This window comes from Podarcis erhardii (assembly GCF_964252035.2).
Source record: "Podarcis erhardii genome assembly, chromosome: 2".
Classification (NCBI taxonomy): domain Eukaryota; kingdom Metazoa; phylum Chordata; class Lepidosauria; order Squamata; family Lacertidae; genus Podarcis; species Podarcis erhardii.
The window spans coordinates 25,199,540-25,769,956 of NC_138498.1; the positions used below are offsets into that span (position 1 = coordinate 25,199,540).

General features: G+C 44.0%; 7 protein-coding genes and 5 long non-coding RNA genes across 27 annotated transcripts; 4 read left to right on the forward strand and 8 right to left on the reverse strand.

Annotated features, from left to right (window-relative positions):
* Positions 1–9,275: 9,275 nt before the first annotated feature.
* PRKAR1A (protein kinase cAMP-dependent type I regulatory subunit alpha) lies at positions 9,276–28,566 on the forward strand. The gene is made up of 11 exons (XM_081849861.1): positions 9,276–9,355; positions 9,782–9,964; positions 14,857–15,030; positions 16,004–16,095; positions 17,112–17,173; positions 19,493–19,539; positions 20,735–20,893; positions 23,087–23,147; positions 23,437–23,558; positions 24,142–24,223; positions 26,059–28,566. Exons 2-11 carry the CDS (start codon positions 9,791–9,793, stop codon positions 26,229–26,231), a joined length of 1,146 nt encoding a protein of 381 aa, XP_081705987.1. The 5' UTR covers positions 9,276–9,355; positions 9,782–9,790; the 3' UTR covers positions 26,232–28,566.
* A 2,974-nt stretch (positions 28,567–31,540) lies between these two features.
* Positions 31,541–77,494, reverse strand: FAM20A (FAM20A golgi associated secretory pathway pseudokinase). Its single transcript, XM_081849764.1, has 11 exons — positions 76,727–77,494; positions 53,585–53,766; positions 51,685–51,735; positions 50,025–50,103; positions 48,041–48,133; positions 43,463–43,578; positions 42,507–42,687; positions 41,250–41,359; positions 38,742–38,823; positions 36,682–36,741; positions 31,541–32,072 (listed from the first exon to the last, which is right to left on the reverse strand). Exons 1-11 carry the CDS (start codon positions 77,074–77,076, stop codon positions 31,811–31,813), a joined length of 1,566 nt encoding a protein of 521 aa, XP_081705890.1. The 5' UTR covers positions 77,077–77,494; the 3' UTR covers positions 31,541–31,810.
* Positions 77,495–80,587: 3,093 nt separating this feature from the next.
* On the reverse strand, positions 80,588–98,680 carry LOC309335145. Its single transcript, XR_014153393.1, has 4 exons — positions 97,522–98,680; positions 95,859–95,898; positions 87,442–87,538; positions 80,588–80,841 (listed from the first exon to the last, which is right to left on the reverse strand). It is a non-coding gene; the product is annotated as an uncharacterized lncRNA (long non-coding RNA).
* A 17,696-nt stretch (positions 98,681–116,376) lies between these two features.
* Positions 116,377–152,425, reverse strand: LOC309335022 (uncharacterized protein). Of its 5 annotated transcripts, none has more exons than XM_081849910.1 (6): positions 152,367–152,425; positions 147,530–147,756; positions 135,086–135,300; positions 121,058–121,185; positions 119,166–119,312; positions 116,377–117,148 (listed from the first exon to the last, which is right to left on the reverse strand). In XM_081849910.1, exons 2-6 carry the CDS (start codon positions 147,688–147,690, stop codon positions 116,834–116,836), a joined length of 966 nt encoding a protein of 321 aa, XP_081706036.1. In that variant the 5' UTR covers positions 147,691–147,756; positions 152,367–152,425; the 3' UTR covers positions 116,377–116,833. The 5 variants fall into 5 exon arrangements, with proteins under 5 accessions (XP_081706036.1, XP_081706034.1, XP_081706035.1 ...); XM_081849908.1 differs by having other exon boundaries at positions 152,244–152,404; XM_081849909.1 differs by having other exon boundaries at positions 152,239–152,404.
* Positions 152,426–157,349: 4,924 nt separating this feature from the next.
* LOC309334860 (ABC-type organic anion transporter ABCA8-like) lies at positions 157,350–265,018 on the forward strand. 4 transcript variants are annotated; one of them, XM_081849504.1, is made up of 40 exons: positions 157,350–157,623; positions 178,153–178,513; positions 181,973–182,088; positions 187,255–187,465; positions 188,181–188,354; positions 189,322–189,422; positions 192,413–192,639; positions 193,856–193,994; positions 196,153–196,338; positions 197,990–198,122; positions 215,542–215,713; positions 216,170–216,228; positions 218,426–218,536; positions 219,038–219,213; positions 221,684–221,803; positions 227,218–227,356; positions 228,736–228,826; positions 229,174–229,313; positions 229,510–229,629; positions 230,392–230,554; positions 231,298–231,461; positions 233,817–233,944; positions 235,628–235,765; positions 236,740–236,853; positions 240,107–240,283; positions 240,538–240,651; positions 242,267–242,380; positions 246,083–246,151; positions 247,763–247,854; positions 251,148–251,271; positions 252,380–252,506; positions 254,162–254,253; positions 254,517–254,689; positions 255,011–255,086; positions 256,989–257,083; positions 257,552–257,671; positions 258,224–258,364; positions 259,460–259,539; positions 261,142–261,197; positions 262,390–265,018. In XM_081849504.1, exons 3-40 carry the CDS (start codon positions 181,984–181,986, stop codon positions 262,486–262,488), a joined length of 4,860 nt encoding a protein of 1,619 aa, XP_081705630.1. In that variant the 5' UTR covers positions 157,350–157,623; positions 178,153–178,513; positions 181,973–181,983; the 3' UTR covers positions 262,489–265,018. The 4 variants fall into 4 exon arrangements, 3 of the variants coding, with proteins under 3 accessions (XP_081705630.1, XP_081705629.1, XP_081705631.1); XM_081849503.1 differs by having other exon boundaries at positions 181,976–182,088; XM_081849505.1 differs by lacking the exon at positions 178,153–178,513 and having other exon boundaries at positions 181,976–182,088.
* On the reverse strand, positions 170,133–178,156 carry LOC309335110. The gene is made up of 2 exons (XR_014153352.1): positions 177,946–178,156; positions 170,133–170,658 (listed from the first exon to the last, which is right to left on the reverse strand). It is a non-coding gene; the product is annotated as an uncharacterized lncRNA (long non-coding RNA).
* On the reverse strand, positions 262,793–315,277 carry LOC309334859 (cholesterol transporter ABCA5-like). Of its 2 annotated transcripts, none has more exons than XM_081849502.1 (39): positions 315,142–315,277; positions 313,088–313,206; positions 312,165–312,369; positions 309,804–309,962; positions 309,138–309,235; positions 306,744–306,973; positions 303,246–303,387; positions 299,078–299,266; positions 297,551–297,698; positions 296,293–296,461; positions 294,945–295,003; positions 294,159–294,269; positions 292,787–292,962; positions 292,531–292,650; positions 290,396–290,534; positions 290,198–290,288; positions 288,671–288,810; positions 287,363–287,482; positions 287,063–287,264; positions 284,995–285,167; positions 284,085–284,212; positions 283,579–283,716; positions 283,067–283,180; positions 280,489–280,659; positions 277,703–277,816; positions 277,216–277,350; positions 275,512–275,577; positions 273,779–273,870; positions 272,857–272,980; positions 272,351–272,468; positions 272,166–272,257; positions 271,348–271,523; positions 270,714–270,789; positions 270,165–270,259; positions 269,012–269,131; positions 268,751–268,900; positions 267,671–267,750; positions 267,111–267,166; positions 262,793–266,781 (listed from the first exon to the last, which is right to left on the reverse strand). In XM_081849502.1, exons 2-39 carry the CDS (start codon positions 313,190–313,192, stop codon positions 266,674–266,676), a joined length of 4,929 nt encoding a protein of 1,642 aa, XP_081705628.1. In that variant the 5' UTR covers positions 313,193–313,206; positions 315,142–315,277; the 3' UTR covers positions 262,793–266,673. The 2 variants fall into 2 exon arrangements, with proteins under 2 accessions (XP_081705628.1, XP_081705627.1); XM_081849501.1 differs by having other exon boundaries at positions 309,804–309,965.
* Positions 315,278–316,505: 1,228 nt separating this feature from the next.
* On the forward strand, positions 316,506–321,050 carry LOC309335126. The gene is made up of 2 exons (XR_014153371.1): positions 316,506–316,576; positions 319,835–321,050. It is a non-coding gene; the product is annotated as an uncharacterized lncRNA (long non-coding RNA).
* Position 321,051: 1 nt separating this feature from the next.
* ABCA5 (ATP binding cassette subfamily A member 5) lies at positions 321,052–381,584 on the reverse strand. 4 transcript variants are annotated; one of them, XM_081849495.1, is made up of 40 exons: positions 381,291–381,416; positions 375,484–375,679; positions 371,686–371,804; positions 370,555–370,759; positions 369,346–369,507; positions 368,861–368,958; positions 367,189–367,418; positions 358,487–358,628; positions 357,157–357,345; positions 354,849–354,996; positions 353,123–353,291; positions 352,291–352,349; positions 351,844–351,954; positions 351,159–351,334; positions 350,901–351,020; positions 349,517–349,655; positions 349,286–349,376; positions 348,633–348,772; positions 347,862–347,981; positions 347,092–347,293; positions 345,559–345,728; positions 344,528–344,700; positions 343,549–343,686; positions 342,152–342,265; positions 339,672–339,842; positions 338,390–338,503; positions 337,921–338,058; positions 336,532–336,597; positions 333,966–334,057; positions 332,205–332,328; positions 331,672–331,789; positions 331,477–331,568; positions 330,098–330,273; positions 329,423–329,498; positions 327,629–327,723; positions 326,732–326,851; positions 326,448–326,597; positions 325,665–325,744; positions 324,801–324,856; positions 321,052–324,283 (listed from the first exon to the last, which is right to left on the reverse strand). In XM_081849495.1, exons 3-40 carry the CDS (start codon positions 371,788–371,790, stop codon positions 324,179–324,181), a joined length of 4,974 nt encoding a protein of 1,657 aa, XP_081705621.1. In that variant the 5' UTR covers positions 371,791–371,804; positions 375,484–375,679; positions 381,291–381,416; the 3' UTR covers positions 321,052–324,178. The 4 variants fall into 4 exon arrangements, with proteins under 4 accessions (XP_081705621.1, XP_081705622.1, XP_081705620.1 ...); XM_081849496.1 differs by lacking the exon at positions 381,291–381,416 and adding an exon at positions 381,063–381,219; XM_081849494.1 differs by lacking the exon at positions 375,484–375,679 and having other exon boundaries at positions 381,291–381,584.
* An 18,552-nt stretch (positions 381,585–400,136) lies between these two features.
* LOC309335116 lies at positions 400,137–405,016 on the reverse strand. 3 transcript variants are annotated; one of them, XR_014153359.1, is made up of 3 exons: positions 404,971–405,016; positions 402,632–402,732; positions 400,137–400,406 (listed from the first exon to the last, which is right to left on the reverse strand). It is a non-coding gene; the product is annotated as an uncharacterized lncRNA (long non-coding RNA). The 3 variants fall into 3 exon arrangements; XR_014153360.1 differs by lacking the exon at positions 404,971–405,016 and adding an exon at positions 404,053–404,809; XR_014153361.1 differs by lacking the exon at positions 404,971–405,016 and having other exon boundaries at positions 402,632–402,760.
* Positions 405,017–424,543: 19,527 nt separating this feature from the next.
* Positions 424,544–507,086, forward strand: MAP2K6 (mitogen-activated protein kinase kinase 6). 3 transcript variants are annotated; one of them, XM_081849883.1, is made up of 12 exons: positions 424,544–424,984; positions 466,722–466,788; positions 472,131–472,179; positions 478,490–478,603; positions 483,757–483,876; positions 486,247–486,363; positions 487,346–487,397; positions 489,654–489,781; positions 491,660–491,737; positions 494,884–495,020; positions 499,546–499,591; positions 504,326–507,086. In XM_081849883.1, exons 1-12 carry the CDS (start codon positions 424,969–424,971, stop codon positions 504,401–504,403), a joined length of 1,002 nt encoding a protein of 333 aa, XP_081706009.1. In that variant the 5' UTR covers positions 424,544–424,968; the 3' UTR covers positions 504,404–507,086. The 3 variants fall into 3 exon arrangements, with proteins under 3 accessions (XP_081706009.1, XP_081706010.1, XP_081706008.1); XM_081849884.1 differs by lacking the exon at positions 424,544–424,984 and adding an exon at positions 426,324–426,565; XM_081849882.1 differs by lacking the exon at positions 424,544–424,984 and adding an exon at positions 462,671–462,770.
* On the reverse strand, positions 483,860–520,223 carry LOC309335143. The gene is made up of 5 exons (XR_014153391.1): positions 517,780–520,223; positions 517,036–517,526; positions 486,729–486,840; positions 485,041–485,129; positions 483,860–483,923 (listed from the first exon to the last, which is right to left on the reverse strand). It is a non-coding gene; the product is annotated as an uncharacterized lncRNA (long non-coding RNA).
* Between the last annotated feature and the right edge of the window lie 50,194 nt (positions 520,224–570,417).

A 570,417-nucleotide genomic window follows, 5' to 3' on the forward strand; every position in this document is an offset into this window, starting at 1 on the left:
AGCTAAAGTGGTACCTCAGGTTAAGAACGGTTTCAGGTTAAGAATGGACCTCCAGAACGAATTAAGTTCGTAACCAGAGATACATACATACATATATACATATATACATATATAAAAAGGTAAAGGTACCCCTGCCCGTACGGGCCAGTCTTGACAGACTCTAGGATTGTGCGCCCATCTCACTCTTCCGGGTCACGTGGCCAGCGTGACAAGCTGCATCTGGCGAGCCAGCGCAGCACACGGAAACGCCATTTACCTTCCTGCCAGTAAGCGGTCCCTATTTATCTACTTGCACCCGGGGGTGCTTTCGAACTGCTAGGTGGGCAGGCGCTGGGACCGAGCAACGGGAGCGCACCCTGCTGCGGGGACTCGAACTGCCGACCTTTCGATCGGCAAGCCCTAGGCGCTGAGGCTTTTACCCACAGCGCCACCCACGTCCCTATACTGTATACATATATACATATATACATATATACATATATGTGTGTGTGTGTGGTTTACAAATTTAATACACAATATGTATTTTTCCAATTATGATTCGTTTATCATTCGACTTCCACCCCCCCATGGTTTCCCCATATTTTCTAGTATTGCTGCATATTATAAGTATACCATATCTATTCCGCTTGTTCCCAGATACATGCTTTGCTGCTTTTACTCATTCAAATCCTACTTGCATTTTTACATGTTTTACAATAACTCTTTAGATATATTCTACAAAAGATTTCCAATCCTGCTTAAAAACCGCCTCTCCTTGACCTCTAATTTTCATGGTTAAGACTGCCAATTCGTTATACTGTATTCCATCACTCCTCCATATATTTTAAATTTAACCAAAAGCAGCAGGTAGGGCTGAAATCAGGAGCAGAGAACTGGCAAAGAGAAGGGGCTGCTCTTAACCCCTTTGTTCCCAGCTTTTTGTGCAATGAAAACAGCTCCTGATCTCAACTTCTGCAGTGGGGGAGCAGTTTAGGAGGCTGGGTTTTAAGGACAGGTTTTTTTTTTAACACACCTTGACCACCCCCTGCTCTCCTGCTCCTGATTTTAGCTTCCAGCATGAATTTTTAAAATAAACAGTTGTTGTTGGGTTTTTTAATTTTTTATTCGCTCAGCTTCCACACGGGGGTGTAGTATAGTCCTGAACAGACATAACAAATGTCAAGCCTCATTCTTGTTGCAACCAGGTTTGAGGGGCTACTGCGGAGTGACCCCAGATTCACACAACTACCCACTGTTGAAACAAGATTCTGGATTCCCAAACGAAGTATCTTTGTGTTTAATTTATGGAACCTCTGACAGAAGATCCAGCACAACGTCCATTCTGTGATATGATCCTCTGGTACATTATAGGTGGTATTCAACTAAGTTTGACTCGGAATAGATAGACCTACCAAAGTGAATGGCCTTAATTTAGTCGTGTTATTGGATTGAAATGGGTCTACGCTGAGTAAACCTTGGTTGACTACCACCCAAAATGCCAGGAAATCCAGATTTTCCACCAATCATACACTTCTTAGAGAGCTACAACCAATCCCAACACTAGCAAATACACCAGTGGTTTTCAACTAGTGTGCCATGGCACCCTGGGGTCCCTTGAATGATAGTCCAGGGTGCAACACTGGCCTCTTTCCTTCTTTCCTTCCCTCCCTTCCTCTGATGTCCTCTCCCATCTCTGCCTCCCAAAGGCTTGCACAGCTGTTTGTTACAGCAGCCCTGGCTACAAGCTCCCCAGGTGAATGGTGGCTCTGGGGCTGGCCAGGGGGTGCTTCCCAGGCCCTTGTGGGGCAGTGTGAGGAGGCACATCTCTGAGTTTGCATCATAAATTGTCAGTGGATCCATCAAAAAGAGCTGTCGCTACATTAAAAATAAGTAATTAATGCTGCCATCTAGTGACAACGTGGCCTCACAACCGTCGTCTCTGAAAATGAAGATCACGCACGTCCAAACCACGTGGCTTCTCCCAAAGAATCTTGGGAACTGCAGTTTATTAAGGGTGTTGAGAATTACAGTGGTGCCTCGGGTTAAGTACTTAATTCGTTCCGGAGGTCCCTACTTAACCTGAAACTGTTCTTAACCTGAAGTACTTTAGCTAATGGGGCCTCCTGCTGCCCCTGTGCTGCCGGAGCATGATTTCTGTTCTCATCCTGAAGCAAAGTTCTTAACCTGAAGCAATATTTCTGGGTTAGCGGAGTCTGTAACCTGAGGCGTATGTAACCTGAAGCGTATGTAACCTGAGGTACCACTGTACTATATAGTTCTGTCACAGAGAAACTTCAGCTCTCATGATTGTTTGGGGAAGACGCATGCCTGTAAATGTGCAATGTATGTCCTTTAAATGTATGGTGTGGATCTGCCCTTTCCCTCTGTTTGTAGCAGCCACAGCAACAGCCAGTCAGTGCAGGAGTTATGTATAGGCTAAGTAGCCTGAAGCCTAGGGCCTCTAAATCTAGGGGGCCTCGCCAGCCCACCCGCTCCCCAGTGGGCAGTCTCCCCTCTCCCAAAATTGCAAACCCAAGACTTCATGTGAGGACAGGGCAACTTGGACCCCTAAGTCTAGGGGGCCTCACCAGCCTGCCCTCTCCCCAGGGTCAATCTTGTCCCCCCCCCCTTTTTTTTTGCTGCTGCATCACCCCGTTGACTCACGTTAAGCTTGTGGTCCACCACAATTGTATTATTTATACCCAGCCACTCTTGGCACCTTCCAACATATTAAAAAATATAATTAAACATTTTAAAAAAAAACTTTCCTAGACAGGGCTGCCTTCAGATGTCTTATCTCCTTGGCTCAGGGGCCGCATAACTCCATACCCTCCAACATTTCTCTGATGAAAATAGGGACATCCTAAGGAAATGCATGACATACTGGGATGGCTTTTATTGATCCAGGATCATCCCTGGAAAATAGGAACACTTGGAGGGTCTGGAGGTAGAGGTGGAAGGTATGGCTCCCCCCCCCCCCATTTATTTAATTGCAGAGTGTAGTATTTAAACTGGAATCACAATTATTGTGGGTTAATTACTGCAGAATAGACACACCCACAAAAAGGGGAGGGGGTTCATTTTTGTAGCCTGCTGCTACAGGACAACAGAAGAGTTTTGTGTGGAAACAGGCACAGAAGACTTCCTGTGTACATGTGTGGTTTTTTTAAAAAAATTCTCAGTTCGTGTGTTAGCAGTAAACACAATAAAAAAGTAATTTAAAAAGCCAGACTAATTCCCCACATATGCTTACTTACATTCACTAACTTGGGTGGAATGTTATATAGACAGTGCTGGCATCCTACAAAGCAATAACTGAATATAAGTATAAGACTCCAGCAAGCAAAATATAAACCTTGTTCCACTCACCCACACATTCGTATTCACACAGGGTTAGTGTTTACGACTGAGGAGCCAAGATCTCACCCTAGCCATCAACCACCAGTTCCCAGCTCCCGCTTGTGAAGTGGTCAGACTCCCAACATGGGACGAGTGTTTCCTCCAGGCCCCAGGAATTGCTGCTACCAGGTATGCCTTCAGGAACAGGCCACATAGATTTTTGTAAGTGCAGTCATGCAATATTTGTTCAGGTAAGGGAGTGCAGGGGTGGGGAACCTGTGGCCCTCCAGAAGCTGCTTGAGCTACAACTCCCACCAGCCCCAGCAAGCATGATCAATGGCTAGGGTTGATGGGAGTTATAGTTCAGCAACTGCTGGCAGGCCACAAGTTCCCCTCACCTGCAATGACTAGACATTGAAAGAAGGGCTGTCTACACCTTTCTAAAGCCTTTATTTGTGGATGGAAGACTAAGCTATGGATAGTGTTGGTAATCAATTTTGAAGAGTAACTGTCTGTGCACTGCAGACATGAACTGCACAGAAGTGATGCATGGTAACTTTGGGATGAGGAGAGAAGCAAGCATTAATTTACGACTATTGCTTTGTAAGCCTCTAAGCAATGACCTGTTTTGTGTTTCTTTTTATGTTGTTTCCATTACTTCATGATACTGAAAAAAGTAAAAGAAAACTATAAAAAGTGGCATGTTAAAACTGTTTTGGATCGTGCTTTAAGTAGAAAGCGTGGGAACTGTGAGGAAAATACCACAGTGATTCCCAGGAGGGATAGCTAGGAGGTATTTAAAGAACTCAGGATCTTTACATCCTTCTTACTTCCACCGTGCCTATCTTTGCTGCTGAAACATCCAACATAGCAGTTGATTATACCAAGAACAAACTTAGTTGGTCTCTAAGGTGCTACTGGGCAATTTTTTATATATATTTCGACTGTGTCAGACCAACACAGCTACCTACCGGAATCTAGAACCATAGCAGTTGATTGTTTGTCTCCACAAAGCCCATCTTTTCTGTGAAGCCTTAAGCTCTTACCTAGATGCAGAATCAGCCCAATACATTTTGGCACCTGAGTTCAATCCCCAATTATGACCCCTCTCCCTGCCAGGGAAGAAGGGGCGAGTGAAGATCCACATCAGGAACAGGGGAGAAAGAAAGATCAACATCATGATCTGCTGCCTCTGGGGATCCTAACCGAACAACATGGCTGGGCTGGCCCTGCCTAGGCTGATCCTAAGCATGTTTACTGCATTCTTAGGCCTTTCAGCAACTATCAGTTCTAAGAACACTTCAATATACATGTTTAGGATTGCAGTGCAAATATCTTTCAAACAAATGTTTTATCTCAAATATACAATATATCTCAGACGTACTTAAACAGATAATGTAATAGGGCACAGTTTCACAGCACCCCATGGAATGGCTTTCTCATTTCATTTGCCCAGTATAAAATGACTGAAACGAACAACAACAACAACTATAAAGGGCTGTGGTAACCTTATGTATGGATCATTTCCCTAGTATGTCTCATATGATTTGAGTGAATATTTTGAATCCCACCCTCTCTATACTGTATAGCTTTGATCTTATATTAGTGCATTTTAAACATTGTCATTCCTTACTAGCTTAGGCAATAGGTTCCCAAATGGTGGTCTACGGCCATTAGTGCCTCACAAACACAATTCAGGTAGTCAGCATAAAGGTTATGGAACAGTTGACAATAATGCACTTGACCCTCCACTTATTATTTCTTACAAATATGAGACTATTTTGACAAGGGACAGATTTATCCACAAATACCCATGGATCTCAAGTTTCTGGACTTGCAGCAAAACACACACACTCACACACATATAAACATACCTGCTGTTTTGTGCAAATCTGGTAGATTGAGAAACTTGTATTTAAAAAGCCCAGAAGATGCAATCTAGATGGATTTTATTTATAAGATTTTGCAGACTGTGGCTGTGAACTGGGGCCACACACACACACACACACACATCAAGTTGCGCCCCATTGCTTCAAATTGGGCCCACTGGCTAGGCCTGAGTCTCATAGTTGCTGGGCCTGAGTTGCCCTGCTCTTGCATGAAGTCTTGGGTTTCTTATTTTGGGAGAGGGGAGACTGTGGCCCAATCTTGTTTTTGTACAATCTTGTTTGTCCTCAGTAACCAAAATTAAATTATCAACATATACAAGCAGAAAATTTGTTTTCTTTCATTTGCAAGGAATCATATAAAACAAAGTGGCACTAATAAAGAAAAGTTCCAGGGTGGCAACAGAAAGCAAACTAAAAATGCTTTTGCAGTTCATCAAAACTATCCAGCAATATGAAGTTATAGGAAAACTGGTGCTATTAACAGTAATCCTTCTAGTTGATTAATTGGTTCGGCCACTTCCATGCACATGACATGCGATGCTAATTATTTCCCCCAAGAGTTAAATGATAACTAATCAGAGGCAGCTATAGTTGCAAATGGCAACAAAGTATTTATGAAAGGAAGAGGAGGAGGTTTGCTCAAGTGTATTGCAGGTAGAAATACTGTTTGCAATGAAGAGAGGGCAGTAGTTTACTTGCTCGAATTAACAAATAAGAAAGTTTTGAGAATTTAAATTCTAGATTAAAATTGATTACTTAATTGAGAAGGGGGATAGTTACAAAAACACTGGGGCCTAATTTGAATAGTAGAGTGCCTGGTATCTGGTGAGTAGACCAAAGCACTCATCAGGAGAGCTATGAGATTCAGGTGAGGGTCAGATGCCTTGTAAATCCCAGCAGGTATATAAGAGGACGACCTGGCCTACGGCCCACATCTGGAACAAAACATCTGGAAAAACTTTCTGATAGTAACAGACTCCCACGGGAGGCGGTGGGCTCTCCCTTCCTTGGAGGTTTTTAAGCATAGGTTGAATGGCCCTCGTTCACATATGCTTTATAGTGGTACCTCAGGTTACATACGCCTCAGGTTACAGACTCCTGTAGTTGAGATTCCTGCATTGCAGGGGGTTGGACTAGATGACCCTTGTGGTCCCTTCCAACTCTAGAAGATTCTATGGTGATGATGATGGAATAGGATGTCCCGATTTTCATCGGGGAAACATTGGAGGCTATGCACCTCTACCTCTTCTTCCTCCTCCTCTTTCTCCGTTTCATCTATTACACTCTCTCCCTCCCTCCGACTTCGCGCATAGGAGAGAGAGAGAGAGGGGGGGGGGAGGTTTGGGGGGGGAGGAGGAGGGAAGAGGGCACGTCTCCCTCTCAACGAGCGCCCTGACGTCAGCGGACGTTTTAAGTAGAGGGAAGGCTCCGTATTGGCGCGCGCCTGCTCTTCTTCCCCCCTCCCCCTCCCTCCTTGTCTTCTCCCTCACGCGCCCCCGCGCGCGCGTTCTCTCCCCTCGGAGGCGAGGGCGTCGACGGGAAAGCAAGCGCGTCGTCCCCTTTAAGGTTGCCCGGGTGACGGCTCGGCGAGTGAGAGCGAGGCTCATTGACGTCACGCCGGGCGGCGATTGGCGGAGGGAGTTGGGTTTCCGGTGGGAGCGATCGCTGAGGCGAAAGAGGAGGAGGAGGAGGAGGAGAAGGGAGGTGGAGGAGGAGGAGGCCGCCGCCACCACCACCACCACTCGGGACAGCGGGAGGAGGCGGAGGAGGGGGGCCCGCCCGCGAGGAGAGGCCCAGGCAGGGAGGAGGAGGAGGAGGAGGAGGACCCTGAGGTAAGTCGGAGCCGGTGGGCCTAAGGCGCTCGCTGGCGGGTGGGGCGAGAGCGGGAGCTGCTGCGGCGGCGGAGTGACGCGGGGGCGGAGAGGCGGGAGAGCGAGGGGCGGCGCGCTCACCTGAGGCGCGCTGCGGGAGGCGGCGGCGGCGGCAGAGGCCTCTTCCTTCTCCTCAGGTGAGGCGGAGGATGGGAGAGGAGGAGGAGGAGGAGGATAAACCTCCGCCGAGTTGTGAGGGCGGCCCTGCCGAGAAGAGCCTTAGCCCGGCGGGAGAGACGGGTTGCCCGAAGGGGGCCTTGGACGGGGCCCGCGGGCACAGCTTGGGGGGAAAGCACATGCGTGGTGGCTTTATTTTTTATTTTTTTCAGGAAGGGGGCGCTTACTCTCCAAGGTTTATTTCCTGGGGGGGGGGGGGCAGAAGAGGGTCCAGGGGTCCAGACGCAAGTAGAGGGGCTCAGATTAGGAGGAAAGTGCACCGTGGAAGATGACGCCATGTAGACACAGAGAAGGAGCGTAGAATAAAGCCGCCTTTGTTTTTTTATTATTATTTAAAGAGAAGCCCATGAGGAAAGTGTTTTTTTTTCTTTTTCTGGGGTTACTTCTGGTAGACGATTTAAGAGAGAGGCCTGTAGGTTTTTGGAGGGAGGATCCTTTTACAAAGAAACCAGGTTTGTGATCTTGGGGGGGAGAACTTTTAGACCTGGGGGGAGGTTAGGATTAAAGGGGGAATAATAGGTCTGGGGTGTGGGGGGGGGTACCCGATCTTCATCTGTTTTAAAGAAGTGGAAAGGTTACTGCTGAAACCTGCCTAAGCCAGAGTTTATTTAGCTGGGTCTGCTTATCTTACAAGCAGTTTCTTAGGGCCCTCCAGAATGTTTCACGGTATGTATGGAGGGGAGGGAAGAAAGGGACCCATGTCATTCTCTTGGCTTTGTAGTCATTACAGTGTAGTGAATAACCTTTTGCAGGATAGGGAGAGTGTCATTTTCCCCATAGTCAAGGAACGAAACAAGCAAGTGCTGCCTTTGAAGTAGCCCATAATTGCTGTATACAGTACTTGAGTTTCTGGGTATTCCTATCCTAGGGAAATGAGCTCCCAATGAACTGTGCTCCCTTCTCACAGGAAGGAAGCATCTTAGGGCTTTCCTGTTGCTTTTATTTATGGAAGCCACAGGGAGATAACTTGAAAGATGATCAGGGTAAGTTATTCAAGGCTGCTATAAATTACAAATGCCCTTTTGTGATAGAGAGGCTCTTCTTTGTGATTAGAAAATGTGTGCTATCAATTGCACCTGATATTTCAATAAAATGTGAGGACCCCCTACCCCCATTTAGAATTTTGACAAGGTGTTTTGATGTCCTGGGTTACCATCTTCAGGTTGCTCTTTTCCATTATTCACTGTTTAAAGATGACTGTTAAATAGTTATGAGGAATTCCAAACATTCTGAGTTTTCTCTGCCAGAAAAGGAGCCCCTGAAAATTACTGCAGTGATCTTAAAATTCCAAGCATTTTACCTGGAAGCTACTTGAAGCTACTACATATCTACTTTGCAAATACCTATAGAAAATAAAAGTCCTTTATCAGCTGTTAATTGCCAGTTGGTGAAAGTATCTAGCTACAGAAATAGTTTGGCCTTGTTTCTATTAAAACAAATGCTCTTCAAAGCTCTGTATGATGAAGACTTTAACATGCTTCAGACAATTAAGAATATTTATTTGAAATAGAAGCTTCTTGTCTGCTACTTCTTTCGCAGTTGTGTTTGAGCACTGGTGTCTGATGCTGTCTATCAGCGGTGTGAATGCTTTTTCCACAGACTTATTTGCAGGCTGTCACAGAGCCATGGCATTAACTCTTGGACAGTTAATTAAGGCATTTATTACTGACCTTCATTATGCAAGTTGTCAAAACAAAAGAAGTAACTGTAGAACTTCAAGGCAGCTTAATGTAAATGCCAGATATGTATGTGTATGTTTTTTGAAATGGAACAGGTGTATTGTAATCTTTAGATTCTTTACAAGCGTTGCAGATGACAAGGATGCCATGTGTTTGTAGTGTGGGCACTTCACAACATTATATTTTGTTGTCATTCCTCTGTTTCCTGTTGGGAAGGGTTATATATGCTTATCTCAAGTATATTGCCATCTGTGTCATGTATCTAAATATCTCACCTAGAAAAGTATGTATTAATAGAACAGTAACACTTGGGAGTTATTCATTTCTTCTTCCTTCCTTTTTGAAAGGCTACACTGGGATCAGCACCCCTTCCTGTAAATTCTGTGCATACCTGTAGTGGTTGCAGCTAGCTGCATCTCAAGTAAGTGTTGGGCAGTTGGGAAATAATGTATTTTATTTCCATAAAACTTTATTTTTACATGCTATTACAGACAGTTATGTTTGTTTGCCAGTTGTGGAAATCTTGCATCCAGTAAGATTTTGCTAGGGAGCTGGCATTAATTGCAGTATTTTATTTTTACTTTATTGGGAGCAACTTAGCTTGACATAACTCCTGAGGTAGCATAGACCTTTGCTTATTTCTGTTAACGTTCTGTTCATCCAGAATGCAGACAAATACACTGAGCACCATTTCAGTTTGGAAGCATATAATGTTTTGATTTCTGCTAATTAGCTATCTCTGCAATTAAGAGTGCCTGGCAGCTGTGATCATTGAATATCATTAATGTAATATGGTGATAGCAGGGCATCTATCTCTTGGGGTTTTTAAAATATGTTTTAATTTCAGATAGCAGCAATGGCCACTGGCAGCACTAACAGTGAAGAGGAGCGCAGTCTCCGTGAATGTGAACACTATGTCCAAAAACACAATATCCAACAACTCCTGAAGGATTGCATCGTCCAGCTATGTACAGTGCGACCTGAGAGACCCATGGCATTCCTCCGGGAATATTTTGAAAGACTGGAGAAGGTAAAAATAAGCTTCAGGAATGGTGCGAATAGGAAAACCATTTGCAACTTCTCTAGAATATTGGCCGAGAGTACATCAACAGTTTAAATGTTCCAAGGGGAAAGTGCAGCAGTGTTTTTGAGTTTATTGCCATGTGATTGCTAGAAAAGCATCTGTGCAATGTTTTCATAAAATTAATTGAAAAATAAATAGGTCTCATGAGGGGTACAAGGTTAGATTGTGTTACTTTGTGAGATACTGGACTCTTGACTCATTCATGGCCAAATTTTGCCCTTGTGCATCTTTGAGAGGTTTTACATATAATCAAAGTAGAATTTCATATCAATAAAATGGGCCAACCCTCTGATAAACAATGCTACTGTTATGCAAATTGGGCCTCAAAAATTCTCTGGTCAAAGTGGAAGCAGCAGCAAATCCAGAAGCTAGACAGAGACACCTGGTAATTCTGCTTTTAGGAAGGAAAAAAAAAGGGTTTTAGAGTAGAACATATTTTGCAAGAAATAAACTCTTGGGCATTCTTATGAAACTTGACCATTTAAATATGGTGGTCTTTTTAGCTGGATTCAACCCATAGCATCCCATATAAGTAATTGCACAAGCAGAAGAACTTCCAGTCACATGGTGAACAGGTCTTCTCCATCTCCTCTCCCTCACTAACCCCAGATTTACTCAGGAGGGTTAAGAGATGGCAGGGAAAGGTGGCTCTGTTGTGTGAGCAGAACTCGCTCTGCTTTTGCAGTGACTGGCAGAGCAGTGCAACCTGCCTTTACACTAGACCATGGCTGGGAGTGGAGGTTGATGGAGCAATTATGTCCCTCCACTTTGCTAGCTGGGCTGCTGCCAATGGGGTAACATAAGTGTCACTTGTTGGTGGGTAGATGGCCCACTGGTAGGCTCCCCAGTGGTGGAGTCCAGCAGAAAGAGGTGAAACTGTGTGTTCTAAGGGAAGTGATGGGACTGGATCCCGAGTCAGATTCCTAATTGCTGCCAGCTGCCATCAGACCTGATCTGGATCTGAATGCTGCGCCAGCCTGGAGCTGACACAGGGCACAGGACTCTCCTGATTTGAGCTGCAGTGGCAGAAGGTTTGGATTGTGCCCTTAGTTGGATCATCCCAGATCTGATTTTGCTTTCAGTACACTTTGTATAAAACTCTTATTAATCTAATCACAAACCAGTCCTTAGCTGAGTAGCCCGCTAATTGTCTTGCACTTTTTACAAGCTATGTGACTACCCAGTAAATTTAGATGGCTGTGCAGCAAAGCTACCAAACAATTTTCCCCTCTTGTTCTTTGACTGCTGTGTCACTAACAGCTTCTCCCATCACTGTGTCAACATTCTGTGGAAAGAGAGAAGGTCAGTAGCATTCATCCCATAGCAGCTGACGACTTAAAGGCAAATCATAAGACCAATATTTAGTGATTCCTTCAGTCACTGCTAATTGTTACAAATTAATTCATACATTTTCCCTAAGGCACAATGTCGGGATAATAACATACTTTGTTTTGTATAGAAGAGTCATTTTGTTCAACTCCCCAGTTTTTTTTATATTATGCACTAGTACTTTTAATTCATAAGAATGCATAGAGATTCAAGTGTTCTGTCCAACTTGCATTTTGGCTTGATCTAAATGCCAAGTTATGCAGATCCCTAAAACTAGGCAAGTGATTTTTCTGAGTTTATACGTTATTGGCTTGGATCCAAAAGTGTGTTTCACCAGCAGAAAAGAAGCTTCCATGTATTCTGACAATTCCACTGTTCTGCTGCAATTCCCCATGCCCAGTCCCACACCATTTAGAGGGTCCCTTGACACTTAGGGGTGGTTTTTTGGGGGAGGGAAGGTGTAGGGAACTGCAGTGGGAAGAGGAGCAAGGAAAGCTGGATCTAAGCCACTGCACTTTTAGATGGAATTCTACAGTTTTAGTCTTGTTTTGTTTTAGTTGACCAGTGCAGGTCTATTGAATAATAGAAGCAGAAAGGTTAGGGTCATGCATGGTAACTTTTAAGACGATTTTGGTCATCTTTTATTGAGTATGTATATTAAATATGGTTTCCTTTGAATAGTGAGTGGTAGCTTTTATTGATTTAATTGAAAGTCGGCTCACAAAGCTTAAGAGCTTTATTTAAGATAATTTATATTGCACACTTTCACTGTAACTTCAGTGCTCTGGGGAGCTCACAGTACTTTAAAACTGTAAGGTAAACTGTATGAAGGAATAAAAAAGACAAAACAATGTGCTGCTGTGTTAATCTGGAAAAAAATATAATTGGCTTGTATGCAGTGTAGTGTTAAGGTGAACGTTCTGTTAGTGCAAGGGTTTATCCTTGCTCACTGGAATGCACTCCCCATACTCTCTAAATCTGTTCTGGCAGTTCCCCCAACCATCTAGAACAGATCTGGGATAGCAGAGGGCATAGGCAGGAAGGAAAGGGGCAGGATCCATACTGTCTTTTGTTTTTAGACTGCTGAAAATAGTTCACATTTTTCTCCTGGATATAGTTTTATTAACTGTTTTGTGTCTGCATTCTGGGATATGAAAAAAAGACTCCAATGTTTACAAACCAGGTTTTTGACAAAATGTGTTTTATAGAGCCAGCTCAGCCCAGCGGTTCCATCAGCCAACACATAGCTTAGATCCTGCAATTGCCCACAGCAGTTTGAAACCTGTGGGGGCTGCCTGGCTTTCAAAAAGAAAGAAAGAAGTGTTTTATATTTTATTTTGTTACCTTGACAAAATGATGTGTTGTAGAAATGCGGGCAAAAAGTGTGTATAGTTTAAAATATTAAAATATAATTTAAGGATGTTCATGCCTTTTATTAATGAATGAAATACAAGGACATTTTGAGTAAAGGAACTCGCTGTTTTTTAATTTGGCTTATGGAAAAGGGCTTGGGAGTTTGTTGGAGCAGGCAAAATTGGCAAGTACAATGCCTACTTGGAAATTTAGAAATGTGCCATGAAAAACCATTTTTCCGGCAAGGACTGTCCTATGTGGCACAGAGCAAGGGGCCCTTTTGGTTAAGTAACATTAAGCTGATAAATACAGGAATTAAAAAGTAGTTTTTAGAGGAGTTCATATTAATCTTTTCCAAGCGGAAGTGTGTGGGTAATCAGGCTATCAGATGAATAATAAGTTGGACTTTGTGCTAATGTTCAATGTGTTTCCCTTCACATCATTTTATTGAAAATTGTAAATAATTGGATTAAGTGTGCTCATTTATCAACAGATCTCACCCATGTCTGAGACAGACATATTAGGATTGTTGAACAAGAATCTCTCAATTATAACAGTTTAATTAAAGTCAGATTTTGTGTAACATTGTTTCAGGAATACTTAGAGACCTGTTGGTTTCTGTTGGTATCCTTCGGAAATTCAAGAAAATAGAATCAGTTGATTTTAAATACATTATGCATTTGGAATAATTCATTTAAATAATGAAGCTTTCTGTGGATTCTGTTGCTGTGATAAGGGAACTGTATGATCTTTGAAGAGCAGCTGTAATGTCATTATCTATGTAAACAGTATCTGAGCTGTATTACAAAGATGAACTATTAAATTCAAAAGTTGACAAGGTAAAGAACACACACTCTCTCTATGTATATACATATATATGAGAGAAAGTAGAGGTATAGGATCCTTTTTTGAGTTTCATTGAAGACTCAAATTTTATAAACGTCTTCATTATAACAGACCATGCTGCAGAGCAATATGCCAGAGCAACATCTGAATCACCAAAAATATATTGCATATGTTGCATGCCTGGTGCATTTCTTTGAATGCAATAATTTAACATTCAAAATATCCAGCAACTGGCCTCAATTTCATGTATTGGACTCAACAATAGTATGATACATGACAGCTAAAGCATCAGAAGCATTTAGAAACTTCATCCAGATTTTTGTACTAGGTATAAGTAGCTGTTAAAAGTGTGCCAATTTAAAAAATATATTTTGTTAAATACAAATGTTTGAAATACGTCAAATTCCTCTTCCCCAACACAAGGCCAGCCAGATAGGATTAAAATTAGTGAAATGTTAAAGCATAAATCCTATATTTTCTGCCTTCTTGCGTATAACTCTTTAGGACAGGGATGGGGAATCCCTGGTCTGTGAGCCAGATGCCCACATGCAGATTTCATCTAGCTCCCTGGGTCCCCTCACATCCATCAGCTGTTCAGTGAGGAGCAGGTGAGGGAGAAAGGGGTTCTGTTGTGCAAAGTGTATAATTGCAGCTCTTTTCTCTGCAACACCACAGCAGAGGTGAAAATCTCTTAGTGAAGAGGGAGACTTGTGTTCCTTGCAAAATCCATGCATTTTTGCAATTGTATACATGGAATTCCCATTGTATTTTGAAGTTTAGAACTATGCAAAGCTTTAAGGCAGGATTTGCCATTCAGTTCTGTATTGACATTATTTGCATTCTTCTGGGATTACTGAGTTCTCTTTGCTTTCTGCACAGTCAGGACAGATAAAGGGTGTTTGAGACCTTTAGCTTGAGTGGAGTTGCTAAGAATTAAAGATACTGATCTGTTGCTGTGGAAAACAGCTTTGTGTGGTGGTCTGGCCCCTCCCATGTCTGAAATTTGCTCAAAAGCCATTGGAACCTTAGCCCGAAAGAGGTCTCCTAATAAACACCTTTCAGGCTTCTGCTTGTACAGTGGGGCTTTCTCCCCTTTCCTTACCCCTGTGCTACTTTTCACAAGCTTATGGAGGGCACAAACATTTTAGCATGGAAGTTATAATCTGAAATTGCACAGTGCAACTTGAGGACCAGTGTTTAAATGAGGATAGCTGCAAGGGAGGAAACAAGTTCTCCCAGGAGCATATGCATGGATGTGAACTTTCTACCCTTGTGGATTATTAACATAGAACTGTTTTATTTCACTGCAGGAAGAAACAAAACAGATAATGTGCCAGCAGAAAGCCAGCTCCCGTGCAGACTCGCGTGAAGATGAGATTTCTCCCCCTCCACCCATGAATCCGGTGGTAAAGGGCCGCAGAAGGCGTGGTGCCATCAGTGCAGAGGTTTACACAGAAGAGGATGCTGCCTCTTATGTCAGAAAGGTGCTGCATCCAGTTCTTACTTCCTGCAAGGCATATTTTATGTCTTGTATGCACAATTTCCTTCTTTGCCTATCCCAAATAAGGTTGTATCAGGCCTTTCCCTAGATAAGTTGTGCTAATGCCTTCCTAACTTGCCTTATATTTCTCTCACATAAACCTAGATTTCTGCTGGGTGGGTTGACATAAGTTGAGTTGACAGATATGGAGGAAATAATTATTAGAAAGATCTTGGCTGGAGGAAACAAACCATTTCTCCCTGACTCTGCAATGTCTGTTCAATTAATATTGACTATAACTTTCCCAGAGGAGCAACCAGGTCTCATAGGACATTCTTGTGATCCTTGTGACTTCTATGTAGTTTCCAGGAAGCCTGATACTAGGGAGTTGACCCTTGGGGGACCTGTAAGCACAATTACAGCTCCTCAGAGGTGTGATGTTAGTAAGAGGGAAGTATCCTTGGATGGTAGTTATTCAAGATTCCTAATCTTTGTGTAAGAGCACCATTAGGTTATGTGACTCCTAAAACCTGCATCAGTTTCAAGTAAGATTATTTTGAGTTCTGAATTTGAGGTACTGGTGTGTCTAGCAATTTGGTCTATAGACTTATCAGAGGCAGTGGACAAATAATTTTCTACATATTGAGGCTCCTGATAGTTGTGTCTTGTCTGAAAAGATACTTGTAGATCGGTCATTGAATCAGCACTTACCCAGGAAAGATACATCTCTTTCTGGACACTTTCCCTTTTCTGGGCATCTAGAATGTAGGCATAATTTCATGAACATGCTTCTTAAAGAAGTGTTGAGAAGCTTTTCTTACCACTTGAATGACTTCTTCACATAGGAGAAAACTCCTGCACAGAGCTCCCTTCCAAGAAAGGAACTCATCTCAAATATTGTTGGTAATGGTTTTGCTTAAAGAACATTTGCCTCTTAGGTCTTTAATTGGTATTGTTTGGGTGTTTCCATTCCATAGGTTATTCCAAAAGATTACAAGACTATGGCTGCTTTGGCAAAGGCCATAGAGAAGAATGTGCTTTTTGCTCATCTTGATGACAATGAAAGAAGGTAGGAAATCTGTTAACCTGCATAGTTAAATAAACAGAATTGAGCAACATGTAGAAAGAATAAATAGGCTGACTGTGGTCCAAGTTTTGGAACCATGCATAATGTTAACTATAAATACAATACCTCAAGGACCACATCTCCCCATATGAACTGCACCAGATCCTCCACTTGCCATCTGAAGCCCTTCTTTTTGTGCCCCCTCCATGGGAGGTCCGTTTCAGTGTTGGCTCCCTGCTTCTGCAATGCTCTCCCCAGGGAGGTTTGCCTGGTGTCATCACTACATATCTTTAGACACAAGGCAAAGCTATTCTTTTTTTGTTTCCGGTCAGACCTTTGGCTTTTAAATTTCTATGTCCTTTTTGCAAAGAAGGGTTGTTTTAATCTTTTTTTTTTTTTAAAAAAAAGGATTGTCTTTTGGATTTTTTAAAAAAGTACTGGTTTTAGTGTGTTTGTGTGTGTATTTGCTTAAAATATTGTAAATTGCTTTGAACTGTGGCAAAAAACCAGCTAGCTAGTAATGCAGTATAAGTTGCCTAGCCTGTTCCCTAGCCAGGCCAGTTAAGTTGTACTGAATGGTTTTTGGGCCCCCACTTCAGACATTGTTGTGGCTTAGATTGCCAAAATGCCATATAATGGGCTCTACATTCATACAATTATTTGGATTAGTTTGGGGCAAGGAGAAGAGGGGAATGTTCATGCTGATGTCGGCCTATTTATGTTGCCCCTGTGTCTGTCAATATGGGAAGAGATAAGAATAACCTGAAGTTTAATTCACCAAGCCTAATGTTTATGCTGTGAACCACCCTGAGATCAGTGGGTATAGGGTGGTATACTAACTAACTAACTAAAGCTTGTGTGAGCACTGCTGTTTTGTCCCCTCTCCAGAACACATCGAGCAACTCTAGTCTAGACTTTTGAGAGATGCAGCCTCCCTAATAACTGCATGCTAAGCTTGTCTGTATTAGCACACACATGCAATAAGATATTTTGTTGAGTAATTCTGAAATCTTTTTCAGTGATATATTTGATGCCATGTTCCCTGTCACTTATATTGCTGGCGAGACTGTGATACAGCAAGGCAAGTGATTGATTGTGGTGTTGGTGGAAAAATTACTTAGCCTTTGAAGCATTGAAGATGTACAATTGCTTTCTATTCATCTCATACACAAGGTTTAGTAAAAAGATCCCAAGTATAGAATTCCAGCTAGTTTTTCAGAGGTGGGTGGGCAAACACTTTTTGGTCACTTACCTTTAAGAAGGGACCGAGGCTTAACGGTAGGGCATGTGTTTTCAATTCTTGCTAGAGCTGGAAGTGTCCCCTGAAACACTTGAGAGCTGGTGCCAGTCAGTGTCAACAGTACTGAACTAGATGCACCAATGGTCCAACTCGTTACCAGGCAGCTTCCTATGTTCTGGCCTAGTGGTAGCTGTTTGGGGTTGCATTCCAGTGGTGGGCTGGGCCAGATGTGCACACAGTCACACACTTCTTAACACAGGCATGCACCTATTCTTCACTTTCAACTCCCCATCTCATATGATCCATGTAGATCAGCTGAGAAAGGGGCATTTTCATTCCCACTGTAGCATGCACTGTGGGGAGGATTAAACATCTCTATGGGATGTTAGGAGAGGGGTAGTACCTCTGCTGGGGGACATGTTATGCTCATTCTGGGGCAGTTTGTCCACCTTTGGTCCCCACCCTGCACTCAACTCTCACCTGTGGCTCCTAGAAGCCGTCAGCATGCAACAGCAGCCACACCCCAGGAAACGACTTTTACTGGCCGACTAAACCAGGTGAGGGCAACCAATGGGTCAAAACCCTCAGTGAGTTAGGGTCTTCCTCTGTATGCAAATACAGGCTCCTGCAGATTGATATATTGATACTTAATATCAGCAAGACAAAGGAGGTGGTGTTGGACTTTCAGAGGAAGAGAGAACCAGCCCCACTGTACATTGGGGAGGGCTGTGTGGAGAGAGTCTCTTCCTTTAAATTCCTAGGAGTTTATCTCAGTGAAGACCTTACTTGAAAGATCAATACAACACAGGTGTTTAAGAAAGCCCAACAGAGACTCCATCTCCTCAGAGTATTGCGAAAGAACGATGTCAATCAACATTTGATGATCATCTTCTACCGGTCCACAATAGAAAGTGTCCTTTTATACTGCATCACGGTGTGGTACACTGGTTTGACATCAACTGATAGGAAGTGCCTACAGAGGGTGGTGAATATGATATTATAGGCTGTCCTGTGAATCCACTGGATGACATTGCGGAAGAACGTTGCCTGAGGAGAGTGAGGAAAATTCTCAGGGATGATTCACAGCCTGGCCAGCCCTTTCTTGATCTCCTGCCCTCGGGCAGAAGATATAGAAGAATGATTAGTCGCACCAACAGGGTAAAGAACAGCTTCTATCCGTGGGCTGTTAGGCTGCTGAATGAAAAGATAACAACAGGGCAACTGACTTTCGGGCTTGGTGGGTGTGCCTCAGTAAACAAGGGGAATTAAGACTAAGAGCTGAGTGGGGGGTGCTTGTGTAATCTCACTGTATACAAGTTGTACAAGTGACAATAAAGTATTTCCATTTCAATTGAGCGGATGAGACCAATAGTGTGTTAAATGGTCTAGAAGCAAGGCCATGAGAGGAGTGGGGGGGTGTTATCGTCTGGGCATCCCAGGAGCTCCATACACACTGCCCAGGCTTGCATCCCAGGAAGGTCACTTCAGTGCTGCTAACAGAGCAGTTTGACTTCGCCCCCCAGGCATGCATTCCATTGTCTCTCAAGACAGACGGATGCCAACAAAGCAAGAACAACCCTGCACACTGTAATGGGGATGAAAACTGCACCCTCCCAACAAATCAGTTGAGAAGCCAGGAAGGGCCCAGTTTTCATCCCCATCACAGTGTTGGGTGGTGATGTTAAAATCTCCCCAGGCGGGGGCATAGCCTGAGGAGGGTCAGCAGGCAAGGAGGTTGAGCTTAGACATCACTGAGCTTAGACTTGTTTTCCCCACATTGTAACCATTTCAGTGTTCTATTTGAGTTTTGTGGTCAGTGAAAATCCTCTGCCAGCAATGGCTTTTGCAATATGGCTTTGATCAAAGAGCACTTTACCTAGACTAGTTACTAGTCTTATCTACCCTGTCATACTGATAGCTGGATAAATAGCTTCCTTCGTTTTAATTACATGTAGGGGTGAAGTGGGAATTATAAATGTAATGAATATATTTGACTGTGAAGCCTAAAGGAAAGCATGGCTGTTCCAAATGCAAAAAAAGCATATGTGAGCTTTTGTATGGATGTCATTTTGTGCTAGATAGTTCTAGAATGGAAGAGGTTGATTACTGCCTCTTCTAAACCTATAATTGTTTCTCAAACTTGTATTTCAATTTTTGTAGGTGATGAAGGGGATAACTTCTATGTTGTTGATCAAGGAGAAATGGATGTAAGTCTTTTCTAAACTATATTACTGCAGTGCTCCAGAATATTTTAAGCACATACAATGCATCACATGGGCAATAATGGGAACATTGTCTGTGTCCGTGCTTTTGCATTTCAGACAAATAAATATCAGGGACCTCCCATTTTCCCCTTACCACAGTTTCCCTTTCCTCTAGCCTTGTCCGAAGCTTATTTCTTACTACCGTTTGCGTGGTCAGCTATAGGTGGGCATGGCAACTCATGACAGAACAGCAGGCAGACCAGCAGGCAAGCAGCATGGATGGCAGGCAGCCCAGGCAAGCTATTTAAAGGAGGCAGAGAGGTGCTTTCTGAAGCGCCTCCCCAATTAAATACCACCAGAGGGGCATTTAAAGGAGCAGGTGGAGGCACTTCAGAGAGCAGCTTGGTTAGGTGTAACGGGAGGAGGGGTGCCCTTGTTTTTAGGTTGCATTTTTATTTACAGTTTTTAACCTGCTTTTCTAATTCTCAAAGTGGTGGAGAAGCAATTAAAAACATTGTTTTTCCCCACCCTGGAACAGAAGATTAATGTATAAAATTTTGCCATAAGTTCATGTGCAAGGTTGGTGCAAGGTTCATGTGCAAGGTTGGTGGATGCCAATCATCAGGGTATTCATTTGAGTAGTTTGCAAATGGGTACCAAAATAGTCTGCATCAATACATGAACCCTTTGGGCTAGTTTTTCAGATAGGGAAGTAGTCCATGCATTCTGTCTCCATCGTATGCAAATGTTCAAGCCCTTTCCAATTCGGTGCCATAAGTAAATAATCACAGCATTAACAAGACACTACTAAGATCCTTATATAATAAAGCACGTCGATCTACCATAAAAATTGTTAATAAACCCAAACTTGGACTACACAGTACATTGTGATTTGTAATATTACTTATTTCAGCTAATACTCCCTCCCAGAATGAAATCACTTATTATTTGATTATTATGCAAGGGCCGAACAAGTGGTGCCCAGTGATAAGCTTTTCTCAAAACAAAAACAGAAAACCTCTTGGCACGGGTATATTGTGGAATATTACTGTGAAAAGGAATTAGAATATTATCCAAATTGGAACATTTAACCAGTTTTGAAATGTTCCGTATCATAGTTTTTGAACCATATTGTTTCAAGGGATACATTTCCAGCAAAATTCCTGCCCTCCTTCAACTTTGTGTGTTGCATCCTTAGGTATATGTTAACAATGAATGGGCCACCAGTGTTGGAGAAGGGGGCAGCTTTGGTGAACTCGCACTGATCTATGGAACACCCCGAGCAGCAACTGTCAAAGCAAAAACTAATGTGAAACTGTGGGGCATTGATAGAGACAGCTATAGAAGAATCCTTATGGTAAGTATTTTTGTTTTGTTTTTAAATAAATGAATTTGAAAGAGAGTGTGGCTTTTTTGGTGTTGAGGTGTTCTGACTTGAGTTTGTATAATTCAACATGAGCATATAGGAAAGTTGTATGGCAGCGATGGAGAACTCCTGAATACAGCTCAGTCAGTAGAGCATGAGACTTTTAGTAATTTCAGGGTCGGGGGTTCGATCCCATCTCTACAATTCTGTGATTCTAGGTGCAGCCACTCATTTGATCTGCTGGGTGGGAGGGGCTTTTCATGCAAAGTGTATAATTGTATTTCCGTCCTCTGCTTTGATTGTCATGCAGAGGTGAGGATGTCTCAGCACATTTGTATTTGCAATTAAGCAAGAAGTAGTTATGCCTTTTGCAATTACATTCATGCAATTTTCAGGATGCATTTGCATTTTGAAGCTTGAGACTTTCAGTAGCAGTAAGTCTGGGCTTTCAGCTGAGCTTATTTGCATTCTTTTTTTAAACACACACACACACACACACACACACACACGTGTGCTGTTTTTCCAGACAAAGCCAGTCTTCTGCTGGGATGTTTTTACACACTCAGGACAGAGAAAGGGTGTTGGAATTTAAAATTAGCTCAAGAGAACTATAGTTATATCCAAGGCTTAGATTCCTGAAGACTACTGCCGCAGAGTGTGTATTGAGTATTAAATATAGGAAGGTGAGACACACATTTTTTCCACACACTGATAATGGGACCTGTGGGTTTCTAGTTTACTATATCCCAGCCAAGCTTTTCTTTTCTTTTTTACTAAATAACTTTTAATGGACAAAAGGTCTTGCCTATTAAGTTGAGCAAATGGACACTTCAGTAAGAGTGAATATTCCTGCTTACTCTGTTGTAAAGGTCAAAAGAGACCTCAGTGGGATTTATGGACTGTCTGAGATACTGGGACAGCATAGAAGCTGCTACCATGAAAGGAATGTGAAATCCCATTGCTTGAGCCCAAGTTCATTCTCTTTGTGCTGGCATATGCATACACCTCCCTGCAGATGCTTTGGGACTGCAATTCCCATCATCCCTAGCTAACAGGACCAGTGGTCAGAGATTATGGGAATTGTAGTCCCAAAACATCTGGAGGGCTGAGTTTGCCTGTGCCTGTCTTTGTGCATTGACAGTATTGGATACAGTCCACCATTTGACTATGTACAGTGCAAGCCTATAGGTCCGTTCTTTCAACTAAGTTCAGTGACTTCAGAAGAGGCTTACTCCCAGATATGTGAGTGTATAATAATGATGACAAAAATAATTTATTCCCTGCCCATCTGACTGGGTTGCTCCAGCCACCCAGCCTTAGCATAAATTTTAAGGGGGTATGCTGTTCATGATCATTAGCTAATTATGGTGGAAAACTGGGCTTACAGGCAGCTTAGGGCTTATATTAGAATGGTGTACACAAGACTTGAACCATTTAAGTTTGCCGTCCTATATTCAGTGGTTTTCAACCAGTGTGCTGTGGCAGCCTGGGGTGCCTTGAATGATAGTCAGGAATGCCACGGGCAACACTGGCCTTTGTCTTTCTTTCTTTCTTTCTTTCTTTCTTTCTTTCTTTCTTTCTTTCTTTCCCTCCCTCCCTCCCTCCCTCGCTCCCTCCCTCCCTCCCTCCCTCCCTCCCTCCCTCCCTCCCTCTGATGCCTTCTTGCGTCTCTGCCTCCCAAAGGCTTGCATTGCTGTTTGTTGCAGCAGCCCTGGCTACAAGCTCCCCAGGCAAATGGTGCCTCTAGGGCTGGCCAGGGGGTGTTTCCCAGACCCCTGTGGGGCAGTGTGAGGAGGCACCTCTGTTTGGGGTAGGAAGGGGTCAGCTCAGAGATCAGGGGCAGCAGCAGCCGCTGCCCAGAGGACTCTCAAGGAGAAGAGGCTGAGGGAACACTCCACAAGGGATGGTTTTCAAAAAGGGAGTGACATAAACTGGGCTTCTGAGCACCGCAGAAAGAATGTAGTTGGTCATGGGAGCCGTAGACTCAAAAAGGTTGAAAACCTCTCTTATGTGCACTTATCTGGGAGTAAGTTTCGTTTAACTGAGGAGGACTTGCTTATAAGTAGAAATGAATAGGATTGCATTGTAAACATTTCTATGACCTGTTCAACTTTTCTTGGTATTCTAAATAGTTAAACAGAAGAGTAATTTTCAGATCCATTTGTGTGTGTTTCTCTCCTCCAGGGTAGCACATTGAGAAAGAGAAAGATGTATGAAGAATTTCTTAGTAAAGTGTCAATACTGGGTGAGTGTGAAGAATTTCTTAGCATCACTAATAGATTATTTGAGTCTTGCCCTACTGTGAACATCACAGAAGGAGCATATAATGTTGAGGTGCTGTGTTTGAAGCTACAGCTGCTAAATCACAAATTGTGAATGGATGATTAATTTGTTTATGGCAGTGGGATGAAATGTGGAAGAAGGGTTTGCTGTAGGAAAACTGGAAGAGCGTCTCCTTATGTGAGATGAACGGGATCTAATTCTAAATCTATGTGATACAGCCAAATAAACCAACTTGTTTTATTTTTATTTAGAATCCCTTGACAAATGGGAGCGTCTCACAGTAGCTGATGCTTTAGAGCCAGTACAATTTGAGGATGGACAAAAGATTGTGGTGCAGGGAGAACCAGGAGACGAGTTCTTCATTATTTTGGAGGTGAGTATTTATAACAATGTTGTTTTGGAATTAGCTACTAGCAGCTGTATTTGTCTCATACATTTCAGTTACTTGGGTTATATTAACCTTCCACAACCGGGTGCTTTCCAGATGTTTTGAGTGACAGCTCTTAGCATATCTGACCATTGGCTATGCTGGCTAGGGTTGTGGTTCAACATCTGGAGGACACCTGTTTGGGGAATGCTTCTGGATATGATGAAAGGTGGTTCTGTGTTTTTAAAAAGTCATTTGCAGACTGCTTGCATCAATACTGGTTCTCTGGACATAAAACGTATTTGCAAATTATTTTCTGTGATAACAGATTTGATCATAGATGACAATAAATCCCTTTAACAAATCCTGTGGTGGCAGAATTATACATGTAGGAATGCTTAGTTCAATTGTGAAATGTGCTTCTGAATGGTATTTTATACTCTCCCCTTTTGAGGATATTAGGATTAAATGGGATAGGTTAAGACAAGTAATTTAATGGGGATGTTTCTGCTTTAAGTCATGAAGTTGTTGCTTTTTGCATAAGATTACTAAAACAAATCTGGTCATTAACTCTTTAATTCATTTAAAGGGTACAGCTGCTGTGTTACAGCGCAGGTCAGAGCATGAAGAATTTGTTGAAGTGGGCAGGCTTGCACCATCTGATTATTTTGGTGAGTATTCTTGCTGTTTTAAGTTGACAATGTCGTTTAAATACTTAAGGCATAAGACCAATGCAAATGACATAATGGTATATATTTTTAAAGCAGCCCCCTTCCGGGTCCCCTGAGACTTGGCTTCTCTCCTCCCCTTTGCTCCTTTCCATCTCATGAGGCTCACAAAAACACATAGACTCCTATAATACTACCCTTCCTGGAATGGAGAATAAGCCACGAGATCATATTGTAAAGTAAGAAAACATTGAAATCAGATTGATATGATTTTAACCCATGGGAAGCTACAGGGAAAAAAAAAGTTTGTAATTTAGTAACAAGTAAAGCAAACTTCAGGGAAATTTTTCAAGTTGGATGCTGGCTTCTGCAGTTGCTTAATTGTTTTTTAGACATAGACTGTACTTGCACGATCAGATTCTGGCTTAATAAGCCAGGATATACATGAACTTCATACACTCACAGTTGTATCCTTTGTTCCTCCCTTCATGAGACCAGAGAAACAAGTTTCAAATACCATAGGTTCCCATGTCATGCAATCTGGGAACAACTGTTAATTGCTTCCGGACCAATGGGTTAGGGATCAGAGGCTGTTTTTAAACCACGGTTGGCATCTGCATCCTAGCTTGTTTGGAGATGTTGAACTATAGCTCCTGGTTCGTATGTACCAGAAGCTGTGGTTTATGACTGCTTCCTGGTTTGTTTCCCTATTTACATGAAGAGAGGCTGCACGTGGGTATATAAAGCTCATGCAAAACTTGTCTCATCAGTCCAGAATATGATCATATGAATTGGGCCATTTAGTAGTTTAGTTGTACTTTAACACGCTTCTAAAACTTTGGATTCAACTTCTGCAATGGAAAACTTGAGTTCGGGACGATAGAAACATTATTGCAGATTATTAATTAAATAAGCTGGGGATTTATTTTTATTACTTGCTGTAAGATTAAGTATAGTACTACTCTGAACAGAAAAGACTACCAAAGACCTGAAATAGGAACCTTGAACCTTGTCATGAATCTTACATCAAATTATGGAGATACTTTTAAGTGTAACATTTATGGAAATGTTACTTCCTTCTTGAAGATCATGTAGTATATGAGGGATAACAGCATATAGAATTGTACTTTTTTTAAATATTAGAAGTATAAATTCCTGAGTATTATTTAAACAATAATTGCAAGGATACCTAGTGTTAGAACTAGAATCCGATTGCACAGCCAATCCCTGCAGAAAACAGCTTTTCCAAGCATAGGGTGGCAAAAGCCCCTTGCGCAGTAATTTCCAAGTGTCTTGACAACCAGCTGGCTACTGATTGCTTGGGAAGCACTGTGCAAATGACTTTGACACTTCCCTTTCCTCTGCTCTTTCCAAGCACACGCCACACTTTAAAGCTCTGTGTCCAGGCACCCCTCCTTTTTTTTATTCCAGAGTTTCCCCACGAGAACCGCTCTTTAGCACTCATTCGAAGCAAACAACAATCCACAGAAACCCCGAATTGATGTTTGCTCCAATTGAGCACTGAAGAGCAGGTTTTTGCAGGGAAAGCCCCAGGGCAAAAAAACAAAACCACACTCAGATACGGAGCTTTAAAGAGCAGACCTGTGCCTGGAAAGAGCAGGACAAAGTGTAAGTGTGGATAAGCCCTCTAAGCACACTTCTCCCACAATCTTTCTGGCACTCCACATCTCTGTCTATAATTCTTAACACTCTTACACTATGCAATATTTTGGGATAATTTTAGAGCAGTCTTCTATTTTGGGAAAGTGTTGATCTGTTTCAAATCACCTCCCCCCCCCTTACCCTGTTCTCTTTGAAATGAATATTTTGTTTTTTAGGTGAAATAGCCCTGTTGATGAACCGTCCTCGTGCTGCCACGGTTGTTGCTCGTGGCCCATTGAAATGTGTGAAGCTCGACCGGCCCCGATTTGAGCGTGTCTTGGGTCCATGCTCAGATATTCTCAAGCGGAACATCCAGCAGTACAACAGCTTTGTGTCTCTGTCTGTCTGAAGTCTCCCTTCTTCGTCAAATACATGCTTCACAAATGCAGACTGCTTCATTACTCTTGTGCAGAGCCACATGGCCACTGGCTATTGCAGCTTCCTGTCTGTCTGAGGGAGGGGAAAAGAAAACAAAAAAGAAAAGAAAAAAGAAATCAGTTTTCATGGCACCATTTTAAATTTTAGAGCATTTATTTTGGTGCTCCCAATACAATTTAAAATAAATAAGAAAATTATATGGAGTCTTTTTGCTGTTACTGCTTTTCTCTGTGCAATGTACAGTGTCCAACTCGGGCAGTGACTGCCATTCCTTTCGCTGGGAAAATTTCCTAGTACCAAGGTTATTGCCATAGAGTTAAGGATGTAACAGTGGAAAATTATTAAGAGGCACACATTTCTCAACTGGTGAGTTCCTACATTTATTTCAGGGCGTGGTCACTTTCTGCTGTAAGTACTTCTCTTAGCAGAGGAACTTACCCTCTAAGCTCAACTTCTTGGCATAAATGTTCTGGATATGGTTATCTTTGGTTTGGTTTACTGAGATCAGCTCCTTAGTAAAACCACAGTTAGAAGTTTGATAGTTTGATGCATCAGTATCCATTTCAGTTGGTTCACGACGGGCTTGGTTATCGTTTGTCAGGTTTTTGTGTACAAGCTTTTGTTCTGGCACCTGCTGCCAGTGTTGCTGATATTCTTGCCACAGTTACCCTTCCCCTTTGCCTGTTCTCAGTTGTGAATATTCATATTTGCCCCTTCTATTTTCCCCCCTGTGCAATTTCTCAATACCCATCCAATGGATTAGACACCTATATATTGGTGGTGGTGTTGGCAAAATAATTGCACTGCTCCTTAGCTAGTGCCAAATAGTATACCCCACATGCAGTGTATGTAGACCAGGAAACTGAAGGGTGCATCCTGTGCGTTCAGTCTTCTGTCTGACCCTTTCAAGCTTTGCCTTCCCTGTTAACTTCAGCACCAGATATTGAGTGGTTCTGTTGGCATTCAGTGCAGGACCGGACTACACACTCCTTGTTAGATGACAAGAATCTGGCTCATGTGGAAGACTGGAAACAGAAAATCAGTGTCCTGTAAACTCTTGTTACTGAATCTCCTTTGTCCAATCAGAAGTTTTAGTAACTTCTAACCTTTCTCAGATATTCAGTCTGAGCAGATGTTCAGTCTCGAGTCTTGTTCTCTTTGGTTTGTCCCAGATTCTCATACCAATCGGACAGAATAGCTTTTGGGAAAGTTGACCCTGTTGACAAGTCTGAAATGTGTTTCAGTATTTACCAGGTTTGTGTTAAAATATTTTGTGTGCACCCTGTGCTGCCTACTATATGGAATGTTGCAGGTGGATAATGTAGGCAATTTGGTTTCCTTATAACATGTAAATTATCTAAAACTAGTCTAGGGTTTTATTTGGGAGTGACAGCAAGTTTTTTGCATTAGTTGTGCAACTATTTCTTACCAGTCCAGCTCCCTGCCATTCCCTCCTTACTTTCCCCCCAGAAACTGGACCTGGTATGTACCATTCTGACTTGTTGGCTGCTGGAAAGAATGCTTAATTGAATATGATTAGCAATGTCTGGGGAATAGGAGCCTTAGTATATATATAAAAAAGGGGGAGGGGGGTATTGACATATCCTCATTTCTAGATGCATAGAAAATGTAAAATCTACATTGTGAATTCTTTCTGTCCGTGCTGAAGTCTTTGATGAGGATATGCCTATGGGAATTTCCACCTGTGCTCTCTTTGGGAGTCCATTAATGCTATTTTCCTCCAAAACTTCATTCAGTTTGAATCTATCCAGGGATTCCTCCCCCCAATACCTTTCTTACTTTTGAAGCTTGATTTGATCCTTGTTAAAGCACCAAAAAGATTTTAAATCTTATGTAAGCTAGTTAGAGCGCCACAAAAATGCACATTTTTTTATATAAGGCTTTCTAATCAAGTTTCACTACTGCGTCTTTTTAGCTTGCTGTTTACTCCCTTTTGTAGTTTTACCAACAAGATTTTAAGATGAACCAGCTACGTCTGAGTTAAATATTAATCACAGTTAAAGCTTTACCTTTGTGTGCAATTTAAACATGTTTGAATCCACAGTTGGTATAGTTTGCCTTAGCTAACATTCAGGGCTTTAGAGGTAATCTTTTTTGCTAGGACACCTTAGCAAATCAAAAAAATCAAAAAAATCTACTGCCCTAGAGTGCTATAGTCAACCAGAGGACCATTTTTGTATCGTTACCTGACTATAAGTCTGACTTACTGTATGTGCTAATATATTCCTTTTGTTATAGATTGTCCTAATGGCAGGTAAAGCAATAAAATGATTTAAATTCTTAAATGTAATCAGCGTTTTTATTATACTGGTCTGCAGTTTCTAAGCTGGTGCGGACTAGGCAGGGACGGGCTGCATAATAGCGCTAGGCCTTTCTTTGGCAGAAAGTGAGTTTCATAGACTGCTTCCTACATGAGATGCCTTCCTTTCATGTGAATGACTTGTGGGTTAAATAGATGTGATATGGGATGCAGTCTTCTTAATGGGTGGCTGCAGGTGTGAGCTATTTTCCGAAGTGCCAGACTTGTGGGTGTTTATGTAGAATTGTTTGCTGTGGCTCTGTGAGCAGCATCAACTCTTAGGTCGTGTTTTCTACTTTTCTATTTAACTAGCCAGCGTTGGCAGGCATCTCAATGTGTACATGACAAAAGAGAAATGCAGCAATTTACTCTGAATAGTTCTGCAGTTTATTCCAGATTTTCCATGTACTCGACATCTTTCCAACTTGTTCAGCTAACAGTGGACTTTAGTCCCAGGTGAAATTGATCTGGGAGTGCTTGATGTCACAGTGTTACTGAGGCTCAGCCCACGCTTATCTGGCTCGTGAGTTAAAAGTGCCCAATGTAAGGGCAGGTTATAAGATAAATAATAATAGTGTCGCCTCCTGTTGTAAGTGGCAGCCATGTCAACATAGAATCCATGTTAGTTGAATTTCTAATTGTAAGTGCGTGTTGCAGTTTCTCTTATTGTATGAAAAATATACACACATCTTGCTGACCCAACTGGTAAGCAGTCATTAAATCTGGGCTTTGTTAGGACGGCTGACCAAATGCCAGCCTAGTTAAGATATAGAGACTACATCACGGACATTGATTAAACTAGTCTTTTCTACTGTCTCAGCCACAAAGTGACTGCATTAGTGCCCTTCTTCCTTGGATCCTCAGGAATGGGAAAATCTTTGCCTTAAACTGTTAATACATGGAAGCTATCAGCAGAGGGAGCTCGACAACAAGATTTTCAAAGTAAGTAACAAAATATAACCCATTTAATACCACTTCATAGTCCGTGTAAGAGAAAAGGCATTCCGATTCTAAAGGTCAAATGGAAATGGAAAATAAGATCACATGTTTAATGGAAAACACTGACCAGGCAAAATTCAAATGAAAGATTAACAATTGTGTTGGGCTGTTTTCCAGGGTGGCTGATAAAAGGTCTTCCTGCGACTTGGCCAAAGCAGCCGATAGGGCTGAATTGTGCCCTTTCACCCAGGTGTAAATACTTAAGACAGGCACCATTACAGATTACAAGTGTTGCCCTGTAACTTTGGGAGTTACATAATGCACAGATAAGGTTTACTTCAATGTATTAGCATTCATGGTGTTGGAAATCAGTTAGCAGCTGAACTTTGGAAATCCTAAATGTCAGAGCTATTGGGTTGTATCCAGTGAAGCTGTCCTCATAGTACAAAGGTTTCCACTTGTGCAACGGGTCGTCCTCTCCCTACATGCACCTTCATTCTCCCCTGAAATCTCTGGAGGTGGGGTGGGCAAGGGATTTTTTTTTTTTAAAAAAACCTTAATAGCCCAATGAGAACTGAGCATGATGATTGGATTGGGGAGCGAGGCAACAGAGAAGGGTGGGGAGACTGGCCAGCCAGGTATTTGCTGGACTACAACTCCCATTATCCATGACCATGCTGACTGAGGCTGTGTGGAGCCTGTGTGTGGAGAAGTTAGCATGGCTAGGGGTTGATACTTTTCAATATATCTGCTCAGTTCTTAGACTGTACCTGCCCAGACTGGATGGCAGAATTTATATGCATACTCATGTAGTGGCTCCTTCATGTCGCTGCTGTAATGTGCATTTTGCCCTTATATCTTGCATGTCAGTACTGCCACTGTCCTGCATGCTGTGATCTTGAGGATTCTCTGAAGCCCTGTGGCCAGATTCGACTAAGCTGTTGCTCAAGCACAGGGGTCAGCAACCTTTTTCAGCCATGGGCTGGTCCACCGTCCCTCAGACCATGTGGTGGGCCGGACTATATTTTGAAAAAAATATATGAACGAATTCCTATGCCGCACAAATAACCCAGAGATGCGTTTTAAATAAAAGCGTGCATTCTACTCATGTAAAAACACCAGGCAAGCCCCACAAATAACCCAGAGATGCATTTTAAATAAAAGGACACATTCTACTCATGTAAAAACATGCTGATTCCCAGACCGTCCGCGGGCCGGATTGAGAAGGCGATTGAGCCACATCCAGCCCCCAGGCCTTGGATTGCCTACCCCTGCTCTAGCAGAAGGCAATGCAACAAAGTCCCACTAGCACAACAGGACTTCCTCCCCTCCATTCTCTCCCCTGTGCCCTCCCCAGATCTCTTTGGGAGGACCCCTAGAGCAGTGTGTGAGGGGGAGGTTGTTCTTTATGGCAAGGATAAATGCTTACGCAGATAGAACAGTTGCCTTAGCACAGGCATGGCCAAACTTGGCCCTCCAGATGTTTTGGGACTACAACATCTGGAGGGCCAAGTTTGGCCATGCTTGCCTTAGTATAACATTGAATTCCACCCTTGCATCACAATGTATGAATTACTTTGTAGATGGCAAAGAGAACTTTCTATTTAGCTGTCTAGATACATGTTAGGTTGTAGTTTGTTTGTTTTAAAAAACCAGTATTTTTGTGGGTAAAGGGCATGCCTTCCAATACTATTCCCTGTAAGTTGCCACATTTATAACCAGGAGAAGTATCAGTTCCACAACTTCACCATGCCGGCATTTTCCCCTTCGCCTTTTGTCCAGGGTTGCTGGTCTTTCTGTTGTGGTTATCCACTTGTTGAACGTCCCTGAGTGCTAACTTGGTGTCATAGCCTTAAATTGTGATGTGGGTATACACAGATACGTTTTTAGGCACGCTTCCCTTTCATCGCCCCCCATTTATTTTGGACCCCAGTCTCTCCCCCCCCCCCAAAAAAATCACAACAACCTGAAGTAACGGGCATGGGCAGATCCCGTGAAACCACATCATCACCCAAAATATGTCTGGTTTGCAGCTACAGAGTGCCCCATTTATTCAGGTCTCCTGGAGAAGATGCACAAAGGTCACTGGTGGTGATAATGGGATAAGATTTCTGGTTATGCATATGCAAAGGAGACTCAGACCCATGGTGCAGTCTTTAATCACCTGCCCAGCAGCATGTTTAGATTTCGGTGTGACAGAGACCATCCCTCTTGTCAATCACAGCTGTCCAGGGATAGAGGCGAACAGTCACCAATTAAAAAGTTCAGGTTCTGGTTTATCCCCTAGGTCTCTAGCTTGGCTGTGTCATTCTGTCAAAGGCATCTGTCTCCAGGGGCTTAGCATCAATCACAACATTGTCTTCTCCGTTAGCCTCTATGCATTCCTCCACCGCCTTCAGGATGATCTGTAGCCTCCTGTCCAGTGCCAAAAGGTGGGGTTCTGTAAGTACAGGTGCTAGGCGGTCCTCAAGCAAGGATTCCCGCATGATGTCGCTGAGTTTGTAGGCTGGTTGCGCCAAGAGCTGTAGCCGTAATAACGTAGTCGTCTTTATTCTGAAAGAGGACGGGGGAAAACAAGGTTCATTATGCAAAAGCAAAATTCTACCTCCCTCCCTCAGAGACTCCTGAAAGTTGGATGGACTTAAATATGCATTGCTGCGACCTATGTTCAGTTATAAATAATAGCAACGCGGTGGCTTAAGCTTTCTGGGAAGTCTTTCCTCCCATCTCCAGATGTTTGGAAGCTGGTTGTGGATACTCAGCAGTGAAGTTGCAAGGGTAAAATGTGCTTTGGGGATACAGTGGTGCCCCGCAAGATGAATGCCTCGCAAGACGGAAAACTCGCTAGATGAAAGAGTTTTCCGTTTTGGAGGTGCTTCGCAAAACGAATTTCCTATGGGCTTGCTTCGCAAGACGATAATGTCTTGCGAGTTCCTGCGGGTTTTTTTCCCTCCCCCCCCCTTTTCTAAGCCGATAAGCCGCTAATAGCGCTAATCCGTCAATGGGCTTGCTTTGCAAGACGAAAAAACCGCTAGACGAAGAGACTCGCGGAACGGATTCTTTTCGTCTTGCGAGGCACCACTGTATAGGGAAGGGCTGTGGCTCTGTTGTGAAGCACATGCTTTTATTATTACTGTTCATTTCATATACCACTTAATGCCAAAATAGGCTTCTAAGCAGTTTACATAGTATGAATGTCAAGTTACACATGCAGAGGTGCCTGGACTGGAGAAAGTTTCCGATTCACTTCCTCCCATCCTCCATGATGTCAAGTAGTAGGGCTGCAAAAGATAACCCAGCTGTCCATCACGTGGCTACCACAATCTCTTGTACTTGGGAACTATAGCACAAGGGGCATTGCCAGCTCAGTGCTCAGCGCTTTGGGAAGTGCCGAGCATAGAACTGGCAAAGTGCTACTTTCTCCTGCCCGTCAGCTGATGGCAAGGGATGGGGGGATATAAGCCAACTTCTTGCAAGTATGCACTGCAAAAAGAAGTCCCCCATTCAGCTGGTGCCTGCAACCCCCCCCCCCCAGAGGCATCTTCCTATCCTGTTTTAGCTGCAGTTTCAAAGGGAACACTTCCCCTCTTGAAGCAAGGTCATGAGCTGGTGAGGGAGCTCACATTATGTACCCTGCCCCATTCCTGACATAACATAACGTGGTTTGGGAGAAACAGTCACACAATTGGGACACCTGATGGGACTGCAGATGAGATGTTTTCCAACCTTGTTTTTAGTAGATTCTGCATGTACATTTGCCAAACCTTACAGCCAGAAATCTAAAAACCAGACTTTGGATATAGATAGCTGTCATTTGGGATTCAACTAAGCTGTAATGTGTGCAGAATGAGGTCCGTTTGTGCAATGGGGCTGTTCCCTACCCCCTTCTGTGTACCCCTGTATCCCTAAATCTGCACTGGAGGCTTTGAGAAAATTCCATAAAAGTTTTGGGGGCATATCAGAGAGAATAATAATAATAAATTTTTATTTATACCCCGCCCTTCCTAGTTCAAAAACCAGGCTCAGCGCGCCTAACAAATTTAAAACACTTTAAAACACTTAATTATAAATGCAGCATAAAATACGGTATAAAAACATGAATAACAATAAAATTCAAAAATCAATCAGATAATTCTCAGGGCTAGCTGGCTGAATTGGTCCTACTTGGGCCAGCGAGGAGGCCAGGGGAGAATTTGCTGTGGGGTCTCAGAGTGGGTGATCTTCATAAAAAGGGGAGGGGAAGGGAAGGGAAATAAAAGATCAGGCTGAATTCAAATTAAAGGCCAGGCGGAATAGCTCTGTCTTACAGGCCCAACGGAAGGAGGTTAAATCCTGAAGGGCCCTAGTCTCATGTGACAGAGCATTCCACCAGGTCGGAGCCATCACTGAAAAAGCCCTGGCCCTGGTGGAGGATAGTCTGACTTCCTTAGGGCCCGGGACCTCTTGTTGTCTTGTTGTTCAAGTGGACCTGGTTCCCTACATGCATTAATCCATTTACAGCACTGCATTGGGTTCCACCCTTTGAGTGAGCCCAGTGGAGCCATAAACTATCGTATTTTTCATCCCATAGGACGCACCTAGTTTTTTGGGGGGGAAATAAAGGGGAAAAAAATTCCCTTTATTTCCCCCCCAAAAAACCAGGTCAGGAACAGCGGTATGGCGGCGCTCCCCCTCCCCGCTGTCCCCCGAGCTTGTGGGGCTGGCTCTGGGGAGAAGTGCCCTTCTCCCCAGCGCCAGCCTCCAAACCAGGTCGAGGAACAGTGGGATGGCGGCGCTGCGCCTCCCCGCTGTCCCCCGAGCTTGTGGGGCTGGCCGATGTCTGCCCAGCTCGCGGGGCGCTCTGCTTCAGGGCGCCCCACGCGCCGGTCGGCAGGCTGCTATCCGCAGCGTAGGGAGCCCTGCGGGAACTCCCGCAGGCTCCCCAGGCTTGCTGATAGCTTCCTGAAGCTTGGAGAGCGAGAGGGGTCGGTGCGCACCGACCCCTCTCGCTCTCCAAGCTTCAGCGAAAGCCTGTATTCGCCCCATAGGACGCACACACATTTCCCCTTCATTTTTGAAGGGGAAAAAGTGCGCCCTATAGGGCGAAAAATACGGTACTTTTTTGGGGGGGGGGCCATACCACCTTATTCAAAGAATCAAACTTAGGCGCAAGCACTTCTTTTGGTTTATAGCAGAAGCTGGTTGTCCATGGTGCTAGTTGGTTGGTCTGTATGGGAATCACAAGCCGCTCTTCTTCAATCTGAATTGACATGAGTTTTTTCAAAAAAAGTTTTTTTAAGAAAAGAGGAACTGAACAAATGTTTAATGTAAAGGGACCCCGGACTATTAGGTCCAGTCGTGGCCAACTCTGGGGTTGCGGCGCTCATCTCGCTTTATTGGCCAAGGGAGCCGGTGTACAGCTTCCGGGTCATGTGGCCAGCATGACTAAGCCGCTTCTGGCAAACCAGAGCAGCGCACGGAAACGCTGTTTACCTTCCTGCTGGAGTGGTACCTATTTATCTACTTGCACTTGACATGCTTTCAAACTGCTAGGTGGGCAGGAGCAGGGACTGAGCAACGGAAGCTCACCCCGTCACGGGGATTCGAACTGCCGACTTTGTGATCGGCAAGACCTAGGCTCTGTGGTTTAACCCACAGCGCCACCCGCGTCCCGAACAAATGTTTAAAAATAGCTAAATGAGACAAGTGCCTTTAAAAACCAACCATCATCACCTGCCCACTGGTTGAGGAAAGAAGGGTTTCTGTTCTGAACTGATAGCTAGAAGAAGGTGAGTAGTTCTAACCCTGCAATAGCCATACCTGCAACTAACTTTTGCAGGTCAATGCATCTGTGCACACCTGAGGGTGGGTGTGTTCTTTGGTAATGCAAAAACTGAGGTAGGCAAAAACCCTTCCATATCAGTGAAATTTGCATTGCTGATTCTCTATTCTGTTCAAACAGGGATAAAATAAATGGCTGGATGCTATACCAGTGCTTGATGTTGCTGCAGGCTGCCTGCATTTAAAAGTCAGAAGTTTGTGGCTGAGAGGATGAGATTAGTTCAGGAAAGGTGTGTGAGCAGGAGCCAATTTAAATCACACAGACTTGGAGTTCAGTGCAAGGATTTATTGGCAACCCTATAATTATAAGCCAGGAGGCTTGTAAGGTGTGAATAATGGCTTTTGAAAGTCAACCTGGAGGCTCAATATAACCATACGGGATGATGCCACTGACATCCGGGCGCACAGAAATACACAGGGGGGAGTATGGTGAAAATAGTTAAGATGTGGTAGGGCAAAGGAACACGGGAGGATGAATAACCCTTGACACAGCTTTTTAAAGGCCTAGCTTTTGATTTATATGAATTCATAAAGCAGTAGCCTGAAGAGGATTCAGGCAGTAAAATTTATGATCAGCCCCCTAATGGCTGGAGGGGGACACAAATGTAATTGATGGCGTTCGGGTTCTTTCAGTCCCTTTAGAAGACAATAAAATCTAGTGTTCTTGGCAGGGATCAAAAGAAATGTCTCAATTTCCTTCAGCTATGACAAATGGCATGTTTGATGGGGAAATGGGTGGGCACTCCGTTACACATCCAAATGCTGAAGTCTGCATGCAACTGGGACTTCATTCTGAGTGATGGACAGACTCGGTCTAGTGTGCTTTAGAAATAATTCAGGGGAAGTGAATTATGTTGTCAAATGTTGGGCGGCGGGGAATGACCTGAACTCCAAAACCAGCAGGAGATGGGGTGATCTCCCAGCCCCACAGGAGCTCCTGGGAGACTTTTCAGCTAGTCCTCCCCATTTTCTCAAGTTTCTATGGCACAGGGCAATGTGGAGATGCTGGGAAATGCTATGGCAGTGCTTTGGGTCCTAGCTATATGAGCGTTGTTTGTGAAAGTGCCCAGGGACACTGGGAGCCATGGGAAAGCACCATTCCCATGACTTCCATCATTCCCATTTCCAGTTCCCAAGAGTACTATACACCATTCTTTCCTAACTTGCAATTTGAAGGAGCTTTTGCAGACCGACACAGAAATGGACCTGTGAGAAGTGGTGCAGTGATGTCTCTCACTCCATTGCCATCAGGTGAAAGAAGTGTTCGCCTGCTTGTTATGGCCCAGGGAGCTGCAATTGAGCCTCTCACTTTAATCCAAAATAACTTGGGAATGACACTTACATGCAACACTGTTCGAGTGGAGCCAGGATGGAGATCTCATCATGGGAATGCTTCCCAAAACTATGGAAACAAACAAAATGTAAAAGGTGTGGCCCAAACCACCCGACACTTCAGAGACTGGAATGCTTAAAGTACAGTGATTAGGGACACGAGGCAGAAAATTTCCCAGTGCTCTTATTTTTCCATGGAGAAAAATCCACAAGTTGTAACACGGAATGGATGCCAATTGCAAATGCTGCAGAATTAAGCAAATTTAGCAGTTGCAATGCGTTTAATGTTGTCTACTAAATACAAGAAAAATAAACATGCTAAGTTAAATCACACACCAAGGCATCTGAAAAATTTCCAATTTAACCTGAGCTTTTTGATGCAAATCAAGTTGATGGGATATAGCAATGGGAAGGGGAGGGGGTTAATAGTGTCAGTTGGGGGGGGGTTTGTACCTGCTTTCAAAAGAAATTCAATGATGATGATGATGATGATGATGATGTATTATTTATATGCCACCCATCTGACTGGGTTGCCCCAGCTCCCAACAAAAAAAGCCATAAAAACACCACACCATAGGCAGTAAAAACGTCCCTGAACAACAGCCTTCAGATGTCATATGAAATGGGAAATCATACTATAAATCTTAAATTGAAAGCACAGGAGGCCAAAGGTTACTTATATATGGATATATTTACCTGAATCTTCTTCATTTATGGGAAAATCCATAACTGAGGATTTACCACACGACTTGTGACATTACCTGTTGCATTAGGCCGCAAGCCAAAGCAAATATTTGCATTTCAAATGCCTTAGGAATATAAACAGCACAGTATTTATTTTCAAATTAGTTTATTTGCTTCCAGGGCTAAATAAATAAATGTTTGTAGCAGCCGGTCAGTTTTGTGGCTTCTGACCCTCTCAGATTTTCATGTAGTGTGGGTTAGATGCACTATGAGAACATTTGCCGTAGAGTATTAATGGCTACTCTGCAGAAGATTTTTTGTTGGATGAAAAACTCTCATGCTCTCCAGCCAGCATAGCTACTTATGGGAGATGATGGGAGTTGTAGTCCCATCTTCATCTGGAGGGCACCAGATTGGGGGAAGCTGGTGGTCCACAGATAAATGTGCCCCTTTTGCTGTTTATTTATTGCTATTTGTATATTTTAACTATCCCAAAATACAGACGTGCCTTCACACAGGCCAGATTGGATGTGATGCCCTCTGCCGTACTTGAGGGCAGATACCAAAAGATTCCAATTGAGAAACGACTCTGCCCATGTGGAGATGGCAATCTGGAAACAGTGGCTGATGTTCTCCTGTCCTGCCCCCTTTATAAAGATCTGAGGAATGAGATCATCACCCCATTCTTACTTACCATCCCAGGCCGCCCATCTGCGGCCACATTGTTCTTTCTTTTATCAGATCAAAATGATCAGACAACAGCAAAGGTTGCTAGGTTTATCAAGGGTGCAGTGAGATTAAGGGCCACTATCTGAACAATAATCTTGGTCAACTGATTGTTCTTTTTACCCATTGTTGTCTTTTTCATTGCATATATTGCTTGTTTTATGTTGCTATGGCCGTTGGCTAATGCGAATAAAGTTTATCTATCTTGCTATTTGTGTGTTTTGTCAAGGTTATATAATGACAATGGCACAAAAGTGTGCCTAGGTAGTCCTCATGTGCCATTGTTCTGTGTACCTTCATGAATGAGGTAGAATTCCTGCTGGGGATTCAGTAAGAACCTGCCATGATTGTTCAACAGAATTCACTGAGCATCTGCAGAATCTTCCAATACAAGTCTCTTGCTCATCCTCCTCCTACAATTCCCAGAATCCTGAGATGGTGGCGACGACTGTTACATCCGTGTTTAAGCCATCACAGGCCTTAGTTCAAGACTCTGCCTGGTCACATGGTTTCCAAGAGGGGTTCCACAGAATTTATATCCCAAGACCCACAGAGTAACTTCTTGAGTCTTGTTCCTGAGACCCAGGACGGACTATTCCTCCCCACAGAACCAGCTCTTTCCCCCTTTAGGTCCCAGATGCAATTTGTGGGGTTCCTTACCCTCTTGCATTGTCCAAATGGAGCAAAAAGCCATCATCTCCAAACTTTGTGAACATCTCATAATGATGACGGTCCATGTTGCCTTTCAAAACAGAGAAGGAAAAGCATTTGGTACTTCCAGAGTACTAACCCAATCCAACTGCTTGAGATCTCATGCAAGACACATTATCTGATATCAATGTATTAATAGCAGCTTTGAAACTAAACAGGAAACAGCGAGCAAGACACAAAAATGGCTTTTATCTGGATCAAATGGCTGCTTATAAGATAGGCTTGTGATATCTACTTGTTCCAAAGTTCTGCAAGGATGTATGATGGGATACGGCAGGAAAATAACCCCACTGAGTTACTTTTGAAGGAGTGGGATGCCCTGATAGGAGCAGACAGACATAAATAACATGGTTTGGAAATGCCTACACCATGTCAGATGGCGGGATAGTAATGAATGACAGTGTAACTGCATTGGCTAAGGGAGGAGAGGAAATACTTGATGTTAGTTATGAACACTTGGACACGCTTAGAGTTTCCCCCGTTTTAGACTTGTTTTCTTCTAACAGATCCATCACCATTCTATTTTATTAGGACTGACCTAGAACTCTCAGAGGGCAGGCTTGATGCATCCAGCTGTTAAGCACTTTAAAACCCTGTTGATCAATGGATGAGCGTTTGGCATGTGCTTCAACTCCCCCACTGAAATCAATGGAGCTTAGGAGTGCTGCTCACCTTTGCTTGCATTGAGCCAGAAATCTGCAGAGAGACAGGCCACTTTGAAGGGGAATGCTATAGGGAAAGTATTTGTCGCAGCAATTCAAAAGTGAGGGGAGCTTACTCGTGTCATCCCTTTAGGAGCTAAGCCTGAAAAATAGTGGCTTGCCATGGCTTTCCAGTGGGACCATTGCACTAGGAGCTAAACCAGGAGGGCTTTAACCTCTTGCTTCTGCCATGGCCCCAAACTGGAACAGGAGGGATTCAAGCCTGATACTGTCATTGCAAAGAAGATTCCTATTTGTTTGGTTCCTGCAGCTAAAGGAAAGATCGGGCCAAGGCGAAGGAGGCAGCAGCAGTAGAAAAAGGATGTGATGTGTCATTTTGGACTCACAGCTGTCCATGGAGGCACAGATCAATTCTGTGTCCAGGGCAGCTGTTTACCAGCTCCATCTGGTACGCAGGCTGAGACCCTACCTGCCACCTGGTGGACTGTCTCACCAGAGTGGTACATGCTCTAGTTATCCCCCGCTTGGACTATTGCAATGTGCTATACATGGGGCTACCTTTGAAGGTGGCCCGGAAACTACAACTAATCCAGAATGCGACAGCTAGATGGGTGACTGGAAGTGGCCACCGAGTCCATATAACACTGGTCCTGAACCAGTACATTTCCGAGCACAATTCAAAGTGTTGGTGCTGGCCTTTAAAGCCCTAAGCAGTATACCTGAAAGAGTCTCTCCACCCCCATCGTTCAGCCTGGACACTGAGGTCCAGCTCCAAGGGCTTTCTGGTGGTTCCCTCACTGCGAGAAGTGAGGTTACAAGGAACCAGGCAGAGGGCCTTCTTGGTGGTGGCACCAGCCCTGTGGAAAGCCCTCCCATCAGATGTCAAGGAAATAAACAACTATCTGACTTTTAGAAGACATATGAAGGCAACTCTGTATCAGGAATTTTTTTATATCTAACGTTTTACAATTTTTTATATGTTGTAAGCCGCCCACAGTAGCTGGGGAAACCGAGCCAGATGGGTGGGGTATAAATATATTTTATTATTATTATTATTATTATTATTATTATTATTATTATTATTATTATTCTTATTCCATTTCTGCTTTATAAGCCTTTAGCAAACTAGATGCATACAGTGAAGAGATTTCACCCCTCCCATTGCAAGAATCTGCTCATTTTCCAGAGAGGAGGGGGCGGATTGTGCTTGCTACTTATTCCGCTCCAGCCTCACTTCAAAGGGGGAGACTGAGTGTTATCTCTGTGTAGATAAGGTCACTGCAGAAAGCAGCTGTAACACTCAGTGCAGTCCAGCGTCTTCATTTGTGTATAGTTTGTATAGTACAGTAGCTGTAGTGAATAAAAGAAGATATTCTTCAGCGCTGTCATCCGAGTGATTTATGCTCTGCTATACTCTGCTGTGCACTGCTGTCTTCTGGAAGTGAGTTCGGTGCTCACAGCTCTGAGTTGTGAGTCCACAGCACTTAGACCTGTTCCTGCAGAAAAGGGTCTCTGGAAGTGCTACCCCAGCTCGCCTGGCCCAGTCGGGGCTGAAGTGGTTGAGCCCAGTTGGTGGCACTGGCTCAAAGGCGAAGCTGACATACAGGTCACTGGTGTTTTAAAACTTTTGCATAACGGCTAGAAACAAGCTGATCTCAGAGCAGAAAACATGCTACCAGTGCTGCCAAACTATTTACAAGCCTTCTGGTTTCAACATAGCAAGCGACATTTGCAACATCTGCGACTGTGTGTCAGATCCATGAGATTAATTATTACTTTGCTGTTTCCCACTTACCTATTAAGAAGTCAAATATTGCCATGTCGATGATATTGAGTAGCCGAGTGCCACTGCTGTAAGGATAAATCTCCTTCACTGTGTTGCAGTAGAGTGGATTCACTTCCCATCTGCGAGAAACGCCAAAGGAAGGGGTTGAATGCTAGCACAACTATGCTGGGAGTTCCTCTCTGTTTTCTGAAATAGTTGAAAACTAGTCCTGCATTTATTACACTGGCTTTTTAGTAAGGATATACAACACCAGGTTTCCCCAATCTGGTGTCCTCCAGATGTTGCGGTGTAACAATTTCTGGAGGGCACCAAGTTGGGGCTGATGGGAGTTGTGGCCAAACACCATCCGTTGGGGAAACCTGGTCTGTGCTGCTTTTGAGCAGGTAGCTACTTTTCTAGAAGGGTTGTCAATCTCTTCTGTGTGGGAATGAGTTTGCCAATGATACTTCTGGTGGCATCAGATCTCGGCCTGTTTTGTTCTGGCAGTGGTAGGTAAAAGGAACAACATACCCATGCTTTTCTGAAATGATATTAACAAACCAAAGTTAGGGATATGGGTGGAGCCCAAGTGCTCTATCGATGGAAAAAAGCTTATGCTTCTTGCACCAAAGAACAGTGGTGATTCTCAACCAGGCACTTGTTCTGAGATAGAACAGGTCTTCTGTGCCTCTTCTCTAAACATTCAGTAAAGTCATTCTCAGGCATGTTCTAGAGTGAAAGGTAAAGGTCCTGACCATTAGGTCCAGTCGCGGATGACTCTGGGGTTGCAGCGCCCATCTCGCTTTATTGGCCAAGGGAGCTGGTGTACATGTGGCCAGCATGACTAAGCCACTTCTGGCGAACCAGAGCAGCACACGGAAACACCATTTACCTTCCCGCCGGAGCCTACTTATCTACTTGCACTTTAACATGCTTTCGAACTGCTAGGTTGGCAGGAGCAGGGACCGAGCAACAGGAGCTCACCCCGTCGCGGGGATTCGAACCACCAACCTTCTGATTGGCAAGCCCTAGGCTCAGTGGTTTAGACCACAGCGCCACCGGCGTCTTGAGTGAAACAGCAATACAATAGTTTGGTGAAGCAAGCTGAACATGCTTAGGACGACACCCTTAGTTTAATCTTCGTAAAATAGAAATACTTCCGACGTCTGAAGGACTGCTAAGCCCAACAAATACTGCAAAATATGCAGTCAGTTTCAAGTGCTATATACGGTAAATAAGAATACGAGTTAAGCGCAGGCCAAGAGAGAGATTCATTTACCCACTTACTCCTCTTTTCCAGCAAAGGTGTAGGATCGTATCCATGGGTTTGGGATGGAGATTCTTGGTGCCAGGTTGAGAGATGGTAGGAAAACAGAGAGGGATCCTTCCAGAAGGTGAGGATTCCCACACACGGCATATTCTGTCTTGCACATATAAGGGCATTTGGCAAAGAAACAGACATTGCTGGCTGCAGAGAAAGCAGAATCTGTGAGTGAGAGGGCTAATGCAGCGCTGCACAGTTTTAAGAATCTGGGGGACCTTGGTGAAAACATGAGATCAGTTATTTTCTCATATTAAAGCGATATGTCATTAAGATCACAGGAGAAATAACATCTTAAGTTACATACGAGGCATCATTTTGAACCCATCTTTATTTATACACTTCATAAATCACAATGGTTTGTGGAGTGGCTTGTGATTTTTTGAACATTTGGGATAGGCAGTAGCAGCATGGTCCCCTATCACTGACAAGGCTAGATGCCAGGAAGCAGAGCAAAACAGAGCAAACATTTCTCTTCAAATCGTATAAATCATTTGCCTTTTATTAAGGAAGCAGAGCAAGCATCGCTAGGCCACACTCTTCCTGATGGAGGAGTACAATGGCCACTTCAAATGTGACAAATGTCCTGGGCAAAAACTAGTCTTTAAAAGAAAAATTGCTTTTATCACAAGTGCTGATCTTGTTTGTACTGTTTTTGCTGCATGTACGCTCTCTGGAAAACTATGGCCAGCTCATCCATTTTTTCCAAACAAACAAATATGCCAGAGCTTCCTAGCACATGGTATCCACAGCATGAGATACAAGGGCAATTATCATGTCACACACACTGTGTGGTTTGCACCGTGCATGTTTTTTCCTATGTAGAAGAGATATCTGTGTCATGTTTGAAGCAGCTCTTAAAACCACAGCTTCTGGAAAGCTGTTGTTTTCCTCTTCTGCAGATAGCGCAGGTGAAACTTACCTGGCGAAACAAAAAAGACACTTTGCAGGATTTCATTTTTGGTGACCTCTAAGATTTCCTTTGTAACATTAATCATTCTCCCAACCACTGGAGGGACGCGGCGGAAATCCAGGATTCTGCAGTGGGGAGAAGGGAGGCAACAGCTAGGAAAGTACAGTCGTACCTTGGAAGTCGAATGGAATCCGTTCCAGAAGTCCAAAACATTCAGAAACCAAAGCACGGCTTCCGATTGACTGCAAGAAGCTCCTGCAGCCAATCGGAAGCTGTGGAAGCCCCGTTGGATGTTTGGCTTCCAAAAATAGTTTGCAAACCAGAACAGTCACTTCTGGGCTTGCGGCGTTTGGGAGCTAAAACGTTCAGGAACTAAGCTGTTCGAAAACCAAGGTACAACTGTATTTCTTAGAGTAAACAGAAGTAGCATTAATCCATAGCAGGGGGAGTTGTTCATCCCATTGTAAAACTGAGCACACTTCCCCAGACCAGATCTGGCCAGCTGATCCAATATATTTAGTATGATCTTGAGTAGGAATCCAGCCAAATGGGTCTGCCTGCTACGATGGCATTATCTGTAGTTTACTGTGTGTGAAGAAGAATGTGCCAATTCTGTTTCCTGCAGAGCATTCTTTTAAAGTTCCCTGCATTCCTCAACGTGGTTTATATATTACATTACTTTTATTGCATTTAGTGAAGCACTGGCTATTCTCCCAACTAGATTATTTTGAATAATGACAGCCAGCTGAGAATTGTGAAGCTAGATTTTACATTGTGGGCTTACATTGCATTGTCCATTAAGTCCAGGCAAGATTAAATTGTGCGCTAAGTGCCCCACATAACAGAACCTCAGCAAAGCTGGAATGTGATCTGGTTTAATGACTGAAGGGATTGACCGAGGAAAAGGCTGAGCCCGCTTTGCGCCCAACACCCGGTTTCTAAAAATTTCCTGCCAATAAAGAAAAGGACAACTCTTTCCTTTTTACAAGATAAGGGAACAATTTTAAGCCTCAGGACAATTTAGAATAATCATAGTAAATAAATGACAGATGGTACAAGGCCAAAACACTCATTTCACTGCCAAGATTTCAGGGTGAAAAAGAAAAAGGAAGCTTTGCCCTCCTTTGTAGGGAGGCACTCAGCTGACTGATAAAAATGTATGATTCATAGGTTCAGTTCTTCTTAAATCGGACCTCAACTTTCATCCCTTTTGTATGATGAATTTCTGCAACAGAAGTTGAGGGCAGAAATGTGACTTGAGGTGAAATATCCCCAAATAAGCCATTTCCTTTGCAGCTCATGGTTTTTATTTGTAGCTTGATGGCAGAGAGCATGCCTTGCGGGCAGAAGATCTCCCACTTTAATTCCAGGGCAGGGATTGGAAGTGTTATGTACTGAAGTTCTCACCCTGGGCCAGCAGGGGGATACTGTAGATAGTTATGCAAATAAGGGATCGAAAGTGACGTTCAGTGATTGGATAGTTACAGAAAATGGTTACTGTTGCGTTCTAGTGGAGCTCTATATAAGCAGGCTGGCTGAAGCCTTCAGTTCAGTTCTGTCCTGGCCTGTGAATAAACAAGAGCTGTTTGAAGAATCGCTGTGTCGTCTGATATGTTCACCCACAACCTAACAGGAAGGAGACCCTTTTGAAACCTTGGAGAGCTGCTGTCCTTCAGTGTAGAGCCTATAGACAAGGCTGATTTGGATGGATCAGTCGTCTGGCTTGGCATAAAAACACTTCCTGCGTTCCAAGTATCCAGAGAATAGGTGCAACATGACTGGGACAACCAGTGGCTCAGGAGAGGGAAGACCCCTCTGCCTTTAATAGTTGAATAAATGAGGGGTGGTTTCCCCCCTCCTGCTGAAATTCTACATACCTATTGAAAGAAGAACAGTCATGTCTTCCTTTGCATCAGATTACTTAAAAAAAAAAAATAATGGGGGGGGGATGTTCCCAAATGCTTAGTAAAACAAAGCTTTGATAATGCAGCTCAAAGAGCAAACAACTGCAAAGCATCAAGTCCTGTGCTGTTAAGTGGAGGAAAATATTCACTGCTGTTGTTAATATTTAAGTCACTAGGGAGCCTTGATCATCACAGGTCTTAAGGGAAAGTCCATTGGTCAGTGGTAGAGCATCTGCTCTGAATGTAGAAAGCCCCAGGTTCAAACTACAGTATCGTCAGGTAGGGCTGAGGAAAAATAGCCCTTCCTGAAACATTGGAGAGCCTCTGCCAGTCAGTGTAGACAATCCTGAGCTAGAGGAACCAATGGGCTGACTTAGTACAGGGGAGTGCTTCCCAAAGTTGGGTCTTCAGCTGTTTTTGGACTACAATTCCCATCATCTTTGATGGGATGCTAGCTAGGGATGATGGGAGTTGTAGTCCAAAAACAGCTGGAGACCCAAATTTGGGAAACACTGGTATAAGGCAATTTCCTATGCCTCCAAATTGCACATTATATTTTGAGAGTCACTGGTGTGTGTTTGTGTGTGTAGCCAGTCAACTTAAGCAGCTCCATGAAGATTTTCTTCATTCTTCAAACCCCGTTAGTGGCCCATCATCCAAAAACATGTCCTCTCTCTGTGTCTTGGCACATCTCCCACATGCTCATGCTCCACTGTGTATTATCTACAAATATGCAGACCAGCTGCAGCCTCACTTGTTGTGGCACCATTTTGCTATTGTTGCCATTGGTGCAGAGGCAATTCAGAAAGGCTCTTGACTGATGCTCTGTATGTGCATCCAAGTGGGACATATATTTCTACTGCCTAGGCTCATTCAAACCACCAGAAATTGCAAATGGTGCTGTGTGGGCTTAGTGGTATTTGCTCAGCAGAGCAAAACATTATTGGCTGGTGAGTCAGTAACCACCAGGCAGACTGACTAATACTGGCACAGAAGCCACTTAAAAATGCCCCCAAGTCAGCTGGAACTCGCTTTTTAGCCTGTTGCTTGCTCAACACAAAAACAAAACAAAAGCTTGGCTTGGGTCTCACTGAGGGCTTGGTGAGACACACCGAGCCAAATGCAGCCATATTTTTGCAGCCCGCCAGAGTCTTGACAGGCAACTAAAGCAGGAGATGGATTGAGCCCATAATAGGCTGCCACATACATACATAAGCTGGTGTTTAACATGTGGTGCAAAAACATGTTGTGCAAGCCTGATCTAGCTTTTGGGATGGCCCAGTTACATTTCCTATTAGGAAATGGAAAAGATTCACACTTCAGGAGTGTAAAACCAGGGATGTACGTAATGTCCTGTGGAGCTGGAACGGTTTGGAGTAGGGAGCGATATTTGAAAATAAGGAACATATTGTGACAAGTGCTGGAAAATTCAGACAATTTGCTTCATGCTCCCTGTCTGTGCTGGTGGCAGCTCCTCTGGCCTGCGCGTGTTTTCAGAACATAAGATCAGACCAAATACCTATCTAGTCCAGCATTCTGTTCTCCTAGGTGGGATCCAACTAACTTGTTCCACCAGCTCAAGGATTCTCGCTTGAGCAACACTTTGCGCAACACTTATCTATACAAACTGGCAGCTCTCCAGAGTTTCAGACAGGTGTGTGTGTGTGTGTGTGTGTGTGTGTGTGTGTGTGTTTCTCAGCCCTACCTGGTTATGGTGGCGATTAAACCTGGCACCTTCAGAATGCAATGCAGATGTTCCACCACTGAGCTGCCATAGCCTTTCCTGATGATCCCAGATGCCCATATTTATCCCTGTGGCCACTGAAATGGTTTGCTCCCAAAACAAGAACGCATATACCAGGAAAGGCATACTATGGGCAGCTTGAAACAGACGTCATATACAGTGGTACCTCGGGTTAAGAACTTAATTTGTTCAGGAGGTCTGTTCTTAACCTGAAACTGTTCTTAACCTGAAGCACCACTTTAGCTAATGAGGCCTCCTGCTGCCACTGCACAATTTCTGTTCTTATCCTGAAGCAAAGTTCTTAACCCGAGGTAATATTTCTGCATTAGCGGAGTCTATAACCTGAAGCGTATGTAACCTGAAGCGTATGTAACCAGAGGTACCACTGTATTGTTGAAATCTGAATGCAGATCCCTAAATCCCCTCTCCTAAAGAATCTCTGGGGGACGCGGGTGGTGCTGTGGGTAAATCCTCAGCGCCTAGGACTTGCCGATTGTATGGTCGGCAGTTCGAATCCCCGTGGCGGGGTGAGCTCCTGTCTACGGTCCCAGCTCCTGCCCACCTAGCAGTTCGGAAGCACCCCTAAAAGTGCAAGTAGATAAATAGGTACCGCTTTATAGCGGGAAGGTAACGGTGTTTCCGTGCGCTGCGCTGGTGTCGGCTCGCCAGAGCAGCTTCGTCACGCTGGCCACGTGACCCGGAAGTGTCTCTGGACAGCGCTGGCCCCCGGCCTCTTAAGTGAGATGGGCGCACAACCCTAGAGTCGGATATGACTGGCCTTCGGGCAGGGGTACCTTTACCTTTAAGGAATCTCTTCTTATGACAACACTACCATTCCTTGGGCTTTTGAGCATTCCAGCTCTTGTTTTCTTCTCCCTGAAGTAAGGTTAGGCCCCAAATATATGTCCAAATAAGGGGTGAGCAAGAGCATCAAATTACCTGTCGAGGTGGAAGGCAGCTATTTCTGCATTGTGCCTTTGAAAGTCAACAAAATAGAAAAAGTCTTCTGGAGTCTCCTCATCTCGTTTCTGTCTGAAAGGAAGATAGGGGTCACTAAGAGAAAGGAGATTCCTTCTGCATAACTGTTGACATCCTCCTGAGTGCAAGGAGAGTATTTATGGTACAACTAGAGAAGCAGGACAAATGATTGTCAGAACAGACGACTGTGAAATCATCTCTGTGTTAACGTGTCTCTGTGTTTAGAGTTCTAAAATACAGAAAAATGGTACCTATTACCCCCTTTTTTAAAGGTGAGGGAAGTCTGCACAAGAGGGCTGCAAAAATAATAAGGCCTCCTTCAACCTTAGCTTAACTTTAATTGTGTTCAGTTAATGTTAGTGGGCTGTTGGTGTTTTTTGTTTTAATTTTCTAACTAGTAATCTCTGCTGACTGATTCATCAGGAGCACCTCTATGATAGAATTGACAATTAATATATATATATATATATATATATATATATATATATATATATATATATTATCAGAATATTATTTGCCAAGCAAGTGCTTACAAAACCTGTGGGTGGGTAGCAGGTGCCATCTTAGAAGAGTCATTTTGTACTCTCTCACACGAAGGGAATGCCTCTTCTAAGATGGCTCCTGCTGTGACATAAAGCTGCATCATCTAAAAATGCGAAGCATTTTTTTCAGTCTCTAGAGGGGAAAAATCCAATTGATTTTTTTTAAAAATAAAACAAAATAAAAACCTCATACAAGTAATCAGTTAAGATTTAGTTGCTCAGGTGGCAGCTCTCATTTTTATTTAAATTAAGTAAACATACCTCATTCTCACACTTCCTGTGTGCTTTTCCTCCCTCTTTCTCTCTTTGTTGAGTAAGGCCTTCCAGATGTTATTGGACTCCAACTCCCATCAGCCTCCCCCCAAGGATGGCCAATGGCCAGTGAGGAAGGGAGCTGTGGTCCAGGAACATCTTCCTCACCCTTGTTGTGGAAGAACTGATTCCAGTTACCAACTTGTGCCAGAGTGGAAAGGGAAAGCTAATGTCCTGTTCCCTCAAAGCAAGAATGCTCCAATACACTTCACGTCTTTCTTTCTTTTTGCATTTAATTCCCTGCCCACAACCTTATTCCTTAACTTTGTGCCTTATTAAGAATGGTTGACATCTACTGGTGAAGGTCCTCTGACAGAAGACAATCTGTTAGCAGAACGAGGAGGGAGGGAGGCAATTTTTAGCACTCCCCCTTGCAGCACTTTGTACTGCCCCACCAATCTGTTCTAGATTGAAGCATATTTAAAGGGGGTGTAGGGTACTGCTGGGGGCAGTGGGGAAAATCGGTGAAAGTGGCAGTGTGGTGTAGTGGTTAAGAGCAGTGGACTCGTAATCTGGTGAACCGGGTTTGCGTCTCCGCTCCTCCACATGCAGCTGCTGGGTGACCTTGGGCTAGTCGCACTTCTCTGAAGTCTCTCAGCCCCACTCACCTCACAGAGTGTTTGTTGTGGGGGAGGAAGGGAAAAGGAGATTGTGAGCCACTTTGAGACTCCTCAGGGTAGTGATAAAGCAGGATATCAAATCCAAACTCTTCTTCAAACTCTTCTCCCGTCCCACTAAGGGGTTCCCTTCTGCAGTGGCGTAGCGTGGGGGGTGCAGGGGGGGCCGGCCGCACCGGGCGCAACATCTGGGGGTTAGGGAAATCCACGGGTTAGGGGGCGCAAATCCACGGGTTAGGGGGCGCAAATCCATGGGTTAGGGGGCGCAAATTACTTGCCTTGCCCCGGGTGCTGATAACCCACGCTACGCCACTGCCCTTCTGTAAACAGTCACCACTGAATACCACCCAGGATTTACCATTGCACTTTCCCCTCTGTTCATGGTGCTGTCATCATGATGAAAATGCACACCATACCAAACAAGATAAATAACAGCAACGGCTAGGCAAATGTTTTCAGGTGAACTGAGCTTACCTCATGGGTTTGAACATGGCTTTGCCAAAGTCCTGGAACCGCAGAACAAGTTTCAGGTGCACACCGCTGGGCTTGACAACTGGAAAGTGAAACCGAGATGCTCAGCTCATTGTTCAAACGGACTTTTGAGAAAACGGAAACTCTTTAGTGTTAACCTGGCAAGTTATTCAGGTGGGATTCAACTAAGTTGTTGCCTGGAATGAGCTCCACTCATGCATTGGGGCTTTTCTCCCCTCACTCCTCGCCCCACACCCCCTAAATCTGCCCTAAAACATGCTGAGGGTACATGCGGAGGTAGGGTGTACTGAATTCTTCAACTTTCAAATTCCAAAAATCAGAGTTGTTCAAAAGTTGTTACGTGACTTGGGAATTCAAATTATATTTTGGTTAAATTAATATATTTTAGCTTTGCTTGGTAAGCAAAATGTGTGTAAAATTGCATAGAGATCCTTAAAAAATGATTGCCAAATACTTTTAGTGTTTGTTAGACACACACACTTAACAACAACAACAACAACATCATTATTATGATTATGATCTTTTAGCATTACCTGATATTTTAAGAAGGTAAAATTAAAATCCTTTGGTTTTCCAAATGCAGTTTATATGTTTCTTCATTGAATGTAGACTTATGAAGCTACAAGCAGATTTGAATTCCTCAAATGAATTCCCTAAAATGACACCCCTAATGTGGGGGGCACAGAGAGGAGGGGGAAAAATCCCTTTGCACAAGCAGACCTTGTTCTGCAATGCCTAACCCACTTAGTGCTGTGTTGAATTCAGGAGAACAGCACTCTGTATAACAGGGGGACTTGCTACATATCCAAGACTGAGGTTCCAACTAGTTCCTAGTTAACTGAGGGGGACTACCCCCCCAAGGTTGGGAAATGAGTTTCTTCTTACAGGCTATGCCTGCTTCTTAAAGAGACAAGCCACACACACTACAGGTATGGGTGGGGGTGAGAGGGACTGAAACCAGCGGCTCATTTTGCTCTGCGTTTCTGTTCCAACCCGTTATTAGCATCTAGACTTCGCCTACTACTCCACTAGGAAATGAGGGATGCCTTGCCAGAGCAGGCTGCTGTTCTATGAATATGAAAATTTCAATTTAGGGGCATAACTTTGATTGAAGTGTTCTGGGTCAAAGGCTCTCCATCCAATTTAAGTGGCTCGTTTCCATGTATGCCAAGCTGATTAAAAGAATTCTGGATTACTGACCCAGCTCGGTTTTTGTAATATTGACAACGTAATTAAGATATATTTGCATATAGAGGTGGTTGCCTACAGAGCGTAAGAAAATGCAAAACAAAACCTATAATATCTATGGAATAAGGGAAGGAAGGAAGGAAGCAGCAGCAGCAGCAACAGCAGATCAAAGTTAATTTTAGGGTGGCACAAAACACAAACTAATAATCAATGTAATGGCTTTGTTAATGGCCATGTTAATAGAGAATGCTGTTATTAAAATTTCTCCAATTTTCCTCTCCTCATCCTCATTGGAAATTTTAAAAACAAAGTTGGATGACCAGCTGTCAGGGATTCTTTAGATGAAATTCTTGCATTGTAGAGGGTTGGACTAAATGACCCTTTGGGTCCCAACTCTAAGATTCTATGGTTTTATTATTCCTGTGATTCGTAGAAACTGAGGCACTTGACTTACTTTGTGTGCAGTCACAGGCACCCAGCAATGCTTTCTCATCCTGGCTGTAATCTGGAATGAAAACGAAAAGCCATGAGCTTCAGGCTCACCCAATAGGAATGCTTTTTTTTAGGAGATGCGGTGTGTGATAGAACTCATGTAATTGTCCTAGCAGGGGGTATTAAGGTCTTCTGACACTCTGCACGATGATGATTTTTTGGGGGGATGGGGAGCATATTTGGGGTCTCCTTCAGTCATGACAAGAGCACTACAGTGGTACCTCGGGTTACAGATGCTTCAGATTACAGACTCCGTTAACTCAGAAATAGTACCTCAGGTTAAGAACTTTTCTTCAGAATGAGAACAGAAATTGTGTGGCGGCGGCACAGCAGCAGCAGGAGGCCCCATTAGCTAATGTGGTACCTCAGGTTAAGAACAGTTTCAGGTTAAGAACGGACCTTAAGAACGAATTAAGTTCTTAATCTGAGGTACCACTGTATGGGAAATTTTGGCATGGAGAGGGTGGGGAGTTTTCAGTGGTGGGGAGAGGATAAAATCCACAGCCAGGTTTAGAGGCCCACTCTTGGATGCATTCAAGGTTTAATTGCTAAAACACCAGAGCAGCCCACTATGTCATGTGGCGGAAACTGCTTTTGTAATCAAGAGGGCTTTCGAAAGCAGGTCTTCATATGTGTTTTCTTCTAATGACCTTTCCCTCTATTTTATAGCAAAATGATATTATTAGCTACCAAAAAAATGGAGACCGAAACAATAATAATGGGAGGAAACCAGTATTCAAAGTGCTTCCCTTTCATGGGGACAGTAATGGACATTGTGATAATTAAAGGAAGCTTTTCCAAGGGCAATTAACAAACTACCCCTTTGTTGTCTTTCTATACTTGTGCTCATCGGAAAGCAATAAAATGGACTGAATGTGCAAACGGGAAGTGTTTAATTAAAGACAAAGGGAGCCCCTTAAAGCCCAGGATTTCCCTATCCACATTAGTGGGTAGCTGGCTGCAGTAGCATTTCATTAAGAAAAAAGTAACCCGGCCACTAATCAGGCATGCATTCACCCAAGCTTGCTCTGCGCTTGTAGTTCATGATCTGGTGGAGGTGGCAGTTCAGAAAGGAAGCTTTACCTTTTATTGGGTTTTTTTTTTAAACATATCATTTCCAACAATCATTTAACATAACTTCTTTTCTTATACAATATTTTAGACTTCCGTCAACAACTTCTGAAGATTTTCCGTTCTCTATCGCTTGTTCTGCATTTCTTAATTTCTCTATTACTTTTAATTGTCCTTAACTAATAATTCTCATCGTAGTCTTTCTTGCAATGTTTCAAATAATCCTCCTTACAGAACTTCTTGCAATCCTACTAGCGTAATCTGTTTATTACAGTTTCTTTTCAAATAGTTCAAATATTTACTCCAGTCTTCCAAGAATCTCTGATCCTGCAGGTTTCAAATCCTTCCTATTAATTTATCTAATTCTGCATAGTCCATTAATTTCATTTGCCATTCTTCTTTTGTCGATAATTCTTCTTGCTTCTATTTTTGTGCCAATAATATTCTTGCTGCCACCACTGCATATAAAAACAACTTACAATCCTGTCTTTTAATATCATTCCCACAATGCCAAGTAAAAATGCTTCTGGTTTTTTAATAAATGTATATTTCAATATCTTTTTCATCTCATTATATATCATTTCCCAGAAGTCTTTCACTTTTTTACATTCCCACCACATATGATAGAAAGTTCCTTCCTTTTCTTTACATTTCCAACATTTATTACTTGTTTTATACATTCTAGCTAATTTTACAGGGGTAATATACCACCTATACATCATTTTCGTCACATTTTCTTTCAAAGCATTGCATGCTGTAAATTTTAATCCTTCTCAGAAAGGAAGCTTTACCAGCGCTGATGGTTCCAAAGTTTTGCGTGTCCCGGAGGAGCTGGTCAATCGGAGGGCTAGACCGTGGGTACAAGGCATAGCGGTTGATTCCCAGGTGGAATTGGAGCCAGCTTGCCTCTTGCCTGAGCTGCGTTATTGAGTCCGAGGTGAGGTTGCGCTCCTCTCTGTAAATCTTGTGTCTCCTGATGCACACATGGAAAAGAAGGTGCACACAAAATCAGCCCCTCAGATAAATCACATTCCCACATTCAGGGTTGTATACAATGAAGCCCATAGCCTCTGGTATTTCTCTGATGAAAGCAAGGATGTCCTATTCAATTACAGTGGTATCTCGGGTTACAGATGCTTCAGGTTACAGACTCCGCTAACCCAGAAATAGTACCTCGGGTTAAGAACTTTGCTTCAGGATGAGAACGGAAATCGTGCTGTGGCAGCACGGCGGCAGCAGAAGGCCCCATTAGCTAAAGTGGTACCTCAGGTTAAGAACAGTTTCAGGTTAAGAACGGACCTCCAGAACAAATTAAGTTCTTAACCTGAGGTGCCACTGTACCACTGTACAGTGGTACCTCGGTTTTCGAAAGTAATCCATTCTGGAAGACCATTTCAGTTCCAAAATGACTGAAAACCGAAAACTTGGTATGGAAGCCTCAAAGAGGAAAACTCAGTACGGAAGCTGCGTGGTATGTTTGACTTCTGAGGAAAGTTTGAAAACCGAAGCATTTACTTCTGGGTTTACGGCTTTTGAAAACCAAAATGTTCGAAAATGGAGACGTTCGGAAACCAAGGTGTTGTTGTTGTTGTTGTTGTTGTTATTACCCCACCCATCTGACTGGGTTGCCCCAGCCCCTCTGGGAGGCTTCCAACATATATGAAAACATAATAAAACATTCCCTACACAGGCCTGCCTTCAGATTTCTTCTAAAGGTTGTATAGTTACTTATCTCCTTGGCTTGGGGGTTGCATAACTCCATACCCTCCAGCATTTCTCCAATGAAAACAGGGACGTCCTAAGGAAAAGTGGAAAATTCTGGGATCAAATCAGAAACCGGGATGGCTTCTGTAAATCTGGGACTGTCCCTGGAATATAGGGACACTTGGAGGGTCTGGAAGCCATTGCAGGAACAGAACAACTTCCACCCATGTGATGGTACATTCCTCTCCCTCACTGCACTCTCAAGTCTTATCTGGGGTTTTCCACACTGCTCTGGAGCAGATTTGGGGCAGAGGAGGCAGTTAGGAAGAAGAGAGGGAGGGGAAGTTCTGTTCCACTTGCTTAATGACTGAGTGATTCAAACCTCTATCGGTACAGCGGCCATCATTTGGAAAGCAAGGTGTTGACAAAACTGTTCAAATGAAGGCTGTTGGTGGGGGAGCAGGATTGTGCTGGGTGGTGGGATCTCAGCCTATGTCTTGGGTCTGTAGCAAGCTGGAACAGTTAAAAAACTGCACTGGCCATAGACTGGGCTGCTGCTGCTGCTGCTGCTGCTACCCAGAAGAACCCTCATTGGCTGCCTGGCCCAAGATGGGGTTTTCTACATTTGGGATGCAATTTTAATTGTGATTGATAATTGCTGGCACCATTAACAGCTCCCAGAAGCTTGCACCACCATGCTGAAGGAGATCAAGATCAACAGAGCGAAACTGTACTAATCTCCAAAATATCCCACATTCGCTGTCCCTGCCTGCCTCTCTCTTTGGCCCTTGTAGAAAAATGAACATTCTATATGCTTGCTAGCATTTTTCTTTTGCCAGACCATAAAACCAACAGGATGAGGAAATCTGACATTTGCTGGATATACAAATGCTGGGCGAAATTCCACGAGGAAAATCCGGAAACTACTTTGTGTAGCAAAGCAGATGCTCTCAAGTCTCTCAAGATCAGAGGATGAGTCTTCAACCTCTTCATAAGTTATGCTGCAAGGAGACATTGTGGTTTCAAAGACCACTGAGAAATCATGGGCCACTGGGGTTTTTCCAAACCATAATGACTTGTCAACCTCTTACAGATATATATATATCTAGTAACTTCGTACTCATGTCCATCTGTGTTAGTACACACACCATTTTTTTAAAAAATAAGAACACCGTGTTAATTGTGTTCTCTTCAGATGTGGTGTGAGGAATGCCTGCTTCAATAATAAATTATAGAATAGCATAAAACTATTGTTATGTCTCCATTCGGATGCGGGTGGCACTGAGGGTTAAACCACAGAGCCTGGGGCTTGCCGAACAGAAGGTCGGCGGTTTGAATCCCTGGGATGGGGTGAGCTCCCGTTGCTCGGTCCCAGCTCCTGCCAACCTAGCAGTTCGAAAGCACGCCAGTGCAAGTAGATAAATAGGTACTGCTCTGGTGGGAAGGTAAACGGTGTTTCCGTGCGCTGCTCTGGTTCGCCAGAAGCAGCTTAGTCATGCTGGCCACATGACCCGGAAGCTGTATGCCGGCTCCCTCGGCCAATAAAGCGAGATGAGCGCCGCAACCCCAGAGTCATCCGCGACTGGACCTAATGGTCAGGTGTCCCTTTACCTATGTCTCTATTATTTCAGAGCTACAGGTTATTGAGGTGTTAGAGGCACTCTCTCTACAATGAAAACAATCAGAGAGGTGGCCCGTGCTTTAGTGCAGAGATAGGGAACCTGGGGCACTCAAATGGGACGTACAACTTCCATCTGTTCTGGCCGTTGCAGTCCAGCAACATCTTGAGAACCCCAGGTTCTCCATCCTAGTTAATTCATCCCTACTCATATGACTCTGATTAGTGGTCCCCACTCTTTCTATTGGTAGGGATGCTGAATTTGGGGTGTGTTTTTTTTTAAAAAAACAATTTTCAGTTTTCTACATTTCCATAATTTTACACTCATTTTAACATTTCAAAACTTGACTTCCTTCCCCCTCTTTCTGCGATTCCTTAAATTTATTTTTAATATTTTCTGCATATCCAGATTAACTTAATTTGCTCATTTATTCATCCACTTTAAATATGTGCTCGTATAAAACTGCAGGTCATTGCCAATGTTCCTATCTTTTTACAGTTTGTTTGTAAATATTCCATAAACCATTTCCATTCTTTTATTTTTTAAAAAATTGTTTTCTTGATTTCATATTTTTCTGGTAAGTTTTGCCACTTCTGCATATTCCATAAGTATTTGTATCTATTCTTCTTTTGCTGGGACTTATTATTCTTTCCATTTTTGGGCAAGTAACATTCTCGCTGCTGTAGTCACATACATGAATAAATTTCTATACGGTTTGGGTGGTTCTGTCCCTGTAATTCCCAAAAGCAAAGCTTCTGGTTTTAGGGATGCTGAGTTTGTACATACCTGAGCTCAGTTTGTACAAGCCTCTCCGTTTGCACAAGAAACAGGGCTCAATTGGGAAAATGAGAAGGATGGTCTCTTTGTTGGGAAAGCAAAAGGGCCGGGGGCTAAAACTGAAATTCTAGCCTCTAATATGTGTGTGAGCTGGTTGTGGTCACTAAGAAGCGAGAGAAAGACACTTTGCACACAGTCAAAAGGACTCAGGTATATTATTATTTTGAAATTTTCAGGATTCATTCCAAGAATGGGGAGTAGATTCTGGGCCAAGCTCTGTTGTGCTCTAGCTCAAATTAAGCCGCGCAGTACTGACAATGGGGAAGAGACATGTGCCACCTTTCTCTCACTCTTCATTATTGGAGATCTAAGTCCTTTTCCCGACAATAGCTATTGATACTTTGATGTCTGTTGTTCTAAGCAACTCATGCCTTCCACGGCACATTGTTAGCAATCCAACAGAGACGCATGGTTTATTTTTACATTGTGGATTTGGCGTGATTATTCTTTAGCTATCAGAGCCTCGGAAGCGTAATGGCCATACATTGTCAAAGCACTAACGCAGGGCCTTGTTTGCCAAACAGGCAGTTACGGTATCGACAAACTAAAACAGCCTAAATTACATGGTCCCTTTTCGTTTGCTTTAACCACCAGACCAACGGTACAATTTTTCACGTCAATCTCATTTACAGTCTTCTGAGCCTTGCCAGGCAAAATTAGTAAGGCATGGTGATCAGCCATCGACTTGAAAACAGAAAACTAGTCTGGGTTCCAATGGACAGCTTTCAATGAACTTATATATATCATTACCTGAAATTCTCCCAACCAAGCAAGATTACTATTATTATTATTATTATTATTATTATTATTATTATTATTATTATTATCCCGCCCATCTGGCTGGGTTTCCCCAGTCACTATGGGCGGCTTCCAACAAAGATTAAAAATACATTAAAATGTCACACATTAAAAGCTTCCCTGAAGATGTCTTCTAAATGTCAGGTAGTTATTTATCTATTTGACATCTGATGGGAGGGCATTCCACAGGGCGGGCGCCACTACCGAGAAGGCCCTCTGCCTGGTTCCCTGTAGCTTTGCTTCTCGCAATGAAGGCCCTCAGCACTGGACCTCAGCAACCTGGGGTTGCGGCGCTCATCTCACTCTATAGGATGAGGGAGCCGGCGTTTGTCCGCAGACAGCTTCCGGGTCATGTGGCCAGCATGACTAAGCCGCTTCTAGAAAACCAGAGCAGCGCAGAGAAATGCCGTTTACCTTCCCACCAGAGCGGTACCTATTTATCTACTTGCACTTTGACGTGCTTTCGAACTGCTAGGTTGGCAGGAGCAGGGCCCGAGCAACGGGAGCTCACCCTGTCACGGGGATTCAAACCACCGACTTTATGATCGATAAGCCCTAGGCTCTGTGGTTTAACCCACAGCGCCACCCGCATCCCACATAACAATTATTATTTATTCATTAACACCCCTGCCCACCCTACCCCCATTTTGGCACTGCTATTAACTTCTTCAGCAGATTTTCACATCCTGCAATCAGTGCCAAGCTCCCTAACTGAAGTGCCATGCTGAACGGATGTGATGAATGATGCTGAGCACATCACAAATGCCAGCCACAGGGCTTGCAATGAGGGCTGCCCGATGTGGTTCAGGCACTGTTATCTGCACAGGCTGAATGATGGTTTGTCTCAGACAACGGGGACCCTGGCTTATCAGTCCAATGCTGCGTTCTAAAGAGAGCTCTCCCACTTCATCTGAGAGAGGGATCCACTCTCTTGGTACACTTCTGTACAATGTATCCAAAATGCTCTTAACAAAATATTATGTTCTTGATCTCAGCATCCTCTATAGAAAATAGTCCGATCCCTCTGCCCCAATAAGTGGACGTTTCCACTGATTGAATAACAGGGTTGTATGGCAAGCGAAAACCCAATTAGTGTGAATAATGGAACAGTCTGTAGGAGCACAGCTCAAACTTCCACTGAACTTTTCCTGCTAATAAATGGAGGTGGATGAAAGTCTTGTACCACTGACTGTAGCATGAGCTTCCACAGCCAAGGGACAGATCAATCCATTAATTTGGGCTTCTCTCAGTTTCTCATTTTGTCATAACTGAAGTTAAGTTTGCCACATTTCCACATCACTTAAAAAAAAAGAGGCCTCAAAAAATTTGCCAGCATTTCAGTGTGCATTTCTCCTAACATTTTACCCCAAAAAAGGAAAGTCACTAATTTGTGCATTTTCACAAACATATTCCCTCTTATACCGTATATACATTTTTATTTTGATTATTACATTTTTAAAAAACACCGATATCTGCATTTTTATATGCATTTTCCTCTAATACATGCATTTATTTTTTGTTAGAGAACACCATAACAAAATTTGGAGAAGTGTGAATTGTTTTTGATGTGCACAAATCAGGTAGGAACAAAACCAAATTCCTGACCATTCCCTGCGAGAAGTTACTTTATCAGCAGGGATTCAAATGTGCTTTAAAGACATATAGTGTGTACACAGCCCTAGTCACCATTCAATGCAATGCAAGTTTTATTTAAGAGTAAACATGCATCAAATTGGCACTGTCCATTTTAAGAGCTTATGCACATGATCTTGCAAAGAGTGTCCTGATCTGTTTATTCCTCCGTGAGGTATTTCCACAGCCTCTTCACCTGTGAAAATTGCACTACATCTAGTCACTGGAGGTTGCAGTTGTGGGAAGGACAGTGGGGGGGGAAAAAACCCTTGCTGCAGAGGCTACAGTCTTCAGGGAAGAGAGCAGCCAGCAAAGTGCCCTTATGAATTCATCTTTTAAAATTCCTTCCCTTTTCTCCAAATCAGGTCCTCCCTTAAAGAGGGCACGTATTGTGGTGAGACCTGGAAAACCGACACCCCTGTGTTGTGGGTGGGTACGATTGGTCAGCCACAACACCCGATTGGTGGGTCCCTCAAAGCTGGGTGCAATCTGGCCAATGGGATGCAGTCCAAACGGTTTGAAGGACCTATTTATACCCATGCACGTGACCCAGAGCTTCCTCTTTCAACATGTGCATTCAGAACACCTGCCCACCTCTCCCTACTTTTAGGGTTTGTGCTTGACCTTGCCATGCCGTCATGTGTCGTTGGGACAGGGGCACTGCAGAAATTTCCCCCACTTGGCTGATTGGCTGTTGCCATTTGGGTTTCACCTGCCATGTAGCAAATCGTCACAACTTGTAAGGTTCCGGTAGGCTCTGGTTCAGGTGATAGGGATGGGAGAACGCTCTCACCATCCCTATGTAAAGGGTATTCCGTTAAAGGAATCCAGGGACTCGATGGTTTGGTCAACCCCTGAGTTCAGGGGGGACATTTGGGTGGCGGAGATAGCCTGTTCCCAGCTTTCCGCTTATCCAGGTGTTCACCCTTGGCTGACCTATGCTGGAACCCTGGGTCAGTGCTACCTGCATGGCAGGGAGCTAGTCGAACCAGAGCCTATGCAACCAGTCACTTTCTGTAATCAATAAAGTTGTGGCCTAAATTCTGCCAAAAAACAAACCAAAATTTGAGCCTTGTCTGAATTTATTTAAGGGGGAGGTTTAAAGGTCTGAACACGCAAAGGGCAAGAGGTGCACTCTAGTAGCTGAGTGGCAGAAACAAACCACTCATTTCTTTCCCAAAAGCGCTTCTCTCAGCACTGTGATTAAGCTTTGTCAATTTCACTTCTGAGATCAAAAGCCAGACCGTGAAACTGACAAGACTTCTTCATGGCATGGAGCAAAATTAGGAAAGTTCATTTAAGGTCAGCTGCAGAAATGATCTTCGGCTATTTTCAGTTGTGAAGCTTATATCGGCTTTGTTTCAAGTCATCTTCTGACATGAATATACGAACTCACACAGTCCAGGATGTGCTTTTGATTGCTTTGCCGGGCAAATCGTTCAGAACAGATCTCGGCCTCACAAATCGGTGCAGGTCTGGCAGGCCAGCGTGAGAAGGATGCAATAGCTGTGTGCCCTTTGATCCCAGACTTGCATTCGCTTTGCAAGGCTGAGATCGAAGGGCACGTGGCCGTTGTGTCTTTCTCATGCCACCCTGCCAGCACGGAGCTGCTCTGTGAGGTAGGGTTGCCATATTTCAAACAATGAAAATCTGGACAGAAAAGCTGTTGAGCTTTTTTCTTCTTCCCAAAATCACAAAAAATGCTGTTTTTGAGCTATTTTTATGCAATATTGGCCCAAACAGCACTGCTGGCATGGGCTTCCATACATCTGGATTTTCCCAGACATTTTCCCGATTTCTGTCCAGACACTGCTGCCAACTGCAGTATTCTGAATATGTCCAGGAAAACCCAGATGTATGGCAACCCTATTGTGAGGCTGGGATGATCCGAGGGCCCAGACAAACTCCCGCCTGCATGGGCGGGCAAGCAGCGCAGTGCGGCTCCGCTTGGCTCCAGTGGTGGTGGTGGTCGCTCCGGTGGCATTGGCGGTGAGGGCTGGGCTCCGTTACCCTCCGCACCCTGTCCACCCAGAGCCTGCCTGATCCCGGGCACCTGCAAACCACGCTACGCCACTGCATTGGCATTCAGCAACTTGTCCCCAACACTCACCAATACCCAAGGAGCCACTACACTGGAGAGCCATCTACAATCTCCTCTGACCTCCTCTGACCTCCTCTGACCCACTGGTGAGGCCTGGTATCACAGGAACATGAGAAGAACCTGCTGGATCAGGCCAATGGCCCACCTAGTCCAGCTTCCTGTTCCCTGCCTTATCCCTGTCCAAGTACTGCATTTTTCACTCTATAAGACGCACAAGAACATAAGATGCACCTAGTTTTTGAAGGAGGAAAACAAGAAAAAAAAAATATTCTGAATCCCAGAAGCCAGAACATCAAGAGGGATCTGGCTTCTGGGATAGCCGCGCGAAGCCTCTCCCAGGCAGCAAGATGAAGGCTCCCCCAAGAGCCGCGCTCCCTTTAAAGGTCGTGCAGAGCGTGTGTGCGGCTCTTGGGGGCTTTTCCCCGAGGAGGGAGAAGGGCAGCCCTCCTCCCTCCTCGGGGAAAAGCCCCCAAGAGCCGCACACACACTCCATGGGGCTCTTTAAAAGGAGCGCTGAGCAGAGCCTCCCGCCTGCATTAGCTCCATAAGACGCACACACATTTCCCCTTACTTTTTAGGAGGGGAAAAGTGTGTCTTATAGAGCGAAAAATACAGTAAGTTGCAGCGAGACTGATGTCAAGAGAGGGTGCCTCTTTGCTACCAAACTGGCCGCTACTGCATCTAACTCACTGTTGCTTGCACTGAACCGGCAGCAGCTCTGCAGAATTCTTTCCCCATTCTTCCTGGGGATTTCAGGCATCGAACCTGGAACCATCAGCATGTGAAGCAGATATTCTCACACTGAGCTATGGCACTTTTATTAGGCAACACCCCAAGTTCTGGCTCATCCTTTGACTTTCTACCTGTCTCGTGGATTTACAGGACCTAGCGTGCCATCTTAGTCGCCCTACTGAATCATTAAGCGAAGAGGATTTAGCACACAAAGTATTCTCCGTTCGGAAAAATGTCCTCGCTCCCCTCTGTTTCATTTGCATTTGGGCACTAAGGGAGAGACAAATTTAGTGTTAGCGCAGTCTGAGAAGATGCTCAGAATGGTCCCTGTGTTTATGAGGCCATATATTAAGTTCCAAAGTGGCTGGAGAATAATCAATACCCTCTCCCCAAAAGAATGAGAGGAAACGCTAAGTCACGCAAGGGCAAACGGCTTGCCCAGACAGCACAGGAACGATTCAGGCAGTAAATAAGCAAAGTAACGAAATAAAAAGCAAGTCAAAAAGGGACCGATAAGCCGGAACAGAGAGGAAAAGAGATGGAGATGGAGAATTGCCACACAAAAAACCCCACAAGGTTCTGTTTCCCAGGATGGATGGAATGAGAGACACTGTGGGTGGAATTCAATGCTTCCCATCTTTTTGCCTGCACAAGGATTCTGACTTGTCAGACAGAATGATTCCCCTAGCTCAGTTCCTCCACCTTCCTGCACACTGTTTTAGGGGTCCTTCCAACTCCACAGAGTCCATTTCGGGGGACACACAGGAGGAAGAAAGCCCCACTGCACAGGGCTTGAGCTGACAGAACTTGCTAGGCAAATCTTACTCCAAGGGTGGTATTCCACTAAGTTTTACTTAGCCATGTTAATTGATTTCAGTGGGTCTGCTTTGAGGCTTGTGCCCTGGGGAGGTCACTTCGGTACTGCTAATACAGTAGTTTGACTTTACCCCTGGAGGCGCACTCCATTGTCTCTTGAGACAGACAGATGTTGTGGAGATCACACAGGGTCCCCGGACATTTAACGGTCTATTGATCTCTGTGCCACCACTGTGCTCGCTTCCCCGCTGCCACCAACCCATTACTCTCGGGTAAAACACTGAGTCCAGACAGTTGTTAAAAGTGAACCAAATAAACAAGTTTATTTTATAAACATTAACAAGTTTATGGTTTCTCAGATAATATTCCTGTCAGTATCTTAACTTTAGTTTCTTTACCGGCCTATACCTTCCTAATACCTTCTGACTGATTATCTCAACTGTTTGACTGACTCCTCTTAACAGAGTCTCTCACTCTCCCACATCAGACTAGCCCAGCCCACAGGCTTATCAACTCTCTGTCTCTTCTAACTCCAGACTGTCTTCTCAACAACTCTAACTCCTAACTCCTCCCCTTGGGTTCCCATTGGTTAGTCATTTTACAATTAGTCAACCCTTTCCTTATGAACCCAGTATGATGTCGCACACCTAGGAGGGCAAATGCCACATATGTCAACAACAAAGTTTCATTGCACATCTAACAACTAGCTTTGTTAAAAGTGTTCTCTCTCTCTGTCTGTCTGTCTGTCTCTTGGCTGTAGGATGCTATCACATCTGATTCCATTCCACTGAAGGGACCCTACGTGCAACTTGTTTTAGCAACTTCTGCTTCCGTTTTGGAATTTCCACGTGTGCCCCAGATGTTGCCCAACTTCCAAAACTGTAAACTCTGATTGCCAAGCAGTGCATTTTGAAGAACTGGAACAGCAAAACATTACTGTCAGAGAACTACTGTCTGGAACTCAGACAACTCTAGCATCACCTAACTCATGAGCATCTCTTGTAGTATCGCTGGTGTCTGCCACAGTTCACCAGACAATGGCTGAGCCTGGAGCTTCTACTTTTGGGGAGGAGACACAAGCCTTGGGTTCCTATGTGCCCCAATTACCACTGCACACACCAGATCAGGTGTTCACCTAAAGCCTAGTGTATACATCAATTGTGGGAGCGCATCCTACAAAAGTAATCCACCTGCCTTTCCAAAAAATGTGTGGATGCAGTCTGTGGGCAGCGTATACATGTGCAGGAGTTGGATTGTGCAATAGTTAGAGGTACACACAAGCTAGATATTAATTCCTGCACCTCTCACTGTGTATATTGACTCCTGAACACCCCTGAAGCCTTGAGAGATGGCTCACTGACTTCGCTGTTTGTTATGCTGCTGTCAATTTGGTTTTGGTCTTCTCTTTATGCTAGGGGTTACCCTGTGAAGATATGACTTTGCCTAGTAGCAACCTCCACGAGCTCAGTGCATAATTCATGGGCTTGGTAACAGCAGAGGAGGAAATGTGGAGTGATGGGAACGTACAGTCATATGTGGTGGAATTGTCCATTAGATAATGAATTTTGGAGACAGATTGGTATAGAAATATCGGAAATTGTGGGTAGGAAGGTGGAAATTTCTAAATTAATGGTTCTTATTAGCCTGAGTAGCACCGAGTTAAAAACAAAAGATGAATGTAAATGGGTAAAATTGATGGTAACTGCAGCCAGACAGGTTATAGCAAGTAATTGGAAAAATGCAGAAGAGCTAGGGGTGAACCAATGGAGGAAAAAATTGAGTAATATTATAATTTTAGAATATCTAACTGGGAAGATACACAGAATGAAAGAGTTTAAGGTCAGTGAGAAAGAGGATTGGTTTGAGAAGATTTTGAATTATTTGGGTAGGTTTGAACAATTTAATTAAAATATTAAAAGTTAAATCTGGTGGAGGGAGGAGTGTTAATGTATATAGAATTGTACATGGTTGATTTGAATATGTTATTATTGATTATGTATACTCAGTGTATCAGCCGCCTGGGGGGTTTCACTGTTTGGGTTTTGGTTGTTGGTAAAAAATAAAGAAAAATATTTTTTTAAAAAAAAAAAAAATCAAGGCCCATCATGAGGAATGGGAAGAACAAAGACCTATTCGCCTCCGGGAAGAGGCCAAAACTCAGTGGCAGAGCTCACACTTTGCATCGAGAAGGTCCAGGGGTTCAGTCCCTGTCATCTTAGCAGAAGCAGATGAGGCAGGAGGAAAGGGAAGAAGAGATTGGAAAGATTTTTGTCAGAGCCCCTAGTTAGCAGATATTGGGTTAAAAACAAATAGTCTGACTCACTACAAAGCAGCCGATTAAGAAATACAGGGAAGGATTCAATGAATGAGTCCCGTCAGCTGTGCAAGAACTTCCAGTTGTTCAACAGGGCTTCCCCCTGTGCACCTCCCATCCAATGACACTTGGGGTGCCTGGGCAGTGCAGGAAGGGAGGAGACAGGGGGATCGCTCCATCTGCAATGCTTGTGCTGATGGAAAGCTCACCATTGTACATATCACATTTGTACAAAAAATATGCATTTAAAACCCAAGAACACCATGATTCACAGATGTTCCAGGCCACATACTACCTGAACGTGCCACTTGATCTCGTCTGATCTCGGAAGCTAAGCAGGGTCAGGTCTGGTTAGTACTTGGAAGGGAGACCGCCTGGAAATACTGGGGTGCCGTAGCCTTTTGCCTCATTTGGTTGGAGCACGGTGCTGATAACACCAAGGTTGCAGGTTCGATACCCATATGGGACAACTGCATATTCCTGCATTGCAGGGGGTTGGACTAGATGATCCTCAGGGTCCCTTCCAGCTCTAAAGTTCTATGATTCTATATACAATTTACACACAGCTCTCTATTAATTCTGACCCTTGCACATTCAGAGACCTGTTAGCCTGACCTACTAGCCTCTGCAGCTATCTTTGGTACGGCCATTTAATAGCATAACATCTTGGCTTACATTAGTTCTTCTGCAAATTCTAAATCAATATCCATTTGCAGGCACTCCAGCATAACCTCACGCTGCTTAAACACTTGCTACTTAGCCGGCCTCGAATATTTCACTGCCTCTTACTGTGATTAAGTGCAGCATATTGTCCGTGCTTTCAGCACCTTGCCCGATGAACCATGTGCAAACTCCAAAATGACATGAAAATGAAAACACTTCCGCTGGTATAGGCTATTAGTTTCATTTATTTTAGGGCAATTTGATCATTTGACATTTGCTTCCGCATCATCAAGGAAAAGCTGCTCTGCATTTTAGGACAAAATATTGAATTTGCAGTATTTGGAATTGCCGGATTGCCAAGGGAGAAGAAGGGCAAGGCTTCTCTCTCTTTAATAATGGTCCAGCGGGGAGAATTTTAGCCAGCGCAATTTCTCTCAGCCTCACCTGACAAGCTGCATCAGCCAAAAATCCCTCCAAGACATGACAGGGCTGCTGCTGTATCAAAGGCTCCTTTCCCCAACTATGCTTCTGCTCCACGCAGACTGAAAAGATACCAAAGCCTTGCAAATCAAAGACGATGGTAAGTACTGGAGATAGTTTGAACCTCAGAACATTTGTACCATTACAAAAGTTGGGTGCCACTCCCACTCTCTGCTCAGCAATAGCAAGATCCCAGGGAATTCCAGACACTCACCCAGGGTTGAGACACAGTGGAGACTACCGTAGTACTATATTAAGAAATATGGTTTATTCGCCCATTTTGCACCAGAGTCCAGAGCTTACAGCACGGTCATTTCAATAGGGGCTCGTCCCCCACAGCAATGCAGCCATGGAGTCCAAGGCATCTCCTGCAGCATGCCTTCGGCCATCCTGCCCAACATGGACCCCACTCTTTTTTCTTCCTTCTTCTTCTTCCCAGAACGCCCTGCCAAAGCCTCTCTTTTCCTGTCACCCCACACCCAGTTACCCTGACAACCTCCCAAACTCCCAGTCTTAGGCAAGGGGGGAACGACAGTTCTCTTGCATTGCCAATGGCTTTCAATGGCCCTGAATTGTTTCTTAATGGTCCTAGCTTTGCCAGGAATTCCTCTGCAGCTTGAATACATCTCCCAAATAATCAAAACCCACCATTTATTAATTTAGTTTAGGGGGACCCCCCCCCACAAATCTATAACAGTATGTTAGATATGGAGCCAATTCCACACCCACGTACGGGACCGGCTCTCCTGGTATGCCCCACAGAGGACCTTAAGGTCCATAAATAGCAACATCCTAGAGGTCCCAGGCCCTAAGGAAGTTAGATTAGCTTCAACCAGAGCCAGGACCTTCTCAAAACTGGCTCCAGCCTGGTGGAACGCTCTGTCTCATGAGACCAGGGCCCTGCGGGATCTGATTTCTTTCCGCAGGGCCTGTAAGACAGAGTTGTTCCACCTGGCCTTTGGCTTAGAATCAGTTTGATTCCCTCCCCCTCTTTCTTTTTCCTTTCTCCTCCTGTGAAGAGGCTGCATCCTAATGTTTTAATGTTGTATTTTAATCTTGTTTTTTAAATTGTATTTTAATCAACTTGTTTTTATTATTGGTTGTTAGCCACCCTGAGCCCAGTCTTGGCAGGGGAGGGCGGGGTATAAATAAATTTTTTTATTATTATTATACTTTGCATTTTGGAATTCTTGAAATTTCCCTTATTCCTTTATTTAGTTCAGGGATAGGGAACATTTAGTCTGCCAGGTACTGTTGGACGCATCCTCCCTGACCATCGGCCAGAGAACTGGAGTCCAACAATATCCGTAGGGGCGGAAACCTCTGTGCATTTAACTGTTATGTGACAGGCAGAAATTCTATAGACAGATGCCTATGTAACTGCACGGAAGTCTGCACCTAAGTGAACATCTGCCTGTCACACAGATATTAAAGGCACAAAGCGTCTGTTGAGGAAGAGTGAGAAGGGAGGTGGCAATCCTAAAACAGCCTGCGTTTAATGTGTCTCTGAAGTCAGGCCAACCATTGCCGAAGGAGGATGTTTGGCTTTTGACCGCATACGAGCTAAGTATAAAACAGACACTCTCTAGAAATGGAACACATTTCAATGCCTGGTGAAGAAATCAGGATTCTAGAAATCATCCCGGGTCCAATTCAGACCTAAGCAGCCAAGCGGCTTCCATTAGCCTAAAAACACAGCGTGGTTTTGTGAGTGTTTTCCCTGGCACGAAAAACCGTCTTCCAGTGTACCAGCTTTTATATTATGGACGGGTGTCCATGAGTTTAGAGGCTTAAGACTGCTGCCCCCTTTTTTCTTCGTTGCAAAACAGTGTGAGCTCCTCCATGCTCCAGTTAACACTGGTTCGCTCGGAAAGAACAAGATGTCAGTAACTTTCTGACACGGGGACAAGCAATCCATCAACGGCGAGCAATTTCTGCTCACCGCCAGCCAGAGGAGTTTCCACGACACCAACCTAATTGGCTAATTGTGTGTGTGTGGGGGGGGGTAGTTCTCTGGGACATTCTTTCCTCCTGCATTCATTTCTTTCCCATGCTCTCCCTTCAGTTTTGCCTCACCTCTCCCAGCTTGCAACCTCCCCTTTGCTTCTCCCGCAGAACCTGTCAGAGCTGCTCCAGGCTTCAGCTAGCCCAAACCCTTGCCAATGGGACCCCCCTCGTGGCGTTTGCAGTCCTAGGTTTGTGACATCATACTGGGTTCAGAAGGAAAGGGTTAACTAATTGTAAAATGACTAATCAATGGGAACAGAAGGGGAGGAGTTAGTGTTAGAGTTAGGGTGGTTCAGAAGTCAGTCTGGAGTTAGAGAAGAGACAGAGAGGATGTCTGTGGGTTGGGCTAGTCTGATGTGGGAGAGTGAGAGAATCTGTTAAGAGGAGTCAGTCAAACAGCTGAGATAAACAGCTGAGAAGGTATAGGCCGGTAAAGAAACTAAAGTTAAGAACCTGACAGGAATATTATCTGAGAAACCATAAACTTGTTAATGCTTATAAAATAAACTTGTTTATTTGGTTCAGTTTTAACAACTGTCTGGACTCAGTGTTTTACCCAGGAGTAACAGGTTGGTGGCAGCGGGGAAGCGAGCACAGTGGTGGCACAGGGATCAATAGACCATCAAATGTCCGGGGACCCTGTGTGTTCGCCACACCCCTGTTCCTTTGTGAAGCCATAGCTTTCGAAAACATGCCCAGAGGCATTTGTAAAAAAGGTAAAGGTAAAGGTACCCCTGACCATTAGGTCAGTCGCAGACGACTCTGGGGTTGCGGTGCTCATCTTGCTCTATAGGCCAAGGGAGCCGGCGTTTTGTCCACAGACAGCTTCCGGGTCATGTGGCCAACATGACTAAGCCGCTTCTGGTGAACCAGAGCAGTGCACGGAAACACTGTTTACCTTCCCGCCGGAGCGGTACCTATTTATCTACTTGCACTTTGACGTGCTTTCGAACTGCTAGGTGGGCAGGAGCAGGGACTGAGCAACGGAAGCTCACCCCGTCGCGGGGATTCGAACCGCTGACCTTCTGATTGGCAAGCTCTAGGTTCTGTGGTTTAGAACCACAGCACCACATTTGTATTTGCATTTGTAGCAGGAGTCTTTTAAGGCTTTTCTTGCTTGCTGGTGGCATCAAGAAAGTAGGCAAGGGGCAGCCAGTGTACTTCACAAGGTCTCCATAGAGCAGGGTAGGGAATTTTAGGCTCAGGGGTTGAATGACAACCGAGAGGGGTATGTGGATGGGTGCAGAAAGTAGCTTGCCGCACAAAGCTAAAGTTATGATGATGATTAAATCAATTAATTAATCTTAAATAAATTTTCAATTCAACAACTAGCTAAATTAATCACTGTAGATTTATTAATTACCTGCCCCTGCCTTTCTTTTAGGAATTCTAGGTGCCGAAACCCCAAGGGAGCAGAAAAGACTATTTATGTATGTGACCACAGCTGCGTGGATGTTATTGGCCCAGAGATGGAAAGAAGATAAAGTCCCTACCAGAGAAGAATGGCAGATTAAGTTGATGGATTATGCCAAAATGGCTACAATGGCCGGAAGAATCAGAAATCAGGAAGACCAAAATTTTAATAATGAATGGGGAACAATTGTAATTTATCTAAAAAACCATTGCAAACAGCTAAAATCGTTCGTAAGATTGGAATAACACTTGTAGCTTCAAGGTGAATTTTGAACATAATGGAGATGTAAAAGGTTTGGATTATGTAAAAGATGTAAAAAGTTAGGATAGACTGATTTCACAAAGTTAAGTTAAGTTAAGCTAAGCAGATATATAAGATTGAATGTTTAATTATTAAGATACAAAATTACAGTCTCAATAATGAAGTTACAAAATAATAACAAGGAAGTCACGTACGGGTGGAGGGAAGACATAGGGCAAGAAATAAGAAATGGGTAGATGTTGGTACATAATGAAATGTGAAAATGTGAATTTACGAACGTAATGTATATGTATCAATATGTAAAGATTCCATATATGTATTGCAACATTAATAATAAGTAAATTAAGGGGGGGAGAGGAAGGTTTGGATTATCATAAAAGATGCAGGAGGAAATGATTAACAAGAGGACCCACAAAGGGGAGGAGATTCTTTGGAATCTTGTTTTTATGTTGTATGTTGGATGCGTGATTGTAAAACTTTAATTTGAAAAATAAATAAATTAGAATAATAACAATAAAATATTTATAAATATAAATAAAATAATAATAAAACATATTAATTACTTGCCCCTTCACCCTAAGATGTTAAACAGTAAAGGGGAGAAGATGCTAGACATCCCAAGACAACTCCCATGGTGCTAAGCGGCAGCCGCCCATAACTACCGTATTTTTCACTCTATAAGACGCACTTTTTCACTCCTAAAAAGTAAGGGACAATGTGTGTGCGTCTTATGGAGCGAATGCAGGCTGTGCGGCTATCCCAGAAGCCAAATCCCTCTTGCTGTTCTGGCTTCTGGGATTCAGAATATTTTTTTTTCTTGTTTTCCTCCTCCCAAAACTAGGTGCGTCCTATGGTCTGGTGCGTCTTTTAGAGCGAAAAATACGGTACTTTCCAGAAATGGCCCCAGAAGTAGGAGCATATTCACGGTCAGAGAGTGCCTTCAATCCCCCACCTGCCTGAGACTCCCCAGAAGGATACCATGGGCAACAGTACCAAAAGCCACTGAGAGATCAGGGAGAACAAATGAAGTCATACTTTCTCCCCCCCCCCAACATCAACCTCCCAACAAATGCCATCAACCAGACTGGGTAAGGCAGTTTCAGCGCATAGGTGCCAATTTTGTGGGGCCCTGATTTCTTCAGCTCCCCCCTAAAATATTTAGGGGATCCACCCACCCCCAATATTTTCTGCAAGTTGGTTTCTCCCTCTTCCCCTCCCTAAGCAGCTCTTTCTCCCCCCCAGCTGGGCACTGTCCTCTTTTCCCAGCTTGCCTCCTGGCTTTCAATGCCATTTCCAGTGGGGCAGGTGGCTGGCCTGCCTGCTGGTAGGAGAAACGTCTTGCACACAGGTGGCAAGAAGCATTCCTGATGGCATCCCAGCACGGAAGTGCCTGAGCACAGATGACAGCAAGTGCTTGAGAATTCTCAGGACAGTAGTACAAACAGAGAAGAACAGGTGCATGCATGCATTGAGAATAGTGTTGCTAACTGGCTGGGGCAATATTGAATTATTTTTTACTCAGGGAAGACCCACTAAGTGACTAAGTCAGGTTCATTCATTGCAATGGGCCTACTCTGAGTAAAACCTACTTGAACTGGTCAGGACACAAGGGAGAAACGTGCTAAGAGGAAGGCACACTTGGCAAATCCACACCGTGATCAACTCCCGCCCGGAAACCAATGTCCCCACTGTGGAAGGATGTGTGGATCCAGAATTGGCCTCCACAGTCACTTACGGACTCACTGTTCAAACCGTGTTTATGGAAGACAAACTTACTCGGCTACGAGGGATCGCCAAAGAAGAGGAAGAAGAGGAAGAGGAAGAGGAAGAGGAAGAGGAAGAAGAAGAAGAAGAAGAAGAAGAAGAAGAAGAAGACTGTCTTCGCCCCCATTCTCCACATTAAAATCTCTCACATACCCCCAAGCTGCTATTTGCACCATTAGGAAAAAACATATTGCTCTCCCACCATCACCACCACTGTTATTTGCAAAAGTTTCAAGAGACCAAAGAGCTGTGCTTGCATCATGCTTGCTTTTGATCTAAGGTGACAGGCTTATTTATCTCTATAGTCACGTCTCACTGGTTCAAAGAGAAGTACAGTTGTCCCATTGAACCAAAGCAAGGTCACACACTCTTATTATGCTCCTTCGAGCTCAAACCAGTTCTTGTTCTTACATTATTATTTTGTTTTCCTTTTCTGGTGACACGTAAGCTGCACCGATTAGGGACTAAGCACAAAATAGACACGGTGGCAGGTTTGTGATAAAGATTTTTGGCTCCGGCGCCAAGGCTTTCAGCTCGACTTTTTTCTGCAGGATAGAAGTGACCCTGTTATAAGTTTAAAGACTAAACAAAGCTCAATCACAGCATTTAGAAAGGGCACAGTTGCTCAATGCACTCCCCAATTATTTTTTTGTACAGTGTGCATTTTAAAAGACTAAGGCTGCAGTTTTCAGCAGCTTTACCTTTCCGTAGGCGCCAAAGCAATCAGCATGCCTTACTTCCCAGTAACAGTGACAAAGACTGAGATGTAAAAAAACAAAACAAAAAACTCTTTCTCCCCCTTAGTTTATGAACCGTGATCAAATACTGCATGAAATCTGGGTAAGGGAAGAATTCATGGGAAGCATGGAGAGAGAATGGATAGGGAAAAGTTATTCTCCCTGTCGCATAACACTAGAACTCAAGGATATCTAATGAAGTTGAATGTGGAAAGATAAAAGGAAGGAATTACACGGCACACAGTTAAATTATGGAATTCGCAGTGATAGCCATAAACTTGGATGGCTTTAAAAGTGGACTGGAGAAATTCCCGGAGGGGATGGCTACCAATGGCTACAAGGCACAGGGGTTAAGCTCTGCCTCCACCGTTGGAGCTTGTAATGCTAAAATCAGTTGCTAAAATGCAGGAAGAGAGAGTTCTGTCATGTTCAGGTCCGGCTTGCGCGTTTCCCCACAGGTTTCTGGTTGGCCACTGTGGGAATAGGATGCTGGGGCCTAGATAGGCCAGGGGCCTGATCCCATGAGCTCCAAATAGGTTCTGACATTTAGTTTATGAACTGTGATCTCCTGGTCAGTGGTGGAGCTTCATGCTCCGGCACTGGGGGGTGGGGAGCAGGTGGAGAGCAGGCTGGTGCGTGTCCTGGGGGCGTGGCACACCGCCTGTGGGGGCCTGGCGCGCAGCGCTGGCGGGGTGGGGGGAGCCGTGATGGCACCCCACTGGGATTGCGCTGCCGGGGGCGGTGCGCTTCCCCCGCACTCCTCTTCCTCCGCCAGTGCTCCTGGTCAAGTACTGCATGAAATACAGTGGTACCTCGGGTTAAGTACTTAATTCATTCCGGAGGTCCGTTCTTAACCTGAAACTGTTCTTAACCTGAAGCACCACTTTAGCTAATGGGGCCTCTCGCTGCTGCCACGCCGCAGCACGATTTCTGTTCTCATCGTGAAGCAAAGTTCTTAACCCGAGGTACTATTTCTGGGTTAGCAGAGTCTGTAACCTGAAGCGTATGTAACCTGAAGCGTATGTAACTCGAGGTACCACTGTATTTGAGGAAGGGAGAATTCACATAAAACAAACTTAAAACTGTGGCTTGCCCTCGATAATCAGGTGTAATCAAATATACAAAGAGTTACCAAATATTACAGCTGCAGCGTATGATGAATTACGTAATTTGATGGGAAGAGCCATAGCCGAGTGGTGGTGCAAATTATTTGCAATGAGCAAGGATCCAGGTTCCCTCAGATAGGACTGCACCCCCATTTCCTTCTCCCTTTAGTGCTTATTTCTTAACTACACTTCATGCTAATGAACATATTTTGGCTCTTCTCTTATATATATAATTTTTTAATTTTTGCATTTTCCATTTTGCATAAACAAATGAATTAAATACATAAACATATAATCTCTTCTGACTTCCCTCCCCCCTCCCAATTGTGGATCTCAATGTAACGATTTCCCCCTCTGTATCTCTATCACAGCTCTATTTTTATAAATCCTTCGTCAATCCATAGTTCAGATTTTTTACTACAAGTTTTCTGTCAATCCTACCAATGTATGTAGTTGTTTAACACATTGGCTCTGTCACAACCTCTTGCAAGGAGTTAAAAGAGCACAGAAATTGTCACATTTTAAAACATCATGTTACCAAACTTGTTCTACGCCGGAGGACAGATGTTCTGCTTAGAATCATGGAACATTCTGTGCTGTCCAGTTTTAAAAGCAGCTTTCTCCTCTTGCAATTCTGATCACCCCGAAATATTCCAGCAAGTGGGGCCTTGGCCCTGAGTTACTGGTTTTGATCTACTTCAGTAGTGACTAAGATCCTCATCTCAACCCAGACAAACAACCTCTTAACCTCAGGAACCGAGCTTTGCTTAACTTACGGAGGGGCCTTGCCTGTTTGGTGAACATACTCAGTGCCACATATTATTTATTCCAGGAGCCAGGGAGAAGGATAAACAACCTCCCAACTGATAGGCGAGAATCACAATGTGCAGTCCTCTTGCACATATCTGCTCAGAAAGTCGCAGTTGCTGTTCAGTGGGGCTTACTTCAGTAAGTAGCAAGTTGCAGTCTCATCCCACCAAGAGCATGAGATACAAGAATGACAGATTAGAGAACTGGGCCAAAACAAACAAGATGAATTTTAACAGGGAGAAATGTAAAGTATTGCACTTGGGCAAAAATAATGAGAGGCACAAATACAAGATGGGTGACACCTGGCTTGAGAGCAGTAAATGTGAAAAGGATCTAGGAGTCTTGGTTGACCACAAACTTGACATGAGCCAACAGTGTGACGCGACAGCTAAAAAAGCCAATGCAATTCTGGGCTGCATCAATAGGAGTATAGCATCTAGATCAAGGGAAGTAATAGCGCCACTGTATTCTGCTCTGGTCAGACCTCACCTGGAGTACTGTGTCCAGCTCTGGGCACCACAGTTCAAGAAGGACACTGACAAACTGGAACGTGTCCAGAGGAGGGCAACCAAAATGGTCAAAGGCCTGGAAACGATGCCTTATGAGGAACGGCTAAGGGAGCTGGGCATGTTTAGCCTGGAGAAGAGGAGGTTAAGGGGTGATATGATAGCCATGTTCAAATATATAAAAAGATGTCACATAGAGGAGGGAGAAAGGTTGTTTTCTGCTGCTCCAGAGAAGCGGAAACGGAGCAATGGTTCCAAACTACAGTACAAGAAAAAAGATTCCACCTAAACATTAGGAAGAACTTCCTGACAGTAAGAGCTGTTCAACAGTGGAATTTGCTGCCAAGGAGTGTGGTGGAGTCTCCTTCTTTGGAGGTCTTTAAGCAGAGGCTTGACAACCATATGTCAGGAGTGCTCTGATGCTTGGCAGGGGGTTGGACTCGATGGCCCTTGTGGTCTCTTCCAACTCTATGATTCTATGATTCTAAGAATGTCCAGCTGTAAGGTCAGGGAATCCTGGCATCTGCATTGAGCCCTAGGCTGTGTACACACCATACATTTAAAACACATCCTTCAATAATTCTCGGGAACTGTAGTTTGCCCCCAAACTATCATTCTCAGCACCCTTCACAAACTACAGCTCCCAGGATCCTTTGGTGAGAGTGGTGGGAAATACACTTTAAATGTATGGTGTTTAACACAGCCTAGATGAGCGCCGCAACCCCAGAGTCAGTCACGACTGGACCTAATGGTCAGGGGTCCCTTTACCTTTACCTTTAGGTTGGATTCAGGAGAGCAAATCTTAGCATTCTTTCTCTGTCTTTTTTTTTTAGTGTGGTGGTAAGGTTGGCAACTGATGAGAAAAAGGCCAATCTGTCTTGTCCCTATATCTTTAGCAGCAACACAGACTACAGAAATCAGCAGGTGAAGCATTGCACAGCCTGGAGATAAGGAGGATCAGCTGAAAAGGTTATCGGGCTTCAAGACTGACATAGTGGACCTTTATGCCTGAAACTTTTCTTTTTCTTTTCTTTTCTTTTCTTTTCTTTTCTTTAAAAAAGCAGGGTCGGGCTATGCAGGCCAATAAAGCAATTTCACCCAGAATAAAGAGGAGAAGGGCTAAAGCGGAAGGATGGAAACATACAAACTTGGATCCAATGCATGCCTTCACTGAGTTCAGTGGGATTTAGAAGACACAGAACGAGTGGTGAAGCAGCAACTCTTCTTGCCCATTGGAGTTTCTGGTCTGCGCTCAAGAAGGCCACTTCTTTGTAGCCAGAAGTTGCACATTTTACTCTCAAACAGTAGAACCAAGTTAAAAAACACCCATAAAAATCCAATCTTCCGGAACTGACATTGCAACGAACTCTTATTCCCCTCACCCACCCCCGGCTGAGAGAAGGGCCTTTCCATTTCCCTTTTGAACAACACCAGCAAGTTTCTAGTCCTTATCGTCGAAACTAACACGCACTGCTTAGGAGTTCCGGGCACTGGTGGGAAAAGAAAGGCGATGATAACGGGGGGAGGATCCGCGGCGGCGGGGTCTCCCCGCCTGGGGAAGCCGGCGAAGCCCCCCGCCCCACCCGGCTCTCCCCCCGGAGGTCTGCTCCCCGCCCAGCCCGGCTTACGCACCTGTTCCAGCGGGCCACTTTGCGACGGTAGTAGCGCAGCGCCTCCTGCCCGCTGAGCAGCTTCTCGGCCGGCCCCTCGGGGGCGCTGTAGAGCGGGTGCGAGAAGAGCCTCCGCAGCTTGGAGCCGGCCGTCTGGGTGCTGCGCTGCTCCGGCAGCCGCGTCCAGGGCTCGGTGCTAGGGGGCCAGGCGGCGGTGGCTTCTTCGGCGGGGCAGGAGCAGCCCGGCCCGTGCGCTCCGGCGCGGGCCAGGCGACGGCGCACTTGGGGCCAGAGGTGGAAGTAGAGATCGGCGCTCAGCAGCGCCCCCAGCAGCAGCAGGATGAGCAGCCGGTCTCGCCGGAGCCCCAGCATGGCCAGCCCCGCGGGGGATCGCTGCGCCCTGGAGACGTGGGCGGTGGCACCTTCTTGGCGCCTCTCCGGGTGCGCAGAGGGGCTTCCAGGAGACGAGTCCCGAGGGGCGTGTGTGTGTGTGTGTGGCCTCAGGGGACGCCAAGAGCCTGGATCCGGAGCCAGACCTCTGCCCCGCGACAGCTGCAGGCGCAGGTGAGGCGGTGGGGAGAGCGCAAGGGTCCCTCTTCTCCAGGAAAGCGGCGAGGCTGCGCCTTCGCCAAAGCGCCTCTCCAGTTCTGCCCTGCCCAGGCAGGCAGGCAGCGCAGCGCAGTCTCGGGGAGGATGGATCTTGCTCGGGGAGGGGAAGGAGAGGGAGGGGAGCAGGCACCACTAACCTGACCTACCCCTCTTCTTCTTCCTCCTCCTCCTCCTGCTCAGGGAGAGGTTAGCTCAGAAGCAGCAGCAGCTGCTCCGGAGAGGCCAGCAGATCCCCTTCCAGACGCAGCCTTGCGCTGCTGCCTCCCTGCATTCTTCGCCAGCCCCGAAGCGCCGCCGAAATGTCCTGGGCAAGCCCGAGACAGTTTCTGGGCACGCAGCAGAAGTGGCGCGCACGGCATCCATCGGGGGAAGGAAAGCTCTCGGCTCCTGAAGCAGCAGCAGCGCCCAGCCCCTCGGCGGAGAGAGAGGCTTATCCACCTTCCGAGAAGGGAGCCACACGCGAGGACATTTCTGCGGGGTGGCCAGAAATGATCTAGCGTCGTCGACGGCTGGCGGGAGGTGTAGTCCTGCCTCCGCACCCACCTCCTCACGCTCGCATGTTTGGCGATGCCCAATAGCTCTTCCCCAAAAAGCAAGCGAGCTTCTAGTCCTCATGATGGTACACAATATTTTTCTCCCACGTGCACATCGCTCTTGGAAGTTCGCGTCAGCTATTGCCAGTGGCTTTGTAAGCCTTTCCATTGGCATGGGGTGGGCAACGGCATACTCTTATCAATAACTTAGGTGACAGTGCAGCCTAGTGGGTAGAGTGTGAAACTAGGACCTGGGAGGTTCAAATCCTCACTTGGCCCTGAAGCTGACTGTCAGCCTAACCTTCCTCATAGGGTTGTTGTGAGGAAAATATGGAAAGGGAGAGAAGCATGTATGCCATGTTGAATTTCCTGGAGGAAATCTGAGTTATAAAGGCAAGCGGTCCACCCATCAGCTGAATTGCTTCACAGCTTCAGGAAAGTTAATATGGTGCCACCAGAGAGAAGCACTTTCTTAACAAGTGGTTCAGATTAAGTTTTTGCAACTGCCTAAAACAACACCAAAATGGTGTTGAGGGCTGGCTGACCGTACAGTGAAATAGGGCTGAAGAACCCATTGTTTTCACCAGCATTTTTCCTTGCATACTCCCTCTTACATGTAAACAAATATTTGTAAGTTTAAGCCAGGGGTCAGCAAACTTTTTCAGCAGGGGGCCGGTCCACTGTCCCTCAGACCTTGTGGAGGGCTGGACTATATTTTGAAAATAAAAATAAAAATGAACGAATTCCTGTGCCCCACAAATAACCCAGAGATGCATTTTAAATAAAAGGGCACATTCTACTCATGTAAAAACACGCTGATTCCTGGACCATCTGTGGGCCGGATTTTTAAGGCGATTGGGCTGGATCCGGCCCCTGGGCCTTAGTTTGCCTAACCCATGGTTTAAGCACTTATTTGGGGAGGCTTGATAGTCCAGTCTCCGGCATCTCCACTTTCTCTGTCTCTCCAAATAGCGCAAGGGCTGCCAACAGGGTGCCCATGGGCAGAACGGTGCCCTTGAGGTCTTCCTCTGGTGCCCACAAAGCTTCTGAGCCTGCTCACTCCCTGCCCTCTTGGTCATGAGGCGGTGAAGAGGACAGCGCATAAAACTGAAGGAGGAAATTGAATGAGTAATACTCGGTCCCATGTGCTTTTCAAGGCTCAATATAACACTTCTGGATAGGATTAATAATAATAATAATAATAATAATAATAATAATAATAATAATAATAAATAATAATAATAATTTATTAATTATACCCTGCCCATCTGGCTGGGTTTCCCCAGCCACTCTGGGCGGCTTCCAACAAAACACTAAAATACAATAACCTATTAAACATTAAAAGCTGCCCTAAACAGGGCTGCCTTCAGATGTCTTCTAAAAGTTTGGTAGTTATTTTTCTCTTTGACATCTGGTGGGAGGGCGTTCCACAGGGTGGATGCCACTACCGAGAAGGCCCTCTGCCTGGTTCCCTGTAACTTGGCTTCTCGCAGCGAGGGAACCGCCAAAAGGCCCTTGGCACTGGACCTCAGTGTCCGGGCAGATCGATGGAGGTGGAGACGCTCCTTCAGGTATATTGGACTGAGGCTGTTTACTGCTCAAATCCCTTCAAAAACCGACCTGTGTGCACACACCCTTTCTTTCTGCCTCTTGAGGGAGGAGGGATGCTAGCCACTTAGACACTTCCGCAAAGAATGCATCTTTTATTAAATAAAATAAATGGGCGGGGAGGGGGAGAGAAGTGGCAAGACGAGATGATGCCCACACCACTTACTCAGAAATCCAAATGTGCCACATTGTATTACACGATGCCAACATTTTCCTGAGACCCTGACAGCCAGAGGAGACTGCACTAGCCCGTCCACCATGGTACAAGGCATCTGTCTATATTCTGCCTCCAGATTCTGGAATTTTATTTTATTTTTTTTGTCCTGCAAAAAGCAGCACTTGCAGAAGCCACTTTAAAATTCATTTCCTGTCTTCATTCCTCAGGAGGACTGTTTCACACACCCTTCCCCTTCTCGGAGCTATTTCCATTTTCTTAGGTAACCTAACAGAAGCTACATGTGGGCGTCGTCAGGTATATATAACCATGTTACTAACAATGGGCAAAGCATATTTGCTCCTCCCCCCCTCCTAACCCAGAGTAAAGTAAACTGGAGTTGAGTGGTAGAACAAAATTGTACTCTGCCTTACTATTTAAAACTTTTGCATGTTTTAAAAGTATGGTTGTGAATTTTTCTCAGTTTTATTGTTTTATCTGGGTTGTGTTTTTGTTTTTTTTTTTAAATGGAGAGATTTCAGGAGCCAGATCAGAACAGAGGGAGACAAAGGACTGATGGAGAGATTACATTTAAAGTGCAAGCAAAAATATTTTTGTGAGTAAAAACCAACCAACCAACCAACCAACCACCTGTCAGTTCTTTGCCCCTGAAGAAAGAATTCAAAGAGGGCTTGGAAAGGCTGCCATTTAAACAAATAAATAAATAAAAATATCCTTACTAGCTGAAATATGTTCAGTTTAACATAATCATCACCACTGTCTTCTTTAACATTGTTCACCCTCCATCGTATATGATTCTAAGGTAGAATTACATAACATATGACAGTGAAATAATTGCATACAAAAAATGAAAACATCAACTAAAAATTAACACGAATACTAATCAGCCATGATTAGTAATCAGCAACAAAACCACTGAATCTTAACTATATTCTCGTTTAAATCTTTGCATTTTTTTGTGGGGGGGGGGCAGGGTTAGGACTGTAAGGCTGAGATGATTTGGCCAGAGCCTTTATTTCAGCAAACAAATAATTTTTGATATTTGTTTCCAAGCATCCAAGAATTTCAAGATGCCCCATTTGAAACAGGGAAGGGGAAAAAAGATTACTATAGAGGTGGGTTTTGCTGTTCATTCTATCACAACGTATTGTCATTCTTGTCAGTCACATTTGTCACAGTAGGTCTCAGGAGGGGATGATCGATGGAAGCAGTCTGAAGAGAGATATTTCGAAATTCCATTAAAATATGTATTACAAAAATATGTAAATTAGAGAATGTTAAATATAACCCTAGTCTTTGGGGCATTTTGAAAAGTTCGAACATTATATACATTCACAGTAAGCTCTTCTGTGCCTCCTGCAGTTTTGTGGGCCCACCCCAAAGAGATTTTAATTGAAATGTTATTTGGGGCATGATCCCCCCAAATGCGTTAGATTGTCCAAACTTAGATATCAATGTTTTCTTCTAAATAATAATAAAAAAAATGACTAGCTTAACTGCAGCGAAATGTCATTAGAGCACAGTGGGAACAGATTACCATTATTTCAATTTCTTCACTTGAGGCATTATATATTAATGAAACGTCGAAACAATCAATCGAGAAACAGTACATCATTGGAAAAAGAAAATTGGGGCTTAAGAGGGAGCATGTCAGGCATCAATAAGACTGTAATGGGAATTAAACAGTGATGAGTTTCATTACAACCAATTTATGAAAAGTAGTTCAGGCTATGGAATTAAATTACTTTTGCTGGTAGCTAGCTACCATAGCTTAAGTGCTAACAATATTAATTGCATTAATCCATTAGGAGAAAATACTCTTACATTAATAACTCATTATTAATGATCATGCTGAAAACGCTGCATAAACAAATACTTATAGGCATACCAAATCCGCCATAAACTAGAATTTGGGCATGCTTGAAATTACCAGCAGAAGGTGTGGCATGACCCTCCCTTTCCCTCCTTTCCTTGTAGTTGCCAGGAACATGTTCAGCTTCTGGCATTTCTAAGCAACCTGGCTGTAACAGAATATTTTAGCAGTTCAGCCAAGACCAGCAGTATCAGATGAGTGGGAATGCCTGCCTGGAGTTTGTTGTTTACAGCCTTACTTTGGCTGCTTTCTGTCCTCCACCAGTCACGGACTGTGGGCCGGGGGGGAGGGGTGGCATTATTAATCCGGGAAGATTGTTCTTTCAGGGCTCTACCATCGCCATCGATCCCTGGCATTGAATGTGTTGGCCTAGTGTGGGGCTCCGAGGAGAGCTTGGCTGTCTGGCTGGTGTACCGGCCACCTAGCGCACCAGCAGCCACCCTGTCAGGCCTGCTGGAGGCGGTGGCCGGCTGGGCCTTGGAGTTCCCTAACCTATTGGTATTGGGAGACTTCAACTTCCATGCTGATGCCGCTCCCTCCTCACAGGCTCTGGACCTGGTGTCTTCCATGGCGACACTAGGGCTCTCCCAGTTTGTTTCGGGCCCCACACATCAAGCAGGCCACACGCTGGATTTGATCTTTGGTGCCGGTATAGATGTGATCATGTCTCCTTCGATGAAGGTGCCATGGTCTGATCACTATGCTCTGAAAGCCAGGATTGACTTTCCACCCCCACCCTGCTTAGGTGGCGAGCCGATTTGGGCTCGCCCGCAGAGGCTGATGGACCCTGATAGATTCCGTCAAGCCTTGCGGGACCTTGCTCTCCCTGGCGACTCATTGACTGAGCTTGTTGAGGGCTGGAATACCCAGCTCCTGGCAGCCATCGATGAGATCGCACCTAAGCGCCCTCTGCGACCCCGCAGAAACCGGGCTCCCTGGTTTACCGAGGAGCTTCGGAAAATGAAGCGGGACCTCAGACGGCTAGAGCGAGTATGGCGGGGTGCCCGTGACGGAGCCTCAAGAACATCTTATAGGGTTTTTATGAAAACCTATGAGATGGCTGTGAAGGCCGCTAAGAAGTCTTACTTCTCGGCCTCCATTGCATCCGCTAGCTCTCGCCCGGCGCAATTATTTAGTATAATTCGGTCTTTAACGTCCCTTGAAGGACAGCCAAATTTAAATAACAATCTGACACACAGCTGTGAGGCATTTGCGAGCTTTTTTGCGGAGAAGGTCCTGTTGCTCCGCCATGACCTCCCTGCCAATTTGGATACAATAAAGGAACTGGAGGCCCCTCGACTGTCCTCGGGTTCAGTATTGGACCATTTTGACCGGATATCTCCAGCCGATGTGGACAGACTCCTCCAAGCTGGAAAGCCCACCACCTGTCCTCTTGACCCGTGCCCGTCATGGCTGATTAGAGCGTGTCCAGACGAGGTGCGGGCCCCCCTGGGGGATATCATCAATTTGTCCCTTGGCACCGGGATATTCCCAGGGGAACTGAAGGAGGCAGTGGTGCGTCCGCTCTTAAAGAAAACATCATTAGATCCCTTAGATCTATCCAATTACCGCCCGGTTTCGAATCTTCCATTCCTGGGTAAGGTGATTGAGAGAGCGGTTGCTGAACAGCTTGGTAGGTTTCTGGATGAAACATCTGCTCTGGATCCATTCCAGTCCGGCTTCCGTGCTGGCCATGGGACCGAGACGGCTCTGGTCGCCCTAACAGATGATCTCCGTAGGCAGCTGGATCGAGGCGGGTCGGGGCTGCTGATTCTTCTAGATCTGTCAGCAGCCTTCGACATGGTTGATCATGAACTCCTGGACCACCGCCTTGCCGACGTGGGGATCCAGGGCACAGTCCTTCAATGGCTGCGCTCGTTTCTCTCTGGTCGGGGACAGAGGGTGGCGCTCGGGGGGGAATTGTCATCGCGCCACTCCTTGGTGTGTGGAGTGCCTCAGGGTGCGATTCTCTCCCCGATGCTTTTTAACATCTTTATGCGCCCCCTCGCCCAGCTTGTCCGGAGTTTTGGGCTGGGTTGCCATCAGTATGCCGATGACACCCAACTCTATCTGTTGATGGATGGCCATCCTGACTCGGCCCCCGATACACTGGCGAGATGTCTGGAAGCTGTGGCTGGATGGTTACGTGGGAGCCGGTTGAAGTTAAATCCTTCGAAGACAGAGGTCCTCTGGCTGGGGCGGGATGATATGGGATTGAGGGGGCAACTCCCATCTCTTGCGGGGGTGCAACTAGTGCCAGCACCGTCCGTTAAGAGTTTGGGTGTAATCTTCGATACCTCCCTCTCTATGGAGGCGCAGATTACAGCTATAACAAAGGCGGCATTTTTTCATCTCCGCCAAGCTAAGCACTTGGCCCCTTATCTCTCTCGCCCTGACCTAGCCACTGTGATCCATGCGACGGTCACCTCCAGACTGGATTATTGTAACTCGCTCTACGTGGGGCTGCCCTTAAGACTGACCCAGAAACTCCAGCGGGTGCAGAATGCCGCGGCGAGACTCCTTATGGGGTCTTCGCTGCGAGATCACATTCAACCGGTACTATACCAGCTGCACTGGCTCCCGGTGGAGTACAGGATCAGGTTTAAGGTGCTGGTTTTAACCTTTAAAGCCCTATACGGCCTAGGACCCTCGTACCTACGGGACCGCCTCTCCTGGTATGCCCCACAGAGAAACCTACGGTCTGCAAATAATAACATCCTCAAGGTCCCAGGCCTCAGAGAGGTTAGGCTGGCCTCAACTAGAGCCAGGGCCTTCTCGGCTGCGGCTCCAATCTGGTGGAACGCTCTGTCACAAGAGACTAGGGCCCTGCGGGACCTGACATCCTTCCGCAGGGCCTGCAAGACAGAGTTGTTCCACCAGGCCTTTGGTCAGGGCGCAGCCTGACTCCCTCCTCTGGCAACCTGCTTAGAATCTTGCTTAATTAGTTGCCATTAATCTGATTTTAATTGATTTTTATAATGTAATATTTTTAGAATGTATGAATATTTGATTGTTTGATTGTTGATTGTTGTTAGCCGCCCTGAGCCCGGCTTCGGCTGGGGAGGGCGGGATATAAATAAAATTTATTATTATTATTATTATTATTATATGCTGGGATCAGCATCTTACAGTAATCTTAAACTTTTGGCTGCAATTGTAAACATACTGACTAGGGAACAAGCCCTATTGAAAACACCGGGTCTGCTTGGGACTCTTCCAAATGTATAGCAAGCTGTTCCTTTCATGAATTTTCACAGTTTACTTGGCTGAAGAAAATTCCTAACCCAAATCAACGGTTTTGTCTGACCCAACTAAAAGCAGCAACAAGAAGTTTTAATGTTTACATTTTCAACCGGAGGTATGCTTCAAAGTAATAATAAAAGTGGTTCCAATTCCTCTTAGGAGGATGTGGCAAAATTAAAACTGTAGTTAAACTTCTCAAAGTTAGTTGGTGGAATTAACCTATGATGTAGTTAAGGCACGAGGAGAAAGAGTGGATATCAAAGTAAAATGGGATGTTGGAATAGAATCTGCAATCAAAGTCTTTTGTGAAAGAGGAGAGCGCAAAATATGGTCTGAAGCTCAACATCAAAAAAACTAAGATCATGGCCACTGGTCCCATCATCTCCTGGCAAATAGAAGGGGAAGAAATGGAGGCAGTGAGAGATTTTACTTTCTTGGGCTCCATGATCACTGCAGATGGTGACAGCAGTCATGAAATTAAAAAACGCCTGCTTCTTGGGAGAAAAGCAATGACAAACCTAGACAGCATCTTAAAAAGCAGAGATACCACATTGCCGACAAAGGTCCGCATAGTTAAAGCTATGGTTTTCCCAGTAGTGATGTATGGAAGTGAGAGCTGGACCATAAAGAAAGCTGATCGCAGAAGAATTGATGCTTTTGAATTATGGTGCTGGAGGAGACTCTTGAGAGTCCCATGGACTGCAAGAAGATCAAACGTGTCCATTCTTAAGGAAATCAGCCCTGAGTGCTCACTGGAAGGACAGGTCCTGAAGCTGAGGCTCCAGTACTTGGGCTACCTCATGAGAAGAGAAGACTCCCTGGAAAAGACCCTGATGTTGGGAAAGATGGAGGGCACAAGGAGAAGGGGACGACAGAGGACGAGATGGTTGGACAGTGTTACAGAAGCTACCAATGTGAGTTTGACCAAACTGTGGGAGGCAGTGGAAGACAGGAGTGCCTGGCGTGCTCTGGTCCATGGGGCCACGAGGAGTCGGACATGACTAAATGACTAAACAACAACAGCAACAGCAACAGCAACAGCAACAGCAACAGCAACAGCAACAACAACAAAAACAGCTTTGATCTAAGTTGAGAAAAAGAACAACCTAGCTGCATTTTGTGTACACAGCCTAGGAGAGGAATATATTCATTCGTAATCTAAAAGTTGACCTAGGAATTCAGAGCGGCCGAGGGGGCGGGAAACTTTCATCTAGATTACAAATGCTCTGGCTACTAATGTTGATGACCAGACACCACTCCTCTGTTGAAACCAAATCAAATCTGGAAGACTGACGGACACGAGCTCTGCATTTAGAATGGCTGAAGCGATGGCATGGGTCTATCAAATGAAGCAAAGCTCTTTTTTTACTTGGCTTAGCCATTGGAGAGCACCGTGTAGAATGTTAAAAAGTATTTTGTACCACGAGCAAAAGGAAGGGTCTGATTTAAGGGCTTGGACTGAGAATGAAGCAGTCACAAAATCAAAAAGTCAGCAGAAGGATGCAATGTGCTTGTAGGCATTCAAATGTTCTGAATCTCATGGTACGATTAGTATTTTCCCTCTGTGGCATTCTAACCAAACAGAAGATTTTGCCCAATAATTGAAATCCACAAGGATAAGAATCTTGGTAGTTCTGAGAGCTGAGCTCATAAAGTAAAGGTAAAAAGGGAAAGGACCCCTGGGTGGTTAAGTCCAGTCAAAGGTGACTATGGGGTTGTGGCGCTCATCTCGCTTTCAGGCCGAGGGAGCTGGCGTTTGTCTGCAGACAGCTTTCCGGGTCATGTGGCCAGCATGAGTAAACTGCTTCTGGTGTAATGAAACACCATAACGGAAACCAGAGCCCACGGAAATGCCATTTACCTTCCCGCTGCAGTGGTAAGGTAAAGGGACCCCTGATTGTTAGGTCCAGTTGCGAACAACTCTGAGGTTGCGGCGCTCATCTCGCTTTACTGGCCAAGGGAGCTTCTGGGTCATGTGGCCAGCATGTCTAAGCCGCTTCTGGCGAACCAGAGCAGCACACGGAAATGCCGTTTACCTTCCCGCTGGAACGGTACCTATTTATCTACTTGCACTTTGACGTGCTTTCGAACTGCTAGGTTGGCAGGGGCAGGGACTGAGTGACAGGAGCTCACCCCGTCACGGGGATTCGAACTGCCGACCTTCTGATCAGCAAGTCCTAGGCTCTGTGGTTTAGACCATAGTGCCACCCGCGTCCCATCATATGATCAGCTGGCTAGCATAGTGGGCATCATACTGACGTGTACTACTTCAGACAGCTGCCTTGGGATTGACTTGTTTGCATGCTCCCCTGTCTAAAATTGTCCTGAGGAAAGATTGCATGCTAAGGAGAAATTTCTAGCCTTCTCTCCAATTTTGAATGTGCAGGGAGTTTTGTTTCATGTGTTGGTGGGGAGCATGCAAACATTGTCCACCCACCACAACCAAGCTGATGAACAGGGGCTTCAGCTGTGAAGCTGGAGAGGCTACTGTATTTCATTTACCCAGAAGCTGGAAATGTTGCTAAAGTCCCCACATCTACTTAGTGGTGACCTCAAGGAATGTTCAAAGTGCCTGGATTGATCCCTTTTCCTTCACTGGGATAATTCTGGTAAAACCACAGGAAGAAACACAACCTGGAACTTTTATCCTCAATTTACTGATTAATCCAGATTTGGAACGTGTCATTGGACCTCACCCTTTTAGTGTCCTAAGCATGTCATCTAGAGGATCTGGTCTCTTTTCAGTTATCATCCTTTACATGCGTTTTGCAATAGAAAACTGGTTGCAGTTGCCTAGGATTCAGGCACAATGAGATGCTTTCAAAAAGAGGATTAGCCAGCAGGTTTTAGCAAGTTATCATAGGATAGCTGAGAGACTATCGTGGAAGCCCAGTAAAATGAGTCAATAGCAGGAAACCACAGCATTAGGATCGAAGGCATTTATTATCTCATTGTCAGCAAATGAGAGACTTTACAAAAAAGCTCTCCACCCAAAGGGTGAGGTTAGCTCTGTATTAAATTGTCATTTTCTCTGATTCCCATTCTGTGGTTAGGACTACTCTTGAGCCTTTTCTTTGCATAGTACTGTCTTCTTTTTTAACTCCATGGGGAAATATCCAGGCTTTTATTATTCATAAATCCTCAGCATTAAAGATTAGTTTGGGGAATGGTTGATAGACTGCTGGCCTCCAGCATCTGCCACCTGAGGCACCTGCCTCCTTCTGCCTAATGGTAGGGCTGGTCCTGAGTACTGGACACACTCGACTGGGAACGTCTCCTGGGCACGGCCCATTGAACTGAATGTGAGCTACACAAGAACATGGTACTCCTGTGCCAATTTCGTTCATTTTAATGGGGCTTGTGCTGGGAAGTGCCCCATTGAATTGTGTTCCTTGTTGTATAATAAAACAGCAGCAGCAACAACAACAATTTATTATTTATACCCCGCCCATCTGGCTGGGCTTCCCCAGCCACTCTGGGCAGCTTCCAACCAAATATTAAAATACAGTAATACATCAAACATTAAAAGCTTCCCTAAACAGGGCTGCCTTCAGATGTCTTCTAAAAGTTTGGTAGTTGTTGTTCTCTTTGACATCTGATGGAAGAACGTTCCACAGGGCAGGCGCCACCACTGAGAAGGCCTTCTGCCTGGTTCCCTGTAACTTGGCTTCTCGCAGTGAGGGAATCGCCAGAAGGCCCTCGGCACTGGACCTCAGTGTCCAGGTAGAATGATGGGGGTGGAAATGCCCCTTACAAACAAGAATGTGTAATATTATTTTTATTTATTTTGTTGCCCAGAAATCTCTGCAGGTATGCCTGTAATGTCTAATATGTCAAAGGTCTAGCTAAATATACAAATACATTTTCACCAGTATGGTTTTCCCTGTTAAGGTGAAAGACTAGCCCCATTCCATGTGCCAATCAGTATTCATTTCTCTGGCTAATGTAAGGAAATGCCAACACTACAGATGGTATCAGATTATACATCTCATAAGGTATCCACTGTGATCATGTCACAAGGTGCTGGAGGGATGTTTAGTGTGCTTAGAGAAAGACAAGCCTAAAACCCTTTGATTATTCCTCAATATACACTTTGCAGACTACATGGGGAGCAGATTACATTCCAACAATGTGTTTTGCCTGTGAATAACGAGAAAGGAATGTAAATTATATTGTACAATCTGCACTAGGTAAGAGCACATGCAGATGTATACTGTCAGGCAGTTGAATAATTCACTATAGAAAAACCGAATTTTCACCCAGTCCTAAATCCTACAAAATTGGCAGGAGGAGGGGCTTATGATGGGCTATGCAAAACATAATTCTATGCTTGTGTACCACTTCATGGATCACTGCCTTGCCGTGGCGAAGGGACTTGAAGAACTCAGAGAAGCTATGAACTATGCTGAGCAGGGCACCCAAGATGAACAGGTCATAGTGGAGAGTTTTGACCAAACGTGATCCACCTGGAGGAGGAACCGGCAAGCCACTCCAGTATCCCTGCCAAGAAAACTCCATGGACAAAGACAACAGGCATATAAAAGTTATGACACTGGAAGATGAGCCCCTCAGGTCGGAAGGCGTCCAACATGCTACTGGGGAAGAGCGGAGGACAAGTACAAGTAGATCCAGAGCTGATGAAGTGCCTGGGCTAAAGCTGAAAGGACGCTCAGTTGCGGATATGCCTGGAAGAGAAAGGAAAGTCCAATGCTGTAAAGAAAAATATTGCATAGGAACCTGGAATGTAAGAACCATGAACCTGGGTGAGTTGGATGTGGTCAAAAATGAGATGGCAAGAATAAATATTGACATCCTGGGCATCAGTGAACTAAAATGGACGGGAATGGGCGAATTCAGTACGGATGATCATCATATCTACTACTGTGGGCAAGAAACCTGCAAAAGAAATGGAGTGGCCCTCATAGTCAACAAAAGAGTGGCGAAAGCTGTACTGGGATGCAATCTCAAAAATGATAGAATGATCTTGATACGAATCCAAGGCAGACCTTTTAACATAACAGTAATCCAAGTTTATGCACCAACTACTGGTGCTGAAGAAACTGAAATTGACCAATTCTATGAAGACTTACAACACCTTATAGAAGTGACACCAAAGAAGGATGTTCTTCTCATTATATGGGGATTGGAATGCTAAAGTAGGGAGTCAAGAGATAAAAGGAACAACTGGCAATTTTGGCCTTGGAGATCAAAACGAAGCAGGGCAAAGGCTAATAGAGTTCTGTCAAGAGAACAAGCGGGTCATCACAAACACGCTTTTCCAACAACACAAGAGACGACTCTACACATGGACATCACCAGATGGGCAGCATCGAAATCAGATTGATTATATTCTCTGCAGCCAAAGATGGAGAAGCTCTATACAGTCAGCAAAAACAAGACCTGGAGTGGACTGTGGCTCAGATCATCAGCTTCTTATAGCAAAATTCAAGCTTAAACTGAAGAAAGTAGGAAAAACCACTGGGCCGGTAAGATACAATCTAAATCAAATCCCTTATGAATACACAGTGAAACTGAGGAACAGGTTTAAGGATTTAGATTTGCTGGACAGAGTGCCTGAAGAACTATGGATGGAGGCTCGTAACATTATACAGGAGGCAGCAACGAAAACCATCCCAATGAAAAGAAAATGCAAGAAAGCAAAGTGGCTGTCCAATGAGGCCTTACAAATAGCGGGGGGAGAGAAGGCAAGCAAAATGCGAGGGAGATAGAGAAAGATACAGGAAATTGAATGCAGATTTCCAAAAAATAGCAAGGAGAGACAAGAAGGCCTTCTTAAACGAGCAATGCAAAGAAATAGAGGAAAACAACAGAATGGGAAGAACCAGAGATCTGTTCAAGAAAATTGGAGATATGAAAGGAACATTTTGTTCAAAGATTACCATAATAAAGGACAAAAGTGGTAAGGACCTAACAGAAGCAGAAGACATCAAGAAGAGGTGGCAAGAATACACAGAGGAATTATACCAGAAAGATATGGATTTCTTATACACCCCAGGTAGTGTGGTTGTTGACCTTGAGCCAGACATCCTGGAGAGTGAAGTCAAATGGGCCTTAGAAAGCACTGCAAATAACAAGGCCAGTGGAAGTGATGGTATTCCAGCTGAACTATTTAAAATTTTAAAAGATGATGCTGTTAAGGTGCTACACTCAATATGCCAGCAAGTTTGGAAAACTCAACAATGGCCAGAAGATTGGAGAAGATCAGTCTACATCCCAATCCCAAAGAAGGGCAGTGCTAAAGAATGCTCCAACTACCGCACAACTGCACTCATTTCACACGCCAGCAAGGTTATGCTTACAATTCTACAAGGAAGGCTCAGGCAGTATGTGGACCGAGAACTCCCAGAAGTGCAAGCTGGATTTAGAAGAGGCAGAGGAACCAGAGACCAAATTGCAAACATGCGCTGGATTATGGAGAAAGCTAGAGAGTTCCAGAAAGACATCTACTTCTACTTCATTGACTATGCAAAAGCCTTTGACTGTGTCGACCACAGCAAACTATGGCAAGTTCTTAAAGAAATGGGAGTGCCTGATCACCTCATCTGTCTCCTGAGAAATCTCTATGTGGGACAAGAAGCTACAGTTAGAACTGGATATGGAACAACTGATTGGTTCAAAATTGGGAAAGGAGTCCAACAAGGCTGTATTTTGTCTCCCTGCTTATTTAACTTATATGCAGAATTCATCGTGCGAAAGGCTGGGCTGGATGAATCCCTAGCCGGAATTAAGATTGCTGGAAGAAATATCAACAACCTCAGATATGCAGATGACACAACCTTGATGGCAGAAAGTGAGGAGGAATTAAAGAACCTTTTATTGAGGGTGAAAGAGGAGAGCGCAAAATATGGTCTGAAGCTCAACATCAAAAAAATGAAGATCATGGCCACTGGTCCCATCACCTCCTGGCAAATAGAAGGGGAAGAAATGGAGGCAGTGAGAGATTTTACTTTCTTGGGCTCCATGATCACTGCAGATGGTGACAGCAATAATGAAATTAAAAGACGCCTGCTTCTTGGGAGAAAAGTGATGACAAACCTAGACAGCATCTTAAAAAGCAGAGACATCACCTTACCAACAAAGGTCCGTATAGTAAAAGATATGGTTTTCCCAGTAGTGATGTATGGAAGTGAGAGCTGGACCATAAAGAAGGCTGATCGCTGAAGAATTGATGCTTTTGAATTATGGTGCTGGAGGAGACTCTTGAGAGTCCCATGGACTGCAAGAAGATCAGACCTCTCCATTCTTAAGGAAATCAGCCCTGAGTGCTCACTGGAAGGACAGATCCTGAAGCTGAGGCTCCAATACTTTGGCCACCTCATGAGAAGAGAAGACTCCCTGGAAAAGACCCTGATGTTGGGAAAGATGGAGGGCACAAGGAGAAGGGGACGACAGAGGACAAGATGGTTTGATAGTGTCTTTGAAGCTACCAGCATGAGTTTGACCAAACTGCGGGAGGCAGTGGAAGACAGAAGTGCCTGGTGTGGCGTCCATGGGGTCACAAAGAGTCGGACACGACTAAACGACTAAACAACAACAACAACAACAATGCTTGTGTACCAAGACGATTAGAACCTTTAGGACTGAGGTGCCGGAATATCACAGGTCATTTTAAAAAGTTGTCTGTGTACCAGAGATTGGCTTCAATTAGTTACTGATGAATGCGTTCTGGTCTAACAGGGGAATCCTACACATGTTAATTCAGAAGAAAACCCCAGTAAGTGCAGTGGAGCTTACTCCCAGTCCAAGGTAAGTGTGTACAGGTAAGTGTGTACTTTTAGGTGACAGATTGATGCCTGATCTTGAATACCTACTTGCCTGGCATGTTCATGGGTGAGAGTAAAACCAAGGCTGAATTGGAGCCAGACCTCATCAGGTTTTAGAAAGAGGCCAGAATTAACACTCTGCCTGTTGTTCACTTATGAGTGATTGTCAGTGAAACCCACACTGAAAGGGGCTGAACGCCTAATGTTGTCAGCTTTGGGGCTATGTTTAGGTGTGAAATTATTTTACTTTGGTGACCTTTATGCTCACTTGAATTTCGATGTATGTAAAATAAACTGTTAATTGTGTGTGTGTGTGTTGTAGTGAAATTATATTTTTTTATTATGTATTATTGTATTTAGACTGGGTTGTCTCCAATGCTGCCATTTTGCTAGTGCAACAGTCTTCCACTTGCGCAGCAGAACTTTCCCCTCCTTTTTTCTGTAGCCCCCCAGCCACCCTTAAAATTTCCTCAAGAAGAAGAGGACGTTAATTATTGGCCAGCTAGTAGCTGGGCTTGCCTGGCAAGGATGCAGAAGGTGAATTTTGGTAGGTAGAGTAGCTGACAACAGGTAGCCAATAAAAAGCACGGAGCGCTGGCACAAGAACCTCAGCATAGTTGCACTGCATGGGCTTCTGGTAGCAAGACCAGTTAGTTGAATTGATTATGACTAACTTTGGATATCACTCAAAATGCAGGAAGCAGTCCGTGTTCTCAGGGAATCCTGTCAGACATGTTTCCATGCCAAGCCATTGTTAGTCTGTTGTATGGCTGGGAGAATAACTTCTGGGAAAGCTAGAATCTGTGGCCGCACAAATATGCAAGCCACTCCATCTCTGAACATCTCCTACATCACAGAACATACTGCCATGTCCTTGTGAGTTGAGTACAGCTTTGGTTTAGGCAGAAAGATGCTTAAAACCTGCTGCTGAGGAATCAAGACCCTGTGCAGCTTCATATTTGAGTGAAGTGTCTTGTGGCAGCCTGTACCCCCTTGTTGGTGAGCTCTAGCTGGCTTACCCAGCAGCAGAGCTTTGAACACTATTGGGTGGCTGCCATTTTATTTTCCCACAATCCCTTGATGTTGGGTTGTTCCAGAACACTGTGAGAAACTCAGATAGTAACCCTGGGATTTAGTTAGTTAGTTAGTTGCTAAGGCATTGGTGAAGGATTCACACCCAATGATTGACACCAGCATGGTGTAATTATGACAATGGCAGCACAGCACGACAGCCTTCTAACAGTGACCATCCCACTAGTTATCCTGATCCATGGAACTGCTGACCCTGATATTTTGATAGCCGTTTGCTTCTCATCCTGGGGAGAAGTGGATGTTGTTGGTAGCTTTGTACTGGGCTGTGAAAGTGAGTACATTTTCGCAGGCATTCCTGAGATGCAACTGAATGTTTTTAAATCACTGAACTATTTTTCTGAGTCTGGGATGCAGAGTTTTTGGCTGCTCGTTTCATTGCTTTTCTCATTCAGATGCATGTGCAGCCAAGGTTTAATACACTGTCATAATATTTCCTACCACTCCCTTCGTATTCCCAACATGCCTTCAGAGAGTCTGGCTGAAATTCTGCACCCTTGAAGAACTCCCCTCTTTGGTCTGGGACTGGAGAGACAATTTTTCAGGTTTCACGGTGCCCTAATTCATCCCTGGCATTACGTTAAGACTCCTCTGCCATCCTTCCTTCTGGGTGACCTTTAAAAAGTATGTAATTAGAATTCAGGAAACAAAACCTCTGGCTCAGGCTCCAGATGTGACGTTAGAAGGGAAAAACAACTGCATCTATAACCAAGGTGCTTAGCAACTGAGGAAGAAATCAGATTTAGTACAGATGTGACACCCATTCCTCTTGATTGTGTTGTGGATAATTCCCCCTCCCCAATCCCTTGCATGAAGCTTCTAGCTTGCAATATTCAGAACTGGAAATTCCCTTGGTCTCAGAGAAATCACGGCCGCTGCCAGACTGTTGCTATTTCGTGGGTGGCATTGAATCACAAAACAGGCAAATTCAGCTTGCACAATTATAGTGGATTTGGTGCTCTTGTTTGATTTTACTTCCCAAAAAACCCCCAGGCGTTTTGCAATAAGGAAAGTAATAGGAAGATGTGCTGGGAAGTGTGGGATATGACAGTTGCTTGGCATCCTGCCATTTGATGTCCTCACCAACAAATCATAATGGACTCTTGATCAACCATGGATGTCACATAATCACCTGCAAACTTTGTGCGAACACATTTTAGATGGGTTCCCAAAGCAATATAAATCTGCAGAGGAAGATGCATCAAAACTTGGAGCACAGTAGCTTCTCATGTACTTGGCTTACCACTTTAATGGTAAAATAAAAGAATTGGCTTTGGAACAACAGACATATTTGTGTGTAAATGTGTCCGTGGTGCTTCCTATGAGAAATCTGGCCTTGTAAGCTGCCTAAACAGGTGATTGCCTAGGAAACATGCAAGCCACTTTGAGCTCTTCATGCATATTACAAGTAAAGGGATCATACTCTTTAATGCAGACTGCCACACTGACCTTGCCCAGTGTGTTGGATATGTACCTCCAAACACACGGTCCAGTATACCTGAAGGAGCATCTCCACCCCCATCGTTCTGCCCGGACACTGAGGTCCAGTGCCGAGGGCCTTCTGGTGGTTCCCTCGCTGCAAGAAGCCAAGTTACAGGGAACCAGGCAGAAGACCTTCTCCGTAGTGGCACCCGCCCTGTGGACCCCCCCCCACCAGATGTCAAAGAGAAAAACAACTACCAAAAGACATCTGAAGGCAGCCCTGTTTAGGGAAGCTTTTAATGTTTAATAGACTATTGTATTTTAGTGTTTTGTTGGAAGCTGCCCAGAGTGGCTGGGGAAACCCAGCCAGATGGGCAAGGTATAAATACATTATTATTATTATTATTATTATTATTATTATTATTATTATTATTATTAATTTGACCCCTTCCAAAACTACCATGTGGATGCATTAATATGCTGTGATCCTATGCACCTTGATGTGGGAGTCAGCCCCCTGAATTCTGTTTACTACTCAGGAAACCTATATAGGGCTGTTCTGTATGTCCCTCTTGTGGGCTTTCCTGCTGCTAGGATGCCAAAGAAGGAAATAAGGGAGAGGAAGTCAGTGCAGATATTCTTGGAGGGACAAATCAGCAGCCGGGAGGGCAATGAATGAAAGCCCTCTCTGCTTCCACCATCCCTTTGTTTTTTCTAAAAAGCACCCCACATTTAGATCCAGGAAGGTCCGGGAGCTGGAGTAGCAGAGGTGGATATGTGACTTGGATTCAAGTACTACTTTTGTCATCATGAGTTACCGTGATGAAGTCATTTTGTCTCTCCACTTCTGTTTGCCATCTGTAAAATGAAAGAAGATAGTGACCCATTCTCAGAAGGTTGTTGTGAGGGCAAGCAGAAAGTGCTCTAGAAATGATGCCCAGTTGTAGCATTCAGAGAAGATGGAAAGAATTGCATGTGAAAAGGAACAGACGTCAATAATAGACCGCAAGTTATTTTTGCACCACAGTGCTGAGAAAACGTAACAAAGGATTTGTTTTGCTTAGTGTACCAAACAGGAACAGTTATTGGCATAATTACTAGATGATTTATTGCTTGAATGCTGTGAAGGCCTCATGAGTCAGAGTCTGGATTTAAGGCTGCTGGAAACTGTGGTGTTACTTTCGCAAAACAGTGGTTAGCAAAGCATCACAGACTAATGGTCTAATCCCATGCGCCGAGCCTCCCCTGTCTTCCGCTTGACAGTCCAAGTACCTTCTTGGCTCTCTGGTGAAAGATAGCAGCTTTCAGTTTGATTGTACCCTACGGTGTATGGGATTGGGAATCACCATATTCCTGTGGCAAGGAAAAAGCTTACCCCCACATAGAATGACTAGATTGAAAGATCAACAAGGATCCTAAAGTCAATGCCAGTGAGTGGGTTTTGCCACACGGAGTAAGAATGGCTGTGCCTGCTGGGATTCCCTTTTCTGCACATCTCATAAAGGTACGGTCTTGCTTTGCATATCTGACACCTGTCCCGTCTTATTTGGGATGTTCTTGGATTCATTTGGTGCCAGTTGTGCAGAAGAAGCTATACTGAACCACTTTAACAGCTCTCATTTCATTAAAATTGCAGCAAAGCGTTCCATGAAAACAAGTGTCCTGTTGCCTTATCAAATCTCTGCTGACAGCTGAGGAGCGCTTTCACCACAATTAGGAATACACAGGGGTGTGTGGATGCGAATTAGCAAGTTTCTGGGTCAATAATAATTTCAATAGTAAAGGATGACTGACAGACACTACTATGATCAATATTCTTATGGCAGCAGCCTCCTGAGTATTTCAGCAGGTACCACCAGGAATCGCCTTGATTCAGTAGCATTCAGATTTCAGTGTGTGCAGGTCAGCCAGGTCCCTTGGAAATGGGACAGAGGTTGTTATTTTCTTTATAAATAGCCATTTCGACGTGCTGTTAGATTTTGTTTCCCTTTGAAGTTTAAGCTTCATTAGAGTTTACAGCTTGTTGCAGAACAGCTAGAGTCTAGTTGGTGGATACCTTTTGCTGCAGATGTATCATTATGGAGAGAGAATGAATATTATAATGCAATGGACCCAGCATTGCTCATAGGTGCCAACTCCCTGGGGCCCTGGGTGCCTGAGCACCCACAAGATTCCCCATGAAGGGGCTGGACACCCACAAATTTTGGTGCTAGGGCTATGCACACTGCATGGCACCCACGGCCCCAGGCACCCATGGTCACGGGGCCAAGTTGGCACTTCTGGCATTGCTTAAGTTAATTTGATGGAAAGCAAGCAAGCAAGCAAGAAAGAAAGAACAGAAGGAAGGAAGGAAGGAAGGAAGGAAGGAAGGAAGGAAGGAAGAATGAATAGTGGGATCAGTATCCACTAGCAGGGAGAGTAGGGAATTAATTTACTACCACATTTTACAATTTAAAGCCAATAAATAATGAAATAACTTACATATAATAAAATTAAAATGAATGGAAGCTTTCTGTCTGGGCTCAATAGAAGCTTTTTGGGTGGGGAGATGTTCACTGAGACTGTGGCAGAGGAGAAAGGGTTAAAAAAACCCCTCTCCCATTGGTGGTGCAGTCTTGATCAGTTTCCCACTGCATCCCCGCAACTGCTTTTAACATTTTAAACAACAGATTTGTGAAATGCATTCAAACATTTTATGTATTGATTTTGTCCTCTAAATGAGCCTTGCTTCTCAGCAAACATCTTAACAATATCTCTGATGATAACTGGAGAATCTGATTTTGTTTTTTGTTTTTTGTATAAAGCTAATAGAAGGCCCTGTTTTCTGAGCATTGCCAGTGCTGGTTTGGTTCAGTCCTCAGCTTCTCTCTCTCTCTCTCTCTCTCAACAGATTTAGGTATTTTCAGGATCCGTTGCTGCAAACGTTTTGCATTTATTTCCTCTTCTGTTTTATGTCATCTGAACAAACAGCTGAAATCCTCAGGAGATCTATAAAAGTAGTACACATCCTGAATTACTTAAAAAACAAACAAACCCCTAACTTCTGTTCTTACTGATAAAAAAAGACACCTTCTTCTGCTATAGATTGTTTTCAGTACAGAAAGCTTAAGTTACTAAAGAGTTTGGAAACTTATTCTGCAGAATCTCCTTAGCAATAAGACTTCCCCTCCAGACTCTGCTACCAAACCCCCCCTGGGTGATCCATTCAGGAAATGTGGAGGAGGGAAGGGGTGAGGCAGGGACAAAGTATCTGTTTACGATGCAGTGCCAGTTTGTCATGACCTCAAGACAATGCCAACAGCGTCCCTTTTATTCAGAAAACCAGATTCTTAGAGTAAGCATTCTTCTGAGAGTTTCTCTGTGGCAATGCTCAGTTGTGGGCACAGTCCAGTTCAGAGAAACAGCAACCCATTAGTTGCCAACCCAGTCGTGATCATGATTAGGTTATGAGACAGTTTAATTGCAGGGAAAGGCTAGTCATTTTCCCACTCGTTTGTCCCTATGAGAGCAGATCACAAGTTGCATGTTTTTGCCTACTGCTTGGTTCAAAAAGAGCTGTTCTCCCTGGGTGCTTCTTAAAAGTACAACTACCCCTTGGGGCATTAGGGGGAATACTTTGATCTCTCTGAATCAATGCCATGCAGTTCAACAACCACTTTGTGGCTTGCATTGGGTCATGCAAAATATTAACAGTGACCACCAGACGGCATTGATAATGACAATTCCATCTTCCCCCATAGCCACATTGAGTGGCAAGATGTTCTGCCTACTAAACTGGGAAGAAGCGATATTTGACGGTGTGTTTGTCCTCCCAGCACTTACTTGGTGTGTCTTTAACTCCTCTTGGTCTGAGCTTCAATTTCTGGAAATTGGGACTGTGACGTAAATTATTGTATTCATAAGAAATGAAATAAAGTGGCAAGATCCATGAGATTATGAGCAGCCAAGATCTGCTGCTCACAAGGACAAGGCCCCTACTAGTTTTATGAATGCTCTGCTCAACATAGCTGCTGTTTAGGAGAGCTCTGCCCAACTTGCCAATTAGACACACAGAGGGATTGTACTAATGGGATAGCATGAAGTGCCTTGATACCACCACCCAATTCTTTGGTTGGGCTTCTCTCAGGGTCAGCTCCAGAGGACTCGGCAGACCATGCAATCCTCAACTCAAAAGTGCTTCCACCATTGCACAAAATCAGTGAGTCAGAGGTAGCTGTCAAGTTGGAACCAGGAATCATGCCAGGGGCCTGAGCCAGGAGATAAAGCCAGGAATCAGCAGAAGGCAGAGACAGGGAAGACAACTAGTACTTGGACTTCTTCCCTGCCCATGGAGATGCTGCAGCCTGTAGACCTGGTGGCTCATCACCAAGCTGGCAGCTCCTGCCAATCATCGGCTACAGCAGGCAAGCCAAGGACATGATGACATTTATAAGGGTAGTGGAAAAATTTGATCTGGTCCACATTTCAAGGTGAACTTAACATAATTTGCACTTTCTGAAACAAGGTATGAACTAAAACACAGCCGTCCTTCAAAATTCATCCTTCAGAATTTGCAGGGCCATTCTCCAGCCAACTCACATGTACAAAAATGCACGTACTAGGACAAAGTATTGATACAAATGCATATATTTCTGAAACTAACATAAAGAAATGCATTATATTAGGGGAAATTGCAAAAATGTGTATATTAATTAAAATCACATGCAAAATGTGTATATGAAGAGAAATTCACACTAAAATGCTGATAAAATGCAGACTTTTTTTTTTAATCGCTTGCTGCTGTGGAAATGTGGAGAACAGAATTTAAGATTGGATAAACAAGATACTGAGAGAAACTGAAATTGGCATGCTCACCCATTCCTAGCCATAAGCACAGCAGCAGTTTCATGCAGCGAGAAATGGCGGTAAAGTTAAAAGTTCCAGAATTATGTGAAACGTGAGCTGTGCTTACCATCCTGGCTGCAACCCAGAGCTGTTTTAGTTGCAGCCCAAGGGGTTCACTGAAACAATCTGCCATAGCACCATCTTTTGTGTAAAGCAAGGGATGGCCAGAGTAGGCTTTAGTAAACCTTTTAACCACAGAAAGCCAGTTGGAGGAATTGCAGTAAATGTTTATCCTACCCAGGGATATGGAGGCTACAAAATGGCTGCCTCTGGAGGACCAATAGGTGCTATAACTGCAACAACTGTATTTGCAATACCAAGAACAGCCTTTAATTCCACAAGTCCCATCTTTTGCAATATTATGAAGCTCTTGGTAGAGGTTAAATATAGCCCATCAAAACACTGCCTACGGAAAGAAGAATAAGAATGGGTAAATCATTTCTCATACAAATTTCCACCCCAGCTTTTTTTTTTAAATGTCATTTCAGAATGAGTCACATGATCTAAGACTTTTGCAAACCCCCAAACGGAAGAACTTCATCATAAAAGACACAGATTATCTGATGGGCATGCATATTTATGAAACCTTGGGTTATAAGGCAGTGCTGGGAACACAGTAAATTTTGTCAATCTGTACTGGCAGATTTGAGAAAGTTTGCAACTAGGGTCTTGAATATGCAAACCTCACAGTGTATTAAAGAATTTATGTGGATGGCATTTTGGAAAACAACAACTACAACAACGCTTGCTGTATTTATATACCATTCATCATTCATATCAATGCAATTTCAACTTCTGTTACAGAAGCAGGCAAGGGTGACAGAAGATCTGCCTGTCCTGGAGGCGGTGAATGTTCCTTACTCATCGTGAGTCTTCTGTTGATCTCCTTTGTGGGTCTGGACTGCAACACACACACACACCCAGAGAAAAAGCATGTTCTGGGAAGCGTAAGGTGGGAGCTGGCCCCTGCCTCCTTCCAGAAACAATTACTGTGATACCTCCCACCCCTTTCATACAAGCAGTAGCAGGAGTCAGGATTATCTACCTACCTAATCAGATATTTTTTGCTATATTAAATAGCAAAGGAATCGTGATCACATTTCCCGGAAGCTACATAGCTTCTGAATCCTGATGTGGCCAGCCAGGTCATGACTAATGCCAACTTAGGGGTCTCAAAATGGATATGGGAAGAATACAAGCCCAAGTAATGTTACGCATTTGAAGAAATGTGCATTACATGAAGAATGCTCATGGGCACAACTCCTAACTGTCTCCAGTTGTGCCATCCCTGTTCCCAGAGTAGATAACACTGCACAGTCATATGTATGGCAGTGGATACTAGCAGAATGTCTAGCAGAGATAATCATCAGAATAGAAAGAGCTTTTGAGCATACTAGATAAACATCAGCTGATTGTGAGAGTATAGGCGCCGTTGAATTAAAAAAGAGTTTTATTGGAGGACTCTCAATTTTTTGCGGCTACAGATCAATTGACGTGTAATTCTGAAGAACACTGATTTCTCTGAGGTTGTTTCAGGGCAACTATTTTTGTCAGAATGCCCTAAAGTGCTTTTGCTTTGGACTCATTTCAGACAGAATTAATTTTAATATGCTGAGGATGTTGCTCTTCATGAGCAAAGATCCCAATTCTCTTTGATGAGGCTAAGCCAAAGAGAGCATGCCATCTAGATCAAGTATGGCGTACTCTAGTCCAGCATAGCACTTTAAACACTGAACTGGATGTTTAAGCCATATTTTGTGCTCAACAGAAAATCCAATTCATTCCCCAGTTTTACTGCACCGAGGTACAGCAAAGAGAAAATAAAAATCTATGTTCCACAAAGAGATCTGACACAGTCCTGGAACTGCTAGCAGAATTATATACTATGTGCAAATAGGTCAGGTGTGATGGGTAGGTGGGTGATTCACCCAAACATATAAAGAAAATTGCTCTTGCATTACTGTGGTTTGGGGCATCAGCTTTGCTTTAGCCTGTGGTCTGGAAGTATGGATGAAGTCCAGCAACGTATTACAACCAGCATGCTCTGCATCTCAGCTACTGTCCTTCCTTTGTTGGCTCTGTTGACTAACTGATTGAGAGTTTTAGGACCAAGCTCAAAGAATAACCCAAGTAAGAATGAAATTGCCAGCTTGGCTTTCTTTCTGGCCTGCTTTCCCCCCCAGTGTGTATGAGATTTTTTTGTCACAGTCTTGTTGGGACCAAACCATGGGTAAGTGTTCAAACCCTTTAAGCAGATGTTTCACTAAGAATTTCCCAGGATTAACAGCAAAGCAGAGGGTTGAAACCACATTCACAGTAAACTGAAGTTTGGGATGAACGCAACCAGAACTAGTCATCTCCCTAACCCATTTCCACCTAGCTATTCGCCGTCATCCCTCTCCCTCTTCCAAATGTCAATTGAGAAAATTCCCACTACAGACCCAACTGTCCTTTCCTCTTCTCTTCGACTGTTTCGACACATTTAGCCTGACATCCCATTCTCCAGAGATTTCCTCTTGAAACATTGCCCAGACTTAGTTCTTTACACACACACACCCAATACCCAATCCCTGGGAGCATTCTAACTCAAGTTCTTTTATTATTACTTGCATGCTGAGGTGATCCAGTCTGGAAAGAATGTTATTGCTGGAGTCCTCAGACCCTTTGTTGAGGGCCTAGGTTTCTGTAACTAGGAAGTATGTACTGTTACATGATTGTGTAGATTCCCTGCATGGGGGCTACAATCAGCAGCCTATTCCCAAACTAGCTGTGCTGTTAAATGTGTGAATCTGGTCATGTGTCTATTTCCACCCCCTTAATAATAGCTTGTGGGGCCTCAGATAAGAATCTGGACCATGGCCACTTGGTGTCTTTCCCAGTTACACTCCTGAAGAAAATTGTGGGGCCCTTGGTTGCCATTAGCCCTGGGAGTGGAGCTTCCATTAGTGAGTTCATGAAGAGACAAAAGGGAGGAGGAGGCAGTTTTCAGTGGAACATGTTACTCAAACTGTGTAGAGTTTGCAAGGTCAGATCCAGAATTTATGTGTAGAAGAAGCCAACAAAATGATTTCTGTTTATACAGGAAAAGCTACCAATCCCTCCTTTTGAACAATCTGTCTCCTATTGGTTGCTTTCTTTTGCTTTTTATTGATAAGCTGCTTCTTTGTCCGATCCGTGCTCTTTCTCAGCTGAGCATCAACTAAATTCCAGAGTCCTTTAATCTAGCTGACACCTATGGCCTACTCCTTGACCCATGACATAACTGAAGCTTAATAGCATTGCCTTTTGATGTAAGAACTGTTCAGAACAGCTTCATATGAACCCATGTTAACATTTTAAGGAGACATTTAATATCCCATTAAAAAATGTTGTGAATGAGCCCTACAAAACCTTTTGAATCAGGGCAAAGATTCTGCTCCTTTTTTCATATTGGTGTTTCTGCCTGGGATAGAAAGGTTTTTCCACACATGGAAACACCTTTCATCATGGTTCGTGATAACTTCTGAGGCCCAGGAGAGAAAGGTGCATTTTTGATAGTTGCAGGTATGGCACTGGAACTCCCTTGGGATGAGATCTAGGAAAGCAGACCTAGTTATTTATTCGATATCACTAAAAATCTGTGTTTGCTTCCTTAGCCACAAATCAGCCTTAAATCCTCTATGGAATTTAGGCTGGTGTCCATGGGGGTTGTGCGGTTCTTTAATCACACTGACCACACTGAAGTTAGGCTGAGAGACAAGTAAGAATGTGGAGGTATAATGGACTGTAGGGTGGTCAGAGATGCAGCACGAAAAAATGAGGAAGTGCATCAGTACAAAAAGGGGCAATAGATTTGCATATGCTAATTTACACATATAGACACAAGTTTGGAAATAGCTCCTATAATTAAAACAGAAACACAACACTTCTCACCATAGTGGAGGAGTGTGACTTGTGTGCCTACACATTCTGCTGAACAGATGCTGGCTGTTGATGGGCAATAAAATATAAAACCAACATAGAGCAAAAATGCATATGTAAAGGGTTAATTGCAAGAGCTGAATAACTCTATAGTCATACCTTGGGTTGAAGTAGCTTCAAGTTAAGTATTTTCGGGTTGCACTCTGTGGCGAACTGGAAGTAACAGAGCGCGTTACTTCCAGGTTTCACCACTCGCACATGCACAGACGCTCAAAATGACATCATGATCATGCACGGAAGCGACAAAATGCGACCCGCACATGCACAGATGTGCAGTTGCATCGTACGTTTACTTCAGGATGCAAACGGGGCTCCGGAATGGACCCCATTCGTATCCAGAGGTACCACTGTATATTTAATCTGAAAATGCAAGTACACTAAGCAAAAGTTTTATGTTCTTTAAACCTTAAAAGAGGGTGTCTTGGGTCGTTTTTATAGGAGGGGGGAAAGAGGACTAATTAAAGGGTCAAGTGACCCAGGGTTGTCTTCTGCATACTCTGCTAAATGGGAACTAGAATTTAATTCCCACAAAAGGTAGAACTTTCAGAGAAGCATTTCAGAGAAGGTGGCATTTGCAAATGGCATCTTCTACTTGCAATGTCAGGTACTACAGCCTCCTCTATAAACTAGTTCTTATATAAAAGTAACTGCAGCAAATGTTCTCTCAATACACAGTGGCTCGTTCCAACTCTTATAATCAATCACGAACATATTCAGTAACTTTCTTATTAAGAAATCCCACACACACACATCTGTTTGCGCCTGTAAATTCCTGCAACAGTTAGCAAGACCAGACCTGCCCTGCAGCAAGGTGATAAGACCTGCTTCATGGAGTCACTGCAATATTTTGTTGGCCTTAGGCTGAAACAGCCTTGCATGGGGATGCCTGGTAGTGGACTTAGTTAAGCCCATGACCCACTGCCTTAGGGGAATGCATTTGCCATTGGGGAGCTCTTTCAGGCAGGGGAGGCACTATTTGGGTCCTGTTTCGGGTCATAGTCAACTGGCAGTTTGGACAGACTTTAGTTGGACTGAAGCAGGTTAATTTGGGGGAAGAGACATAGCTCAGTGGTAGGTCAGTCATTGGGCAGGGAGAGAACCCTGTCTGCAGCCCTGAAGAACTACTGCCAGTCACTGAGGTCTGTGCTGAGCTAGGTGGACCTATGGTTTAAGATAGGTTCCTATGTTCCTAGCTTAGGTTTCTACCATAGAGATAGATGTCTATGGTACCCCAGTGTTTGAGTTACGACTCCACAGTGGGGAGGCGTAAGGAAACGTAGTTTAATTATCAAAGCAACACAGGATGGAGTGGGTTAATAATAGACATGCTGTTAATGGCCAACCAAAGTCTAGGAAGGGTCACAGACAGCGCAACTGTACAACAGGCTAAACAAATATGCCCCAGCAAGGTTAAATACTGTAAGCAGTGTCAGCCTTCCCTGCAAAGTTATGACATAAAGGCTTCTCCTCTCTGGAGACCAGTTTAGTGGTGATTATGATCAGTGGTTGTAAAAAAGAAGAAGAAGTGGTTTGGAATGTTCTCTTAAAAACATTGATGCGTCAAACATAAAAACTTTGTACCCTTCAGTGTAGAAGACGGAGGAATAAATTATTTGCTGGGCAGAGGTTTCAATGCTCTTGCCCCTATTTTTTTTAAATAAATATATATATATAGTTCCTCCTGAGGCTAGGGAGAGGTCAAAATCCAGTCTCATGCATATTGAGCCCCCACTACTTACCACTTAGTCCCACAAAGCACACAAAGGATGTGGCTTTTATTTTTCCTCAGCATTTTCTGGGGACATGGTATGGCTCACAGGAGACCATTCTTTTGGGCATTTTCTGTGAGGATGCTGGGAAGCTGCTTTGTGACTCAGGCTTGAATCCCACCAAGGATGGACAAATCTCTCAATGTTAGCTTCTCTCTCAGTTTCTTGTTTCTTTAGTCTTAAGTTCAGTCCCTCGCATTCCTGCATCAGTTTGCAATTTTTGTTTTGTAAAATTCCTCATGAAAATTCATTCATATTTTAGTGCAAATTTCTTATAATAGACACATTTTGGTACACAAATTTGGTACACAAATCTGCTATATGCATTTTATATGCTATTTTCATCAATATACAATTTTTTTAATACACACTTTCCTCGAATATACTCATTTTGTACACATTATTTGGCCGGACAACTGTATCACAAAATTCAGAGAAGAGCAAATTTCAAAGGATTGCTGTACTCCGGTTCGCATATTGCTTGGGAAAGTACAGACTAGGTAGTTTTGCTTTAAAATCCTAACCAAGCCAAATTTCTTCCCTATCCATTAATCCAACTAAGTCACTGTCCAATGGAACCTCCCCTCCCCTTCCTCCCCAAAATCTACTGTAAAGATTTTGCACGTTTGCTGGTAAAGCAGATACTTTCCCAAAACAGTGAATAAGCCTGTGGTCAGTTGCCATAGATGAATTTAAGGGATGACTATTATTCCAAACGCTAAACTCTTATTCCCCCACCCCGACACTCCAAGGTTACTGAAAGTTTAACTTTTGTTTTCTCTTCCACACAAACAGGATGTGGCTACTCAAGAGCTTGAAATGCATGAAAATAGCACCCCTAGGTTCTCTTTTTGCAAAATTATTTGAACTCCATAGATGCTGCAGAGTTTATATCCACATTTTTAGAGTTTGTGAGCCCTGGATCCGCATAATCTGTGTATGTGGACGTCAAGGGAGCACTGAAAATTTCATTGAGTCTGGATCTTAAAGAAATAAGCAAACGCAAACAAAAACTAGCACTAACAGAAACATAGGCCCCATCTGGACTGTACTTTTAAAGCAGTATCATGCAACTTTAAACAGCTATGACTTCCCCCAAGGAATCCTGGAAACTGTAGTTCATGAAGGGTGCTTCGATTTTTTAGGAGACCCCCATTCCTCTCACAGAACTACAATTCCCAGAATGGTTTTACAGTCCTTTTCCTTGGGTCTAGGTCTTTAAAACAGCCACACCCACACAACAGGGAAACCTAAAATTGACTTTTAAAGAAAAAGCACACAAAACTAAATATTTAATTTTCTCCTTCATGAAACCCAAGGCAGTATGTATGCAACTCCCTGGCTAATCCGCCATGGATGTACCAACCAGACCCAAAATGGCTTATCTTCAGCAATGTTCTGTACCCTAAGAGCCATGTATGCATACAAAATACACAACTCAGTTCCCATCTTCTGAGAAAAAAAATAATAATCCATGAAGAGAGCTGTTTTTTTCTGGATATTTGGATCTTAATGGCAAGTGCACTTTGAGTTCAAAACCTTTTTGGGGAATGCAGGGGTAAGTCTGGAATGCCAAACACTTAAATGATGTTTATTCCCTAAAAACATCCAGGTATTATGAGGAATGGTGTTTCAGAGGGCAAGCTGATACAACTACACTGAAATGTAATGGGCTGCATTATGATGGGTGGGAAATGAAGCCCTTTTTTATACAAAACAAAAACCAAAACCAACCCAGGTAAACATGAAGAGAAATAAATGCAACACAAAAATTTTTTTTCATGTGTATGCAGAGAGCGCCACTGAATCTTAGTAAATTATACCTCTCTGATTAAGCTACTCATTAAAGTACTGTGGAAAAAATCCAGTATATTTAGGAGCATGGCAGGAGACAGGTAGAAAATTATAGTAATTTGAGCTGCATTTAAAAAGAGGGCTTTGGATCACCCCAGATGTCTAGATCAGGGTATCCTACATTTAAGTCATGAGGCAATGAATTACGCTATCTATAATGCAAGGCATGTTATTTTTTTGCTGAAGTCTGATGGATGTCAAAAGGACACACTTTCACAGATGACATCATTAGCATAATCATGTGATTACATATTGTTGGTGAACAGTTAAGCTTTTCCCCCTCATCCTTTTAGTATTTCACCTCGCTCCACAAAGATTCAGCACATAGTTAAACCATGGCATTCGCTATGACAAGATGTGGCGATGGCCACCAAATTAGGGCTTTTTAGTTTAGGGGGGGGCGAAAAAATCCCCATGGTGTGCAAACAGAGTTTTTTTCTCCCTTTTTTCTCCTAATGCTAGAATCTGGGATCATCCTATGAAGGATGGTGCATGTAGTTCTCCTCCCCATTTTTTCCTCACAACAACGTCATGAGGTAAATTAGGCCAAGGGACAGGCCTGAGGTTCACCCACCGAGCTCCTTGCAGCAATGGGGACTCGAACCGTCCGCATCCATGTCTCCCATTGCCAGGAGATGGTTCATTCAGATTGGTATACAGGCATGATTTTTTTTTTTTTTTTTTACTGCATGGGCTTTGGTTGCTGGCATCTCTTATCCCAAGTTACCTCACGCGCAGCTTTTGAGAGGAGAAAATGGGTTATTTGTCATACGCCGCCATGTAGGCTACACTCAGCTCCTTGGACACAAAAGTAATGAATAATAATCTTCAAAGCACTCTGCTGGAGAAAGCCTGCGATAGGTAACACATGGCTTGTCCCGAAAGAGTGGTCTGAATGCAGAGACCCACTGTGGCGACTGGCCCTTTGATGGCATTTAGCTTGAAACACAAAAGGGCCATCTTTGTCTGTCTCCCAGTGAAGCTTAAGAGTGTTTGCAACATACAGAACATTGTCGTCTGCCTTTTTAAAAATGCCAATTGAACAAGCCAGTTTAATTGCCATCCAGGCAAGCGACTGCTGTTACTGCAAACTGTGTAAATTGTCTGTTTGTTGAGGTTTTTTGTTTTTGTTTTTGAAAACACGGACAAACTAATTTTTCTGTTCAGAATCTCCTGCTGATTCAGCTCTTTTTCTTTTTGGCATGCAAAGCCCTGAATGACAGCCAAGGTGTCCTTCAAATATAGCGGGAGATTAGTTTATGAAAAATCAGGTTAGATAATTTTCTAGAGTGCATTGCTTTTTGCTGCCACTTACTCTGGTCTAAATAATAAATTAATACACATGCCATTATTAGGCATGGGCTTTGCTTCCTTGCTGAATTTCGTCTTTTTGAGACATAGCAAAACAAAACAAAACAAAACAAAAAACTTCTTTCTGTGAGCAAAAATAGATGTCATTTTCCCATTGATGCGGGATTGATGGTGGGACAATGTAGGGGGTAGAATACCTGCACCATTTTGTGGCTCTCTCTGCTCTTCTAGATGTGGCAGCCATTTTGTGTCATGCACCCCCCCCATGGCAGCCATTTTGTAACTGGTACTCATGACACTTTTTAAAATTTCAAATATACCCATTGACCCCAAAAGGCCGGTGACCTACTATAGTGCAAATAGATTGTCTCTTGTCAGTTTTCTCCCATCTTCATGAAATACTTGACTTTACAGAGCTGAAATTGGCTTTATGAAATTTCAGAGAATCATTTCCATTTGGCCTTCATGTCTGATGCACTGAGGCTAGAATGAGCCCCACTAAAGTCAATGGGACTTACTCCTACATAGATACATAAATGATTGTGTTTGTGAGTCTGCTGTCATTCAAACTGACCTGTGTCAGCTAGGGGTAAAAACTAGTCCTCATTGCTGAAAATGAAATGTAAACATAGATGAAGATTTAAGATTTTTTAAAAAACAAAAACCCGAAGTGAAAGAAATGCCATTCTCTGAATGTGACTAGTTGTTAAAACAACACTCATGCACTTTACATCCCGCCAAGAATTGTTTCCATAAAGTGGAAAAAATAAAGAGGCATTTGGCTTATGTTGAGAAACAAATGTTGATGAAAGAAATAGTTTTGCTGGAATAAACCAGTCTCTGAAAAGTTTAAAATATGAAAGTTTTTGGCAAGGCCTGCATCTATGAGCAAAAATCACCATTGCTGGATTCAAAAGAAAATGAATTCAGATTTGAGGATTCATTCTGTTCTCCTTCAATAGCTCTGGGCATGATTCTTGAGAATGCTTATATCTCAGCTTTTCTTCTTTGGTATTATGGGTCACCTACACAGTCCTATAAACAAGGGCTATCAGGAAATCAATCTTGGCTCACGTGATTTTTAGGAGAAACAGAGCCAGGATAGATGATTGATGACCCATTCTAATGAAATATTTTCATTTGCATGTATCTATGGGGAAAATACTTCAGAAAGGGAAGAATGTCAATTTTACAATAATAAGAAACAGGAACCACACTGCAGCACAAATGTACGGTTTCAAAAGAATTGGCACAATGGGACAATATTTGAAATGTCCCACTTTTCTTTTACACAGGCCACACACAGCCAAATTCTCCATCTGGTTGTTGCAATGATTGCACAGAGGACTGTTCTTCTGCCATTCTAGTTTGGTGTCATTCCACAGGACTCTTAGCAGAGAGGAACATTCCCATTTGATAAACCCTATTGTTAAAACTGGGTTAATGTGATGGGGGTGGGGGAGAAGGTGCCACCCCCCAGGAATGCATGAAATAAAATACCACAGAGTAAGTCCTGCAGCATTTTGAAGACTAATAAATTTATTATGGCATAAGGTTTAGTGGACTACTAAAAATACATTGCACACATAAGTATCAGCAAAACAAAAACTAAAAACATTTTGCCAACCTTGATAACGAAAAGAAAAGACCCTGAACAGTTTAATGTTTTACATTTTAAATTCACCGACTCGTCACTTATGTGTTTATTGAATTTATATAGCGCCCTCCGTCCGCAGATCTCAGGCCGGTTCAAAACACAAAAAATACAAGATAAAAACATAAAATACGTCCTGCCTTGGGCCAGTTACTGAGTCTCAACCTCACCTGCAGGGGCAGCCTGCCCCACTTCACTGCTTGAATCCCGTTTTGTGTCGCCTTGCTGCCCCCTCTGAAACCTCGCTTACCAGGCTGGGTTCTGGGTTCCAGCAAGATCTAGAGAGAAACCTGTGAGATCTCATGAGAGTGACATGAGATCACCCAGAGGGAGGCCTCTTCATGATTTTGTAGGGTTCTTGCAGGATCTCGCTGGAACCCAGAAAGTGCTGCTGCTGCTTCTCTTCGTTTTCCTGGTGGCGGTGGTGGGCCTGTGCCCACAGAGGTGCCCCTTGGATTCTGTAGCCTGAGGCATCTGCCTCAGTCTGCCTCATGAATGGGCTGGCCTTCTTCACCTGGCTGTTGCAAAGATATAGGAGATATAAAATGGCTGGAAAATGGACTTAGTGCTTGTATCATAGGCATCAGATTTTGATTCCTTTAACCAGGGTGATCCATCTTTGTACTATAGGGCCACGTTCTTCTGCTCCCACCCATCACAAATTAGTACAACCAGTCTTAATCTGGCCAGAATATTACCTGTTTTAGGTGTATAAGTGTCATCTGTGTTCAATCATGCTTACGATTGCCAGTGTGGTGTAGTGGTTAAGAGCAGTAGTCTCGTAATCTGGGGAACCGGGTTCGCATCTCCACTCCTCCACATGCAGCTGCTGGGTGACCTTGGGCTAGTCACATTTCTCTGAAGTCTCTTAGCCCCACTCACCTCACAGAGTGTTTGTTTTGGGGGAGGAAGGGAAAAGGAGATTGTGAGCCACTTTGAGACTCCTTAAAGGGAGTGAAAGGCGGGATATAAAATCCAAACTCTTCTTCTACCCTCCGGTTAGTGTGCACAGAGGACTAATTTCTAAGAAGACTTACCTTAGGCCTGTAGCCACTATGGGTGGGAGATTGTTAAATTTTATCTTTAAAAAGTTTTACTACCTTACTTTTATAGGTAAAATTGTAAGGAAAAGCTCAATTGCTCAATTAAAAAAACAAAATCTGCTCCCACTTTCCAAAGTTCTGTCCCAATGGAAAAACCAGTAAGTAACAGGATTTAAAATGTTATAATGTTTGTTTTATTAATGATGTAAGTGTGTTGAAATTACTTGATTTTGCAATTGTGTACCCATTTACCTGGGAGTAAGCCACATTAAACACACATAGACTTACTTCTGAGTATACATTTCTACCATTGTAATTTAAGTTAATTATACAGTGAATTCTTAATGAGTGCCTTTACTGTAGCTCTTGCACAGCAGGAGACAAGCCCTTTTCCAGAGTTTTGGAAGAAAGCAACTTATACGGAGTACCTGATCTCAAATGAACCCACCACATGAAAGATGAATTCTGGTTGTTAGATAGTTGGGAAGGGATTCCAAGGATTAGAAACTGAGACAGAAGCAAGAAAGAAAAGTACACAAAAGGAAAGGGGAAATGTGAGCTCTTCAGGACCTCAGGGATTTCTGTAGTTTGGTGTCTAAACTCACTCATCAATCACAACTTTGGCTGCACTAAAATATTGAAAGATGGGAACAACCAGCTCATCTTGCAGAAATTGCTTAAAAGGGTACCTGCACATTTTGCTTTATAACTTTCATCTCAGGAGGACTGGTTGGGTAAGTTCTACTATATTATTACACATCGGACAAACATCTCAAAGAAGAAATGTGGCGTTCCTGTCACGGTGATCTATAATGTTTGAATGAAAATATGTCTAAAATAAAATACGAAAACCCAATACTGTCCTTTCTTCCACGGACAGCACATTTTTAGCTCACATTGCCACACTCCTTGCTTTGTGAAGCAGATTGCTGCCCTTTGAAGCAAATTCTCCTTGATGTGCTCTTTTTACAGCCATTCCTTGGCTTAGGGACTTGAGCTTCTTCCATAGCTTTGCACTGCAGCAGTGTCATCAAGAGCAGCATCTCTGGGGGGAATGTTTAGACATTGCTAATGTCAGTTTGATTCAGAAGACATTTCCATTTAACTCCTGCCCTTATAAAGGCTTAAATCAGAGCACAGCTTTTATCACCAGTGCCAAGTGCTGTCTCAGTGTCCAAATAAATGAGTTGTGCTTGTCTGGAAAAGTCTCAGTATGTGACAGCGCGGTGTTCTCATCATGGTGGCAGATAGCCATTAGCGGTGTGTGTGTGTGTTTTAAAGATGACTATAACTAATTACATTGCAAGGCAGAGCAGGCTGGGAGTGAAGCAGACCTTGATTTTACCTTGTAAAGCTAATTTTGTAATGGCATGCAACATGGCTGCAAGAGATTATATCCTGCTTTCCTGCAGAAAGCATGCTGAAAGTCTGCTAAATCCTGTCTCTTATAAGACTTTTTCGGGGGGGGGAGCGCTTTTCCATTTCATCCTCCATTGGTATGTCCACCATAGTGTGTGTTCCTCTTCACCAGGAATCTAGATCTGCATTCTACAGGAGACATTAGATGGTTGTGGCAGCGGACAGGCACTCTAAGCATACACTCTAAGCATACAGACGTAAACTACAGACGTAAACTACTTTAATAATCATTCTTTTCCCACTGGGAACCAAGGAACTATGGTTCTGTGGTGGAGAACCTGGATAATCTCGAAGTTGCATGCAATAAACTCTGAAGCAGAAAGGAACCCAGGGCTGTTTGGAAAAGGGTAACCCCACTGGTAATCCTAAAACAGATCTGTACCAACCACACTGAACAAAACCCACCACTCGTGAAAGGCAGTGACCCCCCATCCCCATGGCAAGAGACTTACTGCTATATGCCTGGCATTGAAAAAAACAGGAGGGTTGTCAGACATTAGTTGCTGAAGTTCATCCCATGATGTGCAAGCTAGTCCTGAAACAATGATGCTGTGCTGTCTGGTATAACTACAGGACTCATAGGAATCAAACTATTTAAGCAACATCAGGTACTATCTCCTAATATTTAGATCTACTCCCAGAGTATAATTCCAATTTAAGAAAGACCCAAGTATTTGCATCATAATTTCCACCTTTGCTGAAAAAGCAGGAATACAAAACCGTACCTGGGGTGATTACTACTATTACAGACATAGTAATGAGGTGAAGATTACAGGGCAATTATAGCTCACAAGACTGCGATTTTGCTTTATAACTCACTATTAATGTCGCTTCAACTGAAGGTTTTTAGTGTTTTTTTAACTGAGATGGCAACATTTTGCTTTATTGAGAGGTATAATTAAGCAAACCACTGTAGAATTAACGAAGTGTCTCTTGAAGCTGCAATTCCAGATCTCGCCTGCATCCAAAGCAGGCTAGTTTTCTCCACTACCAACCTGCCTAAAAACTAATCAGACAGCAGAGCCCTTGAGGCAAGCCCAATGGCTAATTAGATACTTGGGGATCTCTAGCCCTAGAGGAAATAGGTCAGATTGGGCCAAATCTCACGATAACAAACCCAGGATGCACTTAAGCTAATTCAGAAGAATAGGAAGCCTTCAAAATACAGCTACTTCTATCTTGCTCATCGCAAGACCTCTCCATTTGTGGACTGGCCTCGAGGGCTTGAGGATGTTGGGCCAAAAAGACAGATTGGGGGTGCTGCTGGTGTACTGCCCACCCATCTGCTTCCCTGACTGAGTTGGTGGAAGCAACTTCTGGTGTGGAGAACCTAGGATTATTAAACCATAATGGGTTTAATAACAGGTGGAGACGAATCAGCGTATAGAGGGGAAGTCCAAAAAATGCCTACTTGGTGCCTAGGGAACAACTTGCACCTTAATATCAGCAAAACAAAGAGATGGTGTTGGACTTTCGGAGGAAGAGAGGAGAACTAGCCCCACTGTACATTGGGGAGGGCTGTGTGGAAAGAGTCTCTTCCTTTAAATTCCTAGGAGTTTATCTCAGTGAAGACCTTACTTGGAAAATAAATACAACCCAGGTGGTTAAGAAAGCCCAACAGAGACTCCATCTCCTCAGAGTATTGCGGAAGAACGATGTCAATCAACAACGAGGTCAACAATAGAAAGTGTCCTTTCATACTGCATCATGGTGTGGTACGCTGGTTTGACATCATCTGATAGGAAGTGCCTACAGAGGGTGGTGAATACAGCACAAGATATTATGGGATGTCCCGTGAATCTGCTGGATGAAATAGCAGAAGAACATTGCCTCAGGAGAGTGAGGAAAATTCTCAGGGATGATTCACACCCTGGCCGGCACTTTCTTGATCTCCTGCCCTCAGGTAGAAGATATAGAAGCGTGATTAGTCGCACCAACAGGGTAAAGAACAGCTTCTATCCATGGGCTGTTAGGCTGCTGAATGAAAAGATAGCAACAGGGCAACTGACTTTCAGGTTTGGTGGGTGTGCGTCAGTAAACGAGGGGAATTAAGACTAAGAGAGCTGAGTGTGGGGGGGTGCTTGTGTAATCTCACTGTATACAAGTTGTACAAGTGACAATAAAGTATTTCAATTTCAATTTCAATTATTGTCCTGTGGGACTTGAATGTCCATACTGAGGCTGTTCTCACTGGTCTGGTATGGGACTTCATGGCCTCCATGAGGCTGTCTCAAATGGCCATCTTTAGCCTGACACACAATCACTGTTTTGTGTTTCTTCGCTCCCGGTGGTGAGGCTGATGGCCTGGAAAAGGGGTGGGGGTTCTGTGACTATGTTGTCATAGTCAGGCCACTTCCTGGTGAAGCTTGGGCTAATGGCACCAATTCCCCCCTGCAGGGATGGAGGAACTGATTAGGATGATTCGCCCCTGGAGGTTTATGGATTCTGATGGATCCCTGAACACTCTGAAGGATTTTCCCGGTGGGCAGAGCTGGCAATCCTTCTGAGGCTCTTGACTTGTTGGCTGCCCATCTGCTACTGGGCCAAGTTCAAGATTTTGGTATTTGTTAACACAGCTCAGGACCAGGTTGCTTGAAATATCACCTTATCCAGTGCTCTTTTTCTAGAAAAAGAGGTGCCAGAACTCTCCATGAACTCTGTTTTTCTCTTATAATGGCAATGGTGCCCAGCTGAAAGGCCTGATTTTATCCCTCATGTGCCCAGTAGGTCACTGTGTTCTGCAGGAGAGATTCTCCTTCAAGTGTCAAAAATACCAGAAGCCTGAAATGTCCACAGCAACTCAAGGGTGTGGCTGCCACCGCTCTGTGGAATAGCATTCCTGTTGAGATACAACAGGCATAACTATCTGCACTTTGTAGAAGCAACTGAATACCTTTTTGTTTCCACAAGATTTTCTAGCTGGAGGAACAGATCTCTCTGCCTTGGGTGTTCATTTTGTTTGCTTTGTGTTTAAAAAAACAACTTTGATTATTTCTTGGTACTGTTTTCAAAAATAATTTTTACCTGTTTCTATGATATATTTGCAAAGCACGTGGAAAAGGCGATTCATAAATTAATTAATAATAATGCAGATTATATGGCATGCTCGGGGTCTCTGCTTGCTGTCATCTTTGGGAAAGAGCTGCAGGACCAGTTGGAGAATTAGCAAGGGCATGTGCAGAATGTAGCAAGTGCCCATTTTACAGCTAGTCCTTGAAATGCCACCTGTGCATACCTTTAGACTAAACCTTAAGTCAGTTTTAACTGTCATGGATTGTCCATGGGAATGAGTCAGCTATGATTAAATGTTTCCCGATGAAAAGGTCTTGTTAGATTGTGGAAAATCTTGAACCAAAAGAGCTCTTGCCCACCTAACTAGAAACCCTTTAGGGCAAATCTTTTTTAGAGCTGTCCAAAGAATGATATGTAGACAATATCAAGCTTCTTCACAAATTAAATTGCTTTTAATATTTCCCAAGTCTGTAATTCAAAAATAAAACATATTAGTTAGCATTTATATCCTCAACACCCACCCTACACTCTTCAGTTTTGTATCCCTCCTGGACAACATCCACAAGTGCCAAATTCAGACTAAAAGGTGTACTTTGCACCCTTAGAGAAACATCCTTGCTTTACCCTGGTAGCTCATGCAACAGATTAAAATGGTTTCAGTTTTGCCCACCAAAGAGGCCCATGGTACTTTCTTTAATGGAACATTTAGATTTCTCCCCCTCCACTGGTGATTCGATATATACAGATATTCTTTCCCTGCAATGTTCATGTACCAAAGAAGTGCTTGGCTTCAGAGTGTCTGAACATTTGTGGTCTGTACCAGATACCAAGACCAGAACACTAGGGCATGCTTTGATGGAATCCATGTCAGCAGCCTTAAGAAGTTATTAAAACTTTCCCCACTTTAGTGATGCAGATGCAATTACGGCAGGAACCGAGGGAAGACGGCAACCTGAAGTCTTCTTGTTTTCAGAGAGGCGAGATCTTGAAGCTTTAACCAAGGGGGGCAGCTTAGCCTTTTTGGTTTGATCCGGTGGTTTCTTCCTGTCACTTGCCTTGGGCTCTTCTGCAGACACTTCATCCAGCTCTGGGAATGTCAGCTGCATGGACTTTAAGTCGGACTCTGAGGTGCAAACGATTCCCTTGCTCACCATCCGTGCAGTCATGGGTAAGTTGCTGGGCAAGGTGAAAGTCTCCATCTCCTACAAAGGATTGCAGAGGCCATATTTGAAGGGAGGATCGTGATGGAGGACATAGCATGATCAATGCGTATAGAGTGCAAATCCCTATTCTGAACTGCTTACAGCCAGTTAGGGTCAGAGTAGACGTTATGCTAATTCCATGAATGCAATTTAATGTGCAGTTAAAAGCCTGATCTTCCCTTGAAATAGAAATAGCAGCTTTGGAGTGGTGTTCCTTTTTTGGGGGATTGTCATGGATGATACAGCTATCAATGGCTACTGGCCATGATGTCTATGCTCTGCCGTCATGGTTTTTGAATAGAATACCAGTTGATGGAAACCACAGAAGGGGAGAGTGCTCTTGGGCTCAGGTTCTGCCTGCAGGCTTCCTGTGAGTATCTGATTAGCCACTGAGAGAACAGGATGCTGAACTAGATAGGCCATAGGACTGATCCAGCAGGACTATTTATGCTCTTATGCTAGTGGTTCCCCCCCCCCCCAGTCTCACTAGCCCCTTGGTCTATACTCTAAAGGCTGCTCAGACTTCCCAGGGGCTGCTATTTGCATAGCAAAAAAGGGAGGAAAGCACACATTATTTGCACCCAGGTGATTACTATGGCCCTATCTGCACTATCCATTAAAAGCATCATCATACTGTTTTAGCCAGTGATGGATTCATCCAAGGAATCCAGGGGATTTGAGTTTGTTAAGGCTGCTGATAGTTGTTAGCAGATCCCTATTCCCCACCACAGAGCTACAATTCCCAGAGTTACCTTGGAAGCGGGGGTTAATTGTTATACCACTCTGGGAACTGTAGCTCTGAGAGGGAGCAAGGGTCTTCTAACAGCCTGCTGTTCCCAAGATTCTTTGGGGGCAGCCACAACTGTTTTAAGTGGCATGATCCTGCTTTAATTTATAGTGCAGGTATCTAGTTTAGCTCTTGGTTGGGGAACATCTAGAAAAGCATATATATATATATATATATATATATGGAAGAGAAGAGAAAGGGTGTGTTTGAAGTCAAATGCATTTTTACCATCTGTTTCCATGCAGAACTGTTGGCTCACTCCTGCAGAAGACTGGCCTACTTGTATAAGCATGGTACATAATCATGGAGCTGCAAACTCACAACTCCTGTGCACAGGGAGGAGGGGATCAGAATTTTCTCTTTTACAGAACTGGAGATGCCATTTTGTTTGAGTATGCAGATTCAGTATTATTGCTCCGTTCACACAGCTAGGCTGCTCATGTGAACTGTAAATTGTGGAAGTCTGCTCACAGCTGACGGTGGGAAGCAACTCTCTTTTTCTTCCTTTCTTTTTATTTAATTTATTTAACATAATTATTACAAAATATAAGCAAAATATTGCAAATACATACATATATATTTCAGATAAGCACACATATATAAAAAAAAGAAGAAAAGAGGAAAAAATAAGAAAAGAAAAAATAAGAAAAAATAAAGAGAAACAAAGAAGAAGAAAAGTTGGAAGAATTTCTTCCAAATTTATTCTACAAATATCTCAGCATGAAAATAATAATAAAATTTAATTGATTGACTTCCAATTGATTGACATTGCACTTCCTATATACATTTTAAGCAAGATTGTATCTGTTATTCTGTATTTTTCCCATACAATCTCACACAAATATTCCAATCAATAAGTTTTCTAAATCTTTCATAAATCTATCAAACTGCCATTCTGAGAGCACTAACTCAAAGTCGCAGTGAAATCAACGTGGCTTGGCATTTCATGTGGCTGGGCTGTAGTGCCATAAAGCAACAGGATTAAAGTAAGAGGGCTGGAAGAGAGGAAGGAGAACTACATTTTTATGAGGGGCCTGACACAGAACTCTTGCTCTGCACCAAGCTTCTAGCCTAAGTGATGTCTGCCACGCAGATAGGCACACTTGATTTAGTAATAGCCTAACATGCTAACATGACAAGAGACAGCTGTAAAAGGCCAACAAAGGACTAGAGGCAAGCCTGTCAGAAAAGCAGGTAAGCCAAGGGGCTCTAGAAGCATGTGTTACATACCGTAGTTGCCAGCGCATGGAAAGGTGAACAGCCTGCCCCGAACCGGTTGACTTTGTGGGGATTGATTTCTCCAAACAGATGTCGACGGACTGTCCTCCTAGCTATTCTTTGCAGGAATTCTTCTTCCAGATTGTGTTTGAAAAAGCTCTGGTGTCAAAATTGGACAAGGAAAGAAAGAAAGAAAGAAAGAAAGAAAGAAAGAAAGAAAGAAAGAAAGACATGAGCTGTCATATCTGTCAGTTGGAGGCAGAGTGAGGCCTGGTTCACAAATATATCAAGAAGGAGCTGGCAAAGTCCGGAGGATTGTATCGCTTCAGGTGGCGCCATTTCTGAATGCTCACCCCACGTTTAAAAAACACACACCACAGAACAAGCTGCACACCAGCAAGAATGGTTATAGCTTTTCTGTGCTAATATTCTTCTTAAGGGGAGATGTTTGATTGTTGTTGTTTAAAAAACAACACAAATCATGGGGGGCAGGGCAGGGCAAGGGGTATACCTGCCCCCATGGAATCCTAAATGCATTTATTTGTTTTAATGCACGCGTGCTCACACACACACACACACCCCTAGCTGGTCAACAAGAGATTTAGAGTGAACCTTGAGATCACCCCTACTGACATTATCTGCATTTTTCTGGGCCAGTAGGCAGATGTGAATGCTGCTGGTTCTGATCTAGTGAGGCTGCTTCCAAAGAGGTTTCAAGATTTGGAAACCCTAGAAATACAGCTGTAATATAAACAGAGGAGTTGTGGTGTCATTTTGTGATCAGGCGAGGAGTTTGGAAGTGCTGATGGAGGGATTCAGGCTATGGCAAAGCAGGACTTCTCCAAAATGGCTGCAAGTGAGTTGTGATGCTCCTTTGATCCATCTTAGAGAGCGAGTCTCGTAGTATTTCTTAGAAATGCTTACATTTTCTTTCCAAGCTCTTAAAGTATGAGGCAGGTAAAGGAGGTAGGAGGCAGTGGAGGTATAGTATAGTTTTGTAGCTGAAGGTTCTAGCTTCTAATAGCAAGGCAATAACATTGCCTGGGCTCTCCTCTCCTCCTTCCAATCACATTGCTTTCAAAGGGCAGAACAGAACAAGTCTTCATTCCTCCTAACTCCTCACCTATCTATCTGAGATTCTGCAGGTTACTTACCCAAGGACAAGTCTAGGCTTTTAGTCCATTTCCATACAAATGCCCCCCCTCACAATGTGTGGGATGGGGAGAGTGAAACTACTTGCAGAAAAACCACTGACTCCCTTTGTACAGCTCCCTGCCCCCCCCCCAAATCTGTCAGAAATTTGGCAGGCTTCACCTCCTCAGAAGGGGCTATATGCCTGCAAGTTTCATCCACTGCTATCCAAAAGTAAAAATGAGATACTATTTATTCATCTCCCTATGTTGGTTAATGGGGGAGAGGGACATACAAAACCTCACATTTCCAAAGTGAGATTCTATTTTTGACTCAAACTGAAGATACCCAAAGCAATATGAGATGAAGTGGCCTCGTTTTTCAAGTGCTGAAGCAGACTCTGAACGAAGCATTATCTTTTGTGCACATCCCGGTATATTATGCACAGCAACGCCATATCACAATTGGCTTTTAAGGTTTCTTTCACTTTCAAAAGAGGATTCAGGAGAGGGGGTGGCACTCAAGAAACCCAAACCCAAAACCTCACTTTGGCACTTGGATTGATATGTGCAGTTCTCTGGATCAAAGCTGGCTTACTCTTGGTAAAATTTCATTATCACGTGGAGCCCCTTTGATTAACCAATGCTTATATGAGAAGCCCTTAACCTTGACCTGAATTCTAACCTACACTGGGGAAGGAGGGGTGTGCGTGTGTGAGTCAGATCAGGATCAGAGACAGCAGGAAGAGCGAATGCTATCGTCAGTGCTGTTACCTCGTGCTTCCTTTGCCCTAGGATGCTGCTTAGCGGGGGTGTTTTCAGTCGGCTTTGCGCTGTGTCCTCTGAAGGAGCCTGATTGGGAGACGCTTGTCGAGGACGGTCAATTCTGGGTAGCTGAGGCTCTGAGGAAAGAAAGCAGCCTGGGATGTAGTAGGAGGCGCACAATATATTTTGCTACTACTGTGCCATCAAGCTTTGATGAGCGAGTCTGTTTATGGACATCGGTTTATTGTAATCGGCTTACAGGTCTTTTATTATAAGCGCCGCAACCCCAGAGTCGGTCACGACTGGACCTAATGGTCAGGGGTCCCTTTATCTTTACCTTATATAACTTTTATTAAAATCAATCAGGCAAGCAAGCAGCTCTGGGGAGGGGGGAGAAGCTCCTATACCAAGCAACTCATGGCTGCCTTCTTTACCCTTCAAGTCTCTAAGCCTGTACTCACAACTGCCCCTTGCTCTCCTCCTGAGTTAGTGGCAGGAGTGGGATCTCAATGTGTTTAGTTATGATGGTGCCTGCTCATCACACTCTGATGCTCATACTGCCTGGGTTTGGATAAAGTGTCTTTCCCCCGGCCTCTGTGTTTGGGCTCCTTGTGATATTGGTGTGTGTTTGTGCGTGCGCGCATGGAAAAAGAACATCTTCAATTTGGCGAGAAAATCAGGAATGTCAGAGCTAGTTAGGAACAAGCAAACCTGGGGAAAGGCAAGGATGCTCATGTTGGTGGTGGGGGACTTGTAGGACCTGCACACCTAATTGCATCCCACCTGCTCCCCCTAAATAAGTCAGAAGTGTCCAGCAGAAAGATTTGCCCAGCGTCCTCACAAAGATATTGACCACATATCTTGGGGAAGGGCTGAATGGGAGGGCATCAGCCTTGCCTGCAGAAGGTCACTGGTTCATTTCCCAGCAACTCCAGATAGGGCTGAGAGACAATGCCATCTGAAATCCTGTCAATGTTGACAAGACTGAGCTAGAGGGACAATGGTCAGATTCAGCAGAGGGCAGCTTCCTATCTTTTTATATTGTTGGTGGAAATAGGATGCATAAAGCACTAAAGCGGTTATCAAAAAGGCCCAGAGACTTTAGTTCTTCAAGGCAGATGAAGTTCTGTCCAGTGTTACCTGGCTGGCACTAAACAGTGGAATGCAGCTCACAGCAGCACATTCTGTGGCTTATGAAGAAACACACAAAACAAAACAAAATCACACCTCTTATTATATTGATTAATCTTTCTGACCGCTGTGAAACATTCCTCATGCCAGTTGTCATGTTGACTTTGGGGACATCATTATATTTGCTGCAGGTGGGAAATTATTCGCCAGTCTCTGCATGTGTTAATATTGATTCAAGCTGTTACCAGCCTAATTAAGGAAAGGAAATATAATCTGTGTCCAGCATTTGGAGATGTTCAGCTTGGCAAATTCAAGATCCCCCTTTTCTGTATTCACTGCAAATGATGGGCACTCTCTTGTGTCTAGTGTCCATCATCTGTATATTGCCCTTCACTTCTGTGAACTGGCATTAACTTACAGTTGAGTTTAGGGATATTTTTTTCTTCACCTTGTCCTTTACCCCCAATTTGTCCTCCCAATTAGAGCCTGAGAAATGTCCCAGTCAGGTGTTCTTGTTCTGCATCCTGGATCTATAAATATTGTTTGCTAAGCGGTGGCACTGAAACTTATTTGGGAAAGTGATATGAAATATTAATTTCAGTAACTCAACACTCCTGTGAGCTGATACTGAGTCAGCTCTTAATTTTGGGTGAGCCTGGTAGGGGATTGCTTTAATCTAAAGATCTGGTGAGGTTTTGCCATTGCTGCCTTTCCCCTGACTTACACTTACTAGTCAGTGGTGGGCATAAAGACTCTTCAGTAGGAGTCATATAGTCCCCATGATTCTCAGTAGCTCTTGGCAGCACATAGGGTCTAGCAGAGGCTCCAGCTGTGAGCCCCTCACTGCAGCAAGATAAAGACGGTTCAGGAAAAGGGAGAGGGTGCTGTTGGCAGAAGATTTAGTGTGGGGAGGTTTATAGACCCCATGATGCTTCAGATAACACCATCAGGAACATGGTGGACCTGAACTTTAGCCTGGCACATCATTCGATCTACTGAAAACAATTTATCTTGGAAATTGTTTTAGTTAGTTAATCCATTCCAAATCAGCCTGGGAAGAACTCGCCCATTACTGCTTGACAGCAAAGGAGCTGACACACCCCACATGCTTTCACGGGATACAAGCAGAATGCCTGTGAGACGATGGAAGCAAATAGCCTACCAACAACTGCTTTAAACTCATGCATAATTCCCCTAATTTTATTGACTCGTTCCAGGCATACCAATTAGTTGGGAGATAAGATAGCGTGCCTGGCTGAGTTATTGACAAGGTCACAAAGATCTCAGTGCAGGCGATCTGAAGGTGCTGCAGGTATATCCAGGTTTACCTCCATCAGTGCCTGGTGGCAGTAATTGGCTGGATGAGGTCTATAAGCCAATAAGCTGAAGTTGTATCCTGATGAGATGGTGGTGCTGTTGGTGGGCTATTTGTGAGTCTGGGGAGACAACCTGTTCTGGAAGGACTCAAACTGCCCCCGAAGGAGCAGGTATGTAGTTTAGGTATGCACTCTTGGATCCAGCTTTGCCACTTGTGGCCGGTGCGTCTCCCTGACTGTGAGCTTCAAGTGACAAATTTTATTGAATGTTATGCAATAAATTCCATTACAAATCGTGAAAAGGGGCAAACTCAAGGCCTGCCCATCACTTTTGATCATCTAATGTTTATTGGATGGATTCCCCCCCCAAATTGATTTTTGAATTCTGAATTTATTGTTATTCACGTTTTTACTGTATTTTATGCTATTTTTAGTTGCATCAATTGAGTGTTTTAAATTTGTTGTTAGCCGCCCTGAGCCCAGTTTTCTGAATCGGGAAGGGCAGGGTATAAATAACAATTTATTACTTTCTTTAAAACACACACACAACAAAAGGTGCTTGGGGTGGGTGCTAGAGAACAAATCCCCTCCTCCTCCTTCAAGCAATAAACCCCCCTGCCGGTGACTCTGTACAACAGCAGGAAGAGGAGAAATATTTATTTCTCCCCTTGGCCCCCTCCCACTGGTGCTGCAGTAAGTTTAAAAATCCAGACCCCCGTCACTTAGCAAGGTAACAGCAGCATGGGGAAGAAGGGGGGGATTCTTCTGCACCCTGGGAGCATCCCCACGCCCCTCCTTTGAAGTTACACTGGATTTCCAAGGCTTCCCATGTGTGCTGCAAAGCACACCCTGTGGTGATCCGTTCACCTTCTGGATCAGAGATGGAAAGGATCAGCACCAGGCAGGCTTTGCAAGACATGGGCACCCTTGGAATTCCAGCAGAGCTTCAAAAGATGGGAGCAGAGGTGCTTGTAAAACTCACCCGGTGCCGATTCCCTTCAACACAGATCAGCACAGGGTGGGTTTTTCAGGCCTCCTTGCACCCCTTCTACATGTGCTTCTTTCACATGTTTGCTGCTTGCAGCAGGTCTGATTTTCATGCAGTTGTTTACTTGGTGGTTATACTTCCATACTGCCGCTTATACTTTCAAAAAGCTTCTGATAAAAGCCGCTCATTCTGAGTAAGCTTAGCAGACATGGGATAAGAAGACAAGTCCTCTTATGGATCAGAAACCAGTGAAAGAACAGGAAGCAGAGAAGAGGGATAAAGGGACAGTTTTCACCGCGGAGGGGTATAAAATGCAGGGTCCGCTAGGGAACTGTTTTGGGTTTGTAACTCATTGTTAGGAGAAATGTGTATGTGGGGTGGGTGGGTAATCTGGATTATACCCTGTGCCCTTTCTAAACCTGTCATCCTGTGTGCATGGCAGAGGGAAGCAGCCAAACCAGTTCCTTTGTGAAGGTGATGACTTTGGCTGGCAAGTTAAGTACCGCAGTTTACATATCCAAAGAAGTTGCTCTGTGCCGTAGAGCAAATGGGTGGCCGTTCCTCACCCTGCTGCTACACAGGAGAACAATAGGCAGAGTTGTGTGTGAGTGAGCTGGAAGCAGGTTGGAAACTGGAGACAAAGAAACATGTTTGTTCTGTGCAGTTTGCAATGGCTTATCGGGAAACAAATATCGGAGGCATGGTGCCTAGCCTGATTAAACTGTCGATCCAGTGTGTGGCTGCTTTCAAAAAGCCAAATTCCATGCTAGGGAACATTAGGAAAAGGGGATTGAAATTAAAACTGCAGATATCACAATGCAACCACACTTGGAATACTGTGTGCACTTGCGGTCACTGCATAATTATTATTATTATTATTATTATTATTATTAATAATAATAATAATAATAATATCGCAGTTGTAGGAAAGGGCAACCAAAATAATAAAGGGATCGGAGCAGCTCTCCTGTGAAGAAAGGTTGCAATATATGAGGCTTTTTTTTTACTTCAGAAAAAAGCAAGTAAAATGAAAATGCTACAGTTTATAATTACGCATGCTATGTACAAAAACACTCTCTCCTAACAATAGAATCTGGGGCCATCCAGCAAAGATGAATGTTGAAAGATTCAGGACAAAGTAAGTACTTATTCACATTAAACTTCCTAGTAAAATTATGGGATTCTCTACCAAAAGATGTAATTAATGATATCCACCAGCTTGGATGGCTTTAAAATGGCATTAGACGGATTTATGCTATCTGTAATGCTAATCATGATGATTATGTACTTATCAGAAGTGGTATGTCTCTCTGTAGCAGTTGATGGAGATCAAGAGGGGGGAAGAATACTGTTGTGTTCATGTAGTACTTCCAGGTTTCTTGCGGGCACCTGCTTGGCCACTGTGAGAATAGGATGCTGGAGTAGATGGGCCTGTGGTTCGACAATGCCTTCCTTGTCCCTGCCATAATGGGCCAATGACTATTCAAGGATGCTCAGCAAATATATTCTGTTCCAAGAGGAATGAGCATTTTTACAACATTCAGGTTGTTTTCTCAGAGAAAAGCAGATGCAGGTGATTGACGGCGAAAGATAGACTGAGTGTCAATAGATTAATCATGTTATGATTTGTGTGAAAGACAGGCAGCGGCTGATCTCCAAGGCGATGTTTGAAGATGGGATTTTGAAAGAGAAAATTATGCAGTGTATCTGTTTGAACAAGGGAATTAGATATCCCCCCTTTTCATTTCTCATTTCAGATGCTTCTGATATGAAATGAGTTCGAAACAATGGGCTATGCAGAGGTAACACCCTCCCACCCGTCTAGACTTCATAAACCAACAGTTCACAACACTCTTCATTTAATATCTGCCATGATATTTTTCACTGTTTCCTCTGAATAGCAGCTGAGAATGCCTGCTTTTTGCTAGTTTCAATTGAGATAACGTCCTAGTTCCTATCACATTTGGCAGTTTGTTTCGTTAAGCCATTGAACTTACAAGCAGTAAGTAACATTCACTTGCAAAACAACATACGTTTTTGGGTGGGGGTCAGGAATCAGGCTTCATTTACCATAAGCAGAGACATAGGCTTGGTTCAGATGTAACAGGAAACCAAGGTTTCCCATTACCACAAATGGGTCTGCACAAGCCTCAGGTTTGCATGCTCCATCATCTTTTACAGCTGGGGGGGGGGGGAGATTGTAGGCTTTCATTTCCAGGTTTAAACAAAAACACAGTTGCCAGTGGTGAAAACTGTACTTTGTTGAGTTGAGCAAACCACTGTTCTCTGAGCTTGGACAACACAGGAAAGAACAAACTTTCACACTCCTCATCACAGCTGCTCCTGCAGGCCGGATTAAGAAATACTGCATAGATGTTGCAGTAGAGGTCATTTTGTTGGTGTCTCATTACAGAATTAGATCAACTAGCTTTCTAGATTGTGGCCAGGCAACATCCCTGTCACACTATTGGCTCCAATGAGCAGGGGAAGCACTCCTATAGGGTGTACTTTCTCTCAGTTGTGGGAGGCAGCTAGTGAGTTTGCCTTGGCAAGTGGGGGAAGGTGGAAGAAGAGCCAACAGGCAGCCCAAGTTCTAACTGCAAAGTGAAGACTAGGGGGGGAACATAAACCCATTACATGGGAGTGGGCGGCCTTGTCTGACTACATTTCATGGAGAGACAAGACAGCTGCTGGAGAGTCATCACAGGCTCCCCTTTCAAGCCTGACAAATAAGAACAGGCAGTTTTCTTGAATTGTATTTCTCCATCCTCAGCTTTCCTGGAGGGTGAGGAGCTTCACTTTATAATATGAGAGACTCACATGCCCTTTGCAATTGTTTCTAGTTACAAAACAGTAATGTTTAATTACTTATTTGACCTCTTTATATAAGTACAGTGGTACCTTGGGTTAAGAACTTACTGTAATTCGTTATGGAGGTCCGTTCTTAACCTGAAGTTGTTCTTAACCTGAGGTATCACTTTAGTTAATGGGATCTCCTGCTGCCGCCAACGCACGATTTCTGTTCTCATCCTGAAGCAAAGTTTTTAACCTGAGGTACTATTTCTGGGTTAGCGGAGTCTGTAACCTGAAGCATCTGTAACCTGAAGCATCTGTAACCCGAGGTACCACTGTATTTATAGTCTGCCCTCATAAGGGCAGAGGTGTTGCAACCCTCCGTTCACTACAACCTGGTAAACAACAAACATCTCAGCTGGTTTATCAGGACAAAAAACCTTGAGGTTACACATTTCATAAATTACCCACTGCCTGCCACTTATATATCTTTTCCAGTTTCTAAAGTATATGTTAAGGGATTCTTGACTCTGCGAAGCTGTTTATATACTTAAGTGAGTTTGGATTTCCGTACGCACTGAGGCCAGTTGTTTTGGGCTGAGTTCCTTCTCTTAATTGTTATCCTTTCACCACAGCGGGTTTTGCATTGATGGCCACAAAGTAAAATGCTTAAGCTTCCCCACCCTAACTGGTCCAGCCCCAGGACAGAGAGCTTACAGCAGGCAGCCTGCAAAATGATCTAAATAGCTGCATAAAATAAAGTTAGGGTTGACAGACTGAATGGGGTAGTCAGGGCAAACTTGGATTTGATCAAATCTTACATACCTTAATGTTCAATTTGCTTATGCACATCCAAGGCTTAAGGTCAAACAAGAACTGACACCAGAGATGTGTGACTAGAATCTTTCACAGGCCAATTTCTGCTACTACAACTACTACAAATTAGCAGCCACACGTGGCTGCCTTGAAGATGACACACACAGAGAGCAAGCCTTTCCTCTTTTGCACTTTAAAAGATCTGAATAGCCTTCCTGCTGAAACTGCATCTTAATTGCAGAGCAGAGAAAGTAGAGAATATCTCCTCCCCTTGGTGCCAGTAATAGCAGTATGGGCATGATGTTTTATTTGGCCCCAATTTTTATTTTTAACGAGAACGATAATTGTATAAAAGTAAAATAATCCAACAGATATAAGAAACTCCTCTCCCAACACTTTCTCCCACTGATGGTTCTCTTCGGAAAAACAAACAAAAAACAACAACACACAAACCCAGGCTTAAAAGCTAGCCGCTTTTTTGTTTTTATGAAAGTAGGAAGAAATGACCGATTTCTAACTTTCAAGAACACTAAGCATTGCAAAAACAACAAAGATTATTTTTGTCTGAATGCTTTTAAATCATTTCCTTTGCAAAAAACAACACCACCCCAAATGTTGAGGAGCAGCAGCCTCTCTTCCCAATTTTCCAGTAATAGCCTCCGGACTTGAATTAAGTGTAATTGCCCAGGATTACAGCCTCTCTTGGCTGAGAAGGCAGAAGAATCTCCAGATAACAGTGTCTTGAACTGCACAGTGCAAAGGAGGGGCATAGCATAGCTTTTCCTCCCTGTTAAACAGCTGGCACAGACTTTGCCTTTCACTGTTGAGATAAGGCCTGCTATATATCCATCCAAATAGCCGTGTGGATGCAGCACTAATCTGTGTTTTAATACACACGTTCACAAAGGTGTTTAAATATAGAAAGACAGGTGACTCATAGCCCCAGAAAACAGTATTCAAGGCAATCTGTGCCAGTAGTGATGTATGGAAGTGAGAGCTGGACCATAAGGAAGGCTGATCGCCGAAGAATTGATGTTTTTGAATTATGGTGCTGGAGGAGACTCTTGAGAGTCCCATGGACTGCAAGAAGATCAAACCTCTCCATTCTTAAGGGAATCAGCCCTGAGTGCTCACTGGAAGGACAGATCTTGAAGCTGAGGCTCCAGTACTTTGGCCACCTCATGAGAAGAAAAGACTCCCTGGAAAAGACCCTAATGTTGGGAAAGATGGAGGGCACAAGGAGAAGGGGATGACAGAGGACGACATGGTTGGATAGTGTTCTTGAAGCTACCAGCATGAGTCTGACCAAACTGCGGGAGGCAGTGGAAGACAGGAGTGCCTGGTGTGCTTTGGTTCATGGGGTCACGAAGAGTCGGACATGACTAAATGACTAAACAACAACAACAAAGTGCCAACGTTTCATTAGGCGGGAGGCGGGTAGAGGAACTTGGCTTCTGCTTTTATGTAAAGGCATGGAAATCGGTTGGGTTTTTTAAAAGGCTTTTCTCTCCGTTGCCTAGCACTGAGATGGTGCTTTAAAATGCTTGGGATGGCAGATAAGCGGTGACTTTAAGACTGGCCAATAGCGAGACTTCCGGGATAGCGCGAACGGGTAATGGCGGATTCCCTCCGAGCTCTGGAGGGAATCGGCTCCGCTAAGGACGGGTCTTGCCGTGCCGGCGACACGGGGACCCTTAGAAACCGCAGGCGCTGAAGCCTGCGGACATGGAGACTCGGTGGGCACCTTAAGCGCCCTCCCCGACCCGCGAAGAGCCTTTTTAAAGGCTACGGAGGGGACCGGAGAGTGGCGTGGAGCTGAGAGTCGATCGCTGCCTTGGCGGAGCGAAGCCGCGAGCCATGACCGGAGAGCGCTATCTTTCTTCCTGAAATTTGGACTGAAAAAACAACTCGTGAGTAGAAGGAAATTTTGGCACTAAAAGTTTTATCATTGAATTTGAGTACGAGCGGGGGATGTGTTAAAAAGGAAGTCCACACTCCCCCCCCCACCAAAAGACTTAAAGCAAGGAGAGGAGCACTAAGTCGGAAAGACTCTGGTGTTGAAAGGAGAAAGAACACTTTCATAAATTGGTTGAAAAAGTTACTTGTGCTGGAGTGAAGAGAGGGGAATCCCAGAGGTTTTGCTTTTGGCGGACCCCCCCCCGAACCCGGGCAGTGCCCTGCTTGGGAACCCGAGAGAAAAAACAAGGTGTTTGACAGCTGTCAAAAGAGCTGTCAAACGGACGTCAGCTTGGAAATTGAGTTAAAACTGTGTTATAACTATATTGTTGGGACTAAAAGTGTTACATTAAATTGACTGGAAACAAACTAATTCTGAATAACAAAGTAACGAACTGTTGGAAAAGAACTATGATGGAAATCCCCCTGGAGGGAACTAAAGACATTGCAATGGCTGCGGAAGGAAAACTACTGGCAGAGATAAAAAAAATGTTTTCCCTGGTGGGAGCTCTGCAAGAGCAGAGCTTAGCCATGAGAGATCAACTGATGACCTTCAATCTTAAACTAAACAAATCTGTTGGTGGAGCTAACCGGATGGAAAAAGAATCTGCAGCTGCAGAAAAAGAGACAACTTCAGAACTGGGGGAAAAAGAAGAAAAAGAAGAAGGAGTTCAGGAGGAAGAGAGCAATCAAATATCTGTAACTTTTGGGAGGAAAAGAAGTGAAAAAGACAACCAATGGATCACAAATCTGCAAAGAGAGAGAAAGATGGAAGTCCCTGGAACAACTGAAACATTAAGCTACGAAAGAACGAATAAGTATGATGGAGACTTCTTCTTTAAGCTGCAACATGGGAGATCTGTTGATCCTGGACAAAGACTGTTTTTGTTTGAAAAATATGAGGAACTGGTGACAGAATTCCTTCGAGAAGAGAAGATCAATAAAAAGGACTATAAACAAAATTGCTGGAGAGTGATTAACGGGGGCCTAAGGGCCTCTGATGTGAGAAATCCGGGTTAAATCTGTTTTTTTTTTCTTTGGGATATTAATGTGGGAAGGGGCAAATACCGGGACAGAGGGGGAGGGGAGTGTAGAGTGGTAAAAGTCTGGGGTTTAGAATAGAAATATTATTGTTTTTTGATTTAATATAAAGAGCAAGGAATTTGTGGGAGAGAAATTAGGCCGACCTTAGAGAAACAACTTAATATGTATAATGGGATTTAAAGTAAAAATGGATAAAGGATAAATTATAAGAAAAGATATGAATAATATTTAAGAGATTTGAACAAATAACTTGCTGAGATATTTAATGAAATGGGAAGGTGGCTGGGGGGGTGGGGGGAAGTCACTGAAAGAGGGTAATGATTGTAAGGGTATGAAACTACAGATATTCTGTTTTGTGTTTTGTGTTTATGATATATGTTTGTGTTTGTTTAAAAAAATTTTGAAAATCCAATAAAAATATTTAAAAAAAAAAAAAAAGACTGGCCAATAGCAGGAGACTCATGTAGAAGGAATGTTTTGGCCTAGCGGGCCCCCACAAACTCTTTATTTGTATTTACAATGGCAGTTTCTCCCCATGTACTACAGTCGTTGCGCTTACAAGTTTAAAGCTGCTGCCTTGCCTCTTGGGAATGGGGGAAAGCATACTTCCACGTTAATCAAGTGAGCTCCCCTATTTGAAGTGCTCACTCCATGTCAATCATCTGTGGCAACCGTCCTTCCTTACTCTTCCCTATTCTCACCAAGATCTCTCTGAACTCAGTTCCCCTCACACTAAGAACTCCACCTGTTCACACTGAGCACTGGCTATAATAGTAGCAAGAACATTATGACCTAGCGAGAGCATTTCCAGAGTGTGCTTCGCACTGTTCATGGCCCTCATATGCACCATACATTCAAAGCATTTCATACTGCTTTTTAAACAGCTGTGGCTTCACACCAAGAATCGCGGGAACTATAGTTTCTTAAGGGTGCGAAAGGGTGCGACAAGGGTGCGAAAAGACCCCAATTCCCCCTGCAGAGCTACAATTCCCAGAGTGGTTGAACAGTCAATCCCTCTTCCCAGGGAACTCTGGGAATTGTAGCTCTCTGCAACCTGAACAAATCAGGGCTCTTCGTGGAGGGCGGACCATGAACTGTTTAAAGTGGTATGATGCTGCTTTAAATGTACGGTGCAAATGTTGCCTTATTAGTTATAATTTGTGGGAGCACAAAGACCAAGAAAGGCAAGCTGTGTGATAAGGAGGCACATGAGATACTAGTTAGGACTAGAGAAGAGGAGCAGCAAGAATACTTATTGCAATGTACTGGAAGACACAAGATCTACCCACCCGGGAAGAATGGCAGATGAAGGTGATGGACTTCATGGAACTGGCAGAAATGACTGGCTGAATCCGAGACCAGGGAAAAGAGTCGGTGGAAGAAGATTGGAAGAAATTTAAAGATTATCTACAGAAATATTGTAAAATTAAGGAATGTTAGAAAGATTTTGGAATGAAGTTACATGGCTTTAGCAGAAATGTTACAAAGAATTAAGTACAACAGATTGTAATTGGATTAAAGGAAAAAAAATAATGTTAGAATTTGTTAAGTTAAATGATAGGACAGAAAATTGAGGAAGATGGAAAGGATTTGCTGAAACAATTAATCGAAGTGGAATACAAAAAAAGGGAGGTGTGAGGAGGTCGCTGAAACAAGTAAAAGAAAGTTAATAACATTGAAAGTATTGGATGTGTTTCTTTTTTTCCCTTTTTTAAAAATTGTTTTTGTTTTATTTTTGTTATGAATATGTAATATTTTTGTCTTTGTATTGTATTGTATGGTTTTGTTATGTTTAATTCTTTTTCTTTTTTCTTTCTTCTTTCTGTAACTTTCAAAACTTTAATGAATATTATTTTTTTTAAAAAAAGAGAAGAGGAGATGCATGTTCTGGTCAGAGAAAAATAATAAGTATTTTTTAAGATTTTGTACAGCATCCTCTCCATCAGCCCATTAAATGATTAATAGGATGCAGGGAGTGGTGAGTTAACTAGGACAACTAGAAACACTCACATGTGTTTATGCGAATCCGTGTAACTAATTTACACATTCTCTCAGGAGGGGGCTTGCAAGCATTTGAGAATTGCAGAGCTCCCTGTCTGGATAATGGCTAGGAGCTGAGTTTATTGCAAGTAGGTATATCCTTCCTCTGCATTCCCCAGGTAAGAATTTCACCAGACAGTGTTCCTTTATTCCTTGGTATGTGTTTAATTATATTGCTCGTATGTGCCCAGAGGAATTTGGCAGCATGCATAAAGGAGAAAAATCATTGTGTGTGTGTGTGTGTGTGTGTGTGTGTGTGTGTGTGTGTGTTATTTATGATGATTATTAGCGGGATTTTCATACTGCATGGCCATGGAGGCTTATATGAAATTCATATTCCAGAGACTGCATTGTACAAAACGAACCCAAACACCTCCTTTTCTACAGCTGTGCATTCCTTGCAGTGTGGTCCCTGTCTGTTTCTTAGCAATATGTCAGGCCTTTGCAATCTATTGAATAGCTTGGCAGTTGCACGAGGCTGTCTGCCTGTTAGAACCATCTGTTGCTAACTCCATCCTGGTGTGAAATCCTACCGTTTCATATGTCTAATATTTCAGATATTTGCCTGCTGGCTGCCACGAGAGTTCTGAATGAACAAGGACTTGCGATCTGGACGGAGACTCTGAATTCCTTTCTCTCAAAGGCTTTGGGAACTGTGACTTCCTGGGTTGTTGTTGTTGTTTTTTAAAAAACTATGCCAGCAGACTGTTCTCTGGTGGAACAAACTGAACAACCCACTGGGAGTTGGCTGGTTTTTTCTATTATTATTATTTGTGCCTAAGACAATTTTCCTTCTGGAATTTGATTAGCTTGTCTGCATGTCGTGGAGACTGTGTGTTATGGAGAGTTACCGCTGAAAGCGGCAGCTCCTTCGCCATCTTCTCTCCCCTTCATTTGTAACGCCCCATGCCATTGGCTACTGCTTACCGGGGACAGGAAGACTCAAGGCATGATGATGCCATGGTGCATGTTTTGTAGTGCTACATGGGAAATGGAAACTGAGGGCTCACCCACACTTATATTTGCCCCACATTTCTAAGTGAAGGTCCATAGAACCACAGAATTGAAGAGTTGGAAGGGACTACGAGGATCATCTAGTCCAGGGTTCCCCAAACCTGGGTCCCCAGCTGTTTTGGGACTACAGTCCCCATCATCCCTGACCCCTGGTCCTGCTAGCTAGGGATGATGGGAGTTGTAGTCCAAAATCAGCTGTAGACCCAAGTTTGGGAAACCCTGATCTGGTCCAACCTCCTGCAGTGCAGGAATCCTTTTGCCCAATGTGGGACTTGAACCCACAACCCTGAGATTAAGAGTCTCATGCTCTACCAATTGTCTGGGTGCTTTTTCTTTTTTGCCCAGGCACATTCTCCATGTAATCTGATTCAGCGTTAAAGAGTGGGTTTTCTTTGGGAAAACCACGTTGGGGCAGGGAGGTGGGCTGGACATCTCTCCATGCAATGGGCATCAGAGGAGGAATCTTTCATACCTGATAACAAAAGGGTGGAGGTCGGGTATGAGTGATCCCTCTTTCTCTCATAGAATTGTAGAGTTGGAAGGGACCTCACCTTTCTGCACGTTACTATAACAGCTGCAAGCAGAGCTCCTGTTTCTCTGTCCCAGCTCCTGCCAACCTAGCAGTTCGAAAGCACGCCAGTGCAAGTAGATAAATAGGTACCGCTGCAGCGGGAAGCTAAACAGTGTTTCTGTGTGCTCTGGCACTTAGCACAGTGTTCCATGTGCCAGAAGCAATTTAATCATGCTGGCCACATGACCCAGAAAGCTGTCTGTGGACAAACGCCGGCTCCCTCAGCCAGAAAAGCGAGATGAGTGCCGCAACCCCATAGTCGCTTTTGACTGGACTTAACCACCCAGGGGTCCTTTACTTTTCTCCTACAGTAGCTATACATGCCAGTTCTGTGAGGAAGTTTCTAGGCACTACAAGCTCTTGCTTACCTGGCTCCTGCTGCCCCTTGGCCTCCAGTTTGCTGTCCTTTGCCGCATCCCCACTGCTGCTCCCATGCTGTGCTGGCTCAAGGGTATCTTGCTCTGTACTTTTGAGAGGTTCATTTACACTGAAGAGTTGTCCCTCCTCGAGGATCGGCAGCGTGGCAAAAGCCCTTTTCTTTTTATTCTCTTTTCTCTCGCCTCGGATGTGACTCCATGGGTTTCTAATCCAAAGGGGGTAGGGATTTAATGTGTTTTATACACACACACACACACACACACACACAGAGGGATGTGGGTGGTGCTGTGGTCTAAACCATAGAGCCTAGGACTTGCCAATCAGAAGGTTGGCGGTTCGAATCCCTGCGACGGGGTGAGCTCCCATTGCTCGGTCCCTGCTCCTGCCCACCTAGCAGTTCGAAAGCACGTCAAGTGTAAGTATATAAATAGGTACTGCTCTGGCGGGAAGGTAAACGGTGTTTCCGTGTGCCGCTCTGGTTCACCAGAAGCGGCTTTGTCATGCTGGCCACATGACCCAGAAGCTGTCTGCGGACAAACGCCGGCTCCCTTGGCCTATAGAGTGATAAGAGTGCCGCAACCCCAGAGTCGTCCACGACGGGACCTAATGGTCAGGGGTCCCTTTACCTTTACACACACTATATGTGTGAAATAAACACACACGCACACACACACACATGCTTATATGCTTATATCCCATTTCATGTAAACAAACAAAATACTGTTTACTTAAACGTCTACATTTTGTATTTATGGTTGCTTTTCCATTTACAAAGAACACATCTCATGCAGTCATTCAAAAGATTAATGAAAGCCAACACGGAACACGAGCTGAGAGAATGTTTAACCGAAATATAAATAAAATAAGCAATTTAAAAATAACAGCACATTAAAAAAAAGTATGTGTTAAGTATGTATGACTCACTTGCAAGTAGTGTTGTCAGGTACCCTTGTAGGGATTTCGTACAAGTACTATACCTGGTGTTCCTTAACAAAGAGACGCTTAATGGTGGCCAGTTATTATTCACCAGGCGGATGGTGGGGCTATGTTTATGCCCCTGCCCCTGCATTGCGGAGCCACAAGGGCCAAGTGGGTATGCCATAGAGTGCATTCACAGTGTATCAGAGAGATGGAGGGTCATGCATGGAAGCACAGATCTGGAGGGCATAAGCAGAGCCCTGCTGGATCAGAACAAAGGCCTATCTGGTCCAGCAGCCTCTTCTCGCAGTGGCCAACCAGATGCCTGTGGAAAACCTGCAAGCGGGACCTTAGCACAAGAGCACTCTTCCTTACTTGCAAATCCCAAGAGGCTAAGGTGAGTTTGCATTTCAACTAAACAGCAATTTCTGATGTTTCCCCTTCTCCAGCCCCCCTCTCATTTCAATGCTGTCATCAGCACTGTACACACACTTCTATAAATAACTACTACGTAATAATTGCTTTATAAAAAAATTAAGTTCATATTTTGGAGCATAGCAAATAAGGATCCTATGTATATATGGAACATACCCAGCTACACCTACTGTCGTAGTATAAAAGTGTCACACTGTGTGTGTGTGTGTGTGTGTGTGTGTGTGTGTGTGTGTTTAACAAATTCATTTATCCCCCACAGCCCAGACTTGATAATGAGGAAGGCTGCAGAAGAAATAGCTTTCACGTTATAACTAATTGCAGTTGTTTTCAGTGTAAAATATTCTGCAGGGAGAAGCTGGTGGGCCAGTTGATAAATGCACTGGACTTCGGAGACTTGAGATCAAATCCCAGTTCAATTACAGAGTCACTTGATAACTTTGGACAAGTCACGATTTTTCAGCCTCAATTATCAACCCATTAAATGGGCAACCTTATGGGGCATGTTATAGAGAAGTCATACAGGGGCATATGAAACACTGGGATTTATAATGATCATAAATTTAAACAGACCGCTCTTCAGGCTAGAGGAACGCTGGGATTTCTGCAGCATGAAAAGTTAGCTAGATTACATGTGCAGTTGTCAGGTAGGTGACATGTTAGGTGACACTTTAGATAGATGGCGTGCAAACCCAATTGTGATGGCCTGGGATTCCGATTCAGAGGATGAACCAGAGGAATCCCAGCCTGCACAGGAGTCCCCGCCTCCAGGGCCGGCTGAACTGGGGCAAGGCCTAGATGCTGAAGAGCCTGCACCTGTGGCAGAGCACCAGGAGCTGGCCCCAGGTGAAACCCTTCAGGCCCCAGAGGGGCTTGAGGACTCAGTGGCTACAGGTGAGCCTCCTCCAGGGCCCAGTAACCCTTCGGCCTCTCCTGATCTGCAGAGGCTTAGGGCAGAGAGGCGAAGGGAACTGGTTGCTCCCAGGAGGAGTGCACGCCTTAAGGCCAGAGGAGGCGGGGCTCCTGGGGGCCGGGACCGCCCCTGGCCTTAGAAGAGGATAAAAGCCCAGTCAGCCCGGTCCCAGGTTGCGGGAGCAACGTCGTTGTTGGCTTTGGACCTTCCTGTGTTCCTGATCCCTGCTTGGCCTCCTGTTCCTGACCATCCGGTGCTCCTGTTCCCTGCTCGGCCTCCTGTTCCTGACCATCCGGTGTTCCTGTACCCTGCTCGGCCTCCTGTTCCAGCGCTCCTGTTCCCCGCCCGGCTCTCCGCCTCGGACCTCGCCCCTCTTCGTGTGGACTCAGACTACGCTCACGGTACCTTTCCCCCGGGTCCAGCACAGTTTGCTCCCGCCACACCCGCACTCCCCCTTCGTTGGGGTGCGTTCGGGAAGAGCCAGAGGCCATGGCTGACCAGGTGGCTGCGCTGGTGGCTTTGGCCCAGAAGAACCAGGCCTTGACTCACACCGTGCAGCAGCTCAGCGACGCGGTTACGGCACTTCAGCAGCGCTTGGAAGCCCTACCGGCTCCTGGGGCCGACGCCCCGGCTCCTGGCAAGTACCCAGTGGCTTTGCCCGAGAAATTTGATGGGGCCCCGGCCAGCTTTCCCATGTTCCTCGCCCAAGCCAAGCTGTATATTCAGGGGCGAGCCCGGAACTTCCCTGACGACCGCACCAAGGTGCACTTTTTGATTAGTTTGTTAAAGGACCAGGCGGCCAAGTGGGCGTTGCCGCTACTCCGGCAAGACTCCCCCTTGCTGGCAGACTATATGGGGTTTTGCAATCTTTTGGAGGCCGCGTTCGGCAACCCCCAGAAAGGGAGTCAAGCCAACCGGGCGATTCGGCAGTTGAAACAGGGCGAGTCCACGGTGGCCGCATATACCACGGAGTTTCGGCTGTTGGCACAGGACTTGACCTGGAACGACTCGGCATTGCGGGACCAGTATCTCGAAGGGCTTTCGGACGAGATACTGGACCAGCTGGCCACAATGGAACGCCCCACCACGCTAGACACTCTCATTCAACGGAGTCTACAGATAGACGACCGGCTGGAGGATCGTCGCCAGGCCCGGGGCCGACGATACCTCCAGTTCTCGGCACCAGTTTCTTCCGGCAGCCCCACGGTCACAACTGAGTTATCGGAGGAGCCTATGCAGCTCGGGGCAGTGCGGCCACGCCTTTCCCCCGCAGAAAAGGTGCGGCGTCGGGAGGGGAATCTATGTCTCTACTGTGGCGGAAGTGGACACTACGCTCGGTCCTGCCCTGAGAAACGCCAGCCGCAGGGAAACCGCCAACCCCCAGTAGCTGATGGCCCTAGCTACCGGGGGTCCCAAACAGCGCAGAATGGGCCCGCACCAATGGACTTGCAACATCTTATGGTTCCGGTACGTTTATACCCTCCAGGTGGGCCCTGGATTCTTACCCATGCTTTGGTGGATTCAGGAGCAACCCGTTCTTATATGGACGCTGCTTTTGCTGCCCATCATCAGGTGCCACTTCGGAACAAGCCAGAACCGGTCCAGGTGGAAGCAATTGACGGACGGCTTCTACGTTCAGGAGCCGTTACTCAGGAGACCCAGCCCCTGGTCCTGTGTCTCCAGCAGCACCGGGAGTTGCGAACTTTGGACATTGCCTCTATGCCCCGGTTCCCCCTCGTGCTCGGGATGGACTGGCTGGAAGCTCACAACGTTCAGATTGACTGGGTCAAACGGACTGTGCACTTCCCAGACCCATGTTCCCATGCTCAATCCGAGACGCTGGCGGCCGCGCCCACGGAGGAGGCAGCACCCACGCTCCCAGCCGTGTACCAGGACTACCAGGACGTGTTCGAGGAATGGGGGGCAGACCAGCTGCCGCCGCATCGGCCTTTTGACTGCGGCATAGACCTCCAGCCCGGAGCGCCCTTACCAGTGAGTCGCTTATATTCTCTAACAGAGCCAGAGCGCGAGGCTTTGCAGGACTTCTTGCGCAAGAACCTGGAGCGTGGGTTCATTAGGCCTTCCACCTCGCCTACCGCGGCACCAGTGCTCTTTGTTAAGAAGAAATGTGGGGAACTTCGCCCTTGCCATGATTACCGAGCCCTGAACAAAATTACCATCCCAGACCGGTACCCCTTGCCCCTTATCTCAGAGTTGCTGGAGCGGGTGCAAGGGGCACAGGTGTTCACCAAGCTGGACCTCCGGGGGGCCTACAACTTGATTCGGATCCGAGCCGGGGATGAGTGGAAGACAGCATTTGGGACCCGGTACGGGCAGTTCGAATACTTGGTTATGCCTTTCGGTTTGTGCAACGCGCCTGCTGTGTTCCAACGCTACATCAACCACGTGTTCCAGGACTTGTTAGACAAGTACGTGCTGGTGTACTTGGATGACATACTGGTTTACTCCCGTGACCCGGCTCGCCATGAGGGACATGTCCGGACCGTGCTGCAGCGCTTGCGTGAGCACCGTTTGTACGCAAAGCTCAGCAAGTGCGAGTTCCATCAGCGGACTGTGGACTTCCTTGGACACCGGCTCTCTCCAGATGGGGTGCAGATGGACCCTGGGAAGGTGGCAGCGGTTCGAGAATGGGCGGCACCCTGGAACCGCAAGGACCTACAGCGTTTCCTGGGGTTCGCCAACTACTACCGGACCTTCATCGCAGATTATGCTCATCGCACCACCCCGTTGACCCGGCTACTGCGCCCAAAGACGCCGTTTTCCTGGGACAAGGAGGCAGAGGAGGCGTTTCAGGGGTTGAAGGCCTGTTTCCAGAGGGCGCCAATCTTACAACATCCTGACCCCTCTCGTCCCTTTGTGGTGGAGACCGACGCCTCCAGTACGGCTCTCGGTGCCGTCTTGTCTCAACAGAATGGACCTGAAGCGCCACTCTTACCCTGTGCCTTCTATTCCCGCCAGCTCCTACCAGCGGAGCGTAACTATACTGTGTGGGAGCGGGAACTACTGGCCATCAAGGTGGCCTTTGAGGTCTGGCGCCACCATCTTGAGGGGGCACGACATCCGGTGGAGGTGAGAACCGACCACCGGAACCTGGAGTACCTCCAGACCACCCGCAAGCTGAACCAAAGACAGATCCGGTGGGCGTTGTTCTTTTCCCGGTTCCAGTTCCGGATCCGCTACATCCCTAGCTCTCAGAACCAGAAGGCGGATGCCCTGTCCCGGAAACCTGAAGACAACTCAGACACGGTACAGCAAGCAGAACCCACCACGATCCTACCTCCAGCTGCATTCCTGGCCACCCAGGAGGCGGAGCCACTGCAGGCTCGGGTGCGGAAACAGCAGCGGGTCGACGCTTGGGCCCAGGAACGACTCCAGGAGCTGGCTGAAGGGTCCAGCCCACAGTATCCGGGGCTGGTCCTGCATCAGGGCCTTCTGCTGCACCACGGTCGTCTGTACATCCCGCCAGGGCCACTGCGGCTGGAGGTTCTCCGGATGGCCCATGATGCCCCAGCAGCGGGGCACTTTGGACGGTATCGGACCACCCATCTGGTCAGTCGTGAGTTTTGGTGGCCCCGCCTGAAGGCTGACGTGGCTCGATACGTTGCTGGTTGTGATGTCTGCCGGCGCGCCAAGGGCCCTACCGGGCGACCCCCCGGCCTACTTCAGCCATTGCCAGTTCCACCGCGCCCTTGGCACACGGTTTCGTTGGACTTTGTAGTGGACTTACCCCCGTCTCGTGGTTGTACCTGCCTCCTAGTTTTCTCCGACCATTTCACCAAGATGGTGCACTGCGCCCCCTGCCCATCTGTACCCACAGCCAAGGAAACCGCTCAGCTGTACCTTCAGCATGTCTTCCGCCTGCATGGCCTACCTGAGCGCGTGGTGTCCGACCGGGGCGTTCAGTTCACATCCCGGTTCTGGCGAGCATTACACCAGACCCTCGGGACAGAGGTCTGCCTCTCGTCAGCCTACCACCCACAGACCGATGGCCAGACGGAACGGGCGAACGCGGTGCTGGAGCAGTACCTTCGGTGTTACTGCAGCTACCAGCAGGATGACTGGGTCGACCACCTGGCATTGGCGGAGTTCGCCTACAACAACGCGGTGAATGCGTCCACCCAGCAGACCCCGTTCCAGGCCAGTTACGGTTATCATCCACGGCTGTTTCCAGATGTGCTGCCGGCATCCGCGGTCCCGGCGGTGACGGAGTGGCTTCAAGAGCTCCAGTCCCAGCAACAGCTTTTGGTGGAGCAACTGCACCAGGCCAAGGAAGCGTACAAAGCCCAGGCCGACCGCCACCGCCAGGTGGGGCCGGAACTTCGCGTCGGTGACCTGGTTTGGCTCTCCACTCGCCACCTCCACCCCTCTCGACCTTCGCGGAAGTTGGACGCCCGATTCACCGGCCCGTTCCCTATCGTGGACCAAGTCTCTCCTGTGGCATTCCGTCTCCGGTTACCCGCAACCCTGAAGGTTCACCCGGTCTTCCACAGGTCCCTTCTGAGTCCAGTGGCCCCACCCGACGAGTTCCACCCGAACCGTCCCCGACCGCAGCCAGTGTTGGTTCAGGGAGAGCCTGAGTACGAGGTGGAACGCATCCTGGACTCCCGATACCGCAGGGGAAAGCTGCAGTATCTCATTGACTGGAAGGGGTACGGACCGGAGGACCGTTCCTGGGAACCAGCGGCCAACGTCCACGCACCTGCCTGCCTCCGAGAGTTCCATGCGACGTACCCCGGCAAGCCGGGTCCGGACCCTCGGTTGAGGGGGGGGCCTGGGAGGGGGGATGGTGTGATGGCCTGGGATTCCGATTCAGAGGATGAACCAGAGGAATCCCAGCCTGCACAGGAGTCCCCGCCTCCAGGGCCGGCTGAACTGGGGCAAGGCCTAGATGCTGAAGAGCCTGCACCTGTGGCAGAGCACCAGGAGCTGGCCCCAGGTGAAACCCTTCAGGCCCCAGAGGGGCTTGAGGACTCAGTGGCTACAGGTGAGCCTCCTCCAGGGCCCAGTAACCCTTCGGCCTCTCCTGATCTGCAGAGGCTTAGGGCAGAGAGGCGAAGGGAACTGGTTGCTCCCAGGAGGAGTGCACGCCTTAAGGCCAGAGGAGGCGGGGCTCCTGGGGGCCGGGACCGCCCCTGGCCTTAGAAGAGGATAAAAGCCCAGTCAGCCCGGTCCCAGGTTGCGGGAGCAACGTCGTTGTCGGCTTTGGACCTTCCTGTGTTCCTGATCCCTGCTTGGCCTCCTGTTCCTGACCATCCGGTGCTCCTGTTCCCTGCTCGGCCTCCTGTTCCTGACCATCCGGTGTTCCTGTACCCTGCTCGGCCTCCTGTTCCAGCGCTCCTGTTCCCCGCCCGGCTCTCCGCCTCGGACCTCGCCCCTCTTCGTGTGGACTCAGACTACGCTCACGGTACCTTTCCCCCGGGTCCAGCACACCAATACGCCTCCTGCTTTACAGAAATGCTTCAAGGTTCTCCAATGCTTGGAGGAGGCTTTGAAATGATGGATGAGAAATGCATACCTGAGGTGTGTGTGAATACATCTCCATCTCTTTCAGCGTCCACAAAGAGCAGTCGCAAGAAGGCCTGATCCAGATTGGGACCATAGCACTACACAAGCGATGCTAACTCTTTTCCTCACATCACTTAACCAATAAAAAATTCACTTCAAGCTATTTGCCTTGCTGTAGAGCAAACCACACACAGCAGCACGTAGGCTATGCATTTATATTTTCCAATGCAGGCAATAGCCGCATCGGGGGCAGGGTTTTCATTGGCATATGACACAGGGGCAGCAGTGGGGCAGAGGGATGCACAGCTACTGCCCTCCTGGACGTGGGCATTGCTGCCGTTTACCTGGTTGGGGCAGGGGTGACGTCAGGTGCACTGGTAAAGAAGAAGAAGAGTTTGGATTTGATATCCCACCTTTCACTCCCTTTAAGGAGTTTCAAAGTGGCTAACATTCTCCTTTCCCTTCCTCCCCCACAACAAACACTCTGTGAGGTGAGTGGGGCTGAGAGACTTCAAAGAAGTGTGACTGGCCCAAGGTCACCCAGCAGCTGCATGTGGAGGAGCGGAGACGCGAACCCGGTTCCCCAGATTATGAGACTACCGCTCTTAACCACTACACCACACTGGCTCTGAGTCCCCAACCTCACCACTGCCCTGACTTGCTCTCTCTGTGCAAGCAGAAGCAGCACAGCTGTCAAAAGGGTGGCTCAGTGGTTCTGCCCCACCATATGCATCACTAGGGGAGAAATTTAAACCAACAGGCAGTGCCGCCGCCACCACCACCCTGGACTAGATGTAAGAAAGAAGGCAGGCGGGCAGTGTTCAAAATTCGGCAGGCACATTTTGCACCTGGCTATCAGCCACTTCTCCTGCCAACCTAGCAGTTCGAAAGAACGTCAAAGTGCAAGTAGATAAATAGGTACCACTCTGGCGGGAAGGTAAACAATGTTTCCGTGCGCTGCTCTAGTTCTCCAGAAGCAGGTTAGTCATGCTGGCCACGTGACCCGGAAGCTGTACGCCGGCTCCCTCGGCCAATAAAGCGAGATGAGCGCCACAACCCCAGAGTCGGCCATGACTGGACCTAATGGTCAGGGGTCCCTTTACCCTTACCTATCAGCCACTTGCGTCCAAGTGAAGATGCCCTGGTGTCAGGATGCCACCTGATGTCTCCACCATCTGGAGGTGCATGCCTGGGGATCATTGGATCTTGACTTTTTCACGCACTAACAACACATCCTCTAGAATTCTATCCATGATATTTTATCTGCACAACCAGAACGAATTCCAGGAACCCAAAAGCCGTACAGTGGTACCTCGGGTTAAGTACTTAATTTGTTCCGGAGGTCCATTCTTAACCTGAAACTGTTCTTAACCTGAAGTACCACTTTAGCTAATGGGGCCTCCCACTGCTGCCGTGCCGCCGGAGCACGATTTCTGTTCTCATCCTGAAGCAAAGTTCTTAACCCGAGGTACTATTTCTGGGTTAGCGGAGTATGCAACCTGAAACGTATGTAACCTAAAGCGTATGTAACCCAAGGTACCACTGCATTGAAAAATGCAACTTTCGAGCCATCTGACCCCAAATGGCAACTAGACGTTCTGTTTTGGCGACCGTAAACCCATTTGGTGCCTAGCTTATATATCTTGAGTATCTCACACTGCAGGCAGGTGGGGGCCGCTTGGGGGCACACCAGTGGGGCAGTGCCCCGTTTGTCCTCATGGAGTAGCCTCCACTGGTTTGAGGTCACTTAAATCCTCTTCAGAAATGTGTGCATCAGTTAGGAGCATAAATAATAACCTCTCTTGAAGTGCAGAGCCTACGTGACTTGGCAAGGTTCACCCGCAGATAAAACTATGCTACAGGACATACAGTTAAGAGGGAAATGCCAGGGTAGTAAGATCACCGTACCACTATGTGTCTGCTTTTCTTATTCCTGGGAAGCCCTCCAGTGCTTTTCTTGAGCAAAATGGCAGAGAGAGCAACGCGTTTAAATGCCATTTTGGAACAAGAACTTGGGGAGGGGAAGCACTGCAGGGTCATTTTGCACATAAAAGCAACCCCAAAACAACCGCCTTGGAGCAGGAGGTCTGTGGGATCCCTGGCTAGGCTGTGCTCTTGAGGTAGTGCTGTAAATTTGCTTTCTGCAAGGTTGCCAGCTTGGAAGCACTCTCACTGTCAGAGAAGTCTCCTCAGCTGCTGCACGTGGCGTTCCAGGTCCCACAGTCAGCAGCACGTTCAGAGCCGAAATGCAAGTTTACAAAAGGTTGAGAATTTTTCAGATTTTGCTGTTTGGGATTTGTTGAATCCTCTTGACCTCAAGGTTCATCACTTAAATGTCAGGATCAAAATCTCACTGCAGAACGCCTCTTTGTGCGTAAACAACCCACAGTTAGATATAGAACATTGTCTCAGTGTTTGTTTGTTTTTAAATATATATATATCTATGAGCTGTGCAGTTAGTATTCAACTTTATATGTGTTTTTTAAATGTTTTTTTAAATAAATAAAAAAACCTTAATGCTGTGCTGTCTGCCTACTGAGCCCACGGAAAAAGCTCCACTTGTTTCTTGTGGGCACAGCATCCATGGTACAACACATGCTTGACCTGCTTTCCTGAACAAAGAATTTACACAACCTGGTTGGTAACAGTGGCGGACTTTGGGCTGCAGTGTGGTGCCCAGTGTGGCTAAACCAGTCAAGCGATCCTAAAACGGCCTCTTTTAGTGGCAACATTAACTTGAAAACCTGATGATTTTCAAAGGTTGTGCTATAAAATTTGCCAATGGCTTTGGTAACAGCGCAGTCTATTTTTATATATCCTGTACAACCTTTATAGGCAATGCAGTGTTTTGTGGCCCCTTCAGTGGGAGGTCGTTTCGGCTGAAACACAAAGGATTTCACCTCACAGTTTGCTATTCCCCTGCGTACACAGCAGGGGTCAGCAAACTTTTTCAGCAGGGGGCCGGTCCACTGTCCCTCAGATCATGTGGTGGGCCGGACTATATTTTGGAGAGGGGAAAATGAATGAATTCCTATGCCCCACAAATAACCCAGAGATGCATTTTAAATAAAAGCACACATTCTACTCATGTAAAAACACTAGGCAGGCCCCACAAATAACCCAGAGATGCATTTTAAATAAAAGGACACATTCTACTCATGTAAAAACACGGTGATTCCCGGACCAGATTTAGAAGGCGACTGGGCCGCATCTGGCCCCCGGGCCCTAGTTTGCGTACCCATGGTACACTGCATACATTTAAAACACATTTTCCCCTCAAAGAATCTCTGGAATTATAGTTTCTCAAGGGTGCTGGGAACTGTAGCTTTGTGAGGGGTAAACTATCCCAGGATTCTTGTGATGGGAAGTGGGGCTGTGCTTTATATATTTGTTGTGTATTCAACTCTTCCTTGCAGGAAAGATGGACCCATAAGGGTTTTGTTTTGTCCCTTGCTGGATGTACCTCCCTCTTATCTCCATGCTAGGGAGAACATGTGGAGGAGTAACAGCAGCAAACCTTTGGGGAAATGGGGCCTCCTAGGGGGGAAAAGGGGGGAAAACTTCATGGATTCCTCTGTGTCTCTGAATGAAAATTATATTTGTATGTCTGTTCATGGACTTAATTCAAACTTCTCAGAGCACATTTGTTGGCACCGTTTCCTTAAACTGACCTTTTCCTTTGTAAACATATGGAGCCGATTTTCCCTTGATGCAACTGAGTTTGCGAGAAAGAACACAAAGGACTTAGAACGATAGGGCTCCATTTGTTGACATTGCGGGTGCACACACAGCCTCGGTTGTTTTCATAGAGAGGACACCCTCTCAAATTGCTAAACCAGGCACCTTATGAAACCTGGGTCAAACCTTTGGCACAATAAAGAAGTCTGAATCATGTCAGCTCTATAAAGCATTTTGATAGCCTGCCTGGGTCAAATTAATTTTGTATATTGATTTTGCCCCTAGTTATGTAGGTTAGTACATTATTTGTTCTCTTTAAAAGGATATTCTATGGCCTTAATGAATATATTCTTTACATAAATGCTCTATAAAAATAATAATCACAGGGTCTGCAAGTATGTATTGATTCAACATATTCTTTATCAGCTCCAGAGCAGTTCTTCAAGACACTTGAACAAGTGAAAGGGTTTGCAGCTGAAACGTGGTTTGCATACATGCTAATATGGATACACAAGCATGCATAACATTTGCATAGTGTTTTTAGGCATCTGGGGCACAGTGGAGGGCAGAATATGTTGATTCCATAGCCGCGGTATTCCTCTACAGCACAGTTCTTCCTTAGATGTTGTTGGACTACAACTCCCAGCACCCCCAACCAGTTTAGCCAATAGTCAGGGTGATGGGAACTGGAGTGCAAAATCTGGGAAGCAAAGATGGAAGAATGCTGCTCTACAGGATTCTGCCAGGATACCACAGACATTGCGACAGACATGTTCAGGTATTTGACTGAACACATAAATATCCAGTCCATGACTGAGGACCAGCCTTGCCCCTCAACATTCCCAGGTGGGAAGACTGCTGTTTAGATCCTTGTACTCAACACACCTCTACAGAGTGGAAGAAATGTGAAGTGATATGGACACGCCGCAAGAGAAAATGATTGAAACTGTAGCAAAGGAAAACTTACCTGGGATGGGCATATATTGATGGTTTTTTCAGGCTCCATCTCTTTGGATGGGCAGGGCCCTGCACCAATTTTCCTTCTGGGGTCCAGAGCCTGGCATTTCTGTCAGAGGAGCTGTGGAGGATGACGGATCCTGAACCAAACATGAGGTCTTCAGTGCTCATCACACTCTTGCGATGGACACTCCAGGAACGAGCGTGAAAATGGCGTCACCAGTATTTGCTAGGGAGCTGAGCAACAGGAGACAGAGACAGATATTTTGTAGAACACCTCCTCTCACCCCTCTCTTTCTCCCTCCTCTGATCACGAATAGAGACTTTGCATTCTGTCCTCTTTTCCTGGTGGTTGATTGGGATATATGAATCAGGCTTTTCCCACCTGCTGAGCTTGTCTGCCCAGGATGATTTGCTCTTGTTTCACTTACAAGCAAAGTTGTTTCTTTTTATAAGAACTTCTAACTATGAACATTGTTACTGTCCCCATGCTATATTTAAACTGTAGCTTAATTGGTCAGACATTTAGTATTGTTGTGGTTGTTCTAAGCTGTTTTAAGCATGCTATGGGGGATGTAGGTGGTGCTGTGGTCTAAACCAGTGTTTCCCAACCTTTTTTGGGCAAAGGCACACTTGTTTCATGAAAAAAATCTCGAGGCACACCACCATTAGAAAATGTTTAAAAAATTAACTCTGTGCCTATATTGACTATATATAAAGTAACTCTCTTTAATAGGCATCAAATAAACACAAAGAAAGTACCGTATTTTTCGCCCCATAGGACGCACTTTTTCCCCTCCAAAAATAAAGGGGAAATGTGTGTGCGTCCTATGGGGCGAATGCAGGCTTTCGCTGAAGCCTGGAGAGCAAGAGGCATCGGTGCGCACTGACCCCTCTTGCTCTCCAGGCTTCAGGAAGCTGTCCGCAAGCCTTGCGCGCCCGGCAGGAGCTCCCGCTGGGCGCGTGAGGCTTGGGGCGGCAGCCTGTTGCCCGAAGCACAGGGAGCCCTCCGGAGGGCTCCCCGTGCTTCGGGCGAGTGTCTGCAAGGCTTGCGCGCCCGGCAGGAGCTCCCGCCGGGCGCGCGAGGCTTGGGGCGGCAGCCTGTTGCCCGAAGCACAGGGAGCCCTCCGGAGGGCTCCCCGTGCTTCGGGCGAGTGTCTGCAAGCCTTGCGCGCCCGGCAGGAGCTCCCGCCGGGCGCGCAAGGCTTGGGGCGGCAGCCTGTTGCCCGAAGCACAGGGAGCCCTCCGGAGGGCTCCCCGTGCTTCGGGCGAGTGTCTGCAAGGCTTGCGCGCCCGGCAGGAGCTCCCGCCGGGCGCGCAAGGCTTGGGGCGGCAGCCTGTTGCCCGAAGCACAGGGAGCCCTCCGGAGGGCTCCCCGTGCTTCGGGCGAGTGTCTGCAAGCCTTGCGCGCCCGGCAGGAGCTCCCGCCGGGCGCGCAAGGCTTGGGGCGGCAGCCTGTTGCCCGAAGCACAGGGAGCCCTCCGGAGGGCTCCCCGTGCTTCGGGCGAGTGTCTGCAAGGCTTGCGCGCCCGGCAGGAGCTCCCGCCGGGCGCGCGAGGCTTGGGGCGGCAGCCTGTTGCCCGAAGCACAGGGAGCCCTCCGGAGGGCTCCCCGTGCTTCGGGCGAGTGTCTGCAAGCCTTGCGCGCCCGGCAGGAGCTCCCGCCGGGCGCGCAAGGCTTGGGGCGGCAGCCTGTTGCCCGAAGCACAGGGAGCCCTCCGGAGGGCTCCCCGTGCTTCGGGCGAGTGTCTGCAAGGCTTGCGCGCCCGGCAGGAGCTCCCGCCGGGCGCGCAAGGCTTGGGGCGGCAGCCTGTTGCCCGAAGCACAGGGAGCCCTCCGGAGGGCTCCCCGTGCTTCGGGCGAGTGTCTGCAAGGCTTGCGCGCCCGGCAGGAGCTCCCGCCGGGCGCGCAAGGCTTGGGGCGGCAGCCTGTTGCCCGAAGCACAGGGAGCCCTCCGGAGGGCTCCCCGTGCTTCGGGCGAGTGTCTGCAAGGCTTGCGCGCCCGGCAGGAGCTCCCGCCGGGCGCGCAAGGCTTGGGGCGGCAGCCTGTTGCCCGAAGCACAGGGAGCCCTCCGGAGGGCTCCCCGTGCTTCGGGCGAGTGTCTGCAAGGCTTGCGCGCCCGGCAGGAGCTCCCGCCGGGCGCGCAAGGCTTGGGGCGGCAGCCTGTTGCCCGAAGCACAGGGAGCCCTCCGGAGGGCTCCCCGTGCTTCGGGCGAGTGTCTGCAAGCCTTGCGCGCCTGGCAGGAGCTCCCGCCGGGCGCGCAAGGCTTGGGGCGGCAGCCTGTTGCCCGAAGCACAGGGAGCCCTCCGGAGGGCTCCCCGTGCTTCGGGCGAGTGTCTGCAAGCCTTGCGCGCCCGGCAGGAGCTCCCGCCGGGCGCGCAAGGCTTGGGGCGGCGGCACGGGGCGGCCGGCCGAAGCGAGCGGCGATGGGATTTGGGAGGGAGCTCGCTCGCCGCCCCGCGTGTGCTCGCCGCCGCCGCCGCCCCGCCTCTCGCCGCCGGACTCGCCCGCCTCCCTCCCACGGCACACCAGGCAACGTCTTGCGGCACACTAGTGTGCCGCGGAACACCGGTTGGGAAACACTGGTCTAAACCACTGAGCCTCTTGGGCTTGCCGATCGGAAGGTCGTGGTTCAAATCCCTGTGATGGGGTGAGCTCCCGTTGCTCGGTCCCTGCTCCTGCCCACCTAGCAGTTTGAAAGCACGTCAAGCGCAAGTAAATAAATAGGTACCGCTCCGGCAGGAAGGTAAATGGCGTTTCCATGCGCTGCTCTGGTGTCGGTGTTCCATTGCATCAGAAGCGGCTTAGTCATGCTTGCCACCTGACCCAGAAAAACTGTCTGCAGACAAACGCGGGCTCCCTTGGCCCGTAAAGCGAGATGTGTGTCACAACCCCAGAGTTGTCTGCAACTGGACTTAACTGTCAGGGGTCCCTTACCTTTACCTTCTAAGTATGCTGTTGATTTACTTGAGTTGCTTTAAAAGGTAAAGGTAAAGGGACCCCTGACCATTAGGTCCAGTCGTGACCGACTCTGGGGTTGTGGCGCTCATCTCGCTTTATTGGTTGAGGGAGCCGGTGTACAGCTTCTGGGTCATGTAGCCAGCATGACTAAGCCGCTTCTGGCAAACCAGAGCAGCGCACGGAAGTGCCATTTACCTTCCCGCCAGAGAGGTACCTATTTATCTACTTGCACTTTGACGTGCTTTTGAACTGCTAGGCTGTCAGGAGCAGGGACCAAGCAACGGGAGCTCACCCCGTCATGGGCTTATTTATTAATAGAAGTGGTTCATAATTTTCTGTAATCAAAATCATATCTAGTAAATCCCGTTATTTGTTTATTTATGGTCATGTAGATTCTTCAACTTACCCCATCTTAAATGACGGCAATCATGTAACAATACTTTCAAGTAAAACCCAAATATATATATTTATATAACCAAATGACTTGGGTTCAGGCTGCCTAAATGATTGCCTCCTTCCATATAATCTTTCCCATATCCTAAAATGTGATGGAGAGGCCTTTAGAAACACCTTATGCCTTTGGCCCTAGGCAATACAAGTCTGACCTGTCCTGAAAAATTTCAGTGCTGGAAAGGTTGCTACTAGCTGTACTGGATGAGGCACCTATGTGTTTACATATTAGACCTATGTAAGGAGATGGCAGCATCAGCTGGTCAATGACAGTTGAAATTCAAGTTGCCTTTGCATTCCAGTCATATTCAATTCATACTATACACCCTGTGTCCAAACAGGGTCCTATAAATAGGAACACAGGAAGCTTATAAGACTTTCTAAGAAATAATAATAATAATAATAATAATAATAATAATTTATTTATACCCGTCCCTCTGGCTGGGTTTCCCCAGCCACACTGGGCAGCTCTCAACAGAATGTTAAAAACACGATAAAACATTAAACATTAAAAACTAAACAGGTCTGCCTTCAGATGTCTTCTAAAAGTCAAAATAGTTGTTTATTGCCTTGACATCTGCTGGGAGGGCGTACCACAGGGCAGGCGCTACTACCGAGAAGGCCCTCTGCCTGGTTCCCTGCAACCTCAGTTCTCACAGTGAGGGAACCGCCAGAAGGCCCTCAGTGCTGGACCTCAGTGTCTGGGCTGAATGATGGGGGTGGAGATACTCCTTCAGGTATACTGGTGTCATTGGTCTATTTGGTTTAGTTTTGGTTATACTGATTGACAGTGGCTCTTCAGAGTTTCAAACATGTCCAGCCCTACCTAGAGATGCTGGGAATAAAACCTGGGATGTGGATATGTTGTTAAATGGAGGAGCTTTGTGACCCATGGAGTAGAGATACAGACTTAGCATCTTACAGTGGGCAAGAGCAAAGAGAACTAAACATGGAGCACCTTTGGAAAAGTACTGCCTGTCATGGTGGTTGGCTGTGAAATCTTCCAAATGCAACTACTGATTGGGTTTCGTTTACAACACCTCATCCTAAAAGATTCAAAGCTGTAAGCCGATTGCAGCACCTACCTTCAGCCCATGACAGAAAATGGTTGCCCAATCCTGTGCTAGGCCTTTGGTCTCCCAAGTTTAATTTTAAAACTATATTTATTTTTGAGGGAGAGAGGGAGGGATGGATAAATACTGTTCCTCTTTCCTTCCTTCCATCCTGTATTTCTTCTGTTTCTCACAGGATCTATTGATTTTGAAAACGAGGTATTTAGCCCAAGTGTCATTGAGCCTATTTCTTACCAGACCTTTTTTGGGGGGAGATGGCTAGATTCAGTTCAAAATCTCTGTGGCAGTAAGCAAGGTGACATGACGGCTAATCAATAGCCCTCAGTGTCTTATGGAAATATCTGGAAATCTTTCCTTCTTACTCGTATGAATTTGCGACTCTGAACCAACTGCCGCTTCCTGGAATGCTAAAGCAGACCACTTACCGGAACCTTCCAGAATCTTTCGTTCAAGCTTCTGTGATGCAGCCTGCTATCAAACTGCTCATATGTTTTTCTGTATACATTATATATTCTACTACAGTGGCTGAAAAATGTTGCGTTCTTTCATTCCCACACTGGTATTGTGAAGTTCCCATGAGTGCGTTCCCAACTTTCTCAGTGTCACACACAGTGAAGCCGGGATAGGAATGCACCTCACTTTTTAAGCATTGTGGGTGGGTGGGTGGGTGGGTGGGTGAGGGGAAGTCCCCACAGTATCTCAGCAGATTGAACATATTAAATAAGATGAAGCACAGGATGTCCTTATTTATAATAAGTTAAAGAAAATGTTTAAGACTTCATCCCCCCCCCCAACCAGAGGCATTCTTATAGGATCATAGAATCATAGAATCATAGAGTTGGAAAAGACCACAAGGGCCATCGAGTCCAACCCCCTGCCAAGCAGGAAACACCATCAGAGCACTCCTGACATATGGTTGTCAAGCCTCTGCTTAAAGACCTCCAAAGAAGGAGACTCCACCACACTCCTTGGCAGCAAATTCCACTGTCGAACAGCTCTTACTGTCAGGAAGTTCTTCCTAATGCTTAGGTGGAATCTTCTTTCTTGTAGTTTGGATCCATTGCTCCATGTCCGCTTCTCTGGAGCAGCAGAAAACAACCTTTCTCCCTCCTCTATGTGACATCCTTTTATATATTTGAACATGGCTATCATATCACCCCTTAACCTTCTCTTCTCCAGGCTAAACATGCCCAGACTTCGCCTGTTCTCCAGGAATTCTCAAAGATGACTGCCAGTGGTTCTGAGATCACATCTGCCAGTTCTTTTAATACTCTTGGATGCAGTTCATCTGGCCCTGGAGACTTGAATACATCTAAACTAGCCAAGTATTCTTGTACTATCTCCTTAGTTATTCTGGGCTGTGTTTCCTCTGCTGAATCATTTGCTCCAAATTCTTCAGGACAGGCATTGTTTTCTTTATCGGAGAAGACTGAGGCAAAGAAGGCATTGAGGAGTTCAGCCCTTTCTGTGTCCCCTGTTTGCATTTCACCATCTTCTCCTCTGAGTGACCCCACTGTTTCTTTGTTCTTCCTCTTCTTATTAGGACTCATGACACCAGAAATCCAAAAGAAACACAGACCACTACTCATGTATGCCGCAACTGCAGCAAGAATTTTAATAGCAAGAAAATGTAAAGCAAAACCGTCCCCTCAAAGATCAGGGACGGTTTGCTGCAATGATGCGTAAGGCGATTGCAGCGTGTGACCTGCTGGCCAGTGAGTTTGCACCTCATTCCTTCCGCATTGGTGCTGCCACCACTGCGGCGCACTGGGGCCTGTCTGTTGACAGGATCAAGGATGTGGGCCGCTAGAAGTCTGATGCTTATGTATGGAAGCGGCCCTGAAGTGCGGTTATTAATATTATTTTGTTCATTCCTAGGTCTGTCTGCCTTACACATCTGGATAGTCGGGTACAGCATTGTCCACTGGGCCAGCAGAAGGGCAATGGAGTCTGGATTCGGACGCAGGCTTGGACTTCCCAACCACGTGCATGTCTCCTGGGTGTCCAGACGAGGAATGTGTTGGGAGGAGTTTCTCATGACGGTGTGGGCGAAGGTGTCTGCGGAAGGCACGCCTGCGGCGATGGTGGTGCAGCTGGGCAAGAATGATTTGCCAGAAGCTCCCGGCTTGAGCTTGCGGACCTGCATGCAGGAGGACTTGGAAGAGTTGAAGGCAGCTCTTTCTGGACTCAAAAATTTTTGGTCGCAGCTTTTGCAGCGACGTGTGTGGCGAGGTAGCCAACGCCCAGCTGCCACCGAGAGTGCCAGGAGGCGCATCGAGAGCACAGTGGCCAAGAAGGTTCTGGCCTTGGGTGGGATGGTGGTGATCTGTCACCAGGGCATTACCTTCCGTGGTGCATCCCTTTACAGGTTTGATGGGGTTCATCTGTCTGTGATTGGGAATGATTTGTGGCTGACAGCAGTGTCAGCAGGGTTAAGGGGTTGATTACAGGAACGAGTGGTTCACGGCGAGTGTGGGTGTTTGTGTGGCGGATAGGCACTGGTTCAGGTGATAGGGATGGGAGAACAGTCTCGCCATCCCTACGTGAAGGGTATTCCGTTAAAGGAATCCAGGGACTCAACTTGGTTTAGTCAACCCCCGAGAGGGGGTTGTGCCCGTGCCTGAGTCCAGGGGAGCTCTGGGGAGTGAACAGAGTCTGTTCCCAGGCTTTTCACCTACCTCAGGTGTTCACCCTTGGCTGACCTATGATAGAGCTCTGGGTCAGCGCTACCTGCAAGGGTGCAGGGAGCTAGTCGAACCAGAGCCTATCCAACCACTCACTTTTCTGTAATCAATAAAGTTGTGGCCTAAATTCTGCCAAAAACCAAAACTAAAATTTGAGTCAATTGTGTGTTTATTTAGGGGGGGAGGTATCTGGGTCTGAACACGCAAAACTAATGAAATGTATAAACTTGAAAAGTATAAATAATTTTTTTTAAAAAAGTTTCTATGTCCTCCTCCTCCTCCTCCTCCCATGTTGTTGTTGTAATCCATTTCAAATGTTAACTTTATCAGGGGAACCATAACTCTAGGCAAAAGACTAAGAGTAGCCCTGATGGATCACGTCCAGCATCCTGTACTCATAGAGGCCAACTAGATGCATACAGGAATCCCGCAAAGGGAACCTGAACACAGTAGAGGATCTTAAACCCAGAATCTGGTATTCAGAGGCATTTTGCCCATGACAGAGGACTTTCAGTGTGAAATTGTTGAAAGTGTTTGAAAGCAGCTCTTTCTGGAGCTAGTAAAAAGGGCAAGACTTCTAAAATATATATTCCCTCAAGGACAGGATAAAAGGATGATTGTTGAGCATGGGGCTTTGTTTGTGCCTAAAGTTCAGCTTTCTGATTTTGAGTGATATGGAAAAAAACATCCCATAGGGGACTAACCTTTGAGGCCCCTCTGTTGTAGTCTAGCAATTTTGAAAGCTACATAAGTGAGCCAGTGAAGGCCAATTCTCTCTCTCTCTCTCTCTCTCTCTCTCTATCATCTATCTATCTATCTATCTATCTATCTATCTATCTATCTATCTATCTCCTCCCTGCCTGCTTGCCTGCCTGCCTCACTATTCTACGTGTTAGGGTTCCCATAGGTAAAAACAAAAACGCCAGCTCTTACACTCTGTGTACAATACACCTTTATGGTTCTATTTCTTGCTGCTGTAATAAGACTTCGCTGGTGTCTGCTGAAGATGGCACTTGCTATTTCTTCATTTCCATGGTGTTGTTTATCATGAGGTTTCTGGTGCCGTTTCCCACAACAGTAGCGGAACTGTCACATTCTGTCACTACCTGACAAATGGTAAATAGCCAGGACTGAAAAGAAGACCTGCCTGAAAAGGTTCAACATAAAAGCTAGTGTCAAATACGCTTCACACTGCTGCTTGTCCCCCCAGGGCTGGTCCACAATGAATATGACATCAATGGATCTATTGACACTTGGTGAATCACTGAAACAAAGTGACTCCGCTGAAAGCGGTATGTCTGAGGGTTCCTTATCTCTCTGATACAATCAAACACAGGCTGGTGGCAGCTATTGGAGAATCATCCTTGCGAACATATTTAATTGCTGAATGGCCTTAGACTGAGTGCTTTACTCCAATGCAAATGCAATGGGGAGCTTAAAAGTAGTGGAAAGAAAGAAAGGAAGAATTAAGGAAAGCACATACAAAAAATTAACCCTTTGATGAGTGTTGAATGCAATTTATATTAATTGATTTGGGGCATGGGTAGGCAAACTAAGGCCTGGGGGCCGGATCCGTCCCAATCGCCTTCTAAATCTGGCCCGCAGACGGTCCAGGAATCAGCGTGTTTTTATATGAGTAGAATGTGTGCTTTTATTTAAAATGCATCTCTGAGTTATTTGTGGAGCATAGGAATTCATTCACCCCCCCATATAGTATGGCCCCCCAGAAGGTCTGAGGGACAGTGGGTGGACTGACCCCCTGCTGAAAAAATTTGCTGACCCCTGGTTTTTGGAGAGAGGGAAATGTTGGAGAAATTTTGGGCTAAGCAATATCTAAGTTATAGATCATAGGTATAGTACATTCAGTTGTGAGCCACCCTGGTTATCTATGGATGAAGGGCAGTATAACAAACAAACAAGCAAACACCATTAGAACCAAAATTTTAAAACTGAGATAGCCACCTATAGGGAGAGCTACTCTTGTACCAAGCACTTTTTGTGTTTCCTTCTGTTTCCTTCTTGCTCTTTCCTCTCTTTGCAACACTTTCCTGACCATCCTTTCCCCCTTTCCATTCCATATCTTATATACCCCATCTTTCAAAAACAACTAACCCTTAAGCCAGGGGATGCCATGAACTGGCAGGACAACAGGAAGGAGGGAGAAGAAGAAGAGGATCTCAATGAGCGCTGTAGCTGGCACGGGCACACATCGGGGCAAGCTGGGGATGGAGAAGTTGGTGTAGGAGGTACTCTCAGGGTGACAGAGGATGGCGAAGGAATGGGGGTCAGTCTACAGGCACCAGAACAGCAGGACCGAGCACTAGAGGGGTGTCTCCATGAACATAGCAGGCTCTGACGCTAGGGAGCAGTGGGAGGGACGCTCTAAGACAGTGTTTCCCAAACTTGAGTTTTTGGACTACAGTCCTCATCATCCCTGACCACTGGTCCTGCTAGCTAAGGACAATGGGAGTTGTAGTCCAAAAAAACAGCCGGAGACCCAAGTTTGGCCATGCCTGCTCTAGGAGGATAAGGCAGGCGAGTGCCCACAGCCCAGCTCCCTGGGTGGCCAGGTGAGGCTTGCTAGGTCTGGGAAGAGATGTGTGATTCTTCAGTTGGAGTTGACTCAGAACAGGTGAGGCTCACATGCCTCGTCAAGCCCAGATGCCGCAATCAGCTGGCAAAGTACAGAAGGACAGCAGAGCTGTGTTTGCTCTACTTCCCATGTTGGTTGGACCATAGCTTGGATGTTCCAGGGAGCTCTTTGGGACTAGTGTGGGACTAACCTCCAAGTTCACGGACCCCTGGATCAGCTGCAGAGGCAGGAACTTGGCCTGACTGAACTTTGGTCTTTCTATCTGTTGGCCTGCCAGATTGCTGGATTTATGTGCTAGCATCTGCCTTGGGATCGTGCACTCCAGTGGGACTTGATTGCCAGGTAACCTGTGAGTCCAAACAGGCTGGGGGTGGGTGGGGGGAAGCCAGTGGTCTACCTGATGCTGTTGGACTCCCATCATTCCAGATGATTGGCCATGGCGGCAAGGGCTGATGGGAGTTGGAGTCCAACAACCTCTGGAGGGTTGCAGGTTCCCTATTCCTTCCTAGTACAAAATAGATTTGGATGTGCTCAGTGGTCATTCCCATCTAACTGCAATGTGCTGAGTCGTTGGGGGTGTGGGTGAGAATTGCTACCTGGGGAAGAAGGTAGTTGGCAGAAGACTTCCACATATGTAAACCATTTCACGTTTTTTTCTATAATTAAGCGGTGTCATGCCCTCCAACATTTCTTTGATGAAAATAGGGACGTCCTATTCAATCCTACTACTACTAATATTTATACCCCACCCATCTGACTGAGTTGCCTGAGCCATTCTGGGAGGCTTTCAACATATATGAAAACATAATAAAACATGTAAAAAACCTCCCTATACAGAGCTGCCTTCAGATGTCTTCTAAAGGTTGCATAGTTACTTATCTCCTGGGGTTGAGGGTGGCAGACACTCCAATATTTATCTGATGAAAATAGGGATGTCCTAAGGAAAAGTGGGACATTCCAGGATCAGATCAGAAACTGGGACGGCTTCTGTAAATCCCGGACTTTCCCTGGAAAACAGGGACACTTGGAGGGTCTGTCGTGTATACATTTTATGAAATAAATGAATAAATAAGGAAATAAAATAGGGACAATGTTCCATGGAAGTGGGAGGGAAGTTTGGAGTGGGGACACAGGATTTCCCCCTTGGAATTCTTGCAAATTATGAAGAGGTAAAAAGGTTGCTCCCCCCCCCCCGAGCGAAGACGAGATAGTGGGTGTGGGAACCTCTCTGTGACAAGGTTTTTAAACCTGTGTTTTCCAAATCACTTCAATGGCCCCATAAGACTCAAAGGGAATTATAATCTGTTCTGTTGTCCTTGGCCATGGTTACAAGGACCAGCCCTAGAGGAGGCCTCCTTCCACAAGGTTTACGCTGTAAGCCAGTGGTTTTCAGCCAGTGTGCCATGGCACCCTGCCTTGAATGATGGTCAGCAGTGCCGTGGGCAACACTGGCTTCTGTCCCTCTTTCCTTCCTTCCCTCCTCTAATGTCCTCTCGTGTCTCTGGCTCCCAAAGGCTTGCACAGCTGTTGCAGCAGCCCTGGCTACAAGCTCCCCAGGCGAGTGGTGGCTCTCAGGCTGGCCAGAGGCTGCTGGTTGCCAGGAGCTGAGGTGGCCTCAGAGTAAGCAAGCAAGTGAGGGAGGGAGCCCAGCTAGCCAGTGCACCAGCCCTTGCTGTTGGGAATGGACAGACAAGAGGAAGGTGTCCTGCTGGCCTTTCTTGTGCTTTCTGTGTACAAGGCTTGCCTGGGAACTGAGTGCCTGGCGCTGAAGGGAAGCCTTTCTGCCATACAGGCCTGCCATTGCCCAGTGTTGCCTCCAAGGTGAGCAAGGTGCTGGCCTCACATTCACCTTTGGCCAGTCTGCTTAGGGCCACTATGGCTGGGGGCATCCTCTTCCCAGGCCCCTGTAGGGCAGTGTGAGGAAGCACCTCACTTTACGGTGGGGAGGGGGTGGCTCAGAAAACAGGGGCAAAGATGGAGGTTGCCTGGGGGACTTGAAAGGAGAGGAGGCTGAGGGAACCCTCCACAAAGGAGGGTGTTCGAAAAAGGGTGAGGGGCTGCTGGCTCTGCAGGCAAGGGGTGACATAACTGGGCTCCTGAGCCCCACAGGGGTGCTGCAGAAAGAATATAGTTGGTCAAGGGAGCCATGGAGTCAAAAAGGTTGAAAACCTCCAGCATTTGGTAAAACATACTGTTTACATGAGGGACGCGGGCGGTGCTGTGGGTTAAACCACAGAGCCTAGGATTTGCTGATCAGAAGGTCGGCGGTTTGAATCCCTGCAACGGGGTGAGCTCCCGTTGCTTGGTTCCTGCTCCTGCCAACCTAGCAGTTCGAAAACACGTCAAAGTGCAAGTAGATAAATAGGTACTGCTCCAGCGGGAAGGTAAACGGCGTTTCCGTGCGCTGCTGTGGTTTGTCAGAAGTGGCTTAGTCATGCTGGCCACTTGACCCAGAAGCTGTACGCCGGCTCCCTTGGCCAATAAAGCAACCCCAGAGTTGGCCACGACTGGACCTAATGGTCTCTTTACCTTTACCTTACTGTTTACATGTAGGCTCCATTAAAAAACAAACAACCCTCCTCCAAAAATTGAGAACTCCCAGCCCTGGGGGTGCATGGACTATTGGGGAGTTTGAAATTAAAACGTGTTTCCGATTGCTCCTATTATAAAGCCTGTAGTTGGTATATTCAATATACCGTATGTGTGATTTAATGACTTTACTAATGGAAAGCATGTGTTGGGGCTGGTAAATGAGCTTTTGTTTGGCACTCGAGGTGCTTTCCATGGGTGTGAAAACTGAGCCGCCAAAGGCAGTGGATGTTCCAGCAAGAGAAGGGGAGGTTCATTCGTTGGTGGGGAGTATTATATTAAGGAAGATTGATCAGCTGTGCTGGAATAATAGCAGCTGCTTTGGCAAAGCAAAAGGGTGACACATTGAGGTTTGCGTCAAAGGGTAGCTGTGGAAGGGGCTTCATAACAAAACAAAACAAAAAGGATGGTGAAACGATACTAACGGCAGAGGGTTATATATTCTCATCATTCAGTGACAAGGGCAGCTTGGCCTTGGTGGCTGAAAAGAACCAAAACTGCTTCAGTGAAGGTGCTCAGTAGCCTCAATGCTAAGTCATACTTTTCTTAACCGATGGGGAAATTCACTGGGCATCCCATAGTCCCATCAGTGTTTCCTGGCTCCGGATCACCCAGTCCTCCCAGATCCGCAAAAATAAGACCTTAAACTGCCCAACAAGCACGACAGGGCATAAAACTCAAACCACAATATGAATTCAGCTTCACAAGGAGATGAGGAAGATGTTAAAAGGGCTTCTGGATTTGATATCCGGATAAAATGGCAGGAAGGGTTTTGGTTTTTTAAAACAGAAACAAAAATAAAAGGATATTTCTAACATTGCATTTCCTGCTTTTTGCCACAAGAACAAATCTACCCAAATGTCAGATTTGAAGTGCTTTGCCCTTGTGATGTTGATTTGGTTCAGATTTCAATGGCAACGCGAGCACCACTGTATCCTTCCAGACAGTCTGGGATGCAATCAGATCACCTAGGATTTGTTTACTTCTGCCAACAAGAGATAAATAAATGCAAACTATTTTGCTTGTTTGTATCAGGCTTCTTGGAAAATGACTGCGTGGTACCTTAAAGATTATAAATATATGTATTTGCCTACATGTTTATTAGGGACAAGGATGCCTCCATTACCCACTCAGGCTGCAGTCCTCTGTGTACCTTTGCATGTAATTCCTTCTTGAAACCAGTGGGACTTAGGCCTGAAGGCTAGCAACAACTCTTATCTAAATAGATCACTTGATTTCAACCACTCCTATCACAAATCTGAAGAATGAACACTAGCGAGTGTGTCTTATTTATGTACAGTGCTTGCCACTAGGATTGTGTGTTGCGCTTTAATTATTCTGAGCTGGTTTGGGAGAGGAAAATGGTTTTTGCCTGGGAAATGGTATATAATATAATGAAGAAATGTATAAATAAACCCCAGTGCATACAATGCCAGTGTGGTGTAGTGGTTAAGAGCGGTAGTCTCGTAATCTGGGGAACCGGGTTCGTGTCTCCGCTCCTCCACATGCAGCTGCTGGGTGACCTTGGGCCAGTCACACTTCTTTGAAGTCTCTTAGCCCCACTCACCTCACAGAGTGTTTGTTGTGGGGGAGGAGGGGAAAGGAGAATGTTAGCCGCTTTGAGACTCCTTAAAAGGGAGTGAAAGGCAGGATATCAAATCCAAACTCTTCTTCTTCTTCTCTTCTACTTGGGGCTCAGCCACACTTCCACTATTCCCCTGCCAAATAATAATAATAATAATAATAATAATAATAATAATAATAATAATAATAATTTAATATTTGTAACCCGCTTATCTGGCTGGGCGGCTTCCAACAAAGATTAAACATACATTAAAATGTCACACATTAAAAACTTCCCTGAACAGATGCCTTCAGATGTCTTCTAAACGTCAGGTAGTTGTTTATCTCTTTGACATCTGATGGGAGGGCGTTCCACAGGGCGGGCGCCACTACCGAAAAGGCCCTCTGCCTGGTTCCCTGTAGCTTTGCTTCTCGCAGTGAGGGAACTGCCAGAAGGCCCTCAGCACTGGACCTCAGTGTCTGGGCAGAACGATGGGGGTGGAGACACTCCTTCATATATAGTGTGGGTCCAACGCATGTCCTATAGGTCTGAGCAGTTTTGCCTTTGCCCCTCTGCATCCCCCCCAGAAAACTTGCTCTTTAGTGATAAATCAGAGCAAACATCGACCCAGATTTTTTCCCTGGGAGAAGGAGTGGGACAAGGGTAAAACTCCCATCAAATAAAGAGTTTTAGTGGGTTTTTTTTCCCCATTTGCTTGTTTTACACATATTAAAAAGTGGATATTTCTGCTGGCAGCTGTTACTTGGGATTTTGTAGGTATCTGCCATATATACAGCATGTGCTGCCCATGACCCAAACTTCCTCCCCTCTCCCCTCTCCTGTGCCACATAAGACTCGTTGGACTCTGTTGCAACCTGTAAGATACTGTATCAACCAGACTAGAGCTTTGAAAGTAAATGAATCTGTTCTCCATGCAGAACCCAGGCGCCCTCTTGTGCGTAAACCAGACAGATAATCTTTCAGACCGAACCGCACAGGATCTGCAAGATAGTATTCAATTTCTTTCCAAAATACAGATTTCTTTTTTCAAGAATACTTTTCAGATTAGAAACAGATGCTAGGGGAAGCTGTTTAGAGAAGAAGATTGCACAACTATATACCTGACCTGAGATGCCCCTATTTCCATATGAAGTGAAGACTGAATTCTGTTGTTTCTTTGTCAGGCTTTTTTTCTTTTTTTTTAATGCATAGAATAGAAAAAGGTCAAGATGTTGACCTTTTAAATGTCGAAATAATCGGACAGAAAAGACATTTTCTTGCAAGCTCCTTGGCTCCCTTTTCAAATGAGTGAGTAAGGGCTAATATTTTCTTGCTTGTGGGCAGTGCTGGAGAACATTTTTCATCCCGAGGGCCACATTCGCTTCTGGGCGACTTTGTGAGGGCCACATAACAGTGGTGGGCAGGACCAGAAGCAAATTTCATGAATGCAAATTTTACCTTTGTACAGCAGGGTAGTTTCTACGCACACAAACACCCCTCTCTATCCTTCATCCAAGCAAGCAAGAGCCATTATTGAGGAAATATCCCACCCAGGAAAGTACACTCAAGCATTCAGCATTTTCCTGATGAAAATAGAGACCTTTACTACTACTTTACTACTACTTTACTACCATTACAATACTATTTTACTACCATCTTACTACTACCTTACTACCATCTTACTACCACCCTATTACTGATTTACTACTATTTTACTACCATTTTGCTACCACTTTACTACTATTTACTACTACCTTGATACCATTTTACTACTATTTTACTACAATCTTACTGCCATTTTACTACTATATCACTACTATCTTACTGCTGTTTCACTACTACCTTACTACCATTTCACTACCGTTTTACTACCACCTTACTATTACTTTACTACTGTTTTAATAGTACTTTACTGCTATGTCACTACTATTCCACCACTTTACTATTGTAGCGTTTTACTACCACGTTACTACTATTTTACTACTATCTTACTGCTGTTTTACTACTACCTTACTACCATTTTACTGCTATTTTACTACTTTACTACTGTTTTACTACTACTTTACTGCTATTTTACTACTATGCCACCACTTTACTATTGTTTTACCATTACAGTGGTGCCTCGCAAGACGAAATTAATTCGTTCCGCGAGTCTCTTCGTCTTGCGGTTTTTTCGTCTTGCGAAGCACGGCTATTAGCAGCTTAGCGGATTAGCGCTATTAGCGGTTTAGCGGCTTAGCGGCTATTAGCGGCTTAGCGGCTTAGCGGCTATTAGCGGTTTAGCGGCTTAGAAAAAGGGGGGAAAGGGGGGGAAACTCGCAAGAACTCGCAAGACGTTTCGTCTTGCGAAGCAACCCATAGGGAAATTCGTCTTGCGAAGCACCTCAAAAGACAGAAAACTCTTTCGTCTAGCGAGTTTTTCGTCTTGCGAGGCATTCGTCTTGCGAGGCACCACTGTACTTAACTGCTACTTCACTACTGGTTTACTATTGCTTTACTACCACTTTACTTCCACTTTACTACTGCTACTTTATTACTTATACTACTTTACTATTTATACCCCTATTTATACAGTAGACCTTCCTGAACAATGGCATGCCTGTCTATAGTATTGTTACTATTTTATTAATTGTATATACTGCCCTTCATCCGTAGATTTAAGGTTGGTTTACAACATAAAAATGCAAGGTAAAAAACACAAAATACACAATGAAAACAAGAACAAGAATAAACCAATAAGCCTCCTCCCTCACCCTCTCCTTTGGCTTGTCCTTCACTCATGACTTCTCTCTTGTTCCTTGATCTTAACTTCCCCACTTTTGCAAACCTTCCAGTTGTCCCTAATTTTCCTGGGACAGTCCCAGATTTATTGAAGCTGTCCTGGTTTCTGATGTTATCCTGCTTTTCCTTAGGACGTCCCTATGTTCATCGGAGAAATGTTGGATGGTATGGGGTTATACAACCCCCAAGCCATCCGAAGGCAACCTGTATAGGGAAGTTTTTTAATGTTTACTGTTTTATTACCTTTTTATATGTTTTGGAAGCCGCCCAGAGTGGCTAGAGCAACCCAGGCAGATGGATGTGGTATAAATACAGTGGTACCTTGGGTTACATATGCTTCAGCTTACATATGCTTCAGGTTACACACTCCGCTAACCCAGAAATAGTGCTTCAGGTTAAGAACTTTGCTTCAGGATGAGAACAGAAATCGTGATCCGGCGGCGCGGCGGCAGCAGGAGGCCCCATTAGCTAAAGTGGTGCTTCAGGTTAAGAACAGTTTCAGTTTAAGAACGGACCTCTGGAACGAATTAAGTACTTAACCTGAGGTACCACTGTAGTAAAATTGTTGTTACAGAACAGGGCACCCCTATTTTCATTGGAGAAATGTTGGAGGGTATGCTTTTGTCCTCACCTCAGTTTTGACTACTGGCTCCTCACACAGCTCCTGACTCACAACAGTGTGTTGCCCATCGCTCAGTTCTGACTAAAGGATTTTATGCGGCCATTGCTGGCGAGGACATTTTGGGAGCCAAAATACCCAGTACCACTAAATTCTGGTGTACTTCTTTAGCATAATAGTGTAAACGGGGATCAACATACAAACAATGAGAAGCCATCCCCCCCCTCACTAATTTATATGGAAACAACTGGAAAAACCTCTATGATTGAGGCTACCAACATGCCTGTTTGTACAATGAACACTTCTGAGGTAATTCTTTGGCCCTGCCAAAGCTTCTCAGTTTGCCCACTCGCTGCTGCTTATTCATGTTACTGGTTTCTGTTGAAAAAATACAGAGAGCTGAAGGAGGAGGTTGAAAGACTTCTTTCCAGTGCTATTTTTCCAGAAAAAGAGGTGCTGGGACTCACAATGAAGTCCGCTTATAATGGCAATGGTGCCCACCTGAGAGGCGATGGAACTGAGTTCCAGCGAGTTCCAGCTGGAAAAAAGCGCCGATTCTTTCCCACTTTCTGTGTCAGCTCAATGTACTTTGGAAGGCGCTGAATAATTCTTTCGGATCCGACTTTTAAACGTACTTTTTGTCTGTCTCTTGGGGCGAGAAGTGACCAAAAGGGTTGGAGCTCACTTCTTGAAAAATCCAAGAGAGCCCACTGAGGTCTAGAAAGTTTGGGGAGCCTTCTTCTGCACTCTTCATAAAAACAAGCAGGCCCGTTTGCCTTTTCGCAAACACGTTCCATTTCTGTGGCTTTTATGTTTTTCCTTATTGCTATTTTAGTGATGGTTGTCTTTATTATTTAATGATTTACTTTGGCATCTTTTTTCACCCAGCCCTTCAAACAAGTTCCCTGGGCAGCTTTCAAGGTCATAAAATACGGTCAAAATGGAAGAATATTGCCAAAGCAACCCACACTAGATAAAAGCAGCAAAATCTAAAAGCCGCAGAGAAGTCTGCAGCTGAGCTCTTTTTATTGTCTGTTTGCTAGCTTTTGTTTGTTTAGGCTCAGGGACAGCTTTGGGTTTCCAAATGTGTGGGTTCAAATCATCGCAGCCTTTTAAGATTTGTTATTGATTTTGGGTGTTGATTTGCTTTTGTTTAAACAGGTGAAGTTAGTACTATATAGATATGCTTCAAAAAAAAGAGAGGGCTTATACAAACTCATGAGGGAAACATAGATGGAACTGTATTATCATGGATGTTGTCCCAGAAATTAATAAATAATGCCCATCTTTCCGTGAATCTGTCTTGCTGTTGACTATGTGATGTTATTCTCTGATATGTCAGTTTAGTCATTAGGGCAGCTTTCTGTACTTTCGGTAACCATTCTTTTAATGGCAAAGCTCATTTCTTCTTCCCTAAGCTGAGCAATGAGCCTGTTAACATACAACAAATTGTACATTGGCATTCCCACTCCTATTTTCAGCACACACAAAGGGGTTACACTGAAGGTTTTAGAGATAATGTATCCTAGAATTTCCTGCACTATGCTGAGAACCACACTTTAATTTTAATTTTTTTTTACTCCGCTCCAGAAAATATGTAAATAATCTGCCCCTGATCACCTACATCTTGCTTAACTCATGAGGTGTAAGATGCCACTGACAGATTGTACAGAGTTCTTTTAGATTAGCAGTTATTCATCTTTGAGGTATTGTTTTTGAAAATTAAGTCTGTTTTGTTTGTATTGTACTGAGGTTGTATTTTCTCAGACCCTTTCACCACTTCTAGGGTTGCAACTGATCAAACGTGATGTCGGTGAGAAACATATATATTATGCTAATTCATTGCTTTGCATTCGCACTTGCCATTATACTTTTGAATTATGTATTTTGATACGGTAGGTCAATATATAGTTGCCATTTATTCTGCAATGTGTTGAAGCAGCAGATGTCTTAGGCAAATTAGTGAGATGATTGCTTGATTGTATGAGATTGCGCACCCATCATTCAGCCAGCTAGTCAAGTGCAGCATCTTCTGAGCTATTGTACAGTGGTACCTCAGGTTACATACGCTCCAGGTTACAGACTCCGCTAACCCAGAAATAGTACCTCGGGTTAAGAACTTTGCTTCAGGATGAGTACAGAAATTGTGCTCCGGCGGCGCGGTGGCAGCAGAAGGCCCCATTAGCTAAAGTGGTGCTTCAGGTTAAGAACAGTTTCAGGTTAAGAACAGACCTCCGGAACGAATTAAGTACTTAACCCAAGGTATCACTGTATATTATTTTGCCCATTACCTGCTTAATTTACCCTTCACATCCCTCAAACTCATCTTTGTGAAGCTGTCACCAATGCGTAGGCAATGGCTATCTCAAATGTACACAATTCAGCTTAACTGCAACTTGAATACAGCTTACATTTCCAAATCAGATGGAAGCTGGTTTGAGGGGAAAGGGCATCATTTCTCAAGAAACTACAGGATGTATATGGATTGTGGCTAGCGGCATGTGTGCATGGCTTCAAACACCAGTGGTGGGAGTGCACTGGAGCAAGAGTAAATTGTAATGTGTACACAGCTCTCTCTATATATAATACCAGTATATATAATACCAGTATAATATATCTATATCTATATCTATATCTATATCTATATCTATATCTATATCTATATCTATATCTATATCTATATCTACCAGTATAATATATCTATATCTATATCTATCTATCTATCATCTATCTATCTATGTATCTATCTATCATCTATCTATCTATCTATCTATCTATCTATCTATCATCTATCTATCATCTATCTATCATCTATCTATCTATATCTATCTATCATCTATCTATCTATCTATCTATCATCTATAAACAAACACACACACACACACACACACACACACACACAGAGTATATGGAAATGCAAGCCTTGCAATTTTAACATATCACCAGAAGGTGGCAGACTATGCGAAGACATTAAAAATGCAGATTTTGCTGAGGCTTTTATGCAAAATCTACAACTCAGTTGTAAAAGAGCCAGTCTTACGTCTTAAAGATCACTTCTATCCTCCCAGGAACTAAGGAAAGAGAAACATTCCTCTGTGGTTTTTCTAGGAATCTGCATTACGTTGTGCAACATTTATTTTTTTTTAAAGTACAAATGTGGCTACACAATAATGGTTTTCTTGTCAGAGGACAATAGACAAAGCTAGAAAAATTTAGGGGTTTTTTTGTGTGTGTGGAAGAGAACAAATTCGGTCCCACTGTGGAACATTCCGTTTCCATGGCCTTTTGGTTAGTAGAGCAAAGCTGCCTTCCTGATGACCTCCAAAAAATATTTTCCTCCTCCTTTCCTGTATATTCACTTCTGTTCTCACTTTCAGAAAGTTCTATTCAAAGGAAACTATTGTACAAACTTTTGGTCACTGGAATTCCACCCCCAACTGGACTGGAGTGAGAATTCAATTGTGTGCTAGTAAGGGCCAAATCCAGGATTAATTGGTTGAAGTGATCTGGAAGCAATTGGTTTGGTTTTGGCGTGTGTAACCTCAGATGAGTTGCAAAGCCCTTCCTTAGGCCTCATTCTTACTACACTTCCTTTAATGTTTTCAAAGTTAGTGAATGTGCTAAACGGTGTGTGTGTGTATGTGTGTGTGTGTGTGTCTTTCCCCTACTTAAAAGTTTAAAGTGAGGTGTCTTTACATCTGTCTGCTTCTTATATCCCTTGTACAGTGGAACTTCAGTTCTTGAACGTCTCCGTTGACAAACGTTTCAGAACCCGATAACCCAGAAGTAAATGCTTCTGTTTCCGAACGTGCCTTGGAAGTCAAACGGCTTCCGCTGCGTGTTTTTCAATTTTCTGAATTGAATTTGTAGATGGCCCTTTAACCCTCAGTTTTCAAATATTTCAGAACTCGAACGGTCTTCCGGAACAGATTACGTTCGAGAACCGAGGTACCACTGTATCGCTAGATATTTTCCTGTAAGGTGAGATTCCTTTTCTTGCTGCTGCTATTGCTGTTGTACCATGTTATCAATCTTCCATACCCAGGAAGGCCATATTCTCCAACATTCCTCAGATGAAAATACAGACTTTTCTCACTCTCCTGACCCTCCTCGACCCCCCCCCATTTTTGTAGAGCATTTCCTATCAAAAGGTCAAGTGCCACCACCTTCTTCTTCTTTGGCGATCACTCATGGCCAAATAAGTTTGTCTTTCATGAACACGGTTTTAACAGTCCGTAAGTGACTGTGGAGGCCAATTCTGGATCCACACATCCTTCCACAGTGGGGACCTAGGTTTCTGGGTGGGAGTTGATCACAGTGAAGGTTTGTCAAACGTGTCTTCCTTTTAGCACGTTTCTTCCTTTTGTCCTGAGTTCGAGCGTCTTCAGAGTTCATGACACCTTTAGTAAAGGCTGTTCTCCAACCGGAGCGCTTGCAGGCCAGTGTTTCCCAATTGTCAATGTTTATACTACATTCTTTTAGATTTGCCTTGAGAGCATCTCTAAACCTCTTTTGTTGACCGCCAGCATTACGCTTTCCATTTTAAAGTTTGGAATAGAGTACCGGTAGTTGCTTTGGAAGACGATAATCAGGCATCCGCACAACACGACTGGTCCAGCGAAGTTGATGTTGAAGAATCATTGCTTTGACACTGGTGATCTTTGTTTCTTCCAGTACACTGGCATTAGTTTGCCTGTCTTTCCAAGTGATATGTAAAAATTTTTGGAGACACCGTTGATGGAATCTTTCGAGGAGTTGGAGATAGCGTTTATAAGTGGTCCATGTTTCACAAGCATACAGTTAGTTTGGTAGTACAATAGTTTTGTAAACATGCATTTTGTATGAACATCTATTGTGAAATAGATGTTAAATACATGTTAAATCTATGCTCAAAATTTTACGCTGAAAGATCCTACCAGAGTTCAGCATTTTTCATGTCCTATAATGACACCACAAACTCTCCCACATTATTCAATGAAACTGAAACATGCTTAACTTTGGCCGTACAGTACTTCGTTTTGTTATTTTGTCTGCAGTTTACAGGGAACAGAAGACAAACTGATAATTCAGCAATTATTTGGGACTTCATTCATTCCTTTTCAAAGGGCAGTGGCTCCAATCCAGCTACTGTTAGTCTTCAGTGGCTTCAATGGAACTTAATTACATAGTTAGCAACATTTAGCTGAATTAACACCAGAGATTTTGTTTAAACCGTCCCTGTCCCCCTGTCCCCCCCCCCAGTGATTGTGCCCTCTCAAATATCATTGTGGTAAAAGAAAGCAGACGTTGGGTAGATGATTAGTTATAGAATCCACTTCTCATTTCATTTATTAGACTTATTAATCACTTGTTACCCAAACGTCTCCAAGAGACAGCAGAAAAGGTACAGTACCTAATACCTTATGAGGAGGGGAAGTGGGGGCAATAATATAATACACTAATACATTAATATCATACCCTCCAAAATTTATCTGATGAAAATAGGGATGTCCTATTTAACAACCACAATTTATTATTTATTCCCCGCCCATATGACTGGGTTGCCCCAGCTACTCTGGGTGGCTTCCAACACGTATAAAAACATGATAAAACATTTTTTTAAAAAAACCTTCCCTAGACAGGGCTGCCTTCAGATGTCTTCAAAAGGTTGCATAGTTACTCATCTCCTTGGCTCGTGGGTTGCTAACTCCATACCCTCCAACATTTCTCCAGTGAAAATCGGCATGTCCTAAGGAAAAGCAGGGCATTCCGGGGTGCAATCAGAAACCAGGACGGCTTCTGTAAATCCAGGTCTGTCCCTGGAAAATAGGGACACTTGGAGGATCTGTAATATTTTATATAATATAGTAACAGTCATTTCAAAACATACTCACATAATAAACAGAGCAATAATTTGTCCCCAAACCATTCACACCAAACCAACAATTCCCCCCCTTTAGCCTCCCTACCCCACCCAGAAGTCTGGTGCTGAGGCCAGATGTTCCAAATCAATGGTGGGTGGGCCCAGTGTCCTCCAGGGATGGTCGATCATCTCTCCTCTCCCTTCAGGGGGATCAGTAGCACAACAAAGCCGGAGGGTGGTTCTCCACCCATACTAGCAATCGATGAAAGAAACTTTTGTAATGATTCCAAATGACAAAACCTCTTCCTATCCAGCTGATGTAAATTGGCAGCAATGTGAGATTTATATCCAGAGTTTGGAGTTGAGGACTGAACATTGTGCATCTCTGAAAACAAAACAAAAACCAGTCCTGAAACACCTCCATAGGGACAGAATAGATTTATAAATCAAAACAGGAAATGCTGAATTCCTGTCCCCACTCCCATGGTTGCGTAATTCCTCCTGAGCACATGGCAGGTGCCCTTAAATGGACTATAGGACCGTTCTTACGTTCTTAAAGCTAACATTGTCTTTGATGCACCATTTTCATCTGGGGATAAGGCCAGAGAAACGCTAACCATAAAGGAAATGGAGGTTGCAGTGGGAGGGGGAGAATGAATGGAAAACACTAATGCCAGGGATAAACCAGAGAGGTGGGAAAGCCAGTGTGGTGTAGTGGTTAAGAGCGGTAGACTTGTAATCTGGTGAACCGGGTTTGATTCCCTGCTCCTCCACATGCAGCTGCTGGGTGACCTTGGGCTAGTCACAATTCTCTGAAGTCTCTCAGCCCCACTCACCTCACAGAGTGTTTGTTGTGGGGGAGGAAGGGAAAGGAGTTTGTTAGCCACTTTGAGACTCCTTAGGGTAGTGATAAAGCGGGATATCAAATCCAAACCCTTCTTCTTCTTCTTCTCTTCTTCAAAAGTGCACCAAAAAAATATTGTTACAAACGTCTGCCCTTCGCTTTGCTGAGTGGTAGCAAGAGTTTCCAGGCACCCACAGAGTCTGTGTTCCTTTGGAGAATTGATTCTCCTCCCCCCCCCTTAAATACTTACAACAAACCTTTGAGGTGGGAGAGAGAGATAGAGAGAGAGAGACTGGCTTAAGATCACCCAGTGAGCTTCATGCCCTAGTGGGGATTTGAACCCTGGTCTCTCCTAGGTCCTAGTCCAACGCTCTAACCAGTACACCACACTGCCTCACTTCCCTCGCCTTGTTTTATAGGAAGCTTGCTCTATTGTCCCAGCATCGACCTCCACATAAAACAGCTCCGACTGAAGAACAAAATATTTATTGTATATCTATCTGACTGACCTATACTGCCCGTCTGGACTTCAAACAACAGTATGTTCCCTAGAGGAGTTTTGTTTTGTTTGCCTTCCACTTTTCTCATCCTGTCCCAGAGCAACACCATATGGAGGTGGCTGGCAACTCTTTCTTCCCTCCACCCTTCTGGCTGAGGCAAGAAAAGAAAAAAGTTTTCAACTCAGTCATAAAAAAACCTTCCACCCACAGCTCTAACTGAATGGCTATGTGCGGTATAAGGTTTTAATTTCATTTTTCCAGCAGTTTCCACCCACCTAAATGTTTATTGGATTATCACTTTCAACGGCCCTATATTAGAACGAATATTTGATTCAAGAACCACAATTAATCAGAGAGTTTATAAAGATGTTACTACGGGGTCAGGTTGACTTGACATCTGAAGGGGTTCTAGCAACTTTGGAAGAAAGAAGAGGCCTGCTTTTTTTTTAGTATTTTTAGGTTAGAGGAGCAAGTTTAAATTCATAAACACACCTCTTTAAGAAAAGAGAATAAGTGTGAAATTTTGTTCACCAGTCATATAGATAAAGGCACCCTTGCGAAATTTTATGATCAAGCTTAGATCAGATTCCAGATGCATACATGAAAAAAAAATATGGGAGAAAGTATTATCAGGTGTAATACTGAGGGAAGAATGGAAATGTATTTGGGACAATATCCCGTTTAAACTGATGGCAGAAAATTCAAAGGAACATTGTTGTAAGACTCTCTAAAAATGCTAAATGTGATCTAATATGCAGGCTTAGAGTTTATACTTGCTGGAGATGTGGTTCAGTCAAAGCTGATTTTATACACATCTTTTGGAACTGTCTCAAAGTGTGAGCGTTTACAAAATCTGTGCAGACTAATATGTCAGGTTGTCTCATGAACTTTAGAACCTAAAGTTTTCTTGCTTGGTTATCTGAAGGATATTATTTTGGAAAATGATTTAGAAATAGTAATCAATCTTACAACAGCTGCAAAACGAATGATTGCTAAGAAGTGGGGGGGGGGAGTATATCCCTTTACAGAATCTGAGTGGATAGAGAAAAATATGGTCTTGTTGTAACACTGATTAAGTTAACATATTAGAAAAGGATATGCAGAAACCAACCCAATAAGCATATGGAAAAACACTACAATTCCATGTAATGTTTTGGAATAAAATGCTTAATGATGATGTTGAACCTTAAAGAGTGGAACAGGATCAAAGATAAAGAACTTGGAGAAGTGAAAAAATGCACTAGGAGCAGGAAGGAAGAAATGGTCATAAGAGTCAGGGGTAAAAAAAAAAAGGAAAAGGAAATTATTGTGAATAATTGATGCATATTATTAGCTTTGTGTACCTTGACACATATTATACAGACAAACCTTGGTTGTCGAATGTAATCCATTCCGGAAGACTGTTCGACTTCCGAAATGTTCGACAACTGAGGATCAAAGGGTGGTCAGCAAAGGCAATGGAGAGAACAAGAAAGAAAGAAAGAAAAAAAACTCCCCAGAAGCTGTTTGGCTTCCGAAAATCGTTCAGAAACCAGAGCAGTTACTTCCGGGTTTTCAGCATTCCAGAGAAAAAACATACGATAACGGAGGCATTTGGGAACCGAGCTTTGACTGTACCTGTGACCATTTACCGGTAATTAGATGGAATACTGAAAGGTAAAACCAGTGCTTTTTTTCTGGGGGTATGCAGGGGTACGCATGCCTGTAAATGTTTTGTGAATTTAAGTTTGGCCTCATTGAGGAGCAGTATATCAATATGAGTAGGAAAATGAGAGTACCCCATAACATACAGTATTTTTAAAGAAAAAAAGCACTGGGTAAAACCATCTCTTTTCATTTTCTTTGCTGAATAAAAACTCACTCTCAGTTGTGGGTCTCAGGACTCTTTCCTTTTGCATATTGGTGTGGATTAGCTCTGGTGAACATTTCTCTGCATTGTGTTCTGTTCGCTCTTATGCTTTGGCAATGGTTTCCTCTGTTAGCCATTGTGGGACCTCCTGGAAATACCACCTTATTTTATTTTTATTTTTTTATTTTGTAAGTACAGTGGTACCTCGGGTTAATTACTTAATTCGTTCTGGAGGTCCGTTCTTAACCTGAAACTGTTCTTAACCTGAAGCACCACTTTAGCTAATGGGGCCTCCTGCTGCCGCCGCGCCGCCAGACCACGACTTCTGTTCTCATCCTGAAGCAAAGTTCTTAACCTGAAGCACTATTTCTGGGTTAGCGGAGTCTGTAACCTGAAGCGTATGTAACCTGAAGCGTAATGTAACCTGAGGTACCACTGTATGATTATTTTCCTGCAGTAAAGGAGTGGATTCCTGGATTGGTTAGCCCTCCCACTCAATCCACTAGGCAGTGTAGCATTACAGCATTCTTAATATTCTCTCTTTCAAACTGTATCTTGCTAAAAATTCTTTTTAATAGAAACGCATTTTGGCACAAATTGAAAGATTGACTGATTAATAAGTAAAAAAAAAATTCGATGGTAAGATGGTGCCCACCACAAAAGCTATACAGTGGTACCTCTGGATGCGAATGGGATCCGTTCCGGAGCCCCATTCGCATCAAGAGCAGAACGTGACTTGCATCTGCGTGGGTTGTGATTCGCCGCTTCTGTGCATGTGCGTGACATAATTTTGAGCGTTTGTGCATGCGCGAGCGGCGAAACCCGGAAGTAACGCATTCCGTTACTTCTGGGTCGCCGAGGAGCGTAACCTGAAAATGCTCAACCTGAAGTGACTTTAACCCGAGGTATGACTGTAGTGGGAGATCTGAGGCCCTAAAAATGTTGATGGACTACAACTCCCATCATCCCTGACCACCGGCTTGGCTGAAGGGAACTAGAGTCCAACAAGGTCTGGAGGGCTTCTTTCATCGTCCCAGCACTGACCGTGATGTGTGAACAAAATTCTGCCAATAAGTGAATAACAAGATGTTTATTGTGTGTTTTTCTGACCTATACTGCCTGGACTTCCAACAGCTGGATGTTCCCTACAAGACTTTTAAAAGAAGTGGGGTTTTTTGGAACTTATCCTGTCCCAGAGCAGCACTGTGTTGCTGGCTGGCTATTCTTTCCTTCCTCCACCCTTTTGGGCTGAGGTAATCCTTCAAAATTGCTTAGTGTTTTCAACTCTTTTTGAAAGAAAACTTCCATCCGCTGCTCCTCTGCCCAGTTTAAGGTTTCTAATGTCTTTTCCCTGCAGCCCCCCCCCACTTTAAACTGCAAACATTTCTTGGCAGGTTGCCTCTGTGGTCAAGTCTAGATTAATGTTGGTTGTGGAGATTTGCCTTGACAATGTTTACACACGTTCACTATAAGCAAACTTACACACCAATGAAATATTTCAATAGATATTGCGCAGCAGACATTATCAAATAGTAAAAGAAAACCAATAGACTTTAATGATGAAATCCATCTTACCCACAAGAAGTTTCCTGTTTACTCCAGTGGATGGGGGACACATTTAATCACCCCGTTTCCCCCTGCCACGCCGCTGCTGCGGTCAGCTGCATTTCCTGGGGGGGGACCCCAATGCGGAAAATGCAATTGGACTACATTGCAGGGTTGTCAAAAGGTCCTCCCCCTCCCAGCTCCCCTCATCCATCCAAGCACATTAAAGTGCCCATTTTTTCACTGCCCAACAAGATTTGTATCACCACACAGGTATATATTAGTCTTAGTCCCTCCCTGTAACAAATTCTTTCAGATGTTATGATAAAATGGGAACAAGATATAGGCCACACAATTGAATTGGATAACTGGAAAGAACTATGGACAAAGAATATAAAATTTACGGCTTGTTACTTAATGAGAGAAAATCTCATGAAAACGCAAAACAGGGTGGTATTGGATCCCTGTAAAGCTGGCAAAAATTAATAAAACTTATAACAAGAAATGTTGGAGGTGCAAAAATCAAGTAGGAACCTTTTACCATATGTGGTGGGCGTGCCCAGAGATTAGAAAGTTCTGGGACACGACCTATGAGGAGATGAAAAAGTTATTAAAAATTACATTCAACAAAAAACCGGAATAATTTCTTTTGGGAATTTTGACAAACAATATCCCTAAAAAGAAAACAAGACTATTTCTTTATGTAGCATGTAGTGGCTAAGTATTGGAAGGAAGATCATATACCCACCAAAGAAGAATGGTTGTGTAAACTGTGTGAGTACTTGGAACTCGCGAAGCTGACAGATATAAGATATAAGTATAACAAGATAGTTAAAAAAGAATGGGATTACCTAAATAACTACTTGATGAACCAAGGTTCATCAGCTAAGATCTGGCTGTGTTGAGAATAACGCCGCAAAGGAAAAAACTCCCTGATACCAAGATGAGGGATTTACTGAAATACAGACAAGTAGACTTTAATTAGAAATAATGAACTGTTATGAAGTTGGCGGAAGTTGACAATAACTATGTTTCTTTTTTTTGGAAATTTCTTAGTTTATTGAAGAATGAACTAATGTTTTATGTAGGCTTCCTTTTTTCTTTTCTTTCTAAGATTTTAATGTACTTACAAAAAGGCATATATTTATATCTCTTACTTCTTTCTTCCTTTCTGGAGTTTCTGCTTTTATTCTTTTCTTTTTTTGCTCTCTCTACATAAGTCTTTTTTGTTTGTTTAAGTTTGTGAGTTTTGATTTATGTATATGTGCAATACAATACAATCAGAGCTGTTCCGCCTGGCCTTTGGTTTGGACTCAGTTTGACCCTTATGTTTCCCTCCCCTTATGGTTTTGATCTATGGGCTGCTTTTAAAACGTAAATGGGTGCGAGTGCCTGCGGAATTTTAAGGGAGCGTCTTATATTCAGGTATTCTCCCCCCCCCCCCGAATTTTAAAGGTGCAGCTTATATTCAGGTACGGCTTATATTCAGGCCAATACGGTAAAAATGACTAGAAAACAAATGTTTAACCACACAACTGGATTTTCTACCACCGCTTTGCTCCAGATGGAAGGCAGGGTGATGGCAGCAAAACTAAATCTTGGAAATAAAAAGAGGAATAGAATCAGTCCCCGCCCCCTTTGGGGGACAGTTAAGATCTATTGGTACATGACAAATCTGCCCTAGGTGCATATTTTGCTGGTGAGCCAGTGTGGTGTAGTGGTTAAGAGCAGTAGATCCGTAATCTGGTGCACCGGGTTCGTGTCTCTGCTCCTCCACATGCAGCTGCTGGGTGACCTTGGGCTAGTCACACTTCTCTGAAGTCTCTCAGCCTCACTCACCTCACAGGAGGAAGGGAAAGGAGATTGTTAGCGGCTTTGAGACTCCTTCGGGTAGTGATAAAGCGGGATAACAAATCCAAACTCTTTTTCTTCTCCTCCTCCTTACTACAGATATGGTAAGTGAAGTGTTGAGAACTGGTAGGCTGTTGCTCATTGTGGAATAATTTACTGCCAGTTACCACTAGAGGCCAGCTGATATTAAGTGCAATGAGACCACACATCTGGATCTTGAGTTGCTTTTACCCAGCACAATCAGAAACAGCCCAGGAAAGAGACAAAGCCCATATATAGCTCTATCAGGAAAAGCAATGCTAATTTGTGATTCTGGGTGTGTGTTTTTTATCCCACTAACTGCAACTCTGAATGAAGATTTCTTACTGCCCGATAGGAATCACAAGGAATATGTTATTTCCCCCCTATAGAAGGGACCTAATAACCTCAAGTAGTACTCTAGATCAAACAATAACTCAGTTTTGTGGGTCTGCCAGATAAGGTAGCTAGGTGAAAAAGAGCCCAATTAAGTTACACCTGCCCAAACTGCTTCCTATTAAAAGTGCAGAAGCCCTCTTTCTGATGTGACCGCTTTGGTAGTGGATTGTGGAATAATTGCTTTATGCCGATTGATTTTAAACTTGGATATCACAATGACTGAACCCTGCTCTCCCATGGTGATCAAGGAGTTCCTTATTTACCTGGTTCCTCTGTCTCTGCTCTGCTGTTTACTTATGCTCCTTATATCATGGAGTGGTGGTAGTCTAAAATGACATTCTTTCCAGTTATACCAAACACAAGCCATGCTTTGGGAATCTGAGACCTCTTACTGCTCAGAAATTGGAGTGCACTTAAAAGTACTCTCCCACGTTGCAATACATTGCTCCTTCCTTTTCAATTTGCTGCAGGCAGAATATATTTACAAAGCTGTCTGACTGTGCAAAACTCTGGGGCACAGTTTTCCATCAGCGGTCCAGCTGTATCAAGAATGATTAAGTCTTGTCAGAACAAAGAAATCTCTTCAACTGTCCTGGGAGAAGATTTTCGAGGGGAGGAACTACTGGAGGACAAAAACACGAAGTTGTTGTGAATGGCCATTGCTTTTTCTGGCTGCATTTATGGACTGGAAAGAGAAAAGGCACAAAGAAGCAGAAAAAGTAGCTGGAGGCTTTATAAATCATATTCTCGACAAAGAAAATACCTTGCTGTTATTATGCAGTTTTCTTTGAATCCTTTGCTGAAGTTTTAGCCTAAATTGATTGCTTTAAGGTAAGCTTTTCAATGTTGCTTTCTCTTTGCCTCTGGATGTATTTTCTTGCCATTAATACCTGATGAAGCCTAGTTATTTGGGAGCAAAAAGGGAAAGAGGGGAGAATTGCTACTGAATGAATGCAAACTCACTTACTCAAAGTGTTTGGATATCAACTGATAAGTGATCTGGATATTTGAACCTATGTACCTAAACTCTGCCAGCTCATCTTGACTCATTTGTGGATTAACATTGCAGTCCTATATGCTTGTTTCGGAGTAACTCTCCTTAAACTTGGTGAGTCTTAGTCTTTGAGTAAATCTGCATAGGATTGGACTTGCCAACTATGTGAAATCCTCTGCAGAGTTTGATTGGTATGCCTGTGATTTGATTTATTTAGGTCAGTCTAAAATAAATGTCTTCCTGTTGCAGCAATATCCTGACCTAGAATTTTCTTTTACCCATAGAAATATTTTAACACAATTTTGTTGTTAAAGCACTTGAGCAGTAAAACCATGGGGAAGCTAGCTTTGAAACTGCAAATGCTAAGAGTTTTACCATCCATGTGGAGGTATTAACGTTGCCATCCCAAATTAGTTTTATACAAAGCATTGCAAAGTTTTGACAGGTGTTCCTTATTAGGTTTGTTAGCAGCTTCACTTGATTTGGTAAAGCTGGTCACTGGCTTGTTTATGAATTTGATTGAAATAATATTCTCTTGAGTCATATTTCCTACCTTTTCTTCCCTGCTGTCCTAAATGGAATCTGCAGGCAGATGAATAGTTGAAGTAGACTGGTTGGACTCGCCACCTAAGAATGGGTTTGCCAGATCACGTACCCAAGATTGCCTCTGTCCCTTTAAATATTCTGACAGCTGGAGATTATGCAACCATTCTGCCCCTCACTGTGTTTCTCTCTCACTGCCTTCTGTTGGGTGAAGTCTAAGTTTATTCCCACCCCCAACAGGATTTATATATTGCTTAATTAAAACTTCTGAGCAGTTTACATAAAATGCAATATATATGTGAATATGGCCAATAAAATCAGGTGTTAAAAATGAACCCACCTACTTTTCTTTCCAAAATAAAATCTCATTCGGGGCCATGGAACAACAGGATGGGAATCCCAATATACTTGCACTGAAACATTTCAAGCAGAATCTTCACCTAGAGCACTGTTTCCCAAACTTGGGTCTCCAGCTGTTTTTGGACTACAACTCCCATCATCCCTGACCACTGGTCCTGCTAGCTAGGGATGATGGGAGTTGTAGTAGTCGAACAACAACTGTAGACCTAAGTTTGGGGAACACTGACCTAGAGACTGAAACACTACATGGAAGAAGAATGTTAGAACTCAGATGCTCTCTCAAACCTATTAGAGTATTTGGTATCTGATGCTCAAACATCCCGTTGTGTTCATGGATGGGTGCAAAATAACTCAAGGTCAAAGGTAGCAGTAGGTCCAGGAATGCTTAAACATGATGAGCAGCAGAGTGGGAACATGTTTTATGGAGATCCTAACTCAACTTTGGCATGACACTAACTGGATTTTCCCTATGCACACGTTGATAAAGTTTGATTTAACCTCTTACCTCTAACATCTGTTTGTCATTAAACACATGAGGCAAAAACCAAGTGGCACCAGCCAATCAGCCAAATGGCAAAATTCCTACCGGGCCCCTGCTCCAAAACAGACGACCCCTAGACAGGCATAGCAAGGCCATGAGAACAACCCTAAATATAGGGAGAGGAGGGCAGGTGATCCGCTGCACGTCACAAGAAAGTGAAACTCTCCAGCGACGTGCAGCAGCCAATAGCCAACCCAGCTGACCAAATTTCTGCCCCAGCAACAGAGGGGCAACCAATGGGGTGTTGTGGCCATCCAAACGGTCCCGCCCCACAACAAAGAGGCAGTTTCTGGTGATCTCCTCTGGAGGCTAAGGCCCTAAAAAGACCCAATATGGAGGCTAAATGGCCAAAATATTGGGAAATATTAGAAAAAGATGGAGACAATTGGAAATTGCAGAGTTTAGAGAAAATGAAGGATAAGGTGCGAGACTGGTTACATTATGCTCAGATTAAAGAAGTTTTTAAAAATGATAAAAAGTTAGGGTTCCAGGTGGAGAAATCGAAGTTAGAAACTGAATTGTTAGAACCAAAGACTAAGGTATTATCTAGAATGTATAACTTGCTGTTAAAATGGAATACACAAGACGAAATGGTCAAATCGGTTATGATAAAATGGGCACAGGACATTGGGCATAACATTATGTTTGAGGACTGGGAAAGGTTGTGGACCACTGGGCTGAACTTCACCGCATGTAATGCTCTGAAGGAAAATGTAATGAAAATGATATATAGATGGTACATGACCCCAGTTAAACTTGCCAAAATATACCATTCGTCTGATAATAAATGTTGGAAATGTAAAGAAAACGAAGGAACATTCTTTCACCTCTGGTGGACATGCCCTAAGGTGAAGGTCTTCTGGGAAATGATATATAATGAGCTGAAAAAGGTATTTAAGTATACCTTCACTAAGAAACCAGAGGCCTTCCTTCTGGGTATTGTCGGCCAGAAGGTGTTAAAGAAGGACCGAACATTCTTTATGTATGCAACAACGGCAGCAAGGATACTCATCGCAAAAAACTGGAAAACTCAAGATCTACCCACACTGGAAGAGTGGCAGATGCAACTGATGGACTATATGCAACTGGCCGAGATGACAGGCAGAATCCGTAACCTGGGAGAAGAGAAGATGGAGGAAGACTGGGAGAAATTCAAGAAGTATCTACAAAAACATTGTAATTTGGTTGAATGCTAAGAAGGATGCTAGATTATAAAAAACTGGCCACCACTAAATTAGATTTGAAATTTGATGATAAGTGAGACTAAAGAAAATATAAAATTTTTTGGAAGAAGTGCTAGATTATATTTGAATGAGTGGACATGAGATTGTAAACAAGTTGATAATTTGTTTGGAAAAAACTTTTAACGATGTAAATGGGAGCGGGAGACGTGAGGAAGTCCAAAGAAGTGATGAAATTATGTCTGTGATAGAAGTAAGACTGTTTATTATTTGTGCATTTATATTTAAAAACTTTAATAAATATTTATAAAAAAAAAAAAAAAGTTTCTGGTGATCTCACCACAATAAGTGCCCTCCATGATGGAGGACCCAACCTGTCAAACCTCCCCCCCCCCAATATCCAGTATGATGTTTTCATCCCTGACCATTGTCCATGCTCCTTGGGGCTAATGGGAGTTGTAGTTCAAAATATCTGAAGAGCACCAAGTTGGGAGAGGCTAGTCTGGACTCTGCATGGTATCTACACATACCCAGCTAGGAAAATCAATATACGCACAGAACATTGTGCAAATAAGTGGGAGGGTGGGTTGTGTTGCAATTTATTCCTTTGCCCAGTGCCGCACTTTGCCTAGAGTAACCTCTGACTGAACAGGCTTATTTTTCATTTTAAGCAGGCTTGAAAATGCAGGGACAACGCCAGAGGAATAGAAGTGTGTATCAACAGACAATTGCACTTTTGTGGAAAAATATAATTCTGAAATGGAGGATGAGGATGCAAAGCTTTCAGGCAAGTAAAAATTGCTAATCGAGGGGAAATAAATGTTCAGCATTTCTTCTCCTGTTCTTTTTTTAAAATTTTAAGTTGTGAAAATTGATTAAGCGTCTGAATACAAACAGCTAACTTGTGTGCTATATTGCCATTGCCATTGCCATTTTGTTTTACAGTGAAGTCAAGGGGAGAAGCCACTCGTAAAGTTGCAATGAGGAACTAGCCTTTTCAGTTACTATGTTAATTGCAGAAAATTTATTTGATTTGTCAGTGCATATCATTCCAAGGATGTTCTAATAAACATGCAAGAAATAGTAGGATAAATTATAGTCCACTTATTTTTTTCTTTTATTATCATTTACCTATATACCTCTTTTTGGCCCAATGTCCCAACATATTATCAGCATCAGTATCAGCATATTAAGGATGGATGGCGGCTAACAGATTGAGGTTGAATCCTGACAAAACAGAAGTACTGTTTTGGGGGGACAGTAGGCGGGTGGGTGTGGAGGATGGTCCTGAATGGGGTAACTGTGCCCCTGAAGCACCAGGTGCGCAGCCTGGGAGTCATTTTGGACTCACAGTTGTCCATGGAGGCACAGGTCAATTCTGTGTCCAGAGCTGCTGTTTATCAGCTCCATCTGGTACACAGGCTGAGATCCTATCTGCCCGCAGACTGTCTCGCCAGAGTGGTGCATGCTCTAGTTATCTCCTGCTTGGACTACTGCAATGCACTCTACGTGAGGCTACCTTTGAAGGTGACCCAGAAACTACAACTAATCAAGAATGCGGCAACTAGACTGGTGACTGGGGGCAGCCGCTGAGACCATATAACACCGGTCTTGAAAGACCTACACTGGCTCCCAGTATGTTTCCAAGCACAATTCAAAGTGTTGGTGCTGACCTTTAAAGCCCTAAACAGCCTCGGCCCAGCATACCTGAAGGAGCGTCTCCACCCCCATCGTTCTGCCAGGACACTGAGGTCCAGTGCCGAGGGCCTTCTGGCAGTTCCCTCACTGCGAGAAGCAAAGCTACAGGGAACCAGGCAGAGGCCTTCTCGGTAGTGGCACCCGCCCTGTGGAACACCCTCCCATCAGATATCAAAGAGAAAAACAACTACCAGACTTTTAGAAGACATCTGAAGGCAGCCCTGTTTCGGGAAGTTTTTAATGTTTAACAGACCATTGTATTTTAATATTTTGTAGGAAGCCGCCCAGAGTGGCTGGGGAAACCCAACCAGATGGGTGGGGTATAAATAATAAATTATTAATATTAATATTGTTGTTGTTATTATACCGAATAACGGTCCAACAAAATATAATCAATCATAAAGACAAACAGACACCTGTATGGCTATTTGCTGTAACTGGGTAAAAGTTCACCTATGATAATTGAATGGATCCTATGAATCTGGGCCATAGCATATATCAGAGGTTTTCAGCTGTTTTTAGTCCATGGCTCCCTTGACCAACTATATTCTTTTTGAGGCTCCGGTGGGGGAAATGCGCTCCGAGCCTCTGTAGCCCTGTTAAGTCACCCCTTGCCTGCAGCCCCTCACCCCTTTTCAAACACCCTCCTTTGTGGTGTGTTCCTTCAGGCTCCTCCCCTCTCCCCTCTTCTTGGGAGTCCTCCAGGCAGCCGCCGCCACCGCCCCTGGTCTCTGAGCTGCCCTGCCTGCCCCAAACAGAGGTGCCTGGCCAGCCCTAGAGCCACCATTTGCCCTGGGGAGCTTGTAGCCAGGGCTGCTGCAACAAACAGCCATGCAAGCATATGCTGTGCACCCGGGTGCGGGGCGAATGTCCCAGGGAGGGAGGGACAAGCATTCCCAGGGGGGCGCCGTGGCGAGTGTCCCAGGGGGTTAGATGCCCATGGGGGTGGAGTGAGCCGCCCATTGGGGGTGGAGCAAGCTGCACATGGCAGGGTGGGGTGGAGAGGGAGCCACACCGCTTTGCCAGCAGCCTTCCTCCCTTCCCTCTTACTTTTTTCTTTTTTGAATTTTTTAAATTCATTTTTCTTTCTCATTCATTACACACATCTCACATTCATAACATTTACTATGCAATCCCTCCCCCCTCCCCCCTCCCCTCCCAGGCTCCCCCCAACTTCCGCTTCTGGTTTGTTTCTCCTTTCTCCCACTTTGCTGCCTCTTAAAAGAAAAAGCTACTAATAACATATTTATACAATAACTTCGAACCTAAAAATAACAATAAATACATCATATTTACGCGGGTGGCCACAGAGCCTAGGGCTTTCCAATCAGAAGGTCGGCGGTTCGAATCCCTGCGACAGGGGTGAGCTCCTGTTGCTCAGTCCCTGCTCCTGCCAACCTAGCAGATTGAAAGCACGTCAAAGTGCAAGTAGATAAATAGGTACCGCTCCAGCGGGAAGGTAAACGGCATTTCCGTGCGCTGCTCTGGTTCGCCAGATACGGCTTAGTCATGCTGGCCACATGACCTGGAAGCTGAACGCCGGCTCCCTCAGCCAATAAAGCGAGATGAGCGCCGCAACCCCAGAGTTGGCCACAACAGGACCTAATGGTCAGGGGTCCCTTTACCTTTACTTAATTCTTAACTTAAAGGTAGCTGCAGTACTTCTCCCTTTCATCCTCTTTTCCTGTTAGTTTTAATTTGCTATTACACTGGTACCTCGGGTTAAGAACTTAATTCGTTCTGGAAGTCCATTCTTAACCTGAGGTACCACTTTAGCTAATGGGGCCTCCTGCTGCTGCCACGCCACCACGTGATTTCTGTTCTCATCCTGAAGCAAAGTTCTTAACCCGAGGTACTATTTCTGAGTTAGCAGAGTCTGTAACCTGAAGTGTCTGTAACCTGAAGCGTCTGTAACCCGAGGTACCACTGTAATGATAAAGCTCTGTTCAGTATAGCATTGCTACTGTGATAAGCACTGTCAATATATTCTTACATTTAAAAGACATGATTCTAATTGTGCTTTTGCCAAAAAAAAAAAAAAAAAAAAAAGATGGGGGGAGAGGTATTTCTCTCCTTAAACTATCCTGGCTGGAAAAGCAAAAAGTTGGCAGAATTTTTAAGGGGTTACATAAGTGTAGTAAGTTGATTTTGGAATACACCACCATGGCTCCAATTCAAGTCAGGCTTGTATTTCACACAAGCAAAGGCCTTTCCAAAAATCAGACAAGTTCAATGGTATGCAAATACTGCAAATACTACTTATATAAAATAGATTTTTTAAAAGCTTTTTTAAAAAAACAAACAGGCAACATCAAAGGATTAGGAAAAACAAGTATGAGTAATCAAATAAATATCAGAGCATCATTGTGCCTTGAAAACTCTTTCACCCAGATCCTTACGGAAGTCAGTACAAAAAAAAAGAGATACCTTATAAGTCATTAAAAGGTCTGCCAACAGAAAACAAATCTTTTCTTTGATGGATTTTGAATGTAATCCCAATAAATTCTACACATTTAAAATGCAGTTCCAGGTACAAAGGACAAAATAAAATGTAGTGTGGAAGATCTTCTATCCACATATTCCCCCAAATACATCTATGCTACGCCGGGAAAATCTGATAATCTTGGCCGTCAGTCATAGCCAATGAAAACATCTGGAAACTGAGAGCTGTAAAGGCTTGCTTGAGTCTAGGAAAACTAGGATTAATCAAACAGGAAGATCTGTAATGGTCATTTTAAAACAGTCAGAACCACACAGCTATACTTCCCCTTTACATCTGCAGGTGAGGCAGTAGAAGTGCTGGACTAGTGCCTTGCTTTGGTAATAGACTGGATTACTGAGGCTCAATCCAGATAAGACTGAGGCACTGTTAGTGGGTGGTTCCTTAGATTAGATGAATGGGAGGCTTCCTGCTCTTGATGGAACTATACATCCTCTGAAGGAGCAGGTACACAGCTTGAGGATCCACTGCTGTCACCTGAGGCTCAGGCGGTCTTAGTGGCATGGGGTGCCTTCCATCAGCTTCGGTTGATGGCCTATCTGACCAGGATAGCCTAACTTCTGTTGTCTCTGCTCTAGGTTAGATTACTGCAATATGTTATACCTGGGGCTGCTTCTGAAGTTGGTTCAGAATTCAGTGGCTCATTGGGGCAAGAAGGTTTCAGCATAGAAAGCCATTCCTGGCCCAACTGCTCTGGCTGCCAATTAGTTTCTGGGCCCAATTCAAAGTGCTGGTTTTGACCTGTAAAAGTTTTATATGGCTCAAGACCGCAATACCTCAAGGAGTGCCTCTCCCCATGTGAACTGACCCGGACCCTGTGATCATCATTTGAGGCCTGTCTTTGTGTGTCTCAAGAGGTCTGAAGGGCGGCAGTATGAGAACAAGCCCTTTCTGCAGTGGCTGCCCACTTGTAGAAGACCCTCCCCAGGGAGGCTCACCTGAGGAGCTGACATGGAGCCCAAAAGATCACAATTTTCCCTAGCAATGCAAGGGAGGTATTGGAGGCCCATAACGCTTTCTCTGGAACAAAGGTGTAGGACAAAGGTGCCCATGTTTCACATGTTTTCTGTGCAGACGTTTGCCCATGCTTTTCCGAGCAGAAAAAGCTTCAGCTCCATTTTTCTAGCTCTTCAAGGAGTGACCCCACCTTTATGGGCAAATCCAATCTATTTGTGGAGGTTATAGATATGTGCCTATTCGTGCACATGTGTACAAGAATGCTTGTGTTCAACAGGGACATGGGGCATTCCTTCATCCCCTTTCCACTATATATGGAAATGGGGATGCAGGTGGCGCTGTGGTCTAAACAACAACTGAGCCTCTTGGGTTTGCTGATCGGAAGGTCGGTGGTTCAAATCCCCGCGACGGGGTGAGCTCCCATTGCTCTGTCCCAGCTCCTGCCAACCTAGCAGTTCAAAAGCATACTAGTGCAAGTAGATAAACAGGTACTGCTGCGGCGGGAAGGTGAACAGCGTTTCCGTGCACTGCTCTGGTTTTGCCAGTAGCGGTTTAGTCATGCTGGCCACATGACCCGGAAAACTGTCTGTGGACAAATGCCGGCTCCCTCGGCCTGAAAGCGAGATCAGCGCTGCAACCCCATAGTCGCCTTTCACTGGACTTAACCATCCAGGGGTCCTTTACCTTTACCTTTAACTTTATATATGGAACCATAGGAACCCATAGGAATAAAAACATTCTCATAGCTTAAAACATCCAATGTATTGTTCTAGTCAGTGACTTGTTTGTTATTTCTAGGAGTGGTTCTCGGTGTTGGTTCTCCTCCTCACATTTTACCTAACAACAGCATGGATATTCTCTGAGCCAGCTCATGAAATACCTCAGGCATTCCTTGGTCAACTAGATGATCCTTCCTTCAATTATACAGAACTTAGAATCCTGTATACTCCAAGAACAAAGATGGCAATGGAAATCATGGAAAAAGTAAAAACCACCTCTGTCATGAAAGGTATATACTATCTATTAAAACATTTTGGTACGTTATTTCTTTAGTAAGGCTTAAGTTGAAAATGGATGAGCTCTGGAGGTTGTTTTCTATGACAGGAGTGTGATCTAGAAGAGATAGGCAAATAATGAGTGTCTTTGTCCATGTGCAGAGTACCCTTTTGTCCCCCCAGAGTGAATAAAGCAGAGGGTTCCCCTGTCAAACAGCCCTTTTCAGGCAGGATTGAGACCTCTTCTGAGGAATCAAGCCATCTGTCAACAGCAGAACAGTGTTTCTTCAACTGGGGACCAGGGACCACCAGGGAACCCCAGTGTTTTGGCCTGCCCTGGCTGCACCTTTGGGGGGGGGAGTGGGTAACTTTGGCAACTTCCCACAGGCATGCAAGAGGGAGGTGGTTAGGGAGTGAGATTGCAGCATGCAAAGTTGTCTGTGGTTTCCTCATCCTAAGCGAGGCATAGGCAAATTCGGCCGTCCAGATGTTTTGGGCCTACAATTCCCATCATTCCTGACCACTGGTCCTGTTAGCTAGGGTTCATGGGAGTTGCAGTCCCAAAACATATGGAGCACCGAGTTTGTCCTAAGCTCTATAATCTTGTGAGATGCCCATGTCATAATGATACACTTGAATTGCTTGCAGCCTCTACACAAGAAGCCATTTCTCTCACTCGTCTCTCTGTATGGAGGCTCATATAGTAACTGCAATTTTTTTTAACTAAAGGTATAAGAGTAGAATCGGTAGAAGATGAAAATGCAATGGAAGCCGCGCAAAAGAATGAGTATGATGATGATGACTATGAATATGTTGGAGTTATTTTTCAGGACGACACTTCTTATCGACTCAGATTTTCTTATCCTAGAGTGGTTTCTCCAAGCGCTAATGTTGAAGAAATCGGTAAATCCAATATGCCTTTGTATTTACATTTCATTTCTTAGATATTCATAGGTGTACTGTGCAATCGGGTGCAAAGCTGGACCCACATATTAAGATAATAAAGATGAGTAATCTTTTAATGTAGAATGGACAGCTGCATATCTATCCTATACATAGACCTAAAGGTACAGGTAAAGGGACCCCTGACCATTAGGTCCAGTTGCGGACGACTCTGGGGTTGCGGCGTTCATCTCGCTTTACTGGCCGATTACTGTTATACAGCTTCCGGGTCATGTGGCCAGCATGACTAAGCCGCTTCTGGCAAACCAGAGCAGCGCACGGAAATGCCGTTTACCTTCCCAACGGAGCGGTACCTACCGGTATTTATCTACTTGCACTTTGACGTGCTTTCGAACTGCTAGGTTGGCAGGAGCAGGGACTGAGCAACGGAAGCTCACCCCGTCACGGGGATTCGAACCTCCAACCTTCAGATCGGCAAGTCCTAGGCTCTGTGGTTTAACCCACAGTGCCACCCGTGTCCCTATACATAGACCTATAAGTAATTAAATCCTTCTGCTCCTTTTTCTTCATGTAGGAATATATTTGAAGTAGTCATGCACACATATTCATCTACCTGCTCCTCTCCTCTGTCCCTGCTCTGAGCATGCATAACTTTTAGGCCAGAATCCTGTGGAATAGGAGGTGATAAAGCATTTCTAACGTATATGTCCTACTTCAGAAATGAGACCAGATAATTCAGAACGTCAAAATCCGAAGAAAATTTCAGATTAGGATACTTTTGGAAAGCTTTTAAATTATGTTCCTTCAGACCTTTCATAGGATTTACCGAGCAAAGAATCTTTTAGAACATTTGATATTCCCTTCTGAAGTCTGGTTTAATTACATTTTCAATGCTTCCCTGACTGTAGGGAACCTAATAGAATGTGCATATAACACACTGTCCACATCTTCTTCTTCTTGCTTGTAGATTACTGTTACAACTATACATCAGACTATTGTAAAAATCCAAAATACTGGTTTCAAGGATTTCTATCACTGCAGTCCAGCATTGACAGTGCTCTTATTGAAGTAAGTAGCGTTATTTTATTATTTGAGGCATTACACTGCTGTATCATATTAGTCTCCCTATCAAGATATATATTAAATGTAATATAAAAATGTGGAAGTCTGACAACAAAGTTAACCCAAGCCCAGCCTTAAGTCTGAGTTGCTTCCTTGACAATACAACAGCTCCAGGCTCCAGCTTTCTGTATATATATGGGGAAATAGACCCTCTGCAACACAAGTACACACTTGAAGATACACATCTGGACTGTGCATTAATAAATGAGTAGCAACTATACACTTGAGTACCATTAAAAACTGTTTACTTTCCCTCTTGCATATTCACCATCAGGAAGGTGTCTGATCAGGCCAGGTGAGTCTCAATTTTCAGGGAAAGGGTGGCGTAATCCCATCAAGAACCAGGTTGAAAGGACACTGGGATCAGAAACACAAGGGAAATCTCAATCCAGAAACAAGCAATAGTTCATAACAAGGTAAAAAAGGTAAAGGTAAAGGGACCCCTGACCATTAGGTCCAGTTGTGACCGACTCTGGGCTTGCAGTGCTCATCTCGCTTTATTGGCTGAGGGAGCCGGCGTACAGCTTCCAGGTCATGTGGCCAGCATGACTAAGCCGCTTCTCCCCAATAGTCCATGCACCCCCAGGGCTGGGAGTTGATTTCTTTCAAGCCCACCTTCTCAATTCTTGGGGGGGGGGTTGTTTGTTTTTTAATGGAGCCTACATGTAAACAGTAAGGTAAAGGTAAAGAGACCCCTGACCATTAGGTCCAGTCATGGCCAACTCTGGGGTTGCTTTATTGGCCAAGGGAGCTGGCGTACAGCTTCTGGGTCAAGTGGCCAGCATGACTAAGCCACTTCTGACAAACCACAGCAGCGCACGGAAACGCCGTTTACCTTCCCGCCGGAGCAGTACCTATTTATCTACTTGCACTTTGATGTGCTTTCGAATTGCTAGGTTGGCAGGAGCAGGGACCGAGCAACGGGAGCTCACCCCGTCGCGGGGATTCGAACCGCCGACCTTCTGTTTGGCAAGTCCTAGGCTCTGTAGTTTAACCCACAGCGCCACCCACATCCCCTCATAACAAGGTAGGGCAGATTAAGTGAAACACACATTTCACAAGCATCTGGGAAATGAAAGACACAAATTGTTTTAGCAGCTCCCAGACCTCAGCTGAGTCAGTGATGGGGAATCTGTGGTCCACTGATTGTTGTTAGCTTCCAACTTGTATCAGCCCTGCATGGCTAACGATGAGGGAAGACAGGAGCTGGAATTCAGCAACATCTCAAGGGTCATAGGTCCTCCATCCCTGAGGCTTATATAGTCTAGTCCAGAGGGTCCCAAACGTATTTGGCCTACTGCCCCCTGGAAATTTGCCATCTTTAATCAAACAAACAGAAAGATGCAGTGATAAACTTGCCTTCTTTTATGCATCTATATTTCTACCTAAGTCCTACAACACAGTAAAGAAAGATGCTGTTGTAAATAAGACACCTTGAAGCTTGACGTTATAAATAGGCAAGCAAGCAAGCTGCGATCCACTTCCTGGGCCTGGGTGAAGCTGAAAAGGGTTCACTGAAGCCTGGGAAAACCCCTTGCCTCCAGCACAACCACCGGATCCAGGGGAGGCATTGTTGCCACCCCACAACTGTGCCCAACCTGGCGATATGCATCATTGCACAACAGATGAAACATGCATGAATGGTTTTTCATAATTTTCTCCTCTTATTTCTTTATGCTTCCACTGCTCCCTTATTTTTATTCAATACCCCCCCCAATTGCACCAGAGGCTTCTACTGCCCCCCTGGATCGTCCCAGTGCCCCCCAGGGGGTGGTATTTGTTATATACTGAAGTTCTCACCCTGGGCCAGCAAGGGGATACTGTAGATAGTTATGCAAATAAGGGATCGAAAGTGACGTTCAGTGATTGGATAGTTTTAGAAAATTGTTACAGTTACATTGTACTGAAATTCTATATAAGCAGGCTGACTGAACCCTTCAGTTCAGTTCTGTCCTGGCCTGTGAATAAACAAGAGCTGTTTGAAGAATCGCTGTGTCATCTGATATGTTCACCCACAACCTAACAGTATTGCCCACTTTGGGAAACACTGGTCTAGTCTGACAAACTTCACCCAGGCCCAGCTGCAAGTGCTCAGCCTGCTCTCCAGGAGTCCCTTATAGTTTTATTAAGCTGGGCTCTCTGTCACAAGGCCTTTAGATTTGTGACTGCCCAAGTGTGGGAATATGGTCATTTGTCCATAAGAGCATGGGCAAAAGTTTATTATTGCAAGGATGATTTCATAGCAGAAAGCATTGCTTGGAAGCATGAGCAGCGCGTGGACAGCTCATGCCATCCAATGATTGGTCCACGTAGTATAACATGATCAACTGCGTGGTCTGGTGTGAGAACATGAGACTATATTGTATTGTCTTTTATCTGCTGACTGAGGCAAAGTTTTCTCCTTGAATTTGTATCTTTCTTCTGCTCACAATAAAATGTTGGGCTGCAGCAGCTTCTAGAGAGAGCTGCGGCCAGATTTCTGCAACCCATCTTGGTGTGAGACTGATTCCCTCATTACAAGAAGCAGTGCTTTTTTCGGGGGGGGGGGATGCAAGGCTATGCATACCCCTAAACATTTTGTGAATCTTTGTACTTTTGTCCATTTACTGTATTTATTTTCCCCGATTTGAAATATAAAATGGTGATTTTCTTGAGTCAAAATGAGAGTACCCCTAAACATTTTTTAAGGAAAAAAATCACTGGCAAGAAGTGAGATTACAGAGGGCCTTCTTGGTAATACTGTGGTTTAATAATTTGTTGGAAGCCACCCAGAGTGGCGACATGTGAAGACCTTTTTGCCATTGACCTATGTCTGCAAAACGGGGATAAGCAACAGGTTCATGTGGCAATGAGAATTGTGAAATACTCCAGAACTGTTATGGAATTGTTCAATGACTTTTTCCTAACACTGTTGCCTTCTTAATTTTAATTTTTAGCTGATCACCAATCATTCTGTTTGGAACGAAATGAAATCTATTGGTGGTATCCGTATGAGATCGTCTTCTCTTACTCCGTCAGATAGCTTAGCAAACAACCTGACCTTTCTGGCTACAGTCTTGTGCTTCTCTCCATTTTTGTACTTCTTGTCACAAAATGTTTCAGGAGAAAAACGGAAATTGAAGGAGATGATGAAGACAATGGGGCTACGAGACACAGCATTCTGGTGAGCTATGGGATTGGCTTCCTATGAGAAAAAGGATAAAAGAATGATACGAGGCCCCTAGATCTGAGTTTTTGTATTTTAGACTATAGTTCCTTAATCATAATAGAGATTGGACTGGAAATGTTACCACCTTGGGCACTCTTAGGTCATTAGACAACACTGAACATGGAGGTGCTGCTTCAAATGGGAACCTGAGTTATTTTCCCTCAGCATAATCTTCTGGTACTCCTACCTTGGCTATGTTGCCATTGGGTTATTTATTTCCCCTTTCTTACTCTACATCATCAGCTGCCATTAGCAAGGGTGAAGAGCATGGTTCCATCTGCCTAAACATTTGATCCCTTCCAGGAGAAAAAAATTCCCTCAGTAAGAGAATGGCAAATAAGATTTTGTGAATACAGTGGTACCTCAGGTTGCATACGCTTCAAGTTACATACGCTTCAGGTTACAGACTCTGCTAACCCAGAAATAGTGCTTCAGGTTAAGAACTTTGCTTCAGGATGAGAACAGAAATCGTGCTCCGGCGGTGCAGCAGCAGCAGGAGGCCCCATTAGCTAAAGTGGTGCTTCAGGTTAAGAACAGTTTCAGGTTAAAAACGGACCTCCAGAACAAATTAAGTACATAATCAGAGGTACCACTGTACATAGAATCAGCAAGACTTAAAGCAGTGGTAAGAGGCCAATCAGACCAAAAACTGAGGAGTGGACTTGCGTGAAGGAATACATCAAAAAACATTGTTCTGGTATTAATATATCAATATGCAATGAATGAAACTTATAGAGTAAAAAATTAAGAAGAAATGGGTATAAGATGAGATAGTCAAAAATAATATTGATAACACAGCGAAAAGAAGAAAAGAAATGAAGGAAGCCACACAGAGGTGGAGGGAAGTCAAGATTTATGTTTGCATGTTTAGTTTGTTTGTTTGTTTTCTTTTTTTGTAATCTAAGTTGAGAGGTGTATGTATGTGTGTATAATAAGTTTGTTTTGTGTTTTGTGTTTGTAAGTATTGTATTTATCAATAAAAGTTTAAAAAAACACCATTTGATCCCTTCCAGTCATAAAACAAAACTTCCATGGATGCTTCTATGTCAAATTTCTCACTTACGCACCTTTGAGTGTCGTCTTTGTCCTCTTTCATTCTGCATAGCCTTTATCCCAATCACGTGCCAGAGTTCAAATTGTCAAGAAGACTAACAGGATTTTTCCATCATAGGCTATCCTGGGGTCTGCTGTATGCTGTGTATGTTGCGATTTTGTCCTGTCTGTTGGCATTTCCGTTGATGATTTCCTATTTGACTGCAAGCACCTTTCCTGCAGTATTCCTTCTGCTCTTCCTTTATGGCATATCATGTGTGAGTATGTGAATTTTATTCTATAAGGTACTTAATTCGGGGGTGGGGGTGTGTGGCAGCAGTCAGGCCTGTGCAGGTGGTGGGCAGCTGAGTACTTTGCCCCAGGCCTTGGAGGGTTAAGCTGGCCAGGGGCTCCCTGCCAGGATCCTGCCAGACTTACGTTGTCATGCCAAGAACATCTCATGCCTCCCAGCCAACCAGGAACTTTATGGGGGAAACAAGACTCTGGCCCCATGCTTCAGACACAGGCCTGGCTGCAGTTAAGCCAGCAGAATGCTAGCTGTCACATTCCAAATACAGTGGTACCTCGGGTTACAAACACCTCGGGTTACAAACACTTCGGGTTACAGACTCTGCTAACCCAGAAGTAGTACCTCGGGTTAAAAACTTTACCTCAGGATGAGAACAGAAATCGCATGCCGGTAGCGCATCCGCAGTGGGAGGCCCCATTAGCTAAAGTGGTACCTCAGGTTAAGAATGGTTTCAGGTTAAGAACGGACCTCCGGAACGAATCAAGTTCATAACCAGAGATACCACTGTAACATTTTCTCCTACATTTTGATTGTGGTTTGTCCTCTGAGTAAGGATGCCCTCTGTACACAGTTGGAAAGAAACTTAGGATAAGCCAACTGTGCCTTTTTCCAGATTTTATCTTTTTTAAACAATACCACCACCAAACATCCTTCTGAGGATTGTTGGAAGGAATTCGGAGATGCTATGGGGCAAAGAAATCATTTAGTCCTCTTCTTGAGGCACTATGCCAACAATGGCTCAGGATAAGAAAGGTTTAAATACAGTGGTGCCCCGCAAGACGAATGCTTCGCAAGACGATAAAACCGCTAGACGAAGAGACTCGCGGAACGGATTATTTTCGTCTTGCGAGGCACCACTGTATTCCCTTTTGGGGAAATGGTCCTGTGTTTGAAGAAGGCAGTTGGTGAAGAACTTGCCCTGCTTGCTCTCTGTTTGTATCTCTTAACATTATTTTAAAATTTAAAATAAAATAAAAAATATGGACAGGTTTCAAGTGACATCCAACACTGCATGAGTAGATATCTGCCTGTGTAATGGGACTTCCTCTCCTCCACCCTGTAGCCCTTTGTGCACAACCTCCCCATGTAACAGATTGTGGAGGTTACTGGCAAATGGGATTAGTCATGATTAACCTAATGAGCATATATATAAAATTAATATGCCCCCACCAGACACGTATCAGTTTCACTTGTTTACATTGAATTGCATTTGCCATTTGACCACCAATTTACCGTATTTTTCGCTCCATAAGACACACCTTTTCCCTCCTAAAAAGTAAGGGGAAATGTGTGTGCGTCTTATGGAGCGAATGCAGGCTGCGCAGCTATCCCAGAAGCCAGAACAGCAAGAGGGAGAGCTGTGCAAAGCCTCTTGTTGTGCTGCCTTCCCAGCGAAGCAGGATGAGGGACGGAAGGGAGCCTTATGGGCGGGCGGACCAGCGGCTCCTTAGCCTGATCCTCCCTCCTCCTTCCTCTTCCTCTTCTTCTTCCTCTTGTTTTCCCCAGCTGCCTTGGGCTTCTCTTGAGCCTTCCTGAGAGCCCGGCTGCAGCCTAAGCCGGCTGCCTGGCTCTATTCCTCGCAAGCCCCTTGATGTGCTGGAAGCAGCAGCAGCAGCTGTGGCATCGGCAGCCCCTGGCAAGGCTCAGGAGCGCTCAAATGCATAGCACAAGGAGGGGAGAGGCCTCAGATGCAGAATATTTTTTTTTCTTGTTTTCCTCCTCTAAAAACTAGGTGTGTCTTATGGTCGGGTGCGTCTTATAGAGCGAAAAATACTGGTACTTAAGTCTGTTGATTTTAGTGGGTCTGCTCAAAGCACGACTTACTTCGATAGCAATCCAATCTCTTTAAATTACAGTGGTAACTCGGGTTACATACGCTTCAGGTTACAGACTCCGCTAACCCAGAAATAGTGCTTCAGGTTAAGAACTTTGCTTCAGGACGAGAACAGAAATTGTGCTCCGGCGGCACGGCAGCAGCAGGAGGCTCCATTAGCTAAAGTGGTGCTTCAGGTTAAGAACAGTTTCAGGTTAAGAACGGACCTCCGGAACGAATTAAGTACTTAACCCGAGGTACCACTATAGTTTCGAACTCAATTCCTGCTAACTGGTTGTTTCCTGTTTTTCAGATATGCTTCTGCTTCATGGTCAGTTCTCTCCTAAAGAAGCCTAAGACCACTTCATTTGTTGTCTTCCTCTTCATGTTTACTCTTGGAGCCATCAGCATTGTTCTGTTGATCAATTTAGTTCCTGCAGCTTTGAAATGGACTTTGAGTGTGTTCTGCCCCTTCGCCTTTGGTGTTGAACTGTCAAAGGTAGGGCGCTGTGCTTTATTTGGAATGGAAAACAACATTCTACCCCCCCCCCCGCAACCTTGGTGAAGCTGATTTTCAGACATGTTTTCAGTGGAGAGCAGAGGTGCCGAGCTGTGCCCAACATTGTGGGGCCTGTTGTGCATGTGACGAACACTGGGTTGGGAGGAGGCTGACTATGGAGGCAGGGGGCCAGCTCTGTCCTTTCAAAAACAGGAAAGTGAAACCCTGTCAGTTCTCCCCACCCTGCCCTACCATGCTGGCCTGCAGCCCCTTATTTCTTTTCCTGCTCTCTGTGTGTCACATTCACACACAGAGCATCTGTTTCTTTGCCCCTGTATCTGATGCAACAAATGCCACAGCACAGCCTAACCCTTCCTGACGACTCTCTTCAGCAGGGTAATGGTAGAAACCATGCCCCCCCCCCCTTTCCCAGCAAAGGCGTAGCCGTCATCTGCCCCTTGCCTCAGCCCTGGGGCTTGCAGCTTCCTCTCCCTCTCCCTCAGCCTGGGGCTGAGGCGGAGGGTGGAACAGGGGGCAAAACGGGGTGGCTCAGCCTGCCTAGTGACACCTCCTGGAGGAGGCCAATAGTGGGAGGAGGCCTAGCACGGGGGGGGGGGAGGGGGCTCAGCCCCATCCCAACAGACTTGGGAAGGGGGTCTGAAGGAACCTCAGCCCTATAGAGTTGGCACCTGTGGTGGAGAAAGATCCCAACCATCATGGTAGCATGGGCATTTTTCAGGGCTGGCCCTGCCATGCAGTGTCAGAGCTTCATGCTCCAGCACTGGGGGGGTGGGGGGGTGGAGAGCTGGTGGGGGCAGGGCTGGCACGCCTCCCAGGGGGCGCGGCATGTCTCCTGCAGGGGGGCAGCCGCGATGGCACCCTACCAGGATTGCGCTGCCAGGGGCGGTGCGCTCCCCCAGCACTCCTCTTCCTCCACCAGTGCTGCCATGCACAGTGTAAAGCAGGGGAGGACATTGCTGTGTGTGCCACATGACATGCCCTGTGCCTCCGAAACTAACCTGCTGCCCACAGGTGCAGTGGTGTTGTCCCGTCACCAGTACTGAAGTAAGGTCCAGCTTCTGGTCCAGATGGCTTCTGCACATGGAGAGCTGAGGGGAGAGCTCCCACTTACCCTTTCCTTTATGCAGGAAAGTGTGTTGGGCAATCCCTCCCCTTTCCATTCGCCTCTCTTAAGGTATTCTGAGAGTGAATGTATAGAAATCTGTATACAGTGAACGCTCAGGTTGCAAACGTGATCCATGCAGGATGCATGTTCGCAATCCGCAGCGTTCACAACCCACGCGGGTTGCGATTCAGTGCTTCTGCACATGCACAAAGCGTGATTTAGCGCTTCTTCACATGCACGACCACCGAAACCCAGAAGTAACCTGTTCCAGTACTTCTGGGTTTCAGCGGTCCACAACCTGAAAAAACAAAACCTCAAGCATCTGTAACCTGAGGTATGACTGTACTGATACAACAGGTGCTCCTCTGTATTCTATTCTATTTTACTTAACTGTGACCCATGCTTTGCTTACGTGGGGCTAGCTTTTAAACAACAGGCAGGCAGTGAGGGGCTAATTCTGTTTCAAACTTTTCTTCCTTCAGTTTTGACCCATGGGGACTTAGACGTTGTTCTTTCCCCCCACAGATTCTCCATGTTCAAAAATATGGAGGAAACTTCACCTTGTCTAGCCTAATGCATGAACCATGCACATATATCCTGGTTTTTGACGGTACTTTATATATGTTGCTGGCCCTGTATTTTGACAAGGTCATACCTGGTAAGCATACGACAAGCGTGCTGGCTGCATAACTACTGCTTTAAAACAGCTGCATCGGTTGCATTTGTTTCTGGGCCCAGTTGAAGATGTTTCACACCACTAGTGTTTAAAACCCTAAGCAAATATCTGAAAGGCTTGCCTCCTTCCCCACAGACGCTCTCATCCGTTGACTTTAGTAGTGGTTTATGTTCTTGGTAGGGACGCGGGTGGCGCTGTGGGTTAAACCACAGAGCCTAGGACTTGCCGATCAGAAGGTCAGCAGTTCGAATCCCCGTGACGGGGTGAGCTCCCATTGCTCAGTCCCAGCTCCTGCCAACCTAGCAGTTCGAAAGCACATCAAAGTGCAAGTAGATAAATAGGTACCGCTCCAGCGGGAAGGTAAACAGCATTTCCGTGCGCTGCTCTGGTTCGCCAGAGTCATGCTGGCCACATGACCTGGAACCTGTCTGCGGACAAACACGGGCTCCCTCGGTTTGTAAAGCGAAAAGAGCACCGCAACCCCAGAGTCTGTCACGACTGGACCTAATAGTCAGGGGTCCCTTTACCCTTGGTAAGAACATAAAAGAGCCAAAGAGCCAACAAGCTCAGGATCCTGTTCTCACAGTAACCAACAAGATACCTGTGGGAAGTCCGCAGAAAACTTGCAAGCATTCAGTGGAGAAAATGGAAAAACATTGTGAGAAAATCCTAAACGTGGATAAACGGACTGAGACCTTTTGTTTTGGTTAACCAAGTATATTTATTGGATCGCGTTTGCAAAGGCGGGCTCCCATCACATCTCCGTGTGACCGAAGAGCCCCGTTCAAGCAGTGCATGAAGGTTTTAAGCCCTAACTGCCGCCCCTCCTCCGGAGGCTTGGCTCACAATCTTCCTGTTACAAAATAACACATTTTCTAATACAACGTATACTATCCATTTAACTTATTGCCTTTTTAGGTATCGCACGGTCTTAGACTTGTTTCCTTCCCCTTTTTCGCTAGAGGAGCATGTGCCTGTTTCACAACCGTTTCAGGTTTTGAAATTTTCCTCTGCCAGCTTTTACGTGGCATATTCACTCTTTATGATGTTCGGGGCAGGTCCTATTCTCACAAATCCCCCCTCTTTTCCATGCTTGCCTCGAACTCACGCAATAATTCCCAATGGTTTCCTTCCTCTTCGTCTGTAGGTACTGTTTCATATTTCATTACCATCATCTGGGTATCAACATGCCGTTGTGCTAACAGGGAGAGGGAGTTGTTGATTGTCTTAACAAAAATAGGTAACACACAAGGGATCAATATACATCCTGTGGCTATTAATCCAATTAGGGCTACGATAGCTTGCAACCCTGGTAACTTTGGGAACCATGAGCCGAACAGTTCCTTAAAATTCAGCCCCTCCCATGTTTGAACAGGAACGTGAGCTAGCTTTATCATTCGATCGGCTATGTCTTTTACTACCCGTCCACTATCATCTATTTCAATACAGCAATTAGTTAAATTAAATTTCCCACAAACCCCGCCTTCTTTTGCCAATAAATAATCGAGGGCTAACCTGTTTTGCATAATATAAGTGCGACTCTTTGCACTCTCTTTAGCAAGTTTTGTTAGTGCTGAAGCAGTTTCATTGGTTATTATTTCTACAATGGCTTGCAAGCGGATTATACGATTCAACAAATAAATGGGGTCCCGTCCAAAGGACCCAGCGGTTCCATCATTAGCCCAGGTAGCGGGGCCATAGTATTGAATTATCCTTTCGGGGGGCCAATCACTGTCCTCCCATTTTCCTATGCTGACCGCTCTCTTTTTCCGGGGTCCAATTTCATCATACACGGGCATACCCAGCCTAGCCTTCACTTCCAGGGGGAGCAAGAAAAAACTTGGTCGAAGAGTGGCCAGCACACATGATCCCACCCAGTTTAAAGGCAGGCGATTATAAGCATATCCCCCACATGCCCAATAAAACCCATCTGGGGTTGTCCACTCTTTTGAGGTGTTCTGGGGATCCTGGAGAAAAATCATGTTGGTCATGTTTGCTAAGGCGGGTGGCCAATCCTTGGATACATTATTAGAGCTCCACCATTCCTTACCGTTCCATTGTCCCAAACAAGGGGTATCTCCTACCCTTATACCCTTATTGTCTGAACTATTGCGAACAAAGCATTCTATTCCCACCAGGCTATTTGATATTTGCCAAACTTCATTACCTGGATGGTAGTACGTGTAATTTTTCTCATTTCTCAAAATTTCAGTATAATTTACCTCATGCGCCACCCAGGGCCATTGGTTCCCCATGTTCGTTCCCCCACATACAAAACAATTCCTTACGGTTAGTTCTTTAGCTATGGTTTCAGCCAAGCTTAGAAACATGTTATATGCTTTTGGAGGTAGAGGCAAATTGTTTAATTGTAGTATTTCTTCTTCGAAACTTTCGTATACAGTTATAGGTTTTTTGCTTATTTTGGTAGTGTGAATCATTATGATCAAATACCCATAAGGATCCTTTCCAGTTCCATCTATCCCCAATCCGAAATGGATATATTTGGGGGTAGTGGAGGGTAGTTCTTTAGCCCATAGGCATACAGGGTTGCATTTCCCAGGGCTGCATGTTGTGGAAATTCCTGCTCTGGTTATATTGACACCTTCCGGACCCCAATACGGGGGTGATTCATCAACCCCCTTAGTATACCAATAATTGATCGTCGGGGTGGCCCCCACATTAGAGCCAGCAATTTGCTGGAACAAGTACTTATTTTCTTGGAAGTAAGATTTTTCCCAGCTCAGTGGCCCGCAGGTAACTCCGGCTTGATCATTAGGCCCCTGTCCCTTTGCGATAGCGGTGCATGCATCAAAACAAACATGTACCTTATCTGCACCCCTCGTACTGTTGTGGGCTATATACCCTTGCCTTTGCTGTGCCAGGGTAAACATGTGTGCTCTTTCTCTATCCTTGTTTGCCGTTCCTCCCTTATACCCGTACACATATATATTGGTTGTAATGGGCCCTACTGCTAGGGGCTCATAACACTCAGTCTTGTTTTGCTTAGTTCTGCACCTGAAATATTGGGTTTGATTATAGACACAAGGTTCTAATTTTTCTTCACATTCCGGAGCAACATTATAATACATCAATGTCCGTGTGACAACAGTCCCAGTTTTTGTAACTTGGATGCAGTCTGTGCAGGCATGTTCGCCCGCGATTGCAGCCGTAGCCCATAGCAAAAGTGTCCATGACATCTTCGGCCAGTCCATCCTTCTCCTCCTCGAGCTCATCCCTCCTTACCTAGGTTCGTCGGATTGTGATTTTTAGCGGATTGCTAGGGTCGACCCGAGCGGTCCAGTCCTGTGGTGCCTTTTTAACCCGGTGATAGTGTGTCCACCCGTGCTCTTGGGTCCGCACTGCCGATTCAGTTGTCAGCAGGATCTGGTACGGTCCCTCCCAAGCCGGGGTCAGTTTCTCAGTCCGCCAGGTTTTTAGAAGCACCCAGTCTCCAGGTTGGTAGGGATGTTGGCTTCCAAGGAGAGGTGGTCTCTGTGCCAAAAGACCTGTGAAGAGACAATAAAGACTGGGACAATGTCTGCAGGTATTTTCTCAAAAACATGTCTCGGAACTCTGGAATGGGGTTTCCCAAGCAGGCTAAATATGGTCTTCCCATTAACATTTCGAATGGGGAGACTCCCATGTCCTTTCTCGGGGTTGTTCGAATTCTCATAAGGGCCAGAGGGAGGTTCTTCGTCCAGGGTAGCCCATTTTCCAAATACAGTTTTGTCAAATGTTTCTTAATTTCCCCATTTGCCCTTTCTACTTTTCCACTACTCTCAGGGTGCCAAGGGGTGTGTAGGTCCCATCTCACCCCCAAGGCCCGCATTACTTCCTGAAGCACCTGTTGGGTGAAATGGGTTCCCCTGTCAGAATCCATCGCTTCCATCATTCCATATCTGGGAATGATGTGTTCCAGGATGATCTTAGCGACTACTTGGGCAGTCGCCCTTCGACTAGGAAACGCCTCCACCCAGCCTGTAAGATGATCTTTCAATACCAGTAAAAATTTCATCCCTCCCCTCTCTGGCAGCTCTGTGAAATCTATTTGAACCCGCTGAAAAGGCCAGACAGCTAGGGGGCGACCTCCTTTGTCCCGTTGCTTTGCCCTGGTTTTATTCACCTTTTGACATATCAAACATTTCCAAGCCACCCCATGCGCCATTGCCCACATGTCGGGACTCCAATACAGAGACTTTGTGGTGTTAATCATGGCCTCGGTTCCTCCATGACTACTTTCATGGATTTTTTCCAATATTCCTCTCATTGCGTTTTTATTTACCACTAATTGTCCTTCAACTGTTCTCCATTCCCCAGTCCCCTGTCGTGTGCATCCTATCTTTTTCAGGCGTTCCTCTTCCTCCTTTGAAAAAACCCCTCCCTTTACTGGTCCTTCGATCACGGGGATTCTTAGAGCTAGTTCCTTAACCCCCACTTCCAATTCCCCCTCCTCTGCGGCTTCTTTCGCCCTTTTGTCTGCCCACCGGTTTCCCTCCTCCTCAAGACTCTTTCCCTTACCGTGTCCCGGGACGTGTACTACAGCTATCCGCAAGGGGGCCATCAGGGCTTTAAGAAGGCGATCTACTAGTTTCCAATGATCTATTTCTTTTCCATTGGCTTTTATATATCCCCGATCTCTCCACATTCTTCCAAACGTGTGAACCACCCCCCAAGCGTACCGGGAGTCTGTCCAAACCGTTACCTCTAGTCCCTTTGCTTCCTCGAGAGCCCGCATGAGAGCCATAATTTCACATTTTTGAGCTGACCATGTCCCTGGTAATGCTGCCGCAACTATGACTTCACCCTCCTCAGTCACGACCGCATACCCAGATCTTCTTTTTCCTTCTTTCACATAACTTGACCCATCTGTATACCATCTTTCTCCTCTTTCCAGTGGCGTTTCCTCCAAGTCCTCCCTTACCTTTGAGACCATTTCTATAGATTCTCTGCAATCATGTTCGTCCCCCTCCCATTCTTTCCGGGCGCCCACAAGGAATTCGGCAGGATTTAAATTTCTATCTGTCCCTATCACAATGTCTTGGCTAGTTCTAAGAATTGTCTCGTAGGTCACTAAACGTCCCTCCGTCATCCAGGTGGCTGCCACGTTTGTAAGAATGGAGGAAATTTGGTGAGGACTGTGCACTATTATTGGTGCCCCAAATGTTAGCTTTCTGCTTTCTACCACTAATAAAGCAGCGGCTGCCACCGCCTGGATGCAGGTGGGCCAGGACCTAATCACAGGTTCCAGTGTTTTACTTAGGAATGCCACCGGCTGAAACCGCCCCCCTCTTTTCTGGGCCAAGACCCCGACTGCTACTTGTGGAGCTACTGTTACATAAAGATGGAATACCAGTTTTAGGTTGGGCAATGCTAACACTGGAGCTTGTGTCAGCAGTTCTTTTATTTTTTTCCACTTTCTCTCATCATTCTCTTCCCAGGTTACCTTTTCTCCTTCCCCAAGTGTCTTTTCATGCAGAAACCGCACCACCTTGGCGTATTGATCTATCCATAGCCTACAATATCCCAACAGTCCAATCATTCGTCTCACATCCGTTTTTATAGTCGGGGCTTTTAATTCCAGGATCCCTTTTACACGATCAGGGTCCAGCCTCCGGGTTCCTTTCTCCAACCAATGTCCCAAGTATTTCACCTTTTCTTCTACAAATTGCAGTTTTTCCTTTGATACTTTCAGTCCCCAGCTCCCGAGGGCGTTCAATAGCTTAATTGAGTCCATCCTGACCTTATCCCTCTTTTCTCCCGACAGCAAGAGGTCATCTACATACTGGGTAAGAGAATTCCCTTTTGCCGGGAGAAATCCTACCAATTTTTCACCCAGGGCTTGTCCGAACAACAAGGGGGACTCAGTATATCCTTGAGGGAGGACCGTCCACCGAAATTGCTGTTTTCGTCCAGTTTCAGGGTCCTTCCACTCAAAGGCAAACAAGTCTCTGCTTTCTTCCACTAAAGGGCAAGCCCAAAATGCATCTTTCAGGTCTATTACTGTATACCATTTTGAACTTGGCGAGACCTGGCTCAAAATCGTGTATGGGTCCGGGACCACGGGAAAACGGGGAACCACGATGTTATTTATGTTCCGTAAGTCCTGCACCATCCTATAAGTCCCATCCTTCTTGGGTACCGCGAGGATGGGTGAGTTAAATGGTGACATCGTGGGTTCCAACAGTCCCTGGTCTCTTAACTTCTGCACCACGGGGTTCAGTCCCTCCCTTCCCTTCTTATTCATGGGGTATTGAGAGGTCCATAATTTGACTATTCCGGGTTGAACCTGGATTTTTATCGGGCTGATGTTCATTTTTCCCACTGTTTCCCCATCCGCCCATACCTCAGATGATATTTGTTCCTCATCTTCCTCACGTAAGGTGTACATTGGGATCTTTCCTTGGAGGTCAAATAATTGAAACCCCAAACCTATCATCAGGTCTCTTCCTAACAAGTTGACTCCTGACTTGGGGGCATACAGGAGATTTCCCTCTACCGTCTGATTTCCTCTACTCAGGGTGGTGGTTTCTAGGATGTCTACCTCGTTTGGAGACCCGCTCACCCCCACCACCCGCAGGGTTTTCCCCGTCTTTCTCATTCCCTTGACTTCCTGACCCACTGACGACCGGGTAGCTCCCGAATCTACTAAGAACGTCAAGGGTTGCTTGTGGGGGCCCACCAATATGTTCACCAGTGGCTCTCCTTGGGCCCCCCCAGGAGAGTCGGAGGATCCCTAATCAAACAATGTGTAGAGTCCTTCGGCGGTATCCGGGTCGTTCGAGACCACCCGGTCCGCCGAAATCATCCGTTCTTCCCTTCCCGTATTCAGTCCCATTGGTTGAGGGGCTCTGCATTCCCTGGCAAAATGTCCCTTCCTTCCACATCGAAAACAAGTCAGACGGTCCCCTGTCCTCTGACCCGGTCTTCCTCCCCTCTGCCCTCTTCTTATCAAGGAAGGGGGAACCCCCCCTCCCATTCTTTCTTGCGGCGTTTGTTTATTTGTTGCTGCTTGAAAGGCTGACACCATCATTTGGCATTTCTGTTTATTTTTCGCCGTTTCCCTATTAACAAACACTTGCTGTGCCGCCCTGACCAGTTCGGTCATGGTGGCATCCTGCCATTCCAATTTTTGTAATTTTTTTTGGATGTCCGGCCAGGACTTTGTTACAAATTGCATGCGCAGGAGGTTGGTAAAAGCTTCAGTATCCGGTTGGATTCCTGAATATTTGTGATGGCCTGGGATTCCGATTCAGAGGATGAACCAGAGGAATCCCAGCCTGCACAGGAGTCCCCGCCTCCAGGGCTGGCTGAACTGGGGCAAGGCCTAGATGCTGAAGAGCCTGCACCTGTGGCAGAGCACCAGGAGCTGGCCCCAGGTGAAACCCTTCAGGCCCCAGAGGGGCTTGAGGACTCAGTGGCTACAGGTGAGCCTCCTCCAGGGCCCAGTAACCCTTCGGCCTCTCCTGATCTGCAGAGGCTTAGGGCAGAGAGGCGAAGGGAACTGGTTGCTCCCAGGAGGAGTGCTCGCCTTAAGGCCAGAGGAGGCGGGGCTCCTGGGGGCCGGGACCGCCCCTGGCCTTAGAAGAGGATAAAAGCCCAGTCAGCCCGGTCCCAGGTTGCGGGAGCAACGTCGTTGTTGGCTTTGGACCTTCCTGTGTTCCTGATCCCTGCTTGGCCTCCTGTTCCTGACCATCCGGTGCTCCTGTTCCCTGCTCGGCCTCCTGTTCCTGACCATCCGGTGTTCCTGTTCCCTGCTCGGCCTCCTGTTCCAGCGTTCCTGTTCCCCGCCCGGCTCTTCGCCTCGGACCTCGCCCCTCTTCGTGTGGACTCAGACTACGCTCACGGTACCTTTCCCCCGGGTCCAGCACAGTTTGCTCCCGCCACACCCGCACTCCCCCTTCGTTGGGGTGCGTTCGGGAAGAGCCAGAGGCCATGGCTGACCAGGTGGCTGCGCTGGTGGCTTTGGCCCAGAAGAACCAGGCCTTGACTCACACCGTGCAGCAGCTCAGCGACGCGGTTACGGCACTTCAGCAGCGCTTGGAAGCCCTACCGGCTCCTGGGGCCGACGCCCCGGCTCCTGGCAAGTACCCAGTGGCTTTGCCCGAGAAATTTGATGGAGCCCCGGCCAGCTTTCCCATGTTCCTCACCCAAGCCAAGCTGTATATTCAGGGGCGAGCCCGGAACTTCCCTGACGACCACACCAAGGTGCACTTTTTGATTAGTTTGTTAAAGGACCAGGCGGCCAAGTGGGCGTTGCCGCTACTCAGGCAAGACTCCCCCTTGCTGGCAGACTATACGGGGTTTTGCAATCTTTTGGAGGCCGCGTTCGGCAACCCCCAGAAAGGGAGTCAAGCCAACCGGGCGATTCGACAGTTGAAACAGGGCGAGTCCACGGTGGCCGCATATACCACGGAGTTTCGGCTGTTGGCACAGGACTTGACCTGGAACGACTCGGCATTGCGGGACCAGTATCTCGAAGGGCTTTCGGACGAGATACTGGACCAGCTGGCCACAATGGAACGCCCCACCACGCTAGACACTCTCATTCAACGGAGTCTACAGATAGACGACCGGCTGGAGGATCGTCGCCAGGCCCGGGGCCGACGACACCTCCAGTTCTCGGCACCAGTTTCTTCCGGCAGCCCCACGGTCACAACTGAGTTATCGGAGGAGCCTATGCAGCTCGGGGCAGTGCGGCCACGCCTTTCCCCCGCAGAGAAGGTGCGGCGTCGGGAGGGGAATCTATGTCTCTACTGTGGCGGAAGTGGACACTACGCTCGGTCCTGCCCTGAGAAACGCCAGCCGCAGGGAAACCGCCAACCCCCAGTAGCTGATGGCCCTAGCTACCGGGGGTCCCAAACAGCGCAGAATGGGCCCGCACCAATGGACTTGCAACATCTTATGGTTCCGGTACGTTTATACCCTCCAGGTGGGCCCTGGATTCTTACCCATGCTTTGGTGGATTCAGGAGCAACCCGTTCTTATATGGACGCTGCTTTTGCTGCCCATCATCAGGTGCCACTTCGGAACAAGCCAGAACCGGTCCAGGTGGAAGCAATTGACGGACGGCTTCTACGTTCAGGAGCCGTTACTCAGGAGACCCAGCCCCTGGTCCTGTGTCTCCAGCAGCACCGGGAGTTGCGAACTTTGGACATTGCCTCTATGCCCCGGTTCCCCCTCGTGCTCGGGATGGACTGGCTGGAAGCTCACAACGTTCAGATTGACTGGGTCAAACGGACTGTGCACTTCCCAGACCCATGTTCCCATGCTCAATCCGAGACGCTGGCGGCCGCGCCCACGGAGGAGGCAGCACCCACGCTCCCAGCCGTGTACCAAGACTACCAGGACGTGTTCGAGGAACGGGGGGCAGACCAGCTGCCGCCGCATCGACCTTTTGACTGTGGCATAGACCTCCAGCCCGGAGCACCCTTACCAGTGAGTCGCTTATATTCTCTAACAGAGCCAGAGCGCGAGGCTTTGCAGGACTTCTTGCGCAAGAACCTGGAGCGTGGGTTCATTAGGCCTTCCACCTCGCCTACCGCGGCACCAGTGCTCTTTGTTAAGAAGAAATGTGGGGAACTTCGCCCTTGCCATGATTACCGAGCCCTGAACAAAATTACCATCCCAGACCGGTACCCCTTGCCCCTTATCTCAGAGTTGCTGGAGCGGGTGCAAGGGGCACAGGTGTTCACCAAGCTGGACCTCCGGGGGGCCTACAACTTGATTCGGATCCGAGCCGGGGATGAGTGGAAGACAGCATTTGGGACCCGGTACGGGCAGTTCGAATACTTGGTTATGCCTTTCGGTTTGTGCAACGCGCCTGCTGTGTTCCAACGCTACATCAACCACGTGTTCCAGGACTTGTTAGACAAGTACGTGGTGGTGTACTTGGATGACATACTGGTTTACTCCCGTGACCCGGCTCACCATGAGGGACATGTCCGGACCGTGCTGCAGCGCTTGCGTGAGCACCGTTTGTACGCAAAGCTCAGCAAGTGCGAGTTCCATCAGCGGACTGTGGACTTCCTTGGACACCGGCTCTCTCCAGATGGGGTGCAGATGGACCCTGGGAAGGTGGCAGCGGTTCGAGAATGGGCGGCACCCCGGAACCGCAAGGACCTACAGCGTTTCCTGGGGTTCGCCAACTACTACCGGACCTTCATCGCAGATTATGCTCATCGCACCACCCCGTTGACCCGGCTACTGCGCCCAAAGACGCCGTTTTCCTGGGACAAGGAGGCAGAGGAGGCGTTTCAGGGGCTGAAGGCCTGTTTCCAGAGGGCGCCAATCTTACAACATCCTGACCCCTCTCGACCCTTTGTGGTGGAGACCGACGCCTCCAGTACGGCTCTCGGTGCCGTCTTGTCTCAACAGAATGGACCTGAAGCGCCACTCTTACCCTGTGCCTTCTATTCCCGCCAGCTCCTACCAGCGGAGCGTAACTATACTGTGTGGGAGCGGGAACTACTGGCCATCAAGGTGGCCTTTGAGGTCTGGCGCCACCATCTTGAGGGGGCACGACATCCGGTGGAGGTGAGAACCGACCACCGGAACCTGGAGTACCTCCAGACCACCCGCAAGCTGAACCAAAGACAGATCCGGTGGGCGTTGTTCTTTTCCCGGTTCCAGTTCCGGATCCGCTACATCCCTAGCTCTCAGAACCAGAAGGCGGATGCCCTGTCCCGGAAACCTGAAGACAACTCAGACACGGTACAGCAAGCAGAACCCACCACGATCCTACCTCCAGCTGCATTCCTGGCCACCCAGGAGGCGGAGCCACTGCAGGCTCGGGTGCGGAAACAGCAGCGGGTCGACGCTTGGGCCCAGGAACGACTCCAAGAGCTGGCTGAAGGGTCCAGCCCACAGTATCCGGGGCTGGTCCTGCATCAGGGCCTTCTGCTGCACCACGGTCGTCTGTATATCCCGCCAGGGCCACTGCGGCTGGAGGTTCTCCGGATGGCCCATGATGCCCCAGCAGCGGGGCACTTTGGACGGTATCGGACCACCCATCTGGTCAGTCGTGAGTTTTGGTGGCCCCGCCTGAAGGCTGACGTGGCTCGATACGTTGCTGGTTGTGATGTCTGCCGGCGCGCCAAGGGCCCTACCGGGCGACCCCCCGGCCTACTTCAGCCATTGCCAGTTCCACCGCGCCCTTGGCACACGGTTTCGTTGGACTTTGTAGTGGACTTACCCCTGTCTCGTGGTTGTACCTGCCTCCTAGTTTTCTCCGACCATTTCACCAAGATGGTGCACTGCGCCCCCTGCCCATCTGTACCCACAGCCAAGGAAACCGCTCAGCTGTACCTTCAGCATGTCTTCCGCCTGCATGGCCTACCTGAGCGCGTGGTGTCCGACCGGGGCGTTCAGTTCACATCCCGGTTCTGGCGAGCATTACACCAGACCCTCGGGACAGAGGTCTGCCTCTCGTCAGCCTACCACCCACAGACCGATGGCCAGACGGAACGGGCGAACGCGGTGCTGGAGCAGTACCTCCGGTGTTACTGCAGCTACCAGCAGGATGACTGGGTCGACCACCTGGCATTGGCGGAGTTCGCCTACAACAACGCGGTGAATGCGTCCACCCAGCAGACCCCGTTCCAGGCCAGTTACGGTTATCATCCACGGCTGTTTCCAGATGTGCTGCCAGCATCCGCGGTCCCGGCGGTGACGGAGTGGCTTCAAGAGCTCCAGTCCCAGCAACAGCTTTTGGTGGAGCAACTGCACCAGGCCAAGGAAGCGTACAAAGCCCAGGCCGACCGCCACCGCCAGGTGGGGCCGGAACTTCGCGTCGGTGACCTGGTTTGGCTCTCCACTCGCCACCTCCACCCCTCTCGACCTTCGCGGAAGTTGGACGCCCGATTCACCGGCCCGTTCCCTATCGTGGACCAAGTCTCTCCTGTGGCATTCCGTCTCCGGTTACCCGCAACCCTGAAGGTTCACCCGGTCTTCCACAGGTCCCTTCTGAGTCCAGTGGCCCCACCCGACGAGTTCCACCCGAACCGTCCCCGACCGCAGCCAGTGTTGGTTCAGGGAGAGCCTGAGTACGAGGTGGAACGCATCCTGGACTCCCGATACCGCAGGGGAAAGCTGCAGTATCTCATTGACTGGAAGGGGTACGGACCGGAGGACCGTTCCTGGGAACCAGCGGCCAACGTCCACGCACCTGCCTGCCTCCGAGAGTTCCATGCGACGTACCCCGGCAAGCCGGGTCCGGACCCTCGGTTGAGGGGGGGGCCTGGGAGGGGGGATGGTGTGATGGCCTGGGATTCCGATTCAGAGGATGAACCAGAGGAATCCCAGCCTGCACAGGAGTCCCCGCCTCCAGGGCTGGCTGAACTGGGGCAAGGCCTAGATGCTGAAGAGCCTGCACCTGTGGCAGAGCACCAGGAGCTGGCCCCAGGTGAAACCCTTCAGGCCCCAGAGGGGCTTGAGGACTCAGTGGCTACAGGTGAGCCTCCTCCAGGGCCCAGTAACCCTTCGGCCTCTCCTGATCTGCAGAGGCTTAGGGCAGAGAGGCGAAGGGAACTGGTTGCTCCCAGGAGGAGTGCTCGCCTTAAGGCCAGAGGAGGCGGGGCTCCTGGGGGCCGGGACCGCCCCTGGCCTTAGAAGAGGATAAAAGCCCAGTCAGCCCGGTCCCAGGTTGCGGGAGCAACGTCGTTGTTGGCTTTGGACCTTCCTGTGTTCCTGATCCCTGCTTGGCCTCCTGTTCCTGACCATCCGGTGCTCCTGTTCCCTGCTCGGCCTCCTGTTCCTGACCATCCGGTGTTCCTGTTCCCTGCTCGGCCTCCTGTTCCAGCGTTCCTGTTCCCCGCCCGGCTCTTCGCCTCGGACCTCGCCCCTCTTCGTGTGGACTCAGACTACGCTCACGGTACCTTTCCCCCGGGTCCAGCACAATATTTAATAAGGTGTTCTCGTATACGACCCGCAAAATCCCCGGGTGATTCATCTTTCGTCTGGCAGACCTCAAAGGCTTTTGTAAGGTTTCTTGTTTGGGGGACCGCCTTACGTATACCCTCCAATATCATGTCTTTTAAATCATTCATCCTAGTTCGATCAGCCTGAACATTTATGTCCCAGGCAGGTTCTGCCAGAGGAAATTTTACGTCTCCCGCTACAACCCCCGCCGCCCCTTGGTGTCTTGCATCCCACGCTCTAATGGCCGCTGTACGGATCATTTGTCTTTCTTCCGGAGTAAACAAGTACCCTAATATATACATTAATTCTGTATATGTGTGGGTATGTGGTCCCATCCACAACTCCAATTGTTCAGCCACCTCCTGGCTGTTCTCATGTAATTTGGGTAGGGCTTTTTTCAATTCTCGCAGTTCACTAGGCTTCAAGGGGCTTACTACGTGAACCATTACGGCTGCTCCTCCATCATTCACCCCTCCTGGGACCTCCCTCAAAGGGTAATTATTCACTCCGGGGGAACTGGCGGGAGATGGCCAAACTGCAGCTATGGGTGTCCCCCCTTGAGTTGCCAGCGGACGCCTCCGTCCACCTGACCCATGAGTGCGATCCATGGGCAAACTTTGTAGATCCTTACTTAGGTTTTCTAGTTCCTTTCTCAGCCGTCCGTGGTCCAGAGAATAAGGGGGAGGGGGCTCCTTTTCGGATTCCGACCCCTCCTCAGTCTCCGGAGCACTGGGCTGAGTTCCGGAAGCATCTGTGCCCAACCCCTGCTGCGGGTCCGGTCCCGGTTGTGGGATCGGATTCGGGCGTCGTCCCGGGGGAACCAGGTCCTCCGAGTCCGAGTCGACCGATAGAGGATACTGCCGGAACCCGGAAGGGGGGGGGTCAGGTCCTATGAACTGTACATGATAAAAAACCTCCAAATAGTCATTCTCCACCTCTTTACTTTTGTTCTGTAAATAGGCTCTCAACTGGTTCATCCAATATTTATCCACTTCCCCCCTTGGGCTCCAATGATAGGCCCCATCTGGACCAATCGGATAACTGGGCCACAGATCCCGGCAGAATCCTATCATGGTAACTTTAACCAGGTTCCGGGTATATTTTTGTAAATTTTCCTCAGACCATTGTTGCAAAAGTTGTCCCAGGGGTGAATTGGGGTCTATATGTTTCCTTTTTTTTGCGTCATTTGCCGCCCTTCTTTCAGACCCTTGTTCTTTGCGGGCGGACTTACTCTGTCCCTTTCCCATCGTCACAAAAACACTCCCCAATCATACACACAAACACGCGGAATCGCCTGGCCGTTTCCCTCGCGGGAAAACGGAACCGCAAGCTAATCCTCCCGCCGGATTACCAGGAATCCGGTCCACTCTCACGCGTCCGTTTGGACTTCTCTTTCACCAGGGAGTTCTGTCTCCCTCCTGGTTTTTCCAACCCCCTTCTTTTTCTTCTTCCCTTCTACTCACCCTGTCGGTCTGTCCAGTCCTCTGTCAGGTAGTGGACAGGCAGGCGTCCCTGCAAATTCTCAAACGGCGGAGATCCTACCGATTACTACTTTCCTGTGGGTCTCGTCTAGCCCCTTTTGCCCACAGCGGGTCGGGTGGAGAGGACGGACCTCCCTGAAATCAAGGAGAGGCGCCTCAAGCCCCTCGTCTCCACCGACTCCCCCGTTGGACAGTAAGGTGCCCCACGTTGGGCGCCAAATTTGTGAGAAAATCCTAAACGTGGATAAACGGACTGAGACCTTTTGTTTTGGTTAACCAAGTATATTTATTGGATCGCGTTTGCAAAGGCGGGCTCCCATCACATCTCCGTGTGACCGAAGAGCCCCGTTCAAGCAGTGCATGAAGGTTTTAAGCCCTAACTGCCGCCCCTCCTCTGGAGGCTTGGCTCACAATCTTCCTGTTACAAAATAACACATTTTCTAATACAACGTATACTATCCATTTAACTTATTGCCTTTTTAGGTATCGCACGGTCTTAGACTTGTTTCCTTCCCCTTTTTCGCTAGAGGAGCATGTGCCTGTTTCACAACCGTTTCAGGTTTTGAAATTTTCCTCTGCCAGCTTTTACGTGGCATATTCACTCTTTATGATGTTCGGGGCAGGTCCTATTCTCACAACATGCAGTGGAAGCTGTTTGACTTCTGAGGCATGTTTGAAAACAGAAGCATTTACTTCTGGGTTTTTGGTGTTCGGGTCCCAAAATGTTCGGCTTCCAAGACGCTCGAAAACTGAGGTACAACTGTACTTCCATTGCTCTCATAAGTTTTTTTGAGGAGAAGGGCATTCTCCGTGGCAGCCCCCAAGTTGTGGACTTCTCTTTCCCAGATGACACTTTCATTGTATGGTTTCTTTATTAAATAAATGTTATTAAGTTCCATTGAGAAAAATACGAAAGTTAATATCTTTTTCCTTTAAAAACAACAACTACCAAATCAAACCGAGGCTTTTATCTAAATACAATAAAAACACAAAAATGGGAGGGGCAAGGGAGAGAGCTAGAGAAAGAAAAGGAAAGAAATAAAAAGAGAAGGAAAGAGGTTAAAAGAGAAAGAGAGAAAAATAAGGTTCAGAAAATAAAGGACTTCCAATTGTTCATCTGTCCACTATATATAAAAACAATAGTCACTTCATCCAATCCAATATAACACCAAACAAAACCACTTTTTATAAACAAAGATTATCTTCAATCCTCAAATTCAGATATCAGTATTTTATTTTATTTTTCATGCAAAAAGTGCATGAGGGATTTCCAGTCTTTAACAAATGTTCACAATGCATTAAACAAGGCCAATTTCTCCATCTCTGCTAAGTCTGTTAGTTTTAACAGCTGTTCTTCTGTTGTTGGTAATAGTGGGCCCTTCCATCTTTGTGCATATAAAAGACTTGCAGCCACAATCACAATATTGTAGCAAAGTTCCATAGTCTTTTTCTAACTGTATATCCATAAGTCCCAGTAAGAAGAGTTTCTGACATACTGCAGGTGTACCTCCTGGCCTTTGAGATTTGAGATGTACTCTGGTCTTTGACATAGGGATAGGATCCACCCTATTCTTGTGACAACACCATACTTTTTTGACTATAAGACGCCCCCATGGATAAGACACCCCTTAGTTTTTGGGACTCAATATTAAGAAAATGGGGAGATTGTCCAGAATGGGAGGAATGCCAAAAAAAGCTCATCCAAATTCCAAACGTTTGCGATCGAATGCAGTGCAGAAGCCTTCTATCGTATTTCCAATCGACACCAGCAGCTGCCAATCACACGCCCAATTGCCGCAGCAGAGCCCAATCACCAGCAGCCATTGTCACAGCAGCGACCAATCGCCAGTGGACATTCTCGCAGCAGCGACCAATTGCAAGCAGACATTGCCGCAGCAATGCCCAACCACAAATGGACATTGTCGCAGCAGCACCCAATCACAAGCGGACATTGTCGCAACAGCCTATCACCCGCAATAACACCAGTAACTATCTACTACTCAAGACAGAAATCATTTCCACAGTCCTCCCTCTGCACTACCCATGTATAAGACTACCCCAATTTTAAAGCGTTGTTTTAAGATTAAAAAAATCGTCTTATAGATGGGAAAGTATGGTAATTTGTCTTTAACTGTTTTTAAATATCTTAAATTGTTGTGACTGCTGTGAGAAGAGTGGGCAAAACAAAAATAAGAAGAAATGGCTTCTGGCTGGAAGATTGCATCTCTGTAGATTGCATTTCCTAACCTCTGATTTATTTCTTTGGAACTGACTTCTGTAATTTAGGAAGCCTTGTGATTAATGCCTTTTCTAAGGGAAATAGCATGATTGGAGCAGCAGTACTAGACCTTGCTTGAGATGTAGTAGCTTATATACTCTGTTTAAGATTCTGAAAGCATAAGCATTATCCAAAGATGGATTCTATGAAGGTATATTTAAAGAAACTTCGTTAGCTTTTAGGTCCTAGCCCTGCTTTCATCTAGGACAGTTAAAAGCACATTTTACAACTCCTTTGCTTTTCCCTGCAAGATATGAGCAATCAAACCAGGAAGTCTCTAATTAACCATAGTTTCTTGTTTTGCCTGAACCAGAAAATGACGTTTACTGGCTTTAGAGCAAGGCAAAATCCCACTTTGTTCTGAAATTAGCAGCCATAGTTTCCTAGTTCAGATGAAACACAAAGCTATGGTCAATTAGAGACATTTTGAGTTTAATGTGACTTGTGTGAAGGGAACAGGAAAGAGACAGGCTTAATAAGCCAAGGTATGATTGCCTGAATGCAACCGATGTACGGTATCTATTCAGTTAAAGTTATGTAACTTGTTCCACTACCACTACATATTTATATAAATGACTGTTTAAGTAAGCTGCAACATCCATTTCCACTAAATGTTGGTCACTGAGAAGTAGCAAGGGCTGATAAATTTGAAGTGTGTTACATGTTTAATACCAAGAATTAATAGAACCTTTCGATGCTTAAAACCTTTTTTATATGTGTATCTTAGACAAATATGGCGTGCCCTATCCTCCCTTCTTTTTCCTGAAGAAGTCCTACTGGTTTAAATCAAGAGGAAGCTATACCAGCACTGCTCTTACAAATGAACCAAGCCATGGTAATATCTTCAGTGACAATGCTGAGCTTGTGCCTCCTGAATTTGATGGAAAGGAAGCCATTAGGTAAAAGTTAAGGAGGCGTGGCCTTAAATAATTTTTTGAGCAAATGGACGCAGATATCCTGCCCCTGCTCCAAGGATCTGTATGGAGTCAAAAATATTTAGTTTTTGTTTTCAGAGGGTATCGGGGAACATTGTTTTCATTCACAAGAGAGCGATGCAGACAGAAATATACCGGTATACTCCTGTTGCACAAAATGCCAAGGAGTCTCAAGTATGTGGATGAGGTTGTTTATTGGGAATGACAACTAACCGAGCATATGTCTAAGAATTCTTTCTACCCATGTGCAACATTGATAGGGAAGTAAGATAATATCTGGTCTGAATTTGAAATAGTTTCAAAGTTGCACAGCTTGACCATTTCCCATAGAGATGATACGCCACCGGGGAGATAGTTGTGACTAAATTGTAACTAAAATCCAGTGTTGTATTAACCATTCGTTGTTTCCTAATCCTTTAGACTAAATAGCATTAAAAAAACTTACAAAGAGAAGAGCAAGGAAACAGAAGCTTTGAGAGGTGAGATGCTTTTCATGTTTTCTTGTCCGTTCCGTAGTGGTCTGGGCTGCATGCATGAAACTGTGTGTGCAGATTCAATGACTCCACCGCCTACTGAAGGAAAAGGAGAAACTTACAATGGGTTGTGGGCTTGGAAGCAGAATAAGGAGCCTTGGCTATACGTTTGTGAAACATTTCTCTGGAGTAGAGGTCAACCCTCCTAATTTGCACTGTTAAATGTGGACAAGTAGTTTGGTTTCTTTTTGTTTCCCATTGCCTTTTCAGCAGGCTTGCCCACTAAGCTTTGTGGCTAATGTCTAACCTCCCCTCAATGCAGTTACATTTATTGAGCACTGACTGTTATGGTGGGACAAGGCGGTTTGTATGAAATAATGGATTTCCCCTCTTCCTTTATTGATTCATGGGCTCACCACTGCCCCATGTTCAACTGCTTCTGCATTCATAAACAGCTAGGAGAATTGCTTCCACTGCACTCCCTATGAATACTTTACCACTTTTCTATATTACCATGTACAAGGCAGTTTACAGCAACAAAATATACAACAAAGAACACATACCTTTTAATAATTTGATCCAATACCAAAAGTCACAATCAAACATAACTTTAAAATGGAACAACTTAGATTATTGTATATTACTTTATTTGATGTATTAGAATCTAATAGTACACCATAAAATTAACTCTCAGAACATCAGCTGATAATAATTAAGCAAAAATTCACTCTTAACAATTACAATAATTACTAAACTATGATCAATAAAAATAACTGCAAGTCATGATGCATAAAATACCACAATGCTTGTAAAAGCGTGGAGCTGAGAAACAAACACACACACGAAATTATTTATTAAACATCCCTGAGCATTCCATCAACAGCTTGCGGCAGATACAATGTCCTTTGGTTCATTAATCTCTCCTCCACAATCCTGATACACATACTGTATGTGCATCAGTAATACTGCATACAAAAACCAAATTCCAAAAACTTTTATGCCTTTTTTTTTTACTCATTTGCACATGAAATACCAAATGCAAAAATAATCTTCATAAAGTTTATTTGTCACCCTTGAGGAGACATGACTCCTTGACACTGTCACTAACGTCCACAAATTAGAAGTGGATATCTTCAGGACAAAACCTACAGCTGGGGTGGACAGAAGGTAAATTGAATCCTAGGACTCAGCTATACTGTATAGCTGCAAATAAATAAATAAATAAATAAATAAATAAATAAATAAATAAAGTGTGCTGTAAAGTGCATTATACAATCTTACATTAGATGATGATGGTGAGCTATGGCAAATTCAATACATTTTTCAAAACTTTTAATAAAAAGCGTTTTCACAATGTTTTTTTATATGTGTCTCGTTTCCATCATAGAATCTTAAGAGTTGGCAGGGACCCAAGAGCCATCTGCAATACAGGAATTCATGATAATCGGAAAACAATTGGATCCGATCTTCTATGTAAACACTTCAAGTGGCATTTTTGGACTATTTTATGAGCTCACAAAAGTACATGTATATATGGAACATAGGAAGCTGTATTATACCTAATCAGACCTCTGGCTCATCCGCACTGACTGCCCAGCAGCTCACAAGGGCTTATTGCACTGACATTCCCAGCCCTGGAGATGCTAGGGATTAAACTAGGGACCTGTTTTATGTAAAACACATACTCTACTACTGTATTGTACTCCCCCCCCCCCCCCGTACTACATATCACTGCATGCACAGTGGTAAAAAACAAAAACACCTCTTGATGCAATCATATGACTTTTTGCAGTGCTTTATCAATGCATGCCAAAAATTCATACAGATATTGAAAAGTGGAGACAAATGAAATAAACTGACATCAGGACTATACATGCACAGCTCTCTGTACAAAATTTAGGATGGGGCGGGGAGGTGTAACAATGGAAGATTTCTTCCTAATTCCCGATTGATTCCATGGAGAAGCAATATTCTGCAGTATGAAATTCCAAGAATCCATCCGAAAATTCAAACGAGAATTTTGGCAGCATCCCTAGTGCTTGATGTGATGTGATGTGAGGAAATTAAAAATGAGCCATGACGGGAAGTTTTGTAGGTTTACTCAGAAGTGAGATTTCAATGGAACTTATTAGTAAGAGGGTTTAGGAATGCAGCCTCCATGTACCTTGGCCGTTTTAAGAGCTAACTTCTGTTCTTCTGTTAGGCTTATCCTTGGATATTTATGAAGGTCAAATCACTGCAGTTCTTGGTTGTAGTGGAGCTGGGAAAACAACACTGCTAAACATCCTTAGTGGACTTCTGAAGCCATCTGATGGTACGTATCAGAACTTTAAAATGAAGGAGGCTGCCATCCAAATCCATAAGAACAGGAGGAGGTTCCCCTTGATCAAACCAAAGCCTTATCAAGTCCATCATTTGATTCCCACAAAGGCCCACCACATGCCACTGGGAGGAGCACAAAGGGGGCAGTAGCAGTTCCACAGCAGTCAGTCTTCTGATTTAGCCATTGCAACTAGCAGCCACAAACATGTCCAAATCCCCTTTTAAGGCCATTTAGGTTGGGGGGCCACTGCTACACTGTATGGCGGCAACTTCCGTAGTTTAATTATGTGCTTTGTGGAGAACTGAGATTCGTTGTTGTCATCGAGGCTGCGAGGATTCCAAACAATCATACCTAGAATTGCAGTCTAGGTCTCATTTCCACTCTTAGCAGGACAGCAGTTAATAGGATATGTTGAAACTTTTATGAGAATTCAAGCAGCCTACTCTGTTTATTAAGCCAACCTATTTGCTTCCTATTTGCTTATGTGTACAGGCTCTGCGACCATCTTCAAGTACAATATATCAGCAAGGGAAGATATGGAACAAATTAGGGAGATAAGTGCTGTGTGCCCACAATTCAACGTGCAATTTGAATTCCTAACGCTGAAAGAAAATTTACGGACTTTTGCTAAAATAAAGGGGATTCCAAACAATGATATTGAGAATGAGGTAAGGAGATATTCATATGGCAAGTATTTCTGTTCTGCCTCTTTATATTCTTCATCTATTTTCTTTGTAGAACAGGTTCATGGCAAGGGATTGCTGTCTTATCATTTGTTCTGCTTTGTATTTGAGGTTTACTCAGCCTAATTCAGAGAAAACTCATTGTGCTTAAGTCCTGCTGAAGTCAATGGGGCAAATTTGTTGAAACCAATTTAAATCCTGTTAATTGCAATGGGGGAGGTGCAATAAATTTGCAATAGGTAAAGGTAAAGGGACCCCTGACCATTAGGTCCAGTTGTGACCGACTCTGGGGTTGCGGCGCTCATCTCGCTTTATTGGCCGAGGAGCCGGCGTACAGCTTCCAGGTCATGTGGCCAGCATGACTAAGCTGCTTCTGGTGAACCAGAGCAGCACACGGAAACACCATTTACCTTCCCGCTGGAGCGGTGCCTATTTATCTACTTGCACTTTGACGTTCTTTCAAACTGCTAGGTTGGCAGGAGCAGGGACTGAGCAATGGGAGCTCACCCTGTTGCGGGGATTCAAACCGCTGACATTCTGATCGGCAAGTCCTAGGCTCTGTGGTTTGACCCACAGAGCCACCCGGGTCCCTTAGACTGGGACTAATTCAATAACTGAACAAAATATGTAAGCCTTGCGACCTACACAAATGAAAATTCTTCCAGCACTGTCTTTGTTATCATACTATGGAGGAATTATTTGAAGATTCTCTTGAAATGAGTTGAGTTGAGGCATACCCCTCAACTGTCCTGATTTGACCAGGACATCCAGAATTACAGAAGCCATCTCAGCTCCTGATTGGATCCCGGGATGTACTATTTTGGCTCCCACAAGAGTGTGGCCTCAAAAGATGCCCATTTTGGGGGGCTGTGCTCTTGTTTGAGTCATGTGACATGCATCCTGATTTTCCTCTGTGGCAGGTTGCAGGGTATGTTGAGATTCTTGCTGAGTATATGTATAACTCAGAGCAGGGCCTTCCTGTGGCTGCCGCCTTTCTTTGGAACAGTATTATTGTCAAGATACGACAGGCGCCCATTATCTGCTCTTTCCAGAAACAAATGAATTTAATTTTTTTGACAGACTTTCCCAGCTGAATAAATGGATATTTACCACAAGTATATACCTTGTATTGATTTAGTTTTGTTTGTTTAAGCATTGTATTTTTGACTTTTCAATTACACATACTAAACAAAGCAGAACAGTAATAAATTGATAAAAGAAAAAGCTATTTTGGGGTGTAATGCAAAGACAAGAGTGCATAGATTATAGGAAAACAAAAGGGTTCTTCTGGTTAAGTAGCAGAAACAAGGCTCGGGAATGATTAGCCACAAAATTCTATAGCTGATAAAAAGGCTTCTGTTGGGCTCATAACTTGAAACTTGGCATTTACAATCTAGCTGATGCCGTCTACAAAACCACCACATTTCAAACTGATCCAGTAAGAATGGCCACAATTACAGCAAGTTACAAAGTGCTGAAAAGTGACACTTTGACCTCTTTTTTTCCAGTTGGCAACAAATCATTTCATATTATTTCTTTTAGATGTTGCAAACTACTGGTGTACTTTATCCATGCTTGTTGTGGACCAGACCTTTTCATTGTTTTGATGAAATCCTGATCAGCAGTTTGAAATTATTAAGGTTTTCCTGCCCAGCTGAAATCTATGGAAAACAAGGACTTGCAAAATAATGCTTGGAACCTGACTGAAGGCAAAAATGAAGGCAGAATGTTGCAGCAGGAGTCACCTAATGGATGCTATGTTCAATGCCTTTTCCTTAGTTATTAAATATCACAGCATGGGTGAAGAAAAAGGCATGATTGAAAAATAATGTAGGAATGGACCATGTTGTAGAACATTTAGCGGCAGATATTCAGGCAGCCGGTGCATATTAAAGTCCTCGTGCTGATGTGTTTGGGAGGGAACAAGAAGCACGGTCTTAATGCAATCCCACTTTCTCCTTCTCAAGAGCTGATTTCAAACTCTAAACCTTCTTGAAGGGCTCCTTGAGTGACAGCTGTGCATCCAGAAAATGCAGTGTGAGCAATACCGAACTGCCTCATGGACCACTCTTCACTAGATGAACCAATAGCGTTTTCCAGTCCACACATGAAACTGTACTGTAATCCCATTGGCATTCATAAAAAATAATAATAATAGCACAAGCATCGTTGCATAACCAAGCAAAACCCTGGAATACAACAGTCTGGAGCAATGCCATTTGGGTTCTTCCAAAAACCTGCTTGAGCAAATGATCCTAATTCCAGGGACGACATCTCATCTGGAAATGCCTTATACTTCAAATATGAGAGGTTGCATAATATTCCATTAAGATTCAAACCTCTATAAAATAGCTTGTTGCTTTCAACCAACCAAGCGACTGAAAAGCAAGATAGGAAGAAATCCAAAAGAATCCAACATCTTGGTGCTTGAAACATGTGTTTATATGCTTTACAGGTGCAAAAGCTAGTGACCCTCTTGGATCTCGATGCCATTCAAGACACCCAAGCTAATCATTTAAGTGGTGGGCAAAAGCGAAAATTATCTCTCGCGATTACTTTCTTGGGAGAGCCACAGGTAGGTGAAGCAAGGTCAGGACAAAAAGACCTGTTGAACATATTTCATAAGTACTCTCCATCTTGTAATGCATCTACTGTTTCCTCTCAAAAGCAATGGAGTGTGTAGATCTCTCACTGATCTGTGGTCAGTCATGAAACTCCCTAATTTCAGTCTTATCTTTACTTCCCTTCTAAATTCCCATTCCCCAAACACTGTATGTAAAGTGAAGCTTTCACATTTAGTACAAGATTAGCTTCAATTTTTTAAAAAATAATAATATAAGATTATTTTCCCCAAAACATTTTTTAAAGCCGCATAACTGTTTATATTGTTGTGAGTTAACCCTGCACCCAGCAAGGGGTTAAAATGTAATGGAGGATGCAACTGTTGGAATAGCCAGGCCAGCCTCTTGGTGACTTAATGGCCCTTAAGTATGGGTCCTTAGGGTAACAAAGGAAGTGGCCTTTGTGCCAGAGGCCAAATGAGTGGGCCCCTTCCCTCACCTGGCTGGTGGTGAGAAGGACAAGTGCCAGAGGTATGTGAGAGAGAGCTGGGCGGGAAGCAAACAGCAGGCAGAAGTCAGAGAGTGAGAGCCATGTTTGATTTCTGTTTGAATCCAAGGCTTTGGCTACGGGAAAAGCAAGACCTTCTGGGGTGTTAATGCTGTGACCATATCCATCGTAGACTCAGGCTGTATATACAATGGTACCTCAGGTTAAGAACTTAATTTGTTCTGGAGGTCCGTTCTTAACCTGAAACTGTTCTTAACCTGAAGCACCACTTTAGCTAATGGGGCCTCCCACTGCCGCCGCGCCGCTGCTGCTCAATTTCTGTTCTCATCCTAAAGCAAAGTTCTTAACCCAAGGTACTATTTCTGGGTTAGCGAAGTCTGTAACCTGAAGCGTCTGTAACCCGAGGTACCACTTTATGTGTAAATAAACTGTTATGTATTGAAGTTCTCACCCTGGCCACCAGGGGTATTGTGTACAGTGGTACCTCGGGTTACAGATGCTTCAGGTTACAGACTCCGCTAACCCAGAAATAGTGCCTCGGGTTAAAAACTTTGCTTCAGGATGAGAACAGAAATCGTGCTCCGGTGGCGTGGCGGCAGCGGGAGGCCCCATTAGCTAAAGTGGTGCTTCAGGTTAAGAACAGTTTCAGGTTAAGAACAAACCTCCGGAACGAATTAAGTACTTAACCTGAGGTACCACTGTAGTAAAATTGTTGTTACAGAACAGGGCACCCCTAGTACTTAACCCGAGGTACCACTGTATATAGTTTTCACTCAGGTCCACGTCAGTTAATTTAGGCGGGAAACCCTGGGGTGTTGTTGTTACAATGATGACAGCCGGCTGCCTATGAAAGCAGGCGGGCTGAGCTGTTCAGTTCAGTTCAGTTCAGTTCCAGCTTACTCTAAAGAACCACTTGGAGAAATCTCTGTGTTGTCTGCTTTGTCAACCCACTACTTAATATAAACCATATATTATAAAGGCACCACAGTCTTTGCTGTCCCTCATTCCAAGGAAAGTGAACTCTGGGTAAGAAACCGGAACCCCTCAGGTTGGAGCGAAACAATACAAACTTAAAGCCTTTGCAGATGACCTAGTGTTGACATTGCAGGAGCCAGAATCTAGTACAAAAAGAGTATTACAATTGATTCAAGATTTTGGTCTGGTAGCGGGATTTTTTTTTTTTTTAATAATATTTATTAGAAGTTTCCAATTATAACAATATAAAAAGCAAAGCATCCCATTTTAAAATCTTATTTTCCATAACATCTTTCCAGGACTTCCCCTCCCCTCCCCCTCTTATATTCCAATTCTTACAAATCAATTCAGCAAATTCATATCCCAAATTTAAAACTTATTGTCAATTAACCCAATTTAAAAATATTTTCCCATCTCCTAAAATCGACCTGTTCCCTTCCGCGCGTTCTCCCCTTTAATATGCATAATAGATTAAGATATAATAAAATAAAATATAATTTTACACCCTTTGGATTCCAAATTTCCCTCCCCCTTTTTCCCGGTTGCGTTTCCAATATTTATCAACATCTGATGTCTTCCTGGAGCTCCCACATTTATTTAAGCCATAGTCCTTTACCAGTCATCTTTAATTTTAAATGTCCAATCTTGGAAGGAGTCTATCTCAAAAAGGCCCATTTTTCCATCCAGATTTTTATATACTTGGGAGTAAAAACTCCAATTTTATTTCTTTATACTTATTCAAATCTGGATGTCCCAAATGTTCCCACTTCCAACTTTGTCAAATTCTTGTTGTTCTTGTTGTTCTTGTAGATCTCTCTCCTTCTCTCTTTTTTCCCCTCCTTTTCTTTTCCTGTTTTCCTGCACAAATGTTCTAATTCCAAAAACTTCTGAATTCCTCTGCAAAGGCTCTGTTATTCAGGAACAAAAACATGATGTCAAGTCCCTTCCATTCTTCAATAGATAAGTCTATTGTCTGCTTTAGTGTGTAAGCCTCTGTAGCCAAAATAGTGTTCCATTTCTGCAGTTTCCCAGGAGATAAAAAGTTCTGCTCAAATTCAATGCCAACAACTTGTAATATCTCTCGGCTCCTCTAGGTGGATTGCAATAGCTCAGTTCCCTTCCAGATCACGTCCACCAGTCAAAGTAGCTTATTATTCCTTGTTTTAAACATTTTAAATCCAAATTGTAACAAATGTAACCGGCAAAGTCCTCGTAACAAAGTTCTCATTTTTGTTCTTCTATTTTGACAGCTCTTTGACAGCTGTCAAAACCTCTCCTTATCTTCTCCCGGCGCTCTAACAAAGACGCTCCCAGGTTCCGGGGGGGGGGTTACTTTTTAATTCCATTCCACTATTCTCCTCCAGCTCAGTCTTATAATATTCCCTCGCGAAATTTGGTAACTTTATAAAAATAGGGTTGCGCTCGATCTTAGATGTTAAGTCCTTTACTTTAGCTCCTCTACAACGGGGGGGGGGGGGCTGACTTCCTTTTTACGCCTCCCCCGCTCGTTCCAAATTTTTTGTAAATTTATCGCCTTTTTTGATCCGAAGTTCCAATTACTCACGGGTTGTGCTTTCAATCCGAATTTCCAATGGAAGAAGTCAGCGCTCTCCGTCGAATGGCATGCGGCTTCGCTCGGCAGGGGAAGCGGAGGACTCAAAGCACCACCCCCCCTCTGTCACCCGTTCCGTAGCCTTTAAAAAGGCTCCTTCGCGGGTCGGGGGGGGCTTAAAAGGTGCCAGCCGAGTCACCATGTCCATGGGTTTCAGCGCCCATGGTTTTTGAGGGTCCCCGCGTCGCCGGCGCGGTAGGACCCAGCCCCTGCCGAGCAGGCTCCCTCCGGAGCTCGGAGGGAGTCCGCCATTCGGCGATGGCGCCAACCCGGAAGTCCCCGGGTAGCGGGATTTAAACTAAATAAGCAGAAAACTAAGGTGCTGGGAAAAAATTTGACAGATACAGAGTCAGAACGGTTTCAGAGAGAAACAGAACTAACTGTGGTAAAAAAAGTAAAGTACCTAGGGGTAAATATAACAGCAAAAAATCTAAGTCTATTTAAGGATAATTATGAAAAATGTTGGTCTGAAATTAAGAGAGACTTGGACAGTTGGACAAAATTGAAGCTTTCTTTGTTAGGCCGAATTGCCGCTATCAAGATAAATGTATTGCCAAAGATGCTGTTTTTGTTTCAAACATTGCAGATTGTGGACAAGACGGAGTGCTTCCGGAAGTGGCAGAGAGATATCTCTAAATTTGTCTGGCAGGGCAAAAAGCCCAGAATTAAGTTTAAGATATTAACTGATGCGAAAGAAAGAGGGGGCTTTGCCCTGCCAGACTTAAAGTTGTACTATGAAGCCGCAGCTTTCTGCTGGCTAAAAGACTGGCTACTTCTAGAAGACACTGATGTATTGGATTTGGAAGGTTTCAACAATGCTTTTGGTTGGCATGCATACTTATGGTATGATAAGGTTAAGATCAATAAGGCCTTTAAGAACCATATTGTCAGGAAAGCAGTATTTAATGTCTGGACAAAATACAAAGACTTATTGGAAAACAAAACTCCGAGGTGGCTTTCACCTCTGGAAGCTAAGGCCCGAAAAAGACCCAATATGGAGGCCAAATGGCCAAAATATTGGGAAATATTAGAAAAAGATGGTGACAATTGGAAATTGCAGAGTTTGGAGAAAATGAAGGATAAAGTGCGAGACTGGTTACATTACGCTCAGATTAAAGAAGTTTTTAAAAATGACAGAAAGTTAGGGTTCCAGGTGGAGAAATCGAAGCTGGAAACAGAATTGTTAGAACCAAAGACTAAGGTACTATCTAGAATGTATAACTTGCTGTTAAAATGGAATACACAAGACGAAATGGTTAAATCGGCTATGATAAAGTGGGCACAGGACATTGGGCATAACATTATGTTTGAGGACTGGGAAAGGTTGTGGACCACTGGGCTGAACTTCACTGCATGTAATGCTCTGAAGGAAAATGTAATGAAAATGATATACAGATGGTACATGACCCCAGTTAAACTCGCCAAAATATACCATTCGTCTCATAATAAATGTTGGAAATGTAAAGAAAATGAAGGAACATTCTTTCATCTCTGGTGGACCTGCCCTAAAGTGAAGGCCTTCTGGGAAATGATTTATAATGAGTTGAAAAAGGTATTTAAGTATACCTTCACTAAGAAACCAGAAGCCTTCCTTCTGGGTATGGTCGGCCAGAAGGTGTTAAAGAAGGACCGAATTTTGTTTATGTATGCAACGACAGCAGCAAGGATACTCGTCGCTAAGCACTGGAAAACCCAAGATCTACCCACACTGGAAGAATGGCAGATGCAGCTGATGGACTATATGCAACTGGCCGAGATGACTGGCAGAATCCGAGACCTGGGAGAAGAAAGGGTTGAAGAAGATTGGAAAAAATTTAAGATTTATCTACAAAAATACTGTAATTTGGTTGAATGTTAAGAAGGATGCTAGATCATAAATAACTGCCCACCACTGAATCAGATCTGAATTTGACGATAAGTGAGATTAGTGAAAATATAAACTTTCTGGAGAATTGCTAGACATTATTTAAATGAGCGGATATAAGGTTGTAAACAAGATGATAATTTGCTTGAAAATTTTTATAACGATGTAAATGGGAGCGGGAGACGTGAGGGGGTCCAAAGAAGTGATGAAACTATGTTATGATATAAGCAATGTTGTCTATTATTTATGCATTGTATTGTAAAATTTTAATAAATATTTATAAAAAAAAAAGAAACCGGAACCCCTGGGCTCTTGCACCACTCCACAGTTGGGTGGCATTCAAAAATACCACTGACCCAATGGGGTTGCCATTAATTCTTTTTAAAGAATCCACTTCAACATGGAATGCTATGTGCTAATTTCTCAAGGTTTCCGAGTCTGAAAATGCAATCGCATGTTCTGCCTACAGGTCTTATTCTTAGATGAACCAACTGCAGGGCTGGATCCTTACTCTCGACACCAAGTGTGGGCCCTCCTGAATGAGCGCAAAGCAGGTCGAGTGATTCTGCTCACCACTCAGTTAATGGAAGAAGCTGATATTCTTGCTGGTTAGTAGAATGTCTCATGGTAAAAACAGTTTGACAAGTATAGGCATGAAGCGAGAGAGAAATAACTGAGACCATGTGACTTGGGAACTTATCCCGCACTGATGTGCACTATCCTTATTTCTGTCTGTTGGAACAAAAAGCTCTTCCGTTGCACTGCGTAAAGGAGGTGATCCACATAGCACCCTAGATGATTCCTTCACATCTTTCACTATGCTGTCATTCACCAAGTTCCTGTTATTCCAGGAGTAACAGGTGTGCTGAGGACTAGCCTTGGAAATTCCAATGCCTTTGTGAAATGTCAAATTACTGTTACCTCTTCTGCTTCACTGGCTAAGCCAGGCATCCCGTACCTGTGGCCCTCCAGATGTTTTGGCCTACAACTCCCATGATCCCTATCTAACAGGACCAGTGGTCAGGGATTATGGGAATTGTAGTCCAAAACATCTGGAGGGCTGAAGGTTGAGGATGCCTGGGCTAAGCGTTTAATGCAGTGTTTCCCAAACTTGGGTCTCCAGCTGTTTTTGGACCACAATTCCCATCATCCTTGACCACTGGTCCTGCTAGTTAGGGATGATGTGAGTTGTAGTCCAAAAAACAGCTGGAGACCCAAGTTTGGGAAATGCTGGTTTAATGGGTTGCAGCTACTACTCTTCAATGCAGTCTTCACAGCTGTTTGAGGGTGACCAATCTTTTCTCTCATTCCATCACCTTCATTAGCTTTTGGATCCTTTCCCTGTTATATGTTGCATCTCTTTTTGCATGACATCAACTGCTCTGCCCTAACAATTGACATGTGATTGTAAAATAATCTGTACTGGGAGGACAGGTGAAATAATCCCTCCCATCACTCTGGGGGACAAGGGTTTGCATTTTCCAAGCTTGGCTCCACCTGGGTTACAAGGAGTAAATAGATCTCTTCCAGCTGAGCCTTGATCAACAAGTTCTGCCTTAGCTGAAATGTGTTTTGCATTTCCTATCTTATTCCGGGTTCCTGATATGTAGCTTCCCTTAGATTGCACCTTGGTCTTCAGCTTCTGACTCGCTCCAGACTGCTTTTTGTGACCTGGACAATTATGCTGACTTAACCCTACCCCAATGAAATAGATTTGCTTGCAAGACCTGCTGTGACGATTGTACAGCTTGCCTGTTTGTATGTGCAACATACTCCTCTGATTCGTGTGCATGTAAACAAACAGGATTGTTTGAAATGAAGGCAGCATTTCTGGAACTCGTTTTATTTTCTGCATCAACCTTCTGAATCTCAGCTCACTGCACATTCCCCTTCAGATATTTCCTGCTTCTGATTTGGATATGGGGAAGAATTTATTTCTGCAGAATGTGATAAGTAAAACCAGAACTTTATGTGTTTTTCCTTCCAGACCGGAAAGCGTTTATCTCTCATGGCAGGCTGTCTTGTGTTGGTTCATCTTTATTCTTGAAGAAAAAATGGGGTGTTGGCTACCATTTAAGGTACTTTTGAGTTTGGCAATCTTGTACTCTTACCTATTTTGCAATCTCTGGTGGGCAATCACAGATATTTACCTATTTTATTTATAAAATTGTGCAAACTCTTCTTTTTTTAAAAAATCTATGTCAAGAAATTCCTCCTTTCTGGCTCAACGTCTCTTGGTCCAAGCTCAGACCAAAAAGAGGAAAGGGAGAGATCAGGCTGTAAAGATGCTGTGCTGCTGTTTCTTTCAGCAGAACTCTTATGGTTTTAGTAATGTCACAAATACTTGATTCAGATAACAGTTTTATTAAAGGAATGCAATACTTGGTAACTGGTGTCCATCTAAACCCATTCTGAATACGAACAGGATGCATGTAAATGAATTGTATGACCCCGAGAGAACAACATCCCTGGTCAAGCAATACATCCCTGCTGCCAAATTATCAGCACAACATGAAAATGAGCTGAGTTATATACTGCCCTTGGAAAATGTGGATAAATTTCCAGGTAATTATCGTCTTGAATATGTAAATGATATCATAGCTATCATCTTTGAGTGTGCTATTAATGGAGATGTTCCTCAAAATGTTACTTTGGGCTGTAAGTACAATAAAAAGGATTTGCACAAGGCCGTAATGGAGATTGGAAATGCTAATCTTGAACTAGAAGTAAGCACTTGAGTTTCTTTCTCCCTGTCATGTAGATCTGTTCTCTGACATGGACCGCCAGAAAGAACTAGGAATTGTTAATTATGGGGTTACCATGACAACTCTGGAAGATGTCTTCTTGAAGCTGGAGGGAAATGAAATGATTGATGAGAAAGGTAACATACTGTTCCAAATAACATACTTTCTAGTAGTGATTCCCTGCTACAGCAGGAAAAACATGAGTTTGGGACCATATCTGTTGTTGGCATCCAACTGTCGTGGGAGCATACCCTCCAACATTTCTCCTATTTTATAATAATATCTATATGCCACCCATTTGACTGGGTTGCCCAAGCCACTCTGGGTGGCTTCCAATAAATATATATAAAACATAATAAAACATATATTCTTGCATTTCAGGGTGTTAGACTACATGATCCTTGGGTCCCTTCCAACTCGTAAGATTCTATGATTCTATAAAACGTTTAAAAACTTCCCTATACAGGGTTGCCTTCAGATGTCTTCTGAAGGTTGTATAGTTACTTATCTCCTTGCCTTGGGGGTTGCATAACTCCATACCCTCCAACATTTCTCTGATGAAAATAGGGACGTCCTAAGGAAAAGCGGGACATTCTGGGATCTAATCAGAAACCTGGACAGCTTCTGTGAATCCAGGATTGTCCCTGGAAAAGTGTTGCATTACAGCTGCCTTTCCCTGTTGTTGTTTTTTTGAATCTGGGAGTGAGAGCTGGGATGGTTATCAATGACAGGGGAAAAACATCTGCAGTAGTGGTGGCAGCAAGGAGAGCTGGGGGGAAGTAGGGGATTGACTGACCCAGCATCGGAAGAAGTCAGAACTGAGTTTGTATAAGCAAGTAGTCTCTCATTTGGCCAATACCAAAGTTCTGATTTTGTGCTTTTGAAATTTGATTACAAAGAAGGGCCAAAGGGTGCTGACGAAATGGAACAAGATCTGCTATTGCTCTCAGACACGGGAAAGGCAACCATAAGCGGATCAGAACTCTGGAGGCAACAAGTTTGCGCCATGGCAAGAATGCATTTTTTAAATCTCAAGCGCGAGAGCAAACTCTGGGGAACGCTGTAAGTGCCAAGAGAATTGCTTAAAAGCCGTTGCAATCTGGGTTACTGTATATGTAGCATCGCCCCCTAGCCTCCTCCACCACACTGTAACTACTAACACACACACACACCACAATTGTGAATCAACTACCTTTCCAATTTTGCAGCCACAATCGTACACTATTTTCACCTTCATCCCTGTTCCCATCAAGGGGAGGGGGCAGAAAATGAGGGAGAGGAAGAGGCATGGAAATGGGGGTGAAAGGGGAATGTGGGGGTGCAAGGGGACTGCAGTGTAGAAGAGAGAAGCAGCTTCAGAAATGGGGTTGGGAAGGTGGAAATGGGGATTAGTAGTTGCATGCGGTTGGATGGGGCTGGTTTACAGGAGTACAGTAGTACCTCGGGTTACATACGCTTCAGGTTACAGACTCAGCTAACCCAGAAATAGTACCTCGGGTTAAGAACTTTGCTTCAGGATGAGAACAGAAATCGTGCTCTGGCGGCGCAGAGGCAGTGGGAGGCCCCATTAGCTAAAGTGGTGCTTCAGGTTAAGAACAGTTTCAGGTCAAGAACGGACCTCCAGAACGAATTAAGTACTTAACCCGAGGTACCACTGTACTGAGGTTGGGGGCAGAATTGAGAGGTTAGCAATGGGGGATAGGCTGGTTTGGCCAGTGACAGAAATGGGGTTGCTGCCACTAATAGAATCAATGCCAGTTGCAATCATTCTCATTTGCTTAATTACTATCCTTTCTTTATTACAGACTGCTCCTTTTTGGAATTTTGCTGGCACCTTTAGTCATCCAGGTGCTGTTATATACTATTTGGGGGAGCCTGCATTGTGCAGAGCTACATCCTGGGCTTTATTTTGAGCCAGGAAAGGAGTCTTTCAGAGGGTCTGCTGGACTTCTGATCCTTAATAATACAGGTAAGAGTGAAGATCAGAATATTGAGATTTCTCCCCTGCCCCAATCAGGTTTCGACCAAGAGCCAACATGCCAATACACCATGGCCAGACTGGGAAAACCTGGGTACAAATCTCTCCTCAGCATAATGCACAGTGATTGAACAATAATCATCTCTCTTTTTTAAAAAAAATAATTTTTATTAACCGACCAATCAAATCAAATCACATCACATAAATTCCGAATTACAAAGCCAAATTTTATTTTTTTTTGTTGGGGGTACCCATATTTCAAGTTCCAAAGGGGATTCCAATCATCTTCTTGCTACTGCGTTAATATCCACAAATCTGTCCAAATAATGTTCATATTTCTATCCAGTCCTATCTTGCTGTTCCCACGTCTCATCTTATTCATATATTTTTCTTTTTTCTTTGTGATCTCTTCTGATAATCTCCTTAAGCAGGTAAACACCAGTTATAATCCTGTGTGAATTTTTCCGTTAGTCCAATCACCATATCGAGATGGTTTCCATATATAATCACTTCCATAAATAAAAGCACTCTTTCCATCATTCATCTTCGCAAATCTGTCGCCTTCTTTAGTCCTCTGAGGAGGCCGCCCGCAGTATGAAAACAGATCCATTCCTCCTCCCAGACATAAGTCTTTCAACAGAACTTGCCAAAATGGCGACGCTGTTTTTTTACTGCGTCATCCCAAAGCTCTTAAACTTTCCACGATCTCCTTAAAACATGCTTTTGGTTAGAGATTATGTCCACACAGTCTTAAATCATCAGCTTAGGTCATTTAAGCGGCATTTCTAACTTGTGTGTGTGGGGGGGGATTCTTGGTTAATCACATAAAGAAAAGAAAGGAAAGTTCCCCCCCCCCCATCCAGTCCCGTTGCCGACATACCGAGCCTTGCTGTGTCTTCTCATGATATATTCCTGTTTATCCAACCCGTCTTCTTTCTCAGAGATCTCTTCAATTAGCAGTCTTTACTCCCCCTTCTTCCTTGAAATATGTGCATTTGCTTCCACCTAATTATTTCTTTTGAAGTTGCTGCAGCTAGAGGCGCGAATCAGAGACAGCGTCCAGGAGAGCCGAAGTCCGCACAAGGGCTTTCTGCCTAGTGCCCCCACCCCCTCGAGTTCGGGGGTGGTATAGGGCACAGCAGGCAAGGGCAGTCCCCCCACTCACTTGGGGGGGCAGGGAGGCTGCTTACTCCCATCACAGCCTCTTAATTACCTCGTGTGGGTCGGAGAGATGTTATTGTCGGCCATCTTCCAATGCGCCCCTAGTGGCACCCCCCTGAACAATAATCATATCTTAATCCAATATTGTCTCAAGTGTTGTGAGCAAAAAGTGAGGGGAGGGGGAACCATGTCTAACAGCCCTTTGGAAGGAAGGATAGAATATGAATGTAATAAAATGAAGTTTTCATACAATTTTAATGGACCAGTAGAAAGCGAGTGAAAAATGTTTTTCCAGCTCTCTATCAGGAACTGAAGGCTTTTTAACTGAGCACCCAGAGCCCCAACTATAGCATAGCTCTATGGATTGCCTGAGGAGTTTGGTCTACTCATAAGGAGTAGGTTCCTTACAAATAACCCTTTGTTCCATACGAGACCATGTTCTTCTGGAGAAAACTTCAGCATCAGGCAGCTGACTGAGCCTGCAGCTTTAGGAATCAGTACTCCCTTTGACTCAGTAGTGGTTTAGACTCTGCCATTGATTTTGAGCAAAGGTCTGGTGGAGAAAGGTCTTGTGCCATGATCCCTGAAAGCCCCAAATCCCCCTGCTGTGTCTCACTGCCCCATTATACATCGTGCTCCTCTATAATGTTAGCTTTGGGGAGTGCCAAGTCCTCCTCTGAAGAGGATTCCTCCAGGGCTGTCTGAGATGCCAGATTGTGTAAGGTATGAGATATTTGCTTACAAAAATTTTGATTACAGCCAACCAGGATATGGCTCTTCAAAGCTTGCTTCACTGACGGGGTCATATCATGGAGACTGGCACTATTGGCAGTCCTAAAAGAATAAGATAATTCCAATATTACCTCAATAGTAAAAATAAAAAATTAAGAATTTTGGGTGGAATTCAAGATGGCACTAAGGCGATTGTTCTGTCAGTGCTCATCTCCTCCTTCATGCTGTTTTAGGGGTTTTCCCCAAACTTCCCTCCCCTCAAGTCAGTTTGGGGAGGAGAGGGTGAGGGAAGCCCATTTGTGCTAGTGGGATAACACAACCCATTTTAGCAAATGTTACACAAAGATAATTCCAATTCTGTATTACACTTCATTTTGGTTTTCTCCTGTTTGAGAAATTAAGATTCTACCACAGTCCTCCGGTCATTCTGTGAATCCTTGTTTTCTTTTTCAGGTGCAAGCATTGAAAATTTCATCCAAGCAGTGAAGAATCAGAATGTCCTGGTAGAAGTTGTTTCTGGCAAAAATGTCAGTGACCAACTAGTGCACAATGGGGCTATAATGGTAGCCCTTGAAGACAAGGTAACTTCAGTTATTTTTTGTTGCAATCAGTACCATTTTTCTAGAAAAGGAGGTGCCAGAACTCACCACGAACGCCTCCCTTGTTTTCTTAAAATGGCAATGGTGCTCACCTGAGAGGTGCCAGAACTGAGTTCTGACTGGGGGGCGGGGGAAACCCCCTGGGTGTAATCCTAAGTGGGATAAAACTGGGGAGCAAAGCCCCATATCGACTGTTACCATCTTGTGCCAGCTTGTGCAGGGGCAGGAAATGTCAGGGCAGACTTACTCTTTGCATTTCCATGTGGTTTCCTTTTTTAATCTTTAGCCCCATATCGCTGGCTGGGGGGGGGGGGTTAGGATCGTGTGAAACTGGCTCCCTGACAACGAAGGAGAGCTTTGACTGTCCTTGTTTCTTCATAAAAGCAATACTAAAAAATCCTGGTAACTAAATATGGTTGTACATGTTTTGAATTTGAAAGCAAGCAGCATCTTGTGGTGTTGAGCGTAGCTGTTTTGCAAGCCTGTTTTTAAATGCCTTTCCCAGTTAAAGAGAAATGCTCTTTAAGCAGAGTAGAATACTGGTGCAGCATCAGGTAACAGGTAACAGCTAGCTCCATCCCAGTCAAATTAGAAGCAAGGCCACGATTCCAAAATATGGCGGCACAAAGTTCACAACTATGAGAGCAATGAAGCTGAAATATACTCGGAGTCCTGTAGTGATTTCATTGCTCTTTATTGCAGCTTGTAAAACAGTGATTGAATTGCCCCCCAAACCCCAAGCTTTTATATACATTAATTACACAATGAGTCCCGTCTAATTGGCTGATTCTGTTTCCCTCCTGGAGCCCGATTGGTCTTTTCCTGCAGACCAATCAGTTGTTGCATTTTAGAATCCTACCAGCCTAATAGGCTGATTAACTTCCTCCTGGAGCCTGATTGGTCTTTTCCTGCAAGCCAATCAGTTGTTGCATTCTAGGATCCTACTTGCCTATTGTTCTAGGATCCAAGCTTAGTACATAACAGAAGCTGTCCCAACAAGTTCGTATACCTACCCAGCAAGCTCTTTTCCAGAAGAAGAGGTGCTGGAACTCACCATGAACGCCTCACTCGTTATGTTATAATGGTAATGGAGCCCACCTGAGAGGTGCTGGAGCTCAGTTCCTGTGAGTTCTGGCTGAAAACAACAACCCCGTTTATAGCTAAGGCACGGCACATACCTTCCTTGAAAGAATCAGCCTTGTAAGAATGTCTAGCCTGCAGCTGCAGACTCCATCAAGGTGTGTGCATCTGTTCCCACTGGTGAAGGCATCTTCTGACCCTGGGAGACAATGGCAGACCTGCCTCCTCTTGTGAATCCTCTTCAGCCTCACCCCAGGCTGTGGCTCTGAGTTCTCCACAGCCTCTGGCAACATTCTCTCCTCGACAGGAAGGGAAACAGCAACGGAGACTCCAGTACCAGCATTACCATCTTTCTTCAGACAAGACTTTGCTCTGCTGTCTCAGGCTCCTGTCCCCACTCTTCCCCATCTGCTGCCCAAGGTCCACACTTGAAGGCACTTAGTGATGTAGGACACCTTCATTACAAATAACATATAAAGCAGGCTTATGAATTTCTGTTTTCATTACAGGCTGTTATTTTCTCAGCATTCATTCACTGGCTCACTTGAATTTCTAACTTGTATTTCATTTCTTGTCTCGGTTCAGAAATACAGATTCACACTCATATGCCACATGGAAGTGACCAATTGCTTTCCGGTGCTTGTCAACATCATCAGCAATGCACGCCTGCGAATGTTAAATTCTGCTGCCCATATTCGAATCTGGAGTCACATGTTTCTATTTGTAAGTCTTTCAACTCTTCAACTGGATTGTAAGAATGGTTACAGTAGTGTGAAGAGGCGGGCTAGTTGTAGTGGTGAATAAGTGTGAAAAAACACACACACACACAATCTCTCTTTAATAGATTTGCATTCATCTTTAATATTGATAGGCTTCCAAGCCAAGGTATTTCTAATTTCATCCATTTTTCAGAACTTCTGTGATTTTTATTAGTTGGTGTTATATATATTCCAAGGTATTTGATAGAAACGTTTGTCCACTTAATATTCATTTGTTTTGATATTTTAGTTTTAATTTCTTCTAGTACAGTATACTAATACTCATAATATCTGTACCACCTGAGTCGATTTTATACTCAGAGACTCTGCTGTAGCCTCTGAATTCAGTTGATTCTTGTGAGTTTATAATAGTTAACAGTACTACATCATCAACCTAAAGACAACTTTTAAATAAGCAATGATCAACTTTATTCCTATAATTAAATATCATTTTTATGCCTACCGAGTGCAGAGAATAATAGCAGCTGTTCTAATCATATATGGGACGCAGGTGGCGCTGTGGGTTAAAGCCTCAGCGCCTAGGACTTGCCGATCGAAAGGTCGGCGGTTCGAATCCCTGCGGCGGGGTGCGCTCCCGCTGCTCGGTCCCAGCGCCTGCCAACCTAGCAGTTCGAAAGCACCTCCGGGTGCAAGTAGATAAATAGGGACCGCTTACCGGTGGGAAGGTAAACGGCGTTTCCGTGTGCGGCTCTGGCTCTGGCTCTGGCTCTGGCCAGAGCAGCGATGTCACGCTGGCCACGTGACCCGGAAGTGTCTCCGGACAGCGCTGGCCCCCGGCCTCTTGAGTGAGATGGGCGCACCAACCCCAGAGTCTGGCAAGACTGGCCCGTACGGGCAGGGGTACCTTTACCTTTACCTTTAATCATATATACTGTCACACAGTGTTTATAAACTTTATCTTTCTGATTTGTTTCCCAGCAATTTAGTAGCAAACAGCTATGGATCTTTTTCTGTAACATGTGCATGTTGGGGGTATTTATATACCCTACCTTTCCAGCACATTTTGCGATGATGAGCGGTCGTTACTACAAGGTAAAGTAATTAAACATGCATGAAACTTATTCCCTTGCAATGAATGCAGTCTTTTGATTTCCCCCACTCCAGTTGACATCAAATTCAGTAGATTATCTATCAATTTTGGATGTGCATATAGTTTACTGTCCAAGCACCCACAGCACCCTTGGCATTGTAGTACAATTGTGTCTTATGTGGGAGTTTAGTTCCAAGGGTCGCCTGTATAGGCAAAACGCATGAACTCAAACCCTTGGAACCAAACTTTTATGTGATCTTGTGGGAGCATCCCAGACTGGTGAGAGGAGATAGCCTTGCTCAGAAAGCAAGCCAGATAGCTTAAAAGCTCTATGTGCACCAGGAAAATCCAGTGTAAAAATAGTTTCTAACTTCTCTGCCTCACTTCCCAAGCAAAGCCCTTTCCACACACCAGCATTTAACGTCAATCAACCAGTGTTCAACTGCATATGGTTGAAATTGCACAAGTTAAATGTGCGTAAGACAGAATCATATCTTTGGGGCCTATCACCCCTACATTCTTGTTTTTATGATAACTTATTTGAGTTGGATATAGCTCTTGGATTTATGTTCAAACCTTGGGAGATCGCAATGGGGAGCTAACGATTCTATTGATTCCAATGTGCCACAATGGAAGAAATAAAAACTTTCAGTTTTATGCTAGCTCTTATATCCCAGTCCAGATCTCCCTTTGAATGTTTTATTATTTGTTTTTGAAACGTAGAGACTGCTCTATTAAAAAAAGTTTTAAAAAACAAACAAGCTGAAACAGTGATAAAAAAGAGCAATACAATATACATTTCGGAATTGAGAAAAAATGAGCACACCAAAAAAGGGGGGGAATAAAACTGTTATACAGTGGTACCTCGGGTTACAGGCGCTTCAGGTTACAGATGCTTCAGGTTACAGACTCTGCTAACTCAGAAATAGTACCTCAGGTTAAGAACTTTGCTTCAGGATGAGAACAGAAATCATGCTCTGGCAGCACGGCAGCAGCAGGAGGCCCCATTAGCTAAAGTGGTACCTCAGGTTAAGAACAGTTTCAGGTTAAGAATGGACCTCCAGAATGAATTAAGTTCTTAACCCAAGGTACCACTGTAGTAAGGTTTTTAAATTCTGAAAGGGCATTAAAAGATGTCTCAGGTGCGCCTTCTCGTGGGGGTCATTCCACAACTGTGATCCCACTACAGTGGACACTCGGGTTGCGAACGTGATCCATGCAGGATGCACATTCGCAATCCACGTCTGCACACGTGTGGGTTGCTATTTGGTCTTCTGTGCATGCCAAAGCATGATTTAGTGCTTTTGCGCATGCTCGGCAGCTTAAACCCGGAATTAACCCATTCCGGTACTTCCGGATTTCGGTGGTCCGCAACCCGAAAAAACGCAACCTGAAGTGGCTGTAACCCCAGGTGTGACTGTACTGAAAATGCATTTTTACTCTAGGCCCCCTGCTGCATCTCACCTAGTGGGGGCACCTGTAGAAGGGCCTCCTGCAATGATCTGCAGGTCCAGGTAGGTAAGTGTGGCAAGAGGTGATCAGTTCAGTATTCTTGCAGTCAGTGCAAAGATTTCCCAATTCATTCAAGTGGAGAGAGCGGGTATTTATTTGAAGTATTGATACACCATTCCCTCTGTCTGACATCCAAGGGCATACTAAGTTGCCAGCTCCCGTAGTTCCCTATCTCACCTAGGAATGGGACACTTTTCTCAGACTTCTCCTTCTTTAGTCTTTGGTTGCTTGTTTCCTCCCCTCACCCTCTTGTTTCCTCAGAACACTCCTATTCAGAACTTCATTGTTTTTGCTCACATTTCAGCTGATACCCCTATTAATTCATGACAACTTACTAGGAGACCAGTGGTCACCTCAGCAGTGTCTTCAATGCTACTTCCTTAATCCTGGCCAAAGTGGTACAGAGAGGAGGTTTCTCCCAAACCTGAGCCCACCCTTGATTTTCTAACTGCCTCCCTAAATCCTTAAGTTGCCATCTCTTTCTCCATTAACGTTTTGTAAATTGCAGAGCCGAAACCCTTTAGAATGGTCCCCTGGTGGTAAAAGTAAAGGGTAAAGGGACCCCTGACCATTAGGTCCAGTCGTGGCCGACTCTGGGGTTGCAGCACTCATCTCGCTTTAGTGGCCGAGGAAGCCGGCGTGCAGCTTCCGGGTCATGTGGCCAGCATGACTAAGCCGCTTCTGGCAAACCAGAGCAGCACACGGGAACGCCGTTTACCTTCCTGCCGGAGCGGTACCTATTTATCTACTTGCACTTTGACATGCTTTCGAACTGCTAGGTTGGCAGGAGCAGGGACCGAGCAACAGGAGCTCACCCCATCACGGGGATTCGAACCGCCAACCTTCTGATCGGCAGGTCCTAGGCTCTGTGGTTTAACACAAAGTTTATTAGTTCTATTTATTAAATTTGCTAGTCGCTTTTTAATCAAAGCCATTCAAAGTGTCTTACAGTAAATAAACAAACACATACCTTAAATCTGTCATAAAAGGAAGGAAAGAAAAATCTAAATGGCTACTCTACTTTTAAAAAGTTGATATAAAACACCCCCACACAAGGAGGCAATTTAAAACCCAAGAAATGTTTTTACCTGGTGCCTGAAGTTAAGTAACAATGGCACCAGGTGAGTCTCTCTGGGGAGAGCATTCCACAAGTGGGGAACCACCACTCCCATCTTATCTGAACCTCCTGTGGAGGGGGCATAAAAGAAAGGGGGGGGACTAAGTAATTGATGAAAAATATGATGTATCTTAGGGACGTGGGTGGTGCTGTGCATTAAACCACAGAGCCTAGGACTTGCCGATCAGAAGGTCAGCTGTTCAAATCCCCACGATGGGGTGAGCTCCTGTTGTTCGGTCCCGGCTTCTGCTAACCTAGCAGTTCGAAAGCACATCAAAGTGCAAGTAGATAAATAGGTACCGCTCCGGCGGGAAGGTAAACGGCGTTTCCGTGCGCTGCTCTGGCTCACCAGAAGTGGCTTAGTCATGCTGGCCACATGACCCGGAAGCTGTACGCCGGCTCCCTTGGCCAATAAAGCAAGATGAGCGCTGCAACCCCAGAGTCGGTTACGACTGGACCTAATGGTCAGGGGTCCCTTTACCTTTACCTTTACATAAGGACTATGACTAGATACAATTTATATGGAATTCCTAGAATATCAGTTTTTGGCTTTCTTATTATTTATGTATCTTGCCACAAATCATATACTGAAGGGCATAATTATCTCTTGCAATTTTCTTTGCTAGATAAAAACTCGTTCTCAGTTGCGGGTCTCAGGACTCTTTCCTTCTGCCTTTTGGTGTGGATTAGCTCTGGTGGACGCCCCTTTGCATTTTATTCTCCTCCTGCTGCTGCTTTGGCCGTGGCTCAGACTATTAGACATTGTGGGACCTCATGGCCATACTACCCCAATTTTATGTTTGGTGAGTATAATTACTTACATTACTTTTTAAAACTAGTCTTTAAATGACCTTTAATGTTTACAAATGTTACAAACATTGAACCATTTCCACTGAATAATAAACTTGGGCTGCGATCCTCAATAGTTTACAAGGGAGTAAACTCACCCGAACATAATGGGCCTTCTGTATAGTTTGGTCATATGAAATGAGTTCCCAGAAAACCCGTGTTTTCAGACACCAGTCTTAACAATAAATATTAACCTTCTTCTTAACAGGTGTCATTTCTGTTTGGCTACAGCACGTCAATGGTCTTATTCCTATATGTAATTGCCTTCGTGTTTCGCAACAAATGGCATGCTAGCAGTTTTTGGTCATTCGTCTTAATCTTGGTAAGTTTTATGACCAGACCATGGACTGATCATTTATTTCCTTATATTCTTAATCTTACAATACCTCTAATTGTTTATAATTTTCCATTAAAGTAGACAAATCAATGGATGCTTCAAATATAATAATGTGAAATAATGTAAGACTGAATGACACGTTGAACAGAAAAGAGCATGAGCAGTGATCCTTTAAGTGTGCATACTTAAGCGGCATTCTAAATCAGGTCTCCAGCTGTTGTTGGACTACAACTGCCCTCACCCCTCACCACTGCTCCTGCTTGCTAAGGATGATGGGAGTTGTAGTCCAACTACAGCTGGAGATTCAGGTTTGGGAAACCCTGTTCTAAATACTTCCTTCAAACTGTCTGCATTTGAGCCAAGTTATTCCATACTTGGGACTGTGAGGACCCTTCTTCAGGAGCTGCCCAAAGAGATCTGTACCTGTCTTATAGGTAAAGGTCCAGTCGTGACCGACTCTGGGGTTGTGGTGCTCATCTCGCTTTACTGGCCGAGGGAGCCGGCATACAGCTTCCGGGTCATGTGGCCAGCATGACTAAGCTGCTTCTGGCGAACTAGAGCAGCGCACGGAAACACCTTTACCTTCCCGCCGGAGCAGTACCTATTTATCTACTTGTACTTTGACGTGCTTTCGAACTGCGAGGTTGGCAGGAGCAGGGACCGAGCAACGGGAGCTCACCCCATTGCAGGGATTCGAACCATTGACCTTCTGATCGGCAAATCCTAGGCTCTGTGGTTTAACCACAGTGCCACCCGCGTCCCTTATACCTGTCTTATACTCTGCCACAAAAAACTTTTCTTCTTGCCTCTAGAATAGGATACTATCATTTTGCCCCTTCATCAATAATGCCTGTGAAGCCAGTGGCTGTGAGGTAAGGTGAGGCAACTGCCTCAGGTAGCAGGATCCATTGGGGCAACAGACCCCAATGTAGATCTTATTCAGGGCCAGCTCACCCGTGAGGCAAGCTAAGGCAACCGCCTCAGGCGTTGGAATCCACAGTGGCAGCAGTTCCCGGTATCAAACTTTCTTTCCCCACATTCCCAATATAGATCTTCCCCCACCCCTTCTTCTCTGGCAGGGAGGGGGAGCCACTTTGGGGTCCACCTCAGATGCCAATATGTCTCGGGCTAGCCCTGGGGTATAGATTGCATTCTATGGGTATCGGGTGAATTCCACCTCCCACCCCAGCAATTCGCATCTTCCAGTGGGGTGGGAGGTAGGATTCACCCACTACCCACAGAGTGGTAACTCTCAACTTATGCACATTATTTTCTGAGCATTTGGTTTTATGCACTTGGCAAATAAAATAATAATAACAAAAGTGGAAAGGGGACAGAAAGCGGGGCAGGTATCCAAGAAAAAAGACGTTGGCAATCCCACCCACCATTGAACCCATTATATTTTGACATACGTGATTTTGGCCTCACACTCTGTCCTCAGAACATAACCCCCACGTAAGTTGAGAGATGTAGTTACACACACTTGGTTGTGTTTCATTTGGGGTGTAAAGGAGTTAAGCCTCAGTATGGAAAACAAAAGGGGAAGAAGCTGTTTAATCTGTTCAAAAGCTTAATATACTTTTTTCTTGTTTCATTTCAGGTGAACGTGCTTGCTTTGATTAATGGAGTCTTTGCATTCCACTATGTGCATTATCTACTAATAATAATTCTTCCCCTGTTTACAGCAACAGAATTTATGTTTACTTTCACAGCGGTAAGCAAAAGTGCAGCCTATTCCTGGTACCTTGAAATTGCCCCTTAGGGCACCAAAGAGCCCTTGGTACCTTAGTCACGTACCAAGACCACCTGCCCCTTCCAATTTTATTTTCATTTTTAAATGATGTTTTTGGGTTGGGAGGCTTCCTATTTTTATGTGGTGTTGTCTGTGCGTTTTGTCTGTGCTTTTGCAGGGTGGGGATTTGTGTTGGGTGGGGGGAGTTCCAAACATGAGCAATTTTTCGCCCTATGAAATCGGCATTATTCGGTGTCCAGTTTCTGAATTTATCACACAATTCGAAAAGGTTAGGGTCCGCTAGGCTATCGCTTTGCAACTGTGCTCTCGGGTTAAGGAAACAGTAGCTCATCATGGGCCACCAGATTCATAATGGCACATCCTCCTGGTCTGTAATCCCAGAAATACACAGCTGTTGTTACTTGTCAGGAGATTTCAGGGCTGAAGTATTGAGGCTGCTCACTGACTGCGTTCCACCATCATGGTGCAGGTTCTGATGCGCGGCAGTGTTGTGTTGAAATTGGCAGACAGACCAGAAGATACCATGGTTCATGGTACCAAAAGCTGCGCGGAGGTCAAGAAGATCCAAGAGGAAATTCTGCTTCCCCTGCACTTAACAAAAATACAGTGGTACCTCGGGTTAAGAACTTAATTCATTCTGGAGGTCCATTCTTAACCTAAAACTGTTCTTAGCTTGAGGTACCACTTTAGCTAATGAGGCCTCCCACTGCCGCCGGGCCACCAGAGCACGATTTCTGTTCTCATCCTGAAGCAAAGTTCTTAACTCGAGGTACTATTTCTGGGTTAGCAGAGTCTGTAACCTGAAGGGTCTGTAACCTGAAGCGTCTGTAACCTGAGGTATCACTGTAATCAACCAGGGTGACCAAGTGTCAGGCTTCAGGGAAGTGGCTTCCTCCTTCCCTTTGGCCCGTGGATAAGCAGAACGAAGCAAAAATAGACTCTTACCATTTAAAGAGATTTTAATGATCATAGCGAAAAAATAAGGAGCCCATTCTTGGAATAAAGATGCTCCCAATTAAGGTTTACACCCACTCCCCCCCCCCCGAGCCACCTCCTCTTTTGGAACCGGATCTCGCAACCACTGTGCCATCTGTGCAGCTACCTTATCTAATCTCCTTGACCTTGGGCTGATCAGCTGGACACTTTCCAGCGAACCAGGGCCTGTTAACTCTCTCTCTCCCGGTTCTTCTTATCCTAGTTGTTCACCACCCAGTTCTTCCCAATTTTTGTCTTCTGAACTATGTCCCTCTGTGAACCACTATTCCAAATCTATACTGTCCCACTGCAGGAGCAGGGGGAGGGGGAGGCTCCCACCATTCCTCATCTGTGCAGCCCTCCTCAGCATGGTCACTAACACCAAGGCAGTTTCAGTCCCAAAATCTGGGCTGAAACTGGATTGGAATGGGTCTAGATAATTGGTTTCACCTAAGAATGCCTGAAGCAGCCTTGCCACCACCCTCCCAACCACATGGCCAAATAGAGGGATAATGGTGACAGGGACATAGTTATCAACACTTCCAGGTCCAGGGAGTCCTCTTGAGGAGAGGTCATACTGCTGCTTTCTTCGAGGATGGTGGCACCACCTTCTCCCATAATTAAGTTTTAATTACTCCCTGGTCAACCCCCTGCATTTTGCTCTTATGAAGCAGAGGATCAAGGAATTGCATCATTGGCCCCACACTTTCAAGCATCTGTTCTACCGGCGGTGCCAGTTTAGCCTCAAGATTGGGGGGACTGGAGCACAACACGCATGTATGACATCATGTGCATGTCACGTGACACCACACATGTCTCCCACCACTGCACTGGCTGGTGCAGCCTTCTGCTAGGCTATGTTGGTCCCCGCAGTGCTGGGAGATGCTGCACAGGCTGGTGTGACCCAGAGCTAGGCATGCCGGTACCCACGATGGCTCCTGACACTGCACAGGCCAGTGCAGCTTTCCACAACGTTGAGCTGGGTCTCCTCCAAACAAATATTGAGGGAGTGGAAGACATCTCCACCCCCTTGAGGTTCTCTCCACATCCTTGGGATGTAATACAGTGGTACCTTGGGTTACAAATGCTTCGGGTTACAAATGCTTCAGGTTACAAACTCCGCTAACCCGGAAGTAGTTGCTCCAGGTTGCAAACTTTGTCCCAGGATGAGAATGGAAATTGTGCGGCTGCGGTGCGGCAGCAGCGGGAGGCCCCATTAGCTAAAGTGGTACCTCAGGTTAAGAACAGTTTCGGGTTAAGAACGGACCTCCAGAACAAATTAAGTTCGTAACCCAAGGTACCACTGTAACCAAAACTGATCCAACAGCTCTGCTCCATTTGGATGCCTCCATATGGCTTAATCCTAATCATGGCATCCAATTTCAAACAAACCTGAGGGACTTTACTCACAAAATGACTAGCAAATTTGTTTTAGCAGAGATCCAATGGGACATTTTGGTACTAAATTCCAGGATTCCCCCCTTGCTCTGTTGCACCCCTCCACGTCGAGAGGGGGCTCCAGGCCCTCTGGGAATCGCCCACACATCTATTGATTCTAGCTGCCTACACACAAACATACACACCCCACCGGGCATACATTTGAAGCCCATCCTCTCCTCTGCCTCATGAAAAGGATTCTGGGAAGTGTAGTTTATCTTCTGCAGCCAGGCATTTGGCTGACTAACATCCTATGTCCTTTTATATGTTTTTTTTGGAAGGGGGGAATGTTTGTTGCTTTGGTTTGTTCTTGTCCTTATTATGCATTTTGTATCTTTTGTCTCGTATTTATATGCTGTGAATCGCCCTGCAATTTTCAGATGAAGGGCAGTACAGTGGCGTAGTGTGGGGGGTGCAGGGGGGCCGGCCGCACCGAGCACAACATCTGGGGGGGGCGCTCGCCGCCTCCGGAGTCGCCAAAGAGCCTCGGGCGCAGGCTGTAGCAGAGCCCCATGTCTCGCAGAACTGACGAGCTGTGCGCGCGTCCGGGCTGAAGGCGTCCGGCAGGCAGCGGCTCTCAGCGCTCGCTGCGGTCCCCACGTGTCAGGGCCGCGGAGGGCGCGCCAGGCAGCCCCTCCTCACAGCCCCGCCGCTGCTGCTGCTGCTGCAGCTGCTGGGCCATGTTGCATTTTCCTCGCCTCTCTGCCCTCCTCCTCCGGGCAAGCGGCGTCGTTTGGGCGGCAGCGCCAGCGGCAACTCGCCTCAGATCACCTGACACGGACCCGCTGCCGCCGCCGTGGCTACCTTACCGTAAATACCCCAGCCCAGGCAGCAGCAAGAAGAAGTTGGCAGCGGCAGCAGGTTAGAGGTTAGGGGCGCAAATTACTTGCCTTGCCCCGGGTTAGGGGGCGCAAATTACTTGCCTTGCCCCGGGTGCTGACAACCCACGCTACGCCGCTGGGGCAGTATACAGATTTAAAACATAAAAAACAATCCTGCAGTTCCCAGTTTTCCTATCTCCCACAACAAGAAGCACTCGACATAATGTAGGTCTTAGAAGCTCACAGGTCCTCGAGTCACTGTCTTTCGAAGTCATTTTCTTTTACTTCACAAACTAGTATACTTCTGAGTAAGCAGAAACAGTTAACTTAATTTGGCGGGACACTAACTTTCAAGCTGACAGGCACTGGCACAACCTGAGTTCAGTATTAGAGAGAATAATCTACAGAATCACCTTTTTCCCCCTTACAGATATTGAGTGTACCGCTTTATGATGAAGAGAGACCATCAATGAATCTGATCTGGGCGGCTTCCTTTATGGTGAGGAATGAATTCAATATTTGTATGGGAGATATTTTAGTTCGTAGGGTGTTGTATCCAATGGAATGGGTGTTCACCTTGTTGTGAGACACTAGACAGGAGCAAAGACTTGTGGGGAGCAGGCTGGACTCCCTCAGTTTTTCCTCCTGTCTAGATGCATACAGGTGAAACTTGGAAAATTAGAATATTGTGGAAAAGTTCATTTATTTCAGTAATTCAACTTAAAAGGTGAAACTAATATATGAGATAGACTCATGACATGCAAAGCGAGATATGTCAAGCCTTTATTTGTTATAATTGTGATGATCATGGTTTAAGCTGAATTACTGAAATAAATGAACGTTTCCACGATATTCTAATTTTCCGAGTTTCACCTGTACAGTACATTCCTCCCATCTCTCCTGACTCAACTAAGTTTTTTACTAGTTTCTGAACCCTCTTTTTTTCTTTAGATTTCCCTTATCGTCATTTTAGTTCTACAGTTCTTTGTTTGTCCATGCATTGTGGTTTCTTACACACACAAAAAACCCAACCAACTAACCAAACAAACAAAGAAACAGACAGACAGACAGACAGACAGACAGACAGACAGACAGACAGACAGATGAAACCCTTTCCTTTGCTCTTTCTGTTTGGTTGTTCTGCTTATTTGCCACCCTTCTTTTATTCCTTAGTTGTTTACTTATATTGATAAATTTTCCAGAATCAGTGCCTGATGAGATATGCGACTCAAAAGACATGTCTCATTCATTTCCTCAATTCTGAGTGCTACCGGTAGGCTGCCCTTATCCCAGAACTGGTTAGTCAAATGCTTTCTCAAGGATGCGGTATGTCGACACCCACCAATGGCACATCGCTTCCCCACCTGGAATTTACACTCGGTCCTCACAGCTCTTCAGAGACCTCCTTTCAAATGTCTATGTCTTGCACCCCTAAGGATCCTTTCCTTCAAAGTTCTCTTTTGGTGGCAATCACTTCGGCACACAGTGTCAGAGTTTTCAGCCCTTTCTACACCTAAACATCTTTGTATTTTCCACAAGAATAAGGTGGCGCTATGTTCAGACCCTTTCCTTCCTTCCAAAAGTCTATCTAGGTTCCACGTCTAACAAGATCTGACTCTCTGACTTTCCGTCTGCATCCAAAATAACCTAAGGAGCAAGCCTGGCACTCCCTGGATGTGCGCAGAGCTCTGAAAGTTTACCTACATCATACAAAATCCTTCTCTACAATGGATCTCTCTACCTGGTTTTTAAATGGCAAGGAGAGGAATCTTATCTCCCTGTTTTACTGATGAGCACTAGAACACTAAGACCACATTGTAGATAAGAGCATCGGAGATAACTCTTGCTTGTCTTGTCTCTGATTTTAGTGCCGCGGTGTTAAGATGAGAGATCCCCTTAGTTGCCCCAGGCATGGTGTGGTTAGGATGTCAGATGATTGGCAGGTGTGTTGGTTTACCCCAAATGGCTGCATGGGCCAAATGAAGAGGCAATGGCTTCCCCCACTACTGGTTTATAGGACTGTAGCCCAAATATAGTGACTTAAATTGGTTATAGGTCTGTACACTTCTTGAACATAATTGGTTGTTTCTGATTTTTTTCTTTTGTTTAGCCTTACTTCCACATTGTGGTTCTCATTCTTTTACTTCGCTGTCTGACGGCGAAATATGGCAGGCCAGTTATGAGAAGAGATCCTGTGTTTAGGTTTGTACACATATGGTTAACCTGCTATTGCAGTCAGACTTAGTAATGCAAAAGGTTTTCCTGTTTTTCTTCTGAAATGATGACTTTCAAATACATACAGTCATACCTTGGCTCCCAAACGCCTTGGGAGTCTAACGTTCTGTCTCCCAAACAATCGAAAACCAGAAGTGAGTGTTCCGGTTTTCGAATGGTTTTGTTTTGTTTTGTTTTGTTTTTTAAGCCGAATGTCTGGTGCAGCTTCCGCTATTGTTTCCGGAGCGCCTGCACAATCAGGAACCAATCAGAAGCTGTGCCTTGGTTTCTAAACTTTTCGGAAGTTGAACGTACTTCCAGAATGGATTCCGTTCAACTTCCAATGTACATCTGTACCTCACTTTTTATATCCATAGGTTCCTCTCTCTCTCTCTTTTAAAAAAGCAAGTTTTCCTAGTTCTGCGCTTAAGAATCCCAATATCCCCTGGGAGTAATTCAGTGTAAGGTAAAGGTACCCCTGCCCGTACGGGCCAGTCGTGTCCGACTCTAGGGTTGTGCACCCATCTCACTTAAGAGGCCAGGGGCCAGCACTGTCCGGAGACACTTCCGGGTCATGTGGCCAGCGTGACAAAGCTGCTCTGGCGAGCCGGCACCAGCGCAGCACACGGAAACGCTGTTTACCTTCCCACTAGAAAGCAGTACCTGTTTATCTACTTGCACTTTAGGGGTGCTTTCGAACTGCTAGGTGGGCAGGAGCTGGGACTGAAAGACGGGAGCGCACCCCGCCGCGGGGATTCGAACCGCCGACCATGTGATCGGCAAGCCCTAGGCGCTGAGGTTTTACCCACAGCGCCACCTGCGTCTAATTCAGTGTAGTGCTAAGCAAATGGCTCTGTCAATGCATCTCTGCTGGCCTGAGGGAATCAACTTCTCTCTCTTCCCACTTACTGTTCCAGGAGTTCTCTTGACCCCTTCCCCAAGCCAATTTGATGCAGTAATGGATGGAGGAGTTGGGGTGGTCCTGTTGTACTTTTGGAAGTTCTTGAACAGGTTTCCACTGACGGGGCTTTTTTTAGTTTAATCCAGCCCTTGGTTCGCTTTATTTATTTTCCATGAAAACTTTAAGGCAGAGATTTCCAAACTCTGTGTTGTGAAATGTTAGTGTGTCGGCTACAGTGTGTAGGTGTGTCGTGTGAATGCTCCCCACGCTGAGGTAAAAATCATGGACTTAGGGGACTCAAAGAATCCTATGGGGAGTTGGGCAGCAAAAGCCAAACCCCAATTCTCCTCCTGGGGCTGGGAAGGGGTTAGTTTAACCTCCAGTTTGCTAGTAAAATAGAATTACTGTGTTGCGAAATAATGCATGTCTAAAAAGGGGTCACCAATGTGAAAGGTTTCATTTCACAGTTGTTGTTGTTTTAAAGAGGATATTCAAGATTTAACAAACACCTTCATAATTTTTAGGAATCTTTCATTTCATGAGGGTCCTTGTTTTCTTCCATAGAGCCAAACTTCTGAAAAAAGAGGATATGATTTTGTTGTTAAAGTATGATTTTAAAAAATTGTCTCACATAGGCAGAATATATAATAATTTGACTTATTATATTTCTATGCTTCTTTTCATTCAAATGAATCCCAAAGCTGCTTACAAAAAAATAATAATAGGGATAACATGACAGAACATAATAGAACATCACAAATAACAACATAAATGAAATAGAATAATTAACAAATTATCAGTAGAACATTTGCAATTTATAAAACACTGCTTACAAATCAATAACTAAAAAAATAAGACAAATGTCACATTTAAAGCAAACCATATTATATAATTAACAAATCAATTCAGCATTTATAATCTTTAAAACAATGTTAACAACGTTAACAATCAATCTTTAGCTCCAGAAGTTGACTTTATAAATAGAAAAATAATAATGGTGATCTTAATAATGTTACACACCACCCCAGTCTCCAAATGGTGAGAGATTCCAGGGATTTCAGCGCATTCTCGAGTTCAGTTTTCTTTGAATGAAGACTGGCAGGGACTGGAGGGGCCTTAACAGTATTAACTTCACAGCAGATCTTGCTTTCCCATTAAGCTTCCAGGGAAGCCCCAAAGCCCAGCACAGAGCAAGCATGTCTCTTGTGTCTCCAGCTTCTCCACCTCCTTTCTGCCTAGCTCACACTACACTGGCTATTGTTCTTGTATTTGCCGGGCGAGGCCCCAGGCCCCGCAGTTCCCTTAGATAATAAACACACGGACACAAATGTTTAGCTTATTGGGATAAAATAGGCCACAACTTTATTGGTTACGGAAGGGACGCGGGTGGCGCTGTGGGTTAAACCACAGAGTCTAGGACTTGCCGATCAGAAGGTCGGTGGTTCAAATCCCCGCGACAGGGTGAGCTCCCGTTGCTCGGTTCCTGCTCCTGCCAACCTAGCAGTTCGAAAGCATGTCAAAGTGCAAGTAGATAAATAGGTACCGCTCTGGCAGGAAGGTAAACGGTGTTTCTGTGTGCTGCTATGGTTTGCCAGAAGCAGCTTAGTCATGTTGGCCACATGACCCGGAAGCTCCCTCGGCCAATAAAGTGAGATGAGCGCTGCAACCCCAGAGTCGGCCACGACTGGACCTAATGGTCAGGGGTCCCTTTACCTTTATTGGTTACAGATGTGAGCAGTTTGCCTTAGGCATTGGGCAAAATGATATCCGGACTTCTCCCCGTCTGCAGGGAGTCTCATAAGGGTAAACACTGGTAGGTGGGAGCCCTATGATATACATCAATTAAGAGCACCCCCAGGGTCACCGATGGATTCGTGCCATGGCCCTAGCCTGCGCCCAGGCTCCGGACAGGATCCAGACCTGCAGTATGGCGCAGAGCAATTATGCTTATTGTGTTGTTTATCTACTCAGCCACAGCCATTGCCTAGAGATCGGCTTGATGAGTTTGCTCTCATACCTCCTACCCCGCTACGGATAGAGGAAGGAAAAAATTGGAAGGGACTTGGGGCACCATGTGGACTGTTCCCCGTCCCCTAACAAAATTCATACAAAAATAATACTGCGGCTAGGGATATACAAACTATAATTATGCATATGTTTCTGCCTAGCGCCCCCCCCATGCGTTTGGGACAGTTATCTGCAAAAGCAGATGTAGTTTTGTAAGGCAGCAGCATTTTCTGGGCTGTGATGAGTTTGCACATTAAGTTCAGAGATTCTCGCTTCCTTAGGGACTGTTTTCTGCTTTCCTACTTGAGAATGGAATTCATTCCTTGGTGTGCAGTGCTTTTGAAACACTTTGTGTGGTGTCTTTGATCTGTAGGATTTCTCCACAGAGAAAGAGCAGCCATCAGAATCCTGAAGAAGCCAGTCAGGGCGATGATAGAGATGTTCAAGAGGAAAGGGCAAGAGTTCAGCGTGCACTGGCCTCTGCAAATCAGGAAGAGGTAAAGCAGAATTATTGTGATTTCCTTGTTTTAGAAAGGCTTTATAGCTTGCTCTGATGTTCATTGCAGTGATTTGCTTGTGCAATGTAACTTGATGCCTGCTCCAACTTATGGTCACTCTGGAAAATAAGCTTTTACTGTTTTAACATCTTTGGCACTCCCCGGGTACTTCTTATAAAAGCTGGAAAAAGTGGAGGAAGAGATGCTAAGAGAAAAGGACTGAGGTCTCCTAAATAAACAGAGCTCTGTGTAGGGATGAGATATTAGTGTCCGGAAGAAGAGTGTCAGTACCTTAAGTGCTGGAAAACTAAATACTGCAGATACCCTGTTTTTCAAAAGCCAAGCCATGCACCCCCATACTTTTGAAAATGTTGATATCTCTACAGCAGCTTTTGTTATGTGAATGGTTATGCAGACCACCAATTGGGAACCACTGTCTTGGCTTATTAACATCTTAATGTTAAGGTGAGCTACTTGACCGAACAATAATTCTGGGATCTAGGTCTTGAAGCATCATATTTTCTTCCATCATCTTTACCTGGTTTCTTAATATGCCACAGTTCTGACAGTTGTTTGCATTGCACAGGTGTGTGATGGGGATGCTGGCACAGTTAGTACTATCCAATGATGTATACTTGAGGCATTTAGCTTTGGAGCGGGACCACAGCTCACTGATAGAGCTCATGCTTTCCATACAGGAAGGCTTCAGAGTCAATCCCCGGGCTCTCTTTACTGTTCAGGTAGAGGCAGTGGCGTAGCGTGGGGGGTGCAGGGGGGCCGGCCGCACCGGGCGCAACATCTGGGGGTTAGGGTTAGGGGGCGCAAATCCACGGGTTAGGGGGTGCAAATTACTTGCCTTGCCCCGGGTGCTGACAACCCATGCTACTGGGTAGAGGGCGTGGAAATCCTTTGCCTGATATCTTGGGATGCTGCTGCCAGTCAGAGAGTAAATAGACAAATAACCTGGCTTCTTATAAGGCAACTTCTTCCTATGTTTCTGTCTGAAGCAGAATGTCTTCCATGGCTCTTGCTTTGACCCACTTAAACGAAAGGTATGTATGTATATATATGTGCCATAAGCAAGCTTCTCTCTTCTGCACCTATTTAGAGACCAGTTATCCTAGTCAGCAACTTGCGCAAAGAATACAGAAGTGAGAAGGCTTGTTCCTGTGGCAAGAAAAGCAAGACGCTGGGGAAAGTGGCCACCAAAAGTGTCTCCTTCTGTGTTAAAAAAGGTTTGCTGGCAATGGAAAATTACTGTTACAGCTTGACCAAAGAAAAGCATAACTTTTACTCTGTAGTCATTTTGGGGGATGCTTGACATTTGAATATATTGTAAGTGACTCAGATAGGAAGGAAAGGAATCAGTATAGGGGCAGACCAATCCTAAACCCTAGATCTGCTGGCTGCTTGTTGGGTTGGGTTCTGATGTGGTGCAGGTGCCCCTTTGCTGGCATGGGGCCACAGCTGCTGTTGAAAGTTTCGCTGCCATTGATCTACCAGTTGCAGCATTTTTACTGGCAGTAGCCCCAGAAAGGCGGTGTTCCTGGGGAAAGCCAGAAGCAGAGCCAGACTTGAATCTACTGAACCCAAAAGACCCTCTTCTTCCTAGATGGGACCCAGGATCAGGCTTGTTACCAATGGCAGCTTGGAGATGGGTTGGGTAATTGCATCACTACAGTGGTACCTTGTGTTACAGATGCTTCAGGTTACAGACTCCGCTAACCCAGAAATAGTACCTCGGGTTAAGAACTTCGCTTCAGGATGTGAACAGAAATTGTGCTCGAGCGGCGCAGCAGCCGCAGGAGGCTCCATTAGCTAAAGTGGTGCTTCAGGTTAAGAACAGTTTCAGGTTAAGAACAGACCTCCGGAACGAATTAAGTACTTAACCTGAGGTACCACTGTATTGGTTTCAGTGGAAGGTACTCCCAGACCGGCTGATGCAAGCCGGCAGGGCTTTGGAAATAGTGGGGTGATTTGCCACTTTTCTCTCCATTGTACCCAGGAAAATTTTCTTCGCTGTTGCAGAAAGTTAAAACTAAGCAGAACTTATAGAAGAAGAGAATCAGGCTGTTTAAAATTACTTAAGTTATTTTAAGTTTTGTGTAAGTTTTTTTACTATATCAAAAATCAACATTAAAAACCACATTTCTCTAGAGTCTAAAATAATTATAGGGAACCTAAATTGCTAAGATAGTGATGTGTTGTACTATGCATGTTTACTCAGATGCAAGACCTGAAAGTTTAAAGTTGCAGCCTTAGTCTAATGATCATATCCAATTGTAAGACTTTGAGTAGTACCTGGGAAGATGATTTGAGTAGTACCTGGGAAGATGACTGAGGCAACTGAGAGTGCAATATTTCTTATGAATATAGCTATCTGAGACCATATAACACCGGTCCTGAAAGACCTTCATTGCCTCCCAGTACATTTCTGAGCACAATTCAAAGTGTTGGTGCTGACCTTTAACGCCCTAAATGGCCTCGACCCAGTATACCCGAAGGAGCGTCTCCACCCACATCATTCAGTCTGGACACTGAGGTCCTCCTCCAAGAGTCTTTTGCTGATTCCTTCACTGTGAGAAGTGAAGTTACAGGGAACCAGGCAGAGGGCCTTCTGTGTAGTGGTACCCTCACTGTGGAAGGCCCTGCCTAGAGATGTCAAGGAGATAGAAGACATCTGAAGGCAGCCCTTTTTAGGGAAGTTTTTAATGTTTGATGTATTTATCGTGTTTTTAATATTCTATTGGGAGCCGCCCAGAGTGGCTGGGGAAACCCAGCCAGATGGGCAGGGTATAAATAATAAATTATTTTATTTTATTTTATTATTTTATTTGCTGGGATAATGTATAGTATCCTTACAAAAGTGTGAGTATGTGTGTTGTTCTAGGAGAAATTTTGGGGCTACTTGGACCCAATGGAGCTGGTAAAAGTACAACAATGAATATGATAACAGGAGACACAGATCCAACAGCTGGACAGGTAGGTGTGAGCACTAAAATGTACTCTTCTTTTTCATGAACAGATGCACCATCACTGCAAAAGCCAACTTCAATGCATTACAAAGAGTAGTATGGCAATGGCATCAATAGCAGATCCCCATCTTGGACTAGTAACAGGGAGGGATTTTTGCATGGGAGGTAGAAGATTGAGGGCTGGCCTTTAATTTCCTAGATAGGGCTTTTATATTTCAAAAGATGACTCATGTTGGACAAATTTAAATGGGGCCACAATATTTTGGACAGGTCCTGATGAAAGGAGCTGATGCAGCTGCAACGGAAGAAAATGCTGTCGGTTTTCTTGGCTACTGTCCCCAAGAGGATGCCCTCTGGCCCAGCCTGACCATGAAAGAACATCTGGAGATTAATGCAGCTGTGAAAGGGATGCAGAAAGACTCAGCTGGTGTTGCTATCAGTCGGTAAGGGCAGCAAAAGATCCTGTTTTCATGGTACACTTCCTATTTCTTAGTTTTTGGGCTACTGAGTGCAAAGCCCCACATTCTATACTTGACAGAATCGTTGGACTTTGAAAGCTAATTGTTTTTAGCATTGACATTTCTCCTTGGGAGGTGGGCAGTTAGCATTAAGTTCTTACACTGGCAAATAGCACATGTGGTTCATCTCCATTCAGTATCATAACAGCATCCCTGAGATTCACTTGCAACCTCCCCTGTAATTCTTATGCAAAAGAGATCCATTCTAAATACTCCAGATGTCGTTTCTTCTGCCCTTTCTTTCAGAATAGTTCAAGCTCTAGAACTCCAGGACCATTTGAAAACGGCAGCTAAGGCATTACCTGCTGGACTGAGAAGGAAAGTAAGTTCTGTGTTTTGTTAGTTCCTTGAACCGGTTGCCAAATATTTAATGTTGGCTAATGGCTAGAGACCAAGCGGCATCACAAGGTACTTGGGTTTGTTGCTCAGTCAGAGCTAGTTCTTTGCCACTGCACTGCCTATTTTCCTCCTTGCCCACACTGCTGCGTCCTGGTCTTCACCGACACTGCCGCCTCCACCTCTTCACTGCTGTTGTTTGCCGGGAAGTCCATCTCATCTGCCTGTCTACTGAGAGAAAATGCTCTCTCCCACTTCCCTGTTCTGTTAACTAAATTGTAGGTTTCCAAGAGGCAAGTCACAGTGATAACAGCAAGAACCTTTATTGAACTACAGAACTTGATAACAGGGGCAAAGCAACTGCTTATATCCATTTCTGGAGGCCTGGGCCACTCCCACTCCCACTCCCAACGTGATTGGCTGTCTTCCAAGCTGCAAATCACGACTCAGAGTCCAAGGGCCAATGGCAGAGGCCCAAATCCTGAAATGTTCTATGATTGGATATCATGTATCGAATCAGGACACGGGAACTCAGAGTTCTTAGTCCAGACTCAAGCTCAGGCAAACATGGACCACTGAATACATAACATTAAAAATCAGGGCCATTCACAGCCCACTACAAGGAGGGCGGCAGGTGGATACAGTGTGCAAACCTGGAGCCAGCCCTGGTTTATTAACATCTACATTGTATGTCATTATGTTATGCTGGCTGGGAGATTAGCCTGTCTTTTGAGTTAATTGGATTGGTTGTGAATAAGAAGATGCGATGCAAGAGGATCACAGAACAATGTAGTCCATGGTACAGATTGCTGTTTTGATGATTTAAACAACATATCCACACCTTAGTTCTTAACAGACCTTCTGCTCTAAATATGCTGCAGTCTTACCAGGGTGTGTCCATTCAAAACTTTGGGACTGAAATTATCCTTGGAAGTCCTAATTGTCTTGCTTGTCCTCAGTTTCTTCAAGGAAAAAGGGTTCCAAAATGAAATGTATTATCAAAATCTCTTATTGGCTTATTTGCCTGTCCGAGCATTCGGCATGTTTTAGTTTGGTCTCGCTAGGGACGTTGGAGAATTCTGACAAAAGCGGTAATGAGAACAGAAATTGCCAATGCTTGTTTATCCATCCTGTTTCCGAAATGGAAATGAACCCAGCATGTACCACTTTGTTTTGCATTTACTGTTGTTGTTCTTTCAGTCCACAAACAATACATAATTCATTATTCTTTCCACCGTTGCTTCCTTTGCACTGAAACAAATATTTTTGCCACAGCAGACTGTGAGACAGATAATGCAGTTTGGGCAGAAGAGAAACTACAGCACAATGGAATCAGTGTGTGGAAGAGAAAACAACGCCATCGAGAAAACAACAATCACTAGTTCTCACTCACATATTGATAATTTTCTGGGTTTCTGCACCCGGGCAACTGTCACCACAGACTCATCTGTCTTCCAGAACCCTCTGCAAATATTATTAGTTGTATTTGTACTTACTCTCCCCCCCCCCCAATTAAAGGTAAAGGTGCCAGTCGTGTCCGACTCTGGGGTTGCGTGCTCAACTCGCTTAAGAGGCTGGGAGCCAGCACTGTCTGGAGATACTTCCGGGTCACGTGGCCAGCGTGCCAAAGCTGCTCTGTGCACGGAAACGCCGTTACCTTCCCGCTATAAAGCGGTACCTATTTATCTACTTGCACTTAAGGGTGCTTTCGAACTGCTAGGTGGGCAGGAGCTGGGACCGAACGACGGGAGCTCACCCCGCCGCGGGGATTCGAACTGCCGAACATGCGATCGGCAAGTCCTAGGCGCTGAGGTTTTACCCACGTCCCAATGTTTGATCAAATGTTTGAAGCAACTTTAAATGGTTATTATTATTTCCTTCATTTTAGTTATGCTTTGCCCTGAGCATGCTGAGTAATCCTGCAGTGATGCTTTTAGATGAACCAACAGCAGGAATGGATCCTAAAGGAAAGCGCCAAGTGTGGTGAGTGACTCATGCACTTAATATCTCGAAGCAGGTTTGTGAATTTGCAGTACATAACAGCATATCACTCAAAATAAAATGTATACTTATAATGATGTACTTGCATTTAGGAATCCGAGTAAATATTGTGAATTTGTTCAGTGCCTTTTTGAAATACAGTGGTACCTCAGGTTACATACGCTTCAGGTTACAGACTCCGCTAACCCAGAAATAGTACCTCAGGTTAAGAACTTTGCTTCAGGATGAGAACAGAAATCGTGCTCTAGTGGCGCGGCGGCAGCAGGAGGCCCCATTAACTAAAGTGGTGCTTCAGGTTAAGAACAGTTTCAGGTCAAGAACGGACCTCTGGAACGAATTAAGTACTTAACCCGAGGTACCACTGTACCAGACAATAATGTCTGTTAGGAACAGGCTGTTTACGGCTCCTTCAACCCTACTCCACCCTAGTAAATCTTATGTTGACTGCAGGAAAGCAATCCTCACTGCGCTGAAGGACAAAGACCAAGGAGCCATTTTGACAACTCACCACATGGAAGAAGCTGAGGCAGTGTGTGACAGAGTAGCCATCATGGTGACTGGACAGCTCAGGTTAGCTTTTTGCATTTTGTTTTCCAGCATATTAGGATACCATAAACAGCTGTTGTGCTGATGGGGAAAAAGTTTCTTCTTATTCCTTTTCCACCTTCTCATAAGAAGCTTGCTGTATAGTTAAGTTTTTACCTCTATCTTCAGTACACTGTATTTTATTTTATTGCTCTGGCTAGTGGCTGATGCAAATAGATTCTTCTGATTATGAAGCTTGCCGTGTTCAACTTATAATCTGTTACGTTTTTGACAATAACTGTGTAAAGTGTGTTTTAAAAATAAATTTTATTAGAGTTCATAAAGAAAAATACAGAACTTAATATCAAATATCTTTTTTATCAGCATTGATCTAAATAAGATAAAAACATAGCAAGAAAGAAAGAAAGAGGAAAAGATAAAGTTCAGAACTTCCCATCTTCATCTGTCCGCTATATATAAACAATAATGACTTCATCCACTCCAATATAACACTCAACAAAACCACTTTCTATAACAAAACATTATCTTCAATACCCAAATCCAAATGTCACAAATGCTGATTCCTTCCTTCTGCAGGTGTCTTGGTTCTATTCAGTATCTGAAAAGCAAATTTGGCAAAAATTATTTGCTCCAAATAAAAGTTAAGGGCGTGGACCATGGGGAGCTTCTGAATACTCATATTCTACAGATCTTCCCACATGCAGCTCGTCAAGAAAGGTAACTGCAGTGTTTTTCCTGCAGCTTAACACACAATTTCCTGAATTATTTTGGTTACTATAGTTTATGTTCAGAGGGACGCGTGTGGCGCTGTGGGTTAAACCACAGAGCCTAGGACTTGCTGATCAGAAGGTCAGCGGTTCGAATCCCCTCGACAGGGTGAGCTCCCGTTGCTCGGTCCCTGCTCCTGGCAACCTAGCAGTTCGAAAGCACACCTGTGCAAGTAGATAAATAGGTACCGCTCCAGTGGGAAGGTAAACGGTGTTTCTGTGCACTGCTCTGGTTGACCAGAAGGGGCTTAGTCATGCTGGCCACATGACCCAGAAGCTGTACGCCGGCTCCCTCGGCCAATAAAGCGAGATGAGTGCCGCAACCCCAGAGCCGGCCACGACTGGACCTAATGGTCAGGGGTCCCTTTACCTTTATAGTTTATGTTCTTACTTATACCCTTTTACTTACCCTCCTTGAGCTTTTAGTAATGGGCCAGATGAACAGGATGGGGACAGAATACCCTTCTGCTTCTTCCTGTCCCCCAGCCTTCTAAGCCCCAGTGAACCAGGACCTGCCACATACTGAGAAGGTGTTATTTCCGGAGACGGCCCCACACTCCCCATTTCAGGTGGCTTCTGTTTCTATCCATAGGTGGATGAGGAAACTCATGTGTTCCCCTTTCGAACCCAATAGCAGAGGCGGTTTTAGGGTGGCATGCAACCAGTGTGATTGCACTGTGCGCCTCCCCAGGAAGCACCAGAAGGCTGTAGAATAGAGTGAGAGAGGTGGGGGTGTGCCAAATTTTAGTGCTGCACAGGGTGCCGTTGAAATTTGAGAGCCCAAAGCATGGTGCTGCCAACAGCCAAGGCTGTGCACGAGGAGACCCTATAAAAATCTAGTCTTGTTGCTCAGCAGGAAAAGTTTCTCTCCTCTCTCTGTGTGTGTGCGCATATGTGTTTGCATGTTAGATTCAACTCCCTCCATTCCCCCATACTGGACTTTGGTTTTTTAACCAGGGCTGTGTACACATAGACCGCTTGTACTGCACTTACTCCATTTGGATCAAAGCCATTCTGGTGACTGAGTTGATTTCCCTCCCCTTAGGATATCCACTTTGTTGGCCTACAAGATCCCAATGGAAGATGCGCTGCCTCTATCAAAGGCCTTCTCCATGTTAGAGGAAGGTACATACAAACAGACTGTGTAGTTGTTTGTGGAAGATATTTTAATGCCCACCTGATATGGGTATTGCTCCCTTTCCTTCCCTCTACGCACAGTGGAGAGGATCCCTCCTTCCGACTCACTAGGTAGGCCTTCCCTACCTCAACACCTCTAGAAAGATGTGTAACATCCAGCACATTAAGGGAATGTAGAGGCATATTGTATCTCGCAGGTTCCCTTGCTGCGAGAAGCCAGGTTACAGGGAACCAGGCAGAGGGCCTTCTCGGTAGTGGCACCTGCCCTGTGAAACGCCCTCCCACCAGATGTCAAAGGGAAAAATAACTACCAAACTTTTAGAAGACATCTGAAGGCAGCCCTGTTTAAGGAAGCTTTTAATGTTTAACAGACCATTGTATTTTAATATTTTGTTGGAAGCTGCCCAGAGTGGTTGGGGAAACCCAGTCCAGTCAGATGGGCGGAGAATAAATAATAATAATTGTCAGAGTCACCCGTGGTCCCAGCTCACAAGAGACCAAAGTCCACTCCAGCTTATGTACAAAAGCTTTTATTCAAGAACATCAGTAGCTTTAGATCCGAAGTCCGTGACCCTACGTCTGTTACCCTTAGACCGCTGAAGTCCCCTCTGACTCGCTCCCCCCTCGACACCAGTTTAAGAGGCTTGTACTGGTCCACCTCTTTCTCTCTTTCCTTTTCCGCAGGGTCTTTCTGCCCCCCTGTGTTCTCTCCCTTCGGGACTCTCCCGAGGCTGAATCCTCTGCCGCCTCCTCCCCCCTCCTTCGGGCTTTGGGACCAGGCTCCTCCCCAGGACTCTCTTCATTTCCGCGCGCCTCCCATTTTGAACTTGGCGCGCTTACGTTGCTCTTGACCTTCCTTTCGACCGTTACATTGCCCTCAATACTACTTTCCTCCCCTTCCGGCAGCACGTTTTGCCCTGATCTCCTTCCCCTCTCTGCTTCCTGTTCTGCTCCTTCTGACACACTGGTCACTCCTCCCCCCTCACTCCGTTCCAGCGGAGCAGCCGGTCTCGCTCTCCAACTCCCACTGGGGGTTCCCCCTTCCTTTCCCTGCTCCTGACTGCTTCCCCCTCTAGCTCCCCTTGGCTTGACAAGAGGGGCTCCCTTTTGGGAGTCCTCCGATTCACTGGACGGACTCATGGACAATCTTGGGTCATTGTCATCCTCTTCCTCGTCAGTCTGGAATCCTTCCCCCTCACTCTGCGTCTCTCTCCCTGAACCCCTGACAATAATAATAATAATAATAATAATAATAATCATCATCATCTACATGTTTGTGTGCTCTTTCTTGCTTCAAATGCTGCACCCTCAGACATCTGGGGTGTTGAAGAGACGGAAGTGCAGCTTGCATGAATGAAGGTGCAAGGTGCATCATGGGAATATAGAAAGCTGCCTTATGCAGAGTCAAACCATTGGGTCCATCTATCATAGCATTGTCTTTGCTAACTGGCAAAGGCTCGCCAGTAACCTAGAAGGAACCTTGTACATAAAAAACAGATGCTCTGGCACTGAAATTCAGTCATTCCCATGAAAAGAACCCATCAAGCTGATTTGGGTCAACCAAACATAACTGGCTTTTTATTCACACAGCTAAAAGAAGCTTCAGTTTTGAGGAGTACAGCTTTTCTTTGAACACCTTGGAGCAGGTAATGTGATTTTCAAATATAATTGCATGGTGGGATTTGTAGCACTGCATTCACCATTATTCGGCTTCCTCATGGGCTTCCTCTGCTGGATTGGAAAAGTAGTGCCAAGCATAGCTGTCAACCTTCCCTTTCTTTGCGGGAAATTCCCTTATTCCAGTGCCGTTTCCCACTGCTATCCTGGATTGTTAGGTATCCTGTAGACTGTCCCTGGGACAGGTGAGGCTGCTGATCCCTTATTTGCAAGGCTGCTGATCCCTTATTTTCAAATCTGAAAGTTGACAGTTATGGTACCAAGAGAGCTTGGCAAGTGCCTCCCCAGCCAGTGCTGGATCTCTGCATGCAGAACTAAGGATTTCTGCAAAACCACTTCTAGGGATTTGGTGAAGTTCTCCTGAGCCTGGCTCTGAAAAGAACTGGGGCAAGGCAAAGGGTCACCCTTAAAACCCCAGCAGAGGAGATTTTTCTGCCCACTCAGCTTAAAATATTGCTAGCTTTCCTGGTCTCTCAGATTGCCCCTACTGGAGTCAGTGGAATGGCCTTGCTCTGACATACTAAACGGGGAAATGGAGATTCTTCCTGGAAAGAACTGGGAGGTGGGGAGGAGCCTACAATGCACCCACAGGTGAATTCCTTGGTTTCTTCTGCTTTATATGTGTAGCTACGTGATTCCATTGCATACAAAAGGGGGAGAAACCAGCCCATGGAGCGAGTTAGATGTTTCTTGCAGGTCCTGAAGGAGGGTGATTTTTTTTACCCTTGATTTTCTCCCTGTAGCATCTTTTCCTTATCATGATCATTAGTTTGTGTACAGACAGTAGAAAGATCTCCCCACTTCCTTGGAGATGCATGGAGTGTTTTTGTTGTTGTATTTTGAGTTCTTGGATTACCTAAAAAAAATATGGAGTTCATCAGGGTGGGTTTTTTAAAGAAAATGTTCAGCTTACAATTTTTGAGCAGTTAGACACACATTCTGGATTTAGACTGCTATTAATTTGCCATATTGAAAGGAAATGGCAACTGACATGATGGAGTAGGGTCCCTCCTTTAAAAAAGACGACACATTTAGGTCACATCTGTACATAATAGGATTGAAATTTAATTATCTTCATTTTCATCAGAATGATCCAAAGAAATGTGATGCCTTTCAAGCACTACTTAGCTGAAGAAACCCTTTTTTTACTGTATTGTGCAGGTTTTCCTAGAACTTGTCAAAGAGCAGGAACGTGATTGTTTCGATCCGTCTCTGAGCACAGCCTTTGAATGGCAACAGCTGCAGCAGGCTGATGTTTAAGTTGTTCACAACCTAGACATGAAACTGATGCTTACAGGAGTAAGTGCTGGTCCCTTGAAACAAGAAGGATATAAGAAGGATCTAGCAGCCCGTCTCTGAATAATGTGTCTCCTTTGGCATGTGAGACTGGAGTCCAGCCTTTTGACGGGAGGACTTTACATATAGCTCTACATACAGGTCTGTGTGACCAAAACCCATATTAGTCATACCTAGAGAATGAAATGTACCATTTCTGGACATGTTCATTCCCTGGAATTTTTTTATTTGTTTTCCAGAAAAAAATGTCTTGAAATTTTTTTTGGGGGGGGGGCGTGTGAATTGAAATATATGTAGTACATAATTCTTATATCATCTCAGCTTAATTTACTACTTAAAAACCATAAAATGCATTATGTATAGCTTAGAACCTAACATTGTACTGTTTGGCATATTTATCAGGTTGGAAAAGGGTAAATGCCTTTGTGATTCAGCTTTCCCCAGCAAGTCTTTTCCCACAAGCCACTCCACCCAGGCCTTCCTTATTTTTCACTGCTGCTCTTCCTATGCCATCTTCTTCTGGCTGACTCCATGACACCAAGCACCAACAAGTTCAGCTGTCGCCAACTAACCAGCACCTGGCTAAATATGTACTTTTTTCTGGCCCCTCTAGTCCAGCTCCAGCCAATGGTGCCAAACTGAAAATTCTGAAATTATCACAGCTGTTAGTTAAGGCCCCAAGCGGCAGGTAAACTAACTTCCACAGGAGCAGACAGAAAACTTCCCATGTCAAATGCATCACAATGTAGTACAAATGTCAGAACACATTACCCAACATCCATTAAAACTTAGTTCAAATAAACATTACTTCTTCACACTTCATAGTAACATCGAACACTTTTGTAGTGTATCGTCATCTCATACAGTATGTGAAATAGGAACTGTGGACACAATTAGCTGCATCAACCCATAGAACTTCATTTAAATAATATGCCGTTTAAATTCCAACCATCTCATGCTTCCTTCTTTCACCAGAAGCACTTTCTAGAAGATTATTTGCTTCCGATTCTAAGCTTTCCTTTTTATCTCCATAAGCTTCAGAAAACTGAAGGGTTGCATGAATGAAAGAAGCTCCTCTACTATTTAACATTTCCAGGCACATACAAGCTGCTCTGCACATATTCTTTTTGGATCAAAGCTGTATGAAGCTGGCAGGAAAATTAACAGGTTGCACATTCCCCACAAGATTCATGAATTGTAACTACCTAATACATAGATATTAGAAACCATAAGGAAAGGAGGGAGTGAAAGACAGCTAAGGTTGAAAAATGCCAAACCATAAAGAGATCTAGATTATTATATTTTTATTTTATCTGAAAAAAATATATTTGCTTTTGCAGAACATATATTTGTGAAAATTGTACTAAGTTACGTCCGTCAGTTGATCAAGACTTGTAACGGAGCATAATTTCTGTTTCTGGTGCTGTTGTTCATGGGTTTATATTGTTAGAGATTGAAGTAAAATGATGTATGTAAACTAAAGTGGCAATACTTTCTCTAAGATTGTTTCCAGACAAGCAGCTCCTAGCACTAATCTTTCTTTTGTAATCTGCAAGTACTACATTTTTAAAGTAATAAAAAAAGCAAAATGGAAGATTGGATGGAAGATTTGTTAGCACTACCATCATGAAGCCAGCACGGTGTCACCATACATCTGTGCAAGTCTGCCGGAAGCATGCATGTTAAAACAAATGCAAATCTGCTAGAACCCACAATTTAACCATCAAACTATAGAGTGCATCAGTGGCTGGAACATCTTTAATTTCATAAGTAGAGATATAAGGTATGGCTTTCATTCAAATTCAGTTTCTCATGGGGGTGTGATAATATGATCTCCACTTTATTCTCTTTACAAACTAATGCTAAATTGATTACATGCAAGTATGACTTTATCATATAAATGTTTATTCCTCTATTTTGTTATTCCAGCGGCCAATGGAACAGATTCATTGCTTGCCATGGTTATCAAAACATTAGAACTGAGGTGTGCTGCTACAAATTGTAAAGACCTTGAAAACGGAACACAAAAAGTTAAGTCTGTCAAACATGTAGTACATCTTGAGTGTTGATATTAAAAATGGCAAAAGATAATGCAACGCTTTAATGTGCTGTATAAAGTGATTTAGTCATGTTGCCTTTACAATTTGCATTGGAAAAGTGAGAGAAACCCATTTAAATAAATGGACGTATGCATGCATGCAGTATACAGGGTTCTTTGCAACTTGCAATGGTAATGGTTTAAACCACCCAAAACAAAATGGAGCATTGGTAGTCTTATACCACATTACACATATATTGAAATGTATTTTGACATTATTGAATGTAATTCATAGTGGCTTAAAGTGACTGGCTGCAGGCAAAATACTTAGTTTGAGCTCATGAAATGCTGACTATACCCATCTGACCAGATCTATTCTGGATAATGTGACTGTTGTTCAGAACATATAACCCAAAAGGGGGAGCTAGAACAATGCCATAAATGCCATGTCACTAATTCTGAAGTGCAATTGCTTTTTTTAAAATAATTTTTATTGGGTTACATGAGTACACACAGCATCTGTTTTCAGTTCAGAGTCCTTTCTACAGATCAGTCATATTCGACATGAGACGCTAATGTTTTAGTCAATAAAAGGTTGGGCGAGAAGAGATGGGGGGAGAGAACTAAACATTCATTCTTTTACATAGTGTTTTGTGTCAGCGTCACATGGGTAGGTCCTCTTTCTATTCATTCATTCGTCTTCACTGGCGGTGAGGGAGATTGGGAGGCAAGGCCTGGTTGATTGCCTTCAGTTGACTGCAGTGAGTTTTGTTTGCATGGGTGAGAGGCAGGGGTTGTTAGGTCAAGTTAGTCATATCGATTCATATGCAGTCGGTGGGTTCTGGCCTTGTTGGGCTGTGTATGTAATGAAGGGGAGGCACAATGGGGTGAAGGCATCCTCTTTTGTTTGTCCCCATGCTAGTTTCAATTTGTTGGTTAGGTTTTCCCAGACAGTTTGGTCCCAGTGGCTTATGTTCACTCCTGAAGGTCACCTCCAGTGTCTAGTTATGATGATCCTGGCTGCTGAGCATAGGTGGGTTATGAGTTCTTTGTAGTGTGAATGTGCCTATTGTCTTGGAAAATATTCAGTAAGGCCAGTTCTTGGGTGGCTTCTAGTACCTGTTTTGTTATTTTGCCCATTTCTTGTAGGACTGATGTCCAAAAGGGTACAACCGCTCCAGCATTTTGGTGGGGTTCCTGGGTGTGTCAGACCACCTTTCGGGTTGCTAGGTACCATCTAGAGATAGGTTTCAATGTGAGTTGCCTTCTTTTGGCTTATATTTAAAGGGAGGTTTAGACCACAGTTTGGTCCATTGGGCAGGGTTTATTTCATAACCCATATTGTGCTCCCATGGTTTTTTGACTGAGATGAGGAGATTTCTGGAAGTGCAATTGCTTTTTTAAAAAAGAGTACTGTAGTACAATAAAGAGTTAACAAGCACTTCAACAATGACCCTAGCAAACAAAGGTTCATGCTCATTCAATTAGGTCAGCAGCAGCTAATGCTGCCTTTGCTGCAAACACATCATTGCTGGATATTTGTAAAGTGGCAACATGATCTTCTTCCCTAGGCACTACAGACTGGACGTGTATTCTTCAGCTGATGCTAGCACAGTGTTGCATCAGGTTCTTTGGTATTCGCACTACAGTTGGGAATTGCTGTGGTAAGTCCCAACTCAGTTAACCCTTCCTTAACCCACTGAAATAGGACAATTGGTCTTACCTGAAGCTTAAATTTAGTGGGTTAGGAAGAGTTCGCTGGGGCCCAGCCATGGTCCTTCCCATAAAACTAACGAGTTTCTTGAAAAATAAATTGCCCCCAAACAATATATTAAGTACATTGCCCTCTTTCCACCATTACTACAGAACAAAAGGATAAAATCATAGTGGTTTTCATTATTACTTTTTTTAAAAAAGAAGCAAGTCTTCGAATAGTGGTAAGAGTATTCAAAAATAAAGGCATTTCATAATATTTCATAAGGCAAAGAAGGTTTGCTCAATTGCTCAGGAACAGGCTCTGTAATATATTTGTTCTCTAGAGCCACAGCAAACAAATATTTAGCAAAAACCCTGACAAGCGAAGCTCTTGAATTTCTGCAATGTGAAACAAATCAGAAAATAACTCTCTCCCCCTGGGATCTTTCCCAACTAATTGTTCCATTTAGGGTTCCAAAATTGCTCTCTTCCTCTTCTTGCTCTTTGACAAGTTCCATAAATACCTAAAATGAATAAGAAACATGAATTAATACATGGATTCTGCCCAGTCCTATAGGCAGAATAGTGCTCTAAGCTAGTATAGGTTTCTAAATCTCCACCAGTCAACAGTGCTATACTACAAATCATCTGTACATGTAAACATAGAGGTTTTTCTTCTGGGGGATCAATTCCCGACGACACCCCCCACTATGTGACAAAACATCATTAGGTATGTAACTAATTTATAAATTATAAAATGACAATTTTATATAAGAAATGTAAATGGAGACACCGCATTTCAAACTTATTTTCTAGGGCTGGCATGCTCTGTTCTTGAAAAAGGTTAAATTACCTGTTCCAGTGTTGCTTGAGAAAAGCTGTACTCTTCAATATTAAAAGCATGTCTTGCTGTTAGAAATGTTAAAAAGAAGTATTTACAATCATAGGCATCAAAAGAATACATACACACAATCAACTAAAATCAGTATGGCCAGAAGTGGCCATAACAGGGTGCAGGAACCCAGCTGTCCTCAATGGGAAAGCCACTATGAAGTTGTAGTGCAGTGGATTTAAATGTTTAAGGACACTGCAGCCTGTCAAACATACCTTGTGGCTCTAAGGGAATGGCAAGTTTATTTCTCAGGAGACAATCCTGTGCCTCTTTAAAATGCTCTGACTTTACTATGCCTCACAAAAGCAAGGGAAGAAGGTGACACATGCACCAAGGCAAATGGCCTGGGAGATGATAAAAGCTTGTAGGCAATCTAACGTTTGGATAAAGGAATGTGTTGTTTACATAGTGTTTGGGGACAATGTGGGAGTTTGGCAGGGTGAATTCAGATTACTATGAGATTTGGATGGATAACTTAGAACCCAGTGATGAAGATTCTACTTAGTAAATTGTTGCCTCACCTTCCTCCAGTTTAGAAAAAGATACTGCAAGCGAGTGGACATCTTCCTTTGGGATTTTGTAAGCCAAAACACAGGCAATGCTGCAACACACAAAAAACAGACACAAGTACATACCACCACAACTAAGCAGAAGTAAGAATCACAAAATTGCTTGGAGTAAAGTTGCAGGAGTTAAGCATTTTGTACAATGTAGCCAAACAGGCACAATAACTCTGAATCAAACTAGAGGTTTTATCTAATAGGAAGGTATTTAGATGATACGAGAGGGAGGCATTCAAGGTGCTTGCCTAGTTGCCAAAGCATTCACTGATGAAACCTTCCATGTACCAAGTTCCATATATTTTGAGAATGAAAATGTGTTGATTAACCATAGCAATACAGTGGTACCTCTAGTTACAAACTTAATTCATTCCGGATGTCCGTTCTTAACCTGAAACTGTTCTTAATGGGGCCTCTTGCTGCCGGCACACGATTTCTGTTCTCATCCTGGGGCAAAGTTCTCAACTCGAGGTAACTCTTCCAGATTAGCAGAGTTTGTAACTCAAGGTACCACTGTAATTCAGGGTTCTTTCACTTGAACACTATGAGGAGAGACTTAAATCAGACCAGTCTTAGATGTGCACCTCTCTGCTCCCATCACATCAAGAAAATAATAATGAGTGATTCAGCCAAGCTGAAGCGGGTGGGGGGTAATTAACTCCATGCTTGGACAGATCCTTGACACAGCAAATGCTGACAGGAATGGCAGCTTCCTGTCTTCTGCAGCTATGGCTCGGTAAATGATAGCAAAATAGACAAGGGGAATGCTGGTTGCTTTACTATGCCAGTTTCTTTGGTGGACCTTGGACCACATTTCCAGAACCTCTGGTCTATAAGGTATGTTTCTCTAGTAAGCATTACTCAAAGCCCAAAGTGTACAAGAGCTCTCATAGAAAACTAATACATTTTGGCAATAGTGTTTTCTTTTCTTATAATTGTAATATTTTCTCTCTGCTTTTATTTTTAAAATGATTGCTTGAAAAAAGAAGGGTAAGCACTTTTTCTTTTTAATGCTCAGAAACGTCAACTATTGATTTCTACCTTTTCTGGCAACTTGCGTTTGGAAAGATGCGCAAAACCATCCTTTGAAGATGCTCCTTCTGCTGTAAATCCGGCACTTCTCTTAATTTCATTTCTAAGAAATATCCTCTGCCAAATTTACTCTTGAGATGTTGAACTGTACCAATGCACCTATCAGTTTTGGGGGAGAGAGACAGGCAAACAAAATAATAGATTTTGGCATTAAATTCGTTTTTAACAATAAAAATCTGAGCTTCTTCACTCAAGATGCCAAGGAAGTACCTTAATTTTCCAGACACCAAGATTGCGACTCGATCACACACAGCCTCTGCTTCTTCCATATAATGAGTTGTCAGAATAGCTGCTCTCTCCTTACTTTTTAAGGCTGCCCGAATTGCTTTCCTATGGTGAATAAGTTACAAATTGTTGCTCTTTCGGTGTGCAGTTACATATAAAGGGCATAAGATCATTTGTTGGATCTTCCGCAAGTGAGTGGGAAATGTACAGGCAGTGGTATACTGTGAGTAGCCACCAAATGCATTCTCTCCTCACATTCCCTCTGACATTTAGGGATCATCCAGACTTCCTGTTATGTTGCACTTTCCAGATATAGGTCTGCCTTTTAAAGGCCCATGTCTTAGTGTTTTGCTTTGTTTTTTGTCCTGGTGCTTTCCCTGGGAAAACCAACATTTTACTGCTGAATCGGAGCAAATGGCAATTCACGGAAAACCCAGTTGCCCTTTGTTCAGATTCAGCGGTGAAATGCAGGCTTTGCTGGGGAAAGCGCCAGGACACGCTCAGAGCTTTAAACCCATGCCTTAGAAACATGGCACAAAAGGCAGTCTGGATGAGCGCTTAGTCATGACATGCAGCTGGTGCCATGGAAGTTCTGTGAAAGAAAAAGAACAGCCAGTGGGAACAAAGCTACTGTGTGTCAACATCAGGCATAGGCAAACTCGGCCCTCCAGATGTTTTGAGACTACAATTCCCATCATCCCTGACCACTGGTCCTGTTAGCTAGGGATAATGGGAGTTGTAGTCCCAAAACATCTGGCGGGCTGAGTTTGCCTATGCCTGGTCAACATGAAAGATGAAACAGCAAAGAGGGTGGAAAGAATCAGCTAATAGTGTTCCTCAATGCCACACCCAATTTTGACCGTAAACTCTTCAGGGGAGAAGGTTTGTTTTAGCCCTGCTAACATCTGTCATATATATAAATGAATACACCTATAGCATTAATAGGAAGGCAGCCAATAATATGGGATAGATTATCTAAGCATGTATCTTCAAGATATGTATATTGTAAAGATGCAAAAAGACTGAGCCTACTGTTCAGAAGCAGAAGAGAGATAATGAGCAAAGCATGGTTATAAGCCACACACACATGTGATATTGCTTTCCACATAAAGCCTCCATGATATTTGGGGTTACTCACCACATCTGCTGTATCCCTACAGGGTCCATACCAGTAGATGGCTCATCTAATAGAGTAACATTAGGGTTACCAAGCATACTAAGAGCAAAGCATAACTGAAAGAGAAGGGAAGGGAAGGGTGACCATTATACAATGCACCATTGGCTGCATTTGAACACTAATGCCAAGCCAAAAATCCTGACTTAATTCTGGGATATGCACAAGTGATGTGCATCATCATGCAGCCCATTTCCTACTACTTTGCTCCTTCCTTCCTACCAGTGGCAGAACAAGCCAATATTTTTAGCAAAGCTTTCCATTGTGAGCAAACCTAGAAACTAGATTCAAAAGAAGCCAGGTTATTAAGCAATTTTTTTGGGCTTAATGCCCCCTGGCTTGCTTTGGTGATTAACCATAGTTTCTGGGTTTGCACACAATAATAAGCAATGGTTTGTTTTGCCGCTCATATGAAACAAGAATGTGTGGATTCACAGTGGTCATGCATATCCAGGCTTATTGATCCTGGATTTTTGGTTTTAGCAATTCAGCTTAAAAACAACAATCAAATACCTTTCGTTTGATTCCTACTCCAAGGTCCTTTGCTCTTTTCTGTAGATGTTCCTTGAGGTCAAGTGCATGGGAAATGCTGGAGAAAAACAAAAGTATACAGTGTTAAACATTCTAAGAAACAAGTATTAGAGAACTTTAGCGTATGCTCATTAGTTCTTTTTCAAGTAAATTACTTCATATGACATTTTGTGTTTTAGCTAGTATTATTTGATCTCCAGTTAACTTTACACTATTTGTGGTTTTAACTGGATTGATCTTCCCTACAGAAATAATCAAGATGTATGCCACAGGTAGCTTAAGTGTTTTTTTATGGTGTTTTAAGAAATGTGACCAGAAAAGTCTTGCAACCTGACAATTTTGTCTGTAACTTAGACTGTTGACTACAAATTACCTTTCAAACTAGCACAGAAGATTTTGATACATAACAGAAAGCAGAATCTGAACTACAGCTTTCATCAGCCTAAAAATAAAATGATGCAAATTTATGTCTTAGATATATCTGTGTATCTACAAGAATCTGTGTGGTGTGGTCTTTAAGTTGAAGCTAACAACCATTTTTAGGGAGACATTACACCAAAGTATGAGAGAATAAACTTCTCTGAATGTAAACGAAGTGTTTAAAATATACATTTACCATTTTATGAATTCTTTCATGTTACTTTCACTCATTCCTTTGATAGCACCATAAATTTCAAAATGTTCCTGCAATGTAATATCAGGCCAAAGTGGATTTGTCTGTGGACAGTATCCCATAAATCTCATGGAGCTATCCTTGTTACTTTCGCCTAAAGAATAATCTCCCATCAGCACCTGTGAATATACCAGTCCTTATTCAATATTTTTACATATAGTTTTCAGTTAACATGCAGAAAAGTTGATCGTATGGAAAGTTAAATTAAAAAAAAAATGACAAGAAATGCTCAGGTTTGGTTTTACTACATGATCACTCTTTTATATACCAGGAGCCATCTGGGATATAGCCTTCCTATGAGTAGTCACAACATCCCAGTGCCTATTTCTGAATCTAAGCCATATATCATATGAATGGAAAACCCATTGTACCCCCTCTAAAAGTGTTAACTTTAGAAGCAAAGCAAACATGAGTCTGTTCACAACTCTCAACCATGTATTTTAGTAGGTCTTGTGACACCCCCCCCCCCAGTTCATAGTTCTGAGATTATCTATGAAACCAAAAAGGAGTTAGGCACTGAAAATTCATATGCATGAACATTTCCAATAATGGGCACCCCACTCTTGCATAATCTTCTTTGGGCATCTAGCTGAGGTTTAGGTATTTACATGCCAGCTGGAAAGAAATATCCAGAAAAGAGTATGGATCCTCAGTATGAAATAACATTTTTTACCCTCTGAAAAAATAGGACTACAGCCTGAGCTATGAAACCTGTTCTGGATGGAAAAGGGGGACACCAGCTTCAGGTTGCCCTTGAATACCTGGCCTGAGGTTGGTTCTACTTCTCCCACCAACATATTAATCAGTGTGCTCTTCCCAGCTCCATTGGGGCCTAGCAGTCCCATAATTTCTCCTGGAAAAAGAAAAGGCAAACACGTAAAATGTGCAGTTCTGTTTAATGAGATGGTGCATTTATTTTCCCGACTTATTTATTTTTACAACTAACCTTTTTTTACACAAAAAAAGACCTGATTGGTTGCCACCTTCTTGATTTTTCTTCCGAGAAGAAAATCTGTCCTTTCATCATAATCTTTATGTAAATTGCTGACCAAAATGGCCGGTTTCTAGTGAAACAAAAGATAACAGAGCTTAATTAATAACGCACATGGAAAACTAAACCAAGCTTTCTTGCTACGTGCACAAGTTGAAACAAGCCTGAGCAAAGCCTCAACCTCACATGCTCACCTGTGCAGCCAGGAGAAGGATTTCATGGGCATTTACTTTCAATTCCCATAAACTTAGCGTGTCTTCTGCTAACCAGGGATTGTTAGTTAAACAAGGTGCATAACTCGTGATTTGGAAATTGTGCTTTTTGAAACAGACTATCACTATAAGACAGGTAAGGTAAGGTTCGCTTCTGGCGAACATCACCCCTTATACAGGTCTTACAATACGACCAGGTGCCAGTAGGTGCCAGTGTCAACAGGGTTGATACTAAAGAGCAAGATTTACCTCCTCACAGCTCTGGCTCGTTGTCATCTCCTTAACCCTCAACCTCTCAGCCACAACATCTTCATCTTCATCCTCGTCAAACGGCACATCTGGCGATTTCCTGGCCTTCAGCTTCGCAGGAGTTCTGAAGTTAAGGAAATATATGTGAAATCTGCTCATTGGGACCTCTGAACAGATGGAACTAACAGAAATAATGCCATCAGGTAGACCTACATGAAACCATATTGATACTTCCCTGTCCAATGTGACCTTGTGACAGAATTGCCTAGAAAAACACCTAGTGAGATATTTTGCTAGATTGGTTGGGTGAATGAGAAGGTGGCAGCATTCACACTGCAATCGCTGATAATATCCCATTTATCCCTGATTCAGTTTCTTATGTGCAACAATAAGAAGAATGCTCTTTCATGCAAGAATCGTCACATATTCAATCAGCTAAAGAAATGGTTGGACGATGGGTGGGTGTTCAGAGAAACTGTGTGAAGGTTTTGTTTTCCTTCTCATTCTAAAGCATATTGAAGTGTTTGACTTGGGAGAAAGTTCAAATGAACTCTCTGGTGCTGGTGGCCTGATCCACTAAGTAGGAAAGCATACACACTATTCTGTGATATTTTAGTTTGCCTAATAAAGTAGCATCAGAAAGGATGTCAAAGACACAACTCTTAGATCGTGAACAGAAAAAGTTGTGGCATTGCAAGGATCCCAGGGCAAACTCTTGGACTCCAATTGCTTCACTAACGTCCCTAAAAGTATTGCCTATCTAAGTAATAACTCCAGCCCTCCCTTAAGCCCTAAACATCAGCAAGTGGTCACTTCTCCATGGACCAAGAGACTTTTAATGTGTATACTTTGTTGCAGTTCACTACTGACTAACACTGGTTTCGTGTAGTAATTTCAGTACCGTAAATAGAGGCATGCCAACCTGAAAAATGGGTCATTTCTCATTGATTTGCCGCCATATTTCACCTCAAGATAGCGTAGAAGGAAGAGCCAAATGACACATTGCAGGTAGGGCTAAAAGAGAAGAAAGGAATAAGCACATTAAAGAAAATGGATTTCCTCATTTGCAAAGGACCCTAGATGCATTCCCCCTCTTTGCACATTGCTCCACTCTCTTCCCACAAAACAATGTAAGATAGAGCCAGTGTGGTGTAGTGGTTAGAGTGCTGGACTAGGACCTGGGAGTAAGATAAAGGTAAAAGGACTCCTGACCATTAGGTCCAGTTGTGGCCGACTCTGGGTTGTGGCGCTCATCTCGCTTTATTGGCCGAGGGAGCCGGCGTACAGCTACTGGATCATGTGGCCAGCATGACTAAGCCGCTTCTGGCGAACCAGAGCAGCGCACGGAAACACTGTTTACCTTCCCGCCATCTATTAATCTATTTGCACTTTGACGTGCTTTGGAACTGCTAGGTTGGCAGGAGCAGGGACAGAGCAACGGGAGCTCACCCCGTCGCGGGGATTCGAACTGCCGACCTTCTGATTGGTAAGTCCTAGGCTCTGTGGTTTAACCCACAGCACCACCCGCGTCCCAGCAGGACCTGGGAGACCAGGATTCAAATCCCCACTTGGCGTGAATCTCACTGGGTGACCTTAGGCCAGTCATTTCTTCTCAGCCTAACCTGCCTCACAGGGTTGTTGAGAGGATAAAAGGGGGGCAGTAAGTGTGTACGCCACCTTGAACTCTTTGAAGAAAAAGTAGAATATAAATACAATGATAAAAAAAATATTATTATTTACTTTATGTATCACACTTTACATGAGGCACCACAAAGCAATATATACAATACAATTAGACTGATGGAGCATCTTAAGACCTTCATTACATTTCCCTTTCTGCACCAATCTGTCGGTTATCTCCACAACTATTTACTGTATTTTTCGCTCTATAAGTCACACTTTTTCCCGCCTAAAATGGGGAAATGTGTGTGCGTCTTATGCAGCGAATGCAGACTGTGCAGCTATCGCTGAAGCCAGAAGAGCAAGAGGGATTGCTGCGCAGCAATCCCTCTTGCTGTTCTGGCTTCAGGGATAGCCGCGCAAAGCCTCTTCAACAACATTTGATTCAGAATCTTTTTTTTCTTTCTTGTTTTCCTCCTCTAAAAACTAGGTTCATCTTATGGTTGGGTGCATCTTATAGAGCAGAAAATATGGTATTTATTTAAGCAATTAGTAGGACGCCTGAACCCAGCTTATGTTACACATCCTTCAATATCATTTATATGCCACAGTGGTGGGAGGGTCAGGAACAGTACATCAAAAATGGAAGATCTTCAGCTAGTGTTAGAAGCAAGACTAGTTGCACCAGCATACACTTGCTATGTTTTAGCAAAATAACTCTAAAACAACCCTTTAAGCTCAGTTTAATGACCATGATTACTGCCGTGTCTTCCCCATAGATCAGTGATGGAAAACCTTTGGCCCATGGATCAAACTTGACCGGCCAGGGGGTCAAATATGACCCAAGAGGCAGCTTTTTCCAAACCATGCTCACCTGTCCCACACCTTTTTGTAAACCGCTTCGAGGTTTTTTACATGCAAGTAGTATATACATTTTATGAAATAAAATAAAAACAATAACACCTTATCATTACATGTAAAAGTGTATCCAGACAACCCATCTCTTAAATTCTTAAGGGAAAATATGGTGCCTACCGCTATTGTTGAAACCAATAGCCTTTCTGTATTTCTTTCCATATTTCGACCAAGCTTCTCTGCTACCTAACAATATAGAAAGTGTTTATTTCAATATTTCCTCCCTCATATTTCTACAGGTCATTCTGAGTTCATTTATATAATATTACCATTTAGAAAATGCTTTTACAATGCTTTTCGAAACAATTAATTTATTTGAATTATTTCTTCCGCAAACTGATTTTTGCAGGAAGCTCATCAAAAAACATACATTTTTACATCAAACAAACCTGCTTTTCCTCGTTTCAAAGAGAGCATCAAAATACAAGAAAAACAGTAGATTTTATTTAAATACAACTTAAATAAAAGCAATAACTAGATAACTAGTTAACATAACATAACTAGATCAAAAAGGTGAGAATCAACACTTGGTACAATGCTTGAATGAATAGGCTGGTGTTGAAACTCCACCAGTGTTGGTACTACTTGCATCTGAGAGGGGAGGGCATTCCAAAGTCAGGGGTCACTACTGAGAACATCTATCTTGAACTGCCATCTAATACCGTATTTAGGCAAATCTAATTGTGTTTCCGAGCACAATTCAAAGTGCTGGTGTTGACCTTTAAAGTCCTAAACGGCCTCGGCCCAGTATACCTGAAGGAGCGTCTCCACCCCCATCGTTCTGCCCGGACGGTGAGGTCCAGTGCCGAGGGCCTTCTGGCGGTTCCCTCATTGCGAGAAGCAAAGCTACAGGGAACCAGGCAGAGGGCCTTCTCGGTAGTGGCGCCCGCCCTGTGGAACGCCCTCCCATCAGATGTTAAAGTGATAAATAACTACCTGACATTCAGAAGACATCTTAAGGCAGCCCTGTTCAGGGAAGTTTTTAATGTGTGATATTTTAGTGTATTTTTGGTTTCTATGGAAGCCGCCCAGAGTGGCTGGGGAAACCCAGCCAGATGGGCAGGGTACAAATAATAATTTAATTTTATTATTATTATTATTATTATTATTATTATTATTATTATTATTATTATTATTATAATGCACAATCGAATCTAAGGCGCACCTCAATTTTCAAAACCTTGAAACCAAAAAAGCATTTGCTAGCGAATGCAAATATGCCATCAAATCTATCGTGCACCCTAATTTTCACAGTGCAATTGGGCCAGAAAAGGTGTGCATTACATTCAAGTAAATATGGCACCTCTCATAATCCATGGTATTGTAAAGAAGATCAGTCTACTGCTGACTAGCAGAGGGTATACACTAGCTGGTTTGATTCAGAATTGTGTTTAACAAACCAAACTATTGCACTCCCTGTCCACCAAAATAAGAAAATAGCTTAAGTAATTCCAATACAGATGGAGGCCAACAGGGCTGGATGGAAGGACACCTCGACCCAATCCACACACATACCCTGAATCCCAACACAAAGTGGATTTCAATCTGAATTACCCTTTTATTGGAATACCCCTAAAATCAGATTGCTATATCAAATGCTATATATGAACAGCTGTTGTTTGCAAGAAATAACAACCTATTTCCCAACTTTCAAAATAGTTCAGTTTCCCGAGCCCAGCTATGGTTGCCCATAAGTCATGTAGTCTTAAGTCATGTAGTGAGTAATGTGGAATGAGATTTTAATCAAATGTATTGCCTCCTGCACACCAGACTTTTGAAACTACAGAAAAAATTTATCACTGTTTCAGTTCACTGCTAACTTACCTCTGTTAGAGAAATGAGACACCCAATAAGAGGATATATTGGGATGAAGATAGAAAAGCACGTGTGAATTATAATTGCTATTGCGTACGACTGAATAAAAGCTACATCAATAACAATAACACAAATCAAGGCTACCTGAAAAGGGAAAAGAAATAAAGATAATTACAATAAAATTAGAGCACCATTTGATTTCTTTTTAGCCATCTTTAAAAAATGTTGTAGCATGCATTTTCACGTGGGCAACTGAAAAACCAGCTGTATAGATTGCTTTTGCTAAGAAAGTGAAACGTAATATCCAGAATAAAAGGAACAGTAAATAGTACCTAAGAGACAAATAATGAATCCTGTAAACTATGCACTTGCAGAACTGAGCTACAACCCAAATGAAAAAAAGACATAATTATTTCTTAAATATAACAATCAATCAATTAAAATACTAAATTGCATTAACTAAGAAAGATGAATCAAGTACTACACTTTTACTTACTGTTGAAAAAATTAATGACCAAAATTCTTTGGTGTTTTGTATTGTTTTGAAGGTGAAAGAGACAACATAATGGAACAAAATTACCGATGGTACGTAGCCAATAAGGCACAAAACCTGCAGGGGGGAAATTAAATTTGAGTTATGCATAACATGAAAACACAACAAAATGATTAAGAACACAGAATACAATCTGTCACCTTTCCTGAGGGAAGGTGACTCAAGTTACAGAGCTCAATGTAGGCATGTTTCATATACCAGTGGCGTAGCGTGGGTTGTCAGCACCCGGGGCAAGGCAAGTAATTTGTGCCCCCTAACCCATGGATTTGCGCCCCCTAACCCTAACCCCCAGATGTTGCGCCCAGTGCGGCCGGCCCCCCCTGCACCCCACACGCTACGCCACTGTCATATACAGTGGTACCTCGGTATAAGAACAGTGCTGTTTACCAACAATTCAGTTTACGAAATCCGCAAAACTGGAAGTAGTGTCTGAGAACTTTACCTTGGTCTAAGAATGAAATCTGATTGGTGGAAGGGCAATGGCAGCGGGAGGCCTCATTAGGGAAAGCACACCTCGGTTTAAGAACAATTTCGGTTTAAGAACGGACTTCCAGAATGGATTAAGTTCATAAAACGAGGTACCACTGTACATATATCAGAACTTCCACACCCTACAGAGCTGGGTGTGTGGACTACAAATGGTCGTAGCCTGAATGCAGACTTCAGGAAGACTGGGGATCTATGTATGGGAGGCATACATGGGCCTCTTGTGGGTGGCAATGTCATGGGATGTAGCAGAGCAAAAAGTTAAGCACACCTGCAAAGGGGAGAAGAGAAGGTAGATCTAATTAGGGTTCATGCTCTTAATTTTTGTCAGGTGAAAGTTTGTGCTTTACTTAGGGCTGCCTAAAAAGAATAAAGGGTTATATCCAACGTTAGTCATACTCAGAGCAGACCCACTGAAATCAATGAACTCAACTACAGTGGTGCCTCGCAAGACGTAATTAATTCGTTCCGCAAGTTTTTTCTTCTTGCGAGTTTTTCTTCTTGCGAAGCACGGTTTCCCATAGGAATGCATTGAAAATCAATCAATGCGTTCCTATGGAGACCGTCCGGGGACAGAGGGGAAGCGCCGCGCGCCTTCCCCTCTGTCCCCGGACCTGTTTTAAAGCAAGGGGCAGCGGGGAGAAGATTGCTTCTCCCCGTTGCCTACCCCGCAATCTCCGGGGACAGAGGGGAAGGCGCGCGCGTTGCTGCCCCTTGCTTCAAAAGAGGTCCAGGGACAGCGGGGAAGACGCGCTGCGCTTCCCCGCTATCCCCGGAGCTTGCGGGGCAAGCTTCGTTTTGCAAAGCAAGCCCATAGGGAAATGCGTCTTGCGAAGCGGCTAAGAAAACAAAAAACCCCTTCGTCTAGCGAGTTTTTCGTCTTCCGAGGCGTTCGTCTTGCGGGGTACCACTGTAATGAGAATGAGTACAAGTATGATTTGGTTGGTTGACACCCAAAGCAGTGGGCAGCTTACCCCCTAATAATAGCAGTCTTCTGCACTCTCCAGACACAAACAAATGCCCACATGGCTTCAACCCTCAAACAAAGAGTGTCTCCTTTCTCAGATCCCATTGTAAATAAAAGACCAACTTTGCTCCCTCCCAAAAAAGCTCAACAACTTGAAATATGGCAACCCTAGAATAGCCTGCAATGTTTTGCAAATGAAATCAGGGGTCATATTTTTAATACAAAAACAAAAAAGAAAATACAAAGACTCCCTTAATTATTGCACATTGTTGAAAGTTCCTCACTACCTGCAGTGTGCTGTATTCATTTAAAGTGCTACCATCTGCTCCTATGCCAATTTAAAAGCCAAAAGGTTGATGGTTCTTTGGGTTAAAAGTAGAGCAGAAAAACATAAGTATACAGTGGTACCTTGGGTTACATACGCTTCAGGTTACATACGCTTCAGGTTACAGACTCCGCTAACCCAGAAATAGTGCTTCAGGCTAAGAACTTTGCTTCACGATGAAAACAGAAATCGTGCTCTGGCAGCGCGGCAGCAGCAGGAGGCTCCATTAGCTAAAGTGGTGCTTCAGGTTAAGAACAGTTTCAGGTTAAGTATGGCCCTCTGGAACGAATTAAGTACTTAACCCGAGGTACCACTGTACTACATTATTTATTGCAGGATGTTTGAAATACACTTCAGTGAGTGCAGCATGTGAAATGGCAGGCAATGCCATTACACAGGCAATTTCTGCTTTATGTTCACTTCGCTGCTCTGTTGATTTTAGTAATTATGTGTCTTGTGTCTGGCTGTGCTCTGTAAGGTGCTTTGGGAACCTCCAAGTTGAATACGATGTTATTCTGCTTTTGTAATAAATAAAATAAAATGGTGCCGTGGGGAAGAATCTTTACTAGGGCTGAAGAATGGCAGATTTGCCATCACATCCGCAGTTCTGCCGGCTCCTGCCTACCTGGGCAGTTAATTTTTATTCTTTGTGGATGGCGCAGCAAAGAGTCCTGAATCGGTTCCTCCAAGGGAAACAGACTGATTTTTGAACCAGTGGCTCCATCACTGGCCCTATTCTTCCATTGAAAGGTTCCAGGTATTCCTGCCAGCAGTAGTTTAGTAATTCCTGCCCACACCTTCAACAGGTGCAGTGGAGCTTTCCATGGCAACAGAGTTCCTTCCTGCCATAGGGAAATCTTTTCTGAATCCTACTGGATTTCTGTTGTTGAGGTGACGCCAATAAGGGGAGCAAAGAACGGATAAAAGTATCTGCAAGAAAACAAAACTTACCACAGCAAGAGCCTCCTCAGGGAAAAAAATAATTCCATGGTGAACTATGAACAAGATTCCGACCATCAGGAGGAGAATAGTGTAATATAAAAGAATGTCAACTAGTGCTTGCCCACACCAGTATGCAGATGGATAAAGACCTGATAACTTAAGTTGAGTATAGGCTTTGATCTGCAAAGGTGCAAAAAATAAATGAAAATCCAGGTCAAATATGGGGAATGGCAGGAAATCCAGCAACTGTACCTTTGCTTTTGATAATATGATCTAGAATGAACTATTTTTAAAAAATACAGTACAAAACATTCTATGGGCTCACCCACACTTCTTGTACTTTATAGATACGGGTCTGAGTAGCTTTGGCTTTGGCTTGCCACTTTCCCCAGGAAAACCCACTCTTCAGCATGAAATCAGATCAAATGGCAACCAGATTTTCGGCAGATCGCGATTTGTTCTGAATCGGTGCTAAACTGTGGGTTTTCCTGGAGGAAAGTGATGGGCAAATAGAAGTGTGATTGAGCCCTCGGCCACTAGCTTATCTGTAGGGCTGGGACATACGGTTTTCTAGAAGAAAAGCATTGAGAACATAAATCAAGAGTCATTCTAATTTAATTGAAACAAGACACCTCAAACACCCCTAACTGATAAATGTACCAAGATGGAGGAAGAAAATATCCTATTAAGAAAATTAAAATGATCTACAACTAGGGAGCAGCTCAAAGAAAAATACAGCAATGGCAGAGAGTCCTGCACACCAGGGAGTACTTACCTCCCAAAATTTCATGGGTGAAAATAGGGACATTCCTGTACAGGAGTGGGTAGGGCTAAGGGTCCAGCAGCTCAGCTGTGTGGTTTGGCAGACAATAGCAGGGCCAACACAATCCAAGTCAAGTGCCACAAGGAGAAAGCAGGAACTAATATGCATGCAAGCAGGTGGCTCCAGCTGGCGAAAGCAGGGAGGCAAGCCACAGACTACAAGGCAAATCAAATGCATAACACACACACACACACACACACACATATATATATATGCACTATATATATCATCTAGAGGACATTAGTCCTGTTTTACAGTGGGGCACAACAGTGAGTACCTAGCCCAAGATCAGTCACTGAAAGTAATATTAAATATTAAACATTAACAATAGCAAGCAACAAATAAAGGTAATGCCTGCAGCCTCCCACCCAGAGACACTGGAATTAAGAAGCTTTATTTATTCTTTTTCATCCTATATGGCTGGCAGCACAACATGGGATCAATAGGCCATTGCCTGCACAGTCCTAGTTAGGAATATTGAGGTCAAATGCAATTAGATGATTTTTTTAAAAAGGATAAATGTAAGCAGCATTTAGCCAAATTATATACTCCCATTTAGACTCTGATGTTTACTCTGAAGTAAATCCCGCATAACTCCATGTGGTTTACTCCCAAGTAAATGTAATGAATAAAGAGGTTGCAAGCACAGTTACTAGAGCTGTGTTTTCAGAGAGCCAGAGGGTGGGATCCAAAAAGCCATTTGTGAAAAGAGAAAATGTTTGTTAACTTTTGTGGGAAAGCTAGCAGAAGACTTCTCAACAGTGTACACCACCACAATATATCAGGAGTTGTGTTATACTACAAGAAACATGGTGTGTAAGGAAGGTAAGGCTTTTGGATCCTTTCCATCTAAATAATTACTTTTACGCCAGTTTCTTTGTAAGTAGTGAAACAAGCAGTTATGTAAACATCTGCAGAGAATATATGAAAGTTTGGCTGGAAGTTTTTAAATTTGTGTTTGCTCTCTGAACTTAAGGTTTGGTCAACACAGGCATACATGGAGCAAAAAAAGAAAAACAAGACACATAGAAAAGAAAAAGAAAAGAAACATAGTTGCATCATTAAAATTAAGAGAGCAGGTGTGGGTTTTTTTCCCTGAGACTGAATAATGGGACAGTTTGGGTGGTAGTAGCAAATGCGTAGTTTGAGGAAGAAAAAGCAAAATGACTCTTGATGATTGATAAAATGAAAGTTCACTAGAATGATCTGCAATTTCCACCTGAGTCCTAGTGTGGCAATGAATATGAACCAGAATATCCTGCTAATCAAACCCAATAAATAAGCTCTTCAGAATGCAGCATGACAACCAGCCCAAGTTATGACAGCATGGTATCAGTTAGCTGAACAATACTACAGTCATATCTCTGGTTACAGACGCTTCAGGTTTTGTTTTTTCAGGTTACGGACTGCCAAAACCCGGAAGTACTGGAACTGGTTACTTCCGGGTTTTGGCAGTCACATCTGCGCAGAAGCGCCGAATTGCAACCCGCGCGATTGAACAGAGGAGTTATAAATATTGCTGCTATTTCCTTATTCTATTTGAACACTTTTACGTACAACCATATCTGCCCTGAATTGATTCACTACAATGTATGAAATCAGTTAAAATAACTTATGATGCCAAATAGGTGGCAAGGGAATAACTATGGTGACTCCTGATTTTCCCTCTGAGGAATATGGTCTGAGGAATCACTGTGTTGAACCAATGTATAGGACATTTCACATTGCTTTTTTTAAAAAAAGTATGTTCTAATACAAAGTTACCCTATGGTTTTCTGCATTGTCCATGGAAAAATATGATGGCAATCCAGTTATTGTGACTCCTACTGTCAAAGCTTGAACAACCAGCACCATTATGAAACCTCTGTCAGTAATTTTCTGCAAAATAACAGATTGCAATATTAGAATACAAAGGGAAAAAACCCCAAGGTGAAATATAATTTTAAGGGTTTTTTTTGGGGGGGGGGTCTAACCATGGTTTGATAAATCAGTCTGTTTTTGCTATATTTAGTTTAAAGGTTTTTGCATTTTTAATTCTTTTGAAAGACAGTACAATAAAAGTTTGAAAACTAATACTAATAAATAATCTGTTTTGCAGCCTGACTAGGGCTGCAAACCAGGGAATACCTGGGAGACCACAACACATGGCAATTAAGACGTGTTTGGTTTTGGAGATCACAAGTCATGCAATCCAATGTACACAAAGGCCAACCTGTCACAAATTGGAATGCAACTTCATTTTACAAGAACCTTTTTGGGACTTTGCATTTACTCACTTGGAAGAACGAACTACTCCAGACATGGATGTTTTCTGTGACATTTAAATTGTGCAGATACAGATTGCTAATGATATTCATCATAACCGGTAAAGAGTGTTTCATGGAGCAGTTAAAAGCAGCTGTAAAGATGTAGTTCTGAAAACAACAACAACAAGAAGAGCATAATCAGCGACAAATCTCTAGTGCCACCGTTCCTTCCCCCTAGCACTTTATGTGCTGCTGGAACAACACCAGGGCAGTCTGGGAGAAAGGAAATGACATGTGAGCTATTAAAGAAAACTCTGTGAGCTTTGATCTTGCCACTGCTGCTGCCACCAAGGCTGACAGTGACGAAAAAGGAAAAAGACCTACCGCCCTGTTTCTTAGTCGAGTTCCCTCTTCAAATTTCAAAACCTCCCCTATCTCACTTGGGGAAAAAATTCATTTTGCACCCCAACTCCCTGCCAGCAAACAGAACCAATGCCCACATAGACCCAATATATTTAACCTGCATTTCTTCTCACCTTGCCTGCATGAGATACATTTAATGCTCCATTGTGGGGAGCAACTGATACATAATCACTGCCATTGAATATTTCTGTGTGTACATACTGGCTTATAAGAGAGCTGATGATGTCATCAATGTCTGATCCTAGGTTGAGACAATAAAGAAAGTTGAAAGGTTAGTCTCACAGGCACAAAGATTCCTTGCATGCAAAGTGTTTCCCCATTCCCTGCTATGCCAAAGATACATATTATTATTGAACATTTAGAGTTAGCACTGGTATTGCAGCAAACAAGAAGGCTCATGTTCTCCAGAAGTCCCGTATAAACATCAAAATATCCTTAGAGTTTTAGGGTGAATTCCAATTAAGTCATACTCAGACCTGACACATTGAAATAAATGAAAGTTAATTATTTCAGTGGGTCTGCTTTGTGCATGACTTGAAGCACTGACAAGATGTGTATATATTATTACACACACACACACACACACACACACACACACACACACACACATAACCTGTGCTGTCATGTAATCACTATAATTATGAAACAATGTTGCTTCTTTTATTGATTTATTTTTAAATATTTATACCCTGCCCACTAACTGATGCTGCTGTAAAGCTTTCAGCTTTTTGGTAAAAAATCAAACTATTTAAAGTCTGTTCCATGAAGTTGGCCAGATACAATTCTAGAAACATATCATTAAATTCAATTTGTGATTGAATGGGGGGGGGGGGCGGTAATCAAACCAGACTTGCCAGAAGGCTGATTTTTCTACCTGTCCTCAAGCTAACCATTCATTACACTGATTACTGTTAAACTTAATTACACTTTTAATTTATTCCTAGTGTATGTCATACAGTAAAAAAAAATTGAAATGCCAAATGGTGAAATGAATAAAAGTGAATAAATTGAAATGTAACTTACCAGTGAAATTCTGAACAAGGAGACTGCTTTTGTATTTATGATGAGTTTCATTTGGTTTAAGAAAGTATAAGTCTGGAGAAAACGTAACAGGAACCACTGCATTTTTGAAGTATTGCCGATACATATTGAACATATAAATCTCAACACCAAGGAACACTGTTAATAGCAAAAACCTGAAATAAGAAGAAAAAAGTACACGTAAAGCTGGTACAAATTAGTGTAAAGAATTGTGACCTTTAGAGCAGAGGTAGACTGAATAGCCATCATCCATAGTATTTCTTTATTTAATTTAACACAATCTGTATGCTTTTTAATTTTTGTAAAACCTCTAAGTGATTTTTGCATTGTTTTACTGGAAACACCAATCTGTCTTAAGTTTATTCAATACAAAACACATATTCAGAATAACTTGAGGATGACAAGCATGTACTCTTTCGCAGTAACAAAGGAAAGGACCTTGCTAGATCAGAACCAGGTTGACCTGCTCAAGCATTCTCTGGAAGAATACCCTTAAAACTGTATCCACTGGTAAAATTGGCTGCAATCCCTGCTCTGGATGACAAGTCATTAAATAATGATTTCACTCATCCACATACTAAAAGTACAAGCCTGTAAACAGCTACACTGAGACAGCAGTCCATGAGTATGATATCTAAGGCACCTTGTGTGGTATTTAAAAAGTTCAGAAAGGTTAAGGGGCAGGGAGTGTTATTGAAAAACTAGCATTATAGTCAGAGGGCTTATCCACACTTACCTTTTCCCTGCTCTTCCGAGGCACAGGTCTGTGCTTGTGTTTAATTTTTTATTTTGTCCTAGAGCTTTCCCCATGAAAACCCATTATTTAGTGCTCAAGCAGAGCCAATGTCAAGTTGAGTTTTCCACACATTGACGCTTGCTCCAACGGAGCTTTAAAGAGCAGGGGAAAGCTCCAGAGGATTAAAAACAAAAATGGTGCTCAGACCTGCAGCTTTAACGCACAGATCATGCCTTGAAAGAGAGGAAAGGTAAATGTGGATAAGCCCCCAGTCTCACGCAATAGCAATCTGTCCCTCTTGGAGCGTGACATGAATGCAATCACTTATTTTCCTTCCGTGGACTCCTTCTCTTTTGGATCGTTAAAACATAAGACGGAAAAGTTTCCTGAAGTTCATGTGTAAGCCTTAGGTAAGAAAACTTGCAGCCAAATGTGATGTTTGATGATGCAATTTCTTTTCAAACACCTCTATCCTTGTAAATAATGTGCACAGATTGAAATTTGCCACTTCCTCACTGGAACTTCTTTTCAAACATTTTTTCAGGATGTGGCAAGCTGCCCTCTTGAAGCGCATTAAGTATTCGCACAGATATTGCTGGCAAAGGTGAGGTGGGGCAGAAATAATCTAATATAATAAGGCTGAATGAACACACTCAAGCCCCAACTATCTCCTGGCTTCTCCTTGGCACACTAGAACATTATAGGGATCAGGAGGCATGCATACACCTCCCTTGTGTTTCTCAAGCATGCATGCACATATGTACTCTCTCTCTTTCTGGATGCTAGCTATTTGAGAAAGATTTGAGCTATTTGGGAAAAATTGAGGGCACAAGGAGAAGGGGACCACAGAGGACGAGATGGTTGGACAGTGTTCGCAAAACTACCAGCATGAGTTTGACCAAACTGCGGGAGGCAGTGGAAGACAGGAGCGCCGGGCGTGCTCTGGTTCATGGGGTCACGAAGAGTTGAACACGACTAAACGACTAAACAACAACAACAACAGCTATCTGAGTCCCAAATTTAACTTGCACTAAGAGATAAGGGAAAACTACACAGACCTTCCACTCTCCACAATGATGTAGCGTGCTGCTTACATATGTGCAGCATAGGAAGTAGCGAAGAGACTCAATAGCAATTCCTCCACACACACACACATGCTGTATTCACTATTTCCCTATCAGGTGCTGCAACACAAGGTGCCAATCTGAGATGCAACCTTCACTCTGGGCTGCGGTCTGTTTTAACCTTTTAACATATTTCCGTTTCTGACTCTCATACATTTTGGACTAAGAAACAGAAAGCCAAGATGCTTACACTTCCGTGAGTGATTTGATGTCACGTTTGAAATTAAGAAAATGAACTTTTGCCAGAGTAGAGACCTGTTTTTTCCAAAGAGACTTATTGCTTAGTACACACGATTTTGTCTCAGATAGCATTAGCAGGCTTTGCTCTAACTCATCCATAGATTTTGCATCCATTTCATCTTCAGCTTGCTCCGAGTTAAATGCACTGAAATCTAAGGAGGGTAAGAGGTTAGGCAACTTAGAATTTATCCCCCACCACCAAATCATTGATCTGTAATGTACTACAGGAAGTACTGTCATTGATTCTCACCTGTGTGGTTAATTTCAGCTTCAACTTCCAGCTTGAGGAACACATCTTCCAAGGTAGTCATGGAAACGCCATAAGAAATAACACCCAAATGGGAATGCATGTCTAGATCAGCAAACAGTGCTAGAAGAAGAAGCAGGAATAGATGTGGTAATAGTAGCAGGAGCAGCAGGAGCCGTGCTACTGCTTGGAAATAGAAATATAGGAAGCTGTCTTATACCATTGAACAATCCCTACCTACAGCAGAGATTGGATGCATTGCTGATGGATGGGATTGCTGACAGGTCAATCACCTGACATCACCGTGATGTAATCAAACCATGCAGGCAAACAAACTGGGCTTTGCAAGTGCCTGCAAACAATTTCAGCAGGGAGTTGCATCTTTACCTTCCCTCAAAGATGTTCAAGGAGACTTTGACTAAACATTAGGAATAACTTTTTGATGGCAAGAGCTGTTTGACAGTAGAATGGACTACTTCCAAAGGTGGGTGGACTCTCCTTCATTGGAAGTTTTTTAACAGAAGTTGGATGGCCATCTGTCAGGGATTCTTTAAGCTATGACTCTTGCATTGAAGGGGGTTGAATTAGATGACACACACACACTACGATTCTATGACTGCACATCATATATGGCATGAGGGGTGGAACAGGCGAGTGTGGTTTAGAGAAAAATAGCCTGCCTTGAGCGCCAAGTTAGGTATCTGGATGGGTGTATTATGTCTGTCTGCTGGTCTACGATGACAGTGGGTCTCCAGGGCTTCAGACACAAGTCTTTCCCAGACATACCTGGTGGTGCCAGAGATTTCTGCATGCAGAGTTTATTCTCTCCCGCTAAGCTTTATAGCTATTACATTTCTTGCAATCATGCTGCCTTATTTCTGTTTGCCGTTGAGTGTAACAACAAAAAAGCCTTTGGTGCCACTATTGTTTAATGATTGCATATAGCGTAACAGTTCAAAGTCACATGAAACAAAAGGTGAATGTTTTCCTTCATTTATCAGAGTGTCAAAATGTGTCTGAAATTGAGGGTTTTTTGTTGTTTTCTGGGAACTGTCTTGCTACTATATAATTTTTATTAAAAGCTTGCCAAGGAAGGAAGGAAGATTACAAAAAACAAAACACAAACCAAACATAGTTTGGGGTGTTTTGACCCATTTCACAATAAATACCATCTCTTTTCCTTGCATAGCAGGCCCAAAACCTATGTTATTTCTCTTGAAGTCCATTTTAATTTAGCTTTCCATGAATTTCATTATTTTCCTCATCTACTCTTCAATTTTCACTGGTGTTCAAAGGGGAGATGAGGTGTACCTGAAAATTTGTCCATGTCGTTAAAAGGTAAGGCATACACAAGCTGCTCTTCAGTCTGCTTTAACAAACTGGCTCCAGGGATATGCTGCTTGATCAAAAACGCTGTGCCTTCTGTGTTACAGTACCTGTCTATTTGCATACTAAGGAAAAACAAACACACACAATGTTTAATTATTTTTTACAAGGTGGGACTCTATGGTCTGTTTGTTTTTTAAGTAACAAAAGGAACATATTGTAAACCAATTTAACATATAAACTTTATTTTCTTAATCCAAATGAAAAACAAAATTTACATATAAGTATTCATAATACTTTACCTTTACCTTTATTCATAAATTATCTAAAACTCTAACAGATAAATCACAAAAACGTTTGAGATATATTCGAGAGGTGGGGAACCTTTTTTGTTTCTAAGGGTCAGTTCTTTTCAGCAGGCTGACTCTGACAGATGGGTGGGCCAATCTAGTTGTCAATCACATATCCCTATGACATAATGTGATTGACAAATGGGTTGCCCAGCCCACTTGTCAAAATCCCTTCTGCTTGCAGTGCTCCTTGCTGCAGTTCCTCCAGCAAACTTTAAAGGGGGAGGGAAACTACTGCAAAGAATATGTGTGTGTGTGTATGGAATGTTTGGGAGGAAATAAGACAGTAAATAACAAATAACAAACAAAATATTGGTGTATGTAATTTTTATTTCTCAATTATATTTTGTGGTAGTATGTTGTAATGTTTTTGTAACATAAAATCATTCAATAATTTTTTTAATTTTTTTTTTAAAAGGCTGCTTTAAATTAATATCCACGCTCCTGACTGAGCATAGGAGAGTGGAGACTGAGTGCTCTTTGCAACATTTTCTCTCTCCCACTTTTGTTGCTTCTCTCCAGCAGCAAAAAGGTAGCAGACTCTTTTTTTTTCCTTGGAAGGCTCACCGTACACTGATTCCTTTCAGAGGCTAAAGAGATGGCTTTCCAAGAAGGTCCAGCCCACCCGCTGACATCACCAATGATAGTAGCTGATGGACAGGTTGGCAATGTTTGGGGGAAATGGCTTGGCAGTCCAAACTGGACCCCCTGTTTCTTCATGCCTGATATTAAGCAAGTCAATAAAAAAATTGCGGGGGTTTTGGCGTTTGGAGGCAACTCTACCTGATACACTCAATCATATTTCCATTCAGTACTTTGTGGATGTTACTGAAATTTCTAGCAGGTATAAGCCTGCTTGATCCAATTATTATTTAATATTTTATTCAGAATGCAATCCTGTACTCACTTACCTGGGAGTAGGTGGTATTAAATTTAGTGGGAACTCTGAGTGGATAGATATAGAATTGTTCTGTCAAATGCTTTTTTATAACCTTGTGAAAATAAGGCAGTATGAACCAACTAGTGTTCATATTTACCAGGTTTACTCATTGCTATTATACTTCCAGCTAACCAAACTGGGTGTTTTTTTAAATCAGTTGTAAAATTCAGGCAAAGTGGAAAATAATGAACACACTGAAATAGACTTTCAGACTACAGATACCTCAAGCGGTAGCCAATTCCCCATTTTGTTTTAAGGAACATAGAGGAGCCAAGGCATTTCAGCATTCCTTGAGAAATCACAGCTTTCCGATCTAGAAGCAAGAACAGAAGGTACCTTCAGTTATATCAGTTCATACAGTGACAAGCTGGCCATATTACCAAACTGGTACTAACACAAAGGCCCCCAAATTGCACTTGCCAGCAACAATGTCTGCTTCTTCCATGAAATGGGTACTGAACACAGTCACTCGAGTGGATTTTCCATTTTTCAGGAGGTTCCAAACTGTTTGCCGTGAACATGGATCCATGCCAGCGGTTGGTTCATCTAAGAGTAATACCTAAATATTGGCCATGGAAAACAATGGACTAGCTATTCATTTTGAAAGTAAAAGTTATCCCTTATCAATAATATCGTTTATCATTATCATCACTTCTATCAGATATGTGAACAGTTTGACCAGATAAGATCCCAAGAAAAAAGCTCAACAACTTTTGTGTCTGGATTATTACTTTTTGAAATATGGCAACCCTACTGTTTCCTCAAGCACATTGTCTCCTGTTATTGCAAGTTTTTATTTCACGGTCTCAGTCTGCCTGCCAGTAGTTTGGGAATATACTAAAAATAAAATAATTTTTAAAACACTCTGCTTCATGAAACACATCCTGTTCAGCTCCTGCAAACTGAGAAGTCTCATACACCCACATGCCCACACTCACCCCTTATAATAATTACGACAAATCCATTCCTACCAAAAGAAACACAGTCCAGAAGTACAAATCAAACAACATCAGAGATTCTGGCATTATTCTCATTAACCTTTCCATTAGTAAAGAACTGCAAAAACTCTGGGGAGAAATTTGGATGAGAAATGTTGGCACCATTCCAAGAGCAATGTAGATGTAGTGACATAGACATTCTTCAGTGCTATCACCACTTCTGATGGACTGTGAATGGATCGTTAGCTCATTTCTTATGTTATTCTGGAAGCCATTTCAGCATAGCCATGTTGATGTGGGAAAAGACGATCAGAAGCCCTAGCCCATCGCCCACACCGTCTGGTGTTATGTATAAAAGTGCCTAAGATGCTTTCACAAAGTAGTGGGAAGAGAGCTGCAAACAACTGTGCTTGGAATTATCCTAGGAGGCTTCAGACACTCAGAGGGAGGGGATGTAATAGGCCTCCAGGCCTTGTGTTATATAGGATTGCCTCAAATAAATCTGAAGCTTAAATATGACTTAAATACATATGCAGCTGCTAAACTGGCTCTGATCAGTAACAATGAGGAAATGTAAACCAACGACCTCAATGTTGGTAACTGGAAGTTGAGGACTATATGGCAAATGCACAAAGCCATATTATGACCAATCAAATGTAGAAGTACAGATGTAAAAACAAAAAACAAAAAATGCACGCAGGTAAATATAGGTGGTTAACTCTGATAAAACATCCCCATTCCACAACAACACTTGGCATACAGTTGGAAATACAGCTCCAGCAAGGCAAGCATCTGGCTCAAATATTTCTTGCTAGATTGTCCCAGTGGCCCTGCCCACATTTCTGGCATGGTTGGTACTGAGAGATGGGCAAGCACGTTGTCAGAACTGAACAGGAAGCGACTACCTTGATCCATTTCAACTAGAACTGGAATAGCTACCCAACAAACTAGGATCTGAAGACAGATACCCCTTAACCAGGGACGCGGGTGGCGCTGTGGGTTAAACCACAGAGCCTAGGACTTGCCAATCAAAAGGTTGGCGGTTCAAATCCCCGTGACGGAGTGAGCTCCCGTTGCTCGGTCCCTGCTCCTGCCAACCTAGCAGTTCAAAAGAACATCAAAGTGCAAGTAGATAAATAGGTACCGCTCCGGCGGGAAAGTAAACAGAGTTTCCATGCGCTGCTCTGGTTCGCCAGAAGCAGCTTAGTCATGTTGGCCACATGACCCGGAAGCTGTACGCCGGCTCTCTTGGCCAATAATGTGAAATGAGCGCTGCAACCCCAGAGTCGGTCACGACTGGACCTAATGGTCAGGGGTCCCTTTACCTTTTACCCCTTAACCAATTCACAGACCAGACCTGGGGTTCAGACTGAAATCTGCATCCTTCTGGATTTCTTTAACTTTGTGAGATGCCACTATAAGACAGTCAGATGCTTCCATCTCTAGTTTCAACAATCACTAGAATGGGTGCACAAATTCGAATAATAAATATGCCATGTAACGGAGTCTATATATCTACTACTTTAGCATACAAGCAGTGCAGAGAAACACATTTCTTGTAAAGAAATTACATATTATTGCTGCATCAATCAACCATTTTTACCTTCTGGTGCTTACCTTTGGATCTCCAAGAACTGCAAATCCAACCGACAGTTTTCTTTTCTGTCCTCCACTTAGTTTTTTAGCTTGGTTATCTTTAATGGGGTGCATATCCAAATCAAGTAAAACTTTCTGGACCTTAAACCAAGGACAAGAAGTATTTCATATTAAATGCCCCACCCTTATGGCTCAAGATGGCTTGCAGACATTATGGTAGTATAATGGAATATATTTATGAAAGCATAATGGAATATGGTCATTAGCCTGTACTCACCTCTTGTATCATATCATTGGGAGGTATTCCTTTAACCGAAGCTATTATTGATAAATTCTCTTCCACGGTTAATACATCAAAATATATATCTGACTGCTGGCAGACTCCAATTACCTTCCTTATATCTAGCATTTCATCTATTTCCGAAACTCTACAGCCATAAATCGATGCAAATCCTAATGCATGAAAAGCAAGAGCAGAAATGTTAACACTGTGATGGCTACCAGCGTAGAACATATATCTAGAGGCAGCTAGCCCAAACCTGAGGCAGAACACCCCCAAAAGTCAAGGTGTCTAACATCGCTGATTTGATTTTGAAATAAAAGCGATAAAAAAATATTATGCACTACCACCAACACGCACACAAATCAGAAAACATTAGAAACAGTACAGCCCTTGGAACTGATTTGTAAAGCTGTAGAGAAATGAATGCATGCCACTAAAAAGTTGGAAGCAGACCCTCAATAAGAATGATGCTGGATGCCCAAAAAGTAACCTCTGAAAAGCAGGGATCACAGACCTGATCAGAGAGAGGAGGAACCTTTTGAAAGAGAGCTGAACTGTTCTCCTGCACACTGCTTGAAATGAGGAATTGCTAAGCTTTACTGGCTTAATTAACCATTACTACTGGTTTGCAGCTGTGGAGTCACAGAAGCCTTGGGGCCACCATCTGCTGTAGTCCTTTATTGCAGCACACCTCAGCTGCCGCTGCACTGCAGCCTCTCTGCTGTGACCTGCTAGCTGGATTTCATTATAGTGGAACCTCAGAAGCCGAACACCTTTGAACTTGAATGTTTCGGCTCCCAAATGATTGAAAACCAAAAGTGATTGTTCCGGTTTTCAAACAATTTTTGGAAGCTGAACGTCCAGCGCTTTGGTTTTCGAACTGTTCCAGGAGTCGAATGAACTCCCAGAACGGATTAAATTCGAAAACCAAGGTATGACTGTACAGTATTGTAATGCTCTCAAATTATGCATCTATGGGCCGAATCCCTTAACTGACCATGAGTAAGACCTAAGGGCACAAACTTCCTTTTTTGGCATAGATGGACCCTGAGAGACAGTCGAATGAACTAGACTAAAATATATTTTTGTATCACTCCCTACATTGTTAATCTCTTGTTGATCCACTATTATTTGAATAAATAGCACTGCCTGCACACGTGTGTATGTGTATTGAGAGAAGGCTTCTATTCAAACATTCAAATGTCCCAGGTTTCCTGAGTGGGGTCTTGAGTCAGAACCTACATTAAGCCCATCCCAAGGGTTACATATTTCAAAACAAAAACCACAAAATAGGCTTCCAGGGGATTTCTTCCATTAATGCTCTTTAAGACAAGTGCAAAGAGAACAGAAGTAGGCACATATTTACCATCAGAAGGTGGGGACAATCCACAAAGAATGTTCATTAATGTTGTTTTTCCTGTTCCACTATGTCCAAGTAATGCTGTGATCTGACCCTCATAAATGTCAAAGGATAAACCTAATAAGAAATGAAACAGGAAGGGGATTAATTAATGGCATTATATAGTATTGCTACAAGCTTCAGGAAGTATTTAGCCACTGCTACATAGAGTACACTATCAATTACTCTTAAGAAAACCCCCACCATTAACAGAACATTTAATATTTAATAAAGCCAAACACAGTTGTGTACAGATTTTATTTTGACTGATGTTTCCTTATCGAGATATTTACTGATTACAGATGAGTAGTCAGTAAAGAGAAACTCACCCACATACTATATCATTGCTCCCATTGGCCATGTTTGCATTGAGCCTTGGCCTCATGTGCTCCGATTTTCTCGTCTGGTTTGGTCAAGAGTAAGAACCCCAGTTTGAACAGGAGTGCACAGTCCTAAGATTTGGTGCAGCTTATTTCTCCTTCATCACGCAATGCTAAACCATGGTTAAGTGTGTGATTTAGGTAAAGCAAAAGCAAAATCTTCTGGACTCACCCTGCCTGGCACATGGGAGGAAAAGACAGAAGTGCGCAAGCCCAAGTCTTGCTGAAACTCATTTCTGCTAGTGCATGTTGTGCTCAACCATGGTTTAGCATGACATGCAAATAGTCACTGTCAGAAAACAACAAACAGGCAACACTTAAAGAACAAGGGTTCACACTTGTGGCAGATAGCTGAAAACCTAAGAAGTCTTACTTTTCAGGGCCTCCACAGTTTCACCTTTTTTAATATATGATTTCTGGACATTATTGATTCTGAAAGAAAAGATAAATTTATTTTCAAAAAGAAACACAGAACTTTAGGGAAATTTACCAAGCAAGAAAAATCAAAGAATACGCAGGTACCACATATTTATATTAGCTTGAATATTCCTGTTTTGGTTTACAATGCAAGGTGACCTTCATATTCAAAAGTAGTACAATGCTCCTGGGAAACTATGCCATAACCCCTTCCCAGAAAGAAAGTACCACATACTTTTCCTGAACATATTATTTGACTATGATTTCTTCCAGAGTTTGATCTCTCAAAAACATTTTGAGAAATGGATGCAACGAGGGGGAGTCTGAACCACAGAATACAGTGAAAAAGATGAAATGGAACATTTCTAAACCACAAATACCACTTTTTGCTATTTGGCTTCCTGTCAAACTAAGGAAAATATGGGTAAATGGCACCCAAGGTTAATTGGATTGAATATGCCTCACTTCTGATTGAAACTAAGCTGGTTCCTACGCAAAGACCTACATAGGTGCTTAGCAAAATGACCTTCCTTGCCTCAATTGCAAACTGACTAGTCAACATGCAACAGAGATTTGTACATGCAGTGACTCCCTTGTTGACTCTTATCAGGAAAGAAATATTAGTGCATGCAACATGCAACATTTGCATCTTAAGCAATACATGGAGCTTCAGATCACTTGCACAGGTACTGGTCTACAATGTATGTTTTGATAGAACCAAAACTGATTAACACTGTCTTTTCTCAATATGGACTTTTTTTTCTTTGCCAATAATATCACTTCACGGGACAATGACAAACTATATTTGCATATGAAAACTATCACATTGCTCCTCTTGAGTGTGCATAATAAAACTGACAAGTTAATTATCACTGCATGCATACTTCACACAGCAGCCATGTTTGCGTGCAATGTTAAGCCAAGGACCCTGGCTTAATAAACCATAATGTACATGCAGAGGATTACTCAACTCTTTCCTCTTCCCTTCACGTGACCTAGGAGTGTGGTTTGTTTATCACTAATGAACCAGAATTTGAAAGTCAACAGCAAGCCTTGATTTAAGGCTGCCTACCAAGAGTTGCTTGTTAGGGAGAAATGAACAACACTCCTGCATTCAAATGTCAGGCTGAGCTGATTTGCTTGCAGCAATCGGAAAGTGTGTGCATGCTGCTTGTACACAAAATTATTTATTAAGCCAAGGTTCTTTATCATTTCATGCAAACACAGACAGTTTCTTTCTAAGTGCAAAAACAATTAATAACTGACAATAGGTTCAAGTTAAACTTCAGCATCATCTGTCATACCTAATAGCTTCTCTTCCCTGGAATTCAGAAGATATAGGCTCAACAATCTCATTGAATTCTAAGCTTCCATTAATGCTGCTTTCATACAATTCCTTGTAATTTCTTGTTCGCTTTACCCAAAATGAGGGCTTTAGGAAGAAGAAAAAGCTTCGCCGCAATCCGTATTCCCCTGGGGGTAAAAAAAGGTGAGAAAGAATCTGTAAACATATGGATTACACAGTATAATTACATGTTTGGACTGTTGTCTGTTTATCATTTGCTAATTTTTAGACTTGTGCAAACTATATCCCTTATTTTGTAACCCAGGAAATCTTCCTGTACTACAGACTGGCATGTAATTTTTAGCATAAATTACAAATACATCTTTGGTGCCACAGACATACATACACACTATGCACAAGTTGAAATTCTGCTTTAATTTTATATGGATGTGCTATTTATTTCTGTTTATTTCTTGGCTCCAAATCTAAGGAGGTTTGGGATATAAAAGTTTTGCATTTAAAATGCCCATGATTAATGACCATTTCTGAATCCTACAGGAGTATTAGAGCAATAGCATAGAATAGAATAGAATAGTAAAAGACACATTCAAACTTTATGACTCCTAAGCTTTTCTGTATTTATCAAAACGCTTAGGCACCCAGTCAATTTCAATTTATGATGTGTAGATGTATGACTTGTACCACGCTTAGGAATAGTAGATCATGTATGCAAATTATAGGCAAATTTCTTTAATTAACACAGAAGATACTAAAAGCGATTTTGTCAAATAGAGTTCAGCCAGTGATAATAATAGTTGTCCATTCAGATTAGGATGGTTTTATTAAGCACAGACAGATATGTGGGTGATTTACTATTATTTATTAGTAGACCAGAAACATATATACCAGAATTATGAAATATGACTTATAGTTTGGGTAGTTTGGGGTATATGATTAACAGGTTCCAGTCTGCATTAATCCCAGTGGGGATTTTAAATCACATACATTGTATATGAACTGGCAATTTCGATAGTGCCCAGAGGTCATAACATATCCAGACATTTTGGTTCTGCGACATATCTCCCAAATGATTAGAATGAATTTAAAGAGGTTGAGAATGAAGATTTCTAGTATGGGCACAATTTCACTAAGGATGATGATACACTTAAAATGAGTATTTCACCGATACAGTATAATATGCATTACAATACTTAATATGTAACCAAAGCCTTGATGTTGTTCAGGTTTTCTTGTATTTTTCTTTGATTCTAACATACCTGGAATCACTTGATCGAAATAAATCCCTAGGAGCAGGTAAAGCATACTATCAAGGGTCAATAGCGTATAAGCAATAATTAGTGGATAAGGGCCATGAGTTATATGTGAGAAAATAGCTCCTTCTTCATAATCTTCCAGATGCATCACCTGCAAACACATATAATTGCAGCTATGTGACAGCATTAGTTTACTAAAATAGTAAGGTAAATAATGTAACACTATATAAATATTGATGATGATCATCAAGTTGCCATCATATGTAGGGGTGATGGGGCAAGTTCCTCATTTGGGCAGACAATTATTAGCTAAAGCGGAGAACATTCAAGCTATTCCCCCTCCCACCCCCAGTCCTAAATTATTAACTGCTGATCCCCTGTGAGTACAAAACCCTCTATATTTCATGGTTGGTAAGGCAGCAAAGATTGTTGAGGAGTGGGATGTCATTTTTCTGTCTCCTCTACCTTTAGAGCAGTTGTGGCCACAGCAACAGGAGGGAAGGTTGAATGTGTCTGTCTCTCTCTCTCCCAACCATTATCCTCCCACTCTCTTCCAGATCTTCCCTTTCCTGAATCCCCGGGAAGCATAATTTCCTCCAAAGACAAAATGACCAAACTAACATCAGGGTTTCAGAGACATGGAATGCTACTGTGGCAGCATTCCAGACACCAAGGAAAGCGGAAGAGAAAAAGAAGTGGGGAGGTAAGTTCACTGTTACCACCATAGCTGGTGGATGGGAGTGAGAAGGTGTTCTTCCACAGTTTGGATTAATATCTGACCCAGAAGAAAAACTCAGTGGCTTTAAAGCTGACTTCTGCTCATACAATGGGATTCCACTACAGAGCCAGTGTGGTGTAGTGGTTAAGAGCGGTGGACTCGTAATCTGGTGAACCGGGTTCGTGTCCCCGCTCCTCTACATGCGGCTGCTGGGTGACCTTGGGCTAGTCACACTTCTCTGAAGTCTCTCAGCCTCACTCACCTCACCTCCCCTGTTTTTGGGGAGGAAGGGAAAGGAGAATGTTAGCCGCTTTGAGACTCCTTGGGGTAGTGATAAAGCGGGATATCAAATCCAAACTCCTCTTCTTCTACCTTCCTTTTCCCCACCCTGAATCCTCAAAATCTGCTCCAGAGAGCTGGGGGAGCCTCTAGAGAAAATGTTTTGAGGTGAACGGGAGACTGCAGAGGCGGAGACTGCTATGCTAGCAAAAGTCCGCTTGTGATACACTGAAAGCTACACATTTATGACAGGAAGCTGCAAAATTTAACATAAAAAGTCTGCAACACACAGTGTTCTTTGAACTTCTGACAATTGTGTTACTTATTACAGTTGATTTTTCTCATCGGTTAAAATGTCTACTTAATAACGGATTAGAAAACAACAAGAAACACATATATAAAAAGTTCAAAGCAAGTTCTAGGTCTGTTATAATACATTATTCCAAGATGAAAGATTTAAACTATTATAACATCTCATAGTAGAACCACGGTGATGGGTGCATGCCACAGTAACAAACAAATACTTTACTAACCTGTACAACACCAATTAAAAAGGGGCATTCACACAGTGGGCTTAGTGACCACACAAAAGACTTTGGAAAATCTTCCAACAGGGCAATGCTCAGGCCCACAGCACCAAAAGCCACAGTTGTGAAAAACTGAGCTGAACCAGCATAGTTCACTTTTTTGAAAAGAGAGGTTAGCAAAAATGCAAAGGAAATCTAAACAGAAATAGAAAGCGTATTTTCAGTGCACAATAGGACTTGATTAAAATTGCTAGGATCTCAATTTTTACATGTGACCATCATAATTATTGTATCACTTAGTATTTGCTAAAGACAATATAATATGCTAATGAAAGACATCAGTTGGCTAACAGGCTGAGGATTTTCTTCCTAAGAGTACTATCTCCTTTGGCAAACTGCAACATCAAAATTTCCCAAATTCGTTATGAAATCAGAGTGGGAAATCTAAGGTAGCAAGGAGCGCATTAACAAAATATAATGTGATTTTTAAGGAATGATTCTTTTGCAATAAAAACAGGTCACCTTTTCAAAAATGATCACTTTCAATTCAAGATTCAGAAAGACAGTGAATGGCCAAGATGCAATTCAAATCACAGTGCAGCTCTTACATTTAATGAGGTTTTCAAAGTTAAGCAATTACTGGTATGTATTTTGCTTTGATTCAATGAAAAGACAGGCTGCAGAAGCTGCTGCTCATGGAAGCGGGATGGGAGGGAACTTTTCCAATTCTCCCTTCCCACGACAGCCTTCTGAGTCACCTGCCATGCCCTTCTATGAATGAGATGTCCCATGAGCAGAACTCTACATTTATATCCCATTTTCTGGCCAAGATTGGTTCCCAAAGAAGTTTAAAATTAAAATCTGTATAAACAATATGTTATTATTTCCGGGGGGGGGGGGGTATTGTTCTCAACCCAATCAGCAAATTCACAAGGGGCAGAAGGAATCGCAGATAGATTCAGGGACTGGTTGATGGTAAAGATGCTAACCCACAGAAGCAGTCTTTCCACTAAACTTCATCCAAATGTACGGACTATACACATTATAGTAGAGGCCTGATTGTACAGCCTATATAAACCTTTCATGTAAATAATGGGCAGATTGTGCAGAACAGAGAGCAAGATCAGAATTTGACTTTAAAGGCCCTTGAATATACAGTCCATTTACATATGCTATATTCATAAATTCGGAATAAGTGCAAAATCAGTACCCACAGGTCACCTTCTCTTCTTGCTATAAATAGATGTTTCCATACATTAAATGTTAGGAGCCAGAAGACTTTGGGCCAAACTAAACATAGGTATGCTTGAGAAATCTGAACTTTACAAATTCCAATATGAATTGACCTAATCCAAAACTCCTGGACTAATGTGTGGAACAGAACATTGCTATTTTAATCACTTCTCTGAATGTTGCAACACAGCGATTATCCCAAAAAAGTTTTAACATTTTGAGATAAAATACATTCAATAACACTTATTTATATGCAAATTGTGCAAACTTTTTAAAAAGAAAGTAAATTAGTACAGAAATGGGACAGAATGGGCATATAAGTGAATACATGCAGAAGACACATGGACTAAAATAGGAATGGACAAATTGGTCTAAATAACCGAGATGGGGCAATCATAAGGGTCTTAGGCACATTCACATGTCATGGTGGAAAAGAGGACTACATGAAAAGAAATACAGTCTGTTCTCCCCAACTCCCACCAGCACCCCATTCCATTGCTTCAAGCAATTCTACCCAGCTCAATTCTTCTACCCAATTGTCCCACTATCAAAGATGAGCTGGAAGAAGACTGCTTAATGAAACAAAGCACAGTGAAGTGGCGAGTTTCGCTCATCTCCCCAAGTATGCCCTTTCATATAAAAGATATACTGCTCTTCCAATTGCACTTGGCATCTGAACAAAAACGGCAGACAGGTAGATGGGTGGCAACCCTGTCACATGCAGTTTGGTCCCGAGAAACACAGATAAATCAGAAACAACATGCTTTATGTAGGGCCACCCTTGTGCAGAATGCTGTGGACAGACTGGCAATTGGAACAGACTACTGCCCACACACGGCACCAATGTTAATAGTCCTGCCCTGACTTCCCATCTGCTTCCCATCTACTTGCACTGGTGTGCTTTTGAACTGCTAGGTTGGCAGGAGCTGGGACCGTGGAATGGGAGCTCACCCCATTGCGCGGATTCAAACCGCCAATCTTCCGATCGGCAAGCCCAAGAGGCTCAGTGGTTTAGACCACAGTGCCATGACTGTGCTGGCATAACAGTATGCCTACATAATGTGCTACAGAAGGAGAGGAATCCTGTTCTGACTAAAATGTTAACCCTGATTGTGGTATAACATTACAACAAAAGAGCTTGCATTAGTTCAGAGACTCCTGCTGCTGTAAATGGACACTTCAACATTACTGCCTTCTGCACTACACAAGGAGAGGAATTCAACAAATGTTGCAGGCAATCATGACACACCAACAGCTGTATATAAGACTCAGACGGGGACAACACAGTTCAGACAACTAGGTAAGTTACACTACTCTGTGCATGTGTCCAGAGAAATCACAGAAGAACTCTGGAAACTTATTAGCCCTGTATGTTTACTGTTTGTGCAAAGTTAAAAAGGTTACGATTATGTGTATCTTTTCAGAATTTTTTGCAAATACCCTGTCTCTCAGGATCCCAGATAATGCACAATAACTTCCATTGCTACCATTGGCCACCACACACAGTTAAACGGAAGCCCAGTGGGTGGTGGGAAAGGCAGGAATCCATGCCTGAAACATTACTTCTCCAGATCTCTCCCATTTTTGTCCAATCCTCGCCCGCTGCTACAATATGGACAGTGTAAACTCCCAATAATCTTTTCGCCTTCAACGGCAACCAATATTGTCTCCAACTCAGGGTATGTACACACTCTGCAGGAAGAGGGGATGTTTGCCATGAAGGTGGGATCTCAACGCATACCAGCAGAGGCAATGAGATGCACAGCTACCTTTGAGACTGAGAAGTGGAGCACTTGACCCCAATGATGCCTAGTATAAGCTCTCTTCCTTGCCAGGTCAGATGGAGCAAAGAAGGTGGCACGCAGCACTAAAGGCAGAAATAGACAGGATGGGATAAAGGGGGCTGAGCAAAAGTGACAAACCATTGGCTCTATGGGTTCCACAAGGTCCACACATCACCTTTTTTCAATTGGCTGTCACATTGCTTTGCCTCAGGTATGCCGTCTTCCAGTCCTTTTAATGAGAGACTGTACCCACGTGAGACCTCATGCATACTAAACTTGTGCTGGGTTCTTTAAGAATTCCCTTAGTCCTGGTTTATATAGTTGGGTCCTGCTATCTCCCGCTACATACTGCATAGCTCATTTCTGCTGCGTTAAGAAGCAGGTCCTAGAAATGGCCTCCAGGAGCAGCCTGTTGAGGTCCTTGCTCTTCCTTATGTGTTATGTTCCTGTCCTTTCCAAATAGCTTGCTCATCCCAAAATCTGTATCTTTGGGGGAACATTATTGTCCAATTCAGCTTAAACCTTCCTGGGAATCCATTGTGTTAGTGCTGTGATCAGAGTGGCCAATCTGAATGCCTTTGTGCACTTGAATGACTTTGTGCACTTGTCTGTCAAAAGATGCTTGTTTGCAGACTGCCTGTGTAGCACTATTAGGGGGATTTATAATCCTTCTCAATAAGAAGCGATCCCTGAAGGGTTTCACTGTACGTATCAGCTATTATGCTCCTGCTCACTAAACCATAGTGGTCTATACTGGGCACAGTGTTGGGAAGCCTTTGGGGCTGCTGGGTTATATTTTATATGTGTTCTAGCTAGGGTGACATGATGCCATCACTCTTGTTGACCGGATCCCTCCATGGATGGCTACTACGGCGAAGCTATCAGCATTCAGTGTTGCGAATTGGTGGGGTGGCAGAATTGCAATGGAGGCTGTAGTTGTGTCTGTTAGACCTGCTACATTTTATCTGGGTAGAAGTAACATTATTCTGGTGGAAATCCATAGCATCTTCCCTTAACGCCCCTGGGATTACCCCTAAATTAGTGAGTACCTGTGAAACACCATCATAGGATACCTCTATGTCAACAGGTAGGACAATCCTAAAACACGTAGCTTCAGCATATTGGCAATGAGCAAGCACACATACATACACACTTACGGAGGATAATCCATATAGGAAAAAAAGAAGAAATATCACAAAGCTGCTACTTTGGGGAAAGAGCGAAGAAAATGTTGCAATAACCGACATGAGAAGGGACATGACAAGAATCAGACTGGTGTAGAGCAAGACCCAAGAAAGCCTAGAAAAAGGGAAAACACAATGAAGGCTCATGAATTCAAAGTTATCTATACGAACTACTAAGTTGAAGCTAAATATTAGTCAATACTAAAAGTGATAACTCTCAAATGGACCCTTGCCTGAAATTAATGAAGCACACAATCACAGTAAGCATGACAAGATGAATTACTTCATATTCATCTAAAATATTTGCAATGTACATAGTAAGCCACAAACCAAGAAAAGTAATTTTTGCTGGGTAAGTTGCTCATGGGAAGAAAATAACTAGTTAATGTTAGGCTTAGAGCTTATGTGGGCATTTCCACTGAAATAAACAAGTGGTACATATATTGTCTGCTGCCAGTGAAAGGCTTCTCTGGGAAGGAATCATTAGGACACCACTGGGGTACAAGCAATACATATGACTTGAGGACAAAATGATGGAGGTCCTCTCATCTTGTGAGGTCTGCTGGAGATTAAGAGTTGGCAAGACCAAAAGTGAAGAGTGAACATGACTTGTCCCTGCAGACCTCACAAGCTGGGAGGAGGTCCATCATTTTGCCAGCTTTGAATTGGCTCAGAAAAGTGATCCAAGGGTTTTGGAAGGCCTTTGATAGGGCCAACTCACCCATGAGGCAAAGTGAGGTGACTGCCTCGGGTGGTAGGATCCACAAGGCCAGCAGATCTGGCCTCCAAGGAATGCATCGCCCATTGCTACTGCTGCTACCATGGTGGCAGTGATGGCTGCAATGTGCTCCTTAGAGGCTGAATCTGTTGCCTCCTCAGCAGCCCCTCCCATGCTGCTTCCACAGCAGCTTCTTGGCAATTCAAAGTTGGCCCCTTTGACTCCCAATTTAACCACTGAGAAAGATTGATTTTATTCCCTTCCCCCTTGTTCCTGAGGTAGATTTCCATTCCTCTCCTCTTCTCTGGTGAGGGAGAGCCATTTTGTGGTTCGCCTCAGGTGCCAAAATGTCTTGGGCCAGCCCTGGATCACTTCCAATTTAATCCAAGGTGATCTTGGGAGTGCTCACCCATATATTCTAGTTGCATGTAGTTCTATTTCCATTCCTAATATACCATGCACTTCACACAATGATGTTACCTGGCAAAATGGATATTGTCTATTTTAATAAATCACTCAAACTTCTCAAGGCAGCAGGGATTGAATAAAACAGTTGGTATAATTGACATTCTATCTAACTTGTCTCAAAACCTTGGGCAAAAAGATGGTTGAAATTTTGACAAGAAGTAAATGCACAATGTTGGTGCATGACACCCCTCAGAGTGGTGTTCATTCCACAAGTGTTTTATTACAGCAGCAATATTTTATAATAGGCATTTTTGAATCATGTGGTAATCTCAAACAAATAAACTGCAGAAAGAGGGGTTTTCATAAACTACAAGAAAGAATGAATGGGAATGAAATAAAATTGAACGGAAAATTAGAGAAGAGAAATGAAATTGATTTGGCTATGGAGAAGAGAAATAAACTAGAAGAAATAAATGGAGATAAACTGAAATGGAGAGTAGGGATGAAATGGAGGCTTAAAAGTGTGCAGTTGAATGACAGATAATATAGAGAATATCACCAACAGTAACAGCACAGAAAATACCTGTAGATTGAAGAATGAGCGTCTGCATATCTGCTCAGAAGCAAGACACAGTCTCAATAGTTTACGCATCTGGAAAAATATCTGGAAAAATACTTTGGGCCCTACACTCTTATTAATATCTGTATAAGTAGCCTACACATGTAAATTCTATAATGGGAATTGTAATGCAAAAATATGCTGTGTTGCAACAACAAATATTAACTGAAAGGAGGTGTTTGACCTTTTGGGGCTCAAAGCTGACCTCTGTCTTCTACTCATTGGACATATTGACTTTTCCCATTTAGATCTGCATTCTTTTCACAAGAATAGCCAACCAAATGTTCCACGCAGCTTGTAAGACAAGCATGAGGGCAACAGCATCTCCACCCCATTGTCCCTTAACATCTGTTTACTTAGGGAGAGACAGAAACACAGTTTTTATTTTATGTGTGGCTGTATGAGCTCTTCTGGGTGCATGACAGAGACAGAGAGGCGGCTTTGTGTGTTGCCATTTCTCAGGCTTTGGCATTGTGTTCCCATATATAAAATGGGGAAATCATTTCCTCAAGGTCTTCTATATGCCCATTTCCTTGATCATATAATGCATATCACATGCAGCTTGGTTCACTGCCTTAAGGTTAAAGTTAGCACACAAATGGGACCACTTAAATTAACCAAAGATGTTCACATAGAAAAACTGTCACAAGAACACCATGATGATGTTAGCTTTGATCCTAAAACAAAAACACAAAAAAATTCATAGAAGAAAAAAACACTGTGCCTTCCTTACTCCTGTAACCTTTCCAGAGGGGTTGTGGGGGTGTAGGGTGTTAAAGTTACAAGTTTAAAAGCACATAACATGCTGCGTTTGAATGCACTACATTTAAAATGCTGCAAAAGCAACAGAAAAGGCTGGCATTTTTCCAGTTCAGTAAGATAAGCTACCTGATGACTCATTACCAGAAATTCACAGCAGGAAGCTGAAACTTAAGCCTGTATGTGAGTTTGTTGGTGTTTGATAGCAGCAGTATCATCAACAGAAGAGTTGCAGAGAAGCTCTGCAAAGATGAGTAAATTCAGGTTCTCCCGCTGAGACCAGAGGGCGGAAAGTATAAAGGACTGAACCCCATTGTTCGTTTGTAATGGGTTACTTTGTTATTTCGTGACATTTATCTTATTGCAACTAGTATTTAAGACTGTTCCGCAGGAAAGCTTTTAAACTCATAATTGTAGTGGAGAAAATCCAACTCTATGCAAGATCCAGATCAGAGATTCTGCTGAACGTTGGGGGGTGTCCTCCTGAGCAATGTGGGAGGGTTGATGGAGGGTTTCTAATTTTTAGTGATTCTCCCTTCCCTCAACAGGTGCAACATGTTCTAGAGCACTGAAACATTCTGGAGAGACCTCTGGTCCTCTGGAGAGGCTTGCTTGCATAAATACATACACACACACATACACACACACTTGCGAATCCCTTCACATAAAACATCCCAAAGTGATTTACTAATAAAAATACAAGTGCAGAGTACAGCCACAGAGACAAGATGATCTTTCAGGTATCCTGGTCCCAAGCTGTTATAATAGGGCTTTGTAAACCAGTACCAAGTCTCAGATGGCTGCAGCAGGGGAGGAAGGCACAGGAATCTTTCCTTTTATGAACTTTCTTAAGTTGGCTTAACTTATTATGTGCTGCTTCTTCCTGGAGTAGCATAACGCAGTGATATCAGATAAATAAATGGAACAAAAGTTGCATTAACATCAAAGAACTAAGAAATATGCATACCAAAAAGCTGTGTCTTGAAGTCCCATTACCATTAAAAATTCCTTCAGTTTCTTCTCTTTTTCTGTCATAATATGAATAGTCAAAAAATAGCCAAAAGGTGAAAAGGCAATAACTAAGTAAATTAAGATTACTGCACGAAAGAAATTATCTATTTCCACAACAGCAGACTTTCCCATCTTGACAGCTTTTGTTGATTCCAGTTCTTCCAAAACTGATTTATTAGTCTTCAACTAAGAAAAATGAAATGTTAAAATCAGATTTCAAATTACTGTAGCAGCTATTTCAACAGGCATTTTTTATTTCCAAAATAAACTGTAAATCTGCAAATACCAATGTCATTGCTTTAACTAGTTTTTATACCAAACTTATCTTACTGCCATGAAACTCAAAAGGGATCCTTCACAACAGCATTTTGGTTACAAGGTATAGTGAGTGCCCAGAGTTTGCCTTGTTCTGCTTTCACCAAGTTCACATTTTCCAAAAGTGGGTATGGCAATCTTTATAAATTACAGTTTATTCTGTCTCTCGCAGGTACAATAAACCTACCATTAAAAATTATGGACTGGTCATTTCTTCATCAGAGGGCAAATGGGCAAATTTAGCAGGGGATCAAATACTTTCCCCCCTACTGTACATTCAGGATATCAGTTCAATATGTAAAATCCCTCTTTAAAAAATCAGTACCAAATTATTTTACTATATGAAAGAGTGGCCACATAAATTCTGCAGCATTCAATATTACTCAGATATTCATGAACTGGAAATCTTCATTTCTCAGAGTTCTAGAATATCAGTGTGGCAGGATGCAATTGCTGGATCTAGTAGCCCAGTGTAGTGAAGCAGTATTTTAGTCTGGCAGCACCTATACTTCCAAATTCCTTTCCAATTGTCATTAGGCACGCACTTTCACTTCATATAATTGCCGGCTGAAAACTGTTTTTTCAGCAAGCCTACTCAGACATATAATTTAAGTATCTATATTTGTTTTTAAAAGTTTTACTGATTATTTTATGTATACAGTGGTACCTCAGCTTTCAAACATCTCCATTCACAAACGTTTCGGTTTCCGAACGTCGGAAACCCAGAAGTAAATGCTTTGGTTTTCAAACTCACCTTGGAAGTTGAACATGCCATGCGGCTTCCGTATTGAGGCTTCCGTAATGAGTTTTTGGTTTTTGAACGTTTCGGATCTCGAACTGTCTTCCAAAACTGATTATGTTTCAAAACTGAGGTACCATGGTATTTGACAACTTTGTGAATTTTAGCAGTGTTTTCTTGATAAATGTATGTGCCGTGCTTAAATAGTGGTTTATGAAATTTCATAAATAAAATTTTAATGGTGACTCTCACAAACTTTTTCCTCGCTTGGTTCGTGAGGGAAAAAATACAAAGTAGTGTTTGCTGGATACATATTGGTAATTGCTACAGTGTCTATGAAAGGATACATATGGGTGTCAAATACAAATTCATGTGAGTAGAACTTCACTCAGAGGGTACTCCCACTGGCAGAAGAAGAGGGGTGAGGCAAATTTGACTAATTATCTCATGCCTATAAAACCCCCATGTCCCACCCTCAATTCTGCTTTGAAGGCTTCCACAACTCTCTAAAACAACATGCAAGGTGAGCTGCATAGGAAAGGAGGTAATCAGAAAAAAACTGCCTCCTCCCACCATTTCGTCCTGGAATAGAATGAATACTTCCATTTGCAGAGAGGTAACTCAAGATTCAAATCATGGCTTTTAACACATATATTTATACTACGTATATACACGGGGCTCCATAACTGGCCATAGTTCCTTAGGGGTATATATAGAGTATTCATTTGCATAAATGTATATGGTAACACTCAGAACAAATTATATGCCCTTAATGGTTGACACAGATATCCTGATGGAAATTACTGCCTAAACTTAACATTCAGTGATGAACGGAACTGTTACTATCATGCCTTAGGCTTAGGGGAAAGCACCTCATTGCATTTGTTCACACATCACATTGAGCCAAACAAAAACAAACAAACCTCTCAGAAAGGAGATTAGAGCTGCTTTGCTCTTCCCTAATTGTTCTGTACTGTGCTGCTGACTTAGCATGTCATCCAAACTTGCATTTGTGGTTTCGCTTTCCCAGAAAAGCCGTGAGCTGTAAACCACGGAAGCAGCCATGGTTGCAGTTCGTGGTTTGTCTGGGGAGAGCTAAATCATGAAAGCAGCTATGATCTCTTATCCAGGAGCCCACGCATTTGCTGATTTGGCTTAACATGATGTGCGAAGGACACCATTATATAAATAACCTGAAATACAAGGGGGGGGGGACCCATAATACCTTTTGATATGTCAGCTATTACAAAATAATGGTGATTCAGAGTTGCTCACATTCTGATTATTTATATTTACCTCTATAATTGCTGCATCAATGTAGATCTGTATGCCTGCAAATCCAGAATGCCAGTATGTTTCAGCTTCACACATTTTGGAAGGGGTTGAACAAATGGCTATGGAAAAAAAATCAAAGCATAAGAAGGAAAATCTAAACTCTGTTAATTATTCAAAAGCATCAAAACTGGGTTGTCATTAGGTTTCTGCACTATACATGCAGATTCTAAAAACTTATGAATTTACTCATCTCCACCATTCTAGATACCATACCAGCATGGTTAGATTGCCCTACAATTCATGCAGAGGATCAAGATACTGATGCTCAGAAATTAATAAAATAGCCATGCAGAGCTATACACAATCGGCAAAACAAGTAGTAGCAGATAGCCTTGCTATTGCAAGCCACTCCTATGACTGAAATAGGACACAATACGGAGTTCTCTATTCAGTGAGTAATGCCAATTGTGCAAGTATCTTCAAAATCTGGGAGATTGCAAACAGGACCTAAAATAAGCATGTGGAAAGGATTCTTAAATATCTATTTCTATTAAAACAGTTTTCTCCTATTATAATTGTTGACTGTTTTTTCGAGTCTCCATTTTCAAGACAAGGTCAAACATCTACGTTTTGTACTTTAAAATTAACAAGCACACATATTTTACATATTCATTTATTTAAACTTACCAATTGATGTCGGGAGGATTAAAGATCTTGGAGCCACTACAGCAGGAAATCTGAGGTGATAGGACATGGAATCATTGAAAATGACACCCACAAAGTTTTCTGGGTCCTGAAGACTAGCCTCTTCCATTTCTGCCTCACTCAGAAATTCTTTTGCATCTTCTGCTGCAAAATAGCAAAGTTACTTGATTACTTTTTTGCAGGAAGCTGCCTAATACAGAGTCAAACCACTGGGTCCATCTAGTTCAGAGAGCTCTATGCTGGCTTCGACTAATTCCAGCTATAAAAGCTACTACTGCTAAAGGTACCAGGGGAGCGACAGAAACTGTTACTGTTGAAGGTGACAGAGATCCAGAAAGACATGCTGCTCAGAATGCCCAGAGACTATCAGGGAGATGGGCTGTTTTTGTTGGGGTAAATATTTAATTCATTTTTTAAATAATATTTTTATTAATTTTCCAACACATATTAAGCACAATACAGTACACTATACGAAGACAAACATACACATAAACACACAGATGTAATTTCACAACCTTCTTTTCATAAATATTACTTCTCCGACTTCCCCGTACCTCTCCTTTCTGCATCCCTATTTCCAAATTTCTTTCAGCAAATCCTCACTTAATTTATCATTTACAGCTGTAATCCTCTTTTTTTTCTTAACCTCGACATTTTAGCACTCATTAATTTCATAATCATTCTTAAGATAAACTTTAAACTTCTTCCAATCTTCCTCCACCATCTCTTTTCCTTGGTCACGGATTCTGCCAGTCATCTCAGCCAGTCCCATGTAGTCAATCACCTTCGTCTGCCATTCTTCCAGAGTGGGTAGTTCTTGTGTCTTCCAGTACTTTGCTATAAGTACCCTTGCTGCTATAGTAGCATACATAAAAAAAGTCCTATCTCTCTTTGACACCAATTGGCCGACCATGCCCAGGAGAAAAGCCTCTTGTTTCTTATGAAAGGTACATTTAAGTACCTTCTTCATTTCATTATAGATCATTTCCCAGAAGGCCTTAATCCTCGGGCATGTCCACCAGAGGTGATAGAAAGTACCTTCAGTTTCATTACATTTCCAACATTTGTTATTGGGCAAGTGATAATTTTTTGCAGGTAAATATTTAATTCAAGAGGTGTGGTTTTTTTTTTTACTGTTATTGGGACTGTTTTTGTATGTTATTGTTTGTTAGACCTTTTATGAATTATAATTTTTAGTATATTACCTAGTGATGTGTTTTAATTAGCTTATTGTTTGACTGTTTACATTTTGTTGTATTTTGTAACTTAGCAAATTATGCATATTTTTATATTTTTAGCTGCCTTGAGTGTGGCTTCCTATGGAAAGACAGCACATAAATAAATAAATGGTGATTATACTGACGAATTCAGGATTTCAAGCAGGAATCTCTCTTGGACTTCCTGAAGATGTTGAGAATTGAACCCAGGGCTGTCTGTATCAAAGCAGATACTCTGTCATTAAGCTAAGGCCCTCCCCCAATGAGAGCTGTAATTCAACATCTGGAGGGCCACAGGTTCCCTGTAGATGAGCATGGCTTTCTTTTATTTCCAAAATAGGAGGATTTTTTCCATTTTCCTTTGAGGCTCAGTTCTGTTCATTAGCCTTGGATTGTGCACTTTATGCTAGATATGGTGCAAGTATCACCCATGAAGCACTGCCAAATCTGGCATTATCATCGCAAAGCAACCTACAAAGAGGGTCAACTCTATTCTGCTTATGGAGGGTGAGGTGGGAAGAGTGTGGAATACATATATAGTGAGCTGGGCCAATAAAATCTTGCTGGTGCCCCATAGATCAATTCAATTGCTGACAGCTCTAAAAGCATTCTTAAAAATGTTAACATAAGAAAACATTATGCAAATTGTGTCACAAACCTATACCCAAATTCTTTCAAGTATCCAGTAATACCCCCAATACAACATAAGGCTCTAATAATTAAAATATCAAGAATGGATAAGACAAAAAGTATCTTAGAAAGTTCTCACAGCTCCTGAATTGATACTAAAAATATATAAACGCAGTACAAATAAGAAATAGACAAATTGTTTTAAAATGCCAAAATGACAACTGTGAAACTGAGCTTTAAAAGCACACCACTGTATTGTCTAGTAGTAGTAAAGGGAGTGAATATTTGGCTACATAATTATGTTTAGGTTTTAAAGAGCATTACATCCTTTTTGTTACTTTCTATGTTTAGTATGAGAAATACATGCAACAAACTCAAGCGGTTTAAACTTTTAGTATCTCTGCAATAAGACACATACTTTCCCCAGTAAATTCAAGAAGGAAAACCACACCAGACAAATTGATGAAAGACAGTGCAGAATGACAACTCATTGTACCTTCTGGGCAGTATTCTGAAGTCACTTTATGCATGATTGTTCTTGTCATATTAGTCACTGGTGTGTAGCCAATAATAAACTCAGAGATGCTGGAGCAACTCGTAGAATCAAGATTACAATCTGGAACTTCATCATGTCTTTTGTTAGGCTGAATCATGCTTATTATTATTAGCAAACCTAAAAAGGTAAGCGGAATCAGGACTTCCTGTATATAGGGAACAAATAAGTTAAATGGTAAAAGAAGAAATGAAATGAGAGAGCCACAGTTGCATTTATGCACACAGGCCCAATGAAGACAACCAGCTTAGGTACACATAACAGAGAAGGGGGGCTGCAGCATTTACTATAAAACGTAAAGATGAATGAGATATATGTAACAAAATGTACATACTGCTCAATAGTAAAACCTCAAAGTGGTTTGCAATTCTGCATCATGTGCTATTAACAGTTTAAAAACGTATTAGCAACTCTTAGCATTTAAAGAAAAAGAGATTGATGTCTTTATGATATATGGTTTATTTACACATATATACAAACTGAGCCTATGAAGTTCACAGCATTAACACCCCTAAAGTATCTTGTTTCTCCCTTATCCATAGCTCTGTCTTTGTCTCCCTTAGCCACAGCCTTGGATTCAAACAGAAATCGAACATTTCCTACCCTTTCTCCAGGTTGCTGCTTTACTTCTAGGTCATATCACTCAAAAACTCTACTCCAAACTCTGGCTTTGTCTGTTGACATTTGCCATCTCACACTGAACCCCTTAACAACTCACCACCCAGGCTATCAGGAGGCTAGTCTGTCTATTCCCAGAATAAGAAGCCTTCATTTAATTTAACACTCACTGGATCCAGGGATTGGAGCGGTCTGGCACACTGCTTAGCACTCCAAACTCATAACAGCATATAAAAAAATCAACTCACCTGAACACTGCTCTTTTTCGTCCTCCATTTAACTAGACAGTTCTTGTATAAAAGAGCTCTGGTCTGTCGCCACACTCCTATTTGTCTCGGAGGATCCAGAGACATTTTTTATGTGTAGCCTGAAAAGAAAAGCAATACATGAGTGCCTTTGCACTTTTAAAAATGCACTTTAAATTAATTTGCACCTTTAAAAATGCCCAACAATAGTTAAAACAGCCAACTCTTACATACTCTTAAAGTTAATATTAGGTCTTTCTGGATGCTCATTCACAAGTTCTATTTTATCCCTCATTTAAATGGCCATAAACATTTACCGTATCCTCATTTAGGAATGAGTCACATTGAAGTAGCCCTCCATTAAGTCAGTTTAAAAGCTACTCTAGGACTTGTTTGATGTTAACCACCACCATTATAATCCCATCACAGATCAAATGGAGTCTTATCTCTTTTCAACAGGCACAGCTATTTTCAAACTGTTCCTTGGTGCTTTAAGAAAGCTAAATTCTTTCTCTTGACTCACTCATCACCCAAACACATAGACCCTCACAGTTCTGGTCCTGTGCGTAGAACAAGCCCTCACAGACCTAATCTAGTTCACCCTGCATATGGAGCAAGTAGGAAAGCTAATGTGGTATAGTGGTTAGTGGGCTGTATAAGGATTAGGGAGACTCAAGTTCGGCACAGTGTTCACTAGCTGACCTTGGAACAGTCACTTTCTCACATACTAAGTCATCTCACAGAGCTGGTGTAAGGAAAATAAGGAAGGAGTACATATAGCCTTGAGCTACTTAGAGGAAATGTGGAATATGAAATATATTCAAGAATAAGTAACATTTATGGGAACACTATTGAGGAGGTTCTGAACTTCATTGTCTTTCCTTAGTTTTTTCTTCCTAGATTGCACAATTCATCTGTGTCTGAGTGCCACAACTGTTGACCCCTCTCCTGCACAGTGAACATTCGCCACATATTTATAGGGTAGTAATCTGGAATTTTTCTAATAGGCAGGTAAGTCACCATACAATCAACATACCTATCACAAGTTCATATTGATTATCCACATAAGCTCCCTCTCCCCAAAGGTTCGGTGACAGGATTGCAAGTAATTCTAAATAAGGAATCTTTTAAGGTATTCTGAAAACTAATAGCTATCAACCATCTGAACAGATTTCCTCACACTTGAAGGAATCAGATATTGCAAGATTCTGAACTTCACCAAGCAATGACTGGCCCACAACAGTGAACTAATTCTAAAGGGCTCCTTCACTAGAGTAGTTCTACCTCAATCCAGATAAGGCACCAAACACATCAAGTGCATGACCTGATCCATGTATCTGTTCTCTCTATATAACAGGACAGTCCAAAGGTTGCCATGGTGGCTATGAAATCCTGAGTCACTCCTTGTATAACAAGGCCTCATGTGGATTATTGCAGCCCCCACTCAGACCAACAGCCCAGAAATCTCCAACATGGTAAAATTGAGACCACCACAGAGATGGTTGGAACCTCAGTGTCTCCTCACAGCCCAACACTGATGGGTAAAAAAACAGAAAAGAAAAAGGAATTACTATGAAATATAGCTGTTTTGCCTGACCCTAGCCATCTATTCACCTGTGATGCTTTGCAGATAATGCAGCTGGACATCTCCAGGACAAAATAAGACACAGTGTCACACCAGCTAGGTTTCTGTAGCACATGCCAGATCGATCCCTTCATCCAGGATTAAATCCAGGAGAACTTTCCTCTTATATAGCTTGGCACAATCTCCTTCTCCCCACCTCAGGCTAATAAACATACCTCCCTTACTTGCCCAGAATTAGCAACAGATCTTCTCCGCAAAATCCTTCCCATGAGACAAAAAAAAAAAAACTTTCTACCTTCTTCATGGCCAAAAATAAATAAATCCCTTTCACCTGAACAGTTTCCACCTTACATCTGTCTGTTAACAGCACCTACTTAAACGAGTTCCTTGGACAGCAGCCTTTCAGACAGCAGCCAGGTGTTAAATGTTTAATTAAAAAGCAATGCTTTTAAATTTAAAAGTATTAACCAACCTGTGGAGACTGAAAACAATCTGCTAGGGAGAGAAACGTGCAGGATCCCTGTGTCTCAGCTCTTCTGGGATCCCAAAGTCAAGACATCAGAATCCTGACCCTATATGACGTCTGGCACAAGCCACACCCGTGGATGTGAAAGTCTTAAGATGGACAAGCAAGAACAGGAGTCAGCAGGAGGCCGTTAAAAGACCCCAGGAAGGAAGAAGCACAGCCACGGTGTTCCCACTGGCCCTCAGCCACACTTCAGCTCATCATCGCCTTGCCGTCTCCTGGTTGGCATTTCGGTCCCCAACGTAGCGTCGTGCCAATCACATCCTCCTCCTCACTGCAGTCCGGGAAAGGAAGATGACAATTAATAGAAAGCAGCAGCAAGCAGCCTCCAAGGAGCCAGACCAGGCGGTGGCAGCGGAGGCAGCTTAATGGGTTGGACCTAAATGGCAGCCCAGAGAGGAGAGGATTCAAGCAGCAGCAGCAGCAGCAGCAGCAGCAGGCAATCCTAAAACCCAAGGAGGCAGGCAGGTACTGGAGCAGAGGAGCAATGAAAAGGAGGGGATAATGGGGATAAGAGAAACAGCGCCTGTTTCCTCGCTGGCCTTCATCCCGTCCTAAGCTCTCTCTTTTTCCTATTCACTGTGTCTCCAAGCGACGCCTGACTGAGTCGATTTGAGGGATGCATTAGGGCGCTGGCTCCATGCCCGAAAAGGCAACCCATGCACCAGCCTCTGCGACGCCTTTCAAAGCACAAAGGTCGGTTCCTTGCCCCTCAAGCCAAGGCCAACAAGGCATCTGGAGAAGGTGCAGCTGCTGCTGCTGCTGCTGTGGTGGGACAGCCCCCCAGCCCCATGGGCGTAGCCAAGGGGGAGGGAGCTGCTTCCCTTAAATCAATACAAATCTGAGGACCCGTCCCCCCCAAAAAATCCATGCGTCCCCCCCTCCAAAAAACACAAAAGCCCCTCCTCGCTTTTATCACCAGAGTGGCTGGGGTCACCAAGTCAGATGGGCGGGGTACAACAATTTTAATTATTGTTATTATTATTATTACCCCACACTAACGTATCCTGCCTTCCCTCGCTTGCTTTCCCCTCATGGATGCTTTAGCTGAGAACCCTTGGCTTTGCAAACGGGGTTGGGCTAGATGACCCCTCGGGGTGCCCCCTTCCAACTCGACGCTTCCAGCATCCCTCCCTTTCGCCTCACCGCAGCGTCGCTCCTCCTCACGGCGGTTTCCTTCCCGTGCCACCGCTCCCGGCCTGCGCGCGCAGCTGCTGCCTCCGGGGGGGAAGAAGGCCTTTGCGTCAGGCCGGAGCCTCCCGGCCGAGCAGCGAGCGGCGGCGTCTCTCCAGTCCCCGAGCGGCGGGAGGGAGGGAGGGGAACGCGGGAGCGACAGCTACTTCCCGCCGGCGCCGCCCTTCTGCGCTCACCTGCGCCTTTGGTGAGGGGACCAGGGAGCCGAACTCACCTGTCCTTGGGGCGGCGGGGCGGGGGGGGGGGAGCCTTAACTGCACTAAGTCGTCGGTAGAGCCGCCAAATCAGAGGCAAAGACCGGCCAGCATCTTTCCTCGCTTTGCCGTCTTCGTCTCTGTGTGTGTACTGCGGCCAATAAGCAAATTAACTATGGGCCGTAGCCAAGGGCTATTCAATTAACTGAGGTTCTCAATCAACTGAGGTTCTGCCCTCCCCGTTCCAATGTGTGCAATGTGTGTGCAAATTAACCAAGGGGTACTTAATTAACTTGACTTTCTGCCTTCACACAGCAGAAGCATGTCCCGCCCGTTAATGCCATTTTCTTCTTGTTAATGTTATTTTTGTTATTTTTACCCGTGATTTCCCAGAAACCTCGGCTGTCCCCCCCCCCCAAAAAAAAAATCCCGGCTACGCCCATGACATTAACTTCGAGGATTCATTTGATTTATTCCAGGCCCTCCCTATTTTCCAGGGACACCCCTGATTTAGAGAAGACGCCCCAGCTTCTGATTTGATTCCGAAATGTCCCCCTTTTCCTTAAGAAGTCTTATTTTCACTGGAGAAATGTCAGAGGGTATGGTCGGATGTACCTATTTTCATTGGAGAAATGTCTGAGGGTATGGAGTTATTTGACACCCCCCCCCCAAGCCATCTGAAGGCAATCCTGTATAGGTGTTGTTTTTTTAATGTTTACTGTATTATATTTTTTAAATACGTTGGAAGTAACCCAGAGTGGCTGGGGCAACCCAGTAAGATGTGTGGGGTATAAATATTAAAATTATCATTATGGAATCGGATGCCCCTATTTTCAACCGAGAAGTGTTGGAGGGCAGGTTACTCTGAAGCAAGGTTCCTTAGGATACAACCTCTTTGCCTTAAACAAGAGGTGCAGGAGGGAGGGCGAGGGGAACTGATAACTGATTACTGATAACGAGAAGAAAATTTAGATTCGCAATTTATGTAAAGTGGGTTCTTGCGTTCAGGAGGAGTACTGTAGTCCCAAATGTGTAGAGTTAAATAAAAGTCATCAGGTAACTGTGTTTGGAGGTTTGAGGCAATATTATTATGCTCCGTGCATGCAGCTTTGAACAGCAAGTCCTGCGTTGTTTGGCATTGCTTCTGAAAAGACCCCTGGCAGTTTCAAAAATGATTTGACACAGCATTCAAGGGCAGGGGCACAACGGCTCAAAAAACACAATACCAAATGCATCTCAAGACATTTGGAACTAGACAGACAAAAATAAACAAGTACGTAAGAGTCTGCTGTATCTAGCCATTGGCCCAACAATCCAGCATTTCATTCTCAGTGTGACCAACCAGGCATCTACGGGAAGCAGAAAAGTGGTACTTCACACAGTGCATCCTCAAACTATGAAATTTGCTTCCATAACATGACACGTTGGAACACCAACTCAGATGGCTTTAAAAATGGATCAGAGGATCCTGTCCATGATTATACCTTATGAAGGCCAAATTACCTTAGCTATATTTCTCCAGTAACTTAGCTATACATATTATTAGTTATGATGGCTATATTAACACTAAAACCCAGCCAAATGTTGTTGTTGTTTAGTTATGTCCGACTCTTCGTGACCCCATGGACCAGAGCACGCCAGGCACTCCTGTCTTCCACTGCCTCCCACACGCTGGTAGCTTCATGCTGGTAGCTTCGAGAATACTATCCAACCATCTCATCCTCTGTCATCCCCTTCTCCTTGTGCCCTCAATCTTTCCCAACATCAGGGTCTTTTCCAGGGAGTCTTCTCTTCTCATGAGATGGCCAAAGTATTTTTACTATATTACTTCTGAATACCAAGTTCCTAACAAACCACAAGCAATGAAGTGCTCTTAGGTTTCTGGGCTGCTTCTGGGCTTCCCATTGGCATCTGGCTGGTCATTGTGAGAACAAACTACTGAATTATATAGACATTTGGTCTGACCCAGCTTCTGATTTCCCCATAAAGCAGTCAGCAGTATGATTTACTGACCATTTTAATATTATTGATTACATAATTCAAACACTTCAGTCATGGCAGGAAGGCCAGATATAAAAAGTGCTTTAGGACAGACAAGGTCCCAGTAGTGAGCTGCTGATAGTTTTGAGAGTTTTGCAAACACACGTAACAACAAATGCTTTAATGCTAGCAGAAGAAAAGTCCCCTGCCCTCCAGAGAAGGGAGCAGGAGGATGGAAGACAGATATGGATCAGTGTGGCTGGGGTCACTCAGTTCTGTGACCCGGCTACCCTATCACTTGCAGTCTCTGCTCACAGCCATATTAGCTCATCCCTGGTTGGTCTATGGATGGGGCAATCAGGGCAGACCAGAGGGGAGACTTCTTTCTGGACCACTTAGACTTAGAGCCTAGAGGGAGCCAATATGAGGTGAATACCCAGTGTGGAATTTTACCTTCTAAGTTTTAGCTAGGTGCTTTGTTTTCTTTTGTACCACCTTTTATTTTCGATTCTCATTTCTATCAAAACTGTCTTGGGGTGCAGGCATAGGGCAGGGACCATATTTGGGAGAAACCCTTTAGATACCTCTCAGTTCCTCTCTGAGATGGCATGAGGTTTGTGAGGGTAAGCAGCCAGAGCTGTTTAAATTGTCTGCTCTTATCATATGCCATTCTTCCTTCCTGTGTCCCTCAGCAGGAAAGCTGGGGGCATCCAGTGCCAGCAAACAGGCTGTCGGTAACACTGGAATGTATATGTATGAGAGCAGATTTATGGAAGCTGTAAGCATTCAAGTGCAGCTTGTTATACCCAAGTCCTGTGTTAGTCCTCATCTTCAGTTTCCTCCTACTCTGCTTCCGGCACAAAAGTGCTTCAGCGCTGTTAGCATTATAATTCAAATAAATTATTCAAATCTTTAAATTGTAACAGCATGCCCACAGGAATATCCACCGTGGGTACTTAGTCACCCATTAGCATCCATCAAGATTAAGGAACTACATCTGAAATGTGCACACAGTCCTTTTCTTGCACTCAACATTTTTGCACTACTCATTGCTGAATCAGTGCCATCTAAATCGCCTCTACACTCTCTTTCATCTTTGGGAACCCCCCACCCTCCCCAAGACCAACTCTCCCAAACCAACTCCCACTTAAAAGCTTTTCCTTGTCAGATAATTCATTTGCAGCTCACTGTTCATGTAGTAATAAGTCCTGGAAATCGATTTTGTTTCCTTTGTACTATTTTTCTTCCCCCAATCTGTTCTATCCTTATAGGTGTCTCCATAGGAATTGGCAAAGGAGTGTCCACTCACCCCCTGCTGCCTTGCCAGGGGCACAGGTCCCCAGTAAAGGAGAAAGCCTGGTGTGGAAGAAGAAATGTAGTTGATTTACGTGAGACACTAAGGTGTCGTTAGTTAAAGCTCATTTTGCAACTTGCAAATAACCCTTTAAGGAAGACATCTTTGCTTTAGAATAGGCAACGCCTGCCCTTCAACTTATTTCTCTCCCCTCAAATCTGACTTTCCCCTTTCACATCCCTAACATTAGAACAGCTGTTCATATCTCTGCAGGCTAAGCAATTTGCACTCTGGTCTTCACCTCCTTGCTACCAATTTCAAGTTAAAGATAATCGTAGAGAACCAAAGCTACATATCTAGTGCAGTGGAAGATTAAACCAATTCTTAAAAGCCCCCAAAGTCTCATTTAAGAGAGTCTTGCTCAGAAACATGTTTTTGCTTACATACCTCTTTTGTAAATTTGGGAGTGACAAAGCTTTCCTAGGCTGCATACAGACTATACTTTTGAAGCATGTTTAAAGCACCCCCACAATTATAGTACTTGACATCAAAATGCCCGCCTGCATTTCCCCCCATTCAATCCAGATTTACCGCTTCTGGGGGAAATCTGCCTGGTTAAAATACCAACCAGTCAGCAACAACCTGTTTGTGGTATCTCAACCATCTTTTTAAAGTACTGAGCCCCCTAAAACAATAGCAGCACAACTTTGACTTGTGTAAAAACCCTTCTCCCAATTTTCTTCAAACAGAAAGGCATAACAAATCCTGCAAATGAAAATTGTGCTTGAGAAACAGCCTTCCAACATCAAAAATAACATGATTTTATAGCAACAAGATTTTGGAGGATCATTCATCATATTTACACATAGTTTTCCACATCTTAGTTTAGCGTTTCTTCTGTGCATTTAGCAAAGTCAGAATCGAAGTAGCAATAGCAAGAGTCTCTAGAACCTAATGGAAAAATTGACTTTTTGTAAGAGTACATGCTGAAGCAACAGTAAGTCTGCTAGAATCCGGCATTTAACTTTCATACTATAGTGCTTAGTCAAAGGTTAACATTCTTTAATTAAGTACAGATATTTTAGGCCTTTGCATGGAATTCAGCTTACACTAGGGGTGTGCTAATGTGATCTCCTCATTATCATTTTTGAAGAATTCTATTTATATCCCAATCATAAATTGATTACATTCAAGTATGGCTATACGAAACATAGATCTTTATTACTTCCCAGTGATATTGGAACAGCTTCGTTATGTTTTTCCATAGTTATCATCATCAACATCACAATAAATACAAGGTTGTGGTGTGCGTGGCTACAATTTCACTGTCAAGGAAAGACCTTGAAAACTGAACACAGAAAAGTTTGCCTGCAAAAAGTGGTAGATCTTAATGTGTTGAAACTCTCAACAGAAATAACCACAATGATGCAACAGTTCAACATGCTATAGGAATGTACAAATAGATTTAGCTATTTGGTTTTCACAATCTGCATTTGTAAACGTGAAAGAAACCTATTTCTTTAAACTATTTAAATGTACTTCTGCATGCAGTATGGGCTTCTGTGCAACTTGTAACAGTGACACAATTTAGACTTACCATTCAAAACAAACAATTTATATACCTGGCAGCCTTATACTACACTTTATGTACATGTATTTGGATTTTGTTGACTAATATGTGGTTGTTCAGAGTGGTTTATAATGTAATCCTACACAGCCTTAAAGTGCAATATATTTCTGGGACTTGACCCAATAAATCTCTCTTCTAAACTAGTGAAATGCTGATTATGCCCAACTGACCTGCAGTGCTATAAGATCATGTGGCTGGTATTTAGCCCATACAACACAAAAGGAAAGGGGCTTAGAGATGGGGGCTAGTGCATAAATGCACCAGTCATTAATTCTGATGCAAAACTTGCTTTAAAAAAGCATTAAAATTTGCAAACTGACAATGTAGATTCTAACTCAAATAGTGCATAGCTTCATTTAAATGGGTTTGGATGTGGCAGTACTGGGGCCCTGTACTGGCAGAGAGGGTCCAAGCTGTCAGAAAGGTGTCTCCTTGGCCATGGAGAGGGCAGAAGACATGATTGCTGGTAATTGACCTAGTGAAAAGCACACAGATGGGGTGCTTTTGGTGAAGAATGGGCGTGGTTAGGGACAGACACAGTTCCACACAGACCAAACCCTATAGCTGCTGGCCACACCCTCAAAACCTGGCAAATCCCACCGAAAGGTCTGGTGGAAGGGAAACCCAGAAAGACACAATCGAATGTGTCAAAACCAGACTTCCCAGTTTGCCCTCCCTCTCTCATCCATGTGGCAGAACCAGACAGCCAACCACTGCAGTACATTGGATACAAACCTGTGACGTGTCAAACCCTACTCAGAATGTCAGAACAGGTAAAAGTGCATGAGGCTATGCTTCTGGCTGTGGACTTGGAACTTGAGGGGGTGGGGGGTTCTGGTGAAAGGGCATTTTGCACAGAACATAAACAGAAGGCACTTTGTTCAAAGCCTGCCTCTACAGCTCATGGGGCAAAGCTAACACTACTCTTGGGCTTCTATCCCAACCAGGCTTTTTAGCAGCAGCTCTACAGATAACAGGACCCAGCAGGAAATGCCACTAAAAAATGATAACCGGGTTGGAGAGGACTTCACACAGCCACCCTGCCCAGCAAAGCTAGTCCAGAAAAAGGGAGCATGTCTTTGTAGCAAACGACAGAGCCCCCTGCAACAAAGGAGCCAGCCCACCCATGGACGACCACAGACCCCATTTTATGTTTTTATTGCTGTAAACAGCTTTGATATATATTTTTGTGATACAAATGTAAATAAAATAAACTTCTGCTACTCCGCTCAGGTTGCAGATGTAAGAGCCAACATGCACACATGTCATTCTACGGGGATCCCCAACAAGGTACACAGAGATATTTTGTTCGACTGTGTAGCTGGTTCCATCGTAGCAATAAAGGGCTTTTAAAAAAATGATCTGCCTGTTGTGTGGTTCGGTGGTGTGAGTGCTGCGTTTAGGGACCTGAAGTGGAAATGACAAGGTGTTGATTGTTTGACTGTGTAGCTGGTTCCATCGTAACAATAAAGGGCTTAAAAAAATGATCTGCCTGTTGTCGTGTGTTTCAGTGGTGTGAGTGCTGCGTTTAGGGACCTGAAGTGGAAATGACAAGGTGTTGATTTCCACCCAGCTGCAGCACTGCTGGTGCTAAGTGTATTTACAGTATCACAGTGAGTGTGAGTGTCATGTGTTGTCTGGTCATGTGTGTACTGGGTGGATCAGCCTTTGGTGCTGGGAACTGTGTCTGAATTTGCTGCTGTGGGTGGGGTTATCATGGACGTGTCCTTGTGCCTTCTGATGCTCTTGTTCCCCTTTTCTCAGCCATCATACAATGGGGACTGTATGAAATGGGAGTCTGTGATGCCAGAACTGCCAATGTTCCTGTCCCCAGGCAGACTTCCTTACTTTGGGTTGCACAGTACGATCAACTTGAGCACTTAACATACAAAGAAAATTCCAATATGAATTTCCCCAGAAGTTTGAAGAAGATTAAATAAATGCTAAGTATTCTATTTTGTGGTTTATTACAAGTTGAGGTGTACCTGAGCTTTGAGCCACCTGAATAATACCTGCTAGTCTAGGGAACTGCTTTCTCTTATGATTTAGCTTACATAAAAATGTGTGCAAACTGACAGGAGTTACCAGGTTGAACCGGAACCATGTCAGTATGGTCTTTAGCAAAAATCTCCTCTGAAAAATATCCATATAAACCGATTACTATACTGTAGACTGCTCAGTGGTGTCGCAAAATGTTCTCCCTACAACTTCTTCAGAGGTGGTTCTTGAAATCAAGCTTCATGAACTGCAGCACATTTAAATGCCTTGTAATCATAAATTTTAAAAATCTGTAGTTGTCTTCTGCTAAAGAGGATACCACATACTTGTACTGACTGATGCAATTTGGTATATGAAATTCTAGAGTAGAAAGCATATATTGCACCCAAAAAATTAAATTCTAATCTGCCCTCTTTCTGCCATGGCTACAAAACATTTCACATAAAAAGAGCAAGTCATAGATAAAAGACATTTATAATGTTGATGTATGTAAGGCAAAGAAGGTGAATAGGCTCCATTTTGCATTTTTAGGTGAAATCAGTGTTATTTATACTTATAATTGTTTGGGAATATGTTTCCGATTCACTGTGCTCATACACATTCCAAAAGAAGGAAACAAAGACAGGGGGAAAAACAGTCCTTTAAAAAAAAGTTGAAGAATGAAACAGGTAAAATTCTACAATGCGGACCAGATCAGAAAACCACTCTCTCCTGCGCTCGTTCCCACCAAAGTGTGCTGTTTAGTGTTCCAAAACCACTGTCTTCCTCCTCTTGCTCTTTTGCAAGTTCCACAAATACCTAAAACAAGTAAGAGCTTCATGAATATGTTAAATTACAACCACAATGCATGTGAGAATTTTGCAGGCAAAATGGTAGCCCAAGTTAATAGAGAGTTTGAAATCTCCACAAGCAGTAAACCAAGACTAAAACTTTGGTTGCAAACCACAAGTCCGTGTTTAGATGTATCACTAAGCCAAAGAATGACTTAGCTTTAGTTAGTAGAGAAGAAGCAGGAGTGTTGTGGCAACGATATTTGCTCCCAGAACCCAAACATTTGCACATTTGTGCTAAGCCATGGTTTGGTCCAAAAATTATGTGTCATGTTAATTTACAAAACTTATGTGAACTTGGAAAGCTATAATAAAATCATGGCCAGGTATGAGAGGTGTGAATGTTTTCTGTGACCATGTTTTCTGTAAATATAGCTAGCTTACACAAGCAAACAATTGATTTTACCAAATACAAATTTGAAAACCGTGAAACTATGTTCTGTGGCACATTGCATTATATTTTTGAAAAAGTCTGTTTAAATTACCTGTTCAAGTGTTGCTTGAGAGAAGCTGTACTCTTCAACATCAAACGCATGTTTTGCTGTTAAAAGTGATAGAAGGAACTCCTTACTCCCCAACAGTAATCAATTATACATCAAAAAATACTTTACATCAACATGCATTTTAAAATGAAACCTGTCTCTCAACATCAGTAAAAATAGAAAACACTGATCAATCTGAAGGTCATAAGCATTAAGATGTGCACATCCTAAAGCTCTTAGCAGTTTCTGGCTCCCGCATATACAGACACATCGGGGTACATGTACCCTGCTGTTCCCTAGGATTCCAGTGATCAGGAAAGCCACTGTGTGTATTGCAGTACAGTGTACAGTGGTACCTTGGTTCTTGAACAGCTTAGTTGTCGAACAAATTGGCTCCCAAACACTGCAAACCCGGAAGTGTTCCGGTTTTCAAACGGTTTCAGGAGTCTAACAGACTCCCGGAATGGATTAAGTTTGAGAATCAAGGTACCTCTTCTGCACATTAGGAGCTTCCAGTAGACTTTAATGTTTAAGGATGCAAGCACTAGTCAAGCATAGTGTATGGCTGTGAGGAGACAACAAGTTAATGCATCAAGAGGAAATCCTGTACCTCTTTAAATGCTCTAAAAGTTAACAGACTTCAATGTGTCTCAGGAAGGCAAATCAGGAAGGCAACATATCCACTGACCAGGGGTTTGGATAAGGGAATATATTATTTACAGAGAGAATTGTGATTCTGAGAGATGTGATGATGGGGGTGGCGATTGACAAGATGAATTCAGGTTAAGATGAATTCGGGTTAACAGGTGGTTTGGATAGAAAATTGAGAATCAGATGGAGGTTCTACTTAGTAAATTATTACTTCACCTTCCTCCAGTTTAGAAAACGACAATGCAAGTGAGTGGACATCTTCCTTTGGGATTTTGTAAGCCAAAATAGATTCAAAACTGCAACAAAGATAAAACAGGCATCAGCGCATTCAGCAACAACTAAGCAGAAATGAAAACCACCCATGGCTTAAGTAATGTTACTGGAATTAAGCGTACAATGTCGTAATATGCCTGAACAGGCTGTCATTTTGGATCAGACTGCAGCTTTTATCTGTTCTATCAACTTATTTGTAATACAGCCAGTTGAGGGTCCTACAAAGAAAAGTTCCAATCAAAGTGATTTGTAAAGAGAAAACAAAACAAAACAAGCAGATCTTAGCTGCCTGTCAGGGACCAAAGCAAACGTTTCTGCCAGCCCCATCAACCACAGTCTACTTTGGGTCTATAACAAACACATAACTGTATTTACAGTAACAAGCAATATTTGCAATAATGAGTGTCCAAATGTAAGTAGGAGGACAGGGAAGAAAATACTGGCCTAAACCTGCATCAGCGCCCAATTTATGACTCAAGAGAAGACCAGAGGAAAGAAGTTCCCACTACCTGCTGCAGAGCTGATCAGCTGGAAGTTAGGCATTTGTTGTGACCAACCTGTGGGCTAAGTTCTGTGTCACTGTTGCCAGGTGTGTTGCCAGGTGACCAATGAATCCTCACTTTTCATCCCCCCTCCCCATGTTATGCACTTTGGGGTGTTGGGGGAAATCAAGCTTCTTTTTGTTTAGTTTAATACCCAGAACTCTTATATGATTTGCTTTTTTACCTTTCCTGGTAACTTCCATTTGGAAAGATGCGCAGAATCTCCCTCTGAAGATACTCCTTCTTCTCTGTAAGCGGCACATGTCTTAGTTTCATTTCTAAGAAATATCCTCTGCCAAATTTACTCTTGAGATGTTGAACTGTACCAATGCATCTGGGGGGGGGGGGGGAGAGAAAAGGCAGGCAGGCAGACAAAGGGGAACTTAATGTCAAAACCTTTCATGATATTTTAATGCAAAAGCCCAAGATGCTTTTATTCAAGATATCCCAAAGACGCAGAGGAGGTACCTTAATTTTCCAGACACCAGGATTGCGACACGATCACAAACAGCCTCTGCTTCTTCCATATAGTGAGTTGTCAGAATGGCTGCTCTCTCTTTACTTTTAAAAGCTGCACGAATTGCTTTCCTGTCAGATGTAATAAATAGTGGAAAAGTGGAGTGGCTAATCTGCAAATGGTTCACTTTTTTAGTATTTCTCTACGGAGTAGCATATAATGGACATAAAGTCATCTGCTGGACTTTCCATGAGCTGGAGATGCAATGAAATACGAATCTCTCACACACCTCAATTGTATCTCCATATCCAAGTATTTTTGTGCCCATTCTCCAGGGATGACAGGTAGGTCCCACGCACTGGCCATAGGTTACAATTTACACAATACTCTGATAAATCCTTTCATTGGAGAATGTGGAAAAAATGGCACAAAGCTCCCTTTTCTGGTACTGCGGAGTTGAAAGTTCTTGATAATCAGCAGGAGGGTTCTTAAGAGATTGGAGTTTACCGTGGGTAGCACAATATCTCTATTTCTCAACTTTCTGATGATTCTGAGGTGGCAGAGGTAGCTGAGGTTCCCTAAGATACCTGCCACCTACTTTGTCCATTTTCCTTTGTCCAAAATTACCCTGCGCATTCGGGGGGGCGGGGGAGGCAGCAGTAATAATAATAATAATAATAATAATAATAATAATAATAATAATAATAGAATCAGTGTTATTTTGTGTTGCAACTATATTATGTTCCTGCTGTCAATGTTTGTTCACCGTGCTGATTTTTCAGATGATTATTCCAGGTTTTGCTAGCTGCATTGAAAGTGATGAAGTAAGGGGTGAGATGTAATTCTAAATAAAAAGCTGTGATGCTCCATTCTAAAACACATTCTCCATGTTGTTTGGTGTTACTCACCACATATGTTGCTTTGCTTTGGGGTCCATACCAGTAGACGGCTCATCTAGTAGAGTAATACGAGGGTTACCAAGCATACTTAAGGCAAAACATAGCTAAAATAAGAAAGTAGGAAAGAAAGATTAATTTGATGGCCATGTACTCTACAGGTGAAGAAAACATGTGCACACACTGAAACTACATTGACTTTAATCCTCAAAGTGTGCAAACACTTGGAAACCCTCAAAGGGGATATCCAAGCATTCAAGGTGCAATGGCAATCTTCCTATCTACTGCTCTCTATCTTTCTCCAAAGTGTGGGGGGTGGGAGAGTCTCATTTTGGGGGAGCTGAAGTAGGTGGTAGGTAGAGGAGGGCTCCAACAACTGCCAGGGGAACCCATTCAGCCTGCCATTGGGAGGGAGTAGAAGAAGAAAGACAGATTGGGTTTGTTTGTTTATTTAAAGGAGGAATCAAGTGACATTGAAAAGTAAGAGAAAAGAGTCTCAGAGGAAAAAAGGCTTACTTGGGGGAAGGGGGGGAGCTGGCAAGGGAGAAAAACCTTGCTGTGCATGTGGAATTGCAAATGCTGGAGACTAAATAGACAACCACGCCACAAAGAAACCCAGCATAAATTGCCAGGAACTGACACACCACTCACAGAAAGGAAGATGGAAGGAAGGTTAACTAAAAAGCAAACGATCACTACAGTGCTACCTTGGTTCTCAAACGCTTTGGTTCACAAACTCCGAAAACCCAGAAGTAAGCGTTCTGGTTTTTGAACAATTTTTGGAAGCCAAACACCCATTGCTGTTGTCGGCTATTGTTTCCAGGGCGCCTGCACCAATCAGAAGCTGTGCCTTGGTTTTCAAACATTTCGGAAGTCAAATGGACTTCCAGAACAGATTAAGTCTGGTGCTTTTTGTTTTTGCTAGTTATTTTGCATTTTTGTTTTTGAGGCTTTTTCAGTTTATTTGTTTTTGTGACTGTGTGGAACCCAGTTCAGCTACCGATTGATTGATTGATTGATTGATTGATTGATTAATTGATTGATTGACTGATTGTGTGACTGCGGAAATGGATAAAAGCCTCCCATCCAAACAATGACTATCATCAGTGCAGGGAAGAAAAAATTAATTTTCGTTTTATCATCTATAATACTGTCTTATTGATTTTATAGTACAGTACATTGATTATTGCTTTCATTTTATGGATCAATGGTCTCATTAGATAGTAAAATTCATGTTAAATTGCTGTTTTAGAGGTTGTTTTTAAAAGTCTGGAACGGATTAATTCGTTTTGCATTACTTCCTATGGGAAAGCATGCCTTGGTTTTGGAACGGTTTGGTTTTGGAACGGTTTGGTTTTGGAACGGACTTCCAGAACAGATTAAGTCTGAGAACCAAGGTACCACTGTACTGTGACTGAATGGGCTGAGGGAGGGGGAAAGAGGCACTATGACATGAAAATCTCACGAATGGACAGGAGGTTTTGTACACTGAGAGGCAATCTACTTCCTCAATTCTGCATTTTCTGCCTTTGGACAATAGATGTCAGTATCTACCCATCTGATGGAGAGACAGGCATTTTTCATTCTCAATTGAGCTCTCCCCCAGTTGCTACCATGTCCACTTCTTGCAAGGTGAGATTTTATTGTTGTTGGGGAAGAGGTAGGCAGAGAATGGAGTTTGAGAAAAATCAAGGCAGAGGGCTGCTTGCTTACATCAGTTTGAACAGGGGGTGCTCCTACAGTCAAATGCCCGTTTATTTCATGTAGCATGAATTAGAAATGCAACGTTTTAAAGCGATAAAATACCTTCCGTTTGATTCCTGCTCCAAGTTTCTTTGTCCTTTTCTGAAGATGTTCCTTGAAGTCAAGTGCACTGGAAACGCTGCAGAAAACCACATGGCCAACATTTTTGTAGTCTAGAAAGGGGTGTCACTACAGTATTAAGCATTCTAAAAAGCCTACATGAGAGAACATCAATAAATTCATTATACGCTCATTATATCTTTTTCAATGTGCTAGTGAGATTTATGTGATTTACCTGGACAAAAGTAGTAAAACAAACAGTACCTGGTGAAAACTGTCCAATAAAGGAAGAAGGGCATGGAAGATGGATTTAGCAGCTCTCAGAGAATCCTTTTCCCCTGCCACCCCCTGTGAACTGTCCAGTATCTTAAAACTTAGAGCAGTTCCTGGTATGTATTTGCTACACCACTCTGAGGTTTCTAAATCTTATTTCTTTCTGGGTTTATCTCCCTTTTGAGCCATTTGTCAAGTATAAAGGAAACACCTCTGTTAAATATTGTATGTACCACTTTAATACTTGAAAGTTGCATTTTAAAGGGACATGCTAAGTTTTACAAGTACAATTTGATCATAATCAATTAAAGCTTTTATACTTTGCAATTAAGTAAGATACCCATACCCAAGGATGGGGGGGGGGAGAGACTACTGTACAACAAGTGTTCAAAATAAAATATTTACCTTTTTATGACTTCATTCATGTCGCTTTCATTCATTCCTTTGATAGCACCATAAATTTCAAAATGCTCCTGCAATGTAATATCAGGCCAGAGTGGGTTTGTCTGAGGACAGTATCCCACAAATCTCATGGAACTATCCTCATTATTCTCACCTAAGGAATAATCTCCCATCAGCACCTGTGGATATACCAATCCTTAGTTAACATTTTCACCTTGTTGTTGTCATTATTATTGTTAATGTATTTATATAAAACATTTCTATACCAATTAATAATTAGCATTCCAACATGGCGTACATAAAAATAAACTACACAGTCTATGGTTTTAAAATTCCTACATAAAGTTTGCAAGGAAATACTGAACGATAGGAAGAGCTAAATTAAAATAATGGCAAGAAATACTATCTGAAGAGTTTTCATCTTACTGATACATGATAATCCTATGGAAGCTGGGCAAGTACCAACCCTCCTACGAGCCTATTTCTGACTTTATAAAGTGTTATATGTGTGAGGGGAACCCGTTTTTCCTATCTTTAGTTTCTACTGGAATGCTGCCAGAATCAAGATGAGCGTGAGTCTGTTTGTAACTCGTAACGCTGTTTTGTTCAGTTTTGTATGGCCCTTTTCAGCGCAAATGAAAACCAACAGCTGTACCAGCATCAGCACACTGAGCTTCTGAAGAAAAGGGACACTTCACACACCCCATGCTCTCTGACAATCCCCCTTCTTTCTCTGTCAGCCCACCACAATCTCTCTCTCTCTCTCTCTCTCTCTCTCTCTCTCTCTCTCTCTCTCTTTCTGTACGCTTTTTGTTCTGGCTGGCTGGCGTGTCAGATCACGCTTCCTGCTGTTGTGGCAGAAGGAAGACTGGCGTTGGAGCTACTACTCTTAAGCGACTCAATGCAGGGTGTGGCATGAGCAGAGTGCTGCATGGACAATTCATTCTGAAATCAAGCCGTAAACTGTAGGTAGTTTCTGTACGAAATATAAGTTTCTTCAGTCTAGAAAGAGGGACCACTGCCTGAGCTATGAAACTTCTTCTTCTTCTTCTTTTAATTAAAAGAGAACTGTAATGGTGAACACAATAAAACTCAGAAGGAAGAGTGAGCATGGAGAGATAAAATCGAGATGTGGAAATATGGAAATATCGACGAGAGGCAGGACTGAGATTTGGACATGCTTTTAGGTTCAGACTATGGGAAGTCGTAAAATTAAAAATTACAATTCGGAAGATAATCCGACCTCTTTTATTTTAGTTTTTTATTTTTATTGGATTATGATTTGATATTTTAATTGGATGTCTTTTATTGGAAAATTAATAAATGATCTAACAAAAAAAAAGAGGAAGAGTGAGCAGACAGGTTAGGTTGCATTTAAATACCTGGCCTGAAGTTGGTTCGACTTCTCCCACCAATATATTAATGAGTGTGCTCTTCCCAGCTCCATTGGGGCCCAACAGTCCCAGAATTTCCCCTGAAATAAAAAGAAAGAGCACCTGCAGTTGTGCCTCACAAGAGGGTGTGTTGTATTTTCTAAAAAAGAGTATTGATTCCGTAGTAAACAATTTAACTCAAACCTTTTTTTACGCAAAGAGAGACATGGTTTGTTGCCACTTTCTTTATTTTCCTTCCAAGAAGAAAATCTTTCTTTTCACCGTACTCTTTATGCAAATTACTGACCAAAACTGCTGGTTTCTAATAAAACAAAAGATGATAGAGTTGAATACTGAATGAGATTATATAATGCAAAAAAAATTAAAAATAATCCATCCGAGCACTGAGCTCCATCCCCCCCCCGGTGCTGTGTCTAATTTAATTTCTGTTCTTTACATCACCATCACTGAAATCAGCAGAAAACAATATCGGGGTGAATTAGCTCACTGAAGTGAGGATTAGCAAACCTTGGTTAAATGTGATGTGCAGGAACACACGAGCCTAAGGCACAAACATGTGAGCCTGAGGTTAAGCAGAAGCCTCAGGCTCATCTACTCCTCACTCACCTGTCTTCCTCCTGTGCGGCCAGGAGAAAGACTTCCAGCTTCCCTAAATCTTAGCACATCATTGGGTGCAAACTAGGGAGTGTGATTTTTCACTGAAGGGAAAGACTTACCTCCTCACAGCTCTGGCAGGTTGTCATCTCCTTAACCCTCAACCTCTCAGCCATAACATCTTCATCCTCATCTTCATTATGTGGCACATCTGGGAACTTCCAGGGCTTCACTTTCACGGGAGTTCTGAAGGTAGGAAAATATGTTAAACTCTGCTCATGGGACCTCTGGATACATAGCACTAACAGAAATACAGTAGTACCTCTGTTTACGTAAACTTCAGGACACGAAAGCGGCAAACCCGGAAGTATTTTACTGGGTTTTGCTGCACGCGCATGTGCAGAAGCGGTCCTCCGGTTGCAAAAGCCTCGGAACAGATCCCGTCTGCAACCGGAGGTACCACTGTAATGCCATCAGCTCAACAGGCCAGTCCATAATATGGAAAGTTCCATACATGCAACCCTGCTGGTATGTCCCTATCCGATGCATCACTGCGGCAGAACTGGCAGTAAGCAACAGAAGAGGGTCCCCAAGTGCTGAGATTCTGTGATTCATCTACTACTGGCTTGAAGAGGAGCAACAGCCAAGGATGGTGCTTGGGGAGTCAACTGTCCAGCTCCATGGAGCCTTCAGTGTGGGGTTCTGCAAGGTTCAGTTTTATCCCCTGTGCTGCTTAACACTAACATGAAACCACTGAGTGGGGTCACCAGGAGTTTTGCAGTACACCGTGAGCAATACGCTGGTGACACCCAGCCCTACTCCTTTACATCTGCAGGCATAGCAGTGAATGTGCTGCACTGACGTCTTACCTCTGTAATGGACTGGATGAGAGTCAATAAACTGGAACCTAATCCAGACATGACTGCTAGGTTTAAATGTTAGACCAGATGAAGAGGATGTGGTCTTCTCTGGATGGGGTTACACCCCCCTGAAGGAGCAGCTACATAGCTTCTGGCAACCATTACTGTTGCTTGAAGCTCAAGGGGCCTCAGTGGCACCAAGGGCTATCTATCTGCTTTGACCGCTGGCCCAGCTGTGCCCCTATCTTGACTGGGACTGGGACAGCCTAAATTATGTTGTTTACATTGGTAACCTCTAGGTTAGGTTACTGCAATGCATTATATAGGGAAGGGGATGCCTTTGAAGACAGTTCCGAAACTGCAGCTGGGAGCTGAATGGGAGCAAGTCAGTCCAAGCATATAAAAATTCTGGCATGATGACACTGGCTACCAATTAGCTTCTGGGCTCAATTCAAAGTGCTGGTTTTGGGCCTATCAAGCTTCCAGCCTTATGTGGCTCAATACTTTAAGGACCGCCTCTCCACACATGAACTCAAACCTTGTGTTCAGCATCCAATACGTGGTGAAATGAAAGGGCTTTTAATACATATGAATGGGTTTTTTTCTGCTTTGGTTTTATATTGATTTTAATCTTTGAACTACAGTGGTACCTCAGATTAAGTACTTAATTTGTTCCGGAGGTGCGTTCTTAACCTGAAACTGTTCTTAACCTGAAGCACCACTTTAGCTAATGGGGCCTCCTGCTGCCACCGCGCCACCGGAGCACAATTTCTGTTCTCATCCTGAAACAAAGTTCTTAACCCGAGGTACTATTTCTAGGTTAGCGGAGTTTGTAACCTGAAGCATATGTAACCCGTATTTTGTAAGAAAAGTGGCTAATAAGTGCAAATAATACTAATACGAATACAACTAATAATATCATCCTGAAATCAGGTTTGGATCTCAGCCTCTGCATCGATCTGTGCTGATTCTTTTGGTTGGTGCACACTTTTCTGAATACTGCTACTTCAAAGACAAACCAACCTGAAAAATGGGTCTTCTCTCAACGATTTGCCTCCACACTTCACCTCAAGATATCGTAGAAGGAAGAGCCAAATTACACATTGCAAATAAGGCTAAATTGAAGAAAGGAAAAAAGTATATTAATTGAAACAGCTTTGGTCCTGTGCTGATTTGTATTTGTAACTGCAAGTTTACTGAAACATAAACATGAATTTATAGAATGGGGCATGCCAATTGCTGTACTCCTATATTTATAATCCATGGTATTGTGTGTGGTTATGAGACTATGGCACTGGCAGGCAGACACATTTAGTGCAAACCTTTATGATAAGGTTGCAGGCTCTGTGGTGATAATTTTTTTTGTTTTGTTCTATTTTAAAAAATGTTCAATCTGGAAATCACAGTCTTCCTAACTGTAATCTGCTGAAATCTGTTCTCTTAATTTCTTGAACGTTTCCCCCTCATGAAAGAGGTTTCTGATTTTCTTCATCATTCACAGAATGCTTGTTTTGTACTACAATTCATTTCATCCCTGACTATTGGTTATGCTGGCTGGGGCTCATGGAGACTAGTCCAAAACAACTAGATATATTTCCTGATATGAGGTCTCCCACGGTATTCTTACATGTCTTCTTCTGGGTTTCAACTGAACTTCAGGATCTGAACATTTATTAACACTCCTCCCGTTCTACAGTGTAATGTAAAACTGTGGTACACACTAAACATATAAAGCACATTTGAAGCACATCCCCGCCCCCCGAATTCCAGGCACTGTTGTTTGTTAAAGGTAGCTGGGAATCGTAACTCTGTGAGCAGTAAACTACAATGCCCAAAATTCTGTGAGGGAAAGAATGTGTTTCAAATGCCCTTTGAAGACATGGTGGGTACACCACCTAAAATTATAGATTGAGGGAGTGTGTTACACTCCATGGTTTCATTTTTTTCTGTATCCATCTGTAGGCTGATTTGTTTAAGCAGCCTAAAAGGACCAGGTTCTAAAAGGTGACCTTCAAATGTTTTGATCAAAACATTTGAAAATACTATTGTTTTATTTAAGAAATAAGTAGGTTTGTCTCACCCTGTCCCTTCTAAATACCGTTTTGAGCAGCACTTACATGCCACAGTGGTGACAGGGTCAGGCAAAATGGCTGTTCTTATGTTGGCACTGGAAACAAGGCCTCTTGCATCAACAAAGGTCCAATCATTCCTAAGTATGAGACCTCAGGTGAGACCTCTGAACCCTCAGATTGATTTTTCAAGCAGCAGCCTTAAGCGTGAAATAATCTTTCTGAATTACACTGCCCAGAATGAAGGATAGCATCCTAATTGTTATTTGAAAAGGTGGTTCAGTTGGTCACATTTTTATGAAGAATGGAGGAGTGAAGTTTTTGGTTTTGTTGCTACCAACCACTCTCGTGAAGTTCTTCTCTCCCTTTCTCCAAGTCTGAAGACAAGTTCACAAGTGGAATAATTCACTGGGATGTCTCCAGTTTAAGTCTTACTCAGAAGAGACCCCTTGAAATTGCTGGACATGACTAACCTGGGTACATTCATTTTAACAGATCTGCTCTTAGTAGAACTTGGTTTGATACAACCTCCTGCTTTTAAATAGTATCAATCTGAATGATAGTAAGGCGATATAGAATGTGGCATAAATATTCTGGGCGATTTGCCTTTTTCATTCAGTTTTATAGGCATGGAAAATGCTAGGAGTACTTAGGAAAACACCGTAAAAGTAAAATTATTCTGATGGAGATCTTTCACTCTGTCATTGCACTTTCTGGACCCACCTGTAGATTATATTATTTATGTAAAAAAAAATATTTCTCATAGAATTAAAACCGGACAATTAAGAAACCAAGTAAAGACCAGATAATAAATATCAAGAGCTCTAGTAAAGCATGGGCAATCAGGATAGACACACAGGACTTTAAAAGATAACAATGTGTTCGACTGCAGTGTAGAAAAGAAACTACATAATTGGGGTGCCAATTCTCTTCTGCAGGCACTTGCCTAAGTTCCAAAGACAGAGGCACTGAAAGTAGGGCCTCAGATGAAGCTCTTAAATTATAGAACTCTCACATAAGACAAGTTGGCCATTTAAAGTTCTAGACTCGCCACTGAAACTTAAAACTAACACTTTGAATGGTACCCGGAAACTGAATGGAAGTCTTAAGAAAATCATTCAGCATTCTGGTAATATGTTCCCTGTGGTGAATTCCAGTCAATAATCTGCCACAGTCTACACTAGTCCAAATTTCTGAATGCTTTTTCAAGAAATCCCACTTTATAAAGCATTGCAATAGTTCAACCAGGATCTTACAAAAACGCAAGTAATCTATGGGCAAAGTACACTGACTTCCAGGATTGTCAGGAACAAACACCACATGCCCTCTGATTGAAAAGGTGAAACTATACTACTTGATGTTAGAATACTGCATGTAAACAAAACAAAACAAAACAAAAAAGTTAAGCACACAATAATATGATGGGTTTGCACAAATGATAAACAGTAACAATAATTACTCTCCAAAATGTAACTAAATAGCCGATCCCCCGAATAGCAAAAGAAAAACAGCATGCTTACCGCTACTACTGAAACCAGTAATCTTTCTGAATTCCTTTCCATCTTGTTATCAAGTTTCCGGGCTATCTAACAAGATAACAAATAGTTATTCATACAACTCTTTTCAATGTATTTTGCAGATGATGCCAATTTTAATTTTAACACTGCAATTCAGAAAATCTGCATGCTTTCCCAAAGAGTGATAAAACTTTTCTTCTGAATTATAGTGAATCAATACAGTTAATACCACTATTAAAGATACCATAAACTAAAAATACCAGTTTATTCCAATGGGATGTCTCTTCTGGATTGTAACCATGCTGTTTAAATGCTTCCCCTCCTTTTTAAATATAACAAGAATATTCAAATATAAATATTATCAGTGTTTTCATGATGCTTAAAAATGACACGGTAAAAGGGAGCTCCCATAATAGCCTGTGACTAAAATGCACGATTCTTCTTCTTCTTCGGCGGTCACTCGTAGCTGAGTAAGATTGTCTTCCATAAACATGGTTTTAACAATGAGGCCAATTCTGGATCCACATGTCCTTCCAAAGTGGGGACATTGGTTTCCGGGCAGGAGTTGATCATGGTGTGGATTTGCCAAGCGTGCCTCCTCTTAGCACGTTTCTCCCTTGCGTCCTGAGTTTGAGTGTCATCAAAGCCCACGGCACCTTTGGTAAAGGCTGTTCTCCAACTGGAGTGCTCGCAGGCCAGTGTTTCCCAGTTGTCAGTGTTTATACTATATTTTTTAAGATTTGCCTTGAGACAGACTTTAAACCTCTTTTGTTGACCACCAGCATTACGCTTTCTATTTTCAAGTTCGGAATAGAGTAGTTGCTTTGGAAGATCATCAGGCATCCGCACAACATGACCAGTCCAACAAAGTTGATGTTGAAGAATCATTGCTTCAACACTGGTGATCTCTGCTTCTTCCCAGTACACTGATATTAGTTCGCCTGTCTTCCCAAGTGATGTGTAAAATTTTTTGGGGACGCCGTTGATGGAATCTTTTGAGGAGTTGGAGGCGGCATTTATAAGTGATCCATGTTTCACAAGCATATAATAAGGTTGGTAGTACTGCATACATTAATACAATGCCAGTCTCTTACTTCAGAGGCTGCTATGGTTGGGGATATTGCCTCAGTAAGTTTCCTCTTCCACTCTTCCTGTCAGTGAAAGGAGAAACTGCCCCTCTTCACATCGTTCCTCTTGCCCAGGCAACCTCCATGATGCTCTTTGAAAAAGGTCTACCCTTATTTTGTAGTGGGTATCAGAGGAAGGAGCTAACCCACATAATACTATTGGATATGTCTTTATCCTGCACTCACATTGCAGTTTAATATATTCCCTCCCCTAGGACACACCACAAGCAGAACATATCCTTATTTCAGTTCCTTGAAAACTTACCTTTATAAAAGAAATGAGGCACCCAATAAGGGGATAGATTGGAATGAAGACAGAAAAACAGGTGTGAAGGACGGCCGCTGTTGTGTAGTACACCATAAAAAACGCTATTTCGATGACAACAGAACAAACCAAGGCTGCCTGAAAGGGAAAAGAAATTAAAATAAAGACTTGGACTTTCAACAACCGGCTTCCCGTTCTCATGGAGGGAACCGTGTGTGCATACCTATGAGGTTGGGGAGGGAAGGCATGGCCAGTGTCACCATCCAGAGGACATGGCCGCTCCATGTATTCTTGGTAGTCCTATCCTGCATTTGGTAGCCAAGGCTGCCAAACACCTAAACAGGGTTGGTGTGCTTGCAGGACTGGGCCACATCCAAATTACTGGGGGGGGGGGAGGGGAATGTAACCGATACAATACTTATTGCAAAGTAAACAGGAAAGGCAACTTCAACACAACCATTAAACTTACCACTGAAAAAATGAATGACCAAAATTCTTTGGTGTTTTGAATCGTTTTAAAGGTGAAGGAGACAACATAATTGAACAGAACTACTGATGGTACGTAGCCAATGAGGCAAAAAATCTGTAAGGAAAGGAAAGTTATTAGTGTTAATTAAAACATGTTCCGAGGTGGAAATAGGTAACAGCAGTTAAGAAACTAAGGCAATCCCTGCTCCCCTAAACCCCTGAGCAGGGAATCCCTACAGGGCTCAGTGATGTCCTTTAAGTTCCCCCTTCTGTTATTTTGTTCATGTTTCCCTCACAGACCTTAAGCCAATATCCCTGCTCCTGTCCAGGACCGGTCTTGCAGGATACTCAGGATTATAGCCTGCACATGGAGACTTCAGAAGGAGGGAAGGATTTTGGGTCCATGTGATAAAGGAAAACACAGACCACTTTTTACCAAAAATGGCTGGTCACATTTGTACTATGGCCGCTTGATAAGGGAAACAGGAGAGGGAGAAGAAGAAGAATCAGAGTTTGGACTTGATACCCTGCCTTTTACTCCCCTTGAGGAGTCTCAAAGCGGCCAACCATCTCCTTTCCCTTCCTCCCCCACAACAAACACTCTGTAAGAGGTGAGTGATACTAAGAGACTTCAGAGAAGTGTGACTAGCCCAAGGTCACCCAGCAGCTGCATGTGGAGGAGCGGAGACACGAACCCGATTCACCAGATTACGAGTCCACCGTTCTTAACCACTACACCACGCTGGCGTACACTGATGATGTTCTTACTTTTTATCAGTAAAAATATGCGCTTTGCTCAAAATTGCCCATGAATCTGCATGAAGAAAGCAGCAGCCCATACCCTAATGGGAGTAGCTAATAGAAAACAAAAGCAACAGCTGCACTGTTGTATCTCTACTGCCATTTTCAGACATACTTTGCCATGTTGGATTGGAACTGGCATACAAATCCTTAAAAGCCATGAGCCAGAAAAAAACTTTAAAGAGATGGAAATAATTCTTATGTTTACAGCACCTGCATACCAAGACAGTACAAAAACTGAATGTTTGGGAAGCGCTCAGATGTTTGCATCTGTGCTGGATTTTCACTGCCATAGTGAAACCAGTATGAGGGGCTAAGTGGTATCATTGTTTTCTATTTTAGTAGGAATTAAGATTTAGGTATTTTTGATCTTGTCTCCACCTTTGAGAAGTGGGTTAATAACCCAAATATATTAACAACAACAACAACAACAAAGAATGAGTAAAATACAGGAAATTTATTTGAAATTAAGCAAAACTTACCACAGCAATAAACTTTTCAGGGAAAAAATAAACTCCATGGTGAAATACAAATAAGCTACCCATCATGAGGAGGAGAATAATATAAAATAAAGGAATGTCAACTAGTGCCTGTCCACACCAGTATGCAGATGGATAAAGACCTGAGATCTTAAGTTGAGTGTAGACTTTGATCTGCAAAACACATTAAAATACATGTCAAACATGGAAAATGGCACCAAGCCTAACCAGATTAGCCTAACCAGATTTCTGCTCTTCAGCAGTTTTGGATTGGGATGAACAGAGCTGAACGGCTCATGCACATCACAGAAATGTAAGAATGTAAGAAAAACCCTGTTGGATGCCCATCAAGTCTAGCATTCTGTTCTCACCAACAAGATGCCTCCGGCAAGCCCAGAACTTCCTGGACTGAAGTACAGCAGCCAAAACACGAATAAGAGATGAATGAACAGAGATCAAATAAGAATAGTCTTATTTAGTAACAAGGCTATATAGTAAGTAGAGATCAGCTCAAAGAAGGAAAGACAGATACATCGGTGTTGGAGAGAGAGGGAAGCCCGCGTAAGATAAATAAAAATCCTCCAGAGCAGCGTGTGGATTTTATATGGTTAGAGAAGGAGATTTAATCCCTGGTCTACAAATGCCAATGACTTCTGAAAAGGCTCTGTCCCTGGTAATCTGTTAACCTAACATCTCTTATTGCTGAGACCAGGACCTCAGTGACTGGTCATAAAGCCTAGGCAGGTACAAGGGGTCTTCAGTTAGCGTGGTCCCAAACCATTTTTAAAAAAAACACATATGGGCATATACTTACTTCGTGCAGCATCTTTTAATTTTAAAACTATAATTAATTGTGATATTATAAATCGCATACTACTAATTTATTCATACTGTTTATTATCATCATTATCAAATATTTATTTATTGCATTTCTATCCCATTTTGTTTCTGCTTTCTTCACTGTGCAGCGAAGTGCTTGTCACGAGACAGGTGTTTACATTCCACAGTCTGTGCTGTTGGGTTTTCCCACGGGAAAGGAGACTGGATGTGACGTACACTGGTTTCCTGTTTTTTTTCTGGGTTCTCTCTCCGTGTTTCAGAGGAGAGAGGATGCTTTCTCTGCTCTCAGAGAAGCAAGATGCTTTTCTGTAATCTACCAGCTTTGAAGTGTAAATAAAATAATCTAAAGCATGTGGCACGTACGCCTCATCCTTCCGCTGTGCTCCAGACTCTGCAAACACAACACCCCCCACCCAAGGAATTCAAGGTCGCGTACATGGTTCTCCCCCCTCCTTCCTTAATCCTCACAGCAACTCTATGAGGTAGGTTAGGCTGAAAGGCAATGACTGGCCCAAGGTCACTCCCTGAGTTTCACACCCAAGTGGGGATTTGAACCCTGGTCTCCCAGGTCCTAGTCCGACACTCTAAACATTACCCCACACTGGCTCTACCAACAAAGAGAGGGTACTGTCCTGCTGAAGAACTGAAAAACTACTGATTTATATTGAAAACTATTTGTATCTGTTCTGAATTGCATTACAAACTGATTTATTATTACATGTGGCCACAATCATTTAATTTTGCTATATTCAATAAAACTATTCCATCTTATTATGAAGCTATCATACCTTCCTGTTGCCTAAATGTGAAGTAATGAGTTAATTTGGCCCTAGCAGCAAACTCCCAAAGTTTCTCCAACCTTTCATTAATAGATGATGTGTTAGCCGTGTTTTAGCAAAAAAGTATTTTTGCTGCAGCTAACATACACGAATTTATTTTTTCTGATGGCACAAAAGTTTCTGCAAAATTCAGTGTGAAAAGTACTAGACAGACAGGCATTTCACAGCCTAAGATATTTTTCATTTGGTTTTTTTTTAAAAAAATCCTCCGGTAATTTTTTATTTTTCTCGCATCACATTCCAACATGTGGAGGCCCCAAACCATTTAGGCACTTTAAATCAGACCAAGAAATAGATAGGCGCAGTGCTTTTTTTTTTTCTTTTAAAAAAATGTTTAGGCGTACTCTCATTTTCCTACTCATATTGAAATACTGCCCCTCAATGAGGCCAAACTTAGATTCGCAAAATGTTTAGAGGCATGCCTACCCCTGCGTTCCACCCCCCCCCCCAGAAAAAAAGCACTGGATAGGTGACCAGAGTTGGTGGAATGTGTTCTCAATACCTGCCCCTACAAATGTTCTCAGGCTACACTGTGTTAGTTTAGTATTGATTAGCTGAATGGTACCATCCTAAAACAATCTTGGAGAAAGTGGTTGTTATTTGCTGGTCCTCATATAATATGTTTGTGTATATTATGGATTAGTACACTACAAAGTGAGATCAATTAATGTGGGTCATGAGGACAACTAGATGGCCTGATTATCTACTCATTCATATCATATCATGTTTGGCCAGATGATTGGGGGAACCAGTAAATAAGACTTATGTTCCTTTTCTAAATACTGTGGGGTTGAAATATATTACCTTGTGATTTTCTGCATTCTCCATGGCAAAATACGGAGGCATCCCAGTTACAATGACTCCTAGTAACACAGCCTCAAAGTACAGAACTAGTGTGAAAACTGTGTCAGTAATTTCCTGCAAGTCAAAAGATTTCAGTGTAAGAAGGAAAAAAAAATCACCTGGAACATTAATTTTATGTCTGCAGACATGGGGGGGGGGGTCCACAAATGAACTCAATCAACACCCTGTTTTTGCTGTCTGCTAGTGACTGGAAAGGAATACAGTAGAAGGGTTGTCAAACATTTGTAGGCCACACGTACACAGCTAGATGGTTGGCTGTGTTTGGTTGGCTGTGCTCATGTGTGATATGCTTGTGAAACATGGACCACTTATAAACACCATCTCCAACTCCTCGAAAGATTCCATCAACGGTGTCTCCGAAAAATTTTACACATCACTTGGGAAAAAAGGCAAACTAATGTCAGTGTACTGGAAGAAGGTCATGTTGCGCGGATACCTGATGATCGTCTTCCAAAGCAACTACTCTATTCCAAACTTAAAAATGGAAAGCGTAATGCTGGAGGTCAACAAAAGAGGTTTAAAGACTGTCTCAAAGCAAATCTTTAAAAATATAGTATAATCACTGACAAATGGGAAACACTGGCCTGCGAGTGCTCCAGTTGGAGAACAGCCTTTACCAAAGGTGTCACGGGCTTTGAAGACACTCGAACTCAGGACGCAAGGGAGAAACGTGCTAAGAGGAGGCACACTTGGCAAATCCACACCGTGATCAACTCCCGTCTGGAAACCAATGTCCCCACTGTGGAAGGACGTGTGGATCCAGAATTGGCCTCCACAGTCACTTATGGACTCATTGTTAAAACCGTGTTTATGGAAGACTATCTTACTCGGCTACAAGTGATCGCCAAAGAAGAAGAAAATGTGTGTGTGTGTGTGTGTGTGTGTTTAATTCGAATAAATATAAATGGTGAAACTGCAGCAAGAAAAATATGAGGGTGGAATTAATATTGTAGACATTCCCAGTTCTTAGCATACACACTGGCGGAGGAAGAGGAGTGCGGGGGGAGTGCATCGCCCCCGGCAGCACGATCCCAGTGGGGTGCCATTATGGCTGCCCCCCCCCGCCTGTGCTGGGCGCCAAGCCCCTGCAGGTGGCATGCCACACCCCCAGGACACACGCTAGCCCTGCCCCCGCCTGCTCTCCGCCCCCCGATGCTGGAGCATGAAGCTCCACCACTGAGCATACATCTACAGGACCAGACTGGAGTGCAGTGGATCCATAATGGAATAAAGGAGCAAAACAGGGGGATTGCTTATCCCCAAGAAAAAAAGACACCTACATTTCCCTTTCCACTTCAAGTTACAATTATTAGTCTTTGGGTTTTGCATTCACTTACTTGAAAGAAAGGGTTACTCCAGACATGGATCCTTTCAGTGACGTTTAAATTGTGCAGGTACAAGTTGCTAATGATATTCATCATAACAGGTAAAGAATGTACCATTGTACGGTTAAAAGCCACTGTAAACATGTAGTTCTGCAAAAAAAATATAACGCAAAAACTAGCTTCCAGAATCAAAAGTACACAGTTTCACAAAGCGTTGAGAAGACTCAGATAATACTACTTATGGGACATCAGGCTTGCAAATACCTCTGTGCAAGGATGCCCTCAGACTACAGAGTATCTATCATGTGCTTCTAAAAGGATTTTACAAAACATGTCACAACATTACAAGTCCCACCTTGATAAATGTTATAATGCAACTGCATGGTTGTTGGTGGTCAAATCACACTGCAAAAATAGTGATTAGCCATGTTACTCCCCTGTGTTTATTCCAAGAAGCAATGGCTCTAATTTGGGACTTATTGTAGGATTCTTTCCCACTTCTTAGAAGTAATCGTCCATTGCTTACAACCGGGGGAGGGATCTGTTTTTTATGTTCTGAATGTCACTTTAATAGGTGACTCATACATTTAATAAACATTTATGCACTAAAAATAAACATTAAAAGTATTGCTTCTTTATATTTAGTACATTTCTTCCATCCCAGAATTCAGGGCCCTGTACACGGGGTTCTCAGATAACCACCCATCCAGGCAGTGACCCAGCCTACTTGGCTTCCAGCAAGTTAACTCCATCATATTGCAACCACACGCGCAACAGCTTACTTGAGCTCTCTATATCCCAAGCAGAGATGAGAGAAGGTGTGGGAAAAAAAACCCGGGAAAATTGGGGGGGGGACAGGGTTCCCCCCAACAAAGCTGTTTGTTACCATTTGGAAGAAAACGGAAAAACCCCTGCCCCCCCCATTTTTCTGGCTTTCCCCCCTGCAGGCCTTCCTGTCTCTAATCCCAAGAGGACCAGTATTTCTTCTCACCTTGTCATCACGCAACACGTTTAATCCTGCATTGTGTGGAGCAAATGAGACATAATCACTACCATTCAACGCTGTTCCATGGGAGTCAGCTGATCCGTAGTCACTGCCATTGAGTATCTCTGTCAGAATATTCTGGCTCCTAAGAGATCTGAGGATGTCGTCAATGTTTGATCCTAGGTTAAAGACAACGAAGAGAACGATACGTGAGTATCAAGGCTGGATTTAGATTTGATGAGGCCCGAAGCTACTGAAGGTAACGGGGCCCTTTATATGTCCAGCTGTCCTTTGTCAACAACAAATTGTCGCTGGTTTTTTTGTGTTGAATATACAGTGAGGGGAGAAAGTATTTAATCCCCTGCTAAATTTGCCCGTTTGCCCTCTGACGAAGAAATGACCAGTCCATAATTTTAATGGTAGGTTTATTGTAGCTGTGAGAGACAGAATAACAACAGGAAAACCCCCAGAAACCCAGTAGCAAGATTTAAAGGGGCTGCTCACCTTTGAGAATAATGGCAGAAATCTTCATTTAAAACAAACAAAAAATAACACCCCCTTTTCACCACCAGCAGCTATTACAGCAGCAAGAGATGCTTTGCCTAAACCAGGCATCCCCAACCTGCGGCCCTCCAGATGTTTTGGCCTACAACTCCCATGATTCTTAGCTAACAGGACCAGGGGGAAGAATGGTTGTTGGTGCAAAACATGTCTGTCAGTCCAATTTGCAAATGAATTGGGAGGAGAGTGAATGCCCAGATTTGTTTCTGCTTTTGAGGACTGAGTTTGCCACCTGCCAGCCATGCTCCACACCAGCCACTCTTCTACCTGAACTAACACATACTATTCTTTTATACTGTACATCACAATCAATTGTATTTTATAACTTGGATGTTTTTAATTATTTAAAAATCATTTTCATACCACCTTTCATTAAAAAATAATTCCAAGGCAGTTCACAATAAGAAAATAAAACAATATGATAAAGATGCACGTATTAAAATTGTGATTGAAATACATTATAAAATACATCTTACCTGTAGAGTTTTGAATGAGGAGACTGGTTTTGTATTTGTGATGAGTTTCATTGGGCCTAAGAAAATATAAATCTGGGGAGAGTTTGATAGGGATCACTGCGTTTTTGAAGGAATGGTGTATAAGGAACATAAGAATCTGAATAAGAAGAAACACTGCGAATAGCAAGAATCTGAAAAAAGGAAAGGAAAAGCATAATTAAAACGGATCCAATTTATATGTAAGTCTATTTAAGAATTCCTTTTCTCTAGATCAGTGAAGAGCCTAACTTGAGACTTTTGTGGTGTTCAAGTCTTTTCTTTTCTTTTTTTTAGAAAAACCCATGATAGATAGAAAAATAGATATAGATATAGAGTTTGTAACACTGAAACGACTTAACAATCAAAACACAGACACAAGGCATGTCTAAAGGAACGATATCATATCCTTCATCCACATTCTCAGACAGTTACCAGCAGGCCAGCATCTTAACACAGCCCACAAGCACACTGTCCCTGGTTTTCCTCCTATATCCACCCCTTAAAGACTCCCCCCCCCCAACAGCCTATCAACAGGCAGCTATCAACTTCCTGTGTAAGCACAACTCCTGGGAAAATGCTGTGTTTGGCGATGCAGCCCTCAGGATGAATAAGGTTTGCCATCCCTATTACAGTAGTACCTTGGGTTACAAACACTTCAGGTTACAGACTCCGCTAACCCAGAAGTAGTACCTCAGGTTAAGAACTTTACCTCAGGATGAGAACAGCGGCAGCAGGAGGCCCATTAGCTAAAGTGGTACCTCAGGTTAAGAACGGTTTCAGGTTAGGAAAGGACCTCTGGAATGAATTAAGTTCGTAACCAGAGGTTATGTATATATATTTGGCATGTGGAACGAATGCTACTTGTAAACAATAAGTTTTCCGTTCTCCCACCATTTCCAAGTGGGACGCGGGTGGCGCTGTGGTCTAAACCACAGAGCCTAGAGCTTGCCGATCAGAAGGTCAGCGGTTCGAATCCCTGCGATGGGGTGAGCTCCCGTTGCTCTGTCCCAGCTCCTGCCAGCCTAGCAGTTTGAAAGCACGTCAAAATGCAAGTAGATAAATAGGTACCGCTCCGGTGGGAAGGTAAAAGGGGTTTCCGTGTGCTGCTCTGGTTCGCCAGAAGCGGCTTAGTCATGCTGGCCACATGACCCAGAAGCTGTCTGCAGACGAACACCGGCTCCCTCGGCCAGTAAAGCGAGATGAGCGCTGCAACCCCAGAGTTGTCTGCGTCTGGACCTAGTGGTCAGGGGTCCTTTTACCTTACCATTTCCAATGCTTCCCAACATTTAATCAGGTAAACATATATAAAGAGAAGTGGGAGTGGCGTGATGCTCCATTCGCCACATGCTTCGCCCTCTGGGAAAAAATTGGGAGGTTTTAAACAAAGGTTGGACCTTGCCCTTCTGTCAGGGATTCTTTAGCTGCGACTCCTGCATTGTAGGGGGTTGAAGTAGACTGCCCTTGAGGTCCCTCCCAGGTCTACAATTCTATGGAACGCGAAGCTGAAATACTTACACCGCTGCCACTGATTTAACCTCTCGTTTTAAGTTAAGGAAGTGTACTTTCGCCATGGTAAAGACCTGCTTTTTCCAAAGAGACTTATTGCTCACAGCACAAGATTTCGTCTCAGATAGCAGTAGTAGGCTCTGCTCTAACTCATCAACAGATTTCTCATCCATTTCCTCTTCAGCTTGCTCTGGGTTAAATACACTAAAATCTAAGGGGGAAAGAGTAGAACAGGTTGGCAATTTAGAATTGATCCCCTCTGATCAAACCACAGCTCTATAAAGCTTGGGTCCACACTTATACTATGGTTGTCAGTAACACCCTACAATTAAGTTTGCCACACTATACTCTGGGATTTGCATTAATTTGGCAGTGCCAAGTGCCAGGACTGTGCCTAGAGGGATGAGGTATTACTTAAAAGGAGGAAATAGAAAACGCTTTGTTTTTGGAGGGCAGCGTTGTTGGAACCAGAATCTTGAAAATCAAAAACAACTCTAGAACGATATATTAGCCCTTGCATTAGAATGACCCAATGAGTTCAGCGCAGCTTTCCAATAAATATGGTTGGAACTGCAGTCTTAATGATCTCTCCCATTGTAAATATATCACGAGAATGGGATCTTGTACACTATTACCAGTTGCAAATACAACCTTAATAAACTCGATACTGATCATCTTTGCTGCACTGGGCTTCTTTGGGAGGAAAGGTAGATCTACATTTAAATAATAATGGTGTTTTATTTTAGAAAACTAGAGAAAGCACTGCAGTTGCTTCTTACCCGCTTGGTCGATTTCAGCTTCGACTTCCAGCTTGAGGAACACATCCTCCAAAGTCGTCATGGCTACTCCATAAGAAATGACACCCAAATGAGAGTGAGTGTCTAGATCAGCAAACAGTGCTGTAAGAAGAAGTAGTTAAGTTAATGCTTGGAAATACATTTATTTGCAATGATGCTCTCTTACTTCTTTAAGTTGTTCTCAGCACAACAGCAACACGACTTTTGTTATCGCTATTGTTTAAGGGAGGGGTGCACAACATCTGTTGCCCTCCAGATGTTTCTGGACTACAATTCCCATCATCCCTGATCACTGACTAAGCTGGCTGGGGCTGATGGGAGTTGTAGTCCAGAAAATGCATTCATGTAAGGGACAAAAATGTGTCTAAGGCTTGAAGCCTTGGGGGGGTGGTTTTTTTGCAGGGAACTTTCCTATTACTTTCCAGAACTGCTATTTTTGGGGGAAAGAGTTGGGAGTCAACAGCCCTCTTCCACAATAACTGTTGTATCTTTGTTCCACATAACAGGACGTAAGTCAAAGACTATATAGCCTGAAATAAAGGCCAAACTAGAGAGTTCAATGGGAACTTTCCTCCCCAGTGCAATTTGGTGCGGTGGGGGCCATCCAGACTGGGACAACAATGTGGGGCAAAGTGCTAAGGCTTCTCTGCACTGGGGTCCCAATCTGAACCAATTCCTCCCATGTCAGCAATTTATTTTTAAAAAGCCATCCATGTGATTCACTAGAAATTTCAATAGACAGTTAAGTTATACCTGAAAATTTGTCCATGTCATTAAAAGGTAAGGCATACACAAGCTGCTCTTCAGTCTGCTTTAACAAACTGGCTCCAGGGATATGTTGTCTGATCAAAGATGCTGTACCTTCTGTGTTACAGTACCTGTCTATGTGCATACTAAGGGGGAGAGGAATACAAAATATAAGCATTTTTTGTTTACAAAGCAAGCCTCAGTCTTGTTTTTAGAAACAATTAGGAATAATAACATACTGAAAGCCGATTTACAAGAGAAATTGTATTTTCCTAATCCAACTGATAACAAAATCTATAAGTATGTATCCATTTTCTAATATTCCAACAAAGCCAAAGGAAATATTAGCAGCCAGGGGCGGCCCACCCATGAGGCAAGGTGAGGTTACTGTCTCAGGCGGCAAGATACACAGAGGCAGCAGATCCCAGGGTAGATCTTTATTCCACCCTTCTTTGTTCTGATGTAGATCTTCACTCACCCGTTCTTCCCTGGGTGGGAGGGGGCATGCCATTTTGTGGTTTGCCTCAGGTGCCAAAATATCTTGGGCCGGCCCTGTGAGCAGCAATCTATTGACTTCATTAGGTTTAATAGCATCTAACCCTGGGCTGGGCTGTGGCCTTTACCACACACAGTGAAACAGGCTTTCGAACTACAGATACCTCAAGCGGTAGCCAATCCCCCATTTTGTTTTAAGGAACAGAGAGGAGCCAAGGCATTTCAGCATTCCTTGAGAAATCACAGCTTTCCGATCTAGAAACAAAAGCAGAGGATACCGTCAGTTATTCCAGTTGATACAGTAATAACCAATGGAGTAAAAAGCTGGTCATATTGCCAAACACGTATTTAACAAACAAAGACCCCACTTCCCCCCCAAAATGTTTTGCACTTGCCAGCAAGAATGTCTGCTTCATCCATGAAATGGGTACTGAACACCGTCACGCGATTGGCTTTTCCGTTTTTCAACAGGTTCCAAACCGTATGCCGTGAGCACGGGTCCATGCCAGCAGTTGGCTCATCTAAGAGTAATACCTGAATTATTGGCCAAGGAAAGCAATAGATTGAATATCTAGGTATTCATTTCAAATTGCCAGTGAGATTATTAGCAATAAGGCAGGCACTTATCCTCACCACCATCATACAGTCATCTCAATTCTGAGTGCTGGGGGATAGGTACCAAAAATGGTACCACTAACGTACAACAGGGAGCTATCAGCATGCTAGAGGTAATAGCCACTTGCTCCATCTAAAAGGTAAAAAAGGTAAAGGACCTCTGGACAGTTAAGTCCAACCAAAGGTGACTATGGGGTGCGGCGCTCATCTCGCTTCAGGCCAAGGGAGCCAGCGTTTGTCTGCAGACAGCTTTCTAGGTCATGTGGCCACCATGACTAAACCGTTTTTGGCACAACGGGACACTGTGATGGAAGCCAAAGTGCACAGAAACACCGTTTACCTTCCTGCCGCAGTCATACCTATTTATCTACTTGCACTGGTATGCTTTCAAACTCCTAGGTTGGTAGAAGCTGGGACAGAGCCAACCTTCTGATTGGCAAGCCCAAGAGGCTCAGTGGTTTAGACCACAACACCACCCACATCCCCATTGCTCCATCTAATGACAAACTGATTGAGTGCCTTTCAGTTTGGATGCTCCACAAGCACTGTATTTCAGTTGTCAACACTACAGGAAAAAAGCATTATAGTGCTGAGCTGCTGAGGTTCCGGGCTCGTCAGCTGGAAGCTGTTAGAGGGAGAGAGAAAAACTCCCAATTGCTTATTCCTCTACTCCCCACAATTCTGGAAGCTACCAACTTATTTCCTTTAATACTGAACTTTGCAGCCCAAAAATGATTTGAAAGAGGACCCTCAACAATAGTGCTAGATACAATAGACCCTCACAAGAGCACTCAGTCTCAAGATAGATGTATGGGGAGGTGTACATAAGTTTCTTGGCAAGTTGGGTATACAGAGATGGACATACATTTCCAAGAGCATTATTGAGTTCCTTGGTGATCTATTGGTTAGGATTCAGCACTCTCACCAAGAGCGTTATTGCAACTGAACCAGATGTAAAAATCCCAGTCAGTTCCAATAAACCACAACACTTGGCTATTTTGTATTTTTACTTTAAAAGCAGAAATAGGATAATGAACAGGAATAATGAATATGCACTGTAAAATGTTTTTACAGATACTTAACTGTTGCACGCAAGGCAAAGAAACATCTATTTTGCATGAGGAAGACAAAATACTATGGACATTCAGTCCCTCCGCTGTTTACCTTTGGATCTCCAAGAATCGCAATTCCAATTGACAGCTTCCTTTTCTGTCCTCCACTTAACTTTTTTGCTTGGTTATCTTTTATGGGCTGCATATCCAAATCCAGTAAAACTCTCTGGACCTTTAAAAATAAGGATTAAAAGTAACCTCAATTTACTGGGACATCTACCAAGCTTGCTTAGAAAACATTAAATATAATATGTTGACCTTAATTAAACATGATTGCATGCACTGTGCAGCTTGCATCGAATTAACTCACCTCTTGTATCATATCATTGGGGGGTATCCCCTTAATTGAGGCAACTATTGACAAATTTTCTTGCACTGTTAATACATCAAAATATATATCTAACTGTTGGCAAACTCCAGTTATTCTTCTTGCTTCTAACATTTCATCTATTTCAGAAACTCTGTATCCATAGATTGATGCAAAACCTAATGGGGAAAAAATACAATTAAGATAGGCAATGATGCAGAAAAGAAATCTTAAGACAAAAAATAGTTAGTGTGGACCACTGGAATTGCAGCAGGGACTTAGCTGGATAATAATAATAATAATAATAATAATAATAATAATAATAATAATAGTTTTATTATTTATATCCCATTCATCTAGCTGGGTTTTCCCAGCCACTCTGAGTTGCTTACAGCGTATCTAAAACACAATAAAAACATCAAACATTTAAAACCTCCCGATACAGGGCTACCTTCCGATGTCTTCCAAATGTTGTGTAATTCTCTATCCCCTTGACATCTGAAGGGAGGGTGTTCCACAGGGAGGGACCCACGACCCACTACCGAGAAGGCCCTCCACAGGAGTCATGCTGCACCCGTTGTTCTATGAACTAAATCAAGTAGTTCCACCTGTCTAATTCTTCCTAGAAGGACTCTTTCTTTACTAGCCCCCAGATCAGATAAACTAGACACATTTTGATTATATTTACCATCAGAAGGTGGACACAATCCACAAAGAATGTGCATTAAGGTTGTTTTTCCTGTTCCACTATGCCCAAGTAATGCTGTTATTTGACCCTCATATATGTCAAATGATAAACCTAAAAAAAGGAAAGGAAAGGAAAGAAGAATGAAGTGATTTGGGGTGGGAGTGAGAGACAGAGATAAAAGCTGTAAGAAAGTGCTGCTATATGCCTCCTTATTAAATGTTCGAAACCCTGCCATACAGAGTACAGTCCCACTCACCCTTAAGGAACTATCACAACTTAATATAACATATGTTAATATATTTAAACAACCATAAGAGTTAATAATCAGTGAGGTTTAGGAGAAGCTTGTTCAAGTGCTATGTCATTGATTCTGCTGTCCATATATAATAAACAGCAGCAACTGAAGTACAAGGACTCCCACTTGTGGCAGAGGGATGAAATTCTTACTTTTTAGAGCCTCGACAGTTTCACCTTTCTTAACAAATGTTTTCTGTACACAGTTGATTCTGAAAGAAGACAAGCTAATTTTATTTATTTTATTTTTTTATAAAAAGGTAACACAGAACTCTGGCAGAATTTCCCTAGCAAAATAAACAGTGAACAGTATAAAGGGATCAATATTTATTTTACCATAAATAATGGTTGCTTTGGTTTGCAGTGAAAGCTAACCTGCATATTCAAAAGAACTAGTTGGTTCACGGTAACATGCGGAAACCACTACATAACATTTCTTACACGACATTAGTTGAACCATGAAAATAATTGCTACTTGCAGTAGCTACACATTCCAATCACTGAATCACTGCTACTTCAGACTTGCCTGATGTAAAAAAAGGTAAAGGTAAAGGACCCCTGGACGGTTAAGTCCCATTAAAGGGAACTATGGGGTGTGGGGTTCACCTCGCTTTCAAGCCGAGGGAGCTGCCGTTTGTCCACAGACAGCTTTCTGGGTCATGTGGCCACAATGACTAAACAGCTTCTGGTGCAACAGAACACCGTGACCAGTGCCAAAGCGCACAGAAATGCCGTTTACCTTCCCGCTGCAGCAGTACCTATTTATCTACTTGCACTGGCTGCTTTCAAATTGCTAGGTTGGCAGGAGCTGGGACAGAGCAATGAGAGCTCACCCCGTCGCATGGATTTGAACTGCTGACCTTCTGATCAGCAAGCTCAAGAAGCTCAGTGGTTTAGACTACAGTGCCATCCGTGTCCCATGCCCTGATGTATTAGTAACTGACATTAGCAACAGAAGCTAGAATGAAGCATAATCAGTCCATACCTGATAGCTTCTTTCCCCTGAAATTCAGAGGATACCGGTTCAATTATCTCATTGAAATCTAAGGCCCCGTTAATGCTGCTCTCATACAATTCTTTATAATTTCTGGTTCGCTTTAACCAAAACGATGGTTTCAGGAAGAAAAAAAAGTTTCTCCGCAATCCATATTCTCCTGAGAAATAAAAAAAAGAGAGAGAGGAAGAAAGGCCTGTAAATATTAACTACAGGCTGATCAAAGCATATCAATGCTAGGTGCTTTTATGTTCACTGATTTCCAATTATGGCTTACCGGTTTTTTAGATAACTGAGAAAACTGTAAGGTTTATTCGGGGTTTAGGTCTTTATTAAGGAAAGTTTGTCAGTACTACAGAGCATGCAGGTCCTTCAATTATCAGCATAAACTAATGCCCAGTTGCTCTGCTCAAATGAATCAGGAGATACGTGTAGAGTATTTGCATTTTCTGAACCCAACAGAAACACATATTTGGAAGTATTTATGGAACCATTTTGTACAGCTGCCTGGGAAAGTTGTTTCAAATTTATTTACGTTCTCGCAACACGGCCATGCAAATTTCACCCCACAGACTGGGCCAACCTAAGGGGTAAGAGCGAGAAGCAAAAACTAGCGGTGGGTAGTGCCCATTGAGATTAGTATGACGGAAGACAGGGAGGTCAACAGCAGGTGGCGCAAAGCCAAGCAGAGCCAACTAATTCCACTCTTGCCCCCATCCTCCTCCCTGCCGAGTTCTGCAAGTGCAGCACTGAGACTAAGGAGCAGCAGGCTGGCAGACAGTGCCACCCCCAGGACAGGCTGTAAGGCGGGGGGGGGATGGGGACTGGCTGATGGTAGACTGAGTTGGTGGAGAAGAGCTCCATTTGCCCTAATGGACCAGCCTCCATTGGCAACAACCAATCAGAACTCAGTTGTCTCAAGTCCATGCTATATTTGGATCTAAGATACAAAGGAAACTGAAGATAAAGGTGTTCAATCTTAGGAAACGCAAATGGCTATTGATTCAGTCCCCACCATGACATTGTAAATCAAAAGAAGGTTCTTTTCCTTTTCGCCAGGGCTAATGAAGGCCAAACAGAGGCTCATGCTGGTGTTGGCAAATAGCAAACTATCATGCGCCTAATTAGGTGTCAGCATACATGCCTCTCAATTCCCAAACAATCTCTTTTTAATTACAGCCGGCAGTTTATGCCATGGTTTGCTCCCTCTGTGCACTTGCACCGAGAGTGTACACACTGCATAGTCACCTGCTAAGCAAAGCTAAAAGAACCACATAATTCTGGGGCATGTGCAAAGGCCCCAGCCCATCCAAGCAGTAACAACAGATTCCCACCCAGGCAACTTATCAGGCACACCAGCTTACCTTTGTGTCAAATGCCTTCAGACAGTTGTTTGGGAATACACATCTGCTGTCTGTGCAGCTGCACAATGCTTTGCATTGCACAATACTAGTGGTGCATAAAAATCCTTCTTTCACCCACGAGCATCTCTGGCTCAAGATCCAGGGGTGGAATCCTATTTATGCTTTCTCATTCTCTCTTATGAAGGATGGGGATAACCCACTGAACAATTTCCCACTTAACTATTAGAACAGGGATGCACCTATACAGGTGGGCATTGAACTGACCGGATGTTGTCCTACCAGATGCTACCAACTTTATGCTGTGTTAGGCAATGCTTAGCACATACGTGTGTGTATGCTAAAACCAATCATACCTGGAATCACCTGATCCAGGTAAAGTGCTAGGAGTAGATAAAGCATGCTGTCCAGGGCCAATAGTGAAAGTGCAATAACTAGAGGGTAAGGACCATGGCTTAAATTTGAGAAAACGCTTCCTTCTTCATAATCTTCCAGATGCATCACCTGCAAACAAATACAGAAGTTATGGTAATCCAGCGTATTAATCCAGCGTATTTTCTTTTAATTCTTGAATGATTCTGTGTACATTGCAGCAGCCTTTGGCTATGTGCAATAAAACTGACTGACTATAGAAGTTATAGATACTATGGAACAGAATTACTTTATTTAATATTATCAGGGGAACTTTTCTAACTGGCCATCAAGGCAGCCCTGTTTAGGGAAGTTTTTAATGTTTGATGTTTTATCGTGTTTTTAATATTCTGTTGGGAGCCGCCCAGAGTGGCTGGGGAAATCCAGCCAGATGGGCGGGAAATAAATAAATAAATAAATAAATAAATAAATAAATGAAGAAGACGACGACGACGACAAAGAAGTTACAGTTGTTATTTGTGTGAAACTGGACACACAACACCCTGCATTTTTGAAAGGAAACAATGAGCCTCAAAATGAACCATTAATGATTGTTGCAGGTAGAGTGAATGCCATCCCATGGGGAACAGAGTAAGCACATGTTCCATGGGAAATGAGAGCTTGAACATTGCTCCTGTAACAGGAATGGTGAACCTCCAGACCATGATATCATTTCACCCAGACCTCAGCGGCCTCACCTCAAGCCATGCCTGCTCTGGTCAGCCTAGCAATGATACAACAGGAGAGGGGACCAGAATACCTCTACCACAGTTGGGAGTGGGGAGTGCAACTTTGCAACTTCCCCAATTCCCATGGCTTCCTTGGCTGCCTCCTCTTGGCTTGTAGCGCCGTGAGGAAAGCAGGGATGTAAACAAGCACACTAGCCCAAGCAACAAAGGCCACAATGCCACACTCAACCCCCCCCCCCATTCCATGACTGAGAATCCAAGCCAGGCAGCTGGCCTGTCTCTACTTAGCTTTGCATAAGAGAGGGAGGGGAAGAGGAGAATAGAAGGGTGTGAATGTGCACTTATTCTGGTCCTACCTACCGTATTTTGCTGGAATGCAGACCCTAGCAGGTTCCAGCTGGTTACTCAGAACATGGAAGGAGAAAGGTTTATATAGTGCATGGATGGTGAACCTAACCACTGACTATCTTGGGAAAAGGTTAGCAGTCACATTTTCACAGCGGCAAACCAATACACTTAGTACAAATGTTTACAGCAGAAACCTCCTTTCGGAGGGCTATCTATATTTGTTGTTTTTGCTTAAGTCCTCTGGCACCTTAAAGACTATTACGATGATGATGATGATTTAAATCTGTATACTGCCCTTCATCTGAAGATCACGAGGCGCTTCACAAGATAAAAATACAAAATGAGAACACAAAATACATAACAAAACAAAAACAAAAACAAAAACCATTAATTCTCCTACATCAATAATTGTGGAGACACATTATTATTGGTTTGTATACTAGCAAAAGGAAAAGGCTAATTAGAGTGATGCAAATGACAGGAAGCCAGTGTAATTTGTCCCAGAGTAAAAAAAAAAATGCTTTGGGACATATCCCAGGGTTGTTGAGCTATTTGGGGGGAAGTTGTTGACATTTGGCCGGTTTTCCGAAATTCCCCTGGGACACTAGTTGAAATCCCGGACGCGTCTGTGAACATCCTATTCCTAACTCCATTCAGGAGTAGGGCTGATGTCAGGCTTTAAACAAGCCTTTAAAATACAAGTTTGACTAGGTCATGTGACTGAGCTCAAAGGAGTTTGGAATAACACTAAGTCTTCCGCTGCCCTGCCCCTACCATACCCACAGAATGCCCTTTGGGGGGGGGGGGGGACTTATCCTGACCTGACTTCAATTCAGCAGGTTTCAGCTGGCTATGGGACTTATACTGGCATATCTCCAGCTGAGCCAAGATGAGGGAATTCAGCTTGCATAGCCCTGGCTGAGCCCAAGATCCAGCTATTCCAAATTTACTCATCCCAGAGAGTGCTGGGTGTGGGTTGCAGATTTATTCTGGCTCTGGTCCCCCCAAAATATCTGCCAATGTTAGCTGATGAGAAAACCATTGATAATAAACAAGCAACATGTTCACTGCAAGTTTAAGAAATGACAACTCCGTGTCACACATTTTTTACACTGAGGTGAAATCTTATTATCCTATCTGGTATTTAAGCGATAGTGAAGTTACTATTCATGGAAACCCATATACCAGCACTGATTAAATAGGGAACTTTACTAACCTGTGCAACACCAACCAAAAATGTGCACTGACACAGAGGACTTAGTAACCAGACATATGACTTTGGAAAATCCTCCAGCAGGACGATTGTCAGGCCCACAAAACCAAAAGCCAGGGTGGTCAGAAATTCAACCGTACCGACATATTTTGATTTTTTGAAGAGAGGGGTCAGCATAAATGCAAAGAAAACCTGAACAGAAACAGAACATTTATTTCAGTGCACAAGAAACCTTGATTAAAATTGCTGAAATCATAATTTGTGTAGACAATTTGGAACAATTACAACGTATTGCTCTCTTAATATCTATAATGTACCTGATCCAAGAAATCAACTGGCCATCATCCTGAGGATCTTTTCCTAAGAGTGTTATAGCTTTTGATATGCTGGCTGAATTTGCACATGATGTTAAACCATTGTTTACTGTATGCATGAACAGAAATGAGCCCACACAAAAACCTGGGGTTGCATGCTAGGGACTTTGCCAGAGTTACATTTCATTTTTGACAACTTGTGGCTTGTCGTGACAGGCAAACGAGGAATCGTGGTTTGAAATGGACAGTGATTAGATAAACAAGCCAGCTTCATAGCCTATTGTTTGAAGATGTTTGTTCTGAAACTGGAAAACCAAAACCCCTGGCCTCACAGGAGGCAGATGATAAATTTGTAAATAAATTAATCTTAGTATCCACAGAGTGCATTCTGCTACCCACCATTGATTTATTTAAATGCCTGCAAGCATCAAGAAACAATAAATCAGGCATAGGCAAACTCGGCCCTCTAGATGTTTTGGGACTACAATTCCCATCATCCCTAACCACTGGTCCTGTTAGCTAGGGAGTTGTAGTCCCAAAACATCTGGAGGGCTGAGTTTGCCTATGCCTGCAATAAATTGTTTAAAAGTCAAAAGACTTAAAACACTCAGAAACTACTGGAATAATCCAGGTCCACTAAAAATCAGTGGTAATGTTTCCAAGATGAACTGCACCCTTGGCTAATGGATAATTAATAACTCTTTAAAAGCTGCCAACTTAAAATAAGACTGCAGTGAATAAGTAATGCAGTTCATTCTAATATCAGGGAAGGGTTATGTGGTAAGTAGCCATTTGAATACATTCAACAGCAAATGAAAAATAATGTCTGCCAAAATGTATAAGCAAATGTAACTATTCAGGACCTCTTATGTCAAAGAGGTAGGGTACCTACTGCTATTCACAGCAGAGGAAAAAAACACATCATAAACAAATCGTTTATGCCAATATAGCAAGAAGGACTCCAAAACACAGTACTCTCAATATACCGACAATGAGCACGAACACATACAAACACTTACGGAAGATATTCCATATAGGAAAAAAAGAAGAAATATCACAAAGCTGCTACTTTTGGGAAAGAGCGAAGAGAATGTTGCAATGACCGACATGAGAAGGGACATGACAAATATCAGACTGGTATACAGTAGGACCCAAGAAAGCCTAGAAAGAGGAGAAACACAATGAAAGTTCATGAATTTCACAGTCATCTGTACAGATAAAGATACTTTTTCTGTGAGTCCTTTGAATGGTCATCTGGGCACATCTCAAACCTGGTTTCTGTACCTGAGAAGAGCAAGTTGGGAACTTTCTAGGAAGGCCAAAGCCTTCCAATCTCGGTTCTGATATAGTTTGGGGCTAAAATTGCCTTTGCCAACTATCTACGCTAGATAATAGACAGGGAAGTAATGGGGTCCCTCTTAGTTCTACTAGAATGCTCAGTGGCTTTTTATGTCACTGGCCATTATGTCCAACATTTGGCTTGGAGACACCATTTTTCAGTGGCTTCAGTCCTGCTTGGTGAAGTGTCCCCAGAAGGTGGTTTGGGGGGACCACCGTTCACCCCTTTGGCATTGGCCTATTTTGTCCCTCATACTATTTAGCATCTTCACGAAGTCACAGGAAATGGTGGGCCAGGGATTTTGACACCCAGCAATATTTCTCCATTTCATCTAAAGCCAAAAAGGTTCTACATCACTGTTGGGGTGGTTTGAACGTAGGCTAACAAACCAGGGCTGGAACAAAACAAGACAAAATTACTGTTGGCCAACCTGAATACAGTTGGACTTACTTTTGAGTAAACATGCAAAGGATCATGTTAGAAGAAATTTTGTAAGGGAACTGACAGAGGGAAGTTATCAATGCTGTTACTGTAAGAACAGCCAGAAGAGAACCAAACTGGAAGGTGCTTGCCCTGTCTCTCAATTCACTGCTCTATCCAAACAGAAGGGTAGTTCTAGGAAAATCCTGAACTTGCCCAACATAGGTGCAGAACTCAGATGTGATACCTGTCAGGGTTTTAGGGAGAGAGGAGACAGAGAGCGAGGGCGAGGAGGAAGAGGACGACAACGAGCCGAGGTTGTCCCAAAGTCCGTCTAGCGAATCAGAGGATTCCCAGAAGGGAGCCCCCCTGGTCAGGCCAAGGGGCAATAGAGAGGGAATCAGTCAGAGAGAGGGGAACGAAGAGGGAATCCCCAGTGGGAGTGGCAAAGCGGGACCAGCTCCCCCGTCGGAACGGAGTAGAGGGGGGGGAGTTGCCAGTGTGTCAGAAAGAGCAGGACAGGAAGGAGGAAGGGGGAGGAGTTCGGAGCAAGACGTCCTGCCTGAAAGGGAGGAGTGTAGTACCGAGAGCAGCGTAACTGTAGAAAGGAAGGTCAGAGGCAACGTACGCGCGCCAAGTTCAAATATAGAGGCGCGCGGAAATGAGGAGAGCTCTGAGGAGGAGCCTGGTGCCAAAGCACGAAGGAGGGGGGAGCAGGCGGGAGAAGACTCAGCCTCTGGGGAGTCCCGGAAAGAGGGAAGACAGGGGGGCAGGAAGACCCTGCGGAAAAGGAAAGAGAGGAAAAGGTGGAGCAGTACAAGCCTCTTAAATTGGTGCAGGGGAGGGACGGACTCAGAGGGGACTTCCAACATCTAAGGGTAACAGATGCGGAGCCACGGAGTTTGGATGTAATGACGACAATGATCTTCAATAAAACCTTTTGTATATAGCTTGGACTGGACTTTGGTCTCTTGTGAGCTGGGACCCAGGGTGGCTCTGACAGAAAGTCCCCTCCAAAGAACGCAAAATTTTTTTTTTGCAAAGCTCACGAACGGTGACAGCCATGACTGCGGAGGAGCAGTTGACAGCGCTGCGAACTACAGTTTCCGAACTCACTGCTGCAGTCCTTGCGTCTCAGAAGAAGCATGACGAAATGGAGAAGCGCTGCCAGGACCTGCAAACAAGGTGGGAACGTGCAAGCAGGGAAGGGTTCCCAGGGTCCAGATCAGAGGGGATTGGACTTGGACGGAGGGGGGGCAGCCTAGTCACCCACTTCGATGGGAACCTGAAGCACTACCCCAGTTTCAGAGCAGACGTTTTGTATGCATTGCACTTGCTTCGTCATGACTTTAAAGATGAGGAGGAGAAAGTGGGGTTTATTGTTTCTCACTTGCATGGGCCGGCCAGAGACTGGTTGCGCAATTTGTGGCGTGAAGATGGCCCTGCCCGCCGCGATGCAGATGAATTCATTAAAGCGATGGATGCCTGCTTCCAGTCTACTGTAGATGTGGATCTTGCACGCAGGGAAATTTTTGGATTGCGGCAAGGCAAAGCCACTGTGCGTCAGTACCATTCTAGATTTTTTGCTTTACTGACTGCGCTAAGCTGGGAGAAGGATTGTGCACCTGTGAGGGATTTGTTCTGGGAGGGGCTCAGCGGTCCCATTAAGGATGAACTTGCCAGGGGAGACAGACCCCAGACCCTGGAGGAGCTTGTGCAGAGGGCTTTGGCGATTGGGATACGGCACGAGGGACGTCCTTGGCACACTGAGGAAGAACGTCAGGTGCGTCCACCAGCGAGGACGTCTTCTTTCATCCCCAGGGAGTTCAGTCAGTCACATCCTTCGCCACTGGGAAGGCAGGGGGAGGAGCCCATGGAACTTGGTGGTGCTAAGGCTCAAGCAACAGCCAGAGCCCCAGCTTCCGGTGCAGTGAAGGCAAAGCCTCCTAGAGGGACCAGGAAGTGTTACATTTGCGACAGTGCACAGCACATGGCGAAAGAGTGTCCCCAGAGGCTGCAGAAACACACTGCAGCTTTAGCAACTGTTGCAGCAGAAATGATGCAAGCAGAGCAACCTCAGGGAAACGACAGTGCCTGGCTGGAAGCAGAGCTGCTGGGGCTCAGCCAGGCGAATCTGTAGAGCAGTCCCCAGCGCTTTTGCAACGCACAGACCCTTTACCACCCAAGCCAGCGGTGCAGCTCACTGCAACACTTCAGTTGCCGAATGGAACCACCCTGGAAGTCCCCATCACGATTGATTCTGGGAGCAACGCAGATTTTGTGGGGACGCACTTTGTCAAGCAGCATCGCATAGCGCTTCTGCCAGCGACAACACCTCTGAACGTAGTCACGGTGGATGGCAGGAAATTGCTAGGAGGACAAGTTGTGCAACAGACGCCTCCCATGGTGATGAGGATTGGAAATCATCGAGAAGTCATCAGCTTCAATGTCACCCGCCTTTCAGACACGCCTATAGTATTAGGCATGAGTTGGCTGGAGAGACACAGTCCTGCTGTAGCGTGGTACCAACGGCAGATCACCTTTTGCTCATCGTACTGTGCTCAACATTGCATCCAGTCCAGCCAGGAGGAGGGAGCTGAGCAGCAGTTGCAACTTGGCATGGTGCAGGCAGTACCCCGCAAGTACGAGGGGTTCCTGGAGGTTTTCTGCGAGAAGGAAGCTGACCAGTTGCCGCCCCACAGGCCTTATGATTGTGCCATCGACCTGGTGCCAGGGGCGCAGTTGCCGACTGCAAAGCTGTATTCCATGTCTGAGGACGAGATGCAAGAACTCAGGGAGTTCATAGAGCACAATTTGAAGCGCGGATTCATCCGAGAATCGAAAGCGGTGGGGGGCAGTCCTGTTTTCTTTGTAAAGAAGAAAGACACGCCCCAGAAAAGACTCATTGTGGACTATCGATTCATAAACAGTAAGACCAAACCCAAGGCCTTCCCCATGCCCAAGATAGATGATCTCCTGGCAACCGTAAGGAAGGGGAAGATCTTCACCAAATTGGATCTGCGTGGAGCGTATAACCTCATACGCATCCGGGAGGGCGATGAGTGGAAGACGGCCATGTTCACGCCTCTGGGCACGTACGAATACAGAGTTATGCCATTTGGTCTCCAAAATGGATCTCACGTCTTCCAAGCATTTATGCATCACGTGCTAGCGGGACTTCTCTACAAGAAATGCGTGTGTTTCCTCGACGACATCCTGATCTTTTCGGAAACGGAGGAGGCCCATGAGAAGGACGTAAAGGAAGTCCTGCAGAGACTACGGGAGAACAAGCTCTACGCCAAGTTAGAGAAGTGCCAGTTTGATGTGACGGACGTGGATTTCCTAGGCTACAAGCTGTCCGACAAGGGGCTGGCCATGGACAGCGCCAAGGTCCGCGCGGTGTTGGACTGGAAGAGCCCTCGCAATCGGAAGGAAGTCCAAAGATTCATCGGCTTCGCCAACTTCTACCGCAAATTCATCAGAGGTTTTGCAAAGGAGACGGCAGCGATCACGGACACTCTCAGTTCCAAGAAAAAGAGGTTCGTGTGGACGGAACAGGCGGAGCGCTCTTTTCAGAAGCTTAAAAGCCTTTTCGCCTCCGAGGAGCAGCTGCTGCACGTGAATCCAGGCAAGCCCATACGACTAGAGACCGACGCGTCAGACAGAGCGGTTGGAGCTGTACTCCTGCAAGAAGATCCACATGGAAACTGGAGACCCGGTGCCTTTTACTCCAGAAAGCTCAGCAAAGCGGAGCAAAACTACACCATATGGGACAGGGAGCTGTTAGCCATTCACGCAGCTTTCAAAGCGTGGCGACACTTCCTCATAGGAGCCAAGCACACAGTACAGGTCCGCACGGATCACAAGAACCTAGAGTATTGGCGCACGGCGAAGCTCCAAAGCCAGAGGCACATGCGCTGGGCGGAATTCTTCGCGGATTTCGACTTTCGGATAGAGTACGTCCCAGGAGATTCCAACGTTATAGCCGATGCGCTATCCAGGAAACCGCAATATCTCGATGAAGCGGCGCCTGTAGCAGCCAAGCACATTTTCGCACCGCAGGCGTGGTCGTGCGCTGCCGCCACAGTAGATCTGGACGCGGTGCGACGCGCGTTGCAAGTGGATCAGTTCGCACAGTCCAAGATGGAGGAATTGCGCAGAGGTGTGCAGAGTGGCGAAGAGTTCCAACTACGCGACGGGCTGCTAACTCGCAAAGGTGCCCTCTACGTGCCAAGCGACGAGCTTCGCGCAAAGGTTCTGCAGCAGTTGCACGACGCCCCCAGTGCGGGCCACTTCGGTAAGGAGAAGACAATAGAACTGGTGGCAAGAGACTTTTGGTGGCCCCGGATGCGTGGAGAGGTAGCGGATTACGTCGCCAGGTGTGACACTTGTCAGAGGTTCAAGCCAGTACACCAGAAGCCAGCGGGGCTGTTGGAACCGCTGGAAACGCCACAGCAACCGTGGGAGAGGGTAGCTCTGGACTTCGTTACTGACCTGCCCAGCTCCAGGGGGAAGACGGCGGTACTGGTGGTTGTGGACCTGTTCACCAAGATGGCGCACTTCATTCCATGCGCAAAGGTGGCGACGGCGGAACAGACTGCCAAACTCTTCATCGATCACGTGTTCAAGGTGCATGGGCTGCCGCAGTCCATCCTGTCCGACAGGGGGCGCCAGTTTGTTTCCAATTTTTGGCAGAAGCTTTTAGGTATCCTGAACGTCAAGATCAACCTCACGTCGGCGAGACACCCACAAACCAACGGCCAAGCTGAGAGGGTCAACGTGATCATGCAGCAGTACCTGAGATGTTACGCCAACCAGCGACCAGCAGTTTGGGTGGACTACCTGCCGATGGCAGAGTTTGCCTATAACAACACGAAGCACGCGTCCACGGGGGTGACGCCGTTTTTCGCGAACAATGGTCGTCACCCCAGAACCTTCCCGGGGTTCGTGGCACCGGGAGAGGGGGTGCCGCAAGGAGCCGACCAGTTTGCAGCGGAGCTGCAGGAGGTGCACGAAGAGTTGCGGAGACATTTAGAGCTGGCCAAGCAAGCATATAAGGTGCAGGCTGACAAAAACAGGAGAGAGGGAGAGGAGATCCAGGTGGGGGACTGGGTGTGGTTAGCGGCCCAAGCGATGCCAGCCAAGTCGTTGGCCAAGAAGAAGCTGGGGCACAGGCAGTTAGGGCCGTACCAGGTGGAGGCTAAAATCAACCCTGTAGCCTTTCGACTAGCCCTCCCCGAAGGTTCCAGAGTGCACCCGGTCTTTCATAGATCGGTGCTCACTCCCTACAAGGCACCGCACAGGTTTCAGGAGTCTGACACAGTCACGCAACAACACACTGAGTCACAGGAGAGGGAGAGGGCGCCTAGGGCCGAACCACTCAACGAGGTCACAGAGATCCTGGACTCGAGATGGGGGCAAGAGGGAGTAGAATATTTTCTAGTCAGAGAGGGTGCCCCAGTCAGTGCCAATGGTTGGGTGCCGGGCTACGCCTTAGACGAACCTCTTTTAAAAGACGAGTTCCATGCCCTTTTCCCTCATAGACCCATGCCAGCCGAGTACTTTGATGACTGGCTCTTTACGCCCACATGTTCAGGCAGCACTTTCCACGGCTTTTCTTCAGCTGAAGAAAGGTCGCCGGACTCCAACTCGCCCAGGGGATCGTGTTCGGGGGTGGACACAGAACCCTCTTATTGGTGGGACGAGCAACCAGAGGAGGACTGGCGCAGGAAATGGCTGACGGGACCTTGGCAGGCAGCACCGGACCAGGTACCAATGGAGGAGGGAGAAGAGAACACCTTGGGTCAAGAACCCGAATTCGAACACTCGTACAACGAACTGCAAACAGAGGAGATGGAGGTGCAGAATCTGTATCCTGCGTCCGCCTCCGAAGAGCGGCAGCTTCCACAACCTGCACCCGATGAGCGGAAGGGGGGAAGGGGGGGCTTCGAGGGGGGGATGGATGTCAGGGTTTTAGGGAGAGAGGAGACAGAGAGCGAGGGCGAGGAGGAAGAGGACGACAACGAGCCGAGGTTGTCCCAAAGTCCGTCTAGCGAATCAGAGGATTCCCAGAAGGGAGCCCCCCTGGTCAGGCCAAGGGGCAATAGAGAGGGAATCAGTCAGAGAGAGGGGAACGAAGAGGGAATCCCCAGTGGGAGTGGCAAAGCGGGACCAGCTCCCCCGTCGGAACGGAGTAGAGGGGGGGGAGTTGCCAGTGTGTCAGAAAGAGCAGGACAGGAAGGAGGAAGGGGGAGGAGTTCGGAGCAAGACGTCCTGCCTGAAAGGGAGGAGTGTAGTACCGAGAGCAGCGTAACTGTAGAAAGGAAGGTCAGAGGCAACGTACGCGCGCCAAGTTCAAATATAGAGGCGCGCGGAAATGAGGAGAGCTCTGAGGAGGAGCCTGGTGCCAAAGCACGAAGGAGGGGGGAGCAGGCGGGAGAAGACTCAGCCTCTGGGGAGTCCCGGAAAGAGGGAAGACAGGGGGGCAGGAAGACCCTGCGGAAAAGGAAAGAGAGGAAAAGGTGGAGCAGTACAAGCCTCTTAAATTGGTGCAGGGGAGGGACGGACTCAGAGGGGACTTCCAACATCTAAGGGTAACAGATGCGGAGCCACGGAGTTTGGATGTAATGACGACAATGATCTTCAATAAAACCTTTTGTATATAGCTTGGACTGGACTTTGGTCTCTTGTGAGCTGGGACCCAGGGTGGCTCTGACAATACCCCAGAGACCATGAAGAACAACAAACTGAAGCCAAATGCAATACATGCTACTCAATGCTGCACGAAGTGATAAGGCCCTAAAATGAGCCCTCGCGTGAATCTCAAATGAATGGAGCACATTGTGGCACAGATATTGAAATGAGTTCATTAACATTTTAATCCAAAAGGTTCTAAAGTACATAATTCTTCCGAACTCTTTCAAAACAGCTGTCTCAGAAATTCTGCCAATGTATCTAATCCTTTGCCAACTATCTGTGTCGGCCCAGTATACCTGAACGAGTGTCTCCACCCCCATTGTCCAACCCGGACACCGAGAGCCTTCTGGTGGTTCCCTCACTGCGAGAAGCAACATTACAGAGAACCAGGCAGAGGGCCTTCTTGGTAGTGGCACCCTCCCTGTGGAATGCCCTCCCATCAGATGTCAAAGAAATAAACAACTATAAGACGTTTAGAAGACATCTGAAGGCAGCCCTGTTTAGGGAAGTTTTTAATGACTGATGTTTTAATGTATTTGTAATCTTTTGTTGGAAGCCGCCCAGAGTGGCTGGGGAAACCCAGCCAGATGGGTGGGGTATAAATAATAAATTATCATCATCATAATCATCATCCTTTGGCTCAAGATAAGGAAAACAACATTGGTGGGGGTGGGGGCGGGGGGAGAGAGAGAGGTTTCCTTTCCAGACCTCTCCACAACAGAGGAACTGCAACAGTCAGAACTAACCCTGCCCCCCAAGACCAGGGCTACATAATGGTACCCAATCTAAGTGTTAGTTGACCTCTGGAAATGAGGTATAAGATCCTGGCCTGGGGAAACAGTTTGCAAGGCCTCTTGGAATTCATATTGAGCAAAAGGGAGGCAGCATCATTAGGATAATAGGTTTTTCTTTACCATGCACCACTGGATCCATTTTGGAGCCTTTGGCAGAGCTCATATCAATAATGGCGGCATATGAAAAATCAACAATGGCTTTGAGAGTAAGCTAAGCCCTTGTGATCTGTTTGTCCATGTTTGTGGTAGGAGGAGGAGAAATGCTCGAGGTAAGTCTCCTCCAGACAAACCACATGCTGTAAACCATGCTAACCCAAACCACAGCTTAGCTCAAAGTAGCAGGATTAGAAGGAGCAAAGCAGCTATGATCTCGTCTCTGAGAGCCTACGCAATCACACTAAAACATGGCTTTGGCTCTGCATTACTATCCATGATGTTTACTTAACATCGAAGAACTAAGGCACATACATACCAAAAGGCAGTGTCGTGGAGACCCATAATCATTAAAAATTCTTTCAATTTCTTCTCCTTTTCTGCCACGATATGAATTGCCAAATAATAACCAAAGGGGGAAAAGGCAATTACTAAATAAATTAAAATGATTGCACGAGGGAAATTGTCTATTTCCATAATGGCAGACTCTCCCATCATGACCGCGTTTGTTAGTTTCAGGTCTTCCAATAGCGAATGATTAGTCTTCAGCTAAAAAAGAAAGAAAGAAAAGGAAGGGAATGTTAAAATCCGTTTCTATGCTGCCCCTATTAAGTAAACTTTAATTCCAAAATCATTAAAACAAATATAACAATATGTGTGCTTTAACCTAGTTTAGTAATCCAGCTAAATCTCATGGAAGTCAAACGTTTTTGAGTTTCACAAAACTGATTTCTTAAATGCTTGCTTGCTTTATCTATTTCACTCTATGAATCTTGGGGTTCTTGAGCAGAGGAAAAGTCAAATAAATTAATAAAAAATGAATTTCAGACAGAAAACATGTCCATACTACAACCTGTGACACTGCATTATCACCAACTTCTCAGGCTTTCCAAAAACTGATTCATATCTATGTCAAAGCATTCCTGGAACTAGTTCAACATACCAAAATCCACTTAAAAACAAAACAAAACAAAACAAAGAATGGCCTTATTTTATTTTTCCCATATAAACCAAATAGCAAAATAGAACTTCATGAGACAAGCACATGAAAACTAAACCAAACCAAAACTGGCATGGGATGTTACATTGACAAGCAAAAATGATAAAAGCTCAGAAAGCATCCATACAGTGCAGTCATTAGAAGTAAGTTCTTTTTGAGTTCTGTGAGATTCTCAAGTGCTTTGTTGTGTTTATGGGCTTCCAGTCTTGCTTCCATGTCCAATTCAAAATGCTGTTTTTGACATGATGGCGGAGTGATGTATAGAAAATTGCATTATGTGAGACATTTACCTGTTGGTAAATGTTTCATGTAATATAATTTTCATGTGCTTGTTTTTTTGAAAGGGAAACAAAGGCCACCTTTTTTGCCTCTGTTTGGTGAGATTTTATCAAATACATAAAAAAATTAAAAATTACATTTGTCACTTCTCCAAGCTTCTCAAGAAATTTGGGATAAGTAACATCTAATTGGTTGAAAAATTTTCTTGATGTAATACAGAGCCTTTTATTCTTGGTTCTCCTTGTGCCTCTAATGGTTTCAGTTATAGGTTGATGTTTCTGCATATCTTGTAAGTCATGTGTGCCATACCTCTTGTTTTCTCATTTCTTATGATGGTACTCTCCACCTACCTGTCTGCTGTATCCTATCGAAAATATCCAGTTAACCAACTTTATCGACACATAACACAGTTAATGTTGCTTGCACGTATATCCACAATACCCATTTGGGTGGACGTATATGGCATAACTCAGAAAAAAACGTTTTATATTTGGCTAACCATTGGCCTTGATATCTTTATAGAAATCATCATATACACTTGATTGATAGTCACCATGAAGGCGAATGTTATTGCCATTCATTTGAGCAAAAGCCCTCCATTATGTGAAATGTTTTACAATGCAAGGAAGAAAGTGCAATGATTTTTAATATATCAACTCTTCTTGAACAACAATGATTCAGGGCATTTCACATTCTCATTCTTTTCATTTACCTGTATAATTGCTGCATCAATACTGATCTGTAGAGCAGTGAATCCATTGCGCCAGTACGTTTCAGCTTCACATATCTTGGAAGGGCTTGGGCAGCTGGCTGTGGAAAAACAAATTCTAAGATGAGAAACCTAAACTTTCTCTGTTAATTAGCCAAAAGCAAAAAGGCTGACATAAATTCTGATGACTAAACCCTATGAATTTGTTTTATTGTCACCGAGCTAGATTTTGCCCAGTGATTCTATGCTATGGGAACAAAAATGTGGGTTTGGTTGTCTTACTTAATGCACTCTTCTACCTAAACACTCTAGGCAGCTTCAAAAAATACATTCAATAAAATAACAAAGAAAAAGCATCAGCAAAAAGATTAGCAGTTGCTCAACCAAAAACAACTGTCTTGAAAATTACTGTTGCAAGTTGCTCCCATGACTAAAGCTGTAATATTATAAGGGGTACACATACATACATACATACATACAGGTATTACCTCTGGATTCCATATAAATTGCAGATACTGGAACCTTTGCAGGAGGAAATCTGAGATGGTAGGACATAGAATCCTTGAAAATTACACCCACAAATTTTCGAGGGTTACGAAGATTAGCCTCTTGCATTCCCTCCTCACTTAGAAATTCTTCTGTAATTATTCCTGCAAAATATAAGTCTCTCTTAGCTACTCTCAACTATGGACATCTATATCAACAGAAGGACAATTCAGTACATTAGCTGCTGCCTCATTTGTTAGCCCACAGCCTAAAAGGCCTTTTTTTGTTTTTGTTTTTACAAATACCGGTATGTGCTGGAAAGGGCAGCTCTAGCTTTTCAGGCAGCATGGGAACCCCTGAAGTTATTCAAAGCAACAGACAGCAAAGTGAAAATTGTAAACTCGTATGAATATCATGTCCTATACATGAGCCTAGCAATTGTATGCTTCAAAAATAGAAAAGTACTTTTTCCGTGGACCGATTCTATAGATTAGGGCTCTGAGCCCCTGGCAAATGAAGTGCAAGTGTTTTCTACTCAAGCAACTGGAAATATAATGGCAGAGCCCAGATCTTTTGCTCTCAAGTAACATAAGGCATGGGGGCAGGTCACTTAAGACTCAGGATGCCAATGTCCCTGGAGGGATATTCACCCAGTTTTTCCAATAGGAGAAAGACAAATCTTGAACTTGTTTTCTTTGTTCCTGGAAGGTATAACTGCTATGTGGCTTATTCATGTGATTCAGGCAGTGGCACAGGAATAGTAGTGAAAACTCCCTTGGTATGCAGCAATGAGAACACTGTATAGTAGGAAGATGTATTTTTCAGAGCCTCTGAGGCAGTCTTCTAACATCAATGACAAGTTGAATAGTGGGAAACAATGGAGAACAGCACATTGGGAGATAAGATTCTAGTGAGAGAGAAAAGAAACCTTCCTCCTTAAATATGTCTGTCTGAGCCCTTATATGTCGCTGAGCTGGATGCAAGAGGGATCCAGTAGTCGTGTAGGATTAGATACTATGAACAAAATGTGAAGTCAAAGGCTTTGAGAATGTAGTGTTTACACAGGAGAAACACTCTTCCATGCAGAAAACGTACTCGATAAATCATTCTGATAACTGCATCTACCAAGTAAATGCAAAGGAAAAAGGCAAAACACGTTTATGGAACAAAAAACAAAACAAAAAAAAGAGTAGCATGAAAGCTCACAATACCTTCTGTAAAGTATTCTGCAGACATTTTGTGCATGATTTTTCTTGTCTCATCATTCGCTGGTGTGTAGCCAACAATTAACTCAGAGATGCTGGAGTGATCCACAGAATAAAGATCAGAATCAGGCACCTCATCATATTTCTTGTTTGGATACATCATGCTCATTAATATTAGCCAAAATAAAAAGAAAAGTGGAAGTAGGACTTCCTGCACAAATGAAATGAATAAGTTAAATGGGTAACAGTAACTAACAGTAGCCACCTAAGGCTGCATTCCTGTACCTAACCCCATGGTAGGCAATAAGCTTAAATATGCATAATAAACAGGACTGTACCCTTTGCACAAACTTGCTCAGTATAAAAGAAGTACATCAAATTAATCAACATTATTCATATAAATTCAAAACCCTTAGAAGCAAATAATCATGACTAGTGGGTACAGCATCTCAACAGACTTAAATGAGAACCAGCGGGAGGGAAATTTGTTACACCAAGTCTGGGGTTGGTGCAAAATTGCTCTGTCAACAGCTACACCCACTGCAGATTGAAAGGGTATAGGATATGGCATGTCTATTCTACTCTAGCAGCACCCGTGTCCTTTGCATGATTCTGCCCCATTCTGGCAGTTCCATTGGCAAATGCTCTTTGCAGAACAGCTCTTGGTCTACAGCATTGCTCCTAATATTGTCTCGCAGTCAGTGTGCCCTTGATGATTCATAATAACAAAAAGCACAGTCAGCTGCAGCATGGGTAGAAAAGCACCAAGGCTTCTCCTGAGATTGTGGCAGTACTGAAATGACGGTGTGATTACAGCAATTCACATGGTTACACTGTTTTCCTCCTGAGCTCATGATAATCATCGTATACATTCCTTATACTTGCAAGTTCCACTTTTTAGAAAACGTGGAGCTCAAAGGATTAAAATTGGCTAACTAAAACACTGCCTTTAGCATAGCCCATCACATTTAAGCAATTTTGTTTTTGGATGAAGGAACCCAAGGGGAAATCTGAAAGATCTTTTTAAAACACAGCCCCAAGAATTAAAGCAATGCCGTTAAACCTTCAGCAACATTTTCAGATAAATCTAGAAAACACAGACAGCCATAAACATTAGAATACTGCTGTTCAGCTCACCTGAACACTGCTCTTTTTCGTCCTCCATTTAACTAGGCAGTTCTTGTATAAAAGAGCTCTGGTTTGTCGCCACACTCCCACATGTCTAGGAGCATCTGCAGGCATTTTTCGCACGTGGCCTGAAAAGCAAGCAAAAAGCATGAGGCATCCTACATAAAATGAATTTGTACCTTTTAAATGCCCAATGTGCATATTGTTAATTGTAGAATAATGAGCAGACTCTTACAGGAGCTTTGAATAATTTCATAACTACCCAAGGTTGCCTTCCAAAAGACATTTCCATCAACGATTCTACACTATTTTGAGTCATTTATTACAAAATTCAAGTATTATTTTTTTTGTAAATGTCAAATGGGGCGGGGGTGAATCACATATTTTAAGCAGGACATCACAGAAACTAAGAAACTAAGGGAGCAATCAAGAAAGAATAATTTAAAAGTCTAAATTGGAGGGGAAAATGAGGGGAGCCTTGGTAGAAGTAAAAAACTTTTTGGTATCATAACATAGGGCCTGTGGAAGTTTTAAAGACAAATATGGGTGCTGCACAAAAAAAGGGTCCGTATCCCCACACTTTAGTTAATTTTGTGATGAACAAACAACCCTCCAAGTCCAGACGTTATAACACTATATTTATTTAGCAAAATTCCCTCAAGCTTTATGTTTGCACATGATCAGAAATACTCTTCTCTCTAGCCAGCTTTGCAAGCACGGGAAAAGCTACTACAGTGGTACCTCAGTTCTCGAACGTCTCCACTGATGAATGTTTTGGAACCCAAACACCAAAAACCCAGAAGTAAATGCTTCTGTTTTCGAATGCGCCTCAGAAGTCGAACAGCTTCCGCTGCGTGTTTTTCAATTTTCTAAATTGAATTTGCAGACAGCACTTTGCGCCTCAGTTTTCAAATGTTTCAGAACTCGAACGGTCTTCCAGAATGGATTATGTTCGAGAACCGAGGTACCACTGTAAAACTGGACTTAACAATACTAAAAAAAAAAAGGCATACCACCCAACTGTCCCAATGTTACCGGGACATCCCAGATTTACATAAGCAACCCCAGCTTCTGAAAGTAATCCTGGATGTCCCATTTTGGCCAACACCACCACTGCCACAGTCTCCACCTGTACTGGTGCTGCCCTAGCCAAGGCTCTGGGCTTTTCCAGAAGCATGCTGAAAACACACTTCTGCTGCACCACGAACTCCACCTCTACCGCATCATACAATACGATAGTCTTTTTTGTCACTGTCCCATATAGAACAACGAAATTGAAAATCTACATCAGACATTCAGAAACCAACAAGCCTGCTATCCCAGCCTGGTTAGCCCCATAAAAACTCTCATACCACATAATTAAATACAATATACTCCCATAGAGACTACCTTGCACTGCGTTTAAAACCAAAATCACATTTGAATAGAAACTGTTTCTCATGCAGCTAGTCCTAGTCTTTATAACCCTGTACCTTCTTCCAGAAGGCAGAAGCTGAAAGAGATCATTTCCGGGGTGTGCACTATCCTGCACTATCTCTGCAGCTTTCGTATGGCACCTGGAAGCATAGATTTGATCCAAGGTGGGAAGAGTGCACCCAATTCTCTCTGCAGTCTTTACAACCCTAGACAACATTGTTTTTTCCCCTGACCGTGCATCATGGTCTTTGCCTGCAACCACAGGCCACAAACAGCAGTGGAGAGAGGAAGATAAGGTGGAGGCGGGTGTGTGTGGGGGGGAAGATAAGCAGTGGGATGGGGAGTGTCCCGAATTCCTCTCGGGAAATGTTGGGAGCGTATGAAAAGAAAATGTACAGTTGTTACAATTGCTTATTTGTTGCTGTGTTGGAGGAGTGCAGAAGGAGCAATCTAGCTTGGACGCTAGCGCACTGCTCACCCATGGTACGCCATGGTAGATGGCTTACCATGTCTTATTATGCCATCGATGAATTTAATGATGCTCTATGGTAAGCATTACAGACAAGGCATGGTTAGGTTTCTAATGTTTGCATCTCTTCTAAGCCTCCGTCCTCAGGAACTTTGAAAAAAAAAAGGAAAGGAAAAGATTGAAAATCCCTGTGATTTAGGAAGAAAAAGCACTGCCCTTAGGAATACTGCATATCAACTGTCTTCTGAGAAGCCAAGTGTGACTGAATGACAACAGTGCCAAACAACATTGAAGTGTGCGTGTGTGTTTTTAAATGTTACTCCCATCACAAACATTATACAACTATGGCTCCACTCCTGACCTAGTCTCCAAAAAAAAACAAACAATTTATCAAATCGTTAAGTTTTCCTGAAATAAATGATTGCTATTAATTGCTTTTTAATTGAATAAGCCACAGACAGACAAAATCTGAGAACTCTACTCTCTTGCTACCGAAACTACCAAGGCAATGAAATCACACAGATTTCTACCAGAAACTACCAAGGCAATGAAATCACTCAGCTCACTGACAACAGACTGCTCTGCTTATTAGTAAAGCTTCAAGCAAGGACTGGATTTTGTGCATAGTCTACTCCTGCTGCTCTGCATCATTTCAAAGCACTCACCACTAGCTAGTTGGCATGGGAAAGGACGGACCGCTGCCTAGAAACACTTTTATCAATCTGCCTGCCTGACACATCTATGTTAGTAATCTCTGGCATCTTGTTATCCTAAAAAGAAGAAACAAGTCCTTATATTGATTTTCCGTTTACTGCATATGATGTTGGCAAAAGTGTGCCTCTAAAAGAATATAAGAAGCCAATGACTTCTAATTATTATTATTTTTACACCATCTGTCTGGCATCCCAGACTTGAAAGTCATGACATCTGCAGAAGAATCTATGAACTGTCCATTGCAACTCAAGTGTCATGGACCGATGGGAACCCCTCTCTAGAGAAACAAGGAGGGAATAAAACAAATATAAGTTTTTTTTAAAAAAGGAAGGAAACAAATATTCTTAACACAACATTCACTAACTTCTAGCATCCAGTAGTCACAAACAATGTCTCTGTCTTGCCCAGAGATCAAGAGGTCAAAACCAAAGGTTACCCCTGCCTTCTTGGGACTCACGAGCAAGGCAATGGTACCGTATATATACACATCACAATCTGTATTCCTCAGTACAATAAATACATATTATGGTAAGGTAAGGTAAAGGGACCCCTGACCATTAGGTCCAGTTGTGACCGTCTCTGGGGTTGCGGAGCTCATCTCGCTTTATTGGCCGAGGGAGCCAGCGTACAGCTTCCGGTTCATGTGGCCAGCATGACTAAGCCGCTTCTGGCGAACCAGAGCACTGTTTACCTTTCCGCCGGAGTGGTACCTATTTATCTACTTGCACTTTGATGTGCTTTTGAACTGCTAGGTGGGCAGGAGCAGGGGCCGAGCAACGGGAGCTCACCCTGTCGCGGGGATTCGAACCACCGACCTTCTGATCGGCAAGTCCTAGGCTCTGTGGTTTAAGCCACAGCACCATATTAAAAATACATATTAAAAGTACCAACAAAACACACAGTACTGACCCAAGCCATGGATTTTCCAATAAAATTTACTCAAGAGGCTACGGAACTTCAACTTGTGATCACCAATTTATTTTTACACGTCTCAAACCTGTTTCAAAACCAACTCTCTGAGCTACAGACATTTAAGCAGAACTAAACCAAATACATTACTAGACCACCCATGCATGGATTACAGACCCCACCGGTCTAGAGGTTTCCAAAATCAGACCAGAAAGGTGTCTCTCAATTTTCGGGACAAACTTGGTGGTTCATACAAAGGTCCAAACTCCCAAGAAAAGACCACAGGAATGTGAACTCACCTGTGTTGCTCCTTTTGTCTGGTCTAAGAGTATCAGGGCCTTGGCAACATCAAGCAGTGTGGTCTCTTTGGGGTCACCAAATTGTTATGGGCAAAAGCCCGCCAGGGGTTCAGGCACAGCCAAATCACTTAGTCCCAACACTGATGAGAGAGACCAGGAAATGCTTCTTTCAAATGAAATCGGATTTTATTTCAAGCTGCAGACAAAAAAGGTGACAGTGAGACAAGCAACCAGAAAAGCTTGTTCAAAGCGGCACATGCAAGTAAACAAGAGAAGCATTCAATACAAATGCTTATTTCAGTTCAACTCACAGGCTGTTTGCATGTAATGCTCAACTATGGTTTGTTTTTACCATGATTTGTTCAACAAGTCATCTCAAAGATGAGCAAACAAACCGTAACTTATTTCTCACCTTTGTAGCTTAAAATTATCTGTCACTCCTGCCCAAAAACCTCTTTAAAACATGGTGCAGAAAGTTAACCATATGTACACAGAGATGGCACATTTGCTATATGAAATCCATGTTCATTTACATCACTAATCTTGCTTCCCCTCTTTGAATAGTTTTTAATAATAATAATAATAATAATAATAATAATAATAATAATAATAATATCATCATCTTGAAAGGGAAGTTATCCTTCAAGCACATTTGTGTAATCTGACAGCAATTCCTCTCTATAAGGATCTGGCCTGTGAAGAACTCGGGTTAAAGGGATTTCTGACAAAACTGAGGCAATTTGCACAAAAAGGAAAGAGGCTTTTAGAGTCTCTCTGTGGACACACAGCATTGTGATCACAGCACTTTGCAATCTGGGTGTACTGAAATAAAAGCACTCAAGGAGGAGAAACTGTGTGAAACCTCATCCGGGGGCCAGTAAGGCAGACTTAAATGTCATTATAGTAGGCAGATACACTTTATTTCAAGAAAGACAATTCCTGACCAGACAGAGGCATTCTGCTTACATATTTAATGCCCGTCATGTTTGACTGAAGCCTCTATTGAACTAAACTGTATTCTAGTTACCCCCTTTTGTTAAAGATCCAGATAACTTCACATGTACAGTATTGGCTTACAGAAGAAGTACAGGCGACTTCTGCAAAGCAACCTCTCATTCCTTTCTAAGTGGTGCTGTAATGCTAAATTAACAGCGGCATCCGATGCAAATCTAAAGAAAGCAGGGGGGTGTAGCATGGAGGTCACGCAAAGGTACTTAGCCAATCAGTCAGCCCAGCTGCAGTGCGGTGAACCAGAGACATAACCACCCCCCCACGCGCCACACACAAAAACCTCCTTGCTAAAATGATTTTAGAAACCTAGAGCTAATGTTAGGGGTAACCTACAAGCATTTTGTAGGTCCTTGTTTGAATGCTTTTCACCCACAGCTTCTGAGAGAGAAAATTCCAAGGTCTATATAAACCACACAATGCAAGAAGCAAAATGATTCATCTAAAATCCGCCAATAGTTTATTGGTAACACAAGTTATTTGAAATTAGCCTATATAGCTCTCACGTGCAATCATACTTGTGCTTTATAGGAAAAGATGCATGATAATACATTGTCATTCTCCCTCCTCTTAATCCAATATCCACACATGATCAACCTGTGAGCATTACAGATCGCATCCCATCTTTTCTGCCAACTGCCTGTTTTTCTTCAGCAAATGGAACAGGATTACTCTTAAATCTGCTCAGAATATTGCCAATACGTCAAGAGATTAGGAAAAGCTGTGCACACTCTTTAAAAGTAGAATTACTATTTACAGGGCAGGAATCAGTTAAAAGATGCAGAACGAAGGGCATAGTACCTCAGTCATATGCTCATTTTGTTTCTCAGTCCAAACATTAATACGAACTATTTAAAGTAACATACTCCTATTTCGTTTATTTCTTTTAAAATACTTCTAAGCTGCCATTAAGGGTCCAAGCCCTCTTGATATGGTGAACCATAAAAAAAATACAGTGTGAACAACAATAAAAAACAACAAAAGACAGTTGCAATAAAGGGGAGGAGGGAACCACAAAAAATATTTATCAAAGAAGTGGTAGTAAAAACATATAAGTTTTGGGATTCTCCTTATGTCTGAAGAACCCCAGCTGACAATTCAATCCAAAGGTATGGAGCCACCACTGAAAAGGTCCTCTCCCTCGTGACAACTAGCCTGAGAGCTCTCAGACAGACACAAGCACTCCTAACAATCTTTATTCAGAGTTACGTTTATTTCAGCTGAAGTCACTTGTAAAAAAGTAAGGTTAAAAAAGCAGGCTTCAGCTAAAGTTGCCATTAACAAGGGAAACACAGTTTTACAGTGAGCCAGCCCAATGAGCAACTGTAGGAGCTGCTGGCAAACAGAATGGCCACTTGTCTGAAGAAATCATAGTGGAATAAGCTATGCGGTTTGATTAATTGCTGATTAATTATGCACAAATATGCACATTAATAAAACAGTAGTTCTAATGGGATTATGGTTTGTTTGTTTAAAAAAGGAGAAGGCCGAGTGTTGCAGTCCTAGTGGCATGAACTGCCAAAGAATGGCTGAAATATAAACTTCAACATACGTATTTCACTACTACAGACAACAGCTATGTTACAGTTAGCATCAGAGGCAGTGTGCCCCTGGCTGACAGCTGCTGGGAATCACCACTGGCAGAATGCAGTTAAGGTTCCTGTTTTGCTTGTGGGTTTCCGATGGGCAACTGGTTGGCCACCGTGAGAACAGAACGCTGGACTAGATGGGCCTTTAGTCTGATCCAGCAGAGCTTTTACGTTCTTATGCAGTACAGTCAGACCTTGGAAGTCGAACGGAATCCATTCCGGAAGTCCGTTCGACTTCCAAAATGTTCGGGAACCAAGACACTGAAGCTCCTGCAGTCAATTGGAAGCCGTGATGGACGTTCAGGTTCCAAAGAACGTTCACCAACCGAAACAATCACATCCAGGTTGGTGGCATTCAGAAGCCAAAACATTCAACTCGCAAGGCATTCGACTTCCAAGGTACGACTGTACTGCCAATAACTTACTCTGACACTATGCTTATGGCCTGCTAGAGGAAAATCAATGTTTTGTTAATGCAATCAACTTTCCACATAAGCAGGCAATCACTGTCAATCAGCTAACATATATCCAGCGTGTTAGCCATGCAAGCCTGTTGCATTAAAAGCTACTGAAAGGCCTGTTACATAGGCTTCTGTGGACTAGTCTCTACTTCAGATGCATTCAATATTACATAAGTTGATCAATCTATACATACATAAGGTTGCGTGGGAATGCAGATGGAGAGTGGGAATGTGTACGCGATAAGGGATAAATGCAATACAAGACCAGACTGTGACAATTATATTAACAGTGAAATCATTATAGTGACCATTCATATTTGCAAAGCAGTGTTGACAATAACACAAATTTAATGGCAAGTTAATTAGCTGACCGTTCTTATTTGCTCTTCCGATTCGAATCTACCAGTTTTCATTTTTTAAAAAACGATTTTTGTTTTTGTGAAAATCCAAACATAAAAAAGTATTACTTTTAGATAATAAAATATATAGCATATGAAGATATGATTTAAATTTACAACAACAAAACAACAACATCATCATGTTGGACCTATCAAAATAATATATATGGTTCAATTATCATGGTATTTCATATTCCACTGATTATAAATAAACACCACTTTTCAATAAACCTGTCTGTTGAATATCCTTTTAATCTGTACATTTTGGTTAGAAATGTCAAATTTCCTCATACCAAAATATTCTCGAGGATTTCCAAGATACAGCTACTAGTTGTCTTGCTATCGCACATAAAACTCTTCGAAATTTCCAAGTCTTCCTGTCAGGTGTGACCCTTCAAACATCCCAGAAACAGTTATTTAGGATTTAACAGAACATCATATCCCATCATCTATTTTTATTGCTTCTGGAACCTCCTGCCAAAATGGTTTGACAAGACGGCAGCCATAACATACATGTGTTCAATCTGCATTATTCACTTTTATCTTATGCCTTTGCGCCGCAGGAAGATGCAGCATCAATTCAGGGCTTGGCATGCCATTGCAGAGAGAGCAGTTGGGGGCGATAGGGAAACCAGAGAATTAATTTGTGCTCTTGTTGGTCTTTTTCTTCTTCACAGCCTCTCTTTACGGCTAAACAAAATCACTCCCCCAAAACCCTAACCAGAACCCAGAAGGACTACAGTAGAAGCGAACTGTAAAATACAGCTGCTCCTCAAAGGAAAACAAAATGGCCTTTCCTTGTCTGCAGCTAGATATGGACTGTTCCTTCCCATAATCAAAGCATGTGGAGGCATGACTGCATTCAAAAGATAACTGATGGTGGCTGCATTGATATCTTGACAGCTAGCCACTCTGACTATGGCTCTAGAAGAAACAGCCTTGGGATTTGTTCTTAAAGCACCACTGTCTGCATTCCAAACGTGAGGAGGCACACTGCCAACTCATGCCACCCGAATGGCTATTTCTAATTTAAGCAGTAGGTGTTACTAAAGCCTCATCCCTTGGACCTGGCCTGCTATTGCTCTTCTTCTCCCTCCCCACCCTGCCTATCTCATTATCTGCAAAACTGCAAGGATGTCCACTTGATGCCTAATTCATATGCAGCAGCTGGGGTGCCAACTTGAATAAAATACAGTGGTACCTCGGGTTACATACGCTTCAGGTTACAGACTCCGCTAACCCAGAAATAGTACCTCAGGTTAAGAACTTTGCTTCAGGATGAGAACAGAAATCGTGCAGCAGCAGCGGCAGCGGGAGGCCCCATTAGCTTAAGTGGTGCTTCAGGTTAAGAACAGTTCTTCAGAACGAATTAAGTTCTTAACCCGAGGTACCACTGTATGGGGTGGGGGGGCAGTAACCCCGCCCAGCATAATCGACCACACACCATTTGAATTGCAATGCCCACCAACTTTGGGAGGGGGTGGTTTGCCCCCCCCCCCCAATATTTTATAGGAGTTGGCTCCTATGGGCAGCATAAGGAGGTTGTGCAAAAGCATCGATTCTGGAAGGGGAAGGGAGGGAAAAGCGCATAAAGGCACGCAAGCGAAAGGCATGCTTTCGGACAAGCTTACAAAAACCGAACTCCTGCCCTCCCAGCTCGCGTAGCTGCGTTCCGCGCCAAGAAGCGGAGAAACCCGACGCCGTCGCGAGGGCTGCTCCTCAATGATTGACAGCTCCAGCCCCAGATACACCTGCAGCGACAGCAGCCAAGCCTGTCTGGGCTGGGAGAGGAGCCGCGTGCGCCGACATGCCCAAGGCAGCCCCGGGGCCTGGGCAACTCTCCCGAGGAGGAGGCCGTCGGGTTGCAGCCCCCGAGCGGCTTCTCCAGCAAAGGAAGAGGGGCCTGGGCCTGGGGGTGCTGCTCGCCCTCTAAAAAGAAGGGGGGGGACACAAACCAACCAACCAACCCGCCGCCTCCTTTCCTTCCCCTGAATATCTCCACACGGTCTCTTCTCCCCCCCCCCCCTCGTTTTGGCCTCCCCTTTCCCCGCGTCTTTTCTCGCTCCGTTCCCGCCAGCGCGCAGCCCCACGCGGCGCCTTCCTCCCCGCCGCCGAGCCTGTACCTGAGAGAAGCCGCAGCCTCGCCTAGAAGCAGCCGCCGCTCCCCTAAACAGCCAAGCCGGCGAGACGCAGTGGCGGCGGCGGCGGCCCCGCTTCCTCCACCTCAGGCCCGCTTCGTCAAGGGGGCTGAGAGGAGGAGGAGGAGGCGGAGAAGGAGAAGGAGGCGGCGGCGGCCGGCGCGCGCCTTTGCCCCCTCAGCCTCGTTCCCAGGGCAGCAGCCGGCAGCTTACCTGGCTCTGCCGTGCGAGAGGGAGGCGAGCTGCCTTCCGCCGGCTTGGACGCAAAGCAGAGAGGAAGGAGCGTCGTCTGCTGATAGGAGCAAGTTTCCAAGCCCAGCAAATTCCTCTCCTCCTCCTTCCCGCGCCGAGGGAAGGGGAGAAATGGAAATAAAAGGCGCCGTTCCGCAGGCGCCGCTTTAGACGTAAGGACAGAAAAGAAACATTCTCCCGCCGAGTCCTCGGGACGGAATGCGGCAGATCCCAGACGCGTTGCCAGGCAATGCATTCGGTGGCCTCTTCTTCACACCCACCAACCCACCCCCCGGGATTATACACTGAGGAGCCTGCCTACCCAATCCCGGTGGCGACCCCTAGGGCAGCGGGGAGATGGATCGGGTGGAGAAGCCAGGCCACCCATAGGAAGAGCACGCGCAACACCAGGGCCACCAGCTTAACATGAATCAACAGTCAAAACAAAACAAATTCCTTCCAGGAGCACCTTAAAGACCAACTAAGTCAGTTCTTGGTATGAGCTTTCGTGTGCATGCACACTTCTTCAGTACGGTACTGAAGAAGTGTGCATGCACACGAAAGCTCATACCAAGAACTGACTTAGTTGGTCTTTAAGGTGCTCCTGGAAGGAATTTGTTTTGTTTTGACTATGGCAGACCAACACGGCTACCTATCTGTAAATGAATCAACAGTGTGATGATGCAGCAGCAAAAAAGAGCTAATGCTATGCTAGGCTGCATCAACACGGTGGCCATATACAGTGGTACTTCAGGTTACAGACGCTTCAGGTTACAGACGCTTCAGGTTACTGACTCCACTAACTTGGAAGTAGTACTTCGGGTTAAGAACGTTGCTTCAGGATGAGAACAGAAATTGCGCAGTGGCGGCAGCTGGAGGTTCCATTAGCTAAAGTGGTACCTCAGGTTAACAGTTTCAGGTTAAGAACGGACCTCCGGAACGAATTAAGTTCTTAACCTGAGGTACCACTGTATGTCCTCTTTTTCCAGGACAGGTCCTTTTCTTCTTCTTCTTCATGGATCTTTGAAATGAGAGCCGTCATCGCGCTCCATAGTTAAAAGTGGAAGTCGGCAAATGTTTTTGGCTCTTAGAAATATGGCAGCCCTAACAGAAGTATTGTATAGTGTCTAGATGAAGGGAAGTCATAGTCAGTGGCGTAGCGTGGGTTGTCAGCACCCGGGGCAAGGCAAGTAATTTGCGCCCCCTAACCCATGGATTTGTGCCCCCTAAACCGTGGATTTGCCCCCCCTAACCCTAACCCCCAGATGTTGCGCCCGGTGCAGCCGGCCCCCCCTGCACCCCCCACGCTACGCCACTGGTCATAGTACCACATCTGCCCTCCCATCAGATGTCAAAGAAATAAACAACTATTGGGCTTTGAGAAGACATCTGAAGGCAGCCCTGTTTAGGGAAGCTTTTAATATTGGATGAATCATTGTATTTTAATATTCTGCTGGAAGCTGAAAGGCTGCCTTAAGATAGCTCAGAGCTCAGATAACTCCATACCCTCCAACATTTCTCCAGTCAAAATAGGGACGTCCTAAGGAAAAGTGGGACATTCCAGGATCAAACTGGGATGGCTTCTGTAAATCCAGGACATTCCCCCTGCTTAGAAGTAAGTCCCACTGGGTTGTGTGATGGTTACTCCCAAGGAACTGTGGGCAGGATGGCATCTGAGGCTTTATAAACAACCTAGGTCTAACAGGAGTGGAGAGAGACTCCTAGCAAGATTACAGATGCTTTAGGTCTGAATCTTTGTTCCCTTTTAATTTCATTCCAGGCAGAAACTTGAAGCTTCAAAGATGGGTCTAATTTGTTGCTATTTCAGGACACTTTGGCAGGAGGAAAACTGAGCAGCTGAACATAATAATTCTTCAACGTAGAAGATGCTTATTAGCCCCACAGTCTAGGAAGAGCTAGTGAGCCACATGTAGTCATCCTCAGAATTCTTACCAAATTCTGTTGCATTTAAAAACAACAACAAGAAGAGTTTGCCACCTGATATTTATATAAACAATGGCATCTTGAGTAGAAATTGTGTATATTTGTTATGTTTATTATGATATAGCTGTAGTAGTTACAAGAAATCAAATTGATGCTGTCACCATATGTGTAATTGCAAACTGCAAAAAAAGTAAAAACAACAAACCTTTCTACCATTTTTAACCAAAGAGTGTCTTGCCATGCAAGCAACATTCCAAAGTATGAAATACCAGTTCATTAAATATGGGGAATTATTATTCTGGTTATCAGGAACTTTTGAACCATTGTCCCTTGCAAGTAAACTCCGTAATATTTTATAAAACTGTGCCATCCATGTCAGCTGCAAATAACAAGCCAGGCAGATGCTGGTCTGGGTTGTGAATCATGAGTAAGTGAAACTATGGTTTATGGAGCTAAGCAAATGTGCAGGCTCACAGAGAAGAGTTCAGAACCACTTCATTCCTACCTGGTCCTTTTCTGGCCCCCCATGGCATTGCTGAGCCAACCAGGCTACTGTGCCCCATTAGTGTAATATATCATGTAATTTCCCCTTTTAGTTTGCATATTTCTAACCAATGTCCCAATGACTGAAGAACTCCAGCAAACATGAATGTCCTGCAGCAACAAGCATTATTTTTAAATTTTTATATTGAAGGTGCCTTTAATATTGAACTATGTTATTATTTTTTTAAAGCAAACAAACCCCAATTTAAAACTGAGAGCCCCAGATTGAAATGCATAAGTCAGGCACCCCCAAACTCAGCCCTCCAGATGTTTTGGGACTACAACTCCCATCATCCCTAGCTAAGAGGACCAGTGGTCGGGGATGATGGGAATTGTAGTCCCAAAACATCTGGTGGGCCAAGTTTGGGGATACCTGGTGTAAGTTTTAGTTAAGAGGCTCATGTGAATAAAAAGATATTAACCCGGCACCTGTGAAGAACTAATTTGGAACAACGCAGCTGTCTGTACAATGCTTGCATTTGAGCAAGGCCAAGGGCAGACAATTGAATGCCTAATGTTTATGCAACCTGATAGTTGTGAGACAGATGAGGAGGGAAGTTGAAGATAAGCAAGAGGAGCCCCTACTGTGGAGCAAAGTCTACTCCAAAAGTAGCCTGATAGGGTAGGAATGTAGCTGCTGATAAGTGGCCTGGAGCAGTGCGTACAGGTCACAACAAAATGTCACCAATTAGCCTAAAGTTCTTCATTTGAGAAGATGCATAAGGGTTCTTTCTTCTACGCCATGGGCATTTCTTGCCCCCCTTCTTATTTGTCGGGCAAGGGATCCTGCTGCAGCAGTGAAATACAGTGGTACCTCGGGTTAAATACTTAATTTGTTCCGGAGGTCCGCTCTTAACCTGAAACTGTTCTTAACCTGAAGCACCACTTTAGCTAATGGGGCCTCCTGCTGCTGCTGTGCCGCCAGAGCACAATTTCTGTTCTCATCCTGAAGCAAAGTTCTTAACCCGAGGTACTATTTCTGGGTTAGCGGAGTCTGTAACCTGAAGCGTATGTAACCTGAAGTGTATGTAACCTGAGGTACCACTGTAAAGATCACCCTCATGGACGCTTTTGCCTTATTTGGATTTGGTCTCTGTCTATTCATATAGCCCAGGGTTTCCCAATTCCAGCTGTTGTTGGACTACAACTCCTATCATCCCTAACTAGCAAGACCGGTGGTCAGGGATGATGGGAATCCAAAAACAGCTGGAGACCCAGGTTGGGGAAACCCTGCTATAGCCCCTCCTGGAAAACAGATTTTGGCAGGGTGGGAGATAATAATAATAATAATAATAATAATAATAATAATAATAATAATAAATTTTATTTATACCCCGCCCTCCCCAGCCAAGGCCGGGCTCAGGGCGGCTAACAACCAATAATAAAAACAAGTTGAACGAATACAACTTAAAAACAAGATTAAAATATGACATTAAAATTAAAATGCAGCCTGATCACAGGAGGAGAAAGAAAAAAAGAAAGAGGTGGAGGGAATCAAATTGACTCCAAGCCAAAGGCCAGGCGGAACAACTCTGTCTTACAGGCCCTGCGGAAAGAAAGCAGATCCTGCAGGGTCCTAGTCTCATGAGACAGAGTGTTCCACCAGGCCAGAGCCAGAGTTGAAAAAGCCCTGGCTCTGGTTGAGGCTAATCTAACTTCCTTAGGGCCCGGGACCTCTAGGGTGTTGTTATTTATGGACCTTAAACAACCATAAAGATAGTGCCCAGTAAACTTCTCTGGGAAGGCTGTTCTATAACTGGGGTGCCACCACAAAAAGCTGGTCCTCCACCTCATTTCTTTTGGTGAGGACCCTCAGAGCAGGGTCTCTGAAGAGAGCATTAAGGTTCAAGTAGAAGCACTAAATATTTGTTCTCAACACTGGCCTCAGTATTGTATTTGTTTTCCCATAAGCCCTCCAACACTGGGATGTAGGATTTTATAAACGCTGTGCAGTTGCAGTGAGGACAAATGTCAGCTTTTGGACAGATATCAATGAGCATTCTCTAACCCATGTTGAAAGGCTGCTGTTGTCCCCAGATGCTGGATCAGCTTTCCCCCCTGCAGACAAAGGGTTCCTACAGATCCTCTTGCCATGCAGATTTCAACCTCTTCTGTGCCGTCTGCCTGAAATACCAAGCAGCGTGTTATATAATGTGAAAACTTTTTACAGCTATATGCGACCTATTCATTACCCAGTGCTGAAAATTTGTCAGAGGCACAAATGTCTTGCTTGAACCAGGTGGGACCAAGTAGGTTTCACAACCCCTTATTTTTGAGTTAGTTGTTCGTGAGAATGGAGTTCCCCACTCTTTGAACCATACTTTTCCGAATCTTGAAAAAGGAGTTGTCTGTTGGTATTAAAAGTGAGATAGACAGGAGTTGCTAAATTGCTTGCAGAGAGTTTCCTGTGAGCAGTAAGGATGTAAGGAACAGATTATACACAGTTTGAAGTACAGTACAGTGGTACCTCGGGTTAAGTACTTAATTCGTTCCGGAGGTCCGTTCTTAACCTGAAACTGTTCTTAACCTGAAGCACCACTTTAGCTAATGGGGCCTCCTGCTGCCGCCGCGCCGCCGGAGCCCGATTTCTGTTCTTATCCTGAAGCAAAGTTCTTAACCTGAAGCACTATTTCTGGGTTAGTGGGGTGTGTAACCTGAATCGTATGTAACCCGAGGTACCACTGTATAGACAAAGTGCCTCAGATAAATGCCATGGCAGTTTTCCTCCAGGGAGGCCATTGTTCAGAGGCAAGTTCTGTGGATATATTGTATGTACTGAGCCCTCTGTCCACTGTGAACAAACCTTTTCGGTCCTTAATGTAGCACTTCATGCTTTTGGCAAGGATGTTTGAATAAATTAGCATCTTTGTTTAGTAGAACGATTGGCTTGTAAGATTGCAGATACAGTGGTACCTCAGGTTAAGAACTTAATTCGTTCTGGATGTCTGTTCTTAACCTGAAACTGTTCTTAACCTGAAGCACCACTTTAGCTAATGGGGCCTCCCGCTGCCACTGCGCCACCACTGCACGATTTCTGTTCTCATCCTGAAGCAAAGTTCTTAACCCGAGGTACTATTTCTGGGTTAGCGGAGTCTGTAACCTGAAGCGTATGTAACCCGAGGTACCACTGTACATGCATCCTGTTCTAGGCTTAGGAATAGCTACTATTCCAGTTTTTCTCTGCATCTGGGGGATATCTTCAACTTTCCTTAGTTGCATCTTTACAATTTAATTTTTTAAAAATAAATCCATCTAATCCCAGTGTTTGTTGTTTTTAATATCACTCCTTAACTTCCTCTTCTGAGATTTCTAGAGTTGGATTCAGTGATTTTCATTTATATTCTGCTCTCAGCTAGGGATCTAAGTAGTAATACTGTCTCCATTTAGCTTACAAATAGACAAAAGAGCTCCCAACAGTATTCAGCAAAAGAACTTCAACATATTAATGTTAAATTACCACCTTTATTGACAGAAAACCGATTTCTTGCATGCTTTCTTCATCAAATGGTTGAGTAAATGTTTAGTTGAATAAATGTTTTGAGTTATAATAGAACTCGTGTCATGGTTTAATGGAACTCGGGGATTCTTGGCTCGATTTATGGCTTGCTGCTGCTCAGAATGCACAATAATAATAATAATAATAATAATAATAATAATAATAATAATTATTAAAATTAAACCAACATTTTCCAGTATACATTCCATTAGTGATTGACTTCCTTTCCACGGTTTCCTCAAATTATCTATTACTGTTGCATATTGCATGCACAATAAATATTAGTCTGCTGCTTAGTGAGAAAGCCTCAAGCTTGGCAAAAGCAGCTTGGCCCAGTCTGAGCTCTAGGGCTTTACTAAATGTGCCTCGAGACTGACGCTGCCATGGTATTCGGCTCTGTTGCTAACTGGGATCAAGTGCACAAGCTAACATGCTAATATGAAAGATCCAAGTAGAGATGAAATAAATTTAAAATGGTCAAAGAAAAATTATAAATATGGGCCCATCAACAGTTTTAAAATACACACACACCAAAGAATGGTGCAATTTTACCATCAAGAAGAGTAATTATACACACACACACACACACACACACACACACACCCTGCCCATCTGGCTGGGTTTCCCCAGCCACTCTGGGAGGCTTCCAACCAAATATTAAAAACAATACAGCGTCAGACATTAAAAACTTCCTCAAACAGGGCCGCCTTCAGTTGTATTTTAAAAGTAAAATAGTTTTTTATTGCCTTGACATCTGCTGGGCAGGTGCCACCACCAAGAAGGCCCTCTGCCTGGTTCCCTGTAACCTCACTTCTCGCAGCGAGGGAACCACCAAAAGGCCCTCGGCGCTGGACCTCAGTGCCTGGGCTGGATGATGGGGGTGGAGATGCTCTTTTAGGTATACAGAGTATTTACAGAGTATTTACAGGCGACTCTAAACTTACACAGGGTATACATGCCAGAGATAGTACATAAAGCCAAAACTGTGTCCGTCACACATTGTAAAATAGGAAGCTGCTTTGTACTATTGGTCCATCTCGCGCAGTACTGTATTTGCTGGCTGGCAGTCGGTCTCCAGGGTTTCAAGATTCTCTCCCAGTCCTACCTAGAGATGCCAGAGGTTGAAGCTGGGATCTCTGGATTCAAAGCATGTTCTCTACCAGTGAGTTACAGCCTTTTCCCCCTGGGCAAGTGGTCAGTAACAATAATAGAGGAGATAAGAGGATACGTTTTTTCTTTTCCTTTTGCTGAGTAAATGTCAGAGACACTGCAGAGGAGGAATGGTGGAGACCGCCTCCCCAGCCTGACCCTTCCAGAAAAGAAGAAGACTGTTCAGAATTACAACAGGGGTTTGAGGGAGATCACAGCTCAGAGGTAGATGAGGGGGAAAGCTGGGAAATAACGGGAGAGGAGGAAGAAGAAGCGCCGGTGGGGCGGGGGACGACAGCTGACAGACATAGTGTCTTTAGAAAGCATTCCAGACCCCACCCCCCGTTCTCCCAGAACCTGGCGAGCATTGAAAGCAGGAAAACAAAGAGCTCGTATTTACGGGACCGCCTCTCCTGGTATACCCCTCAGAGGACCTTAAGGTCCATGAATAATCATAGTTTGGAGGTCCCGGACCCTAAGGAAGTCAGATTATCCTCCACCAGGGACAGGGCCTTCTCAGTGATGGCTCCGACCTGGTGGAATGCTCTGTCCCATGAGACCAGAGCCCTGCAGGATTTAACTTCCTGCTGCAGGGCCTGTAAGACAGAGCTATTCTGCCTGGCTTTCAGTTTGAACTTAGCCTGATCTTTTATTCCCCTTCCTTCCTTCCCTCCCCCTCTCCTTTTTATGAAGATTACCCGCTCTGGGATCCCACAGCTAATTCTCCCCTGGTCTCCTCGCTGGTCCAAATAGGACTAATTTAGCCAGCTAGCCCTGGTGATCATCTAATGTTTATTGGATGGATTTCCCGCCTAAATTGATTATAGAATTCTGGATTTATTGTTATTAATGTTTTATACTGTATTTTATGCTGTTTTTGTTGCATCAATTAAGTGTTTTAAATTAGTTGTTAGCCGCCCTAAGCCCAGTTATCTGAACTGGGAAGGGCGGGGTATAAATAAACATTTATTATTATTTATTATTAAAGGCAGAGGGCACTTTTCAGCATCTGTAGCTGTGACGCATGAGAGAGGAAAGGGGTGGAGACTCACTTGGGGCAATGCCATTATTCCAAGAAGCTTCCCAAGCCTCTTTCTGTGAATGTTGAATAAAAAGCAGTTGGTAAGAACTTTTCCTTGCCTTATCCGTTCCTGCCAACCTGCCGTAGGGGGTTGGATCCTCTGCCACCTGACATTAAAACTCTCCTTGTTCCCTTCCAGAGTGGAACCCATATGTGCTGGCAGATGCTGCAGTTTCAGATGTAGATTACGGAACCAAATGCAGGATCTGGAATCAAATGCAAGGACTAATTACACTGAAAGGGTTTGTTAAGGTGAATCCCACCACAGTGTGGAACACTAAAGTCAGAAAGGAGTCACTTTCATTTATTTCTTTAAGTTAATTTTTTTATTTTTATTTTTGCCCTGCTATTTAGCCAATAAGGCTCTCAGAGTGTGCTATGTACGATCAGTCAGGGCTTTTTTTCCAGCTGGACTCACTGGAACTCAGTTCCGGTATCTCTCAGGTGGGCACCACTGCCATTATAAGAACAAGGGAGGTGTTCATGTTGAATTCCAGCACTTCTTTTCCTAGAAAATAGCACTGCAATCAGTTGCATATATCTCACATCCCCACCCCCATTATAACTCAGGACGGCAGGCCTCACTATATGCAGCCTTTGTTGATCTAAAAGCAGCCTTTGACTCAGTTCCCAGAACCAGACTCTGGGACAAGCTTCGGGCCACTACCATCGATAGAAGGCTACTATATTTAATTCAGGTAGTACATTCAAATACGGCCCTTAGAGTCAGGTGCAACCGGCTAGGCCCCATCAAACAGACCCCATCAAAACATTTAAGGGTGTTAGGCAAGGATGCCTTTTGGTAACCACTCTCCATAACCTTGACTTCCACCCTCCGAAGCTAGCAAACCGGCACATCACGGCTCTGCTTTACGCAGATGACGCAGTAATACTATCCAGAACCCCCACAGGGCTTAGAAGAGCACTAAGAAATCCCCATCCCCCTGGCAAGGAGCTCTAGGTGGCATGTACGTGGTTCTCCCCTCTCCTCATTTAATCCCCACAAGGGCTCTGTGAAGTTAGGCTGAAAGGCAATGGTCACCCAGTGAGCTCTCACAGCTAAAAATGTTGAAGTTGCTCAAGTGCATGCAAAACAGGCAAGGGAGATTTTTGCACAGTTATACAACTCTTTTATTTAGGACATAACAGTGAATCTGGAAAACAAACACACTTGCATGCATATTATAATACAAAGGGAGCCTTTGTTCTTTCAAGAGTCACAGTCTCTAGGGGTATTTTGGCTAAATATAGCTGTGTGGGGAATTCAATTTGGATCAGGGCTGTGATGCAAGGAGAGGGAGGGAGGGAGGTCTCCCCCTACTGCCTGCTACATAATAATAATAATAATAATAATAATAATAATAATAATAATAATAATAATAATAATACAGTGGTACCTCGGGTTAAGAACTTAGTTCGTTCCGAAGGTCCATTCTTAACCTGAAACTGTTCTTAACCTGAGGTACCACTTTAGCTAATGGGGCCTCCAGCTGTCACCGTGCCACCGCAACAAGATTTCTGTACTCATCCTGAAGCAATAAATGGTACTATTTCTGGGTTAGTGGAGTCTATAACCTGAAGCATCTGTAACCCAAGGTACCACTGTAATAATAATAATAATATATTTTTAATTTATATCCCGCCCATCTGGAAGGCTTACAACATATATAAAAACACAACAAAACATCTAATGTTAAAAACCACAATATCCTATACAAGCAACAAACCAACCAACAAATCAATAGAAACCAATTACAACAGCAACAATAATAACAAACAGTTTATAGTTATACCCAAAGTGAAATAATCGCCAACCCCAACTAAACATTTAACTGGAGATGGTAGGGGATTGGCCCTTCTTTTGTGCTGTGTCAGGGACTGATGCTTCCGCCTCTAGAGCATCTTTGAAATGGAAATGTAATGTGAAGAATATATTTTGGTAATGTACCTATACTTGGCATATGTGGTCTCAATTGTGTAGGTTGAACTAAGGAGTTGGGATGAGCTGGTGGACTGAGTAGACCAGAGGTGCCTTTTATCATCTCCAACACTACGGATGGTATTCAACAAAGTTTTGCTCAGGGTAGACTCACTGAAATTAACGAATCTAATTTATGAGTCATGCTCATTAATCTCAGCAGGTTTACTCTGAGCAAAACGTAGCTGACTACTACTCCCATAAGTGTAACGCAAAACAACAGCTCATTCCAAGTAGGTTAACAGAGCACCAAGAAGCTTCATTGACACGGGTGAAAATTTAGATGATCCACGATTATTTGCACTTAAATGCATCTGCTATGCCAACACCTGTCTCCTTGGCCATATGTTTATCATGGTCAGTCCCAAGAGAAACACAGCAGTGCCTGACATGCTAAAGCTATACACTCGGCACAGAAGCCCTACTCCCCAATGCAGTGGCGTAGCGTGGGGGTGCAGGGGGGCCGGCCACACCAGGCGCAACATCTGGGGGGGGCGCTCACCGCCTCCGGAGTCGCCAAAGAGCCTCGGGCGCAGGCTGTAGCAGAGCCCCATGTCTCGTGGAACCGACGAGCTGTGAGCGCGTCCGGGCTGAAGGCGTCCGGCAGGCAGTGGCTCTCAGCGCTCACCGCGGTCCCCGCGCATCAGGGCCGCAGAGGGCGCGCCAGGCAGCCCCTCCTCACAGCCCCACCACTACCGCCGCTGCTGCAGCTGCTCGGCCATGTTGCATTTTCCTCGCCTCTCTGCCCTCCTCCTCCGGGCAAGCGGCGTCGTTTGGGCGGCAGCGCCAGCAGTAACTCGCCTCAGATCTCCTGACACGGACCCGCCGCCGCCGCTGTGGTTACATTACCGTAAATACCCCAGCCCAGGAAGCAGCAAGAAGAAGCTGGCAGCGGCGGCAGGTTAGGGGCGCAAATTACTTGCCTTGCCCCGGGTTAGGGGGCGCAAATTACTGGCCTTGCCCCGGGTGCTGACAACCCACACTACACCGCTGCCCCAATGTCTTTTAATCAAGTTCTGAATTGAAGTACGGTGGTATCTTGGGTTAAGAACTTAATTCGTTCTGGAGGTCCATTCTTAACCTGAAACTGTTCTTAACCTGAGGTACCACTTTAGCTAATGGGGCCTCCTGCTGCTGCCACACGATTTCTGTTCTCATCCTGAGGTAATGTTCTTAACCCGAGGTACTATTTCTGAGTTAGCGGAGTCTGTAACCTGAAGCGTCTAACCTGAAACGTCTGTAACCTGAGGTACCACTGTACCGTACGTGGGGTGAAGCCTTGCTGATGTAGCAATGTAACAAATCTGTCACTCCACTAGATGTCCCCAAAGAGTAAAATTATTATATTGTAAGGGCAAACTGCAGAACCCCATTAAGGCACTTCATTCAGCGCAAACAGCATAAATACATGATAGAAGTAGTTAAATCGTGTCATATTCCCTCTCCCTGTGCACTACTTGTTAACACATGAACCTCATCACATGTGCCACACAAGCTCACATGCATGCCATCGACGGAAGGATGTCTTCTAAGATATTGGGCCTAGAATAACCCCACACTGCAGGAGAAGTTGCCCTGCACACTTAAGATTAGGAAGAAATTGGCAACAGAATGCAGACTACCATTTATATGGAAAGCAAAGGTTCGCAGTTATTACAAAAGAGAAAGGCAGTTAATAGGTGTGAAATATGGGTACAAGTGTAGGAACACAGGAAGCCGCCTTAAACCATTGGTCCATCTAGCTTAATAGTTCCAACACTGATTGGCAGCGTCACTTCAAGGTTTCAGGGAACAGTATGTCAGGCTTCGGGAACGTGGCTCACTCCCTCCCTTTGCCCGTGGATAAGCAGAACAAAGCAAAATGCAGTGGTACCTCGGGTTAAGTACTTAATTCGTTCCGGAGGTCCGTTCTTAACCTGAAACTGTTCTTAACCTGAAGCACCACTTTGCCTAATGGGGCCTCCTGCTGCTACTGTGCTGCCGGAGCACGATTTCTGTTCTCATCCTGAAGCAAAGTTATTAACCCGAGGTACTATTTCTGGGTTAGCGGAGTCTGTAACCTGAAGCATATGTAACCCGAGGTACCACTGTAGTCCCCTACCATTTAAATAGATTTTAATGATCACCGTGAAAGAACAAAGTGTCCATTCTCAGAGTAAAGGTAAAGGTAAAGGTACCCCTGCCCGTACGGGCCAGTCGTGTCCGACTCTAGGGTTGTGCGCTCATCTCACTTAAGAGGCCGGGAGCCAGCGCTGTCCGGAGACACTTCCGGGTCACGTGGCCAGCATGACGAAGCTGCTCTGGCGAGCCAGCACTAGCGCAGCACACGGAAATGCCATTTACCTTCCCGCTATAAAGCGGTACCTATTTATCTACTTGCACTTAGGGGTGCTTTCGAACTGCTAGGTGGGCAGGAGCTGGGACCGAAAGACGGGAGCTCACCCCGCCACGGGGATTCGAACTGCTGACCATACGATCGTCAAGTCCTAGGCACTGAGGTTTTACCCACAGCGCCACCCGCGTCCCTCAGAGTAAAGGTGCTCCCAATTAATGTCTACACCCACCCTCATCACTTCCTCGCCTTACAACCTGATCTCGCAACCACTACCTTATCTGCCCTACGTGACCTTGGACTGATAGCCTGGACACTTTCTAGCGAGAGAGAGAGTCTGTTGGCTCTCTCTCTTCCAGTTCTTCTTCGCTTTGCTGTTCAACCCCCTGGCTTGTCCCATCTTTTGTCTTCTGAACTATGCCCCTCTGCAAGCCACTGCTCCAAATCTATACAGCCCCACTGCTCCTGAGCAGCTTCAGGATCCCTCCATTCCTCATCAGAGCAGTACTCCTCAGCCTGGTCTCCAACACAGTATTTCCTAGCTCTAGCTGGAGATGATGAGGATTAAACCTGGGTCCTTTTTCATACAAAGTGCATGCAGTACTGTACCCTTGGGCTGTGGCCCTGCCCACATTCATGCACAGGCTTACACAAACACAGCATGGCCTGGACTGACAGTTCAATCGACTTATCCTAGGGAGAGAGGGAGGGAAACCGTGGCTGCCATATAAAGAGGGGAGAGAGTGTTAGGGATCCAGCATGCTATAATGGAGGCCTGAGCATAACAGGACACAATCAAACGAAATAATGCAGGATTGGGCCATGTGAGGGTTGTGCAACTGTCTAGCTGAATCCAACCCATATATTCACTTTTTAAATACATCTAGGGTGGAATTCAATGTCACACTAAGGTGATTGTTCCATCCTTGCAAGCTTTTCTGCTTGCCAGAATGATTTCCCCCCTCAACTCACCATGCAGTCTTTTTGAGGTTTCTCCCAATCCTGCCAAAGAGATTTGGGGGAAGGTGTGAGGGATGGAGATTATCACAGTGTGTGTATGTAGCCTGGATGTAATAACTTTGCTGAAGCTTCGCGTTGATGAATTGTATGATGGCATACCTCAGAGGCACAATGCCTTCCAATGTGCATTTGCAGCATTCACAATCAGAAACGAAATTTTGCAAAAGCATAGAGATGCTGCCTTTTGCAAGTCAGCATGGATGTTTTGCTCAAATTCATGTCAGAACTCAGCAGGAACCAAATTTCAGGCACAGGACCTATTTGCCATGCCAGGCAGTGTGTGTGTGTGTGTGTGAGAGAGAGAGAGAGAGAGAGAGAGAGAATGAGCAAGCAAGCAAGAGCACAGTCCAGTCCAGTCCAGAGTACTAGCACTCACTTTAATGATACTATGATATTTTATCTTTAAAATTTTTGTAATGGTACATACTCCCCATCTTGCCAAGTGATAAGAGCAATGTGGGTTTGACTTCCTTTAGATCAGAGCACACTGAGGACTTGTGACATTTTTGTAATGTTTTATCTATAAGCAAGTAGAACCTACTGTGCTCTGAATCAGTGTTCCTGCCAACCAACCAACCAACCAAACAACCAAACAACCAACCAAACAACCAACCATGCCCTCCTCCACAATACTCCATTCCATTTCTCCCTCACTGTCCTCTTACCCCAGTGCAATTTCATGGCCACTGAGCATGCTCAGGCCCCATTGGGCTGTTGTCAGCCCCCCCCCCATTAGGATTCCCCCTAAAGAGTTTTGGTAAACCACTTTTTATGTAAACCACTTAGAGGTTTAATTATACTAAGCGATATCATTTTTCAAATAAATATGCTTTTATGATATGATATTACTCAATATCTGTTTCGCTAGATAAGAAAACGGGTGGGGGTGCTATATGGCGTGAAGCTCTCCTAAATGGGAAGAGGGTAAGATTTAAAAAGCACAATTTGCAAGAGGTGTTCCCCAACCATTAATGCCCAGTGTTTAAATCTCTGGTTGCTGAGATGCATTTTTGGATTGAGTTGAAATTTGCAGAAAGAAGAAGAAGAAGAGTTTGGATTTGATATCCCGCTTTATCACTACCCGAAGGAGTCTCAAAGTGGTTAACATTCTCCTTTCCCTTCCTCCCCCACAACAAACACTCTGTGAGGTGAGTGGGGCTGAGAGACTTCAAAGAAGTGTGACTAGCCCAAGGTCACCCAGCAGCTGCATGTGGAGGAGCGGAGACGCGAACCCGGTTCACCAGATTACGAGTCCACCGCTCTTAACCACTACACCACACTGGCTTGCACCCAGAAACAGTTTATGTTTAGAGTTTAAAAAAGTTTGCTCACCCTCAATGTGTGAGCACCGGTCTATGTGTTTTTGTGTGAAGAACTGTTCTGAGTATAACCCCTGTCCTGAGTGGAAAGAGATAAGCTCAGGCAAGTGATTCATGCTGAGATGCAATAGGGCTAATTGGAAATGAGGAATCCTCTCAGATACCTGGAAGGAACTCTGTAGGTTCACATGTGGGTTAAGCAGTTCCCTGATCCATTTGAGACCAGGTTCGGTATCCCGGTATTGGAGTGTAGAGTGTGCTTTGATTCTGCCCAGTTTGTTGTACTGAATGTCTGCTCCTTGGACAGCCAAAACCATTTAAGCCCCACTCAGAAAATACCCCACGTTTGAATTATGGAATGTTATCTTCAGCACCAAGGACAGCACCTGTTAGCATAAGACAAAAATAAACCCAAAGAGAGATCCAAAGAATAGCAAAACGAAGCTCTGCATGCCCAAAGGTCCTTTGGCCTCGAGTTCTTAAAATAGCGGCTCACCATGCGACATGACAAAATGAAAGGACTTTCAAATGAAAATTGCAGTTTGGCACAGGAACCCGCTGCTCAAAGGAAAGGGAGTTGTTAACAGCATTTGATGGTCAACATACTTCCCATCCCTGGTTGAAACTAACCAACCAAAGAAAAATTCCAGTTTGTGACTCAGGTTGGCTGTTCTTTTTCTCTCCTGAAGACTTGGGGACTGATAAGAATGTCCAGTAGAAGGAAGCTCTTGAATCTGTGGGTGAGTCAGGCTTGGGGGATAGTACCTTTGAGGGTTCTGGCTCAGGCTGATGTGACTAAAGGAAAGGGTCTGCTAATGCCTCTGTTTTGTTTTTAATCAAGTGTATCTCAGTACAGCCAAGGGGAAGGTTATATAAATGCCATAAAATCGAGGAGGTTTCGCATGTTTTTAATATTAATGCTGTTAATATTTTATAGATTATAAAAGCCATCTTGATTTGTTAATCATATGACTTCTGCTGTAATTGTGATGTATTTTTAGCTGCCCCATTGTTAATAATGTTTTATACTTTGTAACTGTTTTATTGATGATTTGCTAATTATTTTATATGATTTAGGCTCTATTTGCGATGTTCTAATATGTTTTATTACATCCTTGTTATTTATTGTTTGTAAGCTGCTTTGGGGTACGTTTGACTGAAAAGTGGCATAAAATTACAATAAGCCGAGTCAAGTCAAATGCACCAGGAGTTGGAAATTCTTGCCCCAGTGGGTCAGAATCTTATCCTGGGTCAACTTTGACAGGTGAGTGAGGCAACCCACCTGTCCATCACCTGATGTCATGATGGTGTTGGTTACTTGACAGAAACACACAAAGGTGGGTTGTTATTTCATCATTTTGCTTGGTTTATGAATTGTTTCTCCTAAAATATCTCAAAGCAATTTCACAATAAAAGCATTAACAACAGAAACCATTGCACAGGTTCGTACACACACACAATTTAAAAAAGACCCCAGTTAGAAACACTTTCAAATGGAAAAAGAATTTTAAATCCAATGCAGAAACAGAATAGGAGAAAGGTCTCTACAGTGGTACCTCGGGTTACATGCGCTTCAGGTTACGTACGCGTCAGATTACAGACTCCACTAACCCAGAAATAGTACCTCGGGTTAAGAACTTTGCTTCAGGATGAGAACAGAAATCGTGCTCTGGCGGCGAGGCAGCAGCAGGAAGCCCCATTAGCTAAAGTAGTGCTTCAGGTTAAGAACAGTTTCAGGTTAAGAACGGACCTCCGGAACGAATTGAGTACTTAACCTGAGGTACCACTGTACTTAAAAAGCTCATTGAAAAAAAATGATTGTTTCCAATAGGTGCTGAAAAGGCAGCAAAGATTGTGCCTGTCTAATATGAGGGTAGGGATGCGGGTGGCACTGTGGGTTAAACCACAGAGCCTGGGACTTGCAGATCAGAAGGTCGGCAGTTTGAATCCCTGCAACGGGGTGAGCTCCCGTTGCTCGGTCCCTGCTCCTGCCAACCTAGCAGTTCGAAAACACGCAAGTAGATAAATAGGTACCACTTCGGCGGGACGGTAAACAGCATTTCTGTGTGCTGCTCTGGTTCGCCAGAAGTGGCTTAGTCATGCTGGCCACATGACCTGGAAGCTGTACGCCAGATTCCTTGGCCAGTAAAGCAAGAGTCGGCCACGACTGGACCTAATGGTCAGGGGTCCCCTTTACATTTAATATGAGGGTATTCCAAAGGAATTCTACCATGCTAAAGACCCAATTCCTACATCATACAGAATGGACCTCCTGATGACATTTGTGGGAGGCCCTCCCTCAGACGCAGTGATCAGCTGGGTGTATAAGGGCTGTAGATCTGTTGGGTATGTATCCTGTTACAACAGTAACGTGCCATTCTGCTGACAGCGAAGCACTTCAGCTTACGTTTTGTGCATGTTGAGAACAGCCATCCTTATTAGCGCATTGTAATCTGTGGTGGGTGGGCAGAACGGTTGTGGCTAGAACGTAAAAGGATCACATAGTTGCTTCTGGGAATGCTGAGGGAGGGGGAGCGAGGTGAGCGATGCGACATCAGAAGACATTCTCACCGAGCTGCCGCCCGAGCGTCAAGGTATTGCAGCACTCACAAAAGAGGTCAGTCATTACGCAAGAGACTGCACTGCACTCAAGCAGAACAGGTGAATTGTTTTTAAAAGCCCTGGGAGCTCTGGAGATAAATGGAATCGGAGGGGAATAGCAATAAGCAGGGCCGGATTTAGGTTTGATGAGGCCCTAAGCTACTGAAGGTAATGGGGTCCTTTAAATGTCCAGCTGTCCTTTGTCAGCAATAAATTGTCGCTGTTTTTTGTGCTGAATATATGCTATATGGTAATTTATGGACCTAATAGGTATCTAAAGCCATTTGCACATAACAAAATATGTATTTTATCAGAGTAGTTGAGATAGAAATGAGCAAACCAGTGATATTTTAGGGAGCAGGCTAGCAGGCGGGGCCCATTGCTTACATCATAGGAGCCTACACAACACAAAACACTGTTGCTGTATGTAGGTCTTATTTGTTTTTTATCTTATATTTTGGAAATGTACATCCAGTTTTTCCCCTTCATTTTCTGGGGGACCCCCAAGAGGGTGGGGCCCTAAGCTATAGATTGTTTAGCTTATACGTAAATTGTACTTATTGCACTGGCAATAAGTATTTAAGGAAAGTAGCTCTTCTTACCTGAGAACTTTGCCATTTGCCACACCAGTCTATGGGCCGGAAGGGTAGTTGAAGTAGTGAAGTAACTTATTCCAGTCCACCAGCAAATTAACTTTGGGAGGTGGAGGGGGCGGGGAGACAAAGCAGTTGATGGTTACAGTGGGGTTGCATTTTCTTTTCTTTACAAAGCAACAACATCTAATAGAGGAGAAAATCATTTCCCAGATCTTGGGGTGTGGTGCAGACTATCACAGTTTATGGGAGATATCACTAGTGTGACATAAAAAAAATATGAATGAAAACAAAAAGGAATGACAGTCATCGCTATTTGAGCTTTTCTGGGGTAGTTATATAGTTGCTTTGTGACACTTTAATTTAGCAGGTTTGTTTGCTAGGAAAGCTGAAGAAGAACTGCAAGAGCTTAACTAATAAAATTAGCAATTAAAAAAATAATTAAAACATGATGTTAAAACCAGTTTAAAATATGCCCCCAAACCTCACCTGCTAAATAACTATGAAGTGTTAACCTCTATTTGCATATAATGCAGGTATATATTAATGGGAAGGAGGTGTTGTAACCAGCAAGGTCAAAGAGAAATGTAGTGCAAAATGTACAAACTGTGAAAATTCATTTTCTTATGACCTCACTGCTTACTGCTTACAACCCCCACTCCAATACTGTATGTGTATATGTCTGCAACTGAGGATAATACTTCGGGCAGCTGGTGAAGTGGACTTTAGCCCATGAAAGCAGATGCCATAATAAATTAGTTAGTCTTGAAAGTGCCACAAGACAGTTTATTGTTTTTGCTGCAACGCTGCCTAATATGATCACCCCTCTGGAAATCGTTGCATTTAAAACATAAGTAACATGTCTGTTTATTTTAAACTGCAGCTTTATGGAGGAATTGTTTTAAATTCAGCTTAAATTCTAAACAGATCTTGTATGGAAATAGATCTTCAGTGCACATTTGAGAACTGCCAACATTTGTCTTCATTACTCAGCCTCTTCATACAGATAAAACGATAGCCTATTATCTCTGCTCTCTGACACCTAGGGAGAAAAATGAGCACATGAAACAACAGACCCAAGTCCACTGTAAAATAAATTTAAAAAGAGAGCCATGTTGAAGGGAGGGAGGTTGGGTGCATCTTAAATCCTAGTGTACCAAATTCATGGTCAATAGAATTTGAAAATAGCTGGATAAAAAGTGAGCAATATCAGCAACTGGTGGGTTGAGGTAGTAACTCCCCCCCCCCTTGGCATTTTTGAAGAATGGCAAGCTAGAACACTAGCTGTTTACATTACTGCAGAGAAGAGATAAGAACTGAAAACTCCCAACACCCACACAACTGAAATCTGTATTTCATGTATCTATCAGGCACCTGCATGACATTTTGAACACATCTCCCAACTCATGTTTTTTCTCTGTTCAGCTTGTTTTCCCCTCAGAACATCCAACGTTATGGAACACCTGCACAATTTCCCCAAGTCACTAGTGCTCTACACATTCCCTTCTCTATGGTCTGTATCGCTTCTCAAGAAATCAACTCTATCACTTCAACCTTTCCCTTTCCCTACAGAAGTGTCTTAATGTAATCTATCATGTTTGGGCAGTGAGTGGGTAAAGGAATATTTAACCCTCACCCCCCTAATGGTCCCACACACACATTTGGGACTGAAGAAATTAGGACTACTCACTTGGCTGAAGCAGTACTTTTTTTGGTAAAAGATATATATGAGGTGACAGTACAACAGTATTGATAAAAGTGATGCAGGTGGCAGCACAAAATGGCTGCCATGTGCAGCGAAAGAAAAGAAAAAAAGAGGTGCTAATATTCTGTACCATGAGTTTAGTGACACCAAAAGGGAAGAACAAAAAGGAAAAAGAGTAAAATTACTATTCCAGCTGAAAACAGACCAGCAATTAAACAATGCTGTTAAACTTATGATGTCTGGAAGTACCCTATTTGGGAAGCAGTATCATAGAGTTGATAGGGACGCGGGTGGTGCTGTAGGTTAAACCACAGAATCTAGGACTTGCCGATCAGAAGGTCAGCGGTTCAAATCCCCACGACGGGGTGAGCTCCCGTTGCTCAGTCCCAGCTCCTGCCAACCTAGCAGTTCAAAAGCACGTCAAAGTGCAAGTAGATAAATAGGTACCGCTCCGACGGGAAGGTAAACGGCATTTCCGTGCGCTGCTCTGGTTCGCCAGAAGCGGCTTAGTCATGCTGGCCACATGAACCGGAAGCTCCCTCGGCCAATAAAGCGAGATGAGCGCCGCAACCCCAGAGTCGGTCACGACTGGACCTAATGGTCAGTGGTCCCTTTACCTTTACCTTATCATAGAGTTGGAAGAGACCACAAGAGTCATCTAGCATAACCTCCTGCAATGCAGGAATCTTTTGCCTGGTGTGAGATTCAAACCCACAACTCTGAGATTGAGAGTCTCCTGCTCTACCAACTGAGCTACCTGTGGCGTTTGCCTTCCTATGTGTGTGACATCATACTGGGTTCATAGGGAAAGGGCTAACTAATTGTAAAATGACTAACCAATGGGAACCCAGGGGGCAGAGTTAACTGTGTATAAGTTTTAAGCACAGAGGTTTTTAGGGAGTTAGAGTTGTTGAGAAGACAGTCTGGAGTTTGAACAGACAGAGAAGATAAGTCTGTGCGTTGGGCTAGTCTGGTGTGAGAGAGTGAGGGAATTTGTTAAGAGGAGTCAGTCAAACAGTTGAGATAATCAGTCAGAAGGTATTAGGAAGGTATAGGCTGGTAAAGAAACAAAAGTTAAGATACTGATAGTAATATTATCTGAGAAACCATAAACTTGTTAATGTTCGTAAAATAAACTTTTTTTTTTGGTTGACTTTTAACAACTGACTGGACTCAGTGTTTTACCAGAGAATAACTGGTTGGTGGCAGCAGGGAAGCGAGGTTGGTGGCACAGGGATCAATAGACCATTAAACGTCCGGGGACCCTGTGTGATCGCCACATACCCCAGGCCGGTGAATGAAGATTTGCTTCACAGAGCCCCAGAGATAGGGCAAAATGAGACAGACTCCTAAAAAGCCAATAGAAGATGCTTGCCTATTTTATTATCCACAGAGGTGCCTGAGTCATGGAGTGTCATAGTAAACAGACAAACATGTTTAGTATCTTCTGTTCTAGTACAGCAGCAATCTGCTCCCTTCCCATCTGCCTGGGATTCAAATTGATTTGTTTTTCGGCAGAACCCTTCCTCTCCAAAGATAGAGAAAAAGATCTATGTGCTTACTTTAGCAACGAGAGCCTGACCATCAAACACAGAGCCAGTTAGGGACTCTGTCTGCCTCCTGTTGCTGGGTGGGAAAGGTTGTTCAAGTCAGCAAGCCTTTCCTGGACAAAAATCACAGCGCTCTGATGGACTCAGAGGTAATATGCTCAGATTCAGTGTTTTAAAAATAAAATAAAAATAAAAATGTGGAGACAGCTAAAAGGTGATCCATAAATGCAATGAATAATGGAGCATCAATTCTATCAGGCTGACATTTCCTTGTTTAGCAACCGCCTAGGTTTATACCTATCCCACCCATAAACACCTGTAACTTCATTGTATCTGTTACAGATAGGTAGCCGTGTTGGTCTGCCATGGTCAAAACAAAATAAAAAAATTCCTTCCAGTAGCACCTTAAAGACCAACTGAGTTAGTTCTAGGTATGAGCTTTCGTGTGCATGCACACGCATGCACACGAAAGCTCATACCTAGAACTAACTCAGTTGGTCTTTAAGGTGCTACTGGAAGAAGTTTTTTTCATTGTATCTAAAGTTCATGAGGTCCTACCATAGCTTGTGGAAATATTATGAAATACAATGGAACCTTGGTTCTCGAACGGCTTAGTTGACGAACAAATCAGCTCCCGAATGCCGGAAACCCAGAAGTAAGTGTTCTGATTTCCAAACATTCTTTGGAAGCTGAACATCTGATGTCAGCTATTGTTTCCGGGGCACTTGCGCCAATTGGAAGCCGCACCTTGGTTTTCGAATGTTTTGGGAGTCGAACGGAGTTCCGGAACGGATTACGTTCGAGAACCAAGATTCCACTGTTTTTCAAATGACACCTGCTTATTCTATGTCTAAAGCATCTTTCCTAGACATAGCCAACCCAGTTTATTGCTTGCTAGTCCATCAGGCCATAAATAAAAGATAACAGGCAATAAAAATAACAGTAAGATGCATACATACAAAACACATTAAACTGTATTGGAATATAATGATATTGTTATAGTCAGGGCTTTTTTCAAGTGGGTGCCATTGCCATTATCAGAGAACAAGGGAGGCATTCATGATGAGTTCCAGCACCTCTTTTTCTAGAAAAATTGGACTTGTTACAGTGATTCATTAACACATATTCCCATCTAAAATATTAAGCAATTTCTGTTTCCTTAAAGTCAAACTAATAAATTTGGCCATCTTATATGTCCCATAACAATCTGTTCCAGCCTGTATACAAATACTTTTCTGCCTAGAAGAGTTATTTCTAATCCCTGATATTGGAACCTTCTTAGATATATTTTTAATTATTCAGGTGGAGACCTGGCATAAAATTATCTTGATATCTGATATCATCAAAGTCTGGCAATAAAGAGATCTCATTCCCACTTAACTCTTGAAGAAGGAAAAATATATAATGTAATGTCAGGCTCCAAGCTAAGCTACCTTTGAAGTTAAACTGGTGTTTTTCTTGCGTCTCAGCTCCTGTTTGTTTAATCAGCGGCCAACATCTGTTATTGTGTTGCAGAATTTACAGAACAAATCTGGCTCTGAATAGAACATCAGTAATAAGTTTTTGCTTTCTTGCTGCTGCTATTGTTGTTAGTTTTTGTTTGTTTGGCTGAAAATTAGTCTGAGGCGTGGGCATATTATTATGATTGCTCAGCTCCAACAAAGAAAAAGCATCAGAAAATGCTAAGCCCTTCCAAATGAATTTTACGTAATGGGTCCCCTCCCCCCAAAAAAACCTGAAACAAAACATTGTCATGGAAAACATTCCAGATGACCAGTGCTAAACTGAAGTATTCACTATTACTCAATTAGAATAGCTGGTTCATGGGGGGCAGGGGGTAGGTTGGGCACCAGATGGAAAGCCCCAAATATAATTCTTGAACCGGTAAACCAGGGATTGGGGAAACCTCCAGACTACATCTCTCATCAGCCAATGGCCGAAGAACATGCTGGAAGTTGTAGTGGATGACTACAGGGCTCCCATCCCTGAAATAGGTGTTTTGAGTGCTGGAGAGATGGTTCCAATGGATTATAAAGCTACTGTGGCTGCAGATGGCTTCAATTTGTTTTCTGTTTTCCCTGGTACTGGAATCACTGATAACAGTTTACTTCATGGACTAGAGTCTGGTAAATCTGCTGTGACCTTTGCCTTCTCTTTCCAGGACTTGTGGGGGGAAAAATACATTCATAGTTTCAACATTCCATCATGAGTATGAGCAGTGCTATTTTTCTAGAAAAAGAACTCACCTTGAACACCGATGTGGCGTTTGCCCATTCGTTTGAAAATGTCTGTACAGGGGGAGAGAAAGAGTTAATAGGTAGACCAATAGAAAAGCCAGAGGCGGAGCCTACCTGTTTATAAAAGGGCTTAGCGTGAGGTTTGGGTTATGGGTAGTTGGTTGGTTTTAGTTGGCTGGTTGGGAAGAAATGGTTGGGAAAAGGCAGTTGGGAAAGCAGTTGGCAGACAGTTGGAAATAAAGAGACAGTGCAGTTGGTTCTTGTGTGAGGTGAGGTAGAAGAGTTAGAGACAGGATAAAATAAGACTAAGAAGGTAAAGAGTAACAACGTTTTGAATGCAGTTAAAGTTTATTTGTGTTTGCAATAAACTACACTCTTCTTTGTTAACTTAAGAACCTGACTGAGACTAAGTGATTTACTGGGGAGGACCTGGTTGGTGGCAGCGGATTAGTGGTGTATGGGTCAATAGTCCGTGAGACGACCGGGGGCTCCGTACGAACGCCGCAAGCTCTCTCTTAGAATGGCAATGGCACACACCTGAGAGGTGCCGGTAGTGAGTTCTGGCAACTTCTGGCTGAAAAAAAGTCCTGAATCTACTTATGCCATCAGGAAAAAAAAATATGAGGAAAATAATTAAAATCATTGAAGAAGATTCCTTTCGACTCTCAGATCTGTGATGACCCATTTAAACACATAAATCACAATGTGATGTTACAGCCATTAGGTTTTGGAAACGCCTTTTGTGGAAACACCTTTGGTGATAAATGCCACCCCATTCATTTGGGAGTCTGATCTTCCAAATCACTTGCCCTTGCTAGGTTTTTTTTTTTTTTTTTTTTAAAAAGTGATTTGAATTCTCTTGTTTGTAAGTTTCCTTGTGGTTTTGATTACCGGTATCTTCTTTGTACATTTACCTGTGTTCAGAAGCATGGGTAATTTGTAATAAAACAATAAGTTCCACCACTTTTTTGGAACAAAGAATATGGTGGTTGGGAGAGGAATGCATTGTGAAGAATTACAAATGCTTAGGCTTTGCTGAAAAGAGTTAGGCTGTGCAGCCCCACCAGAGATAAGACAGTGGTTTTACACACAAACACACACGGTGGACCTACGAAAAGAATAAGATACTTCTTTATCTACTGGTAATCTGCTAGGTAAGTTCTTATGCTGTTCCTGCTCATAAAGTCATTCAAATGACCAGTTAATTGACAACTTTTGGCCTGTCTATTGATTGCTAAATGTATAATAATTGGCCACTTAATTGACTAGCTTTCCAAAACAAATTTGGTAATGATTTTGCCCGTGAGCATCCAGCGTGTAGAACTGTGATGATACACTGATAATGGGAACTTGATCTCTCTCTCGCGCGCGCACTCTCTCTCTCTCTCTCTCTCACACACACCCACACCACATTTGAAAGCATTGCTGTTTCCTCACAAGCTCTCAACAGTGTCACATCATAGTCCAAAGTGAGCTAAGGACTAATTCCAGAAAGCAGCCATGGAGGGACAATCCCAAAAGGAAGGCCACGTTTAAAGAGCCAGGCAGAAGTCTCATTCTGAGGAAGTTATTCAGCAGTCCTAACAGGTGGTTAGGTGCAGAAACTGTATCTTTATATCTTTATTTCTATATTTATGTTCAGGGACTGGACTGAGGAGGAATGGTGGAGACCGCCTCCTCCTCCTCCTCTTCCACCTTCCCGAGAAGAGGAAGGCAGTATAGATTTACAACAGTGGTTTGCAGAAGGTCATGGCTCAGAGGTAGGAGAGGGACAAAGCTGGGAGATCATGGAAGAAGAGGAGGGGGGAGGAATAGAACCAGAGCAGCTGACTGACATGTTATCGTTAGAAAACATTCCAGACCCCCCTTCCCACAGAACCTGGAGAGCAGTGAAAGTGGGAGAACAGAAAGCAAAGAAAGCGAAGAGGCAAAGGGCCTTAAGCAGCCACCGTAAGGGGGATGGTGCTGTTGACGACTGAGAAGGAAGTGGGGAGGAGGAGTTTACTCGGGGCAACGCCATTACCAAGGAGGCAACATTTCTAAGCCGGGCAGGCCGGGGGCCTGGGCAGGCCAGGTCGTCCTCTTATATACCTGCTGGGTATATTGACAAGGCATACAACCCTCACCTGAATTTCATAGCTCTCCTGACGAGTGCTTTGGTCTGCCCACCAGATACCAGGCACTCTACTATTCAAATTAGGCCCCAGTGTTTTTGTTACAATCCCCCTTCTCAATTAAGTAATCAATTTTAATCTAGAATTTAAATTCTCAAAACTTTCTTATTTGTTAATTCGAGCAAGTAAACTACTGCTCTCACTTCATTACAAACAGTAATGTGCATGGAAGTTGCCAAACCAATTAATCAACTAGAAGGATTACTGTTAATAGCACCAGTTTTCCTATACCTTGATATTGATGGATAGTTTTGATGAACTGCAAAAGCATTTTTAGTTTGTTTTCTGTTGCCACCCTGGGACTTTTCTTTATTCTATTTTTGTTCTATTACTTGCAAATGAAGGAAAACAACTTTTTTGCTTGTATATGTTGATAATATAATTTTGGTGACTGAGGACAAAAAATATTGTACAAAAACAAGATTGGGTGCAGGCCTGGCCAGGACATAGGCATCCTGACTGTGACAAAGGTGACCTGTGTGCTTGCTTGCTTTTACTGGTAGTGCCCAATGTATGCCTCGCTTTTCCAAGACCTGCTCTCTTTTGGCCTATATTTTGGAGCTTTATAATTTAGGAAGACTTTGGAAGAACTGGTTGACAAGTCTTATCAGTCAATGACGTATGAGCGGGTTTTATTTGCTGCTATTCTGGGCAGCACCATTTAAATTCCCCAGCACCGTTGGAGAGGAGGCAGGCGCAGCATCCTCTTCTGCTTATTCTTGCCATCCCTTCCATTCTGTTGCTGTTGTAGTAAGCAAACATAACTCCAGATGTGCTGCACAGCTTGCGTGTATGAAAGATTTGGAGAAGGAACTGGGGAGGGGAGAAGGAACTGAGGGAGCCATGTACTCCCCTCAATTTCAAGGTTCAGGGCAGATCTCCAGGTTGTAGCTCAGCTTGACAATCTACATAACCGTTCAACATGCAGGAGCCCTGTCCTCTTTCAATCATTTATCTTTGGGGCAATATAGCAGAAGTGCAAAAATAAGGTGCACATGATTCCTGCAACACCATTTTGTGGTTTTTTGGCTTTGTTTTGTCTGCTTGTTTTGCTTCTGAGTGGTCTCCAAACCCTGAGTGAACGAGCCTGGGTGAGTAGGCTCTCGCTTTCCCCTCCACAGAACTCAGGCCCCGACTTCATTGTTACCAGAAGAGGTTCATATAGTGCATGACTGAATTAAACTACGTGTTTGAACAGCAGAGGATACCTTTTAAATATTATAAAGGTAAAGGTAAAGGGACCCCTGACCATTAGGTCCGGTCGTGGCTGACTCTGGGGTTGTGGCGCTCATCTCGCTTTATTGGTCGAGGGAGCCGGTGTACAGCTTCCGGGTCATGTGGCCAGCATGACTAAGCCGCTTCTGGCGAACCAGAGCAGCGCACGGAAACGCCGTTTACTTTCCCACCGGAGCGGCACCTATTTATCTACTTGCACTTTGACATGCTTTTGAACTGCTAGGTTGGCAGGAGCTGGGACCGAGTAACGGGAGCTCACCCCGTCGCGGGGATTCGAACCGCAACCTTCTGATTGGCAAGTCCTAGGCTCTGTGGTATAACCCACAGTGCCACCAGTGTCCCTGCCTGGGTGAGTAGGCTCTCGCTTTCCCCTCCACAGAACTTAGGCCCCGACTTCATTGTTACCAGAAGAGGTTAATATCGTGCATGTCCAAATTAAATTATGTATTTGAACAGCAGAGGATACTTTTTAAATATTATAGAGAGGCCAAATTTGTGCGCTAGAAACGTCTGTTTCAGGAGTGCAGCAGATGGGCCAGGATGATCCTAAAAGAATCAGAAGTCAGAGGTACAGAGACCAACACTATTGCTCATGGAACAAATATAAAATGATCCGCTCAGAATTAACGTCAGAAGTGGGTGGGTTAGTCCATCAACAAGCAAAGGTTGCAGCTGCATTTATCATGCAGCCAAATAAAAAAAATCACGTCATTGTCCAGAAAGAGGGGGGGGGGGGATGGAGTGGGGAGCATCTCAGGATTGATGTCTCTTGTTGAGCAGATAAACAACCTCCAGCTCCATTTAATAGCAGGAAACAATTACACTGCTGAAATGATATGCCGCGCTCTCTTAATTAAACATAAAAGCACCCTAATCTTATAGTAACTTCAAGGGATTCGTTTGAAAATATTCTGGCTTGTCTCTCTGATGTAGAGCAGTCCAAACAGCCTCCCGAGGGTGGCTCAGAGAAGACTGCACTGAACAAGGGCCAACGCCGCTGGAGAAGAGTGAAGGAGAGTCCGTAAATGAAACACGCAAAGGGGACGTACAGTGAATTTTCCTTGGCTTGAAAATGTTGCGGTTGTTATTTGGTTAGAATTTCAATTCCTGACCTGGCCAGTGGCAGCACTGACAAATGTAAAGTTGCTTGCATGTATACTTGTTTCTGTACTCTTGCAACACACACACACACACACACACACACACACACAGGGGGGAGAATCAAAATTATTACCACTGTGCTTTTTTAAAAAAATGATATTTATTAAGGATTTGGAAATTACAAAAAGAAGAAAAGAAAAGAGTCAAACACAACAAAACAGTACAATACAGCACAAAAACAAAAACACTACATTAAAAACATTCAATACTTTCAATATTATTATCTTTCCTTAACTTGTTTCAGCGACTTCCTCGCACCTCCCTTTTTTTGTATCCCACTTCAATTAGTTGTTTCAGCAAATCCTTTCCATCTATTACCACTGTGCTTCTTGTTTTTGGTTAAACTGGTCCTGTAAGGGCTGCCCTAGACTTCTTACCACTTGGGGGAAAGAAAAGGTTTGAACAGCACAAAGGGTGCAACACAAATTTACGCTCCTTTTGTGAGATTTTGCAGTGCGACATTTACCATATTTTTTCATGTATAAAACGCCCCCATGTATAAGACGGCCCCTATTTTTTGAGCTCAAAATTAAGAAATAAACATTTTAAATGCCAAACAGAACAACTCTGAGATTTTATTAAATATTCAAAACACCGGTATATTTAGAACCGTATATTTAAACATTAAACAGTGAGGCAAGCTGTGTAATGGCGGCTACTTCTGTCAGCTCAGTGTAACTCCACTGCAGCTGTGCCTCCAGCTCTCCTGCCTGTGTGTTGCACTTTTGTCTCAGTATTTACGGTGAAAGGGACAATGTCCGGAGTGGGACTGCTGGGGGAGTACAGTAGTACCTCTGGTTAAGAACTTAATTCGTTCCGGAGGTCCATTCTTAACCTGAAACTGTTCTTAACCTGAAGCACCACTTTAGCTAATGGGGCCTCCCGCTGCTGCCGCGCAGCCGGAGCACAATTTCTGTTCTCATCCTGAAGCAAAGTTCTTAACCCAAGGTATTATTTCTAGGTTAGCAGAGTCTGTAACCTGAAGCGTTTGTAACCTGAAGCGTTTGTAACCCGAGGTACCAGGGTTTGTCGTGAGGCCAATAGTGAGGGGAGGCTGAGGGGAAAGAATATGGATGGCGACGTGTATTTATTTATATATTTAATTAACTGCAGCATTCCGTGCATAAGACCACCCTCAATTTTAAACTTAAAACAATTGGGGGAAATATCGTCTTATACACGGAAAAAATACGGTGTTGAGATTTAAGATTTCCCCCCAATTATTTGCATCTCTAGTTAAAAATTGTGATTTCTCCCCACCCAGTGACGTAGCGTGGGGGGTGCAGGGGGGGCGTGCTCGCACTCGCAGCTCTCTGCCCCTACCTGGCTCACTCTCTCTCTCTCACTGCCTTGCCCCGGGTGCTGACAACCCACGCTATGCCACTGTCCCCACCCCCACAAAGGGTGCAATTATTCATGTATTGGTGCCTCAGCACGAGCATTGCCCTAGGATGAACTCAGCACCCTCCCACTTCTAGTTCTTGTACATGCAGTGCATTGCTGAATGTACGCCTGACATCAATCTTGCAAGAAGTAGGGCTGGCCAATTTTAGTTTAGCTCAGTTTCCCAATCTTAAGTTTGCTTCTCCACGTTTCTGCATCAGTTTGCAATTTTCTCCCCCCAGAAAGTTCTCATGAAGCTCTGTCTGCATTTCAATGCAAATCTCTCCAAGTATACACATTTCTGCATGAAATGTTGCCTGGTATGCACACTTTTCATGCCATGTCCTCCAATACAATCTTTTCATGTTGGTTAGATATGCATCATTTTGCAACACAGTAATTCAATTTTACGAGCAAACCAGAGGTTATACTAACCCCTTTCCGGCTCCTGGGAGCATAGGGATTATATGCGTGACATGCCTACATATGGCAGCTGACCCACTATCGTGTTGTGACACACAGTTTGGAAAGCTCTGCTATAATATAATGCATTTCATGTTATTTTCACTTATATATACATTTCTATGCACTCTTTCCCCTAATAGACGCATCATTGTACACATGACTTGGTTGCAGAACATGACTTGGTTACAAAATTCAGAGAAGGGTGAATTTTAAGTTGAATTTTGGTTTGCATGTTGTTTCATATAGTGTAAATTAGGTAGGATCATGTTAAAATCCTAACCAAAGCACATTTCTCTTCCTTCCATAGCAAGAAGTAATAAAATCATTTAAACAAACACGAACTCAACACACTGTACTATCCTTTCTACAATATACAGTACCAAGGTCCAACTTCACATGCAAATCTCAAACGTGCCTGTTCTTGTGCTCCTGCAAAAGCTACAAACACAAGAAGCCATGGAAACTAAAAATGTACAAGTTTGGTGCTTGCTATTTTATTTGTAATGAGGATCTCTCTATACAGTGGTATCTCGGGTTACAGATGCTTCAGGTTACAGACTCCACTAACCCAGAAATAGTAACTCGGGTTAAGAACTTTGCTTCAGGATGAGAGCATAAATTGCGCAGCAGCAGCAGGCCCCATTAGCTAAAGCGGTACCTCAGGTTAAGAACAGTTTCAGGTTAAGAACGGACCTCCAGAACGAATTAAGTTCTTAACCCGAGGTAAAGGTAAAGGAACCCCTGCCCGTACGGGCCAGTTGTGTCCGACTCTGGGGTTGGGTGCTCATCTTGCTCTATAGGCCATGAGCCAGCGCCGTCCAAAGACATTTCCGGGTCACGTAGCCAGCGTGACGAAGCTGCAGCTGGCGAGCCAGCCGTTTACCTTCCCACTATAAAGCGGTACCTATTTATCTACTTGCATCCAGGGGTGCTTTCGAACAGCTAGGTGGGCAGGAGCTGGGACCGAACGACGGGAGCTCACTCCGCCGCGGGGATTCGAACCGCCGACCATACGATCAGCAAGTCCTAGGCACTGAGGTTTTACTCACAGCACCACCCGCGTCTCCTAGTGGTCCCCTAATGGTAACCCTAGTGTCCCCTAGTGGTAACCCTAGTGTCCCCCGCGTCCCCTAGTGGTAACCCGAGGTACCACTGTATATATATCTGTTCTCCAGGTTCCTTGTGATTTATTTCCTGTCACACACTCTTGGGTTCCACATGATATTTAAATAAAGCGTGGCATCACATGGCACCAAGGGTTATCAACACGTGATCTTTTAGAGATTAAAAGTGGCAACACGGAAAGGTGTACATTTCTCACATGTGCACCCCCCCACACACACCCAAGCGCTCCACCTCTACGCATACAAGAATGACAGAACGAGGCTAATACTTTGGCGTTCTCAGCTTACCAAAATCACCTTCCCTCCACAGGAGAGCCAGAATGAGAAAGTGTAGCTTGTCCAGACAGGGACAGTCTGTCGATGGAGCTGATTGACAGCGAGACCTTGCCTTGGTTGGACCCATAACCAGCAACAAGAAGATGTGGCAGCAGACACTGTTTTGCATCTTTGCAAACTAGGTTTGATCTTTGTGCAAAGGGGCATGAGCGCCTTAACCCCTGAATGCAGACACCAGGTATTTTCTATCTTCCTGACATTAGAAGACTGACATGCCTGCAATGAAACCCAAAGCTTCCTTGAGATACTTAAGGCATTTGCCTGGATCCAGAATTAGAGACACTGCTGCTGGCTCTAAAGCAGCATTTCTCAACCTGTGGGTCCCCAGATGTTGTTGGACTACGACTCCCATTACCCCTAGCTAGCAAGGCCAGAGCTCAGGGATGATGAGAGTTGTAGTCCAGCAACATCTGGGGACCCACAGGTTGAGAACCGCTGCAAAGCATTTCTAGCACTGCACATCTGACTTCATAACAATTTCAAAGTCCTTTAAAGGAACAGCTAAACCATTGGTGGCATCAGACCTGTCTACCTTGGCAGATTCAAGATCGCAAAAAGAAGAACGTGTTTTTCATCCTATTAAACTAAATGCAAGATTCACAAGTCTAATAAAAATAAGTCTTTGTCTGGCAGACATGTCCAGTGTATCTCAAATATCTTTTGCAGCTCTAATACCCTGAGTCAGCTGCTGAGTTTTGTTTCTCTTGGCAAGTTAAGGCTCTGTTGATTTGCTGGAAGGTTCACTTTTTCCTTCTTTTGTTTCAGTTACACTAAGATTTGTCTCCATCATTACTTACCTGGAAGTTCCCTCCTCTCCTCTAGCCTCACTCCCAAGATTGTATTAGGGCAACTTAAAATGTGAATGGGCTTGATTTCCTGTTACTTTTATGAATTACAACTCTTTCCCAGGGTTTTATAACTTGTCGCAATGTATATGCTACACACACACACACACACACACACACACACACACAGACATTCATTGATTTGGTTATAAACCACAAAGTAGAATCTAGCAATTCCTCCTGTCTTAGTTTCATTTTTGCAAGACAAAAGAAAAGCAATCTGGAAATTCTTAAGTTGCTTTGAGACTTTTATTTATACATAAAGCAACTAAGAAATATAATAAATACAAATAAATAAACGGTGTGTTTAATACACACACGCGCGTGCGCGCGCACACACACACTTCAATAGCTACCATTTCTGATGCAAAGCAAAAGGCCCATTTTTCTTGTTTGGGAGTGGTAGAAGGAGCCGGATTATGACAACAGCCACAGTTGACAAATGGACAATTAGCTGCAAAGGTAAGTCATCTACAGTAACTTCTGTTGACCTGTGGGGAGCTTTGGCAAATAGATACAAAAGACAGCTGGGTTCTCAAGAGGTGTGCTGAAGTGAAAATTTCAGAGCAGTTGGAGCTAGGAATGGGGTGGGGGAATTCAATTAATCTCTCATTTAAATGTGGACTTACCTAATTCACACTTTTTGAAACAATACACAAACTGAAACACAGCCACCCTTTAAAATTCACACTTCTCCAAATTTTGCAGTGCTATTCTCCAAGCAAGTAATGTGCATAGAAATGCATATATTGGTGATATAAAGCCTCCAGAATGTGTTATATTGGGGAAAACAACAAGAATGTGTAGAAGATGCATATGAAAATATTTAGGAGACATTCACACCAAAATGCTGTATTGGACTTAAACACACACACACACACACACACACACACACACACACACACACACACATCACAGAGTGATGTGGAAGTGCAGAGAACTGAAGTTACGATTGGAAAAATGAGAAACTGAGAGAAACCAGAACTAACAGATTCACAAAACGCTAGTTTCACCTTGTCATTAACAGTGAGGAAAGTGGCAGTCGTGGAAATGCCCTCTCCTTTTCATCTATCAAAGCACAGGTACCCATCTTCTTCTGCATCTGGTCATCTGACAGGACATAAAGAATGATCTTACCATCCTAAGGCTTAGCTGGGAGGTCCATGTTCTCTCTGGATCAACGGAGGATTTTCTTCTTCATCATCATCTTCAAAAAAAAAGGGGGGCTGTCAATGGCTAAGAACCTAAGAAGAGGCCTTCTGGATTAGACTAAAGGTTTACCTAATTGAGTCTCCTGTTTTCTACAGTGGCCAACTAGATGTCTCAGGGAAGTCCATGAGGATAAAGTGAGGGACAAAAGGCCTATCCTGCTGTTGTCTCCTAGCAACTGCTATGCAGAGACCCATTTCCCTTTGATTATGGAGCATACAGCCATCGCGACTGGTAACCAGCTTGTGCCAGTCTAATACCCTGGTAGAACTTCCTGGGCTTGCCAGAGTGGGACTAGAATACTGTACATCTATATTTGTAATACTGAATAGATTATAAGGCCCTCACACTCTCTGCTCCTAAGCTGACACAATGCTTATCCCCGCACTTAATACGTTACCTTAAAATGAGAGTGGGCCAGTGTGCAGTAGTTGTTAGGTAAAAAGGTAAAGGACCCCTGGAAGGTTAAGTCCAGTCAACGGCAACTATGGGGTGTGGCGTCCATCTCACTTTCAGGCCAAGGGAGTTGGCATTTGTCCACAGATAGCTTTCCGGGTCATGGGGCCAGCACCACTAAACCGCTTCTGGCGCAACAGAACTCTGTGATGGAAACCAGAGCGCATGGAAATGCCATTTACCTTCCCACCACTGTGGTACCTATTGATCTACTTGCATAGTGTGCTTCCAAACTGCTAGATTGGCAGGAGCTGGGACAGAGCAATGGGAGCTCAGCCCGTTGCAGGGATTCGAATTGCCGACCTTCTGATCGGCAAGCCCAAGAAGCTCAGTGGTTTAGACCACAGCCTTTACCTTTATAGTTGTTACAGCAGACTTCCGCAAGCTGCTGCCCTCCAGATCTTTTCTCCTGCTTGCGAATGGCAGGCAGTAAAAGAATAATATTCCCCTTCTTCTGGGCTCTCTCCTGTTAGCCTGCTCTGTGGAATTCTGACCCCCTAAGCAGCTTTCTCCACAGAGAAGTTGTCTGTCTTAACAGTACAGTGGTACCTCAGGTTACAGACACTTCAGGTTACATACTCCGCTAACCCAGAAATTGTACCTCACGTTAAGAACTTTGCTTCAGGATGAGAACAGAAATCATGCTCCGGTGGCACGGCAGCAGCAGGAGGCCCCATTAGCTAAAGTGGTGCTTCAGGTTAAGAACAGTTTCAGGTTAAGAATGGACTTCCGGAACAAATTAAGTACTTAACCTGAGGTACCACTGTACAGAGCTACAAAGCACAGGTAGTCACCATGAAAAAGCTAGACAGTATCACGTTGATAGCTGAAAACTGACCCACAGAGCTCCTTTCCGTCCCAGAGTAATTCCCATTTGCTGTCTGAGTGAGACAAACGTACGATAAAGCCCCCGAGTTCTGCAGAGATTTCATGTGCTTTATGATGGTTTTAAAATATGGAAATTGCAAAAGATGATAAACACAGGAGGCCTTCAGAAACTTCAGACATTGCACAGGCTTTCAGGATCAGCTGAATCTGCAGAACTCTGCCGCGGACATTGCCTATGGGCTGCTCACATCACTAGACATTAAGATTATAGGCATGATTATGTGCTACACTGCACTGAGGATAGATGAGCAAAGGCTTTGCCAGCACTTCCGCCTTATTTATTTATTTTACGTGACTTCTTGGTGGCAGTGCCCAAACTTTGGAATTCCTTCTCTGGGGGAAGTGAGACTGGCTCCTTCTTCTTGTCCTCCCAGTGGCAGCTGAATACTTTCCTGTTCCATCAGGCTTTTGGGAACTGACTGCTTTTAATGAACGGGCTGGTGCCGTACATCTGAAGGCAGCCCTGTATAGGGAAGTTTTTAATGTTTTATGTTTTATTATGTTTTTGAAAATGCTGGAAGCAGCCCAGAGTGGCTGAGGCAACTCAGTCAGATGGGTGGGGTACAAACGTAATATAATATAATATAATATAATATAATATAATATAATATAATATAATATAATATAATATAATATAATATAATATAATATAATATAAATCTTTATCATCTTTCTTTTAATAGATTTTGTATATGTATATAGTTTTGATTCTATTACTGTTTCAATTGTTTTTATTGATTGCTCGTTCTATGTTTTTAGCAGTTCTCATTTTTACCCGTGAGCTGCCTTGAGCCCAATGGGTATAAAGGTGGGGAATAAATGTATTTATTTCTTATTCATTCATTCATTTACTGCTTCTATATGCTGGCAAACTGTAATTTAAGGGGTTCATTCCTTATTCATTAAAATGTTCCTCAAAGGTATAATTTTGGCATGCAACAGATCCTGTGTGAGCTTTGGAATGTGAAGTTTCTTTTAAAATAAATAATAATAATAATAATAAATCGATAGCCACTGCTGATGAGCACAACACAGCTACAGTTTCACGGATGTTTTTTTTTGCCAATATCCATTATTTTGTAGTTGCCTTCATTCTAAAAGGTAAAAAGGTAAAGTTAAAGGACCCCTGGACAGTTATGTCCAGTCGAAGGTGACTATAGGGTCGCGGCGCTCATCTCGCTTTCAGGCCAAGGGAGCCAGCGTTTGTCCACAGACAGCTATCCGGGTCATGTGGCCAGCATGACTAAACTGCTTCTGGTGCAACGGGACACCGTGACGGAAGCCAGAGCGCACAGAAACACTGTTTACCTTCCAGTCGGAGCAGTACCGATTTATCTACTTGTACCGGCATGCTTTCAAACTGCTAGGTTGGCAGGAGCTGGGACAGAGCAATGGCAGCTCACCCCCATTGCGGGAATTCAAACTGCCAACCTTTTGATCAGCAAGTCCAAGAGGTTCAGTTTAGACTACAGCACCACCACTTTCTCCTTGCCTTTATTACACAGTGGTATCTCGGGTTACAGACGCTTCAGGTTACAGACTCCACTAACCCACAAGTAGTACCTCGGGTTAAGAACAGTTTCAGGTTAAGAACGGATCTCCAGAATGAATTAAGTTCTTAACCCGAGGTACCACTGTATAGCCATAGCAGCCCATGTGGTGGGCCAGAGCTTCCCTCCTGACATTGGTGTCGCTGTAAGTTTACCTGGACTGAGCAGGGGAGAGGCTCCTTCTCACATGATTGGCCGCTACTCTTTCATCTCAAATGTTCCCCTCTTTCCATATGGCGATGGCATTTCAGGGTTGCATTGTATAAAGGCATTTTAGGAGGGGAAATATGTCTGTGGTGGACATTCTTTCAGCCTGCTTTTCCCCCCATGCATCAGCAAAGCTATGCATTAGAGGGCTTTTGATGCCATTGCTTAATGCTTATCATTCTTCATTCTTCTGCCAGCTTCTGAGCTTTTATATCTTCTTCTGCTAATGTCTACAAAGCAGGCATTAACAGCAAGTTAAAATCACATTAGGTTGGATTTTTTTTTCTTTAAGACCTAAGCTTTCCAATGCAATAAAGGCAACAAACATCAGCTTCTCATAGGCATCTGGTTGGCCACTGTGGCAATGGGATGTGGGGCAAGATGAGCCCCATGCCAGTTCCAGCAGGCTCTGGTCAGTGGCGGAGGAATCCTCTCCAACACCCAGGGCAGGGCAGCCTGTTATGTACTGAAGTTCTCACCCTGGGCCAGCAGGGGGATACTGTAGATAGTTTTCACTCAGGTCCACATATGCAAATAAGGGGTCAAAAGTGACATTCAGTGATTGGATAGTTACAGAAAATGGTTACTGTTGCGTTCTAGTGGAGCTCTATATAAGCAGGCTGGCTGAACCCTTCAGTTCAGTTCTGTTCTGGCCTGTGAATAAACAAGAGCTGTTTGAAGAATTACTGTGTCGTCTGATATGTTCATCCACAACTTAACACAGCCTGTACGGAAAGCGCATGTGCGGCAGCCCGTACAGACGCTGTGCAAGCGGCAGCCCATATGGCCACCGAGCGCAAGCGGCAGCCTGTACGGACTGCACATGTGTGGCGATCGTGCGGGATGCCCCACATGCGCAGTCTGTATGGGATGCCACACATGTGCACTCCGTACGGGCTGCCGCTCACGTGCAGCGTCCATACGGGCTGCCGCTTGCACGGTGACCGTATGGGCTGCCACACAAGTGGCATCCCGTACGGACTGCGCACGTGTGGCATCCTGTACGGAGTGCGCATGTGTGGCAGCCCGTACGGTCACTGTGCGAGAGGCAGCCCATATAGATGCCCATATGGATGGTGCGCACACGCGGCAGCCCGTATGGATGCCGCATGAGTGACGCCCCTATTGACTGCGCACGCCCTTGGCCACTCTACAGCTGGGGGAAAGCAGGGGCCATCTTGTCACACCCCCCCCCAGAGTGGCACCCGGGGCGGCCCACCCCCTCTGCCCTCCACTTCATTTGCCCCTGGCTCTGGTTATGTTTTTTATGGATTGCTCAGTCAGAGACCAGGAGACTCTTAATCTCAGGGTCATGGGTTGGAGTGTTATGTTGGGTGAAAGATTCCTACGTTGCAGAGAATTGGATGTGGTCCCTTCAGACTCTACAAGGCAGTGATTCTGTGAATAATCAATACATAAATCAAAACAAGAAGAAGTACAGTGGGTATTCCACATCAATATTTCCCATGGACGGTCTTTTTCCAAATTCTAAACTGTGCAGAGTGAAAACACTTTAGGACCAACACATTTCTTTCAATAGAAAGAGAGTCAATACATCATAACAAGAGGACCTGAACTCATTTCTATTCTCACACACACATCTCATACCATGCAGAATTGCAAAGGACTACGAGGGTCATCTGGTCCAACCTGCTGCCATGCAGGAATCTTTTGCCAAATGTGGGGCTCAAACCCCATGACCCTGAGTTTAAGAGTACAGTATTGTGCTTCATCAACTGAGCTCTTTCCAATATTGCAACATCAGTCATTTTGCCACCACCGCCAGCACCCGCGGGACCCAGTTTCGTTTCCCCTCAATGAGGTCCCACGACACCCGAATATCGTCCCAACATTACAGTGACATCTGCAAACGCCAAAGGTTTCCCTAGAACAACATTAATGTCTCATGCATGCAGTTCAAAAATACCTTGATTTTTTTTTGTGTGGGTGCATGCAGTTCAAAAATACCTTGATTTTTTTTGTGTGGGTGCATGCAGTTCAAAAATATCTTGAATTTTTTTTGTGGGTGCATGCGGTTCAAAAATATCTTGATTTTTTTTTGTGGGTGGGTGGAATTCAACATCACACTCTTCTGATCATTCCATCAGCATTTCAGTCTGCAAAGAGGCATGATCTCCACTTTCCTCCTGCCCTGCAAGCTGTTCTGCGGAATCATCCTGACCGTCCGGACTGAATTTTTTTTGGGGGGTGGGCACAGAAGGCACATTTGAGCAGAAAGAGGGAAAGCCACGTTGTCCTAGCAGGAGCCCTTGTTAGCTGAATCCAGCCCATTAACTTTAATGCATTTAAAGTTACATAATTATGCAACTATGCCACATTTACATAATCAATATTAATCATATTATTTATTATTTATTTATTATGCTGGCATAGTATAAAAGTTAACATATTAAAACAGAAATATAAAATGCAGGTTTAAATATCATACATACAAAAACAGGGGAAAGAAAGAAAAAATCATACACACAAGAACAAGAAAGAAAGAAAACTTGCATGTAATTCCAAGCAGGCCATTATCTTATAAAGAGCCAATACTTCCCGCTTAACCTTCCCAAAAGATTTAACTATGTTCCAGTAAACTATAACCAGTATTAAATTGTTTCTAAAGGAAGGAATTTCTATTTTTCCATAGTCTTTTAGAATGTGCCAGTTTAACCACTGTTTGTCACACATTCCCCTCGAGACGCTAATGTTATTCCCCCATAGTGTTGCATAATTTCAACATGTACTGGAACGGGAAGGTAATTTACAAAATTTGGGTAGTCCTTTTTTTCTGGATTCACTGAAGTGCATAGGCCAGTTCATAACCTGTAATATATTTCTATGGTAACACAATCTTTCCAGACGGCTTTTATGTATCTACAACTCACATTTATTTTTATTTATAAAAAAAACCACACACTGCCTTTCCAACCACTTTGCCCTCACCAGGAGGAGTCCTGAATAATTATAAACAAGAACTACAATATCAACATTAATCAGATTCATATCCGTACTGCACCCTTTAAATTAAGCAGGACCATTTCACTTAGATGGAGATTAATAGAAAGGAGAGTGAAATGAAAACCTCGTGAGGGTTTTCTGAAGAAAGCCACAGGGATTGGACCATACCAACATCATTTGGGAAGGCATTCCAGAAGTGCAAGGCCACCACTGAAAAGGCCCTGTTCCTGGATCCTCTCAACCTAACATCTCTTATGGACAGACTAGACAGTAGGACCTCGGCTGCTCTAAGAACCTGGGCCAAGTAGTCCTTCAGGTTTAAGACTTTAAAGTCACTTGGACTTTGTTTCCCATTCAGAGCTCACAATTTGAACTAGCAGCACCATACATCCTTCTCATTTAAATGCTATTTCCTGCTTCAAACACTTAAGTGTCTGGCCTGATTTTCAGTCTTCCCATATATATATATATATACACACTACCTTTAAAAATGGTGGGGTTTTTTGTTTTTTAAAAAATATATCTGGAGTTGCACCACAGCTGCTGATACCTCCTCCTTTTGCATGATGGAAGTATTTAATGTTTGGTGTTTTATCATTGTTTTAATATTCTGTTGGGAGCCGGCCAGAGTGGCTGGGCGGGGTATAAAATGATAATGATGATGAAGATGAAGGTGATAATAATACCACTTCAGCTACATAAGGATGGAAACTCGGAGCATGTTCACTCTTAGGAAAGATTCTCAGAAAAAGATACCTAGATTTTTAATGCAGCTTCAAACTTTTTGTTAGAAGGTACAAATTTACTTTCTGACTTGGTGTTGTGAAGTAGCAGGACGACAGGGGGGAGGAAAAGGAGGAAGAGGATCCCGGCGAGGGGCGTAGCAAAGACGGGGACACACCAAGGTACCAGAGAAGGAGGGCCCATTGCCAGAGTGGCCTCCATCTCCACGAACAGAGCGGGATCTGAGGCACAGGGAGCAGTGGGAAGGGCACTCTAGGAGGCTGAGGCAGGCAAGGGCCCACAGCCCAGCTCCCTAGGTGACCAGGTGGGGCTTGCTAGCTCTGAGAAGAGGTGTGTGATGCCTCAGCTGTAGGCTTGGAGCAGGTGAGGGTCACATGGCTCAACAAGCCCAGATGCTGTAATCAGCATGCCAAGTACAGCGGTACCTTGGGTTAAGAACTTAATTCATTCTGGAGGTCCGTTCTTAACCTGAAACTGTTCTTAACCTGAGGTACCAAGCTAATGGGGCCTCCCGCTGCTGCCGTGCCGTCGCCACACGATTTCTGTTCTTATTCTGAGGTAAAGTTCTTAACCCAAGATACTATTTCTGGGTTAGCGGAGTCTGTAACCTGAAGCGTCTGTAACCTGAGATACCACTGTACAAAAGAGGGACTGTGCCTGCTCATCTGCCCATGTTGATGGAACTTGGCTTGGATGTTCCTGGACCGCCATGGGACTGTGTTTCAGGTTTGACTCTGGACTGTATCCGGACTGCTGGACTTCAGACTTGGCTACTTGGATTGGTGTTGGACTGTGTTTCCGGACCTTTGAACATTGGTTGTGTGGATTGACCCCTGGACTTTCGAGTTTTGGACTTGGCATATTGACTTCCTTCCAGGTAGGCCAGGGGTTCAGGACACTTGACTAACCTAATCTATGAAGACCCTTTTCCCCCTTCCGCTTCCCAGTCAACGGTGTTCAGTACAACATAAACATTGGAAGAAGGCAAGCGAGAGTAGTGTCTCCTACTCTAGAAGCACAAACCCAGAGGACAAGCAAGAGGCCATATGTATGAGAAAGCGAGAGTATTTGTTTTTTGTGTGTTAAGAGAAAGAGAGACTGTGTATGTGTGTGAAAGAGAAGGTTTGTTTTAAGCGAGTGTCCGGGAGGAAGTGTGCAACTCACAAAAGTTTTATAGATACTTCATTCCTTGAATGCTATGTTGTGACTTGACTGTAGTCTGTGGTGAAGATGGCTCACTCAACTGTGAGTGATCTGCTGTGTAACGGTCTTCAGTTCGCTCTGTGAATCTGTAGCCTCATTTGTCCTCTGTGGTTTGGCTCACTTCCTTGAGTGATCTGTCTTAGGTGTGGTTCGAGTTGGCTGCCATAAATTCACCGACTGACCTTAAGAACAGGCATAAATTCACCGACTGTCCTCTTGGACCTGCTGTTATCTGAAATGTCTTGTAAATAAAAATTAATTTCTTAATTACGTGATGCATATATGTGAGCAAAATGTGAGATGTAGGTTGCAGCTGGTTTCCCTGCTTATGAATGCAGTTTCTGTATTGTGCTGGTGATTCATTAGGGAGTAAAGGTAAACCCCACGGCAGGGTGAGCTCCCCTTGCTCTGTCCCAGCTCCTGCCAACCTAGCAGTTTGAAAGCACACCAGTGCAAGTAGATAAATAGGTACCGCTGTGGAGGGAAGGTAAACGGCGTTTCTGTGCACTCTGGCTTCCATGACGGTGACTAGACTTAACCGCCCAGGGGTCCTTTACCTTTTACCTATTAGGGAGTCTGAATTGTGAGCTGGTCTCTGGTATTATGAGTATGGTTGCATCGCTCAGTTTCAGGAGACTGGCAAGCACGACTAATCGTTCTACACAGGCTCTGCTCTTTTAGCACTGGGCTTTTCAGTTTGTTTGGCTCTGTCCCTGGGTGCACGAATTCTACCTGTGGGCAGCAATTCGTGACAGCAGTGCTCAGCGCCCTCCCTGCAGGCCCCCACCTCTGTATCACTAGGGTGTGGCAACTGAGTGTATTAGCTCCCACCTCCTGGACTCTTACCCTGAGCATTACTCAGGTCTTGGGATGAGAACTATACATGTGACTGAGCTCACATCTACACCATAGATCTAGAGCAAACGGCTTCCCCCAAAGAACCCCGGGAACTGGATTTTGTTGAGGATGTTGGGAGCTGTAGCTTTGTGATCAGTTCTTGTGATCCATAGAATGGTAGAGTTGGAAGGGACCCTGAGGGTCATTTAGTCCAACCCCTGCAATGTGCTTGAAATGCATGGCACCGGGCAATACTTAAAATCATAACCACAATATTTCTAATAGCAGCGAAGTAGAAATCAAAAGACCTGAGATTTAGCACTGGATCAACAAATCCTGGTTCATCCGCCAGTCTTTTAAAAGTGACCTGTAATTGAAGAGAATGCAAAACAACTTGCATTTTCAAAATATTGTCACCAAGCAATATGGAGTGCCTCCATTTAGATGGCAGGAAAGTATTTATTGAGGGAAACGCCACTGTTTATCTTGGGCAGTGTGTCTTGCTTGCATGTATGTGTTTAGACTAAAAGCTTAAGGCAAATTAATTCAGAAGATGCTCAACGGCTAGTCATGCTGATATTTCTGTATATCGACAACATTCTTCCGAGAGGCTGAGCATTCCCTGGTATATGTACTGCCATGCGAGGCGAGGGGTCGCCACTGTTGGACTGCTAGACTGCAGTACGGCAATTCCTATGTTATGAAACTGCCATTGGATAGACACGAAGTCTCGCAACGTGGTTGCATGCTCGCTCTGCTAGGCAATGCTTCTCTGCAGCTTTCCGATTACATAGCAGAAGACTGTGCGCGGCCGTTTCCATTTCCTGCTTACATTTTCCAGTGGGATCTGTGCGCCCCCGCTGCACAGCAGTCGCCTCCAAGTAGATGGCTCCGTGTATCTTAATCCCACCCACCTCCCTCCTCGAGCATGAAGACAACGGAGTCTCCTTAAAGAAGCTCTCAATGGGCTATCCGGATGAACTACATTACCCACAAACCAACGCGCTGCTCGTAGAAAGGACGTCTGCGCACTAAGGCACTCGGATCCAAGTTTGGAGCTTTTAGCTGCCAGTCCTGGCCCATCATGTAGGTGCAGCAGAGCCTTCCTTACCATTGCAATAGGGGGTGAAAACCCACTTTGCAATCTGTTTTGCAAGGTGTGCAATTGCAGTTCCTTCCTCTGCAAGGAGATCTGCTGCAGGGAGTCAGAAAAACTCCAGTTGCATGAAGACTGAGCGCTTGCAGTTTTCATCTTTGTTGCAAAACTAGCTACTGAAGAGAGAAGGCAAAGTCTTTTGTGTTCCCCTCCCCCATCAAAGCAGAGGGGAAAATGTCTCAGCCGAGAGGTAAGGCTCCGACTTGCGTTCCTTGCAGATATGCAAAAAGTCGTCCATGCATTATGGAATTGCATGCATGCAATTTTGGGGATGCAATTGCATTTTGAAGTTTGAGGCTTTGAATAGCTCTCAGTTGCATTTCCTGTTTAGAATGTACCTTTTTTTTCCTCCTTGCAGACACACACTGGCGCGCGCACACACTCACGCACATACACACAGGCACACATAGTTCCTGTAAGGCAGGGCTTGCAGTTCAGCTGTGCATTGACGTTATTTGCATTCTTCTGCTGGGATTACAGAGCTCTTTTTTTTGCCTTTTGCACAGTCAGGGCAGATAAAGGCTTTTGAAGGGCTTATGCATTTAGCTGCTGTATATTTTATTTTTTTTATTTTTCCAAAAAAGGCAGAACGCAAATCTGCAAGACAATTTACCTTGCAAATTTAAGCCAAACTTTGTATTAAAAAAAAAAAATTATCTGGAGGAAATGGAAGGTGAAACTTGAGTGGAGTTACTAAGAATTAAATATATGCCTCTGTTTCTATGGGAAAGTATTGTTCTGATGCCAATGCTGAGCTCATTTTCCACAGACCTACCTCCCCCCCCCCCCCCGTCGCAAGCTGTGCGTGTAGTTTTAGGAATGGATTTGAGAAAGTTACGCAAGGAAGTCTCCTGCGTTTTCTTATACTGGAACACGGATTTCTTGGTTTGGGATGTGTGTAAATGGAGGCTGAGCAGATCCTTTTCTCAAAAGTACTGGAGAAGGTTCTGTGTCCTCCTAAGGCTGGCAACACGGTTTAAAAGATGGGCAAACGTGGAAGGATAATGGACATGGAATAAAAATGTAGACAAGCGTCCCCTTCAAACTTTGTAAGAGTAATGTTGAAAGTGGGAACTACTGTAGCCATCCTGCATGGGTCTTGCAGTTAGGGGAGGAATCTAGTTGTCTATGCATGGATATACAGATTCAGTTTTCTGGGTTTTATTCTATTTTGCATTACAAATATCTGTGTTACAGAGGCTGAAGGACTTGTGGGTTTGGATTCCGTGCACAGTGGTGCAGAATGCATTTTGGGAAGCCACTTGTATGAGTTTCTTTATCGACGACTTCATTTTTTCCTCTCGAGGGTGGTCGGGAAAGGGGGCTAGAGAGGCAATCGGTGCTAATCGCAGTGTTTAATGTCAACCCCCCCCCCTTCCCTAGTTGCACTTTGTGGCGGCTGAATTGCATAATTTATTCCCTATTTACTGCAGTCCTCTCTTCTGGCCAAATGGAGGCTGATTGGAAGCTCTCAGCAGAAAAGAGCCCAATAGGTTGTTTTTTTTGCCAGTCTAAAAGGATGGCTAGCAGAGAATGTGGCACTCTTCCTTTCTCTTCGGATCCAACATGTTGATCTAGTTAGCAGCCAAGAGGGGAATCCATCATTTGATACATGGAGGAGGAAAAGGGGAGGATGTAAAAACCTGAATCTCCCTTCTCTTGCCTTGGAAAAACTGATTAAAGCTGGAGGAGAGAGACAGTGAAAAAGTACTCCTTTTTTGAGGGACTGGATTTGTCTAAATTGAAGGGGAAAGTGCACCAATTCATTCAGGTTAGATCTTGCTTTCCTTCAGTTTTGTTTGCGGCCAGGATCCATCATCTTGTCTGGTAAGGCCATCATTTACCAGCCTAGAATTCCGGTTTCCTTTCCAACTCTCATTCTGTCCATGTGAAGCAGTTCCATACATATATTTAGATGTGTAGAATGCAATTTTCAGGTAGATGAGGTTGTGTGTGTGTGTGTTTTTTTAGGTACTATAAAGAACACAAATGAAGCAAATGTTGGCTCCGAAAACATCTAGAGACCTTTATTTCAAAAGAATAAAGGTGTCTGTATGCAGCAGAAGAACTGTAAGGGGTAGTGTGTTAAACCAGCAGAAAGAAAAAGGCCTAACTTTGAGGTTTGTGGGGGTAACTGTGTACATGGAACTTCAGATTCTAAGCTCATTGGGGACAAGCGACTTGTCTTTTGCTCAGGTTACCCTGCAATGTTAACTGGTGGGTTGGACAACAGGGAGTGAAGGAAGTAAAACGCAAGGGTTACAAGGATTCAATATAAAGGAAATACAATTGCATTTACTTGATATTTCTTTCAGCTGAGCATGAGAACTATGGGATTCTGTGGATTGTTTTTGAGATGCTATAAGAAATGCAATATTTTTAAAATAATACACCTTGACAACTGTAATGGCACAAAGGAATCTTCTTTCGGGTATGCTTTTTTAAACACGAGATTGATAAAGGTAATGGTAAAGGTAAAGGACCCCTGGATGGTTAAGTCCAGTCAAAGGCGACTATGGGGTCACGGTGCTCATCTCGCTTTCAGGCTGAGGGAGCTGGCGTTTGTCCACAGATAGATTCCCGGGTCATGTGTCCATCATGACTAAACCACTTATGGCGCAATGGGACACCATGATGGAAGCCAGAGTGCATGGAAACGCTGTTTACCTTCCTGACACAGTGGTACCCATTTATCTACTTGCACTGGCATGCTTTTGAACTGCTAGGTTGGCAGGAGCTGGGACCGAGCAACGGGAGCTCACCTCGCGCGGGGATTTGAACCACCGATCTTCTGATCGGCAAGCCCAAGAGGCTCAGTGGTTTAGACTACAGTGCCACCCATGTCCCTAGATTAATAAAAGGAGAAGCTAGCTCCCTGCCATGCAAATGATTATTCAGATACAGTGTCCAAGGGGCTGTCACATGGAGGATGGAGCAAGCTTGTTTTCTCCTAAGACTGAACCAATGGCTTGCAGGTTACAAGAAAGGGGATTCCGACTAAACATCAGGAAGAACTTTCTGTTTGACTGCGAAAGAGATCACCGCGAGAGATGGTGGACTCTCCTTCCTTGGAGGTTTCTAAGCAGAGGTTGGATGGCCATCTGTCATGGATGCTTTAGCTGAGATTCCTGCATTGCAGATCACCCTTAGGTTACCTTCTGATTCTGCGATTCTGTATCTTTTTTTTTATTATTATTACCTAAATTGTGGCATTTATTTCTGGTCTGTGGGATTTTCTTTTTTATAAGCGCAAGCTGCTGGTCCTGACCCAAATGGGGAAAGTTGATCATGTGAAACCTTTGTCTGGGTGCCACCTCATTCTGCTAGCAGAAGCGCCAAGGCAGACTACATCAGGGGGACTTATCCATGGGGCAAGCCAGTTCTTTTGAAATGGCAAGCTAATCTAGGACTGTTGGCATACGGAGGCATTTCCAGGTACCCTCACCTCGTGGTAAGACGGATTTATGTGGTACTTAGCTCTCAACAATGTTGGAATCCCCTCCCTTTAGTGCATGGATAGCTCAGTTGGTTAGAGTAATGCCAAGGTTGCAGGTTCGATCCCCATCCTATGGGACAGCTGCATTTTCCTGCATTGCAGGGGGTTGGACTAAGATGATCCTGAGGGTCCCTTCCAGCTCTACAATTCTATGATTCTATATTATATCAGACAGGCACTGTATCTTACTGTTCGGAGTCTGCTGAAAACCTTCCTCTTCCAACAAGACCTTTAAGCCGATATCTTTCTCAGTCTGTGCTAGAATTGTTCTTAGGTGTTGTAATTCAGGGGTCACCAACCCGATGACTCTGGGCACCACAGTGCCTGAAAATGTCTTCATGGCAAAGACCCCAAACTGAGCTTTTAAAGAAATTATTTAAAGTAAGCCATTAGCTCTCCGAGAAAGAAATGTATAAGGGTACCATTCTAAGTGATTTCTATGAAATTAGCCAGTCTGGCCGTTCCCACCTGTTAGTTGTTTTCAGTCAATAAATGAAATATGCCCCCTTTGAAAACCTTTTGCATACCCCGGGACGATGGAAATACAGATCTAGGAGAAAGCCATAAGGTTGCAGTCCTAACCTTACTTTACTTTTGAGCGCTGTTGAATTCAGCAGGACTTTGTTAACATTGTCAGGACTAAATCCCGTTTTAGCTCACAGTCTTTTTGGTTTCTGATATTGAACCGTTCACAGTTATCTCAAGGCTCCTCCAGACATCCTTCTTATTGCACATTCATCCTCACCTGTGCTCGAGATGCTCTCAATTTTTTTATGCATGATGGCGCTTTCAATGCCATTTGCACATGCAAATATTTCAGGGTGATTATACTGCTTTGGCTGTAATCAGTCAGGACCCTGAAGTTTCCTGCTAAATATCTGCAAATTTTTATACTACAAATCCTTTACAGTCGTATCTTGGTTCTCGAATGCCTTGTGACTCAAATGTTTTGGCTCCTGAATGTCACAAACCTGGAAGCAAGTGTTCCGGTTTGCAAACTTTTTTTTGAAGCCGAATGTCCGACATGGCTTCCGATTGAGTGCAGGAAGCTCCTGCAGCCAATCTGAAACTGTGGTTTGGATTTTGAATGTTTTTGGAAGTTGAATGGACTTCGGAACAGATTCCATTTGAGAACCAAGGTACGACTGTAATAATAACAATAATATTATTTATACTCTGCCCATCTGGCTGGGTTCCAGCAAAATATAAAAACACAATAAAACGTCAAACATTAAAAACAGGACTGCATTCAGATAATGTGCTGAAATGTACCCACTTATTTGATGCAACCACTCCCGCATAGTTCCTATTGATGCCAGGCGCTGGCATTCCATTGTGTGTGGAAACGAGCTTTGGTTTAGCCCTGCAACCGCAGCCTGAACCCAAACCCTTGAAAGTGTACAAATAGAAGCATGGCATTATAGTGCAACTATCTTACACTTACTGTAGATGGTGAGCAAATTTTTTTTGGGGGGGAGGGGTGGAAACACAGAAAACAGAATAGGTAGAGTTCACGTGTGGATGTAGTGACGCAGAAACTTTAGAAAGTATAAGAGAACAACTGAGAATGTGGGCTGATCTGATAGAAATCCATTTCAGATGCCCTACTAGTGGCATAGCGTTGTTTGCTGGTGCCCAGGGCATGCTGGGTGGGAGGGCTGTGCTCACACTGTTAGTGGTGGTGGGAGGGCAGCCTAGTTGCAGCGACCCCACCCCCACCAGAGCAAAGTAGGGCTGTGCTGAATTGCCTGTCGGCCTGCACAGGGGGGAGCCTGGCCGGCCGGCCAGCAGGGCCCCTGGCGGGCAGAGAGGAACATCAGGCCATGCCACGCTGGGGTCACCTGCGTGCGGACGCCTAGTTTGTGCTCCCTCCCTGGCACTTCCCATGTTATGCGCCCATGCCCTACTAATGCATCAGTGCCATGTCACTGCATACAGCTGCTATTAAACAGCAGTCTGGAGGGGGCCTCAATATTCCATTAAACCCTTATTGAACCTGGAACGCTTCGCAAAGGAGTTCAACAGGTGTATGGCAGCCGCTTTGAGCTACCAAGTCTAATAATGCCACAGACAGCACTTCTGAAGGGGTCGCGAGGTTCTCTTGACTTTATCTCTTTGCTAGTTCCCTTCAGAAGAGTTGGCTGTGATTGCGTTCGGTTAAGTTTTGCTTTGCTTTCGTGTGCAATCTTGATCGCGTAGCTAGCGTTAAGGCAACGCGAATGACTATTTACAGAACTGGTTGCAAGAGGTTAAATACTGAAGTAATGCTCTCCATTGTTTAGTGGAAGGATAATTAGTTCTGGGTGCTTGAAATCGGCACTTAGCTGGAATTAGTCACTGAAAATTATCCCCAGGTAAAAGAGCACAGCAAAGGTTGTGCTCCAAAGTGCCCTGTGCTGGAATGGAAAGTGCTTCAGCTCATGGGGGAGAGAATAGGAGCTGCAGACCTTTTGCGAGTCTTTGAGGTGCATTGAGTTCCCCTGACCTTCAGGAGAGGCCTTTCGTGATAGGGAGGAAGGGTGGCAATGGGTTTCGGCAGGTTCTGTTGCACGCAGGGTATCCCCTGTGAAACCTAGCCGTGGCATATCAAGAGCAGCATCTGCTATGGTGAAGTTTCTTTGCTCATTCAAAAGTGTTCTTTATTTCACTGCTTATAAATATACATAAGGAGCCACTTCTGTGGAAGCCCTTCGTAAGGGCTGCTTCTGCAATGGCCCTCCTCCCCCTGTGTGCCCCTCCACTTCAAAATACAGTGGTACCTCGGGTTACATACGCTTCAGGTTACAGACTCTGCTAACCCAGAAATATTACCTCGGGTTAAGAACTTTGATGAGAACAGAAATTGTGCAGCGGCGGCGCGGCGGCAGCAGGAGGCCCCATTAGCTAAAGTGGTGCTTCAGGTTAAGAACAGTTTCAGATTAAGAACAGACCTCCAGAACGAATTAAGTTCTTAACCTGAGGTACCACTGTAAGTGGCTGTGAGGAGACCCCCCCCCACTGCCCAGAACACTGGAGGAGAGGAGCGATTGTTACATCTGGCAAGCTGATGTAGTTGCCCAGACAGTACGATTGTCTTAGCTTGATGCTAAATTCCACCCAGTGTGATGGATGCAAATATTGGATTATGTTGATAGTTCCACTCTGCATCAGTTTCAGGTTGGGGCGGAAGGATGCAAAACCAACAAGAACATTAAAAACAAGCTTAAAATATTCCATACTTAGGAAAATGTGAACCTCTGTGACTTGTGGAATAATTAAATGCATCCTCTTCCTTTTTTTTTTTTTAAACAGTTGATAATGTGTTTGGTGTATATATCCTCCCCTCCGCACACGGAATAGGTTAGAAGAAAGAAAAGAAAAGAAAACGGGAGAAGAAGGCTTCTTCGTTGGTTTTCTGAATTGCGGCTTCTAATATGCGTCAAGATTTTGCATGGCTCAATCCCATTTGGATGTAACGACTTGAGAAATGGGGATGTGTAGTGGAATTCTGTGCAAGATGTGAACAGCATCTGCTGTCTTTGAAAAGTGGTAGAAAAACGGTATCCATTGCACACATGCCAGATTTTCGTTGCAGCTGTGCCTCTCGGGATATTTTCTTGTAGACTGCCATGGTGATGATGTTTGTGAAGGGCAGTTTGAAAATTAAATTAAAAAATAAAATTAAATTAAATACAGTGGTACCTCAGGTTACATACGCTTCAGGTTACATACGCTTCAGGTTACAGACTCCGCTAACCCATAAATAGTGCTTCAGGTTAAGAACTTTGCCTCAGGATGAGAACAGAAATCGTGCTCCGGCGGCGCGGCAGCAGCAGGAGGCCCCATTAGCTAAAGTGGTGCTTCAGGTTAAGAACAGTTTCAGGTTAAGAACAGACCTGCAGAACGAATTAAGTACTTAACCCGAGGTACCACTCTACTGGTAACCCAATGCTTGCCAGTTGCAAGGGACTGATTTTGTGCAAGTCTCTTATGGCCCTGAAGAGGGATCTGGAGCCTTGCTGCACACACGATCCGTGGTAGCTCTTTAGGCAAAGTTCTGTCTTTCTGACTCAAGTCAGGCATGAGGTTTGAGAGTGTGTACTTGGTACAGTGACTTCTGGTAGTGGGATCCCAGTTGCATCAGCGGAACCTGCCCCATGCTGTGACGCCCCTCTTGCGGTGAGCTTACCAGGGTGGCTGAGGGCTGTTTGAATTTCCCACAGTGCCCCAGAGTGATGCTCACAGCTGCTTGCCGCTATTGGGCATCAACTCAGTGTTAGAAACTCTGATGTATTAGCTGGGTGCCAAATGGCTCCATAAGCCAAGGTTGTAGTTGCCAAACATTTTTGGGGCCAGACAGCTCAAAAGTTGTATTTTTCGATTTGACTTTTTGGTTCCTGAAATTCATTCTGATTGTGCAGATAACATATAATGGATAGAATTCTGCAGGATGTGTTGTTAGTGTGTGTGAAAACAGACAAGATCCAAGTCTTCCCATTCATTCACCTCCAGATGGTGGAGACATCAGGCATCATCCTGGCTCCCGGACATTTTCACTTGGTGGGACGTGGTAGCTAGCCAGGTGCAAAATACTTGGAAAGAAACTATGGCTTATACTGTGCAAGTTGGGCCAGCGAGATCTATGAAATGCACAAAAGCACTAGATTTATTGTAGACAATATCTTTTTGTATTGTATATTCCATTTTTATTAGATGCTATAAACTTTTGTAGGAGAGGCGGGGAATAGTGGGGAATAGGAAGGCATGAAAAAGTGAAAAATTGCTTAAGTCCACTTACGTAACGTGGGCACAGATCATGTTTATTCCACTTTGGTTTTTGTGTGTTGCTGGTCTTATGTCCTTGTTGATATATGAAAAACGGGTGTAAAAATGGTTTTTGACGATCATACGCTATAAGACCTAGAAAACTGCAAATAACCATAATATCATTGCTAACGATGATTTACAGAAAATCCCTTTGCTTATTGAATTTGCAGCTTCTGACTTGCATGTGTTGTAATCTGAGCTAATACGTTTAGCGGAGGTTTAAACTTTGTGAGTTTACTCTGTAGATGATTATTGGAGTTGTTCTTTGCTGCTAAAATCTTCCTTATGGCACGATAGGGATGCTGAACATGTTTGACGGAATCACTGAATGTATCTGATATGTGGTTGGTTTTTTGGGGGGGTTGCATCCAAGCCTACTACTACCAAACCTAGTTTTTCCAGAGGGTTACTTTTGACCACCCTTGTTCCTCCATTCATCTGCTGCTATATGTCCTAAAGCAAAAGACGATAACCGATCCCATGGTCCCCTATTTAGAGCGAGGGGACTGAACATATGGCATGACTTATGGGGCTGGCTTTGGCCCAAAGGACGCCAGCTTCCGATCCCTAGACAAGTGGCTTCTATGTTCTTACATGCTAATGTGTAGTTAAATATACGTTAAAAGGCTGCCTCTAACCATTCCCGTTTCATAATTTGTTTCTTATGATCTCCGTTACTGATACTGGACAATCTTTGCACTTCTATATTGCTGAAATACAAAGGTTACCCCCCCCCCCCCAGTCTCATGAAGAATAATACAGTGGTACCTCAGGTTAAGAACTTAATTCGTTCTGGAGGTCCGTTCTTAACCTGAAACTGTTCTTATCCTGAAGCACCACTTTAGCTAATGGGACCTCCTGCTGCTGCCGCGCCGCCGGAGCACGATTTCTGTTCTCATCCTGAAGCAAAGTTCTTAACCCGAGGTACTATTTCTGGGTTAGCTGAGTCTGTAACCTGAAGCGTATGTAACCCGAGGTACCACTGTATATATTTTGTTTTAAGGGCAGAACTGAACCTCTTTCATATTTAAATAATAATATTTGAAGCCATGTGATGCTGGGGTGTCCAGAATTTAAAACCAGAAAGCTAAGTTAAAGATTGGAGAGCAGAAAAATATCTCCTAAGCTGTTCACCGCCTTTGGAATGCAGAGCGGCTCGGCTGCCTAAATAGATATTGTTGCTTTGAGTTCATTCTGCCAAATGATTCTCACACCAAATTTTGATGTTTTGCAATGGAGGGTGGGGATGGGTGGGAATTTCCTGAAAGTTTGCGATTTATTCTCTGCGTGCGTGTGATGCAGAGAGCCACGAACGTCGTTCTCGTATGTGTGATGCCCTCTGTGTTTCTTGGCAGGTGCCAACTCGTCTTGGAGGCGCACCACTGGCAAGAAACAAAACATTTTAAAAGCCTTGCTGTGCGCCTTAGTGGGGCTTGTATACATATAACAGCATGAGCAGCTTGTGGGACATACTTAAATATGTTGCAAATGAAGCTAGTGCACAAAAATATTACATTAGTACACTTGCCCAAAATGAAAAGAATCTCCTGTCTCTTTTATAGCCTCCTTGCCTGGTTGTCTGGAGGAAATTCTGCAGGGAACCGGACTGGTGGCTGTTTACAAGCTTTCAATATTGCCTTTGTTTTTCATCTAACCACACAGGTCTTGGAAAAGAAAAATCCTGTGGTGTTATATCAGGTTGTATAGGCGACATACACAGAGATGCCATGGGAACTGTAGCAGTTTTCCACAGTGGTCCTTTGCTGCACATGTGATTCTGGAGCTTTATTTTTTGATTTTTTTTTAAATAAGCTGCATGCAGTGCCTGTAATGAGACAGTGGCTACAGAGGGTGCAATTATACTTCACATGCATTTTAGGAAATCTTTCTTTTTTTGTGACCAGCTGGTTGTGCAGTTGTTTGTGTCTATGTCTATATCTACATGGAATTGAACCCCATTGAGTTCTGTGAAACTTACCCTCAGGAAAGAACAGGGCAGAGAAAGAATTTCCCCTCTCACTTTGGCTATTCCATAGTTTCGTTGCCTTTTGCTAAACATAGGTAAACTACTGTTGCGTACTTCTCCAGGGTTATGGGGGAAGGTTCACAGGTTTCAGAAGAGCAGTTTTTAAGGTGTTCCTCTAATCCATCCCCCAGAAACCACGTGGTAATTGGATTATTACCACTCTTCCCTTTGTTTGTATTATGCAGTGCAAAGGCAGCAGGCATTTGGTAATGAACCTGTGAAGTGGTTGAATGAGTGAGCTAGCCTACCTCTAGATCAGGGGTCAGCAACCTTTTTCAGCCGTGGGCCTGTCCACCGTCCCTCAGACCACGTGGGGGGCCAGACTATATTTTGAAAAAAGAAGAATGAATTCCTAGACTCCACAAATAACCCAGAGATGCATTTTAAACAAAAGCACACATTCTACTCATGTTAAAACACAAGGCAGGCCCCACAAATAACCCAGAGATGCATTTTAAATAAAAGGACACATTCTACTCATGTAGAAACACACTGATTCCCAGACCGTCCGCGGGCCAGATTGAGAAGGCGATTGGGCTGCATCTGGCTCACGGGCCTTAGGTAGCCTACCCCTGCCCAAGATCCTGTGTGTGTGTGTGTGTTTGTGTGCACAGAAGCCATGCCCTCTGCCAATGCACAAGTGGGGTTAATGGGGCCTCCCGCTGCCGCCGCACCGCTGGAGCACAATTTCTGTTATCATCCTGAAGCAAAGTTCTTAACCCGAGGTATTATTTCTGAGTTAGTGGAGTCTGTAACCTGAAGTGTATGTAACCCGAGGTACCACTGTATTCTGGAGAGTGCCCTTGGGAAGCAAATGCATGGATATGACATGTAGGGGGCAGGCTGCAGGGGCTGCTGCAGCTGACAAAACAACAAGATGGAACACAAGCAGGGTACTTACGAAGCATAAGCAGGGTACTTATGAAGATGATAGCAAGCAGTTCTTGCAGGGAATCGAGAAAACCTGCAAAAGACGCTTCCCAAAATTGAGCACATGCTAATAATTTCTTAAGGAAAAGGAAGCTGGTGCTGGGTTTTCCAGCTGCTAAAAACAATCCAGTTGATTTGGAGCTTCTGCTAATTGATTCATTAGGCCTGTTTTGTCTGATGCTCATATATATTCCTTGTCTGCCTGTCTAGAAAACGGCAGCATTTAGATATATAAAGAATAAATGCAAAGCTCTTTATTTCCCGGGCCTGTGCAATGTGAAATTGAGCCATTCCCTTGGAGGTTGGAGGGGTAGTGGTGCTGAATTAAAATTGGATTGTTATTAATCAATCCTACGATTATGATTTCACCAAATGGCTCTGCTAACTGTGGTCGCTTTCCTAGGGATATTGTCTGTGACCATGGCATTTCCCATATTAAAATTTTCAGAAAGAACTGCGATTTCTGTCTGGTGCTTAATGGTGGGTCAGACATTGTGAGCCAAGAGTAGAAGTGCAGGGAAACATATGTAGATGTTAGTCGCTGAATTACTGGTATGGATAGCATTCAGTGTTCAGCATTAGCCAGGTGCCAGCCAGACACATTTTGCACCTGACTTTTGACCACTTGTGACCAAGTGAAGATGTTTGGGCTCCAGGATGGCGCAAGGCATCTCCACCATCTGCGGATCACTGGATCTATACTGTTTACACACACAAATACCTCCTCCTGTAGAATTCTATCAGTTACATTTTATCTGCACAATTGGGATGAATTTCCGGAACCCAATTGCTTTTCTGTGCTGCCTTGAGCAGGAGCAGTCGCCATTAAGGAAAAGAGGTTGGAATAGGCCAATGGATACATGGACTGGATCAAGTGACCTTCTTTAAATTCTCAAAGTTCTTTACATAGTAGCTCAAGGCTGTCATCTGAGCTAGTCAGATGTTTAACTGAGAATCAATCACAGTCAGTCCACCGTTTGAAAAATAAGACTTTAGAGGGGTCTTGCCCCAAAATGACAACTGCAACCTTGGTGTGTTGGAGCTATTTGGTGCCTAGCTTATATATCTGAGTTTCTAACACTGGTGGCATTCACACTGGAAGGGCCAGTGTGACCAGTGGGCCCAGTGCAGAAGCACCCTCCTATACCACTTCCACACCACCTGCTCCTTTGACAGTTCACAGAGTGTGTGCATGTGATTTTCTCCCCCACAGCTCAAGCTGTTTCTATCTCCATGCTGCCTCTATGGAATTTGAGCATTCTGAACTTCAGGCGGGCCACATGGAGCTGAAGCAACTTGGTGCAGCTGGCTGGGGATGGGCGAGAGTTTTTCTCTTTTACAATCTGTCTAAATTGAGTTGCCCGAGGGGGCAAAGTATTTTATTAAGAGCCAACAGCTGGGAGTTACCGATGTGTTCAGGAAAAGTGTAGGATGTGTGTGTGTGTATGTGTTGTCTCCCCTGCCCTGTTTTCCCACTCTTTGGGCCTTTGCTCTATTTTCCAGATCTGCATTTTGTTCAACACCCAAGAGATCAGTTGCCGATCTCGGTGATGTAAGTTGGATCCTTGCTTGCTTCTGTTGCAGCCTCTAAGGGGAGCAGTCGTGCTGCTCCTCACAGGTTGTGGCAGTGGTGGCCTGGTTGGGCTGTTCAGGTGGAAGGAGAGAGAGGGGCTTCCTACATCTGCCCCAAACCATCCTGAGTGATGCACCTGTGCTGGCTGCAGGAAATGACTCCCTTGATTTGTTCCATCCTTTAGGGAAAGAGCAGCCCACAGACTTATTAGAGGAGGCATTGCAGCTTCTCCAGTTCTTGACCACAGTAGACACTCTGATGCTCTGCAGAAGAACAATCTGCTTATCTTCCAAGAGATAGGATAGCAAACTTGGAAGCTGTCTTATGCTGTCATGCTTTTTGATCCATCTAGCTCAGTATTGTTATTTGTATTTTCAAACTGCCCTTCAACCTACAGGTTCCCCAGTCTAATAAAATGCAAAATTTAGGAAACCGTACAACTGTTACTAGCACAACAAAATTTCAGCAGAACACAATTCCAGCACTTCCATCAACCTGACTTGCAGACTGCTCCATCGCCTTAAGTATGTTAGACCTGATGTCAAAAAGGCAACAATGATGGGAACAAACAATATCTCGGTGCAAGGGATTTCTGTAACTAGGGTGCTGCCTCCCCAGGGTGTCAAACAGAGGTCCTTCCCCATCCTTCTTGGAGATACTGGAAATTGAACCTGGAGTCTCTTGCATGAGAATCATGTGCTGTACCACTGATCTGTGGCAACTCTCCATGAACTGTTAAAGCCACTACCCTTAATCATAGCAGGAGCAGAATTGTTGCAACGACAATTATTTTATAAAGCTTACTGTTCATCTAGCTGGCGTCTTTCTGGTGCCCGTTTCTTCCTTAGGTTCCTGAGCGATTAGATGCCAGATATCTAAATGGCCTCTTACAATTCGTAAAAGTTATTTTTCCTCTTCCACAACTTTCACCATAGCAGCAGGTTCTCTACCCCTCCTTGTTTGCTAGATTGTATTGTTCAGTTACTGTTTGTGATGGGATTATGAGCTACTTGTGCGTAAAAGTTCAGTCCCTCAGATCTTGGGCATGTTTCTCAAGACTCTGTGTACAGCGGAGCCCCTTAAGCATGACTCCCTTAATCGCTGGCAGAATCCGACAGTGGGCGTTTGCGGAAACGACTCCAGCATAGAAGCTCCTTAACGGAAACGCGTCGTCTGGACTCTCGGCGCGACAGTTTCCGGCGAGGAGTGGGTGTACCTATAGGAGGTCCTGAGACTTCTCCACTGTTTTCGCTGGAAGATTCCTTGAGCCAGTCTGGCGCCTCACTCTCTCTCTGATCTCCCCCACTCCCCCTACTGGTGCCTTCCCCCGCTGCTGAGTCTCTCCTAGCTTCTGAGAGCCTCTCCACCACCTGCCTTTCCGATGGCAGTTCCCTGACATCCACCTCCCCCCCCAGGGCCCCTTCACCCCCTCCCGCCCCCTCCTTTACTGGCGGTGAGGATGGAAAACCCCGGAAAGAACACTCCTCGTCGTCAGAGGATTCAAACACTTCTCTCCACTGACTCCCGTCTCTTCTCCCTGAGTCCCCCTCCTCGTCGGAGTCTATTCCCTCCTCCAGCCCTGATTCCGGGAACCCTTCGAACTCTTCTTCTTCATCGGTGGTGCCGAAGTGTTCCCTCCCGAACCGTGCTACGGGCTGAGGTTTCCTTGGGAACCTTTGATGAAACGTTTCTATCAAAACCTCGTCACTGACCTCCTCTGCCGGTACCCACGTGTTTTCTGATTCCGGTTCCCCTTCCCATACAACCAAATACTCCACCTGATTTCCTTTCCACCTGGAATCAATGATTTCTGCCACCTGCATGTTGCGTTCCCTTTCTTCTATGACTGGTGTTCGAGTGACCTCCTGTTCACGTTCCCCCCACTCCCGCCCTTCTCGGTACGGCGACAGTAAGGACCTATGAAATACTGGGTGCAGTTTCATGTGGTTGGGCAACCTGAGTTTGAATGCTACCGGGTTGACCTGTTGTATGACCTCAAAAAGTCCTAGCCGTTTGGGTCTCAATTTCTTACACCCTCCCTTGAACGGCAGTCCTTGGGTGGACAGCCACACCCGGTCCCCCACCCTTATGGTTTCACCTTCCCTTCTGCTTCTGTCTGCTTGCTTCTTGTATTCTTCCTTGGCCCTCTCTAAGTTAAGTTGGAGTTGTCTGTGGATCGCTTCCATCTCTTCCACAAAGTGTTCCGCTGCTGGGACACTCCATCTTTCCCCTCCTTCTCCTGGGAATGCCCTAGGATGACACCCATAATTAGCCAGGAAGGGACTCATCCCTGTGGACACATTCTCCGCGTTGTTGTAGGCAAATTCTGCCAGGGCCAACTTATCTACCCAATCATTTTCTCTGTCATTTACATAACACCTCAGGTATTGTTGTAAAATACCGTTTGCCCTTTCCGCCTGCCCATTTGTTTCTGGGTGTCGGGCAGTCGAAAAATTGACTTCTACGTGCAGTAAGCTCATGAGCTTCCTCCAGAACCTGGAAGTAAATTGTTTCCCCCTGTCTGAGACCACCCTCAAGGGGGCGCCATGCAACCTAAAAATATGCTTTACAAACAACTGGGCGGTTTCTTCCGCTGTGACCGCGTGCGAACAGGCTATAAAATGGCACGTCTTAGTTAACAGGTCTACCACCACCATGACAGCTGTCTTCCCTTTGGATTTTGGCAGATCCGTCATAAAATCTATGGATACTGCCTCCCATGGCCTTTCTGGTGTGGGTAAGGGTTCCAATAGCCCCGCTGGTGCCCGCCTCTCCCCTTTTGCTCGTTGGCATCGGTCGCACCCCCTTACATATTCCCGTACGTCTTCCCTCACCTTGGGCCACCAAAACTCCCTAGTAACCAACCACATGGTTTTGTGTTGCCCGAAGTGCCCCGCTGTGGGGCTGTCGTGCAATTGTTTGAGTACCCGGCTCCTCAATTCCCCTTCCGGTATGTATAGTGCCCCCTTGTAATACAACATTCCGTTCCTTTCCTCAAAACCCCCTGTGTTCTCTCCACCTCCCCGGAGTCCTCTGAGTTTATCTTGGGCGTAATCATCGTTCTCGGTTCCCTCTACCAGTTCTCTTTGCCCCACCAATGCCGCCCCACACACCCAGTGGTCCTCGGGAATGATATGTCTCTCTTCTGGCGCTCCCTCCCCCTCCAAATACTCTGGTTTTCGAGAGAGAGCGTCCGCTCTGACATTCTCCTTCCCTGGCACGTAGCAAATTTCAAAATGGAATTTGGAGAACTCCTGGGCCCATCTCACTTGTCTCTGGTTCAGTACTCAGGCAGTTCTCCAGTATTCTAGATTTTTGTGGTCGGTGCGCACTTGGACCTTGTGCTGCGCTCCGATCAGCAAATGTCGCCATCTCCGGAACGCTTCGTGAATGGCGAGTAGTTCTCGGTCGTACACGGTGTAGTTCCTCTCGGATTTGTTCAACTTCCGCGAGAAGAAGGCACACGGTCTCCATTCCAACGTATCTTTTCCCGGCTGTAGAAGCACCGCCCCCACCGCTCGGTCTGACGCGTCAGTCTCCACTCTCATTGGTTGCCGTAGATCCATGTGCAAAAGTTGTTCTTCCGACGCAAACGCCTTCTTTAAACTTTCGAACGCTCGCTGCGCCTCTTCCGTCCAGACAAATTTCTTCTTGCTGCTGAGACAATCAGTGATGGGTGCCGTTAAGTGGGCAAAGTTCTTGATGAACTTCCGATAGAAGTTCCCGAAGCCCAGGAATCTTTGCACGTCCTTCTTAGTTTTCGGTGTCTTCCATTCCAGTACCGCTTGAACCTTGCTGGGATCCATGGCCAATCTCTTGTCTGACAACCGGTACCCCAAGAATTCTACCTCTCTGGTATGAAACTGACACTTCTCCAGTTTCACCCACAGCTGGTTTGCTTGCAGTCTACTCAGTACCTCTCTTACGTCCCGCACATGCTGCTCCTCATTCTCTGAGTACACCAAGACGTCATCTAAGAACTCTCTTTGGCCTGGTTGCTGTGCCCCGATGCTGGCAACCAGGCGTTGGCTTTTACTTGCTCCTTAACCCCCTCCTCTTCCCCCCCAACAGCTCCCGCCATTCCTTGCCATCCCTTCCTCTGAGGGCAGACTCTGGCAAAGTGACCTGGCTGTTGGCAGAGGAAACACTTCTTGGCGCTCTTTCCCTCTTTCTTCCGCCCTTCGTTGGCGTTTGAAACTCCGCGCGCACGCGCCGTTCCAATCTCCATCGGTTCTACTGGCGGTAACTGCTGCCCTGGTATCTCTGGAATGCGGAACTCACTCCAACGTTCCCCTTTCCCTTCCCGCTTTTCCAAGGCTCTTGCCTCTTGGCGCGCTCCGATGGCAAGCGCTGATTTAGTCAATTGGTCCATAGACTCCGCCCTGGGCGCGCGGGAAAGTTCATCCTTCACCGCCGAGGATAACCCTTCTTCGAAAAGCATTTGAATTGGGTCTGCAGACAGGTCCCACCCCAGTTTATGGATCAACATGGTAAACTCAGTCCAGTACTCTCGGACAGAGCGATTCCCCTGTTTACACGCCATCAGTTGTCTGCGCACCACCCCCTGCTCGATCTCACTGGAAAACATCAGGTCCATGGCGCGAAAAAATTTCCTCATGTCCTTTAAAACGTCACTGTTCCCTGCCATCAGGGGCCTCACCCAGTCCTTGGCCCCACCTTCCAGGTGCCCAGTGACAAACACCACTCTCGATTCCTCATCTGGGAAGTCATCAAACTGCAGATTGAGGGCGTATTGCATCTCAGTCCTAAAGGCTTGATAATTTCTGGGATCACCCCCAAACTTTTGCACCAACCCTGGCACCTTCCTGGCAAGTGTGGTGGTGTCCCCTTGTCTGCATCCTGAGCCCGCCTCTCTTCGAGCCTCGCCGTTTGCAGCGCTAGCTGGAGTTCCAACACCCTGTACCTTTCTTCCAGGCTTGGACCCGCTCCAGCTCCTCCTGCGTCTCCGGCTCCGGTTGGGTTGCTCATGATGCCTTTTGCACAAGCGCTTACAGAGACTGTCGGATTGCTGTGATGGGATTATGAGCTACTTGTGCGTAAAAGTTCAGTCCCTCAGATCTTGGGCATGTTTCTCAAGACTCTGTGTACAGCGGAGCCCCTTAAGCATGACTCCCTTAATCGCTGGCAGAATCCGACAGTGGGCGTTTACGGAAACGACTCCAGCATAGAAGCTTCTTAACGGAAACGCGTCGTCTGGACTCTCGGCGCGACAGTTTCCGGCGAGGAGTGGGTGTACCTATAGGAGGTCCTGAGACTTCCCCACTGTTTTCGCTGGAAGATTCCTTGAGCCAGTCTGGCGCCTCACTCTCTCTCTGATCTCCCCCACTCCCCCTACTAGTGCCTTCCCCCGCTGCTGAGTCTCTCCTAGCTTCTGAGAGCCTCTCCACCACCTGCCTTTCCGATGGCAGTTCCCTGACACTGTTCAATAGCTTTCTTCATCCTCTAAATCAGGGATAACCAACATGGTACCCTCCAAATTTTGTGGCATCTACAACTCCTGTTATCCTTGATTGCTGTCCATGCTTACTGGAACTGTAGTCCTAACAGCATCTAGAGGGGACATCATGCTGGCTACCCTAGTTTGTCTACAACTTTATTGAAATCTGGACATCAAAAATGTTAAGTCCTTTGCTGCATGGATGGGAAAGGGCTCTCTCTCTCTCTCTGTGTGTGTGTGTTTGTGTGATGAGAGACTTCTTCCTGCTCCTGAGATTTGCCTATCTCTTGTTAGTTGAGAGATGCTGGCATTTTCTCTTGTTTTCATTTGACTGATGGAAGTTTTGTTTTCTTCGTGTGTGTTTTAATTCTTGCATTTTAATTCTGGTTCATGGGCTCAGGGGTCCTTGGCTGTAAAGTGAAATAAAAACGAGCTTACTCCCCCAATTCCTCATGAACAGAAAAGAAAGGGAAGAGAAGAAAAATTATGTCCCCCCCACCTATTTTTGTTTAAAGGGAGCAGTGGGATTATGAAACACTTTCCCTTTACAGTACAGTGGTACCTCGGGTTACAGACGCTTCAGGCTACAGATGCTTCAGGTTACAGACTCCTAACCCAGAAATAGTATCTCGGGTTAAGAACTTTGCTTCAGGATGAGAACAGAAATCATGCTGCGGCGGCAGCGGGAGGCCCCATTAGCTAAAGTGGTGCTTCAGGTTAAGAACAGTTTCAGGTTAAGAACGGACCTCCAGAATGAATTAAGTTCTTAACCTGAGGTACCACTGTATGTGCATCTTCACCCGGCTTCCATTTGCCCAGAGTGCACAGACACAAAAGTTCTCTCATGAAATTTATCATTACGTAACTGCTTGAAGTGAGACCTACTGGCATTTTTTATTTTTTTGCAGGGAAGAGCCCTTTTCATTGAGCACCTCGAACAGGCTGCTGCCCGCAAGCCTTGCAAGCCCAGTGGGAACTCCGGCCGGGCTCCCATGGCTTGCGGATAGCTGCCTGAAACCTGGAGAGCGAGAGGGGTCGGTGCGCAACGACCCCTCTCGCTCTCCAGGCTTCAGCAAAAGCCTGCATTTGCCCCATAGGACGCACACACATTTCCCCTTCATTTTTGGAGGGGAAAAAGTGCGTCCTATAGGGCGAAAAATACGGTAGATTTTAACCTCGGAAGAAAACTCTGGAAAAGTGATTTGAAGTTTACAGCATGTTATTCTTTGAAGGAGAACTACCGGAAAATGATTCACAGATGGTATTTCACTCTGAGTAGGCTTGTGAAGATGTATCAGTCCGAATCAGATAAGTGCTGGAGATGCAAAGAGGTGGAGGGAAGGTTCTTTCACATGTGGTAAACTTGTAAAAGGGTTGGGAAATGATCCATAATGAATTGAAAAAAAAAGTTTTAAAGTACTCCCCCCCCCCAAAAAAAACCCCAGAGTCCTTTCTGTTTGGGACTGAAGTTCCCAGGTGACAAAAAAGGTTATTTATGTATGCCACTACTGCAGCCCGTGTTTTTTTAGCCTAAACAACTCGCAGACTTAACATAGTACAGTGGTGCCTCGCAAGACGAAATTAATCCATTCCACGAGTCTCTTTGTCTAGCAGTTTTTTCGTCTTGCGAAGCACGGCTATTAGCGGCTTAGCGGCTATTAGCGGCTTAGTGGCTTAGCGGCTATTAGCGGCTTAGCGGCTTTAAGAAAAAGAAAAAAAACTCGCAAGAACTCGCAAGACGTTTCGTCTTGCGAAGCAAGCCCATAGGGAAATTCGTCTTGCGGAATGACTCAAAAGATGGAAAACTCTTTTGTCTAGCGAGTTTTTCGTCTTGCGAGGCATTCATCTTGCGGGACACCACTGTATAAGAGAACAAGAAGTACATACAGTGGTACCTCTGGTTGTGGACGATATCCGTTGCGGAGCTCCGGTCGGATCCTGAGGTTTCCACAACTGGAGGGACCGCTTCTGCACATGCGTCTTCGGTGCAGTAGAGCGATTATGTGCATGCGCACGTGGCGAAACCTGGAAAAATATTTCCTGGTTTGCCACATACGTATCCCAAAGGATACGTAACTGGAGGTGAACGTAAGCAGAGGTACATTTAGAGAAGATTGGAAAACGTTTATTCAGTATATGGGAAATAATTCTGTACAGCTGAAAACGCTGGCAGCATTAAGATAAATTCAACGGTGTAAGCAAGTTTTGATGGATGTAATAATGGAATACTGAATGGTATAGTTTTTGTAAAATATGTAGGGATTTATGATATGTAAAATGAACCATGGAAAGAGAAGAAGGAAAACCATTGATGTTCTGCACCCTACTGGGTTGAGAGGATACTGTTTGTTCTGGATTCCCTGTTGCATTGAATTGGTTTATGCTGTGTTCTTAAAGTCTTGAGCTGACTGTACATTTAGGGCACCCTGTGTACCTGCACAGAGTTGCATTTGTGCTCGTGTTACCCCCTCCAAAAAAAGAAGTGGAACGAAAAGAGGTAGGGTAGGGAGTCAGGGTTAAAGTGGTGTATTATATCTTTTTGCAAGAATGCCAGAGTTACGTTTTATAACAGTACTCATTTTGAGGCCTTCCAGAATGTGTCCTAATAGCTTGCCGTTGCTTAAATATGTGACCTTCCTTAAATACTTGCTGGGCAAATGACCACATACTGTATCCATATTAAAAAAAAAATACCCTGGTATAATTGGGTGATTGTCGAAAGCAAGCCTGCTTAACCGTAGCTAGAGAAATGCTAGGCACGTCTCCGATTGTGGAGTGCCTTTCTTCCTCGGATGACGTTTGTCGTGGAATTGGAATTTGAAAGGGGAGGCCATGTGAACTGGAAGCAGAGAAGCAAATAGAGGCCTGCCTGCCGAGGAACAACAAACAGAGGTCACTTTCCTGGCTGGCCAGAATTACTTATGTAAAGTCACTCTAGCAGACAGTGAGAGGCCTGTTGCTACAGAGCATCGAAGAGCGAAATCATGAGGACATGGGTTCTGCTTCTTCATTTGTGCTCCAGGCCCTTGCCCTTACCCTGAAACTTTGCCAGAAACGCTGCATATCTTCGTAATACCTGGCATATTTGTAACTTCATCTTCCTATTGGAAAGCTTTAGAAACACATTTTTGAAGTGTATGAAATAGTGGCTTGAAAATCAGCTTTAAAAAACAAAACAAAAGTATAATTATAACTGCAACAAAATCCTGAAAACCAATTTTCACCTAACTTTATTGCTCTCTCTTTTTGATTTTATGGAAGCCTTCAGATTATTTTTTTTTGGGGGGGGGGGAAGGGAGGTAATTACACATCTCTACAGAACAGAAAAACTTCAAGCTCCTTTTTTTTTTTTTTGCAGTGTATAACCAGTTTCTGCATGGTTGCAAATTGTAGATAAAATCAGAATGGTTTTAACTGTGCTACTTAATTCTTTTAATGCAACCTAACAATCTCAGATATGCAGATGACGCAACTTTGATGGCAGAAAGTGAGGAAGAATTAAAGAACCTCTTAATGAGGGTGAAAGAGGAGAGCGCAAAATATGGTCTGACGCTCAACATCAAAAACTAAGATCATGGCCACTGGTCCCATCACCTGGTAAATAGAAGGGGAGGAAATGGAGGCAGCGAGAGATTTTACTTTCTTGGGCTCCGTGATCACTGCAGATGGTGACAGTAATCATGAAATGAAAAGACGCCTGCTTCTTGGGAGAAAAGCAATGACAAACCTAGACAGCATCTTAAAAAGCAGAGACATCACCTTACCAACAAAGGTCTGTATAGTTCAAGCTATGGTTTTCCCCAGTAGTGATATATGGAAGTGAGAGCTGGACCATAAAGAAGGCTGATGGTCAAAGAGTTGATGCTTTTGAATTATGGTGTTGGAGGAGACTCTTGAGAGTCCCATGGACTGCAAGAAGATCAAACCTATCCATTCTTAAGGAAATCAGCCCTGAGTGCTCACTGGAAGGACAGATCCTGAAGCTGAGGCTCCAATACTTTGGCCACCTCATTGAGCAGAGAAGACTCCCTGGAAAAGACCCTGATGTTGGGAAAGATTGAGGGCACATGGAGAAGGGGACAACAGAGGATGGACAGTGTTCTCGAAGCTACCAGCATGAGTTTGACCAAACTGTGGGAGGCAGTGGAAGACAGGAGTGCCTGGCGTGTTCTGGTCCATGGGGTCACGAAGAGTCGGACACTAAACGACTAAACAACCACCACCACCTGTTTTAACTCATTCCAATTTTGGTAAAATGGAATTAGCTTAGCTTATATACCATTGCAATGAGATACAGTACCTAAATTTTGCGCCATATGACTACAGTATAGTATAAAATGAAAATTACCCATAATGAAGTTCTGTCCAGATTTTCATCTAGAAAACTAAGCATTGAGGGCCAAGCTGCACATTATATTGGATGTTTAGCCATGTCTTTGTATTCTTTCTTCTTTAATGACAGGTGGGGAGTGTTGTTACTGGGAAGGGAAGTTTATCATCGTCCCACAAAAAACCCACCCCATTGTGGCTATAAGCTTTTGAAGAAAGTTCCCATTAGCACCATTCGAAAGCTTTTTCCTAAGGCTCATAGCTGCACAAGGAGTTTTGTTCCGATTACAGCCAGGGTGGGAAAAGATAAGCCTCTTTTTTTACTTTTGAACTGCATTTCCCCTAACAACACTGCCTCCCGGCAGCACCTCTAGTTAAAAAGGCAGTGGGCTGGGGGAGATCACAGAGGTACATGCCAAGGAGTTCAGTGTAATGTGACACTTGTCCCCGACACCCTGTGATCCATCAGAGTTTCCTGATACAGTGGTACCTTGGTTCTCAAACTTAATCCAGAAGTCCGTTCCAAAACCAAGGCCCGCTTTCCCATAGAAAGTAATGTAAAATGGATTAATCCGTTCCAGACTTTTAAAAACAACCCCTAAAACAGCAATTTAACATGAATTTTATGACCATCGATCCATAAAATGAAAGCAATAAACAATGTACTGCAGTCACTCAATCAGTCAATCAGTAGCTGAACTGGGTTCCACACAGTCACAAAAACAAAACAAAAAAGCTGCAAAAACAGAAATGCAAAATAAATAGCAAAACCAGACCTCAGCGTAACACTCAAAACAGAAGTGCGGCACTCAAAACAGATGTGTGGCACTCAAATCGGAAGCGTAACACTCAAAATGGAGTATGTTCAGCTTCCAAAAAAAAGTTCACAAACTGGAAAACTTAGTTTGCAGTGTTTGGGTTCCAAGTTGTTTGAGTACCAAGGCGTTTGAGAACCAAGGTACGACTGTACCTCATTGACCCTAGAGCTTTATGAACAAGAGAGGAAATATGGGAATAAATGTCAACAGCTACTAGTTGTAGGTGGTATAAATTCTTCTACCCTCTTGAAACTGGGTGTTTAAATGTGAAACACAGAAACCAGGTCTTGCAAATGGGGACCACATTTTTTTCTAATATCTCAATATTGAAGGAAGGTGTGTGTTAAAAACAAAGAGTGTCAAGGAGGTGACTTAAAGCCTTTGCTTAACTCAGCCTGTCAAGTTTTTCCAACTACAGTTCCCGTTTTCTTTTGTGTGGTTTATTATGTTTCACAGTACTAATTGGAAAATAGGTATGTCCACATGTGCACAGCAGTGATAATTCTCCCCATTTTGTTTGGTTTTAGAATCAACAATGCTTTTAAGTTACTGTGGTCTTTTAAAAGGTTCAAAAGGCAATGTGCAAAGGGGAAACATTTCCCTTGGAATCCAGTGACCTGAGAGAGCTGGTCACAAGGATGAGAAAATTAAGCATCTGCTAAACAAAAAGGATCCCCAGTGAAACTGAAAGGACTCCGAGCCTCTCACTATCCAGTTTTTTTTTTCTTTATAGAGCTTGAAATTCCTGTGGTTTTCCGTGTTTGAGATAAGCAGCAATGGGGAAAACACTATTTTTGGGATGAAAAGGCAGTGTAGCCGCTGAACTTTGGGTAGAAAGGAACTGCAAGTGTGATTTATGCACCATGGGGGAATCACAAGCAGTGCTCCCCCAGTTGCCCATGTCTCTGGATTTTTATTGGTATTGGTTTAAGAGATAACTTATAACAGAGGTTACGAGGGCTTGTGAATTTTGTTGTCAAGCCTAGTGCTGCGTTGATTCTCTCCTGAGCTGAAAAAGAGATATATCTTCGCTGTGTCCGTGTGTAATCAGGGTGGGCGCGGTTGGCCTATGAATGAACTCGGTACCCCAATATTAAGTGACCGACTAGGCTTCATTTGAATGGCTTTGTCTGCATCAACATCGTTTTCCAGCATTCATCCACTCCTGTGAGGTGATCAGCAGTTGCTCCACAGTGAAGGCTGCAAGATTCATCTTCTGCAAAATGTCACTGCCTGGCGAACACCAGCTCATTCCTGGCGCAACATGACTCGGAGTGATAGTCTCTCCATTCACCATTCCACGTACGAGCTGTCTGTCTGTCTCCAGTCCTCTCCCTCGCCGTTGTGTTGTTTTCCCATTTATTCCTTTATTGCCCTGCGACTGACAGGACCAGGCTTGTTCTGTGCCTATTCAGTTAACTTTTCCTAGAACGGGAGACACTTTTTATCAGAACAATCAGTCTTGTTCTTTCACTCCCACAAGGCTGGAGCTTTGCAGCAGTTTTAAAATATCTGGATATGAAGATGTTTTCTTTTCTCTTTGTCATTTTTTGACGTTTTCGGTGTTGTCAAGACGCAATTCACTGCACCAGAGTGGGAGATGCTATCATCTAGCCTCCAAGATACATTGGCTAATCAATGAAAATTTGGCTTGGTGCAAGGTTGAACATTATCTCCGACTCACATTTTAATCTAAGCCACTCAGATTAAAACTCTTCTTTCCCTTATCATGTACTGTTGAAATGGGGAAACCCAGGACTACAAAGCCCATCATCCCTGGTCATTGACAGTGCTGCCTGGTACTGATGAGAGCTGGAGCCCAACAACATCTAAAGAGCCAGTTTTCCTGTCCTTGACTTATTCAATGGCAGCTGCTGTGGTAGTGATGTTACCAGAGGGAGAGAGAGAGGGAGGTCTTGCTCTTCAGAGGAATCCTGGTACCAGTGGTGGTGCAGCATTCCAGGAGCCAAGGAAGAACAATGGAGATAGAGACGTTCTTCTGCTGCAACCTCAGAGTGAGCTATGAGCAAGTTTGGAGCTCTGGGGGAAGGTGGGGAAGTTTTGGTCACATTCCAAGTCCAGCTTGGAGGAATTTATCCATCACCAACCTGTTGTCAACAAAGCTCTAAAATCCACTCTTTATTTTGGAAATTTGTTCATCTATTTGACCGTTGTCTGTACATTTGTACACTTCTTAGAGTATCGTAACCCAGTTTTGCACTATGGTTCCTGAAATAAAGAAACACGTGTTTGTCTACATTTTGGACCTTTATAAAACTGGATGCCGTTCGGAACCAAGGTGAGGGACAGAACCTATCAAAACTGCTCTGATTTTGTGTTTATCCAGTAAGAAAATGATATATAATTAGATACCGCGGGGGGGAGGGGTGGGGGGAGGGAAGTTGCAGAAAACATAGGTGGAATTCGTTTATTTTCTATTGTCGAAACATTGTAAAAGGCAAAACAAAAAATAAAAAAAAACAACTGCTCTGATTTCTCAGAAATTCCGATCAACATCAGGCCATTCCTGCTAGTGGAAAATATATGCAACCTAAGATTTATTGGCAGTTTTAAACAACTAGCTAAATATAAAAGCAAATACAAATAATGTTATCATTCAATTACAAGATATATGAGGTAGTTGTCTCCTCTTCTATACTCCAAAGTTCCTTGAAATCTTGTTCTGGTCTTTTTATAATGACAAGTGTTTTTCCCCCCCAGGGGTCAGAAAAATGTGAGTTCTTTTGCAAGTGTGAAGAAGAACATTCTGGTGAATCCTTTTCGAATCCCAGAATATAAATAAATTGCAGAATTAAGCCTGCCATGGAATGCAACAGTAAAACACAACAAAAGCCAATAACACCCACCCTCTCATTTTTTAAAACTTCATTTCCTCATTCCCTCTTAACAACAGACGTGGTCCAGTGCTGAAACTGACCCATTTTCAAACAAATCAGTGGGGCTCTGCATGCTGCGGTGGGGTGGAAATCCCTAGTGTAAAGTATTTCCTTATTTCGAATGATGTTAATAGATAGCAGTATATAAATCAGTATCAACAAAAACATCATTCTAGAGGGTACTACATAGTACCCTCCAAATGTTCATATACAGGGAACATCAGCTGTCTGATCTCCAGCAAGCAATGTGTTAAACGCAAGACTGATGTAACAGCTCTAAGAGAGGCTTGATTGATTTAGGAAATAAAAGTGGAGTTAGCAGGATACGAGGGCCTGTTGAAAGGGGAAGAAAACAAGTGCCAGGATTTGCGCTAGATGGGATGATGGCCATTCTCTTCTGAGACTGAATGATTAATAGAAAACTGAGTCATCTTTCCAGGATTTCCTGGCTTGTAATAGAGGGGGTGGGATTATTATGTATAGCCAACTCTTGTTTGCGGGTTTTTGAAAAGACAATTGGCTGTTTGGAGGCCACACTATAACATGTGTTGCAGTGAGATTATCTGTATGTCAGGAAGTAGTAATTGTGGTTCATGGTCCTTGTGGGGAGGGGTCCATTGACCAGCACTTGTTGACATATGCATACTTTGACATCTGTAAATTTTCCAGTGCATTCTTTGTCACTAGACTTTGGACACTGGGCTTTACACATGCCAGATTACTGTGCAATAAATAACAAAAATGGCAAGTGTGTGTGTGTGTGTGTGTGTGTGCTGACCATGGAAGCTGCTGAATGCACAAAGATATCAAAAGATACAGAGTGAAATCAAACAATACTACAGTGGTACCTCGAGTTACAGACTCTTCAGGTTACAGACTCTGCTAACCCAGAAATAGTACCTCGGGTTAAGAACTTTGCTTCAGGATGAGAACAGAAATCGCCCAGCAGCTGTCAGAGGCCCCATTAGCTAAAGTGGTACCTAAGGTTAAGAACAGTTTCAGGTTCAGAACGGACCTCCGGAACAAATTAAGTTCTTAACCCGAGGTACCACTGTACTCCCAACTACTAAAAAACCTGGAAAACTCTCTAGCTAGATACCTATCTTAACTGTATTACATCACTTTACAGAATAGCAGCACTTGGGTTTCCAGATATATACATAATAATACACAGCTATTACTCTATTTTTCTTTGCTCACCCTCACTAATCTCAAGGGATAGGACTTTTAAATGAAGTGTGTTGTCTGATAAAGCAATTTAATTTTAAGTTTAAATTTTTCCAGGTGGTTGGTTTTGTTTTTTAAAATCACCATTGCAGAGCTTCCTGTTTAGTTAATCTTATTTTTCCTAAGCACAGCCAAGCCTTTACAGCTGTCAGTTGTGAGACTGTGTTATCAGCCGTGATGGATGGCCAATATCACCAGGGTTCTCTGTCTCAGCATAAATGGCTTAGTGAAATTACTGAGAGTTGGTCTTCCATACTACATGTTTTTTTGTCCTTCATACTTAGAAGCCTTTTTAAAATTTCTAGATACTATTTTATTGTGATAGAACACCTTTACCGGGCTTAATTTTGATGGTACAGTGGTGCCCCGCAAGAGGAATGCCTCGCAAGACGGAAAACCCGCTAGACGAAAGGGTTTTCTGTTTTGGAGGTGCTTCGCAAAACGAATTTCCTATGGGCTTGCTTCGCAAGACGAAAATGTCTTGTGAGTTCCTGCGGTTTTTTTCCCCTTCCCCCCCTTTTTCTAAGCCGCTAAGCCGCTCATCAGCTGATCCGCTAAGCCGCTTATCAGCTGATCCGCTAAGCCGCTTATCAGCTGATCCGCTAAGCCGCTTATCAGATGATCCGATAAGCTGATAAGCCGCTAATAGCGCTAATCCGCTAAGCAGCTAATGGGCTTGCTTCGCAAGAAGAAAAAACCGCAAGACGAAGAGACTCACGGAATGGATTCTTTTCATCTTGCGAGGCACCACTGTAGTCTGATTTTGTTTTGTTTGACTTGTAGGGTTTCACTTTTTTACATGGGTTGCCACAAGGATCTGTGCAAAGGGGAATTTCAAAAATTGACCTCATGCCATGATTTGATGAAGAATTCATTAGCTGGTTTTTATTTTTTTATTTTAATCCTTTGTTTTTCTGCTTTTTTAAAAAAATCCTTCATTCTGGTTTTTACATACTATGTTTTGTATGGTATTGTGAATACTGACAATACCATATAAAACATAGTGTATAAAAACCAGAATGAAGGTTTTTAAAAAAGCAGAAAAACAAAGGATTATAATAAAAAAAATAAAAAGTTGGAAGGGACCCTGAGAAACATCTAGTCTAACCTTCTGAAATGCAGGAATATGCAGATGTCCCATACAGGGATCAAACTTGCAGCCTTGGTGTTATCAGTACCCAATCTAACCAAGTGAGTTATCCAAGTACATAATTTGTATTTGAAAATGTGCTATGTTGCACAATATATCTTTGAGCTTGTTTCAAATTTTGCAAAAGCCATAGGCAATGAATGAATGAATCTTTATTTGCGCTGGCCATCGGTCATAGCAATAAAACAACAATACGATATTCAAAGAATAGAAATAAAAAGTCAATTATATAAAATAGATTTTAGAGTTTTGAATCAATAGTCAAAGAGTGGATCTTATTCTGATTGCCCCAGCTAAAAACCTTGCAACCTTTGCTGTCACCTGCTCATCTTGATCTCCCAATAGAAAGGACACTGTGGTAGTGGTTGGGTGACCTGGAATGGACAGTAAAAGAGGGGTGATAATCTCATTCCTCAGGTCTTTTTATTTTATTTTAAATATTTATTAAATTTTTATAGAAGAGAAAACACATAACAACCAAAAAAGTAAAGAAAAACAAAACATAATCAAAAATACACATAAAACAGATCAGAAAAACAAAATACAAGAAAAATAAAATTCCACCCAACAAAAGGAAAAATAAAAACTCCAGCCTTCAAATTCATACTTAATTAACTTTCTTTTTTGACTTCCTCACGCCTCCCTTTTTTGTATTCCTCTTTACCCAATCAAATACAGCAAATCCTTACCCTCTTTACAATATTCCTCATTCCTCAGGTCTTTATAAAGAGTGCAAGCCAGAAGGGTATGCGCCACCGATTCGGTACTGCCATCTCCACAGGGACATAAGTGTTTTTCGTATGGAATCTGTTGGAATCGTCCCTCAAGTACAGCCGAGGGCAATACATTCAATCTTGTGAGAGTAAAAGCATGTCTGTATTTTAGAATTGGTAGGTTACGCAGATAGGGTTCCAGAGTCGTAATGGGAAGGTAGAAAATAGTCATACCATGGGCAAAATTTCCTTATTGTGGCCAAGTTGTTCTGATGCTCGATATCATTCAGGCGCTGACCGTATGCAATGAAAGCTTGTCCCAGCCTGAAACACGCCCCCCCCCCCGTGTTCTAAGGTTGCTGCTGGCATTACTGGGTGAAGACCCCTTTATGCCAGGGTTTGCTAACCCATGGTCAGCCCTTCAAGGGCTGCGTGTAAAGATGAGCATGGCCAATTTTGAATTTTTTAAAATTTATTTTTATTAGGGATAATTTTGAGGGAGCCCTGGGCAGTCAGAAAAATCACAGCAAGGGACACATGAAAATGTTCAGTAATAACTAAATGAAAATATTAAAGCGGAAAATTTTTGGGAAGCCACGAAACAAATATTCTATTTTGTGTTACCCACCCCACCCCCACCCCAGCCAGAGGACATTCTGATTGTAAGTGCAGAGTGCAAATTTATCAAATAAATACTTTAAAAAAAAAGTTTACACAGACCAAGATTTGGGTAGTTGAACTCCATATATATATATATATATATTTATTGAGTGGGTTAATTGCAATTTTTCATATAAATCGGCTGCTTGAAATCTCACCAAAATGATTTGCAAGCCAGCCCCCAAGTAGATTCTTCTTCTGCAGGTGCTAGAAAGAATCGGACTTTCCTCACACGAGGGGTAATGTTTTGAGACGCAAGTAACCATGCCGTGCTCTGAACTGAGACTGTACAAACATCCCTGCAATTTTCACAGTTCATCTAGTGCACTTCAACCCTCACTAGCAACAACCTTGTTATTTTAGTTTTGCCTCCCCTCCCTCCAAATTGCACTTTGTAGAATATAATCCTCACTGTATGCTATGAACTGTGGAATGTTGTCACGGCACAAACCTTGCAGGTGGCCTGTTTGCACTGATAAAACTGGTATCAGTGGCTTTGGAGATGGTAGCAAACTTACTGAAATGCTTTACGATGTAATTTCCCCCCCACTGTATATCCCCACTTCTTCTGGCTTGGGTATGCATTGGGTTAGATTTTTTTTCAGTAGCTGCCTGCTAGTAAGCTATGTACTGTGTTACTTCTGTTTTGCCACTTAAGGCAAAGAACATGAAAGGAACAAATGGAGTTTGCCCAGATGATGTACTCTGGCACTTGTGTTTCCTGAGGAGAGGCAAAGATAGATTTGACTGTCTGGACTGGAGTTAAAGGGAAACATAAAAATAAATAAATATGCCACCCAGTTTTCTTCTATACTCCTAGTGTGCACTGAATGTTAAAACGTTTCCCTAAGTTCTTTTTTAAAAACCAAGGCCCAAATATTCAACATTTGTGCAGAGATTCAGGGCAACTGTTCTTAAAGTTCATGTGATGCAGCCCTTTTGGATTATGCCAATCCATTTAGGTCAGGGGTCAGCAAACTTTTCCAGCAGGGGGCCGGTCCACTGTTGCTCAGACCTTGTGGGGGGCCGGACTGTATTTTTTTGGGGTAAAAAATGAACGAATTCCTACGCCCCACAAATAACCCAGAGATGCATTTTAAATAAAAGGGCACATTCTGCTCATGTAAAAACATGTTGATTCCCGGACTGTTCGCGGGCCGGGTTTAGAAGGCGATTGGGCCGGATCTGGCCCCCGGGCCTTAGTTTGCCTACCCATGATTTAGGTGGAGGTGGTTTGAAGAAGAAGAGTTTGGATTTGATATCCCACCTTTCACTCCCTTTAAGGAGTCTCAAAGCGGCTAACATTCTCCTTTCCCTTCCTGCCCCACAACAAACACTCTGTGAGGTGAGTGGGGCTGAAAGACTTCAAAGAAGTGTGACTGGCCCAAGGTCACCCAGCAGCTGCATGTGGAGAAGCGGAGACACGAACCCGGTTCCCCAGATTACGAGACTACCACTCTTAACCACTACACCACACTGTGCAAATGCTACTACAGTCGTACCTCGGAAGCCAAACACCTTGTGACTTGCACGTTTTGGCTCCCGAACGCCGCAAACCTGGAAGTGAGTGTTCCGGTTTGCGAACATTCTTTGGAACCTGAATGTTTGACGCGGCTTCCGATTGGCTGCAGGAGCTTCCTGCAGCCAATTGGAAGCTGTGCCTTGGTTTCCGAACGTTTTGGAAGTCGAGTGGACTTCCGGAACGGATTCCGTTCGACTTCCGAGGTACGACTGTAAAGTGGTACCTCAGGTTACAGACGCTTCAGGTTACAGACTCCGCTAACCCAGAAATAGTACCTCAGGTTAAGAACTTTGCTTCAGGATGAGAACAGAAATCGTGCTCTGGTGGCGTGGCAGCAGCAGGAGGCTGAAGTGGTGCTTAAGGTTAAGAACGGACCTCTGGAACGAATTAAGTACTTAACCCGAGGTACCACTGTACTCCATATCAGAAGTCTGATCTGTAGAAAGCTAATGGATCATATTGAACTGCCTCTCCCCCACCGCCTTCTGAATCTGCAGCAGGGCCGTCTTACCCATAGGCGCTAGGGGTGTGGGGCACCCGGGCACCGGGCTCTCAGGGGCACCAGGCCGAGAGTCCGGGGTCTGAGAGTTGAGTCCTGGGAAGAGCCCATCCTCCGGTTGGAGTGCCACGGCAGGCTCTTCTGCTGCAGGTGGCTCTGCGCCGCAAGTTTGGGGCTGACCGAGCCAGCAAGACGCTGAGGCAGCCAGCTGGCTCTGGCCTCCTGTGCACCTGGGACTGGGCAACCTGGGGGAGGGGGGCGCCGGGCGGATCTTTGCACCCCGGCGCCGCATATGCTTAAGACAGCCCTGATCTGCAGTTACAGGTAGTGAAGCTGGGGAATGTTTCTGCTTTGGTGAGTAGCTGACAGTTAGTGGACAGTATTGAAGCTTAAGTGGCTTGTTTGAAGGCAGCCCTTTATAGATCCCAGGAATCAGGACATGGTAGCTCTTGGAACCAGTGTATTCCCCCCAATGGGCTTGTCATAACAAAGGAGGCCATTATGAATGAATGTAGCATTAGTCAGTTTCGCTATAACAGCAGCAGTAGCAGCAGTCTCTAGGAGTGCCAATATACCACCCAGTGTGGGGTGTGAAGTTCATGATGTATTGAAAACAGGCTACACTTTTTCAGCTTCTGAGGCTTACTGTAAACAACTGGGATTAGGGAAAGTGATCCTAGAAGCTGCAAGCTGAAACTCTTGGCAATGTTCTTGCTTGGAAACATTGGCGTCTCTCAGCATTTAAAAGACTTCCATTCTGCCTTTCCTAGATATGCTGAGACCCAGTACACGCTCCTCCCATCGTGCAAACAAGTGAACAAGCCCAGGAGCCTTGGTTAACCAGAGCTTCCAGTTAACATCAAAATCAGGAGCTATGATTAATGACTTCTAAATTAGCCAGGATCTGGAAGCCAGCGCTAAACCATGGCTTTTTTCTGGTTTCTTCAGATGCTGTTAACCATTTGTGATGATACCCTTGTTTAGAAGCTGCCTTTTAGGGCAAAGCCTTCACAAAGCATCTTAGCTAATCATGAAATGAAATACATTTTGAAACAACGAAGAATCCACATGATAAAATGTTTTTATGGTTTGATGGTTTGATGGTTTGATTGTTGATTGTTGTTAGCCGCCCTGAGCCCGGCTTCGGCTGGGGAGGGCGGGATATAAATAAAATTTATTATTATTATTATTATTATTTTAAACGTGTGGATCAGTTAGTTAAACAAAAATGAATAGCATTTTGGAACCAGATCAATCACAAAGCCTGTGTCATAAAGAAACCTCATTTTAAAAAAACAGTACGATAGATAGGAGAGAGAGAAAGAAGGAGGAAAAAGAAAGAGAAATTAGATATGTTGGCCCTCCACAGAGCTTGAAATGAATTGGATTTCCATAACCTGGAGACGTCTCCAAATAGACACAACCAGTTAAGATGCCATCACTATGCCATGAATTGGATTTTCTTTACATTGAACCATGTTTGTTGGTTCACCTGGTTCAGAAGAAATCATTTTGAGGTGTGTACAGTCTGCTTAAATATTCACTATCTTTAATAATATGTGCCGTACACAGACTTTGTCTTCTTCACTTCTCACTCCTGTCTCTATACCATTTATGAAGACAGAAATCCAATAGAGATCATTCAAGTCCATGTCTACCTGATCCCTATTTGCATGTTTTTGACAAAGATGGGCCGGGCTACCCACTAGCCAGCATGGTATTAGGTGACCAAACTTCGAAGGAAGGAATAAGGAATGCACTTAGAGTGCATTTCTGAATTCTGTCCTTCCTTTCGCAGGTCTGGTTTGAAACCATGTCCGCAAGGAGGACAATTTTTGAATGCAAGTCGGTCTGCAAAGGAAGATTCCTGCGGAAAGTGGGTCCTGTTTTCTGCAGGGACCAGTGACACGTGGGAGCTCAAAATTGAGAACTCTCAAAAGCAGCCAATTCCAGCAAGGCTTACATTTGACGCCTGTCAGTTGAGAAGTACACACTGCAAGCCCAACTTCCAGAAGGGATTGGTGCCACTTGAGAGTTTCTGAGTGGACCCCAACGCAGTGAGGCTTGCTATTAAAAGGCACTGAATACAACCCCTGCTTGCCAAGGAACTATTGAGAGTGCACTTTGAGACTCCTGATTGTTCCTTCACAGCCAAGTCTTTACCGCATTGCATCAGGTGTGGGATGCAGAAAACAGCCTCACGGGCCAAATTAGGATCCCCTGCCGAGCCAAATTTGGCTCATGCGCTGGAGGTTCCCTGTTCCTGCTCTAAAATGAATGCGGTTGCAGAAAGAGAATGACCAATATATTGGTAAACCCAAGGATTCACAAACACAGCAGTTGCCAAATAGCCCCCTAATCTTCTTTCTTGATACCTAAGCAAATAAGACCATCATTATAGATCATTATCTAGGACTGTTAGTTAATGATTCTAGCACAGCCAAGTTAATAGCTGCCTTGCCTGTGCTGGAATCATTAAGTAACAGCCCTGGAAAATGATCCGTAATGATGGTCTTATTTTGAAGATAACTTTCCTGCCCCCCCCCCTTTATATAACAAGAATACAAAGCTGAAAATGAATGAACTGCAACTAAAATATTACGTTCATTTTTCACATAGTCTAGTCCTTCCCCTGCCCATCCCCCCTAATATTCTTAAGAGGGTCTCTTCTCCAGTCTTCAGAGAGTAGCTGGAAGTGGGGAGGCAGAAAAAGGTCCTCCTTTCCTTCAGTCCACAGTTTTAATCTAAAATCTTAAGCACAGTACTGTGCCCAGAGCTTAGAAACTGCTTGCACGAATGAAGTTCCCTCTCACAAAATGCGCCTAGAACAATGGGTGTTTCAAATACTGCTTTACATGCTTGCCAGAAAGATTACTTTGATTTTAAATTGGGGCAAGCATTCGGGAAAGTGACTTTGACAGTCCCACCCACAATTGAACCCATTCCCCCACTTTTTGTGTGTGACTCTGCACGATTTTACGCACTATTTCCAAAATGTAACCCCTGTGAAAGTTGAGAGCTGCCTGCAAACTGCATTCACTTAAGACATACAAGCAACAAAAACCAATCACAGCTGAAAGACTAAATCCCTTTCCTTGGTGCTAACTCTTCTAGTACCGTCCCACAAACAAAATTTTAAAAACTGCTAATATTGACCCAAGTTTTCTGTCTTTTGAACTGCCTACCAGGGCAGCCTTTGGGCTGATCTGTATGTTATCTGTTGCCCGTACAGGAAACCGCAGTCATATTTTGACGCAAATATGTTTAGTATCCCAGATAGGTGGGTTGGGCAGCTGATGTGAGCAATGGGAAATAATGGAAATCAGTGTCTGTAGGAAAGGATAATGCAGGAAGCAGGCCTCATTGTTCCTCCAGCGAACCTTTCACACTTCAGTTTTTCCTACCTGGTTGTTGTTGGTTTTTTTTTTTAATAGTCTCCAAGATGAATGGAAGCATGGCCTAGCTGCAGTCAGCTTGAATACAGGGCTCAGGAATGTCTGTTTCTGCTTTGTGGTTGCTATGCCCGTGTTTGTCTCATTGCCCTGTCATTAGCATTCCGTAGATGACACCATTAGCAGATCAAGCAGGATTTCATGTGTGTTAGGCTGGGAGGGTGGAAAAGGGTTGGCTGGTTGTTGTAATGCTCTGATGTTGTAACGAAAGAGGCGCTGAGCCAGTTTGAGACGGTTGTTAAGTGGAGGTCCTCAGGTTTGCTCAGAGGCAAGTACGCAGGTGTCAAGGCAAGTTGCCAGATCAGGGGGATTTCTGTGAGATTGGAGGAGTATCAGTGCTTCATATTAACATGCCAAAAACCTAGTAAAGTGAAAAGGGAGGCGTGTGTGCGTGCGTGCATGCGCACACGCGCGCGCACACTGTATTTCATAGTGCTGCCTTTTTCATTTTCTTAAGCAGGTAAAGAGAATCCATTCTGTACTTTGCAACTTCAAAAGGTGGAATTAAAGCATCAAGACAAAGGTGGAAAACCTGCCATGGCTATGTAATTGTGTTTGTGGGTGATATATGACATAGAAACCACAGTGCTAAGCGATATATACTGTAGTTTCTGCCTATAAAACGTCCCCATGTATAAGATGCCCCCTATTTTGGGGGACTCCAGTTTAAGAAAATGGGGAAGATACTATCTGTGTATAAGACGAGCCCAGATTTTGAACATTATTTCAGAGTAAAAAAAATAGTCTTATAGATGGAAACGTATGGTAAATTGCTGAAATTATCAATATACACAAAACAGGAAGGATGTCTTATTTCAAACAAATCCCTAACAAATATTGGTGCGAAATCTCCCCAGACAACCTGTTTCTTGGGTGGCTATTGATTTTAAGTATTGAACTTAATGGTAAGCCTGCAGAAACGGTGGTTCATTAATTCAGTCTCTGTAGAAAAGTCATAAATATCAAGTATTCGTTGCACCTATAACTGAAATCTTAAATTAAGGATAGTTGAGATACATATACACTGATTGAGAGTACCGCTTGTGTGATAATTTATTGAGGTTTTAAAAAAAAAAAATTAAAAAGGGACAGTAGCAGAGGAACCCTCTCCGGCACCCAGGGCAGGGAGAATTGCCTGGTGGCGCATGCGCGACGTCCTTACAGATTGCACACGTGTGGCATCCCGGACGGACTGCACATATGCGGCATCCCATATGGACTGCATATGTGCGGCATCCTGTACGAAGTGTGTGTGTGTTGCATCCCGTATGGAGTGCGCACGTGCGGCAGCCTGTACGGTGGCCATGTGGAGTGGCAGCCTGTATGCGCGGCGTCCATACTGGCTGCGTGCACCCTTGGCCACTACAGCTGGGGGGAGGCAGGAGCCATCTTGTCACACACACCCCAGGGTGGCACCCGGGGCGGCCCGCTCCCTCTGCCCCCCACTTCGTATGCCCCTAGACAGTACCCTGTGCAACTCTGTGCATGCACTGGGAACTTGCGTCCTGGTTAGAAATGACTGAAGCCTGAAGAGGGTAATGCAAACTCTTCAGGCCAGAGAGGTATCACAAGCTCCTCTGGTGTTTGGATTTTTGAGAGGGCAGGGATGCCATAGGCTTGTTTTAGAGGGCCCATTGTGTCCCTGGTGAGAGATGTCCTCTGAGTCTATGGCTTCTTCCCCTCAGGATGGGAGCCTGATCCCTGGGTCATAACACTTTAGGCCACAAAATGTCTTGGGCCTGTCCTCACTGAACCATGACACAGACATTCTGAAGGGCTTTAACACTTGACCATCATCATTTTATTTTTGTTTTTGTTTTGTTTCCTCACCAGGGGTAGGTTGCAGCAATTTAGAAACAAGATATTAAACACAATACACAGTTTAAAAGAAATTAACATCACAAGGGGTACGGTAGGCCCTGAAACATATCAAATATCTTCTAAAAAAAAAAGGAAACCCAAGACTTGATTTTATTCCCACCCTACCCCAAATCTCCTTATTGCAGCCATGCTGGGAATATACTTCCTTCTTTCCCCCCCCCTTATTCCCATTGTTACAGTTGAATTTGACTTGGATTTTTTTTTTAAGGGGTTTGTTGTTCTCTGTGCTCCCTAGCAACCTGTAATTCCCAGCTACTTGGGCAAATGAAGGTATGTGTTTGCAGAGTGGCACCTTCATTCCTTTTTTTTTTAATTTTGCCAACCCAGACATGTTGCAATGACTGGAAGCTACAGGCTAAATATCAAGAGAGGCATTTTTTAACGAGGAGAGTTAATTGACGAATGTTGCAATCAACGCCTGAGGAGGTGGTATGGTGGTTTGTCCATCATTTTGATGTTGCTGAAAACAAGCAGCCCTCTTTTAAGGCTTAGAACTGGAGAACCATGGTTTCCTGATTTTGTTCAAAATGAAACCGAATGTGTGTGGTAGTGGGATTGTTATTATTATTATTATTATTACTGTATTATTATTATTTATTGAATTTATATACTGCCCTATACCTGGAGGTCTCAGGGCAGTTCAGGGACGCATATAATGTGATTTGTATCTATTGTGCCAGCACCACCAGTCTTTTACTTCTGGCTGTCAGAAAGGTGGGGTGAGAGGAAAGACACAAAACGGCCTCGCAGATTTTCTCTACACTTGTTCCTGTATTTGACTTTGGGGGGGGGGTAGAGGGAAGGGGATCCTTCTACCTGACACCTGAAATCGAACAATCATAATAGCAATAGAAATGCCATTGAATTCCTTCCAATATTTTGTAGCGTCCCCACATCCCCCTGACCACGCCTGTGTAAAACACAACAGATGCACCAGGGCCACAAACACCAAAACACTACCACCAAAATAACCAGGAACACTTACTTCTCACATGGGGGGGGGGGTCAAGGAAGTGACAGTCTGACTGGAGAATCTCCTGATATTGTCTTATCCTGCCTCCCTTCCTCTCACCTTTCCTTCCCAGAGGGCAGATTGTCTTTGTGGGGATTGTGGAGGGGACAGTCCAAGTCTTCAAATATCTTGCCTTCTGTATGGATTTGTCTCATAGTGCAGAGTGCAGTTTTGCCATTTGTAGTCAACCTGCTTTCTGCTCTTGCCGCATCCGGCTGCATGGCTTTCGCCCCTGAGTCTACATGCCTCCCCGGGAGTGTCCCTATTGTTGGCTACAAAAGGGTCAAAAAATATGGATTCGCATCTGTACTCCTGACCTGAGGCTTTGTCCTGTAACTACTTCCTCCCCTGAAGAACTGGAACTTGATGCTACAATAGATCTGCATATTACACCTTCTGCAGGGGGGCCAACTTGAATAAAATATTGGGGTGGTGTGGGTAAGCCGCGCTCCATGCAATCGATCACAAGGCATGGCACAGATGGGAATTCCCCTCAACTTGGGGGAGGTCCCCCTCAAATATTTTATGGGGGGGGTACCTCAGCCCCTAGGAGCCCTAAAGGGCCTTGGCCCAGTATTCTGGAAGGAGCTTCTCCACCACCATTGCTTGGCCTGGACACTGAGGTCTAGCTCTGAGAGTCTTCTGGCGGATCCCTCACTGCGAGAAGTAAAGCTACAGGGGACCAGGCAAAGGGCCTTCTCGGTAGTGGCACCTGCCCTGTGGAACGCCCTTCCATCAGATGTTAAGGAGGTTAGTAACTATACAACCTTTAGAAGACATCTGAAGGCAGCCCTGTATCAGGAAGTTTTTAATGTTTGAGGTCTTACTATGTTTTTATATGTGCTGTAAGCTGCCCAGACTGGGACGCAGGTGGCTCGGTGGTTCAAATCCCTGTGACGGGGTGAGCTCCCGTTGCTCGGTCCCAGCTCCTGCCAACCTAGCAGTTTGAAAGCATGTCAAAGTGCAAGTAGATAAATAGGAACCGCTCCGGCGGGAAGGTAAACGGCGTTTCCATGCGCTGCTCTGGTTCGCCAGAAGCGGCTTAGTCATGCTGGCCACATGACCCGGAAGCTGTATGCCGCCTCCCTCGGCCAATAAAGCGAGATGAGCCCCGCAATCCCAGAGTTGGCCACGACTGGACCTAATGGTCAGGGGTACCTTTACCTTTAAGCTGCCCAGAGTGGCTGGGGAAACGCAGACAGATGTGCGAGGTATATATTATTGTTGTTGTTGTTGCTACTGTATTTTTCGTCCCATAGGACGCTCCGTCCCATAAGACGCACCTACTTTTGGGGGGGGGGAAATAAAGGAAAAATTGTTTTCCTTTATTTCCCCCCCCCAAAACCAGGTCGGGGAACAGTGGGATGGCGGTGCTGCGCCTCCCCGCTGTCCCCCGAGCTTGTGGGGCTGGCCGATGTCTGCCTGGGTGGCAGGCTACTGTTGCACGTCAGCAGGCTACTGTTGCACGTCGGGCAGCAGGCTACTGTCCACAGCATGGGGAGCCCTCTGTTTCAGGGCGCCCCACGCGCCCCCCTGTGCGCAAGGCTTGCCGACACCTGCGAAGCACGGGGCGTCCTCCGGAGGGCTCCCCGTGCTCCGCACTGCAGGCTGCCGCCCGCAAGCCCTGCGCGCCCGGGGGGAGATCCCCCAGGTGCGCAAGGCTTGCCGACACCAGCGCGGAGCACGGGGCGGTTTCCGAAGGGCGCCCCGTGCTCCGCGCTGCCGGCTGCCGCCCGCAAGCCTTGCGCTCCCGGGGGAGATCCCCCGGGTGCGCAAGGCTTGCTGACACCAGCGCGGAGCACGGGGCGTCCTCCGAAGGGCTCCCCGTGCTCCGCGCTGCAGGCTGCCGCCCGCAAGCCCTGCGCGCCCGGGGGGAGATCCCCCAGGTGCGCAAGGCTTGCCGACACCAGCGCGGAGCACGGGGCGGTTTCCGAAGGGCGCCCCGTGCTCCGCGCTGCCGGCTGCCGCCCGCAAGCCTTGCGCTCCCGGGGGAGATCCCCCGGGTGCGCAAGGCTTGCTGACACCAGCGCGGAGCACGGGGCGTCCTCCAAAGGGCGCCCCATGCTCCGCGCTGCCGGCTGCCGCCCGCAAGCCATACGCGCCGGGGGGAGATCCCCCGGGTGCGCAAGGCTTGCCAACACCAGCGCTTCTGGGTGCCAGCAAGGTCTCCGCTAGCCGTGGGAGAGCCGCGCGGCTCTCCCAGGGCTAGCGGAGTGCTACGCTAATCCCAAAGCTTGGGGCGAGCGGAGCTCAGCGCGCCCCAAGCTTCTGGGTGCCGGCAAGGTCTCCGCTAGCCTTGGGAGAGCTGGGTCTCCCACGGCTAGTGGATAGCTTCCTGAAGCCTGGAGAGCGAGAGGGGTCGGTGCACACCGACCCCCCTCGCTCTCCAGGCTTCAGGGAAAGCCTGCATTCGCCCCATAGGACGCACACACATTTCCCCTTCATTTTTGGAGGGGAAAAAGTGCGTCTTATAGGGCGAAAAATACGGTATATTGTTGTTGTTGTTGCGAGCTATATATTATTATTGTCGTTGTCGTTGTTGTTGCTATGTTGTTGTTGTTGTTGTTGCTATGTTGTTGTTGTTGTTGTTGTTGTTGTTGTTGTTGTTGTTGTTGTTGTTGTTGTTGTTGTTGTTATGGATTTGGCTTCTATGCCTGTCTGGCTTGGCTAGTGTAACCTATTGCTTTTTCCTGTGTTGATGCTTTAATGTAGTTTGGGCTAACATGGTAGCCTTTTAACAGTGTTCAGTTTGAAGGGATTTAAAGAAGAGTTTGGCAGGTCAGTGTATAAACAATTGCTTGTTGCGCAATCCATGTGCCTGCTTAATAGAGACTCACTCCTTCAGACCCAGCCACCCAGTTTCTGTGCTAATCAAGTCTCCGTTTTGCCCTTAGGATAAATTCATTCATTTCTGCAATTTTCATTCCATGTTGCTTCATTTTTGACTCGTGTGGATTTCAAAATACCAGGAGCAGAAAGAATCAGGAAAAGCCCAGGGAAGGGGCTCTGAGCTATTTAAAACTGCAAAGTCTTTCACAGCACCTCTTTTGACTGGAAGACATGATCACAAAGGTGTCCACTTTGGTTTCGCAACTTTCCCCCACCCCAAAACCACCTGCACATTTTCTTTTCCTCTCTCCATATAATGCAATGCTAGAGAGTTAAAAAAATAAATTAAGGAAAGATGGAGATGTCAGGAAGCCATATTATTCTGCTGTGTTGAATGCAGCATTGAGAATATGCAGATGTGTGCCTGAACTGCTGACTGCATCAGTTAGAACCCGAAGTGTATAATCTCAATCCCAACAAAGAAACTTTGTATTTTGAACTCTCTCCTCTTCAGCATTCAGGTGCCTGTGTCAAATTAGACCTGGCACTTAAATCAAGCACTACAAACAAGCCCTGTGCTGCAAGATGTTTCTGAAACCCGAAGAAAAGTTGTTCTTATTTCCCCCCCTCTCTGTTCTTTATTTCACAGGCAGAAAGAAAAACCCAGGGCTGAAAATTCCTAAAGAAGCATTTGAACAACCACAGACGAGCTCTACGTATGTCTTGAAATCTCAGCATGATTGCTTTGGGTTGGGTTGGGGGTGTGTGGAAGCAGGGGTTCATAAATGTAAACTTGGCGTACTAGGCAGCTATTATTTCTGGTCAACACCAATCCCCTCCCTCACTTGAGCCTCCAGGAATGCAGACTCGACATGGAAGTGAGGCAGGGTCCTTTCCCATTTGTGCAGAGTACACAGAGCAAGAAACAGAGGGAGTCTTTCTGCCGCTTGGAACATTCTTCTATTTCTTAACCTGCTTGAAAACTGCAATGGAAGTGAGACCTCCAGGGTATGGATGTGCGTGATCCAGGAGGTTCTGCTTGCTAGAAGGCTAGGCAAGTGGATTTGTGGACGCCTGGCTTGAAGCGATTGTACACAGAATGGGATTCTTCATAGACCTGGTGTTCAGGGTGGTGCGGGAGTGACGAAACAATGGAACAGTCCACAATTGTGCAAGCTAGCGAAAAGAAACTCTGGGTCTGCATTCTAATATTCCAAAGCAAACTTGGAAAAGAAGAGAGAAAGGGAAACCACACTTTAAATTATTTAAATTATTTTTCCATTATTGACTATTTAGAAATATAACAACAACAACAACAACAACAACAACAACAACAACAACAACAACAACAACAACAACAATTTATGTATATCCCGCCCTCCCCAGCCGAAGCCGGGCTCAGAGAGAAAGAAAGTTAATGGCCCAATATTAAGTTGTCTTGCAAACGTGCGCAGTTAGCTTTACCTACCTGCGTAAGTTAACATGATAATATAGTGCAGGGCTTGTTTCAGATGGATTTTGGAAAGAAGATTGGTGATGTGAATGCTCCCTAACAAAGACCACAATGCAGAGAAACAACTCTTGCATGCCTAATGGCCTATTGACGTAAAACATTTTCTGTTGGAAAGCTCAAGGCTGTGTTAGAAGCAGTCCAACATAGTACTTCGGGGACTGTGTTTCAATGAGAAGGTGAAAACCATAGGGTTGTATCCTATGCTACACGCAAGCAGAGTTCTGTCTACACCTTAGAACATCCCCTTCCTTTCCTCTCCCCACATGTCCGAAAAACTGTTCTGGAAAACCTGACTATATTATATGAAGCAGGTGCCAGGACAATGTCATTTTACGTGGTCTTAAAACATTGGCAAGTCCATATAGGTTCTTCACGGACAGGTTTGTGAGGCTGGTGGGAGAGCTTTCCTTTCCTTTCCCCTTACATATAAAAAGAAGGGAGACCAGGTTTCATCAAAGGTATTTTTCTTTATAGCCCCATTTGTAACCATTCTAAGCCCAGTTAGTTGCCTTGAACTGGCTATATCCCAAATATTATTGAACCACATCTCTGAGCAAATAAATAAAAAAAAATTAAAAATTGTTCAGTAGCACCTTAGAGACCAACTAAGTTAGTTCTGGGTATAAGCTTTCGTGTGCATGCACACTTCTTCAGATAGAGGTAGTTCCACCTGGGATTTCCAGTGATACTCTATCACTAGATGTGCAGCTACCAGTAGCAAAACAATTAAATCTTTATGCCGGATCATAGGGTCAGGATCTCTGGGTTTGCTGAAAGAGTTTCTCAGATTTTTTTTAATATACCATACCTCACAAGCTCTTGGCTGCAAGATTGAAATTATTGAGTTGTCAAATGATCCATCACAGACCTTGCACTTTGTGTAAACGGAGTAAACTCTGGGAACAGTGGACAGCTGGCTGCTGTGCCAACTGAGAAAATAATCAAGAAGAAAGAGAGAGAGGGAGAGAAAGCAGAAGGAAGGAAGGAAGAATAGAAAGAAAGAAAGAAAGAAAGAAAGAAAGAAAGAAAGAAAAGTTTTTCTATATCCACCTGGCCCCTCAGTCATAATTTCTCAGTCTGTCCTTCACCCGGAAAGTGTGCTCACTTTTATCCTAACCAGATTTCCTTGAAAGTCGGTTCCATTGCTTCCAGATAAAATACATAAACCTGCTTAGTCTTGGCAGCCTCATGATGCGTATCTTGGATCCTTGAAATTTGGTGACTTGCTTGTTACCCGAGGGCCCCCTGACAGTTCTTTAGGTAGCACAACAGACTCTCAACTTTTCTCATTGTACCAAGGTAAGATATGGGTTATGTCAAGGAGGCTTTCCTCTCTAATCTGCCCTGTCTGGCACTGGGCAATGCCCTGTTATTTTCTCTTTCATGTACTGTGTTTGCTGCATGCCTCTCTCTCAAAAAGGGGGTCTGTTTTAGCTTATGGTGCCTCTTTGAACACAGTCTTCAAGGCTGAGCATTTGCTGCCCCCCTCCTCTCTTCCCACAATCTCCCCACAACTCGAAACAGTGAAATGAAGCTTGATCTCCACCAGGAACCTGAGACTGCCCTTGCAGTCAATGAAAGGACTTATTAAGACAGAAGATTCTCTTAGGAGGGCTTTTAATTACCTTATGGAGGGCAATTTTCTATCTCCCACCCCTGATCCTCTTTTGATCTTTCAAGGGGCCATGCCTATGCCATCCACAGGTACATACATGGGTCTGCAGCATTAGAAAGTCAAATGCCAGGACATCTCAAAGGGTGATGTTAAAATAAGCCCATAAGAGAGGGCTGCCTAGGATAGAGAAAGTGATGTGGAGAGATTTTCAGAGAGATTTCATGCAGAGCCAGAAATGGAGATTCTATAGACTTGCTGGACTAGAATGAGATTTCCAGAGCTCAACTTTTAGGGTTGGAAAAGGATTATGTCAACAGATGAAATCATCTTCCTGTCCTTCAGTCGAAGTAGTGGGATTATAGTACCAAAGGTACTTTTTTTTTTAGGCTCGGGCTTAGCAATATCAAAAAGTGCAGCTGCTCCTATAAACAGCCATCAAATGTCTACTTACTCTGTCCTCCCCTTGTAATATCTAGTTGAACTCGCCTTGTGTGGTGATGCCACAAAGTTCTACATCCCCCACCCATTGCTCCACAGGCTAGAGAACAAGCTGCCACATGTTGACCATAATGTCTAGCTTTACTGTTAAACCACAGAGCCTAGGGCTTGCCGATCAGAAGGTCGGCGGTTCGAATCCCTGTGACGTGGCTAGCTCCTGTTGCTCGGTCCCTGCTCCTGCCAACCTAGCAGTTCGAAAGCACGTCAAAGTGCAAGTAGATAAATAGGTACTGCACTGGCGGGAAGGTAAACGGTGTTTCCGTGCGCTGCTCTGGTTCGCCAGAAGCGGCTTAGTCATGCTGGCCACATGACCCAGAAGCTGTACGCCAGCTCCCTTGGCCAATAAAGCGAGGTGAGCGCCACAACCCCAGAGTCGGCCACGACTGGACCTAATGGTCAGGGGTCCCTTTACCTTTATAGAAAGAAGTATAGCTTAATTTAGCAGTTTACATCCACAAGCTGCTGTTTGTTATTAGAAGGAAAGACTGCTTTCCTATTATGCGATTAATGGCTTCGATGAGTAAGTGGTATATAATGAATAAATAAAAGATTTGCAATCTATCAGAGCAAGAGCTTTTGAAGCATACTTTTTAAAAAAGAAAAGAAAACTTTTAATGAAGATTGTCACAATGGTCACATTCAATGACCCATTTATTTTTGGCTGTAGATAGTCTGGGGGAGCGTTATAGGGCACACTATATATATATATATATATATATATGTATAAAAGAGGTGCCATGCAAACTGGCATATATGTTAAACCCATGGGGTACACTGGTTGTGGATTTACTTGGGCAATTTAGCTGAGCGCCTCCTTACGTATTGGCTTAGGAGTCATTTGCAGAACAGGAGCATGACTGACCCTTTATGTTCCATCAGAAAGAAGGGATTTATGGCAAAGCTCAGCATTGCTCACTTTGGTCTTAGCTATTTCTGGTGCAGATTAATACAAGATAAACACAGTCTTTTTTTACAGGCTGCCCATAAATAGAAGAGTATTTCTTATTTATGGAAAAGATGTCGGCTTTTGCTGGGGGTTACCTGACTTCATTAGTTTCTTACTGCACCATGTAATTTTTGCAGCCCTGTTTTTTCTTAGTAGAGAAACCCCAAACCAGTGATTTCTAAGGTGGAGCGGGCGCTAAAAATAGATATTGCAGCGGGGTGAGAGAAAAAGAGTGGCAAATTCCAAAATGGGGGCTGGAATTTGGAGATGAAATATTTCGAGTCCGCCACAGGCCCATTTCAGATCAGCTTTAGGATCATTCAGGGTCTGGTTCAACCCAATATGTGTTTGTATTGCTACTGGGGGTGTTCCTTGCCTGCCACCATTTTGAGCCAGAAAGGGGAATGCGTGTCAGAAAAACTGTAGGCAAGAAGGAGGGGCTTGTCACTTGGGAGGGAGAGACCGAGCTTTCTCTTTGGAAAGCTGTTTTAAAAAGCTGCTCATGAGGGTCTTGACAGCTTGTGAAAATTGTCCACTTCTCCCTTTGTAGATAGTAGTTGCAATTTTTTCCCAATTTTTAAAATTGATTTTCCAAAAATTCAAAACAGACAAACAAACAAACATACATCCTGTTTAAATCTTGGTAACATTATTAAGTGACTTCCTCAAATCCCCTTGATTGAATTTCATTATATATCATTTTAACAGTTTTCCAAAATTGATTTTTCTCAAAAAATTAACTTAATCACTTAAAATCTTTCATTCTTTCTAATTTAACTTTAAACATCTTAAATCTTATCCTTACATATTTAAATCCTAAGCCTAACTATGATTTGCAAGCTTTTCCAATTAAGTTATCTTAACATATTTAGCTAAATAGTCTTTAAATTTCATCCATTCTTCCTGGTACTCCTCCTCCTTCTGGTCCCGGACTCTTCCAGTCATGTCGGCCAGCTCCAAAAAAATCTATCATCTTCATCTGCCAATCTTCCACTGATGGTACTTCCTGTGTTTTCCAATTCTTCGCTAACAAAATTCTTGCTGTAGTTGTGGCATACAAAAATAATTTAACATCTTTCTTGGGCAATTCCAAACCTGTTATTCCCAGAAGAGTAGTTGCAATTGTTATCTCAAAGGAGTGACCATATTTCTTACCAGGAAGTTGGATTTAAATTGGGAAAGACCCCTCCTGAGTGACCCTTGGCTAATTCTGATGTTGTGTATACATGACATGTATTCACATTTGGTTCCCGGCGCATGGTCTAAAGAAAGCGCACAGCGCACCAGCCTAGCTGAAGCTAAGCAGGCCTTGGATTGCCCCATGCCTGGATGGAAGACTGTCTGGGAACCCTGCCTGGGTCACCTTGATTTCCTTGAGGGGTGAAAGGATGGAATAAAAATGAAGTGCTTGTATGTGTTTATATGAGCCCTGAAATACCTCCTTCCTAATCTGTTTTCTGGGCCTTCTTTTTTTTCTATTTCGCAGGCCACCTAGAGATTTGGACTCCAAAGCCTGCATCTCCATTGGCGACAAGGTACGGTGACGATCAAATACAACTTCTAAAGAGTTCTGTGCATCCAGCTAGGAAGGAAGTGAATTTAAAAGGAGTGGCTTATAAGTAACCTGCTAATCCCATTCCTTGGCACAGAAGTCATTGAGCTTCTTGTCCCTCTTTCCTTGATTCACCTGTTCACTTTATTACAAATTTCACCTACCAAAACAAGTTAAAGGTTTTGACTTTCCACCTCTTTTCTGATGTTGTCTTTGTATTTGGACGCTCTTGGAGTAAAGCTGTGTATTTTCTCCCTCATTGCTTGGCGTATCAAGGAGGTAGCTCTGTTTTACAATGGTAGGACCTATGTGGGACCCTGCTAGGGAGTGTCTGGCTGGTATATGCAGGCCCTCATTTGATGACACTATGCACCACCACTTAGTGGTTGACACCAAGTTGTTGCAGTGGTTTGTGTAATCACACGACTGCACTTGTAAAAGCAGCTTCACTTACGGCATGGGTAGGCAAACTAAGGCCCGGGGGCTGGATCCGGCCCAAATGCCTTCTAAATCCGGTCCGCGGACGGTGCTGGAATCAGCGTGTTTTTACATGAGTAGAATGTGTCCTTTTATTTATTTAAAATGCATCTCTGGGTTATTTGTGGGGCATAGGAAGTCGTTCACTTCCCCCCCCAAAATATAGTCTGGCCTCCCACAAGGTCTGAGGGACAGTGGACCGGCCCCCTGCTGAAAAAGTTTGCTGACCCCTTACTTACAGTATTGCTCCCTTGCCTTCAAGACAGACACGAGTCGAACACTGCATTCTCCATACAAATGTGTATTGCAGCATCCCGTGGTCCACAGATTCAGTTGACGGCTGACTTAAGCTTTTCATGAGAGCATCTGTTTATGAATAAGAATATTGTGTAAGTCCAACAGTTACTGCTTGGCATCCACCTAAGTTTGGAAAATGAGATGCAAATGATAACCAAATTGTGTTAACGTGAAACTGTGTCAGGCAACCATCTGCCTTTGCTCCGGAGAGGCTTGACTTGGTGACGCTCGCTATGCTAATAGCTGAGACCCACTGGGGCAAGCGTAAGTGTGTTTTGGAACAGGCAATATTCACTTCCATAGAACTGCGGTTCTGTTAAGTGAAGTCCAAGACTGGATGTGCCATTGTCATAGGAATCTCTTCTATGACTGCAGTAGATGCAGGCTAAATGGTCAGGTCTTGCATATTTTTAATAGTTTAAGATCTAAGACACATGTGAGATGGCTGCAAAATCAAACGGAAGCCAGCTGTTCGACCACCAGTACAGAGAAACCCAAACTGACTCACGAAAAGTCTGTTCCATGTGGGATTTAATGGCTGGTGAACTACAGCTCTGATTCAAACCAGCTTTCATTTTTATTTTATTTTTTAAATATGTTTCAAGTCCTCAGGCTTTGGTGGGTGGGATACTGAAATACATTTTTTGTACCATTAAAAATGTATGGGCATCATTTGGTGACATTTTAACTTGGGTGTACTGAAGTTACAGGGGACCAGGCAGAGGGCCTTCTCAGCAGTGGCTCCCTCCCTGTGGAACGCCCTCCCATCAGATGTTCACGGAGATGAAGAACTACACAACTTTTTAGAAGACATCTGAAGGCAGCCCTGTATCAGGATTTTTTAAAATGTTTGATATTTTATTAGGTTTATCTATGTGCTGTAGAGGGACGTGGGTGGTGCTGTGGTCTAAACCACAGAGCCTAGGGCTTGCTGATCAGAAGGTCAGCGGCTCGACGGGGTGAGCTCCCGTTGTTTGGTCCCAGCTCCTGCCCACCTAGCAGTTCGAAAGCACGTCAAAGTGCAAGTAGATAAATAGGTAGTGCTCCCACGGGAAGGTAAACGCCGCTTCCGTGCACTGCTCTGGTTTCACCAGAAGCGGCTTAGTCATGCTGGCCACATGACCCGGAAGCTGTCTGCGGACAAATGCCGGCTCCCTCGGCCTATAGAGCGAGATAAGTGCGCAACCTCAGAGTCGTCCATGACTGGACCTAACGGTCAGGGGTACCTTTACCTTTACCTTTATGTCCCTTAAGCTGCCCAGAGGGACTGGGGAAATCCAGCCAGTTGGGTGGGGTATAAATAATAAAATTATTATCATTATTATTAGAAACAAAAACGAAGAATTCAAAGATCTGACTATGGGAATAGTTAAGAAAGAGACCTGTATACAAATCCCCTGCAAAAAAAAAGAGCAGATTGCCTCATTCTCTGGTGACTCCTACTGCTCTGTCAAGGAATAACCCAAATTAATAGGCCAAGTTGCGTTTCCCAAACCTCGCCCCCTCCAGCTTTTTATGTAACATCTCTACAGAGGCACCTGCTTACTGATATTAATAGCAACAGTTGCTCAGCGCCAAATGCTTATTGCTAAGCTCTGGCTAGCTCTAGCAGCTACCTCCAAACACTTGCTCTCGCTGCTGTTAAGCAAGAAAGCTACAAGGCGTTGTTCTCAAGGCCGTAATTTTCAAGTAGACCCAGTATTCAACTTTTACGGCAGGGGGACCGCTAGTAAAACGAGCGTCAAGGTGTGCCAGCAGGTCCACTGCACCTATTTAGAGGAATTATGTGAGTTTGTCAGCAGAACATCAGGTGTTCGTGTCGCTGGTCAGTGCTGTTTGGGTATAAAGGCAAAAGGAGGAATTCCATATGTTCTGAAATGTCCCATGTCTGCACGCCACACGGTTGCTGCAGATGTAGCAATGAGAAAAAGCTTAATCTGTTGGGCTGTCACATTTTTGTCCAGCTTGTGTGTCTTCCTTCCTATAGGCTTCTAGTTGGCCATTTAAGAGGAAGAAGATGCTGGCACTGAATGGACCTTTGATCTGATCCAACAGAATTATATATATACTAGTAGTGCTTTTTTCAGGGGGTACGCATACCCCTAAACATTTTGTGAATCTTTGTACTTTTGTCCATTTACTGTATTTATTTTTGCCAATTTGAACTATAAAATGGTGGTTTTCTTGAGTCAAAATGAGAGTACCCCTACACATTTTTTTAGAAAAAAACACTGTGTGTGTGTGTGTGTGTGTGTGTAATTTTTTAATTTAGTTTTCAAAAGTTTGCATACTTTACCATCAACAATACCTCTAATTTACCCATTGACTTCCCATCCCCCCCTCCATAGCATTCTATGTTTATCCTTGAATATTTTAACTGATAACACTCCATATACACCTCCTGAGTTATTAGCCTTAATGTGTGTTTAATATATTAAATGGTTTGGAAATTAAACAATCAGTCAATCAGTGTTTCTCCCATCTTCTCTAATTTGGAATTCTCCACGTCCCTTTTCAGGTATTGTATTGTTTGAAGGCCAGTTCTTACCAAATCTGTGACATTTTTCTTGGTTAGAAGAGGGAAACTGCAGCAGGATTGATGTAAAGGCTGATACACATGGGCACTAGCGCTGTCTGAGCCTTTTCTGTTCAGTCTCACACCTAAGCTGCAGAGTGCTAATTTATTGGCAATGTTGTAAATTCATTAGCATTTTATAGGTCTGCCTTTCAGAGACCTAGGAGCCCCCCCCCCCGCCACTTTTGGTGTTTTGAGATGGGAGGGAGTGAGAGAGCCATCTGGAGCACAATGACCCAGTATCGCATCAAAGAGATGTCTGAGCCTTTGTTCCAAGAAAAGCAGGTTCCCTTCTGTCCCTGGAAGGGAGAGATGTTCCAAAAGGTTCGTAGAGGAAGCAGATTTTGATCTATAAGTTGTACATGCATTTGCTGTTGCAAATATCCCCTTCATCCCAGCTCAGTCTTTTAAAGAGAGCTGGAATTTGGTCCACCGCTTATGTCAGCAGTTAAAGGCACAGAAGAATAAAGCTGTTTCTCCCTCTCAGGGCTCAACATGTGAAAACCTGTAGTAGTTTTATCTACAACTAGAAAACAAGGGAGGAGTGTGTAAAATTCAGGCATAGTCCCAATGGCCAAGCCAGACATCTGAACTGGAAGGAATGGGGACAGGTCGTCATCCTTGCAGATGAGGGGATCAAACCTCCTGTGCCAACTACTTAACTTTTTGTCGTCTAGCCCAGGAAATAAAAATGTGGGTATAGAAAGCAATGTGCACCCAATGTGTCTAACCTTTGTCTTGTGTTGACATGTGCAAAAGTCACAGCAGGTGTACACATTCCCCCCTACCCCAGTGAACATCATTGCAAGAGAGGGATGATGTAAATTTGCTTGGAAGGGGGGGGGGGAATCACTTCGAACCTTTTGAGTAAACTAATTTTTTAAGAAAAGTGTTTTATAGTGATGTAATCTAGAAATAGACATTGAACTTGCTGTTTCTTGGAACAAGTGTACACAAAGCCATGGGTAGGCAAACTCAGGCCCAGGGGCCGGATCCAGCCCAATTTGCCTTTTAAATCCGGCCTGCGGACCATCCGGGAATCAGAATGTGTCCTTTTATTTAAAATGCATCTCTGGGTTATTTGTGGGGCCTGCCTGGTGTTTTTACATGAGTAGAATGTGTGCTTTTATTTAAAATGCATCTCTGGGTTATTTGTGGGGTGTTGGAATTTGTTCATCCCCCCCCCTACATATAGTCTGGCCCCCCACAAGGTCTGAGGGACAGTGGACCGGCCCCCTGCTGAAAAAGTTTGCTGATTCCTGGTCAAAGCAATGCTCTGTTTAAAGAAACGATTACCCATGCCTGTAAGAGAGAGGTGCTGCCCCCAACTTCAGAACTCGAATGGTATAATGAAATCCATCCAAGCACTTTTGAAGGAGTAAGGATATGTCGGTGCTCCAGAGCAGCCTTGCATGGGGGAAAAAAACAGCTCCTCCCATGGTAGCCGTAGGCAGCCAGCAATTGCATGCAGGTGAGTGTGCAGGTTGGCGCAGGAGGGTCAGACCTCTTCTCTTCCTCCTCGGCTAGTCTGGTTAGTTTCTCTGCTGTCTGCAAAGGAACGGAAGCGTATCCTCAGCTCTGTCTCTTCTACTCCCATCTGTTGAGTAGAAGGTCATGCTGCCTTATACTGAAGCCTCATCCAGATTTTTGTGCCTCATTTCTATGCCCAGGTCCGCACTTTGAGGCTCTGTGTCCAGTTAGGGAATTTTTTTTTTGTAGTTCCGGAGCTTTGCCTGCGAAAACCTGGGTTTTACTGCTGAATCGGAGCAATAGGGTTTCCTGCAGATTGATGCTGGCTCTGATTCAGCTGTAAAATGTGGGTTTCCCCAGGGAGAGCACTTGGATGAAGGATGGAGGAAACAAAAAGCACCCAAAGAGCTTTAAAGCATTGATCTGTGCCTGGAAAGCACGGTGCAAAAGGAAGTCTGAATGAGCCCTGAGTCAGACCGCTGGTCCACCTAGCTCAGTATTTTCTGCACTGGCTTGGTATCAGCTCTCCAGGGTTCCAGGCAAGACTCTCTTCCCAGCCGTGCCCTGAGATGGCGGGGATTGAACCTCTGACCTTCTGCGTGTGGAGAAGGGAACTTCCTCCCTTTGTGGCCAGCACAGAATTCTAGCCTAATAGACTCTTAGTGGGCTAGTAACTATTGTGGGCTTATTTACAAGCCTTCTCTGTATGCACAGATTTGGAAATTCAGAGCTAAGTCATCCATTGAGTAAAAGGCTTCTGGGAAATGATATATAATGAGATGAAAAAGATGTTATAATATACATTTTTTTAAAAAAGAGAAGCATTTTTACTTGGTATTTTAAGTGGTAATATTAACAGACAGGACAAAAAAATTGTTTTTATATGCAACAACAGCAGCAAGAGTACTGTTGGCACAGAAATGGAAACAAGAAGAATTACTGACGAAAGAAGAATGGCAGCCGAAATTAATGGACTATGCAGAATTAGATAAGATGACAGGAAGGATTCAAAACCTGCAGGACCAGAGATTCTCAGAAGACTGGAATAAATATGTGAACTATTTGAAAAGCAACTGTAATCAACATATTACGCTAGTAGGACTGCCAGAAGTTTTGTAAGGAGGAATATGTGAAATATTCTAAGGAAGGCTATGATGAGAGAGTCAATAGATAAGATAATTAAAAGCAGTAGTGAAATTAAGAAATGTAAATTAAGTGAAAAAATTGGAAAATTTTCAGATGTGATTGATAGAAGTCCAAAAAACTGTAAGATGTGACCTATGTTGAATGACTGTTGAAAATGATATATTAAAAAACTAATTTTTATATATGTGTGTGAGCAGCCACCAGTTTGGACGCATTAGAGATGGAGCTGCCCAGTCCAATGAGTGGGGTACAAATGAAAGCATTATTATTATTGGATAACTACACTTTTTGGCTCCTGGTGACGTTCTCTTGGCTTTTCTCTCTACAGAACTTTGAAGTCAAAGCTGATGACCTGGAGCCGATATCAGAACTGGGTCGCGGTGCATATGGCGTGGTAGAGATGATGCGGCACATGCCCAGTGGGCAAATTATGGCCGTGAAGGTAGACTCCGTGGTTATTCCTTCTTTGAACGCATTAACTGTCCAAATTAACTCCTTATCTTCCCAGCAGCTGTTGACCTTTTTCAACACTTGTGTGTGTATATATGTGTCTGTGTGTGCATTTCTCTCTCTCACACAGAAACATACACAAACACACATGCACAAATGCTTTGATAATTGATTTATTGATTTTTAATGGTAAAAGTAATATTTATTGAAGTGCTGACCTGGTGGGAGGACTCGAGCCAAACTCTGGGGATTCAGGTAGAGCAAGCTTGAACTTTCATCATTCATTAAATCTAAAGAAGTCCCAAAGACCAGCCTGTTTTATTGTTCTGGATTCCTTCCAATGAACTGGAGGATTGTGTTCAATTAAGCAGGACATCATTAATATGGAGTAAAGGGGTGGGACTTGACTTACCTTACGAATCCCGTCAGCGGAAGCCAAGCATAAGGGCTTGTTCAATGGGGCTTTCTTCTTGCCACCTTCCCCATTCTCTGCCCCCCACCCAAAAATTGGCTCTTGCTTGGGAGAACCCCCAGAACAGCAGGAGGGGGGAAATTGTTCTAATTGGCAAGCAGAATTGCTTGCACAGATGGAACATTCAGCATAGCATGACGTTGAATTCCATCCTAAGACATTTGTATTCTAGCTGCCATTTATTAGGTCAAACCACAAAATTGCCTTGCATTCCGGAAGTTATATTTTTATATTTAAAAATTAAACTTTGCATTCTTGCTTTGGATTTGGAGGAGATTTCAGGGTTGAAATACGTGGTCATCTTTCCCACCCAATTATCACCTGTTCGTGCTCCAGATCAGCCTTACGGGCTGGCTCCCGGGGTGCCAACTTGAATAAAATATGGGGTGGGGGAGGCACACCATTTAAATGGCAATGCCCATCAACTTGGGGTGGGGGGAAGCCCCCTCAAATATTTTATTGGGGGGGGCAAAGCCCCCACAGCCCCTAGGAGTTGGCTCCTATGCTGGCTCGTGTTAGAATTGGGGTGTTTGACAAGGTGAATCATTGGTCTCTTGACTCTTGTAACTTGATTGTTTTGCCTTTTCCCTAAAATGTATTGAGTCTCTCCAGGACGATTGCTTTCAAAATGTGGGAGCGGTACTTTTCAACGTTGAGGGCTATTTGCATCCTCTCTCAGCTTGTCCTGTGTGAACTGAACTAGGGATGTAAGAGTTGGTGTTGCATATGAATGCATTTTGTTAGCACAGTGGTACCTCAGGTTACAGACGCTTCAGGTTACAGACACTTCAGGTTACAGACTCCGCTAACCCAGAATTAGTACCTTGGGTTAAGAACTTTGCTTCAGGATGAGAACAGAAATCGCATGACAGTGGCGCAGCAGCAGCAGCGAGAGGCCCCAATAGCTAAAGTGGTATCTCAGGTTAAGAACAGTTTCAGGTTAAGAACGGACCTCCGGAATGAATTCAGTTCGTAACCAGAGGTACCACTGTATACATCTTTTGAGTGTGTTTGGATGATCACATCTTGACTTAAGCTGACATATGAAGAGACCATGTGCACGGTCGTAACACTTAACTAAGCTGATACATGGCCATCAGAACTGGGCCTTTGACATCTTGTCAATAGGACAGGTTTTCTTAATCTTTGCAATCTGCCTTTAGGCATGAATGCCACTCTAATAGCAATCTATTAATGTATGCGTACTCCTGTTCCCTAACACAGTGGTTTGGTTATGATCTTTATTATCAGCCAATATTGTCTTTGGGCTGGGTCCAAATGGACATAGCACAACCCTGTGCATGTCTATTTAGAAGCAAGTCCCAATGAGTTCATGGAGACTTTCCCCCCAATTAGTGTCCATTGGATTGCAGCCGAACAGTTGGACTTGGTTGTCTTGTCTTTGTCCCATTTATTTCAATGGAAACTGACAAAGGTGGGCTCCAACCTTTTCCGTCTATATTAGAGCCCAAAGAACTGGTCGAAGATGTAAATTGCCTTATTCTTGGTTAGGATGTTGTAAAACATCCTAACCAAGAATAAAAACATAGAGCCCGATGTATTTCCATGTTAGATAGTCCTCACTGGAGCAAAACATAACCTGTAAGTATATGAGCTTTGTGGATGGCTACTATTTCAAGTACTTGCAAGCATGTATTTCATAGAGGGCCATGTTTAATTATGTATTACTAAAATGTTTTGTTTATAATGATTTTTCGAATTGGGTTTCAGTTTTAATGAGAGACTTTAATTTTGAAATCTTCAAATCGGAAAGAGGTGGGAGGAATCATTTTATTCAAAACTGTTTCACATTCCCAGTGGATTAAAACGCTTGGGGGAAAGTTTTACTTCTGCTTATATTGGCATGTCCCACTGAAGCTGTTGATCCTACAAACTGGAAATGATTGTTGATGTTCTCATTTCCTTTCTGAAAGCTGTTAATATATATATATATATATATATATATATATATATATATATATATATGCAGGTTTTGGTGTCCTCGGGTGTCTTCCCGTGTAAAAGTTGGGGTGTCTAGGCGACGTTTCGACGAGGTCTCACTCGTCATCTTCAGGCTGGTGCTTTCGGCTTCTTGTTACTGGAACAGAGCAGGATCTCAGTGTTTGAGTTCCTATAAATACTGTAGAGGGGGTGTGGTGTATAGCCTCCAATGTTCTGGGCAGAGAGGAAGTTCCCAGGCTAGTGTGCCTTTTCTTCTTTTGTTCCTTAATTACTTGAGAGATATCTTGAGTGATTTCTTGAGTGATATCCTGAGTACCACTTAGGTGGGTCATTAGGTGTGGATTAGTTGTTAAAGTCTTTGTGTCTTGACCTCTTGAACTTTGTGAAGAGTTTTCCTGAGAAGATGGCTGTACTGTACTTAGTTGTGCTCTGGCTTGGCTTCGTGTATAGGGGCGAGCTGTGGTTTTGTGGCTTGTGTCAGCCAGATCTGTGTAGGGATTGCAGGGGGGTGCAGCATCCGGAGGTGCCACCATGGATTGGCTACTGGATGGTGTCTGTAATTCATCTGTGGAGAGGGTCTGGGTTTGGGTCTGGTGTGGTTGATTGGTGTTGGCGTTCTGTGTGCCTCTGGATCTGGTGTCACTTTTTGTACAACTAAGTACAGTACAGCCATCTTCTCAGGAAAACTCTTCACAAAGTTCAAGAGGTCAAGACACAAAGACTTTAACAACTAATCCACACCTAATGACCCACCTAAGTGGTACTCAGGATATCACTCAAGAAATCACTCAAGATATCTCTCAAGTAATTAAGGAACAAAAGAAGAAAAGGCACACTAGCCTGGGAACTTCCTCTCTGCCCAGAACATTGGAGGCTATACACCACACCCCCTCTACAGTATTTATAGGAACTCAAACACTGAGATCCTGCTCTGTTCCAGTAACAAGAAGCCGAAAGCACCAGCCTGAAGATGACGAGTGAGACCTCGTCGAAACGTCGCCTAGACACCCCAGCTTTTACACGGGAAGACACCCGAGGACACCAAAACCTGCATTCCTGTACCCGTGAAAATCTACGAAAGCAAATATATATATATATATATATATATATATATCATGGGCCTTTGGGGACAAGGGCAGGTACTGGCACCAGTGTCAAATATGGTTACAGAAGTCCTTTGAAGAGGGTAGTAACCATGGTTAGCTCACTGTTAATCCAAGGAATGAGCAGCTATAATCTACATTTCCCCCATCTGGTCCAGAGTGCCAAGCTGTTTTATACCCCAGCACATGGTACTACTGCCTGCCAGGTATTTTGACACATGGACCACTGCAAAAAATAACTTCATCTTGGTTAGTGCAGTTCAGTCCGTTAAACCATTTTTTAGGATCCCAGTTGTACAGTAAAACCATAGATTAGCTTGTTGAGCTAAGTTCTGCTGTTGTGGAGGGCATGAGTAAGGAGACACCAGCAAGGCCAGTTGTCTTGCAAGCAAAGAGGCTGGAGACACATGGAAGTTACCTTTAACCATGGTTCACTTATCACAGTAGCAACAGATTACCATGGTTAATGCAAACAATGCCCTGGAAATCCACTACAGTTTGCAACCAGTCTTCCATTATGGTTAAAATATTCAAAATACTGGTTAAGTTTTATGTCCGTGTAGGGTCAAGTTGATCTGATCTGAAACTTTACAGGAGCTTTGGTGTAAACCCTTTCAGGTAACCAGGGGCCTCCTGTGTACATTAATATTGGTGGATATGTTTAGGCATGTAGGGGTGTGTGTGTATCTATACCTATATCTGTGTATGTATGTGTGTTACACCCACCCACCCGTTCTTGACATGAAGCTGAATGAGAGAGTCCTTGCTGGGTGCATCAGAGGTGCTGCACACACAGAGCCACCAGATTGGGGCAGGTGAGGGATGTATTGCTAAACCAGAGCCTCTTTCAGTAGCTTCCCTCCACCAAATGTTCTGCCATCATAGCTTTGTTAATGATGGAAAAACAGAGAAGAGAGAGAGAGAGAGGAGATAAAGCACTTCTGTAGTAACAATAATCCTTTGCCCTTCTATAGCACCTCACATCCGAGGATCTCACAGTGCTTCCCAGACATAAATTACGCCTGTGAGGTAGGTAAGCATTATTATCCCCATTTCACAGAGGCACAAAAGAGGCTTAAAGGAAAAAAAAAAGCAACGTGCAAGCATGGCCTCTAATTTGGGGTGCCTGTTATGAGACACTTGCAACCTAAGCCTATGTATGTCTGCTCAGAAGTAAGTCTCCCTAGTTTCAATGGGAATTACTCCCAGGTAAGTGTGCAAAGGGCCGCATTGCCACTAAAGCATTACTTTGCCATTAGGAACCAGAGTTCCTCGGGAGTCAGGGTTTCCCAAGACAACATCTCTGCTGGCTTTGACCTTCTGTGGCTGCTCCCGCGATCCATTTTTAGGTTGTGAGATTTACCTAGGTTACCTTGCTTTTAACTGTTAGGCCACAACCATTTGCCTTTTCTTTTTTGCTTAAAGTATGGGGCGTTGCGGAGGTGAAGCTGCCTTAGGAAAACAGAGGCGGTGCTGTTGACGTTTGCTTGGCGAAATGACCCAAGCAAAGTCACTTTTTCTTTGTACCTGGTCAGTGAGTTCTTGGAAGAAATTCACACGGCTCAGGGTAGGAGGAGATCCAAAGCTGAAAACGAGTCTTTCTTTCAGCGAATCCGAGCGACAGTGAACAGCCAGGAGCAGAAGAGACTGCTGATGGACCTTGATATCTCCATGAGGACAGTAGACTGCCACTTCACTGTAACTTTCTACGGTGCGCTGTTTCGTGAGGTACGACTTCGTAGGTCTCCTCTTGTGTCCTTCATTTGGGCTGCAGCCTTCACAGTACAGGACATAGGAAATAGCCGCCTTTTTTTAAAAAAAAAATAGATCATAGTATGCGCTGCTTATTCTGACTTACAGTGGCTGTCCAGGGTCTCAGTCGGGCTCCATCCCCTGCTTCCTGATTCAAGGGATTGAACCTTGCACCTTCTGCATGCCAAGCACCTTCTATACCACTTGTGCATATCCCCACTGAACACGGATGGTTCTTTTAGTATATGTGCAAGATCTTAGTTGAGCAATACTAGGTGGTAATGTTAGTTAGTTCACAAGTTAGCTAGACCATAGGAAAGCAGAGCAAGGTATCTGCAGAGGGCTAACAGAAATACCTACCTTCTCAACCACTCCAGAGAAGAAGAAGAGTTTGGATTTGATATCCCGCTTTATCACTACCCGAAGGAGTCTCAAAGTGGCTAACATTCTCCTTTCCCTTCCTCCCCCACAACAAACACTCTGTGAGGTGAGTGGGGCTGAGAGACTTCAAAGAAGTGTGACTAGCCCAAGGTCACCCAGCAGCTGCATGTGGAGGAGCGGACACGCGAACCCGGTTCACCAGATTACGAGACTACCGCTCTTAACCACTACACCACACTGGCTCCTGTACTGAATAGTACAGGAAGTGCATGCTGGGAACCAGTATGGTGTAGTGGTTAGAGTGCTGGACTAGGACAGTGGTGGCTCCAGCTGTTTTTGGACTACAGTTCCCATCATCCCTGACCACTGGTCCTGTTAGCTAGGGATGATGGGAGTTGTAGTCCAAAAACAGCTGGAAGGCCAAGTTTGGCCACCAGTGAACTAGGACCTGGGAGACCAGGGTTCAAATCACCACTCAGCCATGAAACTTACCAGGTGACCTTGAGCCAGTCACAATCTCTTAACCAAACCTACCTCACAGGATTGTTGTGAACATAAAATGGAGAGGGAAAGATATGTCACCTTGGAGAAAAGTTGGAATATGAGTGTACTAATAGCAATAATTTTTGGTTCTCTCTTAAAACTTCCATTTGGTGCACGCAGTCAGTTAAATGGTTAAAGAGCGGTTGATTAAAAAAGGTTGGCTCCCCTGCCCTTTTCCTTCTGTGTTAACTTTATTGATGAAATAGGGATTCCAACCTGTCTGACAGCTTGTATCTTCCTTTTCTCCTTTCTCCAGTGCCAGGTCCCTCCTTCCTCTCCCAACACCTCGTGTTTCCCAGTACTTCCTAAAAAAGCAAAACAAAATTCCACACAACAGGAAAGCGACGTTTATTGCCAGAATTCCGGATTTATTTTTTTTAAAAATTGTGTTTTGCTTGGCATGAAAACGATCACTGCAGAAATTGAAATCCTGCTTCTGTTTCCTCATTGCACCAATTGGAATTTGTTTTGGAGGACGGAATTCACATGGGCCAAATAATCCTTCAAATAGCCCTTCTTGGCTACTGCTGCACTTAGCAAACTTGTCCCCTTTCTCAAGGAAGTTAGCCTTGAGGCCCCGATGTTTCTGTGGTCAGAGGGGAGCCAGCTTTGTGGTGCGATGCTTCAGCTTCAGAAAACCAAATAGCCATGCAGCTTAATTTTACATTGTTAGTGAAATGGCTGAGGTAACTTGTGGCCGAGACTGGAATTCAGACAAGGGGATGGGAGGGTGCATGCCCCAAACTCTGCTCATGGTCTTCCCAAATCCTGCACTGCCATGAGATGTTGGTACGTGTATTTATTCAGGTTGTATGTCATGCTACACAGTGTGATGGGAGAGATATTAGTTCATACATGCGCTCCAAAATGTACTGGGAACCAAACTCAAAAGTGTTGGTGCCGACCTTTAAAGCCCTAAACAGCTTCGGCCCTGTACACCTGAAGGAGTGTCTCCACCCCAATCATTCAGCCCGGACACTAAGATCTAGCTCTGAGGGCCTTCTGACGGTTTTGCGAGAAGTAAGGCTATAGGGAACCAGGCAGAGGGCCTTCTTTGTAGTTGTGCCCACCCTGTGGAGTGCCCTCCTGGCAGATGTCAAGGAAATAAACTATCAGAACTCATCTGACGGCAGCCCTGTATAGGAAAGCTTTTAGTGCTTGATGTTTGACTGTGCTTAATGTTTTAATTTGTTGGAAGCCGCCCAGAGTGACTGAGGCAACCTAGTCAGATGGGCGGCATATATAATAACAATAGCAATAACAACAACCAACAACAACAACAGCAACAATTAGAATAGGGAGGCATTGAAGGCAATGCACATACACTTTGTTGGAAGCAGGTGTGTGTGTGTGCTTGTTTGCAGTTGGCACTCCAGAGTAGAGAATTATTGACACCATTCTTCTCCCTCTGCCTTTCCCCAGGGAGATGTTTGGATTTGCATGGAATTGATGGACACGTCACTGGACAAGTTCTACAAGCAAGTCATTGACAAAGGCTTGACGATTCCAGAGGACATCTTAGGAAAAATAGCCGTCTCAGTGAGTACTTCTGGGTTTGTTTTTTTTGCTTTAATTCTCTTCCAAAGGGGATTCAGCTCCCTTTCCATCTTTGCAGCCCACATCTGCCAGTCAGCTGTTAAATGTACAAAAGTTGCAAAGGGAAAATGGAGAACAAATAGCAGCTGGCTTCTCTTTTAGGGCTTATCCTTGGTATTTATGAGCCACATCTTCCAAAAAGTAGCCTGGAAAGCCCTTCATGAGAGAAGAGCCAGAATTTGTTTTGCAAAGCGGAGTTAGGGAGCCCTGTGGGGAAACATTAAGAGAGAGGTGAGCTGAGGGCCAAATGACATGCAATGAAAATACCTGTTTGTTCTTTGACTTTAGTTTCAAAGACTGAAAGTTACCTGAGGATGAGGGACTGGTGGCTCAGATTGCCATTGGAGAGGGGGTGCTTAATTGCTTCCTTGAGACATTTTTCTGCTACGGGGAACTTTCCCCCTCCAGCTCCTTTCTTACCTGCGGAGGAAAACAATATTTTTCCTCTGCAGGTGAGGAACAATCCCAGGGCTCCTTTCTTTTTGTGTACTTTGTCTCTTAGAAGATGTGTTTTGGAGACACCTTATACTGGGTGTATAACCTGGAATTCCAAGGAATTTAGAACTCTGCTGGAATTCAGCCATCAAAACTTCCTAAAGAGTGATGCCCAAAGCTTGAACACACTGTGATCCCTCGAAGGTTGTTACATCAGTGTTTTATTTTGAGCACACTGCAAAGAGGGGGGTTGGAAGAGCAATGAATAGTATGAATCATGTTTTATCACCCTGGTGCCAGACTGCAGGCTCAGCATTCTCCTGCCTGTTAATTGCCCAAATGCCCAACCTAGACTGTCTCCAGCCTGGTTAAGTGTTGAAAGAAGAGCTAACCTGTGGCCTGGGAGGAACGAGCGAAGCAGAATACTTCTGCTTCAGCCAGCTTCAGCTCGTTCTTATCTGTCTGTCCCTGTTCTTTTTTTTTTTTCCAGATTGTGAAAGCGTTAGAGCACCTACACAGTAAGCTGTCTGTAATTCACCGAGGTAAGTGCGACCAGAGTTGGACGCCATAACAATTCTTGGTTCTGGGAAATGGGTTGAAGAGAGCTGTGCAAAGTGCTAAATGGCATTTCCATCAGTTTGGGTCAGTTTAGGTCAGTTTGAAGCTGCATCAGCGAACAAGACTTCTTCTCCCTGATTGCTGAGGGTACTTAGTACCCATACTCTTTCCAGGCACAACTCAGGATGATGATTTTTACCTGGTCAGTATTGCTTCAATACTGGAACTCTCATTTTGGCTTTGCCAAATGCTGTTTTGGTACTTTTCCTATATCAGCATCCCCACCTGCATCTGAGATAATGGAATTGGCCTACCTGTACATTGCGGTTGTAAGGATTACTGTGGTATAATGGATTGGACCCAAAGCGATGCTAAATGGAGAACTGCTAATGCAGTGGAATTTCCCCTCTATCCCTTCCAGTCTCCTGTGTCTCACAAATAGCCTCACTTGGAGAGCCAGGGCCTGTGCTGAGCAGTGATGGCTGGAGTGGAGGGGCTTCAGTGATGGGGATATTATCTAAAATTGGGCAAAAGGACTATCTGCTTCTGCAACTTGGGGTCCAAATAATATATGTGCCTTGATCACTTAAGAAAAGCACATAAATATTTACATATCACTGTCATATAGGCAAAGGTAAAAGTAAAAGACCTAGTTAAGTCCAGTCAAATTTGACTATGGGGTGCGGCGCTCATCTCCACTTTCAGGCGGAGGGAGCTGGCATTTGTCCACAGACAGCTTTCCGGGTCATGTGGCCAGCATGACTAAACCGTTTCTGGCACACGGAACACGGCGCAAAGTGCCTGAGCGCACGGAAATGCCGTTTACCTTCCTGTCGCAGCTGTACTTATTTATCTACTCACGCTGGTATGCTTTCAAACTACTAGGTTGGCAGGAGCTGGGACAAAGCAACAGGGATGGAGGTGACACTGTGGTCTAAACCACTGAGCCCCTTGGGCTTGCCGATTGTACGGTCAGCAGTTCAAATCTGCGTGACGGGGTGAGCTCCTATTGTCATATAACTTGCCCACTAGGAATCCTCCCTCATTAAGTGTCATAGGAAGATGCTTGGAGGCAAACCCAGCATCTTCTGCTTCAGTGTAAGAGATAAATCACTTCCTTAATGGCCATTCAGAGTAGAGATAATTTCATTGAAAATGTTATGCTGTGAGTCCTTTAACAAAGCAGGAATCAGCACTGGAAATACACAATGGCTACTGTCACGTATAACTCTCAACCAGTAGTCTTCTACCTTTTCAGCCCCAGGACTCACCTTTATTTCAAACATAGGTTTGTGGACTCTTTTCTTAACTTTTTTTAAAAAAACAACCCTATATTTGTTTGTTTGTTTGTTTGTTTGTTTGGAGTGACGTTTGCTTGGAGGAAAGAAACCTCCAGTTTAGATGACGGACAAGCCAAACTCTGACTTGTCTCAACATCGGTCAGGGAGGAGTGCTGTTGGAACTTTCAAGCTCCATCACATTAAACCATAGTTAGTTTTAAACGATGGTTGGATGAGATGTGTGAAGCAGGCCAAACCATGGCTTAATGAAGCTCACTTGTTTAACCAACCAGAGGTTCGATAAACAATGATCCCTGTCTAATACAAAATGGCAAACCAAGATTAAGGGAGACTCGCTGACAAAGTCTGGCTGGCTGCCTGGGAGAAGGAGAAAAATGAGGAAAGCACCTGCACATGGGGTTTTGCTCGGGCTCATTCTGCACATAGTTCTAAAACATGGCTTAGCATTAAGCATAAATGTGACCACTAGCTCTCTACGTCTTCTTCCCTGCCATAGAATAAACCAGGGTTCCTGTAAGTCTTGGACAATCCGCCTGTTGCTGAATGTTGCTGCTAACCATGGTTAAAACAAAGGTAGCAGTTGTGCTCCAGGAAGAGCAGGACCATGGGTTCTTAATGCTGGCTCCCAGTCTCTTTAACTATGGTTAACAGCGAGCCAGAATGGAACCTGCATCTCTGTTTGGCCCCTGTGACTTCTGCTCAAACTTGTACCCCTGTTTTTGAACTTTTACTGGATAGGAGTCCAACGTCTGTATGGTGGCAGGCTCCCTGTCCCTGGCCTACAGCCTGGGAAAAGACATCATTTTCTTATCTCCTGTGGTTCTCAAGATGACAAGTGAAATGTATGCTGGTGCCCTCTGGTGGCTCATGTTTGTCCTCTTCCATTTCTGCTGTAACGCTACTGCAAGCAACCTGCTTCCTGTGCATTTCACCTTGCAGATGTCAAGCCCTCAAACGTACTGATCAACACACTGGGACAGGTGAAAATGTGTGACTTTGGAATCAGTGGTTACCTCGTTGACTCCGTGGCCAAGACAATGGATGCTGGCTGCAAGCCTTACATGGCAGTAAGTTCAGGTTACCAGATTTTTTTCAATGAATCTGGGGACACTTTTCAACTTCAATGGATTTTGTATTTCAGTATTTCTGCTTTGCAGAAGGGCTTCCACTTGTGCAATGGGGTCTGCCCCCACCCCCCCAATTGCTGAAATTGGCCAGGGGAGAGAATCCCCAGACCTGCATGTACTGGAAGGAGAGGGGGGATCATTCTGTCTGGCAAGCCAAACGGCTTTCACTGACAGAACTCTCAGGAGAGTGTGATGTTAAATTCCGCCCCACTATTGCAAGACTGTTTAGGCCCTCCAGCTGTTTTGGGACTACAACTCCCATCATCCCTAGCTAACAGGACCAGTGGTCAAGGATGATGGGAACTGTAGTCCCAAAACAGCTGGCAGGCCAAGTTTAGCCATGCCTGGTTTAGATGGACTGTCTGCCTCTGTACTTGCAGGTGTTGCACACAAAGACTGAAACTAAGAAGATATTTTGTGGGTTCATTTTTTATTGGTTTAGCTTGTCCTTTTCTGAGCTCTGCTTGTGTTCTTAAGCAAACTGGGCTCCTCCATCTCCCGGGGCCAGTGTGGCAACAGCATTTCAAATTATGTTTCACCCAGTTTGTTTACACTTTCATTGACTCTTTAATTAAAATCGCTTGTGATGAAATTATATCTATATATCTATATAATCTTATGGGAGATGCAGGCAGAGGGCCTTCTCGGTAGTGGTGCCCATCCTGTGGAACTCCCTCCCATCAGATGTCAAGGAAATAAATAACTATACAACCTTTAGAAGACATCTGAAGGCAGGCCTGTATAGGGAAGTGTTTACTGTTTTATTACGTTTTTAGACACTGGAAGCTGCCCAGAGGGGTACAATAATAAAATGATGATGATGATGAAAGATGGCAGAGCGTGATGAAGGTTTAGTGGGGTGATGGTAGCTAGGGAACCAGCACATTTTGATTCTTTTTGCCATCCAGACTTATTTCATCACCAGCGATGTGTTTTTAGTTGACTGGCTCCCAAATGCATTATAGTGCTCCCTGTTATGATATTGAAGATTAACCAAGCACATCATCTTAACTAGCCTTCCCTGAATGTGATATCCTCCCAAGTTTGGCTGATAAGAGCTTCAGTCCCAAACATCTGGAGGGCACCAAGTTGGGGAAGGCTACTTTTAACCAGAGGCGTAGGAAGGTCAGGTGGTACCCAGTGTGGAAAATTTCTTGTCACCCCCCAATTGATTTTTTTTTTTTTTTTTTTTGCCTGCAAAAATGGTTTTACATTATTTCATATTTTCTTACAAAGGAATGTGGATTCTGGGCCCCAGATAACAAGTAGGCGACTATGGACAGATACTTAAATCTACAGGATGGATTGTGTTTTGGCTCCACTGAATTGAAATTTCAGCTTTCACGACATACGAAAATGGCCAAGTAAACAGTTATTTTTGTGGAGGAGGGTCAAGATATTAACTGATATGCATGAAATTTCAGATATAGCTATATAATCCCTAGTGTAGTAAGATAAGACCTTTGGATCAGGCATTTTTTTAAAAAAAGTATTTTATGAACTGCCCTAATAGGGCAGTAATTGTTCCTTGATAATTTGTCACCCCACTCCATGATGGCACCCAGGGCGGACCGCTCCCCCTTCCTACACCCCTGCTCTTAACAAAAATCAGATTAAGACAGAAAGACGTTCCCTTTGAAATCGCTTCAAAGCCTAAGGGAATATCTGACTGGAGTTACACACTGCATACACCTTCATTCATTTGCATGCATACAGAAAGTCGAGAGAGTCTTCTTCCCCCATCAGCTGAGGGATTTACAACTTGGGCACCTAAATATAATACTCTTTGTGTTCTGTCTCTTCCTCCCCCCACCCTAGCCTGAAAGAATCAACCCAGAACTAAACCAAAAGGGATACAGCGTCAAATCCGATATTTGGAGTCTGGGAATCACTATGGTAAGAGTTTACACAGGAAGGCCTGATGGACTGTGTCTACTGAAGAGAGTTTTGTCCATTTGGCCTTGTTCCACATGTAAAATATTTTGCAATCTGTGGCTGATTGCGATTAATAAAATGCCTGAATATAGCTCAGGCCTTTAGCCTTCAATACAGTGAAGACATGGTGAGCTCGAAATGTGTCCATGTTTAAATGCGGAACATTCTGTGAGAGGAAAGATTAACAATTTCACTGTTTTAAGTTCGCCACTGTACTTAGCAGAGCCCACTGCGGTCACGGGGGTTACGGGAGAGCAGGAGAAACATCTTGATTTTTTGGGGTGGGGGTGGGGAATGTGGTTTGACTGCTTCTGCCTCTACATGGGTGTCTGTCATGGATGGTTTAGCTGAAATTTCTGCATTGCATGAGGTTGGACTAGGCAACCTACCTTGGGGTCTCTTCCAACTCTACAACTCCATGATTCTGTTATTTTATTGAGGCTGTAAAGAGCTGTGAGTAACTCTGTGAAGGTTGTGTTAATACTGGACTAATACTGGCGGTTGGAGTTTATAGGAAGTCCAGAACAGTAATCGTCAACCTTTTTTCAGAAACAAGACCCATGACTCTTAGTCTAAATGTGTGCATTTTAGTATTCCATTGTATGCCATATACAGTGGTACCTCGGGTTACAGACGCTTCAGGTTACAGACTCCGCTAACCCAGAAATAGTACCTCGGGTTAAGAACTTTGCTTCAGGATGAGAACAGAAATCGTGCTCCGGTGGCGCAGTGGCAGTGGGAGGCCCCATTAGCTAAAGTGGAGCTTCAGGCTAAGAACAGTTTCAGGTTAAGTATGAACCTCCAGAATGAATTAAGTACTTAACCTGAGGTACCACTGTATTTATCTGGCAGGTATGTGTGTGTGTGTGTGTGTGTGTGAGAGAGAGAGAGAGAGAGAGAGAGAGAGAGAGTGAGTGAGTGCGTGACAGAGATCACTATTACAGATAAGGCATATAGCGTGGTTTTCAGCCTTTTTCTTTTTAAGGGACCCCTTTCCTTGCCACAGTCTACTGGGGAAGACATGTTGCAGAAAACTGTGGGGAATGTGAACATCCTTCACCAACCCACCACGTGTTTTGGACTACAAATCCCATCATCCCTGACAATTCCCCATGCTGGCTGCGACTGATGGGAGATGTTGTCTAGGCAAGAGAGATGGGGGGGGGGGGAGATGGTTCTAGGGCATGCCTTCCTTTCAGGTGGGATACAGGCCTATTGAGCCTTATCACCACCACATGTGATTTGAGAGTGTGCCATGGCACAAACACAATGCCTCAAGTTGTCACCGATCGCCAGGGTGATCTGTACTTGCAAGTAAGCAGACTTTTGAGGAAACTTGCCCCCCAAATACACTTCTTGAAAACTTGGAGACTGCCCCCCAAAATGCATTTTGAGAGCCACTGGCATGAAGAAATGCTTCATTGGAGCAGTTCACTTTTTTCCTTTCTGGATTTATTGGCGGGTTTAAAGCCAAAAACGCGGTGGAGTTTTAATGTTGAAAAGCTGCATAGGTGGATTTTACTTTCTTGTCCTGCTTTGCTTTCCATCGTCAATTTCGCTTCCCCCTCCCCCCTTCTCCAGCTGAACTCTTGCAGACCTGAAGCTGTGCCTTCTCGTTTTGTTTGCAGAGGTCCTAATTTTCCCCCACAAAGGAGTGTTTTCACTTTGTGTGGGTATCCGAGCTTCTCTTGACAACGTTCAAGAGACATCAGATGAATTGTGCTAAGAACCATAGGCAGAAACAGGTCAGAAGGAAAGCAGGTTGCCAGGAGAGACGCCTAGATTTCCGGATGTAGTGTCAGCTTGTATGCCAGCGGCAGCCTTTTCTCTAGAACAACCAAGTCAGCGGCTTTGAGCATCCTTGGGACTGATCGATTTTTAAAATCGGGACTGGCTTCCTTAAAAAACAACAAGCCAAAACAGACTAGTTTGGGTAGGCAGGTGAATTTCAGAACGTACAAGCGTTCCGCAGCCTCTTTTAAAACAGTGCTTCCGATAAATGCTAATGCAGCTAGGCATCAGTGTGCATGTGTAGGTTGTTTATCTGGAAGAAACCTGGTGCCCTGCAGTCATAATCTGTCTCCATACTCGCTCAACTGGCACCACGCCTGCTTCAGGGAATCAGAGCATTCAGAGCAAACCGACAGCTTCTTTTGGCAAGCTGGAATCATTCTCCAGGGAACGATGAGTCCCCTCTGGTTGCAACAGCCCCTGTGGGTAGGGAACGGAGAGGGAGAGGACAGAGAGCATACCCTCCCTTGGCATTCTGCATTCTCCAGGGAAGGCTGTGGGTACGTGGCGCAAACCAGCTGAACTGGCCTCACATGCTGCTACTTTTAAATATTCCCAGGGACATGCCGTCTCCAGGGATTTGCACAGGCTGTGCCTTCCAGAGGCGCCAAATGAGCCCAGGGTTTCTAAGGGGGGAGCGGAAAAAAGAAAAGAAGGAGCAGAAGCCGTAAGAGGAGGTCCAGTGCCATTGCGGGGCCATGCCTGCAGATGGCAGCAAAAGCTATGGTTGTTAGGGAAATGGAACAGTGTTTGTCTCCTCACTGTACTTTTTGGATAAGGTAAAGGTAAAGGGGACCCCTGACCGTTAGGTCCAGTCGCAGACGACTCTGGGGTTCCGGTGCTCATCTTGCTTTACTGGCTGAGGGAGCCGGCGTACAGCTTCTGGGTCATGTGGCCAGCATGACTAAGCTGCTTCTGGCGAACCAGAGCAGCGCACAGAAACGCCGTTTACTTTCCTGCCGGAGCGGTACCTATTTATCTACTTGCACTTTGATGTGCTTTCGAACTGCTAGGTTGGCAGGAGCTGGGACCGAGCAACGGAGGCTCACCCCGTCGTGGGGATTCGAACCGCTGACCTTCTGATCGGCAAGCCCAAGAGGCTCAGTGGTTTGGACTGAGTGGTTTAGACATTAGCTAAAGTGGTACCTCAGGTTAAGAACAGTTTCAGGTTAAGAACAGACCTCTGGAATGAATTAAGTTCTTAACCCGAGGTACTACTGTATAAAGGTACTTTATAAGGTACCTTTCTTTTTTTAAAAAAATAAATAACCTAAGAAAGTGATATTGATGTCTCTCCATCTTCTCTCCATGCCCAGATTGAACTGGCCATTTTGCGGTTTCCGTACGAGTCCTGGGGGACGCCATTCCAGCAGCTCAAACAGGTGGTGGAAGAGCCATCGCCTCAGCTCCCAGACACCTTCTCTGCAGAGTTTGTTGATTTTACCTCACAGTGGTAAGCGTGAGTCATTTTTTGGGTGGGGTGGGGTGGGGCGGGAACCCCACGGGACCCCTACCTAACTTTGGATCCTGCTCCCAGACTCATGTAGTCAAAGGGTGGGTGGGTGGGAGGTGAACCTATGGCTTTCCAGATGTTGTTGGACTCCTAGCTGCCATTAGCCCCAGCCAGCACAACCAACAGGCAGGTATTAATGATTATGATCATTATCGCTATTGTGGATACATTTAATCACCTTCCAAACAAGCATCTCAAGGTGGCGTACACTTAAAAAACACCCAACCAGTTTGAAACACAAAATAGACCCTTGTGGCTGATAGGAACTGTAGTCCAACAACGTTTGAAGGCCACAGGTTCCTCTATCCCTGACCTAGTTTATTTTTGTTTGAACCAAATGCATTGAAGACCTCTGTGTGCTCACCAGGAATTTGCTTGGTTTTAATACTGAGCTTTCAGTAGACTGGTTTTACTGTGATTTCTTTTATTTTGGAGTATATCGATCTGTCTGTGTGTATATAGTTATATATATATATATACACACACACACGTATGCATATAAATGCATAAACATAATTTAAAAGTATTAGTTCTGCACCACCCTTCATTAATTATTTCAGGATAGTTTGCAGTAACAAAATAACATCTCCATTAAACTATTTCAGTAAATACATAAATCAAATGCACTACGTTATTAGTTTGTTTGTTTTTTAAATAAAGAAGAATTACATGCTGCCTTTTTGACTCTTAAAAAAAAAGGTAAAAAGGAAGTTTGCATCTATAAGGGTCAAAAACACTGTGTTGGGGCCAGAATTCACACTACAATAAAGGAGAAAAAGACAACCAATAACTTAAATCAGATTTAAAATGCATTAAAGTTCTGTGGCAACGACAACAACAAATGGCTCCACCGCTCGCCCCAAATGACCAGCTCTGGTGTAGCTGGACTGAACTTGCTAACTTTCACCCCTGGGTGAAATTTTAAATTGTAAGCTCATTGGGGCAGGAGCCAATCACCTTTTACTTTATAGAGCAGCACCCATGCTTGTGGGTTAAACCCCACCTTCTCTCCAGAATTCAGCTTATGGGTTAAAATCTTTGCAGGATTGAGGTTGAAGGGTCTGGCTGACAGGTATAAGACGCACATCCCTCCTTTTAAATTTGTCACAAATATCTATAAAATGCTGTAGAGGAGGTAGGGATAATTATTTTAGTCCACTACTTGCTTTTAAAAAATAAATAAAAAATAAGTCAGTTTAATTACTCAGCAGATGCTTGCCTTTGGCTGCTAATGGCATGATCAAGATACTTGCTCTGGAAGTAGCTGCTCCATTGTTTTGAAAACAGGCAGAAGCTCTCAAGGGAATCTGGCAAGGTGCATATGTGAGCCTGGTCTTTACGTCAGCCATCTCTACTTCCACTGCCTTCTTCCTGAGCTAAGGCACATGTGTCTGAGTGAACTTTCCTCAAGGACTGTTTCCTGTAGCTTTCAGGAAATGTCATGTTGACCTCCCAGTGGTCTATGGGGGAAGTGACTCAGTGTGTCAGAGTTCTGGTCCTTTAGTTCTCTGGGGCAAGACGTGAAACGCCATTGTGCCAAGGCAGAGTGTGAGGAGAAGAGAAAAGACCGTTGAAATAGAGCAGTGTAGAGTCTTTGGTTCCTGCAGGCTGCCTAAAAGAATGGAGTTCCTTTTGTGACATTTAAATGGGTGCTGTTTTACTTCATTGTTTCATAGTGGCCTTTTTTGAGCCATTTAGTCCTGACACTGTAGTTTATGTTCTTTTAGACGGCCAAACTTGCCATCGTATCATCCCATCTAGCATCTTCGGTTTATATATTGCATCTTCAGTTTACTCCTATCTTTCTGCCTTCTTATTGTTACTCTCATCCATATCCTCCCTCCCTCCCTCTCTCTCTCTCTCTCTCTCTCTGTGTGTGTGTGTGTGTGAGAGAGAGAGAGAGAGAGAGAGAGAAATAGATTTAAACTCTACAAAAATGCAGCCTAGGTTCATAGTAAAGTTATGAAAAGCTTATGGGAAAGGAATAAATTAGCAGAAGAATACGAAATTTCCTCATGGCCAGCTTGGATAGAGTTCAATGCTAGTTTATTTAAAAAAACACCAACCCAACAATTTTCGACATGCACACTCTCTCCTGTCAGTTTTGATAAGCAAAGACATGGGGTGTGCGTGTATGCACACATGAAAGAATCATTGGGTTTTGTTATATTACACAGCATAAGAGTTTCCGTAAACCTGAGCTCTGAGATGATGCAGTGAGAGATGGGCAGGAAGTATCCCTTCAGTAAGCATCCTCCACTTCCCCCCTACCCCCTGGGCTTGGCAAATCCCAGAAGAGGGTGTGTTTACTATAGCCCGATGATCACACTTTTGTTTCTCTCAGTGTGACACTTTACACCTCCTTCCCCTCTCTGCTAAAGCATGTGTACGTGTGGAGATCTTTTTTCAAGTCACTCCAAGCATCTTCCCCGTAAATACTCTGCCAGGAAGTGAGTTGCTATTACATCCTGTCTTCAAAGCTATTTTCAGCTGCAGGGAGACCGGAATAAATGGATCTTTTTTACCCTTCCACCTCACCCGTTCAAGTCACAGACAAACTTTCCCAGCCACCCATTGAAGTAATAATAGCTGTTTGCAGAAAGGATGAAGCGTGCCGAGCTGGCCTGTCCTGGCAATGGGTGATGGAGATCAAAGGTGATGGGAAGGTAGAACAGCTCCCCGTATTGTGTACAGCTGATAAATGAATATTATATGTGCTCATCTCTTTGGGGGGTGGGAATGTCTGAGGAGGCTCATCTACAAGTAAGTATTGGTTTTATGCCAGTTCAGCTTGTCCTGGTGCCCTGCAAAGTATACTGGGAACTGACGTTTGGCGAGGGCACTGAAACAGCTTGTCACCAGCTGTGTAGAATTAAGAGTTTGCCTTGGAATCCCAGCCACACTTAAGTCACCATACAAATGATATTCCTGAAGGGCTCCTCACATGATTGCCAGAGAGCAGGGCAGAACAGCTTCTCTTGGCCCCTTCTCTTGGCTGCTGTTTGTGGATTTTAGCTCTGCTTTTAACACTATCCTCCCCCATAGACTGGTGTCCAAGCTAGAGGCGATTGGACTCTCCAACTCCACCTGTCTCTGGGTTTTGGACTTTTTGTCAGAACGTTCTCAGAGGGTTAGAGTAGGGTCACATATGTCCACAGCCCTTAGCCTTAACACCGGCTCACCACAGGGTTGTGTGTTGAGTCCCCTGCTCTATACTCTCTATACGTATGATTGTACAGCCATTTATTCCAGCAACAAAATCATCAAGTTTGCTGATGACACTACGGTGGTGGGGCTCATTTCAGGAGGGGATGAGTCCGCCTATCGGGACGAGGTGGAGCGGCTTTGTGCTTGGTGTGGAAAGAACAATCTGGCTCTTAATACGGCTAAGACCAAGGAATTGGTGGTGGATTACAGGGAAAAAAAGGCGGACATTCAGCCCTTGTATATCAACGGGGAACGGGTGGAGAGGGTGGCGGAATTCAGGTTTTTGGGAGTGACTATCGATCAGGGCATGACTTGGAGCGCAAATACCACTGCTCTGGTGAAGAAGGCCCAGCAGAGAATTTATTTCCTCAGACTTTTAAAGAAGAACAATCTGAGTGAGAGACTGCTGGTGTCCTTCTACCGAGGCTCCATAGAGAGCATTCTCACATACTGTATTTGTGCCTGGTTCTCCAGCTGTACAGCTAGGAAGAGGAAGGTGCTCCAGAAGGTCATAACCACAGCCCAAAGGATTATTGGTCATCCCCTCCCATCTTTGGAAGAACTGTACGGTTCCCGTTGTCTTAGGAAAGCAAACAATATCCTGCAGGATGCATCTCACCCGGGACACAGTCTGTTTGTACTACTGCCTTCTGGCAGGAGATACAGAAACATCAAGTCAAGGACAAATAGACTGAAAAATAGTTTCTATCCAAGAGCTGTGGCCTTCTTAAATGCAGTAACTCGATAGTGTGACCTGGGAGTTTGATGGGTGTGGGTGTGGGTGTGGCTGGAATGTGGTTTGTTTGGTTGTTGTTGTTGTTTTGCTTTTGTTGTTTTTAAGGGATGGCATCCAATTTCGTTGCACTTGTGCAATGTTGCACTTGTGTAATGACAATAAAGAATCTATCTATCTATCTATCTATCTATCTATCTCCAATGCCTGCAGTTTTAAGGGAAGTTTAAGCATGGGAATTAATGCAGGAGGGATTCTGTGTTCATAGCTCTCCGCATGCATAGGTATGGGAGCTGGAACCATGCATGATCTAGTTACATGTTTGGGTGGACATCAGTTGGCATCGCTTTGGTTCCATTTCTGGTGTCCTTTGGTGCTGAGACTGGTGCAAAGCAAGTCCCATCACCCTCCTTTACAGGGACACAGATAACTCCTTGTGTTTTCACGGGCAAGTTGGCTGTTTGCTTCTGTTGGCTGAAACACACATATAATTTTCCTTTCTCTCTCTTCCCTCCCCCCTTAAAGCTTGAAGAAGAATTCCAAAGAGAGGCCAACATACCCTGAACTAATGGTGAGTTTGTAGTCACAACAGATCCAGGTGCAGTACAGGCAGAAAACACAAGTTTTGGTTCTGACAACTTGTCGTTGCGGATGCTCATCCTGAGAATTGGTTTGGGTTTTCCCTCCAGGTAGATGGAAACCCACAAATGTTAGCGTTCTTTTACGTTATCTGAATCATGTTTTGAGCCAATAGCTTACCTTACGCAGTGTGAAATCCAGTGACTGCCTTAAGTCCCAGGGAGGGACTCCCACATTACTCAGGGAGGTGCAGAATGGGTAAATTTGTACTGGAATCCTCAAAGATCAAATTCATTAAGTATCCTTAATCAGCACTACTGTTTCTGCCAGATGGAAACTCAAGAACCAGTTTGGGTTGCCATATTTCAAAAAGTGAAAATCCGGACACAGAAGTTGTTGAGCTTTTCCCGGACGTTTCAGCAATTTCCACCCAAATGTTGCTAAAAAGGCACTGCAGTTTGGAGGGAGATGACTGTAGTTTTTCTTTCTGAAGGGGCTTTTATACAAATTTTCAAGCTGCTTTTACTGCATGGGATCCATTTTTACGGTAGAGAAGTTGCAGTTCCCTTTCTCTTCTATGACCTGTACCCATGAAATCACTATATCAAGCAAGACGGCATGAATTTCCAAAAACTTTTGTGGCAACCACCACCATGTCCTTCTCACCTCTGCAAAGTCCCTGGGGAAGGGAGGTGGGGACTTCTGGCAATGATTTCAACCCTTCCATCCATTTATGCGTTTATAGTAGTACGTATTTCTTTCTTAATGCTGATGAAATTCTGAGCTGCTCCCAAGTCTGCCACCTCGTTTTGACTCTTACTAAATGGTGGTTCTGATATCCAAGTGTAAGTTTCTGAACCATCATCCTCTTCTTTTCTTGTAAAGGAAATTTGTATAAGTAATTCCTATGAACAACAACAAGCAACAACAACAAGCGACATGGCACCAGCTTACTACACTTTTTAGTGATAGCTGATACATGGCCATTTGATGTACCTTTGGGAACTATTAATTTGCTGATGAAGATTTAGCATTGAAACAGTTTATTATCCTGGGAGAACTGTACTGTTCTTACTGTTGTGCTCAGAGCAGCCTATTTCGACGTTTGGAGCACCCATCAGCTCACGTTTGTAGCACATTGACTGTGGAAAGGCATTCTGACTCCATTTCAGTGATCTTTGACAGTGACTTACCATTCCTACCATTCTTGTTCCTGGAATATTTATTTGATTCTTATTAGTTTGTGACTCCATGGACATATTATATGTCTTCTGTTTATGAATTTTGAAACAGTATAGTGTTATAAAAATATTGTCGGTATAATATTAGCCGACGTGTTGCTTGTTGTTGTTCAGAGTGTTCTGTTTTGCAACACGGGATTTTCTTTGGTGTAATTAATTCCTATGGCATTTCTGCAAAAGGGATCTATAACACAATTATCATGTAGGGTCGTGGGTTCAAGCCCCACGTCGGGCAAAAGATTCCTGCATTGCAAGGGATTGGACTGGATTAAGCCAGTGGTCCCTTCCAACTCCAGCATTCTATGTACCTTTCATTAACAGCTTTTTAGGTGGAGAAAGGCCTCGATTTATTGGCTCTTGTTTAAAAATGCACCATACGTGCATTTATAGAATTAATCCCTCCACCCGCTTCCAAATCATACAGCAGTGTTTTTATCACGTGGCTTTTTAGCACACACTGGGTGGAAGTGAGGAAAGGCATGTTCTTCAGCCAAGCTCTGGTTGGCAGCCCTGCACATTTCTATTGAATTAGGATATTGGATCACCTCTGAAATCTATCTCAGCATTGTGGTATTTTATGGCTGACATTATTGTTGTAAGGTCCTGTGGTTTGGGCTTTTCCTCCCCTAGCCCTTTTCATTTTCCCATGGCAGTAGACATTGTGGTCCTGGAATGGGCTGCTTGTCTTTGAAGGCTGAGGCTGCTTCTTTTGCGTTCCTGCGTCGTTGAGGTTTCAAGTGGAAAATGAGAGGATGACTCGGGCATGGCTAGAGAGCTAATTTTCTTACTTACTTATGCTTTGCTTTATATTACCGCCGTGGTTTCCAAAACGCGTCCTGGGGAACCCTGGGGTTCCTTGGAAGCTGATGGGAGGTTGCGCCTGGGAGAATAACATTAATGGCAGGCAAAGCTTCCTTCAAAGACAGATTGGTCAAAAGGGTATTCATTAGGCTGGGCGACAGGCCCGTGAGTCCAGCCTGTGACCAAGGACAAATTCTTCACCCCAGAATCCTTTGCAACATAAACCAGTTCTATGAGCCAGGAAATTGCAGAAGGCTGAAAGTTTGAAAAGTGGTCATTTTCCTCACAGTTTTTTTCTTTTTTCTTTTCGGACATTGATGTTCAGATTTTCATCTGGCTGGTTACCGTGAAGTTCTTAATATTAGTGGCAGGATCCCATATATTTGACCACCTTTTCCCAGGCCCCATCTCCAGCTGGAGAGAATGAGTATTACTCTTTCTCCCTCCCTCACCCCCTCAATGCCCTTTGCAGATGATGCTCTACTTACATGCTGGGGTACCATGTTAGCTATACCCACTGCTCTGCACTGCCTGGGTTCAGGGGAACACCTCTTCTGAGCATGGGAACACTCCCATTCCTACAGGGCTGGCTTACACATTGTTATTGTTTCAACATGTACAGTGTGGCACAAGAGTATTCCTGCATATACACACCACAACACTTCGGACATTTAGTATGAATTAAGGGCTATCGGTGTACTGTTGTGTTGTTGTGTGTACTGTTGTGTTGTTGTATATTGCATGGAAGTAAGCTCCCACACACATGATTTCTTGTGGCATATATGTTGCATGGGGAGCAATTACTGGCAGACACCCCAGTCCATACATAATGGCCAATTTATGGAGTTTCATCTGACCCCACCATGTGTCATGCACATAAATTATGAATGTTTCGTTTCGCTGTACTTATTTACTTGCTTTTATCCTGTATTGTATTCTGTGCACTGCCGTGGGATCGTATGATGAAGGGCAATATAGAAATATAATTATACATATGCACATACTTGTGTTTGAGTCAGCCCTAAATAAGTCTGAGACAGGATTTAGATGAATAGATTCTTCTCTCGCCTAAACCCTGGTGTGACTGCAGCTACAATGCGTAATCTAGGAGCCAGCCAAAGAGATCTAGATCATACATGAGAGTCACACCTCGTACCACATAGAAGTGGCCCCTCCCTCCCTCAAAGCCTTCGTATTCAAAACTCATTTGCTCATTGACTGAAATACTTTGGAGATCTCTTTTAAGAGATTGGGTGGGTCTGCGTTCATTTCTGAGGACCTTTTCAAGTCTTTCCTCACAAAGGAAACCCTCTCTGAGTTGCATCCACTGTAGTGGTTACAGAGGAGCATCTTTCAAGCCTTCCTGAACTTTGAACTTCCAGTTTTAACTTTGGGGCACGTCCTTCTTTTTCAATCTTGGCTTTGCTTATCTGTAAAAATTGTATTGAATACACGCTTAATGGGATTATTGTGATAATTAATGAGAGAGAGAGAGATGAAAAGCACTTCCCACACAAGAAAGACGTTAGGAATCTTTCTTTTCTTGTTCATTTAAATCTTTATGGAAGTTTTTGTTGCTGAGTTGTGTCCAGTTCAGTGGTATTTATTTATTGTTCCAATAGCTCTCAATTGCTTTTCACGGTAAGCTTTTCTTTGATAGCCCTGACGGAATGCTGATTACCATTTTTGCAATAATATTGTATCCAGTTCATTTATATTTGACCATGGGTGGGGAGGACATCTGTATTTTGCTGTGGAGATGTTGGTTGCATTTGGATGCCACACTAAGCCATAAACCATGGGTGAGCAAATCAGTCTGTGCATGAGCTGGGCTTGAGCTCCCTGCTCTGCTATTTCCTGTGGCCAGCAGAAAAACAAACCAAAGGATGGCTGGCTTAGCATTACACCCAAAACAGCCCTCCCCAAGAAGCCACAATTGGGAACCTTGGCTTCCTATTGTGGTTTGTTTGCAGCAAAACTAACTGGGACAGTGGTCGGGATGTAATGCTAAGCCAACCAATTTCATGGCTTGTTTCTCCATTGGAGAAAGGGAGGCTCGTGCACAAACTCACCTGGTTAACCATGGTTGATGGCTCGGTGCTGCATCCGAATGTGTCCCACGGAAAATGTACCTTGAGTCAAGGCCCGCTGTCATCATCACCCTGTTTGGGAATTAAAAAGGTAAAGGGACCCCTGACCATTAGGTCCAGTCGTGACCGACTCTGGGGTTGCGACGCTCATCTCGCTTTATTGGCCGAGGGAGCCGGCGTTTGTCCACAGACAGCTTCCGGGTCATGTGGCCAGCATGACTAAGCCGCTTCTGGCGAACCAGAAATGCCGTTTACCTTCCCGCCGGAGCGGTACCTATTTATCTACTTGCACTTTGACGTGCTTTCGAACTGGTAGGTTGGCAGGAGCAGGGACCGAGCAACGGGAGCTCACCCCGTCGCAGGGATTCAAACCACCGACCTTTTGACCAGCAAGTCCTAGGCTCTGTGGTTTAACCCACAGCACCACCTGCGTCCCGCTTGGGAATTACTGTGGTCCTTTTATAGGTAATGTGTGTGTGTGTGGTGGTGGTGTTGGGAATCTAGGATTCCTGTGAGAGGTGTAATGGAAGGTTTTGACATGTTTCCCCTCTCTTTCCCTTCTCCTCACTGGTTCTCTCTCACTCTCTCTTTCAGAAACACAGTTTCTTCACCCTGCACGAATCCAAAGAGACAGACGTGGCTTCTTTTGTCAAACTCATCCTGGGGAACTGAGAAATGGACTTGTACATGATTTTACCCTTCTGTGGACTGGTGGGCTTTAGGAGGAGGGGCACGTGGCAGGGCAGCCCTCATCGGAGAACCAGTAGGAGAACCTGCCACTGGCCAATTTTTGTTTTTTTTAATTATTATTATTATTAATATTATTATTATTGCTAAAGTCCTATCATCATCCTCTTGAAGGTTTTTATTTTTATTTTTTAAAGGGTTCCTTGGTAACCATAGTAACTTAGAATGAACTGGTTAGTGAAATGAATTTTAATAAGGTTGTCAACTGTAAACGAACAAAAATTTAAAAGAGTGATTGAAATGAGGACAGTCGAAAGTTCTGTTAGCGTCACATCAGTGTCCCCCCCCCCCATGTTCCCTGTCAGACCAGATTTGCTTTCGTTTATGGTAATAGGTGCTACGGTAGTTATGAAGTTCTATATGTAGAGTTATATTTTGCCCCTACCATTGTTTTAATATTTATGTTAAGTGCTTGATTTTAATAGAACCCTTTTTATTTTGTTCTTATGTGAGAGTTGGAGGGTGGGGGGTGATGACAGCTGCAACAGCTAAAGCTACAAAGATTAGTATTTATAGGGCTTTGCTGGGAAACGGAGGAGGAGAAAGCATGGGCCATATAGATAAATATTATATATATGTATAGGGTGGAAGACTAATTTAATTTCAATGAAGAGTTTGGCTTATATGTTAGGCAGCCCACTGATGCATGAGAAGGCTTGCATCCTTCTTTAGGAGGTGCCCAGAGACAGCATTGTTCTTGTACAAACATCAAGAGGATGCAAAAACATTGCTGTGGTGACTTCTTATTCCATTGCTTTGGTTATGCCCCCAATGAATAATTATATTCTGAAGTGCGGGATATATATCTATATACGTCTCACACATTAACTGTTTACTAAGCAATGGTGAATCAGTCACCTTATGACCTACAGCCAGTGCCCTCTCTGTTGGCTGTAAGTCATGGGCCAATGCATTTGACTGAAGAGAAGGTGATGCCCTGAAGGAAAATGGAACTTAGAGGGGTGCAGCTCTTGATGAGGATGCCAAAGCTGGGGCCAGGGGCCAGTCAGTTTTGCACTGCTCATTTTTATACTGGCAGGAGTATTCCTTTTTTTTTTTTTTTTTTTTGGTCTCGAACACTCACACGTCATACACAAATTGCCACTTCGTTGCTCATCTCCCACAACCCCCTCACAACTTTTCACTTTTTCTGGATGCTTAACCTGAGCAAGTCCCACCCTACACGTCTGGCACAGGATCAAACAGTGTTTCTGTCTGAAAAGCATAGCAAAACCAAGTGAATAGGAGTTGGACAATAAGTGTTGCACCCCTCATCTTAATTTGTTGCTGTGACCATTATTATTGTTGTTGTTGTTTTCAAAAAAACAACAACACTCTTTTGGCCAAACAGTACTGCCTTGAGTGACTTAAGGCCTGGTGGTAACTGTTTCTGGAATTGCCCAAGGCCTTCTTCCACCTTGACCTGCCCTTAGTCACAGCTTTGTTGTTATGGCGGTTTGCATGGCCACCTAATCTCCATTCAATATATTCTATAGCAAGGCCACAGGGGTCTTATCTGATGGAGGCTGTGGCAGTTCTGTCAAGAACTCTTTTGCTCCTGAAGCGTTTCCATTTCCTGAACTGAACCATGGCAGTGTTCACAATGGGTGAGGAATGCTGTACTGCCGGTTTGGTGTTGAGGGAGAAAGTTAACGTTCTTGCTAGTGCTTTGTCCTTTCACTTTGGGGCACACTACTTCTGCCCCTGAGGGGGGCATCAGTGTGGAGCAGCTCAGAATTCAGACAAGCAGCCACGCCAGGTGAAGACCCAAAGCGTCAGTGTTTGCCGTGTTGATTTTGTTCACAGAACTTGCCGTCCTGTTCGCCTGCAGTCCACATTTTACAACGCAACCGGTCGTTGGTGCGTACGCCGATTGGAAACCATTCAGGAGACATTTGACTGCAGACAAAACACTAAAGTGGGCTCGCATTTCTTTGTAATCTTAAAGGCCTAGAAAGGCTTGTAACCTGCTCCTAGTTTTCCATTTTATGTGCATGCTTCCCTCCCCCTTGCTTCCAATTCTCACCCCTCCCCATTGATTCTGAGCTGCTTTGATTGATTGTCTGCAGCTGCAGCTGCAGCTCAGCCAGCCAGTTTTTAGAACTGGTTCCAGCATCAATTCTCACTTTGAAAAACATGACATTTAAAACCAGCTTTTTGGTTTTCCTACATATGGATCTGATGCTTGCTGTAGAGATTGTTTTTGCTGCTTTCCTCTTGGAATAGAAGACTCGTTTGGACACCACATCCTCTTGACCTCAGAACACCTTTATTTGAGTGCTGTGGTAACAGACAGGCTGGATTTACGAGATAGGATCAGTGTTAATAGCCGATATTAATATCCCCATTGGTTTCCTATAGTAGAATGCCAGTGCTGTCTACAGCCAGTCAGTTTAGAAAGGATTATTGCACTGTGAATCAACACTACATGCCTCGGGCTTTATTTTAGGAATTAAAATGTGGAGTCTAAGTTCCTTAATCACATAGGTGCTTTTGAGTTTTTTTGTCAACTCTTGTCTCTGTATAATTTGTCCTTTGGCAGGTACATAGACCTCTATCAAGTCTTAGAATAAAGCACACCCAGGTTATTTCCCCCTTCCAATCAAAACTGCAAAGCTTGTGTGTTCTTGTTATTTGAAAGTTCACATACCGTGTTAGTGAAGATTGTTTCTAGGGATATCTCAAAGTGGTTAAGGGGCAGTCAAAATTATTCATTTCCTAAAGGATGTCGGAAAGAAGGGGAGAAGAAGTAGATGATCACATAGTGCACCGATGACAGAACCAGAAGCAATGGGTTTAAATTACAGGAAAGCAGATTCAAATTCACACATTTGAAGAAGCCTCGTTGACTCATGCATATTGTTCCTCAATAGGACGTGCTGCCTGGGGAAGTTGAGGAAACTGCCTTCTTGGAGGTTGTCCTGTACAATTGGGACAGGCATCCATTTGGGGTGTTTTTGCATAAAAGATGATGCCTTAGGGTTTTGGGGTGGGTGGGGTGTATTGGATGAGATTACTCCATAGCCTTGTTCTGTGTACATGGTTCTGTGATTTTTTTATTGGAATTAGCAAACATTTGGTAGGGGCCACAAACATATTTGTACAAGATACATGACGTTTGCTTACATTGCCAAAAGGTAACCCAGACGTGTGGGGGAAACCAGCAAGTCTTAGTTTTCATGATCAAAGGCTCCCAGGGCTTTCATTCTTCCTTGGTTCACTGTCTTAGCTTCACATACGACAACCGATACTGTTATATTGAGAAAATTTCAGGTACCTTCCTTATGTGCCATCACATGTGCTAGGTGCCTATATGACGTCTCCTGCAGTAGGAAGCCCAACTGATGCCGGCTGTCCATCGTGTGCAAACAGAGGTGTTTGTGCATATTTGGATACATAAGATAGTTTTGTGCACAGAAATGAGACCCACATAGGAATTTTTCCCATGTGCACCGTGGCCCCAAGTCACTTTTGGGTCACTGCGGAGAATTCTGAACTTGAAATAATCTCCTTTGCAGATGGTAATGTTGTTATAAAGAAGCAATAGCTTATGCAACCACTTATCTGGATGGATTCAAAGGCAAGGTGATGGCTTTCAGTTTTCCAAACGCTCATCCTATTTGGTCTCAGCTTCCACTATATCCCTTGATCAACAAAGTAGAAGTTGAAAGAAATTAAGGAGTTATCACTGCAGGCTATTTTGGGTATGGGATTGGTTCTAGGTGTGCTCAGTGTGCAGACACAACCGGGGTTAATTTTGTGCAATTCAGCCATTTTAGTAGGTTTTGTGGAGCGTCAAGTCATTGTAGTTCCAATGTATCTTTAATTTCAAAGTGCCTAACCCACTTTTAAAGGACCTAAATTTACTTAGGTGCTTTAGAATAGTTTTTTGAGCAATGTAGATGTCCTGTGATTTCTTGCGTCTGCTTTCTCCTGCTCGGGATTTCTTATTGCTGCTAATGAGAAAAAGAGATGAGCATGCCATTGTTCAAATACTGGCAAAATCTGAACAAGGAGGAGCACTTGGAACCCATGCAAGGAATGAGCTCCTGTCATTGACACCAGCATATTTGGCCATGCATGAAACCAAACTTACAAGCATTGCATTTTAAGTGCACTGGGCATTCACATTATTCCCAGCTGCCCCCACTGAGTTGAATATCCTAGAAGTTTGTAAACCAGTAATGTTGTCCCTTAATGATTACTCTTTGGAACTGTGAAGGAAAAACGGTAGCTCTGAGGCTTGTTCAGGTGCCCTGATTTTCCCTCTTGCTTGCTGAACCAAGGGATATTCGTTGCAATCTTCTGTTTTCTCATGCCACCCTACTTGCTGATTTCCTATTTTCAGATGTAGACCATAATATAGCATAACTCTTTCCTCCATTAAAACAAACAAAAACAAATCACAACCCTTCCTTTCAGTCTCTTAATTATTTTAGGGCTCCTTTTCTCTGAATATTGCCACTGAGGTTCTTGGTCAAACACATCTTGTTGCCGTTACTTTTAATTGGAAAGGGAAGGGAAAGTTATCAATGAAGTAAGGTCACATTCTCACCATACATTTAAAGCACTTTGCTTTACCTGGAGAATCCTGGGAACTATAGTTTACCCCTCACCTAGCTGCTGCTGCTGCTGCTGCTATTACTAATATTAATTTCATTTGCCAGTCTCTTTTTACAGTAAGAAGTATCACAAATGATTTGACAAAAATAAAATACAGCATATAGAAGCAATATAAAACCAGAGGGAAATTTTGGAATACTAACAATGCAAGGTATATAAAGCATTCATCCAACTAGAGATAAATAACGACCAAGTTCTATCCACTCCAATGAAAGATGGTAAAGGTAAAGGACCCCTGGACGGTTAAGTCTAGTCAAAGGCAACTGTGGGGTGTGGCGCTTATCTTGCTTTTCAGGCCGAGGGAACCAGCGTTTGTCCACAGACAGCTTTCCTGGTCATGTGGCCAGCATGACTAAACCACTTCTGGTGCAACGGGACACCGTGACGGAAGCCAGAGCGCATGGAAACGCCATTTACCTTCCCACCGCAGCGGTACCTATTTATCTACTTGTGCTTTTGAACTCTTAGGTAGGCAGGAGCTGGGGTAGAGCAACGGGAGCTCACACCATTGCTCAGATTTGAACTGCTGACCTTACGATCAGCAAGCCCCAGAGGCTCGTTGGTTCAAACCACAGCGTGTGTGTCAGGCGTCAGAGCATGGGTAGGCAAACTCAGGCCCGGGGGCCAGATCTGACCCAATCCCCTTCTAAATCCGGCCCGCGGATGGTCCGGGAATCAGCGTGTTTTTACATGAGTAGAATGTGTCCTTTTATTTAAAATGCAGCTCTGAGTTATTTGTAGGGCCTGCCTGGTGTTTTTACACGAGTAGAATGTGCCCTTTTATTTCAAATGCATCTCTGGGTTATTTGTAGGGCATAGGAATTCGTTCATATTTCCCCCCCAAAAAATACAGTCTGGCCAACCACCAGGTCTGAGGGATAGTGGAGTGGCCCCCTGCTGAAAAAGTTGGCTGACCCCTGCGTCAGGGGATCCAATCCCCCCACAGTAGGCTGCCAGGAATGGATAAGACAAGGAAAGTTCTTAGCAATGCCTTTTGTTTAATATTCAGAGAGAGAGGCTTAGAAATGCAGCCTCTTGGAGTAATGGCCTTGCTCCCAGTGAAACCCCACCCCTCCGTCTCTCCTACTTCCTCATGAGTCATCGCTACGGGTGCTGGAAAGGACCTTTCACCTTTGAGCTCTCTGTTTTCCTACTTTTAATGCCCACCATATTCTGGGAGGGGGGCGTCTGGAATGATTTCTAAAGACACTGAGTCCATCAGCTGTCTCTCTCCTGGTCCTTCTTCTTCCTCTCCCATTATTTCCCAGCTTTCCCCCCTCATCTGTGTCAGTGTTTGTAAAAGAAAAGGTTCTGACCTCCTTTTTACCCCTTTGCCTAGTCCTCAGACCTTAGTTGGCACAAAGAGTCCTTAAGAAAGAGTAGAATGCTGTTTTTATTCTTAAAAGTCGTCTTCTCCAACCACGACCGACAGCTTTATACATATCAAACGCAACCAGCTTTCTACCATCCAACCGACCCACACCCAACACTAACATTGACCACTCTATATATACAGGTATAATTTGGTGAAAGGTTGCATGAGTCATTGTAGGCCGCTGACTCATGCTAACTTAGTATTAAAGAAACCGCGGCCAATTTTTAGCTGTGACAATCCGCCTCTGAGCTGTAACCTCCCTCAAACCCAGCAGCGGAGGAAGCCACTTGGGTGTGTGGGGAAGGGCGCACCACCGGGCCTCCGGTGTCTGTCTGCCTCCTCCCACTCAGCCGCCCTACAGCTGGGGGGGAGGCAGCGGGTGGACCGTTTGGGCAGCGTGGAGCCTCTGCGCACCCAAGCCACCGCATTTCTCCCAGGAGAGATGCGTGGCTCGGGCGTGATGCAGGTCCCGCGGTGAGTGCCGCCCGGCATTTTGTCGCCCCCTTCAGTGGTGACACCCGGGGCTGCCTGCACCCACTGCGCCTCCCCTTCCTCTGCCCCTGCTCAAACCCCTGTTGTAAATCTGAAGTGTCTCCATCTTCTCTGTAAGGGTCAGGCTGGGGAAGCGGTCTCCACCATTGCTCCTCTGCCCAGTCCCTAACACAGCGCCACCTGCATCCCTGCTGGAAGATGGACACCACCATAAGAGGCAACATTAACTCACTGAAAGCCGCCTAAACAGGAATGTATTAGCTTGGCACTTAAAACAGAAACGGTGTCAGGCACATCTCCCTAAGAGGTGCATTCCATAGATGGGGCCATCACTGAAAAGGCCATTTCTCATGTGTCCACTGTTCCCTTGGATGGGGCATATGGAAAAGAATCAGATGAAGAACTGAATGATCAGTTTCTCTGGAAAGATAGCACTGAGCATAGCCTTGTGAGCTGAGCTGAGGTGATCCTTGACTAACAAGAGTGCCAAGGCTTCATTCTAGACTCAAAGAATGCTTCCCTATCTCATGGCCAGACTCCTTGGTTTGTGGTGATATGAACTGGGGAAAAGACTCTCATTGGATAAAACATTAAATTCGACCCTTTCATACTTGTGTCCAATTGCCATAAATCATTGGTTTTTATTGGGCACGGCTGTTTCCTGTGTCAGATGCTGAGATATGGGGCCAAATAGAGGGTGCAATTTGATCCCAATGCCAGTTTTGTTTAAAGGAGTTCTAGCACTCCTAATATTGCATGCTAGACAGTACTTATAATGAGCACAAATTATAGTTGCTCTAGTATCAGGTCATTCATAAAACAAATTCTCACAGCAATAGAATCCAGCTTAGTATGCTTCAAAGGATGTGCCAAATGTATCTTGCCCTCAAATTGGCTTAGTCATCCTTTATGTTTAGGATAATTATATAGGACTATTTGGTGTTTCCTTAGGATGAAAGAGAAAGATAGCTCGTGATGCTAATGGAGCCCACTGTGAGATATGGTCTTTTATAGCAGTGTTTCCCAACCTCGGGCCTCCAGCTGTTTTTGAACTACAATTCCCATCATCCCTGACCACTGGTCTTGCTAGCTAGGGATGATGGGAGTTGTAGTCCAAAAACAGCTGGAGGCCCAAGGTTGGGAAACACTGTTTTATAGCATCCTGTGCATTAAGGTCTTCCTGGAAGTAGAGGGAGTTTTTATTCTTAATGCCATCTCCCTTGCTTTTGGCTTAACCTTGACAGCCTTATTATCTTTATCCAGCAACTTAGAAAGATTGTAAAAAATGAATCTTACTACTTTACCCTTTGAACTAATGCTTCTCTTATATTTTGTGATCTTTTTGCTTTTCCGCTTCTGGTGCTTACTCCCATTGTTATTTAGGCATTTGTTAATTAGTTTTGCCCTCCTAGTCTTCACAGGTAAGTTTGAGGGAATTGTTTCATCAGGCCCAAGGTGAGGAAGTCTCTGAACTTCTAAGAAAGTCCTTACTTGCAGTCAAAGGATGTGAGATCCAGCCTCTGCAGCTTTTGATTTTTTGCTGCTACACTTCTCTTGTGATGCCCACTGTTCAACAGTGGGGGGACCCACCAGTTAAAAATTATCTGAGCTAAAGCCCTTTGCACAGTCTTGTTAATTCTAATGTCTGATATCCCAAGGTCAAATTGGGAAAGTGCTAATTTTAAAGCTGCCAATTTGTCCAATAATTTCTTTTCAGTTAATCACCCTTGTAATAAACACAGTGCAGCAGAAGATCTAAATCTGGGCAAGAAGCTCTAAATCTGCAATCAGGCTTCCTATTGCCTTCAGAAGTTAAAAATTGCACTTGGTAAGTTGGGGATAAATTGCCCAAATCATGGGTGTAGTCATCAATTAAAACTGCTTGTTGATCCTGTGATACCAAAATGCCTTGCTCAATATTAGTTTCCTTCATTCCCTGCAAGAGTTTCAAGATGGGTGGGGCTGTCCCACTTTGCATGCTTCTTTCCTGCAGGGATGAAGTGATTTGAAAGCTTGCTTTGAATCACAGTATTTTGAGCTAAAATCTTTTTCTTGTTACCACCATTCCTGAAGGATATATTGCAATATATCAAAATAATTTCATGAAACCTATTAGATAATATACATAAAAAGTAAAGGTAAAGGGACCCCTGACCATTAGGTCATTAGGTCCAGTCATGGCCGACTCGGGGGTTGTAGCGCTCATCTCGCTTTATTGGCCGAGGGAGCCGGTGTACAGCTTCCGGGTCATGTGGCCAGCATGACTAAGCCACTTCTGGCGAACCAGAGCAGCACACCGAAACGCCGTTTACCTTCCCGCCAGAGCGGTACCTATTTATCTACTTGCACTTTGATGTGCTTTCGAACTGCTAGGTTGGCAGGAGCAGGGACCGAGCAATGGGAGCTCACCCCATTGTGGGGATTCGAACCGCCGACCTTCTAATCGGCAAGTCCTAGGCTCAGTGGTTTGACCCACAGTGCCACCTGCGTCCCTAGATAATATACGTAACTCCCAACAAACGAGAGCAATCAATCAAAACCCAGGCTTGGAATATCCTTTTCTGAGCTCTCTTAGGTTACATTCGGACAGCACTTTATTCTGTTTTCCTGACGTTTCCTTAACTGATAATTTCCATGTTTTACATGATCTTTTTGCATTGTGGGAAAGACAGTCCTGGAAATCTAGTGGAAGTTTAGCATTCCTTTCTGTGTTAATTGTTTTCAGGAAACACTGATAACCTGAAAGTTTTTGCACTGTAATCAACAGAAGTATAGTAGTATAGTGTCCAGATCAAGGGAAGTAATAGTACCACTCTATTCTGCCTTGGTCAGACCACACCTGGAATACTCTGTCCAGTTCTGGGTGCCACAATTTAAAAAGGTTATGGACAAGCTGGAATGTGGGCAGAGGAGGGTGAGCAAGATGATAAATGGTGGAAAACAAGATTTATGAGGATGGTTGAGGGAGTTTGATGTGCTTAGCCTGGAAAAGAGAAGAGATATGATAGCCATCTTCAAATATCTAAAAGGCTGTCACATGGAAGATGGAGCAAGCTTGTTTTCTCCTGCTCTGGAGAGTAGGACTCAATGGATCCAAGTAACAAGAAGGAGATTCTGACTAAACATCAGGAAGAATTTTCTGACAGTATGCAATCTCCATTGTCTTTTGCTGGATCACTTCTTGCAAAATGCACATTTTCTGCCACTATTCTTGGTTGAGTTTTTGTTCCAGCACTTGAAGATCTTGAGACAGTGCCTTGACCTCAGCCCACTGATATTACAGGGATATAATCCAGTTCTGCCTCCTAGATTGCCATCTTGAAGTCCTGCACTTTTTCCATTGGGGATTTAATGTGTGCTCTGGATTTCCAAGTAGATTGACAATGTGACTCACGGAAGAAAATGAAGCAAGAAAAAAACAATGATCTGCCCTCTCTGAATGAGGACTTGTGACATCAGCAATCTGGAAGTCGTTGACAGCCGATTTGGCAAAATCACTCTCTGTTAATAAATACACTTACTATAGGTAGTAAGCCTTTAAAAATCTGGGGCTATGCAGTTTCAATCATCACCAGCATCCTGTAAGCTGGGCCATAAAATCCCAGATTTTTTTTTCTTGTAGGGAGGATTGCATTTCCTAATTAATATTTCAGCTGGACCTGGTCTGGGAACGGTTGGACAGATCTAAGCTGTAGCATATGTTCTAGTGGCTTATACCCCCCCTATATGGGAACACAGGCAATAGACACTTTAAGGTGGGAAGAAACAATATCTGAAGTATATAAAATGACAGACAGATGTGTTTCTAAATTAAGGCAGGTTTATAGTCCCCAGTGCTTTCTCATCTCATCACCTTGGGTTTTTTCCTTCTTTCCATAGAGCATTCCATCTCATTTTCCTTCTAAAGAAGCTCCCTGGATTTATTGAGTTCTCAGTTTTGTCTGGCTATGACAAATTCATCAGAACTGCAGTTCTGGATGGACCTGGGAGCCCAGAAGTGGCAGGTTGCACATTGGAATCCTATGAACAAAAGGTTTTCCATATTTATCTCAATGCAGGTGGCATTTGCTGCAGGAAGTCTTGCACATCCACTTTCTCTCCAGCCATGACAAGTGCTAGGAAGGATTAGGGTGAAACAAGTCCACAGGTGAAACAAGCAAGCAGCAGCAATGACACAAACAACTGCTGCCACCCTTTAACCTTTTGCCTATCACCCATTTTTAATGGGGCAATTCTTTATCTTGTTCTCATGCGACATCTTTGTGTGGAAGGTCACTAAGAATCCTGTTTGAAGATGAAGTGTTGAAATGCAAGAACAACAAAGAGCCCCAAAGGAGTGGCTGCAATTAATCAAATCAATCAAGCTTTATTGGCATACAGAGAAAACAGGAATATATGAATCAAAACATACTGTAGAATTGGCATCACTGGAGTGTATTGAAAGGAGATTGGAGACTCCCAAAAGATGCGGTGCTTATTACTTGATGATCATTTGGAAACCACAGTTCCAGTGCATTTTGAGCCAGTATTCCTGCTTTTATTTAGCTATTCTAACAAAGCAATTTAACACTTGCCTGCTCATATGTTCCTCAACCATATTAAAAGACCTGGGCTTAAAAACCCTCTAACATACAACCCTCTAATATATAACTGCAATTGTTTGTGTATTTTAAATATGCATGTTGGCCCAAAGAGAATAATTTTTAGCATCACATGACAGAAAGACATAATTATGTGTACTTTTTTTTTAAAGCATGGCAAAATTTATGGCTCACAAATACTTCATAGAGTGATAATTTATCCTGAAACGCATTCGGTATTACAACTGCCTTATATTTTCCAAGCTCAATTAAATCTGCCTTTAATTACCTTTCACTATACCTTTGTTTTGCTTATTTTTTTAAAAGAAATATCAACAACATCAAAATCACTGATCATGCTGCAACAGAAGTGACCACCATATATGACTGAGCAATGAAATCCAGACCTTGCCATCATGGTCATTTAACCCTTCATTTTTGATTGCGTAAGTTCGATGCTGTGGTGTGGAGGTTAAGAGCGATAGACTCGTAATCTGGAGAACCGGGTTCGCGTCTCCGCTCCTCCCCATGCAGCTGCTGGGTGACCTTGGGCTAGTCACACTTCTTTGAAGTCTCTCAGCCCCACTCACCTCACAGAGTGTTTGTTGTGGGGAAGGAAGGGAAAGGAGAATGTCAGCCGCTTTGAGACTCCTTCAGGTAGTGCTAAACCGGGATATCAATTCCAAACTACTACTACTACTACTACTACTATTCTTCGTCTTCTTCGTCTTCTTCGTCTTCTTCTTCTCTTCTGCAATGCAGGAATCTTATGCTCAACTTGGGCTTGAACCCACGACCCTGAGATTAAGTGTCTCATACATCCAGGGGACACTAGTAGTATGTTCATTTGTCTTGTTCCTGTGATCCTTCCACCTTCAGAAAAGGGGTGGAGGAGTGCAGTATACCTACAAATGTAGGTGTGTTTATCAGAGGGTGGAGCCTGTGGTCCTCCCGAAATTGTCGGACTCCCAACATCCATCAACCCAGGGCCGGCATGTTTAATGGTCAAGGGTGATGGGGGCTGCAACCCAGCAGCATTTGCAGGCCCACCATTTCTCCATCCCAGGTGTGTACCTAATGTATGCATAGTTCAGCGGCCAGAGCTGATTTGAAAACCTTATCCTATTGCATCGCTCTCAGGTGCACTGCTGAACCAGGAATTCCAAGCATTCAGACTCGGGAGTTGTCATTAATTAGTTAAACCCTCAGCAGAAATGAGGGAAATATGCTTCAAACAGTGTCCAGTATGGGAGTATAGCCATGACGTAGCTGTGGGTTTGTGTGGATACTTCCCATAAAGCAAGGGGAAACATCAGCACTTTGTGTTGCCTTTGCGGTTTGAGTCGAGACAACCCAGTCTAAACAGGAATTTATGCTATCACAACGAAGTTCTGAACTCAGTTTGAGCGTGCACCATCGAGATCTGCTTCCAAGAAAGGTATTAGATTCATTTTTTAGATTCAGCAAGAGCAAACATGAGGGCTCACCAAGTTCCGCAAGCATTCGGATGCATTCTGGGAATGGAGTGGAGAGATGACCTAACCTGGGGAGAAAACAGCAAAGACCTGATGAAGAGAGCACAGCAGAAGTTATATTTTCTGAGAATCCTCTGGAAAAACAATCTCTCAAAGGACCTGTTGATGGCATTTTACCATTGTACTGTGGAGAGTGTATTAACGTATGGTCTGTGTGTGTGGTTTGGGAGCTGCACGGTCAGGGGAAAAACAATGCTGTCCAGGGTTGTAAAGACTGCAGAGAGAATAATTGGGTGCACTCTTCCCACCTTAGATCAAATCTATGCTGTCAGGTGCCATAAGAAAGCCTCAGAGACAGCGTAGGATAGTATGCACCCTGGAAATGATCTCTTTCAGCTTCTGCCTTCTGGAAGAAGGTACAGGGTTATAAAGACCAGGACTAGCTGCCTGAGAAACAGTTTCTACGCAAATGCAATTCTGGTTCTAAACGCAGCATAAGGAGTCTCTATACAGTGGTACCTTAGGTTACATACGCTTCAGGTTACATACGCTTCAGGTTACAGACTCCGCTAACCCAGAAATACTAGCTTGGGTTAAGAACTTTGCTTCAGGATGAGAACAGAAATCGTGCTCCGGCAGCGCAGCGGCAGCAGGAGGCCCCATTAGCTAAAGTGGTGCTTCAGGTTAAGAACAGTTTCAGGTTAAGAAAGATCAGAACAGACCTCTGGAACAAATTAAGTACTTAACCTGAGGTACCACTGTAGTATATTCTATTTTAAAATGGGGTTCCAGAGTTTTTAGGGTTTTTTGAATGTTTTATGTAGATTTTCAATTTCATTGTTCTGTATGGGAAAATGACAATAAAGATAACGTATATCGTATATCTTTCAACTTTATAACATCTTGGAAATCAGCATGGAAATATCACACAACCTCAGGCACTGATTTGGAGATTTCCAGTATTTCTGTGACTTTTGCTAGGCCATGGATGCCATAAATTATGGAGGGTTTTCCCCACCCTCCTTTTTCCTTTACTTCCGTTTCTACGTCAAAGGGGGAGGTGGGGGGCGCTTGGGGCCTTGGGTTAGACTACCACTTACTGAGTTATGATTCTTTCTCTTCCTCATCTCCCTACATCTCAGTGTGAGGATGAGATATTAGGAAAGGACACCATATTAACTTGGATCACCTGGGAGGGACCATTGAACTTTTTGGGAGCCCATAGAGACTCAGTTTGGCCATCAGTCATACTACTACTTTTTATTTATCACCCACTCCTCTGATTATATATCAGGCAAGATACCTAGCTGAAAAGTAATCGTAACACCAGTGCTACACAAAGAATGACTTTGTTTTACTCCAGTTTTGTGAAGGGATGCTAGATAGTCAATTTTAGAATCCAATAACTATATACACTGAGGCAGGGATGTGCTTATTAATTACATAAAAACATTCTTGCATCCAGTTTCTATGTAGAAAAAAGCCATACGGTTCAATCTGCTTAAAGGGAGCCAGGTTGAAGTCGTGTGCATGTGATTCGATACCATTGGTATGGTTAAGGTCAATAAGTTCTGCAGCGCTCTGGAGTCTACCACTGGAAATATATACTTGGTCTGACTTTGGCTTCTGAAAATCCATCAGACGTTGCCCACATGATTTGAAGTGGGTCAGATGAGGATGAAGTGTTGATGAAGACCAGATTGGGAGCTCCTTTCTGATCCACACCTGGCCCGTAAGTTAAGGCCCCAACCTGGAGTTATGCCAGTGATTTCCTTGAGCACTAAGGGTACCCCTGGCAGTGGATAGTCCACAATAGTGTGATTGATGCCTCTGAAATGTGTCATGTCAAATGTGTTTGGAAGGGTAATGAAACCTGTGCCCAGATTTACCAAACCAATGTGTTCATTCCCATCCTTCCCAGTTGTGGGCAAAATGGAAGGATACTTAATTCTGCTCCTGAACAAAATTGTCTTAAACTGGAATCATGACATATACCACAACCTTGGCATGAGGGTAAGTTGCAGATCAATCACAATTAAGTGTTGTTATATGAAACATTCAGATTTGAATGACATTCTACCATATCCTGAATTATCACTTAACTAACCAGATGTGCCACTGATTATTAGAAAAGATTTTTGGGGTAACTTAAAAACAAAACAAAAAACCCTGTAAATTCACCTTAAAAATAAAGTGTTTGATTTATGCTGAATTTAAAATTCCTTGCTCTTATGTGTGTGTTTTTGTGGGGATAGGGGATGCTCTTGTCTAATAAATATAGTCTGTCGACTTAATGAAAGGAACTGGACATTGAACATGATCCCTTACAAAATGAAAGTGTAATGAAGTCATGATGAGCAGCAAAGAGGTGGTATTTAACTGAGTCCTATTTAGAACAGACCCATTAAAGTTAATGAACCCAAGTTAGTAATGCCTGTTAACATCACTGGGTTTATTCTGAGTAGGACTAGGATTGAAAAACACCCAGACACTATTACACAACATTTCTACTATAACTTCAAGCTAATTATTACCTCCCTATCACTACCACTTCCAGGCTAACATTATAGCATCAAATCTGGTTTGGGAGAATTTGCTGACTGACCACAGGCTGAAATGTAGCAGACAGATGGCTGGAGTGGCACTGTTCACTCATTTTCAAGGTGGACGTACATTTCTCGTTAGTGGAATGACTTGTTAATTTCATGTTCATGGGGTGCTCTTTGAAGATGGTGCAGAATCCTCTGAACTCTCACGTGTCGGGAAGCAAGAATCTGCCATGGATTGTTTTATAAAGAAGACCATTCAATGCACCCAAAGTAGCTTGTGTAAAGTAGACAAATGGTCTTTGTTTCAGGAAAAGAAAAGTCATTCATCAAATTGTCAGCTCTTGAAATATGTCTAGTTAGTTGTTTTTAGCAAAAAACGAACAACCACGTTTCTATAAAATCCTTTATGCCTTAACTATTATGTGCACTCCTTGAGAAAAAATATCTCTCAGAGGATTCATTACTAAAGCATTTCAGATAATGATTATTTCAGGTTTTTATCACTCTGATTCTCTGCTGAGTTGAAGGCCAAGTTATCCTGACAAAGATCAGATGGAAAATCTGGATGTCTTCAACTGGAGGGATCAAGTCCAAGTGTCTGAGATGCTGTGTATTTCTCTCATATATGTACATCGACATTATTGTAAATTGGCAGTGCCATCTGTATGGGTTTTGTTTCCCCCTAGCCATTTGTGTTTGGTGTTAGAAATTTGAGTTTCCAGCATTTGTCAGTCGGTGGTGGTGGTAATTATATTTTATTATATCGTTGAAGCTTCTAGATGATTTACAATGTAGGGCTAAGAAATAAAAAAATTAATATGTAAATTTTAAATACATAAATGCAACAATTTCTATAAAAATATCAGCAACCCATATCTAGAAGTAAGAAAAAGCTTCCCCATACTTTGTTAAATGTTGCTACATGAAAGTAAGAAGATCTGTCCTTCTGTACAGCAGATAGGGAGAGGTTGTCTCACTTTCAGATACCTCCCATTGCTCTGAAATTCTCTCTTAGGTCAGCATGGAATATATGTATAACAGAGGCTGAGAATCCAGAGAAGCATGTGACTAATTTGGTACACCCAGGGGCTTTCCAATCCACCATCATGCCATATGACAAACCACTTTTGCACTGAATGCCAGGGACTTAGATACAAATACGCAAACAGTTGTTTGAGGACAGCCTACCAGCCTATCTGTTTGCTAGGGGTGACCTGGAACTTGGATTTAAGATTGCAGACAAGGAATGGAAAGCTGAGTAACAGCTGGAGGCACGTAGACACAGTGGCATAGCGGTCAGTTGCTTTCTGGTCTAAACTTGTTTTGATGTGCTTCTTGCAAAATGGTCCTTTTGTGTTGGGAAGTCAACTAATCAGGGCTCAAGCTAATGGTGGGATAAGAGTCACTGGGCAGGCATGGGGAACCTGAGAGCCTCTAAACGTTGGACCCCAACTCCCATCAGCTGCAGCTAGCATGGCCTATCATTAGAGGTGATGGGAGTTGTAGTCCAGCAACATCTGCAGGGCACCCATTTCCCATCCTTTCTCCAGGGCTCATTGTTATGAGTCCATATGATGAATTCAACATTGATGTAGCTCAGGTTGCAAGAGGGTAACGTAAGAGAACATGTCTTCCTTAATGGAGAGGTACCTGAATACTGCTGGCTATTAAGGGGAGAGCGGATGGCAATATATCTTTGCTCAGAAGTAAGCACTGTTTACTTACAGGTACATGCAACTTGTAGAGACGTTGGTGGCGCTGAGCCTCTTGGGCTTGTTGATCAGAAGGTCGACGGTTTGAATCCCCGTGATGGGGTAAGCTCCCGTTGCTCTGTCCCAGCTCCTGCCAACCTAGCAGTTTGAAATCATACCAGTGCAAGTAGATAAATAGGTACTGCTGCAGAAGGAAGGTAAATGGCATTTCCGTGAGCTCTGGTTTCTGTCACTGTGTTCCGTTGCACCAGAAGCGGTTCAGTCATGCTTGCCACATAACCAGGAAAGCTGTCTGCGGACAAATAGTGGCTCCCTTGGCCTGAAAACGAAATGAGTGCCACACTCCGTAGTTTCCTTTGACTGGACTTAACTGTCCAGGGGTCCTTTACCCTTTTTTTTAACCTATTAAGGGGAGAGATTGTATAGCTCAATGACTTTGCATGCAGATGGTTCCAGGTTTGATTAATGTCATTTCCTGTTGAAAGGCTCTTGGTTGTTGGAGCTGAGGGAAATCTTTGCCTGGGATGTTGGGGCATCAGTTGGAGAAGATTGTACCAAGCTAAATGAACACATGTAGAAGGACATTTAATACATGTTCACAAGGCAAGGTTGAGCCTTGCAGTGTTGAACTAAAAGAGCAAGTTACATACGCTTCAGCTTACAGACGCTTCAGGTTACAGACTCCGCTAACCCAGAAATAATACCTCAGGTTAAGAACTTTGCTTCAGCATGAGAACAGAAATCGTGCGGTGGCGGTGCAGTGGCAGCAGGAGGCCCCATTAGCTAAAGTGGTACCTCAGGTTAAGAACAGTTTCAGGTTAAGAACGGACCTCCGGAACGAATTAAGTTCTTAACCCAAGGTACCACTGTAGCAATAATCTTTTAGGAATAGGTGGAAATGGGACACCACTGAATGCTTCTAATTTTGACAGTCGGGTCGTGTATCCACAGCAGTCACCAGAGGCTCCTTCATCTGCCCCATCCGCACTAAAACATGTCTCTCTCATCTTGGTCTCTACAGCTGTAACTCTCCAATGGTTTCACTTTACCCCCAAAGGTGCACTCTTCCATTGTCTCGCGAGACAGATGGGTGCCGACAACAAGGTATATGCACCTTTGTACCCACACTCCCTTACACACACACAATAATGTACAAAAAGAGGCTCTTTCTACCAATTGTAGTGCATGAAATCATGATAAGAACTGCATAGGCATTTTGCAGGGAACCATAATTCCATTTCCTAATATGGCAAAACTAAACTAGCTAGGAATGGCTCCCAGTCTATTCCATTTTACGTGAGGCACCTGACGCAAGGATTAAGCGCTAAAACTTTTTGATTAATGAAGATGACAAATTGATATTAAACATTATCAAAGTTTTTGTTTGGGGCCAAGAAGGGAATCATCCAGACACATTGTAAGTTGAGCCTCACACAGTACTGTTAGGCAACGTTTTTTTGGCAGCCCCAATGGAAATTTCAGGAGCAGATGTTAATATTTTGAGATGTATGAGTTTGCAACAGCTACTTCATTTTCCAAGCAGGGGAGAAGGTTGTGGTTTTATACAGCCTTTAGGGCTTTAAAAAATTGTTAGAGGCTTGGGGAAATGAGGGCGAAGTGGCCAAGTTATGCACGCCACAGTTTCCTGTAGATGCTACCCATTTGGGTACCTGATGTGGTCTGTCTGTCAGCTTGATCTACTTCTAAAGCAAGGCTGAGGTGTACGAGCATTTGCTCATACCTGGGGAACAAAATAATAGCCACAGGCGTCTATTAATTTATAAAGATCAGTCTGAAGATGTTAGCTGTATTTTTTTTTACAGTCCAAGAAGAATGTCAGGGCTTCTGCTTGACTACACTCAGGAACCCTGCTTGAAAATAATCATCAAAATTCTGTGTCACAGTAACCCAAACCCTGTACCCTGTATTGTACAATAAGCAAATGAGCATGTTTTTTGGTTTTGCATAACTTTGATGTTCCTGTTACTCTTGAACAAGGGAAAAAAACGGCTGCAGGTTATCAAAACTCAGTCCATTCCTACTTCTTACCGCATTCATCTTTGGAGAGTTAGCCAAAGTTTTTTTCCAATTTACTTTCATGCCAGTATTGGTTGCTTGTTGGGTGTGTTTACAGGTGGACGTACAGAAAATGACCCCCCCATAATAATCTGTGCACAAATATTGTGACACGTAACTGGGTAGATAGGAATATACATCCTTACGCCTCCAGGACAATCCAGTCACCCCTATTTTGAGGTTAAGCTGTGTAGACATAATAGTGTACCATTCACGCTTAGTTACAGGCACTATCCACCCGGTTGCTATTTGTGCCAATTTCTGCATATCCCATTTGTAGCCCAGGGCAAGGTGCAATTAAAAAAAAGTTAGGTTCCCCTCTAACCATGTCTCAGTAGTCGCCATGGCACTGTTCAATTTCTGTATATTAGCTATGTGTGAGTCTTCCTTTCATATGCTTGAGCAATGCCCAGGAAAAGCAAATATTTGTATCACTACAACCTGCCATATCTATTTGAATATTGTCTCCCAAACCTTTGTCTGCTTGGAGCTTCTACAGAGCAGAAAAGAGAATATGCAGACTGTAAGTTGATCTCTGGCTTGGCAGTGGAGAATTCCTGCTCTCTGTCACTGCTGCCAGCTCTCTCTGATGGCCTTTTCCAAGGTTGGGGTCGGCTACAGTGGGCTTCCCCCTCTAGAACCCAACAGTAGCAATACTTAGGCTTTTCTTGCTATCCCTTTCTGCCAATAACTGGAGCATTGCTGACTCTGTAACTACCGTCTGCAAACAGGTTTTCCTGGTGGACACTTTAGTACAGAGCTTTCCAAACTTTTCATGTCTGTGACACTCTTTTTAAAAAGGTAAAGGGACCCCTGACCATTAGGTCCAGTCATGACCGACTCTGGGGTTGCAGCGCTCTTCTCGCTAAACTGGCCGAGGGAGCCGGCGTACAGTTTCTGGGTCATGTGGCCAACATGACTAAGCCACTTCTGGCGAACCAGAGCAGCGCACGGAAATGCTGTTTACTTTCCTGTGGAAGTGGTACCTATTTATCTACTTGTACTTTGACATGCTTCCGAACTGCTAGGTTGGCAGGAGCAGGGACCGAGGAACGGGAGCTCACCCCGTCGCGGGGATTCGAACCGCCGACCTTCTGATTGGTAAGTCCTAGGCTCTGTGGTTTAACCCACAGCGCCACCCGCGTCCCGACACTCTTTTTAGATGTGCATAATTTTGTGACACAATAATGCAGTTTTATTAGTGAACCAGAGGTTAAATGAACCCCTTTCCAGCCCTGGGAGGAGCTCGGAGAGTGTTTTCATGACACACATGCACACTGCAGCCGACACTAATGTGTCACAACACACACAGTTTGGAAAGCTCTACTTTAGCAGGAAAGCTAAGAATGAGAGCCTTCTGTAGTTCCATGAGATGGAGAGCTGACTTGTGTCTCTGGGGATTTAATAGCTTTTCTGAACCATCTTGGACACCTGCTTGGGTAGGAAAAACAGAATGCTCCTGGTTCAAATAATTAAATAAGAATAATAGCCAATAATGTTCCTGGACCTCTGGTTACTCCGCTCAGACATCTGTTTTCGGAGTTATTGTTCTAGTGCTGAACGGACAGCTCCAGATAACCTCTGGACCTCTCTTCCCCAAGTTTCTTTCTCTGACCCACTAATTCCTGCTAATTTTGGATTTTTGTCATTCCAGGTTACCAGAATCACATTTATTCCTATTGCTGAATGAGAGCTTGTTGTGAAATAGCAATGTTACTTTCTTTTGACATGACACATCTGTGGGGGGAATGACCCTAATATAAGCCAGCCACCATCTATCACAGGTTTTCAGCTGCTCCATTTGCTGCATGGGTTAACTATATAGGTTAAGAGTTTGTGTCTTTTAACTATGATGAGCATCTGGCTTCTCTGGCTACTACATCGGAACACTGTGTGTTTATTGTGCAGGAACATAGTTTTCTCAAATTTGCAGCCAAGTCCAAATGAGTGCCTGAAAAGAGCTGCTATTGCACCACCACTCATACAAGTGCAACTATATAGAATTATATAATGTTGCATTTGCCGCTTCTGAGCCCATTCACTTTTTTGCCATTGGCTAAGCTGCTGTGATGTCACAGAATGCTCACCAACATTTTAACTACTTAGATGGATCTGTTGTGGCTTAGGGTGAGTCACAGAGCTGAGGAACCCCTGAGGTAAAAGTGGTGGTGGGCGTTGATTTTCACATTGCTTTGAATGGACCAATTTTAGCTCAAATAGAACTTTATTTCCTCTGCATCATAGCTCAAATTACTGGCACTGGTTAGAATACAATGAGAGAGGAGTCCTGCCAGTACAGGAACTACAGCAGTTCAGAAATAGACATGAATGGTCCAGAGTGTCAAAAAGAAGGATGCCCATGAAACTTCCCCAAATGTTACCAAAAGCAGTAGGAAAAGGAGCAGCCAGCTTCCCGATAATCCGCTCATTTCCAATGCCAACCACATGGAGGCAGCAAAACACACATTTCCATATTTTACAGAGAGGTAACGAGGCAAGAGGGATTACATTAGAGCCTGATTCAAGCAGTATTTTAATAGCAGCGGAAAGTAAAATCGTTTGGAACTGACTGGATATTGGCTTCAAGTCAAACACTTGTGCTGCTGTTAAAGATGGGGGAGGTGTGGAAAACTCTGACCTGCCGTGGAGACAGACACATCCTTCCAATATTTCCGCAGGTTAGTCAAGTAACACAAACCTACCTGCATTTCGAAAAATGTGTGTGTGTGTGGAATGCACACCTGTGGTTTCTCTGCTAGGCAACTGAGAACCTGTAATTACATCAAGTGTTCTCTTTCCCCCTCATCCATAACTGCCCTCCCATTCTTTTTCTTTTTCTAAAATAAACCACCACCAGAACATAGGAGAGAGATAATGGGGTCGTACTCCCCCTGAAAGATCAGATTGTTAATCTGGGGGTGCTCTTGGGCTGGTAAGGCAGCTACAACTGTTTCTGGATCAGGCTAGAGATGGGGGGCAACTCCCATCTCTTGTGGGGCACAATTAGTGCCAGCACCGTCCGTTAAGAGTTTGGGTGTAATCTTCGACACCTCCCTTTCCATGGAGGTGCAGATTGCAGCTATAACAACGGAGGCATTTTTTCATCTCCACCAAGCTAAGCAGTTGGCTCCTTACCTCTCTCGCCCTGACCTAGCCACTGTGACCCATGTGACGGTCACCTCCAGGCTTGATTATTGTAACTCACTCTACGTTGGGCTGCCCTTGAGACTGACCCAGAAACTCCAGCAGGTGCAGAATGCTGCGGCAAGACTCCTTACGGGGTCCTCACTGCGAGATCACATTTACCCAGTGCTATACCAGCTGCACTGGCTCCTGGTGGAGTACAGGATCAGGTTTAAGGTGCTGGTTTTAACCTTCAAAGCCCTATACGGCCTAGGACCCTCGTATCTATGGGACCACCTCTCCCAGTATGTCCCACAGAGGACCTTACAGTCTTCAAACAAAAACATCTTGGAGGTCCCAGGCCACAGGGAGGCATAGGCGCCGACTCCATGGGGCCTGAGGGGGCCTGAGCCCCCTCAAAAATTCGTTTGGGGGGGCTCTGCCCCCCCAATAATTTAAGAAAATTATTAGTTATATTATGCTTTGTAAAATCACAAAATTATGTTGGTATTTCTTATTTTCCTTGTTTGACGATAGTTACCTTTTAAAATACATTCAGTAATGAGTTAAAACAAAGCCACTCCCGATCTAGAGAGGGGGTGGGGTTGCGGGCTCTCGACCCATCAACAATCTCGCGGGGCTGGCGTCAGCCCCGCGAGAAGCGGGGATTCCCCCTAGCTCATTAATATTCACCGTCCACGGTGGCAGCCAATCGGCTGCCGCAAACGGCGGGCCCTCACAGGTTCACTTAAGGTCGGGGCAGCCCGGGGCTCGCCCCTTTCATTCCCCCAGCAGCAGCGGTTTGGAGGTCTTGGGCCCCCCCAAAATTTTTTATAAGTCGGTATGGGCCCCCGCCCCCCCAATATTTTTTATAAGTCGGCGCCCCTGCAGGGAGGTTAGGCTGGCCTCAACCAGAGCCAGGGCTTTTTCGGCTGTGGCCCCAATCTGGCGGAATGCTCTGTCACAAGAGACTAGGGCCCTGCGGGACTTGAAATCTTTCTGCAGGGCCTGCAAGACAGAGCTGTTCCACCAGGCCTTTGGCCAAGGCACAGTCTGACCCCCTCCTTTGGTAATCCTCACAGAACTCTAGCCCAATGGTTGCCATTAATCTGATTTGAACTGATTTTATAATGAATTGATTTTAGAATGCTGTATTATTTTACTGTTGTTAGCCACTCTGAGCCCGGCTTCGGCTGGGGAGGACGGGATATAAATAAATTATTATTATTATTATTATTATTATTATTATTATTATTATTATTTATAGCGTTTACCTCTGTCATCCATGCACTAGTGACTTCCAGGACAGATTATTGAAATGTGCTGGGGCGGGGGGCATGATGCCCTTGAGATTGATCTGGAAGTTGCAGCTGGTGCAAAATGGGGTGGTTTGACTGCTCACCAGGGCAGCATATTGCCAACACATCACCCCACTGTTGAAAGAATGCAGTGGGCCACTGGGCTAAGTTGAATGTGCTGGTTTCGGTGTATAAAGCCCTATACAGTTTGGGAGCAGCAAGATCATCTCACCTCTTATATACCCAGTCAATCAGTGTGCTCTGCAGGTGAGGACTGTTTGCAAACACCATCTTATCAGGAGGTCCATTCCTCATAATATGGGGTATTTTGGATTGTGGCTCCTACCATACAGAACATCCTCCCTTTGAATTTTGGGCAGGCACAGTCTCTGTTGCCTTTTTGGAGCCTACTGAAGACTTTCCTCTTTCAACAAGCCCTTTTAAAATGCGATCCTTCCAGTCTGCACCTGCGTTGGAATTATTTGAAAGGTCTTGTTATTTTTTTGTTCTCTGCTTGCTGTCCTACAGCATCCCAATGCAAGATTTCACTTGACGCTACCCAAGTGGGGCAGCAGAATAGAATCCCAACAAGTTGTGAAAAGGGTTGCTCTGAACCTTTTGCAAATGAATAGCTGTTGACTCTAAGCCTGTGGAAGGGCGGCTCACCTGTGCAGAGGTAGCAGTTTCATTTGTTTGATGCAGGATGCAGCCTTACATCACATCAGGCACACTTTGGTACTGTATAGTCTCACTGGCCATGAGTCTCTGGTCTCAGGGAGGGATGCATCTTTACCTGTTTATCGAGGATTTGTCCTGATTTGCTTGTACAAACCTTAGGCAGAGGTTAGGTTGTTGTTGTTTAGTTGTTTAGTCGTGTCCAACTCTTTGTGACCCCATGGACTAGAGCATGCCAGGCACTCCTGTCTTCCACTGCCTCCCGTAGTTTGGTCAAACTCATGCTCGTAGCTTCAAGAACACTGTCCAACGATCTAGTCCTCTCCCGTTCCCTTCTCCTTGTGCCCTCCATCTTTCCCAACATCAGGGTCTTTTCTCTTCTCATGAGGTGGCCAAAGTATTGGAGCCTCAGCTTCAGGATCTGTCCCTACAGTGAGCACTCAGGGCTGATTTCCTTCAGAATGGATACGTTTGATCTTCTTGCAGTCCATGGGACTCTCAAGAGTCTCCTCCAGCACCATAATTCAAAAGCATCAATTCTTCGGCGATCAGCCTTCTTGATGGTCCAGCTCTCACTTCCATACATCACTACTGGGAAAACCATAGCTTTTACTATATGGACCTTTGTTGGCAAGGTGATGTCTCTACTTTTTAAGATGCTGTCTAGGTTTGTCATTGCTTTCCTCCCAAGAAGCAGGCATCTTTTAATTTCGTGACTGCTGTCACCATCTGCAGTGATCATGGAGCCCAAGAAAGTAAAATTTCTCACTGCCTCCATTTCTTCCCCTTCTATTTGCCAGGAGGTGATGGGCCCAGAGGATAGGTTATACTAGGCCTTTATTGAGCATTCATTCTGATATCTTTGCAGGGTGGTTACAAAACAACATGCATTTCTAAAAATGCAGCTCCCTTCTACGATTGGATTGAAGATTTAGACAAACTCGCAACATATGAACAACTTGCATATAAACGCAGACTTGCCATAGACAAATTCAATGATATTTCGAATCCATTCTTACAAATGCTGTAATAGGTTAAGATCTGGTGAAGTACAATAACAACCTTGTAAAGGATACAGTTTTGGGTCCCCCCCCTCCACCCTTTATTTTCCCTTCTGCACGGGTTATGTTTCCCTTTTTTATTTACGTCTCACATTGTTTAGTGCACATATAATTATGTACTTTTTGAACTTTCAATAAAGATGTTTAAAATCTAACAACAACAACAACAACTTCTCCTGATTTTTCTTTGGGGTGTTTAATTAGTTTCTTGTTAATCACAAAATCATAGAATTGTAGAGTTGGAAAGGGACCACGAGGGTCATCTAGTCCAACCCCCTGCAATGCAGGAATCTTTTCCCCAGTATTGGACTCATTCACCCCACACTATTCATTGCATTTCCCGATTACTTTCCAAATGGCAAAAGTCCTGATTCTATTCTTTTCTTTGTTTCATTAAGGGGGATTTGGTGCATCAGGAAGACAGAGACCTTTCATCTACTTTAGTTGTGCAAACTTCCATTTCCAGTCTGTTTATGAATCCCTCCTGCATAATACTGGCATGTCTGGAGACACCAGGCATTTCTCAGCATAATTTCCCCATCTATAAAATGGGTATTAGAGTGATCATGCTGTGTTGTCATGAGAAACACTACTAAACCTTAGATTACGTGAATACAATCCTGGTAACAACACACACAATGTAACAGGCTGTTTTTGACTATGTGACTTCTGTTTCAACATATAATATCTCACAAAGTGTAATTCTATAGACCAACACATCATGCAAACAGAACATATCAAGGGAAATTAAAGTCCAATGGATGGTCAGGAGATAAAGTCCATTCGGTTCCTAAATTGGCATATTGGAAATAACCACAATATGGTATGCTTATCTTATGATGTTCCACGTATCACTGCTTTGACAGTTCTAACGTTCCTTGTATGTAGATATCGGATCAGATGGAAAACTTGAAGGTATCTCATGAGGGCAGACTCAGTCAATATAATAAAGGCAGTTCTTTTAAGTGCATGGGTGATAGTAATTAAACCTATGTATATCATGCAGATTATATTGATTTGCATGCGTCTGTTTTGGAACATAAATTTCCCAACAGCCATGGTATAAAAGCTTTGCCTCCAAGCCCAGGAAATACTGCTTCATCACCTTCTGTTCACTGACATTTTGCCAGGCATTGCCCATGCCCTTTCAGTTCTACTTTTGCAGCCTTTGGACTAGAAACTAGATTCCTTTTGAATATTATAGACAAAACTAACACTGTCAGCATCCTGCGTTATGCACCTCATGCCAGCTTCTGCACGTATACAGAGCGTGTGCACAGCCTCTCACTATTATTGCTATCTAAGCTGCCAGTGCAGTTAAATACTCAAAATGATCTTTAAAAGGGCAGCCAAATTTAAATCAGCACAGGTTGAATCCACATTGGACAATGTCCATTATTTGTAAAATAATAGCATCTTGTGTTTGAGAGGCTGTTGTGATTTGGATGCCAATTCTTAGAATGTAAATCCTTTGATAGCGATCTGACTTTTAGAAGACATCTGAAGGCAGCCCTGTTTAGGGAAGCGTTTAATATTTGATGAATTATTGTATTTTAATATTTTGCTGGAAGCTGCCAGAGTGGCTGGGGAAACCCAGCCAGATGGGCGGGGTATAAATAATAATAATAATAATAATAATAATAATAATAATAATAATAATAATGAGTTAAAGACAGGATAAAATAAGACTAAGAAGGTAAAGAGTAACAAGATTTTGAAGGCAGTTAAAGTTTATTTATGTTTGCAATAAACTACACTCTTCTTAACTTAAGAACCTGACTGAGACTAAGTAATTTACAGGAGAGGACCTGGTTGGTGTCAGCGGATTAGTGGTGTACGGGTCAATAGTCCGTGAGACGACTGGGGGCTCCGTACGAACACCAGAGTGACGGACCTGAATATATGCATGCGATGGGTGACTGTGTGAGTGAAGGTGACTTGCCATTGGCCTTGACAATTTCAGATCAAACTTATGAACGGTGAATAAACCTATGTTCCATCGAGACAAGAGAGAAGCGGAGTCTGGAACAGATAGGAAAGAGAAAGGCTTTTTCTAGACACAATCACTCTCCCTGTGAGAATTAGGTCTATCGCTTGGGAACACTTTGGGAGTTGGCCTTGCTTCTAGATGAAGACTTTTTGTTAGCTTTGGCTAGTGCACTGGCTGTGACCTCTGTTGGAAGATAGAAACAAAGAAAATTGACTGCTGTAATCAGGGCTTCTTTCCAGCTGGTACTCAGTTCTGGCACCTCTCAGATGGGCTCCTTTGCCATTCTAAGACAATGAGGGAGGTGTTCATGGTGAGTTCCGGTATCTCTTTTTCTAGAAAAATAGCATTTTCTAGAAATGGGATCATCCATGAAGTTGGTTCAGAAACTTGTGCTAACACAAGAATGCTGCTTCCTGATTTGTTGACATATTCTTCTAAATAAAAACAACTTTATTGGTTACCAGATTGAGTTTCCAAGATCAGTTGAAGGGCTAACTATGAAGCCCTAGAATGAGGTGAGAAACCTCAGGCCTGGTGACCAAATGTGCCCCTATGGACCTCGCTATATATAGAGCAGATATGTGGAACCTATTGTCCTCCAATGTCCTTCTCATCATCCCTGGCTAGGACTGATAAGAGATGAAGTCCTACAACATCTGAAGGGCAGATTTCCCACTTCTGGTGGGGACAATAATAGTGAATTAGATGGACTAACGATCTGACTATGTATAAGGCAACTTCCCATGTTCCTGTTTTTCATCTGCTAATGTTAACAGTGCATGCAAATAATAATAAAAAATGACATATTAGTTCCAGTGTATTCCTACATGCAGATACACCCAGGGTGATATAAAAAAGAGAGCACTCTAAACGTACAGTGCACAATGGAATATGCTGAGTAGTTTTTCCATTGTCCAGAGTAATTCAAGTTGGCATGAAGGAATTTATTAAGCAAATGCAGGCAGCCAGCTCAAAGCAAACACACAAGCATTGTAGGTGGCAAATTGACAAAAGTTCAGGCCGGCAAAACAAAGCCGATATATTCAACTCTTGCGCTTTGACTTATTAGAAATGACATAACTTAAAACACTGTCTGGAAAAAGGCTTGTAACTGATACCAACTTCGCTGCATTGGGATTATCTTCAAGTGATCTTGAAAACTAAATAATTTTTATTATTATTTAAAAAAATACGTATAAAGAGTCTCTCCAGAAAGAAAATAGCACGAGCATGTGCAACTTGGTATCCCCAGAGGAAGGATTAAAGCTTAAAACATGGGAAAGAAGAAGTCCAGCCGGAATAATATGCCGCAGTCATCTGCTCAGATTGCTAGCGCTGGGAAAATGTTTGAAGCTGATTTCAAATAGGGATGCCATAGATGGTAAAACAGCTGCCAGATCACTGAGACCTACGGGAGGCAGCTGTCAAACTGTAGCAAGCTCTTCAGCCTTCCAGTTGATGGCCAGACATTACCACATCACTCAGCAGAGTTTCCTGTCCAATATTAAGCACAGCACACAAACATACACCCCACTACCTGAAGGTGGGATTTAAAGCAGACAGCCAGATTTCCATCAGAGATATTAGAGTTTCATATTTTGCACCATCCGTGGTCTCCTTGGATGTCCCTAAGCAAATATGTCTCTCAAGCTAAGCTTCCCATCAGGAAAATGGGAATAATGATGACTACATGGTTGTTTTCAGGATGAGATGGTATTCATCATAAAGCACTTTGCATATTCCCCCCCTTCAGTAATTTTTATGAAGTTTATAGGAGAAAACAAAACAAAAAATAAATACAACTATCACAACAAAGTACATGAGTACCACATAATTCAAGAAAGGATAATGAAAGCACTCGTGCGTAGCAAATAATCCATTACATTTTTGTCATCCGTTACAGAGGCACTTCGGGTTCTTGAAAAGCAATGAATGAATACTTGAAAAGCAACATATACATGGCAAGCCATAATAACTCCATGGGGAGCATCCTTGGATTTGTGTGTGTTTGGTAGGCAATTGCATTCTTGTAGGCTGTGCTTTGTACAAATCACATTTCGTTCTTACAGAAGGAAGGTGGTTTAACTTAAAAAGAGAGGAAGTGATGGGTTCATGAAAGGCAATAGCTTTCTTTGTCACCAGCGCAGCCTTTGCAAAGCTTCTCACGTTGCCAGATATCTCCAAAATATCCCAATGATCTATAATTACAAATAATTGATCTGCATTATGCTTAACATCTGGGATGGAGAGCCTTTGACTTGCCAGATGTTGTTAGAGTCTGGCTCCCATCAACCCAACCGAGCAGGGCTAATAGTCAGGAATGATTGGGATTATAGTTCAGTACCACGTAAGGATCACAAGCTCTCCACCCCCACTTTACATAGTAACATAACAAGGGGTCCTTGCCAGAGACCCTTGCAATCTGTATTTCAACAAAGACGGGGAGACAATAGGAACAATACTATTGATAGTATTTAATTGTGGGTCTCAGGATTGCACATGGTGTGTTTTTCTTTTAACCTATTATTTCAATGACTATACAAAAGCCACAAAATCCGATCTATTTTCATTGGTACAAAATTCCATTCCCGTAAGGTTTTGTCGCCACCCACTTCCAATCAGGTAGGTTTGTGTGATCTCAGCAGAGGAGATGGAATCATTCGGGGTGGGGGAGATCATTTAAAAATGTGACCGTGCAATAGTCATGGAAAATATGTGCTGTTTGCACCCTGTCCATGTGGCATGCAATTACAATGGCTTCCCAGGACTTTGGGCCTAAAAATATATTCTCCATGACAGGAGCAGATAGCTAAATTTAGAGCCTCACCCAGCTTCTGTTGATTCACCTCTGACCTGCAGTCCTTATTTAGCTGGACCTGGTAGCATATTATATAGTAAGGTCTAAGGAAAACAGTTGCCCTTTCCTGCAGCTCCCATAACGTTCAGAGAAATATTTACCATTCATCCCTGAACTTGTAACATTGTGCTCTTTAAGTGTGGTTGTGTTTTAAAGAGTTATACTGTATTATAGGCTTGGGTAGGAGATAAAGTTAATACTGGAAAGCATATCAGAGGATGTTTTTAATGTTTTAAGAGCCAATTCACTTAACTGGTTTGCTCCTTGTTACTTTATTCTAGTATTCTTATTTTATTGTTGTTAGCCGCCCTGAGCCCGGCTTCGGCTGGGGAGGGCGGGATATATATAAAATTATTATTATTATTATTATTATTATTATTATTATTATTATTATTGCCATGTAACAGTCACCTAAATTGAAAACAAATGAGACTGTGATGCTCCCACCACAGGCTTAATCGTCCAAAGGGTTTTGATCGAACCCAAACGAGTTTGAATAAAGTCTTGCAGACATGTCTGGTCATATCTGGATTCTGCATAAAAGTTACCCAGGAAAAAAAATGTGTATTTTCACTTTCTTAATCTTTGGCTACGTTTCCCCCCCTGAATTATGCCTGTGGTGAAGGAATTGTGTCAGACAGAACTCTCAGGATAATTTCACAATGGACAAAACTTTAGCAAATCGTTCTTAAGGTCAAGGAACTATACACTGTCTGTGGAAGCAGGGTCAAAAAATATTTCTGTCAATGAACAGGCTGTAGCAGTAATATTCTAATGATGGTAAAAATGTCCATTCAACAAATAAGTTGGGTGAATGGCATTGCTTGCTAACAGTTTTCAATGCATTTCCTGAAATCAACAGCTAAGTATATGTTGCCCTAAGCACTAAGAACAACTACAATTGAAATCTTGTTAAAGGTGAGAATTTGCATAATTCCTTTTGTCTGCCCAATAGATTACAGTCTACAACCTCAGCTGTCTTTGATGTAGGCTTAACATGCAAATCAGAACCTTTAAAAAATGTTATTAATGAATTTGGTAAAATGATAAATTTAATCGAAAAGATTTTTTTCGCTGATACATTCTGCACTTACAAGGCAAATTCATGTGCAACATACATTTGGATTCTCTTACAGAAATGTTAGATTGCCATCAAACAAGACAAAGCATCTTTCCTTCCCTGTAAGGGAATGCTTGGCTTACTTAACAGGATACAATGTCCTGTTGGAATCATAACAAATGTTTGGCTCTGGCTTAATTCCAAGTCGGGCCCCTGGGACATTTGACGTAAATGCCTGCCTTGCAAAGGATATACAGAACAACAGTCTCTGGAAGTTCTGAAGCCACCCAATAGTCAAAGCCCGATCCTTCTGTTTGTTTGGGCATTATATTCTAGCCCAGGCATAGGCAAACTCAGCCCTCCAGATGTTTTGGGACTACAACTCCCATCATCCCTGACCACTGGTCCTGTTAGCTAGGGATCATGGGAGTTGTAGTCCCAAAACATCTGGCGGGCCGAGTTTGCCTATGCCTGTTCTAGCCAGAGGTAGCCAACCAAATACCTTTCAAATTGTGTTGGACTCCAACTCCCATCAGACCCAGCCAGCATGGCCGGTGTTCAGGAATGATGGAAGCTAAAGTCCAGCAACATCTAGAGGGGACAATTTGGTATCCTTTTCCTGGCTGTTCATGGAAGCTTATTATTATAACTTTCATTTCTATATTGAAAACATGAGGAGCTGCATCATGAGAAGTCACGCAGCTGAAAGGAACAAGAAAACAAGACTGCAGATATGAATGGGACTGATTCCCCCTCTGGGGCATTTTCCATGTGGGAACTGTAAATTCTGTAAAACGGACCCATAAAGCAACTGAATCTGACAATGCAGTTAATAACTAGGAGGTGATGGAGTAACAGGTCTGCAAGGATTTCATGTAGGCTTGCCATATTGAGTTGAAAATCCAGAATCGACATTTTTGCCCATCTCTTTCCACAAATCGAATCAAGTTACTTCTAAGCCTAAGTTCCAGATTCAGGTAGGTAGTCGTGTTGGTCTGACGCAGTGGAAATATATATAAAAAAAATTCCAGTGGCACCTTAGAGACCAACTAAGTATGTTCTTGGTATGAGCTTTCTCTAAGGGGCCACTGGACAATTTTTAATTTTTTTATATATGTTTCTAAGCATGAGTCTTGAGGAGGCTAAGTCTGGAGATGATGTCCAAATTATATATAAAAAAGCAAGAGTATCTGTCTCACTTCCCACACAGAGCACCTTGGAAACCCCCCACCACACAAAGCATAGTGTTAGGTTTTTGTTCATGTTAAATTACTCTTAATTGTATTTGCCAGAAAATAAAAAGGTAAAAAGGTAAAGGACCCCTGGACAGTTAAGTCCAGTCAAATGTGACTATGGGGTTGTGGTGCTCATCTCACTTTCAGGCTGAGTGAGACGGCGTTTGTCCACAGACAGGTCAGGGTCAGGTGGCCAGCATAACTAAACTGCTTCTGGTGCAACAGGATGCCATGATGGAAACTAGAGCACACGGAAACGCCGTTTACCTTCCCGGCACAGTGGTACCTATTTATCTACTTGTGCTGGTGTGCTTTCAAATGGCTAGGTTGGCAGGAGCTGGGACAGAGCAATGGGAGCTCACTCCGTCACTGGGATTCGAACTGACGACCTTCCGATCAGCAAGCCCAAGCAGCTCAGTGACCACAGCGCCACCTGTGTCCAAGAAAATGTGGTAGCCTAATCATTATGAAGAAGCAAAGCATTTCTAATATAGCATGCTATCCAAGAGGCAGGGCACCGTGGGGTTGACTGGTGTGAGGAAATCTGTGTGCAAGACTTCTGAGCTTAATCTTGGATATGAAAACTGGTAGACAGGGAAGCATAGCCTTCCCACGAAGCAGCCTCAAATGCAGCCTTCACTGTGAATCCATCTTTAAATCTGGCCTTGCTGAAGTCTCTCTTTGTTCATCTGCAAGCACCTGCTTCCAGATCTCATTTCCTCTTCTGGAGTTACTCCACTCCCAGACACCTGTTCAAGATGCTACCACATTGACCCCCTATGGACATTCTGGTCTTATTTTAGTCTTCTTCCACCTCTGCTTGTGTTGTTAAAAGCCCCCCTCCCCTCTTCCAGCAAAGCTGAGACATATTTTTAGATGCATGTCACCTTGTTTTCCCCGCCATCACTTCTTGACCTGCGAGATCTGGAAATAAGCTCCAATTTCCATCTAGCTGAGAAAGTTGCATCTTCCTCCCTGTTGCCTTGAAAAGCTGTGCATTGGGAAGAATGGCAGATGAAGGTGATGGACTACATGGAACTGGCGGAAATGACTGGCAGAATCCGAGACCAGGGAGAAGTCGGTGGAGGAAGATTGGAAGAAATTTAAAGACTATTTACAGAAACATTGTAAAATTAATGAATGTTAGAAGGATGTTGGAATGAAGTTATGTGGTTTTAGCAGAAATGTTATAAGCGTTTAGGAAAAAATAGACTGTTAATTGGTGAAAGGAGGGAAAGTAAAGTTACATCATATTGAGATAAATTACAGAACAAAAATTGGAAAAGATGGAAAGGATTTGCTGAAATAGTTAACTGAATTAGAATACAAAAAAGGGAGGTGTGAGGAGGTCAAGGAAACAAGCAAATGAAAGATAAGTTTTGGGAAGATTAGTTGTGTTTTTTTTTCCCCTTTTTTCCTTTTTTTTCTTTTCTTCTTTTTTCTTATTGTGATGTGTTGTTTTGTTTTTGTTTAATATGGTGTTTTTACTTTTGCTTTTTGTAACCCTTAAAAATTTCAATAAATATATGTTTGTTTGTTTTTTTTTTAAAAAAGAAAAGCTGTGCATTGAACTGAATGAAGGACAATTTTATGCATCATTTGGGCTTTTGATCTTGGATGAAGGAAGCTTCTTTCTTTCATTTCACCATCTCCCCCTCCCTTCGTTGCTTGGATGTTTCCACTGCTTGGGCATTTCTCATGAAAGGATAGCCTATTGTGCTGAGATGTCCATGAAAACTCACAAGGCTCAGAGCATGGAAACTGGCCTCCACAATTTCATGCTATTTTTTATTGACCAGTACTGACTGAGAAGTTGCCTCCAGGATTATTTCCTTCTTAGTATGGACCTGAAGCAGATAGCTCACCTTTCAAACCACAGTCAAGGCCAAGCTGTGTTTCTGTTCAGACTATGTAGGTGGCAGGTGGGAATGGTCAGGCTGAATTGAATGTACATGCGTACCTTGGTTGTTGAACTTAATTGATTCCAGGAGTCCATTTGACTCCCAAAATTGTTCGAAAACCAAGGCACGGCTTCCGATTGACTGCAGTGCTTCTGATTGATTGCAGGAGCTACTACTCCTGAAGCGGGAGGTCCGCACTGTAGAAGTACGTTTCCAAGCACAATTCAAAGTGTTGGTGCTGACCTTGAAAGCTCTAAATGGTCTCAGCCTGGTATACCTGAAGAAGCATCTCCACCCCTATCATTCAGCCCAGACAATGAGGTCCACTTCCGAGGATCTTCTGGCAGTTCCCTCACTGCGAGAAGTGAGGCTGCAGGGAGCTGTGCAGAGGCCATTCTCGGTAGTGGCACCCTCTCTGTGGAACGGCCTCCCAGCAGATGTCAAGGAAATAAACAACTATGTGACTTTTAGAATCATAGAATCATAGAGTTGGAAGAGACCACAACGGCCATCGAGTCCAACCCCCTGCCAAGCAGGAAGCAGAAGACATAGGAAGGCAGCCCTGCATGAGAAAGTTTTTAATGTCTGATGTTTTATTATGTTTTCTATGTGCTGGAAGCTGCCCAGAGCGGCTGCGAAAACCCAGCCAGATGGGCGGGATATAAACAACAAAACTATTATTATTATTATTATTATTATTATTACACCCCACACACATGCGCAGCCCAAGACCGATTTGGATTGCAGCCTGAGACAGGGATTCCATATCAGTGACCACCTTTTCAATTATTCTAGTTATCTTTCCTTTTGTGGACTCGCTTTTGCTGCCGTAAGAGAGATCAAAATAAGCCTTGGCATTTCTGACCTATGTAGAACAGGGTAATAAAGAGTGTTGGATGCATAATCATAGTTCTCCAACATTGTGCACATTAATCTTATTGTGTGTTATCTTTCCAGTAAGTTTGCCTCCTCTGGAAAATCCAAAAAGCTGTAACTATTCTACATTGGCTAACCAAACTTATTAGGAGCTTTGAACAGCATGATTGATTGCGGCAGAACATTGGAGTAATAAGAAACCTCAGAAAGGTCATGGAAAGGCCTCATATGTTTCTCTGTTTCTGCTGCTAGCCTGGCTATGTCCGGGGCTCTTAGCTGAAGTCTGCAGGATTAAGAAAAGGATATTTTTGCTCCAGCAATCAAAAGTTTGAGCAGACTAATGTGAAAAAGGAGCCAGTAAGCAACAGAAGCAAAAAAATTTCTTCCTTCAAACAGGGTACGTACGAGGTAATGTGGCAATTTAACCTCCAGCCTGCGGGAAATTGCTGGTGCCAAAACAGAGTAGTAATACCGTATGTGAGAGGGTCATGCTTTCATTCAAGATTAAAGGAGAAGCACAAAATGCTATATAGAAAATCAGATATTTGGGTACGGGGAGGGAGAATACACAGGAAACTTTTGTTCCAAATGCAACAGGATCCAGGGACAAGGTATTACTGGACTTAGGCTTTTGCAAGAAACAAGGGAAGCTACCTTATACTGTCAGACTATGTCCCTGTGGAGATGGCAGTACCAGATCAGTGGCGCATGCCCTTCTGGCTTGCACTCTTTATAAAGACTTGAGGAATGAGATTATCACCCCTCTTTTATTGTCCATTTCGGGTCGCCCAACCACTGACACAATGTCCTTTCTCTTGGCAGATCAAGATGAGCAGGTGACAGCAAAGGGTGCGAGGTTTTTAGCTGGGGCAGTGAGAATAAGATCCACCATTTGACTATTGATTCAAAACCCCAATATGTATTTTATATAATTGACTTTTTATTTCTGTTCTTTGTATATCGTATTGTTGTTTTATTGCTATGTTCGATGGCTGATGCAAATAAAGATTGATTGATTGATTGATTCATTCATTCATACAGTGAGACCATTAGTCCATGTACCCCAGTATTGGCAGCGACGTTGACTGCCAACCTAGCAGTTCAAAAGCACGTCAAAATGTAAGTAAATGGCGGGAAGGTAAATGGCGTTTCTGTGCGCTGCTCTGGTTCGCCAGAAGCGGCTTAGTCATGCTGGCCACATGACCTGGAAGCTGTACACCGGCTCCCTTGGCCAATAAAGCGAGATGAGTGCCGCAACCCTAGAGTCGGTCACGACTGGACCTAATGGTCAGGGGTCCCTTTACCTTTACCTTTAAGTAAATATTTGGCTGAGCAAAGGAAGTAAGGTAGCTCAGGAGTACAAGCATTAACAGGCCAGACCAAGATGTTTGGCTTCCTGAGGTGAAGGCCAAGAAGGTTTCCTCTCCTTTCCATGTACCAAATCTGACTGAACTAGTAGCTGAATCTTCCTTCAACACTGACAATGGGACAATGTCTTCGACTGTACACGACTGTACATGATGGCAGCAGGCTAGCTTACAGGGCATGGGAATTCCTAATATCTCCTGCCCCTAGTATTGGCCAACTGAGGTAGCTACCTCAGTCTGCCTAATGGTAGAAGGATCCCTGAGTTTTATAAACCGTTTCTTCAAATGAAAACAACAAAAAACGGAGCCTGGGCTACTCTAATTTTCCCATCGTTGGCAACGACTCAAATGTAGAAGAGTTCCAACGTTGCAGAAGTGGCAGCGGATCTAGAACGAAGTGTAGAACAGGGAGGCACATTCCAAATTCTTCCTGTTTGTGTCACTTGCAGGCATTGGATACAGGATGCAGCCTTTATATTTCATTTTATTTTTAAGTTGCTGCTAAGTTTCTAAATAGCCTCAGCGTGCATGAGCCATATTAACCAATGAACTGTTACACCCCCACCTTTCTCGTCTTTAGACGTCAGATTGCTTCCTTTTGACACCTCTGAAAGCCCATTATGTACTCTTTTGACATTTCCCTTCCTTTCTCTATTGCCATAAAGTTCTTTGGTTCTTGCATGCTATTTTTATAATTAAAGGGACACTTTACAAATTCCCTTACAAACCAAATTTTCATAGATTTGTAGAGCTGGAAGGGACCCTGCAGGAATATGCAGCTGTCCCAGACGGGGATCAAACCTGAAACCTTGGTGTTATCAGCACCACGCTCAAACCAACTGAGCTATTCAGACCTTTGGTCAATGAAGCTCAAAATAACCTTCATTTACTTTCAGCGGCTTCCTGAGGTTTCAGGCAGGAGCCTCTTCCAGCTGAATGTGGAGATGACAGGACTGCATGCAAAACAGATGCCCTTCCACTGAGTGCAGCTGAGACATGATTTCCACCTTGGATCTTGAACACATCGACTCCATGTTCCATCAGTGAATAAGCTGGAGGGGCACTGCTTAAAGTCCTCCTTAGCATCTTTCTCACCATGGGGTGTGAAGTAGTTATGCTTATATTCTGGCCACAATGTGCAGAGCCTTGCCAGGTTCCTGCAACTAGAGGAAAGATGTGCAGGGTGGCTTGGGCAAATGTGGCGAATGCAGGAAGTGAAGCGAGTCTAATGTGCTATTCTGATGGCCTGTTTCTTGCCTGGGGGAATGGAAGACATGTGGTTGCATTTGTGTTGTGTTGTGTTTTTGGTTCTACCTGCTTACCTACCCAGAATGCTCAGGGGAGGAAGCAATGCCCCCCCCACATGCTTATTATTATGAAGATTTGGCATGATATAGCCAGTGTTAAGCAATTTCAATGGGACAGACTATTATTATTATTATTATTATTATTATTATTATTATTATTACTATTACAGTGGTACCTCGGGTTACAGATGCTTCAGGTTACAGACGCTTCAGGTTACAGACTCCGCTAACCCAGAAATAGTACCTCGGGTTAAGAACTTTTATTCAGGATGAGAACAGAAATCGTGCTCCAGTGGCGCGGCGGCAGCAGGAGGCCCCATTAGCTAAAGTGGTGCTTCAGGTTAAGAACAGTTTCAGGTTAAGAATGGATCTCCAGAATGAATTAAGTTCTTAACCCGAGGTACCACTGTATTATTATTAGTATTACAAGTAACATTTTATTAGAAGAATTTCATTTATAAAAAGATAGAGAGCAAAAATAAATAAACAAGTGAGAGAATGAAAAAAAAAGAAAAAGATTGTTACATTACCATACATTAATACACAGATGTGCATATTCTTATTATCCTAATGCACATATAATTGTCAATGACCTAATAAACTCTGTGCAAACTCATTCCAAATATCATTGTATTTATCCAAAGAAAGTCTGCATCTATAAGCTGTCTGTTCATATGTTTCAGTGGGACAAACTTAAGCACATCAGTAATTCTGACATAATGAATCGAGCTTCGTTGTGGCTGGATCGTGCCCATACATTAAAAAGAAGCATTCTGCTACAATGTACATAGGTTTTCATTTGCTTGTGTTTCTTTCCTCCTTTCACAAGCCCTATGTGAACAAAAAGCAGGAATGACAACAACAACAACACTGGCGTACTGTGTATATTGTTGACTGTGGGAACTGTGCACCCGAGAGCAATATTTCTTTGCGATCCAAAACAAACAATAAATGTGTCTGAACATTCTGCGTCACATGTCAAGCTAGGGCTGCTTAATCCAGAAGGCAAACCCGAAGCAGATTCTTGACCATCTTTTTAAAGTGTGTGTAGGAAATAAAGGGCTGGGCGGAAATTCTTGCGATGGGTGAGAAGGAAGCGAGAGATGTTAAAAAAGACACGATGTAGTTTTCCGCTGGGCATCCCCCCCCCCCCCGTTTCTCCCGAGGCATGTGTTGTGTTTTCATTGCCATAAACCTGTAACAAGAGGATGTTGGATATATTTATTTATATTTCACAAGGAGAGTCCTGTCCTCATTCGACTTTCTAAAGGCTGCCAGATGGCTACGTCTGGCACTTATCCTCTGTGTTTCAAGGTGTATCTGAGAAAGATTCATACAACATTGGGAAGACCGATGCTCTAATCACCCATTTCCCCCACCTGATTTTAAACATTGCAATTCATTATTCATTTCTGAGCTCTCCAAGGTGATATTCCCCACCCATGCACCCATGGTTGAAATTTTGCAATATTCAATTCATGTTTTAAAAAAATGTTTTTTAAAAAGGTATATATATTTGCATGTTGTCTACTTTATGGAAGAAAGTGTATAAGATGCCCCCTATTTTGGGGGACTCAAAATTAAGAAAATGGGGGGGAGGGGATTGCTGCCGTGTATAAGACTACCCTCCTTTTTTAACATTATTTTTTAAGTAAAAAACCCTTGTCTTATACAGGAAAAAGTACAGTATTTTAATGTAAGCCACTTGGGGGACTCTAAAGGCAACATACAAATACTTTTATAAATCAATAAAAATTATAGCTCCACATTTCAGGAAATCAAACCACATCCATCCTTTCACTGATTCATCGGTGAACCTTATGCCCCCATACAGAGGCACATAATAACTTTGCGGAAAGCAAACAAACTGCGAAAACCAACATATTAGGTAGATGACAATATTAGGTAGATGGCCTGAGTGTCAAAATTTGGCATAAAAATCTGAACAGTGTTATGTGAAAATTGGTCAAATAATGAAATATTTTTATGGCCAAGGTGAAAGGTGGGCTATGAATGTATCTTCTGGTAGGCCTGTTTGGCTGCTTTCTTCTATTGCAGGATTTGGGGATTTCAGACCCTCCAACTGTCCCTATTTTCCAGGGGCAATTCTGGATTTACAGAAGCCATCTTAGTTTCAGATTTGATCCCAGAACATTCTGCTTTTCTTTAGGACGTCCCTATTTTCATCAGAGAAATGTTATGTGACCCCTGAGCCAAAGAGATAAATAACTATACAACATTTAGAAGACATCTTAAGGCAGTCCCGTATAGGGACTTTTTAAAAAATGTTTAATGTTTTATTATGTTTTTAGATTTGTTGGAAGCCACCCGCGGTGACTGGGACAACCCAGTCAGATGAGTGGGGTATAAATATTATTATCAACATCATTATTACTAGTGGTAGTATTGAATACGATGCCTCTATCTCCACCAGGTAAATGTTGGAGGGTATGGGACCTGTACAGCCCTTGAGATGTTGCTGGACTGCAACTCCTGCCTGGGGCAGATGGGAGTTGTAGTCCTACAACATTTAGAGGACCACAAGCTCCCCCTCCCTGCTTTGTGCTATTTGGGACAGCAGACATTTGCAACAAGTACCGGTACATCCACTTGTGCTGCTGGCAGAGTGTATGAATCGGGCCCAGGAGAGTTTCCCATATATAAAAAAGTAAAGGACGACAGACAACGAGATGGTTGGACAGTGTTCTTGAATCTACTAACATGAGTTTGAGCAAACTGTGGGAGGCAGTGGAAGACAGGAGTGCCTGGCATGCTCTGGTCCATGGGGTCATGAAGAGTCAGACACGACTAAACGACTAAACAACAACAAAAGGACCCCTGGATGGTTAAGTCCAGTCAAAGGCGACTATGGGGTTGCGGCGCTCATCTCGCTTTCAGGCCAAGGGAGCCAGCGTCTGTCCACAGACAGCTTTTTGGGTCATGTGGCCAGTGTGACTAAATCACTTCTGGTGCAACGGAACACTGTGACAGAAACCAGAGTGCACAGAAACGCCGTTTACCTCCCCACCGGAGTGGTACTTATTGATCTACTTGCACTTTGACGTGCTTTCAAATTGCTAGGTTGGCAGGAGCTGGGACCGAGCAACGGGAGCTCACCTCTTCGCGGGGATTCGAACTGCCGACCTTCCGATCATCAAGCCCAAGAGGCTCAATGGTTTAGACCACAGCGCCACTGTGTCCTGTACTCCCATATAACGTCACACTGCAGGGGCCTTTGAATTAAAACGCGCTTCACTTTATCTCTTTCTAACTCAGCCTCTCGCACAGCAGAAGAGGACGCTGCCCGAGTCACATAATGCAAGTGACCTTAAACAGACAACAGTGACCCCTATTGCGTCGGAGAGTTGCAGCGCAGGTGGGAAGATAACCTTTGACAGGCGCGCTGCATTCCCACTTGCCTCCCAGCGGCTGGGTTTTCACACAGAAGCGGCAGGAAGTTGCCCCGGGGCTCTCCGCATGCAAAGGGAGGGGCAGCATTTCTGGGAGAAGCACCTGGTAGGGGAAGCATTTTGCTCAAGGAAGAAAACAGGATCTAACATATAAACAACATCCTCCCTGAACTAGTTCATGAGTCGCTGTTTCCAGAGTTTGTTTTTGAGCTATTATTATTACCAAGGCGAGCCCCTCCTTTCACATCCCTGGTGAGCAGCTCGATTAGATCAAGGGGATGGTAAGAGATGACTCAGGACTCAAAAGAGTCAGCATGGACAGTCTCAAAATCCTTTGTTTGCATTCAGCAACCTTCTGCGCTTGTCCCTGAAAACATTTTTGTTGAAAAGCCAGGAGGTCACTGGGGAATAGGGATGGGTGAATCTGTCCATGTTGATTTGTCTCAGTTTCTAATTTTCCCCACCTTACATTCAGTTATCCATGCTTCCACATCAGTTTGCAGATTTTTTTAAAAAAGCCCACATGAAAATTCACCAGCATTTTAGTGCAAATTTCTCCTAATGCAAAATATGTATTTTTTTGTATGCAATTTTGCCTAATAAACACATTTTTTGCAAAGCAGTTCCCTCTCATTTCATGCACGTTTATATGTTATTTTCACCAATATTTACACTGTTATGGAGACTTTATGTCCACTTTATGTATATATGACTTGGCTGGAGAACTAGAGAGCAAAACTGAGAGAAGGGCTAAGGATGGTTGCGTTTGAGTTTGCGTATTGTTCTGGAAAGTGCAATTTTGTAGGCTTGCTTTAAAATGCCAATTGAATTTCTCCCCCAGCCCTACAGAGGTGAATGAACTTGTGGTAAAGGTGATGATTCATGCCAATGATTTTAAATGCTGTGCAACTTCTCGATGAATCTGGCTGGATGACTGGCCCAGTTTGCAAGCTGTGAATTGTTTTGTTGCACTTATATATTGACTTCCCCGAGGCCTCTGACAAGACCCTTAGTATCACCCGAAGTCTAATGTCCTATTAGTGGGTTGCCTGGGAGATAACGACGCATAGGCTAAGAAACTGAAACAGGCTAAATAAGGGAGATCCGTCCTGCCCTATGTAGTTGTCTGAAATCACAAAGTAGGTGAATCTGGCATCCAAGTGCCACCTTTTCCAATTCTGAATGCTTTCCACTGGCTCCTCATCAGTCCAGTCCAGATGAAAACAGCAAAAAGTCCTGTCTAAAATACCATAAAGTTCGCTTCTCAAGCTGGTTAAGCAAGCCCTTTCTCAAGAAACACATGCTCCCATAGCAGCTCTGCAGTATTTAGCTGCTACTTACACATATTTGCAATCAGGATAAAATTGGGACCACCCAGAATAATTACATAGAACACAAAGTGCATTCCTATCGGAGAATACAGCTGGTTCCAGGGCTGTAAGCAGCCAGCACCCTTTGTTTAATGAGTTACTTTGTATTTTGTAGGAGACTATGAATAAATGAATCAACATTGCATAGAATCATAGCATCATAGAAGTGTAGAGCTGGAAGGTACCCTGAGGACCATCTAGTCTGAACCCCTGCAATGCAGGAAAGGTAAAAGATAAAGGACCCCTGGACGGTTAAGTCCAGTCAAAGGGGACTATGGGGTTGCGACACTCATCTCACTTTCAGGCTGAGGGAGCTGACGTTTGTCCACAGTCAGGTGGCTAGCATGACTAAACCGCTTCTGGTGCAATGGAACACTGTGACAGAAGCCAGAGTGGAGTGTGTGGAAATGACGTTTACCTTCCTACCACAGCGGTACCTATTTATCTACTTGCCCTGGTGTGCTTTCAAACTGCTAGGTTGGCAGGAGCTGGGACAGAGCAACGGGAGCTCACTCCGTCAGGGGGGATTCAAACCACTGACCTTCTGATCAGCAAGCCCAAGAGACTCAGTGGATTGAACGTGCAACCTTGACATTATAATGTATAATTTTGCAAGCTAGCATAATTCACATTAGTGTGCTTCTGCCTTTATAAAGGCGAGAACTTTACCTGACTATATAGTAACTTGGGTGGGTATAGTCATGCAGGACAGAAAACATGCGCAATACTTCCACATGCAGGTAGCAGTACTCGCAAATGGTAACTCTGCTGATCAGAGCATACTGGTGCCCTCATGGCACCAGTGGTCTTCATGTTGAAGGTATGCGTACAATCTTGGTTGAGTGTTTATGAGAGAGGTGTGGAAAGGAACAGAACAGATAATAATTACATAGAACACTAAGTGCATTCCTACCAGAGAAGAAACTACAAGCATACCATTGGTGTGCAAATCTGATTGTCATATGAACGTATTTTGTTTATTGTTGCCTTTCCAAATCATGATTGAGAATGTTGCTTCTCATTTTGCTTCAGGTCCCCCCCCCCCAATATCTGACCTACCCATTCACATCCATGTGAATGGGGAGATGTAACTATCTCATTTGAAGAAAAGGTAGCTCTGGAATACAACGGATACTGCAACAGGCTTCCTTAAAGTGTCCTGAGAAATAGATAGATTCTTTAAGGAGTTAAAAGAATGAAACATTTTGGCCTGCTGCAGGAAGTCCAAAGTCAGAGCTCTTGGGAGGAAACATTAAGTTTATCGTGGGAGAAAAGGAAAGCGAAGTGTTAAAGTTATTAACACGAACAGAGGATACTGGCACATCCTGCAGAAAACTTCCTGTTTAACCTGCAAGTTAGAAAACAACAACTGGGGGAAGGTGGAGTGTGGTGATGAAATCTCTGCTTTGCTAATTTCTGGTACAAACATTTATTTATACATGATCAAGTCACTAGTGATCGTAACTCCACAGCTTCTAGCATGACACATGCAACACATGCAGAAACTCACGTCCTTGTACTCTCCATGGGAGTGAATTTAGCATGACCACCCATACGTAGTTCCTTACAATCATTCCATCCATAGCTGTCAACTTTTCCCTTTTCTTGCGAGGAATCCTATTCGGAATAAGGGAATTTCCCTTAAAAAAAGGGAAACATTGACAGCTATGCATCAGGCCTGCTTCAGATATACATATGCACTGGGGGGAATGTACATCACACTGTTCTTCATCCATCCTGATTATTCTTGCAATGTTAAGCAGTCTTAAGGGACCCCTAACCCACCTGATCTTGAGCCTATGCCCAATGGGTTTCTGCTGAATAAAATGGCAGTAGCGTTTTCCCGTTTCGATCTCTGTGCTTAATGTTTCGAGGGCAAACAGATCTTAATAATTGTGCAGAAGAGGGGGAAGCAGGCACAGCTTCTCACACAAGGGTGAGACTAGATGTGCCTGCTAAACAGGGGTGGGTGAATCTGTCAATGTCAGTTTCTCTCAGTTTCTCATTTTTCCAATCTTATAATTAAGCTCTTTTCCACATCTGTTTGCGACTTTTAAAGTCATAAAAATCTATCAGCATTTCTGTGTGTACTTATATTAATATTCATATTTCTGTATGCAATTCTGCCTAACACACACCATTTTGCAATGCAGTTATCCCTAATGTATTACCTTTTGTATGTTGATTTCATAAATATATGCAGTTTCATGCAGTTTACCGTCCAGCACACTGTGTTACAAAATTCAGAGAATTGTGAATTTCAAGGGGATGGCTATGCTTTGGTTTGCATAGTTTTTCAGAAAGTGCTAATTACAGTGGTACCTCGGGTTACATACGCTTCAGGTTACATATGCTTCAGGTTACACACTCCGCTAACCCAGAAATAGTGCTTCAGGTTAAGAACTTTGCTTCAGGATGAGAACAGAAATCGTGCTCCGGTGGCGCGGTGGCAGCAGGAGGCCCTATTAGCTAAAGTGGTGCTACGGGTTAATAATAGTTTCAAGTTAAGAATGGACCTCCGAAACGAATTAAGTACTTACCCCAAGGTACCACTGTAGATAGATTTGTCTTTAAATGTGAACTAAATCAAATTTCTTTCTCTATCATGGAAATACTGTTTTCTACCCATCCTTTGGATCTGATTCCTTCTGGGCCACTATCCTTCTATGAGTTGCTAAATCCCAAGAGGAACAATTCCTCTTTGCTGGGGTCTCTGGGAAAGTGTAGCCCTGTGCGGGGAACATAGGTCCCCTAACAACTCTCAGCATCCTTAAGAAACTACAGCCCCCAGAATTCTTTGCGGGAAACCACGTGACTGTTTAAAGTGGTATCATCATAGTGCTTTCAATGTATGGTGTGAATGTGGCCATAAAAACATAAAAACGTGCTAATTAGGAAGGGGAAGGAGGACATCATATACTCAACTGCAATTTTTTAAAATGCATTTAGCATCAGGTCTAGTTTGGCCCTCTCAAGATTTGACAGCTGGCAAACAGCTTCCTTCCTTTTTTCCGCAGCTCAGTTTCCAGCAAAGCACCCTCCTTCTCACCAAGTGTGCAATCTGTGTGGCAATTAGCACCGCTATGCTAAACTGAAGACTTATGGCACACTTTGCAGTTACATAAAATGCCAATTAGCACGTAGTGCTCATTGCTCCACAAGCATGGCTTTCATTAGATCTTACCGGCAGCAAACACTGATCTTAAAATGGCATTCAACCTCACACAGGCTCCCCAAGCGGTCTTGAACATGTTTCATCTTGATGCCCTGATCTTCACTAAAGATGCCGTTCAAGTAATGCCACTTGAAATATTGTTTTTTAAGTAACATTTTCTTAATTTTTTAACAATACCAAAGGTAAAAATAGTAACAATATAAAATCAAAACAAAATAAAACAAATTGACTTCCCTCTAGTCCCTTCCTTGGTTCCATTGTTTATCAACATACCACATGTCCATTGTAGAGTTATAAACCATTCAAATTACTTATTGTCCATTCATAGTTAAATTACAAGTAGTCTCAGAACCCTGCTAATATATTAACCGGTGTACATTGCTTCTGTATATATGCAATGAACTCCCTTCAATCTTCTTTAAATTCGTTGTCGTCTCTTCCTCTTAGTTTCATTGTCAATTTCACCATTTCTGCATATTCCATTAATTTGAGTTGCCACTCTTCTTTAACTGGGACACCTTCTTCTTTCAACTGTTGTGCTAATAATGTTTGTTGCGTACATAAATAAGTTCTTTTGTGATTTTGGTAAGTCCGCTCCTGTAATACCTAGTAAGAAAGCTTCCATTTTTTTAAAAAAAAAACGAAGGTTTTTTAAAACATCTTTTTCATTTCATTGTAAATCATTTCCCAATATTTCTTTACAATTTTACAATCCTACTTGAAATGTTGTATTGTACCATAGAACATAAGGCTAGGATTTCATGTGCATCCATATTGGGTGATCCAAGGTTGTCTTCATCACAGTTTTAAATTGCTTTAACTGTTGCAGCTCTTAAGAAATCACCCCCCACCCTCAAAACTGTGATTCTTTATGGATGCTCGACCAGGAGAATTCATATCGTCCCTACGAAGGGACTGCTGTGTTAAAAAGTTTATAAGTTAATAGGAAAAGCCATGATGTGAAAAAGATTTAGATGTTTGATAAACCATAAAAGGGGAACTAAAACACTGAAAAGAGTATAATTGGCAAATTGATTTGCATCCTCTTTTTGGAAATTTAGAATTGTTCATATTTTCTATTATCCAGTTTTATCTTTTCCTTTGGCTTTACTATTAAAAAAATGTTTTATTATAAGTTGATATAAGCTGATCTGAGTGTGAAGCAAAAAATAAAATAAAAAAAGAAGTGAAATAAATGTTTAAAATAAATAATAGGACTTTTGGAGTTGTTGTTTTTTAAGCAGTATTCTCATGTTATATGTATTATGTTATGACCAAAAACTAGGAAAGGGATGGCCAGCTGGGCCAGGGAGGTGATTCATGCTAGGTTGCCTCCAAAATTTGGGGGGGTGTCAGCAGCACATGTTGCATGTGTGTGATGTTACACAAGCGATGCGTGTGAGACGTCGTGTGCTCTGGAGAAATCTGAGCATTCTGGAGGAGCCAATTACTAAAACTGTGGCACGCTGTGAGTGACATTGCACACGCTCAATGCTAGTTGGGTCTTTTCAACATTGAGGGGCCACCAGCCCTTTTCCAACAAAGATTGAGGGGCCCGGAGATGCATCAGCACCCTAGAGTTGGCACACCTGCTGCTAGCCTAAGGGCGAGTTGTGGTCTGTTTGGCCCCACCAATAAGTTGCTATGAAACTGGGCGTTGGTAGAGGGAATTGTTTACTTGACGAATCCCACACCTTGCCATTTCACAGGGCTTTGAGCATCAGGTGGCTACTCAGTTATTTCATTTGCAGCAGCTGTTGCTGTTCAGATCTCTATTTTAGGCAGCTCATCATCAATAAAGTGTTGAGTCACAGAATCTGAAAAACTATGGTACTAGATCACCCCACCCCCCAGGGACTCATATCTATTAAGCTGTCTAGGATGTTTCCTATTAAGTTGTGATTTTTATTTTTTTCAAAGGAGAACTTGGCAGCTTTGCCTTCATCAACCTGACGTGGTCGGTCTGTCATCTTTTCCTAATATCTTGCAGCACAAAAGCAAGATGCACAGCAGGAAGGAAGGCCACGTTGCTCGTGACTTTTGCCTGAGTGTGTTCCTCTATGACTAATTGCCTTACTGTGATAGAGAGGGGGCTTTGAAGTGCCACCATTTTGTCTGCTGCAAGGGATGCTCCCCTAATAAAATGGTAAGGTTCACAGAGCCAAGTTTGAAAAGCCAATTAAACAGCTAGCGCAGCTGCTTCTGAACATTTGTTTATGCCCCAGCACTGCGTGACTTGTGGGTCTGCTGAGATCCCAGTTTTTCTATGGTTCCGTAAAGAAACTGAGATCTCATCTCAGCAGACCTACAAGCCATGCAGTATTGGATTAGATCACCATTAAGCAAATGCTCAAAAGCAGCAATACCAAAAGAGTCGCATTTATGCACTTGGCCCTCCAGATGTTTTGGGACTACAATTCCCATCATCCCTGACCACTGGTCCTGTTAGCTAGGGATGATGGGAGTTGTAGTCCCAAAACATCTGGCGCGCCAAGTTTGGCCATGCCTGCACTAGCCACTTTGGAGATCCTACATATGCAGGATACAATGCAGTGGCTGTTGACAGCAAGTCCTCCTGAAGGGGCTGGCCAGGTGAGATGGCCCATCCCCAGAGAATGTTGGAATCTGAGGGATCCCCAAATGCTCTGTGGGATTTTCAAGGTGGCATGGCTGGCGCAGTACTGTCAAAGCATGAATCTCGCTATAAAATGACAAGATGAAGAGGGCAATTGAGACAATGGCTGTTTGGAAAATGGGATACACACACACACCGTATTTTTCGCTCCATAAGACGCATCTGACCATAAGACGCACTTATTTTTTAGAGGGGGAATGCAAGAAAAAAAAAATCTTTAAAGGGAGTGCTGAGCAGAGCCTGTATGCATCCCAGGCTTTGCTCAGTGCTCCCTTTCACAAGCTGCGCAGAGCTGACGGGTTGCCCTTCTCCCTTCTCGGGGAAAAGCCCCAAAGAGCTGCACACACACTCTGCATGGCTCTTGGGGGCTTTTCCAGGAGGTGGGGGAAGGGACTGAGGGGCTAAGCCAGAAGCTAGAACAACAAGAGGGAGCGCTGCTCAACGATCCCTCTCGCTGTTTTGGCTTCTGGGATAGCCGGGCGAAGCCTCCGCAGGGCACCGGGATGAAGGCTCCGTTTGCCCGGGAGAGGCTGTGCGTGGCTAAGCCAGAAGCTAGAACAGTTAGAGGGAGTGCTGTGCTGTGATCCCTCTTGCTGATCTGGCTTCTGGGATAGCTGTGCAGCCTACATTCGCTTCATAAGACGCACACACATTTCCCCTTACTTTTTAGGAGGGAAAAAGTGCGTCTTATAGAGCAAAAAATACGGTATATAGTGAAGTAGTTTAAAAATAAAATTAAAGAAGGACTGGTTGAAGGAGTACTTGGTGCGTCTATTATTGTTTTGTATTCATTTGTATCTGAGAAATGAGTACAGCATTCAACAAAACTAATATTACGATAGTTGAATAACTGTCCACCATGATGCTGCATGGAAGAGTCAATTTTTCAGCATTGGCAACAGAGTCTCCTCATGGTTCCTCCAGGGGGAGCTCTGCCACATTTAAAGAGTGTTTGCTGTTTGGAAATGGTTATCGTCGATTCAATAGGTGGTGCTCTGGGTTAACATTGAACAATAGATGTTGCATGGATGTTACATTTTGGATGGAAATAATGATCTCTGAAATATTCGTGTCTAACTTGACAGTTTCAAACAAGTCATTTGGTCTAGTATCCATCCCAGATCCATTTTAGTCAACAAAGGATATTAGAGTCACTTAAACAGGATTTAAGAATTCCATTCATTTGCTGACACAAAGGAATATGGGATTTTGTTCGAAGCACGGGGATGCAGGTCTGTGTGGTTTTATGTGTGTGTTTAAAATCACCAGGAAAGAAATGAGAATTTTGCTGCACGCATATGGACAGTCAAGTATGAAGATGCATTTGCAAAGTCTGGATAGCTCAGTTGGTTAGAGCGTGGTGCTGAAATGCCAAGGTTGCAGGTTTGATCCCTGGGACAGCTGCATATTCTTGCATTGTAGGGGGTTGGACTATGTAGATGATCCTTAGGGTCCCTTCCAACTCTATAATTCTATGTGCAGGTATTCTGTAATGTTAGAATATTTCTCTCCCTGCTTACATTTCCTCTTGTGTGCATTTGCAAGCAACATGATATCTCTGCCTCACATTGCAAAGTACATGTCTTCATAAAGTTTACAAGGAGAAGCAGCAACAGCAGCTATTAGGCAGGAAAATCTGATATTCCAAGGTGCTCTGCTTGTCAGATCTCCTGCCTATTATTCCTTCCCATGCAGTTAGGGCTTTGGTGTTACTATCTTCTTTTGTTAGTTTTCAATCATTGTTTATTGAGGTTGCTACTTTTGACATTGGGATGTGGGTGGCGCTGTGGGTTAAACCACAGAGCCTAGGACTTGCCAATCAGAAGGTCGGTGGTTCGAATCTCTGCAATGGGGTGAGCTCCTGTTGCTCGGTCCCAGCTCTTGCCAACCTAGCAGTTTGAAAGCACGTCAAAGTGCAAGTAGATAAATAGGTACCACTCTGGCGGGAAGGTAAACGGCATTTCCGTGCGCTGTTCTGGTTCGCCAGAAGTGGCTGCGTCATGCTGGCCATGGAACCCGGAAGGTGTATGCCGGCTCCCTCGGCCAGTAAAGCAAGGTGAGCGCCGCAACCCCAGAGTCGGCCACGACTGGACCTAATGGTCAGCGGTTCCTTTACCTTTACTTTTACTTTTGTCATTGTGTTATGGCAATTTTGCTTTTATGAACAGGTTTGCATAACAGAGGAATTTGGTTGTTTGCTGCCGTTTTTCAGATACTTTTATTTATTTATTTTTATTTGTGATTTGGTATGCTTTCGTAAGTTGCCTAAATGCTGCAGTGCCAGCACATAAATACCAGTGCTAATCATAGACTTGTAGGGTCTGGAAAGGACCACAAGCATCATCTAGTCTAACTCCCTGCAATGCATGAATTGTTTTGCTCAACATGGGGCTTGAACCCACAACCCTAAGATTAAGAGTCTCATGTGCTGCCATCTGAGCTAATGAATAACTTCCCTGAGTCAAATAATTAAAAATGCTTTTTCAGTATGCTTAGAAAATGCTCATTTTTTATAAAACGATTCCTGCCCCCTACCCTTGCCCACATCTATCTGGCTATACTGATGGCTGATTGTATTGAGCAACTACAGTGGTACCTCAGGTTAAGAACTTAGTTCGTTTTGAAGGTCCTTTCTTAACCTGAAACTGTTCTTAACCTGAGGTACCACTTTAGCTAAAGGGGCCTCCCACTGCTGCCGTGCTGCCGCCGCACGATTTCTGTTCTCATCCTGAGGTAAAGTTCTTAACCCGAGGTACTATTTCTGGGTTAGCGGAGTCTGTAACCTGAAGCGTCTGTAACCTGAAGCGTCTGTAACCTGAGGTACCAATGTAATAATCTTTGTAAGTCATCTACTTACAAATTTACAGATAAGGAAAGCCAAATCTATATGGGTTTCTCCAGAGGGAATTATGCATCATGAGGTGGCGCCAGTGAGTTCAAGTTCTTACCTACATTCTGAGTTGCGTGTCAGGGCATGCCCTCCCCAGCTGAGATGCATTTCTAAGCAGCCCAGACTCTTGTTTGCTGAATTCAAGAGAATGATCGATGAGTAGACTAAAGAACAAATATATGGTACCAATCAAGTAAGCGGTTTCTGAGGTGGAAAATACCATCCGGAAGCTATTTGGGAGAAGGAGGAGGAGGAGGGGGAGGGGGGAAAGAGGTTGCATGAGTTCGGTTGCTGTGCCTTCTGAATGACCTAATATAATAATAAACACTCCCAAATTATTCTTGTCTGAGTTGCTTTTGAAATACATCTCTGCCTTGAGGAACATGCAGGAGCTCATATGGCCAATTTCGATGTTGTTTGGGAGAGCGGAATCTTCCACTATATTAACCATGTTGCTGGACAGAGGTCCCACGGCCCATGGTATTCTTTCTCCTGGCACCAGTTTTCTGAATCACATCTCCTGCCCCTCACTGCTACTCGTTTCACAAGGGGAAAATTGCAACTACCTGTTTGATACCAGCCTGCTTCTCTCAACAAGGAAAAATAACAACACAAATGGGGTATTTTAAATGGGGAAAGCTGGCCCTCTTCCCTCGGTGTCATGTTTATGACCTCCTCCTGCAGCTGCTATTAATTTTATGTTGTGCCCTTTCTCTCAACTTCTGAAAGAACGAGCTAACATTGTGTGCACCAAAAGAAGTTAGGGATGCCTCACTTAATTTCCATACCCTCCAACATTTCTCCAATGAAAATAGGGACATTCTATTCGCGGGTGGCGCTGTGGTCTAAACCACTGAGCCTCTTGGGCTTGCCAATCAGAAGGTTGGCAGTTTGAATCCCTGCGACGGTGTGAGCTCCTGTTGCTCTGTCCCGGCTCCTCCCAACCTAGCAGTTCGGAAGCACATCAAAGTGCAAGTAGATAAACAGGTACCTATCATTAGAGGTGATGGGAGTTGTAGTCCAGCAACATCTGCAGGGCACCCATTTCCCACCCTTTCTCAAGGGCTTATTCTTATGAGTCCATGTGATGAATTCAACATTGATGTAGCTCAGGTTGCAAAAGGGTAATGTAAGAGAACATGTCTTCCTTAATGGAGAGGTACCTGAATACTGCTGGCTATTAAGGGGAGAGCAGATGGCAATATAGCTCGCTCCTGCCAACTTAGCAGTTCAAAAGCACGTCAGAGTGCAAGTAGATAAATAGGTACCGCTCTGGCGGGAAGGTAAATGGTGTTTCTGTGTGCTGCTCTGGTTTGCCAGAAGCGGCTTAGTCATGCTGGCCACATGACCCGGAAGCTGTATGCCGGCTCCCTCGGCCAATAAAGCGCGATGAGCGCCGCAACCCCAGAGTTGGCCACGACTGGAACTAATGGTCAGCGGTCCCTTTACCTTTAAGGAAAAGCGGGACATCCTGGGATCAAAGTAGAAACCAGGATGGCTCTTGTGAATCCGGGACTGTCCCTGGGAAATAGGGAAGGAAGGATTACTTTAATAAAGTGCTTTAACGTCTTGCAATGGGCTATGTAAATGTGAGGCTACTGTTATTATTTAAATGTACATGTGTATGTCTTCGTATACATAGATCTCTTAACATGTCTGGCTTACAGCATTCCTTTTCATTGGAACAGCCAACGTACTGACACAGAACTGCTTCCTCTGCTCAAATCATCAAAGTAGCATTGCAAGCATGGGAGCTTTGAGTGAGTGATGTGCATCACAACTCCTGACCTACTAAGAACCTGCTCAGTTAGGTCATCGTAGCAATTTGCAGCCGGGCTATGGAATTTCAGAAGGTGTGGGGAGCAGATCAGTTCCAGTAATTGAACTATATAATTTAAAAGTCATTGCACATTTTCAATATGCAATAATATGATCCACTGAATATGCAGCAAAGAAGAATGGGTCAAAATGCTGAGCTCTCAGTCCTGGCAACTCTCAACTGCTTCAGAACTTCTTCTTTTCCTTCCTTAAAAAAGATAAATCTGATTTTTTTAAAAAACAAACTAGTTGCTAGAACAAATGCAATTTAATAAATGGCATTTATTATGTAACATGGGGCAGTTGCGATGAGACATTAGCTGCAAGCTTATTCCTGAATAGTAAGTTTTTAATGGCAAATGTGAATGATCTTGTACACAGTCCTATATCATGTGCAGTCAAGTGCTTAATTAAAGATGACTGGAAAGATTTATTGCAGATATTAGTGGTTCTAGACCCAGCTGTAGGGGTGGATCTACACACAGGGGGAAAACACTATAAATAACTCATAAATTAAATTGTTATAACAAAGGGGGGAAAACCCTATGTAAAATCGCTCAAAAAAGTTTTGTGCTCTGCAGCACCATCTGGTGTTGAATGTTTATAATGCATTTAAAATGCTGTTTTTTGACTAATGTAGCTGAGTCCTAGGTATGTGTCATTCATATCATGAAGGGGTTTTAGATCCAGTGGATTCAAGTCCTCTGTTTGTTTGCCCCCACCTCCCGGAATGGTCCTACTCTGTGTTGACATAACAGGCTCAGCCCAGGCCTTAGAAGACTGTGCTGCCAAATTCAAGCACCGTTATTGATCCAGACATATGCTAATCAGATCTCCTGAAAGAAGTAAACAAATAACCCTTGTAGATTTAAAGTTTAAATAAAACATTTGCAAGAACTCTTTGTGAGAAAACTATTGGGCTTTCCTTAAGCTTCAGCTGGATGAACCAAAGGCATTCCGAAGGATCTGTAAAAGCTCACATCTCCCTCATTTCAGAATTCAAGCTTTGTGGAATATGACCACCTGGAAACCATCTGAAACAGGAACATATGGTTTGATGTGCTGTTTGCAGCGTGAGGTGGCAAACCTCAGGAGAATCCTTGTCTCTTTTGTTTGAAACTGGACTGTTTCTATTGTGGTAAATGTCTGGAGAACCAATAAAAAAAGCAATGTGATCACTCCCCCCCAAAAAAAAATTCATTCTAAAACACACACACACACACACACACACACACAGAGAGAGAGAGAGAGAGAGAGAGAGAGAGAGAGAGAAACTTGCCTACATTGATTCTTAAAAATGTCAACTAAGGGCATTAGAAAGATCTGAAATGCTACATCAACAGGGGAACGTTTCCAGAGTGAGTAGATTCTGAGCTTTCATGTTAGTCCTCCTTTCATTTCAAGGTGCCTCTTGGCACTTTCCAGATGCTTGTTTTGACCCCACTGTACAATGGGGCATGTGGGGGAAGGCAGGGGAAAAGCAAGTACCTTTGCATTGCTTTTTTGGAACGAATTGCTCAAGTTCCAAGTTTTACTCCGTTTCCATCTCTGTTGCTTGAGGAAGCAGCACTCTTGATGGCTTTCCGCTTGTTGTTTTTATATATTTTGGCATGTGCTGTCCAGTTCTAGCGGAGATGTTTGCGCTTCTCCTAAACATATTTATGTGGGGCAGCTTAAGCAAAACTTTTGAAGTGGTGGCCTCCCAGGTCAGCGAAAGGAAGGCCTGTGTTTTTCTCCAGGGGGAACAAGCTTTATTCACCTTCCCTCTGAAATTGGTAACACTTCTTAGAAAGCCACTAGAGCCCTCAACACACAGTGCTAAATACTGCTGAGCTCCATGGGACCTTAGCAAGTGCGCAAAGGATTGCCGACTGCACATCTAAACCACACACACTTAAACTTGGAGAACAAAGAATCTGAGTTGCTAAGGCTTCATTTGCCTTACACTTTATTTTGAAAGATATCAAAAGATGGCCTAGTGGTTAGAGTGTTGGACAAGGACTTGGGGAAGCTCCACCTGGTACGCAAGCTGAGATCCTACCTGCCCGCAGACTGTCTTGCCAGAGTGGTGCATGCTCTAGTTATCTCTCACTTGGACTACTGCAATGCACTCTATGTGGGGCTACCTTTGAAGGTGATCCGGAAACTAATCCAGAATGCGGCAGCTAGACTGGTGACTCGGAGCGGCCGCTGAGACCATATAACACCGGTCTTGAAAGACCTACACCGGCTCCCAGTATGTTTACGAGCACAATTCAAAGTGTTTGTGCTGACCTTTAAAGCCCTAAACGGCCTTGGTCCAGTATACCTGAAGGAGCGTCTCCACCTCCATCGTTCTGCCCGGACACTGAGGTCCAGCGCTGAGGGCCTTCTGGCGGTTCCCTCGCTGCGAGAAGCCAAGTTACAGGGAACCAGGCAGAGGGCCTTCTCGGTAGTGGCACCCTCCTTGTGGAACGCCCTCCCACCAGATGTCAAAGAGAAAAATAACTACCAGACTTTTAGAAGAAATCTGAAGGCAGCCCTGTTTAGGGAAGCTTTTAATGTTTAATAGGTTATTGTATTTTAGTGTTCTGTTGGAAGCTGCCCAGAGTGGCTGGGGAAACCCAGCCAGATGGATGGGGTATAAATTATTATTATTATTATTATTATTATTATTATTATTATTATTATTATTATTAACTAGGGTTCAAATCCCCACTCAGGTATGAAGAACACTGGGTGACCATGGACCAGCCACTGTCTCTTAGCCTTGTCTACCTTACAGGGTTGTTGTGACGATAGAAGCGAGGGAGCTAGGCACACCACCCTGAGCTGTTTGGAGGAAAGGTGGGGTATAAATGTAAAAGAAATAAACAGATTAAACCAGGGGCCAAGCCAAATTTTCACCAATAAAATCATTCAGGGTAACTGGGGATGTGTGGGTTGAAACCATCAAGGAAGAGTTTCATGAATCCCTCAAGTTTCCTGCACTCTGTTCACTGCATATGTGTTCCCTTCTTATCCCAACCTGCACTTTTAGTGCTGATGGCTACCTGTGAAGATAACTTCCATGTATGATATGATGCATGCTCCATCCAAGAAAGGTGGGATGTAAATATAATAATTAATAACACATATAAATCCATAGTGGTAATATAAGGCTTACTCTACCACTTCTCTTATTTGTGTCTGTCTGTCTGTCTGTCTGTCTGTCTGTCTGTCTGTCTATCTATCTATCTATCTATCTATCTATCTATCTATCTATCTAAGCACTGTGGTCTAAACCACTGAGTCTCTTGGGCTTGCTGATCAGAAGTTTGGCGGTGCGAATCCCCGCAATGGAGTGAGCTCCTGTTGCTCTGTCCCACAGCTCCTGTTGCTCTGTCCCAGCTCCTGCCAACCCAGCAGTTCGAAAGCATGCCAGTGGAAGCAGATAAAAAGGTACCGCTGTGGCGGGAAGGTAAACAGTGCTTGCATGAGCTCTGGTTCCCTTCATGGTGTTCCGTTGCGCCAGACGTGGTTTAGTCATGCTGGCCACATGACCCGGAAAGCTGTCTGCGGACAAACGTCAGCTCCCTCGGCTAATTTACATTTACTTTTACCTTCACCTTTACCTTCACCTTTACCCACACACCCACACCTGCAAAACTTGGAAGCAGTGAACTGAAAGAGGAGACTGAGAGAAGGTATGATTGTTGTTGTTGTTGTTTAGCCATTTAGCCGACTCTTCGTGACCCCATGGACCAGAGCACGCCAGGCACTCCTGTCTTCCACTGCCTCCTGCAGCTTGGTCAAACTCATGTTCGTAGCTTCGAGAACACTGTCCAACCATCTCGTCCTCTGTCGTCCCCTTCTCCTTGTGTCCTCCATCTTTCTCAACATCAGGGTCTTTTCCAGAGAGTCTTCTCTTCTCATGAGGTGGCCAAAGTATTGGAGCCTCAGTTTCAGGATCTGCCCTTCCATTGAGCACTCAGGGCTGATTTCCTTAAGAATGGATAGGTTTGATCTTCTTGCAGTCCATGGGACTCTCAAGAGTCTCCTCCAGCATCATAATTCAAAAGCATCAATTCTTTGGCAATCAGCCTTCTTTATGGTCCAGCTCTCACTTCCATACATCACTACTGGGAAAAACCATAGCTTTAACTATTCGAACCTCTGTTGGCAAGGTGATGTCTCTGCTTTTTAAGATGCTGTCTAGGTTTGTCATTGCTTTTCTCCCATGAAGCAGGTGTCTTTTAATTTCGTGACTGCTGTTACCATCTGCAGTGATCGAAGGTATGATAGTCACCTTCAAATATCTCAAGGGCTGTCAAATGGAAGATAGAGCGAGCTTGTTTTCTTCTGCTCTGGAGGGTAGGTCCTAAACCAATGGATTCAAGTTACAAGAAAGGAGATTCTGACTAAATATCAGGAAGAACTTTCTGACAATAAGAGCTATTTGACAGTGGAATGGTCTCCCTTGGGAGATTGTGGACTCTCCTTCATTAGAAATTTTGCAGCAGAGGTTGGACGGCCATCTGTCATGGATGCTTTAGTTGAGATTCCTGCATTGCAGGGGGACTAGACTACCCTAGAAGGTGCCTTCTAACTCTACAATACTATAATTATATGAGTGGAATGATGCTTTTTGCCACAAGGGAAACACCAGCTTTCACTTCCCTGCGACAAACTCATTTCAGTTGGTCTTCTTGTGTCAGGTGCTGAAAATCAACATCAGTAACAAGGCTGTTCTACAAGACAACAGTCTTGCTGTGGAGAGAAAACAACATTTTTTTATTAAAAACAACAACTTGGCAGTGGTTGTACGTATGTGTGTGCAAATGCAGTTTTAACAGATACTTCCAAAGCTGGGTGCATGAGGGATGAGGGAGAATTACCACATAAGGCCGCTGACTTTCCGTGTTAGGCAAGTGCAAAGCAGCTGTGGAGCATACGAAGTAATGAAACAAGAAGTCCACAAATGATGCTATATTTGCTCTGAAAATGAGGTTGCTTAAAAAACCAAACCAAAACAAATAAAGCAAACCACCCTCCCCTGAGATATATTTGCATTCCACGAAGAGTGATCATATTTTGTTTCAGAGAAGTGGAATAAATGAGTAATTTCTTGGATTATAGTAGCTTTGATCCATAATAAAATCTGAAGAAGGCAAGCTTTGTTTCCCCACCAAACGTTTAAGTCGCAAGGCTTCTCCCAAAGACTCCCGAGAACTAAAGTTTGTTAAGGGTGCTGGCGATTGTAGCTCTGTTAGAGGTAGGCGACAGTTCCCAGGGTTCAATAAACACAGTGGAGCTTACTTCTGAGTAGTCATGCAATGGATCAAGAACGCACTGGTTTTATTTTGCTGATAACATAAATGGTTCTATCTGCTTTTATAATTGTATTTTCCATTGTTGTAACCTGCTCTGGGAACTTATGTTCAAGGGCAGGTAAGAAATATTATAAATAAATTGAAATGTCGTCATGGTCAGGTAGCCCTTAAACTGATATTTAATGTGAGACCTGCTGCAAACAGGTGTTCCTGCAAAGAGGATTTGCAACAAGAAGAAATAAAGAAATAGACCTGCAACAAGCCAGAGTCACATGAGGAGGAGGAGGAGGAGAAGAAGAAGAAGAAGAAGAAGAAGAAGAAGAAGAGGAGGAGTAGTAGTTTGGATTTGATATCCCGCTTTATCACTACCCGAAGGAGTCTCAAAGCGGCTGACATTCTCCTTTCCCTTCCTCCCCCACAACAAACACTCTGTGAGGTGAGTGGGGCTGAGAGACTTCAGAGAAGTGTGACTGGCCCAAGGTCACCCAGCAGCTGCATGTGGAGGAGCGGGGACGCGAACCCGGTTCACCAGATTGCAAGACTACCGCTCTTAACCACTACACCACACTTGCATGTGACCAACCTGGTGATTGCCCATGCATCCTGACTGGACAAATGGTTTAAATAAAACTCTACACAACTGAGTCACTTGACTTCAAGCTTTCGTATGACAGCTTGAGTAGTAATCAATTGCTTTGCTTGAGCAACAAAATTAATATAAGAGAAACATTTTTGTTATGTGGTCTGCAGCAGAGGGGTGGAAGGAGGAGAGAATTTAGATGGAGAATGGCAGGGGAGTTGCCCTGGAAAAGTGGGAAAGATTCAGGAATGAATTAGTATTTTTTGGTCCTCTTGGTCGAAAAGGAGGACAACAAATAAATAAATAAATAAATAAATAAATAGACACAATGATTGCCTTTGGTTAATTTGAAATTGCTCTGTGATAGACCACTGGATGATTAAAAGACTATGTCCTGATCTCTCTATTAACTAACCACGACATAAATAAATATCCCAGTGTGATGTATGCAAGTGATTGCTCTGACGTTTTCTGGGAAGAGTCCACATACTTGTGCATCACTTATTCACATGTTTGGTATAACTTTGTCTCTTGCTTTGTACACAGTCCAGAGAATCAGATCTGCCTTCTTGGACCTTGCGAAAGTTACTTTGTATTTAATATTGATGCTATCTTCTCTAGCAGGATGGGGAACATGTTACTCCTCAGATGTGGTTGGAGTATAATTCCCATCACCCCTGAGCACATTGGCTGGGGTCGATGGGGGAACTGGAGTCCCACAACATCTTGAGGGCCACAGCTTCCTCATCTAAAGGACAAACTCAACCCTGCCGATAATCTCTAAAACAAGTATGGGTCGCAAGACTTCATTAAGGAGACACCATTCTCCCTTACATACCTTAATTTCCGAAGGCCCAGATCTGAACATCTAGCACTGTGCATACTGTATTAATGGGGAAATATTCCCTCGGTGGTGTGCCAAATTAGGCTCTACAGATCACAATTTATGTCCATTGAAAAATAGCACTAGCCAAGCATTCTGTGAATGTGGCCAGGAAACAAACTCCGATGTGGAGCAATGCATAAGGGGGGAATGGAGATAAACTTGGAGGAAAGGAACGCCCTCCCACCAGATGTGAAAGAAAACAACAACAACTACCAGACTTTTAGAAGACATCTGAAGGCAGCCCTGTTTAGGGAAGCTTTTAATGTTTGATGCATTACTGTATTTTAATATTTTGTTGGAAGCCGCCCAGAGTGGCTGGGGAAGCCCAGCCAAGATGGGCGGGGTATAAATACATTATTATTATTATTATTATTATTATTATTATTATTATTATTTCATAATGATGGGAATTTTGTTAGTTGCACATAATAACTACACATGTTTTGCTGCACCATGTACACCTACACCCTGCATCTACATCACATTTGTTTTCTTGTTTGTTTGTAGACCACCCTTGTTCCAATGGATCTCAGGGTAGGAGACACAAATAATAATGTTACATATAAAACCAAAGCGTCAGCAAACTATTGAAGCATTCAAATGCTTCACCTGGGGTTTAGAGCAAACACATCTGACCTACAGTCCTTACCCCAATGCCTGTGCTTTTTCAGTTGCCTTCAAGAAATCATCAATAAGGGGAACAGTCGTATCTCCAAAGGAAGGGAGCTCCACAGCAGAGAAAAGGCCTTTCTCTGGGCCATGAGATGAGCTTCCCTAAGTAGGCCTAAGTAGGCAGACGTGCCTTAACCATATATAGGTCATGGCTTCTATATCTACTGTGAAACTATAAGCCAAAGATAAGTATCTGGGTTTATATCTGGCAAATCTAACTTCTTGTATTGACTGTTGGCATCCAGGAATGATCTACTTCCATAAGACTGTAACCCTTGCGATGGTTTGTTTTTCTGTAAAGGTTGAGTAAAAGGCCCAGTCTCTTTGAAGTTTATTAATCATGAGTATTTCTGGAGTCGATTTCAGCATGATGCATAGTCTCCTTTACAAATCGGAAATGTATGCACTGACATTTCTAATCTCATGGAGTACAGGCCTTTGGAAACAGAAGACAAATGAGAACAATATGGGCCTTTTTCATTGCTCTGAGAGAAATTAAGGGGACAGAGAAATGGTTTGCAGATTTGGAAATCTGAATCCATGAAGGCAAGGTCTCTTTGCTATCTGAGGCTCTCTGCTGATATAGAAAAGCTGTGGTTAATTTTCATTTGAGACAGTGATAGTTATCTGTTGCTACACACAACACAGGCATTGTGCTGCCTATAATTTATATTTTTAAAATATAAATTTGGGTACTGAGGTGTTACAATGCATGGGGCGGCAGTAAGTTATTTCAGGATTGGCCAGAGAGCATATGCCAGATATTCAATTACACATGGTTGAAATGATTGCACATAATTTAGCCACAGCTGAAGAAGAAAGGTTGCTGGAGATGTGCAAACACAAACTGCTCAATCCATGGACAAGTTTTGCCTTTAGATGCTGATGGAGCAATCCCCTTAGCTCTGTTGCATTCCTCCCTAGAAGTATAATGACTTTGTTGAACTCTACAAGAGCTCCTGTAGTTGCAAAATCAGCTGTTTCCCTTGGAAAAGTTAAGGAAATAATAGACAAAGTCTGTGAAATATTGGGATTTTTTTATTTTTATGTTTACAGCAGTGACATAACATTTTTTTAAAACACACACACACACACAAACAGAGAGAGAGAGAGAGAGAGAGAGAATTTATCCATTAAATTCAATATGGAGGCAGAAAGAGGCTGTAGTTTCTAAAAAGAATTTTACTACAGAAGCCAACTCATTGGGGCAAATGAATCACCAGTAGCTGGTGTTGCTGTGTGCTTTCTAACAAACTTTTCTCAAAAGCCCTTAAAAAATTTCTCAGCTGATTTCAGTGGAGACCCGTCCATTATGCCACGGTCAAATTTTGCAAGGGGGGAAAAAGAGACGAAAACTAACAAACTGTTCTTCTTTTAAAAATGTTAGCAGTTCAGTGTTCCTGGGAAAAATTCTGAAAATATACCTCTGGAATTTTGCCCTGCCCTGTTCCAGTCCAGTAACTGTGCTGGAAAAACAGAATCGCAATATCTGTGCCAGATATTTAGGAGAACCTGAGATTGTTGTCACATTAAGGCAACCTTAGCTTTTCCTGTGAAATGGGACCCAGAGGTCACACTGAGTTGAACAACATGAACCAAATCCTTCGTTTTCATCTATCTTTGCTTATGTGGTTAAACTCAGCCTGAGTTTCATGAGAGCTAGTGTGGTGTAGTGGTTAAGAGCGGTGGACTCATAATCTGGGGAACAGGGTTCGCGTCCCCGCTCCTCCACATGCAGCTGCTGGGTGACCTTGGGCCAGTCACACTTCTTTGAAGTCTCTCAGCCCCACTCACTTCACAGAGTTTTTGTTGTGGGGGAGGAATGGAAAGGAGACTGTTAGCTGCTTTGAGACTCCTTAGGGTAGTGATAAAGTGGGATATCAAATCCAAACTCCTCTTCTTCTTCTTCTTCATGAGCACCGCTTCACACAATGATACATACACGTGTCCCAGTTTAGCAAGCACATCCTGTGGCAGCATCTGAAACAGTCTTAGAGGTCGGTTTTATATGGATTTTATAATTGTTCAAGTTACTTGTGCACGTGCAGGAATTGCATACCTAGAAAATGCAGTGGTAATAAATGGACCAATCTTACCTGACACTGTATATTCCAAAAGTACGTAATTTTAATATGTGGGTCTGACCGTATGGCAAGAGTCATTAGTTACATTGCATGCTATGCTTCTTCAGGTAAGTCTGTCTTAGATTCCAGAAAAACACTTCTAACGCATAATATGTAACTCCAGGCACTGGAAAGGGTGGCGGACATGGCAAAACCAACAAAAGAATCGAACCTTTGGGTACCTTCAATATATGGAGCACAACTGCAGCTTGCCCTTTCTTTTCTAAACCAGGTGGTTTTCTATGATCTTGCAGTCAAATCCTGAGCCTGCCACGCTTGGTGTCTGAAAGACACAGATGACACGCTTGGTGTCTGAAAGACACAGATGACAGCTTCCATCCCATTTTTTTTATTTTTTTTTTGCTATTGTGCTATAGCTTATCTTCCTAGTTTCCCTCCTTTCTGTTTTTGCTGAAAATCATGTGTTTTAAACACATCCAGGGTGTTCCCTCTTTTGCAGAAAGCAGCCCTCTGTCTGAAGGAGTCTTTCATCTGAAGTACTGTCCAGTCCAAGCCTGGTTTGAATATAAAGGGCTGTCTCCAATGAAGTCATTCATTAGTGCAATGGGATGTCTTCTCCCTCTCCTTCCACTGCACCCCCCCCATGCTCCTTGTGTTGTTGTTGTTGTTTAGTCATTTAGTCATGTCCAACTCTTTGTGACCCCATGGACCAGAGCATGCCAGGCACTCCTGTCTTCCACTGCCTCCCACAGTTTGGTCAAACTCACATTGGTAGCTTCAAGAACACTGTCCAACCATCTCGTCCTCTATCGTCCCCTTCTCCTTGTACCCTCCATCTTTCCCAACATCAGGGTCTTTTCCAGGGAGTCTTCTCATCTAATGAGGTGGCCAAAGTATTGGAGCCTCAGCTTCAGGATCTGTCCTTCCAGTGAGCACCCAGGGCTGATTTCCTTAAGAATGGATGAGTTTGATCTTCTTGCAGTCCATGGGACCCTCAAGAGTCTCCTCCAGCACCATAATTCAAAAGCATCAATTCTTCGGTGATCAGCCTTCTTTATGGTCCAGCTCTCACTTCCACACATCATTACTGGGAACACCATAGCTTTAACTATACAGACCTTTGTCGTCAAGGTGATGCTCCTTGTGGTTTCCTCAACCCTCTGGGGAAGATTTGGGGAGAATAGGGAAAAGAGGGTGGGGGAGTCTTGTGGTGAAGGTGAAAGTCCCTGCTCTAATGGGGCAGCTTTTTTTTTTTTTTTTTTTTTGAGACAAAGGGACTTGACATTAGTATTACCCAGAATCCAATTTCATATGTGAATTAGTTCTTGGCCCCCCACCCCCAATTTATAAATTGATGCTTTAAACATACTACTTTGAGTTTAGGCTTTAAGGTTCATGAATATGAATTCAAAGCAAGGAGTGACATTTAATCTGCAATTGTTCAAGTACTGGTCAGCTTGTGTCACAGTGTGCGGTAAGGCAATGAAGGTCTCGTGGTTGGGTTATTGCTTAGAAATTGGGCAAATTGAGCCTGACTAAGCCCACTGTGTCTTCTGTTTTGCAATTTTGATCCAGCAACCTTTTCATCATCTGCCAGAGTTGGAGCATAGAACTTAATGAATTGTCCAGAAATGGTTCTCTGGATCGTGACCAGAACAACTCAAAGGGACTCTTGCAGCTGCAAGTGTTTTGTGGGTTGGATGACAAAATGTTGTATACATGATACAGATTCGACTGCTGCCGCTGCAGTAAAATAATGGGGCCGTGCTCAAGAGAATTGGATTATGGAATCGTAATTGTCTCGAAGGATTGAGGGGACTGCTTTGCCACTGGTGTAAATCAGCATAGTCATATCTGAAGCCCAGCCCAACCACATGTTAACAGGAGCTTATTTTTTATTGTTCTGATGAGATTTTTATACATGCTGAGGAAAATGACAACCATACCACGTGCGATGTTTTGGATATACATCAAATCCTTCATAGCAGCCGACCAAAGAGACTGCTGTTGAATTGCTTAAAAGAATACAATTGATGGGACTATCCCATTAACAAATGCACAGCAGTACAAGGACAATATGAAGAAAGAATCAAATGCACTAAAAGTCTGTGATATGTGGACACAGGCATGCAATAGAGCCATATGGCTATGGGAATGGTTGTTTTTTTTTTTTTAAAAAAAATTAAGATTCGACAATAACAATAGATCAACAGTAACTAATACATCAATTCATTACAGTTGACCATCTTTAAAGAATATCTGAAAAACTATTGTAATAATAAACATCTCCTGGCAGAACTAGAATGATTCTTGAAAAATAAGAAACATTGTTTTTGGTATCTGATAAAAATAAAGAAAGTACAGTAATACAGTAATTTGGAACTGTGTGGAAAGAACAATAGAAATAATAATACAATGAGTCTAATCAGAAGTTAAATGTGTTTCTTCTTTCTTTAAATTCTTTTTTTAATTAATTTTTCTTTTCTTCTCCCCCCCTTTTCTCTCCCCCCTCCTTCCTCCTTTGATTCCCCCCCCCCTTTCTTCTCACTTTCTTCTTTTAGTCTCCTTTTTCCTGATTTGCTAAGAAAGAGATGAAGCTAATTATGGCTATGGGAATGTTTTGAAGGTGTGTCTGTATTGCTGGTCTGGTGTGGAACCTAAGCAGGTTTAGCTGCCCGGATAGGAGACTGCCTGGCAACTGAACGCAAGCTGCTTGAGCAATTTGGAGGAAGAGTGGGGTAGAAGTCCAATACGCAAATATGGAAACAATCTATAATCATATTGCAATGGCTTTTCTTTAACTCCCTCCCTCCCCTTCATTTCTGATTTCTGCATCATCCAAGGCTGTGGCATTTCATACTGGAAAATCTTTAAAGTGTAACTGATTCTTAGACTGCATCTGAACTGGAAATGGCCCAGGTCTGCTGAATGTCAACATTTGGGTTTGTCAACTTCATTTTCTCCAATATAATTTTTTATTGAGTTTTCCAAAATTTCTCAAATTAGCTTCAAATTAGATAATTGCATAACAACTTTGTTTCGTAGATTGACTTCCCACCCACAGCTCCACAGTGTTTTTATTTAAACCTTTTTCTATTGCATTATATAAGAAACCATTATCTATTACAAAGAAACCCTCCAATACAATTATTTTATTGGGAATTGTCAACTTCATGAGTCTAAGGCTGTGTTTTCAAAGGTGCTGCTTTCCTTTCACATGGCCGTTTGAAGCAATAAAGTTATATTCACTGAAAAATAAGGAATCAGACACTGATGTTTACATTTATACACGAGCTGCTATCTTGGGCTGGAAACCCATCTTGACAACAGCACTATTTCTGCAACACCACTAAGTGGTCTATGGCAGCAGGTAGCCAACGTGGGGCCCTCTAGATGTTTTGGACTACAACTCCCATCAGCCCCAGCGAGTGTGGGCAATTGTCAGGGATGATGGGAATTGTGGTCCACAACATCTGGAGGGCACCGGTTTGGCTAT

Bases quoted from the DNA above. Each gene is read 5' to 3' on its own strand.
- LOC309334860 (XM_081849504.1), top strand. From the start codon at position 181,984: ATGCAGGGACAACGCCAGAGGAATAGAAGTGTGTATCAACAGACAATT. The intron at 231,462-233,816 runs GTAAGAGTGAAG...TTTCTTTTTCAG, and splicing joins TCTGATCCTTAATAATACAG to GTGCAAGCATTGAAAATTTC. The intron at 235,766-236,739 runs GTAAGTCTTTCA...TTTGTTTCCCAG, and splicing joins GGAGTCACATGTTTCTATTT to CAATTTAGTAGCAAACAGCT.
- ABCA5 (XM_081849494.1), bottom strand. From the start codon at position 381,564: ATGCATTGCCTGGCAACGCGTCTGGGATCTGCCGCATTCCGTCCCGAG. The intron at 349,656-350,900 runs GTAAACAGCGGA...CCAATAATTCAG, and splicing joins CGATTCTTGGAGATCCAAAG to GTATTACTCTTAGATGAGCC. The intron at 324,284-324,800 runs GTAATTTAAACA...TACTTGTTTTAG, and splicing joins CTCAAGCAACACTTGAACAG to GTATTTGTGGAACTTGCAAA.
- LOC309335022 (XM_081849910.1), bottom strand. From the start codon at position 147,690: ATGAGCACTGAAGACCTCATGTTTGGTTCAGGATCCGTCATCCTCCAC. The intron at 135,301-147,529 runs GTAAGTTTTCCT...CCTTTGGATTAG, and splicing joins TCAATATATGCCCATCCCAG to AAACCCATGGAGTCACATCC. The intron at 117,149-119,165 runs GTATGTAACACA...AATCCTTTGTAG, and splicing joins TCCATGCGCTGGCAACTACG to GAGATGGAGACTTTCACCTT.
- PRKAR1A (XM_081849861.1), top strand. From the start codon at position 9,791: ATGGCCACTGGCAGCACTAACAGTGAAGAGGAGCGCAGTCTCCGTGAA. The intron at 23,559-24,141 runs GTGAGTATTTAT...ATTCATTTAAAG, and splicing joins AGTTCTTCATTATTTTGGAG to GGTACAGCTGCTGTGTTACA. The intron at 24,224-26,058 runs GTGAGTATTCTT...TTTGTTTTTTAG, and splicing joins TGCACCATCTGATTATTTTG to GTGAAATAGCCCTGTTGATG.
- MAP2K6 (XM_081849882.1), top strand. From the start codon at position 462,686: ATGTTGCTGAAAACAAGCAGCCCTCTTTTAAGGCTTAGAACTGGAGAA. The intron at 478,604-483,756 runs GTAGACTCCGTG...TCTTTCTTTCAG, and splicing joins GGCAAATTATGGCCGTGAAG to CGAATCCGAGCGACAGTGAA. The intron at 489,782-491,659 runs GTAAGTTCAGGT...CCCCCACCCTAG, and splicing joins GCTGCAAGCCTTACATGGCA to CCTGAAAGAATCAACCCAGA.
- FAM20A (XM_081849764.1), bottom strand. From the start codon at position 77,076: ATGCTGGGGCTCCGGCGAGACCGGCTGCTCATCCTGCTGCTGCTGGGG. The intron at 51,736-53,584 runs GTAAAGCTTCCT...TTTTCATTCCAG, and splicing joins CTTTGGAACCATCAGCGCTG to ATTACAGCCAGGATGAGAAA. The intron at 48,134-50,024 runs GTAAGCTCAGTT...TCTTCCTTTCAG, and splicing joins GCCATGTTCAAACCCATGAG to ACAGAAACGAGATGAGGAGA.
- LOC309334859 (XM_081849501.1), bottom strand. From the start codon at position 313,192: ATGTCTCTGGATCCTCCGAGACAAATAGGAGTGTGGCGACAGACCAGA. The intron at 297,699-299,077 runs GTTAGTAAAGTA...ATGTGTTTGCAG, and splicing joins TTTTAATTGGTGTTGTACAG to GTGATGCATCTGGAAGATTA. The intron at 272,258-272,350 runs GTTAGTTGTAAA...TTCTTTTTCCAG, and splicing joins CTTTTTTTGTGTAAAAAAAG to GAGAAATTATGGGACTGCTA.